This window comes from Bos javanicus, chromosome 3, assembly GCF_032452875.1.
Source record: "Bos javanicus breed banteng chromosome 3, ARS-OSU_banteng_1.0, whole genome shotgun sequence".
NCBI classification, from domain to species: domain Eukaryota; kingdom Metazoa; phylum Chordata; class Mammalia; order Artiodactyla; family Bovidae; genus Bos; species Bos javanicus.
Window position 1 is genome coordinate 102,152,815 of NC_083870.1, and position 572,312 is coordinate 102,725,126.

Consider the following 572,312-nt stretch of genomic DNA (forward strand, 5'->3'; position numbering starts at 1 on the left):
TACATGTAAAAATGTTTATATGTAGAGAATTGTATTCATAGTTCAAATGTGTAAAGAATGTAGCATTTTATCTCTGAGCTCATTTTTTTTTTGAAAGTCCATTTCTATGGAGTTAAGAGGAGGGGGACACTTGGTCACTTCAGTGTCAAGCAGTCTCAGATTAAATGAAGATTATTTGGATGAATTTAATCTATTAAAAAAGGGAACCTCCTCAACAGTTGTCTCAACTGTTTTTCTCTTAGGCAAAGTGTTTTATTTTTCCCTTCTGCCTTCCCCAAATGCTGTCAGGACACAGCGGTGGTGGTGTTGGTGTCAAGTGCTGGCTGCCAGGGAAAGGATGTTTGCTTTCTTAATGTGGTCCAGTGGTTAAGCATTTGCCTTGCAGCGCTGGGACACCAGTTCAATCCATGGTCTGGAAGATCCCACATTCCACGAAGCAACTAAACGCACACGCCACAACTAGAGAGTCCATACGAAACAGCCAAAGACCCCATGTGACGAAATGAAGATTCCATGTGCTACTACCGAGATCCCGTGCAGCCAAAGAAATATTTTCTAAAAAAACAAAGTAGGTAAACAGCAAGGACTTACTGTATAGCACAGGGAAGTATATTCAATACCTTGTAATAACCTACAATGGAAAATAATCTGAAAAGAAATACATACAGATAGATATACATATAGATATCTGAATCATTTTTCTGTACACCAGAAATGAACACATTGTAAGTCAACTTCAATTTTTAAAAAAGGTCAAGAAGTGCAGTTCTCCCCCACATCCCTGTTGAACCTTGATCTTGACCTAGGGTTTCGATCCCTTGTGGTGACAGAGGGACCTTAGCATGGCCCATAATCTTGTTAATTTAATTTAATTTTTTTTTAACGTCAAGAGGTCCAGGTAAGAGTGGCAATACTCTTCATCTCCCGGATCCACAGGAGCCCCCACATCAGGTGACCCACGGCCAGCACTTGGTCTGGGTTTCCTTGGCCTAGATCAGTCTCCTTTGAGACTGTCAGCAAAGAATCAAGTTTAGGGAGCTTTCTGAGGAGGGCTTAGCCCAGGTTGCCCAGGAGAGGGCGCCAGGTCATTACTCTAACACCTGCTCTCTCCATCAATCTTCGCTATTTTGGCAGTGGCAGCTTTTTCCACATCTAGGAATGTGTCAGATAAGACTTGAACTGTGTCTTGGACCAACTGCCCACGGCCAACTCAAGCAGCATCTACAAACCTGAAAATCTGAATCTGGCTAAGTCTTACCACCTACTGTCCTCAATCCCTTATTGTTGGTTCCCTTAGGACCATAGGGATGGCGGTAAGGAGGCTCTAGCCTCTGCAGGTGTAGTCCAGAGGAGGAACTTGTCACGAGTGGCTCAAACCTGAGGGAGCCAAATAGCAACTGGTAGAAGACGGAGGTCTCAGATGGTTGGGCCGTCTCCTCTTCATCTTCCTCATGCTTCCCAGCCAAAGCGAACACTGTCAGGGCACTTTGAAAGAGGGGTCTGTAGTAACGCACCCCAAAACAGACTCTCCACCACACAGCTTATTTATTTGTTTTGGCTGCAAGGCATGAGGGATTTTAATTCCCCCACCAGGGATCAAACCCGTACTCTCTATGGTGGAAGCGAGGAATCCTAGCCACTGGACAGTCAGGGAGATCCCTCCAGCACAGTTTAACAAGATGATATTTGCCATGGTGATGGCAGACTAACCAAGTCTCCAGGTCTCTTTGAGCTGCTGAAGAAAGTGCCCCTGGAGGAGTCTATACTCTGACAGAAACCATGAATCTCAATTTTTGTTTTTTGGCAACCCACTCCAGTATTCTTGGCTGGAAAATCCCATGGACAGAGGAGCCTGGTGGTCCATGCGGTGGCAAAAGAGTCGGACGTGACTGAGCACATGCCCGCACATACTACTACTCTATGAGAATCGATAACACACTGGGTTGCAAGGCTTATCTTGGCACCAGGGACCTGCACGGGTTCCACAACAGTTACTCCACAGAGGGAGGTGTCTCTGACAGTTGTTGGTCCCAGAACCACGAGCAGTGGCCAGGGAGCTGCTTCCCTAGCTTTCCCAGAGCCCCTCTGTCGGCTTGCTCATTTGACCTACAGGGAAACTCAGCCAAGGAGTTCAAGACCAACAGTTCCTCTCAGAACTAAAAGTTGCCACACCTCATTCACTAGTGCTCCCAAGGCCCATTTGCAGAGCTATGGAAATGCCCATGGAACCCTCAGGCTTTTTATTCTTCCAGAAAGCCTTAGGGCTCAATGGAGCACCCTGCCGGCTGCATCAATGTGTTGAGTTGCCAGGTGCCAAGATGGTTAATTAAGACAACAAGTCAAACTGCAGGTAAAAGTCAAATATCTACTCACTTCCTGTGACACTGCAAGAAGAGGTGAAACAGAGAGGTGCTGGCTCCCTGATGCTCCATTTTCCAAAATGGAAAAGGTTTTCACCCATTGGAATGTGGGGAAAGCATTCTGGCATACACAACATTTGGCCTGAACTTTTTGTGGCTACAGCAGCCTGGCTTTTGGCCAAACATCCATTGTACATCTGCTTTAAGTCTAGAAGAGCAGCATGCATTGTCTAGAAGTGAAAAGAATGTCTTGAGAATAGGGATCACTGCCACCCTTCCCATGACACCAATGCTAGTACTTCCTGGAAGATTCCCTTCTCAGGTGCCAAGGCCACTCTGACGCCACATGCTAGTTTCTTTCGAGACCTTGAAGGAATATACTCATGTCATGTTTGATGTATGCTCTTGTTCTGAGAAGATATAAAACTGTGCTGAATGCCACCCACCCATCTCCAGAGTACTTTCTTTCTTGGTGGAGACTACACCCCCAGGCTAGTCCTCAATATGGCTAGAATCACACTCTCTTTATTCCTTATTATAGACTGTTTATTGATTATTTGGGTTGACACCCTCTCAGAACAGCACCAGGCAAGGGTCAAATAATGCAGGCCGACTGGAATGATCTCACTGCCAAAGATCCACAAACAAACACTTCCTGTCTTTTCATGCACTTGGGGAGTCTGGGGAGGAAGGGGAGGAAGGACTAAGACTACAAAAGTACTGGGTCATAGTGAAGAAGAATGTCTCACCAGGGCTCCGGTAAGAAGGCCTCTGGATGGAGGTGAGCAGGCAAGAAACTCAACCATGCATCAGCTTGTCTGCTCCAAGGGACCCTGGGTCCTTCATCTCCCTTCAGAAACTGCAATGCCCTGCTGTGTACCATGTCTGGTGTGGGGAGGGCAGCTTCCCCCAGGAGACCAGCCAGGCACAGCCTTAATTAAGGTCAGCTCTGAAAAAAAATCATACATGGGGTTTGGACTAGAGTTAGAATCCTCCCCCAATTTAAGAACTGGAATATTATTAACACTTTTCTATCTACCCATGGGCTTCTCCCATCCAACTGTCTATCATCTAGGATTAACTACTACTCTGAATTTTGTATATATACATTTCCTTGCTTTTCTTTATATCAGTTTATCACAAATGTATGTATTAAAAAAATGTATAGCTTTTCAGGGCACTTCCCTGGCTGTCCAGTGGTTAAGACTCGGTGCCTCCGCTGCAGGGGCCATGAATTCCGTCCCTGATCAAGGAACTAAGATTCTGAATGCCAAGGGGAAAGGCCCCGCCTCCCCCAAAAATCTTCAATAACAACTGCCAAGGAAAATTATCAACTCACTGGGGTGGGAAGGAGATCAAAGAGATATGAGAATGCATTGGATCTTACGTCAGTTGCAACCACCACAAAGAGAAAAGATAATACAGCTATCCCTCATTATCCAGAATTAACCTGCTGGACAATGAATTCTAGACATTAACCTAAATATGAAAAATAGTAACACACTCCCACCCCATTAAATATCTCAGATACTTTCCTCACATTTCACTAAAACACTCGTATAATAACCCACTAAGAATTTCATATTATATGAAGCATTAAAACCACTAATTCCATATTTATTTCTAATGTAATAAACTAATTAGTAGACATAGTAGTATGTAGTAGGCAATGATACTGTCCAGCATGGGATACTAACTGCATTTTCCTTTCACAGCAAAAAAACATGCTCTGTGACTGCACCATTCTGAGTCCAATCAGGAGACAGTAAACACAGTGATTTACACAAAAGAAGTTTGATATACAGAAGGAATAAACTGTAATAAAAGAGAAACTCTGAGATAAAAGGGAACACTATATGGGACTCTGAGACTGAAAGAGGAGAAGCTTTCAGTTCAGTTCAGTCGCTCAGTCGTGTCTGACTTTGTGACCCCATGGACTGCAGCATGCCAGGCCTCCCTGTCCATCATCAACTCCCGGAGTTTACTCAAACTCAAGTCCATTGAGTCAGTGATGCCATCCAACCACCTCATCCTCTATTGTCCCCTTCTCCTCCCGCCTTCAATCTTTCCCAGCATCAGGGTATTTTCAAATGAGTCAGTTCTTTGCATCAGGTGGTCAAAGTATTGGAGTTTCAGCTTCAACATCGGTCCTTCCAATGAATATTCAGGACTGATCTCCTTTAGGATGGACTGGTTGGATCTCCTTGCTGTCCAAGGGACTCTCAAGAGTCTTCTCCAACACCACAGTTCAAAAGCATCAATTCTTTGGCACTCAGCTTTCTTTATAGTCCAACTCTCACATCCATACATGACTACTGGAAAAACCATAGCCTTGACTAGATGAATCTTTGTTGGCAAAGTAATGTCTCTGCTTTTGAATATGCTGTCTAGGTTAGTCATAACTTTCCTTCCAAGGAGCAAGCATATTTTAATTTCATGGCTGCAGTCACCATCTGCAGCAATTTAGGAGCCCCCCAAAATAAAGTCTGTCACTGTTTCCATTGTTTTCCCATCTATTTGCCATAAAGTGATGGGACCAGATGCCATGATCTTAGGTTTCTTAATGTTGAGCTTTAAGCCTACTTTTTCACTCTCCTCTTTCACTTTCATCAAGAGGTTTTTGAGTTCCTCTTCACTTTCTGCCATAAGGGTGGTGTCATCTGCATATCTGAGGTTATTGATATTTCTCCCGGCAATCTTGATTCCAGCTTGTGCTTCTTCCAGTCCAGCGTTTCTCATAATGTACTCTGCATAGAAGTTAAGTAAGCAGGGTGACAATATACAGCCTTGACGTACTCCTTTTCCTATTTGGAACCAGTCTGTTGTTCTGTGTCCAGTTCTAACTGTTGCTTAGGACAAGCTTAAGAGTAAGGATAAGCTTGGCAGCTGAGCCCTCTCTCTGAGGTTGAGGTTCAGATCTCACTGAAGAAGGTATAGTTGCAGAAGGTGGATGGCAGATAAGTTTGCAGGTGTGTAGTCATTGCAGAAGCAGAGCTGGTCCACAGTCACTGATCAAGCAGGAAGGAACCCTCCAGGGTGCAGGTGAGCTGTAGACAGGGGCTGGGTGCCTGAGAGGGAATGGAAGTACTAGTGTGGGCTGAGGCACAGAATACAGTGTCCATGGTGGGAGGGCTGTGGTGTTGGGGGAGCCAGAGGAGACAACCGTGGGAGTGAGCAGAGGGCCTGAGGGCGGTGGTGTGGGTGGGAGGCCTGCAGTGTGCAGCGTCTGCATTGACAGGGCTGCGGGAGGGTGATCACCGGGCTCTGCTCTGGCTGCAAGGTCAACAAATAGTAATGTGGAGCCAGTGGATGAGGATATGGATCAATGGGATAAAATAGAAAGCCTAAAAATAGACACAAGGATATTGGGGAAATAAGTATGAAAGTAACAAATCACTGGAAGAAAAATGAACTAAGAAGTTCTGGGAATGGAGGGAAGGGAGGTGCTAGTGTGGGCCTGAGGCACAGAATACAGTGTCCACGGTGGGAGGGCTGTGGTTTGCGGGGAATCAGAGGAGACAACCCTGTGAGTTAGCAGAAGGCTTGAGGGTGTTCTGGTGACCCAGTGGTTAAGAATCTGCCTGCCAGTGCAGGGGACACACGTGCGATCCTGGGCCCAGGAAGATCCCACCTGCTGTGGGGTAACCAGCTTGTGTGCCACAAGTTCTGAGCCTATGCTCTAGAGCCTGTGCTCTGCAATGAGAAGTCACTGCAGTGAGGAGCCCACACTGCAGCTAGCAGGTAGCCCCTGCTCAACGGAACTAGAGAAAGCCTGCGAAGCAACAAAGACCCAGAGCAGCCGAAAATCAATCAATCAGAATTTTTTTTTTTAAAGAGGGACTTCCCTGGCAGTCCAGGGGTTAAGACTCTGGACTTCCAATGCAGGGGGCATGGGTTCAATTCCTGGTCGGGGAACTAAGATCCCACATGCTGAGCGGTATGGCCAAAATAAATAAGAAGAAAGAAAAGAAACTGTTCTGGGATAGCTGCTTAGCCTACTAGCAAAAGTTGATATTAAATCTATAGCTGATTCCATAAGTAAAAGTAATCTCAAATGGATTGAGAATCTAAAAGTAAAATATTCAAGATAAAATTACTAGGGAAAAAAACAGGTGAATTCCTCTATAACCAGAATTTAGACAAAGGGTTCTAACTATGACTCAAATCCAGATGCGATAAAAGTAGGTGAGGAAAATTGATTGCATGAAAATAAAAATCTTTTACACAGCCATAAGTTTATAAATTGAGGGTAGATAAAATCAAAAGACAACTCAAAGTCTAAAAATGAGGGGAAAATACACCAAAACCAAGAGGAAAAAATGGACAAAATCATGAACAGATAATTCACATCAAAGAATAATAGACCATAAATGTGTTAGTTGCTCAGTCATGTCTGACTCTTTGCGACCCCATGGACTATAGCCCGCCAGAAACCTCTGCCCATGGGCTTCTCCAGGCAAGAATACTGGAGTGGGTTGCCATTCCCTTCTCCACGGGATCTTCCAGATTCAGGAATCGAACCTAGGTCTCCTGCATTGCAGGCAGATTCTTTACCATCTGAGCCACCAGGGAAGCCAGCGAGGGTAAAATAAAAGGGTTCAATACTAAAGTAACTGAATGCTAAAATATATGAAATATATGAAAAGAAATCTAGTTGTCATTAATTATTTGAAAGTTAGAGTGGCAGATTTTATTTTCTTGGGCTCCAAAAATCACTGCAGATGGTGACTGCAGCCACAAAATTGGAAGACGCTTGCTCCTTGGCAGAAAAGTTACGAAGATGGCTGCATTACAAAGAATTGATGCTTTCGAACTGTGGTGCTGGAGAAATATTCTTGAGAGTCCCTTGGACTGCAAGGAGATCAAACCAGTTAGTCCTAAAGGAAATCAACCCTAAATAGTCATTGGAAGGACTGATGCTGAAGCTGAAGCTCCAATACTTTGGCCCCCTGATGAGAAGAACTGACTCACTGGAAAAGACCCTGAAGCTGAGAAAGATTGACAGCAGGAGAAGAGGGTGACGGAAGATGAGATGGTTGGATGGCATCACCGACCCAGTGAACGTGAGTTTGAGCCAACTCCAGGAGATAGTGAAGGGCAGGGAAGCCTGGTGTGCTGCAGTCCACAGGGTGGTCAAAAGTCAGACACAACTGAGCGACTGAACAACAACAAAGGGAGAAAAATAGTAAGCCTCAAAGAGATCCAACTAATTCCAAGTAAAACTCATGCCAGAAATAAAAGCTAACACCACACTTACAGGAATAAAACAATCCAACAATCAACAGTGTAAATTCACAATTTTCTGACATCCAGAAAATAAGCTGTCAGCCATTCGAAGACTAAAAAAAAATTGAGTATTACTGATCTTTGGGGCAATGCTTCCCAGGTGGCACTAGTGATAAAGAACCCATGTGTCAATATGGGAGACACTAGAGACGCTGGTTCAGTCCTTGAGTTGGCAAGATCCCCTGGAGAATGGCAAGGCACCCCACCCCAGTATTCTTGCCTGGAGAAACCTATGGACAGAGGAGCCTGGTGGGCTACCCTCCAGAGGGTCGCAAAGAGTCGGACACGACTACAATGTCCGCCTTTGTTGGACTGTGTGTCTGTGTGTCAGAAGGAGAGGAGGGGTGACAAAAATCGACAAAACAATGGCCAAATTTTTTCCAAATTTTATTAAGACAATAAAACTTTAAAGAAGCTTCAGTTCAGTTCAGTTCAGTTCAGTCGCTCAGTCGTGTCTGGCTGTTTGTCACCCCATGAATCCAAGCACGCCAGGCCTCCCTGTCCATCATCAACTCCCGGAATTCACTCAAACTCACGTCCATCGAGTCAGTAATGCCATCCAGACATCTCATCCTCTGTCGTCCCCTTCTCCTCCTGCCCCCAATCCCTCCCAGCATCAGAGTGTTTTCCAATGAGTCAACTCTTCATGTGAGGTGGCCAAAGTACTGGAGTTTCAGCTTTAGCATCATTCCTTCCAAAGAACACCCAGGACTGATCTCCTTCAGAATGGACTGGTTGGATCTCCTTGCAGTCCAAGGGACTCTCAAAAGTCTTCTCCAACACCACAGTTCAAAAGCATCAATTCTTCGGCGCTCAGCTTTCTTTACAATCCAACTCTCACATCCATACATGACTACTGGAAAAACCATAGCCTTGACTAGATGGACCTTTGTTGGCAAAGTAATATCTCTGCTTTTCAATATGCTATCTAGGTTGGTCATAACTTTACTTCCAAGGAGTAAGCATCTTGTAGTTTCATGCTGCAGTCACCATCTGCAGTGATTTTAGAGCCCCAAAAAATAAAGTCTGACACTGTTTCCCAATTATTTCCCATGAAGTGATGGGACCAGATGCCATGATCTTAGTTTTCTGAATGTTGAGCTTTAAGCCAACTTTTTCACTCTCTACTTTAACTTTCATCAAGAGGCTTTTGAGTTCCTCTTCACTTTCTGCCATAAGGGTGGTGTCATGTGCATATCTAAGATTATTGATCTTTCTCCCAGCAATCTTGATTCCAGCTTGTGTTTGTTCCAGTCCAGTGTTTCCAATGATGTACTCTGCACAGAAGTTAAATAAGCAGGGTGATAATATACAGCCTTGACGTACTCCTTTTCCTATTTGGAACCAGTCTGTTGTTCCATGTCCAGTTCTAACTATTGCTTCCTGACCTGCATAGAGGTTTCTCAAGAGGCAGGTCAGGTGGTCTGGTATTCCCAACTCTTGAAGAATTTTCCACAGTTTATTGTGATCCACACAGTCAAAGGCTTTGGCATAGTCAAAGCAGAAATAGATGTTTTCCTGGAACTCTCTTGCTTTTTCCATGATCCAGTGGATGTTGGCAATTTGATCTCTGGTTCCTCTGCCTTTTCTAAAACCAGCTTGAACATCTGGAAGTTCACGGTTCACGTATTGCTGAAGCCTGGCTTGGAGAATTTTGAGCATTACTTTACTAGCGTGTGAGATGAGTGCAATTGTGTGGTAGTTTAAGCATTCTTTGGCATTGCCTTTTTTTGGGACTGGAATGAAAACTGACCTTTTCCAGTCCTGTGGCCACTCCTGAGTTTTCCAAATTTGCTGGCATATTGAGTGCAGCACTTTGACAGCATCATCTTTCAGGATTTGAAATAGCTCAACTGGAATCCCATCACCTCCACTAGTTTTGTTCATAGTGATGCTTTCTAATGCCCACTTGACTTCACATTCCAGGATGTCTAGCTCTAGGTAAGTGATCACACCATCGTGATCATCTGGGTGGTGAAGATCTATTTTGTACAGTTCTTCTGTGTATTCTTGACACGTCTTCTTAATATCTTCTGCTTCTGTTAGGTCCATACCATTTCTGTCCTTTATCAAGCCCATCTTTGCATAAAATGTTCCCTTGGTATCTATATATCTATAATTTTCTTGAAGAGATCTCTAGTCTTTCCCATTCTGTTGTTTTCCTCTATTTCTCTACATTGATCACTGAGGAAGGCTTTCTTACCTCTTCTTGCTATTCTTTGGAACTCTGCATTCAGATGCTTATATCTTTCCTTTTCTCCTTTGCTTTTTGCTTCTCTTCTTTTCACAGCTATTTGTACGGCCTCCCCAGACAGCCATTTTGCTTTTTTGCATTTTTTTCCCAGGGGGGTGGTCTTGATCCCTGTCTCCTGTACAATGTCATGAACCTCATTCCATAGTTCATCAGGCACTCTATCTATCAGATCTAGTCCCTTAAATCTATTTCTCACTTCCACTGTATAATCATAAGGGATTTGATTTAGGTCATACCTGAATGGTTTAGTGGTTTTCCCTACTTTCTTCAATTTCAGTCTGAATTTGGCAATAAGGAGTTCATGATCTGAGCCACAGTCAGCTCCCAGTCTTGTTTCTGCTGTATGTATAGAGCTTCTCCATCTCTGGCTGCAAAGAATATAATCAATCTGATTTCGGTGTTGGCCATCTGGTGATGTCCATGTGTAGAGTCTTCTCTTGTGTTGTTGGAAGAGGGTGTTTGCTATGACCAGTGCGTTCTGTTGGCCAAACTCTATTAGCCTTTGCCCTGCTTCATTCTGTATTCCAAGGCCAAATTTGCCTGTTACTCCAGGTGTTTCTTGACTTCCTACGTTTGCATTCCAGTCCCCTATAATGAAAAGGACATCATTTTTGGGTGTTAGTTCTAAAAGGTCTTGTAGGTCTTCATAGAACCATTCTACTTCAGCTTCTTCAGCATTACTAGTTGGGGCATAGGCTTGGATTAGTGTGATGTTGAATGGTTTGCCTGGAAACGAACAGAGATCATTCTGTCATTTTTGAGATTGCATCCAAGTATTGCATTTCGGACTCTTTTGTTGACCATGATGGCTACTCCATTTCTTCTGAGGGATTCCTGCCCACGGTAGTAGATACAATGGTCATCTGAGTTAAATTCACCCATTCCAGTCCATTTTAGTTCGCTGATTCCTAGCAAACTAAATCACTCTTGCCATCTCCTGTTCAACCACTTCCAATTTGCCTTGATTCATGGACCTAACATTCCAGGTTCCTATGCAATATTGCTCTTTACAGCATTGGACCTTGCTTCTGTCACCAGTCACATCCACACCTGGGTATTGTTTTTGCTTTGGCTCCATCCCTTCATTCTTTCTGGAGTTATTTCTCCATTGGTCTCCAATAGCATATTGGGCACCTACCGACCGGGGGAGTTCCTCTTTCAGTGTCCTATCATTTTGCCTTTTCATACTGTTCATGGGGTTCTCAAGGGAAGAATACTTTGGCCTAGTATAGTCATCTTCAGATACTTGTCCTCACAGCATGCTGTACATTTCCCACCTCCCTCCTCTACGAGGCTGTGACCTCCAAGGGTGGAGGCCTGTTTTTCCCACCGTTGCAGCATACGTGGCACACTCTTGCCCACTCTGGTTCCTACCTGCTCCCATTCCTCAGTGAAAGTGATGGGTCACCAACAGATCTCTCTTGCACCTCAACAAGCAACCTGTCCTGCTGACCCTACCAGCAGGGATACCAAGAGACCAGCCCTGGCCCACTGAGTCTGGGATGCTCCACTCCATGGAAGGGACCCAGTGCTCAGGTGGAAACCAAAGGGACTTCGGATACCTAAGACTCCTGTCCTTGGGGCCAGAAATTGGTCACAAAAGATTGCCCTCTGCCCCAATTTTTAAAAATCAGATCCATTACCATGGCTCACAATTGGGGTGGAAGCCACCAGGATGCCAGGCCCAAGTATGAGGGAGTCACTTAGGAAACAGACCAAGGTGTCCTGCAGGACAGGGTCAGGGTGGAAGGGAGAGAGGCAGGCACAACCAAGGCCATGAGAATGCCCCCAGATGCCCAGAAGAAATCTGAGTCCACAGAGGTTTGACTCTTCTCCTTGGCAGCATGGAGCACTTTCAGAACTTTCGTCCATGATCTTTCCGCCCTCCAGCAAGGCACTGTCATTCTCTGAGTCCTTACTGTCCAGCACAGAGCATAATCAAAGGCAGACATCCAGGAAATGGGAGACCCAACTAGCCCCCATAAACCCTTTAGGTCTGATTCAGGCACCTCTTTTGAGAAGTCTTTCTTCCTTGACTCATCCTTTCATTTTCTCTGTGCCCCTCACTATGAGTTGTTCCTCACAGCCGTGGTGCTGTCTGTATTGTGGGTTCTTTCATGAACATGTGTTGAATGAAAGGAAGCTTGCAGGTTGACTGTCCTCAGCAGATTACCAGATCCAGCTTCCCTCTGCTTGGAATTCTCTTCTTTCATCTGATGGGTTTATTTCAACACTAGGGGGTTACTAGATGTTACGTACCCTTGCTTACTGAGCTCATGGGTCACCTCCTCCAGAAAGTCTTTGACCTTCCCCCTTCAGGTATTCCACCTCTCCATGGCCACTGCACCAAGATGGACCTCTCAGCTTCTAGATCAAGATGGTCCCTGGGCCACAAGAACCAGACCTGACTCATTTCACTGTGGCCATCTCCTGGAAGTGCTGGGCCTAGGAGATACCTGTAGAATATATCACCTCTAAGGTAAGAGATCCACCTCTGAAGTGGACAGCTCCTGATTGGGATCCCAGCTCTGCTACTTGAGGACTTAGGCCAGTTCCTATTAGTTTGCTGGTCAGTAAAACAGCCAGCTGAGGTACAGAAATGAGGTTCTGAACTAACTGTGGTTGAGTTGCCAGGGGAGTCATTATGCCCTTAACGCCACCGGAGGGCCAGGGCAGAACAGGCCCTGTGATAGCTGATATTTAGGAGTCCAAGTACCTGGGCTTGGTAGGGGGCAGAGGGGAAATTACAGTGGGGTCCATCCTTCTCTGTCCCAGTCTAATGTCCTCCACCCACGAGTCACCTAGAAAACAGAGCCTGGAACATGAACTAAGTATCAATGTTTTATTTGGGTGACAAAAACCCAGGGCATTGAGGATGAGAAAAGGGACAGAAGGTAAGGAAGAATGGGAGGTAATGCAAGGTGATAGCACACAGTCTGCTTCATGACAAGCCTGGAAGAGCCACAGAAGCTGTGTGCACTGGCTTCCAGGGAGGTCTCCCCACTGGGAGAAATCCTGCACCAGTTCAGGGAAGGGAGGGAAGAAGAGGGAATTTATCCGCCTGGATTTCTCCCAACTCCCAATAGTCAAACACTACGCCTGGAGCATTAACTCTTCCACACTCCTGGGTTGCTAGTGGGCTACTTGAGATGTCAGATCCCATGTCCTGTGGGGAGCATTTCATCCAGGTCTGGAAATGATCAGAGGAGACAAATTGGATATGTGGCTAACGAGTGCCAGAGAGCATTTGATATTGTACATAAGACGTGTTCACAACAGTCCAATACTGTTTTTCTCATTTATCAGAAGAGGAAACCTGGCACAATGGTCAAAAACCTTTCCCAAGGTCACATGGCTAGTAAGTGATAATTCAGGATTTGAACATAGTCTGGCTCTGGAAACTGTCAAAGACCAAGATAAGGAACTTGGATTTTATGTAGCAGGCAAAGAAGAGTCGCTAAAGGGTTTCAAGCTGGGAGTGACATAAGATAAAGAGCTTTTGACTAAAGCTCCCATTCTTTACTTTGCTCCATCTCCCCATGTGGCTGAACTTGGCACAAGGAGGTGGCCCCAGAGATGAGAGGACATCCAACAGTTTCTGAGGAGCGCTGACTGGGTCCAAAGCTCATACGGGCTTCACCATTGCCTCACAATCTTAGTGTCTTCATCAGAGCCTACACCCACCAAAGAGACTAGCTGGTCAGAGGCACGCAGGATCTGGGTGGAGAAGCCAAAATGAGAGGATGAGCAGATTGACCTAAAGACCAGGAGTAGGAGGAGGACCAGCCATACATCCATTGTCAGCAGGTGGGTCTGGAGATCTTGGCGTCCGCATATGAGTCCTTTGGTGTTGCCTGAGATGGTCAGATCTCATGAACTGTCGGCCGCACTGGTCACATTTATGTGGTCGATGTTTGGTGTGTATCCGAGTATGCCTTCCAAGTTCATCAGAACGGAAGAAGGACCAAGTACAGGCTGCCCACGTGCATTTATAGGGCCGTTCACCTGGGGAATGACAAGGGGGAGAAGGAATTTAGAGGAACAGGCTAGCAGGTAGGAAGAAAGGGGTCTGACTTGATGAAGCAGAGCTGTCAATGTTGAGGAATCAGAAGGAAAAATGTAGGAAAGCAGTGAGGTGATGGCATAACTAGCATCTCCATCATCTCAGCACAGGCATACCAGACTGTGGGAAAGCAGGTCAGTGGGGCCACCAGAGCTTGATCCCAAGCTTTAAGGATGATGGGCTAATTCCAAACCATTACAAACCACAAATCTAAAACCAGAGATTTCTCGACCCCCCCCTACATGTCTGATATTTCATTTACCTGTGTGTTTGCGTTGGTGACTCACGAGGTGGGAGCGCTTAGTGTAAGCTTTTTCACAGTTCTCATAGTTGCAGCGGTAAGGCCTTAAAACTGGGGATCTCCGCTTGGGAGCCTTTTCCTGGGTCCTGGAGTACTGCTGCTCTGCTCTTTGTGGAGCAGGTATGGGCTGCTTAGGTAGGAAGGGGTCTTCTTGGGAGACTGGCTGGTTCACAAAAGAGCCCTGGGATTCCAAGGCCAGCAATAATGGAGGTCCACCTGGGGGCATCCCAAAGTTGTGGGGCTGTCTAGGAGGCAACATCTGAGCCACAGAAGGGAGCATTGCTTGGGCCTCAGTGGAAGGCACGGTTGGATTTAATAATGTTTTAGGTGGTAAAGGGTCTCTGTTAGAAGCTACTGTTGGGAGGCCAGGATAAGACATTGTTCGCATTCTGATGTGGGACATCATTGGGATTCCACTGGGAGGTGAGGCTGGTGGCCCATTAAGGGGCATCCTTAGATTCCCACCAAAGGTCATGGCCATCCCTGGAATATTGGGCTCTCCTAAGGGCATCATCTGGGGTTCCTTGAAAATCATCATTCCTGGCTGTGAAGGAGACATTCCTTGAGTGAAAGCCATCTGGGAAGGGGTGAAAGTCAGTTGGGGGCAGTAGCTCACACGGTGGTCAGGCAGTGCCATACTGAACTGTGGCCCCATTTCATTGGCATTCTGCCTGGGTACCTCAGCAGAAGCCAAGGGGATCCTCTGCAGCTCTGTGCACTGAGGGATGTGTTGAATGTCTAATGGACTATGGTTCCAAGAGGTATGCATTCCACTGCTTCCGGGAGATGAAGACATGTTCAAGATGGACATTGACTTCTCAGCATCCTTGGAGAAAGAAAGTCAGGGGAGATTCACCATAGCTTAAACCACACTTCCACATGTCCCCATTTCCAGACCCCCCCTTAATCCAAGCCTTCATCATCTCTTGTCTGAATTATCACACCTTCAGGCCATTCTCCAGTTTGGGTTTTCTAAAATGCACATCTGGGGGACTTACCCGGTAGTCCAGTAGTTAAGACTCCTTGCTTCCACTGCACGGAGCTTGGGTTCGATCCCTGTTCAGGAAACTAAGATCCCATATGCCACACAGTGTGGCAAATAAATAAATAAAATGCCAGTCTGGCTGACAGAAGCATGGTGGAAGCCCAGAAGTGACTCATGCCACTCTACCTGCTTGTCATGCTTTTAGTTTTATTTCATAAAAAGTATAAAGAGCAAATAAAATATTCCACAATCTGTACTTTCAGCTGAGACTCTTGAGAAAACTCTCAAATTCCAGATTATGTTTAAGTGTGAGGGTTAAAGATCATCCCAAACTATCAGAACAGGTTCAGAAAACCATAAAGGTAAGAAGAATGGAGGGTTCAGATAGGTCTCAGCTTTGGCAAAACTTAGAAACCATTCACAAATATTTACCTACAGAAGAGGCTCTCAGGAATTCCCTGATGGTCCAGTGGTTATGAATCCACCTGCCAATGCAGGGGACACAGGTTGGATCTCTGGTCCAGGAAGATCCCATATGCTGCAGAGCAAGTAAGCCTGTGTGCCACAGCTACTGAGCCCACTCTCCTAAAGCCTGTGCTCCAGCAGGGGAAGTCATTGCAATGAGGAGCCCACTCACCACAACTAGAGAAAGGCTGTGGGCTGCAACCAAGACTCACCACAACCAAAAATAAATTTAAAAACTTTAGAAGTACTAATTTAGGGGGAAAAAAAGAGGCTCTCATCTGAGTAGGAATGCAGTGGTTAAGTCTGAGATCAAGCATTGGAGGAAGTAAAGAAAAGGGGAAGACTTTTAAGAGCCCTTTTTAAAAGGGTGGGGGATTGTCTTGGAAGGCAAGGGCACTATTCCTTGACTGACTGATATTAAGGGAAAAGAGAAGAGATTGGTGGTAGAATTTCTTGAAACAGGACACAATCCAAGAATCATATTTTTTAAAGTTGTCAACTACTGTTGCAATAGAGAGAGCTCTTGATCTGAGAAACTGGGAACACAACCCCAGTATCTCTCCAGAAAAGACCAATCCATTCAAACATGAAAACCAAAACATGAGTAAAATACAGTATCCACAGAAGATGCTAAAACACCAAAACAGAAATTGAAGATTGTAATTTCTCAAAAGAGAAAGAAAATTCACCAGAAAAGTGTTGTTGAAGATCAAGGGAAAATTAACAACATTCAAACATAAGTTAAAAAAAAAAAAGAAAAGGAAAACAAAACTTAAGAAAGCAATTGCAGCTTTTACCAATTACAGGAACACCACAGGGTAGACAGAGGAATTCAAAGAAATTATGTCCAGACAATAGGCTATGAGTAATAATAGAGCGGAAGGAGACAAGGAGACAATGATAAGGGAAACCATAGGGGCTTCCGTGGTGCTAACAGTGTTTCAAAGGTCCTTATTCTGTAATAATCTGTTAAACTGTGCACTTACATTCATACTTTTGTTTGAATGCCTTTTATCACAATAAAAAGGTTTTAACATAATACTGTGAGAAATCTGGATTTTCAGCATAAGTGAAACTATAAAAATCAGACACAAAAATAATGCTTATTGAAATAGGAAATATTTTATACAAGCACAAATCCCTCATGCTCAGATTTTTGCCTTCAATTCCATTCCTTACTAAAAGGAAGAGTCGGGAGAATTTCCTGACTCCAAGTCTGGAGCAAGGAATGAATAAATGAACCTGGGGCTTCTTATTGTGCCAGAAAATAAGGGAACTTGCCAAGATAATTAGGACTGTGTCAAACGGACACAGCTGAAGTGACACCAGGGAAGACAGTAGAGTAGGAAGCACTAGGAATTCACGTCTCTGACTGCAGAATTTGCCTGATATGATTACTTTGGAACAATGGAGTCTATTAAATGCTTGTGACTTCAAGGGAAGGTGTGAAAGGTAGGCTGCAGTTAATTTCAGTCAGTTTCAGCTCTTTAGGTAGTTAGTGGCTATCCCCAAACATCCTGGGTCCCATACAAGGAAGCTGTGCACACATTTCTGGAGCAGCCTGCCTCAACTTGTGGGAACCAGAGTGGGCAATGAAAACTTTGTGCTCCAAATAATGGGTATTCTGTGTTCTAATCACCAACTGCTGCTTCTGATCATGAGGTGCAGAAAGAGGTGGGAAGCCACTGTTCCAACTCCCACTGCAATCGTCACAAACCTCCTCCTCCAAATGACAGAACCTACAGGGTATTTCAAAGGACTGGCACCTATTTCTCTCTCTCTCTCTCTCTCTCTCTGGCCATGTTGCATGTCTTGCGGGATCTTAGTTCCCAGACCAGATATGGAAACTGTGCCCCCTGCAGTGGAAGCACAGAGTCTTAACCAGTGGACTGCCAGGGAAGTCCCTGGCATCTGTTTTTTTCTCCCTTCATTCTTCCCTTTTTCACATTTTGGGAACCATATATTTAAGAACTAGTATAGTTAAAAGTTTCCTGGGTGGTTCAGTGGGTAAAGAATCTGCCTGCAATGCAGGAGACACAGGAAAAGAGGGTTCAGTCCCTGGATCAGGAAGATACCCTAGAGGAGGAAATGGCAACTGCTCCAATACTCTTGCCTGGAGAATCCCATGGACAGAGGAGCCTGGTCTGCTACAGTCCTTGGGGTCGAAAAAAGTCAGACACAACTGAAGCGACTGAGCACACGTGCACACACACACACACATACTCAAAAGTAACCACATATATGGAAAATTTAGAAAGTCACCACACATACCTAAGAAAAGATCCAGACTCATCAAATATCTGGGAAACCTTAAGCTTACCTCTCAGGCTGACGCTGTCACAGAGACAACAGACCCCAATTTAAATAAGCTATAAACAAAATCAGTAAACCCCGAGGAAGAGGAAGAATTTTATTTCCAGAGTTCCTACATCATAAAATTCAAATGTCCTGTTTTCAACAACAAAAAAATCATGAGTCATAAAAGGACAGCAATGTTATGACCCATTCAAAGGGGGAAAAAATAAACAGAAATGTCTAAGAAGACCAGATGGTGAACTTCCTACACAAAGAATTTAAAACAACTGTCTTAACGATGCTCAAAGAGCTAAAAGAAGATGTGGACAAAGTCACAAAACTGATGTATGAACAAAATGGTAATTTTGATAAAGAAGAAAACCTAAAAATAAACTAAAAAGAAATTCTGGAGCTTAAAAATATAATAACTAAAATAAAACTGACTAGAGGGATTCAAAAGCAGATTTGAGTAGGCAGAAGAATCAGCTAATTTGAAGATAGGACAATTGAAATTGTCAAGTTGAGGAACAAAAAGAAAAAAAGATTGAAGAAAACTGAAATGAGCACTGAAAGGACCTGTGGGACAACATCAAGCAGATCAACATATGCATTGTGGGAATCCAATGAGAGAGAGAAAGGAGCAGAGAGACTGCCTGAAAAAATAATGGGTGAAAACATCTCAAATGTGATGAAAGGCATGCATATAGCCCTCCAAAGAGCTCAGTGAACTTCAAATAGGATAAAATCAATCAAGGAAATCCTCGCTGAGACACATTATAATCAAACTGTCTAAAGACAAAGAGAATCTTGAGAGCAGTAAGAAAGTAACTCATCACATATAAGGGATCTCAGATGAGATTATTAACAGATTTCTCATTAGAAACCTTGGATGCCAAAAGGCAGTGGGTTGATATATTCAAAATGCTGAAAAAAACTGTCTAACCAAAAATCTTATAACTGGCAAAACTGTCCTTCAAATATGAAGGAGATATTAAGTTATTCCCAGATAAATGCTGGAAGAGTTTATTACCATTAGAGCATCTTTTGTTCTAATGAGGTGACTCCTGGTGACCTTCTGGATAGGGGCTGGTCACCAAGAAAGACCAAGCCATCATTAGAAGCTTGGAATTTGGGCCGTATCCCTCATTCTCCAGAGACAAGAGAGGGCCTATAAAATGAATTAGTAATTGATGATGTCTACATGATCAAGTCTCCATAAAAATCCCCAAAGTACAGAGCTCAGAGAGCTTCTGGGTTGTTGAACATCTGGAGGTGCTAGGAGGGTGGTGTACCTAAGAGAGGGAATGGAAGCTCTGTGCCCCTTTCCCATACCTCACCCTCTATGTAGCTCTTTATCTGGCTGTTCAATTGTATTCTTTAAGATATCATTTTGTAATAAATCAGCAATAGTAAATAAACTTTTCCTGGGTTCTGTGAGCGGCTCTAGAAAATTATCAGATCTCAGGAGGAGGTCATAGAAACTGGTCCCAATTCACAGACAGTTGGTCAGAAGCCAAGGTGACAACCTGGACTTGTGACTGGTGTCTGAATCAGGGGGTAAGGACTTCCCTGGCTGTCCCTTGGCTAAGATTCAATGCTCCCATGCAGAGGGCCTGGGCTCCATCCCCAGTGAGGAAACCAGATGCCACATGCCACATGCCACTAGAGTTCCCATGCCACAACTCAAGGTCCCATATGCTGCAACTAGAGAGCTTGTATGCCTCAACTAAAAATCCTGCATGCCACAACTAAGACCCAGCACAGCCAAATAAATAAAAATAACGGGGTTTCCCTGGTGGCTCAGTGGTAAAAAAAATCCGCCTGCTAATGCAGGAGACATGGGATCTGTCTGTGGCTGAGAAGATCCCACATGCCATGGAGTAACTAAGCCTGTACACCACAACTACTGAGCCTGTGTTCTAGAGTCCAGGAGCTGCAACTGCTGAGCCCACGTGTCACAACTACTGAAGCCTGAGTGCCATAGAGCCTGTGCTCCACAGAGTCCACTGCAATGAGAAGCCTTCAAACTGCAACTAGAGAAAAACCCACACAGCAACAAAGACCCAGCACAGCCAAAAATAAATAACATAAGTAAATAAAATTATTTTTAAATTTAAAAATAAATATTAACGAAAAGAGGAAATAAGGGTAGGGGGCCGTCTGTGGGATTAAGCCCTTAACCTGTAGGACTGGGCACTAATTCCAGGCAGTTAGTTTTTTATTGCAGAAAACCCACATAGCTGATGTCATAAGTGTTGAGAATGAGAATGAAGGAAAACAGTTTTCTTAGGTACCAATGCATAAAAAATGTACTAGTTTGTATTTTTGTACTCGTAATACATAAAGATGTAACTTTGTGACATTAATAACTGAACTGAAATGGGGACAGGACAGGATGGAGCTTTTATTTTAATCACATTAAGTGGTATAAATTCAAATTAGTATGTTATAATTATGGGATGTCAAATTTAATCCATATAGTGAACACAAAGAAAATAGTTGTATGATACATACAAAAGGAAATGAGAAGGGAATTAAAGTTTCACTACAAACAAAAATCAACTAAACACAAAAGATAATAAAGGAAACAAGGGGCAAGAAAGCTAAATGCATACTGAAAACAAAGAGTGAAATGACAGAAGTCCCTCCCTATCATTAATTACTTTAAATATAAACAGTTTAAACTCTCCAATCAAGACAGAGGTTGGAAGAATGGATTCAAATAAACATGGTCTAATTATATGTTGTTTACAAAAGACTACTTTAGATCCAGAGACAAAAATAGGCTGAAAGTGAAAATATGGGAAAAGATATTCCATGGAAATAGTAAACAAAAGAGTTGGCATGGCTATACTAGTGGCTATCAAACATAATAGACTTTAAATTAAAAAAAGTGTCAAGAGACAAAGGATATTATATATCAGTATATTAATAAAGGTTCAACATAGCAAAAAGATGCATAATTATAAAGATTTACACCTATTAATAGGTCAAAGTATCTGAAACCAAAACTGACAGAGTTGAAAGGACAAATAAACAGTTCTAAGTAACAGCTGGAGATGCCAATATCTCACTCTAGATAATAAATAGAACAAGCAAAAAAAAAATAATAAATAAATAAATAGAACAAGCAGACAGAAGATGAATAGGGAAACAGAAGTTGAACAAAACATAAACCAATTAGATACAACAAACATATACAGAACACTCTACTCAACAAGATACATGTTCTTCTCAAATGCACAAGGTACATTCTCAGAATAGATCATATGTCAGGTCACAAATTAAGGCTCAAGAGATTTTAAAAGACAGAAATCACTAATAACAACAATGCTGGAAAATATCCAAATTTATGGAATTAAACAACATACTCTTAAAAAACCAACAGGTCAAAAAAGAAATCACAAGGGAAATTAGAAAATACTTAGACAAACAAAAATGAAAACAACACTAAAAAACTTTCAAGGTACAGCAAAAGCAATGGTAAGAGGGAATTTATAACCATAAATGCTTATAATTTAAAAAGATCTCAAACCTAGCTTCAGGCCTTAAGGAACTAGAAAGAGAACAAATTAACCCAAAGTTAGCAGGAAAGAAATATTAGAGAAATATTACTGAAACCAAAAGTTGGCTTTTGGGAAAGATTAACAAAATTCCAAACCTTTAGCTAGACTGATCAAGAAAAAGGGAAGACTCAAATTACTGATGGCAGAAATGAAAGTGAAGACATTACTACGAATTGTATAGAAATGAAAGTTTTAAGAATAGAGTACTATGAACAGCTGAATGCCAACAAATTGGATAATCTAAATGAAATGGATAAAATCATAGAAAAACAATACATACCAACACCAAATTATGAAAAAATAGAAAATTTGAATACACCCACACCTAGTAAATCAGTAGCCAAAAGCTTCCAGGACAAAGAAAGATCCTGAACCTGACGGCTTCATGCCTACACTAAACATTTAAAGAAAAATGTCAGTGCTTCTCAAATTCTAACAAAAAATCGCAAAGGGGACTTCCCTGGTGGTCCAGTGGCTAAGAATCCACCATACAATGCTGGGGATCCGGGTTCAGTCCCTGGTTGGGGAATTAAGATTCTATACTCTGCAGGGCAACTAAGCCTCCGTGCTGCATCTCCTGAGCCCACGCTCCACAACCAGAGATCCTGCATGATGCAAGGAAGATCCCAAGACCCAATGCAGCTAAATACTTTTTTTTTTTTTAAACTGGAAAAAAGGAGACTACTTCTTAATCCAATCTATGAGCTAAGCATTGCCCTGATACCAAAGCTAGAGAAAGATATTACAAGTAAAAAAAAAAAACTATAAACCAACATTTTTATGAATATAGGTACAAAAATCCAAAAAACAACAACAAAAAAAGCAAAACCTATTTTTGGCATTAAGAACAGACCAACAGAAAGGAAGAAAGCCAAGAAATAAATCCTTACATATGTGGTCAAATGATTGTCAAAAGATGACAAGACCATTCAACAGGGGAAAGGACAGTCTTTTCAATAAATGGTGCTGGTATAGTTGGTTATCCACATGCAAAGAAATGAAGTTGGACCCTTACCTAACACCATATACCCGGATTTCCCTGGTGGTGAATGCAGTGGATAAGAATCTACCTGCCAAGGCAGGGGACTCGGTTTTGATCCCTGGTCTGGGAGGAGTCCACATGCCTCAGAACAACTAAGCCCATGCACCACAACTGCTGAAGCCCCAGTCTGGAGCCCATAAGCCACAACTACTAAAGCTTGTACGCTCCAGGGTCCACAAGCCACAACTAATGAGCCCCTGGGCTCCAACTATGGAAGTCAGAAGGCCTAGAGCCTGTGCTCCACTGCCACAGAAGAGATCACAGCCAGAGAGTAGCCCCTGCTCTCTGCAACTAGAGAAAGCCTACATGCGGCAATGAAGACCCCACACAGCCCAAAATAAATAAATAATATATATAAATTAATAAATACAGCAGTGTGTACATGTTGATCTCAGGCAAGGGTTTAAAAAAAAAAACATACAAAATTAACTCAAAATGGATAAAAAATCTAAATGTAAGAGCCAAACTATAAAACTCTTGCGGAAAAATCAGAAAAGTTTCATGATATTGGATTGGCAATAATTTCTAAGAGATGATACTGTAAGCACTGGTAACAGAAAATATGGACAAAATTGACTTCATCAAAGTTTAAAACTTTTGTGCATCATAAGACACTATCAAAAGAGTCTAAAGGCAACCCATTTGAAAGCAAGGACTGGAATAGATATGTTATACACATATTCAGAGCCACATTATTCACAATAGCCAAAATGTGGAAGCAAGCCAAGTGTCCATCAACAGATAAACAAAATATATATGCTGCTGCTGCTGCTAAGTTGCTTCAGTCGTGTCCGACTCTGTGCGACCCCATAGACGGCAGCCCACCAGGCTCCCCCGTCCCCGGGATTCTCCAGGCAAGAACACTGGAGTGGGTTGCCATTTCCTTCTCCAATGCAGGAAAGTGGAAAGTGAAAAGTGAAGTCGCTCAGTCGTGTCCGACTCTTAGCGACCTCATGGACTGCAGCCCACCAGGCTCCTCGGTCCATGGGATTTTCCAGGCAAGAGTACTGGAGTGCCATTGCCCTCTCCGAGATAGATAGATAGATAGATACAGTAGAATATCATTCAGTCTTAAAATGGAAGGAAATTCTGACACAGGCTTCAACATTAAGACATTAAGCCAAGTGAAGTAAGCCAGTCAAAAAAACAATGTATGATTCCATTCATGAGATACTTTAGGAAGAAGTCAAATTCAAGGAGACAGAAAGTAGTAATGAAAATGTGTTTAATCCCACTGAACTATATAAACATAACTACATATAATGATATTTTTATGTTATACAGATTTTACCATAATTTTTTAAATGCTTAAGAAGGGGCACAGAAGGGGTTCCCACTGGCCACATTTGTAACAATTTGAGAATCAAAAAGAACAATTGTTGATTTTAATAGATTAAATCTATGAAAATTCATGAATCAAAAGTGACAAGGAGTCAGCTATTATCCCAGCTCTGAACATTGTGAACTGAAGTGAAAAATTAAGCATTTATTCTGTTTGATAGGAAACTATTACTTCAAATTCACCTAATGATTCCAGTTGTTTAAGAAAAATCCTCCTTTACAGAAGAGTACAAACTAATACAGAAGGAATGGTGGAACTGGAAAATCAATTTATATCCTCTAAGGGGACTTTTAGGTCTTCCTTGTAGCTCAAAGGGTTAGAGTTCTCCTGCAAGGCAGGAGACCAAGGTTTGATTCCTGGGTCAGGAAGATCCTCTGGAGAAGGGATTGGCAATCCACTCCAGTATTCTTGCCTGGAAAATCCCATGGACAGAGGAGACTGGTGGGCTACAGTCCGTGGGGTTGCACAGAGTCGGACAAGACTGAGCAACTAACACTAAGGGAACTTTTGGTTAAGGAAAAATTAGTATTTGTTTAAATGAAAGTGAATGATAAGTGGGGAGGGGGACATTGGATGGATCCAAGGTAAAATTACAAATTACTTTATGACAATAAAGCTGAAATATAAATTCAAATAGATCAATGAGGCTTTTCTCTCCCCGAATTCAAGGGCCACAGCTAATGTCACCAAAGGTGGGAGCCAGATGTATCTCTGGATAGTACCTTTGAGACATCCTTACCCCAAATCAGGAATCCAATTAGTTTTAACATCTTTAGAGGGAATATAGTATATAATAATTTAGATCAAGATAAATCATAATGATGAAAGTGGAAGAGGAGCATGAAAAAGCTAGCTTAAAGCTCAACATTCAGAAAACTAAAATCATGACATCTGGTTCCATCACTTCATGGCAAATAGATGGGAAAGCAGTGGAACAATGACAGACTTTATTTTGGGGGCTCCAAAATGACTGCAGATGATGATTGAAGCCATGAAATTAAAAGACGCTTACTCCTTGGAAGGAAAGTTATGACAAACCTAGACAGCATATTAAAAGCAGAGACATTACTTTGCCAACAAAGGTCCATCTAGTCAAGGCTATGGTTTTTCCAGTGGTCATGTATGGATGTGAGAGTTGGACTAGAAAGAAAGCTGAGTGCCAAAGAATTGATGCTTTTGAACTGTGGTGTTGGAGAAGACTCTTGAGAGTCCCTTGGACTGCAAGGAGATCCAACCAGTCCATCCTGAATATTCAGGACTAATATTGGAAGGACTGATGTCAAAGCTGAAACTCCAATACTTTGGCCACCTGATGTGAAGAACTGACTCATCTGAAAAGATCCTGATGCTGGGAAAGATTGAAGGTGGGAGGAGAAGGGAATGACAGAGGATGAGATGTTTGGATGGCATCACCGACTCAATGGACATGAGTTTGAATAAACTCCGGGAGTTGGTGATGGACAGGGAGGCCTGGTGTGCTGCAGTCCATGGGGTCGCAAAGAGTCGGACATGACTGAGTAACTGAACTGAACTGAAATCACATCACAAGAAAGCAATCTGATAAGTCCACAAGGAGGAATAGTCTACAAGGCAAAAGTTAATATGATGAAAAATGAAAGGTCAGTAAGGAAGAAAGAAAATTCTTCTAATTTCAAAGAGACTTAAAATAGATTTTGGTTTGGACACACTAACTGGAAAGGACATTTTAGGAGCAACTAGGGAATGTGAATAAGAATTACATCTAAACAAACGAGTTGCTACTATATAGCACAGCGAACTATATATAATATCCTTTAATAAACCGTAACAGAAAAGAATATGAAAAAGAATATGTAAGTGTGTATGATTGAATCACTTTGCTGTACAGCAGAAATTAACATGACATTGTAGATCAACTGTATTTCAAAACAATTTTTTAAAAATTTTTGAAAGAATTACATCTAAGATGATATTTAGAAATTATCGTTCATTAACTCTGAAGATGGGATAATGTGTTTTGACTATGGAAGAAAAGAAATTGCCATCCTATCCGTTTTATCAAAACTCCATCCATTTTATTCACCACTTACACTCAGTAACTAACATAAAGTAGGCACATAATAGGCGCCAGAGATCTATCTACTGGATGGGTATTTCTGGGGTACACAGCCACTTTTCCCTCCCTTTTCCTTTACTGATTCTTCTTAGGCAAACTTCTTTGGGGATGTCTACAACACTTTACCACTATCTCAATTTACTATTCCTCCAAGTTCGGTCTGGCTCCCATTTCTCCACAGAAACAGCGTTCATAAAGGTCACTGACGATCTCCATGTTATCAAGTCCAAACACGTGTCAGAGTCCTCCCCTGCTTGACCTTTCACGAGTTTCTGAGACTACTGGCCATTGATCTCTTTCTTTTTAAAAAAATTTATTGGAGTATAGTTGATTTACAATGTTGTGTTATTTTCTGCTGTATAGCAAAGTGAATCTGTTATGCCTGTATATATACATATACCTGGAGAAGGAAATGGCAACCCACTCCAGTATTCTTGCCTGGAGAATCCCAGGGACAGAGGAGCCTGGTGGGCTGCCATCTATGTGGTCGCACAGAGTTGGACATGACTGAAGCGACTTAGCATCAGCAGCAGCAGCAGCACACATATACCCACTTTTTTTTAGATTCCTTTTGCATAAAAAGAATAATGGCCATTGTTTCCTTAAATGGTTTCTTCCCCTTGGCCTCTGGAACACAGGGACACACTCGCCAGGTTTTTCTTCTTCCCTACATTCTGGCCTTCCTCCTCAGTCCCCTTTTGCATTAAGCTACTCTCTGGGCAACCTTTCTCATGTTAATACATCCACTTCTGTTTATAGTCAATTATTCTTAAATCAATAGCTCCAGGGCAGACCTGTTCAGAATCTTCCAGATGCTTAATGCTCAGTCTATTTGGATAGCCCAAAGGCATTTAGTTTTTGGACTAAGTCCAAAACCCAGGATCAGCTTTATCCACTCAACCACCCCCCAACCTACCCCCAGGAGAAAAAAACTATTATTCCTGTTCGGTCTCATCCTTTGCTCCCAGAAAATGTCGCCAATCCAAGTTAATTTCCAATTCTCGTGATGTCTACCTCCAAAACAACTCCAAGATCTATTCCATTTTCTCCACTCTCATCTTTCTAGTTCAGCCACCACTTTGATTGGATTATCATGATAGCTTTCTAATTATTGCCTTGAATTCTGCCCATACCTACCAGGACATAAATCACGTGTCATTTATTCAGTTAATAGTCTCAGCATTGGGTGCTGGAATTAAAGAGATTTCAGGTAACTTCTGATAGAGACTTTTGAGTATTCAGGGAAGAAGACAAAGTTGTAAAGTCAGCAGGAAGCAGATAGGGAGGAAAAAATGACTAATTGGCAGGCCTTTGACAGATACTGGAAGTACAATGGTAAGTTTACCAAGGTATATTTTACCATTTATTAATCAGTATTTTTTATTAAAAAAAAACAAATTTAATTGTGATTGATCATACTTAAACTCTTCAATGGCTTTCCCCTGCTTTTGGAACAACCAACTCAAGCCCAGCAGGACTTAGGTGGTTCCAGAGTCCCTGCCTCCCCTCCCCTTGACCACTCTCCCATCACTCTCTTGGCCTTGGTCTCTTCCTGCATCTTCACTGCCTCCAAAGTGGAGGCATTCTGTCTCTGGGCTCAGGACCTGCCAACCCTTCACCTAACCATTTCTCTGCGGTCCCAGAATGAATACTCAGCTGTCTTCTCCACATCCTAAATCAGATCAAACACCTCTACTCTACGTTACCGTGGCCCCTATATTTCTTCTTTACAGTTATTTCTACACTTCCAATCATCCAGCTATTTATTAATAAAACAATCGATGAAATATCTAATGGTAAACTCACTATCCTATTCCCAGGGTCTGTCAAAGGCCTGCCAATTAGTAATTTTTTCCTCTCTGCTTCCGCCAACTTTCTTTGTCTTCTTCCCAGAGTACTCAAAAAAGTCTCTATCAGAAGTTATCTGAAATCTTTACTTCCAGTATCCAACCCTAAGACTACTAACGGAACAAACGACACATGATTAATGTTCTCTTCCTCGCATCCCTTCCCTTCCCAACCTATTCCTCGGACCCCTAATCCTCCCGATTTCTGCTTCCCTCGACTACCCCAACCTCCATGCCCTCAGCCCCCACGCGGTGTCCTGGGAAGGCCTGACTCACCTCTGTGAACTGGTGCGAAGCCACATGCCACTGATTCAGGCCCTCGGCCCCCTGCTCCATTTGAACTTGGGATGGGTTGCACATTGATCCTGCGCTAGGGTCCTGACCCACACCCGAGCAGAGCTGAGACCCACGGCGCGTCGCAGGTCTGGTACTACCACGCCACAATCACCGCGCTCAGCTTCTACTTCTCACCGCGCGGGGGGGCGGAGCCAAGGGCCACACCCACCGACCCACCCAGCAGCCGCTGCCCCACCCTGCCGCGCTTCAGCCTGGCGCTGCCTGCCCTAAGGCAGCAGGGTCACTAACAGGGGACCTCAAGACTTTCATTACTTGTGTCTCACGTCTTCACCACCCTACCTACCCCACCCGCCTGTCTGAGCATTTGTATTTGGCCTAAGTGAGGGTGGGGACCCCGAGGTTTCAGACTTCGGTCAGGCCATGTGGACTTTATGGAGGCTGAAGAGAACAGCAGGTCAGGGTGTAGGGCGTCTGCAGACAGGAGAGCTTCCAGCACCACCCCACCAGCTCGGGGTTCTTGCCGTGGCCTCCGCTATAGGCCAGGTACCGATGTCCTTGAGTGTACCAGCTGAAGACTGGGAGCTCTGGGAAACAAAGCCTTTTTTTCTATGGTACTTCGGGACTACCCACTGTGTGTTGGGCGCTATCTTTTGGAACTAGGGATACAATGACAAACGAGACAGAACCAAGTCCTTGCGCTCAGGGAATTTTCATCCTAAATGGGCAGACAGGAAAAAAATATAATAAAATCAGTAGTCAACATAATTTTAGATGGGGGTGAGCACTGTGGAGAAAACAAAGCAGGACCAGTGAGCTTTTCTGTTTCAGGCACTTGGTTCTCAGGTGAGCTGAGAACCAAGTGCCTGAAAGGAACCAGACATAGGAAGATTGGAGGAAGATGGAAGAAGAAAGAGCTTGGGAGGCCAGTTGGGCAAGGGAGGCCCAGGTGACCTCAGTGATGTGAATAAAGGGGGAGGATGGAATGACATGAGAGCAGAGATGAGCAGGGTCTTGGAGACTGTGGAAAGTAGTTTGGATTTTATTCTAGGGGTGAAAAATCCACTGAAGGATTTTTAAGCAAGAAATTGGTATGATCTAAGTTTTTAAAATAATTATTTTAAAATAACAGACCTACTGTATAGCACAGGGAACTATATTCAGTATCTTGCAATAACCTATCATGGGAAAGAATCTGAGTCACTTTGCTGTACACTTGAAACTAACATTGTAAATTAATTATACCTTGATAAAAAGGAAATAATCCTTCCATTCCTTTGAGGCTTATGGACAAGAGAGAAGCAGGGACACCAATTAAAAAGCTAAAGGAGGTCTCCAAGAAAGAGAAGTCACTGTTCAGTGGTCAGCAGGGGTGGGGGGGGGGGGCTGATGATGGTCATTAAAGAATATTTTAGAATTTTAAAAGGTAGGACTTGGTAGTGGATTTGAATGGTAAAGGACTGGGAGGAAAAGAAGAATTAAAGGTGACCCTTAGATTACTGGGGAAGCGACCAAGTGCTGACTGCACCATTTGGTAACACTGAAAGAAATTTGGGAAGATATAGAGGCTGCTGAGACAAGAATTCCACTTTAGACATGTTGACTTCGAGATGACTTTCCTGGTGACTCAGAGGTAAACAACCCACCTGCCAATGCAGGAGACATGGGTTTGATCCCTGGGTCGAGAAGAGTCCCTGGAGAAGAATATGGCAACCCACTCCAGTATTCTTGCCTAGGAAATCCCATGGACTGAGGAGCCAGGTGGGGCTACAGCCCATGGGGCTGCAAAAGAGTCAGACATGACTTAGCAACTAAAACAAACAATAAACAAATATGTTCAGAGAGAGATCAGGGGTGTAAATGTAAATTTAGGTGTTGTCAGCATAGAAACGGTGGTTTTAAGGTCATAAGAATGGATGATATCAACTAGGAAGATAACAGGACAGAACCCAAATTCACCCTACATTTAAGATCAGGTATAACAGTGAGGTCATCCAAAGACATTGAGAAATAACCACCAGAGAGAAGAAAAGTCAGGAAATTATATTTCAAGCAGCCAAGAGAGGGAATTCCCTGGCAGTCCATTGGTTAGGACTCTGGGCTTCCATTGTAGGGGGTCCAGATTCCACAAGCCATGTGGTAGGAGAAAAAAAAAAAAATCCAGAGAAACATGTATGTAAAAGAGGAAATGTTAAACTACATCGAATATTGCTAAGAACCAGGTAAGAGCCTATGAGATTTGACAAGGTTGGAGATCCTTGGTGACTTTGACTATGACTTTGGCAGTTACAGAGGAGACGGTAGCCAGACTGGAGTGGGTAAGAAGGGAACAGGTGCTGATAAGGTAGACACACTGTCTGGTAAACAGCTTTTTCCAAGGAGTCTGAAACTGACATTTAAGCAGAGAGAGGGTTTAATTATAGGAATGACAATAATAAGCAGAATAGACAGGACCCAAGGTACAAATAGACAAGAGAGCTTTTGGTGAGAGCAGGGACTTCTGCTCTATTGTAACAGGTGAGATAATAAGTCTTAAGAATCAGTGTCTTCACTAAGAAGGGTGTGACTGAGAGCAGGGACTTCTGCTCTATTGTAACAGGTGAGATAAGTCTTAAGAATCAGTGTCCTTGGAGAAGGAAATGGCAACCCACTCCAGTATTCTTGCCTGGAAATCCCATGGACAGAGGAACCTGGTGGGCTACAGTCCATGGGGTCGCAGAGAGTCGGACACGACTGAGCGACTTCACTTTCACTTTCAAGAAATAAATAAATGTATTTATATTGCCCTAAAAAAAAAAAAAAAGAATCAGTGTCTTCACTAAGAAGGGTGTGACCTTGAGAAGTAGTGCTCCAATGCTTCCATAACTAACACCTGCTCAGGTATCAGCTCTGGTATCACCTCTTTATGGGCCTTCTCTGACTCCCATGTGAGGCCTCTTCCAGTTACCATACACCTAGTGTTTCTTCTAACATGGCACTTAGAAAATATTTGTGGAATGAAGCATATTTGACAAACAGAGTCGGTCATTTTTTAACACCTCATTCCTCTATAGGACAAAATTATTTTCATAAATCAAATGTATTAATTAATTTCATGTCAATTTCACATCACTCTGGCTTTGAGATTTGTGATCTCTGACTTAATCTTCCTGATTCTCACTATTAGCAACCAGTACTTGAGAGGATTAGCTCTGTGATTCATGAACAATCTATTCATGTCTTTATTTCAACAGCCCCTCCTCCCCCAGGGCAAGGCATAACAGGACAGAAACAACCCACCCTTCAGTCTTTTAATATAGAACATATTTTTGTTGTGGACATCTGGAACACCAGGGACTGGAGAAGAAGAGATTATTCTGGGGTCCTGCCTCCTGCCCCCACCTAAAACTACACTCATGGTCTGCTGACTATCCTAGAGTAGTATGCCTCAGGCCTGGGAATGACTCAGGGGCAGGCATGCCACCCTATTTCCCCTCAGCTTGGGTCATTCTGGACTCCGGTCTTGGGTCAGCGACCTGTCGCTTCACCCATTCTACCCCACATCCAAGGTAGCTCTGATTCGTGTTAAGTATTCCAAACACACAAAAAAGCATGGTACCAAGCACTGGGCACTGTTATATTGTTACATTTTCATCCTTATCTCTCTTAGGGCTTCTATGATGGCTTAGTCCACCTGCAATTCAGGAGATCCAGGTTCGATCCCTGGAGAAGGAAGATCCCCTGGAGAAGGAAATGGCAACCCACTGCAGTATTCTTGCCTGGGAAATCCCATGGACAGAGGAGCCTGGGGGGCTAGTCCATGAGGTTGCAAGAGTCAGACACGACTGAGCAACTGGACCACCACCACCGCTTCTTTCATCATTCAGAGAGGATTGTCACATCCATTTATACATACTGAGGCTCAGAGAAAAGCAGTCCATCAAATCATAGGAAGGTAGTTCCAAAAGCCATATGCTACTTAATGTCTCCAGAACATGTTTCTCTGCCGAGAATATCCTTCCTGCTCGTCATGAGAGCATCTGCAATCTGACTAATTCCTACCTGTCTTGCACCTCCTATAAGGTAGGCTTCCCTGATACTTGAGCTGGGTTATGTGCCTTCTCTGTGCTCCCATTGCCTTGGGTTACCCACGTCTTGGCACAAATAACTAATTGCTTTTTTGTTGATGATGTGGTTATTATTTATTTGCTTAAGAGTCTTTCTTTTCTGCCTTCCCCCCTCTCACTGTGAGGCCCACATATACATACTCCATTCTGCTTGCTCTCTCTCCTCTGTTCTACTCAGAGTGTGGTCCATGGATGACACCAGTTTGCAAACTTAATCAGTCTGCAGTGAGATAGGTACAGGAATCGAGAGAAACATTTATAAACTTTTATAGTGATTTGGCAAGTAATTTCTGTTGATTGAATCTAGTAATGAAAAACTGGGACTGGCATTTTTTATGTCCTTTCTTTCACTTTATTTTTCTAGTAATTGATTTTCATTGTATTCTGTAAAAGAATCCATTCTTTTTAAAAAATATTCATTTATTTATTTGACTGTATCAGGTCTTAGTTGGGGCACACAGGATCTTTGTCGCATCGTCACGGGGATCTTTCACTGTGGCTCACGGACTCTAGTTGTGCCATGTGGGCTCAGTAGTTGGGGCCTGTGGGTTAGTTGCTCCGAGGCATGTGACATCTTAGTTCTCTAGGGATCAAACCGAGTCTCCTACATTGCAAGGTGGATTCTTAACCACAGGACCACCAGGGAAGTCCCAAAAGAATCCATTCTTGATTGGTTGGAAAAAGAAAAAAAGAAATGGTCCTTCACTAGGATAGTTTGAGAAGCACTGGCTTTTGTTTCCCAGAAGCCAGGACAGGTTCCAGTATAAAAAGACACTGAATAAATGCAAAAGTGAATAAAAAGTGAATTCAGTTGACAAATGTGTCTATCCTAAGGTAATAAAATAGACAGAACTTAGTGCTGTGTTAGGTTAATGCTGGGGAAGAGAAGTAAGTCCAAAGAAACTCCCAGGTGTTTACCTTGAGTTCTGGGAGCTCGCTCATGCCATTCCCTAAGATATAGGGAGCATTGGAAGGGGAACAGATTCAGGGCATATTACAGATGATGAGTTCATTTTTGAATAGGATGACTTTGAGGTTACCTATAAGATCGCCAGGTTTCCCTCGTAGCTCAGCTGGTAAAGAATCTGCCTGTAATGCAGGAGGCCCTGGTTTGATTCCTGGGTCAGGGAAGATTCCCTGGAGAAAGAATAGGCTATCAATTCCAGTATTCTTGCTGAGAAATCCCATGGACAGAGGAACCTGGGGAGGTTCATGGGCTTCCCTGGTGGCTCAGACAGTAAAGAATCCACCTGCAATGCAGGAGACCTGGGTTCAATCCCTGGGTTGGGAAGATCCCCTGGAGGAGGGCATAGCAACTCACTCCAGTATTCTTGCCTGGAGAATCTCCATGGGCAGAGGAGCCTGGCAGCCTATAGTCCATGGGGTTGCAAAGAGTTGGACACAACTGAGCAACTAAGCACAGTACAGCACATGAGATAGCAAAATAGGGATATTCCAGAGGCAGATAGATATATGGGTCAGGTGCTTGGGAAGTAAAGTCTAGGCTGGAGGTGTAGATAACAGAGTTGAAACCATTAGGATATATGAGACCACCTGGAACAGACTAGCTATCATACTTTCCTGCTGCCTCAACAGCCCTGAAGTCTGTGAGCCCCCTGCCCAGGAGAAAAGGCACACGGTATGAGGAGGCTGGTCCCTGCCACAAGTTCCCCTTCTTGTCCTATCCTGACTGTGACCTAGTGAAATCAAGCACACCAGTGAAACCCCTTCATTCCTTTTGCTGTGTACATCACTCTGATCCTCAGGGAGGAACTTGCCCACCGTCTTCAGGCTCTCCCAGCTTGGTTGAGCTGGGTCCCTTAGTGATCCTCCCACATAGCCCCCTGTATGGCATGCCTGCCTCTCTCTTCTACAGCTTGTGAATATGGTAAATCTCTTTCACTTTCATATGCCTCAATGTGGTGTTATTCCATATCCATACTGATCATTAAAAAAAATTAAGAAGATAGTTATTTCTTAAACATACTTAAGAATCTCATTCTGCTCACTTTTTTTTCAAGCTTTAAACTTTTTATTTTGTATTGGCGTGTAGCTAGTACAATACAATCGGTGTTGGAGAAGACTCTTGTGAGTCCCTTGGACTGCAAGGAGATCAAACCAGTCAATCCTAAAGGAAATCAATCCTGAATATTCATTGGAAGGACTGATGCTGAAGCTGAAGCTCCAGTACTTTGGCCACCTGATGCAGAAGAGCTGACTCATTAGAAAAGACCCTGATGCTGGGAAAGATTGAAGGCAGGAGGAGAAGGGAATGACGGAGGATGAGATGGTTGGATGGCATCACGGACTCAATGGACATGAGTTTGAGCAAGCTCTGGGAGACGGTAAAGGACAGGGAAGCCTGGCGTGCTGCAGTCCATGGGGTCCCAAAGAGTCGAACGTGACTGAGCAACTGAACAACAGCCAATTAACAATGTTGTGGTGGTTTCAGGTGAAGAGCGAAGGGACTCAGCCATACATATAATCCCATTCTGCTGTTAATGTGTACAGCATTCTAACTGATACTGCTGGAGCTTGTGGTGGGGTGAGGCAGATGACCAGCAAAGGCAAGTCTGGGAAACAGGAAAGCACTGGGCACAGTAGAAAACATTAGAGAGAGCTAGAGGAGTCAGTAGTGAACTTGGTTGTCTGGGAACTTGAAGGTTGTCTGTTTCTAGAACAGAAAATTAAAGCCAGAGTTTGAAGGTTATAGGCTGGCACTTCATCATAAATTACAGACAGATGCTGCAGATAGATGCTCTCTCTCTGTTTCCTGACAATGTAAAGAAGATAAGGATAAAGGCACTAGGATTGCACCAGTTTATAATAGTAAAGGACATTTGGAAGCAACCTAAATACGTGCCAATGGGAGAATGTATACCTTGGTTACAGTCAAAGAATGGAATTCTATCTTCAGTCAGAATGAATAAAAAAGAATGCCATATATCATTATAAACCTCAAACATAATCTGATAAATGTAATGTAGCATCTTGGGTTGGATCCTAGAACAGGAAAAGGACATGGAAATGGAAAAACTGGTGAGGAAATTCCCTGGCAGTTCAGTGAGTAGGAATCCAAGCCTCCACTGCAGCGGGCATGGGTTCAATCCCTGGTTGGGGAACTAAGATACCAAAAGTCACAGGGCAGCACCAAAAAATAAACTATATACTATTATTTAGTTTACATAATTGATACTGTATCAGTTATATCCATAAAACTAGAAAAAAACTTGGAAGATAAGTATATTGGTGATCACTGTTACTCTTTATATGTTTAACTTTTTTTTCTAAGAAAGGAGAAAAGACCATAAGGACTTTCTGAATTGTCACATTTATATAACTGTAGAGCAGAGCTTAATTTCTCAGTAATGTCACCTCAGACCTCAGTCCCAAGCTCACAGTAACTCTGTCAAAGTAGAAATTTTTAAAGCTTAACTCAGAAGATTGGGAAAGCTGATTGAGAGAGCAGTTAAAGAACAGAGATTTACATAATTACATGGGAAGGGAATGTTTAAATAAGTTTGCTAAAGTAGAGGCTTATGGACTGACTGTTTGTGTTCCCCAAAATTCATATGTTGAAATGTGATGGTAATAGGAAGTGGAGCTTTGGGGAAATAATTAGGTAAGGAGGCTGGAACCCTCATGAATGGGACTAGTGCCCTTATGAAAGGGACCCCAAAGAGCTCTGTCCCTCTCTTTCAGGCATGTAAGGATATAACGAGAAGACGGCAGTCTGCAGCACAGAAGAGGGCCCTCAGCAGAACGTGATCATGCTGGCACCCTGATTTTGGACTTTCACCCTTCAGAACTGTGAAAAATAAATTCTTATTGTTTATAATCCACCCAGTCTATGGTACTTTGTTATAGCAAAACAATGAACTGCACTACGTTTGGCGTTATCTTCTCTACTAGCCAACTATCATTTACACCTTTACAAGGCAAAAATCTACAAGTCAACTTGTAACTTCAGTGAATCTAGGCCGTAATTAGTAGTAATAGCAAGTCAAAGGTACATCCCCTAGAGAATTAACTAATAAATCCTATTGGGCTATAGTATAACATTGAAAAGACTCAAAAGAGTTATGTTATCATTATGGCAGAATAAGAGCTTTCTACCATCGTCCTCCCAAAGAGCAACAATTTAGGCAATTTGAGATTGAACAAAGATGATAAGAGGACCAGTTCTGCTTTGCTTCCCCCAGGGAGGCCCAGCTCAGTGCTCAGAGGGACCGTTTTGGCCCATGATCCCTCCCATGGAGGAAAGTGAGCTTGTGAGTGAGTGCCCAGCATCCTCAGTTTGCAGGTCACTGCCAAAGACTCCCACTTCTTTGCTGCTCCATCCAAAACCTGAGGTGTGCCGCACAACAGAAAGATAGGGAGCAGCAGTAGAGCCCTCAGAGGGCATCCAAGGGACACACATCCTAGTAACCGTGTCACAAACTCCATCAGGAGGTCTGCGCATGGGCCACTGGAGATGCTTCACCTTCAAATCTCCCCAACTGCCCCACGTCACCCCCAGAAGTCCACATGCCTCACCCCTACCTCAAGACTGGCTCCCTATCAGTGCTCCCAGCAGCGGTAAGAATGAGCTTTTGCAGTTGGTTAGCAAGCACACCAACTTCTAATTCATTGACTATGCTAAAGCCCTTGACTGTGTGGATCACAACAAACCCTGGAAAATTCTTAAAGAGATGGGAATACCAGAACACCTTACCTACCTCCTGTGAAACCTGTATGCACGTCAAGAAGCAACAGTTAGAACCAGACATGAAACAATGAACTGGTTCCAAACTGGTAAAGGACTATGTCAAGGCTGTATATTGTCACCTTGCTTTTTCAACTTATATGTAGAGTAAGTAAGTCAGTGAAGTCACTCGGTCGTGTTTGACTCTTTTCGACCCCATGGACTGTAGCCCACCAGGCTCCTCCATCCATGGAATTTTCTAGGCAAGAGTACTGGAGTGGGTTGCCATTTCCTTCTCCAAGGGGTCTTCCTGACCAGGGGATTGAACCCGGGTCTTCCGCATTGTGGGCAGACGCTCTCTGAGCCACCAGGGAACCCATATATATACATATATATATATACATATATATGTGTGTATATATATATACTGCTGCTGCTACTGCTAAGTCGCTTCAGTTGTGTCCAACTCTGCACGACCCCATAGACGGCAGCCCACCAGGCTCCCCGGTCCCTGGGATTCTCCAGGCAAGAACACTGGAGTGGGTTGCCATTTCCTTCTCCAATGCATGCAAGTGAAAAGTGAAAGTGAAGGCGCTCAGTTGTGTCCGACTCTTAGTGACCCCATGGACTGCAGCCCACCAGGCTCCTCCATCCATGGGATTTTCCAGGCAAGAGTACTGGAGTGGGGTGCCATTGCCTTCTCCAATATATATATATATATATATATATATATATATATGTATATGTATATATATATATATGTAGAGTACATCATGCAAAATGCAGGGCTGGATGAAGCACAAGCTGGAATCAAGATTGCTGGGAGAAATATCAATAACCTCAGATATGCAGATGACACCACCCTTAGGGCAGTGAAGAGGAACTATCCTAAAGGAAATCAGTCCTGAATATTCGTTGGAAGGACTGATGCTGAAGCTGAAACTCCAGTACTTTGGCCACCTGATGCGAAGAACAGACTCATTGGAAAAGACTCTGTTGCTGAGAAAGATTGAAGGCAGGAAGAGAAGGGGCCAACAGAGGAGAAGATGGTTGAATGGCATCACTGACTCGATGGACATGAGTTTGAGCAAGCTCTGGGAGTTGGTGATGGACAAGGAAGCCTGGCCCACTGCAGTCCATGGGGTCGCAAAAAGTTGGACACAACTGAGCGACTGAACTGAACTGAAGAGGAACTACAGAGCCTCTTGATGAGAGTGAAAGAGGAGAGTGAAAAAGTTGGCTTAAAACTGAACATTCAGAAAATTAAGATCAGGGCATCTGGTCCCATCATTTCATGGCAAATAGATGGGGAAACAATGGAAACAGTGACAGACTTTATTTTCTTGTGCTCCAAAATCACTGGAGATGGTGACTGCAGCCATGAAATTAAAAGATGCTTATTCCTTGGAAGAAAAGCTATGGCAAACCTGACAGCTTATTAAAAAATAGAGACATTACTTTGCCAACAAAGGTCCATATAGCCAAAGCTCTGGTTTTTCCAATAGTCATGTATGAATGTGAGAATTGGACCATAAAGAAGGCTGAGCACCAAAGAATTGATGCTTTTGAGCTGTGGTGCTGGAGAAGAACATTGAGAGTCCCTTGGACAGCAAGGAGATCAAACCAGTTAGTCCTAAAGGAAATCAGTTCTGAATACTGGAAAGACTGATGCCAAAGCTGAAGCTCCAACACTTTGGCCACCTGATGGGAAGAGCTGACTCTTCCCAATGGAAAGGATCCTGATGCTGGGAAAGATTAAAGGCAGGCGGAGAGGGGGACAAGAGAGGATGAGATGGTTGGATGGCATCACCGACTCAATGGACATGAGTTTGAGCAAGCTCCGGGAGATGGTGAAGGACAGGAAAGCCTGGTGTGCTGCAGTCCATGGGGTGGCAAAGAGTCACACATGACTGAGCAACTGAGCAACAACAAAGCAAGCACACTGAGAAAGCCAGTCCAACTCTGTAGGCCTGGGAGAAATCACAAACTGAAGCATTCAGTACCATTACCGAGAAAGTATGCAAGCTAAGGATTCTACCACAAGAGGGGACAAGTATGGAGCAGTGTACGCTTAGAAAAGGTCTGAGAAAGCCCCAGAATGCCTAGCAGGGGTGACAGAAAATATTTCTACCCGGAAGCCAGTCACTAAGAATGAAATCAGTGATTGCCACTTCAAGTGGGAAGATAGCAATGCAAGGCTTCAAGTTATGCAAACAATCAAGGAAACATGACACCACAAAAGAAAAAATTTTTTTTTAGTAACCAACCTCAGAGAAATGAATATCTGCAATTTGTCCAATAAGGAATTCAAAATAGCTGTTTTAAGGAAATTTGGTGAGCTATAAGTAAATATCAAAAAAGACAATTCAATGAAACCAGGAAACCAAGACATGAACAAAATAATCAGTAGAATCATTGAATATTGAAATATTGAAAAATAGTTCAATAGAGAGATAGGAACTTTAAAAAAAAAAGCACCAAACAAATTCAGGAGGTAAAGAACACAATAAATGAAATGGAAAATGCAATAAACAGAGAGCATAAACAGCAGACAGGATACAGCAAAAGGAAGAACATGTTAAGGACAGGACAGGATATTTGAAATTATCCAGCTAGAGGAGAACAAAGAACAGTCTTGAACATTCTTACCAAACAAAAAAAGAGTGAAGAAAGCCTACATGAATTATATGATACAATATGTCATATATGCAAACAATACAGTAAGACTCATACACATGAACCTTCAAGTTGAAAACTTTCAACGATGCACATATGCGTTCTATCAACATCAGGCTTGAGTGAAATTGCAACTTGCCCTCTTTCTCCCATTGCTGACAGTCCTTTAGCTCTGCCATCTCCTACTTCTCCTCCTCCTCCAATCAGCAACTTACCTGTTGACTCAATGCCAGCCCCTGATGCCAGCTGTTGTACTTACTGTACTTTTCAAGGTACTATACTGTAAGATTTAAAATATTTTCTTTATTTTTGTGTTTATTTTTATATATTACTTGTTTACTTTTATATATTACTGTATGTTATTTTTATATATTATTTTTGTATATTATTATTATTGTATGTTATATATATAATATTCTGAAGAGTATTATACATCTATTAAAATGCAGTACTATATGTCAGTTGTGTTAGCTGGATACCTAGGCTGACTTTGTTGGACTTACAAGCAAATTGAACTTATGAACATGCTCTCAGAGAGGAACTCATTCATATGTAGGGGACTTACTATATTTGCATTATAAGAGTCCCAGAAAGAGAAGAGACTGAGAAAAGGGCTGAATGCTTATTTAAAGGAGCTGAAAAATTCCCAAATCTGGAAGGAGATATGGACATCTAGATACACGAAGCTCATAGGTCCCCATATAGATTCAACTCAGAGAAGACCTCACTGAGGCACATTATAATAAAACTGTCAAAAAAGAAAAACAGAGAATTTTGAAAGCAGAAAAAAAAATTATTTAACTCATCTCATGCAAGTGAACCCCCATAAGGCTATCAGTGAAGTTCTCAGCAGAAACCTTGCAAAAAAGAAGATCATAGAGTGATATGTACAAAGTGCTAAAAGAAAAAAAAAAAAACAACTTTCCACCTAAGAACAATAATAATAAAAAACTGCTCAGCTAAGAATACTTTAGCGGGCAAACTCGTCCTTTAGAAATGAAAGGGCGATAAAGACTTTCCCAGACAAACAAAAGCTGTTCACACCACTAGACCTACTTGTTCTAAGAACTGGGAGTTCTTCAACCTGGAATGAAAGGACAGTAATTAGTAACATGAAAACATTGAAAAGTATAAAGTTCACTGATAAAAGTAAGTATATAATCAAATTCAGAATACTATTGTGATATGGTAAAGTGTTATCCATTTAACTCTAGTATAAATGTTAAAGGACAAAAGTGTTAAATATAACTATAGTTATAATAGTTTTAACACATATACAATATAAAAAGATGTAAATTGTGACATTAAAATCATAAAATGGGGGAGCAATAAAAAAGTAGAGGTTTTGTATGTGATCAGTTATCAGCTTAAATAAAATTGCTATATTAATAACTATATGTTGTTTTATGTAAGCCTCATGGTAATCACAAAATAAAAACCCATAATAGTTAAAAAGAAAGGAATTGAGGCATACCACTATGGAAGATCATCAAACCACAAAGGAAGACAACAAGAAAAAAAGAAAGGAAAAATGGAACTGTAAAATATCCAGAAAACAATTAACAAGATGGCAATAGTAAGTTTTTATCTATCAATAATTACCTTGAATGTAAGTGTATTCAATTCTCCAAGCAAAAGACAGAGTGGCTGGATGGATAAAAAATAAGACCCAACTATAAGCTGCCTAATAGAGACTCACTTCAGCTTTACAGACACACATAGTCTGAAAGTAAAAAGATGAAAGAATACATCCCATGCAAATGGAAACCAGAAGGAGAGCAGGTGAGCTAAACTATATCAGAAAAATAGACTAAGTAAAAAATGTTATGAGACAAAGAGGTCGCTATATAATGATAAAAGGATCAATGAAGCAAGAGGGTAAAACGATTGTAAATAAATGCACCCAATAAGAGCACCTAAATATATTGGGCAAATTAACAGATATTTAATTTAATAAAGGTAATATGCAACAATAAAATAATAGTAGGAGGCAGTTCCCCATTTTTAACAATGGATAAATTACCAGACTAAAAATCAACAGGGAAACATTGGACTTGAACCACACTTTTGAACAAAAAGAACTGATATATTACATTCTATGCAACAAAACAGAATACAATTCTTCTCAAGCACACACTGAACCTCCTCCAGAATAGATCATATATCAAGTCACAAACAGGTCTTAGCAAAGTTAAATAGACTGAGATCATACCAAGTATCTTTTCCAACCATAATAGTCTGAAACTAGGAGTCAGTAACAGGAGGAAGACTGAAGATTTCACAAATATATGGAAATTAAACAACACACTTCTGAACAATCAGTGAGTCAAGGAAGAAATCAACAGCAATGCCACCAAAAATCTGTTAGGATAAAATAATTCAGTAATGTTGCAGAATACAAACTTGACATACAAAAATCAGTTGAGTTTCCATACACTAACAGCAAATTTTCAGAAAGAGAAATTAAGAAAACAACCTCATTTACAATAGCACCAAAAACAATAAATAATAAATTTAATTAAGAGGGGACAAAAGACTTGGATAATGAAAACTATAAGACATTGATGGAATAAATTGAAGACACAAATAAAGAGAATAATATCTCGTGTTCATAGATTGGAAAAATTAATATTGTCAAAATATTCATACTAGCTAAAGCCATCTATAAAGTCAATGCAATCCCTACTAAAATTCCAATGACACTTTTCCCAGAAATAAAAAAAACAATCCTAAAATTCATATGGAACCACAAAAGACCCCCAAATAAACAAGCAATCCTGAGAAAGAAGAACAAAGTTGGAGGCAAAATACTTTCCAATTTCAAACTATATTACAAAGCTATATTATCAGGATAGTATGGCACTAGCATAAAAATAGACACATAGACAAATAGAACTGAATCAAGAGCCCAGAAATAAACCTACACGTATAGGTCAATTGATCTTTGACAAGGGCAACAAGAACACACAATAGGCAGGGGGGAGTCTCTTTAATAGAGTGTTAAGAGAACTGAATATCTACATGTAAAAGAGTGAAACTGGACCCCTCTCTTACACCACTCACAAAAATTAACTGAGTGAATTCAAGACTTACATTCCTTACATGTAAGTAAGTAAGGAATTCCCTGGTGGTCCAGTGGTTAAGAATCTGCTTGTCAATGCAGGAGACACAGGTTCCATCGCTGGTCCGGAAAGATCCCACATGCCTCAGGGCAGCTAAGCCAGTGCTCCGCTACCAGGCTTGCACTCTAGAGTCCGTGCTCTATAAGAAGAGAAGCCACTGCAATGAGAACCCCATACAGTCAGCTAGAGAGTAGCCCCCTCTTATCATAACTAGAGAAAAGCACACACAGCAACGAAGATCCAGTGTAGCCGAAAATAAATAAAATAAAAAACTTTATTGAAAAAGAAAAAAAGACTTAAAGTAAGACCTGAAATTGTCAAACACCTAGAAGAATACATAGGGGAAAACTCCTTGCCATTGGTCTACATAACATTTTTTTAAATATGACAACAAAATCAAAAATAAGCAGTTGAGACTTTTTTAAAACTGAAAAGCTTCTACAAAATGAAAAGGCAACCTATGAAACAGGAGAAAATACTTGTAAATCATCTATGATCGATAAAGGATTAATATCCAAACATAAAGAATTCATACAACTCAACAGCAAAAAACCAAATAACCAATTGAAAAAAATGAGTGGAGGACTCAAATAGACATTTTTCCAAAGAATACATTAAAAAAGGGCAACAGGTATATGAAAAGATGCTTCACATCACTAATCATCAGGGAAATGAAAATCAAAACCCCAATGAGACATCACTTCACACCTGTCAGAATGGCTGCCACCATCAAGACAAAGGTAACAGGTGTTGATGAGAATGTGGAGACAGAGGAATCCTTGTGCACTGTTGGAGAGACTGTAAATTGGTACAGCCTACTATGGAAAACAGTATGGAAGTTCCTAAAAAAAAAAAAAAAAAATAGAGCTACCATATTACCAAAAGGTCCTTTCCTGGGTATATATCTGAAGGAAATGAATTCAGTTTCTTAAAGAGATACCTGCATTCCCATGTTCATGGCAACATTATTCACAATAACCAAGACATGGAAGCCACTTTATGGAAACCATAAAAACTAAGGCAATCCTGCCACTTGCAACAACACGGAAGGACCTTAGAGTATTTCTACTAATGAAATAAATCAGACAGAGAAAGACAAATACTATAAGATCTCACTTATGTGTGAAATCTAAAAAGGCTGAATTCATAGAAACAGAATGGTAGTTGAAGGCAAAAGGAGGAGGCAGCAGAGGATAAGATGGCTAGATAGCATCACCGTCTCAATGGGCAAGAATTTGAGTAAACTCTGGGAGATAGTCAATGCCAAAGAATGCTCAAACTACCGCACGATTGTACTTATCTCACACGCTGCTAAAGTAATGCTCAAAATTCTCCAAGCCAGGCTTCAGCAATACATGAACCGTGAACTTCCTGATGTTCAAGCTGGTTTTAGAAAAGGCAGAGGAACCAGAGATCAAATTGCCAACATCCGCTGGATCATCGAAAAAGCAAGACAATTCCAGAAAAACATCTATTTCTGCTTTATTGACTATGCCAAAGCCTTTGACTGTGTGGATCACAATAAACTATGGAAAATTCTGAAAGAGTTGGGAATACCAGACCACCTGATCTGCCTCTTAAGAAACCTATATGCAGGTCAGGAAGCAACAGTTAGAACTGGACATGGAACAACAGACTGGTTCCAAATAGAAAAAGGAGTACATCAAGGCTGTATATTGTCACCCTGTTTGTTTAACTTATATGCAGAGTACATCATAAGAAATGCTGGACTGGAAGAAACACAAGCTGAAATCAAGATTGCCGGGAGAAATATCAGTAACCTCAGATATGCAGATGACACCACTCTGATGGCAGAAAGTGAAGAGGAACTAAAGAGCCTCTTGATGAAAGTCAAAGAGGAGAGTGAAAAAGTTGGCTTAAAACTCAACATTCAGAAAACAAAGATCATGGCATCTGGTCCCATTACTTCATGGGAAATAGATGGGGAAACAGTGGAAACAGTGTCAGACTTTATTTTTTTGGGCTCTAAAATCACTGCAGATGGTGATTGCAGCCATGAAATTAAAAGATGCTTGCTCCTTGGAGGAAAAACTATGACAAACCTAGACAGTGTATTAAAAAGTAGAGACATCACTTTGCCAACAAAGGTCCATCTAGTCAAGGTTTTTCCAGTAGTTATGCATGGATGTGAGAGTTGGACCATAAAGAAGCTGAACTCTGAAGAACTGATGCTTTTGAATTGTGATATTGGAGAAGACTCTTGAGAGTCCTTTGGACTGCAAGGAAATCAAACCAGTCAATCCTAAACGAAATCAGTCCTGAATATTCACTGTAAGGACTAATGCTGAAGCTGAAGCTCCAATACTTTGGCTACCTGATGCAAAGAGCTGACTCATTAGAAAAGACCCTGATGGTGGGAAAGATTGAAGGCAAATGGAGAAGAGGGTGGCAGAGGATGAGATGGTTGAATGGCATCACTGACTCAACGGGCATGAGTTTGACAAGCTCCAGGAGATGGTGAAGGACAGGGACCTGGTGTGCTGTAGTCCATGGGGTCCCAAAGAGTTGAACACAACTGAATATAAACATGCTGAACTATGTTGAACATATAAATATAAACTAATAGAAATTATTTCTTTGAAGAATCAAATAATCAGCATATGAAATAAAAGTTTAAGGAAGAACTGGGCTTTTTGACATTATATCTTAAATGAATAAAGTATTAACTTTCAAAAACTAAGAAAAGTAAAGCACATGGTTACATAAGATGTGAGATTCTGAGTGACAGGTATATATGGGAACACTCTGTATTATCATTGAAACTGTTCTGAAAATTGAGTTATTTCAACATAAGTTTTTTTAAAACTTCAAAAGAAGGAACATGTAGTGATCCTTTTGCCTTATTACCAGTTTTATACAATTTTTCTTAATAGTCCCCTGTTATGATCATAAGTATTCTACCAAAGATTATTCTTGATCACAAAGTAAGCCTGGCCTCACGTTGTTTGGCCTGATTCATGTACATCAAGCAGTAAGTCTTCTCATAGCCTGGTCAGCAGAGCTCGAGCGACATGGTGATGAGCAGGTACTAAAGCCAGATGTAACCTTTGTCCAGAGATTTCATAAGGAATCTAGGATTAAACTTTTAAAAACTTTCATTATTTGCCCTTCAATCTTATGGCTAGGAAACACACCCCCCAAATTATTTCCACCATGTTTTACCTATAGTACTATAAAGACAGTGAGTCCTTTCTCTTTAAGATTTCCCAAATCAGCTGAGGTTTGGCTTACCAAACCATAGGAAGGGCCTTCCTTCCTATCTGAAGGGCTGCAATGCTGTAAACAGTAGAACATATAAGATGCCATTTCAGGTTCCTGGGAGGGCTTTGTGGGATTTGATTCCACATGTGAATTGAAACCCTTGCTCCTTAATCCGGTTTGTAGGATTGAATGAGATATATTCTTGAAGATGATGTTCCAGGAATGGGTGTGACTGCACAACAGATTTTTCCAATTTTGTACTGGTGTAAAGAAGGACCGACACTCATTATTGAACTCATGCTGATATCACTTTCATATAATGCTTAAGATGAAGAAAAACAGGATTTGTACACCAACGTTCACAGCAGCAATATTCACAATACCCCAAAGATGGAACAACCCAAGTGTCCATCAACAGATAAATGGATAACCAATGAGATCTATCAAACAATGGAATATTATTCAGCCATAAAAAATGAAATCCTGACACGTGCTACAACATGAATAAACCTTGAAAACATTATAAACAGAAGAACCAGGGCACAAAAGGTCAAGTATTGCATAATGCTACTGACATGAAATATCTAGAATGGTCAAATTCAAACAGACAGAAAGTAGACTAGAGGTTACCTGAGCTGGAGCATGGGTTGGATGGGGGAGTTACTGTTTAGTGATCACAAAGATTCTATTTGGGGTCATGAAAAATTTTGGAAATAATTAATGCTGATAATCAAACAACATGGTGAATGCAATTAATGCCACTGAATTGTACATTTAAAAATGGCTAAAATGGCAATTTTTATGTTACATATATTGTATAATTTTTTCAGATCAATCAAGGACATTTTTAAAATATTATTTTTTATTGAGGTAACTGGTTTATAACATACAAGCTTCATGTGTACAATATTATACTTCTACTTCTATATACACTACATTATACTCACCACCAAAAATTTAGTTTTCATCAGTCACCATAGTTGATCCCCTTTACCCATTCCTCCCTCCCTCCTGTCCCTACCCCTGCTCCCTGTTGAAATCACTCTTCTGTTCTCTGTATCAGCATGTTTGTTTTTGCTTGCTTTGGTCTATTCATTTATTTGGAGCATGTTTGCTTTTTATATTTCACAAATGAGTGCAGTCTAATGGTATTTGTCATTCTCTGTCTGGCTTATTTCATTTAGAAAAATACCTTAAGGTCTATCCGTGTTGTCACAAATGGCAAAATTTCATCTTTTTATGACTGAGTAATATTCTACTGTATATAGTTACTGCATCTTTTTATCCATTCATCTGTTGATGGACACTCAGATTGTTTTCAGGTCTTGGTTTTTGTAAAAAATGTTGCAATGAACACAGGAGTGCATATATCTGTTCAAATTAGCATTTTTGTATTCTTTTTACTGCAATTAAAAAATTAATATTGCAATATACCAAAACCATAAACCATTAAATCATATGCATTAAATGTGTTAGTTGTATGGTATCAACAAAGCTGTTTTGAAAAAAGAAAGATTAAGACAAACATAAAATTTAATGTGTTTAATTAAACCGAAGTATAATTCTGACAAATTTTTTGATAGCAACAGTAATTAGGTTCTGTAATGTTTGTTGTTGTTTAGTCACTAAGTTGTATCTGACTCTTTGTGACCCTGTGGAATGCAGCACGCCAGGCTCCTCTGTCCTCCACTGTCTCCCAGTTTGCTCAAATTCATGTCCATTGAGTTGGTGATGCTCCCTTGGAATTTCTAAGTGACTGAGAGTAATAAATATGTTGTATTTATTGTTGACATAACAAATTCGTTATGTCAATGAAGTGACTTTTGGACTGTCTTTTTGAATCACCTAAAGATGGGAGCTGGTCACCAGAGGAATCAACCGTGTGGTTGGAGGGTTGGGAACTTTCAATCCCAATCTGATTTCTGGGAGAGAGTGAGGAGCTGGAGGTTGAATTGATTTGGCAATGACCAATGATGTAATCAATCACACATGCTAATTTGCTTCAGTCATGTCCGATCCTTTGTGACCACGTGGACTTTAGCTCACCGGGATCCTCTGTCCATGGGATTCTCCAGGCCAGAATATGAGAGTGGGTTGCCATTTCCTCCTCCAAGGGATTTTCCCGACCCAGAGATCGCACCCGAGTCTCTTATGTCTCCTGCATTGGCAAGCGGGTTCTTTACCACTAGTGCCACCTGGGAATGGTGGCCTATGTAATGCCTATGTAATAAAGTGTCCATAAAAACCCAACAGGATTTTGGGTTCAAAGAGCTTCTAGGCTCCACAGAGTTTCTGGGAAAGCAGAGCACCTGGAGAGGAAATGGCAGCTCCAAGCCCTTACCCCATGCGTTACCTTATGCGTCTGTTCCATCTGGCTGTCCCTGAGTTATAGCCTTTTGTAATAAACCAGTCATCTAGTGAGTAAAATGTCTCTCTCAATTCTGTGAGCCTCTCTAGCAAATTAATCAAACTCAAGGAAAGAGTGGATTGTAAGAACCTCCAAAATGTAGCCAGTTAGTCAGAAGCACAGATAACAGCCTTTAGAGAAGGGCAGGGTGGGGGAGGTTGTAGGTCTGAACCTTTCATCTGTGGGATCCCATGCTGTCTCCGAGTACATAGTGTCAGAATTGAGCTGAATTATGGGACACCCAGCATTACTCGTTATTGTGGGGAAATCTACACACACACACACACACACACACACACACAATCGGGTCCAGGAACCTATAAGTTTTGATAAAATATTTGTTCGTGATAGACAGTTCTCAATGTTCTTGCTCTCTGAAGCAGAACCTAGTCACTTTGGTAAAAGTTATAATAAAGGTGATTGAAACTATACCAGGAGCAATAGTGTTAGAGGACTATATTGTGTATTAGAATGTTTGTGCATGAGAAAATAAAAGCAAACTGAAAATATCAAATAAACTAAAATATACACATATTGTATTTGGAAAATCTGGAAAACGACATGTTGGTATTTTAGACAAAATTTTCAGATCAGTCTGACTTGTCCAAGGATTAAAGCTTACTCGATTACGTGAACTTGGATTTTGTATAAAATTGCCTCTGAGTTAGTCATTTCTATGAGGAAGTGGTTTTTTTTTTTTTTCTTTAACCCTTTTAAAGTATTAGAAGCTCAGTTTCTTTGTGTTCTGGGAATTTGGGCAATATTGGATTTATGTAAGCTCTTGTTAGTCCCTATAAACCAATCAGAACAAATCTCCTTTAATTTGAAAGTTTTTATAATCTAATTTGTTAACACTCTTAGGAGGTAGGAAAATATTCCAAGCTGGAATAATGAGATTTCAGGCTTTTCTCAAAGAAGTAAAAAAAAATAATAAAAAGAAAAAAAACCTCTAAAAACAAAACAAAAAGTCTTTTCTCATTTATAGGCCTACAGGTGGTCTTTCATTTTACAATTTGCAGCTTCAGTTTTACAACTTTAGCAGAACAGTAGTACAACTAGTCATTCGAATAGACACTGAATCACAAAACTGCTCAGTCCAGATCTCAAAGGGCTCTTCTTTCCATTAGGCACAAAATATTTTAAAGTGACTTATCTCACAAATAAACAATCAGACAAACAAAAAGCACTAACAAACCAAACAATCTTTATCATATCTCACCCAACAGAGAGACCTCATCATCCCCTGGCAGAGATTACCAAATATCAATCATAAAACTAGATTCCTGACCTTTGCTGCTAATCTTGGGAGAAACTCATCAGCCCAGCACAATTAGATTCTTTTGTTGTTGGTGGTGGTTTTTTGTTTTTATTTTGCTGCTGTACGGCTTGTAGGATCTCGGTTCCCCCACCTCGGTAGTGATAGAACAGAGTCCTAACCACTGAATAGCCAGGGAAGTTCCTGATTAACTTCTAGTGTTAACAGATTATCAGGAATGCAATTCAGCCTGGCATAGAGGGCCCTACGGAAAGGGGCCCAGCTCAAAAGACAAGTTAGACAAATCACAGACAGACTTGACCAGAAACCAAAACAAAGAATCAAAAGGAAAAACGGAGAAGCATTGTTAGTAAAAGTAATGTTCTAGGCTTCCCTCATAGCTCAGTTGGTAAAGAATCTGCCCGCAATGCAGGAGACTCGGGTTCAATTCCTGGGTTGGGAAGGTCCCCTGAAGAAAGAAATGGTAACCCACTTCAGTATTCTTGCCTGGAGAATCCCATGGACAGAGGAGCCTGGCGGGCTACAGTCCAAGGGGTTGAAAAGTCGGACATGACTGAGCAACTAACACTTACTTTCACTTTTTCTACTTTGAATTCCTTGTATCACAGCGTGACCTGTGGGAGAGCGGGGAAGGGAATGGGAAAGAGGTTCAGATTAAATTGCACTTGAGATCTCTTACTCCATACACATCTTTCTCTTTTGCCTCTTTTGTTCTCTGACATGTCTCTTTGTGTCTTCACATCTCTTTGAAGATGCCTTGCCTCTCCTCTACTCCCTCCAACTTCTGTCCTGGTCCCTACCCTGCCCTAAACACACCATGAACAGTGGAGTTCTATCTGAAATCTAACTTGAGTGATTTCTTTTGAGGTTTCTCACCTGGAAACTGAGGAGGAAATTTTATATGGAGGGATCATCAACTCTCATAGACCCCCAACATTCCATTGGACTTTTAGAACTTCTTAATGAATCTTCCTCAATTTGCATCTTAGAGGAAGAGATGATGGAAAGGAAATGTATAAGAATAGGGACAATGGACTTGCCTGGTGATACAGTGGATAAGAATCTGCCTGCCAATGCAGGGGACACAGATTTGATCCCTGATTGGGGAATACTACTCATGCTGTGGAACTAAACCTATGTGCCACGACTACTGAGCCCGTGCACCTAGAGCCTGGGCTCCACAACACGAGAAGCCACCACAGTGTACTGCAATGAGGAGTTGCCCCTGCTCGCCGCAACTAGAGGAAGCCCGTGAGCAGCAACGAAGACCCAGCACAATCGAAGCTAAGTAAATGCATTTATAAATTATTTTTTAAAAAAGAGTAAGGATGGGGTGCGTTGGAGATAAGATGGAGATGGCAATGAAGACAGATTCACCATCACCAGGGATGGGTAGTGGAAAAGGGTAGAAATATACCCTGGAAGAAGCGGGAACTGATGATAAAGATGAATGAAGCTGAAGACAAAAATGAAGATGGAGATGCTGATGGAATGGAGACCAGATAGAGATGGGGATGGGATAGAATCTGAGGATTTGATACGGATCGGAATGAGAATAAAGATGGAAATAAGGATCTGTAGGGATGGGGAATGGAGCTGAGGAGAGGAGTACAGAGATGGAGATGAGAGTGGAGGTAGAATGGGAGAGGAAACAGGAATAGGATGGAATCATGAAATGTCACTTGGTATCTCCAGCACCTTCAGCTTTCTGCGCCTTGTCGGTTTTGGCAGCTCCATTTTTTGCAGGGTTATTCCCATCCTGGCTGGCATCACTCCTTTTCCCTTTGGGTGCCTTCTCTCTCTTCTTTGCAAGTGCCTTTTTAGGCTTGGGCTCTGACTTTGGAGGAGCAGGTTTAGTGATTACCTCGTAGATCTTCTCTGTGGTTTGTCCTTCACCTCGGCTTTATTTCCTCTAGCATCCCCTTCAGTCTTTCTCTTGGGCAAAATGGCAGAGGGACTTAGGTGCTAGACACACAGGGATGCTGTTGTGCACGGGTTTTGTTTAGTCCACGGATCACTCCTCCCTCTTCTTCGTTGTTCCCGTCATTGGTAATTCCTATCCAATGACATTCCCACAAATGTTTTACAATATACTTGTCATGTTGGCATTTTCTTTGGGATTGCATTGAATCCATAAATTTATTTGAAGAGACTAAATACATTCTTCCAATCCATAAACATGTCTTTCTGTCTCTCTAGATCTTCTGTAGTGCCCACTTCAGCAGCACATAAACTATTTTGATCTTCTGTAATGTCTATCATTACAGTCTTACCATTTTCCCTGAAGAGGTCTTGTACATATTTTGGTAGACATATTCCTAGGACTTCTTTTTTTTTTTTTTTTTAATACCATTGTGAGTTTTTTATTTCAATTTTTGTTTTCTTACAGGAATATAGAAATAAAATTGATTTTGTTAATGCTGGTTTTATATCTAGCAACTGTGCTGTTTTATTTATTTAATCTTTACATTATTTAAGGTTTTTAAATACCTAAAATCATAGGGTCTTCAAATAACGCCAATTTTGTTTCTTCCGTTCCAGTCCTTTGTCTTTTCATTTTTCCCTTTTCATACATCACAGACTATGACCTCAAGGACAGTGCTGAATAGAAGCGATGATTGCAGGCATTCATGTCTTGTTCCAATCTCAAAAGGAAAGCTTTGTTGCTTGCTACAGGGTTTTTGTAAACAGCTTTTATCAGGCTAAGGAAATGTCATTCTATTCTTAGTTTGTTAGGAGTGTTCATGAATAGATAGTAAATGTTATCAAGTGCTTTTTCTATGTCTATTGAAACTGTCATATGATTTTTCTTATAATTTGTGAATGTGGTGAATAAACATCAATATTTTGAATGTTCAAACTAAAGATATTTATTAGTTGGATTTACATATCTGAAATTCTGTCTTGGTTACTGTTGAAACAGCTTCCACAGATTTCAAATTAAATTTTTTTTTAATGTTCATGTTAGAGGAGGGACTCTCTTACATTCAACACCAAAATCTGTTTTCTGAAAACTCCAGCCAATCTTCTCCCACAGTTACCTGAACAAAAGGGTATAGGTCAACCCTCTAGTACTTTGACAATTAAATTCACTTTAGCTGTTCCCTTTAAAAGTATGTAAAATTGCAAATCAAAAGAGAAAACTGGAACTGTTTGCAGTTTGGATGGATATAGAGCTTATTTCACCTTGATTCAATACCTTTTAATACATACTTGGCAGAATTTCTATAAATCTCAGCAACTTAATTCCACTTAACTAAAATTTCACAGGAAAATCCAGTCTTTGAGCATAAAGGGTAATTTTACCTTTTCTTTATTGGTTAGCACTTTAAATTTTTCTAAAAGAATAATTATTCATAATTTCTAGCAAGTACCATAACTTTCCCCCTCTCTCATTAAAAATAAATCTCAGTTGCACATTGTTTCTTCAGTTTAAGTAAACAGAATTTTTGAAAGCAGAGATGAAACCTTCTGGCTATTTAGGTGAGCTGGCAGAGATCCTGACCCCTCTTTCTTCTATTCAGAATCCACACCCAGCAGCTGTCACATAGCCACTGAAACAGCCTGTATCTCTTCAGCCTTGGAAAGACTTTGTATATCTCAAAAGCTTTGAGTCTGTGAAGGGATAAAGAAAATGTGGTGTATAGCTGAACTATTGTTCAGCTTTAAAAAGGAAGGAAAAGGGTGGGGGAATTCAATGAAGGTGGTCAAAAGGTACAAATCCTAGTCCTAAGATAAATGAGTACTGGGCGTGTAGGGGCCAGCATGGTGACTGCAGCTAACGCTGCTGTGTGGTGTATTTGAAGGTTGCTAAGAGACTAGAACTTCTCAAGGGAAAAACAATTGTTTTTAACTGAGGCAGTGAAAGTTAACTTACTGTGGTAATCATTTCACAGTACATGTATGTGAAGTTACTATGCTGTATACCTTTAACTGATTCAGTGCTGTATGTCCATTATAGCTCAATAAAGGGGGAAAATTAAACTAAATTTTAAAACTGAATTTTGGGCTTCCTTCATAGCTCAGTTGGTAAAGAATCCACTTGCTATGCAGAGACCCTGGTTCAATTCCTGGGTCGGGAAGATCCACCGGAGAAGGGATAGGCGAGCCACTCCAGTACTCTTGGGCTTCCCTTGTGGCTCAGCTTAATGTTAAAGAATCCACCTGCAATGAGGGACACCTGGATTCGATCCCTGGGTTGGGAAGATCCCCTGAAGAAGGGAAATGCTGCCCACTCCAGTATTCTGGCCTGGAGAATTCCATGGACTATATAGTCCACAGGGTCGCGAAGAATTGGACACAGCTGAATGACTTTCACTTCACTTCACAGAGTAGTCAAAACCATAGAAACAAAAAATAGAATGGTGGTTCTATTCAGGGGCTGGTTGGGAAGAGGAAACAGGGAGTTGCTTTATGAGTATAGAGTTTCGGTTTTGCAAGTTTTGAGATTGGTTGCATAACAATATGAATATACTTAACACTACTGAGCTGTACACTTAAAAATAATGAGACGGTAAACTTTATGTTATGCTTTATCCTAATTAAAAATTTTAAAAAGTGTAGAGTCTATATCTGTATCAATGTATCTGGCTGTTAGTTAACAAAACAGATTTCTTTTTTCCTTTGAGGCATCATCAGTATTTTGTTTTTAAAAGACGCTCATTAATTTTTAAATAATGCCAGCTACACTTACAGCTTAGCGCTGTAACAGCACAGGAAATCCATTAGGGATAGGAATTTCACTACTGAAGAGGAGGATCTGAGCTCTTTGCGGTGGGTAAGCTTGAAAAGATTTTTTGGAGCAGTTGGAGCTATGTTTCTTTAGGAGCTGAATTGGGAGGTCATGATCCATATTCAAAGTCCTTTCCTGCCTGTATCCACATCTCAGCTACCTCAGCCCGGAAAGCCCCTCTAATTATATTTGGGGTGAAATCCTTATGGCCTGGAGTGTCCACAATGTAATAATTTGATTTTCTACTTTGTAAAATGTCAATGTCCATCATGACTTTCTTTTCCTTATCTTTGCTTGTGCCATCGGAGACTGTATGTATGTGAATATGGATTTGCCAGTCTTTTTAGAGTGCTATCTATACCTATGCATAGTTCTTCTGTCTATATTACCCAAATGGCCCATCAATGACATCACCAAACCAATGACCGCCAGGCTGAGCTGCTGATCCTCTACATTTTCTCCCTGTTCTGCAGTAACAAACAACACCCAGATCTTAGTGGTTTGAGTATGATTGTTGTGCTGTCCTTATGACTAATTAGGGCTTCTTAGGTGGTTCAAGTGGTAAAGAATACCTCCCAATGCAGGAAACACAGGTTCGATCCCTAGGTGAGGAAGATCCCCTGGAGGAGAAAATTGGCAATCCACTCCAGTATTCTTGCCGGAAAATCCCATGGACAGAGGAGCCCCAGGGGCTACAGTCTATGAGGTTGCAGAGTGAGGTTACAGACACTTTGCAACTGAGTACATGTGCAGGAATTAACTAATTAAGGTTATGCACTTTGGGGCAGGAAAATCAGGGAAGTGATGTGCCTGTCTCAGTGCATCACGTGTGTTAGTTGCTCAGTCGTGTTTGACTCTTTACAATCCCACGGACTGTAGCCCCTACGTTCCTCTGTTCGTGGAATTTTCCAGGCAAGACTACTGGAGTGGGTTGCCATTTCCTTCTCTAGGTAAGTGCATCATATCAGAAGACATATGACATCTGTTGTCCTTTTTTTTTTTTTTTTACTGATGATAGTAACTTTCACCACAAACCTCTTCACTGTAAAGATAAAAAAATAAAAATATAATTTTGTTATATATATTTGTTGGTATGCTAAAAATATTTTTATTGATATACTAAGGAAGGAGAGAAAATGAAATCATATTAAACACTCAAAAAACCAGAAAAGGCAGAGAAAGAGTGGAAGTCAAAAATAGGAACTAGGAACAAGGATAACAAATAGAAAATAGTCACAAGTATGGTAGAAATTAATCTAACTACATCAATAATCACTTTAAATTTCAGTGGTCTAAATATACCAATTAAGAGACAGAGTGTCAACACAGATAAAAGAATGCAAATATGTGTTTCTACAAGAGACTCAGTTTAATTTTTCTTGGTATATAATACTTTCATTTTTGCAAGAGAGGAGTATGAAGACACTTGAAAGAGATTAGAAGTTGTGTTCTGTTCTCCCATTTGATGCTCCCCACTGGATGGGATTAAGAAAGCTACTCTACATCTAGGTTAAAGGTGTAGAGGAAGATATACCATGCGAACACTAATCAAAAGAAAGTTGGAGTAGGGATTCCTCTGGTGGTGCAGTGGTTAAGACTGCATTCTCCCAATGCAGAGAACTCAGGTTCAATCCCTGCTCAGGGAACTAAGTTCTCCCAGGCCTCGTGGCACAACCAAACAAACAAAAAAAAAAGAAGTTAAAAACAAAACAAAACAAAAAAGCTGAAGTAGCTGCATTAATTTACAACATAGCAGACTTTGGAGCAAGAAAATTATCAGGCATAAAGAAGGGCATTACATAATGATCAAAGGGTCAGTTCTCCATGAAGTCATAACAATCCTTCATGTGTATACACCAAACAACAGAGCATCAAAATACATGAGTCAAAACTGATAGAACTACAACGCTTGAAATAAATGAATCTACTTTTCTCATGGGAGACTTGAATATCTCTCTATTAGAAATGGACAGATTCAGCAGATCTATGAGTAAGGATCAATCAACTGCATATAATTGACATCTATAGGCTATTTCATCCAACAATAACACAAAACACATTTTTCTTAAGTTCACATGGAACAAGACAGACCACACTTTGGACCATAAAACATACCTTAACAAATGCAAGAGACTAGAAATCATACAATATCTGCTCTTAGACAACAATGGATTTAAATTAGAAATCAATACAGAAGGATAGCTGGAAAATTCCAGAATACTTGAAGGCTAAAGTTACTGTTTTTCCTTTCACAATCCACCAGTACTTTGTAGGGAGAATATTTGAGACTATGCTAATTTCCCTTGTTAGTTTTAGTGTTCTTTGAGGATTCTTCCCTGAAACGATTATTATTATTATGGTTGCCAGATATTAATTCCTAACTACCTCATCCTTCTACATTTATTAATTGGCATTCTACTGTAAGAAATCATTTTTTCTTCTTCTTTATTTATTTATGTATAACAGTGTCAACTCTTGGATTCTTATTTTACTCAATGCATTCTAATCCATACTCTCACTTATTCTGATGCTTGAATTGTCCCATTTTTGGCCAGATGGAGCCACTTTAATCTACGTCCTGTGTCCTTTTGACATACACCAACGTTCTTTAACTACTTTCTTAATTCCTGCCACAACAAGATTGTCCAAGTTCATGTGTATTTTCCCAAGTTCAACCTACAAGCATTTTTTTGTTTTGTTTTGTTTTGTTTTTATTGTGGATTTAAAAACCAAGATCTAGGCACTAGAAGAGCTCATTGTTACAAAAGTGTTACTGTTTTTATACCCTCTTAGTGGACCAAGCTAGGAAATGTGTATATACATACACACATACACACATATGTCCAAACTAAATTTATTTCAACACTTCCAACTTTAATTCAATAGCACAGGGTTCATTCTAACCTTTCCTCTTTTCACAATTTTAACTTCCTTCTTCAACAGTAAGAAACTTGGTATATGTATTCAATCCTGGAATACACAGAAAAAGAAGTTTGAAAATCTCTAGCCCATACCATTGCAAAAAACAAACCAGGTCTTAGTATTAAACAGAACTCCATATTTCTGTTTTTATTTGACTGAAGAATGTGTACACAAAATTCTGTGTTCAAAAGCTATCTGAACTAGCTCTTTTTTTCTTCTTCTGTGTGGTTTTGTTTTTCATTTTAAACACATTTGGTTTCATTTATTTCTTTGTATTCCATTGTAGGCTTCACCTCTCTTTTTGGCTTTTTATTTGTTTTTGTTTTTAGTATGTAAAACACTAGCATGATTCCAAAACTCAGAACTGTAACAACAGGTGTACTCAGCAAAGCATCTCTCCGCTTTCCCATTCTCTGTACCTTAATTCCATCCCCACATTCTTTCCACCCCATTCCTCCCACCCAGTGTGGGTCACCAGTCTCATTCATTTCTGCTGTCACCATTCTATGCTTCTTTGCACAAATAAACAGAAACATGCATATTTTCTTATTTTCATTCTTTCTTACACAAAAGGTAGTATTACTGTAGACACCCTTTTACATGTTTTTTTTTTTTCATTTAACAATACATTCTGGAAATTATTCTGTATCTGTTCATCTAGATTCTTGCTCACAGTTGCCTAGTATTTGTGTGTGTCAGACACTGTCCTATGCATTTAGGTTGCTTCCAATATTTTGCAGTGTCAAGCATTGCGGCATGAATAACCTTGTCCATATTTTCATATTGTTAGACACATATCTTCTATAAGTGGGACAGATGAATCAGGAGATAAATACATATGCAGTTTCCATAGATATCAGTAAATTCTCCTCCATAGGGTTGTGCCAATTTGCATTCCCATCAGCAATGTATAAGACTATCTGTTTCCCCAGAGCCTCACCGATGGAAATGTTTCATGATTTTTAGTTTTTAACCAGTTTGATGAGTGAGAAATGGTATCTCAGAGTATATTTACTTTGCATTTTCTGTTATTATGAGTAAAGTTGAACATATTTTCATATGTTTAAGGGCATTTTAATATTTCTGTAAATTGTGTTTTTGGTCTTTTGCTCATATTTCTAACAGGTTTTGGCCTTATTTCCTTCAATTCTTTTTTAGAAAACAATGTATATACTTCTTTAAAGTATATTAATAATAACTATCATTTAAAGCAATAATACTTCTGTAGTTCATTTTCATTCCATTTTAGATGAAAGTATATATAAAATTTCAAATTTAGTTAATTGTTCTTATAAAATTAAAATAGCAATTTCCAAATTAAATCTATCGAACATTTCATTCTCTTTGTACTTTTCTTTTTTTTAACTTTCGGCCACGCCCTGCAGTTTGAAGGACCTTATTTCCCCAACCAGGGATCAAACCTGCACCCTTGGCAGTGAAAGTGAAGAGTCCTAACCATTGGACCACCAGAGAATTCCCTCAAATATTTCATTATTAAAAAACAGTTTTAAGATGGTTGGGGGAAAATGGTTGGAAAGGAGTGACCACTGAAAAACTCATTCAGTGCAGTGACAGTTCTTGAACACAAACTAGTCATTCCTTCAAATAACAGCATATATATACATGTATATATAATATGCATGTATATATATTAGAGAGAAAGAAATGCCACAAAAAAAAAAAAAAAGAAAAAAGAAAACACATACATGCACACACACTGCCTTAAGAGCAATTTTCTGTTCTTCATTTAGATTATAAAAGGCTTCAAAAGAAAACATAAATTTAATCAATTTTGTTGGTTAACATCTTTTATGTCTTCTTTAAAACTTGACTGGCTAAACTATCCCAATAGTGTGAGTGCCCTACTGTCAATCTTGGGCAGGCTATGGTTTTAAGCATTTTGATACTTCAGCAAAGAATAGTACAAATGATTTAATACAAGGACTTGCACATGGCTGCTAAAGCAACTGGAAATTTTTTTTAATTTTTTTAATTTTTTAATTGAAAGATAATTGCTTTACATGATAACATGATTTTTGCTTGTTTTTTTAAAGAATTATGTTTGGCACCCACAGGTAAAACTATGACTACCTCAATAATGTACTGGATTTGCTTGGTATTAATTTCATTTATATGTGGTACTTCAATACCACTAGATGCTCTGACATTTAATTTAAAACTCTGATTTAACTATCACAACTAAAATTCAGAAATGATTTGCTCAAGATACTCATTTATGCCTATATATTTTTTTAAGACAGCAAATAATTTCATTCTTCTTCAATAAGTTTAACTTCCTTCACTTTGTGATTGTTACAGGGAAGACTATTTTGAGATTTCTGAAAACAACTGCAGATTTATTAAGGAGTGTCAGCAAACATGCCAAGTATATGCCATCTTGCTGGAGACTAAAGAGGCTAATATTTCAATTTCATTCTTACCATCTCTACATTGATTTCTTATATCTGCCTAATTGTGTATCCTGTTATCTTATTTAATTCTTTTACTAAATGAATTAGTTTTATTTATTATCTAGGGATTTTCAGGAATACTATCATATCATCTAAAAATAAAATTAGTTCTACTTTTTTTTCTCAATTTTTATACCTTTAATTGATTTCTCTTGTCTTATTGCAAAGATTTATGCCTTTGGTGTTAGCCAATGTTAACAGTAATGAGGAAAAGGATCGTCTTTGCCTGTTCCTGAACTTAGTGGAAGTGTCTTTGGTGTTTCTGCCTTAAGTAAGATGCTGATTTTAGAATTAAGATACATACAATTTATCATGTTAAGAAAGCACTAGAATCAGATCAAGATGGTGGAGTAGGAAGACATGGAGCTCACCTTCCCCCACAAACACATCAAAAATACATCTTCACATGAAACAAGTCTCTTAGAGAACTAGCCAGAAACTGGCAGAAGAACTCCTATACAACCAAAGCTGCAAGAAAGATTTCCATGCAACCAGGTAGGACAGGAAAAAGGCATAAGGTTGGGACCTCCAACTCTGAGAGAAATCAAAAGAAGGTCCACACAGGTGGACCCTCACCCTGGAAGCAGGGCACCCCAGTCCTCGTGTCCTATACAAAGAAGGCAAGCCCCCTTGGTTGTTGGGAGAACCACTGGGACAGATGGAAGGGTGGAGAATCCTATACTCTACCCACAAAGAGTGCACAGGTGCTGGCTTGCTAACAAACAGGGCAGAGAGAGTTTTACACTGGCAGCTGCCTCGCCACACTCCCCAGTCTGAGTAGGGCAAAAACTCAGGCCCTATTCACTCCATACCACAGTTAGGTGCAAGATCTGGGCAGACTTGGCCCTGGGAAAATATTTGGTCTAGCTACACAGAGACCACCCCCGAGGGCCCTGGGATGTGGCCCAGACAGGAAAGCAGTAGCCATTGTCAGTACTTACTCAAGCAGTGCTAGGAACAAGCACACTAGGTCCCTGTTCCCAACACTGTTCCCAGCTAAACAAACAGCCTGCCCACGCCATGCCACAGTTTGGCACTGGACCTGGGGCAGACAGATCCTGGAAGAAGACTGCCACAGAGGCAGCCCAGATCTCTTGTAGCAAGACAGCAATGTAAATTCCTACAGCCACAATGCCCCAACCTAGCCCCAGCCCCAGCCTAGTGAGTACTCTGACCCTACCCACTCCATGCCACAGCCTTCCACTAGATCTGGGACAACACAACAGGTGAAGAGACTCAAACTTGAGCTGTGTCTGAGCAGAGCTTCAGACACCTACACAAGTCACACATCAGTTCTCTGTGAGCACACGAGCCTCATGTGTTTAATACTCCTCTCTTTGGGGGCAGAGCATGCCCTCAAGGAGAATGGAACCTTTTTGAGTTCAACCCTCAGGGCTTCTACTTCAACAACTGGGGAGTAGACTACACCCTTTTTAGTATGGCAGCAGCCATGGAGCAGAGAAGAAGTCCTGCCTCACACCCTTTACAGGCTTTAGATCCGCCAACACCAACCACAGCCCCTATCAAGGTGATGGTGGCCAGCCACCCTGAGAAAAGATATGGCTGGTGTCCATATCAAAACCAACCCTGACACCGAAGACATGGGAAGCACGCAGCCTGCACAGGGATGCTCCCAAATAAAAACAGTCTTCAAGACCACAATAGATAATCCAGCAAGATTATCATTTAGAATGGGCAAGAGAAAGAATTTCTCAGACAAGAAAAAAATAATTTAGCAATACTAAAGAGCCTCTTGATGAAAGTGACAGTGGAGAGTGAAAAAGTTGGCTTAAAGCTCAACATTCAGAAAATGAAGATCATGGCATCTGGTCCCATCACTTCATGGAAAATAGATGGGGAAACAGTGGAAACGGTGTCAGACTTTATTTTGGGGGGCTCCAAAATCACTGCAGATGGTGACTGCAGCCATGAAATTAAAATACGCTTACTCCTTGGAAGAAAAGTTATGTCCAACCTAGATAGCATATTCAAAAGCAGAGACATTACTTTGCCAACAAAGGTCCGTCTAGTCAAGGCTATGTGAGAGTTGGACTGTGAAGAAGGCTGAGCACAAAAGAATTAATGCTTTTGAACTGTAGTGTTGGAGAAGACTCTTGAGAGTCCCTTGGACTGCAAGGAGATCCAACCAGTCCATTCTGAAGGAGATCAGCCCTGGGATTTCTTTGGAAGGAATGATGCTAAAGCTGGAATTCCAGTACTTTGGCCACCTCACGCGAAGAATTGACTCATTGGAAAAGACTCTGATGCTGGGAGGGATTGGGGGCAGGAGGAGAAGGGGACGACAGAGGATGAGATGGCTGGATGGCATCACTGACTCAATGGATGTGCGTCTCAGTGAGCTCCGGGAGTTGGTGATGAACAGGGAGGCCTGGCATGCTGTGATTCATGGGGTTGCAAAGAGTCGAACACGACTGAGTGACTGGACTGAACTGAACTGAAACCTACCCTAAAAGAAATACTGAAGGATCTTCTCTAAATGAAAAAGATGCAAGAATCTGTATGTTGCTTTTCGGATGTTGGGTCTGTGGCACTATGTGGCGCGTCTGTGCGCGACGGGCTCAAAATACACCAAGGACAGGATTCGGGGCTCAGTGGACTGCCTTGCAGGAGGAGCCGGGAGCTCCTTGCGTGACCCTGCAGGCTGGCTCGTCACAGCAGCAAGACCACAGGGTATGGCAGGGTCTCCGCACTGTGCGGCTGGAGCCCCATCTCTTGGGCCACACCATGGAATCGCGTCTTGCTGCAGCTCTGGGGATCGCCTAGCCACCGCTGGCATAGCCTACCCACGAATCAGAAGATTCCATTGCCTTCAGTTTTCCCTCCAATGCAGGCAGGCACCATAGCCCGCTGGGAAAAGAAGGAAGGAGAAAAAAATCAATGAGGGTGAACTAATTGCAGAGGTTGAAACTGATGAAGCTACTGTTGGATTTGAGAGCGTGGAGGAGTGTTATATGGCAAAGATCCTTGTTGCTGAAGGTACCAGAGATGTTCCAGTTGGAGCAATCATCTGTATCACAGTTGAAAAGCCTGAAGACATGGAAACCTTTAAAAATTACACACTTGATTCTTTGGCAGCACCTGCCCCACAAGGAGCCCCGGCATTAACCCCTGCCGCCGCTGCTCCATCACCTGCACCTTCTGCTCAGGCTCCTGATAGCTCATCTCCTACTCACATGCAGGTGGTTCTTCCTGCCCTCTCTCCCATCGTGACCATGGGCACAGTTCAGAGATGGGGGGAAAAAAAGTGGGTGAGGAGCCAAACGAAGGAGATTTATTGGCAGAGATAGAGACTGTCAAGGCCTCTATAGGTTTCAAAGTGCAGGAAGAAGGCAAAAATCATGATCCCTGAAGGCACACGAGATGTCCCTGTAGGAACTCCACTCTGTATCATTGTAGAAAAAGAGGCAGGTATACCAGCGTTTGCTGACTATCGGCCAACTGAAGTAACTGATTTAACACCACCAGCACACCAGCTAGCCCATCCACCTTCAGGCCACTGGCCAGCTGCTCCAGCTGGACTAAAGGGAAGAGCGCTCCTTAGCCCGCTTGCAAAGAAGTTAGCAGCAGAGAAAGGGATTGACCTTACCCAAGTAAAAAGGACAGGACCAGATGGCAGAATCATTAAGAAGGAGATCAACTCCTTTGTGCCTATGAAAACTGCTCTCACTCTAGCAGCCGCTGTGCCTCCCCTAAGTCGAGGACTGGCTCCAGTTCCTACAGGTGTCTTCACAGATATCCCAGTCACCAACATTCGCCAAGTCATTGCACAGAAGTCAATGCAATCTAAGCAAACAATACCTCATTATTACCCTTCTATTGATGTAAATATGGGAGAAATTTTGTTGGTACGACAACAAAAAAGAAGATGCTACAAGGAAAAAGCAACATTTCCGTCAATGACTATATTATAAAAGTTTCAGCTTTGGCATGTTTAAAAGTTCCTGAAGGAAATTCTTCATGGTTGGACACAGTTGTAAGACAGAATCATGTTGTTGATATCAGTGTTGCAGTCAGTACTCCTGGAGGACTCATCACACCTATTGTATTTAATGCACATATAAAAGGACTGGAAACCATTAAAAAAAAGAAAGAAAGAAAGGGAAAATCACAATAGGAAAGGTAAATAGATAAAAGAATTGAAGATCACTTAAACAAGTCAGTACACAGTTCAAAAAATAATCAAAAAATTTAAAAAGTGATTATAACTATAATAAACAGTAAAAACATAAACTTGAAGATGTGAAATAGGACATCAAAATTACAAAATGTGGGGAGGGGAATAAAAAGGTAGATCTTTTAGAATGTGTTTGAACTTGAACAGCTATCAGTTTAAAGCAAGTGGATAGTTACGGGTCAACATACTTGAAGTCCATGGTAGCCACAAAAAAAAAAAACATACAAAAGTTTTACAAGAACCAAAAAGAAAAGAACTCAAGCATATTACAGAAGAAAATCATCAAACCACAAAAGGAAAAGACAAAATGAGGAAATTAATGAAGAACTAAAAAACAATGGAAAATAAGGATTAAAATGGTAAGAAGTACATACCTATCAATAATTACTTTTAAGTGTCAATTATCTAAACGCTCTGATCAAAAGACAGTGATTGAATACAAAAAAAAAAAAAAATAGATCAAGAACCTACAATATTCTGCTTACTCGAGACTCATTTTATGGCAAAACACACACACAGACTGAAAGTTAAAGAATGGAAAAGGTATTTCATGCAAATGGAAATGATAAGAAAGTAAGGATAGCATTAGCCATATGAGACAAAATCATCTTTAAAGCAAAGGCCACAAAGAAAGGATCATGTATATAAGGATAAAGGGATCAACACGAGAGGATACCACTGGTTAACATATACACACCCAACATATGAGCACCTAAATACATAAAACAACACTAACAGACATAAATGGAGAAACGGATACTAAATCAATAATAGTAGGAGACTTTAACAAGCCACTGACATCAATGGATGGATCATCAGAACAGAATATCGATGAGACAACAAAGGTCCTAAATGATGCAATGGACTAGCTGGACTTAACTGTTATGTATAGGACACTATAACCAAAACCAAAAACATAGGGCACATTCTTTTCAAGTGCATATTAAACATTCTCTAGGATAGATCATCACATACTAAGTCACAAAACAAGTATCAATAAATTTAAGAGGATAGAAAACATTTCAAGCATATTTTCTGACCACAATGGTTTGAAACTGGAAACCAAACACAGGGGGGAAAAATGGGGAAAGAACGAACACATGGAGACTAAATAACATGCTACTAAAAAAACAATGGGTCAATGATAAAATCAAAGAAGAAATAAAAATACCTCAAAGACAAAAATGAAAACACAAACTTACAAAATATATGGGATACAGCAAAAGCAGTTCTAAGAGGTAAGGTCATAGCAATACAGCCCTTTCTCAAGAAACAAGAAAAATCTCAAATAAACAACCTAACTTACCACTTAAAGAATTAGAAAAAAAAGAAGCAAAAAGTCCAAAGCCAGATAAAGAAGGAAATTAGCAAGATCAGAGAGGAAATAATTAAAATAGAGATTAAAAAAACAATAGAAAAGATCAATAAAACCAACAGTTGATTTTTTAAAAAGATAAAATTGACAAACCTCTAATCAGACTCACCAAGAAGAAAAGAGAGGACTCATATAAACAAATTAAGAAATGAGAGACTTCCCTGGCAGTCCAATGGTTAAGATTCCCCTTTCTCAATGCAGGGGACATGAGTTTGATCCCTGGTTAGGGAACTAAGATCCCACATGCCTCATTATGCAACCAAAACAGAAATGAAAGAAGAGAAATAAAAACTGATACCAGAGAATTAAAAAAACAAACAGACAAAAGAATACAGTGAACAGCTACTTGTCAACAAATTGGACAACCTAGAAGAAATAGACAAGTTTCTAGAAACATATAACCTGCCAAAAGTGAGTTAAGAAGAAACGGATAATTTGAACAGACCAATTACTAGAAGTGAAATATGATCTGTAATAAAAAAAAAAAAGAAAGAAAGAAAAGTAAACAAACAAAAACAGCAAACAGAATCCCAGGACCAGACCATTTCGCTGAGGAAATTCTACCAAACATATAAAGAAAAACTTACAGCTATCCTTCTCAAACTATTCCCAAAAATTCAAGTGCAAACACTCTCAAATTCATTTTATGGAAGTCACCATTACCCTGATACTAAAATCAGACAAAGACATTATCCTAAAAAAGAAATCACAGGTCAATATCTTTGATGAACGTAGATACAAAAATCTTCAACAAAATATTAGCAAACCCAATCCAATAGTGCAAAAAAAGGACCATTTACCATGATCCAGTTGAATTCAGTCCAAGGTCACAAAGATGGCTCAGGATACACAAATCACTGTGATATGCCATATTAACAAAAGGAAAGACAAAAACCACATGATCATTCAATAGATACAGAAAAAGCATTTGACAAAATTCCATATACGTTCATGATAAAAACTTTCACCAAAGAGGGTTTGGGGGAATATATCTCAACATAACAAAGTTCATTTACAACAAACCCACAGCCAACATAATAGTGAAAAGCTGAAAGACTTCCTGCTAAAGTCAGGAACAAGACAATAATTTCTCTCTCCCCAGTTCATTTTAACACAGAATTGGAAATCCTAGCCACAGCAATCAGACAAGAAAAGGGAATAAAATATACCCAAATTGGACAGAAAGGGGTAAAACTGTCACTATTTGCAGATAACATAATATACTAAATAGAGAATCCTAAAGTCTCTACACAAAAACCAGTAGGACTAATAAATGACTTCAGCAAGGTAACAGGATAGTTGATTAATGTACAGACATCTATTTCATTTCTATTCACTAATAACAAAATACCAGAAAAAAGTAAAAAAGCAATCCCATTTAAAACTGCATCTAAAAAAATACCTAGGAATAAGCTTATCCAAGGAGATGAAAGACCTATATGTTGAAAACTATAAAACATTGATAAAACTGAAGATGATTCAAAGAAAAAGAAATATATTCCATGCTCTTGAATAGGAGGAATTAATATTGTTAAAATGGCCATACTACCCAAAGCAATCTACAGATTTAATACAATCCTTATCAAAATACCCATGACATTTTCCAAAGAACTAGAACAAATAATTTTAAATTTTATATGGAACCGCAAAAGAAAAGAATGGCCAAGGAAATCCTGAGAAAAAAGAACAAAGGTGGAGGTATAACCCTCCCAGACTTCAGACTATACTACATATATACAATAATCAAACAGCATGTGTTGGTGTAAAAACAGACACATAAATCAACGAATCAGAATAGAGAGCTCGTGAATAAACCCATATGCCCATGGTCAATCAATCTACATATAAAACAGTAAAAATAGAACATTTCTGATCACTATATAAAAAATTAAACTGAAAATGATTTAAAGACCTAAATGTAAGACATACCATAAAATTTCTTGAAGAGAACATAGACAAAAACACTCTCTGACATAAATTGTTTCTTACATCAACCATTCTTAGCAATGGTTTCTTAGATCAGTCTCCCAAGGAAAAAGAAATAAAAGCAAAAATAAAGAAATGGCACTAATCAAATTTAAAAGATTTTGCACAGCAAAAGAAACCATTGACAAAACAAAAAGACAGGGACTTCCTGGCAGTCCAGTGACTAAGGCTTCACCTTCCAGTACAGGGGGTGCAGGTTCCATCCCTGGTTGAGGAGCAAAGATCCCACGTGCCTTGTGGCCAAAAAACCAAAGCATAAAACAGAAGCAATATTGTAACAAATTTGGACCTTAAAAATAGTCCACGTTAAAAAAAAAAAACACAAAAATACAGAATAAAAAAAAATTAAAAAATGAAAAGACAAACTACAGAATGGGAGAAAATATTTGCAAACAACGCAACCAACAAAGTGTTAATATAAAAAATATAGAAACAGCTCATACAACTCAATATTGAGAAAACAGACAACTCAATCAGAAAAACGGGCAGAAGACCTAAACAGACACTTTTCCAAAGAAGACAAACAAATGGCTAACAGGCATATGAAAAGATGCTCAAAATTTCTAATAACTAGAGAAATGAAAATTAAAATCACAATAAGGTATCACCTCACACTGGTCAAAATGGCTAGTATCAGAAAGTCTACAAATAATAAATGCTTGAGAAGGGGCAGAGCAAAGGGAATTCTCCTACACCACAAAGGGAACATAAAGTGGAACAGTCACAATGGAAAACAGTATGAAGCTTCCTTAAAAAACCAAAAATGGACTTCCCTGGTGGTCCAGGTCCTCAGAATCTTTCAGGTAGCTACAAAGTCAAAACTAGTTGCATTACAGTACAAATACATTATTTGCCTCTTTCACTCTGATTATCTTACTAGTGTGTGGAGTTTTCTAGAAGCTATACGATATGCTATTGCAACAGATTGAATGCAGATATACGTATAAGAGAATCAGTTGTCTTCTCTTAAGCCAGACATTAAAGAGATTTTTTTAATGTAAAAATAATGTCGCTCTTCACATGAACTTTTTGTTTTGAGAAATATAGTTGTTTTTCATAAAAATACTACATTGTTGCTTTTAAATTAATTTCTAAAATATTTTTAATTCTCAGTTTTAATATCAAATATAGTAAATAGTGGTAGATATAACCCACAAGTACAAAAGGTCTTCAAGGCACTCAAATTTTAAAAGTGTAACAAAGTCCTGAGACCAAAAAATCTGAGAACAGATACTTGAACGTGGATGGGTGTGTTTGATGGTAGTTTTTATTCTGCAATTTTTTTGGTTCTGTTTTGCGTTGCATGGCTCAACATTTTTCTCTTTTGATTATTTTCCTCTCTACCATCTAAACTCCAAAGGGTGCCTTCTCCCTTCCTTTTTTGCATTCTATTCCCCTGGAAGAATTGCTTTTCTGAGATTGCCTCCCTAGTCCTGAAATGCCTTTTTATATCCCTTCCCATGGTTGGTGCTCTGATCCACAAGGATTCTTTTTCAGTATTTTTTCCCACAGTAGCAATTTTAGATCAATCTTTGACCTGCTGTTAGCTGTCCCCTCTTCTTTTCTGCAGTTTTTCCTGCCCTTGCTCTCCACAAAGATTTGCAATAGAATCATGAAAGACCTCACTGGGACTTGGTTTTGCTTTTCTACTTACAGGTAATTTGAAGTTTGGGCATTCTCTGTCATCTAGCTATGCTAAAAGTATAAGTTTTGTCTTTTTTTTTTTTTTCTTGCTCTATATCAGGAGTCAAGAAACTTTTTCTTAAAGTTCCAGATAATAAACATTTTAAGCTTGCAAGTTATACTATCTCTATAACTGCAACCCTGCCACTGTAGCATGATGGCAGCCATAAAGACAATGCCTAAATGAAAGGGTATAACTGTGTTCCAGTAAATATTTATTTACAAAGACAGTTGCCCATCCCTTAGGACATCATGTGTTGACTCCTCTTCTATACTGCTATTTGGAATGTAAAGATATTCATACTTGCTGCTGCATTTGGAATGTAAAGAGATTCATACTTAGGCAGCAGCTAATCCTTTGCAGGGCTTCCTCAGTGGCTCAGCAGTAAAGAATCTGCCTGCTGTGTAGGAGACACAGGAGAGGAGGGTTCAATCCCTGGGTCAGATAGATCCCCTGGAAGAGGGCATGGCTACCCACTCCAGTATTCTTACCTGGAGAATCTCATGGAGAAAGGAGTCTAGCGGGCTACAGTCGATAGAGTGGCAAAGAGTTGGGCACAACTGAAGTGACTGAGCATGCGTGCATGTATGCATTATTCTTTGCATAGGGGTTCTTCATATATGCAAAATAAAATATGAGTCTCTTTGTGGTGGACACTGAGATGCACTACCTAGATGCCCCTTCAGACAGAACTTGTTTTCCAGCTATAGGGAGTGTATTAAGCAGACAACTTCCAGCTGTTAGCTGTTTCAGGATCTGCCACATTTGCAAGTGACTGCCCGCCCAAGGTCGGTCACATAACAGTGCAATCCGTCTCTGGTGACTGAGGCAGGCTGTGGGGTCTAAAGACCCAACTATTTTGACATAATATTGAACACTTTGACATGCAGTATTTGCTCCAGAGCTCCCTGACAGCTCTGTAGGACCTGTATCATAGTTTAAGTTCTTCCTCTGCCCCATCCTCCTTCCTCCCACTTCCTTTCACAAGTGTTGATCTCTAAAAAATTTCTTGTACCTCAAATTCTATCTCAACATCTGCTTCTGGAAAACTCAATCTGTGACATCCTTGTTGGTTATATGGATTGCAAATATCTTCCTCTGTGACTTATGATTGGTTATGCTACATTTTCCCCCAATAAAGTCCCACTTTACTTCTATTATCTATTTACCTTGAGCTGTTCTCTCTCCTTCCATAAAGGTTTAACCCCTGGCTTTCTGTCTCTCTCTACAATGCTGCTCCTGTGATAATCCTGATAATTTCAGTATGCACAAGATGGTCCTTCTAATGCCTTAGCCCCTCAGTTCCTTTGCATCCTTTCTACCTGTGGTCTTTTTACTCATCTGCCTCTACCTCAACCATTCATTCCCACTGTCACACCCTAGATCTTGTCATTACAAATGACTGCAGCTCCTCTATAATCCCTATTTCATACTCCCCTCTCCAATCAATTCCTCCTACACTTCCAGCTCATACCTTCTAATGCTTCAATTCCAGTTATCCATCATCTCACCATTACTTACAATCCATTAATCTTACCACCTTTTCACCATCCTAGATCCTCTCAAATCATTCCTTCTGTTATGGAGTAATTGCATTTCTCCAAAATCATAAGTTAGTGATTCCCTGGTGGTCCAGTGATTAAGATAGGATGCTTTCACTGATGTAAGCCAGGGTTTGATCCCCCACTGGGGAACTGAGATCCCACAAGCCACCTGGTGTGGCAAAAAAAAAAAACACCCCAAAACAAAATTAAAATGTTTAAACCTCAACCTCCAATGTGACTGCATTTGGTGATAGGGCCTTTAAGGATCTCATTAAGATTAAATGAGATCATAAGCCAATAAGGGCTTCCTTTCCAAAATATACAAATAGCTCTTATAGCTCGACAACAACAACAAAAACAGCCCAATCAAAAAATGGGCAGAAGATCTAAATAAATATTTCTCCAAAGAAGACACACAGATGGTTAATATGCACATGAAAAGATACTCAACATCACTAATTATTAGAGAAACATAAACCAAAACTACCATGATGTACCACCTCACACTGGTCAGAATGGCCATCATTAATGAGTCTACAAATAACAAACACAGGAGAGAGTGTGGAGAGAAAGGAACCCTCCTACACTGTTGGTAGGAATGTAAGTAGGTGCTGCTACTGTACAGAATAGTATGGAGGTTCCTCAAAAAACTAGAGTTGTCATATGATCCAGCAATCCCACTCCTGGGCATATATCTGGACAAAACTATAAGTAAAAAATATTTTTGCACATCTATGTTCATAGCAGGATTATTTACAATAGCAAAGACATGGAAGGTCTTCCCTTGTGGCTCAGCTGGTAATCATCTCACATGCTAGTAAAGTAATGCTCAAAATTCTCCAAGCCAGGCTTCAACAGAACCATGAACTTCCAGATGTTCAAGCTGGATTTAGAAAAGGCAGAGGAATCAGAGATCAAATAGCCAACATCCACTGCATCATCGAAAAAGCAAGAGAGTTTCAGAAAAATATCGCTTCTGCTTTATTGACTATGCCAAAGCCTTTGACTGTGTGGATCACAATAAACTGTGGAAAATTCTGAAAGAGTTGGGAATACCAGACCACCTGATCTGCCTCTTGAGAAATTTGTATGCAGGTCAGAAAGCAACAGTTAGAACTGGACATGGAACAACAGACTGGTTCCAAATAGGAAAAGGAGTACATCAAGGCTGTATATTGTCACCCTGATTATTTAACTTATATGCAGAGTACATCATGAGAAATGCTGAGCTGGATGAAGCACAAGCTGGAATCAAGATTGCCAGGAGAAATAGCAATAACCTCAGATATGCAGATAACACCACCCTTATGGCAGAAAGTGAAGAGGAACTAAAGAGCCTCTTGATGAAAGTGACAGTGGAGAGTGAAAAAGTTGGCTTAAAGCTCAACATTCAGAAAACTAAGATCATGGCATCTGGTCCCACCACTTCATGGGAAATAGATGGGGAAACAATGGAGACAGTGAGAGACTTTATTTTTGGGGTTCCAGAATCACTGCAGATGATGACTGCAGCCACGAATTAAAAGATGTTTGCTCCTTGGAAGAAAAGTTATGACCAAGCTAGACAGCATATTAAAAAGCAGAGACATTACTTTGCCAACAAAGGTCTGTCTAGTCAAGGCTATAGTTTTTCCAGTGGTCATGTATGGATGTGAGATTTGGACTATAAAGAAAACTGAGTGCCAAAGAATTGATGCTTTTGAACTGTGGTGTTGAAGAAGACTCTTGAGAGTCCCTTAGACAGCAAGGAGATCCAACCAGTCCATCCTAAAGGAAATCAGTCCCAAATATTCATTGGAAGGACTGATGCTGAAGCTGAAACTCCAGTACTTTGGCCACCTGATGCGAAGCACCGACTCATTTGAAAAGACCCTGATGCTGGGAAAGATTGAAGGCAGGAGGAGGAGGAGAAAACAGAGGCTGAGATGGTTGGATGGCATCACTGATGCAATGGACATGAGTTTGAGTAAACTCCAGGAATTGGTGATGGGAAGGGAGGCCTGGTGTGCTGCAGTCCATGGGGTCGCAAAGAGTCAGACACAACTGAGTGACTGAACTGAACTAAACTGAACTGAAGACATGGAAACAAACTGATGTCCATAAATAAATGAATGGATAAGGAAGATATCATATATATATATACAATGGAATATTACTCAGCCATAAAAAAGAATGAAATAATGCCATTTGGAGCTACATCATTGGACCTAGAGATTATCATACTAAGTGAAATAAGTCAGAAAAATAAAGGCAAATACCATATGATATTGCTTACATATGGAATCTAAAATACGGCACAAATGAACTTATTTATGAAACAGAAACAGACAGACAGACAGAACAGATCTGTGGTTGCCAGGTGGGGGATGGCGGAGGCTGGATTAGGAGTTTGGGACTTGCAGATGAAAACTATTATATATAGAATGAATGGATAAACAACAAGGTCCTGCTGTAGAGCACAGGGAAGTATATTCAACATCCTGTAATAAATCAGGATGGAAAGGAACATGAAAATATATAAAACTGAATCACTTTGCTGTATGCTGAAAACTAACACAATATTGTGAAGCAACTGTACTTCAATTTTTAAAAAATGAAACCATGAGGTTGGTGTCTTTATCAGAAAAGTAAGAGACACCAGAGATCTCTTTCTCTGTCCACAAGCATAAGAAAATGTGAGGACACAGAAAGATGGCAACTGCCTAAAAGCCAAGAGGAGAGGCTTCACCAGAAACCAAACTTGCCCACACCTTGATCCTGACGTTTTAGCCTCCAAAACTGTGAGAAAATAAATGTCTGTTGCGTAAGCCACTCAGTCTGTGGTATCTTGTTATGGAACGTGAGCTAAGACACTTCGTTGTGCTGTGTGTTCAGTCACTCAGTTGTGTCCAACTTTTTGTGACACCATGGACTGTAGTCCACCTGGCTCCTCTGTCCAAGGGATTTCCCAGGCAAGAATTCTGTAGTAGGTTGCCATTTCCTTCTCCAGGGAATCTTCCCTACCCAGGGATTGAACCCACATTCCCTGCATTGGCAGGTGGATTCTTTACCACTGAGCTACCAGGGCCAAGACACTTCCTTACCTGGTTTAAATTCCATGACCAATCAAAATCAACCATTGCAAACACCCTTAACTCCCTTGGTCAGATCTCAATTTGTATTCTTTTCTTCTTGTTGTTCAGACGCCCAGTGGAGTCCAACTCTTTGCAACCCCATGGACTGCAGCACACAAGGCCTCCCTGTCCCTCACCATCTCCCAGAGTTTGCCCAAGTTCATGTTCATTGCATCAGTGATGCCATACAGCCATTTCATCCTCTGATGCCCTCTTCTCCTTCTGCCCTCAATCTTTCCCAGCATCAGGGACTTTTCCAATGAGTCAATGTTTGCATCAGATGACCAAAATACTGGAGCTTTAGCTTCAGCATCAGTCCTTCCAGGGAATATTCAGGATTGATAGCCCTTAAAATTGACTGATTTGATCTCCTTGCTGTTAAAGGGACTCTCAAGAGTCTTCTTCAGCATCATAATTCAAAGGCCTCAATTCTTCAGCACTCCGCCTTCTTTATGGTCCAGCTCTCACAACCACACGTGACCACTGGGAAGACCAAAGCCTTGACTATACAGACCTTTGTCGGCAGAGTAATGTCTCTGCCAACATTACTGTCTAGATTTGTCATCGCTTTCCTGCCAAGAAGCAATTGTCTGATTTCATGGCTGCAGTCACCATCCTCAGTGAATTTGGAGCCTAATAAGAGGAAATATGTCACTGCTTCAATCTTTTCCCCTTTATTTGCCGTGCAGTGATGGGGCTGAATGCCATGATCTTAGTTTTTTAAATATTTAGTCTTAAGACAGCTTTTTCACTCTCCTTCTTCACTCTCATCAACAGGCTCTTTAGTTCCTCTTTGCTTTCTTCCATTAGAGCAGTATCATCCACATATCTGAATTCTTTGCTTAGCAAAACCCAAATATTGATGAAATCCAATTCTCCCAGCTACTCCATGTCTGCACCAGTTCTGCCAAATATGGCTGAAGAAAAGCAATTATGTTGACTAGACTATTTTAAATTCATGACCACTTACCTCCAGTGGGCACTTAACTTCCTAGCAATTATTCTACATTTTTCTAGTCCATTAACTCTCTCAGTTAATTATTTCACATCCTTTCCTCCCTCTCCATACAGGTTCATTCTCACTCCCTGCTGATGACCTTGCTTCTTATTTCACTAATAGAGGCCAGCTCGAGAGAATTTTGATAGCTCCCGCTACCAAATCCACCAATCACAGCATCTCTCCACAGGCCTCTGCCTTCTCTCCTAGGCTGTCCACACCCTCATTTTGCTCCCGCAATTTCCTTAGTTCTCTAACAACATAGATAGTTTCTCTCCAGTGCATAATCACCACCAGCACAGATCCATTAATATATGATCTCTCAACCCCCCAAAACCAGAAAACAAAAAGGCAAAGACTTTCCTTTACCTGTGTCCCCTTCCAGCTATTGTTCTTAAAACAAAATCCCTCACAGTAAGAATCTGCACTTGCCATCTCCAGTTTCTCTCCATCTGAAGTCATTTCCATCGGGTTCTCACCCCTGTTGCTCCTCGAGAGCTGGCCCACCTCTGCCCTCATCTTACCCAACTGCCAGCAGCACTTGACAGATTCAGTCACCCTCTCATCCTTGAAAGCATTTTTTTTCCAGTGGGCTTCCAGAGCAACATAAATCTCCTGTTAATCCTTCTACCTCAGTGAAATTTTTACTGGTTCCTCCTCATTTCCCAGATCTCCAGTAGCAAGAATGCACCCGAGCATTTCTCTCTTTTCAAGTGGAACTTAGGTATATAGTACTTACTACTCATAATCTTGGTGTGTCCATCCCTCAGACAGTCACATGGCTTGCTTTTACTTCCTTCTGGCTTTATTCAAAGGTCCCCTTCCAGGAAGCCTTGCCCTGGCCACCGTATCTAAGATTGCAGTCCTCTTATCACTGACCACATAGGTATTCTCTATCCCATTTCCTTGCCTTTTTTTTCTCATTAGCACTAAGTACTGTCTAACATAATATAATTTTACTTCTGTGTCTTGTTTCTGTCTTCCCATTTGAATGTGATCTCTGTGAGGGAAGGAATCTTTGCGTTCTTTGATCACCACTTTATCCCCAACACATAGAACAGTATCTGGGATATAGCAGGTACCCAATACACATTCACTGACTGAACAAAGAGTAACATCACTATGGCTTCACGCAGTGGAATATCCAGTTCAATTCACTTGCTCAGTCGTGTCCGACTCTTTGCAACCCCATGAATTGTAGCACGCCAGGCCTCCCAGTCCATCTGAGTCTACCCAAACTCATGTCCATCGAGTCAGTGACGCCATCCAACCATCTCATCCTCTGTCATCCCCTTCTCCTCCTGCCCTCAATCTTTCCCAGCATCAGGGGCTTTTCAAATGAGTCAGATTTCTCATCAGGTGGCCAAAGTATTGGAAATTCAGCTTCAGGATCAATCCTTCCAATGAACACCCAGGACTGATCTCCTTTGGATGGACTGGTTGGATCTCCTTGCAGTCCAAGGGGCTCTCAAGAGTCTTCTCCAACACCACAGTTCAAAAGCATCAATTCTTCGGCACTCAGCTTTCTTTGTAGTCCAACTCTCACATCCATACACAACTACTAGAAAAACCATAGCCTTGACTAGACGGACCTTTGTTGGCAAAGTAATGTCTCTGCTTTTTAATATGCTGTCTAGGTTGGTCATAACTTTCCTTCCAAGGAGCAAGCATCTTTTAATTTCATGGCTGCAATCACCATCTGTAGTAATTTTGGAGCCCCCAAAAATAAAGTCTCTCACTGTTTCCACTGTTTCCCTATCTATTTGCCATGAAGTGATGGGACCAGATGCCATGATCTTAGTTTTCTGAATGTTGAGCTTTAAGCCTGCTTTTTCACTCTCCTCTTTCACTTTCATCAAGAGGCTCTTTAGTTCTTCTTCACTTTCTGCCATTACTTAGCCATAAAGAAGAATGAAATAATGTCATTTGCAGCAACATGGCTAGACCTAGAGATTATCGTGCTCAGTGAAGTAAGTCAGAAATAGATAAATATCATATTGTTTATATGTGGAATCTAAAATATGACACAAATCAACTCATCTATGAACAGAAACAGACTCACAGACATAGAGAAGAAACTTGTGGTTGCCTAGGGAGGGGTGGGGAAGGGATGGATTGGGAATTTGAGATTCGAAGATGCAAACTATTATATAGAATGGATAGATAATAAAGTCCTACTATATAGCATAGGGAACTATATTCACTACCATTATTATTCAACAGTGGAAAAGAATATGAAAAAGAATATATATATATACACATAAATATATATAGAAGAAATTAGCACATTGTAAATCAAAGATACTTCAATAAAATAAAAACAAATTTTAGCTGCACTGGGTCTTCACTATGGATCATGGCCTTCTCATCGCAATGCAAGGGCTTAGTTGCCCTGTGGCATGCGAGATCCTAGTTCCCTGATGAGGGATCAAACCCAGGTCCCCTGCATTGGAAGGCAGACTCTTAACCACTAGACCACCAAGGAAGCCCCTAAAATAAAATTTTAAAAAAACAAACAGTAACAACAACTTCCCATAAATATGAGTGGCTCATCCTCTACCACAAAGACATGTGTAAATATTTAGATTTTTTTCTGCCCAGGCAGAGAAATGATGTTTATTTGATTATGAGCTTGGTAATTCATGTGTTTTTAGAACAGAGAGAAATTAGCAATGAGTGAAGGCTAACACAGTCACCATTCATCAAAGGCTCCTAAAGAGCTTCACTCTCAGGTTTAGGGAACGTTATCTCTCAATAGTGATCAGGGTCCTCAGATTGCAGGTCAAACAGTAAAGGAAATGTGTAAAGCCTATCAACACCAATGCTTTCACTGTTTACATCACCTGCAATTAGTTCAAATGGTAGAAAGCCAAAAGGAGATTTTATTTTATTTTTTTTTTCAAAAGGAGATTTTAAAAAGTAAATTGGCCAAGAAGTACAGACCCAAATGATTAGCTGTCCTGCCCATAATTTCCAAGACTATGAAATCTGTAGCCAACAGAAGGACTGGGTAGACTCAGGAAATTCCTGGCCATTCTCTTGGAAAATATTCAAGTGTTACATGGTAGTTTGCTACTTAATTACAAAACATTATTGAAGTGTTTTGAAGCTTTCTAACCATAGCAACAACAAGCCTAAACAACCACCCTGCTAAACTGAGCTACTAACTGAAGACTGAACATACGTTAAGATTAATCAGAAGAAAGAAGCATCATTTGAGCTTCTGTGGAGGGACGCAGGCAGCTTGTACTTACTACCTGTGTTCCCTGGGTGTTTTTAGCTTTCTACCTCAAGAAAATGTGTGCCCTGAGGGCATGGTAGCGTCTTGTACTAATTTCATTGACTTTTAACCTTAATGAATGATTTGGTGTATGTTTTATATTGGCTCATTAGCTGCCCTCTGGATGCTTAGCGATACTTAATCAATCACAAGAGGCTGGAAGTGGGCCAGTCTGTGAACAACATAAGAGGGTGCAACTTTAAAGAGAAGAACTCTGTCACTAACCTCTCTTCTACAAGGAAAAAACTTAGGAAAATTATCTAGCTGCTTTTATTAAACCAAAAAAAAAAAAGCCTTACTCTTACTTCAAAATTTAAAGATACAGTGAGTGTGCCGATCCCCTCTCCTTTGGCAAACAGACCGACTGGTGAGGTCGGCTCCACCATGCAGTCACCAAGGCAGTGGTCTCTTTCAAAAGTGTTGGTTCAGCCTGGGGTCTTGCCTTCGAGGTACAGAAAACTTGCCATTCCAAAGTGAAAAGTATCTTCTACTCTGGAGAGAAAAGAAACATATAAACGTTTGAAAAAAAAATCCAGAATGATTAATTTATTTGTCTGATTACTGTTGTATAACTTTTGAGTAGCAGATGAATGGATAAGAAAGCTATGGTACATATACACAATGGAGTATTACTCAGCCATTAAAAAGAATACATTGGAATCAGTTCTAATGAGGTGGATGAAACTGGAGCCTATCATACAGAGTGAAGTAAGCCAGAAGGAAAAACACCAATACAGTATACTAACGCATATATATGGAATTTAGAAAGATGGTAACAATAACCCTGTGTACAAGACAGCAAAAGAGACACTGATGTATAGAACAGTCTTATGGACTCTGTGGGAGAGGGAGAGGGTGGGAGGATTTGGGAGAATGGCATTGAAACATGTAAAATATCATGTAAGAAATGAGTTGCCAGTCCAGGTTTGATGCACGATACTGGATGCTTGGGGCTAGTGCACTGGGATGACCCAGAGGGATGGTACGGGGAGGGAAGAGGGAGGAGGGTTCAGGGGAACACATGTATACCTGTGGCAGATTCATTTTGATATTTGGCAAAACTAATACAATTATGTAAAGTTTAAAAATAAAATAAAATTAAAAAAAAAATCCAGGGATAAAAATACAACTCTCCTCTTAAACTATTCCTTCTGTTCATGAAGAAACTTTATATCTTGAAGTGGTTGGATCAGTTCTCCTGGGACACCCACAATGCCTGTGTTCCTCCTCTAGGAAGACTTTTGAAGTCTGAGGATGCAAAAAAAAAAAAAAACCTTGCTCTGGTTGCTGCTGGAATAGGACCAATAAAACTCTCCAAATACACCCTGTGCCCAGGGTAATTTCTGATACTCCCATACTCTTTCTACAAATAGCCATTACCACTAAAAGGTTTTAATGTTTCATTCAAAATGGATTCGTTCCTGTGAACCGGAGCCAATGTAAATTATAATAAATGCTGTATTAATCCTTATGATATTTCCTTGAATTCAATACATCTCTGCATCTTAACCTTCTGCTATCCAGCTGTTCAACTGCCCAATTAGATTGCTGGTGATCATTTCTTAGGACTTGTTCCACCTGTGGTACCTGAGCTTACTGTTGGCTCAGGAATTTGTCTGGACTATGTGATTATGGGAATATTATCCTGGTTATTCCCTACTTCCCATCTTTCCCCTAAGCACAATTATAAGATCTCAGAGAAATAATTGAAACAGAAAGACTTTGGATATGAACTTCCCCAATATATGGTGTTTCCAGGTCCATTAACAAAAATAATCTAACATTTTAGAATAAGTTAGTAATGATACATATCCTAAAACACTAGAAGATACTGCAACAAAAAGACTTCTCCACCAGCAGTACGGCTCACTAGAAAAAGCCCTCCTGCTTAAAAATATATTGATACTGGATAAATTTCAACAAATATATACTCATACACTTTGTTAGGACTTCAAAACACTAGGGAAAATCTCCAGGGGCCTAAAATGAATACAACTTTCTGGAATTAGTGACATGCTAACATGAACACTAAGCTGTCCTCAGGGGGAAGTGCCAATACCAGAAACCTAGAACTCTGGAGGTAAATAGACATTATGGGAAATGGAAGGTAAGTACTGGGCCTACACAAGGAAAAACAAGAAAAACCTGCCTGTTTTTGATGCAACTTGAATGCAAATAATAATAATAATAGATTCACCAGAGAAATTTAAACTATGAACTTGCCCTCTCATGAGTCTGGGGTTCAATTTTATATAATCTTAATTTTATGGCTTGTTTAACCAAAGATAGCCAAGCAATAAAAAAGGAAGTCTGCCACATGAGGAAGTAAACCACTGTGAGCTAGAATCAATAACAACAAGATTTAGTTCAACATTTAAAAAGCAGTCAATGTGATTCACCATAGATGAAAGAAGAAAATGTAAAATCTATACGATCATCTCATAAAAAGTAGCGAAAAGCATTTGATTAAAATTAGAGATACTTTTGAAGAAAATGAAAATGGTGAAGGGAGGCATGCTTTACTAGATAATAAAATGTATTATGAAATATGATAATTGAGACATGGAGGTATATGTTGTAAGAGTTCTATAGTTTAGTTTTTACATTTAAGAATATAGTCCATTTTGAGTTAATTTTGTGTATGATGTGTGAAAAAAGGGCTTCCCTGGTGGTTCAACTGGTAAAGAATCCACCTGCAATGTGGGAGACCTGGGTTTGATCCCTGGGAAAAAAAGTTCAACTTCATTCTCTTGCTTATATTCAGCTTTCCTAGTACCATTTGTTAAGAAGATCTTTCCTGCACCGAATTGTCTTGACATTTTATCAAAATTCAATTGTATGTAAATGTAAGAGATTTCTCCTGAGATCTCATCTCTTCCTATGATCTATATGTCTATCCTTACTCCTGCATCATACTATCTTGATTATTGTCATTTTCTACTAAGTTTTGAAATTGCAACATATGAATCTTGGCACTGTCCTGTTCTTTCAAGATTGTTTTTGTTAGTCTGGATTCCTTAAATTTCCATATGTAGATTAAGATCAGCTTGTCAGTTTCTGCAAAGAAGCTAGCTGAGATTTTGGCAGGAATTATATTGAATATATAGATCAGTTTGGGTAGTCTTGCTATCTTAACAGTATTAAGTTTATTGAACCACAACTATTGAGCATGTGCTCTGTAGGTCAGGAGCCATGATACTGAGCACATGCATCCTAGACTCCATGCTTCCCAACAGGAGCGGCCACAGCAATGAGCCACCTAGGCACTGCAACTACAGAGTAGCTCCTACTCACTGCAACTAGATAAAAGCCCTTTCTACAAACAAGACCCAGCACAGCCAAAAATAAATAAATAAAATTATTTTAAAAATCAATCAACTTCATTAGTAATCAGTAAGATGTAAACTAAAAGCACAATGAGGGGCCTCCCTAGTGGCTCAGAGGTGAAGAATCTGCCTACTAATGCAGGAGACACGGATTGATCCCTGGTCGGGGAAGATACCACGTGCTGTAGAGTGGCTGAGCCCATGTGCCACAACTATTGAGCCTGTGCTCTAGAGCAGGAGAAGCTGTAAGTACTGAGTCCACATGCTGCAACTATTGAAGCCCAGCTCTGCATCAAGAGAAGCCACTGCAGTGAGGAGCCGCACACAGCAACTGGAGAGTAGCCTCCACTCTCTGCAACTAGAGAAAAGTCCATGCAGCAATGAAGACCCAACACAGCCGCACCTCCCCGCAAAAATTGTTTTTTTAATTCATAATAAAATAGTGTAAAAGGTGTCAATTTCAAGGATGTTCGTTAATATGGACCTTGAACAAGATAGGATTCTTGGAGGTGATTGTTAAATCAATGATGCTCACCCAAATGTTGCATAGAAGACAAAGAGACTTGGGCCAAGGTCTCTACATCCCTGGTCTCAATGATAATATATCCCCACTTGAGAAATCTTTATTAGATCCTGATTTAAATAAACATTTTTACAAGTCAAATTTATATACAACATGAACAGTAGCAAATTCAACCATGTTTTTTTTTTCCACAAACTCACGTGTCTCTTAGCTTTATTCTCACCAAAAAAAAAAAAAGAAGATTGTGCCCTCATTGGTAAAGAATACTATTATACATTCAGAAAATTCCAAAGAAAAGTTGTCAAACACCAGATTGAGCACTAAGCCCTATGATCTTTGGTTGGCATCTTACTAAGATAGCTAAGAATAAAATAAAATTACATAAGAATTCATAGTTACATTGGAAATAATAGTTTCATTAATATGTATCCGTAACTAATTATATATTAAGTATATGAAGATATACTTAGTATAATATCTATAAATTGTATAATTAATCCATTGATTAGAACATATATACATTTTTGTCTAGCCTTGACTAGAAGGGAATTCTAGGTCACAGATTGGTATGGGAGGAAAAATTTATAAAGAGAAGATAAAAATCTCAAGGGCATGAGAAATGTTTTACTTATTCAGGTCCTGGGCTGATAATTTCTCTTGAAGATAAGATAAAGAAAGATACAGAGTACTTATAACTCCCAAATCCTTGTTAGTTGACTAGTCAGTCTGGAACCAAAACTAAAGTTCCAAGTGAGATTCAGTTTGACTTGCTTCATCTTTTTTTAATCATAGCTTATAGATACTTGCCCAGGGTTTCCTGACACTGGAAATTAAGAAAAAAAGAGCTCTCTGAGAAGGCAGATTATTTTACCACAGAGACTGTCTTCAGCTACAGGCTTGGAACCCCCAGGCCCAAGGCCTGTGATAATGCCAACATATGCAAAATATATTTTAGAAAATCTCAGGAAGTCATTTATTATGTCTATTGTAGGGAATAGTGCTAGTTCATAAAATAAGCTTTTTAATATTTACTTAAGTAACTGAAAAAAAGCATTTCCATCTCTTTCTTCCTATAGCTGCTTGTATTAACCATGGCTCTGGCAATTTCTAACCAATACACAGTACAAAGCTATGTTTCTTCCCCATGATGCTGAGGCAGATTAGGTATGGCAAGAGGAAATGGGAAAGCGATGGTGATGGAGATGGAGACTGCATGTAGATGGCAAGAGAACAGAATGGGAGAGGAGCAGAACAGAGACCATGATGGCAATGACAAAAGGAGACTGTGATGACGCAATCAGGATGAGCAGACAGGATGTGGGTGGGGGTAGTGCTGAGACGGGTTAGCAGGGGAATTAAGCTGGGGGATGGAGGAGACGAGACATAGATGAGGGTGGCTACTCTCAGGATAAGGGTAGTACGGGGGGGAAGGGTGGTATGGGAATGATGGGGATGGCAGTCGAGATAGGTTAGAATGTTTCCTTGGGTGAATGGGGATGGAAAATGGGAGGAGATGTGGGTTATAGGAGAATGAAATAAAAATCAGAATGGAATGAGAATTGAGCATGTTGCCATGGGCATGAGGGAAAGATTCACTTCTTCTTTCATTCTCAAATATTTACTGGGCAACTTCTATGTGAGACACTAATACTGAGTATTGGCAATATAGGGTGAAGAAGACCAAGTATCTCCCCTCGTGGAATTTATATTTTAATGACAAAGACAGACAATAAACATATTTATTCTGTAATATTATTATGACAAATGCTACAAATAGGGTTCCCCAGGTGACTTAATCATAAAGACTCTGCCTGCCAATGCAGGAGACACAGATTTGATCCCTGAGTCTTGAAGATCCCCTGGAGGAGGAAATAGCAACCCACTCCAGTATTCTTGCCTGGAGAATCCCGTGGACAGAGGAGCCTGGTGGGCTATAGTCCACGGGGTCGCAAAGCGTTGGACACGACTGAACGACTGAGCACGTGCTAACAAATGAAAGTAAAGCAGGGGACTTCCCTGGTGGTCCAGCGTCCAAGACACCGTGCTCCTTATGCAGTGGGTCCGGGTTCAATCCCTGACCAGGAAACTAAATCCCACATGCTGCAACTAAAACCTTCTCATGCCACAGTGGTGCGACTAAGAAAGAGCACGGCCAAATAAATAAATATTTTTTTTAAAAAGGCAGGATAAAAGGATAGACAGTGATGACTGGACAGGAAAGATTTCTCAAAGAGCAGACACTGGAGCAGAGTAAAGGGAGAGAGGAAGCCGTGAAAATAGAAGAGTTTCTGTCTAAAGCCAACCTCCCTGTTCAGGGAGTAGGTCCTTTAGTCTCTCAATCTCTCGAGAGTTTTGTTCTTCTAATATTTCTTCCCTCTTGTTTCATCAGTATTTCCTCTCTGCTGGATCAATCCCATAAATATACAGAAATAATCTATCTGCTGTTATTTATCCCATATTTAAAAACAAATAAACAAAAACACTCTCATGATCTTAATTAACCCTCTAGCAGACATCCACTTTACTGTACCCTTTCTACAGCAAAAAAAATTTTAACAACTTGTCTAACTCCAACCCCTCTCTCTTTTTTCTCTTAGATGTAATCCCACAAGCTTTTGCCACATCATTTCCTGAACTGTTCTTGTCTGCATCATCATTGACCTTCCTGTTATTAAATCTCATGGTCAATTCTCAGCCCTCAGCTTACTTAACCTTTGACACAATTGACCACTTCCTCCTCCAGCAAATCCTTTTGCCACTAGGCTTTCGGGGTGCTACATTTTCCTGTTTTTCCTCCTGATTTTTCTCTCCTGAGGCTCATCTCCGCAAACTTTTAATGCTGAAGGCTCCTAGGCCTCTTCGACTTTTTATGAAACCTATACCCTCAGTGCTCTCATTCAGTCTTGTGGCTTTAAGTTTCGCCTTTCCACTGATGACTCATAAATTTACAGCTCCAACTCAGATCAGTCCCCTGAACCAGATTCATATACCTAACTGGATTTCTAATAGCCATTTCCAGTGACGTATCCAAAACTGAACTCCTTCTCTTCCCATCCAAACCCGTTATTCCCAGTCTCCCCCCAATCTGTTAGCGGAATTCAGTTTTTCTAGCTACTCAGGCAAAAATAAATAAACAAATAACAAAACTGGAAAGTTATCCTTGACTCCTTTATCTTCCCACATTTTCAAATCCAACAAGTCCTATTGTATTTCCCTTCAAAATATGCCCAGAATCTCATCAATTTATTTTCTTTTTTTTTTACATATATCCACTTGTTTTAAAAAAAAAAAAGATTTTTTCCCATATAGGTCATTATAGAGTGTTGGGTAGAGTTCCCTGTGCAATATAGAAAGTTCTTATTAGTTATCTATTTTATGGTGCTAGTGATAAAGAACCTGCCTGCCAATGCAAGAGACATAAGAGATGCAGGTTCCATCCCTGGGCCAGAAAGATCCCTTGGAGAAGGAAATGGCAAGCCACTCCAGTATTCTTGCCCGGAAAATCCCATGAACAGAGAAGCCTGGTGGGATAGAGTCCATGGGTCACAAGAGTCTGACATGACCGAAGCAACTTAGCACAGAGTGTATATGTCAGTCCCGATCTCCCTATTTACCCTCCCCCCATTCCCTAGTAACCATAAGTTTGTTTTTTACATCTGTGACTCTACTTCTAGTTTGTAAATAAGTTCATGTGTAACTTGAACTTATCCCCTCCTCTTTTTTCCAGAATCTCATCAATTCTTACCACATCCATGTCACCACACTAGTTCACATCTCCAATATCTCTTGCCTGGGTATTTTTGTCCCAAAAAATAATACAGGAGAGGAGAAAAGACAGCCCAAGCAGGAGGGGGAAAGCTCCAGGTAGCTACACATTGTTGGAGCGGAGAATGAGAGCCAAGGCTCTCCTAAGCACATGCACACCTGACATTGGGAACCAGGAGATGGAAAGTCTGAAAGGCCAGCCTGAGCCAATGAGAAATCACTAAAACCCCATCAGAATGACTTCGGTATGGAAAGTGGACTGAACAAGTAGAGACTGGGGAGACCACTTCAGAGGCTATTGCAAGCCAGAGATAATGGCAACTTGGACGAGGGTGGTAGCCAGGAAACAAAGAGAAATGAATAAGTCAAGATAGTTAAGAGACAGAGTCAGTAGGATAGACCTGGTAAATTGTAGAGGAGTTTAGGTGAGGGATGTCAGAGAGAAGGTTTTGAGCTTAGGGTTTGAATGGATGATGGCACCTCTCCCTGAGACAGAAGATGCTGGAAAAGGAATGTTTCGTCAGACACCTGAGAACTCTAGTTCAGATTTAGCGAATTTAGGCGCCTAAAAGAGTACACAATGGGATGCACAGATCTACAAGTCAGAAGCTATGGCTGAGCTAAGGAAAGCTGTTTGTTTAATTTTATTTATTTTTTTAGCCACAGCGTGTGGCCTGTGGGGACCAGGGATTGAACTCAGGGCCTTGGCAGTGAGCCACAGAGTCTTAACCACTGGATCATATAGGAATTCCCAGGAAAGCTGTTTAGAAGTAATCTGAGTGCAGATGGTAACTAAAGCCACACAAGTGCAAGAACTATCCCAGGAAGAGATACGTAGAGAGACAAAGAAGACCAGCTCAGGACTCTGGGGAACACAAACATTCCGAGAGGAAGAACCATGAGGATGTCCGAAAGGGACAGGTTTAGGAAGTAGAAGGGAACCCCGGAGAGCAGTTGTCACTGAAGCCACAGGAGAGCTTTTCAAGGCTAGAGGTGACGTCTGCTGAGATGGCCACAGCTGAGAGGAAAAGACATCCATCAGATTTCTCAACGTGAAGGTCACTGGCGACCTTGGCAGGAGCACTTGATGGTGTCTGAAGACACACAGGGTTGACGAGCTAGAGATGAGAAAGAGAGAATTAACACCTTTAAAAGGTGAGGGTTAACCACTGGACCGCCAGTGGTTAAGACTCTGAGCTTCCACTGCAAAGGGCAAGCTGGGGGGCCAGGAAAAAAGATGAGGGTTCCCATCCCTCCTATATGTGACACAAACTAATTTTTGATTTTCAAAATAATGTAAAATTTGTATGTGTGATGAAATTCAAGTAAGCCTTTTCTAAATTATCTTAAACACCACAACATTGATTTATTGCCACTTTTCGTTGAAATGCCCTTTCCTATTCCCATGGCACTTGTTCCTCTTGGCTGGCTCTTGATGTAAGTCCCTGGTTTGTCTGTTAGGTAACCCCACAGGGTCTGGAGACACACAAGAGGGGAGAACCAGGGGCAGGATGCGTGAAGAAGGGAGATTTGGGCTTTTTACTTATTTATTTATTTTTAATGAGGAAGGTTTTTGCAAGTTTATAGGTTACAGGTAGACACTCAAAGACTTGGAGACTAAAAATGGCAAGTGATAAGTGATAATCAATAAAACAACAGGGTGGAAGATGGAGGCGTCCAGAGCACAGGGGGAACAGCTGAGGGTGTGGAGTGACCTCCTGTGTGCTACAGAGACAGAGGTGCCCCCTCTGAATGCAGTGGCCGCAGCTGTGTGGGACGGTGGGGCACGAGGTCTGAAGGAAGAGACAGGCATTGACTGTAGGTGGGGCAGATGCTAAGGATGAACAAGAGGGAAAAGAGAAAGGGGGAAGCTGGCACCTTTGGGTTGAAGCTGAGGCCCCTGATTCAAGCAGCCGGGGGTGAAATTAGATACAGCCTTTCTCTCAGCATCTTCAAGACAGGACTAAGTGGAGGAGGACCACCAACTTGGGGGGATCCTGCTGAGCCTCATCTGGCCAAGGCCCCTCCCAGAAAGCTCCCACCCCCTGCTCAGGCCCCCACCCCACCCTGCTAAGATGCCCCCATCCGCCAGCCACCCAGAAGGATGGGAGAACTGGAATGTTGAAACAGCTCCTACCCAGGCCTGTCTCAGCCGCTGAACTTCCGGCACCAGCCTGTGGTGGCTCTGGCTTCCTGTGCGAGTATTCGGAAATACCTCACTGGGAAGGGCAGGGGAGATCTGGGACAAGGTGAGGGGTGGAGGAGGGCAGCGAGGTGGGGAGAACAGAAGAGGAGGCTGTCTGTGCACCCTGGAAGTGCAGCCTGAGACCCTGGGGGCTTGGCCTTGAGAAGCAGTGATCTCTCATCCCCATGGGGACACAGAAGGACAGGCCAAGCCCTCCCCTTAGCTTCTCATTCCAGAGAGTGCCAAGCACATCATCATCCACCCCAGTCATCAGTGTCATCCTTCCTGTTACTCAGGCAGAGAGAACTAGGCTTTTCTCTTAGCAACCTGCTTCCCCCTCCCTCCTCGCTGCTCTCTGCAGCCCCAGACTTGGCCTTGATCTCAGGCTTTGAAGGTGCTGGATTCAATGTGATGGCTGATTCATTGGTTTTCCCCCAAGCTGCCTGCCTCAGTCTGGAGTGGAACATTCTGGCCTCACAGGAGGGCAGACCAGGAGGCATTAACCCCTGCTCTGCCAGCATGTTTCTCTAGGGCTAGAACCCAGGATTCTGGAAATTGTTCTCTCCAGGGTGGCACCAAAGGGAGCCTTGTGAAGGGCTTTGGGCACTCCATATACTTCCTCATTCTCACCCAGGCCATCCAGGAAACAATCTGAATAAAAGGAGTGTCCCCTGGCCTGCCCCTCTTTCCAACACAGAGGTTGCCACCTCTGCTCTTTTGTCTGCCCTGTGCCTTCTGCACACCTTCCCCTGCCACCTACTCCCAGGGGTCAGCCCCCACCTTCAGCAGAGATTCGGAAAGATTAATTAATCTTAATTAAGTTAATTAATGTCTTGATTAATTTAAATTAAGATTTAAAATAAATCTCTTAAACAAGAATCTTAAGTAAGAACCTCTAGAGCTTCCCTGGTGGAACCAGTAGTTAAGAATCCACCTTGCAAAGCAAGGAACACCTCTTCAATCCCTGGTCCCAGAAGATCCCATATGCCTCAGGGCCACAACTATTGAGCCTATGCTCTGAAACCTGCAAGCCGCGCCAACTACTGAACCCACGTGCAGCAACAACTGAAGCCCACGCACCCAGGGGCCATTCTCCACAACAAGAGAAGCCACCGCAATGATAAGTCTGCAGACCGCAACTAGGGAGTGGCCCCCACTCTCTGCGACGACAGAAAGCCCACTCATAGCAACAAAGACCCAGCAAAAAATAGTAATAAAAAATACTTTTTAAAAATCTCCATTGCAGACTCTGTTCTAGGGACCCCACCCTATGAAAGCCTCATTATTCATAATTAGCATCAGCCACAATTTATTGCCTCTAAAAATTCAGCTTTACCCAGTATCTGAGTGAGTGAGTGAGTGAGTGAAAGTCGCTCATTTGGGTCCAACTCTTTTGTGACCCCATGGACTGTATAGTCCATGGAATTCTCTAGGCCAGAATACTGGAGTGAGTAGCCTTTCCCTTCTCCAGGGGATCTTCCCCAACCCAAGGATCCAACCCAGGTCTCCCACATTGCAAGCAGATTCTTTAACAGCTGAGCCACAAGGGAAGGCCAAGAATACTGGAGTGGGTAGTCTATCCCTTCTCCAGCAGATCTTCCCAATCCAGGAATTGAACCAGGGTCTCCTGTACTGCAGATGGATTCTTTACCAACTGAGCTATCAGGGAAGCCCACCCAGTACCTAGTACCTTGTAATACATTCCTTTCTTTTTAAACTGAGTATTAGAGTCTGTGGTTTGCATAAAGTACTTTGACCAATACAATGATTCACACCAAAAACAGTTGTAGCAATAAACACTTAAAGGAGTGGGAATCTGGCATCCTGAGGGGTGAGATTGGTCATCCTATCTGGTCAAATTCAAAGGCAATGAAGATCCTATTAGTAGTAAAGGATGATATGGTGAGGACTATTCATTTCTTTATTTTATTTTTAAAAATAATATAATGAGAACCCACGAGTTTGGTACTCATTCCCAAGAGCTAAACTATTATCAGTAACTTAGGTTACCATGTACTCCTCTCCTATCCAATACTCATGCCTCCCGCAAGAGGTCACAATTATCTGAGGGTTTTATCACATATGTTGATGTCTAAATAAGATATTGTTTTGTTTTATTTGCTTTTGATCTTAGTGAAAAGAGTAGTCTTTTGACACTTGCTTTTCTACTCAAAATTATAATTATGAAGATTAGCCATGTTGTGGCACAAAAAGGAATATCATTTTCATTTTTACTGCTGTGTAGTATTCCATGTGCGAATACACCACAAACTATCCCTGTGGTCAATGGGCTTATGAATTGTTCCTTTTCTTCTTCTCTCTTACAGACAGTGTTACTGGCAACTAGTTTGTTCTCTGTATCTGTGAGTCTGTTTCTTTTCTGTTATATTCACTAGTCTGTTGTATTTTCTTAGATCCCACCTATAAGTGCTATCATACAATATTTGCCCTTCTCTGACTTATTTCACTGAGCATAATGCCTTCCAAGTCCATCTATGTCGTTGCAAAAGGCAAAATTTCATTCTTTTTTATGGCTGAGATGTGGTATATATACCACATCTATAAAGTTCTATTTTCTTTACCCATTTATGTGTTGATAGATACTTATGTTGCTTCCACATCTTTGCAATAAATAATGCTGTTATGAACATTGGGATGTATGTATCTTTTTAAATTAGTGTTGTTTTTTTTGGGGGGGGGGGATATATACCAAGGAGAGGAATTCCTGGTTCATGTGGTAGTTCTATTTTTAGTTTTTTAAGAAACCTTCATACTGTGTTCCACAATGACTGTACCAATTTACATTCTCGTTAACAGTGTACAAGGATTCTCTTTTCTCCACATCTTCGCCAACATTTTTTATTAATGTTCTTTTTTGATGATAGACATTCTAATAGATTTGAGATGATATCTCACTGTGGTTTTGATTTGCATTTCCCTGATTGATTAGCAATATTGAGCATCTTTTCATGTGCTTGTTGGCCATCTGCATTTCTTCTTTCGAAAAATGTCTATTCAGGTTTTCTGCCCATTTTTAAATTGGGTTGTTTGATTTTTGTTTTTGATGTCAGATTGTATGAGCTGTTTACATATGTTGAATATTAATCCCTTTTGATCAAATCATTTGCAAATATTTTCTCTTATTCAGTAGGTTGTCTTCATTTTGTCAGTGGTTTCTTTTGCTATGCAAAAGCTTTTATGTTTCATTAGGTCGCATTTGTTTATTTTTGCTTTTATTTCCTTTAGGAGGTGGATCCAAAAAAATATATTACTGCAATTTACATCAAAGGGTGCTCTGCCTATGTTTTCCTCTAGGAGTTTTATAGTATGCTGTCTTACATTTAGATGTTTAATCCATTTTGAGTGTATTTTGGTATATGGTGTTAGAGCATGTTCTGATTTCATTGTTTTATATGTAGCTGTCCAGTTTTCCTAGCACGGACTTATTGAATAGACTGTCTTTTCTCCATTGTATATTCTCGCCTCCTTTGTTGTAGATTAATTGACCATTAGTGTGTGGGTTTATTTCTGGGCTCTCTATCCTGTTCTGTTTATCTATTGTGTCTGTTTTTGTGCCAGTACCATAACAGTTCTTGACTTTTACACAGTATAAAGTTCTTTCTAAAGATACCTAGTTAGCATACCTTCTCTTAAATATTGCATTAACTATCAACCTATTTTCATATTAAATTATTTGAGAGTTCTTTGTCAGTGTTTTTGTACACAATCAACAGCTTTCAAATCATCAATTACTACAGCATTTTACTCATGAAGAATTACATATATATTTATACTTCAACTGACTGATAGAATTTCAACATATAAAGCAAGAGAAGTACATTTTCACTGAATTACATCTTAAATAACACATTTGAAATTGACTATTCAGACATTAGGGCTTCCCTGGTGGCTCAGACGGTAAAGCGTCTGCCTGCAATGCGGGAGACCCGGGTTCGATTCCTGGGTCGGGAAGATCCCCTGGAGAAGGAAATGGCAATCCACTCCAGCACTCTTGCCTGGAAAATCCCATGGTTGGAGGAGCCTGATAGGCTACAGTCCATGGGGTCGCAAAGAGTAAAGAGTTGGACACGACTGAGCGACTTCACTTTCACTTTCACTATTCAGACATTAATAATCAATTCAAGTAATGTGGCTACTATTATTATGTTGACAAGATGTGATAGAAATATACACAGTGGGTCACACACAAGTTCAAGGATGTCAGAAATGATATTGAAGTAGGTTGAAGATGATTGTTTTGGGGTAGTGGCATTTGGGGCAATTAAAAAAAAACTTTTTTAGTACTTTCTGCATTAATTTTTATGAGGAACATATGTCTTTTTGTTTTGTTTTGTTTTGTTTGTTTGTTTTTGTTTTTCTGGGTACCCTTCCCCCACCCCCGCCAGGAGCCGACCCCGCCCCGCGCCGCCCGGGTTCGCCCCGCCCCTGCCGCGCTCACTGTGCATTCCCAGCCGCAGTGGGGACCCTGGAGAGCACAACTGGGACCGACCACCACCCACAGCGATCGGAATCTCGACCCGCGCCGCCCGGGTTCACCCCGCCCCTGGTGCGCTCCCGGCGCTTTTCCAGCAGCAGTGGCCACCCCGGAGAGCACAACTGGGTCCGGCCCCCACCCCCGCCACGACCCGATTCCCGACCCGCGCCGCCCGGGTTCACCCCGCCCCGGGCGCGCTGCCGGCGCGTTTCCAGCAGCAGTGGCCACCCCGGAGAGCACAACTGGGACCCCCCCCACCCCGCTCCTACCGGAACCCCGACCCGCGCCGCTCGGGTTCGCCCCGCCCCTCGGAACATATGTCTTTTAATGATTGTTTATTTAAGAATCTTTCCACAATCATGATATCACGAATTATTCACTCTTAACCACAAAGAGTATTTTCATGTTACACTGCGATGTCAACAAAATGTAGCGTAAGACTAAAACTGCACTTGGCATAAAGCTCTGACTCAGTAACATCTTTCTTAACAGCAGGCAGTCACATGACTTTTTCATCTTACTGGCATATAATTTAGACACAGTAATGAGTACAATGTCAATTTTAAATACATATATCCCATATAATCTCCACTCAGATCAAGAATAGAATAAGTCCAGCCTTGCAGAAGACCCTCTCCTGGCTTCTGAAAGTCAGTACCACTTCCGTGGGTGCCCTCTACCTGGCCTCTCCCACTGTACTGGTTGGTTGAGCCAGTTTTTAACTTCCTATAATTGGGATAATACAGTACAGCCTCTTGCATCTGATTTCTTTTGGTCAGAATTATGTGAGGGTCACCTCTGTGGTTATACTGCCCATACATTGCTCCTTCTTTGCTGCTGTGTAATACTTCATCGACTGGACACATCACAGTGTATTTCCTCCTCCTACTGCTGCTGGACTTCTGACTTGTTTCCAGAGTGGGTTATCATGAGGACAGCTGCTGTGAACACATTCACCCGCGCCTTCTGGTGGACAGAAGCACTCATTTCCATTAGGCACATATTCAGGAGGAGAATTGCTTGGTCAGGGGTATATGTATGCTTAGTTTTAGGAAATGTTGGGGGAGATTCCCAAAGTCGTTGTACCAGTTAACACTTGCACCAACAACGTAAGGTTGTCCTGGCTTTTCCTCATCCTTGACATTATGATATATGGTTTTGGGACTTCCCTGGCAGTCCAGGGAGAAGGCAATGGCACCCCACGCCAGTACTTTTGCCTAGAAAATCCTATGGACAGAGGAGCCTGGTGGGCTGCAGTCCATGGGGTCGCTAGAGTCAGACACAACTGAGCAACTTCACTTTCACTTTTCACTTTCATGCATTGGAGAAGGAAATGGCAACCCACTCCAGTGTTCTTGCCTGGAGAATCCCAGGGACGGGGAGGCCTGGTAGGCTGCCGTCTATGGGGTTGCACAGAGTCGGACACGACTGAAGCAACGCAGCAGCAGCTGGCAGTCCAGTGGTTAAGAATCTGCATTCCCAATGCAGGGGGCATGGGGTTCAACCCCTGGCTGGGGAACGAAAATCCTGAATGCTGTAGAGCAAAAAAAAAGCCTAGCTGAGTCAATAAAAGTTAAAATTTTCATAAAAATATATATATGATTTTGAAAAGACTGAAAAATAAGTTTATCATTTTTAAATTTGAGGGATATATGTGTATAGAAAGTAAAAGATATCTGATTGCTTGTATATTTGATCTTTTAAAAAATTTATTAGAGAATAGTTGATTTACAATATTATATTAGTTTTAACTTGATAAAATAAAAATAATACCTCTAAATTCTGTCTTATGGTAATGATAACCATATATTCAAGACAGCAAGAGACACAGATGTATAGAACAGTCTTTTGGACTCTGTGGGAAAGGGCGAGGGTGGGATGATTTGGGAGAATGACATTGAAACATGTATATTATCATATGTGAAACGAATCGCCAGTCCAGGTTCAATGCATGATACAGGGTGCTCGGGGCTGGTGCACTGGGATGACCCTGAGGGATGGGATGGGGAGGGAGGTGGGAAGGGGGTTCAGGATGGGGAACACATGTACACCCGTGGTGGATTCATGTCAATGTATGGCAAAACCACTACAATATTATTAAGTAATTAGCCTCCAATTAAAAGGAATAAATTTATATTTAAATAAATAAATAAATAAATTCTGTCTTAGAGTTAAATACATCCAATTAAAATTTTGAACTAAAAATTTTTTTATTATTTATTTTGAGGGGAAAAAAAGACTGATAATACCAAGAATTGAAAAACACACAGTTTTTGTGACAGTGGGTGTTGGCAATTGTATGCTGCTGCTGCTGCTGCTAAGTCGCTTCAGTCGTGTCCGACTCTGTGCGACCCCATAAATGGCAGCCCACCAGGCTCCCCCGTCCCTGGGATTCTCCAGGCAAGAACACTGGAGTGGGTTGCCATTTCCTTCCCCAATGCATGAAAGTGAAAAGTGAAAGTGAAGTTGCTCAGTCGTGTCTGCCCCTCAGCGACCCCATGGACTGCAGCCTACCAGGCTCCTCCGTCCATGAGATTTTCCAGGCAAGAGTACTGGAGTGGGGTGCCACTGTCTTCTCCACGGCAGTGGTATACTGGTAACTATTTAACAACTGGCTCATTAGGAAAGAAAGTGTGATTTGTAGAAGTTGCCAATTTCTATGGGATAAATACTTTTACCGTGGCTGACTCTCACACATTGTTGGTAGGAGTGTAAATTGCTACAACCACTTTATAAAACCATTTATGATATCTGTTAAAGTTGAATGTATGCAAATGCTGGGAAACAGCAATCCCAACCCTAGGTATGTGTACCAAAATATTTATATTTTCAGGTCATCAAAAACTGAAAAACTAGAATGAATAAATAGTTGTGTATTCATGCAATGGAATACCATACAGCAATAGGAACGAATAAGCTGCTATTACACATAACAACATGAATGAATCTCACACATACAAAAGCACATATACTGTATAATTCTAACTATAAAAAGTTCAAAAACAAGCAAAACTACTGTGGAGGGTCAGAAGTCCGGGTGGTGGTTGCTTTGGGAAGGACAGAGAAGGTAGTGATCAGGAGCATCTTTCCTGGATGGTTACTGTATGGACTGAATGTTTGTCTTCCCCCAATTTATGTTCAGTTCAGTTCAGTGTTTATGTGTTAAAATTTATGTGTTGAAACCCTAACCCTTAATATGATGATATCGTTACCGAGTCCAAGCTCATACTGCTCACCACATGACAGGTATCCCAGAGACCCATCTTACCCGAGTTAGAATTCAGCCTTCTTTTATACTGAAAGGGTAGGGGATGTGGCTGGTTGTTGCAAACTTCTTGGTGCTGACCAGACCCCAGAGGGAATGTGATATCCTTTGGTCTTGTAGTTGTCTACTCTAGGTCTCGTCACCATATTCCTATAAATCTCCAAAAGAGAAAAATTATCTCTATCTGAGTGAAAATTGTTATATCTTTAATAGTCAAGCCCGGGAGTCAGAGCCCTGGAAAGGAGCTATGGTGTGTGTTTCAGGTTGTAGGCGGCATTCCTTTCCAGGGTGCAGAGCCAGCAGGAGTAAGCACAGGAAACAGAGCACACAGGTTAGAGCTAAAGCAAGAGCTCCAATATGGAGTCAGGTTTGTTCTCTGTTACAGTATGAGGCGGGGCTTGGGGGAGGCACATGTGTGGGTTTAGATGAGATCATGAGGTGAGGCCCCCATAGTGGGGTTAGTGTTTTATAAGAAGAAACCAAAAACTTTCTCTATCCATCGTTCTCTCCCCCCCTCTCTCTCCCTTCGTCCCTCCCCACCATGTGTACATACAGAAAAAAGGTGACTTTCTGCAAGCCAGGAAGCCAGGAAGAAGGTTCTCACCAAGAATTGAATCTGCCAGGCTTGATCTTAGACACCCCAGCCTTCAGAGATGTGAGAAATAAATGCCTACAGTTTGAACCTCCCCATGTATGGTATTTTGTTACGACCAGAACAGACTAAAAAAGTTATGTTTGCACAGATGTGTTCAAGTTATAATGGTGTATTAACGAGAAATTTCAATTAAATTTTATTAAACTAATGGATTATTTGCACACACAAAACCAAAAAATCTTAACATCATTATCAGAATAAATCAGCTTTTTCAATGTCTCTTAAATTCATAGATAAATCTTACTGTGTTCATAAATGAAACAAATTATACCTTGGCCAGTTAAACACATAAAGACAATTTTGCCAAGAGCAATTTAGGCTCATAATAGAGCAATTCATTTACATACTTAAGAGAAGCCATTCAAGCGAACAGAATATTTTCTAAATCCCCAGATACTAATTTTTAAACAACTAGCTCTAAATCCAATCGGATCAAAGACAATTTCTCACTGGAAACAAAGAGTGTGCTACCCTCTCAGAAGGAGAAAAAGTTAAACACATATTTAAAGACAAAAATATTCACCATTAAGATGAAATCTTTAACTCATCTCCTCTTACATGCCCTTCCCCCTAAACCCTTCTATTTTCCCATCCTGACAAAAATGTCTTTTTATTTACTGTGAGTATACTATCTCTTGGTCCTTCTCTTGTTTTGCTTTGTTTTGTTTTATTAAATAATGGCACAGCACTTTTTATTTCTTGTTCCGCATGAATCAAGGGAATCAGTGGAATTGGAATATTTCTCAGTTTAACTGACATCTAGAATCACCCAGGCAGACATCCAGTTCTGCTTGGAAAGTTACTGGCTGTGCCTTCCTATTTAAATCACCTTACTTAGTCCATGTCAAGCGGGGGGAAAAGTTCCTATCTCTACAGCCTTTGGTTTTCTCACATTTTAAATAAAATCCTTGGGTTATTGCCATCAACTACTCCCACGTCTTTCTTCTCTAACCATTTCCTGATTTCTGCGTGGTGAAGTTAGGCGAAGCTGCATAGCTCCCAACACACACACACATACACACACACACACACACACACACACAGTGTTTCTTATGGGCCGGCTTCCCAAACACTCTGGAGACCAACCCCTTGGTTTAAAAAAAAAACAAAAACCAACTTGCCACATCGTCTGATATTGTGTAAATTCACAACATGTCCACTAGAGAGCAATATAACCCCACCTCTGATGCCGAATTCCCCAAGGGAAATTTCCTCTTCCTGTTCAACCCACTCACATGCTTTCATCTGATTATTCCTTATACTAAGCACCTAAGAAGGATTAGGTGATATGAATAAGGATGTAAGTAGCACACCTGTCTATCTATGCCCCTTGTCTCGCACCCTTGGCTCTAGGGCAAGACAACTCTCATAATGCAGGCATTCTTTCCCTCAAGATGAGTGCAACTGACAGCAGATGTATTATTAGTAAATTATTGATTTGACTGTGTTGTATCCCTATCAATGCTTCAGGGAAAGTTGAAAGGTTTGGTCATCATCAAAACAAAGAATTTGTCAACCATGGCAGTCCTATCTCAGGACCAGGCCAGATTCTATCTAGACTTAGTTCTGCTCATCACCAAGGTCCCTTCCTCCCTTCACCCCAGGACCAGCTCTTATTGTTTTCTCTCACCAAGAAAATCACAACCATTCTCTCATCAGCCCACTCAAAAAACCAGATGACTACTGACGAATGCAATTGCTTTATCTTAGAAAAAGAAAAACGAGCAACTGTTTGTAATGTAAATGCTTCTGTGATTGCATCTTATGAACAAATACAATGTTGCTTCTTATTGCACATTTTAAAATAAAACCTGATATATCTAAATATAAACATTCAAGATGGTGACTGTGAAGGAAGGGTTCATCTTTTTAAACCAGATGCCTTGATCCAATCTTGGGTTTGCAAGTTACTGAACCTCTGGGCATCAGTTTCCTTAGCTGTTAAAAGGGGAAAGTAAGAATTCTATCCCAGAGAATTGTCATGAAAAATTTGTTGTTGTTGTTTTTAGTTGCTAAGTTGTGTCTGACTGTTTGTGACCCTATGGACTATAGCCCTCCAGGCACCTCTGTCCATGGGATTTCACAGGCAACAGTACTGGAGTGGGTTGCCATTTCCTTCTCCAGGCAATCTTCCTGACCCAAGGATCGAACCTTGGTCTCCTGAATTGCAGGCAGATACTTTACTGCTGAGCCACCAGGGAAGTCCTCCTGGTGAACAGAAGACTTAATCTATTTACATGGTGTTCTGCAAAAAGTGAGTGGTCAGGTGACCCAGACTTAGCCTATCAGAGCCATTTCTTTGGGATTTATAGGTATTTGTCTCTTTTCCTCAGAAATAACTACACCTGCATGACATGAAGAGACCGTATGAGACCTGGGACCTGGGACCCTTTGCTGCAATACTTGCATCTAGACAAACATTCCTGGAGCAACAAAAATACAAAGAAACAAGGCATGAGAAATACCCATGCACATGCAGTTAGGGTAAATTATGGACAAGATAAAAAAGGGCTAGAAACCCAACTGCCACTTCTAAAGAGCTGGGAACGAAAGCCGGGATCAGGAGCAAAAGCAGGGTACTCCACATGCCGCCTGCACTCAACAGCACCTAGGGGTGGGCAAACCACCCAAGCCACGCCTCTGGCCCAACCCCTGACACACCCCTAACTTCACCCCATGTACAGAACCACCTTGCCCTCCTCGCTCAGGGAGCCAGCAAGGGAAACTTATTTATTTTCATTTCCCTTTGCTGTGGTAGGAGCCCCAGTAAAGCCCTTGCCTGAATTTCTTGTCTGGCCTTTTATTTTTTATTGAGTAAGGAAGGCCAGTACTTTGGCCAACTGATGCGAAGGGCTGACTCATTGGATAAGACTCTGATGAGGGCAGGAGATTGAGAGCAGGATAAGGGGACACCAGAGGATGAGATGGTTGGATGGTGTCACCAACTCAATGGATGTGAGTTTGAGCAAACTGCAGGAGATAGTGAAGGACAGGGAAGCCTGGCATGCTGCAATCCATGGGGTTGCAGAGTCGGACATGATTTAGGGACTGACCCACAAGGAAGGTCAAGAACCCTGGTCGGTAACTATAAGACAGGAGGGCTTTTGGCCATGTGGTTTCCTGATGGAAGAAGCCTGTCTGAAGTAGACACTGTAACGAGAAAGGCAGAGAACGTTTGAGTCCCTGAATTTAAACCTACCCTTATTCTCTCCAGGCCTGAGTCAAAAAACACCACCTCCTCTGTGCCAGGCGCAATTCTAAACACTTGACAAGAGTCAGCTCAGCAATCCAGCACTCCAGAAGGGTGCCGCCTGGGTACTCCACGTTAGACATAAGAAGATTCACCCAGAGTCGCAGAGGGCAGGAGCTAGGATTTCAGCCTGGCAGTCGGGTTTCAGAGTGGGCCCCCACATTTAGGTCTGTGTGCAGAACCGGCCTGTGCACGTGGCCTGGGGAGCAAGATCCTGGCTCTGCACGCTACAGGCTAATAGCACACCTTCCCCTCAGATGAGACGACCAAACGCGTCTCTACACACAGCCAAATGTCCTTTGGAGGGGAGGGACCAATTGCCCTAGTTAAGAACCACCACTGTCGCTCGGCTGCCCAAGATCTCATTTTGAATTGCTGCCTCTGAGTCACCAGATCCTGTGTTAGCCACAACTCAGTCACCCAATCTGTGTGTACAAACAACCCAACGTGCCTCAAACCTGGGCCACCCGCCACGCGTCGCCACCGAGACCCTGTGCTGTCTAAGACCTCACGTCACCTACCGGTCTGTGTCTCCAAAGGCTTCCTGTCACCCACGGCCCTGTCACTGAGGTCTCTGTAGCCCATTTCCTAGTGGTATTCGTGCCCCTCTGTCAACCCACCAGAGTTTCAGGAAGTCAGGGCCACAGAGCTCTTCACAAAGACAAAGCACAAAATACACGTGGAGTCGGGGAGACCAAAACACAGAGGCACCACACAAGGCAAGGCGGGCAGGGGAGTCCCAGAAGCAGAGAGATTCAAAGAGACAGAGATGGAGAGAGGCCTGACCCACAGGGCCACAGCTGGTTACGCTAAATGGGTCACTGGAGACCTATCAAGGCCTTCCCCCCACCGACCTCTGCATTAGACTTAGGGGTGCAGAGGCTAGAGTTCTGAGGGTAAGGAGCTTAGACCCAGCGTGACAGCTAATCGCCTGCACAAGGCCTCTGTCTAGGTCACTGAGCCCTGAGCGGCCCCCACCTCGCACAGTCACTCCTCTACTCCTCCCATCAGGTACAGTTGACAAGGTCGCATCCCTAATGCATCTCAGCCCAGAGGGGCAGAGGCAAGGGGTCAGCCCCTCCCTGCCTCTCTTCCAGCTCTGCCACCAGAACGCCCGCAGGAGACGTTCACCAGCATCCAAAGTGTTGGGGTGGGGCGGGCCTGGACAGAGAGCCTGAATTTCCTCTTGGATTGTGTTGGCAAGGACCTGGCTGAGACCACAGAAACTTCCTTCCCTGAGTTGAGAGACACGGTGGGGAGCGGATGGTCCCTGCTGGTCTGGATCTCCCAGTCCTCAGGGCCCCTGAACATGACCACGATGAGAGGAACAGGCCTATGTTTTGAAGCAATAAAAGACTTTAAAGCAGCCCCACCCCACTCCCATCCTGTCTGGCCTGGTTGCTATGGTGATGCCCCAGTTGCTCCAGAGGCGGCTGCTGGTCCTTGAAGTGGGGTTGGTGGGGGCTGTGGATCCTGAGCTGAAGTGGGCTGGGGTGAGAGGTCAGCACTGTCTGGGAACATTCCTGGCTGTGGGTGGGGGCCTACAGCCCAAGGTTCCTCTCCATGCCTGCTTCTCTCGGCTCACATGCCATCTCTACCCACTCCCCTCACCCTCCAGCCCCGACTTCTTCTGCTGCTCCCTAAAAGTGCCATCCTGGAGTCTGAACCCACCCAGATCTCAACTCCAGGTGTGATGGCGGATCGCAGGGCTCAGGTATAGGATGCGGTATATAGGAGGAGTTCAAGTGTGTTGCCCCAGGTAAGGGCTCATAAAGAACATTGGTGAGAATGTGGGGGTGAAGGCTAAAAGCTTCTGGAAACAGAACATAAAGCTTCTGGAAACAGTCCAGGCAAGACATCATCAGCAGGGCTCAGACATGCTCTCAGCATGGAGGCGTCTCATGGGGCCAGGACCCAAACATCCTCAGGGCTCGGGTGCGGATTTGTGCTCATGTCTCCCTTCAGTGGTAGTTTATTACTAAGAACAATTGTTCAAGTACCAAAATTCAGCTGGGCAACTTTTTGAATGTGTGAATTAAAAGGGCTTTAAAGTCATTTCCATTCCTAGAGGCTTCTCCTAACCCTTCTGAGGCTGAGTTTTCTTACCTATAAAATGACAATCATAGTTTCTAGCCTGTAAAACCATTGTGAGGATTAAATGAGAAAATAAATAAAAAGTTAACGCAGTACTCAACAAATAATCACTTTTTTAAAAGGGTGTTTAGAAACAGGAGAGATGGGATGAGAAGGAGAGCCAGTAATTAGACAGTCCAGCTAGACAACTGGCCAATGTCATCGCTCCTAGAGGCAGGAGCTACTGAGGGATCAATTTTTCTTCTCATGAAGGAAGACCAAGTTGTACAGGGAGAAGATGACAAGGTGAACATTCCACAAGGGAAAGAAAATGCCAGCAGGCACACCGTGAATGTGCTGAAAATCTGTGACTTCTTTGCATTGTGATGGAAGCAGTAAAAGAAGCTTATTCTTTAATAGTACATTAATAATGACAAAGAAAAAATAGTCTCCTTTTTTTAAAAAAATGAGATAAAATTAACATATAACCCTGTGTACATTTAAAGGGACCACATATTAATTTGACACATCTATATATTGCAGTGTGATAGCCATTGTAGCATTAGCTAACACCTCTATCATTTTATACAATCATTATTATTATAGGGACAAATGAGATCTAGTTTCTTAGCAAGTTTTAAAATACAGTTTTGTCCTTTTTTAAGTAAAACTCTAATTCAGTGGTTCTCAAAGTTTTTCATCTTAGGACCCTTTACACTTAAAAGTAATTGAGGACCTTACTGTATAGCATCTTAAAGGTCCATGGCTAAAGATGGTAAAGAATCTGCCTGCAATGGAAGAAACCCAGGTTTAGTCCCCGGGTCTGGAAGATCCACTGGAGGACGGCATGGCAACCCACTTCAGTATTCTTGCCTAGAGAATCCCATGGACAGAGAAGCCTGGAGGGCTACAGTCCACTGGGTCGCAAAGAGTCAGACACGACTGAGTGATTAACACTTTCTTTCACTGTATAGCACAGGGAAATCTGCTTAATGTTATGTGGCAGCCTGGATGGGAGGGGAGTCTGGGGGAGAATGGATACATGTATATCTATGGTTGAGTCCCTTTGCTGTCCACCTGAAACTATCACAACATTGTTAACTGGCTATACTTCAATATAAAATAAAAAGCTTTTTTTTTTTAATTGAGGACACAAAAATTTTTGTTTGAGTTTTATCTGTTGATATTCATGTTGATTCATACTGATTCTCATACCTGCTTTTGTATTCAATCTATTGCAGTAAATGGTTTTGGTTGCAAGATGTGAAGGAAACTAAGCTTCACAATATATGTAGTCGGAAAAGAGAGAAGTTAATAGTCTCTCGAGCCTCCCAGGTGGCTCGGCAGTGTAGAATCCACCTGCCGATGCGCGAGACCGGTTTGATCCCTGGGTTGGGCAGATCCCCTGGAGAAGGAAATGGCAACCCACTCCAGTATTCTTGCCTGGAGAATCCCACGGACAAAGGGAGCCTGGAGGGCTACAGTGGAAAAAGTTCGAAAAAGAGTCGGACGCGACTGAGCCACTCACTACACAACAACAACAACTATAGTCTTTTAGCTTGCTGTGGCTATTCCTCTCTGATTCTACACCAAAACTCAACAGGTGTCATTTCTTAAACTTTAGTGACAGTGTGGAATCTGAAACTATATCAACGAACCGATTATATTATACTAAAATCCACTGGTCTGTCTTGCATTGTGAATGGTTCTTTTATCTGTGCACGTTTCTGTAACTCGTACCCTGGTCATTTGGAAAATAGTGGTTCACTGAGTTAGTTATCAGATCTTCCAAATGTTGACACATCTCATTATACACAATAACCAACAACCAACCAACAAAACAAAAATCCAAACAAACAAAAAACCCTGTACATTCATTAATGTCATTACCAATCTCATCAAACTTGGGACGCTTTCAAACTCACGGTAGCAGATGGAAGATTTCCAAACTCTAATTTTCACTTGAAAGCTCTAATTGTATCACTGACCAAAACACTAATAGTTTTCTTCCCTTGAAGTAACAGGCTCACTTCATTCACTTTTGAGAAAATCATGCCAAAAACTCAAGTCTGAATAACTATTTTTGTCATGTGCTCTTTTAAGTGAAAGTAGCCAGTCAGTGAGAAAAGTGACTTTCAGCTCACAACTCAATCGTTTTGAGTGCTTTTCCTGGAGATAACTATCATACTTCTATACCACACTTCCCCTTTGTCACACAAATGTTGCAAAGATGTAGTCAAGAGTCGACATTTAATAAAATTTTGTAATTTTGTTGCTTTATCAACAGCAAAATTGGCCTTTCCCTTTTCTTTTTCTGTACTGAGCTCGCACAGTGGCTGGAAAAAAAAAGAGAGAGACTGCTGGTACAGTTGGGAGCCACGCCTTGATTCCTATTTGGGTGCCAGCAGTTCTACCCGAGGCTGCTCTGTGTCATCAGTGCAAATATCAACCAAGTGAAAATGGCAAAGAACAATTTAGTAGTATTATGAACATCATTTTTGCCTTGTAGATCCCCTGGAAGGGTCTTGGAGACCCCCAGGGATCTGTGAACAAGACCTGGAGAATGGATAAGAACTGACACGTGAATTCAAATGAAAGAATTAGAATAGCTCTATTTACTTTTCTCTTTTAAATGATTTGTTAACGGAGTTATCACTCACAGGGTTATAAAACGCTCTCACAAATGTCCTATGGAAAAACTGAAAGCCAATTCCATTGGCAGCACTATTTGCTTTACTTCCTCCCAAAAAAGTGGGGGAGGGGGAGGACTAAGACCTGGGAGGCCCAAGGGAGCGTATCAGGCGTGTGGAGCCATCCGTCAAGCGTGTCATGGTGAGCACACACAGTCCTGGGGCCACAAAGGCAAGGGGTGCTGGGAACTCAGGGCCCTCGGTCAGCTTCCCACACAATCTCGCTAGCTAGCCACACACCCCTCCACGACAGTCACACACACACACACATGCACAGAGCTGCACTTTGCCATGGCTGATTTCACACAACATAAATGACCAGCCTAACTGTGGTTACACTCACACAATACAATCATACAGCCACGCAAAACACCTCCGTGGTCAAACACCCAACCTCACTGTGCTCAAAACCAAGTCACACGATTTTGTATTCAAAGTTGAAGAATTTCAGTGAGCACACACCCAAGCATCGCTGCAATCCAGTTATCAGTATGGCACATAAAACTCTGGGTCACCACATGACCGCGTGTGTACATTGTTCGCAAGAGCATAGGTTTTGGAGACTGGCCAACCTGGGTTCAAACTCAGGTTCTACCACTTAGATTAGTTCTTTCACCTTGGGCAAATTATTTAACCTGCCTGAGCCTCAGCTCTAGAAAATGGGGATAATTCCTACCTTGGAAACATGATGTGTGGAAGGCATAAAGGCATAAAGGCACTTTGTCTGGACAGATGTATCCTAGGGATAGGCTCTAACTGCCATGGATGGATTTTGTCACCAGAGGGCACCAGGACTCCAAGATGTCAGTGTGGGCACTGGAAGAAATCCTGCCAGGAAGCCCAGGATTCCTGGGGAGTCTGAAGTCAAGCCCAGACTGGGATGGGGTGGGGATGGGGCTGCACAGACTCTGGAAACCCCAGCAAGGCTCAGGCCAGCCGGGGGCTGCTCCTGGGCCAGGTGGGCCCCTTATAGGATCCTGGCCTTTTCTAGGAAGGAGGATGAGCACTTACTAGGTACCAGGCCCTCTTCCTTGCCTACTTCACCCTGTTTAATCCCCACAACAGTACTGTGATTGGTAGCCAGTACTGAGAGTCTTCTGTTGAGGAATCCTGAGGAAAGCGAGGTTCCAGTTTACCTGGCTATCAAGTGGAAGTCCTGGGATAAGAATGCAGGCAGCCATGGCTGTCTTGGGGACCCCTCACATCCCCTTTCTGGGGCTCTGCCATGTCTCCCTGACCCTGGCTGTCTGCCCTGGAGCTCAGCCAGCCCCAGCTGACCCTTTCCCCTCTTCCAGCCTACTCCCTGCCTGCTCCCTGAGCTAGCCCATGGGTAAGAGGCTTATCAGGCATGTGGGGAAGACTGATAAGGCAGGGCCCCCCAGTAAACCTTATCCAGCCTCACCATCCTCAGCTGTTGGGAGTTGTAGGGTGCTGCCAGCAGATTGAGATCCACCCACTCGGGCCGCCAGACACCACCCACTTGGGGCCCAGTGTCACTCCCCATCATGTCACAGCTCCCTGTGATGTCATCACTGGTAGGCACATCATGGCTTAGTTCCTCCTCCCAGTCTGAAAGGGTTACTCAGACAGGACCCAGGGAAGCGGAGTCAGACAGGAGCCTTACCCAGGCTCCAGGTCAGCAAGCTGGGTTGGGCTGGACTGGGAGGAGGGGGTGGTGTCTCAGGATTCTCCCCAGGGTGGATGGCTATTTTTGGTGTTGGCTGCTCCACTTATAGCCACTCCTCCCAATCCAATGAGGCTCTGGGTTCAGCGGGGGCAGGGGCAGTGGGAGGAATCTCTCATCCCTCAACAGGACGGCTCTGGGTGTCAGCCTCTAGCCCAGAACTAGCCTCCTGCTCCTCACAGGGAGGCCCGATCTGGCGGAATAGGGACCTTGCCTCCACCCCCTAAGAAAGCAGAGAGGCAGAGACGGCCTGATGGAGAGACATAGACCCACTCTGACCATCAGACATGTCAACTTGCTGACCGTCTGTGCTCACAGCCTGACATCCACACTCTCGCAGGCCAGCAGCCATTCATTCTCTCAGTCAAGCCCTTGACTACACGTGGGCCTCAGAGACATGCTGTCTCACACTGGCACGTGACATACACACGGTCACGTTCCCATATGCAGGGAGTTCCTTTCCTCTCAGGGCTGAGTTCCTAGAAATCAGCACAGTTCCCAGCACAGAGGAGATGTACATTCATACGTGGTGAGTAAATGGACATTCACTTACACAGGTCATGTGACGTGGGGTGGGGAGGGACTGGAGGAAAAATCACCACTCTCCATCCTACTTCAGGACAGGATGAGAGCATCAAGGAAGCATCGCTGCTGCTTCCAGCACCACCCCTGGCCCAGCTTCCTTGATGGCCACTCCTCAGGCAGTGCCAGTCACTGAAGGGACCTGGGTCAACAGGGCCACCACTCCCCCTACTCCAGATTCCTTCCCAGTGAATTGGCACTCAGCGCTGGATGTTAGGAGTCCTAGAGGCCTAGACATGAGGCGCTCTGGGCATTTAAGGCCTCTGGGTGCTGGGAACTCTAGGTTTCGGGTTCACTGTGGTGTTCAGAGCTCTGGGACCCTTGGCGTTGGGAATCCTGGATTTTGAGAGCTCTAAGGTATTTAGAAATCTGAACACTGAATGCTCTGGACATCAGAGCTGTACCCTAGACAGGCCAAAGTCCATGTTTCCAATCTCTCTTTCTAATTTTACCTGCAGCTGCTGAGATCCACCCTGGGCCCCTGCTCTGATTCCTGTAATTGGCTCATGCTGCCCACCCGGGCCAGAGAAAGCACAGCAGGGTGGCCTGAAGGGCACATGGAGCCCCAGAGGCAGCTCTTGGATCTGGAACCAACCTAGATCCCTCCCTTGCATTGGGACAGGATAGGGAAGGTGCTAGGCACTGACCACTAGGCATTCAAGGGAGGAAGAATCTGAGAGCAAAGCCCAGGTGGGTTTCTGCAGCTCCTGAGGCTGGGTCTTCAAGCCTGGTCAGTCCCGGCTATAACTCAAAGCAATGTCCACCCTCCCCCAACTTCTCCGCAGGGTATCCCGGCACCCTTCCACCAAATGCCCAGTGCCACCAGCTCCTACAGTTCCTTCCAGAAGTGGCCCACGTCTGGCCTGATCCCTCATCCCACCAGACACACACCTAAGCACACTCTGTGCCACCCGACAGAGACCTTGCTTCTTCGGGCTGATGATGACAAGTGAAACCAGTCAGCACCAGAGGGATCTGACGTGGACCCAGCCCTCCCAGGAAATAGCACTGCAGCGGGAGGCTCCTGAGACACGCCTTAGACCACAGTGGGTGGGGCCCAGCCGCTGCCTGTCCTCTTGCTGCCCTGCCCAGGAAGAAGCCAGCCAGAGAGATGTCTGACCCATCGGTCCTCCCCTCTGTCCTCTGGCCTGATCCCCCTCCTCTCCCCATGGTGGCTCAGGCTGGCCGTGCCCTTCCCATCCTGTGGGCCAGCGGTCTAGGGTGGGGAGCTCATGGTGGGAGTGAAGCCATCTCGGCTCTGACCTGGGCTAGGCCCAAACCTGCCTCCCTTGGGGCCTTATTCTGGTTGGAAGAAAAGAGCCGCTTTAGTCTCTGACTCGTGGAGACAGACAACCAGAATCTTTCTCCTAAGCTTTTCCTCAGGACTCACCTCATTGTGCATCTGCTTGAAGCCCTTTCTAGATAAAAATGAGTAAAATGCACAGATCTATAAGTCTCTGTATGTATGCAAATGTACTTTGTGTGATGTCATCGGTCTAGCAAAACCCATGTGGGCAACATCGCCAACTTTCCCAAGTCCCCGGGGAAAATCTATTTCCTCCACCCCGTGGGCTAAAGTGTGAGACTGTCTCCCTGCCCCAACCCAAATGCACCTTCTCCTTGACTCAGGACTGAGCCCTGAGCTCTCCTCCCCTTCACTTCTTGGAATCCCAGCCCACTCCCCCCACCCCCCCGCCCCTGCTTCACGTGGAGTCCTTATAGTCGGGTGGCCCCATTGGTCCCAGAAGCTTCACTGACATTCAGTGCTCTCTTCTCAGGGGCCCCCAGTCCCAGTCTACTCCTTCAAGGGAAATGGAAGCCACTGTCCCACCCTCCTATTCTTCCTTGTCCCCACTCCACTCCATGGAGGCTCTTCCAGCAGCCTCCATCCTGTCTTCCCTGTGTCGTGGCCCTTTGTGACAAGCCCCAGCGAGAGGGAGGGAGAGACCAGTAAGAGAATTTATGTCCCAGCAGGAGAGACAGAGGGAGGGACGCTTGGATCACAGGGGCCCAGTTCCCAGAATTGGGCACACATGCACACTGAGACCCAGAGCTGCTTCGGTGCACACAGTCACTCCTCCACAAACACAGATCCATCTATACAAATCCACAAGGGCAGGGGGCATGGGAGCCACAGACTGCTCAGGAAGAGGACACACATACATAAGATACCTGTTCATAGAATACAAATCACAAACAAGCTATAGAATACAAATCACAAAACTGCAAGGCTGGAGACAAAGTAAAAACGAAAATAATCTTGCTGATGAGAGTGAAAGTGAAGTCACTCAGTCGTGCCTGACTCTTTGTGACCCCATGGATAGTAGCCTGCACCAAGCTCCTCAGTCCATGGGATTTTCAAGGCAAGAGTACTGGAGTGGGTTGCCGTTTCCTTCTCCAGGGAATCTTCCCAACCCAGGGATTGAACCCAGGTCTCTCACATTGTAGACAGATGCTTTACCATCTGAGAGTAGTGTCTCCAAATCGTCCCTGTTCTGACTAAGCCTCTAATGTGAATAGGTTGTAAGTTCTGAGTGGTTGGGGCTTGGAGAAGCCTGGTGGAATGGACTGGCGTTCCTTGGCAGGAAGTGTCAGTGCCTGATACCTGCTATCTTGTTCAGAGCCTCTGTAAATTAATAAAGTGGAATCTCACTTGTCAACTGATCTTATTTGAGTTTGGCATGTGTGAATCAGCTTCTTGGAGGCTGACTATCCCCAGGGAACAAAGACTGGTTTCCTGGGCAGACAACAGTGAGAAAAGACTCAGGGTGCAGAGAAGAGACTGGTCCCCTTCCTGAGAAGATACTGGGACGGCAATAGTCCCCTGACAGCCAGTACTAACCGGCCCTTCTCCTTGAAAGCTGGTGGCCTCAAGACAAGCAAATGTGGGAGCCCCTTTCCACCAACTGCCAGGCTTTGCTGCTCAGAGGCAGCCTGGAGCAAGGTGTTTTTGTAGGACAGGAAACTGAGACTCAGCGAAGCTCCCTTTGGCAAAGTCTCCTTTAGCTAGGATTGGAACCTCCGCATGTCTCCCCAGGGTGAGAACACAGGGCCCAGGTTGGTGTCTGCAGCCCTTGTAATACAACCATCCCTGTGCATGCTAAGTCCTTTCAGTAGTGTCCAAGTCTTTGCGACCCTATAGACTGTAGCCCACCAGGCTCCTCTGTCCATGGGATTCTCTAGGCAAGAATACTACAGCGGATTGCCATGACCTCTTCCAGGGGATCTTCCCAACACAAGGATAGAACCTGAGCCAGTGTAGGTCTGACCAAACCAATGAGAGGGTCCGTGGAGAAAGGACCCCCAAGCCCTCCAGTTCCAAGGAGGAGGACCCAGGCCTTACCCAGCTGTGCCCACAGTCCCCAGCGGCACCGCTCTAAAGGGGATGGAATTTGCTCAGACTTCTCTCTAGGGGGAACGCAGGCGCAGAAGGCCGGGGGCCTGGCAGGCTAACTCCAGCCCCAGTCCCCCAAGTGCCCCAGGCCTTTCTGGCTTCATTCCAACCTAGCCGAAGGGGACGACATCTACTTCCTCCAAGGGCCCCAGCTGGAGGGCAGCGAGGATGGGGCGGAGCAGGGGGCTCCTTTGCGGAGCCCACTCCCATGGGTTCGTGGGGTTCAATCGTCGGAAAGCTTGGAGCAACGTGTAATTTTATTCCCTGGGAGGAGGAGCCTGAGAAGTCGGCCGGGGGGTGGGGATGAGAATGGGGTGGGGGGGTGGCGTGGGTGGGCAGGGCGGCCAGGGGAGCTGCTCGGAGAGGGGAGGGACTTGGCTAGGTCTCCCAAGCCTTCTTCACTCTCCAAACTTTCACCAAACTCTTGGCCCCCGCCTCCCCGAAACCAAAACACAACAAGCTCTGGAGGAGCGACGAGCAGCTCCGCGGGGCGGGCAGACTCGCGGCGGCACATAGCCTCAAGAGGCTGATGCAACTTTCCCTTTAAGAAAGCCACCTGGGCGCACCGCGGCTCGGACCCAGCTCGCCTGGGCCGGGGGCTGCAGCATGGTAAGGGGTCTATGGGACGGAGGCGCTGCGGCCCGAGCCTCTTTCTGTCCTGCCGTCGGTCTGGGTGTTTGGTGGCTCCACGGGGCTGAGCCCCAGGAAGAGCGACCGAGAGAGCGAGCGAGCGAGCGAGCGAGCGAGTGTGTGTGTGTGATCGCGCATGCATGCGGGCATCTGTGGATGAGAGTGGGTGCACGCGTGGGGATGTCTGTCTCGCCGGAAAGGTCGGGTAGGTGCGTGCGTCTGGGTGTCACCGCTGTCACCAAGGAGCTGCAGCGGGCGGAACGGCGGCGCGGGGCGGCGGCGGGGTTGGGGGGTTGGGTGGCTGCTCCTGGAGGAGGGGGAGCTGCTTGCCGATGCCGGTTTGGTCCCGGGCGGCGGGCGCGTGAAAGTGCCGGCAGCTCCGGAACCAGAGCGTCTGTATGAGGCGCCAGAGGGTCTGCGCGCTGGGGCCTGCCGACGCCGGGAACCGGCAGCCCGGGTCTGCGCCCCTCATGCGGGCTCCTTCTCTCCATCTTCTCGCTGGCCGCCGGCCGGCCTGCCTATCTGGCCCCTCCAGCCGGCCTGCCTCCCTATCTGCTCGCTCACTCGCCGGCCGGGTGCGGGTTCCCGCGCGCCCAAAGGTCCTGGGAAGCCGTGTCAGGGAGTCTCGGTGCCCTCGGACCCTTGTCTGCGGCTCCCGGCTTTGGGAAGGGGTTACGGCCACGGTGTTCTCGGGCAGTTGCTCTCCTGGGAAGAATCCGCGCCCTCCCCACCCCAACCTTCATTCCGGGTGCGCGTAAGGCGGGCCCAGGCGGCTGCAGGTGAGGGTAGGGGCCTAGCAGCCCGGGGCGCCCACCCCGAACCGGTGCCCCGCACCCCGCAGACAACGGCCGAAGGGAGCAGACCGTGAGGCTGGGGCCGGGAGGGAGGGGGGCTTTCCCGGAGGGCCGGGAGGGGCCCGAGCCGGCCCGGGGGCGGGGCAAGGGGGCGGGGACCTGGGCGCCCCGGTACTTTTCCACCGCAGGGGCCGGGGGGCGGGGTCACCGCCCCCACACCAGCTGAGAGGCCCACACGTGGCGGCTGATGTAACGCCCGCTCCCGACACCTCGCACCGGGATTAAGGCGAGCGCGCCGGCTTCGAGGAATCCGGGCTCTCCAGGCGGTGCTACAGCTTTGAAAGCGACCTCGCCTTTTCCTGCCGCTCAGGGGCCTCTTCTCAGCAGACCCGCGGCTTCTTAAAGGAGCCGCGCCCCCCTTCGGGCTAGATCTCCGCAGGCCACGCCCCCTCGCTGGCCACTCTTAAAGGAGCCGCGTCCCCGTCTGTCTGACAGCTCTCTCATAATGCCTAGGTCTGTTTCTTTGCTGAAACAAGTCTGATGCTGCAGCCGCTAGAAGATAAAGGCTGAGGGGCCTAAGAGTGGAGAAGGAGAGAAGGGCCTGAGATGTTAAAGAACCCCAAAGTGAGGGAGTGTCAGAAGATTGGAGGGTAGTGGGTGAGGGAGGACTGGTTCTAGGAAGGGACTAATGGGCGACACTGAGCATGCCCAAGTGTTTCCAAGCACCGCAGAGAAAACGCCCCCTTAACTCGGCCTACACTGCGACTGCGGCTCAGTGCCCAGCTCTGAGGATGCAGAAGAATCACCCCTCTGCCCTGGGATTTCTCCAGCTGGTGGGGAAGGCAGATTTGGACACAAGTAACCATGCTGCAACGGCTGCGTGTGAGGAACATGTTGATCAGATGTACATTGCTTGCATTGGGGGTAACCCGGGGCACAGTGGGAAGACTGACTGCAAGTGGAAGAGAAAGGAAGGGTTCTTGGTGGTAATGGCTTTGGAATGGCTTTGAAGAAGGGTGGGGTATATACAGATGGAAATGGGGACAAGGGTGCTCAAGGAAGAGGGAATTGCCTAAGCAAAGGCATGAAGGCAAGAACCCTCTGGGGATGCTGGAGAGTCCCACATGGCCCGCAGGTGGCCATAAGTGGCTGTAGATAGCTGATTTGGGCTCTAGGCAGAACTAAGGGCCGTTCCCCACTCCCACAGCGCCTCCCCTCCCTCCAACACAGTGAATGGGAAATTACGCTTCCTCTTCTTTCTCCTGAACTGTGAGGTTCTTGAAGGCAGGGAAAGAACCTGTCACCTTTCCATTCCCAGCAATGACTTCAAGGCTTGGCCCAGATGGACCCTTAAAATTGATTGACCCGACAGTCCTGTTTAGAGGAGAGGAAGACTGAGCAGTGAGACAGTAAAGATGGACCAGGTCCTATGACTGTCCTTTCCCTATCCTTCCTTGGGTGGCTCACAGGCAACTTGAACCCAGTTCACCCAACCTAGCTCATCCTCTCCCCACTCCAAACCTGCAGCATCTCCAGCATTTCTGTCCCTGGAATGGGCACTGGCTTCTTCCTATTATACCAATAGAAACCAGAGACCCCTCCTTATCCCTCACCCCCAAGTCCAATGCATCACCAAGTCCTACCAAAGTGACCTTCTATATTTTTCTCAAATCTGTGCACCTCTCCCCACCCCATCATCACCTTCCTGAGCCAAGCCCCCTCATTCCTGGCCTGGCCTATTCCTCATCAATTTCCTTTCTTCCCCTCTCCCCTCCCTCCAGTCCTTTCTCCATACTAATCTAGGTTGGCGTTTTCAAAATGCACACGCCACCAGTCGCTCCTGCTCACAGTTACAATTCTGATTTAAAGACTTCAGTCCTGTCATTGCCCTCAGGATAAAGATCAAAACAAGGCCCTGTAGACCCTGACCCTCCTTATGCATCTACCTTCATCTTTGGCCACTTTCTCCCTCACTCTGAGCCCCAGGCTCCTGGTCTTTCTCTGTATTATTTCATTTGCTTGAATCGCTCTTCCTCTTCTGTTGCTCACTGTTGCCTAATCATCCCACTCTGACTCTTAAACATCACTTCCTCAGGAAAGTCCTCTGTAACTCTCAGACAAGGCCAGGCCTCACTGGTGTAGACTCTGGTAAAGAGATCTTTCACTTTTGCACCCTTTATCGTAGACTCTAATTATATGCATTTGAGTCACCAGTTCCACTTGTTTCCACCCAACCTGTAAGCTCCAGGAGGCCAGAGACTGAAGAGTTCATGGTGCCCAGCACAGGTGCCCAGAGCAAGTGTGAAATAAATATTTGTGGGATAAATGAATTGAACTGTGGCCAGCCCTAACTGCCTGCTGAACAATTTAGGCCATATCCTATTGGCTGTGGAAGACTATTGGAAGGAATCAGGGTTTTAGGACTTTGGGAAGATTAATGGATTGGAGGGGAGGAGAAAGTGGAGGACATGTAGAATCGAAAATTAAGCAGAAACTTCAGAAGGTACAAAGGAAGTATAATTAGCCCATCTTCCAGATTGAGAAAACCAAGGGTCAAAGAGGTTAAGTAACTTGCTTGAAGTCACATACCTAGTGAGTTGGCAGAGTCAGCTCCTCCTCCCAGGTCCCAGAGTCCAAGCACTTCATCACAAGCTAACCTGACTCTGACCCACATGGCACAGATAGAGAGCTTGTCAATAGTTGCCCATATATGGGTGAGGGGCAGACCTGGTGCCTGGGTAATGTGGATGCCCAACCCCTATCAGAGGGCCTGACCTATCATAAGCTTTCAGGTGGTACTTTTTGAATGGATGGATGGGGCCATTTAACAGAAATAGCAGAAGCAGGAGAAGTAGCAAAGCTTTGCACCCAACTCATTGTCCTGGGAGCCGCTGCCAAGCAGTCTTTTTCCCACTGAGAAAGAGAAGCGCCTTGAACACAAGGGCCATATTCGCATTGCTCAGGGATATCACCCTGTAGCCCAAGTTCCAGGATAGAGTGTCCTCAGTTTACTCATCTGACCAGAAGGCATGATATCCAACCCATGAGGTGGCTCCGCTTCATTACAATCATCATTGTCATTATTATTTGATAGCCAAAGAGTGACAGCTTTGAAGACAATAAGTCTAGAGTTTATAGCTTGGAGGGATGTGGAGAGTGAGAACAAGAGTGTGATCACATTCCCTCTTCTTCTGACTGACCCCAGAAGACCAAAGCCGTGAGCAGGGACTTCTCTAGAGAGGCAGGAAACCTGGCCTGGGCAACTGAGGGAAATGGTCACAAGTCACACCCTTGCCTGGCCCTGAGGAGGTTGTGCAGGACAACTGGTGACCAGGGGAAGGGCCAAAGGTAACCTAGGGTGGATTTGCATAGGCAAAGAAAAGCTGGTTCCTCCTCTTTTCTAGCTTTCCAATGACTTCCTGGGTCTGCGGGTGAACTCTTAAAGTGGCTGTGGGTGGGGCCAAGTGTCACAGAATAGCCTTTGCACTACAGTCCACTCCCTGAGAGTACCCAGAGAAGACCCCAGTCCTTCCTGTGACCAGGTCCTATGAAGGGTGAACGTCCCTGTCCATCTGACCATGGGTTTTCCTCCTGTGAGAGCATTCCTTGAGGCTCTCGAAGTTTGATTCCATTCCTGTGGCATGTCAAAAACTACCTCGTCTTGCATCTGCATCCATCCAACATCAAACCTTCAGACACCAGCAGCCGCATGGCCGTGCCTCCTGCCTGTCTGTCTGCTCCCCACCCCCCACCACCAGCCCCACTTGACTGAAAGATCTCTTGAGCTGACCTGGCTCCTGATTCCAAGGCCTCAGTGTTATCCATTTCCCTTCAACTCAATTCCACCAACACTTCCTGCAAGCCGAGCTGGGCACAGAGGGGTCAATGAAACACATCCAACCCCTCAGGGAACTGGCCAACCTACAGTTGACAGACATAAGCAAATATGTCTAGAGTGGGTTTATAAGGACACTGGTAGCACAAAACACAAAAGAGGAAGCAATTTGTTCATTCTGGAGTGGAGTGGGGGCCATGTCAGGCAAAGCTACAGAGAAGTGACACTGAAGCAGGGTCCCAAAGGGTTTGTAGAATTTCACCTGGGGAGCAGGAGGCAAGGTGTTCGGCAGGCGCCCGCCTGAGCAAGGGCACGGAGGCGTGCCCGCACATGCTGTGTTTGCTGTGCCCAGAGCTTCTGGTCCAAGTTAGTGATGTAACAACAAGCCCAGATGCCTGGAGCCCAGGCTGAGCGGCACCAGGATAGGGAAGGCCCATCCTGGCCTCGTGGCCAGGGCGAGGTCGGGGAGCATGTGCTGATCCAAGCTGACTCCCCTTCAGGGGAAAGGTTGAGGCCATTCACACAGACAATGAAGGAATTGGACCCTGTCCCAGTTCTGTGTTCATTTTTTATCTTTTATAGAATTGGGCATCTGGAGAGTCAAAAATAGACCTTTGCCCATTGGGACAGGAAGCCTGGAGACCAAGGGATCCAGGGGAAGGGTTGGGAGAAGAGTGAGGTAGGAACTGGATTGAGGGTCATCCAGAAAGGAACAGGACGGGAGGGAAGAGCGGCAGGTGGTCTGGGCCCTGCACTACCTGTTCTGGAGAGCCACACATGTCCTGCCCTGCCTTCCCCGGGCCAGATCCTCACCTCATTCTCTGCTCTCTCCACAGCTCTGGAGGCCTGTACTCTGAAAGGTGCTAGAAACAGAGCCTGTGAGTGTGGTCTGGGAGTCCAGAGCCCCTAACCCACCACCACCATGGTAGGAAAAGGTGCCAAAGGGATGCTGGTGAGTACAGGGACCAGACTGCAGGGAGAGGGTGGGGGTCATGAGCACCGTCCATCCCTTCTGGGGCCTGCTGTCAGCTGCTGGCCTTGACAGGAGGGCCTAGGAGGCTCCATGGGGCCCCGAGTCTGGCACTGCCAGGACTCCTGAGTGGTAGGGCTGTCTCAGGCCCAGGCAGGCAGCCCCTCACCCAGCAGGTTAGATATTGCCGCTGTTTGGAGCCCACAGCAGGCAGATTCTGCTACAGAGCCCAAAAGTCATGCTGGGAGGCAGGAAGCACACTCCCCACCCTCATCACAAGATACCCTGGAAAGCAGGCTGCTGTTGATCCTGCCGGGAGGGCTGTCCTATGGCTGACACCCCAGCACCCCCATCCTGTGCTCTGCCTGCTGTGGAGAGCATTCAGTAGGTACTGATCGAGGAGTCCTCAGAGATGGATGTTTCTCGTCTTCCACTAGAGAAATAGCATAGAGCATTTCATGTTGAATCCTCTTGTGAGGTCTTTCAGGAAACATCCCTCTCCCCTTTCCCCAAGTCACGGCTCTTCACTGCCTGCTGCCTCAGAGCACAGAAGAGGTGGTACGAAGCAGCGGGCAAGAGCAGGGCCAGCTCATGGACGGATGGCTCATGGATGGGCGGAGCAGGCCAGCTCTGGAATCAGAAGCCAGGAAAATACCCCAAGGGCAGTCGTTGTATTCCTTCTCTGGGGATATTGCCTCAAGAACCAGTGAGACTGGGCAGCTGCCCTGGAGGAAGCCAGTGGCTAAACATGGCCCTTCCCTTGGCCCCTCCCTTCCCCACATGGATTCTCCTGTTGCTGTTCTCATTCACTGAAAGACTGATTGACCTAGGGTCTCTTGCTGAGCCCTCCCCAAACAAGCCCTGTCTCTCACCAGGGATTTCTGGGACTCTTAAGTCCCGGGTCCAGAGAAATGCTGTTGGGGAGGGAGTCAAACAGTTGTGCTCCAGGCTCAGGACCCTCTCTCCTGCCTGGTCCTGCACTTCCAGCATCCAGCCCCTTAGGCCCGCTCTGGTCTGGCCCACTCCTGATTGGAACAAGTCTGAATGAACTAGGCTTCTCAAAGTATTCCTGAGCCAGCCTGAACTCTTGAGTGCTCAGACGTGGGCAGAGATGGAGGGCTCAAGACCCTCATACTTGCTAGCGGGGAGTAGATGCCATGATAGGATCAAGATGGGCTTCCTTCTTGCCAAAAGTGTTGGAATCTCCATGGGCCTGTAGCAGAAAGTGGAGTGCGGCTCTGCCCCTCCCTCCATGGAGATTCTGAGTCCCGTGAAACTTAAGAAACCCTCTGAGTACTCCCTGGCTGCTCTGCTTTCTTTGGAGTGACCCTGAAAGGACTGGGGCAGGCAGGCAGGGGTGATGGGGGACCCACGTGGGCAGCACAGGGAGCCTGAATCCCAAGGTCCCAGAACCCCTGCTGGGGCTGAGCTTCCCAGACCCCAGGCTCTGCCGGCCAGCCTGTCTGTAGAAGGGAATGCTGCCTTGGGACGCCCGTTCCCAGCACCAGGATGTGCCTAAAGATAGCCAGAGCTTAGTTTCCTTCGTGCCCTTTGACCTTTGACATCTGCCCGCCACTGCTGCGTCTGAGGCTCCATAGCAGGTCCCCTGGGCACCCCTAGTGGTTGCTCGAGATTCTATTCCTGCTTCTTTCTCAGTTCTGCTTATGACCCTGGGCTACACTATTCTCAAGACTCAGTTGGAACCAGTGCTGCCTCCGTGTAGCGCTTGTCTCTGAGGAGTGCCATCCCTCTTAGCTAACCTGGGCAGCTGTACCCGGACTTCATTAGCTGCCCGTGGTCCCCTAAGGGCAGATCATGAAGGATGCTCCTTCTCTAGAGGCCACGGTGGGGCAGAACAGAGGGAGCTGAGGGCCATGCGTGTAAACCAGGGGCACTTGGACCCTCCCAGGTCCGTGACTTCTGTTGCCATTTGTGCCCTGGTATGAGGGAGTAGGCAGCTGGCCCCGGCCACGAGGTCCTCACTTCCATCGCCCTTTGCCCCAGGCTTGGGTGTCAAGACATGGCCCCCTGGGTCTGCTCAGGGTCTACCCTATGTCATCCTTGGAGCCTCTGCTGGACTCTCCATGCGGCAGGTGCCCCGTGGAGGGCAAGCCACTTCTCAGCACGTGCCCAGGCCCACATGCCTGCTGCACGTGTGCCTCACCCCCACTCCCAGCCCAGATGGTCTCTGCCAGGCCAGCTCAGCTGCCTCCCTCACGCCTCAGCAGCTCCTAGGACAGGGCCATGCAGGAACCCAGCTGGCCGGGGTGCCTCCAAGCCTGGGAGCAGCTGGGATGCTTGGGGGCACCAGGGGTGGGGGTGGGGGTGGTTCCTTTCATGGAGACCTAGTGCCTCTATTTATACACATGTAGGGCCGGGTTGCCTGGGGCTCAGAGGACAGGAAGCTGGTAGTGAGGAGCCCAAGACAGGAGAGCCCCAGTGGCTCAGCTTTAATCCCACGGTCTCACACAAAGTCCCACTCAGTCCCTTCCCCTGTGCCTGCTCCCCACTCATACAGCATTGGGCAGATAGGCCTTGGTGAGCCTCACTGGTCTCTCCCCACATCTCTGCTGCATTGGGTGGCTCTGCTACTGGGAAGCCTCATGATGAATAAGAGCAGAGTCACCCAGGCTAGGGCTCCAGGTGCCAGAGCATCTAAATCATCCTAGAGGGCTTTGAAAGCTCCACAGGCCGCCTGGGGCTGCCCCACCCTGACCTGTTCTGTTGTGCTTTGACAAGAGTGTTTAGATACTTCTTGTCTGCAGCAGCCATCTCAGAGCCTGGTACACAGTGGATGCTCACCCAGCCCGGGTCCTGGCATGTGGCAAGTGCTCAACCAGTGTGGGCTTGACACATCCTGGGAGCTCAGCAAGCACAGGGTTTGGCATATACCGGGCCCTCCCTTGGTAGAAGGCTTGTCACTTACCAGGCATTCTCCTAGCATGAGTCTCGGCATGTGACAAGTGCTCAACCAGTATGGCGTGGCACACATTGGGCACTCACCTAGCACAGTGCCAAGTGCACAATATATGCTCACCTTGCTCAGGGCTGACTATATCCTGGGTCCTCACCTGGCCCAGAATTTGGCGTACATGGGGCACTCATCTAGTGCAGGACCCAGCAGACCACCAGGGCTCCCGGGCATGGGGCTGGCACACAGTGGGTGCTCTCCCAGCACTGGACCTGGCACACGCTGGGTGCCTTCCTAGTGCGGTTTGACACACAGTAGGTCTTCTCCTATCTCAGGCACCAACACACAGTGTGCACTCTCTTTACATGACAAGGACTAGCACAGAGGAGGTGCTGTCCTAGCCAGGGCAGCCTGCACAATGACTGGGGATCCTAGATTCACAGCTGCAGCCTCCCCAGTGAAATGGACAACATCTAGATCCAGAGGAAAAGCCTCAACCTTCTCAGGCTTCCTCTCTGGACTGGGACCTGCCCTCCATTCCGCTTGGCCTCCCTCCCAACCCTGGCCCGCCTGGAGCCCGCCGACTTAGCTCTGTGGCCTCCCCTCCCCTCACACAGCTTCCCGGAGGCCCCAACACCCCAGCACTTTGCAGTCCTGCCTCAGCAGGACCTTCCCTCGGAGTCACAGGTCGCAAACAAAGCCCCTCAACTCCTTGACCCTCTGGAGGAATGCCCACTCTTATTAAGAAAAGTCAGAGGCGGGCTTGGGGGAGCCGGCCTCCCTGAGTGGGGCTAGAGCAGCTGGATCCCACTAATGAGGCCTCATTACGGCCAGGACCCAGCTGGGCTGCTGCCGCCTGCTGTCCCCATGGCCAGAGCCAGAGAAAGCTGTCCAGCCAGGGCTGCCTGTTCTGGGCACCCGGCCCAGGCCAGGGCAGCCAAAGCCCAGAGCCCACCCTGGGTGGAAGTGAGCATTTGGGCATCATGGATGACTGGGCCTTCCTGGAACCAGTGGCCTAGCCAGGGGCTTGGCCCTCAGTCTGGACTCGCAGGAAGTCAGCGGAAGTCAGCAGAGCGTGTCTGGGGACCCGGCTGCATGAGGCTGGCCTGGAAGCAGCTCAGTCGCTAGGGTCTGAGGCCGTTCTCTTGGGAGACTTGCTTGAGCCAAGGTTACTCCCCATCTTCTCTCCCAAAATGGGCATAGTAGCATACCCACCTCAAGGGGCTGTTGGGAGGATTAAATGAGTTAATATATATTCATATGAAGTGTTTAGGACAGTGTCTGGCTCACAGTAAGCACTTAATATATATCATCTATTGCTATTATTAATAATGCTCACTAGCTTCAAAGATGGGTAGATATGATCCCCATTTTAGAGATAAAGAAACTAAGACCAGACAAGTAAAGTAACTTGCCTAAGGAGATACATAGAGGGAGGTCCACCGGAGCTGGGGTTTGAACCCAGGCCTGTCTGACTAAAGACTTTGCCTTTTAAAAAATAATGATGTTGGGACTTCCCTGGTAGTCCAGGGGCTAGGAATCCACTTTGCAGTGCAGGGGACATGGGTTCGATGCCACTGGTCAGAGAACTAAGATCCCACATGCCACGGAGCAACTAAACTGTCACACCACAACTGCTGACCCCGCACGCCACAACTAGAGAGCCCGTGCGCTGCAACTTAGACCCAACACAGCCCAATAAATATTTTTAAAATAATAATAACAACAAATTTTAAAATAGTGTCATCCTGCCATGTTCCCATTGGAGTCAGCACACTTACCAAACTCACGGGGAAGATGTCCTTTACATCAGAATTCATGCCTGATCTTAGGTTACTAAGATCCTACTTTGTACCAGACCCTTTGCCCACCCATCAGTTTCCAGAAACTGGAAGCTATGTCTCCCCAGCACCAGAACACTCGTGCCCACCTTCCTGATTGCTGTTTTGTGGTGTCTCCGCACCCACTGGAGACTGACCAGTGAGTGTGGCCTCAGAGGAGAGGGATTGGAGGGTCTGAGTGACATTCTACCCAGACCACTCAGCACTCTTTTCCAGAGGGACCGCCTCAGGTTCTAAGTGACCCAGTGCTAATTGTCAAGGATCCGTGTTCTGCAGCCACCCTCTTGGGTAATACCATCTTTCTTCAGACAGGTGACAGTGCAGTTCACCAGGCCACAACTTTTTTGCAGAGTCAGTCACATTCTTCTGTGAGGACACACTCACAGAAGTGTGAGTGTCACAGAAGCTGATCCGTGTCTGGATCAGCAAAGCCATCTTGGCTGGCTGGGGATCCCCAAGTCCTGGGGGGGTTGCTCCAGGGCCTATCACCCCTCAGCCCACAGCACCCTGTGAAGTCTGAGATGCTCTGGTAGTGCCCTGTGGCCATGTCCTCTTCTCCCTGCCCCTTCACCATCTCTAGTGCCCAGTGGTACCCAACCTCATTACCAGGAGCCCACCAAGTGCCAGGTCCGTGTGCTCAGAAGCATCTGGGCCCCAGACCCCACTCTAGAATGCGAATGAGCTGCCTTCTCTCTCTCTGCTGCACCCGCTCTGCCTCACTCTGTGGTTGTGAGTGTGTGTATGTGTTTTTTGTTCCAATAACTTGCTGGGAACAAGGGAGAAACACAACAAGCCCCACGCCTCACTCTAGCTGTGGAGCATCCGCGCTGGGCTGCATGGGGACTGGCCGGAGGGGGAGGGCCAGGGGAGGGGGTAGGCAGAGCTTCGGGAGGAGATGAGGTGAAAGTAATTGATGCTGCCCAGCCGGCAGTGGAAGAGGCAGGGGATGCATCAGTGTCGCCCGGAGCTGGCAGAGGTGTGAATGAGCGGAGGAGACACGCGCACTCCGCTCCAAGTGCTCACCCCGGGATGGCGGCGGCTCAGGGACCTGTGGCCCCCTCCTCCCCAGAACAGGTCAGTCACCTTCGAGGAGGTCGAGCCCCCTCTCTGGTGCCAGGCAGACTGGGAGGCAGGACTGGGGGTGGGGAGAGGGGCTGAGTGGTCTGTGCCAGGGAGGGGCAGGCGCAGCCAGCCAGAGAGACAGACACCAGCAAAAGTGACCCAAAAAGTTGCAACTGTGCAAAGGAGCAGGAAGAGTTAGCTGTGTGGCAGGGGCGCTGGGGAGGAGAATGGGGGTGTGAGGGCTCCCCCAGCCCAAGGACCTGCTGAGAATCTGCTCTGTGTATCAAAGCTGCATTGTCCTAGCTCCCGGGGAGACGGGCCGGAGGTGCCCAGGAATTGTACTAATCAATACAGCCCCATTGTCTGTGCCACGGCAGTTACTCCTATGGGGAGAGTGTGTGAGGGGGCAGGGGGATTTGGTACAGGGGCTGAGTGGTGAGGATGGGGGAAGGGGGTGGGCGAGCCTCTCAGCTGGGAGGCGACAACCCTGTGGAATGTTCGCCAGTGTCCACGACAAGGCCCCGGTGGGGTGGGCACCACTGGTATGCCCTCATCCCTGGAAGCCGGGGATGGGCGGGGATGGCAGGCACAGTGTGGTTGATGGCAGTGAGGGAAAGGGGACTGGGACAGCCACCTCTTTCTCTGCAGCGGATCCTGACTTGACCTCCAGCAGGCAAGAGAAGGCATGTCCTCTGGGGAGACCTGAGTTGGGTTTGGGAGTAGCATTATGCAGGGCTGCCCTTCACCCTCAGGACTGCCAGGATCAGCAACCAAAGCCACTTCCAAAATGCCAGCACAATGCCAGCCGACTGGGGCAGAGGCTGCTCACAGCTGCCACAGTGCGGGGCAGGACTGTTGGGCTTCAGGGCAGAGGCAGAGCCCACCCAGTGGTCCCGTCACTATCCCAAGGGTCTGGAGTGGAGCCCGACATGCCCAGGCTGCGTCTCGTGTCTGCTGTCCACAATATTGGCAGGTCAGAATTGGCAGAGCCCTCTGCCAGTCCGGTCTCTGGGATGAAGCAGCACCAGGCACGTCCTTGCCTCTCTCACTTCCCATGTGAGGGCCTGATCTCCTGAGAGGTGCCTCGAGGTTTTCCTTGAGGCAGGAGACACTAATAGTCCTTGCATATGCTCGAGTCTGGGGTAGATTTTCCCATGGTCCCGCTCCTCCAGCCCGGCGCTTAACTCTTTCCCGTGTCTGGATCAGCAAAGCCAGCTGAAGGATGGAAGGCTCTGTCATTGCAGGGCAGGTGCTGCCTCAGGAAGACAAGTCAGAGAACCAAGAACCAAGGGGTGTGAGGTCCCCGGGTCTCCCGAGGCAGCCACGGTTTACTGTCGTGGCTGTTCTGCCTGAATTCCCCGACTGGAGCTCAGAGAAGACTGCCAGGGATCTGGATTTGGCTCAGGGTCAGTCTGGGATGTAGGGTCTTGCCCGTTCTCCTCTGCAAAGTTTGTCTTGGAGAGGACTTCACCCTTGAGCAAACCCTGGGACTTCAGAGTCCTGGACAAGAAGCCTGCGGCTCCCAGTGGGCCCGCCCTGCCCGGCCTGCTCCAGGAGTCCTCAGTGTCCACCGAGAGCAGAAGAGAGAGCTCTTGATTCACAGAAATAGCCAGTGGACACTGCTTTGGGAGGGCGGGAGTTGGCAGCCTGAGCGCAGCCATCGCCCAGAGTAGAAACCTGGGCTGCCTCTGAGTCTGGACACGAAGAAGGGAGGGGTGCCTCTGCGATGGGGGCTGGGGGCGGCCTCGGGAGCGGGCTCTGCAGTGTTGTTTCTTTACACTTTGCTGGAGTTTCCAATTTTTTTTTTTTTTTTTAATGATAAGCTCATAATCGGAAAGAAAGCAAATAACAACTTTTTTTTTTTTTAAGTTGTTCAGAAAGCCAGTGGGAACTAATGGAAAATACAGGAGAGAGTCAGAAATAACAAATTCCAGGCAAGGCAGAGCTACAGAATATAAGGAGATCTATTGAGGTTGTCTGTCTGTCCCCTGATTTTATAGCTAAGGTCTCTCAATGCTGAGAGTGGAAGAGGTTCGGGCTCCTAGGGGTGCAGGTTCTGGAATGCTAGGATGCTAACCCCCAGTGCGGGATCCCCACCCTGCCAAGCCCAAGGTGTGGTGGGGAGCTCTGGTTTCTGCCCTCGGAGCTGAACTGCCTGAATTCCAGGAGTTCACCCAGAACAGTGAATAAACAGAGGGCAGAGGGCTAGGGAGAGGACTTACATAAGCAACTGCTCAGTGTGGCTCACCTTCCTGGGCAGGGATGGGGTGGGAGGTTGTGAACCCAAGACAGGTCACAAATCCTTGTGCAGGCACGGACACACTGCTGCCTCAGTGGCTGCTTCTAAGGACGGGGCGCTGAGGGTCTTATGTGTGTATGTCTCTGCCTGGCGGACTTCATGGAGGATGACCAGCCAGCCCACCCACACAGCCGTGGAAGGCACGCCCCATAGCCTGCATCCTGCCGGGCCTGGGGAAGCTTGGGCACAGGGCAGGGCAATCCCCAATCTGGAGATCACCCATGAGGCCCATGAGGGCGAGTCAGAGGTGAGGGTGGGGGCTATCCAGGGAGCCCAAGGAGGAGGGACCAATCCAGAAGGGCACCAGGCCACTCTGGTTTAACTCACCACCCAGGTATGAGCGAGGGAGGGAGGTTGGGAGGGCAGCGAGGGGCCGCAGACAGTGGGAGATGGGTGATGGGCAGCAGGAGCCTGGAGCCTGGCCAGTCGGCAGGGCTGAGCTGGGTTAGGCAGACGGGCCACCAGTCTGGGTCAAACCCACGAGCACAAAGACATTCTTTTGTGGGCACCTCAGAGCCAACAACCTCTGTAGGGACTGTTACTATCAGTGACAGGCCTTCCACCCAGCAGGTAAAAAAGAATGGAAGGCTTAGAATAAGGAAAATTATGCAAGGAGAAAAAAAGTTATGCAGCATTGGAAAAGTCTCGCTGGCCTTGGCATTGCTATCCAGGAAGGAAGTGGAGGGGAGTCCCCAGAAGAAGGCTGGAAGGGAACTAGAGCCCCCAGGAACCTCCACAGAGGGACTCCTCCAGTGTCCTTGGAGGAAGGTGGGCTTCCTCTGTCCTTTGCCGGGCACTACGCCCTCACCAGCCAGACTGCCTGCACATAGCTTGCACTGGAATGAAAAGTCAGAGGCCTAGCTGTGGAGCAGGCCCCCACGGCAGCGTTCCCTCCACAGCTTCTGAATGGGGCACTGAAGGGCTGGGATACAGGGCCAGGGAGCAGCGGCTGGTGCTGCTTCTGCTGGGAGCTCCTCCCACCACTTGCAGGGCGTCAGCGCACCTCGTCCTGCATAGCGGACCCCTCGGGTTTGTTACTTCCCGCCACAGTCCCATCCCCATCTCCAGTTTCAGGCCCCAGTCCCCCAGGCTTGGGCCTCCAAGGGGCACAGCCAGCAGGGCTGAACTGTTGAGCGCAAGGCTCAGTAGTGTGCTGCTCGTGAATGCGACCACTGACTCCTGAGGGCTCAGTCAGCCTGTGACTCGCTGCTGGCCACCCTCCCAGGGCCCTCCACGCCAGGGGAGGAGCAGACACCTCAGAGGCCCAAGTCTGGTCCCGCTGCACTTGGTCAGGCCTTGAACATCAAACCTTAGGACCTTGGTCTCTGCAAGAGGCCTTGCCCTGGCTCCACCCGTGAGGCCACTCTGGACCCTCAGTTGTCTCTCTTACAGCTGTAACTGCTGCTTCGTGACCCCACCCATGTACTCTGCAGCTGCCACAATCCTCCATTGTGCCCCTAAGTAAACAAGCCTCTGACAGAATAAAACTGTTATTGTAGGATCAACATATAGGAGGCCTATTTGGCTGGGCTTTGTTTGGGAATGGATAAACTACCCCAGGCAGGGCTCACGCCCTCTGAAAAAATGCCCCCTGAAGCCCCAAGCTATTGCTAGGCCTGTCCCCAAAAAAGGCCCTAGGAGATGGAGACAGGCTTAGCCAGGATTCTGTAGGGACCTGTCACACTAGATCTGGGAGCTGCCCCCCCGCCCTGACCCAAGGTGGCCTTCAAGCCTCTTCGTCAGGGCAGCCTTCTGTGACCTCACCCTGCTCCCACCCCCACCCTAGTCATCCTTTAACGCTCTCGTGATTTGAGAAATTCCCCTTTGTGGTCACGTTGAAGTTGCATGTAAAAATTATGTGTTTATCTCATCAATGGCTTACTTCCCCCTGGACTTCTAGCTCTGAGTGAGTCGGGGTGTGTTTTGTTCACTTCTGAATTCCCTGAGCCTGAGGTAGGGCTTGGCACATAGTAGGTGCTTGTAAACCTCCGAGGCTGCAAATGAATGCACACAGGCTGTCCTCTGGGCAGTGCTGGGTGGGAGGTGACACCTTTGTGCAGAACAAGGGTGTCTGTGCAGTAGTGCTCATGTGCTGTGCAAGCCTGGAGCAGCCCCCCAGATGCGCCCACTGATAGCAAAGGGTGCGTGGCTACGAGGGCCACCATCAGGTGCTGGGGCCTCTGGGCCTGCCTTCCGAAAGAGGCCTTCCTGGAAGGCGCAGGCCCGGTGAGACCATTCCCCCACTCTGCGCCTGTCAGTCAGTGTCGGAGTCCAGCAGCAGCAAGGGACCAGGCCCATTTGTTTAGTTGCCTATGTGCCTTGAATCTGTCTCTTTCAAACTGAGGGTCAGTGTCACGACAGTGCTGTCCCTCAGAGTCGTGCAGCTATGTCTCTGACCCTGGGTGTCCTCCCGGGACACCTGGCCATTTCTGGGAGACTGTCACTCAGGGACTCTCTGGGCTTCTCTGTTGGTGACTCTCAGGGTCCTCCCTTGCCTCTGAGACTCCTCTGACCCCTCAGGCTCTGGCTCAGGGTGGCTGACTCAGTGGGAGGGGTGGAAGGGAGATGACATGGGGGACGGGTCTGCTCACACTTATAAAGGGACTTACTGGGTTAGTCCCAACTGTGGGGTTGGGGTCCTCAGTGGGGCTTCAGGCCACCCAGTCCAGCCCCACAGCTCCCCAGGCAAGCCTGCAACCTTCCTTTGGGGCAACCCCTTCATCAGCCCTTCCTGACCAGCCCCCTCTTCTGCAGCCCACGCTCTCTCAGCTCAGAGACCCTTTTCCGGAGTCACTCCCTCTAGTTCCCCTAGCAGAGTCTGTCCTCCAAGTCTGGCATGGTGCCTACAGCTCTGGTCTCCTCCCCCAACTCATGGCCAGCAGACCCCCGCCCCAGCCCAGGTCAGCTTCCCCAGGGCTCCCCTTCCCAGTCGTGGGCAATGATTAGAGATGGCTCCCCTGGACCTCCCATCCTGAGTCCCAGAATGCCTTCCTCAGGTCTGGCCCAGCTCAGTTGCTTGCCTCTTCTTGTACCCTACAGCCCTGACCACCATGTGCCCCCTAGAAAAAGCCTTCAGCTGGGGGAGGGGTCCAGCGTCGCCTCCCCCACAGCCGCCTGCCATGGGCAGCGTGCTCAGCCTGGCGATGTGGTGGTGGCGGGTGGGGGGGCTGTCTGGACACTGGCCCCTTTGTGCCCAGCCCAGCTTGGCTGCTTGGTATGAGGCTCAGCTGCTCCTAGATCCTCACCCAGAGGGGAGAGGGGAGGCTTTGGAGGGGTTGGGGCTGGGGGGCTCTCAACTTGAGCTCTCTGTCAATGTCCCACCTCTCAGATGCTGGCAGTAGCTCCTCAGGTGGGCTGGTGCCCCCGGCACAGGGTGCTGGGGGGCTGGTGAGGGAGGCCCCACTTGGCACCCTCTGGCAGCCGCTCTTCCCTCTGTGCTCCTCTGCCAGGCCTGCCTGCAGCTCCTGCCAGCAGAGGGGAAGCCCAGGGTCGGGGTGGGGGCCTGGAGGGTCCACGGTGTCCCCACTGGGGGAGGCCTGAAGGGTCAGGTACCTCATGCCAATGCCTTGCTGATGGTAGCTTTTCTCCTGTCCCCACAGAATGGTGCTGTGCCCAGCGAGGCCACCAAGAAGGACCAGAACCTCAAACGGGGCAACTGGGGCAACCAGATCGAGTTTGTACTGACGAGCGTGGGCTATGCCGTGGGCCTGGGCAATGTCTGGCGCTTCCCATACCTCTGCTATCGCAACGGGGGAGGTACCCAGTGGGCACAGGGCAGGGACCACCCACATGGATAGAGCCCAGCCACCAGGGCCCAGCCACCCCCTTCCAGCACAGACCCCACTCCAGACAGGCTGGCCTCTGGCTCTAATCTCCTTTGCCCCCATCCCTGGCTTAGGTACACTTTACCCCCTGACCTCAGCAGCCTGATCCCTCAAGGGGAGAAAAGGTAGAGAGGAAAGCAACCCAGCCTCCCAAGTCTCAGTTTTATACCCCATGCATTTCAACAGCCCCCAGCCCCCACCAAATGATTTGGGGATATTTGAGGACCGCATCAGCTAACGTGTGTGAAACTGCTTGCTTAAGTCATCAATTCCCACCCAAACATGGCGGCTCTGAGTCCTGGGTTCAGCTCAGAGCAGACTTCCTGGGAACCTCTGTCAAGTTAAAAAACAGGCCATGAGCAGTGTGCCTCAGACTGAGGCTCCAGCCCAGGGCATGGCACACCCTCCTGGAAGCCCAGCCAATTGCAAAGGTTCTGCTGTCGGGTTCTGAGCAGGAAGAGGGTGGGATCCCCCAGAGCCGGCCCTGAGCCAGCCCTCTCCCTGCCCACCAGGAGCCTTCATGTTCCCCTACTTCGTCATGCTCATCTTCTGTGGGATCCCACTCTTCTTCATGGAACTCTCCTTCGGCCAGTTTGCAAGTCAGGGCTGCCTGGGGGTCTGGAGGATCAGCCCCATGTTCAAAGGTGAGGCCCGGATGTGGTACACACACACACACACACACACACACACACACACACGCCTCTGGGGGCCGTGCTGACTCACCCATCTGTATAAACACTGCCAGCCGCTATGGAACCTGGGTGTTGACCGGAGGCCCACATCACCAGGCAAGGCCGGGGACACATGCTGGGACCCATTGTTTACTTGGCCTCCACCCTCTCCTCCTACCCCGTGCATACACAAAAGCCCTTCACTGCCCCCCACCCCCAGCCCCAGCTCGCTCCTGCCAAGGCCTTGACCTGCCCCTTCTGTGGCCCTCCACGAAAGCCTGCCCCTTAGGCCCTTCAAAATGAGCTTCACGTCCTTCAGCTAGGTGTGTGAGGCTGCTCCTGCCCCTCCCCTCCCCCAGGTGTGGGCTACGGCATGATGGTGGTGTCCACATACATCGGCATCTACTACAACGTGGTCATCTGCATCGCCTTCTACTACTTCTTCTCGTCCATGACGCCCGTGCTGCCCTGGACCTACTGCAATAACCCTTGGAACACGCCCGACTGCATGAGCGTGCTGGATAACCCCAACATCACCAACGGCTCGCAGCCTCCTGCCCTGCCTGGCAACGTCTCTCAGGCTCTCAACCAGACCCTCAAGAGGACAAGCCCCAGCGAGGAGTACTGGAGGTGAGGCCCCGGTGGGACCTGGGCTTCTAGGGGTCACCCTGGGGGCCTGTCTTCAGCCCTCCCTCTTCGCCGTCGGGCACTGGTCTGCAGTCTAGGGAGGGTGCCCGGAATGGAGCAGGGCAGGGCTGTAGGCAGCCTCTCCAGTTCAGGAGAGGCTGACGCACAGGCTTTGTGAGTTTGTGAGAGTCCTTACACAGCGGCATGGAGGGAGGGAGGACTCCGGCAGTCAGGCAGGTCAGCCGAGGAGAGTCGGGGAATAGAAGGGGTGGCTTCCTGGCGAACAGAAGAGCCGAACAGAGGGCCTTAGTCCCGGATGAGCCTGAGGGAAACCTGTTGTGACGAAGGGTAACAGGTGTGTGGGGAACTCACCAGCCATGTGGTAGCCTACAGGGAGTACGTGCCTTCTTGGAGGACTTATAAGAATGAAGTGTAGAACTAACCCTGCAGAACCAAAGAAGAGCTGTGGAAGTTTCCTGAGCCCAGAGCTGTCCTTATCAAGCTGTGTTTGGGAAGGGCAGCCTGGCACCCCTGAGCTCTGTGGTGACAGAGAATGGAGTCACGGGGCTGGCTTGAAGGGAAACTGTTGCTGGGGGTGTTTGGAACATCTTGTCCCAGCTGGGTGGGTGTGAGGGCACAGCAGGACATCCTGGAGGAAATTCCCCACGTCCTGTTGGGGAGCTCTTGGGAAGAGGGCTTTGTGGGCCAGTGGGCAGGCCTCGTTCATTCATTCCACAAACATTTATGGCGTCCACTCTGCCGGGCTCTGTGTGCCCATGGGGTATGAACGGCCCTGAGACTGTGCCATGAGGAGGTCACAGTCCAGAAGGGAGCTGGGTAGTTAATGCTATTAGGGGCAGGGGCCTCAGTGCAGGTATATGCAGGGATGTGGTGAGGGCAAGAGCAGGTGATCAAGGAGGCTTCCCATGGACTTCCCTCGAGGTCCCGTGTCTAAGACTCCAAGCTTCAAGTGCCTCCACTGCAGGGGGCACAGGTTCAGTCCCTCCTCAGGGAACTAAGATCCCACATGCCTTGCATGACACGCTCAAAAAATAAATAATAAAAAAAAACAAGACTTGGCAGAGGAGGGAGAAAAGGAGCTATGGAAGGATTGGGAGACGTGGGCAGATGAGCCACAGCCAGGGGGTGGCAGACTGGAGCTGGGGTTAGGAGCAGGTAGGACAGAGTATTGGGACAGAGGAGGCCAGGACATCAAAAGGCACAGGGCTCCCCTGCCGGTCAGAGGGTTCGAGGCCTTCTCCATGCTGTGATGGAGAGTCAGGGCTGAGCGGTTGAGGTCCCAGTGACACTTGAAGTCCTAGCAGGTCCACATCCTCTGAGGGCCAGCACTCAGAGCCTCAGGGCCCAGTGTCCCTGGGCTGCTGCTGCTGCATACCTGCTCAGTCGTGTCTGGCTCTTGGCAACCCCATGGACTGTAGCCTGCCAGGTGCCTCTGTCCATGGAATTTTCCAGGCAAGAATACTGGCATGAGTTGCCATTTCCTACTCCAGGGGATCTCCCTGACCCAGGGATTAAGCCAGTGTTTCCTGCACCTCCTACATTGGCAGGCAGATTCTTTACCACTGAGCCACCTGGGAAGGCCCTGTGCTGGGCTATAGATGTTCAAAGACGGGTAAGATGTGGTCACCGTCCTCAAGAATCATGGTGGAGGCGGGCCGGCGTCGGGGGTTAAAAAAAAAAAAAAAGAATCATGGTGGAGACCATAGAGCCATTGCCTCCCAGTGAGGTTTGGGCAAAATCACCTCTGGGCATATTTGGTCATTCAGTCATTGGACGGGTCATTTCCTGAGCACCAAGTAGATACGGAGAACTGCACTCAGAGCAGGGACAGAGCGGGGAGTAGAAGACTCCTCCCACTTAGGTATTCTGCTACATTTGAGGCATGGTGTGGACTGGGCAACTTGATCTAGATGAGGGAGAACCTTCTGGAAGCTTCCAGAAGCACAAAGCCAAGAGATGCTCCAGAAATTCTCACCCCAGGGACTGTCTTCCAGGATGGGGCTACTGCTTGGCAAAGCTCAGGAGATTTTATCCAGTGCAATTAGAGGGGAATTTCCCTCCAAGAAAACTAGCCATGGGTCAGGAGGTGCACAGGATGGCCTGCTGAACTCCACTCCTTGGCTGGGGCTGGAGCCAGGCCTCCCTAAGGAGCCCCAGTTCCAGGCAGGACTCCTTCCCTTCAGGATGGCTCCCTGCTGCCCCCTCCCGGAGAGCCTAGGGAAGTGACCTTTGAGAGGGCTGCCCAAGCTGGCTTCAGCAAGATGAGGTGAGCAAGCACCCCCATTTCTCGGCACCTACTATTTGCTTATTGTTGCTGTTTAGTCGCTCAGTCGTGTCCGACTCTTTTGCAACCCCATGGGCTGTAGCTCTCCAGGCTCATCTGTCCATGGGATTCTCTAGGCAAGAATACTAGGGTGGGTTGCCATTTCCTTCTCCAGGGGATCTTCCCAACCCAGAAATCAAACCCAAGTCTCCTGCATTGCAAGGTGAGTTCTTTACCCCTGAGCCACCAGGGAACTATGTGTTAGGCATATTATATGATACCACCCCCATTTTCAGATTCAGAGACTGATTCCCCGATGTTAAGGAGCTAGGCTTCAATGCTGTGTCAGGATATACATGTCCCACTGTGCCTGATGCCTAATGTGAATTAGGCTGATGATACTCTGCAGGCATTCTGGGTCCACAGTTTCCAGCAACCCTTTGGAAAGCTGCACAATCTCATTTGAGCCCCACGGCAACCCTACTAGTGTGTGCTGGTTTTATAAAATATTCCCATTCTACAAGTGAACAAAGCAAATCAAGAGAAAGATTGACTCCTCTAAAGGGAGAAGAGCTCCCAGGGCAGATTTCTGAGCCCACATCTGCCTTTTGCCCACCCTTTGGCTTCCAGTCTTCCCTGCCCTCACCACCTCTTTACAGCATTATCTTACAGTCCTGTGAGAGCTGATCTGATACCTGCTCAGGACCATGCCCTCATCTCCCCAGCAGACACCTGGCACCCAATGGGACTTGGATCCCAGCACCCCTCTCTCGGTGTCTTCATGCCAGCTCTAGAGCCACACAGACCTCACTCAAATCCTGGCTGTGCTACATACCAGCTTGGCCTTCTGAGGTCACCAAACCTCTTTTAGTCTCAACTGTTCATCCATTAAGTGGGAGTGGTTACAACATCATTCTTGTTATTATAAAGAGGTAGCAGAAATCACTAAGAACAGTGACGGGTACTCAGTAAGCACACTGATAGCCACTGCTGGAGATGCAGTGAAATAGATGAGAGTGTCCTGTTCTCATGGTGTTTACCATCTGGTTGGGGAAATTAAAAAATAATGCAGAATAAGTCCAGAGATGTTATGTGAAAGCCAACTTGTAAATATGTGGGGTTCCAAAAGTTTTTCAGTTAATTGTTTGGTCTCAAAAGCACATGGTCCCAAACCAAACCAAAACATTAAATATGGTGCCATGAAAAGAAAGTTAGAGTTCAGAAGTCTAGCCTTCCAAACTCTTTAAGCCCTTGTATTGCATGCTGAACTCTTGCAATAAAAAAATAATACAAAGCACTACCAGTTTAACATATGTAACTAGATAAAGTTTTTAGAGAGTCTTTTGAGCATGGAGTGTGTTGTTTACTTTGAATGCTGGTGCTTAAAGTAAATCACCTCTCAGCTGTAGCAGTAAGACCCGGTGGCTATTCTGGAAGGCAGAGCCTCCCAACACGATGTGCCCTAAATAGTGTGCCAGTCCGGTCGGGCTTGGGCAGCCCAGAATCTCCAGCCCTGCTGCCTTCAGCCTTCAGCTTTGAGTGACCTGTCTATTTGCCCCATGGGCCCAAAGTATTTTTTTCTGCATGTCCCAAAGGGAAAAAGATTGGAAAGCACAGCCGCAAAGGTCCAGGAGCCTCTCCTGGGAGCAGGGGGTGGATCCTATTCATCCCTTTGTGTTTGGTTCCCCCATGGACTGAGAGCCTGGAAAATTTCTCATCCTGATGCCTGTTGAGTGAACCAGCACAGAGGCAGGAGTTTGGCAGGAGTGGGATGTGTTGGACAGCGCCCTCTGCAGGTAACAACGTGAAGGGCAGCCTAGGCAAAGATTTGAGGCAGAGGAGGCCTAACAAGGTGCTTGCAAGTCTGACCGTCCAGTGGGCTGAGCAAACAAACAAATCCCAGACCTGGCAATATTGTCCCATGAGGGACGATGCTGACCACCCATCACAAAGTATTAAACATGTTGTCATGAGGTTTGAGAACTGAGTTGGAAAAAAATAAAGTAAAAATAGCTAAGATTAGAGGACAGCCTAGGAGCTGTGCTGAGAAGTCCTCACTGAAAGAGGGGCAAGAAAGGAGCCTGTGTTTTTCTAAATTTATCTACAGATTATCCTAGGTTGATGTTATGATGCCCATTTTAAAGATGAGGAGACTGAGGCTCAACATTTTGTCTCTTGCTTATCAGTTCTAGCCTGGACAACTCCAGCAGCCAAGCCAGTCCCCCTCCAGATACTCCCCTTTATACTTCCCAGTCCATTTTCTATGATGTTAATTCATTCATTCATTCATCCATTCAGCAAGTGCTTATTGGGCATGGCTCTTTGCCAGGCACTTTGCGAACCACTGGAGGGATACGAGAGTGAACAAAACAGACAAAACCCCTTGCCTTCATAGAGGGCAGATAACAAACGGAATAGTGAAATGTGCAGTACGATGGAAGGAGACATACTCTGGAGGAAAGTACAGCCAGGAATGGGGTAAGGGGTGCCAGGCTGGGGCAGGGGTCACAGTTTTAATCTGGGTATCCAGAATAGGCCCCTTTGCAAAGAGGACACCCAAGTAAAGATTTGAAGGAAGCAAGGAGGGAGGGAGCCATGTTGACAAGCCCAGCTGCATAATTTGTGGGGCCCAGAGCAAAATGAAAAGATGGGGCCTCTTGTTCAAATGTGTTCAGAATTTCAAGATGGTGATGGCAGGACATTAAAGCAAGCACAAGGCCCTTCTAAGCATGGGGCCCTATGTGCCTGCAGAAATCTCACACCCATGTGGACATGTGGAGGTCTGGGGAAAAAAACACGCCAGACAGGGAAGAGTACGTGTAAAGGCTTTGAGGTGGGAGTGGGCCTGGCACATTTAAGGAACAACGAGGAACCTGATGCAGCTGGAGCAGTGAGCGGGGAGGGAGCAGGAGGAGAGGAGATTTGGGAGATGGCAGTTAGGAGATAGTGGATCATGGAGGGCTTTGTAGCCACTGTATGGACTGGTTTTTCCATGGCCAGAGATGGGAACTGCTACAAGGTTTTGAGTCAAGGAGAGGCCCTGAGAGACCTAAAACCCCCCCAGAAGCTTCTCATTGCTCTCAGAATAAAATCCAAACTTCTCTGCCTTGACTTCACAACTTCTCTTGATCTTGTTGCTTCCTATCTTCATCCTTCTCTATTCCCCTCCCCTTCTCCTCCAGCCTTCCTGAGCTACTGACATGCCGAGGCGGTTTCTGACCCTGTCCTGCTGGGTCATGACCTGACCCTGACCCAAGCCCTCAGCCTGGCGTGTGCTTTCATTTCTCTTCACCCACTTTCTCCCCATCCTTGAAACTTTGGCTCAAGCCTCCCCTCTTCCAGTAATACTTCCAGTGTGCTCCTCCCCATGGGGTTAAGACACTCCTGGCAGTGCCCACAATACCTGATTTAGGTCAATATGCCCAGCATCTAGCAAGGGCTTGGCACATCAATGTCCAGTTGATTGAACAAACACAGCTGACATGGCATAGGGCTCCAGAGGGAGTCATGCACACTCAGGAGAGGAATTCAGGTTCAAGTCTAGGCCTGCATGCTCCAGTGTGTATGATAAGTCGCTTTAGTCATGTCCAACTCTTTGTGACTCCAGGGACTATAGCCCTGCATGCTCCTCTGTCCATGGGATTCTCCAGACAAGAATACTGGAATGGGTTGCCATTTCCTCCTCTAGGGGATCTCCCCAACCCTGAGATCAAACCCATCTCTCTTAAGTCTCCTGCATTGACAGGCGGGTTCTTTACAACTAGTGCCACCTGGGAAGCCTCCGTCTTTCCTCAGTACTCCACTGCCTCCCTCTGTTCATCAGAGTTGGAGGACTAGTGTGGGTGAAAAGGTCACAGAAGGCTCCCTGGAGGAGGTGACACCAGATAGGGTATGTCCAGTCTGGAGGAGAGGGCCTTTCTAAAGGAAAGACCTGGGACAGGTCTGAGCAGGGACAGGGAGACCTCCACACCCCAGGGGCTGAGGAAGCTAGCCCAGGCCTGGGGTGTGGCCTCGAGGATCCTGGGAGAGGCAGCAGGCAGAGCGGGCTGAGCAGGCTGTGGCTGGGGCCTTGCCAAGGCTCCCATCTCAGACAAGCCAGCTGCCGGGATTCCGTGAGAAAGGAGGGAGCTGCCAGGCTGGGCCCTGGGCCTTAGGAATGTGTTGCTGGACGGCGGGGCTGGCCCTCAGTGACAGAGTATCCCCTTCCAGGCTCTACGTGCTGAAGCTGTCGGATGACATCGGAAACTTCGGGGAGGTGCGGTTGCCCCTCCTCGGCTGCCTTGGTGTCTCCTGGGTGGTCGTCTTCCTCTGCCTCATCCGAGGGGTCAAGTCTTCAGGGAAAGTAAGTCCCCCTCCTTCCAGGATCTGTGCCCACCCAGAAATATCCTGCCTCCCCTGCCTGGGTTTTGTGAGTGGGTGGGTTGGTGGGGGAGTGATGAAAGCATGTAGGATGGAAAGAGGGACCAGAGGACCCGTGCTGGTTGAGCGGGGTGGGAAGAGCCCAAAGGAGTCCAGTGGGGCCCCTCTCACCCCCAGGTGGTGTACTTTACTGCCACATTCCCCTACGTGGTGCTGACCATCCTGTTCATCCGTGGCGTGACCCTGGAAGGAGCCTTCACGGGCATCATGTACTACCTGACCCCACAGTGGGACAAGATTCTGGAGGCCAAGGTGGGCTGTGGGTGGAAGGTGACCTGGAGGGATGGGGAGGGGCAGAGAGACGCCAGCCTCTGAGCGCAGCTCCTCCTGCAGGTCTGGGGGGACGCCGCCTCCCAGATCTTCTACTCGCTGGGCTGCGCGTGGGGCGGCCTTGTCACCATGGCTTCCTACAACAAGTTCCACAACAACTGTTACCGGTGAGAGTCTCCCTGCCGGCGCTGGGGCTGCTCCCTTGCTCCTGCCCTCTCTGCAGCCTGACCCTGCTTCCCCCAGACCCACCAGATCCAGTGCAGCCTCCTGGCCTGCCAGGACCCTCCCTTCCGCTCACAGCCTGGAGATCCTGGCAGTGCTGGGTCTGGATCCAGTCGTTGCAGAACAGAGAACACTTAGGCAGAAGAGAGAAGGGGTGCCGACAGTGATGCCCCAGGGGTCTGTAAGGACTCAGAGCCTCAAGCCCACTTAAGGAGGCCCAGAACAGACCAGAGATGAGAATGGGGGTGCTTTTGTTCCTAGAACTTTCCCCGTCTCCAAGTCTCCCGGCCTGGCCCAAATTGGGCAGGAGGAACTAAGCTGCATGTCCTGACCACGTGCTTCCCTCCCCATTAGAGACAGTGTCATCATCAGCATCACTAACTGTGCCACCAGTGTCTATGCCGGCTTCGTCATCTTCTCCATCCTGGGCTTCATGGCCAATCACCTGGGTGTGGATGTGTCCCGCGTGGCAGACCACGGCCCGGGCCTGGCCTTCGTGGCATACCCAGAGGCCCTCACACTGCTGCCCATCTCCCCACTCTGGTCCCTGCTCTTCTTCTTCATGCTCATCTTGCTGGGGCTGGGCACTCAGGTACGAGGTGCGGGACTCGGGCCTGTGGCTGGGGGCAGGAGGAGGCGGGGCCAAGGGTAGGCCCCTGCTCTGATGGCCGAATCCTGCAGTTTTGCCTCCTAGAAACGTTGGTCACAGCCATTGTGGATGAGGTAGGGAATGAGTGGATCCTGCAGAAAAAGACTTACGTGACCTTGGGCGTGGCTGTGGCTGGCTTCCTTCTGGGCATCCCTCTTACCAGCCAAGTAAGAACCAAGGGAAAGGCTGGGTGGGAGTTGCCAGGGTATGGGGGGAAGACAGGGGAGAGACGGGGACCGTAGCCTCAGGCACCCCTGACTCAGCTGCCCACTGGCCCATAGGCAGGCATCTACTGGCTGCTGCTGATGGACAACTATGCGGCCAGCTTCTCCTTGGTCATCATCTCTTGTATCATGTGTGTGTCCATCATGTACATTTACGGTAAGTGCCCAAGCCTCCACGGCCTTCCATGTCCCATCCCTTGGCCTGCTTATGCTGTCCTGTGGGCTGCTGACCTCCCTCTCTTCAGGGCACCAGAACTACTTCCAGGACATCCAGATGATGCTGGGGTTCCCACCACCCCTCTTCTTCCAGATCTGCTGGCGCTTCGTCTCACCAGCTATCATCTTTGTAAGTTCCTCGCTGGTCCCTCCCCTGCTGCCCCCGTGGCGAGCGTCTTTCTGTTGGGAACCAGCCAAGGAAGAGCACGAGCTCTTCAGGCCAGAGCTCCCCCTGGGGGCTCCACACCCACAGCTCTGGTTATTGGAAGTCTGAGCAAAGCTGTATAGAGGCAGACAGGTGTGCAGACTCAGAACCACCCAAGCCCTGGCCTTGGGTTAGGAAGGGAGCACAGGGCCCTGTATTTGACAGAAGACAGTGCGCAGCTTCAGAAGGGGAAAATAGGCTGGCAGCAGCTGAGAGCCGGCCCTCTCTCCCTGGTATTTCCACCTGGCATCCCCCCAGAGGAGTCTCAGGAACCATGACTGACATTGGCATTGGGCCTCTGACAGCCTCGCTGAGCTTGTATCTCTAGTCCCTTATAGCTGAGGTGCTTGGAGTGCTCAGGATATGTGGTGTGAATGCATGTTCCAGAAGCAGGCTGTGCAAGTCAGGTATCAGCTCAGGATCCGGGACACCCTCCTAAGCCACCCTGGAATGGGCTGGCTTGGGAGGGGGAGTTCTGGGTTTCCACCAGTATTCAACACCTGGAAGACAGACCCCCCAGCAGGGAGGTCTGGTGGAAAAAGCCCACCATGACCAAGAACAATATACTAAGTCTCATGATACAACTCTCCATGGTTTCGTTATTATCCCCACTTTACAGATGAGGAAACTGAGGCCCTGAGATGTTAAGTAGTTGACCCAACGTTATACAGCTTCTAAGAGTCAGAGCCCTCGTGCGAAGCAGGTGGTTTGATCTGGAGCCTGTGTGCTGGGCCCATGCTGCACTAGAAACAAGTTTAGGAGGAGGAGTGGTCTATGGACTACAAACCTGATTTGGTCCTTTATGATCAGGGTGAGAAGTCGGGGGCTGGGGGGAGGAATTTACTAGTATAATGGTCCCTCCACAGAAAAGAGGTAGGGCCATCTCTGAGTGACAGAGGGGTCAGCCCGATGGTCCGGGCAGTGTCTGGAGTCGTGCCCCCTATCGTGCCAGCTCCTCTGTGCTGCAGAGAGGTCAGCACCAGATTTCCACTTTGGCTCATGTTTCTGGGAAAAAAAAAAAAGGCCCCTGAGGGCTGAGGCCTCCATCACATGGGGTGTGGGATCTTCCCGAGCCTGGCACAGGCACCAGCTCTGGCCACTGGCCCAGCTTTGAAACAGGAGGAGCGGAAGTGTCCTGTAAGCGGTGGGAGGCGGGGGAGGGCAGACGCCACGGCCGAGTGCTGTGCCCTCGGGGGTTGCGGCTTTGGCCCAGGACCTGCCCTGGGGGAGCTCATCCTCCAGGGCTCCCAGGAAGCTGCTGCCCTGTGGGGAGACCCAGGGCACTGCCCAGGCAGGGCAGGAGGCAGGAGGCAGCCTGGGTCCAGTGTCTCCAGGAAACTGAGGCAAAGCCCGCAGCATGCTCTCTGTGCTCAGAAAGCCAGGCTGGAATCACCTTCGGGTGAGGATGCCAGGCTCTGTGGATGCGTGCTTCTGGGCTGTTAGTTTTCTTTGGAGGCTTTACTTCTTCATAGTGCTAAAAAGATCTTTAAAAAATTTTTTTTTTACAAACTCCATCCTTTTATCAGCTCAAATAAAGAATTTGTCCACACATTAGATCAGGCTCTAGTTCCATTCAGGAAACTTGTTATAAGCTCCTCTAAGTGCAGCATTCCCCGAGTGGATACAGGTCTTGAGTTCTAGAATTTAGTCACTAAAAAGGCTGGAGGGGCCTGAGCTCCAGGATGCAGCTGAAGGCTTGGGAGGTGTATGCTGAGGCCTCCTGGCAAGCAGCACCCACTGCCCCAGGCCCTCCGGGTGGCCCATGAGCCACCTGCCCATCTTTCCACTTCCTGTAGTATTTTTGTTGCTGCAACTCTAGGCTTTATCTCTGGTGTCCCTCGGCTCTTTCCACAGAGGTTCCTGAGAGCACCCCCAACCTGACACGGTTTCTAGGCTCCGGAGCTCCCCCCGGCTGTCCATTGCTGTCTCTGCAGCCATAGCCTGGCAGTACTCCTCCCTTTCCTTTCCCCCATTGCTCCCACCTCCCTGCATAAGTCAGTTCAGATCAGCACATAAGATTGTGCCAGGCGCTGTGTTGGGCACTGAAGACCTAGAGCTGATGCAATCCCAGGAGCTCCCAGGTCTGGAGGAAACATTCAAAAAACACTTAGTAGATGGAAAATACCATTGAAGCCTTAAAGGCCGTGGATTCGGCCTTACTTCAGCAGGCAGTTGGGGGCCACTGCAAATCTTTGAGTAGAACTGACTTCCAAGGGCCATGGCAGCTGAACAGTTTCTCGCTGCTTCAGGATTATCCAGAAGCCAGACCCCTCCCCTTCCACAGTGCCCACCTGCCCATCATACCCTGGACCCCTGGTGCCATCAGCTTCCACTACCCAAACGTTGATGTCAACCCTGCCCTCCCTGAGATGCCCCTTTCTATTCTGGGAAGCTGGAGAGGGAGGGGAGCAGTGCTGATAGGAGGCCTAAGGCCGGGGTGGGGCTGGGCAGGACTCACGCCCACTCCCAACCCCCACTCTTTGCAGTTCATTCTCATCTTCTCGGTGATCCAGTACCAGCCAATCACCTACAACCAATACCAGTATCCAAGCTGGGCCGTGGCCATTGGCTTCCTCATGGCTCTGTCCTCTGTCATTTGCATTCCACTCTACGCCCTGTTCCAGTTCTGCAGAACAGATGGGGACACCCTCCTCCAGGTGAGGGGTTGGGACAGGGGCAGCCAGGTGAATCAGAAGGGGGTGGATGGATGGATGGCGCTCCAGGGCTCCCTTCTGATGCACTCTGCCCACCTGTCCCTCCCCCATACCTACCTCTCCTGCAGCGTTTGAAAAATGCAACAAAGCCAAGCAGAGACTGGGGTCCCGCCCTCCTGGAGCACCGAACAGGGCGCTATGCCCCCACCATTGCACCCTCCCCTGAAGACGGGCTTGAGGTCCAGCCGCTGCACCCAGACAAGGCCCAGATTCCCATGGTGGGCAGTAATGGCTCCAGCCGTCTGCAGGACTCCCGGATATGAGCACAGCTGCTGGGGGGCATGCCCCACCCCCACCCCGTGCTCCCAACACAAAGACTGGGGAGACGGTGGATAGGTGTCCCCGCCTGCCCCCACCATGCCCTGGCCAGGGGTGGCCCCTGCCACCTTGGCCACCACTGCTAGCGCGGTCATTCGTGCTCGTGTCCCTAGTGTTTACAGGTCCTTTGGATGCCAAGATGGCAGCTGGGGGGTGTGGGTGATGGCGGGGTTGCTGGGGGGCCCAATTGCACTTTGGAGGGGTCTCAGGCCAGGTCCCCAGAGGCCTGCTGGGCTTCACGTGGCCTCTGATGCCCCCATACTTTGCCCTGAGCTGAGGTTCTGGGTGGGTCTCCTACCTGTCCCTTGCCCTGAGCCTTTGGCCTCCTGACCAGTGTTCCTGCCCTTGGGGTGGACCCCAGCCTCCGCCCAGGCTAATTCAGATCTTCCTACCTGGAGGCAGGGTGAGGAGCCGGGGGGCTGTGCAGTGTTACGGGTCAGGCTGTGCGGCTCGGCCCTTTTGTCTGTGTGATTATTTTTGTAAAAATTGTATTATCTGTGGTTGCCACCCCCTCACCCTTGGCCTCAGGCCCAATCTGTCTTCCAGGCCCACCTGCACCTCACTTGGCGGCTCTGAGGTCTCTGCGCCTCCTTCCAGCACTGGCTGTCAGGGCCAGCCCAGCAGAGGCCCATGACCCAACAGCCCACCCAAAGAACTCGTTTCTGGGGGGTAGGGGTGGGGTGATGCTCAGCAGGAGGTTTGAGCCCAGAGCCCCAGGGAAGGGGACCCTACATGACACCCGCTTTCCTACCACCACCAGGCTACAGCCCAGTCTTCCCAAACTGGGCTACCCTTGTTCACGTGCCAAATTGCCCCAGCCCACGTGCCCCAGCCCCTCTCTGGAGCCAGAACTCCTTCCCCCAAGCCCTGGAGTGTCTGTGTGTCCATCCTCCGTGCCCCTCTGTGCAGTGACAGCCCCGGAAGAGCCGCCTCTAATCCTCTGTAGCAATAATGGTGTGCCTCCCACCCCCGACCATCCGCGCACCACTAGGATTTTAAAGTCCATAGGTTTTAATGAAATTTCTATTCCTGTCTCTGTGCTGCTGCTGTGCTTTGTCTGGGTCCTCCAGGGGGACATGAGTCAGGGCTGGGACAAGACCTTCTGCCAGGCCTTTGCGGGGGGGGGTGTACCTGGGAGGAGAAATGCCAGAGGCTGTGACAGTCAGGACTGGACACCCAGGACCTGGTGAGAAGGTAGAGTGAGGGCCAGACAGACAGACAGCAGTGGAATCCTGGGGAGGGCTCATCCCAGACTAGATCTGAAGTAGGCTGGGCCCTGGAAGCTCAAAGGGGGCAGTAGCAGACAGGACAAGTGCCAACCGAAGCTGAAGCCTCCTTCCTGAGCAGCCCTTCAGGTTGGGGCCTGGGGAGCTGCACTGGACATCGGAGTAGAAGCTGGCCTTTTCCTGGGGCTGCACTGAATCTTCCGTCCCCAGCGGCAGGTGGAGGCCAGGCTGCGAGGTTTGGGGCAGTGCTCCAGAGGAGGAGCAGGCAGGCAGCACTGGAGAGGCCTGGCCCAAACTCCAGCAGCCCCGTGGAGGCAAGACAGGGGTCCAGGGCCCTGGCTGGAGGACCCTAAGGGCTGTGGCCTGAATGGGAGGGATTAGCTGTGAGGGGGCTGTGGCCTGCCTCTCAGCCTGCCCCATCCAGCTATCTGTCTGCTCTGGGTTACCTGTGGCTGGAGGAGACACAGGAAGGCCTCAGGGGTGACTGCAGCTCCTGTTGCATGGCTGCCTTCTGTTCCTTTAGCTCTGGAGGAGAGGTTCTACCTGAGACACAGCGCCCAGTCTTCCAGGGTGTGTTACAAGAGCGGGGGGCGGGGGGGCATGGGGGAGATGGGGGGTGGGAGTGGCACAGAGTGCTGGGTGCTCTGGGGCCTGCTAGGGTCCTCACCTGCGAGGGTGGGCTCTAGGCTTGGCTTAGAGGGCCGAGCGGCCCCTATATATTCTTCTTCCAGGCAGCGCTGCAGGGAGAGCTGGCTTAGTGCCTGGCCTTACGACAGGGGCAGGGCAGGTCTGGGCAGGGTGCCCAGGCCAGGATCCCCATGGTGGGGCGCAGGAACCAGCCCGTGCAGTCTCTTCATCCCAACCACATGGGGGCACTCCTGAGAGGAACACCAACCTCTCCCTGAAAAGCTGAGCTTGGCAAGGGGGTGGCAGGCCTGAATCCAGACTTGGGGAAGAGAAGGAGGCAAAAGACCTGGGCAGACCCAGCAGTTGATCTAAAAGTGCTGACCTCGGACTTAGGGACTCAACTGGAATATGGGTTCACGTACTTAGGGATCACACACATAAGAAGTGTGCACACGGGAAAAACGGACCCAGGGTTCACACAACCTCTGCAGGCACAGACACACACAGACCCATGTGTGTGGATCTCATGCCCTGGGTGAGAGACAGGGGTGTCTACGCTCAGCAGAAGGGCTGGGGGCAGGGCGGCCCAGGACTGCAGCTCACCTGCAGGATGGGAATCTCCCTCTCCAGCGCGCGGCACTCTTCCTCCAGGAGGGCCCTGGGACATGGACAGTGCAGCACCGGAAGCAGTGTGGCAGACCCGTATCTCAGCAGAGCCCTCCAAGCGGTCCCCACCCCCGGCCTCCCCAGGAGCCTCCTCTGGGCCCTCCTATCACAGCCCACCTCTCCCTCTGCTGCCCTCATGCTGTTCCAGCACAGCCTTGCAGCCCCGCTAGCCTCTTCCTGGGCAGGGTGTGTCCTCTCTCCTTGCCCGCCTCCCAGGGCCCACCCTGAGGAGCAGCATTCTCTCTTCTACACGATAGGACTAGACTTGCGGGTCCTCCTGCCTCCATTCTTTCCCGCATCACAGCCCTGCCCCTGCTTTAAAAACTCTGCTATGTGTCATCTTCTCCCACCTCCCAGGATAAGAGTCCTCAGGCCAAGGCCCATGTAGGCATCTGTACTTGACTGATTTCCTGGCAGCAACCTCATCAGCACCCTGCCCTTTCCACCTCTCAGCCCCACTCTCCTGGGTCTCCCAGCCAGGTGTGTTCCCTCCCCTCTCCTCCCAGTAGTCCCAGTACATCAGGGTCCATCCACAGTCCCACCCTGCCTGTCTCCACCCCCACTGCACACACTTGGGGGCCTCACCGCAGGTGTCCAGCAACCTGATCAATGTGGGACATGTTCAGCTGGTCCTTGATGACACTGAGGTCCCGGTGACAGCTGCTGGCAGATGAAGTCAACCTCACTCTCCCATGCTGCTTCACCCCAGGACTTCAGGACACAAATGCCATTTCTCCTAGACAATTTTGTGCTTTTTCACAAAGGCAATACAAGATGGTACTAAAAGGAGGAGATCTGGAGCCTGGGATTGCACATGGGTTCTGCCACCCTTTACTGTGTATGAGCCTGGGAAAGTCGATCATCCTTTCTGAGCATGATGTCCCCTTATGAAGGGGACATCATCCCCTTCATAAGGATGTGTGAGAAGTAAGTTGCTACCATTCACTGATGAACATGCTGCTGCTCATTTATCTCATTCAGTCCCCAGTCCTCACAGCCTGGTTGTCCCAGCCTGAGGCACAACTGGCCACTGGATGAAGTCTTTCCTTCCACTCATATCTGCGTGTAGTGCACCCTAGTCCTGCAAAGTGCTTCTCTTTGTATCTGTCTGGAAGTCTGTTCCTCATATTCTAAAACCCAGATCGAACCAAGCTCCCAGGGTTGGCACGTGTCTCCTGAGCCTCTGCAGCCCTCATGGGCTGACTCCTACCACAGGTGGCTGTAGAAGTGTCAGTCCCAGACCAGGAGCTCCTCCATGCCCGCAGGTGGGACCTACCAGCTGGCCGGGGTCCGTTGCTCAGCAAGGACAGATCCCGCCTCTCCTATTACTATACCTGGGGTCACCAGCTCTCATCTGGAACATCTCCTGTTCTGGCAAATCACGCCTGGGCTCCTCCAAGGCAAAGCGCAGGACCCTGGGGCTATACTGGACCCAAGCCTGGGTTTGGTCCCTGCAGAAGATGCATAAAGGCAATTCAGGGGCTCCTTCCAGGGAACCACAGGAAAGGTAACCCTGGCCACTTGTCAGTTGCCAGGCTAGCCCATCTGAGTTCTGGACACAGGCCCCAGCCCCAGGTCTGGAGCTCCAACCTGCCCTCACAGATGGCCTTCCGGCGGAGACCTTGGAGCAGCTGCCGCAGTTCCTGGCGCACAAGATCTCTTACGAGGGGCGGTGGTGCCAGAAGGGAGGAGAGGTCAGAGGTGGGGCGTGATCCAGGGGCTTGGCTAGATCGAGCCTCTTGGAGCAATGATCGTAACATCACCACCTGCAAGGAGAGCTGGGACACCTCGGTGACTGCGGAGGGAAGTGAAGGGAGGCAGGGGAGCTGGGGGAATGAGGCGCAGGGCAGTTAAATTGGAGAGGGTTAGGCGGACAATGAGATCCGACAAGAGCTCGAGAGTTACTGGGCAGGGTTAGGGACCCATAGAAGGTGAGCAAATCATCCAAGTCGTGGGACAGATCTGCCGTGGGGCCCACCTTCTTACGCCCCACCTCTGCCCGAAGCTCCAGGCTCAGATCCACCGTCGTCTCCCCTAGAATTCTCTTCACTTCGGGCCGCTCCGGGAGCGGAACGTGCTCTTCCACCAGTTCCCACAGCGACGGGGAGTCCCCAGGCATGGCCCGCCCGCGCCGCCGCCCCCCAGACTCGGGGCCGCACGCTTGGACCTGCGGGACCCCCCGTCCGAGCGCTGGGTTACTGGGATACCGCCAGTCGCCCAGGGCCGGGCACGCCCACTCACGCCTCGCCCGCTTCCGGGTCTCACAGGCCACGCCCCCAGCCTGTCACTCGGACCGGCCTCTCCCAAGCCCCATTCTATTCTGCCTCCCGTCCCCACGACTAGAGTTGCTCGGTCCAGAGCCGCTGGCCTCTGGCGCTCTTCTGCCCTACTACTGATCGACTCTCGGAGGCCACGGTTTCAGGTCGCGGCCCCGGGAGCCAGGCGGCGGGACTGGGGCCCTAGCTCCGCCTCTTCCGCATGGCCGTCACCCGGGAAACGGGGCCAGCTAGCCCCAAGCCCCGCCCCCAGAGAGTCCCGGGCCCGCCCATTCCAGGCGGTGCCAGCTAACAAAGCCCAACCCACAGCCGTGGTAGGTGGTTTCCAAGTCTCAACCATGCACATCAATCTGACCCCAAGCACCTTTCATCCCCGGGCACCTTTAGACGCCAGGGCAGGTGAAAGAACCGAGAAATTTGAGCCCGGTGGGTTTATTACTTCCTTGCCTTTTCCGGCCAGGAGGCAGCGGCAGGGTAAAATTTGTCCTTCCAGCCCGCGTAAGTCTAGTGAACCCCTGCGCTTCTAGGGATTTGGGGAACCAGGACAGTCCGGACCAGACAGATTGGGCCAGGCGCCCTTCCCCAAACACACCAGGATCCGAGATTAGGGATCCAGATCCCCATCCCCAAACAGACAAAGGGCTTATCCATTCACGTTTTTTACTAAAGCACCCACACAAGTTTCTGTGCAATGTACAAACACGAGCCGGTCCTGGGGCTACTGCCTTCTCTCTGAGAGGCGGGGTGGGGCTGGAACCCAACTGATCCAAGCCCCATCCGCCCCCATGCAAAGCCCAACCCCAAGATCCCAGGCCGTGACACAGCACCCCCTCTGGTCCCCTCCTGGGGCTGCTCCTCAGCAGGGGGTACCCCAGAGTTTGCCCCCTACAATGTTGAGTGAAAAAGGTTTCCCCTCCCCTGGGAGTGTGGGGGATCCTCAGGTCTGAGAATTCCCCCTGGAAGCGACATTGCCCCCTAGTCATACCTCCCACTCTTCTAGGCCCTAGGGGACTCAAGGGGGGGAAACTGAGGCACAGAGAGGTGGAGTGACCTGGCCCAGGCCACTCAGCGAGGCAGTGCAGGGGCTGACCCAACCCTGACAGTGAGGGGGGCTGAACTGGGGAGGGAGGAGCAGGAAGGGTTGACCCCAGAGACGGCCACCCTTGAGGGGCCTGCCCAGGATGGAAGCTCCCCCAAAGTAGGTTCTGAAACTTCCAAGTGCAGCTGGGGGGTGCCTACTGAAGACCCTCAGAAAACAGAGCCCACAGTCTCAGTCCTGGGGGATCCACCCTAGAGCAGCTGCCAGCCAGGCTGTAGGTCAGTCCTCTGACAGGCAATCCTTGGCACTGGGAGCCTTTGTCCACTGGTGTCATCCCCGAGGAGGCCACGAAGGGGGCCGCCCAATGTCCACCGTGATATTGGTGAAGAGTGGTTGCCGAGACACCTCTAAGACCTGGTACCGCACTGACCCGATGCCGTCCCGCTTCATGGTCAGCTTCGTGTTTTGAATCTTGGTAAACCTAGACAGGATAGAAGTGGGTCTAGATCAGGGCTCACCACCAAACCCAGTAGGGATCACTGGGCCCAAGGCTCATGCCCTCCTGGCATCTTCCTGGGGTAACTCAGTTCTCCTCGCTACCCCCTCCACTTGCCTGGGGCCCTTTGGCTCTTGCAACAACCCTCAAAACAGAGATCTCACCCCCTTCAGTCCAGAATCATGACACACTCACCAATTTTTCTCTCACTGCAGACCCAGACACAGGGTACCCCACAGACACCTCAAATACAACGTGTCCTGTATCGTATGCATCATCTTTACTCCCCACACCCACCATCTCTGTGCCACCTTCTCTGTTCCTCATCCTTTAATCATGCCTTCACCATCTATTTATTGAGCAGTCCCCGTGTGCCAGGCCCTCTCTAAGCACCAAGGTCACAGCCATGAACAGAACTGCAAAGTCCTTCCTCTCATGGCAAGTCTTTACCACTAGGGCAGACAAGTAATAGACAAGGAAGACACCAGAATACTGAGGGAGACAGCAGAGGGAAACGGCAGACAGGATGACTGCCGTGGAAGGGGTGGGTGTGGGCCATCAAGCTGACAGCAGAGGTAAAAGCACAGGCTGACCCTAAACTGAAAATGAGAATTTGCACAGCAGAGTGGCTAGAGCTTAATGGGCCAAGGAGAAAACCCAGAGTAAGATTAGCTGGGAGGTTAGAGCATGTATGGGCAAGCCTCTGTAAGTCAGAGGAAACAGCTTTTTATTCTGTGAGTTAAAAAACACTGAGGGATTTTTAGCCCAGTCTGGGAAAGGGAGGGCCAGGGAACATGAGCTACAAAGAGCCTGCACTAGTGCAGAAGTAAAGGGAAAAGTGGACCGGCTCAGGTACCTTGCAGGGGCGGCACTGATAAGACCTGCTGATGGTCCAGATATGTAGGCTGAGAGCAAGAAGAATCCAGGAGAACTCCTAGATCTGAGGCAAAAGCAACCAGCTAGATGAAACCAGCATCCACAGAGTTCCTTAAGCCAGAAATAACTTGCTATCTCGGCCATGCAGATATCACTAACCAAGGATGGCACCGAGGCATGGACTCTGGCCTGTGCTTCTAAAGCCCCACTGCCACCCTCATCCCAACTGTTTTGATCCTCTCCATCCTTCTTGGCTCACTTCAGATCCCTCTCTGGAGCCAGCCTAACACTGAGTGCCCCTCCTCAGATACCCCAAAGCCCCTCTTCTCCCAGCCTGTCGTCCCTTCCCTACTCACCAGTTATTAACTTAACTGCTTTTTCATCAGCTCCCTGGATGCCCAGTACTTCATGCTTTTGCCAGATATCAACCCTACATCATTACGGCCACCTCCCTCCCCACTCTGACACCCTGGCTTCAGAGAAAAACTTCGTACTGGTCTGATGGGTGCATGCCAGTTTCACATGCAGCATACCCCCTGGGCTCCACTGATTCCTTTGAGCCTGGTCTACTTTCCTCCTGCTCCACTCAGCAGCCCTGCCAGTCCTTCACCTTCTTCAAACTCAAAGGGTGATCCTTCCAAAGCCAAATGTGGTCTCATCCCTTCCCCACATGAAAGCCCCTCTGTGACTCCCCAGCACCCCTGGGACAAAACTGAAACTCCCAACCTGGGATCAGCAGTGACCCCCCTCCTGTCACTCCCAGCCTTCAGAATGTAATAATGAAGAGTTTCAGGCTCTCAGCGTATACAATGGATGTACACATTCCAGACTCCTACACATCTGATTCCTTTTATCCAGACTAGCCTCCTCCATCAGCCTGGTGAATACAGTACTGTACCCAAGGTAGGTGTGTGACAAATATTTGTAGAATGAATAACTCTTTTCAAACTCCAGTTTACCATCACCTCCTCCAGGAATACTCCACGCTCCAGTACTTTGGCCACCTGATGTGAACAGCTGACTCATTGGAAAAGACCCTGATGATGGGAAAGACTGAAGGCAGAAGTAGAAGAGGGTGACAGAGGATGAGATGGTTGGATGGCATCACCGATTCAATGGAATGAATTTGGGCAAACTCCAGGAGACGGTGAAGGACGGGGGAGCCTGGCATGCTGCAGTCTATGGGGTCATGAAGAGTCGGACACACAACTTGGCAACTGAACAACAGCCTCCAGGAAGCCTCCCACCATCACTCCCTCTTCTGCCAGGACAGCACCTTGCCCAAATCACCTTGTGCTGTATCTGCTGGTCTCCCTCCCTAGACTGAATTTCACACAAGCTGCCCAGCAGGGATTAGGTCTGAGTGCTCTGGATCCCCTAACACGCCTCCTGCTCTCCACCACCCATCTCACATACCCTCAGGCATTTCTCCCAGCCACCATTAAGACACCCATGTGGCTTCCTCCTCAGAGACCAGCCACCTATTCAATCTCAGAGGGCTCAGCAGTGTCTTTCCACTCCCGCCACCCCACACTGCTCGGGGCAATCTCTGTTGGGTCCCTAGGCCCTGGAGCTGTGCCCTGGGCCTGCTGTCTCTTGTCCTATCTGTTCAGGCTGGAGTGAGGTCGCCCAAGAGAAATGCAAGTTACTCAGTGACAATTTGAGCCCCACCTTTAAATTTCAGTCACTTGCAGAATCAGGCCAGGGGTGAGAGTAGAGCTGGGGACTAAGGGCCAAGGGTGGGGGTGCTGGGAGTCATCAGGAGTCAAGGATCAGGGCCTTGGGATCACCTCTGGGGATCAGCAGCACTGGGACGTCACCTCTATGGGTAAGGGGCCAGGACGGCTGGGGTTGAGGGCGCTGGGGGGTCACCTTTGAGGGTTGGGCTCGTTATGCTTGTCCCGGTCGTGCTTGATCATTCGGTAGCGGCCTATGCGGATGTCTGGACGCGAGATCTTCATCCCAGCCAGGGAGATCCTGGGGTCAAGGACAGCCGGGCTGGAGTGGGCACCAGGATGGGCGAAGAGCCCCGCCCAATCTGTGCCCACCATCCACACCCCATCGACTCCCCACCCCACCCCCGCTCACCGGTTGAAGATGTCGTCATCCTCACCACCCCAACCCCAGTACTCGTTGGGGAAGCCATTGATTCTCAGGAACTGGGATTTATTCAGGCCCGACACACCTCCGAAATAGCCAGCATAGGGCAGCCTGGGGCACGGAAGACATGCATCAATGAGGAACCTGAGGGGATTCCAGATAGAGGTCTGGCAACAAGCAGGGGAAGGGGCTGGGAGTGACAGCCGGGGCGGGACAGGGAGGCCTGGGTCCAGCAGAGAAGGGAGCCCTCACCGGAAGCCAAATTTGTCCATGGCAATGGCAAAGTGGCGGGGCTGGTCACCACAGCGGTACAGGTTGCGGTCATCCATGGGGACCAGGTCCACGTCACTGAAGATGAAGCAGTTGTAGGTGGAGTCCTCCTTGAGTGCCTCTAGGAAACCCACGTTGAGCAGCTTGGCCCGGTTGAAGGTGTCCTCACCGTGCTGGGGTTGGTGGAGGAGACAGGTCGGCTCTGGGCCTGAGACTTGGAAACATCTGCCACTTGACCACTGTCCAGAGTAGTCCCTGCAGACCTAGCACTACCCGTCAACTCATCCTCCACCGGGGCCTCCAGACTCTCGGGATCAAATCCAGCTCTTTATCTTAGACCTAGCTTTGCAAAGCCTTTTAGAATTTGGTTCCATCTCCTCTCTGGCCAATGACCTCAGACCCCTCAAGCCCAGCTATACTGTATTTCTCCACAACCCCAGAACATGCCAGACTTTCCTGCCTCCAGGCCTCAGTGTTAGCAGTTGCCCCTGTCTGGAATGCTCTCCTTCTCCACTTTTCAAATTCATGTCTGGAAAGGCCTCTGTTAGCAAACCTCCCCGCCCCAGTATAATTACTCATTCCCTCCCCTGTGCTTCACTTATGCCAGGTCCATTCAAACGGTTGCAATTTAGGGCTGTCATTTCATTCATTCCTTCAATCGTGCCCCTTGGCCCTGTCCTTAGTGCCAGGCATCTTCTCTGTGCCAGTGAGGATCTTAAAGATGAGTGGCCCTGAGCACACTGCTTCCCTACTGAGCATGTCATGGAGTGAAATGAACAAAGAACGTCCCCAAATGGCCAGCATCTAAGATGAGCCACCTGTCCCCTCTGGCTCTTGTAGATCTACGTCCAACTCCCTGGGCAGCCTCTGGGACCAGGCTCAATTCACTTGTCTCCCCAATAAAATGAGAGGCATAGTGAGCCTAGAGTACCCCAAGAAATGGGGCTGTGGGATCAGGTCTCCTTGAGGTTGGCCTCCTGGCCATGCAGCCCCCAACTCTGAATTCTGGCCAGAGGAAGGAGGGTTTGATGGAAGGAGCTGGCTGGCCCCTGAAGTCCCTGCGCCAACCCATGATCTCCAGGCTGGAGCCAGAGAGGCTCCTGGTCTTCGAGTAGGCTCTCTTGGAAGGAGAGGAGTAGTAGCCCCCTACCAGCCAACCTGGGCCCAAGAGAGCAAGAGCTGCTCCCCTGGACCCTGAACGGCCCGGCCCCACCTGCTCTCTTTCCTCCTTGCCCTGAACCTTCTTTCCCACCAGCCCTTGGAGCAATGGTCCATTTTCTCCATCTGCACTCCTTCCTAACCTCTCTCACCACCCCGGAGCCCTAGGTTTCTCCCACAGGGCTCATAAACCTGCCCATTTCTCTCTCACCCAAAGAAAGCCCTTCCTTTAGACCCCACCCTACCTTTTGCGTTCCCTTCTCAGCAGAATTTTTTTTTTTTTTAATAAAGAGTTGTCTCCAATTGGCTACTTGCATTTTGTCAGATCTGATTCCTTCTGCAACCCACTGCAATCTGCTTCCGCCCCCACCATGCCCCTGAAATGGCTCTCACTGGGCCCACCTTGTTGCTAAATCCACTGGACGCTTCTCGGTCTACATCCTTCCTTACTCCCCCAGCAGCGCTCACGCAGCTGCCACGCTGCCTTCTTGACGCTTATTCCTGGGTGCTGGGACACCAAGTTCTCTTGGGTCTCCTCGAACCTTTCTGGCCAACCCTTGCAGCCTCTGTGGTCTTTCTCCACCCATTCCTTACATGCTGGCTTTCTCCTCTCAGGTCCCAGGCCCCACCCCAGGCAGGCTGAACATGGCTGGTTTTAGGGACCATCTATATACTGGTGGCTCCCAGATCCCTCTCCACCTCAGACTTCACTCCTAGGTCAGTTCATTTGTCCAAATGCCTGCTGACCGTTCCTCTTATACTTCCCCCAGGCACTCAAGCTCATCACATGCAAAAAAGACACATTCTCCCCCAGACCCGGCCCAGATCCTGTGTTCCCATCTCACAGGCGCAACCATACATGGGGCCAGCAGTCAAGACAGAGAGCCTCAAGGTGTCCTGGCACCTCCCTTTCCTCTCAGCTACTTGTATCACATCTCTCCTCTCATCTGCACGACTCCTGCCCAACTCACAGGCACATTCACCACCTCCACCCTGAACACAGTAGCCTCTTCCCAACCAGGCGCCCTACCTCCCACTCCCCTTCCACCCCATTGTCCACATGTAGTCAGAGCAATCTTTCTAAGAAGCACACATACACATTACCCCCTCCCTAAAACCTCACTATGGGAACTCCCCTGGTGGTCCAGGGGTTAAGAATCTGCCTTCTAGTGTAAGGGACATGGGTTTGATCCCTGGTTGGGGAACTAAGATCCCACATGCCATGGGGATCCCAACTAAGCCTGTGCACTGCAGCTACCGAGCCCACACACTCTAGAGCCCACACCATAACTAGAAAGCCTGCGTTGCCCCCAGTGAAGACCCAGCATAGCCAAAAAAAGACAAAACGGCGCCCCATCACTTTCACGCTGGAATCCAGCTGCTTGAGATGCCTCCTGGGACCCTTGTGGCTGTGGCCTCCACTAGTCCTCCCAACCTCACCTCTGCTACCCACCCTGCATGTGGCATCTCTCGCCTCAGCTGACAGTTCCCAAACACAGGAGATCAGTTCTCTCACTGGGGCCTGGGGCCTCCTCTGTCCCTTGCCTAGAATGCTTGCCTTCCCCAGTCCCTGCACTGGCTGATGCCTATTTATCCCTCAAGACCCATCTCAATGGTCACTTTCCCACCCTGGGGCTAAACTGGGCCGCTTGGTCGCTTCACAGCTCCCTGCTCCTACTCCAGTGACACACCACTGTCCTGGAGTCTAAAGGGATCCAAGTTCAAGTCTGGGGATTCTCTGTGGGGAGGAGGGCCTGTATCAGACCTTCTCCAGGCCCCAGAAGCCAGCCCCAGCCAGGCCCATGGCAGCGGGCTTGGAGCCTGAGCTGAATTCCTGGATCTCAGCTGTGCTCAGCACTTGGCCCTAAGGCAGTCTTGATCTCTCTTTCAGGTCTAACTCTCTCTCTGCTCAGGACCCTCAATATCTCATAGCCAGTGTACCCTAAGCTACCACCACCATGGGGTGGGGCCTACCAAAGGTAAACAATGGCACTCACCCACAACAGAGGCTACGCACACCTGGCCGTGTGTCCACCACCACTAACACGTATGCAATCCCCTGAAGGCACATGCAAACCCACATGTGCACGCAGTGACATGCACGGACCCCCACACGTACATCGCATGTCCACACAGCTATCCAGGCATCCAGGAATGCCCCCAACCGCACAGACGCACCAACAGGCACGTGGGCCCCTCCCCACAGGTGCTCGGGGGTTCCCTGGTGGCCGGTGACCAGCCTGGAGGCTGCGGCTGCGCACCTGGTTGATGACGTAGATGCCATAGCGTAGTCGCTGTCGCCTGAGGATGGGATGCAGGTAGTGGAGCCAGTAGCGTAGGTGGTGTTCCCGGTGTCGGAAGGGGATGATGACTGCCACCGTCTGGGCTGGGGTGCAGTCGGGAGGCGTATAGCGGCCACCGAGGAGGACACCTGGGTTCTCCCTCTGCACCCGCTCCAGGGGCATGGGTGAGGTGAACTCAATCAGCAGTCGGCCCACTGCAGGCAGGACAGGGGCAGGAATTAGGTCTTCATCGGAACCCAAGGACGCCAGCCCCCTCCCTCTACCTGGGGTGGGCCAGGGAATCCCAGGAATAGCCCTCTACCAACACACAACACCTGCGGCGCCCCCGGGGGTCAAGACTCCACTCCCCCAGACCTTGGTCCACCTCTAGAGGCAAGCCCCACCCCGCAGGCTCACCAAGGCCAGGCGGCGAGTCAGGACAGGGTGGCAGGACAGGAGCCGTGGGGCCAGGCTGGGCGCTGGGAGCCTCGGGGAGCCCGGAGCTGGGGGCAGTGGCGTTTGGCCGAGAGCAGTTGGTGCTGCTGCTGGCAGCTGGGTGGAGGGCACGGGAGGGGCCTCGTGCACTGAAGCGGCTGAAGAAGGCCAAGTGCTGGGCGTAGACGTCAAAGTAGAGGATGACGGCCACGAGGAAGTGCAGCAGGCAGAGAAGGAGCACGGCCTTGCACACGCGCTCCAGCGTCCCCCCCAGCAGTCTGCTCATCCCGCAGGCGGCCGCCGGCCCGCCCAATGGGCCCGGGCATCCGGCTGCCGGCCTGAGCAGGGGTGGGAGAGAGACACACCCAGCAGGTCAGGGCCAGAGGGGCAAGGCCACCCACCCACCTTCTGTGCACTGCTCACATTCTTAGACGTGCATGCTCACACTTACCTGCTCACACCCCTTGACTTAAATTCTACCTGTAAATACACACACACGGTCCCTGGCAACTCACTACTCATGCATCTTCACACACTTGAGTACTAACCCACACGTGCTTTCCTTCCTCATCCTCACTGACACATAGACACATGGAGAGCCTCACCTACCCTCACACTTGGGTCAGTGTCCTTCTTACCCAACTTCACACCCTCCCCCCAACCATGGATCATGGGCACATGACCTCTGATCACACCAGCTCATATCTGAACACAGAAACACACTTATGTACAGACCCACACGGATTCTCTGTGCCCCAGAGAACAAACGCCCACAGGGTAGCATCCTCAACCCAGGAGTCCTGGTCTGAGGAAAGAAGAGCATTTACTGAGTATTTACCATGCCAGAGCACTTGGTACTCAAGACTTCATTTAGTCCTTCTGGAACATGGGGGTGGGCAGTGATTTCTTTGGTCAGGTCCCAGTGGGGAGTAGGCCAGGCCATCTGGGAGAAGGCTGGGAAGTGGACCTCAGCATGCAGGTGGCCCAAATTTGAACAAGATGTTTATGGGATCACTTCCCTCTGGAGCAAGAGGTGAAAAGACAGGATGGGGCCCAGGACATCCCTCCCATAAGACCTCAAGGATTGGTTCTGAGTCCCAGAAAGGGAAATGCTTGGCCCCTGGAGACAGCATGTCAGGAGAGGGTTTTGCCTGGGCCATGGCTCTAACTGGGGGTCCCACAGCAGTAACACTTCTGGGGGCACTTCTGGCAGGCCTTCAGAGAGCAGGCTGAGTCTCCCTCAGATACACAGTATCTATCACACACAAACACCCTGGGTCCCAGCTACAGTCAGATACACTGTAGCTGCACTCAGATACACAGAGAACTACATTAAGAGTCACAGACACGCCTGGGTGACGGTAACAATAATGCCCCGAGTCACCCACTCACAAACAAAGCCGCGCTCCCGGGCTTACACAGTTACACAGACAGGCTCTCTGGCAGCTCACAACACCCCGACCCACGTGCAAACACTCCCACCACTCCCTCCGGGTCAGGGGTTTTGGGTCAGGCTGCCGGTCAGGCTGCGAGGTGAGTTTGGGCGGGGCTGGAAGGCTGAGTGGCCTGAACACGTGGCACCCCTGGACAGGGAAGCAGCGAAGACCAGGTGGGTGTGGAGCCTGGGGGGGAGGGGGCTTGGAGAAGAGGATGTGGGTTGGGGGTCGAGGCAAAGGGGCGACGTAAGTGGAGCGCCTCCCCACGCCACGAGGCCGGGGTGGAGCGAGGACAATAAGGGAGGCTGGCTGGGGGCGGGCAGAGGAGCCCGAGGGGGACGGGGGGAGCCGAGGGATGGGGGTAGGGTGGGGTGACGGCAGGCCGGGGTCTGGCCGCCAGCGCCTCTCACCGGGTCCTGGGCGGGGATCTCGGGGCCGCGCTCGGGGCGCCCCTCGTGGGGCCGGGTCTGGAATCTCGGGGCCCCGAGCTGGGGGCCGCGAGCGCCCCCCTCTCACCCAGCGCTCGGGGCTCAGCAGGGGGCGCCGCTCCGGCTCCGGCTGGATTCCGGGCTCCGGCGGCTGCGGTCGGCTCCGTTCCCCATGGCCCGGCCCCGCCGCCTTCCTCCTCCCGGTCAGCGGCCCCCGCGGCCCCCAGGCCGCCTCCCGCCGCCGCCGCCGCCGCGGGCCATGGAGCCGAGCCGCCCCGGGGGGCAGGGCGGGGCCGGGCGGCCGGGCAGACCCACGGACCCGCCGACCGACGGACTACAGCGCCGCCGCCTCCCTCCCGCGCTACGGCGCCTCGGAGGGGCAGGCCCGGCCAGCGCGCCCGCGCGCGCGTCCCCGCGGCCCCCGCCTCCAGCGCGCCCGTACCCGCCGCGCGCCTCCGACGCCCGCCCCTGCTGGCCGCCGAGCGCGGCCGCGGAGCGAGGGTACCGAGGACCAGGGAGGGGCAGGAGGAATTGATCAGACTCATCCAAGGGCTCCGAACCGGAGGTGTGGATGGGTCAAACCCGTTTTGGAAGAATGGGGTCTGGTTGGAGCGCGAACTCAGCCAAACAAGGGCACCTGGAAGTTCGGCAGGGAGGTCAGGAATTTGTTGGCTCATCGATGGGAGCAGAATCAAAAGGTCCACCGGTGGAGATGGCTGCTAGTTGGGCAGGACGCTTAAAGGTGTGAATCGGTGTGTGTGGCAGGGGCTTCTAGGGGAACAGGAGGTTGGGTAAGAGGTTGGACAGGCGGGGGAGGAGCTGGGCACAGCCCTGGGAACATGAGGTCAAACTAGTTACTGGCATGGGATGCTGCAGGGATGAACACAGATGAATGAAAGGGTTCCAAGGCCCCAGAGGAAGAGATGGTTGGATGCCCGAGGGGAGAACCAGGTAATAAATGCAGTCAACTGGGGCTGAGCTGACCAGAGCCCTGAGGGAATAGGGTTGGTCACCTCCTCCCACAATCAAGCAAGGGGCCCACATCCCCAGACTCGCTCCTTCAATAAAGAGGGTTAGAGCTACAGAGGCCTCAGCCCAGCACCACTCCCTTCCCACCCAGGAGCCAGTGCTGTCCAGAACAGAGACAGCGTGTATGAACTGGAATGCTAGAGAGGCTGGCATGAAGTTGAGGCCTACAGGTCTCTTTACCCTTCTGTGAAAGGTGGTGGCGAAGGAATGCAAAAGAAGCAGCACTGACCCAGACCGATACCACGTTTATTTCACAAACACTGGGAAGACGAGGTGGGGGAGGGACACAGGTGCGAAGCCGCACAGCCATCTGCAGCCCCCTCCCCACACTGAGAATCCAGCCAGGCAGAGCCTCCAAGTCGGCAGGCAGCACGAAGTGAGTGTAGGGAGGGCCCTGAACACCAAGCCCCCTGAAAGTCTAAGGGGTACAGCTCCAGCCGTCCCGGGGAAAACCACAAATAAATAAGAGTGGGGCACGGCCCCACCCACACAGACCATCTAATCACCCATCTTCACTCTGGAGGTCTGCAAGAGAAGAAAAGCAGAAATCAGGCAGGGACAAAAAAATTGATTAGACAATGACATGTGACAGAAGATGAGACCCATGGCAGGATGGCCAGACCACAACCACGGATGACTGGACCACGATGGACATGCTGTGACAAACACAGTGAATGGGGACAGAGACAACTACGAGACTCGATGCAGAGAAGTGGCATGTGGACATGCCAGTCTCTTGAGAGTCAACTCAGTCAGATGCCCACAGTCACGCTCAAGATCCTCAGGCTGATCCTTAGCCACACTCACACACTGTCAGACAAACAAGATACACACATCTCAGACATGCTGTCCAACTGACAATACAGTCAAACACACCAAGACAGACCACAACAGACAGGATCCTAACCTGGTCTAGACTGCAAAGACACAGAGGAACAGAAAAAATAACAGAATCAGAAAAGAGAGCAAATCTTTCATACACAGAAACAATGTAACAAAAAAAGATGTTATCAGTGATACCATGTTAAAGACAGAAATAAATGGAAAGCTTCAAAAGGGGAAAACCAGAAGATGAGAAGGAGGCAGCGAAAGCTGTTCAGGGGTTTTATGGTTACAGATGTAGAAGGGAGCACTGTGGCTCCTCCAGAAGAAGGGTGAGACTGCACTGGGGACAAGGACAGAGGCTCCCCAGGGGGATTCAGCACCTGAAGGATTGCAACGATGACCCCAAAAAGGCCGATGGCACTGCCAAAGATCTCCACGATGAGAATCTTTACAAAGAGGCTGGGGTTCTGTGCATCAGCCAAGGCGGCTCCACTGCCCACGATGCCCACGCAGACTCCACAGAAGAGGTTAGACAGGCCCACTGTGAGGCCAGCCCCAAACATGGAGTAACCTGGAGGGATGGAAAGGGAGCACTGATATTGAACCAGACACAGGAAAATGAAGGCAAGGGTCCAACATGGACTAATGGGACCAGCCAGCACCCCAACTCTGCAAAGCAGGCCAAAGAATATCACAATGAAGAGTCTAAGCTGGGGTGTGCACTGGAGGGGGAATCATCTGTGAAGCCCCAATTTTCTGCCTTCACACACCCACCTACCTGCATGGTAATTTCGATGGCCAATAGCCTTGGGGTCAGTAGCACTGAAGGGCTGAGGGAGGCAGAGAAATAATCAGAAACCATTCCCTACTCCACTCCCCCTCCCCCACCAAGCAATATAAAACACACTGGAATTGAGACCCATCCCACCTAGTCTTCCATACCTCAGCCATGTTGCTAATGACAATTGCCATGATGATGCCGTAGATGGCCACAGCCTCACAGAAGATGATACTGGTAGTAGTAATGGGGGATTAGGGGGCGAAGAGGAGAAAGAGATGAGAAAGAAGCCAACCTTCCTCCCTGGAGAGTCTCCAACCACCTTCCTCCACTGACATCCCACCCCATCAGGAGGCCGGTGAGGAGCAGCATGTAACGTAGGTCAAATACACAGGCAGCTCCCACTTGGTTCTGACAACCTTACAAGGGTCCTACACTTACCTGACCAGGTTCTTGGTCTTGATCCTGGGGGCCTTCACCCCTCCTCCAATGATGGAAGAGCCAGTGATATAAATGCCCCTGATGGACAAATAAGAAACCAATGAGCAGAGCCCAAACTTGTCATTGCCCCCAAGATGACTAAGAACCCAAAGACACCCCCTGCTATGATTCAGCCCCCTTCCCTGTCCCATGACCCCAACACTCACCATGCTGCCCCAACCACAGACAAGGAGATAGCTAGGCCAATGCCCAGGTTTGACCACATGAAGGGGGAAGTCTCCGTCAGGAACCTGGTGCGCAGACAGGGAGAAAGACAATTCAGTCCTTATGGAGAAGTGGGCACAAAATCCACCCCGACCCTACTCCAACCCCTCCAGTCCTGGATGCTGAAACAAAACACTTCGTATTTCCCAATGGTCCACACCCCAGACAGCTGGGGGGCAGGAGCAGGTGGGGAGGGAAGGAGTTCAGATCAGAGAGGGCAGGTGTCAAAGAAGCTCCTAGGGGAAACCTCTCCCTTACCATGCCACATCGAAGCGGAAGCCCAAGTCAAAAATGGTGTAGCAGATTCCTACAGCAATGAGAAAAACGGGGTTAGGGGCCTGCTCTCTAGACAGAAGTTCCACAACTTAGGCAAGAAGTTGCTGCCCAGCAGATGGGCCAGCTTCCCAAAGGTCTGCATACACCTAAGTCAAGACAGAGTCCTTTGGCTCTCCCCAAAATGAAAGCACAGCTGCCTATACAGATTCCTCTGCTCAGGCCTCCATTTTCTGCCATTCTCTCAAGAACCTATCTCCCTCTGTGACACCATATCCCAGACGGAGACCCGTCAAGGGGAGCAACCAGGAGGCCTGAATACCCTGGAGGAGGGGAGGGAGCAACAGCTCGGGCCAGGCCCCACCAGATGCAGCCAGCCCAGTCCGAGCGGCTGTTTACTCAACACGCTGTGGGTGCGGGGGGAGGGCAAAACGACCGGGAAAAAAGGAACTGGAGCAGCCGGCTCGCGACCCCGGCAGGTCCGTCAGGAGCAAGACAGGGAGAGCGCAGGAAGCCGGGGAACGGAGCCCAGTGACAGAAGGGTACCAGGGCTGCGATCGCTCGCGGTCCCCACAGAGCCCCGCCCGCGCCGCCCCCCCCGCCGCCCCCCCCCCCGCCGCGCCGGCCCCCCCCCCCCAAGCAGCTGCAGATACAAGCCTCCTCTGTCCGGGTTAGGGGCCCAGACAGACGCAAGGCAAATCCAGGAGCCTGAGGTATTAGAACCCGCGTCAGGACCTAATACTCCCAACACTCCAACCTCCCCGCTGGGCTCCAGCCGGGTCAGCTCGGCCCGAAGCCGTCCCCGCCCTCCAGGGCGCGGCCTCACCCACGACGAGCAGGCAGGCCCAGAAGGCCACGAAGACCCCGGAGTAGAGCAGCACTAGCCCCGTCATGGCGGCAAAGACGGCGGGACGCGGGTCGAGGGGAGCCTGAGCTCAAACCGCGTCCCTGCGTCCCCGTCCTCCCCGTAGACCGTCGGCCCGCCCCGCGGTGTCACCTGACTGATCCACGTGACCCGCGGGCGTCACGTGACCTCACATCGGGCCCGGCGCTCGGTCGCCGGCGGTCTAGGAAATTGGCGACGCCGGAATTGCAGGCGCAGAGGATTGTGGTGATCGTAGTCTCGCGGCCCGAAACTTTCTTGCCGAATACCTCGATCGTTGCCTGGCCGGTCCGTCTAGGGTCGGGCCGCACCCGCCTGCTGTACTCCCGGACACTCCGCCCAGCTCCGGCCCACCAGCCCTGCTTTCCACCCGAGCCTGCTCACCGCCGCCCTAGCTTAGTCTCCAAGCCAGTGCTGATCCCGCGGGCCTCCTCCCTGACTGTCCCACCCAGCTCGCGAGGGTGTCTGACCCGTCCCTCACTGAGCTCATGCTGTTTCCTCTGCCTGAAGCACGTTTCTTCGTGCTCACCCCAAGGTCGGCCAACACCTAATGATCTTAAGATACGTTCTTCCAGGAAGCTTTCCCTAGCCAGAGGCAGGAGAGTGCGCCCGCTCTAGGGTCTCCCGCCACCCTGGCGATTCTTACATAACTTCAATAAGATCATGTCACTCTCTTTAAATACCTCGGTGGCTCCCCTTTCCCTCGCAATAAAAACCATGGTCCTTATAATGGTCTACCAGGCCTCTTACCCTGATTGCGTTGCCTAAGTTTCTTGCTAACTCCCTCCTCTGGCTGCCCTGTTGTTGTTCAGTCACTAAGTCGTGACTCTTTGTAACCCCATGGACTACAGCACACCAGGCTTCCTTGTCCTTCACTATCTCCCAGAATTTGCTCAAACTCATATCCACTGAGTCGATGATGCCATCCAACCAGCTCATCCTCTGTCCTGCCCTTCTCCTTCTGCCCTCAATCTTTCCCAGCTTCAGGGTCTTTTCCAAAGGCTGCACTGGCCTCCTGGCTATTTCTTGAACACAATCGTACCCTCAATGCATTGCACTTGTTCCCTCAGCTTCTTCTAATTATTCACATGGTTCACTCAAAACTTCTTTCAGTCTTTGCTCAAAGTCTTCTCTGATCATCCTGTTTAATACTGTAGCCCTTTCTCTTACCCTCCTTCTCAGCGTTATATTGCTCCATAGCCCTTATTACCATTCTGCATACTGTTCTGATTGTCTTCTCCACCACAAAAATGTAAGCAACCATGGAAGGATTCCTAAACTGCTGATTTCCAGTGCTTGGCACACCCCGGGTGTTCAATCCATATTTATAGAATACATGACTGATGCTCACCTTGTCCCAATTACCACGATCAGTTTACAGAACTGCCTCTACCAGTAGACTGTGCAATCCTTGAGGGCAGAAATCACAACACCCTAACAGTGTTAGTCAGTCAGCTGTTTCTGATTCTTTGTGACCCCTGGACTGTAGCCCGCAAGGCTCCCCCCATGGAATTCTCCAGCCAAGAATACTGGTATGAGTAGCCATTACCTTCTCCAGGGGAATCTTCCCGACCCAGGGATCGAACCCAGGTTTCCTGAATTGAAGGCAGATTCTTTACCATCTGAGCCACCAGAGGGACAATGCCAATATGTCGAGATTTTCAGCAAATGAAGGGAACTAACTAAGGTGAGTCATTTTCACTTCACCCCTCCAAACCCTTAGGATCTAGCAACTCCACTTTGCTTTAAGTACCCACAATGATGGTCTATGCCTGTGTGTTTGAGCATGGTGTACCCTTTGTCCAAATGTCCTTTTCACTCCATTACTTCTGATTTGTTTTTTCCTTCAAGAGATCCAGCTGAGGTAACACCCTCTCTAAGAAGCCTCTTCTGGGCTCCAGCTGCCTCTGGGGACTTCCTTCCTCATAAAGAATACTGCTTCACCCTGTGGTAATTGCCTTTTTAGCTGCCTCTCTTCCCAGCTACACTGTGAGGGCAGGACTCCTCTCAAATATAATTCAGATCTCAACCCACAGGACCTGTGCAGGACTTGCAGTATTTGATGAATAAAAAGAAAACAAGGAGAAAAATTATCTGGTTTATTCAAGTTTCTGTGACCTCCCTGAAAAACAAATTGGAGTCAGTGTAGACCAGCAGTGCCCAACAGAACTTTCTGCAGCGATAGAAATGTCTTGGAGCTGTGCCGTCCTCTCATGTGGCTATCTGAGTACTGAAATATGATTAGTGTGACTGAGAAACTGAGCTTTTAATCTTAATTTAAATTTATGTTTGACAACCACATGTATTGTGTAGCTAAGTGTAGACCAGTGATTCTTAACTGGGGATGCTTTTGCCCCCATAGGGGACATTTGTCAACATATGGAGACATTTCTGTTTATCATAACTGGAGAGGGGTATGCTACTGGCACCTATTGGGCAGAAACCAGAGATGATGCTAAACATCCTATAATACACAAGACAGCCCATCGCAAACACTTACCTGGCCCAAAACATCAACAGTGCCAAGGCTGGAAAACTGTGGTCTAAACATCTAGCACCTGCCTTTGAAAAAGACAGACCCTCAACTGCACAGCAGGAACTTGGAATGGCCAGAGGTCTTGGGTTGCTCCCAGGAGAACAGATGGCCCAGAGGCTTCAGGGAAGACCTAAAGCTGTTCCCTCGTCAAACAACAGACCTTTACCAAGCAAGTATGGGCTAAGCCTTGTGCCAGTGCCAGGACAGGACAAGACAAGACAGAGCTGGAGCCTGTCCTCAGTGAGGGGCTGCCTCAGTGAGAGGCTCCTTCAAGGATCCTGGCAGAATAGTGAGGTTGGTGCAGGGAGCACTAAAGGTCTTAAGTCCACCTGTGGCTCTGGTCCCACATGGTATCAGCTATTTCCCTCATCCTCGTAGGCGATGGCAATTCCTCGTCTTCCGCTTACAGCTCCCGTCACCGGCGTCTGACCCAGGCTGGGTTGCAGTCCTTTCCAGCTCCGGGAACTAAGGAATGAGGCTGCAGAGGGAGGGGGTTGAGGCTGAATGAGCTGAACAGGGGGGAAGGGTTCAGATGGGAGTGGAGATCTGCCACACTCACCTGCAGGGCTGCTCTCAGCCAGCTCCAGCTGGAGCTTCGGGGTCAGGGCTGAGCACCTAGGATCATCTGATGGCTTCCAGGCAGGTGGGGGTCGGAGGTCCCCAGTAATGAGTGACACATCTGGGGCATCCCATAGCTCTGAGTCAGGTGGAGGGAGGGGCACGTGGAAGGGAGAGCCTGGAAGGGAGGGAAAAAAAGATTCATAGTGGCCCCCCAGCTTCATGCCCCAAGTGTTTCTAGTTTAGGCAGTGCCCCCACCACTCACCAGGCAATAAGTCCGCATAATGTGTGAGGTGGGGAGCCAGGCCTGGAGGTGGCCATGCAGGGTTGCAGGCAGCCTCCAGCTCACATGGTGCTAATACAGGCCTGAAGAAGCTGCCAGAAGGCTGGGGGGCAAGGGTACCCAGAGGACAGGCCAACAGCACAAAGACGTCCACCTCAGGGAAGTTGGCAAGCTTGGCAGGCGTGGGTCGCCCAAGGGCCAACACATAGCTACGCTTGCCAGCAGCCTGTGTCAAATTCCGCAAGTGTGCCAGGGCCTCCCGGTGTCGGGCCACACCCAGTGTGCCCGCCAGCAGCCCCACCACACGGGCATCTCTGGCCCTCTCTATCAGATAGCGTCTGCGTGCTCTTAGCCGCCCAGCCCGGACACCTTCATCCTGAGTCCGGCCTGTATCCGGGCAGCAGGAGGAGAAGGGCCGCCCTGGTGCCCAGCCCAAAAGCAGCCGGCTTAGGTCTGGGTCAAGATCAGGGTCAGAGATGGCCTCAGAGCCCCCCACATAGAAGGCACCATACTCTTCCAGACACCTCCCTGGAGCCAAAGGGAAGCGGCGCCCAAAACGCTCCAGGGGCTCAGGATTTGGATTGAGGGAGCCTGCTGGCAGGGGAAGAGCTGGGCTGGAGACAAGCAGGTCCAGGTACCGTGGGCGCAGAAGGGTGGCCAAGGCCTCTGGAAGAAGAAGGTGGTGTCAAGGTTGGGGCCTGGTAAAAAGGGATCCCCCTCATCCCCAGGAGACTGATTGGGACCCAAAAGGAGAGGGTGGGGCCCAGCCCATGTTGAGAACTCCACAGGAGTGTACTGAAAGGGAGGAATTAAGGCACAAACTGGTCAGCCCACCCTACCCGCATGCACAAGCAAAACCCTCACCCAGGGCGTGGGCACAGGATGGCTCACTGAGCAGCACCACAGGCGCTGTGGGGTCTGGGTTCTGGGCCTCAAAGGCCTTAGCGCAGAGCTCCAAGGCTACAGATCGTTGACCGAGGACGAAGGCCACGGGCAGTGGGCGGGCAGGAGGGCTTAAGCAGGCAGGGCCAAAATGTACAAGGGCCTGAGCTCCAGCTTGCTCAGCACCCAGTACATCCACACAGCAGCTGCAGGGGAGATACCATCATGAGAGAGCTTCTCATTGAAAAAAGTATTGCTGTCATCAATGGAAAATGTGGTCAGTGAAGAAAACCATGTTATGAAAAGACGGGGTGGGAGCTGAGTGGGACATTCAAGAGGAAGGGGACGTATGTTAAGCTACGGCTGATACGTGTTGATGTATGGCAGAAATGAACACAACACTGTTAAGCAATTCAGTCAGTTCAGCTGCTCAGTCGTGTCCTACTCTTTGTGACCCCAAGAACCACAGCACACCAAGCCTCCCTGTCCATCTCCAACTCCCAGAGTTTACCCAAACTCATGTCCATTGAGTCGGTGATGCCATCTAACCATCTCATCCTCCATTTAAAAATAAAACGAAAAGACAGTGTCACTAAGAGCGAGTATCAGGAAAGGAATCATCATCATGAAGGAGAAACAAAGCTACTGAGGGGCAGACACTGTCATAAAGGAGAAACACCATCAGCCCTGGATCCCTACCTCACCCTCGATACTCAAGCTGAAGTTCACACCTGCCATAGGCTGTGTCTCCCAGAATGAACATCTTCGACCCGGTAGCCTCCTCCAGTCGTGCTGCCACGGCCCCAGCATCTCCCAATAGCTGGTCAGGGAACTGCAAGGCCACCTGTAAGCATGTACCATGGAGTCAGAACAGCCTCTCCTGCACAGAAGGTGTCTTCAAGGGAAACCTTTAAGGGAGTCCCTACCTAACCTTCCAAGCCTCTCCACCCTGCGAAGCATCTCCCCCATTCCCAGCCTCACAAAACTACCCCAAGATCCCAATCCTCTGGCAGACCCATCCGCTCCCCAACGTGCCCTCACCCGCTGACACCCCAGGTCGCGGACAAATCCAACGACTCGCTCCAGCTCGTACACTCGGTCCAGGTCTCCACGAGGAGTGCGCAGCCCGGCAGAGCCTGCCTCTCGCTGCAGCGCCGCCTCCGCAGGGCTGCTGAAGGTAGACTCCATAAGGCACAGTTTGGGTGGCGGCAGGCAATGGGAACCTCCCTCCGTCAGCTTCAGGCCCCGCGTGCTCAAAAACAGCCCTCAAAGGGTCAGAATCGATTGGTGGGGATGGTGGGCGGGGAGGCGCTGGGGAGTCAATCTACCCTAAGCCCTTTAGCCAGCTCCTCTCCCACGACAACTCCTGTTTCTCCGCTTTACCACTACACATGGGCCTCCCCCGGAGACTACTTCCGGGTGTTTGAGGCGGGACTGACGGCAATTATACCCGTCTAAAACTGAACTGAACTGAAAACCTGCATGGCCAATCCCCGCCACGCCATCCCGAGAACCAACGGTCAGCCTCTGAGCCTGAAGCCAATCGGAAGTGCCTCAGAGGAAGAGCGGAGGCTTGTGGGTGTTGTAGTTCTCCTGGCTCTCATCTCCTGGCGCTGGTCTTCCAGTTCAGCCTCTATGCCCCCTCAGACACACCGATTGCCTGAAAGTAACTATGCTGGTTTGAGCAGTTCCTATCCGCCTACACTGTTAAGGACTTCCCGTGCACTCTATCAGCTTGGGAGGTGGCATTGCGTAATTTTTAAGTGAAATACCAAACTGCCTGGGTTTGAATATTGGGCTATGCCACGTAACTACTTACTCAAGTTATTCAACGTCTTTATGACTTGTTTCCTCAGAAGGAGGCTATAACAGTAGTACTTTTAATAGGACTGCGGGGGCAAATTAATTTCGATATAAAACTTCATAAAGCGGTCCTCTGCATAGCACATGCACTGAAATCATCCACTATTATCCTCACAGCAGTGTGTCCATTAGGCAAACATGGAGCACTTTTTGTTCACCAGGGACTCACATTCTGAGTTTAGTCTTTGGAGTAAGAGTTGTCCCATACTACAGAATGATGAAACTGTGGTTCAAAGAGGCTAACTGCCTAATAAGACACAGCAAGTCAGTGACACAATCAGTACCAAACCCAGGTCTGATTTCAGAAACTCTTCTTTACACCCTACATTCTTCCAGGTTTTATATATATATACATATATAAAACATTTGGTCATGACCGGGAGGAAGAAGACACCTGGGTGTCATGTTACAGAAGAAAAGGACAAAATGTGAAACATCTCCACATACCCCAGGAGAAATGAAAAAATCAAAAGCTGTGAATGGGGTGGAGGAGGCGTAAGGGAAAGAGCACAGGGTAACTTCAGGGAACGACATGAAAGGGAGGCTGATGCTGGCTGGTGTGGGAAGAGACTGAATGAGGATGAAGAATGTAGGGCACAGAACTTACAGAGATTGGGAAAACAGGAGAAAGACTGAGACAAACATGGGAGTAACCAGTTCTCCTATCTCCTCCAGGGAGACTCATGGCTCAAGCCTGGGAGTGAGGAAAACCCAGTCCTCCTCTTGCAATTTTACTGAGAAGGCTGGGGTGCCTGAGAGGCAGCAGGGGTGGAACTATGGCTGAGACAGAAAGGGAGAGAACCCTGTTAAGGTAACAGAACAGCAGCAGGCCAGGAGCTGTCCTTGGTCCTGACCAAGCCCTGCCCATCATGTCAGGTACCACAGAAGTGGGGAGCTATGGGTTTGCAGACAACACTAGGGCTTGCCTTCCTCTTCCTCTGGGGGCCACCATGCCTCCTCCCCCACATACTCAGCCCTGCTTTCTATACCTCTCCTGAACCAAGTGTAAGTTTGGGTGCCTCCATAACCCCACACAAGAAACCCACCTTGGAATTCAAGCCGCTCTCTATTTCTTCCCTTCCAAATGAGCCCAGCCTCACCTCACCTCCAGCCGAAGGCCCCAAGTCCTTTACCTAGGAAACCTCCCACTGCCCTCAGAAATGGAACTTCCTCCACGCAGCCTTCCTCACTGGTTCCATTCTCCCAGTTTAGTGAGTAGTATGGTTGCTATGGACTAGATCAGCCTTTGTTCAGACAGAACGAGGCACGACACAATTAGTGGTCTAGTATTCAGCGCCGTTGGTTAAATAAGTGTATGCATGCATAAACACTGGGACTAACTTAATTTGGGGGGCAGGTTGCTGACACTACTGCAGTCACCACCTACCCCGAGGGCAAGGGCAATATTTGGATGGCTTCAGTCTAGGCAGCTTGGCTGCAGTAGTGTCCCTTTCACTCTAAACCTAGAGGTTGGCTCCATCATGCCCTACCAAGGCCTGGGTCCAAGCCTCCTCCCATTCTTCCCCCAGGTTGTCTGAGATCACCCAGTCAGGTGGTGGTGGCAGTGGAAAGGAAGCAGAGACAGCAGTGCCGTGAGGGTTCAAGTTTACTCTTTGGGGATAAGGAGGGGTGAGGAGGTGTGGGTGGGACGGGGTGCCCCTCAGTAGTCAGCTGTGTAATCTGTGCCATGTAGCCCCCGGCACAGCAGTGTGAATTCTTTCACCATCTCCTTCACCCGCCTCTTGTTTACTCGCTCGCTGAAGGAGAGAAGGGAGAGCAAGTTAGCACCATCCACCACGGCCTCCGCCTCCCCGCAACCCGAGCCCAGGCCCTGCCAGCTCTGCTTACCGAAGGATCTGTTGGCTGAAGGTGTCCTTCTGTTCGGGGCTGAGGCGGGCGGAGGGAAAGCCAGGTGCCTGAAGCGCCTCCTTGATCCACACGCTCAGGAGGCTGAAGCAGTGTTTGTTCAGAGCAAATAGGATGTCGGCAAAGCAGTCCATGAGGCTGCGGGAGGCCTGGCCCCCAATGGCCTGAGGGAGATGGGTTCTTAGCACACCAGGGCCTTGGCCCATCTGCAGCAAGAAAGCCTAGGCACACCACCCACTCCTGGGCAGTTCCTCAGCCACAGTGCACATGACGAGTGAGTGCTACTTGACACAAGATAGCTGATCCTCACAGCGACCTAACAACTTCCAGCTATTTACTTGATGAAGAAACAGAGCTTAGGGAACCAAGGTGCAAGCTTCCCAGGAGGGCAGCTGCCTCAGCAGTGAGGGCCACCCCATCCCCAAACCCCGCGGCCCCACCCGCTCCATCTCACCTCCAGCACTGCTATGAGCAGCATCCGGCCATCCTCCTGTACCACCTTTCCCACAGGTTCTACTTCCCCACACCGAGGCAGCAGCTCTGTCTACAGAGGATGGAGAGGCCCGTCAGCCCCCCACCCCCATCTCCCTGGAGACAAGGCCTGCACACCACACCCCTACCCAACAGAGTCCTGAGCAGGGTGGGCGGGGTATAAGGATGGTGCAGGGCTTGGGGGTCAGCACAGGACTCACAAAGAAGCCACAAGAGGCCTTGACAGTAGGTGCTTCGGGGAACTTGAGGGCCAGCACAGCTGTGAAAGAGGCAGAGGCAGATCAGATGGGGCTCAGGGATCCTCCCGAGGGGGCCCCAGGCCCATCTGTCCACCTGGCACCCCACTTACCACACTGGAACACAGCTTTGACATCCAGTCGTTCACACAGGAACAAATCTGGCTTCCGCTTCAGAGCCTGCAGGAGGTGGAGCTGGTAAGCCCAGCCCTAGTTGACTCTAAGAATCATCCTCCCACTCACCTGCCACCCAGGCCCCAACCTCACACACCACAAGTGAAGGTTGCCAAAACCAGCCACCCAGCCATCTCTGGGGAATGAGACCACTCCAGAGATCAGTATGTCAGGAGGGGAGCAGCCAAGGGATGCCATGTACATGTATGTGTACATGAATGCACATGTGCATGAGAGAGGTTGGGAGTCATAATGCCACAGCTTGGGCCCCAGTCACTCCCGAGCAAACACATCACCACACCCCACCCCCCACCACCAGGGCCAGACCTCCTGCAGGCTCCAGGTTGCCAGCAGTGACTTCACTTTGATTCACAGAGGCAGTTGAGGCCCCCCTTGATTTGTTAACAGGGCAGAGATGGCAGCTGTACAGGGAGCCCAGTTCATAGCGCCCCTCCTATGTCCTGCCTGCATTCCTCAGACACTCTCCAGCTTAGGAAGAGGAAAGGCAGGGCGGGAGCCTGGGAGCCACGGCCCCACCTCTCACCCAGGACAGCCTGTGTCCGGGCCCTTCTCATCCATACCCAGCCCAGGAGCCAGGGCTGCCATGTCAGGAGAAGCAGATGGAGTACAGGGGCTGAGAGCTCACCCCAAGAGGTACCAAGGCGCGAATGGCACATCCTCAGGTCATAGGAGATGCTCTGCACAGCTCCCACAGTCATCAAGCACTGCTGTCCCCCAGCAGCCCCCCAGTGCATTCCACATCAACCCCCAACCCTCCAGCCTTCATATACCTTCCACTCCCTCATTTTCACTCAAGCGCAAACAGCCCCACAGGCCCCTCACTTAAAACGCCCTACTTACCCTCTATCACACCTCAATCACATCCCTTGTATACACCATTCTCCCCATTTGCAACACACCCTCGCTACACATTCACATCCCACCCCAACCCTATCCCCAAACTATGTCCACACACCCACGCCCTCACCCTCCCCAGTTCTCTAGCACGTGCACTCTCCCCACACACACCCACACTCAAATGTCCTCACCCCAAAGATACACCCTCACACACATATCCACCCAGGCCCAGAGCACACTGTCCATTCCCACTCCTCCTACACCCCCTCTACTAGGCTGTAAGTTCCAAGAGGGTAAGAACCGTGTGTGCTTTTGCTCACCATTACATTCTCAGCACCTACCACATGACCAAGCACATATAACACACTCAAAAAATATCTGTGGAGTGATTAAACAAAGAAACACATCATGGACCCCAACCCATAGGAGCCCCCAACTCACAGGAACTCCCTGACACACATACTAACTCCACATTCCCACAGCCTGACACATGTATCTTCCCAAACATACAACCCCTCATACAGACACACCACTACCGTATATACTCCTTCCCTCCATAACACGCACTCCCACAGCCCAAATCACACACCTCCAACAAACATCGACACTCAAACTCCATCCATATCTAATGCACATCAGCACACAACACACATCAGTGCACAGGCTCACTACAGCTACACATTTATTCTGACACTCAGAACAATACACATACTACTCACAGCAGCCATGTGATTTCTGTTCCCTGCTCAAACTGGACTCGAAACACACGAGTCAGTTCTGAGACACTTAAACACACACCAGACACATCTCGCAATGGAGCCAGCACCCCACCTCCCAGCAGCAGCAGGACCTGTCTGGCAGCCCAGCGACAGCCGAGCTCTGGGCTTCACTGCAGCACATTCAGCTTGGCCCCTCCCTCGGAGCTCCTCCCAGCCTCCCTCTCAAGAGCAGGCTGGGGGTACTGAGGCAGGCAGTTCCCCGCAGGAGCACGGGGACAGTGAACCCCAGGCCCTTCAACTCCGGTCCTGCCCCTGAGCTCTTTGGTCACTTTGGGCCCACAGGAGCTGCTGGGCACGGTTACCACCCCCACCCATGCCCACCCCTCAGGCCAGCCCAGCTCCCTCCCTTTGGGATCAGCCTCTCCCTGGTCTCTGTGGAAGACTGAGCTAGTTGAGGCAAAGGGGCACTAAAGGAGGATGTTGGGTTGTCAACTTCCACGGAAACAGATGAAGAAACTCTATTCAACTGAACAGAAAAAAAAAATTTGTCAACAGAAAGCTAAAAATAGGCTTAAATTGAATTTCAACATAAGAGAAAGAGAAAGAGAGAGAACAGAACGTGAATGAATAAAACTAAAACACACCTGTGCCAGGAGTTGCATAAATGAATCAACAATATCAGGATGATCCCTGGGCCCTAAAATATAATAAAGATGGAACTTAAGAAAAAATTATACAAACAGCAACTCAACCTCATATAGTTATGTGGGACTGAGAGCCTGCAGGGAGACAGCGTGGGGCACATGAGCAGCAGGAAGCAAGATAAAGAAACAAAACATACAAAAACCATGAACTGGGAGAAGCCCAACAGAAAGAGACGGCAAAGTGAAGGACGGTCTGCCCCAGCTCCCTCCCAAGGGGCCTTCCACCTACTCTTCACTCCTCCTCAGGTCAGTCCCCAAGGACCCTGCAGTGCTTGAGCGATGCTGGCCACCACGTAGCTGGGCAAACAGTCCCCACACTCTTGTTGTGGCCTCTGGCAGACTGCAGTGGCCCTACACTGCTTCTGCTCACATACCTCCCCATCACTCATCATCAAGAGGAGGGCAGGGCTGGTGGGAGATTGGTCCTTGGTACTGCCATGGGAGGCCTGGCTGAAAGCCCTTCCTGGGCATCATGGTCTGAGCAGGTGTCCTCTCCCTTCCTTGCCCTTAAGGCTCTTGGTCTAGACAAAGAAAAGAATCTACAGGGTTCTCTTAATCCAGAAGACTCCTTCTTGGGTTTGGCAGTGCCTGATATGCTGTGGGGCTGGCCAGTCAAGGCCCAGGGGAAGGAGCTGCATGATGAGGCAAAAATGAGAGCCCCGCCCACAATGCCCCTCCACATGGACACAGACTCAGCAGAGAGCCGGGCTCAGGGCTAACGACCCCCTCCCACCATTGGGACGCACGAAGAAAGAGGGAAACCAGCCAGTGTGTCACCCCGCGGTGCAGTGGGAGGGCAGAGCCCGAGGGAGGTATGGCAAGACCGGGACAGCGAAGCAGGTGAGGGGGGCATCCTGTCCTGTACGACAACCAACAAGCCCAACAGGTAGGACGTTGGACACTATCCTGCCTCCAGTTCTGATGACACTTTCAGCAAGGACGAGGCATGGCCTGGAGCTCCTGCCTGGCTGCTCCACTCTCAGGAGGAGATGCTGTGGAAACCCCTGCCTGAGATACCACTAAGCAGCTGTGTGATCTTGTGCAAGCCATCCACGTTCAGTTTCCCCGACTGTCAAGTCGATAATCATCTCTTCCCTACTTCCTTCAGGCTGTGAGAAGCCCTTGATAAAGCCTGTCCCTTCCACATCTGCCCCCTAAGTTACTCAAGTCCTGTAATCAAGTCCTGTAAAGTGAGGCCCAACGTACCCAAGCCTGGGGTCCCTGTAGATGGCAGGTTTGAGGTTCAGCAGCCGCCCTGCTAGAGGTGGGCTGGACAGTGAGGAAGAAAGGCTCCAAGAGCAAGGAGACCTTGCCTCCTTTCTTCAACAGTGTCTGGTGTCTGCTCTCTGCTGGCCTTGTTCCGAGGGATGCAGAAGGAAGAGACCCAAGCCTGCCCTTGAGGGGCTTAGTCCAGGGAGGGAGACAGTCATGGAAGCTGCTTACTGAGTGTGATCAACGCTGTATCAGTGGTGCGTGCCCATGCAGTTCTGGAGCAAGGTCAGAAGCAGCCAGCTCTGCCTCAGAGAAGCTTCTGAGGACTGATACAGGGGTAAGGCATGGAGGAGAGAGAGCCTACCCAGTGAAGGGCACAGGGCAATCCAGGCAGAGGAGCAGGGCACAGAGGTCAAAGGGGGCATGATGGGGGAAGTATCAGGGTGGCTGAACTGCTGGAGCCATCAGGAATGACTGCTGAGAAGTATGCAGGTCTGTCACGCAGTGGCGGGCAGTGGAACCATGAGGGTGATGGTGACGGTGATGGGGAGCAACGAAGGGCTTTAAGCCAGGGAGGGAAAAGTCCTCAGATCTATGTCTTATAAAAAATATTACAGCTGCTGGGTGCAGAACGGGTTGGAGAAAGGCAGATGCCAGGGAAACCAGTCAGAAGATTGCTGAGGCGATCCAGATGGAGCAGTGGCCATGGAGGGTGGGGAGAGGTGAGGCTGAGGAGGACATCTGGTTTCTGGCTCAGATTTCTCCCCACTCTGGAAACAACCCATGGCCCACCAGAGCAGAGGTCAGCATCAGGGGACCAAATACTGAGGACAGAAGCAGAGAGCACTCTGGCTCCAGCTAAGACTCCTGGTGAGCCTCAAGCCTGTGAGCATGACTCTAGGCAAAACTCAGGAGGCTGACGGAACAACGTTGTTTCTTCTCCAAGTGAGAAGCCTGGGTTAGGCAGCAGGGGAAGCCTGGAGCCCCCTACTCCCAACTTCTCTCAGGCAGAGGGCCGTAGTGACTGGGGGGCTGGGATCACAGCCAAAGGCTTCTGGCCTAGAAAGGAATGAGTCTCAATGCAGGGAAAGGAACCAGCACTCTGTGAGAACATCATGTGCAAAACCCCCAAGCCAGGGGCCCAAAAGATGCTACATTAATACCTACTAACCGTCCTAGCAAGTATCTGACATCCCCATTTCACAGATATGGAAACAAAGGCTCTGAAAAGGTATGTGACTTGCCCAAGGTCACACAACTAGTTGGTGGTGATGAGCTTAGACTTTAGGTCTAGCTGACTTCGAAGCCCATGTTCTTGCCACCTTTCATTCTATGCCAAAGGAAATGGAGCCAAGCTGGTGCTCCGAGTCCCTCAGAGCTTCCAGCCCCACCTTCCCCCACACCCGGCCTGGCCCTGAGCCCAGGAGAAGACATCAGTCACTCTCTTGTCCACTTCCACCTAAGGTGTCAACTATCTGTAAGGTGACAGCTGTGCTGGGCTTGATCCCGTTACTTTCCCGTCAAAACCCATGTGCAACTCAGGGGCGAGAGGAGAACAGAGTGGGCAGCTGTGGCTCCCCAATCAGGGAGGCAGAGGCAGTGGCAGTGGCGGCAGCAGCAGAGACCCTGGTCGGGACCTACCTTGCTGGAAGAGGGTGAGTGTGACGGAGGTGACGAGCAGGAAGAGGGCCTCGATGGGGGGAAAGTGGGCAGGCTCATGAGCAAAGATGTGGACCAGCTGCAACAAAGCAGGGGATGCTGGTCAGCGGAGGCCCTGGCCCACCAGGACAGGCCAGCGTCCCTGGAATGCAAGCGAGGACTCCTGCCAGAGCAACCATCCACCCTACTCCACCCACCCGCCCAATCCCTGGGTCAGATCTCTGCCTGGGATGAAGGTCCACCTGTCGAGTGAGGTCAAGAGCAGAGGCCTGGGGGATGGTGCTGTACATCCGCCCCAGCATCTCACACAGCTGTGGCACCATGGGGGCAAAGTCATCCAGCAGCGTCTTAACGGACTTCTCAAAGATAGCGCACACCGCCTGGGAAGAAAGCAAAGGGGGCCTGGTCAGCAGGTCACCGCTGGCTGCAGCAGAACGGAGGCCCTGCACAGAGGCCTAAAAAGGGGGCCCTACCCACCAGCCTGCCTGGCTCTGTGAACCCTGGAAGGTAGGCTAGTCTGACCCTCACCCTGGAAGGCAAGAGGCTGAAAGGCCCCTCTGAGAGGGGCTGGGGATGGAACTCTGTAACTTAACTCCAGCTCCTTACATCTCCACGGCCTCTCAGGGAGCAACAACAGTGAGAACCGCCTGCACTGGAGGGAACCAAGGCAGGTGTCTGGACGCTAAAATGGATCCTGACTGGCACTCAGCCCCAGCATCACAGCCTTGGGTGGAGCACTTCTTGTGACACCAGAAAGTTTCTTCCGCAGAGATTCTGAGTGTCTATGGGGTAGGATTCGTCTCCTTCACTTCCTCCAGATCATAGCAAGCTGAGGTGGTGGAAGCTCCATCTCTGAGCAGAGTCACCATGGGGGCTGATGGCAAGGGTCAGCACTCACCTCTACCACCTGGGCATCATTCAGCCATTTGCTCAGCACCTTCTGGATAAGCTGGAAGACCTGCTGCAGTACCACCACCACCTGAAGACACAGGAAGAAGTGAGGTGCCCCCACCAGCACTCTCGCCCACCCGAGAAGGACTACTTGGTAGTTGGAGGTAGGCCTGGAATTTCAAACCTATAACCCCAGACTGCATGCTGAAGACTTGGTACACAGGACCCCGGGGAAGGAGTGCTTTGCTGAATCCCCGTGAATCAAAGATACCCTGAATTCTAAGGATCATCTTAGAGGAAGCCTCAAACTGCAAGCTTCAGAAGACTATTAAAACTTTGTAATCTTTTTAAAAAGTCACTCCCTATCTACTTCTGCTCAGTAAAAGCATTTTAGTGCCAAAGGCCTATGGACCAGCCCCTGAAGAAGCAGAGATACTGTCTCACCCAGATAGGCTTAGGGTAGAGAGCCCCAAGGGATGTGTAGAAATGGGCAGCTTATGGTGGAGCAGAGCAGGCTAAGGTCCTGGGAGGTGAGGGAAGGAGGGATGATGACTACCATAGAAGAAGGAGGGGTTCTTTGGGAGGACAGTGGCTTTGGTTTGGTCTGGAGCCAAAAGGGTGACCGATACTGGAGTGGGGAGTTGAGCAGAAGGACCAGGATACCGTGGCTAACCTTTTCTCCAGGAGAAAACACTGGAGGGGTACTTGGAACAATGACTAAAGCAGTCCCTCGCATCTGTACAGAGTTTTACAGTATGCAAAGTACTTTTAATCAAGACTATACGAGCTGTTCAGCACAGTTCTATAAGATGAGCATCAGATATCCTGATGTTCCTAGTTTTGAATGGGCAGCTGAGGCTATAAGTAGTCACCCCAACGTCCTGTGCCAAGCTTACCACAGCAGTTATCACAGTGCTTTGTGACAATCTGTTTACATGTATTTCCTCTAGACCAAAAGCCACTCAAAGGCAAGAACTATTACATGTGGAGTATGTAAGCATCCTTAGTGCCTGTAGAGGACAGTGAATGCTAAAGTAGAAGGCCCCACTGAGTTGGGGGTTATACAGGGTACCATAATTACATCACTTAAGATGTATAATGTCAGTGTCGCCCATGGGGAGAAGGAAACACTATAACACCACCCCAGTGAGGCTAGGAACAAAGACAACATCACCCACAGGACTGAGTGAGACAATGACATCACTCCCTACAGAGCAGGGGGCAGTGGGAGGGTCATTCACAGGGTCAAAGGACCAAATGCATCATGCCCCATGGGGCCAGGGAAACAATGACAATATTACCCATAGAGTTCAGGGGTGACTATGACATTCCCACAGGGTTGGGGGTGGGGGGGCAGTGGCAATGACAACATCACCCACGGGGTTGGGTCCCTGTGGCACTGGCAGCTTCCGGAGCTCAGGGCCTTCATGATCATCCTCATGATGACTGACGTCCAGTGTGGTGAAGAGGTTGGAGAGAAGCCCCAAGATGTGGACAATGGCCAGCTTGTTGGAAGGATTAGGCTACGGGGAGAAGGGAACCAAGCTCTGGATCTCCCAACCCTGACTGCCAGCCCACCCCTCAGCAGCTAAGCCACAGCCCACACAAAGGGCAGCCCCAGAGACCCACTGCTGCTTGCAGCCATATACGACACATACACACACACACGTGCGCAAGGGTTCACTCACGATCTCTTCTGCCAGCTTCTCCAGCTGCTGGATATATGGTGAGATGAGCGAGTGCAGGTTTTTAAGGATCTCCTCCACTTGCAAGGCCGACAGCAAGAAGCCCAGTGCCTGCATCAGCCACATGCACTGGCTTGTCTGTGGGGCAGAGCACAGAGGGTCAGTCCCAGAGACGCCTAGCTGTGGGTGGGGAGAATGAGCCTCTTGGGGAAGGTTCCAAGAACGAGAATAAGGCACAAAGGCAGAAGATGGGATTTCTTTGGATCCCCTCAATACCTCAAAGAGCCGAGCCCCCTAGAAACTTATGAACTCACCTTATGGATCTGTTTCATCAGCACATCCTAGGGATAAAGAGAAGGAATATGGTGTCAGTGTAGGGCAGACTGTGCCCTGAGGCCTGGCTGCACCCAGGGCCCTGGGATACCTGGGAGACAGCCACGATGTTGGCAGCGTAGGGCGGCAGGTCATACTTGCACTCTCGGCAGATCTTCTTGAGGGTGGACACAGAAGAGATAGAGAGCTCGGGATTGCCTAAGGCGTGCAGCACAAGGGGTAGAACGCTGTTGATCATGACGGGGTGGTCAGCCAGCCACTCAGACAGAGCTCCTGGGGGAAGGAGGGAAGGCATCTGAGGCAGGCCAGGCTGCCTGTGTGCCAGGTCCCTGCAAGGCAGGCAGATGTGACAGGGTGGAGCTGGAGCCCCTGAACAGAGAGCGCGCTGCGTGTTCAGAGCATGGGATGGGCAAATATGCACGTACAGGCTCAAACATGACCTTACCACTGATAAGTGGGAAGGTGTTACTCGGCAGAGGCCCAGCGCCACTGTTTCAGTGGCAATGAACTAGCCTCACTGAACTGCAGCTCAGCGCACTGTAGCAAGGACCCCTAGACATGCCAGGACAGTCCACTGGCTGCAGTTTCTGATTGTGTGTGTGCACACTTCTGTCTCCCACTTTGCACAGGACCCAGCAGGTCGGCTTGGGGCTGTGCGCTGTGGCTCTGGGGGTGTGCTCACGGGTGTGGGCCAGGGCTCACCAATGGTGAACATGACGGTGTCCGCCAGCTGCACGTTGCTGATGCTGATCCGCGGGATGAGGCCGATGAGCCCGGGCACCACGTCGGAGTAGTTGACATCGATGGTCTCTGCGATGGACTGGAAGCCATAGAGCAGGGCCTCTGTGTGCTGGGGAAAGAGGATGCCACTGGCTTGGCTGAGGAGGAGGAGGTGACAGATCTGGGAGGGCTGAGGGAATCAGGCTGGGGAGGTACCTGCCAGGAGTAGGGCTCCTCTGAGCTGGTGAGCAAACGACCCAGCTTGTCATAGAGGTTGCTGAGGAGCTCGGCCCCCAGCATCTCATAGACATACATGAGCGTGTCTGAGATGTCCACCCTAAGAAGCAGATGAAGGCCTTATACACTGCCTAGATGCCTCCCCCAAGCACAGGAGCCCACCCCGATTCCCTCACAGCCCTGCCAAAGCACCTAGAGAACAGAGAAGGGTGGCCCAGGATTCAGGGAACCTGGCCTTGGACCCCTCCCCTCATTGCCTTCATTATCTCAGGACTCCCTTCAGAGCTAGGATTGGCCTGCTACTGTCACCTGTAAATTCGGAACTGCTCCTTCTCATCTGAGGACCAGAATCCATATTCTTCATCAGAAGGGAACTGGGCCTTGTGCAGAAGCACATCCACCAGCTGGAAGTAGACTGGCCGGTACACCTGCTGGTACACAGCCTGTTTCTCTGCCTCAAAGGACAGAATGTCATCCTGAGAGAACCAGGGAGGAGAGTTAGCCACAGATGCCATCACTCCCCTTCTTCCATCACGGCCCAGGTCCACCGAAGGTCACGTGACACACCTGCAGTGTGTACCAGAAGGTGAGGGTCAGGGAGCTGGTGGTCTCGTTGACAGGGAAGTGGCCAGGGATGCCCGTGCAGAACATGATCATGTTGACGAGGGCCAGGAAGCTCTGCCAGTGCTCCACTTGGTCCAGCAAGGCCCTGGGAGGGAGAAGGCATGGGGAGGTCCTTCCACCTCCCTTACGTCTGTGAGGGCCCTGCCATCCCACCTGCAGTTGCCCCTGTCCTCACCGGGAGTGGTTCTCGCCCAGAGCCACAGCAATGCGACAGATGCCGTGGGAGGTCTCCATGTCCCCATTCTGTACTGCCTGTCGCAGTTGGTCCTGCAGTCCCAGCACCAGTGGGATGAGTTTCAGGAGTGTGTTCACATACCTGGAGGCAGAGGGTGAGGAGATGCATCAGAACTGTCTGCCCATCCCCCACCAGCTTTGGGAGAAAGGCACAACATCTCTGTTGTCCATCAAAGCCCCCCTTTCCACATCAAACCCAAAGCAAGAAAGGGGTCAGGGGCTAGGCCTATGTGGCAGGTTTGACATTGCCCGATTTGGGAATAACTTTAGGTCAGAGACCTCCAGGAGAACTCTGGAAAGGATATACAAAAAGGTAAGTGTGGCTGGACCTGTGTCCTCCAGTTGGACTTAGAGTTGATGCTTGAATGGCTTAAGACTTTTAGGGAGGTTAGGATGAGGTGAATGTGTTTTGCATGTGGGGAGGACAAATAAATTTGGGGGGGCCAGAGAATAAGACAGCTATTGATTGAATTATGTTTCCCCAAAAAAGATGTGTTGAAGCCCTAACCTTAGTAGCTCAGAATGTGACCTGATTTGGAAACAGGGTCACTGCAGATTAGATCAGAGAGTAGGGGGTGGCCCTAATACAATATGACTGATGTTCTTAAATGAAGACCTTCATGTAAAGACAGAGACCCACAGGGAGGATGACATGTGACAACAAAGGGAGAGGCTGGAATTATGCAGCAAGCCGAGAGAACACCAAAGACTGCCAGCAAAGCAACAGAAGCTGGGAGGCAGCAAGGAAGGGTGCTCCTACAGGTTTCAGAGGGAGCTGAGACCTTGATTTCAGACCTCCAGGCTCCACAACTGGGAGACAATAAATCTCTGTCGTATGTGCCAGGGTGTGGTACCTTAGCATGGCAGCTGCAGGAAACTAATACCATCAGTATCAGGGGAGATTGAATGAGAATAGGAGACAGAAGAGGTAATACACGCTGAAGAGTCTTGTTAAAGACTTCAGGAGACAGCAACAGCTCCGGAGAGCATCAACCTCCACCCTCCACTCCGTCCCCTGCAACCAAATCCTAACTCCTAAGGAGTCTGGTGGCAGTAAGGACTCAGAGGGAACTCAGAGACAAAACAGGGGTAGGAGGATGGCGAAGAGTCAAGAACAACTCTCCCTGGTGGAAATACTTCCTGAGACCTGGAGGAGAGGATGGATGGGGACAGTAATAAATTTAACGGCAGGCCACAGGGTGTTAAGTTCAACGTTAGGCATATTGAATCAGAGGTACCCAGGGAAACAGGCAGGTAGAAGTGTCCAGAGAGAACTGGATATAGAAACCTGAAGCCCAATGGAGAGGTCAGAGCAAGAGACATAGATTTTGGAATCATCAGCAAACAGCTATGGGAATAGCTGGAAAGTGCCCAAGAATTAAGTGTCGAATGGGAGGAGGGCATGGCAACCCACTCCAGTATTCTTGCCTGGAGAATCCCATGGACAGAGGAGCCTGGTGGGCTATGGTCTGTAGGGTCACAAAGAGTCAGACATGACTGAAGCGACTTAGCATGCGTGCATGCGTAAGTGCTGAATGAGAAAAGAGGGTCTGAGCCAGAGCACTGAAGCACAGTGATCCCTAAGGAAGGAGCAGAGGAAGCAGAGTATACAAAGGAGACTGAGAGAAGGCTAGCTCCATCCCCAGCTGCCTGCTATGTGGAGAGACTAAGCAGAGGAAGTGATGCTCTCAGGGGGGGATCCCTCTATTGCCAATCATAGTGTCACCATAGCAAACCATGGAGGGAGGCGGTACTGAATATCCAGAAGGAGTTCTATCTGGACTTGCCCCAAGCAGCTTGCTAGGAGGTAGCCCTGGCAAGGTAACCTTAGGCAAAGGATGAGAAGGACAAGGGGCAACCAGTCCGGGATGCTGGCTTCCACATCCCGGTTCTGGTGGGACAAGACATTCATACCAGATTACCCCCAGCCCAGAGACAGCTCCAGAGGGTGTAGCCTGGAGACAGCGGGGATGGCTTGTCTCATGGCCCTGACACGGGCTGCACCACAAGACAATGGGCACCTTCAGGCCAGACTCTGGCACAATGAGTAGGGGCAGGGCCAAGGCCACGGCCGTGAGCTGCCCAGTAGCTGAGATGGCAGCAGGAGGTAGTGCCCTACCCCCACAGCATCCTCACTGAATTCCAGGGCTCCCTCACATCTTCAAAATTCATGTACACAGTAGGTAATCAATGTTCTTAATTTGTCTCATCTCTGCCTCATAACAGGATAAATCAAGGACAGTATAGCCGAGTAGAACTCAGCATTACTCAAGGTCACAGAGCACACAGTGACAGATTCCAGGTTAAGACAGCCCCGTGCACTGCTATAGGTCTGCTTCTGTTTCAGGGCCCAACTTGAATTTCCTCAAAGGATCTATGCAGATCTCAGCATATATCTCAAATTCTAACTGATGGGAGCTCCCATGAGCCTGTCTAATTCATCTTTTTTCCCTTCTCCAGCCCACCAGCAAAAAGCTTTCCCAGGATTAAAAACAAATCTCAGGAAACATTTTTTTTCCAAAGGAGAGAGAGCCAGGCAAAAAGCAGCAGCTGTGGATAGGGTGGGAAAATGGTGACTTGAGTGCAAGCTCAGCCAAGGAGAGAGCCAACGTCAGGACACCTGGGGAATGGCTGGATGACCCAAAATTTAAAGCCACTGAAGGTGACTTTCTCAAGCCAAAGTTAGGAAATGGACTAGACACAGCAAAGCCCAAACACTGACTCCAGGCTGGATGCAGTCCACCCATAGGGGAAGCTCTTGCATTGATTTCCTACCACCCAGACACCTGTGCCTGAGACCTGTGAGCAAACAGAATGTACCTGAGGCCTCAAGGTTTCTAGGTCTGGGGGAGGGAGATAGAGAGGATGCCTTTAGAACACCACAGCTGAGCCTGGGTTCAAAAGGCCTGGCTCCTGTTGGTCAGCTTGAGCTGCCGGGGCAGAGCTGCTGGGACTCCTTGGCTGCCACTCACACTGAGCTCAGCCCAGACCTGCAATTAGAGCTCTGGGAGTAGAGCTGAGAAAATGGGGAGAGTTGCTAAGCAACCAAGGGGGCTGCAGCCAATGGGCGCTCAGGAGGCTATAGGTTCCCTCACTGGCTCCTTGCTTGCTCATTCGTTCAGAGAAGCAGAGGCATCAATTACCTGCCAAAGCCCTCGAGACTGGCTAGGCGGGTAAACCTGGGTGTATCCAAGGACACCTCACATCACCCACACACTGGCCCTGCCAATTCCCCTTAGCCACCAATTGTCTGAGCCTAGCTAGCCAAGAAAGGCCTTGACCTAGGACTTGGTACCCACCTTAAGCTGGAAAAGCTGAGATGCCATGGGAAAGAGCTCATACTAACTGCCAAAGCAATCATGATACCAAATACTAGTAACCGCCATTAATGTGATGTCAAGGAACCATGCTAAAGCTCTCAGAAACATTCTGTTATTGAATCTTCATACCAAAATATTCCCAGAATACCAGGGTCAGGCCCTGGGAACATTATTCTATTTAAACTCTGTATAATGATCCATTTTACTGATAACAGAAACTGAGGCTTAAAAGTGGTTTATCCAAGGTCTCAGATCTAGGAAGTGAATTATTTGGGATTCAAACTCAAACATGACTAATGCCAAAGCTAGAGCCATCAACCACTTCCCCAGGCCATCCCTTTCAATGGTATTGCCCCTTCTGGCTTTGTTGAGCATTCTCAAAGCCTTTTCTCTGAAATGTGAAGTATCAGGCTTCCAGGCTTGCCCCAGCCAATCCAATTTATACCAAAAATCTCATCACGCCATTTTCTCTTATTATATCCTCTTGAGCACAAAGACCAAAATCTTAAGCCTGGTCAACAAGGCCTTGATGATCTGGATCTAGATCTCCAATCACTGGCCCTTACACTTTGCTATTTAATCATACCCAGTCATCAGGCTCTCTCACACCCTTTCCTTGCTTGGGCTCTTCCTTCGGTCTGAAATGTCCTCCCCATATCCATTACCTCCATCTGGCTAACTCTTACACAGCCTTCAAAGCACAGCTCAGTTGGCACCTCCTCAGGGAAGCCCTTCATACCCTCACACTGGGTTAAATGCCTCCTCTTGGTTCTGACAGCAACCTGCTCCCTCTATTAGAGCACTCATCACATAGGCTGTACTTGCCCATCCATGTGTTTCCTGGATTCTGAGCTCTTGACTTGCAGAAATCAACCTATCCATCTTTAGTCTCCCTGTGGTCAGCCTAGACCCCCACACATAAACAGACGCTCAAGCAACATTTCCCGAGGAAACATCTCATTACACTCACCTTGTTTTGGCTCCTTGAGTGTATGGTGGGGCTGCCCACTACATGCCTTTGCCCCTGCTGTATCTCCCGAAGCCTGGAACACTCCCTCCCCTTCCACCCTCTCCCACCCCTACCCTCCCCAAGTAGGCAACTCCTACTTTTCCTCTGTTTAAAAAATAATGAATGCTACCAAGTGCTGCCAGGCACAATGTGACAAAATAAAATGACAGAGAGCCTGTCCTCACATTGCTGAGAGACTAATGGGGAGACATACATTAATTTATAATGAAACTGCGTTACAGACTAAGAAGGAAAAACACTGGGAGCGCTGAGATAAAATAGAGAAGACCAAACAGTCTTAAAAATCATGAGGACTTTCCCAAGGAAGTGAAGTTTCAGATCAGGCAACGATGATATGACAAGTACATGTGATGGCTTGGAGGCTGGAAGGAGCCTGGGACACTCAAGAAACTGAAAAGTTTGTGTGAGAATGAAGAAAGGAAGTAGCATGGCCTGAAACGAGGCTGGGGATGCCATGCTGTGCTTCGCCCTCGTGAACCACATTGAGAATTCTGAACTTTATCCTAAGAGCAGCGTGGGGCCACTGGGGATTTCTGAGCAGAAAGGAAAGATTAGGCTCTCATTTTTAAAAAGATTTCTCTGGGTGCTGAGTTGGCAATGAAAGGTACAAGTGTGAAAACCAGGGGACTGGTGAGGAATCCCCTCAGTAATCAGGGGAGAGAGATGAGGACACCTTACACTAGGGTGGGGGCAGTGGAAATGGAAAAGATATGCCGCAGAGTCAGGAGCAGAGCAGCCAGGACTTGGTGACTAAGAGAACGAGAAGGGAGAGTCAAATATTTTCATTGAATAATTCGTTGGATGGTTTGTTGTCTAATGTCTTGTCTCCCTCTCTGAACCACAAGGACAAGGACCATGTCTCGTTTGGTTCCTTGCTGTATATTCAGCATAGAGCCAGGCATGTAGTAGGTACTCAATTAGTGTTTACTGAACAGATGGATGGATGGATGTGTGGCTGGCCAAGCAGGCTGTCCATCTCCGGGATGGTTGGGACTGGCTCACCTCTGGGCATCAGGCTGTGAGATGGCATTGACAATGGCCTCCACACTGCTGTCAAAGAGCTCTGAGTCCTGCAGAGCCGCGAAGGCAGCCTGAATGAGCGCCTCGCAGTCTTGCAGCGGTACCTCCAGCTGCACCCAGCTGGAAAAGCACTTGAGCACCTTCTGACGCACACAGCTGGGTGAGCTGGGCTGCTGCAGCAGCTGCTCCAGCAGTGGGAAGACAGCCCCACACTCCACTGCCAGGCTGGTCCGCACCAGGCTTTTGCGATACTGGGGCAGGCGGCTGGTCTGGAACTCCTCGGGCAGCACTGTCAGCAGCTCCAGCAGGGCCAGGCAGCGGCCCTGGCTATCCACCGGTGAGTCCTCGGCCTGGAACAGCCGTACCATATCTGCCACAGCACATGGCCAAGCGTCGGGCATCATGCTGAGAGCCAGTGAGGCCAGTGCCACGCACAGCCGAGTCAGCACAATCTTGGAGCCACTGGCAAAGCGGGTGATCTGGGTGAAGAGCTGTGCCTTTAGGCTCTCATACTGGTCAGTAGGGATGTCACTCCAGTAGCGAGAGATCTTGATGTGTAGGGCACTGGCCCCAAAGTACTGGATCTCAGGCACCTTGTCCGGCTGCAGGAGCTGCCAGCTGAAGTGCCAGGCCTGAGGGGACGCCTGGGCCTGCATCAGCCACTTTTGAGCCAGGTTCTTGTTCTCAATGTTGGGGTCATAGTAGAGCTGGTGCAGCGCCTGCAGGACAGCACAAGACTGAGCAGGTGCTGGCCACTCTGGATCCTGCCAGAGCCCACAACATAGGCCATGACTTGGTCCTGCAAAACTGTCCTCTCTTTCTGACCAGGGGTCTGAGCGGGAAGGGAGAGCTCAGGCTCAGCAGTGCTTCATGGACCTGGGGTCCGGCCGGGATCTTGAGAGCCTGAACTTGCCCACACTCCACCATAGCCTCTTCTCTTTACAGCAAAACCTTAGGGGTTGGGAGCGTGAACTGCAGGGAAGCAGCAAAAGAGGAGGCCAAGTTCCCCAAAGGAAAAGCACCTGAGGTAAAGGGCAAGGCCCAGGTGGAAGGAGTGGCTCCATAAGGAAGAAGCTAAGCCTGAGAAGAGCATGGAACAGCCTGAGCCACCCCCCGCCTCCAACCCTCCCAGGCACAGCTGCTCTCATCTACTCCAACAGCTCCATTTAGCTCCCCCAGGATCATCCCTAGGTCACTCCAGATGCTGGCACCAAAGCCACTGTGAAATCTGAGCAGGACTAAGACTTTGCCAGGCAGCCCTAGGGCACAGATAAACTGAAAGGAGAGTGAGAACACTCCTAAGAGAGCATACAAGAGGGTCCAAAAGCTGGTTCAGAGAAGTCTTGGCCTGCAGCCCTGGCAAATGCCTAGCCTGGAGTTCTCAACTAGCTAAATCCCCAGGGTCCCAATTCCATTAGGACTTCACACAGTAGGAAAACAGTGGTTTATTTCCCTGGAGGCACATGGAACAGTGTGCCACCATGCCAACACTGCCCAGCCCCAAGGGGTGGATGAGTGAGGCCAGGACTGTGAGAGTCCTAAGCAGGGTACTAAGCCCTAAGAGTCCTAAGCCCTAAGCAGACTCCATCCAAGTAGGTTGAGCCCTATCTGTACCCCTGACAGCCAATTATGGCCACTGTTCCTTGTCTGGACCCTTGGGATGCAGAGGCAGGCAGAGAACAGAAGCAGAAAGATGCATCCTTACCACTGGGTATGGTAAACGGGCCTCAAGAATAACAAATGAGTATCTGCAACCATTCCCTGTTTTCCACCACGATAGCCCTGTCTCCCCCATCCACCCCAGGGTGGAAAGCATTTCTACATTCCCAGCCTCTGGGGGCAGAACCCAGCAAAGAAATAGAGAAGCAGTTTGAAAAGACAGACTGAGCAGCGGGGGAGCCTGAGAGTGCCATGGCAGGAAGCCATGAGGGCAGGTGAGTAGGGAAGGACCCTGAAGCTGCCAGCAGGACCAGGCCCCTTGGATCCAGCACAAAACCAAGGGGCCAGCCCTACTTCCGCCTGCCCGGGAGTGGTCTGGCCTCCATCCAATAACCGAAGGACCCTTCTCCAAGGAAAAGTGAAAACACAACCCAGATTGTTTTAGTTTCAGATTATTTTCTGAGCCCCTGCTCAACAAAACAGGGCCAGGATGGCTCAGCATCACTCTGGTTTCTGGGGACTGAGCTGCAAGTCTCCCTCATTCCTGGCTTCTTACTGCACTGCTCATGCATTTCCCATGGAGCTGGAGACTAGCCAGTCTGGCTGGAGGGTCTAAACCATCAGCACCCTGGAGGGACCATCCCAAGACCCTAGCGTGTCCACAGAGGACCCGTGTCTATGGAAAGCCAAAAATAGCCTAAGACACCATTGCATTGCTGTTGGCTGGCCCAGAGAGACAGCAAATGCCAGGTGCTCTGGAGGCACCATCCCAACGGGCACCCAGCCCAGGCCTGGGCCCTGGCATTAGTGTCAGTCCCCAGAACTTCTGCTCTGTCACTGGAGTGCCCCTCCCCAGAGCCCTCATACCTTCTCCACGTTCTCCACCGTGAAGTCCAAGGCTGGTGCTGCTCCAGCCCCTGCAGCCCCCGGCTGCTCCTCCCGCCGCTCCATCTTTGCTCCCTCCCCAGCAGGGAGGTGGACCGTGGCCTGTCTCTTGCCCCAGCCTCTTGGCTGCTGGCCCCCTGCTAGACTCCGGCTTGGGTGCCCAGGAAGTGGTGGCGTGACAGGAGTCCCAGGGCAAGCATGGCTGCCGAGGCCGCCCCACCTCGGTTGAGGGTGGGGGGCTAGCCAGAGGCCAAAAGGGGTGCTCTTAGGAGGAGACCCACTGAAGGGAACTCCTAGGAGAAAGCCGTCAGTGAGGAGTTTGCAGGAGGGGGTCCTGATGGTAGATCAGGGTTCTGTCCCCAGAATCTATGAAGAGGGAGTCATAGGGAAGCGAGGCCTGGGGAAAACCAAGGGGTCACAGGGTCGATGGCCTGTACCACAACACCCTAGTGAGATCTCGGGTTCTAGCAGGAGGTCACGGGGGTGGGAGGTTACGGGGGAGAGAGCCCTTCGCGGGTTAAGGAGGCGTCCAACGAAGCGCAGGGGTACAGCTTCGCAAATCTCGGGCGAAGAGTCCGTGGAGTTAAGGGGCTGTGGCAGGTCCCCTCGGCTCGGCCAGGCCCGCGCTCTTCTCACCCTCCGTCTCCGGCCCTGCTACCGCCGCTGCCTCCGCCCCAGTGACTGACAGGCGAGCCGGCCCGGCCGGGACGGGGCGGGGACCTCAGCGAGGCACGGGCTGCCCCGAGCGCCTGTCCGCGGTACCGCCGACTCAGAAGCCGTCCCACCCGGACCCGCGCCTGCCCTGGCCCGACCCGGCCGGCACAGCCCGGCACGGCCCGGCGGAACTGCGCGGAAACTCATTCCGGGTCCCCTCTCGTATCCTCGCGCCTGCCCGCGCGCCCCTGAGCAGGCCGCGGAACGGCGCGCCGCTCGAGCCCCCCCGGCCCCCCCACCACCCGAGCCAAGGCCCCGCCGCTGCGCACCCTGGGAAATGTAGTCCGCATGGCGCCCAGCGGGAAGGCGGTGCCTTGCGGCGGAGGCCGGGAGCACGTGGTCTGGGGATCAGCCGAGCCCAGGCAGCCTTAGGCCTATTGCGGCCAAGTTCGACCGGCGAGAGGCGCTGCGGGGCAGCTTCCTAAGAGGACGTGAGTCTAGGGGCCGGTGGGATAGAGCTGGGAAGCCAGGCTGGAGGTTAAGGTGTGAGTTCGGGAGGGGACTGAGCGGGTGGGGGGACACAGGTTAATCTGGTGCTCAAGACCTGGCGGCAAGACCTCGGTCCCAGGAAGGGTACTGTCTTGAGAAGAACACTGAAGAGGAAAGGGGCTTGGCGCGCCTCAGGAATAAAAAAGAATGGCTCTCAGGGCCACCCAGTGAGCAACCGGGAAACTACTTACCATGGACAGTGCTTGGAGAATTTCATTAGGTTCTCGGAAGCAACTTGTCTTTATGAGTAATTAAAATAGCTTATATTTAAGTGCAAGGAACAGCACATTGCATACCTTAAGTCCAGTTCTCGCAGCAACTCTGTGGTGGGTATTTTCATTCACTATTTTCAGATGAGGAAGCCGAAGTTGAGGAAAGTTGAGCTTATCTTTTCGCTGGACACACAGCGAGGATAGCAGAGATCAGCCACAGATCTGGTTGGCCCAAGTCGCCAGCAGTCTCTACCCCAAGTGGAAAAAATAAAAATAAAAAAGGAAAGGACCTCTGTTCTTGTGTTCAGTGGAGGAAGCTGGCATTGGCTATAGCCACTGAGGCCTGAGGTGGATGAAGGCTTCCCTGAGGAGGAGAAACCTGATCTTAGCTTGAATAGCAACAGCAAGAGACTGGGGAGGAGGGGGCTTGATTAGCTGGTAAGCAGAGTCCAGTGGGAATCTAGTCATTCAACAAATCTTTATCAAGAAAATGTTTGAAGTACAGTTAGTTAGCTGTGTTCACTTTAAGGGGGTTGTCTGTGAGGGGGAGGAAGGTGGAGGGGATGAGGAAGGCGATGAGCTTGGAAAGACAAATTGAGACATTATCCTAAGTGCGATGTGAAACCATGATGAGGTTGCAAGTGGGCACTGATGATTGAATTTACATTTTAGAAAAATATGTCTATAGTATTGTTAGGGGAAACGCTGATGGAAACTGCCCACCCTGGCCAGGCACCATAGTAACTATTTGCATGAGTTATTTCACCACACAATGTGTGGTAAGGAATGTGAAACTAACAAGCTGCCACCACCAACCAGAAAAATTCGGAAAAGGTCAAAAGGAGACCCCACAGGTCCTACCACCTCCCTGAATCCTTCTCGCTGCCATCCATCTTGGCTGAGTAATGTGTCCGCCACCAGGAAGGACCATGAGTCAGAGTGATTGGCCAAAGACAACCCAGAAAGTTAATCCCATCACCGTAAAACTGAGACTGCCATCCCTGAGGCAGAGCAGTTCTCCAGGGTTCCCTTACTCTACTGCTCTCCGCCCAGGTGTCCCTTCCCAATAAAGTCTGCTTTGTCAGCACATGTGTCTCCAAGGACCATTCATCTCCTAGGGTTAGACAAGATCCCTCTTTTGGACCCTGGGAGGGGTGTCCCCCTTCCTGCAACAGTATAATACATTGAAGAAGGAAAGGGGGATTTGGAAGGAGGAAACAGGAAGCCACAATAAAGTACTGATTCCAGGTCTGTGCATAGGGGTGTGAAATGTCTTTGCCCTGATACTAATATATCATTATGGAAGGTGGAGGAATGGAGGGAGGGTTAAGACCACAAATTCCGTGTTCAAAATCTGTCTACCTCTTTCTAAAAAAAATGAGGGGGCGTCCCTGGTAGTCCAGTGGCTAAGAATCCACCTCCAATGCAGGGGACACAGGTTTGATCCCTGACCTGGAAGATCCCTCATGCCATGGAGCAACTGCTAAGCGTGTGTACCACAACTGTTGAGCCCGAGCTCTAAAGTCCACACACTGGAACACTGAAAGCTGTGCACCTAGAACCTATACTCTGCAGCAAGAGAAACCATTGCAATGAAAAGCAATGCAACAAAGAGTAGCCCCTGCTTGCTGCATCTAGAGAAGAGTCTTCCCAAAGGCAACAAAGACCCAGCACAGCCAAAAATAAATAAAATTTTTAAATAATTAAAATTGTTTTTTTAAAAAAGAAGAGAACATATAGGGGCCAGAACCTGTGACAACCCTGGCTTTTTGTTGTTGTTTAGTCACTGAGTCATGCCAGACTCTTTTGTAACCCCATGGCCTGTAGCCCGCCTGCTCCCCTGTCCATGGGATTTCTCAGGCAAGAATACTAGAGTGGGCAGCCATTTCCTTCTCCAGGGGGTCGTCCCGACTCAGGGTTTGAACTTGGGTCTCCTGCTTTGCAGGCAGATTCTTTGCCACCTGAAACATACCACTGAGTCACTGGGAAGCCCCGACAACCCTGGGAGGGGTTCCCAAATTCAGGAGAGCATTCCAGAGCCCAGGAGAGGGGGAGAAAGAGCTTCTGTTGGTCACCTGGAACCACTAGCAATCCATGTCCATGACAGATTAACCAGTTTGAAGTTTTTCAGCCTTCTAAAACAGTGTGAATTTTGGTCTGCAAAACCAAATGAGGGCCCTGCCTATGGTTAAGAATTCTCAGGGGAGGTTTCTCCCCTTCCACTTAGCACTAAGGTTAATTGCACTAAGGAAGTTTATTTTCTTTGTAGTCCCCTGGTTTGAGGGAAAGAGGTTAGGGAAAGGAGGGGAAGGTTTATTTCTAGTTCACCTCTAGATGTGGGCATAGTCCTTTGGGGTTCTGGCCTTATTGAGAATGTTCCAGGTAGACTCCCTTTGCCCCCATAAGCTCTTTGCAAGGGAGCCCTTGCTACCAATGCCCAGATTCCCCAGGTAAAGAAAATGCCCTCAAGGTGAATACCAGCTACTGAACTTTGTTTACCTTTGTGGTTTCCTGTATTTGTTTATTTTGGCCTGAATATTTCTTCTGTGTATACCAGCTCACAGGTGCATTAATTTTTAAAAGTATGTTTTGTCTAAGTATTTTTAGTTGTTTTCAGCAAGAAGCTTAGCCTGAGTCCCTAGGCCACCTTGTGGCCAGAGAACCCAGTGGACAGTTTCAGTCCTTATGTGACTTGATGGTTTTGCTGCATCTGGCCCCTTCGACTGCGCCTTCCGTTTGTTCTGCTTTGTTTTTCCCGCCACTCTGGTCAACCCTTTTGGTCTCCTTCACAGCCTTGTCCCTTCTCCTCTCCCTGTTTCTAAACTGCTGGGTCTCCAAGCCTTAGCCTCTGCTGCTCACCACCTCCTTGTCTTTGATTTATGACTCTTAGATCTCTCTGGCCCAGACTGTCCTTACTGCCAGACCCGGCCGCTGCCAGCCTCCTTGCCTTCTGAAACTGTCACGGGCACATCAAGTTGAACAGGTACAAAATCAAACACGGCTTCCCCCACACCTTACTCCCATTATGGGCTAAAAATACTACATCCCCTAAATTTCTTACTGGTTGTCCAAGCCACCTGAAAACTCTCCCTTCCATCAGGTCCTCACAAGCAGCTCATCACCAAGTCCCGTGGATCGTACCTCCTGTCTCTCTGTCCTTCCACACTGTTCTGCCTAGGTCAAGGCGCCAGCGTTTGTTGTCTGAGCATCCCTAACTGCAGCATCTCTAACTGGTGTCCCCTGCCTTGCCCCTTCCAGTCCAAACTAGACACAGTGGCCAGTCATCTGTCTGGAACATGTCTCTAGACAATCCCACCTAAAACCCTCAGTGGCTCCACTCAGCACAAAGTCCAGGCTCCTTGGTATAGCACTCGAGGACTGTTATGATCTCTCTAGACTCGTGTCTTGAGGAGGACCCTCCCCCAATTCTACATGAAATCCCTGGCTCTTCTGGCTGTTCCATGGTTCCTGCCTTTGTTCATGCAATTGCCTCTGCTGAGAAGGCTGTGTCAGGCTGGGGCCAGTCAGGAGAAACCACGCAATAAGCATACAGAAACAGTTTAATATAAAAATTTTATATTTTATATCCCTCATTTGGAAGGAATGAGGGACTGGCCAGCCAGTAAGAAGAGAAGATAACTCTGAAAAATATAGCCCAAGGAAGAGGCCCTCACCTATCCCACCCCCTCCAACTCCTGCCCAAGGCTGAGCCCCAGACCTTGCTGGAGAGGGCGTGGCTGGTGAAAAGGGGGGTTTTAGAACTGAGAGGCAATGAAAGCAAGTATTTTATTTTTCAAGGCCCAGTTCAAGAGCCACCTCCTTCACAAAGACTTTCCTGGCTCTTCCCTGTCCGTCTAGGTAGAAATGATTCCTCTTCCTTTGTGAGTATAGAATCCTCCCCAAGCCTGACATACATCACTGTACCCTAATCATACTTCTGTTGGGGGACTTAGTTTTCTGTTCATTTGTTTACCCCCATCTAGGGTTGCCAGGAAAAAAAGGGGGCACCCACTTCAATAGCAGATAAACAACATTTAAAATATATTTCTTTGTGTATTTGGCTGTGCCGGGTCTTAGTTGCAGCACACAGGATCTTTACTCTTCCTTGCAGCATGAGGGAGCTTTAGTTGCAGCATTCAAACTCTATTACAGCATGTGAGATCTAGTGCCCTGACTAGGGATTGAACCTTGGCCCTCTGCAATGAGAGTGTGGATTCTTAGCCACTGGACCACCAGGGAAGTACCTAAACAACGTTTTTTTTTTTTTTTTTTTTTTGGTATAAGTATGTCCTAATTATTGCATGAGACATACTTACTTAAAAAAAAAAAAAGTATTGCTTATCTGAAATTCCAGTTTAACTGGATGTCCTATTTTTATTTGCCAAACTGGTTAGCCCTTCCCTTAACTCCACCTCCAACTGTGGTCTCCCTGATGGCAGAACACGTTTCTGGCTGATCTTGGATTCCCCATAACTGGCCCAAGGCACTACTTTTAGTGCCTAATTAATGTTAAAAGGTCAGAGAGCTGAGAATGACTGGAGGGAGTTAGACTGAAGACAGAGACCATTTAGAAGGATGAATAATAAACCATTCCACAAATTAGGAAGTCTCCATAGAATAGCTTTGGAAAGAGGGAAAGGAGGATGGACTTGCAAGATCTAAGGATCTGAGAACTAATGGAAAAGGGAAGTGGCAAAGTTCAGGGCATCTAGGCTGTTGCCCAAGTTTCTGGCTTGTATCCCTGGATGGAGATTGGTGCCATTCACCTGGGAGGAACCCTGGAGGGGGCTTGGAGGCTGAAGAGCAAGGAAACTCACTGACGTGGGGCTTAGAGCATGAGAATGGTGGAGAGGGCATCTGAAGGAATGAACAGAAGACATCCAGAACAGATAAGTTCAGTTGGAGGTTTCTGAGGCTATGCAGACGAAAGAATTGGAAATACAGGCTGAGCTTAGGAGAAAGATTAAACTGGAGATACAATGAGAGCATAATCAGCATGGAAGTGGTCACGGAAATCATGGAAGTTGGTCATATTGCTCAGGGAGAGTAAAATGGGGAGAGAAGGCCTGTACCAGAGCTCTGATGTTCTTAAGGGGCTGAGAGAGGAAAAGGAACCCCCAAAGAGTCTTAAGAATGAGCAGGGGTGGGAGAAAATCCAGGAGAGTATAGGATGGAGAGTCAAGAGTAGACAAGTGTTCCAAGAGAGTGACAAAGTTGGGTACCTCTGAGAATCCAAAGGACTAAAGGCTGAGAAGCAGCCTTTGGGTTTAGCAATGATGAGGCCACTAGGGACCACAGCAAGAGCTCTTTTCGTGAAGGAGGAGCGGTGTAAGCAGATTATATATTGATATTTATATATGTCTAATCACAGTGTCTTTGTGTGTGTGTGTGTGTGTGCCGTCATATATTCAAGCAAGTTTAAATGCAGAGGGAAAGAGGACATTCAATAGAAAAAGGTTGATGAATAGGGAGGCTTGTAAATAATGGATACAGAGAACCCTGTGAAGGAGGGCCTGTGCACAGATACAGGAATTACTCTAGCTACAGGAGGACATTAATAATAGTATCTGGAACAGAGCAGGATACCTCGAGGGCCATGGACTCCTATAGAATCTCTGAATGAGCTTCAGAAAGTCTATGGGCTCCCTCAAACTCTTCACCAGATTTCCATATCAGTGGTTTTTTCAGCATTGAAGTGGGAGGTGGGGTGGGGAGGATCCTTGGCTTTCATGTAAGTTTCTGTAAGGACACTCCAGCTGCAAAACAGGTGAAGCACCGCCCCTGTGAACAAGAGACGTGATCTTACATGGCACAAATTCTAGATCTTTTCTCTGATTTCTCAGATTTCTACCCTACCTTCCTTTTCAAAATAGGTAGCCAGTCCACATGCACTCAGGCACAGGGCTCTCTAGCCAGGGGAAATGTGGCAATCCCTGGACAAGAGACGAGGAACACCACTGGCTGGGGCAGGGGGAGCACACGGATTTCCCCAAACCTTGATTCCTGGTTGAAACTAATCTAAAGGGATGTTTGGGTACCCCCTGAAATGGGGAAAACTGTCAAGTCAAAGCCATCTGTAGGGCTTCCCTGGTGACTCAGTGGTAAGGAATCTGCCTGCCAATGCAGGAGACAAGGGTTTGATCCCTGATCTGGGAAGATCTCACATGCCACAGAGTAACTAAGCCCGTGCACCACAACTGTTGAGCCCACACGCCTCACCTACTGAAGCCTGAGCACTCAAGAGCCCGTGCTCCGAAAAAAGAGAAGCCACCTTGATGAGAAGCTTGCGCACAGCAACTGGAGAGTAGTTCCTGCTCTCTACAACTAGAGAAAAGCCCGCACAGCAACCGAGACCCAGCACAGTCATAAATAAATAAAATTGTATCTTTAAAATAGCCATCTGTAGTTTTCTGTCTTGCAAGAGGTGATGACTTGATACGCCTTAGGAGGAGATCATACCTTAGTTCTGGGAATTTCATTCAAATGGGCAGTGTCATTTTGCAAATATGAAAGAGATGACAGTCAAAAATGGAGATTCTAGAGCCATCTGTGTGGAGGCCACGTGCCAGGTGACCTCTGCTAAATTGTAGGCAGAGAGGTGGAGCTCTGCAACGTGTTCCCTTTGGGAAAAATGCTTCATTTATTTTATTATTTTTGAAGAGGGATTTGGTTCATAGGGGCGTCCCAGGTGGCGCTAGTGGTAAAGAACCCGCCTGCTAATGCACGAAATGTAAGAGATGCGGGTTCAATCCCTGGGTCAGGAAGATCCCCTGGAGAAGGAAATGGCAACCCACTCCAGTATTCATAGTCCCATGGACAAAGGAGCCTGGCAGGCAACTATCTGTGGGGTCACAAAGAGTCGGACATGACTGAAGTGACTTAGCACAACACAATTGGTTCATTGTGAGCTGCAAACTGAGACTAGTTCTTGTGGGAATGTGTTCCTTTTGGAGAAGTTGTGGCTTGATCCACAATTTTGTACAGTGTTGGGCAGTCTCTCCAGGGCCCAGAATTCAGCCTTGGGTTGGTGGTGGTGGGGGCGGGGCGGGGGGGGGGGGCGAGATGGGGGAAATTGCTCTCCCAAGGACTGACAATTTTTCAAGTGTTGAGAGCCAGCGCCTTTGGCTCAGGTTCTGACCTGGCTGTCTCTCTATGGGACTTGCCAGACATGGCTTCAACCCATCTCCTGTAAGTGGCTCTGAGAGCACAGATGTCCACTGAGGGCCAGAGCCTGGCCCTCAAACCCTCTACCGGGCCTTCAAGTCTTTTCATCAGGGGCTCCTTGGTCTCAGTGACTCTGAAATTCACAGGACCTTCTTCTTCACCCCCAGAGAAGGGAATGGCAACCCACTCCAGAGTTCTTGCCTGAAGAATTCCATGGACAGAGGAGCCTGGTGGGCTACAGTCCACGGGGTTGCAAAGAGTCAGACAGTTGAGTGACTAACACTTCCACTTCTTCCTCTTCACCCCCAGCCAGGACCAGGCACGGCCTTCGTGAGATGTCTCCAAGCTGCCATTTTCTTTGGTTGGAGGTGGGGGTTGGTGACTGAAGATCCTGAATCAGTTTGGAAGCAGGGAGAGGGGCCAAGCAGGTGTTTGAGGGCAGCATGAGACACTAGAGTTTTGGGGGCACCTAGAACTGAGGCAGTGAAAACAGAAGAATGGAAACACGACTCCTTTCGCCTCTTTGACTCGGATGCACACAGCCTTCAAAGAGCTCTTGCCAGCTCCTCACTCCAGCCTGGGAGAAGGGGGCATCTGTGCCAAAGCAGGCAGGCATTCAGGCAGTTGGGAAGGAATTTTGGTTAATGGTGTCAAATGCCTGAGGGATCCCAGCCTCAGTCTGCCTCGCTCTTACAGAGTCTCGTGCACCCCTGGCGGCAGCTACTGCCTTTGTGCTAACAGCTGCCCAGTCAACCTCCAGTACAGACTTGCCTCCTCAGCTCCAGACCAGCACCCCCACTGCCTCCTGACCACCCCTCGCATGTCCCACGGCTCCACAGACGCATCATGCATCCAAATACGTGTCCTGATCTTAATTTCAAAGAAAAAAAAAATCATATAGGACAAATTCATAGGGCCCAGGAAACAAGGGTTCACAGGACATACTCAAGCTCAGAGGCATTGTGGTGACTTTTGTGTTATGACTTGGGGACAGTGTGGAGGGACAGGGTCAGCATTTAACCTCTCCTTCTTTCCTTCCAGATGAGGGTGTGTATCTCTCAGCTTCTGGTCCTTTTTCATGCTGTTGGCCAAATTGAATTTAAATAATTATTTATGGAAATTATTTATTTATTGTCTGTCTCTCCTGGTTTAAGCTTAATAGCAGAGATCATGGGGTCACTTCTGTAGCCCTGCTGTCTGCATAGCATCTGACATAAAATAGGTACTTCATAAATATTTGTTGAATGAATGAATGAATATCCTTGTTCATTACCCAGGATGCAGGTCCCTGTAGATACCCTCAGTCTTTTCCTGCTTTCTTATCTCCATGATGATTTGTGCTTCATCCCCCCCAAACCAGCCTCCCACTGCACCCTCTTCCCCACCCTCAGGCTTTTCAGCTGCTGTCTTGACGTGGGCTGCTTCACAGAGTGTGGTAGTGAGCTCCCCATGCTGGGCTATCTGCAAGCACAGGCAGTATATGCACCTGTCAGGCTGTCCTGAAGGGCAGGACTCTGATCAGTGACAGTGAGGTGGTGCAATCTTTACCATCTAACAAGCCCCCAGCATGCCTGAGGTCTCAAGGCAATGGCTTTCTCCCCAGGTTCCAAGTGCTGGGGACTGTGCAGGGGGTTGTGAATTGGCCTGTGGGACTAGCGATCACATCTTTGCCACCTCCTCTGCCTGTGTTCCATGCCCCTCAGGTCCCAGAGCTTCTGGGTGAGAGCAAGCAGTCCCAGGCCAGGCCTGTGATTGCTGAGTGAGCCCGAAGTTGTGAGCAGGATGGTCAGGGTGGGATCTCCATCCAGTTGCTTCTACCCATCCCCCATCCAGCCACCATAGCCCAGGAAAGGATCTGACAAACCACAGAAGTAAATAAATAACTTAGACGTAATAAATAGGGGTCCAGCTCCCACCAGAGAGTCCACGGCCCGCTCCAGCACAGGCACTTCGGCAACGAATTACAACACGTCTCCAAATCTGTCCCCCCAGGCCCGGGCTTAGGTTGAGACCTCACACTGCTGGGTTCTCTAGAGGAGTCCTGGGTTCCTGGCCAGGGCAGTGACAGAGTCTGTGAGCAGTGGGTGCTCGGCTCTCCACAGCTGAGGTCTCTGGTGTCTGCGGGCTTGAGGCCGGCAGGGTGGGAGCCCTGGGGCCACCGGGCAGTCGTGCCTCCATCTCCGCAGGGCTGATGTCCATCACTCACACGGCCGAAGCCTCCATCTCCGGCCGAGCCCCCAGTGATCCCAGGCAGTTAGATCCACGGGTCAGGGTCTGTCCGCACGCCCTCGGAGCGAGCCCTCAGCCCAGACAGCCGCAGGCAGTGGCCGAGAGGCGGTCCACGGTTCTCCAGGTGCTGTTGACGTCCATGAACGAAACGGCCTCGTAGCTCGTGGGTCGGCAGCAGGGCTGGCTGACGGGCCGTGAGCCCGGGGGCGGCTTCAGGGCCCCGGCGTGCAGCAGGTTGGCCAGGCTGAGGTCGTGCGGGGAGCGCGCGCGGCGGCAGGAGCCGCTGCAGAAGCGGAAGCGCACCAGCTCGTCGGAGCGGTGGCCCAGGCCGAGCGCGCGCACCGGCACGAGCTGCGAGCGCAGGCGGCAACCCCGCGCCCCCGCGGCCCGCGCGCGGCTTCCCCGGCTCTCTCGGCCGGCCCGGCCCCCTGCCCGCGCCGCGCGGGCCCCGCGAGGGGGTGCGGGCGAGGGCGAGGGCGCTGGCGGCGGGGGCGCGGGCCGGGGCGGCGGGGGCGACGGGCGCCGGGCTCTTCCGCCGCATAGACGGGCCGCGCGGCCCCCTAGAACGAGACGCAGTTACGCTCGGGTCCCCTGCCAGCCCGCCCCGCCACGCGCCCTCGCCCTCTTGCCCTCTCACCTACCGGGCAGGGGGCCCGCGGGGGACGCCGGGGCGGGCGTGGGGCCTTCTCGGGGGACCGGGCTGCGGGGCGCGGGGCCCAGGGAGGCCTCACCCTCGGCGACGCTGCTCAGCAGGGCCAGAGCGGCCAGGGTGGGCCATAGCGCAGGCTGCTAGAAGAGACGATGGGGAGCCTCAGGGGGGAAGAGGACAGCTTGGTAGGGTCTGGAAGGGGCTGGGGCCCGACAGGATTGGAGGATAATGGGCCAGCAGCCCCAGGGAGCGGGGAGAAAGGATCTCTGGAGGGCACTGACCTTGCTCCCTCCTTCTGGCCCCTCCCTATTTCCCCACCCACTTCTGATACCTGCACCCCGGAGCCATGCTCTCCCTCCCAGGTCAAGCCACCTTTCCTCAATATCCGGTAGAAGTCTCTGGGAGAACCACTCACCTGCCGCCTAGGCCCAGCCCGGAGGGGCAGCACAGAAAGGCCTCCACGTCCAGGCTCCATCTCTGTCAACACCAGGAGCTCCCATCAGCTGTAGCCGACCTGTTCCCCCACCCTCCTCTTGAGGCAGCTTGGAACATGGAGAGATGAGTTATCCTCAGAGCAGGTCATCCCTCTACTTCAGCTTCTCCAGGGGCTTGGGCAGCTGGGCTCAACCCAAGAGAAGTGGCTGCATCGAGAACCTAACTATGTGGTGGTGCTTTGCACCTGTTTCCTTTCAGATCTCATAACTCCATGAGGTAAATAGTATGTATCATCCCCGTTTTCCAGACCAGCAAACAAGGCTGAGAGAAGCTCAGCAGTTATCTAAAGTCACAAGGGTAGACCCACAAGCTGTGCGGGGAAGGGAACTTCCTGCTCTGTGCTGCAGGGCTGGAGAAGGGAGCAGCTGGACACCCTGACCTCACAGAGAGCCTGCTGTCCATACTGCAGAGGAGGAAGTTGTGGCTGGAGAAGAATTAGGGTGCTTGCGGGTTGCCCCGAGTTATTGGATGATAGTGAGGTCCAGGCTTCAGCCTGTGCTGCCCACCCAAGTGCTGCTGCACCTTGCTCCTCTGTGATTTCTGTCTGGATGCAGAGCCGCCTGACCACAGAAGTCTCTCCTGACCACAGACATCCTTCAAGAGTCAGCAGGTGGTAGAGGCTGAGGAGCCCTCTAGGAACAGGGGAGGGGGTCTGGGCCATGGCTCTCTATGGCCACCAGGGGGCAGCATCTGTCAAGCCTGTGGACTCAACGGTGGGTGGGCTTTCCCCCTACCCTCAGCCAGACTCAGGCCCCAGCAACTCCCAGGAGTTGCTTCCTACACCAGCCTGGTCTCTGAGAGCTGAGCCACCGTGAAAGCTGGTCCAGGACTGTCCGCCTGCAAGCTCCCTCTGGATCTGGCAGCCTGGCCCTGCTCCTAGAAGTTTCCCCTATGAACCATCCTTCATGAACCCAGTCGGCCTTTCAGAGTCCCACCAATATTTATGAGCCCGCACTGCCTGGCACTCCCAAACACCTCTCTGGAGCCCTGGAGCCTTCATGGGCCCTCACTAGCTGTCCTACTTGTGGGTCCCAGCTGTCACCTCCTACCTCACCCCCAGCGCACAGAATGCCACGTGCCTGAGGGCCAGGTCTCCCTGGAGAGGCCCTCCAGCGCCACATGTGCTCTCCTAGCAGAATTTGGGCCTGAGGAGCCAGGGTAGTGACTTGTTCTCACTGATGGAAGGAAAGCCTAGCAAGGTAGGGTTAAAGGCCCCTGCAGTAGGGGGAGCCCAGGAGCAGGTCTCTTGCGGGCAGTTTAGGCCCTCCCACTCCCTCGGTGCCATCTGGGGCCACCTGGTCCTCCAGCCCTTGTCTGGCCACCCCATCTACCAGCCCGATACTCACCAGGGGGGTTCTGTGTCCTGTTCTTCTAGGCACCTTTCCTGGAACCAGAGCCGGGCTTTCCCCTGCAGCCCAGAAACTTCATGCCCAGGGCTGTGCACCTGGCCGTGCCTCTCTTAGCCAAAAGCGAGGTCTTGGCAGCCAGTCTGAGCCCTGTAGCGGCAGTAGGAGCCTCGCATTACCGCGGCGGGCCGGCAGGGCTAGGCAGGGCTAGCATAGTCCGACAAGCAACTAGAGGGACTGAGGGGGGCTGGGAGGGGCGGAGAGCTGCACAGCGGGCCCAGGAGAGGGAGAATGTGAGAAAGGAGTGGAAGGGGAAAACCCTGGCCGCTCCCCCCTAGCCCCTGGGCTGGAACGAGAGGTGGGCGAAACAGGTCGGCTTACCGCGAGTGCAGGGCTCTGGGTCCGGGACACAGCAAGAGCTGGGACCCGAGGGACCTGCTGCTGGCGGAGCCCGTGGGCCGTGTCTGGGGGCAGAGCCCAACTCCATCCCTCAGCAGCCTCATGCCCGCCGCCGTCCGGTGTCAAATTCCAGCCCTGGCGTCACCGGATCCTGGGGTGGGGCCCAAGCGCTCCCCCACCCCGCCCTACCTTTCAGGGCTCACCTGGCCGCTCCACCCTCTGGAATTCGGTCCCCCTCGCTCCACTAAGGTCCCCCGAGGTAGCGGGGGAGGAGAAACTGGGGAGGGCCCCAGGTCGGTGCAGAGGCGCAGACACTGGGTGTTCAGAGTTTGGAGACACTTGGAGTAGGGAGTTGGGAGGCCGGGCAGAGGGCGGGAGCGGGAGGGGATGGGCCTTGGGCCACTGGCGTTTGGGCTCCTGTCGTCGTGGCTGGCCACTCTGTGCTAGCTGCTCTCTCTGATCCACCACTAGTTTCTTCTCTCAACAGACTCACCGCACTCCTTAAGTTCGCAAGGCACCGAGCTGGGGCTTTCAAGGTCCGACCCGGCTCTAGCGGCCCCAGCCCCTCCGCTAGACCCACCGCTTCCCCTCCGCTGCCGCCTGGGGCTTGGAATACAGACACACCTGCAAACACCGCTGCTCAGCCCGGCACAGCGAGGGCAGTGTGGTAGGAGGGGGTGCCAGGGGCTGAAGAAGAGGAGGGTCCCGGAGGAGGAAGGTTTGCACCGAGGGTTGAGGTAGGAGCTGGAGGGTCGTATTTAAGATGCCTAATTATGGCAGTTTGGCTGGTGGGATCGAGGTTGGGTGAGTAAGTAACAGGGGTAGAAGTAAAGAAAGGCCAGATGCTGTATGTCCTTATAGGCAGTTTGGACTTTATTCTGGGGACCACCGAACTTGTTTCAGGCAGGAGAATGGTGTGATCAAACGTGCATTTCTGTGGCTAACTCTAGCTGAAGTGAGGATGGTTTGGAGGTATGTCAGGAGGCTTCTGGGGGAAGAGAGGAATCTGAAGCTGAATTGTGGGGAGAGTGTGGGGCTTCAGGGGCTCTTTCAGGGCTTCACCTTTTTGAAAACTCGGTGCCAGATTGGATGGGGTGGGGCAGTGGGACAGTCTGCCTTTGGTCTGGGTGACCAGGTGTAGGGGATTCATTCTGGCTGGGGCTCCTGGAGCAGAGGCAGGCTGTGGACAGGAGCTTGTGAGTTCAGTGTCAATCGTGCTGAGCTGAAGGGACCCGTGGATTATCCTAGTGGAAATGTTCAGGAAGTGACTGAATTTGTAGCCTGGAGAAAGTGAAGTGAGCTGGGCTGGAGATAGCAGTTTGGGAACTGTTGACCAACCGACCATTGGAAGCCGTGGGTGGGGATGAAAGTGCTCAGGGGACGCGTTTGGACCAGCTGTACTCTGGCTGTGTGTCAGAACCATCTGTGGATCTTTTAAAACTACCCAGATCTGGGCCCACCCCCAGACCTGAATCAGACGGGGCATGCGCAGTTTCCACATCTGCACAGGTGATTCTGGTGTGTGCAGGTGGAGAGCCACGCCTTTGGGGAGAGCAGTTCATGTGCAGCGGTGGGGACTAGAAGCCTGACTGTCCCCAGGCAGGGAGCAGCTCTGCTCGCCCCCGGCCAGCTGCCCAGTTGGGCAGGGGCTTCTTCCCCAGGGCTTTATGGTCACGGCTGCAGCTTGCTGGCATGCAGCCTATGCCTTGTACAACCGCAGGGGGCGCCATTCATGTAGCACACAAGTTCGCATTGGAGTTTGCATCAGAGTGGCCTTGTCTCCAGCAGAATGGAGGGAAGTTTCTGGGTCTCCCTGTCCCTCAGTCAGGGCTTCGCTTTCTCCTCCACCCAGGAGGTTTCTGTCTGAGGACGAAGTGCCACAGTATAGGGGCATGTGGGGAGTCCGGAAGGGGATGGCACTCGGATTGGGATGTCAGGTGAGAGGTGAGGGGCCAGCCTGCCCCACCTGCTGCCACGTGGCAACTCTGGCAGGAAACTCACACCCAGGCCTGTGGCCTCAGGGGCAGGCTTGTGGCCGGCCTGCCAAGCGGGGGAAGGGACAGAGCAGATTCCAGGGCTCTGGGGGTGGGATGTCCTTCCCACTTGCCAGGGGTTCCTGAGGCTAGGCTCTGCCTTCCTGTTCTGTGCAGGAAGAGGGTGCTGAGAGGAGACTGTGTGCTAGGGGGAGGGTGGGGCTGCCAGGAGTGGGTGAGGTCTGTGGGCTGCTCTGTGTTGGGTACTTGGCAGTGCCACTTTCTTGTGCCTGCAGGAATCTCTGTCCCTGCAGAGCTCGGGCTGTGATGACCCAGCGGTGCTGTCCTAAGTGCTGTGGCCTTCAGTCCCTTGCCCTCTAGCTCCTTTAGGGGGGTACCAGCGTAGATTCCAGGGCATGTCCTGATGCCCCTGGTTTGCCTCTCAAGGCCAAGGGGGTGCAGGACTGCTCTGAGACAGGGGAGGCTCCAGAAGGCCCCTAGGTGACCACGCAGGTCCTGCAGCTGGGAGAGGTGGAAAGAAGGCTGGAGAGATGGCCCTTGGGTTTAGGGTGGCTGCTGAAGCCCTGGGTTCCTGTTTCTTCTGGGAAAGTCAGAGAAAGCGAGAGGAGGCAGGCTCAGGGAAGAGCTTTATTGCTTCCATGATGGCTTCCCAGCAGGCCTCCCGCAGCCTGGGTGAAGTCCTGGTGCCTCACTTCCCTCTGGTCCAGGCTAAAGGCAGAACCCGAGGGCCTGGCAGTCTCGTTGCTGAAACCCAGAAGAGTTGCCGGGTAGGCTGCTCCAGGCCTGCAGCACTGTCCTGGGGGTCGGTTGCAGCTGGGGTGGGGGTGGCGGCCGTTCCCATCAGGCTGGGCCAGGCCATGCCTCCGGAACTCTGAAGTTCTTTCCGCTCAAACCCAGGGGCGTCTTGTTGGCTTAAAGGATGGCTCCAAGTTTCCCCTGTGGGGCAGCTGGGTGGGAATATCCCCTCTGTTCCCCAAGAAAGGCCAAACACTGTCATGAACCGGAGGGGGTTGGCCTGAGATCCCGCCCACCTCCCCTCGGCCCTGGAGCAGGGCACAGGCTAGTCCTGGCACCCCCACTCTATGGGGAGCCTGTTGGGACCATTGCCTGAGGGGCCCTTTAGTGGGTCTCTTTCTGCACGGCCAGTGGACCAAACGTGACATCTCCAACCTGATTAAAAAATAAATTATCCCTCCCCCCCCCCAGATTCACAAAGTGATAATACACCGAACACTGATTGGAGAAATGATTCTGGCAGCAGCTTTGCTGCCTAGCGTCCGCTTCCTGCATGCTGGGCCTGCTGGGCACAACCAGTGGCCTCCTGGCCTTCTGGCTTCAAGGGCCCAGGCTCAGCTGAAGGCCGAGTGCTGGGCTCTGAGGCTGGCCTCTGAGCAGACGTAGCTCTGGCTGCCCTGCCAGGGCCTCGCCACCCCTGGGGCCACGTGGCACGGTCCTTCTCCCGGTCTGAAGGCTCCCTCGCCTCTCAAGCAGAGCCAGGCCGAGGCCAGTGAAGTGGGCAGGGGGTGGTGGCTGGACCTCTGTGGCGGTGTGCTGGGTGCACCTCAGATACCACTGGTGAGGTCAGTGATGACACGCGCTTTCACCAGTTTCCGCAGAAATTCTTTCTCTCGCTGAATGTTGTGCGTCCAGGACTGAAAGGGAAGACGGAGTGGCAGTCAGTTGGACAGCCCAAGTGGCTGCAGGGATGGAGCCCTGCTAGAATGCTGCAGGCTCCCAGGGTTCTGTGCCCTCTTCTGAGACCACCACCCTCCGCCACTCCAGAAGCGCTGCGGCTCACCCTCCTCCTTTCTCAGGACCTGGAGAAAATAACCTTCTAACTCGTTTCCCTCATTCAGGAAGACTGTGCCTCTTAATTTCTTCCAAGCCTTAGAGATGGAGGCTTTCCAACCACGTTCCCATTCCTTCAACCCCTCCTTGCCCGGCGGCTTCTCCGGGCCCTTAGGCCCTCGGCACCCCAAGGTCAAGCCATGTGAGTCATTAGGTCTGGCCCAAGCCTGGGGGGTGGGCCCTGCTGGAAAGTGAACCACGTGGGGTGGCTTAGTCATTCTCTGACCTGACGCAATCCACTTTCCAGGCCTAGGGGCAGCTGATGAAATCCTGCCTCTTAGATTAGAGGAGCCGGAGGAGGGGGGTCGGGGTAGAGGCTCATTTTATTGTTACTGTGGAAATTGGAGGGAAGATGCTACCTTCCAGGGCTTTCCTAGGGAAGACTGCACCCAGGCTCAGGTTCTTTCCTTTCCCCAGTGCCAGGAAGCTGTGATGACTAAGTCTCTCAAAGAATGAAACAGGATTGAATGAATAAAGGAATGATGAAAGCCAATGGCTTTATCACAGTCTGGACACAGCTGACTGCTCTGTTGCATCCGACGGCATGCGGCTCACCCTAGGATGTTCACAGCCACTGTTTATTGGTGTGAAGAATTTATAGCTCTTGTCTGGTCCTTGTCTGTTCCAAGCAACCTCCTCCAACCTGCCAGATCTTTTCAGTTTGAAACTTGGGCAAAAATCCCCTATATTCCTCTTCTCTGAACACCCCCTTCAACTTCCTGTGCTAACCACGAACCTGGCTAAGGACAGCGTCCCCTAGACATGCTTTTTCTCCCCTCACATCCACACTCCACGGTGCTTGGAGGTGGCAGAGTCTTCCTCGTTTGTTGCCGCATCTACACAACTGTCCCTGTGGCCTCCCTCGGACCTCTGGCTCCTCTGGCTCCTGGCATTATTCTCAGCTGTCGGCAAACCACCCTCCTTGGTGCAGACCCCTGGGAGATTCACCCTTATTCCTTGAAGATCTATTTTTTTAAATTTACTTATTTATTTATTTGACTGCACCAGGTCTTAATTTTTTTGATCTTTATTTCGGCATGCGAGATATTTAATCGCAGCCTGTGAACGCTTAGTGGCAGCATGTGGGATCTAGTTCCCTCACCGGGGATGGAACCTGACCCCCTTCACTGGGAGCACGGAGTCTTAGCCCCTGGACCACCAGGAAGGTCCCTTTCTTGAAGATTCAAACTTCTACATATATGTGTTGAATGAAATTAGATTTTCCAGGTAAGAAAATGAAGGCATGGAGGAACGGCAGGGCCAGGATCCAAGCAAGCATAGAGACCCGCACAGCTCTTTACTTCCCCCACGCCTGCATCACTCCCCAAGAAGTAACCAGTCTGATGGGTCCGTTTCAAGAATATCTACTGGGAGTCTCTGAGGGTTGAAAGGTCAGCAGAGGACTGGATATCTGACGATACTCAGGAATTATTGTTGAGACCTCCCTGGTGGTCTAGTGGCTAAGACTCTGTGCTCCCAACGCAGGAACTAGATCCCACGTGCCACAACTAAGAGTTCACACGCAGCATATAAAACCCAGCACAACCAAACAAGTAAACCGATACTACAAGGCAATAGGGCGCTTTTAAAAAAGGAAGTATTGTTAAAATTCCAGGTGTGATAATCGTGTAATATTAAAAAAAGTCATCCTTATCTTTTAGAGAAAGTTGCTGAAATGTTCATGGCTGGAATGGTATGACGCCTGAGATCTGTGTCCCAGGAACCAGCGGGGAGGGGAGGCTTGAGAGGAAGAGCAGATTGAACAACACTGGCGTGTGTTGATTCCTGGGGGCAGGAGGCGACACTGCGTGGGAGTTCATTAGTCTCTCCTCTACTGTGAATATGTTTGACAAGTTCATAATAAAAGAGTGAACAAAACCGTCTGCCAGGGTGCCTTTCTCTTGGACCAGGCAATGCCCTTTCCCTGGGGATCTTTTCTCCACCCCTCCCCCGTGCACACAGCACAGAGGCTCACAGCACTCTCCACAGGCCGGGGCAGGACTCTGGGACCCTCACCAGGACCCCTGACTCTGGATGCAGAAGGGCCGTCCTTCTCCCAACTCCCAACTTTATCTCTGTGCTCCCAAGGTTCTGCCCTGACCTTCGCACTTCCTCCTCTGACGTCTCCCTGAGACATCTCATCCATGCCTCCCTTGTGCTCACTGCTCACAAACCTCCATTTTCAGCCCAGATTTCCCTGTTGTGGGAGACTGCTGTGCGAGCCCACTTCACCCTCTGGCCACTGCTCAGTCCCCTTCCTGTTCCCTCCTCCAGGCTTCCCCAGAGAGTGTTCAGTGGGAGCCACACTCACTGTTCAGCCACTGCACTCTGGCTCCGAAGTCCCTGCTCCTTTGAAACTGTGCTCAGCACAGCCCTCAAGGGCCCCCTAACTGGTACCTCCAATGGCCGCGTCTCAGCACCTCTCCTAGGACTTCCGTGCCACACTGGTGCCCTGTGCTGGTGATTGTAGGCACACCCTCCTTGGGTCTCCAGGATCCCGCATCTTCTGACCCTTCTCTACTCTCTCTCCTCCTTTATGAATGCCTCTGACATCCCTCAGCATCCCCTCTGCATTCAGCCCTTGCCTCACTGTCTTCACATCTCACATGTTCCCACTGGGCCTGGAAAATGGGCTGTGAAGCAGTGGTGGGGCCAGGGTGCTGAATGGTTCCCTTGCCCACTGAAGATACCCCGAGGGACAGCAGGGATCCTACACCCAGGCACCAGCATTTCAGGGACTCCTCTAGGATGCTGAGAGGCAATAGTAATAAGTAGGTGTAAAAACATTACCATTAATAATAATGGCAAACATGTGCGGGCACTTACTATGGCCAGGCCTTCTTTACACATTATCACACTGACTCTTTCCCAAACCTCTCATTACCCCATGTATTGATAAGGAAAGGAAGGTATACAGACAGGCTGTGAACCCAGGCCATCTGATTTCTTCGCCAGCACTGCTCAGCACTCCCATGGAGGTGGTGCAGCAGATGCCACGAGTCGGAGCCAGATGGTTCTGCAGGATAATGAAGGGGGTGGGGGTAAGACAACTGAGAGACACAGCAGGTGGAAGAGGGAACAGCCTCCACCAGTGCTTCAGGGAAGGCGGGTCCTTCCACCTCATTCCGAATGGAGGCCCTCTCCAGGCCTTGCTGATTTAAAATCCTAACCAGTTCTTGCCCCTGTCTTCCTGTCATCACTGAACAGTTCCGGTGAATTTTCATCTCTTGCCTAGACTGCTGAGACAGCATCCCAACTAGCTTCTGTTCCTGCCTGGACCCCTCTGTCATGTTGGAGCCACAGTGACCCTACTATGCAGTCATCCACAGCTGAAAACTGGTCCACAGCTCCCTCCTGCCTTCAGAGCAAAGTCCACTCTCCTTCCTATGGCAGAGAAAGCCCTTCCTGATCCAGCTACTGCCTCTCACCCTCTCCCGAAAGCCATTACATAAAGTTTACATAAAAGGAATGTGTAAGAGACCCAGTAAAGGAGTAAACAGAAGCAGGAGGCACGTAAAAGCAGTGAGAGCAATTTGGGGCGGGTGCTGGCAGGGGACGAGGCAGCAAGAAGGTACGTGAAGAGAGGTAGAGATGGTCTCTCCATGGGGTCCTGGTGAACAGGAGGCAGGGCTGGAGCACCGCTGAGGGGTAAGACAGGTCGGGGGCTCTCCTGGACCCAGGAGGAGCTTACTACTCCTGAACCCCATTCCAGTAAATAGGAGGCCCAGCTGAAAGGTTGTTTCCCAAGAGATTCTCAAGTCTCTCTTATATCCTTGAAATAACTCGCAACCACTCAAGGCCACCTGAATAAAGCCCCAAAGCCTAAAACAATATAGATGGGAACAGAGCCCTGGATGGGGGTGTGAATCTGCTGGGCAATGTGCGGAGTGAGAAGAAGGTTGTCTAGGGTGGAGCCCTAGTTAATGCTGACTCTTAGGGGTGGACTGAAATCCAGGACAAGGAGGAAGAGAATGAGAGAGCGTGGTGAGGGAACAGGAGGGGCACTGAGATGCCGGACTCAGAGTCTGAGCAGGAGAGCATTTCAGAGGAAGCACCGGTCAACACAGAAGGCGCTGCCAAGTGACCAGGAAGGACAAGACTGACACGTGTCCTTTGGACTTGGCGGCCTTGAGTCACTGGTGACCTTGGTGGGAGTCCTCTTAGGTGAAGGGGGAAGCTGGGCTGCGAGGGGCGAAGGGCTGAGTGGGAATAAGAGGGGCAGAGCCTGCCCGGCAACAGCAGTTTTCCTCCTTCCTCTGCATGGAGGAGGAGAGGGCAGGAGCTTTGGGGAGCATAAGACCTGAACAGTTCAGTGGGTTGGAGGCGGCCTGTAAGAGACTGCTGAGCAGGAACGAGGGCTGATGAGCTGTGAGTCTGCAAGGACAAGAGGTTTCCTCTAACAACCCTCGCCACCCAGAGGCAGGAGTAGAGAAGCTGCTCAAAGCACAAGCTGCAGATGCCCAGGGTCTAGTCAGGGAGCAGCAGAAGGCGAGGGGAAGAAGAAAAGGGTGTTCGGGTTTTCCACAGGGGCTCTTGCTATGAAGGGAGAGGGGCCAGGAGAGACTGGCTGACTGGGAGAATTTCACATACTCATCACCTGGGAAGCAACTCTGGATGCTAAAGAGCTTCAGTGCCCTGCCACGGGGAAGGGTGGAGGAGGCACTGGGGCATCCTGAGACTGAGAGGCAATGTCTGCAGGTTGTTGAGGGGGCGAGGCAGTTCTCTGGGGGGATGGAGGAACTGAAGTAGGGAGGATGGCCCTGAGCTTGCACCCAGATGGGCACGTGACGACCAGGGAGCAGCAAGGAGGAGGCAGGGGCTGGACCAGGACAAGGGGCAGGCGGAGGGGGCGGCGGGCAGAGGGGAAGCTCAAAGAGGAGACTGGGAGAGGGACATGCAGGATGCTGTGGTCAGAGACATGGTGGTCCAGGACACCTGGTGGCCCAGCTTAGCTGAGGCTGGGGCAGGGCCTCCCAGGGGTCTCCGAGCAGCCAGACCCGCCACTGGCTCATCCCTTGACCATTCATTTGTGCACACACAGAGTCTCTCCTTGGTGCTGGCACTGCCCCCTCCCTCGACCAGCCCAGGGACTACCCCACGCCCAGCCCCGCACCTCTCTGATGGCTGCCATGCGCACGGCCTCATAGTAGTGCAGGGGGGCATTGGGTGTGCTCATGTCGTAGCCGAAGCCTGCAACTGCCACCTCGTCACAGCCGTGTAGTGCCATGGTCACTGCCACACTGCCGAGGGTCGGGATGTTCTGGAAAGTGAGGGAAGGTGGGCAGAGTGAGGCTGAGACCCTCAGCGAAGCTCCCCTGAGCTGAGCTCCGCTCGTGAGAACTGAGCCCTCTGTTCCCACCCTGTCCCCCATCCTTCCTTGCCAAGGCACCTCTGGCCAAGTCCCCTCCTCCCCCTCCCAGGGTCCAGATGTCTCACCCCGCGGCCCATGAGACCGTTGTTGAAAGGCAATCCGATGAGGGTGAAGGCAGCTTCCTGGATGAAATATGGGTTGAGGATGCGAATCTCAGGGGGTTCCTTGGGCACCCGAGTGGCCACAGATTTCCAGAAGCCATCCGAGGCACTCTGTAGACACAGCACAAGTGGGCATGAGCAGGCACACAGCTTATGACGGGCCCCGGGGGGTGGTGGGGACCCAAAGTGTGTACAGGCAAGTGAGAAACCAGGTGGGGGGCATGAGGTGTGTACAGGGAGCCTGGGGCTTGGAGAATAAACAGGCTGGAGCGGAGGACTCGGTGTGCGCTGGGGACGCAGGATGTGGGGCAGAGACAAGGAGACCACGTGAGCTGCAGGGAGGGCCCGGGGCTGTGCTGCTCTGGCCGGGGGCCTCTCAGGCCAAAAGGAAGAGCCAGCGGCCCAGCAGTACCCCTCCCCTTTGCCGCTACGGAGGGGCCCAGGAGGAGCCTGCCCTCTCTCTCCTATCTGCTCTGCTGGGCTCGCCTCCTTTCCCTTCTGCTGAATTTCCTCGCTCTCTCAGTCAACTGTTCTAAAGTGAACCTGAAAAATAAAGACAGAACGTGAGCTGGTACGGCACAGCAGAACAACACTCCAACCCCCGTCCTGCCACTGATGCAGTTGGGTCACTTTGGGCAAGTGACAAGCTCTCTGAGCTTCAGTTTCTTTATCCGCCAAATGGGGTGATTCTTCCCTCAGGGGTCGCAGTACTGGACTGGAAAGGTGGCAGCTCTGGACCCTGACACCCTGGGGTCCACTCCAGGGCCACACATTGCTCTCCTTCTTCCTCCCTCCCTTCCTCTAGTTCCCAGCCCTGCCTTTCCGTTCAGTATACAAGCCCTCCCTGGTCTAGTCCCTCGAGTAGATTGCTTCAGCCATTCTTTCGTGATTACCTTCAACTCCCTGCCTTTTGCCACTCTTGTCCCAGCCCGGGGGAACCACGAACTTGGATCAACCCATTCATCCATCTTTCCCGCCCTTATAACCAGGCTCCCGAGTACTGCTAGAGAAGGTCACAAACCAACCCTGCAGCCTGGAGGCATGTCCCCTGGACTACGTAGGGACTATGTCCCTCTGTTGTTGGACACCTCAGCTACTTCTGGTCCCCCTGGATCTGCTCCTCCCGTGTTCCCCAAGCTCTGCTGTCCATCCAATCAGCCAAATCAGAAACCTGGGAATCGATTTTCTACACCCCTCTTCATCTCTCCAGCCTGTTCTGTCCTATTGGTCATCTGGCTCTTTTGACTCTATTTTCTATAGGATCCCACAGATCCATCCTTTCCTCCCATGCCCACTGCTACCACCTAAAGTCCAGGTCTCACCGTCTTTCAAATGGATTATCATAAGGAGGCCATTTAGAGTGTCTGTTTTATTGACCACTAACCCTCCAGAGCCCAGCAGAAGGACTAGGATGTAAACGGTACACAGTAATTGTTGAGTTACATTCATTTCCTCAACAAACATGTAATGAGTGCCCAGAATGGGCCATCTTTGCCTCCCAAACCGCTTTCCACTCTCTGCTAGAATGATCTTTCTATATACAAACTGGATCACATCACCACTGCCCCACTAGAGGTCTGAGTTTTTCAGCCAGTAACCCCGCCTGCTGCTCCAGTTTCCATTTCTGCCCACCTGAAGTCCCCGCCTGCTGATTCACACCTTCATGCTTCCGCTGCTGCTGCTGCTGCTGCTTCTGTCTATAACGGCCTGCCCACCTCCACCCACCTGATCCACCTCACTTGTTTCTTGAGACTCACGTCTCCTCTCTCCTTGTGCCTTTTCTGAACGCCTTCATCTCAAGGTAGAAATGGTCTCTCACCTTTGGGAGGTGAGAAAACATGGAGTTAAGACCTGCTGTGGTTTGGAAGTTTGTTCCCCTCTCCTCATTCATTTGCCTAATACCTAAGGTGGTGGTTAGGAGGTGGGCCTCTGGGAGGTGATTAGGTCAAGGGTAGAGGCCTCAAGAATCGGTTCAGTGCCCTTACAAAAGCGGTCCAGGAGAGATCTCCTGCTCCTTATGAGGACACCACGATCTATGAACCAGGAACCATCTCTGAATCCGGAAGCCCTGACCAAACACCAAGTCTGCCAGCACCACGATCCTGGACTTCCAGCCTCCTGAACTGTGAGAAACAAATGTCTGTTGTTTATAAGCCGCCCAGTTAGTGGTATTTTGTTATAGCAACACGAACTGACTAAGACAGAAGAATCCTGGGCCTGGATCCAAACTTGGCTCTGGTCCCTCAGCTGCGTGGAGGCCTTGGGCAAGAAACTTACCATTTCTTTATGGATAAACTAGGGATTCTAAGGGTATTTATCTTATGTTGCGTGAATTCAATGAGATAATTCAGGCTGAGTGCCCAGCTCACAGTTGCTGCTCAGCTGTTATCAACACCAACATCAGCCCCAGGGCAGGGGCTCATGATCTGATTCATTTCTGTGGCCCAGCATCGACCTCAAGTGTGACAGGGGACGTGAACTCCATCCCCGCTCCTCCACCGCCCTCTGTACCTCTTCAGGCTCGTCTCCTGTGGCCTTCAATGGACTGTCTGCTCCAGCCACCCCCTCCCGTGTCCCCTACCTCTGTGGCACCGCCACTGTCTTGGGCAAATTCTATCTGTCCTCCAAGTGTCAGCACAATGGATCAGCCCTGGGGGCAAACTTCTCTGGGTCTCAGCTCTAAACAGATGAGAGAGCAGACCCCAGGCCATCTTCTTCCTATGTCTGCCTCTGTGTCCAGGAGAAGTATATGTGTGTAAGCGGGTAAAGGTCAGGACAAGACCCAGCAAGAAAGGGGAAGGTGGAGAAGTGGCCAAGTTATTGTGCAAAACTGGGGAGAAGCCCCTCCGTGTGCTGAAGGAATGGCGGGTACCAGCCTGTGCCGAGCCAAGCACAGCCCCCATCCCTTCCCCAGAGCCAGGCAGGCCCCAGCATCGTCCCCCACCCCCACAGCCCCAGGTTCCTGCCCACACCTGCCCACACACACCCAAAGAGGAGGAAGCCCAGGGGCTGCTCAGGAGGGGTGGGGAGGGCAGGGACGGCACAGCTGGGGGCGTGGAGGCTACAGGCCGGTGTTCGCAGATATTATTTATGTCTCTACAACTTTCACCACTTCACAGGTGTGGGACCCAAGATGAAGCGATGTGCTCAAAGTCACGTAAGTGGCTGGGGCAGGATGCAAACCCGAGTGTTGTGATGCCAGGATAAGTGTTCCTCCTGCCACACCATTCCTTAGCATCACTGCTGCGCCCACTTCAGGAGGAAGGGGGCCTAGAAACAGGATGAACAGGGCCTCTCTTGGACCCACCCTGCTGGGAGCTCTGAGGGGAGTCAGGGTCGCTGTGGTTGGTGTCACGCACTCTATCTCACAGAGGGGACTGAGGCTCAGAGAAGCGCCCGGGGGCACACAGCTGGGGAGAATCTGAGTTGGATTCAGCTCAAGAGCCTGGGTCTTTCCGAGACCCGAGATTCCCTCTTGGAGACATCTCTTGGCTGTTCCCATGTGCTAAAGGGTTCCATATGGAACCAGTGTGTGAAATGGCAGGTAATCAACTTAGGATCTCAAGCCCCCTTTGAGAATCTGCCAAGAGCTCCAGGGTGGAGAGGGAAGGGAGGCTTCTGTGTCTCTTCCCACCTTTACTGTTTTCCAGGAGGAGCAATGACTGCTGGGACCGCTTGGATTCCAGGACACGTGCGTCACATTTGTCGTACACGACTCAGACTGCACAACAACTGGAGTTGCCTTTAGTGGCAGGAGATGCAAAGTCACAGGCACACCTGCAGCTCCTTGGGACGTGGCGGGTGGGGGTGGGGGTGGAGGCAGGAACAAGCCCTGTGCTTGGGTCTCAAGTCCCAGAGAGCCCGCATCAGGGCGCTGGGACCCGGCACCGCTGTTTTATTTTCCCCACCTGTCACTGTCCTGGTGCAGCACCTCCTCAGGAATGCCAGGAAAAGGAGAAACAGCCAAGACCAGGATCTGGCTGGGGCATCGCCACCGTGTCCCCCCGGCAGACACATACCAAGTAAACACAACTACAGCCCATTTCCTCAAATAAAAGCTGCGGCTTCCCTCCTCAGAAGTCATACACAGGCACACACGCAACACGCCGCACACCACTGCCGAAGGGCACGGGGTCCCTGAAGGCGAGGGGGTTTGATGACCTGAGACTGAGAATCTCTGCGTGGGGTGGGAAGAGAGGAAAGCCCTGTAGACACCAAGACTGAAGGGGTCGGTGGAGCAGAGGGGGTAAGAGAGACGAGGAGGTGGGGAGAGTGTGATGCCCTGGGGGACCTCGGGCCCTGGAGTTGGGAAAACCCACGTCCACACCCAGACTCCACATGTGTGCAACCGGGGTGTGTCCTGGGATCTCTGCAGGTCTCCAGGTCCTCGTGCATAATGGGGATGTCAAGAGCACGTCTTTGACAGTCATGAAGATGAAGTGAGGTGCTGTGCGTTTTACAGCGTCTGGCACCACGTCTGGCGCGTGACAAGCACTCAATAAATCTTGTCTGTTATGGTTCTGAATGAGTGTCACAGAAGCCGAGAGTGAGGCAGAGGGTGTGGCTGGCAATGCTAGAGGCCACAGACGGGCCAGTTCATGGACTCATATCAAGCGGGGACCAGCTTCGCCCCTGGGTTCCTTGCAGGAGGGCACTGGGTGCTGGAGGCCTTCCTCCCGCTGGTAACCCTGCCAGGCCTGCCCCCAGCACACAGCCCTGTTCAGAAGGCCTGTCCAAACACCCCAAGGCTTCTCACATCTCATTTCCCCGACCCACAGGACACAACACAGAGGCCTATAAAGCTGGCCTATGATGCTGGCCTGGAATGGTCAAAGCTCTCTTGCAAGGCCACCTGTGAGCCGAATGCTGGGTTGAATCCCTCTTCCAGGAATGTCCCTGCCTTACTCAAAGTCTGGACCCGGCTCATGTGTGTGGAGCCGCCGTTCTCCTGTTGATGCAACTTGCTCTGCTCTTGCCAGAGCAGCCAGGAGCACCGGAGGAGAGCACCTGGGAAGAAGTTCTGGTCCAGCCGGGCTCTGCCGTGTTTGCCGGCGCCCCTGCATGCTGCTTCTCCTACAGCCTCTTCCTTCTTCCTGCTCCTCCGTCGGGAGGCGAGCAGTCTGCCTGCCAAGATGAGAGGTCTTGGATGGAGGGCCTGACCACAGGCTGGCTTTCTGCAGCTAGGAGCAGGGCAGGTGTGCTCACTCCCGCCTCGGGCTGCCACCCCCTGAGGACAGGTCACCAGCTCACTGGGGTCACTCCCAGGAGCCACCAGGCCTCCCTGCCTCCATCATGCCTGCCTTCAGTTCCACACAAATCTGCTCTTGACCCTCTCAAGGCTAAAATCTTCAGAGGGTTTCCACTGCCCCACTGAGGCAGCTTGTCAGGATAATTCAGAGCACAGGTCTAGTCTTTTTTTTCCTTACTTAAAAGGAGTTTATAACCCAGGACTATCTACAAATATCTCAATATACAGTATGATTATTATGATATGCACACTTAGTCTCTCAGTCGTGACCAACTCTTTGAGACCCTTTGGACTGTAGCCTACCACGCTCCTCTGTCCACGGAATTCTCCAGGCAAGAATACAGGAGTGGGTTGCCACTTCCTCTTCCAAGGGCTGACCCAAGGATCAGACTCGTGTCTCCCACAGCTCCTACACTGCGGGCGGATTGTTTACCACTGAACCATTGGGGCTTCCACCCACTATGATGCGAGAACGATCCCAAAAGAGGTTGAAAACATTTGCCATACTTATTTATACACACACACACACACACACACACACACACACACACATCTAGTCAAGGCTATGGTTTTTCCAGTGGTCATGTATGGATGTGACAGTTGGACTGTGAAGAAAGCTGAGCGCCGAAGAATTGATGCTTTTGAACTGTGGTGCTGGAGAAGACTCTTGAGAGTCCCTGGGACTGCAAGGAGATCCAACCAGTCCATTCTAAAGGAAATCAGTCCTGGGTGTTCATTGGAAGGAATGATGCTGAAGCTGAAACTCCAGTACTTTGGCCACCTCATGCGAAGAGCTGACTCATTTGAAAAGACCCTGATGCTGGGAGGGATTGGGGGCAGGAGGAGAAGGGGACGACAGAGGATGAGATGGCTGGATGGCATCACTGACTCGATGGACATGAGTCTGGGTGAACTCTGGGAGTTGGTGATGGACAGGGAGGCCTGGCGTGCTGCGATTCATGGGGTCGCAAAGAGTTGGACACGACTGAGTGACTGAACTGAACTGAACTGTTTCATACAAGACATATCTCCCAGATATTCACACGTATACAACTTAAGATGGGAGGAAGAGCAGGAATACTATAGAAACTACAAGTGAAATGAAGTAGAGCTTGAAAGAGGGCTATTCACAGGCAGACAAACTCTTTCAGAACTAACAATTAACCTGGATCAGCCAATCAACAAATACAGAAGTCTCTGTTATGTATAAACCATTTAAACCATTTAATTTTTTGTACAAATATAATATTTCAGGTGACAACCCTCAAAATATTGATTACCATCCTACAAAAAGAGACCTTTAAGAACATCTGGTCTGGTCCCCTCCTATAGAAACCAAGGCCCTGAGAGGTTTGTTTTCTGACCCAATCCATTTCCCCTGAGGATTCCAGCCACCACCATTCCTCCCCAACAACTCAGATTTGAATCCTCACTCGCCCTTGACCTCTCACTCTCCCCAACCAAGCAGCACCGGGTCTGTGGCTCCTGCACAGATCCACCCACAACTGCCTCCTTCCTTCCCTTGTCAGTCCACTCTGCCTGTGAAATGCCCTAATAATTTGGTAGGTCTGTTTTTGAATCCTAACCACTAACACTGTATTCCCTCGGAAAGTTCTTTACCCCTTCAAATTCTCATTACCATCATCTCCAAAATATGGGAAATAGGACTCAGTCCTTCTTCATCATGTTTCTGTGACTTGACAATGAAAAGCCACACACATAATACGCTTGGCACAAAGGCAGCTTGTTAGTTTCTGCTATTAATAGTCCACAGGATGAAGTCCCAGCTCTTTGATGTGACTTTGGCTAACAAGACCTTTCACCGTCTGGTCCCCTCTCCACCCAGGTCACCTCCAGCCACTGCCACCACATCCATGAAGGCTTATCCCTAAGATTTGTGAGACCAGGGACAAAATTACCAATGGATGTCCACACACCACATCTAAATTTTAGATTCTAAATATGTTACTAGTCAAGGTACCAAGCTGTTAAATAAAATGTATTCTACCCTCCCTTGAAAAACGACCTAGAAGGCCAGGTCTGAGTTGAGAATTCTGACTCCTGGAGACTGGTGCTGGCCTGGCGTGCAGGGGGAGCCTGACCCCACCTGCTCTCCCCTTCCCTTCTCACCCAGTCCCATCTCACACCATGGGAAGTACTGTGCACACATGTGGGGACTGCCCAGTCTGCACACCCAAGTTCTACTCACAGCCTCTGCAAACATCGTCCTTGGACTTAGGAGTCTGCACAGGGAGATGTGTTCTACCCTCAAAAGCACAGAAGTGGACTTGGCACTGCTATGGTAAGAAATTCTGGGGTCTCCAGTACCGGGGAGGATGGGCCTGGGATGGGCATTTCCCTCCGGCCCTCAAGAGCAGCTCTGTAAGGCAAGGCCTGACCTTCTCAGAAGGTGATGCCACCTGCAGCGAGCACAGTGTGCCAGGGGTCCCGTGGCGCCTTACAGCTGTGCAACCGGAGCCACACCGGGAAGCTTTCACTATCTCCATTGTGCAGAAGAGGAAAATGAAACTCAGAGGAGTGGGCGGAGGCAGAGGAAGAGGCTGACTTTTGTTCCTTGTGCGGAATCCAGTGCTGTTCCAGTGACCCCCACACCAAAGGAGTGGGGGCAGGAGCAGCTGTGCGGGCTGGTCTAGGTGCCCGCAGCCTCTGCAGGGTCTTGGGCTACTTCTTTATCTGCCATCTGCTACTTGAACCATACTTTTCACAATAAACTCCTTAGGTTATATTTGGGTTTGGCCATTATCAATAACACTATAATAAAAACCTTTGTAGGCAGATTTTTCCTTCCCTTGGGTGATGGCTCCTGGTGCCAAATGTCATTTCCTTTCCAAAAAGCTTGTCCCCATTTGCACTCTGACTAGTCGCCTTTGAGAGCACCTGTCATTGCACTCTTGCCAGAATTATGTATTATAATTCAAACACATTCTCTGAAGATGTGATAGGTGATAAGTGGCATCCTGTTGCTTTTACATGAATTTTCTGCCAGGAAGGTTAAACAGATTGCTGCTGTTCACTAGTTATATCTCCTTCCGTGTGATCAGTTGAGTCTCCTGCCCCTTAACTGCTGGGGTCCTAATGGTTTCTTGTCTACTTTCATGATAATAACCATTTGTCATATTTCCTAAATAAACTTTTCAAAGTTTTGTGGTATCCAGTGCTTTTTGGCTGTTGTTTACATTTAAGTGCTCGTGTATTATCAAATATGATTTTTCCTAGCACTTCTGTCCTTCGAAAATTCTCTTCCCGCTAGAGATGTGATTTCTATTTTACTTTCTTCAAAATTTCCTTTGGTTGTATTTTTATATTTTACTTTTTAGTCCATTTGGAATTTATTTTGATGCATGCTATGAGGACACGGTCAGAAACCTTTTTGAAGGCTATATTTGGAAAAAGCAATGAACAAAAAGAGGAGCCGGCTTGGGGCTGGCTGTATGATGCCGACAGACAACTGGACGGGGCAGAGGCGAAGGGCTGTTTAGTTTTCTTTCTTCCTTTTTTTTTTTTATCAAGGAGAATGATCTTGGAACTGCAGAAAGAAGATCAAACATGGCTAAGAGGAGAGAGATTCCCAGAAGAGGCGAGAGGAGAACGCAACGGTCTGAATCTAAAAGAATGTTCTCTGGGGCCATGAGGAGGGAGGCAGCCCCACCAAGTCAGAAGACCTGGGTTGGAATCCTGCCTCTGCCACACGTTCCTGCCTCCCTCTGGGTTTCAGTTTCCACATTGATTTATTTGTTTAATGCATGCCAGCTCCGTCTCAAACATCTCTGGAGGTGATGGGCCTAGAGATAAATAGGACACTCCTTGCTCCCCAGGAGCTTAAACAAGCCGACAGGTAAGAAAGCCCTTACGTATAATAGGGTGTTGTGGGGGCTCAGAAGAGGAGCGTCTAATATCGCCTCGGGAAGATGTGGAGGTGTGAAACTGGGCATACACTTTGGTATGGCCAAAGGAACGTGCAGTCCGAGAAGAAGTGGCCGGGACAAGAAAGGGGTTGGAAGGCCCAGATCACGGAGGCTTATGCTGTGGGTTAATTTTGGGGGCCACACCGCATGGCATGCAGGATCTTAGTTCCCCAGCCAGGGACTGAACCCTCATCCCCTGCAGTGGAAGCGTGGAGTCTTAACCACCAGACTGCCAGGGAAGTTGCTGGGGCTTTCATTTTTGAGGTGAGAAAATGAAAAAAAAAAAAAGGCTGAACAAATTTATAAATGTGAGAGGAAGATCCATTAGAGAGGTAAGAAAAGAAAATCAACAAAAAAGGACAGTTCTTGAGAAGGTAGGGGGAGATGCATCCAGAGACGGCAGTCAGAGCTGGGTCTGTGTTCACCTCTACCTCTTAACTAGATGTGTGATCTTAGCAAGTAACTCATCCTCGCTATGCCTCAGTTTCCTAAACCCCGAGATGGGGGTCATAATAGCACCCATTTAACAGGGTCACAGTGAGAACTGAATGAAGGAATTCAAAGAAAGCTAGCAAATGGAAGAGCTTAGTGATGGCCATGATGAGGATGATGGAAGGAGGAGGAGGAGGGAGACAATAATAACAACGTTTGTGAGATGAGTAACCGGGAGGCCACGGATGACAGTGACGAGGAGCAGAGCAGGTGATGACGGGAGCCCCAACCCCTGAGCACCTTTCCTGGGGGTGAAGGAGCAAGGGGCAGGATGCGGGGTGGGGCAAGTGCAGGGAACCTTCCTGGTATAATAGGGGATAACAGATCTGTGAGAAAGAGCTGTGTCCACTGGAGATGGCTTCAGAGGAAATGGCTCCCAGGAGAGCTTGTCTAGAGGTCTGGAAAGGAGACCGTGGGGGTGAGGACCACCGAGCTGGCTCAGCAGAGGACTCGCTGAGCAGTAGGAGGCCACGGTGTCTACCTGCCTCACCACGCTTTTCAGGTGCCCTGCACTGAGTCTCCCCAGAGGCAAGGTGGTGTCCACACTGAGCTGCTGCTAGGCAGGGCCTGGCCAGAGGCTCTGTGCTCCTCGGGCCTGGACTAGGGCACCGGTGCAGGTGCAGATGGTTTGGGTTTGGGTGCCTGGTCCCACAAGGCCTCACACATGCGGGCACCTGGGGGCCGTTTGCCTCCTGGACTCCTGGGTTGCCAGCCCACCATGAGGCCTTTCACCAGGAGCCCCATGTCTCTCCCTCTTCTAGGCCTGGCCTCTGACCCCTGCTTTTAGATCATTTCCTAGGTCAGGCCCTACAATCTAGACAAAGATTCCACTCCCTAGTGCAACTGGGCTCCTCCAGTAGTACCATCACCAGTTATGATAAATATCCATAATCGCCGCAGACAGAACATAATTGTCACACACCGTGCCAGGTGCTTCTGTATTTCATCTTATTTAACTTTTAAGCCCACCCTGAAGGATGGATAGTACTACTCTTGTTTTATAGACGAGAGGAGTCTCAGGGGCTTAGGTGATTTGCCTAAGGGAACCCAGCTCACAAGTGACAGGGTCTCAATTTAAACTCAAGTCTGTATGACTTCAAGGCCTAAGCTGCTTTCTCCTCTTCAACCACATTGTCTCTCAAATTCAGGGTCCAGTCCCCCTGTGCATGAATGTGGGGCCCTGGCTGGCCTCTCCGATCCCTCCTATCTCCCCCAAGGACTAAACAATAGCTGGAAGGTCAGGCCTGTGTTAAGGCTGTCCAGGGGCTAACCCCTAGCCAGTGTCCTCTCCTCTCCCCACTGCTGGGTGGGAACCACACCCACCAACTCAGCCCAGGTCTCAGGGCCTCTTGAATGGATGACCAGTCAGAGCTGCTCAGCAGTGAGGCCAGCTTTCTGGGTTGCCCAAGAACGAACGAAGAGGAGGAGGCCGCCAAGGGGACTGGGAAGCAGCTCCCGGGGCCTTGGGAGTGCTGGGTGACCAGTATCCTGGGGCGTGGTGGGGAGGCTGGCAGAGGCAGGGGACATAGCGTGGGATGCTCACATGTCCCGTCCAGTCCAGGTCCCAGAGCTCCATCCTCAGGACAATGGACAGGGCATCTCCAGCCTTCATCAAACACCAGGAGGAGGAAGCTCAGGGCACAGCACCCGCCACAGTGCTAGGACTCTAGTTTGGGGACAGTCTGTCCCATTAGACCGAGCGACTCTGCATTTCTAGCTCAGTGACAGCACCAAGAACGCCTGACCAATGAGTGACTGCGTGGAGGGGCGGAGCCAGATGTGCCTCCAGAATTCCACGAGAGCTGCTGGCTGCCCTGCTCCGTGGACCTACATACACCTGTGCCGCTGTGTCCCCAGTTCCTCCCTCCCTCCTGACCTCAGCTTCCCCACTCAGCGGCCCACGGGGGCGCCTCTGAGCTGCACTCAGCACACACGACCTGCTGGGAGCTCCTCTACCTGCTTGATGGCTTGGTCTCCCGAGATCTGAGAAATAAACGGCCTCAAAAGGTAACTTGTTTGGAGTTATTTGTGCTGCTGCTGCTAAGTCACTTCAGTCGTGTCCAACTCTGTGAGACCCCATAGATGGCAGCCCACCAGGCTCCCCCATCCCTGGGATTCCCCAGTTAAGAAGACTGGAGTGGGTTGCCATTTCCTTCTCCAATGCAGGAAAGTGAAAAGTGAAAGTGAAGTTGCTCAGTTGTGAGCCCATGGACTGCAGCCCACCAGGCTCCTCCATCCATGGGATTTTCCAGGCAAGAGTACTGGAGTGGGGTGCCATTGCCTTCTCCGTTCCTGTGCTACCACCCAGTGAATCAGGAAATCAAGTAGCCACAAAGAGGCGTGCTCCTGTGTGGACGGAGAAAGCATGGCTAGCTCTAGCACAGGCTAGGTTTTGGGTTGTACAGTCTTCCTTTCTTACATCTTCCCCACTCTCATACCCCATCAGGACTCCTGGGAATTAGGAGGTTACAAAGGCACTGAGCCACAGCTGAAGCCTAAGACCTGTTCCAGCCTTGCCCAGCCAGGCCTTGGCTCTGGAACACAGAGCTGCCTCCTGCCAGAATTCTGCATGTGAGGTGCCAGACAGGTGCAGCGAGCACTCCAGTAGCCCAGGGGCTGCACGGTTAGAAACATCACTGCAGGAGCAGGTCAAATCTGCGGCCAGACACCATACAGGGCAGGCCTGAGAAGCTGCCTCCCCACATTTACCAGGTCTCAGCTGCCAGAGGAGGGAAGTCCAAGTGCCGCAGGCATAAAGAATCTGACTGCCAGTTCAGGAGACTCAAGAGATGGGGGTTCAATCCCTGGGTCGGGAAGACCCTGGAGCAGGAAATGGCAACCCACTCTAGTATTCTTGCCTAGAAAATTCCATGGGCAGAGGGGCCCGGTGGGCTACAGTGCATAGAGTCGCAAAGAGTCAGACATGACTGAGCACCATCCAGACACACAACTGCCAGAAGAGTCTGAAACAGTGCATGGGAGAGGTCCTGCGAAGGCATGAGCCCTGGGCCTGGGGTGGAGGAGGCGCCAAAGAAGCTTCCAGGGTAACCAGCAGGGCCTGGGCGGGCCCACTCTGGGTGCTGGGAGAGGAGAGGCCTTGGGTATCACTGGCTTTCCTCTGGCCACTCACTCTAAAGGCCCCATCTATCTCTGACTTTGGCGCCAGGAGCCTCATGAACTTCAGAGGACTCTCTCCCAACTCCCCTCTCCCCTTTCCACTCACATCCCCCAACTCTGGGACGGAGTCCTCAGCAAGGACCACAGGGCTGGTCCTGAAGCCCTGGGCAAGGCCAGGACAGGACACAGACATCAGCGCAGTGAGCATGTGCTTGAGCACAGCCCACAGCTCTTCACCCCAGCTGCTCCAGTTAGGTCCCCGCACAGGCCTGCCACCAAGGTCAGGCCGGGCAGGGAGCTCCTGAGTCTCTGGGGAACAGTGAGGCCTTGCTGTCTGCTTCCTGAGTGGCCTGAGTGTACTGAGCCTTCCAAGTCTAGTTGGCTTCCTTTCTTTTCTTCTCTCTTTCCTTACCCCTTCTGGTGACTTGTAAGAGTCCTGAATTAATTGAATCTGGGAGGATCATGTGACAACACCCACCTGGCTGGACCGGCCCACCTGGGCCTGGCTTCCTGATTTGGGCTGCCTGTCTTATCCCAGTCTGCCCAGCAAGAAGCAGGATTTAGTGTCTGAGCCAAGACCAGGTCATCTGTGGTGGCTGGGCCCGGAGGGGTAAGACAAGCAAAGGGGATCAGGGCCCTGCCCTCCAGAAGCAGGTGAGCAGATGGGCAGAAGGCAGGGTGAGAAAGCAGCCCCCAGGCTTTCTGGGGTTCACCAGGGCAGACCCAATTTCCTCCCATTTCTCCCTTAGAAGTGCCTACCTATGATTCTAATTCTCTTGCCTTCAAGGTAAAGAGAAGGGCTCTGAGAACTAGGGTCTTGAAAACAGCAGGCTGCTTGCTCAGCCCCGACACTCTGCCTACTATGCGTGGGCAGTGGGCCTGCTTGCCGCTCAGACTGGCTGAAGCCAAGCCCCTTTTTCCCCTCTGGGGAGCCAGACCTGCCCCAGAGGACTGGGCTGCCACATTCAGCCTGGCTCTAGATGGGCTTCCCTTCCCCTCTGTCCCACCTACCTGAATTTCTGGACCTGACTTCTGTCTTCGCTCTCCTTGCTACCTACTTGACTCTGCCTGCCCTTGGCCTTGCTTGGGAAAAGGCTGTGGAGTTAAACCAAATTGCACTGAGACCTCCATAGGCAGGAGAAACTGTTCCAGCCATCCCCCCCAGCTCTCCTCTGAACCTCCAGAAAGAACAGCTAGCTTCTTATTGTGGGCAGAGGGCTTCTGTCATCATTCTCCTATGCTAAGAGGCTTGGGTATTGGAAGATGAATGGCCTGAACTCTGCAGTGCCCTTCTCCTGGGTTGGCTGGTGACAGCTGGTTGAGGGAGAGGTGGAAATGAGCCTGGACAAGTTGGCCCAGAGCTGAGAGACAGAGGGCTCAGGAGGGGACTCAGTGGGTGGTCCACAGAGGAGCAGTCTGACCCTACTTGGCCATAGAAGCTCTCTAAAGAAAGGGGCCCAGATCCTTGTCTGCCAAGAACAGTGAGTACAGAACCTGACCATTCCCAGAGTGGAGACAGACTCAGTGGCAGGTCGGGACCCAGCCACAAGTCAGTGGTAAAAGTACAACATGGAGAGAGGCCAGGATTTAGAGTTTGGGAACTGGCACCCTCGAGGTGAGGGGTCTGCTGTCCCTGTGCAACGATCACAGGGTCACCTGGCTGGGAACAGGGGGAGCCCCACATGACCAGAGTCAGAGAGACCTCACAGAGTGGGGGAGGAACTGGGGGGGAGGGAGGTGGGACAAGTACAAAGCTAAGGCAGGGAGTTGTGGAGATCAGCAGTAAGGCTGGGGCTAGCCAGGTGAGAGCTCTCAGTGAATGCCAGGGGAGGGCCCACAGGGGCTGCTGAGGCGGCACCTGGGGTCTGGCTTAGAGAAGGCCGAGGAAGAACCAGAGCCTGAGTCTCTGCAGGCAGGCAGCAGACGGCAGGCACATCAGCTCCAGGAGTCTGGGCCGCGACCCTGGCATCTCCTGGCCTCTCTGCCCCTTGACTGCATCTGGTCCTTACCGCTTCTCCTGAAAGGTTCCTATTGTTCTTTGCACGGGTCAGGGGAAGGGGCTGACGTGGAAGCTGGGCAGGGCCGGAGCTAGAAGGGGAGGAGCCTGGGCGCAGGGAGCTCACCACTCTCTCCTTGTAGACGATGTATTTCAACCACTTGAAGTCCTGCCACTTGAAGCCAGCGAGGACAAAGAGGGAATCGCGTTCGTACTGCTCAGGCCGCTGCATGGCGCCCTCGGGGTAGGTGATGCGTAGTGTGGTTTTGCTGCCCACGTCCTTCTCAAAGCCTTTCACTGGTGCTGAGTTCAGTCTATAGAGAGCAGGCCCAGTCAGACAGAGCCTGTCCTGGGCTCACTGCATGCGCTCTGCAGGCCTGTGTTTGGGGAGACACCATGACCCCAGAAGACCCCAGGGGCAGAGGATGGGGAGCCCAGGCCACATGGAGCCTCCTAGCTTTCTGTCCCAAAGCCCTCCAACCTGGGTTATCCTTGAGGCTTCTACTGACCTCCAGTCCAATGGCCCAGATAGACAGTCTTTAATAGGCTCAGGGATCAGGGGGTTGGGCCAGGACACGAAGGTAACTGAGGCACTGCTTTGAGGAGCTCACCTGACCACAATGTCATAGTCATCAATTCGCGACCCCAGAGACTTGTTGGCCAGGACACCTCCGTTGCCCACGATGATGCAGCGACGGCAGCTGAGGCTGAGGGGACAGAGGTGGAGACCTCTGGAGAGCTGGCCACCAGGTCTCCTCTCCCCCTGCTGCTTTGGCCCCTGACCCCATGCCCTTGGCCAGACACAGGCTGGGATGGACGAGGAAGAACAGTGAGCCTCTAGCAGCATTTTTGAGAGGCTGGAATCACACTGCGGAGAGCCGGGCAACTTGGGCTCTCAGATCTCCCTGACTCTTCTCCAGGGAAACGTGGGCGTGAAAGGTGCTTGGGCACTGACTCTGGCGTGGTGAGGAAGGAGGCTCTGGTAAGATGGCATTCTGGGTTAAAGACTCCCCAAGGGTTAGTGAGTTTGGGGGCAGCATTCCAGGGAGAGGGAAAAGTGGGCTGAGCTTGAGGGGTATGCTAGGGAAGCAAGGACAGAGGAATGAGCCTGGGGGCGCCAGGACTTAAGGCTGTACTCCTTTCTAACTCAGAAGCCCCCTTGCACCCAGCAGCCACCTGAGAGCCCTACTCATGTTGCTTCTCCCACCTCTGACCCTGGGGCTTCATCCATCCAGGGTCTATTGGCTTCTGAGCTGTCACTACCTCTTGGATTTAAGCCCTCTCAGCCGCCCCACCACCCAGCCCCTCAGTCCCACTGCTAAGTTGATCCCACCCAGTACATTCCATTCTGACTCTCAGACCTCTGCTGCCTGAGGACTGACATGTCTTGCCAAGTGCTTATAGCTCAACGGGGTGGCTAGCTCAGTGCAGTGGCCCTGCTTACCTGCTTATCTGCCCCAGTGTGTGTGTGGATGTGTGGGTGTGCTGCAGAATCTGCCCAGGACAAGGGAAAGGCCAGCTGGGCCTCGGTACTTCTGCAAGTGCCAGGCAGCTGAGGGGCAGGAAGCTGGGGAATGGCTTACCTGTCCAAGGCAGGGGTCAGGCGGTATTCTTTGGTGACAGACAAGATGGCTTTGATCAGATTGTCTGTGGAAGGGGAGGGAGGCAACTGTTAGAGGTCACTTAAGGGCTCCCAGGAGATGTTTCCTGATGAGCTGAAGGTACGTGGTCCTGGGGCTAAGATGTGGGAGGGAGCTCCGCACACAAGGCTGGGACACTGGCCTAACTTTCCCCTTGAGAAAGGAGATGCAGGCGGGAGAACAGGCGTGTGCACACGCCTCTGTCTGAAGCCTGACGGCACCCGCATGCAGTTCCTTCCTCAGGCTTCCCTGGCCCTTCCTTGGCAGTCTCAGCTGGCTTTTGGAAACTCTGCAGTCAGGCCCCAGAGACATGCACCCTCAGGTGTGGGCCTGGCCTGGGAGCTGGGGCATCAGTCTCCCCAAGAATGGGAGTGCCGGTTAAAGACAGAGACCACACGATGACTCTGTGTCCCCACCAAGCAGACACCAGGAAGCAAAGGAGGGGACACCAATGGTGCAGAGCTCAAGTGGTCCCAGCCAGGTCCCAGCTCAGGCCACTTGGCCTCATTTTCTGAGACCACCTTCCCCTCACTTCCTCCCTCTAACACTGCCAATCCCTAATCCTGTTCTTGCCAGGCTGTCTCTACCACCTTACATCTTCAAGCCCTGTGACCTGGCATCTGCCCACCTGCTCTCCACTCAGGCTACCCACAGCAAGGGCTCTGTGACATCTCTGCTCTCAGATCATATGACCATATTCAGGCCTCCTTCTTCTTGGCCTCTCTCTGGCTCTGGCAATGACGACTGCTCTCCTTTCAAACTTTGGTATAACAAGAGCATTATAGTATATCAGATGATGCTATCAGCCTTGGACTCAAATCCTGGCTCTGTTGCTTATGAGTTCTTTGACCTTAGATAAATCACTTAGCTGTCTTTGGGCTCTAGTTTCCTCATCTTTCAAATGAAGATGGTAACTCCTGCAGTGCAGAATTATTAGGAAGATAAAAAGATAACGTACATAAAGACCTAAAGTAAGCTGGTACAACCACAGTGGGAAACATCTTGCAACTCTACCCCTAGGTAGACAGCATCAGAAAAGTCACACATTTGTTTAAGGAAACATGTACAAGAACATTCATTGCAGAACTGTTTGTAATAGCAAAATGTTGGAGGCAACCTAAAAGTTCACCAAAGGAAAATAGATTAAATGTGGTATATGGAATGCTATACAGTAGTTACAAAATCAACGACCTAGAGTAACTTGTACCAATACAGATAAATCTGAAGAGTATAAGCAAAAAAATCCATTTGAAAGACACATACACATATGCAATTCTGTTGATAAAGTTCAAAAACATGCAAAAACCATGCCATATTTTTAATGGATATATAAATTGGCTGTAGAAATATATAAACAGGCATGGAGCCATAACACCAAAACCAAGATACTGGTCTCCTGGGGAAGGCGGGGGATGGAGTAGGAAAGGCTACATGGAACTTGAGCTGTATCTCATGTGTTATTTCTGAACTGAGTAGAGAGTATGTGGGTGCTCATTATATCAGTCTTCATGCTTTCTTATAAGCCTGAAATACTTCATGTAAAGAAAGGATGCCTCCAAAATTAAATACAACAATCTTTTAATTTTTTTTCCTTTTTAAAAAAAATTTTATTAATTTTTAATTGGAGGATAATTGCTTCACAATATTGTGTTGGTTTCTGCCATGCGTCACCATGAATCAGCCAGAGGCGTACGTAGGTCCATTTCCTGCTGAACCCCCCTCCTCCCTCCCACTTCATCCCACCCTTCTAGGTTGTCACAGAGCATCAGACTGAGCTCCCTGCTGACACACAGCAAATTCCCACTGACTATTTTACATATGGCGATGCATACGTTTCCACGTTACTCTCTCAATTTGTCCTACCCTCTAACCTTATAATTTCTTTAAAAGATGGAGTGGAAAAGCCTGTCAGATGCAGCTAAGAGGTCAAGTTAAGGACTGAAAGTATCCTTGGGCTCTCATAGGGGGCACTGAGCATCACTGAAGTGGTGGTGGTGGGGGGGGGCATTCTTTAGGAGTAAATGGTGAGGAAGAGGAGACAACTGGCATGGGCAATCTTTCCAGGAGTTGAATGAGAGAGGGTCAGGGTGACATTCCTTTAAGGGACGTTCTACACCAAGTGACTTCAGACACACTTTACAGTGGGCTTTGGGGAAGGTCACAGATGCCCTCCTTTTCCTACCTGTAAGGAAAAGCATACTGCTGCTAACTGACCAAGGCCAAGGCTATGCACGGGGTTTTTGTTTTCTAGGAGGGGAAGCTTAGCAGAATGGTCATAAACTATGGGGTGATTTTCTCGCTGGATGATGGGCTCTGTATTGGCCTTTCCTGCCCTTCATCGCTTAGTAGGATCAGAATCTCGAGTGACGGTTTACGAGAAAAGTTAGGTTGCTTGGCTCCCTGCACCCATGAAAAAGGAGTTCATGGGGTTGAACCCAACCTTGGAGGTTTTGAAGGTCAAGGCTCCAGTTCAAGACTATCCTTTTGCTGGCCACTGTCTTCTTTTTAGGGAGGGGCGGGTTGGCTGAGTAGAAGGTTTGGGCATTCTGGAGTCTGCTAGCTAAACGATATCACCCTTTAACAGTCATCTCATTTAATTCTGACCACAACCTGATATGGCAGTCTTATTCTCTCCATGTAACTGATGAAAAAACATGTGAGCAACTTGTCCATGGTCACAGCTAGTAGAGAGGCAGAACTGGGATCTGATCCTTCTATGTACGATGTAAAGCCAAAAATCCACCATGCCCTGAATTAGGGGCAGAAAATCTGTCACGTAAACAGAACTGTTAAACTCTCAGTGACGCGAAAGTCTTTTGTCAGGAGCTGCACGGTGAGGTTCCTGAGGCAATGGAAGGGGACAGTTCTGAGTATCGGAGGGAAAGGTTAGCCTTGGACAGGATAAGGAAGGACTGGAGGGGAGGCTACATAAGGTGAAGAACATCAGGAGGGGTAGACGGAGGGGTCTGGGGGCAGTCATGGGGCACGGCCTCTATTTCCCCTGGGATGTCCCCCCTCATACCTAGTCCTCTTGTGCGGATGTCTCAGGCCTCTATTTCCCCTGGGATGTCCCCACTCATACCTAGTCCTCTCGTGCAGATGTCTCAGGCCTCTATTTCCCCTGGGATGTCCCCACTCATACCTAGTCCTCTCGTGCGGATGTCTCAGGCACCCCTTTTGGGTGGTCTCACGGCACTGTGTTCTCTCATCAGAGGCCTTACTGTCCCGCCCCCCAAGTACCAGTGTCTGCGTCAGAGTGGAGCTCTGTGAGGGGAAGGACACATCTGTCTACTCCACTACTGTGTACCTAGCCCCAGCAAAGCTCTGAGCAAACAGTCCACTAAAAAAGCAGGAGACAAGCAAGGACAGGAAGAAGGGAGGGGAGGTAGGGCATTGTGGGGGGGGGTCCCCAGCAGGGAGACTGCTGAGGGTACAGCCCTGCCCTGAGGCCCAGGGAGGTAACCTGGGAGACAAGATGTTAATATAGAGTGGGGCAGGGTCCCCAACATACCTTGACCTTTGATCCCAAAAGGCGGCACAAATTCCCGGATCCTAGCCCACTTGCGGAAGGAGTCATCCAGGAACATGGGTGCTGGCTTCGAGAACCTGGAATACAACAGGGCTGTTGAGGGTCCCAGAGTGCACTAGCTGCAGTGCTGGCTGGCATCTGTCTTGACTGTGGATCTGCTGGAAGCCAGCCTCTATGTTCCAGCACCCCCGGGCGACCCCAGCCTACTCATTGGGTAGTTATTACGTGGGGTCTGATAGGCCTTGTTCAGCAGAGCCTGGGTTTGGAGGAGTGGGACTGGCCAGGCCATATGTGGCCAGCTGCCGGAGTGGAGAGACAGGATGCACTCAGCAGGGATCAACATCCCTGAGCTGGATGCTCTCTGGCAGGTTATCCACGGCCTGCAGCCATCCCACAAGCACGGCTGTCCTCGCTGTTCCTGCAAGCTGGGAACTCAGAGATGAGATGCTGTCCAGTGAGCAGAAAAGTCCCCTCGAATACAGCCAGTGCAGAGAGACAGAATTTGGGAGAGAATTCTGGGAGGTGGACCACCCAGGGTGAGGAGGAAGGAGACTCCACGGTGAGAGGGCAAAGCAGGTGAACAGCCACCAGAGCTAGAGGTTTGATAGAAGGGAGGAATTGCAGTATCCTGCAGCTGAGAGGCAGGAGGGCTGAGGGGAGGCTTCAGAGGAGCAGACGCCTGAGCATTCTGCTGGCAGAGAGGAGGACAAAGGGAATGCTAAGCTCCCCGGGAGGTGGGGGAGGGACATGGAGCTTACAGGGAGGGCGAATTTTGGTCTGGAGGAAAGATGGGAGGGAAAAGGGGAAGAGGGGGAAGCATGAAGTGATGCTGAGCTTGGGAGAGAAACTTGGGAACATTTTGGGAAGCCAGGGAGTGGGCAGGGCAGGGGGGAGGCTGGGAGGTAGAGATGGCATCAGAGGGGTGCAGAAGGAAGTGAGGGCAGAGTGAGAGGAACAAGAGAAACCAAGCTTTTCAGAGATGCTTGGACAACACAGCCCCACTAGAACCTAGCACCCTGATTTTGAGACCTTGAAAAGGCAGCCCTGGAGATGGCCAGCACCTGGTCACTTTCTGGGTGTGGACCTCTGCTCAGGGCCTTCCTGGCTGAGAATGAAGGTGTACAGGCCTAGGCCTCAGTGGCTGTCTCTGTAACAGCCTGAGTCACTCTACTGAGAAACTGAAGACTGGAGGAAGGGGCTCTCCTGGCCCAGAAGTTAGAACTCACCCCTCCCAGCAAACTCAAACCTCAGCATCCATTTCTCATTCCCATCATCACTAACATCGTTACAATCACCAGGCCCGGGGGGAATCACAGCAGTAATCACTTGGAGGTCTAAGGTTATTGGAGATTTTGAAGCGAACTTGAAAGAGGCAGAAAAGTTTCAGTGCTGCTCCCTCCCCATTCTTTGTTGCCAGGAAGAAGCTGTCAACACATATCGGCACAGGAGGGCCATTCCTGCACACCGGCTTTCTTCTCAGCTCACTCCCCTTCTGAGTTCAAGAGTCAGTCATGTTTCTCATACCTGGTACACACAGTCTAAGTGAATCAATACATTTGATGTTTTACCAGAGGCCCCGAGGATCCTGGCCAGAGTCCATAAGGTCCCTGGGTAAGCCTGGGGCAAGCACTTCTGTGTCAGGCTTGAGCTTATAAAAGTTTTGCAGTTTCTCAGTCAGGCACGGACAGGATTTTATCTGCTTCCTAGGATATTGGGTGTTACATGCTAGCAAAATCTCCTAAGATCTAGCCGAATGATCTCAATACATTATTTTCTTTGTCTTCTCCTTTCCCCCCCATCTTTCCAGCTGATTAGGAAGTTCATTATGTTTAGTTCAGTTCAGTTCAGTCGCTCAGTCGTGTCCAACTTTTGCGACCCCATGAATCACAGCACTCCAGGCCTCCCTGTCCATCACCAACTCCCAGAGTTCACCCAAACTCACGTCCATCGAGTCGGTGATGCCATCCACCCATCTCATCCTCTGTCGTCCCCTTCTCCTCCTGCCCCCAGTCCCTCAGGGTCTTTTCCAACGAGTCAACTCTTCGGATGAGGTGTCCAAAGTATTGGAGTTTCAGCCTCAGCATCATTCCTTCCAATGAACACCCAAGACTGGTTTCCTTTAGGATAGACTGGTTGGATCTCCTTGCAGTCCAAGGGACTCTCAAGAGTCTTCTGCAGCACCATAGTTCAAAAGCATCAATTCTTCGGCGCTCAGCTTTCCTCACAGTCCAACTCTCACATCCATACATGACCACCGGAAAAACCATAGCCTTGACTAGACCGACCTTTGTTGGCAAAGTAATGTCTCTGCTTTTCAATATGCTATCTAGGTTGGTCGTAACTTTCCTTTCAAGGAGTAAGTGTCTTTTAATTTCATGGCTGCAATCACCATCTGCAGTGATTTTGGAGCCCCCCAAAATAAAGTCTGACACTGTTTCCACTGTTTCCCCATCTATTTCCCATGAAGTGATGGGACCGGATGCCATGATCTTCGTTTTCTGAATGTTGAGCTTTAAGCCAACTTTTTCACTCTCCTCTTTCACCTTCATCAAGAGGCTTTTCAGTTCCTCTTCACTTTCTGCCATAATGGTGGTGTCATCTGCATATCTGAGGTTATTGATATTTCTCCCAGCAATCTTGATTCCAGCTTGTGCTTCTTCCAGCCCAGCGTTTCTCATGATGTACTCGGCATATAAGTTAAATAAGCAGGGTGACAATATACAGCCTTGACATACTCCTTTTCCTATTTGGAATCAGTCTGTTGTTCCATGTCCAGTTCTAACTGTTCCTTCCTGACCCGTATATAGGTTTCTCAAGAGGCAGGTCAGGTGGTCTGGCATTCCCAGCTCTTTCAGAATTTCTCACAGTTTATTGTGATCCACACAGTCAAAGGCTTTGGCGTAGTTAATAAAGCAGAAATAGTGTTTTTCTGGAACTCTCTTGCTTTTTCCATGATCCAGCGGATGTTGGCAATTTGATCTCTGGTTCCTCTGCCTTTTCTAAAACCAGCTTGAACATTTGGAAGTTCACAGTTCATATATTGCTGAAGCCTGGCTTGGAGAATTTTGAGCATTACTTTACTAGCGTGTGAGATGAGTGCAATTGTGTTCATTATGTTAATTGTTACTAAAAAAAAAAAAAGAAAGCCTGTTTTTTTGGTGTTGTTTGTAATATGTGTTAATTTTGGGGAAAAGATACAAATAGGCACGCGCGCGCGCGCACACACACACACATACACACGCACACACACACACACACACACGTAAAAATACTCATAATCCTACAACACAGAGACAATTAACCTTGGGTATATTTCCATACTGATTTTCCTTTTCCCATATTATTTTTTAGATTGCTCAGTAGACTACTTTTTTTTCACCTTATAATATTATGAAAATATTGCTCTGTAAATAGAACAAAAACCATTCTGCTGGTAACCTAATAAAAAATGATGCCCCTAATAGAATGTACAGGGATACACAAATGAAAAGATATGTTGAAACCATTAGATTTTATATATCTTTTCTCTTAAGCTGATTTCCTTGTTCATAGTAATATTTGTGTATATATCTATATGTTAACATCTACACATATAGATACATATACAAAATGCAGAGGGCAGATTCAGGATAATACCACAAGTATTATTGCTAACACTTTCATTACTAAAAGTGATTTAAAGTTTCTTTACAGTTCTCTTTGCTTAGGGTATATCCCACTAGAGAAGTACAGATAAACTATTTTGCTTTTGCAAAATTATTTTGAAATAATCCTGCTGAGTTCACTTCATCAACAATACATAGTTAGGTTCATATGTTTCTTTTTGTGTCTTAGAATTTGCTTATCCCTCATTTTAATTTAATTTTGTTTTATGATGACATAAAACTATAGAATTCCAGAATTAAATTCACAAAGCAAGATATATTCAGAGAAATCAAACTTTTATTTGTGTCTGACTCCTGTTACTTTATTCCCATTTAGTATTCATTTTTACTAGTTTTTTATTTTTCCTTCATTGTTTTTTTGAGATAAGCAAATACCTATGTGTGTGAATTCCTATGCCCTTCTATATTCAGTAAACTGTAACATATACACTTTTACTTTTTTATTTTTTTCACTGATTTTCAATATACTCTGGTGATCAATGTACAGCAGTAGATAAGAGTTATATACTTGATGATACCTCATTGTGGTTATGTATATATATTATTCAGTCAGTTCCCTGGGTTGTTTCTCGTCTTTCTTAGAGTAGGTACCACGAACAGTCCTAACAATGAACAACCATGCATCCATCTTTTTTTTTATTTGCCAGTGTATCTTTGGAATAGATTCCTGGAGTTGGGTTTGCTGGATCAAAGGGAAAATGCATATGTACAGTTTTGATCCATAGCCAAACTCCCCTTCACCAGGACATATGACAGTATCATTTCCCCCACAGCCTCCCCAACAGAGTATTCTGTTGAACATTTCAATTTTGCCAGTCTGACAAATAGTATCTCAGTGTGGTTTTAATTTGTATTCCTTTTACTATGCTTTGAATTGAACACCATCATATATGGAAGGGCCATTTGCAGTTCCTTTTCTGTGAATTTTGTTCGTACCTCTTACCCATTTTCCCAAAGCATTACTGGTCTTTTTCTTCTATTTGTCCCAGTTTTACTAAGATATAATTGACTATAAATGATACATAACACTGTGTAAGTTTAAGGTGTGCAATGCTGATTTCATACACATACATGGCAATATGATGACCACCACAGCATTAGCTAACAATCTTCTCTCTCTCTCTTTTGAAGCTCTTGATATATTTTATATATATATAAGCCATTTGAGATACAATTGCAAATAAATTTGAGATTATTTATTTTTTCACTTGGCTTGTGGTGTTTTCTTGCCTTTTCCCTCCTTTTTATAATAGATTCTTTTAATGAAGTCAATTTATTAATCTTTTCCCTTATGACTTCTGGGTTTTGAGTTTTAGTTTAAAAGGCTTTCTTCATTCCCAGGTTATATTTCCCTCTTTATTAGAATTCCATTTATCTCTTCAGTCTCTCTTGCCAGGATGCTATACCCTCTTGTTCCATTGTCTTTTGTCTCATTCGTAAGGCAAAATCCAATCAAAGATTAATCAAATCTGACACTCTTACCCTTTATAAACTCAAAGTGCTGCTAGAACACACACACACAGACTTGTTCCCCTACAAATTCATGGACTTGAGCCTTAGGTGAGCCCTCACACTCGCTCTGTGGCTACTGCAAATCTTCTTCACTCTCCATGAACTCTATCCTTTTTCAGCCTTAGCTAAGCAGACATCTCTTCTTTTCTCTCACTTCAGAGACAAAATCAAGCTTATCAGATAGGAACTCCTTGCACTTCTTACTCTCTTACCTTACCTCAGATCCATTAAAGCTGGTCTCTCCATCACACCATGCAGCCCACTCCTGTCTGTTTCCCGCTAAGCATACAGTAAACTCAGGTCTCTCCTATGTGAAAACTACCTCTAATGGCAGAAAGCGAAGGGAAACTAAAGAGCCTCTTGATGAGGGTGAAGGGGAGTAGAAGCAATGACCTATCTTCTCTTGCACTCCAAAATCACTGCAGATGGTGACTGTAGCACGAGATTAGAAGATTCTTGCTTCCTCAAAGGAAGGCTATGAAAAACCTAGTGTATTAAAAAGCAAAGACATCACTTTGCTGACAAAGGTCCGTATAGTCAAAGCTATGGTCTTTCCAGTAGTCATATATGGATGTGAGAGTTGGATTATAAGGAAAGCTGAGCACTGAAGAATTGTTGCTTTCAAATTATGGTGCTAGAGGAGACTCTTGAGAGTCCTTTGGACAGCAAGGAGATCAAACCAGTCAATCCTAAGGGAACTCAACCCTGAATATTCACTGGAAGGACTGATGCTGAAGCTGAAGCTCCAGTACTTTGGTCATCAGATGCAAAGAGCCAACTCATTGGAAAAGACCCTGATGCTGGGAAAGACTGAAGGCAGAAGGAGAAGAGGGCAACAGAGGATGAGATGGTTGGATGGCATCACAGATTCAATAGACATGAACTTGGGCAAACTTCAGGAGATGGTGAGGGACAGGGAGGCCTGGCGTGCTGCAGTCCAGGGGGTCACAAAGAGTCAGACACAACTTAGTGACTGAACAACGACAACAACAAATTAACTCCAACTCTCCTGACCATGCGCCCACGCTACCAATCTCTCTCCATCCTTTCCTGGCAAAACTTCGAGAAAAAGAGGTGGATATTCTGTCTCAGCTTCCTCATCTCCTATTCACTCCTTGATCTGCTGCTATATGGATTTTATTCCTCTGAGACTAGTTGTGTTCTGTCAACCTTGTGCCATTTGTAGCTCCCTGAACATGCTGTTCTTCATGGATTTACACATGCAGTCCCTGCCTGAAATGTAGCCCCCTCACCATTCTCTGTATTACCCCATCCCCTATCCTCTCTATTTGCCTGGAAAATCTCTTCTCAATCTTAAGGTTCAGAGGCTGCTCTCCCTGGACAGCCTTCCTCATTCCCCCAGGCAGACCTGTACTCTTCCACTAGGATTTCCACTGTGCTTTGTTCAGCCCCCAGGAGGTGGCTCAGTGCCTGTGGAGGCCTGGAAACTGAGCCGGGGGCCATAAAGAACAGGAAATGGGGTGGGGTGATGGTAAAGGTGGTGTATGCACGCGCGTGCGTGCGTGTGTGTGTGTGTGTGTGTGTGTGTGTTAATTGTGCAGGCGGTTTGGGCAGAGCCCCATGCTACACCTGGAGGAGAGTTCTGGGGCTTCTGTCCAGAGACCAGTGCCAGTCTGGGGGCCCAGCCAGGGTGGAGGTGGCCCTTGAGATACAGAATAACTGGCCAGACTAGCAGGGTTGTGGGATGCCTGACCTGCTTGCCCTAGCCTAGGGGGTAGTGGGGCAGGGTGGGGCAGGCTCCAGCAGACAGGCCCCAGCCCGCCAGCTCTGCCAGCTCTGCTGAGAACCCCAGCACGCGAAGCAGCCTTGAGATCAGGTTTCAGGAGGGTGTGTGTGAGTGCGTGAGAAGGAACAGGGGAATGAGGAGGCGGAAGCTGCACTGGGATCTGTCTTTCCTTCTTGGACAGTAGAGCATAGTAGAGTGGAGACTCGGGACTCTAGGAGGGCACATGCTAAGGGTGGGTCTGACCCCCTGTGCCTCTCATAGTGAGGCTGGAACCCCAGGACACATGTGAGTGCCCTGCCCACCTACCTATAAACTGAGAGAGGATGATGAACTCAGCACATTGGTCAGTCAGGCAGCCAGGATGGGCAACCCAGGAGCCCCCTACCCGCAACACACACAAAGGACTCTCCCAGATCATTTAATGCCCAGAAGTGTGGCAAAGATGCAGTGTAGAAAGTGAATGTCCCCAATCCTGGTTCACCCACCTAAACCATTTCCTAAGGCCTGGAACATCAAGCCTGTGCCCAGAGACTAGCAGGGAAGTTAACTGGGTCTCACTAACACGGAGGGAAGTGGTTCTTTATGGGCACCAGCAGACCCAGAGCAGGGTCTTCCTCCTAGTTCCTACCAACCTAGCAGAGAAAGCTGCCTCCAGATGTGGGCTTGCTGGATTAAGGCAACACACAGCGTCGGCCCTCCACCTGTGCCTACAGGGTTGGGTGACCAGCCTTCTGGCCATTTCTCACAGTAAGGATGAAGAGCCCAAGCAGCCTGGGAGACAAAAGGAAGGCAGAGCCCAGGAGTGGGTCCTGACACCAGGTGCCACAGCACAGCAATCTGCCAGACTCAGCCATAGGCCAAAAGAGTGAGACTGTCATACAACGAGGTAAAAGCCAAACCCCAGAGATCCTCCTTTCTAGAACCTGCTCTGGGGAGTGAAGGGGTGGGCAAAGCAGAGGGACACACATTCTCTAGAATCTACCCAATCTCATTTGGGATCTTGCTGTGGCAGCCCCACCATAAATAGCCCTGCACTGTCAGACTCTGGTATATGTCCAAGCAAGCCAGATGAGCACTTTGCCAATAATTTGTCCAGCTTCCATTCAGCTGTCACTCCTCCTGCTAACCTACCTGAATGGGTCCCGGAGAAGAGTAGGAGTTAGAGGAGAAAGTGTCATGAATCTGCAAGACAGGTGGATCTATATCCTGAAAGAAGAGGCAGGGAAGACAAACAGCAGGTACCAACCAACCAAACACGAGCACGAAGCGGCAGCCTCCAACCCTACGCAGGATGAGCTGCAGCTGGAGCAGGCAGCCCCGTCCAACGGCTGCTTGCCTGCTTGGTGGCAAGTCCTGTGCTCAGCGCTGGCTGGGGACCTTCGGTAAACTAGCTTTGGTCTTTCCCCTCAGGAGCTAATGGTAGACACAGGCAAACAAATAACCATAAGAAAATCAGTCTGCACATTCTGTGTTTTGGAATAGGGAAGGGTGGGGCTTCCCTGGTGGCTCAGACGGTAAAGAATCCACCTGCAGTGCAAAGAGACTTGGCTTCCATCCCTGGCTCAGGAAAATCCCCTGGAGAAGGGAATGACTACCCACTCCATTATTCTTGCCTAAAGAATATGGACAGAGCAGCCTGGCAGGCTACAGTACATGGGGTCACAAAAAAGTCAGACATGAGTGAGTGACTAAACAACAACATAAAAGCCTCAGACCAACTTAGGGTTTAGAAAAATCTTGAAGGAGATGCTGAGCCTGGAAAGACAAGTATATGTGAGCTCGTGGAGCATGATGGGGAAAGTGTTGATTTGAGGAGAAGGGGAGTGCAGACAAAGGCTCAGGAGGGAAGAGAACCAGAAGTGACCCTCCCTTCAAGGCCAAGAGAGAGACTGCTGAGGCCGCCAGAGCGCAGCAGCACCCCCCAAGGGCAGGGGAGCTTCAGCTTGGCCCCCACCCAGTGACCTGCCCTCTAGTCCCACCCAGGCAGGCGCAGCATGAGGAAGGGATGAGTGGGCAAGTGTGTTCTGACTGGGTGCAAATTGGGTACAAGGCAGCTGAGGAGCAGGCTCTGCACAGAGGGAAAAGGCCAGGACAGGGCGTGCGTCAGCACTGCAGGGGTTGGCCTGATGCCCCGAGGTGGTGTCAGGACCAATTTCAAGCTGGATCATCACTGGTAACTTTGGGCACTCAGTTCATGCTCTTTCTTGTTGGCACCTTGCAGTGGATATCTGTGTTCCTTCCTCCTTCTTCTGTAAAGTACCCACTTCTTATTCCATATGGTCCTTGTTGAGTTGACTCCCCACTGCTGCTTAGGTGGGCACGTGGAATAGACTGACCACTCAAGATACTTCACCTCTTGGAACCACAGTAATTGAGTTGACAATGGGCACTTGACCCAAGTAGGATGAATCAAATTCTTCTCTGGGCTTTAATATTTGGACACTAAGGGATATAAGAGTCTCTCTCTTCTCTCTTTTCCTCTGAGATAGTGAGCTGTAAAGGCTGCATTAGCCTAGAACAGGGCTTGTGCAAATCATGGCCCAAAGGCCAGCTGCCTGTTTGTATAAATAAAATTTTATTAAAACACAGCCACAGGGCTTCCCTGGTGGCTCAGTGGTAAAGAATCTGCTTGCTAATTCAAGAGACCGGGGTTCGATCCCTGTGTTGGGAAGATCCCCTGGAGAAGGGAAGGGCAATCCACTCCAGTGTTCTTGCCTAGAGAATTCCGTGGACAGAGGAGCCTGGTGGGCTATACAGTCCATGGGGTTGCAGAGTAGGACACGACTGAGTGACTAACATTTTCACTTTCACAGGGCTTCTCTGGTGGTTCAGTTGTAAAGAATCTGCCTGCCAGTGCAGGAGACCCAGGTTTCATCCGTGGTCGGGGAAGATAATACACATGCCTCAGAGCAACTAAGCCCACGCATCACAACTACTGAGTCTGTGCTCTAGAGACTATGAGCCGAAATACTAACGCCCACGTGCCTAGAGCCCGTGCTCCACAACATGAGGAGCCAAAGCCACAGCAATGAGAAGCCTGCACGCCACAAATGGAGAGTAGCTCCTGTCTGATGCAACTAGAGAAAAGCCCCTGCAGCAACAAAGACCCAGCACAACCAAAAAAAAAAACCAACACAGCCACACTCATTCATTTGCCTAATAATGTCTATGGTTGCTTTAATGCTGTGTCAGCAGAGTTGAGTAGCTGTGGCAGAGAGTACATAGCCTGCAAAGCTGAAAATATTTACTATCCGGACCTTTAAGAAAGAAAAAATCTGTCACCTGCGGGCCTAGAACTGCTAGAGCCATCTTTTGTGGTTACACAGAGGAACCGTCTGCAGAACAGTCAAGCCCAGGGAAAGTGGAGCCAAGATATGAGAGAAAAGCAGAGTCCTAGTCCAGGTGGGCCTGAAGATACTTCAGCTCTGAACATCACAGTTATATAAATGAATCAATTTCCTTTTTGCTTGAATTAGTTTGATATAGGCTTCTACCAACTACAACAGCTGCTGCTGCTTGAGGATAAAGTTTAAGCTTTTTAGTCTGGTTTACAAAGCCCCAGACTGTGATCTGATTTCCTTATGCTAAGCTCCCTGCTTCAGATACTCCCTCTCCTTTCCTCCTTCTCCCTAAGCTTTAGCCATGTCCAACAACTTAAAGATTCTAGAACCTGCCAGGCTCTTTAACACCTCCATGCCTTTCCACCTGCTGCGCCCTCTGCCTGGAATTCTCTTCCCCTTCAATCGGATCTCTGCTCCTTCTTCAGCCTGACTCCAGTGTCTTTGCCTCTGCACAGGTCGGGTCTTCCCTGAGCCACATGGGGCTGAAGGAGCCTCTCCAGGTCCCCACTGTTCTCTGTGCACCCTCCTGGCACTGACTGCATACTAACATGCCTGTTCCCTCCCCAGCACACGGCCAGGATGCAGCAGGTGCTCAGTAAATGACCACTGGCTGGAAGAGGGAAAAGAATTTGGGGTGACCGGCTCCACAGTGTGGGCCCCCATGGGCCAGTGAAGGCTGAGTTTGATCACCTATGGAGCTCTGAGGGCGGCTTTGTGCAGCTCCTCATGGGCACTTTGACCCCCCCTGCTCCAAAGTGATGTCCAGGCTTCCAGTGACGTCCCTACTGTTTCCTAGAAAACCCCTCCTGCTCGGAAATGCTGCCAGCTGCTGCCCCTCCTTCTGTTTAGGGACTCTGGCCACATCTGTGTCCAGACAGGCTGGAGCCACATGCATGATGTGTGTGACAGGCAGGGAGGCCTATGCTGAAGGAGGCCCTCAACGGGGCAGTGCCTGGACTGCTGTTGACAGGGCTCCGAGACTCTGCTGACAGACTTGTACCCAGCACAGACCAAGGAGGAAGGGAAGGGGCCCGGCATCCTGGTAAGGAGAGGGAAGCGTGGGGACGTGAGGAAAGGACCACGAGACGGGAAGCACAAGAGGCAAGAGCACCTCCCCCAGTCAGAGCTTGGATGATGGCCAGATTGTCTACAGGGGCCACATAACCCAGAGCCCAAGGACACAGTCCCAGCCCCAGTGACAGCCCTCCAGCTCTCCAATACTTGCTAAGCCCCAGCTTATCCCAGGTACCATGCTAGTCCTTGGGAATATGACAATACAGCTCAGAGTCCTGGCTTCATGGATGATGGATGAGGCAGCAAACACACACACAGAGGCAATGGTGAAACGTGTGACAGACGACAACAGTGATGACAGCAGTTCACAGTCACTGAGCTCTTGCAATATTCTAGACACTGTCTGAAGTGCTGTATGCTTGTCATCCTATTTCCTCCTTCTTCCTTACAAGAGCCTCATGGATGGACACAATGTCATCCATACTTTATCATACGGCCTTTGGGATACACGAAAGTCACTGGACCCCTGGGGAAGTGCACTGTCAGGGATGGAGAGAGGATGGAAGCAGACCACAGAGGGTGGTGCAGGGAGAGAAGTGAGAGTGTTTCAGAGAGAGAAGGCCATTTCTACAGAAACATGGTAGTGGAGGAGAGAACAGAAACGGACTGGGAGCTGGCGAGTAAAACAGGAGGGGGAAGAAGAACTGAGCCTGCTTGTACTGGGGGAAGGAGCCAGCAAAGAAGACGGGGGATGGGGTACGGGAGACAGAGGGGCAGCAGCGGAGAGGCCCTGGGAGGCGAGGGGGCCAGATCAGAGTAGGAGGGAAGGGACCCAGAGCACCAACTGACTTTTCCCTGGGAAACAGGGGAGCAGGTGAGGGTGGCTTCTCTGCTAGGTGTGCTGGGAGCTGGGGGAACCTCGTTTCTCTGGGGAATCTCTGAGGTTAAGGGTTATGGATGTGAAGGTGTGAGCTGTGGTAATTGAAGAGGTTTGGAGCCGTCACTGTAAGTCAACCAGGGATGGGATTACTGAGCAGTGCTGAATACTGGGAGAGTCAGGAGACCTCTCTCTCCACCAGGATGCCACAGTGGGACTGATACATTGTATTCCTGTGTCTCTGTTAACAGTTCAGCAACCAGGAAGCAGAAGCAGAAAAAGTGGCTGCATCAGTTTCAAGTTTGGACCCTGCTGTGGGAGGTAAGCTAGAGGCACACAGGAGTGTGACAGATGTGGTGGGGATGTCAATGGTGGATAGGACCGTGGTGGCAGGGTAGAGAACTCAAAGATGTGGTGGGGATATAAGTGATGGATAGGACTGTGGTGGAAGGGTGGAATTTCTGGCTTTGATGTGGAGAAAGGAGAGGCCAGGCAGAGGCAGTTGATCAAACAAAACTTAGGAGTCATTCTTTGCTTTTTTAGTCCCATTTGCCCAGATCATCACATTCTCCCAAGAGAAATACCTATTTTATAAACAATCCTCTATCTTGCCAATTGGATGGCGTCATTCTTGACTCATTTATTTTTCCTATCTATCTCTTATCTGTTCATCAGTAAATCCTGTTCGCCCACCCACTAATCTCTGTGTCAACTGCTACCACCCAAGTCACCCAAATCATCACCCTATGACCAGCGGTCAGTGACCAGCTTCCACCCTGGACCCTCCATTCCATTCCTAGACTAGCCAGAAGGATACTCCTAAATCATCAACCACATAAGGACATTCCTCTGCCTAAAACCTTCCCACTGCCTCTGATCAAAACCAAACCACAGACAATGACTAATCTCCCTCATCTGCCTCTCATTTCATTTCAGGTCCTCCTCCTGACTGACCCTGAAACAGTACATACTGGCCTTCCATCCAGTCCTTGAATACAACAAACATCTTCCTGCCTCTGGACCTTTCTGGAACCCCTGTGGACCGTCCCAAGGCTGGCTCTTCATTTTTATTCGGATCTCTGTTCAAATGTCACCTCTTCAGAGAGGTCTTCTCCAACCCCTCTGTTAAGGGTGGGTTTCCTCCTCCTGTCTCTATCACTCACCTTTGTTTTATTTTCTTCATAAACATTCAGCACCATTTAAAATCATCTTGTTCACTTGCTTATTTTCTCATGTGTGTGTGCGTGTGCTTGCTTAGTTACTCAGTTGTGTCAGACTCTGCGACCCCATGGACTGTAGCCTGACAGGCTCCTAGGTCCATGGGATTTTCCAGGGCAGAATACTGGAGTGGGTTGCCATTTCCTTCTCCAGGGGATCTTCCCAGCCCGGGGATCAAACCCGCATTTTCTGCATTGGCAGGCAGATTCTTTACCACTGAGTGACCAAGGAAGCCCCATTTAGTAACTTAGAACAAGATAAATACTGTGGGGGAAAAGGTATGGCAAGGTTTATAGGAGCAGTTGAGTGCTGAACAGGATGGTCAGGGTTCACTTCATGAGAAAGGTGAAATGTGAATACAGACTGGGAGGAGGTAAGGGAGTAAGACAGATGAATATCTGGAGGGGAATATTCCAAGAGGGGCAGCAGCTCCAGTAAAAGCCCCAAGGCAGCAAGGAGTATGGCTGTTGTCCAGTGAGCAGAGGGGGGTAGTGAGCGGTGAAAATAGAGAGGAAATGGCGGGGGGCGGGGGATCATGGATGGCCCTGGAGGTTGTAAGGACCTCACCTTTTACTCTGATTGAGACAGGAAGACACTGCACGTGAGAAGAGGGTGATCTTCATGGCTGAGTGGACGCTGCTTCCAGGTTATCAAGGGGAAAGGAGGAAGAAGTGGAGCAGGTGCCGGTGGTTTTATAGATTTGGTGGGAGGCAGATCTCTGATCTCACTTCATAAATACTTGTTCAGCATCTACCTGCTATGCTAGGCGCAGTTTTAGGTACTGGGGGATATGGCACTGAACAAAAGAGGCAGATCTCTAGTCACACAGAGCTTGCATTCTCCAACTGTAATCAACTGGTACACGTAAGAGAGGTCTTCCCAGGGGGTGCAGCGGTAAGGAATCTGCCTGTCAATCCAGGAGACACAAGTTTGAGCCCTGGGTCAGGGAGATCTCCTGGAGGAGGAAATGGCAACCTACTCCAGTATTCTTGCCTGGAGAATGTCATGGACAGAGGAGCCTTGTGGGCTACAGTCCATAGGGTCACAAAGAGTTGGACACAACTGAAGCGACTAAACAACAACAAGTTACTAAATAATTTACTTAAAAGTTGTTTATTGTTGGTGTTTCCCTGTAAGACTATGAGCTTCATCAAGGTAAGCTCTTGAGATGAGGAGATTACCTTGGATCTTGCAGGAGGGCCCTTAATCCATTCACAAGTGTCCTTAGAAGAGAAAGGCACAGGGAGATTTTACCACAAACAGGAAAAAAGGCAATATGACCTCAGGGACAGAGTCTGAAGTGATGTAGCCACAAGCCAAGGAACACCAGCAGCCGCTAGAAGAGGGAAGAGGCAAGGTAGGGACTGCCTCCCAGAGCATCTGGAGGGAGTGCAGCCCTGCTCACAGCTTGGTCTCAGCCCAAGGATGCTGATGCTGGACTTCTGGCTTCCAGAGCCATGAGAGAATAATGTGTCACATCAACAACAGGAAACAAATACAGGTATGCTATTTTCTGAGCCCCAAAGGAAAATGGAACAGAAGAAGGGTTCAGCCGTTTTTTTTTTTTTCTCCCTCTGCTCAGAAATGAGACAACATAGCATAGAATGAGCAGCAGCTGTGCTCTCAGATGAGCCCCCCTCTACTTTCAGAGAAGGGGGATGAGGAAGGCAGCCTGGGTGAGGGCACAAGGGCGTCACTGTCGACCACCACCTGCTCTGCCTCCCACCACTGCTGACAGTCCCTGGAAGCACTGCGAGGAAAAGTCTGGAAGATGCGACTGCTTCAGGAGGGTCCAAGTTCCAAACATCTGGATGCCTATGTCCAGCTGGTGGCTGCTGAGTCTCCATCTTACTCTCAGAATCTCTACCCTGAGTTCGAGTCTTATATCCAACTGCTTCTGGAACATCTTGTCCAAGATACTCCACCGGCACCTATGTTCCATGTATTTTTTATGAGGAGTCTATTATCTTCCCCTAACCCTAGTTCTCTCTCTTTTTCTCTTTTTTCAATGAATAGCACTTAAGTCACAGGCTGAGGGGCAACCTCTCCAGCTGTTCACTGCCTCTAGAGCCTGGGTGCGATCTAACTGCTTCTCTCCATAGGGAAGTGTGAGGGACATGCCAACCTCAGCCAGGGAAGTCTGAAGCCCTTGAACCCACGTGGCTGGATTTCATCACACTTCTCTTCACTGCTCCAGGGTGGCCAATACATTAATGCAGACTGCTCTTGGGATTCCCCTGCCTAGCTGGGGCTCTGGTCCCATATGGAATACTCTCACTACCTCCTTTGGTCCAGGGGGTCCAGCATTATTCTTGACTTTGGAGACCTTTGGAGGCTTCAGGGGCAGAATTCTCTCTCCCCAGACACCAGATCAATTGCCAAACAGAATGGGTCAAGCTGATAGACGGGAACCCCGCCTATCATAGTCCTGTTGTCAAGACACACAGGGAGATTGTCCTACAGTAAGAATTTCGGGCCCTGTGCAAACACTCATGCTGCTACTCTTGGTACTTCTGCCATTTCTCACCTCTACATGGGTGTCCTGGCCCCTGCAAACCCAAGAGTTCCTACATCTGAACTCATGACAGGCTAAGAAGTACTCTGAGAAAGACTGTCTTATCACTGTGCATCATCTTCTCCCTCACCTGCCTAAAACTTAGAACAGTAGGTAATCAGTGGACAAATGAATAAACAGCACATGAGGCAGGGATTTGTCAGTTAAAAATCACTGAGCTGCAGTCTTCAATTTCCTCTTTCACACCCATCCATTCTGAGCTCCCCTGCTCTCTGCTGCACTCAGCACCCCATCACCCTTCAGACAACCACCAGGAAGAGAACCACTTTCTATAGGTCATTCTAGGGACCTTCCCAAGATATAACATTGCTAGTGCCTGGTAGAGTAAAGGGTCCTGGAGACAAGCAAGCCCCAACCCATCTTGTCCCCTCCTTGGAATATCTTTAGATGTTCCATATTATTGATACCACTGACTTAGGCTCAAATCCATAGACTTTCCTGCCCTCAGTCCCTTATGAGGGCCTCTATGACTTACTCTCTTACACATGACAGTCAAGAGCCTCAATTCTGATACTGGCCTGGGTCTCTGCCCCCAGGCTCTTTATGACCTTAGCTGCCTTTCTGATCTCTGGCAGCCTTGACCATTGACCATCTATGGCCATGGACCACTACAGGCCACTGGGTTTGCTAATGTCTAACACCACCTTCCCTAGCAGGTCCCTACCCCCTAATTTCAGGTTCGGTCAAAGATAAATTGAAGAAGAGAAACTCTGAAACAGTTATCATCACTCTCCATATTTATAGTGTATTCCTTCCTCAAAAAGCAGGAAATAGGAGAGATGAGCTTCCTTCTAAATCTAAACTGGTAAATTTCAAGGCAGACCTACTTTGCCTTCTCCTCCCTCAGTGATCTTACTCTCTACCCTACCTCAGCTATTTATTCCTATATATACTATATCCTAGACCAAGCCATTACTAAAGCCCTTTCTAATCTCAGTCTCAAACTCTCAGTCTCCAACTATCCCTACCTATCTGTATAACTATAGCTCACCTGCTCTTCTAGCAAAACTCCAACAATCCTTCAACACACTAGGATCTACAAGCCACTAGTTCTACCATCTTTTCACTGTCCTTCACCTCCTTATGTCCTTACTGCTGTTCTCACCCAGCTTACATTCCACATCAACTACCTCCCTGTATTTATCCTCAACTTCTTTGCTCCTCCTTCATTCAGCTAAAACACAACTCCTGTTAAATCCCACATCCTACCTGCTCTGGACTTGGACCTGTGCAGATGAAAGTAGCTGGTCAGAGGAAAATGCATGCTGGCTCATCTCACCTTAAATTCAAGTGATAGATATGGAAACAATCTAAGTGTCCATCAATGGATGAATGGATAAAGAAAATGTCACACACACACACACACACACACACTGGAATATTATTCAGCCATTAAAAAATTAAGTCTTGCCATTTGTAACAACATGAATAGATCTTGAGGGCACTACGCTAAGTAAGATAAGTCAGGCAGAGAAAGACAAATACCATATGATCTCACTTATGTGTGGAATATAAAACAAAAAGTTCAAGTATACAGAAAAGTTGAAAGAACAGTACAATGACCACCTGGATTTAGTCATCACACATTTCTCTACCAAAACACACTTTGAGAAGGAACTATCTATACTCCTCATTTCTTTCTTTCTTTTTTTTTTTTAAATTTATTGAAGTATAGTTGATTCACTATTTAATGTTGTGCCAATCTCTGCTGTACAGCAAAGTGATTCAGTTATCCACCTATGTACATTTTAAAATATTCTTTTCCGTTATGGTTTATCCCAGGATAAGTGTTTTTGCAAAAGAGTAGGGAAAAGAGATGTGATACTATATGTAGCAGCATTCATGCTACTGCACCAGGATAAAAAGGAGTCAGAGGACTATCACCTCTTGATGTGGAGGTCTGAGAGAAAACCCAGTGGGGTACCCAGACAAAAGACATGAACGAAATTCAGGAGATAAAAATCAACTGAGGACCCATCAGAGTTTCTAGACAGGATTTATCAAGTTTATAAGTGCTGCACAGAAATAGCCTCTGAGGGCCCTGAGAATGTAAAGACGATAAATATGACCTTCATCAGGCAAAGCCGCCCCAGAGACTAAAAAATTACAGAAATTAGATGGTATATTTGAAATGAATCCTTCTCCGTTAGCAGATGCTGTTTTTAAAGTATTCAACAGCAAGGAACAGCGACAGAGCAAGGAGATGAGAAATGGAATGCAGCTTTTCTGGTAACAGCATTGAAACTGAGTAACCTAAAGAAGAATTTAGACTCAGTGGTAAAAAATTCCGCCTGCCAATGTAGGAGATGCAGGTTCGATCCCTAGGTGGGGAAGATCCCCTGGAGAAGGAAATGGCAACTCACTCCAGTATTCTTGCCTGGAAAATCCCATGGACAGAGGAGCCTAGTGGGCTACAGTCCATGGGGTCGCAAAGAGTCTGACACGACTGAGCACATGCAAACTGAATTTTTCCCCGGTGCTATACAGTAGAACCTTGCTGTTTATCCATTCTAAATGTAACAGTTTGCATCTGCTAATCCCAAACGCCCAGTCCTTCCTTCCTCCACCCACCTCCCCCTTGGCAACCACACGTCTGCTCTGTCTGTGAGTCTGTTTCTGTTTTGTATATAAGTTCATTCGTGCCTTATTTTAGATTCCACATGTAAGTGATATCATATGGTATTTGTCTTTCTCTTTCTGACTGAACTTTACACTCAACATTTCTGATCTCTCTCCTCTCACTTCTCTTGAATCCATTCTCCACACTGATCATTTAAGGTCACCAATTACTTTCATGATGCTAAACCTAATGGTCAGTTCTCATATAATGACCATACAATATTCTGATTTGCCTGGAGCCATCTTGGTTATATATCTTATCCTGCTGCTGCTGCTGCTGCTAAGTGGCTTCAGTCGTGTCCGACTCTGTGCGACCCCAGAGACAGCAGCCCACCAGGCTTCCCCATCCCTGGGATTCTCCAGGCAAGAACACTGGAGTGGGTTGCCATTTCCTTCTCCAATGCATGAAAGTGAAAAGTGAAAGTGAAATCGCTCAGTCGTGTCCGACTCTAGCGACCCCATGGACTGTAGCCCACCAGGTTCCTCCGTCCATGGGATTATCCTGGAGTAACTATTAATAATACCCATTTTCATTCTCTAAAGTGTCCTAGTTTAGACAACAATTTATACAATTGCCCTACCGCCCAGCAATATATTATATAGTTTATTACTCCTCTTGAAATACTTGCCTAATTTGGCTTCCAGAACACCACACTGTCCAGGTTCTCCTGCTATCATTCCACGCATGCCTTCTTTGCAGTTTCTTCCTTGTCTTCATCATCACTACAGGTTGCTGTGCCCAAGGGCTCAGTCCTTGCTTCTCCTTCTACATTCACTTATGTGACCGCCTCTTCCATTTTCACAGCCTGCCTCCTTCCCTCCCATGAACGCCAGACTTCTCGATATCTCCATCTGGATGTTTAAGAGGCATCTCATGCTTTGCATGTTTAAACTTGAGTTCCTGATACTCCCCCTGAAACCTGCTCTTCTTGCAATCATTTCCCCATCTTGCTAAGTGGCACCTTCATTCTTCCAGTTGCTCAGGCAAAATGCCTGAAGCCAGCTTAGATTCTTCTCTCTCTTTCATACCCACATCTGCACTGTCAGCAAACCTGTCAGTTCTTCCAGAACACATCCTGAACATGACAATTTCTGACCACCACCACTGTGTCCACCATGACCAAGTCACCAGTGTCTCTCTCATCAATCATTACAACAGCCTCCTAATTGGCCTCCCTGCCTCACGACAGTCTTATCTCATCCAGGCAGCCCAAGTGTTCCTCTAAAACCTAAGTTACTCCCTGCTCAGGAGCCTCCATCCTTAGAATGACCTCCAGTGTCCCCATGTTGCAGCCTTCTCTTAAAGTTCTGACTTCATCTCCTATTATTTCCCACTCCAGCAACATAGGCCTCTTTCCTGGTTTTGGATCCCACCTCAGTGCTTTTGTACTGTCTGTTTCTTCTTCCTGGAAGGCTCTTCCCTCAGATAACTAGCATAGCCCCTCCTGAACTTCTCCGAGGTTGTCACTTAAATGTCACCATTCTCAGTCACCCTGTCTACTCTTGCTCTATTTCTCACTATCTAATATACTCAGTTCAGTTCAGTTGCTCCGTCGTGTCAGACTCTTTGCGACCCCACACAGCACGCCAGGCCTCCCTGTCCATCACCGACTCCCGGAGTTCACCCAAACTCATGTCCATTGAGTCAGTGATGCCATCCAGCCATCTCATCCTCTCACCCCCTTCTTCTGCCCTCACAGCATCAGGGTCTTTTCAAATGAGTCAGCTCTTCATAGCCAAAGTATTGGAGTTTCAGCTTCAACATCAGTCCTTCCAGTGAAGACCCAGGACTGATCTCCTTTAGGATGGACTGGTTGGATCTCCTTGCAGTCCAAGGGACTCTCAAGAGTCTTCTCCAACACCACAGTTCAAAAGCATCAATTTTTCTGTGCTCAGCTTTCTTTATAGTCCAACTCTATGTGCTATGTGCTAAGTCACTTTAGTCATGTCTGACTCTTTGTGACCCCCATGGACTGTAGCCTGCTAGGCTTCTCTGTCCGTGGGATTCTCTAGGCAAGAATACTGGAGTGGGTTGCCATACCCTCCTCCAGGGGATCTTCCCCATCCTGGGATTCAACCCACGTCTCTTGTGCCTCCTGCGCTGGCAGTTAGGTCCTTTACTACTAGCGCCACCTGGGAAGCCCAGTCTAACATACTATACATTTTTCTCATACATCTGGCATTGTTGGCCTGCTTCCCCATTAGAATATGGGCTCTGTGAAGGCAGGAAGGTTTGCCTGTTTTGCTCACTACTGTATCTCCTGCACTGACAGCAGTATCTAACACTTAGCAGGTCAATAAACATTTGTTGAATGAATGAATGTAAAACGGGACTGAAAAGATGCAGCATCACAGATGAAGTCACATAGGCATGCCAAGTTCCCAGCACACCAGTTGCTCAATAACTGTGTTTCCTTCACCCCCTACTTCCCTCCCAGTTTTGGTATCAGCCAAAACTGATACCCCAGGGTGTGCCAGGTCAGAGGCAGGGTTGATGGCAGTAGCAGCCTACCAGTAGCCACCAACAGCCCCCCAGGACTCCCTCAGCCCTTCTCCTGATGCTGGTTTCTGTAGTTAGATGTGAGACACCCTGCTTTAAGTCAGGAAGCTGAAGCCTGCAGAATGACTGAGGAAAGCATTCAGAAGTCCTGTCCTCAGATCACATCTTTGTATCAAGGGCAGCTTTCACACCTCATCCTAGCCGCTCATACTTACCCCAAATACAGCCTGACAGCCCTTGCCCCTGGGCTAACAGTCCAGTCTCACAGGTTTATTCACTAGCATGCTTGGGCTGTCTCCCTAGCCTCCTTCTCCAGACTTTACTACCTGGCTCCCCCGGGCCCCTCCATGCTCCAGTGTATGACCTGCCAAGACTCTGGCAACCACATCCCAGGAGGACTAGAGCACTTTGTCCACCAGAAACTGCTGCTGTGTCCACACGCAGGGTGGGTCCTGGGAACTAACCATGCTCGGTCAGGTGCTCGCCTGGCACAGTCCATTCCGGCCGTGACTGCTCTCTTCAGGGATGGCCTGAGCCCTGTCCCTACCCCAGCTCCCAGCACTTTCTCCTCACTTTAGGAACAGGAGCTATTTCCTACAGATGAGTCCCTGAGGAAGCACAGTCAAATGGGGTCAAGATTTCTGGGCTGGGGTTGCTCCTTCTAGAATCCTAGCCCCGAATTTGGACGACTCAGTCTGCTGGTGCCACCACACGGTCATGGCCACCCGCCTGGCCTGCTCTGCTGCTGGATGGCTTCTGGCTGCCCTAGTAAGCAGTCTCTTCCATTCTCCACGGGGGCCTTCTGAATGTTCTCCACTCTTCTCAACCTTCTCTCCCAGCACCCTGCCTTCCTGTCCAGCGCATGGCCCCATCTCCTGCTTCTATTCTGATTGGGTCCATAAATTCCACTATACATGCCGAGTAGGAAGGGGAGGGGACTTGGAAGAAGCACATCTCGAGCAGACAATGATCAAGATGACAAGACCACTAAGGTAGTCTCTGGGGTGTCACTGTGAGAGGCACGGGAAATGGGGAGTGCTTATCCTGCATCCTTTCTGCCTGGCAGGTCACCCCTGAGCAAGTGTGAGCTCCATCCTGGGTGCCTTCTACAGGAGAAAATAAAAACCACTGGAAGGGGGAATTCCTTCACCTTTATACCGCAGTTACAAGCCCATCCATGTTCCTACCACTCTGCCCTGCTGTAGAATATGAGTCTCCCTCTGAGAGCAGAGGCCCACCCCTCCCCTCAGTGCCTGGTTGCGTCATCTATCCCATCCTTCTCCCCCAAGTTTCTACTTTCCTCTCTGTGTACAGGATCCTTCCACTGGTGATCCACACACCCACTTCACCCTCCCGACCACACCCGCCCCAACTTCAACTCCGTTACAGGCACGCTCTCCTGGGTGCGGCCTCCGCGCAGTGACCACATATCCTTGCCTCATGATTCAGCTTGATGTCTGCTGGCTGTCACCCCAACCCCTGCAGAGACACAGCTCTTGCCGGGGACTTCTCCAGTGCCAGTTCCAGTCTCTGAGCTCCCATTCCTGACTTGCCTCCGCAAGTTTCAAGCCTCTTCTTCTCAACATGTGTCCTGACACCAGACTGGGCTAGCAAAGGCTGACTGTGCCCAGCTTGATTTCAGACTCTCCTGGGAAGCCCAGACTCTGCCTCATCCCTGAGCCCTGACATCCCTTGCCCCCCCAGGTTCTAGCTCCCTTGCCCCTGGCAGGGCCTGGAATTGCCATGTGCTATGGCATATCCAAACCTCCTGCCAGGTCAAAATCAGCAGGGCTCGTGTGATCCCTATTTGTGTCACTCACAGGGCTTACGTACTAGAAAGTTTTCCTTAAATGTTTATGAAATAATTATCCTACCTACTGTTTTTCACTAGGCTATAATCCTTTCATCCTAACAAAAGAAATTTGAAATAAGCAAGGACTACATTTCCCCTAATTTACAGATGAAGAAAGTGAGATTCAAAGAGTTTAATTTGTCCAAGGCGAGAAAGTGCTGAACCAGGTCTAAAATCTGAGGTTTCTGATTTCAAAGTCTGTGCTCCTTCTAAGATTCTATGTGAGTCCTGTGAGTGGAGCTCTCAGATACCACAAATGGATGGGGACAGGTCCCAGAAGGACATGTGGCAAGGGCCCTCTCCTACGGATACAGCAAACTGTGAGAAATGGATGGCAACGTGGGCTTGATGGCAGGAAAACTCAAGAGTTTGGTAGCCGGTAGATACTTCCACTCATACCTACCAGGTCGGTGGAGGAATCTGTTCTGGGATAGAATGGCTTAGTCATCAAGTCTATGGAAAACAAAGAGAAAGGAAAGAAACAGCTTATGTTGAAGGTCCAAGGAAGATCCCACAGGTTCCAGATAGCTCCATGACCAGACCTGGTTTGTGTCCATAAATTCCATCACACATGCTGAGTAGGAAGGGGAGGGGTGCTCGGCAGAAGCACGTCGAGAACAGACTTATGGTCAAGGTGACAAGACCACTAAGGCAGCGTCTCTGCGGTGTCACTGTGAGAAGCACTGTAAATGGGGAGGTTCTTACCCTGCATCCTTTCTTCCTGGCAGGTCACTGCAGAGCAAGTGTAAGCTCCATCCTGGATGCCTTCTACGGGGAACAGTAATAAGACGGGACTGACCCTGAGAAGAAACCCACCGTGGTAGGGAGGGGCTTCATCATACCTCGAGAGAGCAGAGACGTCTGACTAGAGGGAACTTGAAGGTAAACAATCATCAGCTTCAAGTCCAACCATCTGACAGAGAAGAGGGATTAGTCTTGTTCTGTGTGGCTCTGGTGGGTAGAACCAGAATCATAAGTGAAGTTGCAGAAAGGCATATTACTGCTTTTTTTTTTTTTTTAATTAAAACCCTCTAGTCGTTGACCTTCTTGAAGTGGATGGGTGGCTTCTGGAATATAAGAGCCTCTGGCTATTGGGGATGGGGGGTGGACTAGGACATCTTCATTATTCTAAGACAGGGGCTCTCGACCCACCAAGTTCAGAAAAGTGGCAGGAACCGCCTCTCCCGGCACGCCCTGGTCCCCTGCCCCCTCCTTGGGCTGCCCTGGGCTGAAGTTAGGCTCACAGTGGCAGCAGGTCCAGCCTTCAGTGTAACCTCAGGGCTGTAAGTTCAATCGCTCCAAGCTAGTGTCCAGGGACTTTCTTGGTAGAGCTCTCTACAGTTTAGATAACTTATTTTCTCTCTTTAAAAGGAAAAACTTTAGAAAGGGGGGAGGTTGTGGGAGACTATTTCCATCTCAGTATCTGTCCCAAAGTTCTGGTGTTTTGCCAGGATGGAAGCATGGTATACACAACGCTGTTAAAAATAACCCCTTGATTGAACAGAAGGCGTGGGAGAGGGGATAACCAGGCGATTTTGCTAGTGGGTGGGGGAGGTGGGTAAGGAGAGGAAACTTAGACCCAGAGACCCTGGGAAGGGTTGTGTTCGAGAAGGGTTTTGTAGACGCAAGAACCAGGGAAATACTGTCCTCGATGGCTCGTTTCCAGAGAATTGCCCAGTAAGTGCTCTGTTTTGGGTGTGCTCTAGTATATAAACAGGCTGCCAGTTTCAAAGGGTTCTCCCAGGATTGAGTCTGCCATTTTTCAGTCCTGATTGCCAGCCTATGGGACAAAGGTCAGGGAATGACGACAAGGAGCAGAAACCAAGAAAGGTTAACAATGTCAAAAGCCACAAAGGCCAGAGAAAGGTCTATTGGATTTAGCTGTTGGGAGATTCTTGTGATTTGTGTGTGAAGGCTTCCAGACATTTCCTTCTATAACTAGACACTTAACGTAAATGGAATGCTCTAATATGGACTGTTCCATAACTTGCTTTTGAAAAATCCAATGGTAGGTTGTGGGATTGTGTCAGGAAATAAAATCTGACATCATTTTTTATGATCATATATTATTTCATCACGTGGACATACTATATTTACTTAATTATGCACAGCTAAGGGGCATTTATGTTGTCTCCGATTTTCTGCTATGATGAACGTGCTGCAACAAGCATCACATTACAAAAACTTGTGTCCGCAGATATGATTATTTCCTTATGTTAAATACTGAGAAGAAAAATTGCTGGATCAAATGAAATCCGCATTTTAGACTTTATTACACTTTGTGTGTGTGTGTGTGTGTGTGCTTAGTTGTATCCGACTCTTGGCGACTTCTGGACTGTAGCCCACCAGGCTCCTCTGTCCATGGGGATTCTCCAGGCAAGAATACTGGAGTGGGTTGCCACTTCCTCCTCCAGAGGATCTTCCTGACCCAGGGATTGAACCCACATCTCTTGCATCTCCTGCATTGGCAGGCGGATTCTTTCCCACTAGCACCACCTGGGAAGCCCTTATTACACTTTGCTTCCCATAATTTTCAAGAGAAGGAAATATTATTCTGAAGATTTCCTCCAATTTCTCTGGCCATTCTTTCCCATTCTCCTTCATTAGGTCTCCTTCCTATTCATCCCTTATAAGTTGATACTGCTCAGAGTTGTGTCCTTGGGTTCTCTTCTCCCTCCAAAATTATAAGCTCAAATGTCTTCCAGAGCCAAGAAGGTACTACAAATATGTTAATTGGGCCAGATGTAAGACAAGAAGGGCTGCTGCTGCTGCTGCTAAGTCGCTTCAGTCATATCCGACTCTATGCGACCCCAGAGACGGCAGCCCACCAGGCTCCCCCATCCCTGGGATTCTCCAGGCAAGAACACTGGAGTGGGTTGCCATTTCCTTCTCCAATGCATGAAAGTGAAAAGTGAAACTGAAGTCGCTCAGCCATGTCTGACTCTTCGCCACCGCATGGACTGCAGCCCACCAGGCTCCTCCATCCATGGGATTTTCCAGGCAAGAGTACTGGAGTGGGGTGCCATCGCCTTCTCCACAAGAAGGACTAGGTCATGGCAAGTAGAGAGGACAGATTGCCTAAAAGAATTCACACTATTTGAAAACACTGTGCTGGCCACATGGCTCCCAGATGGCGCCAGTGGTAAAGAACCCACCTGCCAATGCAGGAGGCATAAGAGATACAGGTTTGAATCTGGGTCAGGAAGATTCCCTGGAGGAGGGCATGGCAACTCACTCCAGTGTTCTTGAATGGAGAATGCCATGGACAGAGGAACCTGGCAGGCTACAGTCCACGGGGTTGCAAAGAATCAGACATGACTGAAGCAACTTAGCACGCGTGCACGTGCCGGCCACACAAAGCATGTCAACTTTATCTTGTAAGCTGCAGGTTTGGGACCCAGTCTACACACTTTCCCCGTACAACCTCATCTACAGCCCAAACTCCATCTACATGCTGAGATTCCCATTGCGTCATCTCTGGCTCTGACCGCTTTTCCTGGACTCCAGACTCATACACGTAACTGATTACATCTTTCCTTAAGTGTCCTGGAGGCATCTCATTATGTCCACAACCAGATTTGTGATCTCTGCCCTTTCCTCTTCTCTTAACAAAAGCCAGAATTGGAAAATCAGAAACAACTGCCCGTCTTCTCAGATTCCCTATCTCAATGAATAGCATTCCAACTTTTCCTGTTTTTGAAGCCAGAAACTTGGGAGTCATTCCAGATACTTCCCTCTCCCCAGCCATTCACACTCAATTAATCATCAAATGAATTCAGTAGGCATAATAAGCACTTACTGAGCACCTGATCAGTGCCAGGTGCTAGTTAGGTGCTTGGGTTGGCCACAAAGAGGAATGCTATGCTCCTGTCCTGGAGGGAGAGACTAATTACAGCGCCATGATCAGAAGTGGTGGTGTTGGGAGAAAAGTCACACAAGATGTTCCGGGAGAAGAGGAGGGATAGTTTGATTCTATTTCCTAAGTGTTCCTCAAAGAGCCGCTAATCTCCATCCCCGGCATTGCCTTCAGCAGGCACTGCAGCAGTCTCCTAACTCATCTCTACGTTCCCTCCTCCAGTCCGTCTTCCATATTAGGTTAGAGAAACCTTTCCAAGTAGCAAACTGGATCAAGGCATACTCTTCTCTCTTGTCTAAAACATGTCAATGATATCCCCACATCGTCTCACAGGACAGCATCACAATCCTTTTAGAATGACTTGTAAGGTCTCCCCGGACCCTGCCCTGGATGACATCTTGTCTTTCAGTATTCTAGGACGTAACACCGTGCCCCGAACATGCCACATCACTTGCAGTTCTCTGACTATCCCTGGGTGGCTCACGCTCTGAGTTTATGCTGCCCCTCTGTCTAGAACACTTGACCTATTGTTTTTCAATTGCCTAATTCCTAAACAATCTTTAAGACTTGGATAAAATATCACTTCCTGCAAAAATTCTTCTTCTATCACTTCACCCAAAAAAGATGGCTTCTCCAGGCATTCTGTTACACACCCTCCCAGTGCTGCAGGCTTACGCTGGGGGAGGGAAAGGAACTTCTGAGGTATTTTGCCCAAGCTGCTGAAGGGGGGACCGTAACATGTCCTTACCTGGATGTCTCTGAGAACAGGTAGTGCTGAGAAAATAGGGAGGGGTAGCGAGAAAACAAAGAATGATTCCAGAAGAGATCAGGAGACAGGAAAAGGCACAGCTCTTTGGGTTCTGGTTGGACACAGCCTTGAGGGGTCCATGAACCTTTCAGGTCCATAGGCCACATATTTTGAGAAACTACTGACATGATCCATTTCAACTGCTGACACTTACAGTACCCACCTCTGCCAAATACAAAACAAAAACAAAAAAAGAAAGAAAATTCTTCAACGGAATGATGGTGAGTCACCACTCGCCAACGAGAGGACTTTCTATGGCTTTTAAATGCTAGAAGTAAATTATTAGAATGAAGGTCAAGGGGTACCGTGAATAATAACGGTGAAGAGGAGTGAACCCAGAAGTTAGGGGGAAAAAAGGGCCTCTGACATTTCTAATTTAATTTGGTGTCTCTTTTCTGCATGTTCACAGCATCCTATATTTTCATCTACCACAGCATCAACGCTATATTACATTTTGTGCTCATGTCTGACTCCCCCCTCGAGACTGGAGCTCTAGGGTAGGGTTTATGCATGACTCTGCATTCTTAGTACCCAGTAGGGCATCCAAGATATGAAAATGCTTGTAAGATAAATAATGAGGGAAGGAGTGGGAAGGAAGTTTAGGCAAACAATGAATCAGTGCAATATATATAGATATATAAAATTCTTTCGTTGTGTCCAAAACATACTGAAATTGTCAAGCAACTGTCTAAAAACATATTTGTATAAGAATACTGTTCACAGCAATGTTGTTTATAATAGAAAGAAATGGGGGGAGGGGTGGAGAAAAACTAGAAGGACCCTGGTGTTTCACATTTGTATCTGATGATTCGTAGAAGCCTCAAGGTCAGTATTTCCCCAAATGAGTTCAACAGCTGCTCCCAAACTTGCCCTTCCCTTGTGGTCTCTACTTTAGACAGTAGGGCTACCATCTCCCCCGCTCCCCAAATCAGAATGTGGGGGTCATCTCTACTCCTTCCTGCCACCCTGACTCCAGCCACCTAAGGTCACTTCTCTTCCCAGCATCTCACCAATCCATCCTGTGCTCATCACTGCCTCCCAAGGGGCTCCCTCCTCAGTCCCACCTCCTCTAATCCTTTCCCCCATTCAATGTAATGATCTTTCTAGAGCACAGACTTGATACTGTCCCCCACTCAAAACCTTTGCTGACCTCATAAGGGCAGACTCCTTGGCGTGGCATTCAAGGCCTCTTCCCACCAGGACCTGTACCCTGGACAGCCCAGATTACTTGACAATGCATCGCCTTCCTTAGTGTGAGTGCCTTTCCCAGACTCTGCCTGGTCAGTTTCTAATTGTCCTCCAACTGTCAGCACAGGGGGCATCTCCTCTAGGAAGCCCTTCCTGCTTGCTTAGTCAGTATAGCTGCCCCTCATCTGGGTGCGCACAGCTCCTTGGTTTGCTCTGTCCCTGTGGTCACCACATTGTCCTGTCTCTCTCATGCACTGTTTCTTACTGATCACTGTCTCCCAAAGCTCTGCATAAGGCTTGGCAGAGATAGGATGCTTAGGGGCTGGGGAAGGGGCAGAATCTGCCTTGGGTCCCCAGGCAGTGAGGCGCCAGGCAAGCAGTCACCAGGGGGAAGGAAGTGTCCAGATGGGGATCTGTAGGGTCTGGTCCTGGCCCCTCAGAAGTGGAAGATGTGGGAGCCCTGCTCCCTGGCCCTGAGGGCACTCTCTGCCACACTGGAGCCTCTGCATGGGGCTGGGGGATTAAGATCACATGCTGCACAGACAAGTGCAATTCTAGGGGACAACTTCGGGCCAGTGTTCATTCTTTATCGTCTCTGGACTGCAGAAACAGAAACGGCTCACTCTCAGTCTGAAGCTTTTCGTGACTTGTGTGGAAGACACAGCATCAACAGCCTTTTGTTTGGGCTTGATTTGGGTGAACATGCCAAGAAGACTGGCTCAAAAGTCTTTTCAGATGTCGTTTCTATCTCGTTACAACTCTGCTCCATGAGAGCCATTCACAAGCCCGTTTTTCTGAGGCTACAAAGCTGTCAGTCTCTCAGCCCTGCCACAGCCCACAGAGCTAAGTGGGATGTTCACCCAAGACACCTAGTGTGTAGCCAGAGCTGGGCCAGCACAGGAGGTGGTGGAGAGGGCTCTCCACTGTCTCTTGCCTTTCAACCTGGCTTGAATGTCACCGGAGCCCTGAGATACAGCTGCATTGAAGGTCCCCCAGATGGTGATCTGGCACCATGCCTGTATTTTCAAACCCAGTTCCCCAGTGTCCAACACAGACACTGAACAAAAAATGCATTAAATAAGTGAACCAAGAGACATGCAATTCCCAGTTATTTGTGCTTATTCGGGGAGCCCATCAAATTCAGTGTTTAGAGGGGAGAATTATCTAGAATTTAATATGTCCTTGAATACATTTATTAGACCTTTCTCATTGCTGATGCTGGTAGTGTGGCTGCTGCAAGGAAGCAAAGAGCACTGGGTCAGGGTGGGGGGCATGGTGTGCATGCACGTGGCAAAAGAAGGTCAGCAGGACCCCACTCCAAGCCAAAGCCTGCCGTGACAACCGCGCTCATAGACAAAGGCAAGGGCTTGGGAGCTGTCGCCTGCTCACTCTCAGTTATGAGCCACACAGGCTGCATTAAAGGTGAAAACTAGAGCACCTGGGGGGGAACTATGTGCTCTGTGTGAGGGTGACAGAGAGGCACAAAGGGAGCTGTGGGAGCCCCGAGCCGACCTCTGCCCGTGCACGTAGGGAAAGCCTCGCAGGGGAAGCGCTATCTGTGCTGAAGTTTGACAGGTGGAGAATGTGAGGGGGGACCCCTAGACGCACACAAGAGACGCTGTGCTCTGTGACGTTCGAGCTGCCTGTTGTCATCGAGGCAGTGTCCTCAAGGCAGGGAATCAGGGCGAGGGCATGCCAGTCTGGGGGGAACAGTGTATGCACGGACAAAGGTATAAAAGACCATGGTTTGTAGGGCAGGGCTCCCCAGGGGTTAGGGCACCAGCCAGCATCAGTTCCCGGGTGCTCTGATAACTCCATCAGGGGTTCAGAAGACTTTTTCTTTTCTTTTTTCCCCTTTCTTTCTTTTCCTTTTTTTTTTTCTTCACTAAATTACAGGTTATCAGTTGCATCCTGTGTGGCTGAGATTGCCAAAAACCACACTTCCTGATATGTGGAGGCATTTCTGTATCAACAGATGCCAATCACCTGCGTTTGTACGCACAGTCTGTACAACTCCAGACAGCTCCCAGCCAAGACACGTCACCGGAAGGTCCTGATGGGAGTGGTGGCAGTCAAGCGTAAGGGCAGAATGCAACAAGTATTGCCACTGCTGTGCATTCACTGACGGCCAGAACCACACGTCTCGTGGCATTCTCCTGACAGCCCACAAGGTAGGGGCTGTTATTCCCACTTGACAGGTGAGGAAGTTGAACCTGGGCAGGCCTAGAGGACCTTGTCCAAGGTCCCACGGCTAGTTAAGTGGTGAAGCTGGGACTCAAACCTGAGTTCGTTTGCCTCCAAGACCCAGGCTCTTTTCATTTGCCCCAACTGAGGAAGGTGAGCCCTGGCCCCGTTTGGTCTTTGCTAAGATAGCAGGAATGAGATGCTGTGGTCCCGGCATGGGTGCTACTGGCAAGGCCCCGAACTCAAGGGATCACTGACCTGGGGTGAAGTCAGGTGGCAAACATGCCCTTCCCCACTTTCGCAGCACAGTGTGGTTGGACTACTTCTGCCACAGCTACAAGTTTCTCTACTTCTTGAAATTCAGGAAAACCCTCAGAAAAGGACTGAAAGGTAGCCAATAAGTAGGCCTAATCACAGTCTGGGAAGAAAATGAGCAAGCTCCAGCTTTAGAGGGAACATGGTGGCTTTAGCCCTGTAGCCCATGTCCCTGCCCCGCCCCCTCTGCATCCAGCTCCCAAGCCCTGCCTGCAAGGGGCTAATAACTGACAAGGACAAGACCTGCTGCTCACAGCAGAGGTCGCCCTGGGGATCCAGAGGCGGGGCAGAGGATGACTGTCCTTCCTTTCTCCCTTGGGCAAACGCTTCTCCAGGTCACCCCTGCACCCCTACCCTCTATGCAGCTGTGCCTGTGTGGACAGACACCTCACCAGCCTGTAGCCCCTGAATCCTTTGTTTCCTCCCTATAATCTCCTTGAGGGTCAGTGGCTTTGTTGAGCCTGCTGGAGACCAGGCTGGGTCAAGGGCCCCAGTCTCCCAGCCGAACTGTCTTTCCCCACAGCCTGGGGCGTGGTCTGCTGAGCCTGCTGCCTCTGGCACTGCTCTCCATCATGCCTCAGGAAGAGCGGGCTACACCAGAGGCAGCTGCTGACCACATTTTTATAAAAGGTCACTGCCCCCGAGGCCTTCCTTCCCCACATGGGCTCAGCAAGCCTAATCGAACCAGCGATCACTCTCGCTGCATCCTCCCTGGGGGTGGTGGGGGGAGTGGAGACAAGCCCACTGTGGGGAGGGGACCTGTGCGGGCAGCAGCCTCTGAGCAAGAAAAGAAAGACATGGTCGTCCTGGCGGCCGCTTAACAGAAGGTTCAAAAGGTCCTAGGGGCAAGCTGAATCAAGTCCTGCCTGAATCCCTGTTGCTGGTCCTGGGGGCTTGCAGGAGGGTGGTGGGGGAGATGGGGAATGAAGCAGAGACAGCCGTTTCCCTGGCCAGAACCCCACAGATGACACTGCCCCTGGACACAGGGGACCACGGGTAGTGGGGATGATAGGCACAGAACCATCCCTCATCCAGCCCCAGAGAGCCGGTTTCTGAGCCCAGGCCTCCTGTACCTGCCTTGCCCCATTTGGGGGTCTCACTCCATTTGGCGGTGTGCTTCCTGGGGCAAGCTCTGCAGCTGGCCCCTGGCCCAGACACTCTCGAGGGGCTGAGCAAGAGTCCAAGGTGTTCTTCCGTGTTTTGCAACCATCTGTTTTCAAGTTGTGTTGCTGCAGGAAACTTCCCTGTACCAAGCTCTGGGAACGTGGGGAGGGAGGATGGGACTGTCCCAACATGAGAGGCACAGAGATGTCATGAGGTCAGCTGTCAACAGGCCTGCTGGTTGTGATGCTGTCAGCAAACAGGCTTGTGTTTCCCCCACGAGGGTCTCCCATGAGTAGAGACCAGGTTACCCAGCCCTCTCCATGTAGCCCCGGACAGTCTTGTCCACCTTCCCTCTGAGCTGTGTATATGGATCATTTCCTTTCTCTCCCTAGCCCAGCCCTGAGCCTGGGTTCCATGCATGGCATAGGGGCAGAAAGCTCACACGACAGGAGGCAGGCATCAGCTGGAGTCTTCCTTCTACCTGGGAGCGGTGAGGCTTCAGCCCTGCTTCTCCTCTGCAGCACTAGCTATGCGTGGAGGCCAGTCACCGTGGGGGAGCAGATGGAGCCCGAAGAGCCACAAGATGCTGAAACCGCCACCCGCCGGGCTGCTCCCCAACGCTGCAGGGCAGAGCATCTCCCTCCGCCCCTCCCGGGACTTGTGTGGGTGGAGCTCAGAGTCGGGCCCGCCTCCCGCTGAGTAGCCAGTGTCTGTCTGGGCTGCTCCAGTCCTGGAACCTCGAACAGTGAGTGGCCAGGATCACGTTCTGTGCTTTCGCCCGCTTTTGCTCCTCACAGGCAGCAGAGCTCCCCACGTGAGGATCTTGTACCTGAACTAAGAAAAGCAAAGCTGCTAATCTTGACAAGATCAATCTCCAAATACCACAAGAATGCAGCCTGCCGGTCTGCTCTCACCAGGCGCTGGGCTACTAAGCACTTCTAAGGCTTCCTGCTCTCAGGCACAGCTTGGAGCTGGGACTGCAAGGGGAAAAGCTGCTCCCACCAGGGTGTCTGACTTGCTTCTGAAGCCCCATCTTCCCGGGGATAGCCCACGCATCCCCTGCCCCACGAATCCTCCGGGTCAAACTGTCATCGCCCAGCCCTGCTTAGGGGCCTCCTCTGCGCCTCCACTCAGGACCCGCTGTCCTCGCCTCTCCCAGAGCACATAACCTGGCTGTGTGTGTCCAGGTGCTGCTTCCCTTAATCCTGGGGTCAGTGGGTACAGGGGAAGAAAGGGAGGTCTGGAGAGATTATGCCAACCAGTCCTATTCACTTTCAAAGCCTGTACTCTTATCACTATAGTCCATGCTTCTCAAACTACCTGGGAAGAAGGACCAGTTTTTGTTTGTTTTTAAAATTTTTATTGGAGTATAGTTGTGGTATTTGCATATGTATATGGAGAAGGAAATGGCAACCCACTCCAGTGTTCTTGCCTGGAGAATCCCAGGGACGGGGGAGCCTGGTGGGCTGTCGTCTCTGGGGTCGCACAGAGTTGGACACGACTGAAGCGACTTAGCAGCAGCAGCAGCAGCAGCATATGTATAACTGATTCACTTTGTTGTGCTGCATTTCAAATTTCAATTCTGTCACAGAGTGATCCTTTTATAAAATATAATAAAAATGAATCACTATAAAAATTAAAACACATATAAAATATAAGAAGCCCCATTTTAAAATTGTTAGATGACAAATGACAAAAACTTACTCTAATTGCTACAGACCTTTCTAACACTGTATTTTCCGTTTCTCAAAAGTCTTTGTTGTAGACCAGTTCACACACTTCTGATTCTAAGACACTTAATAGGCTCCCTACTGACAGATACCTGCTGGGGCATTCTGCCAAGGACTCTTGGTAGGAGAGTTTGAGAGGGGATGAGACCTAGCTCCTCAGGTCCTGAATTGGGGCAGGAGAAAAGACACGTTCTGATAACATCAGGAGTGGTGAGCAGATGGAGGCCTAGCACTTTGTCTATGATGTATGAGTTTATAACCAGAAAAAAATCTCACCGGGTGGGTCTGCAGCATTTACCTGTGCAAGAAGTATATAGGTCCTTAGTCATCTAGAGCAAGAGATTTCTCCAAAGAAAACAACTCTAGCCATGTACTACAGATCCACCTATAAAGATTGGAAGATAGAGCAAAGAGGAAGGAGATGAGGGTGTAGCTACAGGGCATGAGTTCCTGGAAAGGTCAGGAAGCAGGGGTAGGTTGAGACCAGAAGTGGAGCTACTTTATTTTTTAATAAAAAAATTTTTTTTCCCCTTTTTAGCCATGTGGCTTATGGGATGTTGGCTCCCCAACTAGGGATTGAACCCCTGGCCTCAGCAGTGGAAGCATGGAGTCCTCACAACTGGACCCCCAGGCAATTCCCAGAAGTGGAGTTACTTTAAAAGCAGATCATGGATTGGTTCCCAGAAGAGATCAGAACAAATGTCACTTAGGAACACATGGAAAAAAAAAAATTGACGGCAGAGAAACCAACAGGACACAGATGGTAGTTCCTTCAGCTACAAGCTGGTGTCCAGGTCAAGGACAGGCATGTAGTCTGTCCAGCTCAGGCAGGACTGTCAGCCCTTGAACACTCCACAGAGAAGCTTTAGTTACTGAGCACTCTGCTCTTTCCAGAAAGGCCAGCATCCAAGGATTTCACTGCAGAAGTACCTACTGAAGATACTTATATTCTCCAATCAAAAGGCATCTGTAATCCCCTATAGGTTCACGGTTCAGAGCCATAACTCAGGACACAAGGTGGAATTGATGGGTATGGTTCCTGGCTCTGTGTTGTTGTGACCTTGGGGAGGTTATAGTTTTTTCATCTGTAAAGTAGGCATAGCAACATTTTCTCCACAGGGCTACTGTAAAGATTAAATAGGCAATGAACATACAATATTTAGTACAGTGGCTGGATAAAGCTGTGGATGCCATAAAACTGTGATATTTTACACACACAGGCTGTCTGTGGCTGCCAATGGAGTGTAAGCCATCAAGAGGAGAGATTTTAAGTGTCTTACATGATGCTGAAGCTTCTGGCACCTAGGAGAGTATCTGGTGCTTAGGAGCTGCTCAATAAAGATTTGTTGAATGAATGATGTGGTAGTTATTATCATTACGTTTACTATAGGATGGGCTTCCCTGGTGGCTCAGCCATAACGAATCTGCCTGACAATGCAGGAGACATGTGTTCAATCCCTGGGTTGGGAAGATCCCCTGGAGAAGAAAATGGCAACCCACTTCAGTATTCTTGCCTGGGAAATCCCATGGACAGAGGAGTCTGGCGGAGTACAGTCCATGGGGTCACAAAAGAGTCAGATCCTACTCAGGAATTAAACAACAACTACTTAGGACAGTGGAGTCCACATGGCAGCTTCTTAAGGGATGAGAAAAACCTAAGTACGATTAAATAGTGATATGAAGGAGTCAGTAAGCAGAATGAAGATTCAGGTTTCTAAAGAGAGGTTGGGGAATCAGTGCTCAGGGGAACGGCCGGACTTCTCTATAGAGAGTAGACCTGTCAGGACTCGATGACTAACCGGATATCTGATTTAGAATGGAAGGAGAAAGAATCACACCCAGATTTCGGTGACAGAGTGAATAGTGGTATCATTCACCGAAATAGGCAACATGGGCTGATTAGAATGATTGAAAATTTGGTGAGTTGGATACATTGACTTTGAGATGCTCAAGAGTCATCCAAGTGGAGCTGTTCAGTAGGAAGTTGGATATTTGGGTCTAGAGATAGAAGAGATCTGGGGTCCTAACAGATTTGAGAGTCACCAGCACATATTTGTAGCTGAAGCTAACATATAGTGAGAAGAGAAGAAAAAGGACCATGGTTGAAGCCTTTTTTTTTACATCAACATTTAAGGGTGGGTACAGGAAAAAGAGACTGCTTGTAAAAGAGACTGAAAAGAAATAATAGAGAAATAGGAGAATGAGAAGGGAGTTTGGACAAGCATTAATGAAAAGAGGGTTACAAAATGTTCAACATGGAGAAAGAGATCAATACTGCCAAATGTTTCAGAGAGGTCAAAAAAAGAGGTCCGCCCATTGGATGTGTCAGTTAGTCCTTCTGGGCGATCTGGACAAGAGCATTTCAGGGAGGGGTGGTGGGAATGGAATTGAGAGTACAGAAATTAAGAATAAGGGGGAATGAGGAAGCAGAGAGAGCAAGAGTAACAAGTCTCTTGCACACTCCTGGGCAGGGGAGTGGGGGAACACTCAGCTTGCTCTCAGGCTAGGACAATGAATCTATGGAAGCGGATGGTGCTCTATTCTCCTCTGTAATTTATGGTACGGGACAGAGCTTTACAAGGATGCCTTTCCCATCTTTCCACTCCTCCCTGGTGTTGAAGTGATAAAAGTCCCAGAATCCATGAAGGACAGAGGGGGAGGGGCTTTGGAATGTGGGGATACAAGATACCCAGTCACCCCGGCCAGAAGACTATAAATTTTCAAATCCCCCAGGGCAGTGCAATGGGCCTCCGGCACCTTCTCATGCACGGTTCCCCAAACAGGCAGCTGGGACTGTTATTCCTCCCTATTTCCTGCCTCAGAGATCTCAGCAAGGTTTCACAGGCCATCCTTTGCACTCTGGGGAACTTGGTCAGCTTGGATGACAGCTATGATTCCTTAGTAGTATGAGAATCACAGACACACACAGTTACAGACACACACTACACACCCTGGCCTTCCCAAGGCAACAAACATCTCAAGGGAGTGAGGTTTTCCTCTGTAGAGCTGGGCAAGAGGGCAGTTCCACACCAATGCCGCTAGAGCCTCCACAGGGCATCTGGTAGACCTCTGTGATCTGGCCCCCAGCCACCCTGTCCATAAGACAGCAGCAGCAAGAGGCAGTAGAAGGTGGCAGTTGAGCATGTAAGCTCTGAGGTCAGAGTACTCAGGTTCAAAACATCCTATCCATGTGACCTCAGGCCAATTGCTTAACTTCCTTATGCCTCCATTTCCTCAGAGCTAAAAGTGTATCAATAACTGTTCTATTTCAGAGGATTGTTGGGAAGACTGTGCTTGTGCATGCGTGCTCAGTCAGGTCTGACTCTTTGCAACCCTATGGACTGTAGCCCAGCAGGCTCCTCTGTCCATGGGATCTTCCAGGCAAGAATACTGGAGTGGGTTGCCATTTCCTGCTCTAGGGGATCTTCCCAACCCAGGGATCGAATCCACATCTATTGCATCTCTTGCGTTGGCAGGCAGATTCTTAAACAGAACAAACAGGAAAAGTTCTTAGCAGAGGATCTGGGAAGTCAATATTGATACGTCAGTAGGTGTTGGCTGTCAGTGTCGCTGCTGTGCTTGGGCACAGTCTGGGTCTGGATTCTGCTTTCTGCTGCAACTGTTTGCCGCAGGCCTCGCCTATGGCTGTGCGCTTGTACCTGATGCTGAATGGCTCTGCTGGTGACCATCAGAAAGACATGATACTCAATCTTTCACGAAAGCACTTCTAAAAAGCCACTTGTACGTTTATAGCAAAACACTGCTAGGAAAATGGGGAGCGTCCATTCAGATTTTATGAATTAGGGACTTCCTTGGTGGTGCAGTGGCTAAGACTCGTGCTCCCAATGCAAGGGGCCTGGGTTCGATCCTGGTCAGGGAACTAGAGCCCACACGCCACAACTAAGAGTTTGCATGCCACAGCTAAAGATCCCGCACGCTGCAACGAAGATCTCTGCCCAGCCAAAGACATAAGGAAGTAAAAATATTTTTAAAAAGCTTTTATGAGTTATACATATTTTTTAAACCTACATTTTAAATGTATACCATGACCTATTCTGGGATCTTTATTTCTTACTGAAAAAAAACTAACCTGATTTAATGAAAGTCATTGAAAAAACAGAATTCAATTAATGTCTAATATTAAATTTTGTTGGAAGGATCTAACATTCATAGCCCCAAGATACATCATCTCATTTCATCCTCTTGACTAATGAGTTATGTGATGCTCTGACTTTTCCAAGATCATGCACAGCCTATTGAGGGAGAGCGCTCTGAGCACGTTGGGTCCCCACATCTCATCTCTTTCTAATCTAGCACACATTGGTGTGTGTGTTAGTCACTCAGTAGTGTCTGACTCTTTGTGACAGACTCGTGGACTGCAGCCCGCCAGGTTCCTCTGTCCATGGAATTCTTTAGCCAAGAATACTGGAGTGGGTAGCCATTCCCTTCTTCAGGGGATCTTCCTGACCCAGGGATCGAACTTGGATCTCCTGCATTGCATGCAAATTTGTTACCATCTGAGCCACCAAGGAATCATCAATGGTAAAGCTACTATTTAAAAGCCAATGAGCCATTCTAAATAAAATAACTTGAATAAAGCAAGTGTGTTTTCTGGGTATGTTTTGAGTCGGAACATCAGAAGACTTGGACTATTTTTAAGATTATTATATTAATAAGATTAGGATTATAAGGTGCTCTCCAATAGGAACTCCTCTTATAAGTGTTCTCGGATACCTAGTATGGCGCTAGGCACATGGGCTTTCAGTAAGTACATAACAACTGATATCCAAAGACATGTCAAAATAGTTATTTTTCATTGGTAACTCTCTCCACTGAAACAGTGTTTTATCAACATTTCTCACACCCTCAGACTCTTAGTCTCCCAAGGGCAGAGATCCATATCCATTCATGTAACAAGCATTAGGCACCTACTAAGTGCTAAAGGGTCTGCTAAGTACTAGCAGCCATGAACAAGACCATACTTCTGTGCTAAGGGGTGCACAGCCTATGATGGAAGAAGAAATATCAATACACAGTTATAAGTACAATAACAGAGCAATGTGTGCAGCACTCAGCAGGATGGGTTGAGGAAAGAATAACAGTGTGTTCATGGGAGGAGGTCAGGGAAGATTTTCCCTTCCATGAGACCAATGGATGAAAAGCCCTAATCCACTGTACAGAGTTGAGCAGATGCTCAATAAATCTGAGTTCCTTTGGATCTCATGCCCCCTCCTCCCCATCTCTCTCACTAGAGGACAATGGATCCAGGTAGGCAAGTTTTGAAGAGGAAAGGAGGCAGGTGCGAGAGTGAGCCGGCTGGCTTCCCAGAGAAGCAGGATTCTGCATCCTGGACAGGCCAGAGTATCAGCATCCCTTCCTTTACCACTGCCTGCTCCCCAGTCTTTGCTCAGGTGTGGGAGGCAGTGACTGGGTGGGCTCAAAGAGGCCTGAGGCTTAGGAACAGAGTGAGAATGTGCTTCATACAGCACTTGGTAACAAAACAGAGAGAGAGAGATTTAAGTTGGTTTTTATTAGGTGGGGTCAAAACTAACATGTTAAAAGAACTGTATCAAAACCTCTTGTGTCAAAATAGTGTTGCTACAAATTTCAAATTCCTAAATTTACTTACAACTTTTTGGTCAAAATATCAAAAAAACACTAGTTACCCATAAGGAAAATAATTAAATCCAGATCCTGACACCAAGAATCATGCCTAACACCAAAACAAAACAATAAAAATCTCAAATGGATTATTAATTCAAATATAAATAATAAAGCTATACAAGTATTGGATGAAAATAGACAAAGACAACTCTATAAAATACTATGTGTAGATATAAATTCAAGAACTGCTACAGAGGACAATTTGCCAATAACTTTCAAAATTATAAATTCATTGTATTGACAAAAGCACTGTGGAAATAAATCAGGCAGGGTGGAAACGCCTTGCAACCAACAAGGCACTGAGTCAAGTCTTCAGACAGGTACTGCATTAGTAATGGGGATAAATTAGCTCTAGACAAAGGGTTACTCAACACCTGCACCAACAGCGTTAAAAGCAAGTCTCAAAGGAATACAACTGATTCCAAGTAATTTAACTACACACCCAAGCAAAACTAGAACTATTTAAGAGAATACAAAAAAAAATCTTGCACATAAAAACATAAATTTCACATTGTTTTGAATCTAATAAAAAAAATTACCAGTCAGGCATATGAAAAATTAGAAATATAGGTCATTACCAGGAGAAAAATCAATCAAGAGAAACCACCCCAGAAAAGATAGAGATGATGAAATTACCAATAGAAGAACACATGGACATAATAAAGAATGAAGTGCAAGATATAAAAAGACCTTAATAGAACCACAGGGATTACAAACACAGTATCTGACATGAAAACACACCAGATGGGATTAACAGCTGATTAGACACCACAAAAGAAATATCAGTGGACGTGAAAACACAGAAATATCAGCTGTCCAAAATGAAACACAAAGAGAAATAAGAAATTGGGAGGAAAAAACCCCACCAACACAATAGCATCAAACAAACCAATTGGACCAAAGGCTTAACATACATGTAACTGGAATCCTGGGAAGGGTGATGAACAGAAAATATATTTGAAAAAATAAGGACAAAAAGCATCCAAATTTGATTAAAAGTAAATACAAACCCACAGATTCACTGAGCTAGATAAATGCAAGTCAAGAATAATATAAAGAAAACTACAACAAAGTGCATCATATCAAATTGCTGAAAACAAGTGATAAGGAATAAAATCTCAAAAAAGTAGCCAGAGGAAAAGAGAAATGTTACATACAAAGCAAAAAAAGGTAACAATGACAGAAGACATAGAAACTATACAAATCAAAAGAAAATGAAGTTATATCTTTAAAGTACTGTGTGTGTGTGTGTTTATGAAATTGTCAACCTAGAATTGTATACGCAGTCAAAAACAACTTTTTGAAGCTGAAGGTAAAATAAAGACTTGATCAGAGAAACCAAAGCTGATAGATTTCATTGCCATTAAATTTTCTTCATAAGTAATGTTAAAAGACATTCTTCAAGCAAAAGAAAAAGAACAAATAGAAACATGCATCTACACAAAGGAAAAAGTCAGTTCAATTCAGTTGTTCAGTTGTGTCAGACTCTGCAACCCCATGGACGGCAGCATGCCAGGCTTCCCTGTCCATTACCAACTCCTGGGGCTTGCTCAAACTCATGTCCATGGAGTCGGTGATACCATCCAACCATCTCATCCTCTGTCATCCCCTTCTCCTCCTGCCTTCAACCTTACCCATCAGGGTCTTTTCCAATGAGTCAGTTTTTTGCATCAGATGGCCAAAGTACTGGAGCTTAAGCTTCAGCATCAGTCCTTCCAGTGACTATTCAGGACTGATTTCCTTTAGAATTGACTGGTTTGATCTCCTTACTATCCAAGGGACTCTCAACAGTCTTCTCCAACACCACAGTTCAAAAGCATCAATTCTTTGGCACTCAGCTTTCTTCATGGTCCAACTCTCACATCCATACATGACTACTGGAAATACCATAGCTTTGACTAGATGGACCTTTGTTGGCAAAGTGATGTCTCTACCTTTTAACATGCTCTCTAGGTTTGTTATAGCTTTTCTTCCAAAGAGCAAGCATCTTCTAATTTTATGGCTGCAGTCACCCTTTGCAGTAATTTTGGAGCCCAAGAAAATTAACTATCTCACTGTTTCCATTGTTTCCCCATCTATTTGCCATGAAGTGATAGTACCAGATGTCATGATCTTCATTTTTTGAATGCTGCATTTTAAGCCAGCGTTTTCACTCTCCTCTTTCACTTTCATCAAGAGGCTCTTTAGTTCTTCACTTTCTGCCATAAGGGTGGTGTTGTCTGCATATCTGAGGTTATTGACATTTCTCCTGGAAATCTTGATTCCAGCTTGTGCTTTATCAGCCCAGCATTTCACATGATGTACTCTGCATATAAGTTAAATAAGCAGGGTGACAATATACAGCCTTGATATACTCCTCTCCCAATGTGAAGCCAGTCCGTTGTTCCATGTGGGTTCTAACTGTTGCTTCTTGACCTGCATACAGATTTCTCAAGAGGCAGGAAAGGTGGTCTGGTATTCCCATCTCTTTCAGAATTTTCCACAGTTTATTGTGATCCACACAGCACAAAGGCTTTGGCATAGTCAATAAAGCAGAAGTAGATGTTTTTCTGGAACTCTCTTGCTTTTTTGATGATCCAATAGATCTTGGCAACTTGATCTCTAGTTCCTCTGCCTTTTCTAAATCCAGCTTGAACATCTGGAAATTCATGGTTCACATACTACTGAAGCCTCACTTGGAGAACTTTGAGCACTACTTTACTAGCGTGTGAGATGAGTGCAATTGTGCGGTAGTTTGAGCATTCTTTGGCATTGCCTTTCTTTGGGATTGGAATGAAAACTGACCTTTTCCAGTCCTGTGGCCACTGCTGAGTTTTCCAAATTTGCTGGCATATTGAGTGCAGCACTTTCACAGCATCATCTTTCAGGATTTGAAATAGCTCAACTGGAATTCCATCACCTCCACTAACTTTGTTTGTAGTGATGCTTTCTAAGGCCCATTTGTCTTTGCATTACAGGAGGTCTGGCTCTAGGTGAGTGATCACACCATCATGATTTTTCTGGGTCATGAAGATCTTTTTTGTACAGTTCTTCTGTGTATTCTTGCCACTTCTTCTTAATATCTTCTGCTTCTGTTAGGTCATTCCGTTTCTTTCCTTTTTGGTGCCCATCTTTGCATGAAATGTTCCCTTGGTATCTCTAATTTTCTTGAAGAGATCTCTAGTCTTTCTCACTCTATTTTTTCCTCTACTTCTTTATACTGATCACTTAGGAAGGTTGTCTTATCTGTCCTTGCTATTCTTTGGAACTCTGCATTCAAATGGGTATATCTTTCTTTTACCTTTCACTTTTCTTTTCTCAGCTATTTGTAAGGCCTCCTCAGACAACCATTTTGCCTTTTGCATTTCTTTTTCTTGGGCATGGTTTTGATTACAGCCTCCTGTACAATATTACAAACCTCCATCCATAGTTTCTCAGGCAGTCTGTCTATCAGATCTAATCTTTTAAATCTATTTGTCACTTCCACTGTATAATCATAAGGGATTTGATTTAGGTCATACCTGAATGGTCTAGTGGTTTCCCCTACTTTCTTCAACTCAAGTCTGAATTTGCAATAAGGAGTTCATGATGTGAGCCACAGTCAGCTCCTGGTCTTGGTTTTTGCTGACTGTATAGAACGTTTCCATCTTTGGCTGCAAAGAATATAATCAATCTGATTTCAGTATTGACCATCTGGTGATGTCCATGTGTAGAATCTTCTCTTGTGTTGTTGGAAGAGGGTATTTGCTATGACCAGTGTGTTCTCTTGGCAAAGGTCTGTTAGCCTTTGCCCTGCTTCATTTTGTACTCCAAGGCCAAACTTGCCTGTTAATCCATGTACCTCTTGACTTTCTACTTTTGCATTCCAATCCCCTATGATGAAAAGGACATCTTTTTTGGGTGTTAGTTTTAGAAGGTCTTGTAGGTCTTCATAGAACAGTTCAACTTCAGGTTCTTCAGCATTACTGGTTGGGTCATAGACTTTGTTTACTGTGATATTGAATGGTTTGCCTTGGAACTGAACAGAGATCATTCTGTCATTTTTGAGATTGCATCCGAGTACTGCATTTTGGACTGTTTTGTTGACTATGAGGGCTACTCCATTTCTTCTAAGGGATTCTTGCCCACAGTAGTAGATACAATGATCATCTGAATTAAATTCACCCATTCCAGTCCATTTTAGTTCACTGCTTCCTAAAATGTTGATGTTCACTCTTGCCATCTCTTGCTTGACTATGTTCAATTTACCTTGACTCATGGACCTGACATTTTACGTTTCTATGCAATATTTTCTTTACAGCATCAGACTTTACTTCCATCACCAGTCACATCCACAGCTGGGTGCCGTTTTCACTTTGGCTCAGCCTCTTCATTCCTTTTGGAGATATTTCTCCACTCTTCTCAAGTAGCATATTGGGCACCTACCAACCTGGGGAGTTCATCTTTCAGTGTCATATCTTTTTGCCTTTTCATACTATTTATGGAGTTCGCAGGTAAGAACACTGAAGTGGTTTGCCATTCACTTCTCCAATGGACTACATTTTGTCAGGACTCTCCATCATTACCCATCCATCTTGAGTGGCCCTACATGGCATGGCTCATAGTTTCATTGAATAGGACAAGGCTGCGATCCACGTGATCGGTTTGGTTAGTTTCCTGTGATTGTGGTTTTTGTTCTGTCTGCCCTCTGAAATGGGTGAGGATAAGAGGCTTGTGGAAGCTTCCTGATGCGAGGGACTGGCTGCGGGGGAATTTGGGTCTTGCTCTGATGTGCTAAGTCACTTCAGGCATGTCCGACTCTTTGTGATCCTATGGACTGTAGCCCGCCAGACTCCTCTGTCCATGGGATTCTCCAGGCAAGAATAATGGAGTGGGTTGCCGTGCCCTCTTCCAGGGGATCTTCCCAACCCAGGGATTGAACCCTTGTCTCTTATATCTCCTGCATTGACAGGCGGGTTCTTTACCACTAGTGCCACCTGGGAAGACCCGCTCTGGTAGGCAGGGCCATACTCAGTAAACCTTTAATCCAATTTTCTGTTGATGGGCGGGGCTGTGTTTCCTCCCTGTAGTTCCTTCCCTGAGGCCAAACTATGGTAGGGGTAATGGCTACCTCCTTCGAAAGGATTTATGGCAGCACACCCCGAGGCTCTCAGGCCTGTTGTATTCAGTGCCCCTAACCCCATGCAATGGCACCCCACTCCAGCACTCTTGCCTGGAAAATCCCATGGACGGAGGAGCCTGGTGGGCTGTGGTCCATGGGGTCACTAAGAGTCAGACACGACTGAGCGACTTCACTTTGACTTTTCACTTTCATGCATTGGAGAAGGAAATGGCAACCCACTCCAGTGTTCTTGCCTGGAGAATCCTAGGGATGGGGGAGCCTGGTGGGCTGCCGTCTCTGGGGTCGCACAGAGTCGGACACGACTGAAGCGAGTTAGCAGCAGTAGTAGCAACCCCATGGAGGTCACTGTCAACCCATGGCCTTCGCCAGAGACTCCTGGATGCTCACAGGCAAGTCTGACTCAACATCATTAGTCATTAGTAAAATACAAATTAAAATCATAGTGAGAGACCGCTCTCAACCTACTAGGACAGCTAAAATAAAAAAGATGGATATCAGGGATGTAAAGCAATTAAAATCTTCATACGCTGCTGGCAGGAAGGCAAAAGAATATAGTCACCTCTGAAAACATTGACAAATTCTTACAAAGTGAAGCATACATCCTCTACACAAATGTTTATATTAGCTTTATTTATAATAGCTAGAAACTGGAATTAACCCAGATACCTTTTGACTGCTGAATAGATAAACAACATAAAATGTCATGCCTGTATAATGAAATACTATTCAGCAATAAAAAGGAACAAACAGCTGCTACACATATGCTTGAATCTCAAATGCATTATACCAGACAAAAGAGGCAGACTCAAAAAAACAATTATATATTATGCAATATATCTTAGAGATTATCCTATTATCAGCATATATGGATTCAGAGGAGCCCTTGGGGTGGCTAAAAGCAAGACACAGGACAATAATTACAGTCTGTTCCTTTTTATGGTATATTGGCTGTCTCTGGGGTCTGGAGTGGAAGTAAATACCCTTTTGTACTATTGAGTTCTTTTCCCCATGTGCTTGTATTACTTTCAGTTATAAAATCCACATGCAGGTCAAGGAAAACTCACACGTGTCTGGCCCAGGGGCCTGAGCCCTGTAGGTCTGAGAAAACCTATGTAAGAATATGGAACATACTGCCAGACCCTGAAAAAGTGCTCAGTAAATAGCTGGGAGAAGCAAAATACTGGAATCAAGTCAGAATGCAGAGCCTGGACAAAGATCTCTATCTGAACACCAGATATCCAGCCAGCAGAGCCCCCATTTTATACAAGGAGCTAAGCTTGAATGGCTTATGTTAGGAAAGAAAGAGACCATAATAGCATTCCTGTGCAAGGACACTGTGTGCCCTAACCTCATCCTCTAAGGGATGGGGTGCATACCCTTCCCCCAGTGAGCAGAGCCCACTCCAAGAGGCCACCCCAAGGGCTCCTCTGGTGGTCTGAGTGCTACATCTTGACTCCCAGAGGTCCTGAGCAGCCCCTCCTACAACCCCTTGAGTCAGATACTCCTATAGCTCTCTGATGGAGTGAAACAACCCCAAGGGTCTCACTGCACTCAGACTGCAGACAAGATGATCACAGCACATTAGGCTCTTTTCCACACCGAGGCTTCAGGAAAGAAAACCAGAAAGGAAAAGGCAGATAAGCAAGCAAGGCCTCTTAGGGGAATTTGGTGAAAGGATCTCCCAGGGTTTGGCAGGTCTTCTTTCAGCAGCCTGCAATCAAAGAAATCAGGAACTCCAGGACGCCAAAGGGACAGAGAGGGAAGGTGCCAAAACAGCCAGCCTCAGAAACTCCTCTGCTCTATTTCCTGCTTTATTTGGACATGCCTCCCTGAAGCCAGGTCCGAGCTTCTAAAAAGGACTATGAGCTTCTGTGCTGCGGAGCACTGTCTGGCTGCCTCTGGATACCTGGCTTCCGAGAGGGAGCACATAGGTCCTACCTCCTCTTTCTCCTCTGCAGAAACGAGCTGTGCTGGCAGGTACAAGCTCAGAGAGGATGAGGTAAGGTGTAACCAGGGCCAAGAGTAGGACTAGGGTAGGAGCCAACCAAAAGCAAAGTTATTTCAGGCATTCAGGCACCCACAGACTCAAGGATGCAGGAGAGAAGACATCACAGAATCTCACTTTCTCAGGAGCACACCACTTGCCACCAGGGGCAGGTGTGTCTGAGCCCTGGGCCATGGACCGGGCTAACCAGGTGATGGGAAGAAACCCGAGCACTTACCGGGGGAAGATGGCAGTCATCAAGGCCGAAGCATAGCCAGGCTTGCAGGTTCCCTCTGAAAAGTTTTCGTACTTGGTGGCTAACTCTGCAGGCCTGTGGGGAGAGAGGGAGAGTCATAGCTTGCCGGGCAGTGGTTACTGTTTCATGAAGAGCTGTTGGTGTTTAAACCTTGAATCAAGCTTCATTTCCTACAATCAGCACTTCAGTCCCTTTTCCACACCAAGTTTCCAGAGGCGGGTGGAGGGGAGGAGCCAGGACATTCTAAAGGAATAAGGAGATAAACAACAAGGCCCTTCTGGGGAATTTGGTAAAAGGAACTCACTGGATTTCAAATAGATTCTTTGCAGTAAGCCTGGTTGCAAGGAAATCAGGAATTCCATCCAGGCTCCCAGACTAGGAGATTGGCGCCCTGGAGATCTAAGGAGAGAGCTCCCAGGCTTTGATAAAATCACAGGCACAGCCTTTTCAACCTTCTTGAATGTTTCTACGTGTCCAGCCTCATCTGCCTTTATTCTCTCACACATACTATGGTCCAGCCAGTGGGAAGTACTCAGTGCCCTGAATATATATCAAATATATGTTGGGGGGTCTCATTGAGTATGCTCTCTTGCTATCCTATTCCCTCTGCCTGGAATGTTCTTCCTTGTTCTCCTCCTTCTGCTTCCTGGTCCTTCACAAATCAGCTCAGATGTCAGTTTCACTGGGAGTAACTCCTAGATCCCCAGATTGGGCCAAGTGCCTCCTCTGTGCTCATTGTCCATCTACCACCACCCACATTACATGCTTGCCCACATGGGCACTTGCCATACTGAACTACAACTGTTGGTACTATGTCTCCCTCATGGCGCTGTGAATTCCCAAAGTCAGGGTCTGATTTAACCCTGTAAGCCCAGTTCCTTGCACAGAGAATGGGCACACAGAAGACCCCATCGATTTTCTGAAGGAACTCTCACTGACAATCTCAGTGCACTTGCACTGGAAATAAGGCAATCTCAGGAGTCCACAAGTCAGACAGCGCTGACTATCTTTCAGAAGGCTTTTGAGTTCTAGCCCTGGATCTGTTGCTGCGTGACTGTAGTCAAGTCATCTCACTTCTCTGGTCTTCAACATCTGTATGGGTTCCACATGGGGCTGGAGTCACTGCCCTGCCTCCCCAAACCCTGCTCAGTGCAGTCTAGAGAAAACCAAAGCGGAAGAACAGGACCCATTCCGTGACTGCTGGGGCACCTGAGGGAGGTCTGGCTGCTGGCCAGTTCCCAGCCCCAACCTCCCCCGCCTCCATCCTTGGGCCAGCTGCCAGCACACTGATGCCCAGCTGCTCTGCTGTGCCAGGGCCCTGCAGCAAGTCTTCCCTTGGGGCTGCCTTCTACAGGGACAGGGGTGCAGTGGGTATGGGGTGGGGGAGGTTGGTGCCTGTACAGGACAGCCAGAAACCATGATGCCACTGCCTAGCGTGTATCATGTATGATTTCCTCAGCCCTGTGATCCTGGCCCAGGGCCTTATACGGAGCCACTGCTCATTGAATTTAGACAAACTCTCATCTGTATCTACATGCATTTTCTTCTAGAAATCTACATTTTCTTAGTCTTCCCTAACAATGAAATTTAAAGCCTGAAATGCAAATACAAATGCTGAGTGACAAGTCATAGTTGGGCCTTTATTTTGCAGGCAAAAAAAGGTCAAGGGTTTAACAAGAGAATTTACATAACAGTATTTTCTTATGGAAACAACTGTATTTCAGAAATGAAACATAAACTTCAGTGCAACTACTGAACCTACTGGAAACTTCTGGACTAGGCACAGTGACAGGAACATTACAGGTTTCTTCAATTATTCTTCTCAATAGCCATGTGAGTAGGGTGCTGTTAATTATTAATTTACATAGAAGCTCAGAAAGATGAAGAGACTTATTCAAGGTCATACAACTAGTAAGTTCTGGATACTATTTGAACCTATCTTTCTCTGACATGAGTGCAGGAGCTCTTAACAGGACACCGCCCTGGCGTGGATCCCAGTCAGTGCCATCACAGAGAGTCGCACAGAGTCCAGGGACAGCACGAGCGGTCAGTGCAGCTGAAGATGGGGTAGAGAAGCTCTCTGGCAGTGTGTAACATTTAGTGAGGCACCAAGAGTCCCTCATGGCCCCCCATCCCCTTGCCTGCCTCTTACTGTTGGTTCCTATGGTCTTTGTGAATTCCAGAAAGTTCCACAAAGCAAAGGAAAGATGGATGGCCATTGCCTCTTTAACACAGTGCATTGCAGAAATGCACGTAGAAATGCATGTACAACAGCGAACCTTCAGCCAAATCTTTCCTCTCTAATAAACACCATCAACTTCTGGCGAAGTTCCTCAAGGATCAGGGCTGTGGATGTACAGAAACACAGATGGACCTGGAGGGCATGATGCTAAGTCAAATAAGTCAGACAGGGGAACACAAATTCCGCATGGTATCATGATTATGTGGAATCTAAAAAATACAACAAACTAGGGAATATAACGAAAAACAAGCAGACTCACAGATATAGAGAACAAACTAGTGGTTACCAGAGGGAAGGGTGCGGATGGGCAAAACAGGGGTGGGAGAGTGGGAGATACAAACTATAGGGTGTAAGACTGGTTCAAGGATGTATTGTACAACACAGGGAACATAGCCAATATTTTGTAACAAGCATTAGTGGGAAGTAGTCTCTAAAAATTGTATAATAATGTTTAAAAATTAAAAAAAAAAAAAGAATTGGGCTATGGAATAGTCCAAGGTCTGTGCACTCAGGTAATCCATAATGGAGAAGAAAAAGCCCAGACAAGCAGGAGCATGGGAGGCCAGACTCCAACAGGAAAGGCTCTTCCCATGGCTACGAAGGGCAGTCAGATGTCCCGGATGGAGCAGCTCAAAACCAACTCCCCCACTGAGAAAGCAACAGTAACTTCTAAAACACACAGCCCTGGGCATAGCGGGCCATGTCAAGCTATTACCAAATTAAAATGCCTTAGAAATGGCCTCCCAACTATCCCAGTGAGAGAAGAATAGGGGGAGTGTTGGGGACTCTGAGTCATGCAGCAGGCTGGGACCTCTGGGGCAGTGAGCGGTCAGAACCACCAAGATTAACTGTCTCCAACTCCCTCGGGCCAGAATGGTTAGTTTCTCTAAGGCGCTCACACTCCAAATGCCAGGAGGCCCCCACAGATGTCTGATCAAATCATTCAACCCTTGTTCTTCTCGTGCTCTGCAGCTGGCCTTTCATTTGGGGAGATTTAGCATGTGGACCAGTAAGAGCACCCATTGTCCTGCAAACGTGCCTACCAAGCGCCTGGGGTGAAGAGTGTAAACCACTGCGCTCTTCAGAGGAGATCCAGATGGAGAAGCTGGCACCTAAAAGAAGGAACCAGACTTCCATGCCTCTGCTTCACTGAGAAGCACCGAGTTTAAGGAATCAGGTCAAACAACAAACGGGTTGTAAGTGGGAAGAACACAGGACCTGGAATTAGAAACTTTCACAAAGGACATTGCAAGCTCTGTGACCTTGGGCAAAGGAAGGACAATCTGATTCTCAGCTTCTTCATCTGCCAATGGGAACCACTCGATTCCCAGGGATCTTGGAGGATGTGGTGAGAAAGGACATCTGGAGGGGCTGGCTGGTCTCCAGAGCGCCACACAAATACTTCATGAAAGGTGAGGTGGCAGAGGCAGGCGGCAAGACGGTGCCGGCTTCGAATACTGGGCTCAAGTGTGGATTCTGTCCTGGAGAGAGTCCTAAATGATTTCCAGTGGGAGAGTGCCCTTGATCACCATGTGTATTTTCATGATCAACATTTGGGAGGTGAGGAGGAGCATGGCAAAAGGCTGAAAGAAGCAGCGCCTGAGATGGAAAAATACCCAGGAGAGAGTGTGATGTCTCAGTTGGCAAAGGAAGGAAGGGTCTTAAGGAGGATGCAGGGACCAACTGCATCGAACGTTGTGTGGGGCCTGGGAGGAGGTGGCCATAGGATTGATGGCTGGATCTGCCAACACGGGGGTTACTCTCGACCTTGAGCAGAGCTGTTTCACCGGAGTGGGAGTGAAATGGTGATTTCATTGGGTTTAAGAGAAAACAGAATTGGAGCCAGGGAATAATAGACTTCTATTTTTATAAGTTTTGTTACAAAGGGAGACAATGAAACGGGGCAATAGCTGGAGGGAAAGCACAGGGAAAGATTTTTTTTTTTGAGGTTAGGAAAATCTTTAGCATGCATATAAGCTGGTTAGAATAAGAGGAAAACTCATGCATGGGGCAGTAGAGGTGGGACCGTTGGAGAAGTCTTGGAGAAGGTGAGAGGGGGAAAGTAGAAGGGCTGGCTTAGCTCTGTCTACCCTGCCCTCCCCTAGCCAGTGACCACCTATTTATCTTGAACATTCAGTTAAGCACCACTTCCTTCAGGAAATCTATCGTGATGGCTTCCGCTGCCAAGCAGAACCAGCCTCCCATGCCTGTGGACCTCATTTTACCTAGCACTGACCTTCACCTGACCTTGCTCACTGGTTCCCATGTTCTCTGTCTTTCCCACCTCCTGGCCTTCTGTCCTCTCATTCACTCAGTCACTCAGCAGATATTCAGAGGCAACAGAGTCCCTCTGCTTGGGCCTATAGCCTGGCTCCACCACTTACTAACTGGGCATGTTATTTAATTGCTCTATGACTTAATTTCCACATCTTTAAAACTGGAATGACACTAACTCTTCATAAAATTGTGGGGAGGATTACACTGAGAATAAAGTGCTTAGTGCAATTCCTGGCACATAGGTCTCCCTCTCCCTCGGTACATGCTAACTCTAACAGTCTTGCTGTTGTTATGCCCTAGATGCTGGCCTGGGGTTAGAGATACAATGATGTCTAGGATGGGAATACGGCCTAGCACTTGTCACCCTGACGAGTAACTATCCATTTAGACATCTTTCTCTCCCAGACCATGAAACCTGAGCATAGTGCCCATCACAAAGTACCATGCATGGCACTGAGAGTATGAGTACCTGGCAAAATGTTTGTTGGACTGAACTCAGTTGGTTACCTTGACTTGGAAGGTGAACTGACAGGAAGGGTGGGGGTGAGGTGGGGTGGGGATGGGGAAAATGAAGAGTGGACTTTGAGGGTTAGGACTCTGTAGATCAGTGATGGGCATCTCATGACCAATGGCCTAATTTCTAGAACATCTCAGAGAAGACTGAACTTAGAGCAGCCCCCTATTGTGCCCCCTTACTCCTTCCCTGAGCTAGTTTACTAGAAGCAGTTCAAAGAACTGGTTGTGAGAATGAAACAAGACCATAAATGTAACATACCCAGCACACAGCCTGACAAACCGTAGTTAACAAGTATTAGCTTCTTATCAAGCAAACATAGCAACTTAATTAAGGTAGCCAGTCAACATATGACTGTGCTGAGAGGGCTGGCATGATGAACACACAGCAAAGAGTCCTCAGCACAGAGCTCATCCCGCCACTGCATCTTCAGTTCTGTCCTCCTGAGCCTCCTGGGCGAAGATGCACTTTTCCAACGACTAGAGAGACGCCTATGGAATAGTGACATGATTTGGGAAATGGCAGAAGCAGCTTAGGTTAGCTATAGTAATCCTAGCCTGTCACTAAACATTTTCATTTTCTTTTCCCCGAAACACTTTTATGTAAGAAAGGTTATTGAATACTGCCAAAGATCCTTTCAAGCTCCAAGATATAGAGCTTTCTCCCTCAGGATAATTTCTATCTCCTCTGACTGCCTCTCCCTCCGTGACTACAGGTCTGCTGGCTCTTCTTAAATTATCTTCAGTCTTTCCATTCACCCACATTTGGGGTGTGCCGATCTGTCCTGCCCTGGGCATCACTGACCCTTTGCTCTTTGTGAACTCCACTGCAGACTTGGGCTTCTATACAGTGTTGCCCACTTAGAGTGATCTATGGTCAACTTGGTGGCACTGTCTTATGCCTCTTTAAGAGAACAGGGACTGCTTGATCTGTGTCATCTGGAATTTAGGGTATTTCTCAGCTCTGGAGGCCCTGCCTCTCAGCTCCTGTTATTGGGCACTGCAATACCTTCTCAGCAAATCAGCCATTCTGCTCTCTGATCAGTGATTCTGAAGCTGACATTACTGCAGTTTCTCTTTGTCTCCAAGGCCCTGTTACTTTACTTCATTTTGGCTGGGAGGATGCTTTCCAGGAAGCTCTTGCAAATGCTTTTAGCCTGAGCTATACAGGTAGTTCTCACCAAGACTCTCCACCAGGAATCTCTTTTGATTACTCCAATTTTGTTTCTACATGTGTGTGTGTTGTGTGTGTGTGTGTGTGTGTTTAGTCACTCAGTCATGTCTGACTCTTTGCAACCCCATGGACTGTAGCCCGCCAGGCTCCTCTGTCCATGGGATTTTCCAAGCAAGAATACTGGAGTAGGTTGCCATTTCCTGCTCCACGGGATCTTCCCGACCCAGGGATCCAATCTGCATCTCATGTGTCTCCTGAATTCACAGCTGATTCTTTACTGCTGTGCCACCTGGGAAGCCTCTTTTTTCTCCATTCCACTCTCCAATGCACACTCTTCTGGGTGGTAGTGAAAAGAACAGAGGAATTAGCATTTATTGAACATAAACTATGCGCCAGACAGTTGACCTAATTACCTAATATAGCTTTACAGGAATCCTCTGAGGCAGAAGAGCCCTTAGATCCAGGCACGTGGGGCTGAGAGAAGCATGGTTGGAAGATGTGCTGTTCTACAAATTTTCAAAGGATAAACTTCGGTAGGGATTACATTGAATCTGTAGGTTGTTTTGGATACAATGGGCATTTTAACAGTATTAATTCTTCCAATCCATCAGTATGAAATATTGTTCCATTTATTTGCATCTTCAATTTCTTTCATCAGTGTCTTATAGTTTTCAGTGTAAAATCTTTCATCTCCTCAACTAAATTTATTCTGAGGTATTTTATTCTTTTTGATGCAATTGTATATGGGATTGTTTTCTTAATTTCTCTTTCTGATAGTTCATTATTAGTGTATAGAAACACAGTTGATTTTAATATACTGATTTTGTATCCTGCAACTTTACTGAATTTTTAAAAATACTTCTGACAGGTTTGTTTTTATTTTTGGTGGAATCTTTAGGAATGTTAAGTCATCTGCAAGTATAGACAGTTTTACTTTTTCCTTTTCAATTTGGATGCCTTTTCTTTTTCTTGCCTAACTGTTTTGGCTAGGACTTCTGGTACTACGATGGAAAAAAAGTGGCAAGAGTGGACATCTTTGTTTCGTTCCTGATCTTAGAGGAAAGACTCAGCTTTTTTACCATGGAGTATGATGTTATCTGTGGGCTTATCATAAAGAAAGAAAGAAAGTGAAGTCGCTCAGTTGTGTCTGACTCTTTGCAACCCCATGGACTGTAGCCTACCAGACTTCTCCGTCCATGGGATTTTCCAGGCAAGAATACTGGAGTGGGTTATCATTTCCTTCTCCAGGGATCTTCCTGACCCAGGGATCGAACCTGGTCTCCTGCATTGGAGGCAGATGCTTTAACCTCTGAGCCACCAGGGAAGCGGCCTTTATTATGTTGAGTTACATTACTTTTTATACTCACTTTGTTGAGAGCTTTTATTATGAATGGATGTTAAATTTTGTCAAATGCTTCTTTTGCATCTACTGAGATGATCATACGATGTTTCCCTTCATTTTATTAATGTGGTGTATCACATCAATTGATTTATGGATGTTGCACCATCCCTGGATCCCTGGAATAATCACAGTGTATGATTCTTCTAATGTACTGTTGAATTCAGTTTGCTAAAATTTTGTTGAGGATTTTTATATCTATGTTCATCAAAGATATTGGCCTGTAATTTTCTTTTCTTGTAGTGTCTTTGTCTGATTTTGGTATCAGGATTAGTGCTGACCTCATAAAATGAGTTTGAAAGTGTCCCCTCCTCTTCCACTTTTTGGAAAAGTTAGAGAAAGATTGGTATTAGATCTTCTTTAAATGTTTGGTAGAATTCACCAGTGAAGCCATCTGGTTCTGGACTTCTGTTTGTCGAGAGGCTTCTGAACACTGATTCAATCTCCTTAGTCCTAATTGGTCTGTTAGGATTTTCTACTTCGTGATTCAGTCTGGGTAGTTTCATATGGTAAGTTTAACATGGCCACAAAACTAATTACAATTCACGTTTCCCCTGCATACTCTGGTTAAGACTTACATTTATGGTCATTGTCAACAAAGTGCAGTCACAACTTTCAGAGTTGCTGGAATCCAGTATTTGTGGGCAGCATGCAGGATAACGTCGTGTGGTATCAAGATTAATGATGTAACCAGCATGAAATAAAGGGAACTAGAGAACTGAAGAGATAAGAAGATCTACATTGTTTCTATAAAACAGGTTCCAGAAAGTCCTGGCACTGTAAATAATAAGAGTACTGCTACCTTTTTTAGTGGTAGAAGATGTGAAATTAGTCAGGAATGATATACCTGACAATTAAAAAAAAAAAAAAAGATGAGATGGTCCCTGAACCAGAAAGAGAGAGTATCTGGATACTCTAAAGATACTTCAGGTGTACTGATTCAATAATAAACACAAATCTAAGTATCTCTTCTTTCCTGTGTTGTTCTAAATCCTCATCAATAAACCATTACATCTCAAGTGGATGGACTTGTTTATACAGCAGAGACCTTACAAAAATATTTAGCTGGGGCTCCACACATCCTAGGGCTTCCCTGGTATCTCAGCTGGTAAAGAATCCACCTGCAATGCCAGAGACCCTTGTTCGATTCCTGGGTTGGGAAGATCTTCTGGAGAAGGAATAGGCTACTTAGTCCAGTATTCTTGGGCTTCCCTGGTGGCTCAGCTGGTAAAAAATCAGCCTGCAATGCAGGAGACCTGGGTATGATCCCTGGGTTGGGAAGATCCCATGAGAAGGAAATGTCTACCCACTCCAGTCTTCTGGCCTGGAGAATTCCATGGACTGTATAGTCCATGGGGTCACAAAGAGTCAGACACGACTAAGCAACTTTCACTTGCACTTTCTGCATATCCTTGGAGCAGCTCTACTATTTATTATCATTCTTGACAAGGGAAACTGATTCTAAAATCCATCCTTTTTTCCCACCAAAGCCTTTGCTTGCTTTGGTAGAAAGAACAGTGGGCTTAAAGGTAAAAAGACTGGAGTTTAAGAAAGTAACTCTTACACTTACTAGTTGTGTAACCTCAGGCATGAGATAATCAGTTCCCTTAACTCTTAAAATAGCTAAAATAAATAGGACTGATGGGAAGATCAAATGGTTTCTTGCAACAATGGAGGTCAGAACATTGTTTAAAGGTTATACAAATGTCAGTAACGGTTTCTACTCTTTTAATGTTTGACTTCTACTTTTACTGCTTCTAGATCACCTGAATTATCATCATAATTTCACTAATTTAATGAGGAAAAAAACTGTTCCAACTCACTTGGCTGTCTCCAAATTTCTGCTCTATAGGTAGGGAGATCAGGAGGCTCCTGGGAACAGAGAAGGAGGGCCACTGAAATGAGGCAAACATCTCTAACACAAGGTCTTGTCTTCAACTGGCCAGTCCATATCTGAGCTCAATGGGAAGGCTAAATCTCATAAGAACTGTAGCATAGTATTTACTGATCTCTTTAATTTTTCCTTTTCCAGAATGTCATACAGTTGAAACCATGCACTATGTAGACTTCTCAGACTGGCTTCCTTCATTTAGCAATATACATTTAAGGCTCCTCCATACCTGCTCATGGCTTGATAGTACATTTCTTTTTAGTGTCAAATAATAGTCCATTGCCTGGATGTACTACAGTTTGTTTATCCACTTATGTAATGAAGGCTATCTCAGTTCCTCCCAGTTGTTGGCAATTAAAAATGTTTTAAAGGTAATTAAACAAAAAGGCCTTTATTACTGTACAGACTAGAATAATGTGCAACATTTGTGCCATACTGCAATATTTCTGTGCAGTTTTTGTATAGACGTAAGTTTTCACCTCAACTGGGTAAATACCTACAAGAGTAATTGCTCTTCAGACTATGTTTAGCTTTTATAACACCTTGCCAAAATGGCTGAACCATTCTGCATTCCTGCCAGCAATGAATGAGACTTCCTGTTGTTCATCATCCCTGCCCACATTTGGTGTGTCAGTGTCTTGGATTTTAGCCATTCTAATAGGTGTGTGGGGATATTTTATTCTTGTTTTAATTTGCATTTCCCTAATGACACACGCAGTTTCCCTGGTGGCTCAGTGGTAAAGAATCTGCCTGCCAATGTAAGAGAAATGGGTTCAATCCCTGGGTTGGGAAGATACCCTGGAGGAGGGCATGGCAATCCATTTCAGTATTCTTGCCTGGGAAATCCCATGGACAGAGGAGACTGGTGGGCTACAGTCCCTGGGGTCACAAAAGAGTCAGACACAACTTACTACTAAACAACAGCAACAATGACACATGACATGAGCATCTTTTTGTGTGTTTATTTGCTTTCTGTATATCTTGTCAGATGAGGCATCTAGTAAGGTCTCTGGCCCATTTCTACCTGGGTTTGTTGTCTTCTTATTGTTGAGTTTTAAGAGTTCTTTGTATATTCTGAATAAGTCTTTCATTAAACAAGTGTTTTGCAAGTATTTTTTCTAATTCGTGGCTTGCGTTTTTATTCTTTTATCAGTTTCTTTCACAGAAGAAAAGTTTTTAATTTTGGTAAGCCAGGTTACTGATTTTTTTTCTTTCATGAATTGCACTTTTGGTTTTGTATCTAAAAACTCATTGTCAAATCCAAGGTCACATAGATTTTCTCTTGTTACCTTCTAGATGTTCTGTGATTTACATTAAGATTCCATTGCCTTGCCTATGCTCCTCTGTCACAGATCAATTGACTGTATTTGTGAATTTCTATTTCTGTACTCTACTCTATTCCATTGGTCTGTTTGTCTATTCTTTTGCCAATACCATGCTTTCCTAATTATTGTAGCTTTCTTGTAACTCTAATGTAGGATCAGTCTTTCAACTTTACTCTTCTTTATCAGTTATTATGTGGACTATTCTCAGTTGCTTGCCTTTCTATATAAACTTTAACACATTATTGACTGGAGACGGTATTAACACTTCAGGCATTAGTTTCTGCAAAACTCCTCTGGTCAATAATATTTTTAAATAAGTTTGTTGCTATCCATAAAATAACTCACCAGGATTTTAACTGAGATTATGTTGAACCTATAGATCAAGTTAGGAGGAATCGCCATCTAAACAGTGTTGGATCTTTCTATATGTATGTTTTTGTGTATGTGACGATATAAATGATATTGTGTTTTAATTTCAAATTCCAATTGTTCATTTCTGGTATATAGGAAAGCAACCGACTTTTGTATATTAACCTTGTATCCTGCTTCTTTGCAACTAACTGCTAGTTAGTTCCAGGAGTTTTTTGCCAATTCTCTGGAATTTTCTACATAGTCAATCACATCATTTGTGAACAAAGACAATTTTATTTCTTCCTTCCTAATGTCTATGCCTTTTATTTCCTTTACTGTTAGCTAGACCTTTCAGCGGGAGAAGGAAATGGCAACCTACTCCAATATTCTTGCCTGGAAAATCCTGTGGACAGTGGAGCCTGAAGGGCTGCTATCCATAGGGTCGCACAGAGTTGGACACAACTGAAGCGACTTAGCATGCATGAATGCTCTGGAGAAGGAAATGGCAACCCACCCCAATATTCTTGCCTGGAGAATCCCAGGGACAGAGCAGCCTGGTGGGCTGCCATCTGTGGGGTTGCACAGAGTCAGACACGACTGAAGCAACGCAGCAGCAGACCTTTCAGCATAATGCTGAATAGGAATAGTAAAGAGGGACACTGTCTTTTTCCCAAACTTGGATTTCTCAGGGCTCCCCTGGTGGCTCAGCAATAAAGAATTCACCTGCAATGCAGGAGATGCATGTTCAATCCCAGGGTCATGAAGATCCCCTGGAGAAGGAAATGGCAACCTACTCCAGTATTCTTGCCTGGAAAACTCCATGGACAGAGTAGCCTGGCAGGCTACAAGCCCATGGGGTTGCAAAGAAGTCAAACACAACTTAGCGACTAAACCACCAACACCACATCTAGTTTCTTATTATCAAGCAAGATGTTAGGTATTGATTTTTTTGTAGATGTTCTTTGTCTAACTGAGCAAGCTTCTTTCTATTCCTATTTTGCTGAGAGTTTTTCCTAAAATCATGATTGGATGTTGAATTGTATCAAGTGCTTTTTTGCATCTTACAGATATAATCATATGGCTTTTCTTCTGTAGCCTGATGTGATGCAACACAGTAAGTGATATTCTAATGTTGAACTAACCTTGTATATCTGGAATAAATCCCACTTCATTAAGATGTATGGTTCTTCTTATACACTGTTAGATTCAACATGCTAATATATGTTGAGAATTTTTGCATTATGTTCATGAAAGATATTGGTCTGTAGTTTTCTTATAATGTCTTTATCTGGTTTTGGTTTCAGAGTAATGCTGGCTTCACAAAACAAATTAGGAAGTGTTCCTTCTGCTTCTATTTTTCTGGAAGAGATTGTAGAGAACTGGTATCATCTTTTCCTTAAATGTTGGCTAGAAGTCACCAGTGAAACCATCTGAACCTCTTTTTACTGTGTTTTTGTTTTGGAAGGTTGATTATTGATTCAATTTCCTTGGTAAATACAGGCCTTTTCAGATGATCTATTTCTTTTGCATGAGTTTTGGTAGTTTGTGTCTTCCAAGGAATTGGTCTATTGCAGGCAGAGTTGTTCACAATAGTCCTTTATGACCCTTTTAAAATCCCTGGGATCAGTAGTGGTGATCCCTCTTTCATTTCTGACATTAGTTAATTTGTGTCTTCTCTCTTTTTTTCTTGGTTAACCTGGTTAGAGGTTTATTGATTTTATTAATACTGTCAAAGAATCAGCTTTTGATTTTGTTGATTTTTCTCTACTGATTTCTACTCTTTGTTCCTATGATGGCCTCCTAAGTCTTATTTTCCTTTCCATTTCTGTTCCTCTCCAACCCATATACTTTCCTGCAGCCCAAATCATCTTCCTACAAGTCAAACTAATTATGTTTTTCAACTCCTTAAAATACTTCAATGGCATCTTTTGTCTTCAAGAAGCCCAAACTTCTTACTGTCTCCTCCAAAGCCCTGTATGATTTGGTCTGCCCATTCCTCCAGACTTATCATGTCTCATCCTTAGACATCATGGAGTTTTGACAGCACAGAAAAGACAGATATTAAGTTTTTACACAAATATTTATTTCAGTTATACAAAATGAAGAACTATTTAAGTAGGCCAACAGAATGTACAAGAAACTCTGAAATTGATTCAGATTTTAAAAGACTCTGAAGAAAAAACTAGAGAAAGGGTTGATAGCCAAAAATTAATATAAAATGGATTTTTGAAAATAGTATTTAGAGACCTAGAGAGCATAATGGAAGCTTTTTTTTAATTACAGAAAAGAAGGCACATCCCAATGTACTTTTTCATTAAAAAGGTATATAAGGACAATACAGAAAATGTAAGCTCAAAAGAAATAACGTACTCACAATCTGACTGCCCTAGCAAAACTAATACTACATTCTGCAGTAGTTATTACACTGTATTCAGATATGGTTATAGTGATAGGCTTGAAGGTGATACCCTGGGTCTCAACCCTGACATGTTAGAATCACCTGGTGGAACTTTTAAACATAAAGGTAATTGAGTCTGATTCCTAATCAACTAAACCAGGACTCTGGGTGGCAAGATCCTGGGTTGAGAAATACTGTATATAGACATGTCCTATGTACAAGCAGGGGCCTCCCCTTAAAGGTGAGTTTATTTTTGGTATCACTCACCTGGGAAAGTGAGTTCCTCAGACAGGAAATGCACTGTTTTAGAGCAGTATTAGACTCACATGGGGAACTTTAAGAATCCCAATGCCTAGGCCACACCTCAAGTCAATGACTTCAGAATCTTTAAGGGGTGGGAGGCAGGCATCAGTAATTTTTTAAGCTCCCCTGGTGATTCCAAGGTCAAGGTTAAGAACCACTGTGCTGAGAGCTCTGGATGAGCTACCAAGTGGGAATTTGACTTTTAAGATCTTGACCACATAGGTATCAAGAAATCTAGGAAGAAATGCGAACAGTGAGTTGTGAAACAGGCTAGAAGTCACCAAGCTAAGAACCCAGTCAAGTCCTGCAATGCTGTGCTCTCCTCTTGTGAACTAAGTATGGCCGTGGCTTCAGCTGTCTACAGGAGAGACAGAACTCTGAATTTTGCAAACCAGACTATTTTGAGTTTCTTTTACTCTCAAGGTTTATTTACCTGTTGTCCTTGTTGAATCTGTAGTGAAATATTTTTAGCTTTGCTAAGAGAAACCAAGAGAAAAGTTTTGTTGTTTCTGTTATTATTTCTCTTTTTAAAGTATTAAAGAGAACCTGTGCTCTCTGGAGTCAACACAATGGTGAAAGCAGGCTCTTAAGTGAGAGACCCTCCAGGAGATGGTGAAACTCAGGATTAAAGGCAAGGGGAGTCCACATTCATGCGCTCCCATATCCCCAAATCTTCCAATACTGGGGGGAATCTGGGCTTTGTTATTAAAGATGGCACTATTCTTTCTCAGAGCTTCTTCCTCTGTCTTTAACTGATTTAACAAACATTTATTGAATATTTACTATTCACCACAAACGTTATACTAGCGTTGGGGATGGATCTGTGAGCAGGACATTCACAGTTCCTGCCTTGATAAAGTTTACTATATAGTGGTTCAAATTTAGGATCAAATTGACAGTGCAAATTTGGGGGTAAAAAATAGAAAGCGATGTTGAACATCGAGACAAGTAGGATGTTTGGTGCCAGGCTGAGAACATTTTGAATGCTGGCTTCATCACCTGTACTTCTGTGAACACAAGGAAATTACTTCTATGATTAGTTTCTCATTTAATACCGCCTACTTCAGAGAGTGATCTGCCAACTCACGCATTCAACCAACAAATATTTATTAAGCAATCAGTAAGCACTAGGCAATGTTTTAGGTGGTAGGAAACAGTAGTGAACAAATTAACTCCCCCCGCCCCAAAACACACACCTTAAGTGGGAGGAGACAGACAATCAACAAGTAAGTGGATTTCCAATAGTGATAAACACTGGAGTAAAATGACAAAGTAAAGGGAAGAGGAATGCCAATGGGGGATGGGTTATAATTTTAAATGGCACAGTCAGGGGAGACTTCACTAAGAAAGGGACATTTGAGCTAAGGTCTGAAGAGGTGAGAGAGAATGCGATCTCTGTAGGTATCTGGAAAAGAGTGTCCCAAATAAAAGAAGGAGTAAATGCCAAGATTGACCTGGGAGTATTTTAGGAACAGCAAGGACTCCAGAATGGGCTTCCGAGGTAGCACAGTAGTAAAGAATCCACCTGCCATCACAGGAGACATAGGTTTGATCCCTGGGTTGGAGGAGCAGGATCCCTGGGGGAGGAAATGGCAACCCACTCCAGTATTCTTGCTGGTAAAATCCCATGGACAGAGAAGCCTGGTGGGCTATTGTTCATGGGGTTGCAAAGAGTCAGACAGGACTGAGCACAAGACATGACTGAGCACTGGCCAAGGAGGCCAGTAGGGAATAATAAACAAGGAGAGTAGTAAGAAAACAGGGGTCAAGACTGTGTAGGGTCTTGGTGGAGCATGGTAGAAACTCTGACTTTGAGATTTCCCTTGTGGTCCAGTGGCTAAGACTCCACGCTCCCAATGCAGGGGGCCCAGGTTCTAACCCTGGTCAAGGAACTGGATCCTACATGCCACAACTAATCGAATTTGAAAGCTGCAACTAAAGAGTCCTCATGCCGCAATGAAAATTGAAGACCCTGTGTGCTGCAGCTAAGACCCAGCACAGTCAAACAAACTCTGACTTTTAGTCAAAGAGAAATGAAGAGCCATGAGAGAGTTCCGATCACTTAAGTAACCAGATCTATCTTGCACTGTAACAGGATCACTGGGCTTCAGTATGCAAGTAGACCTTAGGGTGGCAAGTGGGAAAGCAAGGAGAGAAGCTAGAATGCAACAATGAGGTATGAGGACGTTACGGCTGCTGCACAGAGTTAACAGTGCTGGATGTAGTGAGAAGCGGTTGGATCTAGAGGTATGTACGGTAAAGCCAATAGAGTTTGTTGATGACTAGTTTGGTGTTATGGAGAAGGCAATGGCAACCCACTCCAGTACTCTTGCCTGGAAAATCCTATGGATGGAGGAGCCTGGTAGGCTACAGTCCATGGGGTCGCCAGGAGTTGGACACGACTGAACGACTTCACTTTCACTTTTCACTTTCATGCATTGCAGAAGGAAATGGCAACCCACTCCAGTGTTCTTGCCTGGAGAATCCCAGGGATGGGGAGGCCTGGTGGGCTGCTGTCTATGGGGTCGCACAGAGTTGGATACGACTGATGCAACTTAGCAGCAGCAGCAGCAGTTTGGTGTTAAACATATGATGCTATGATCTTTGACCTGAACAAGTGGAAGGATGAGGTTGCCATTTACTTGGGTAGGCAAGATCTGGGAGGCAGGGGGTATGAATCAGGAGGTTTTTTTCTGGACATGTTAAATGTAAGATGCCTAATATACATTCAAGTAAAGGAGGCCACTGGATAAATGAGTATGGAGTGTGGGGAAAGAGAAGAGATTGAACTATAAATTTGGGAGTCCTCAGCATATAGATGACATGTAAGCCATGAGCTCTTCAGGCACTCTGTCTACCAGATCTAATCCCTTGAATCTATTCATCACCTCCACGGTGTAATCATAAGGGATTTGATTTCAGTCATACCTGAATGGCCTAGCGGTACTCCCTACTGTCTTCAATTTAAGCCTGAATTTTGCAATAAGGACCTCACAATTTGAGTCACAGTCAGTTCCAGGTCTTGTTTTTGCTGACTGAATACAGCTTCTCCATCTTTGGCTGCAAAGAATATAATCAATCTGATTTTGGTGTCGATCATCTGGGGATGTCCATGTGTAGAGTCGTCTCTTGCGTTGTTGGATACTGCTTTAATGGCAAAGTGAAGAGGAACTAAAGAACCTCTTGGTGAGGGTGAAACAGGAGAGTGAAAAAGCTGACTTAAAACTCAACATTCAAAAAACTAAGATCATGGCATCTGGTCCTATCACTTCATGACAAATAGAAGCAGAAAAAGTGGAAGCAGTGACAGATTTTATTTTCTTGGACTTCAAAATCACTGCAGACGGTGACTGCAGCATGAAATTAAACGATACTTGCTCCTCGGAAGGAAAGTGATGACAAATCTAGACAGTGTATTAAAAAGCAGAGACATCACTTTGCCAACAAAGGTCTGTCTAGTCAAGGCTATGGTTTTTCCAGTAGTCATGTATGGAGGTGAGAGTTGGACTATAAAAAAGGCTGAGCATAGAAGAACTGATGTTTTCAAACTGTGGTGCTGGAGAAGACTCTGGAGAGTCCTTTGCACTGCAATATCAAACCAGGCAATCCTAAAGAAAATCAACCCTAAATATTCATTGGAAGGACTGTTGCTGAAGCTGAAGCTCCAATACTTTGGCTACCTGATGCAAAGCTGACTCACTGAAAAAGACCCTGATGCTAGGGAAGGCTGAAGGCAAAAAGAGAAGGAGTGGCAGATGGTAGGATGGTTAGATAGCATCACCGCCTCCATGGATATGAATTTGAGCAAACTTCAGGAGATAGTGGAGGACAGATGAGCCTGGCAGGCTGCAGCCCATGGGGGTCACAAAGAGTCAGACACGACTTAGGACTGAATAACAACAAGACATGAGACTGGATGAGGTCATCTGAGTGGCTGTTTTGAGGAACAGGTAACACAGAAAGTACCTAGTATGGCCCTGGGTATGTAGTAGCTGCTCAATAAACACTTTATCCTGGCAGCCATAGGGGATTTGGCAGTCTGTTCTGGAAACAGTAAGCTATGCCTCAACATGTGTTTTAGACTACCCCATGTTTATAGGTCTTTCTTGATTGGTTTGGTTTTCACAAGCCTTTGGGAGTTAAAAGTTGTTGGTTTTGGCTTCCATATCCTTGTATCTTCACACAGAATTCCTTATGAAATGAGGCTGAACATTAAAGCCTCCATGCTCTTGCCCACATGGCAACCATAAAACCCCACACTGTGGCAGCAGACAGGAGCTTTCCCAGAGCACACACCCACACCCAGCTGAAACAGATGACACTTCCATTTAATTAAATCAGCTTCCAGAAGGCTGACATCAGCTTAGGAAAAACACACCTGGACACCGGGCTCTGGTGCCTTCACGGCTCCAGATGGCTCTTGTGTCCGCTGGACTGATGGGCACATTCCCGGCTCCTGGTGTCATCTTCCTCATAATTGAGACTGAGATTTCCTCAGGGTTCTGTCCGAGGGCTCTGCTTCCAGATACTGGCAGGCCTCACTCCCTCTCTTTTGTTGAGTCTTTGCTAAAATCTACCTTTTAAGGAGGATTGCCCTGACTATCCCATTTAAACGTGCAGTCTCGTCTCCAGCATTCCCTTGTCCTGCTCTATCTTCTTCCACAGCACTCATCACCTTCCAAGATACTGCAAAGCTTGTTGATCACACTTTCCATTTACTGACCACCTGTTCACTGGTATATCCACAGAGCACAGAAGATTGCTGACACATGGTAGCTACCTAAGAAGCTGTGAATGAATGAGAAAGCGCTTCTCTCTTCTCTCAATGTCTGGGCACAGCCCGCAAGCCTGAGCCCTGTTCTAGGACCCTCCACTTGGCACAGTAGATTCCTTTTAGAGAACCCAGAGTCTCTCCAGGGGCCAGACTTGAAACTTCTGGAGGTATCATCCAATTGAGCTGCAGCTGAGTGCATGGAGCAGCCTGAGTGCCCAACCTCCAGGGAACACATGTTCTCGGACAATTCTTGGACAACTATGAGGCCAACAAAACCCAACCTGCCACCCTCACATCCTGTTATTTACTCCCTCAATGCCACCCTCATCAGTTCTTTTGTGCCCAAGTCACTGCTCTCTGCTTCTCCTTGGTCCAGTCTCTCACTTCTCTCTCCCATCACCATACTATAACTCACCATTGTCTCCCGTAAGGCCTCATTTCCTTACAGCCTCAACTTCTTCAGTGAATGTTCCTTCCATCTTCTAATTTCATAGAAACCTGGGTCTCCCCTGAAAACACCATTTCCTCTACAGCCTTGTGATGGAGGCAGCTCTTTCTTCTATACCCTATGCATCTGAAGATCCCTCATACCCTCTTTGTACTCCATTTATGCTTCTGAGTCACTAGTATGTCATCTTTCTTTACCAAAAAAAAAAAAACCAGGGACTTCCCTGGTGGTCCAGTGGCTAAGACTCCATGCTCCCAAGGCAAGGGGCCCAGGTTTGATCCCTGGTCAGGAACTAGATCCCACATGCCTCAACAGAGACCCGGCACAGCCAAATAAATGAATAAATATGAACCAAAATGAAAGCCTGTTCATTGCTCATACTATCCAGAAGTACTACTTTCTTCCCTCTCCTGCTGTTCTCATTCACTCCCTCCCGCTTCACTTACACTTCAGCTCACAACACATCCTTTCCAACCAAGCCTGTAAGGCTGTTCATGTGGCTTAGAATTTTCAGTTTTATCCCAATAACAAACCATACAGTCAGTACTCAAGAAATATTTTCTTTTTTTTTTTTTTTTCAAGAAATATTTTCTAAGTGAACAAGTGAATAAATGAAGTCTGGGGCGTAAAGCAGGAGGCAAGCTGAGGTTCAGGTCTCATTTTGGGGTATATGCTTCCCAGGTTACCAGACACTGATAAGGGTACAGCACAGGTTGTATCTCAACCTTGGGTGATTACTTTTATCCCCACTTTATACTAGGAAACAGGCTAGCGGTTAAATAACTCACTCAAGATTACAGCTAGTAAGATGTGGAACGGGGCTTTAAAAATCCACATCTGATTCCACAGTCCACATTTTTAACCTCCAAAAAAATACTGCCTTCCTGAAGAATACAGCCTGCTGTTAAAGGAAAAGATCTTGTACAGCTCCATAAGTATTCTGAACAATTTTCATAGTCCTGACAAGTGATTTTGTCATAAAGACACAAGCAGCAGGGAATTCTCAAAGGAAACAGAAACCACTTATTACACAAAAACATAATTAGAAGAATATAATGAAGAACAAAAAAAAAAATCCAAGATACTTCTTTCCAGGTTTTTGAAGTGTCATTTGATATAGAGGTATTTTAAATGTATTTGTATAAACAGCTTACCCTTGAAAAACAAGTGGTTAGGGGTGCTGACCCTCCACACAGTCAAAATCTGCACATATAAATCTGCATATAACCACATATGTGGTTCCTCCATATCCATGATTCTGCGTGCTCCAATTCATTCAGTCACAGATTGTATAGTACTGAACTGTGTACTGTTGAAAAAAATCCACATATAAGTGGATGCACTTCAGTTCAAGGGTCAACTGCAATAGAATTTCAAGAATAAAAAACACCTGGGGTGGAGAGGCAATTCCCATGCAGATATATCTGTGCTGCATTCTCAGTGAAGGGCCAGCATGTATGATTTGTGAGCCAAATCTGACCCACTATCTGTTTCTGTGAGATAAGAATGTCTTTTACATTTTCAATGGTGGGTTTAAAAATTAGAAGAATAATACTTAATGACATAAAAATAACATTAAATTAAAATTTCAGTGTCCATAAATAAAAAGTTTTGTTGGAATACAGCTAAGCCATACTCATCTGTATGTGTTATCTATGGTTGCTTCCACAACACATCAGCGGAGACAGGTGTGACAGAGATAGCAAAACTCCCAAAACTCAGAGATATTGACCATCTGACTCTACAAAAAGAGCTGGACAATCTTGTTATAGGTCACTTCCTCTGACTTAGCTTCCAGGTCACTAATCCTGTCTTTAGTTGTATCTAATCTGCTGCTAGTTGTATCTAATCCAATGCAGTACTTGGATGCAATCTCAAAAACAACAGAATGATTTCTGTTCGTTTCCAAGGGAAACCATTCAATATCACGGTAATCCAAGCCTATGCCCCAACCAATAGTACTAAGAAGCTGAAGCTGAACAGTTCCATGAAGACCTACAAGACCTTTTAGAACTAACACCCAAAAAAAGATGTCCTTTTCATTATAGGGGACTGGAATGCAAAAGTAGGAAGTCAAGAAACACCTGGGGTAACAGGTAAATTTGGCCTTGGAATACGGAATGAAGCAGGGCAAGGGCTAATAGAGTTTTGCCAAAAGAATGCACTGGTAATAGCAAACACCCTTTTACAACAACACAAGAGAAGACTCTACACATGGACATCATCAGATGGTCAACACCGAAATCAGATTGATTATATTCTTTGCAGCCAAAGATGGAGAAGCTCTATACAGTCAGCAAAAACAAGACCAGGAGCTGACTGTGGCTCAGATCATGAACTCCTTATTGCCAAATTCAGACTTAAATTGAAGAAAGTAGGGAAAACCACTAGACCATTCAGGTATGACCTAAATCAAATCCCTTATGATTATACAGTGGAAGTGAGAAATAGATTTAAGGGCCTAGATCTGATAGATAGAGTGCCTGATGAACTATGGAATGAGGTTCGTGACATTGTACAGGAGACAGGGATCAAGACCATCCCCATGGAAAAGAAATGCAAAAAAGCAAAATGGCTGTCTGGGGAGGCCTTACAAATAGCTGTGAAAAGAAGTGAAAAGCAAAGGAGAAAAAGAAAGATATAAGCATCTGAATACAGAGTTTCAAAGAATAGCAAGGAGAGATAAGAAAGCCTTCCTCAGCGATCAATGCAAAGAAATAGAGGAAAACAACAGAATGGGAAAGACTAGAGATTTCTTCAAGAAAATTAGAGATACCAAGGGAACATTTCATGCAAAGATGGGCTCGATAAAGGACAGAAATGGTATGGACCTAACAGAAGCAGAAGATATTAAGAAGAGGTGGCAAGAATACACAGAAGAACTATACAAAAAAGATCTTCATGACCAAGATAATCACAATGGTGTGATCACTCACCTAGAGCCAGATATCCTGGAATGTGAAGTCAAGTGGGCCTTAGGAAGCATCACTACGAACAAAGTTAGTGAAGATGATGGAATTCCAGTTGAGCTATTTCAAATTCTGAAAGAGATGATGCTGTGAAAGTGCTGCACTCAATATGCCAGCAATTTTGGAAAACTCAGCAGTGGCCACAGGACTGGAAAAGGTCAGTTTTCATTCCAATCCCAAAGAAAGGCAATGCCAAAGAATGCTCAAACTACTGCACAATTGCACTCATCTCACACGCTAGTAAAGTAATGCTCAAAATTCTACAAGCCAGGCTTCAGCAATACGGGAACCGTGAAATTCCAGATGTTCAAGCTGGTTTTAGAAAAGGCAGAGGAACCAGAGATCAAATTGCCAATATCCACTGGATCATGGAAAAAGCAAGAGAGTTCCAGAAAAACATCTATTTCTGCTTTATTGACTATGCCAAAGCCTTTGACTGTGTGGATCACAACAAACTGTGGAAAATTCTTCAAGAGATGGGAATACCAGACCACCTGACCTGCCTCTTGAGAAATCTATATGCAGGTCAGGAAGCAAGAGTTAGAACTGGATATGGAACAACAGATTGGTTCCAAATAGGAAAAGGAGTACGTCAAGGCTGTATATTGTCACTCTGCTTATTTAACTTATATGCAGAGTACATCATGAGAAACGCTGGGCTGGAAGAAGCACAAATTGGAATCAAGATTGCCAGGAGAAATATCAATAACCTCAGATATGCAGATGACACCACCCTTATGGCAGAAAGTGAAGAGGAACTAAAAAGCCTCTTGATGAAAGTGAAAAAGGAGAGTGAAAAAGTTGGCTTAAAGCTCAATATTCAGAAAATGAAGATCATGGCATCTGGTCCCATCACTTCATGGGAAATAGATGGGGAAACAGTAGAAACAATGTCAGACTTTATTTTTCTGGGCTCCAAAATCACTGCAGATGGTGACTACAGACATGAAATTAAAAGACGCTTACTCCTGGGAAGGAAAGTTATGACCAACCTAGATAGCATATTCAAAAGCAGAGACATTACTTTGCCAACAAAGGTCCATCTAGTCAAGGCTATGGTTTTTCCAGTGGTCATGTATGGATGTGAGAGTTGGACTGTGAAGAAAGCTGAGCACCGAAGAATTGATGCTTTTGAACTGTGGTGTTGGAGAAGACTCTTGAGAGTCCCTTGGACAGCAAGGAGATCCAACCAGTCCATTCTAAAGGAAATCAGTCCTGGGTGTTCATTGGAAGGACTGATGCTGAGGCTGAAATTCCAATACTTTGGCCACCTCATGCGAAGAGTTGACTCATTGGAAAAGACTCTGATGCTGGGAGGGATTGGGGGCAGGAGGAGAAGGGGACAACAGAGGATAAGATGGCTGGATGGCATCACCGACTCGATGGACATGAGTTTGAATGAATTCCTGGAGTTGGTGATGGACAGGGAGGCCTGGCGTGCTGCGATTCATGGGGTCGCAAAGAGTCAGACACGACTGAGTGACTGCACTGAACTGAACCTGCTGCTAAATACATCTACTGAGGTTTTCATTTTGGTCACTGTATTTTTCAATTCTGTCTTTCTAATCTAATACTTTGCTTTTTATAGTTCCGTATTACATGTATGAATGCTTGTGCTCAATTGCTCAGTCATGTCCAAATCTTTCCAACCCCATGGACTGTAGCCTGCCAGTCTCCTCCATGTATGGAATTTTTCCAGGTAAGAATATTGGAGCAGGTTGCCATTTCCTTCTCCAAGGGACTGTCCCAACCCAGGGATCGAACCTGTTGTCCTGTGTCTCTGGCATTGGCAGGCAGATTCTTTACCACTGACCACCTGGGAAGCCCCTATTACATGTATCGTTCAATCTTATCTTTATTTCCTTAAATACAGAGTATCTAATTACTTTATAAACTGTGTCTGATAACTCCAATTTCGGAAGTCTTTGTGGGTCCCCCTCTGTCATCTGTTGTTGTTCATGGTTCTCTCTAAAGAAGTGTTATTTCCTTGTGTGCTTAGTTATTTTTTCCTGTGAGCCGTTCATTTCCTTGAAAAGTTATTCATGAGAAATTCATGTCTTCCTCCAGAGAGGAATTGCATTTGCTTTTATCATGCTTGGAGGCATGGCCAGTTTGGAGTACCTTAGACAGAGTTCACAGCTTGAGGTTCTGTGGACCAACTGAGTATGAGAGCCCAGGCTGTGAATATCAACTGTTTCCTCTTTATTGACTTATTGCCCTAATCCACTTAGAGCTCTGGCAGCTGCCGGGAGCCGGCATATTGCATATTGAGTGCATATTGCATATTGCATATTGAGTGCAGCACTTTCCACAGCATCATCTTTCAGGATCTGGAATAGCTCAACTGGAATTCTATCACTGCCGGGAGCCAGCGTGAGGAACCCCGCCCATGACAAAGGTCATGAGGAAGGAGGCTCGGCATACGCAAAGGCGGGATCGAGCTTCAGGAGTCCCCCTGGAAATTCTCGAGCATTTACACCCAAAACCAGAGTCTGCCTACTTTCTGCTTTGTGCTCTCACCTACACCTCTGACTTTACGGGGGGCTGTCCCCCACTACCTCTCTCTGAAAAAGAGTTAGCTTACAGTTCCAGTTAATAATTCCTGGGTGTGACAGTGTTTAACCTACAAACTCCTTTGGAAATCCTCTAGCCTGCCTGAATAGGTTTTTCCGGCCACATGTGATTGTTCAGAGCCTCCCAACTGTGAGAGGCAGGAGATGTTCTAAACTGTCTAAACACACATTCTTTTGAGTAGTTAAAAGATTGATTAGAAATTGTATTGGTGAAGGGATTTTCACTTGTTGGGCCAATGTTTGCTGCTAAGTTTCCATATCCCTTACCTGCTGTGTCCCTGGCAATGTATTGATTAATATAATTGGTATAAGTAGTAGCTTTAATGTTTGTAACCTGGGACCCTTGAGTTAATTCTTTTTCTTGTTATAGCCCACCACACCTTTGCTCTGTAGGAATGCAACTTTATCTAATGCTTTTGGAGGGTGGCTCCTGACCAATCACCTTTAGAGAAAAATAAGTTTTCTGAAGAAAAGGTCTTAAAATGTTAACAGGCCTCCGGGCCAGAAGATGATGCAAATCACCTAAGCTTTTGCATATGATAAGTCTGCAGGAAGAAAGCCTGGCTTGCTGCATGACTCTACCCCTTCCCCCATTATCCTCTATGCATAACTTAAGGTATAAAAACTACTTTGGAAAATAAAGTGCGGGCCTTGTTCACCGAAACTTGGTCTCACCATGTCGTTCTTTCTCTTACCTTCTGGCTGAATTATTCAGCCTCTTTTCTACACTGAATTTCCTCACTGAGCTATCCTTATTTCAGCCTCTTTTCTCCACTGAATTTCCTCACTGAGCTATCCTCATTCTATTACTCTTTATATCCTTAATTAACGTTTAATTAAGCAATTGTTTCCTGATCTTCGCCTACGCCGTCTCTCCTTTGAATACCCTGGATCAGCCGGGGCTGGTCCCGGGCAGGCAGCCTCTCCTGCAGTCCTGGCTTACGGGTACAGTTTTAGTTCTAGTTTATCCTTATGTTGAATCCTTTGGCATTCCAGTTCAATGCAGAAAGGATCAAAAGATGGAAAGTTAGTAGACCTAGAGGTGAGAATGAGACAGTCTACCACTTAATCAGAGTTTAAGAAGAGGAGTAGAGAGAGAGACAATTGGGCAGAGGCAATATTTAAAGAAGATAATGGCTGAAAAATTTCCAGAACACATGAATTCTTATAGGATAGAAGCTAAATGAATCCAATCAAGATAAATAAGAAATTTCTACATTTGCATATTTACTCATAGAACTCTTTTTTATTCTTCATAAAAACCTGAGGAAATGGGTATTATTATTCATGTTTTTGATAAGGGAAAATTGTGATTCATAGTGCAAAAATGAATTATCTAAGGTTATATAATCCTAAGCAGAAGGGGTGGAATTCAAATCCAGTTCTGATCCAAGCGTAGGTCCTTTCCTACGCATCAGAAATAGAACACAACACAGCGGAGAAAGACTTCGTAAGGGGAGGTCTGGATATTTCCAAGGAATTACCTCTGAAAACCAGAATCCTTAACCTGGAAACTTCTCCCTGGAACAGATAAAAACCTTTCCCATGTGTCTGTATTTTGTTCTGAAGATAACCTTGGATTAGAAAGGCCTTTTCAGTACGAGGCAGGAAAGCTGGAGCTTGTACCTTGACCTCTGAGGTAAATCTAATGAAGCCAAGCCAATTCCCCAGGCTAAAGACCAAGTTGACTCAAATGGTTTATAGAACCGGCCTGGTACACAAAAGGAAGCTGTACAAGAGCCTACCACGTACCACCCAACTGTCAGAACAGCAGGCCAAGTGTCCTCCGATTCCCCCTTCTCACACTGCTGAAGACAGCTTAAACACTATAGTTAACATGTCCTGGATACCACGTCTTTTGTTCATCAGTGTGATGTGACTTGGTAAATTACTACATCTCTTCCGTTCTGAGGGCATTTCACTTGCTTATAGCTTATGCTTGATTTGTTTTTTGCCCAGAGCACTAAATTAAGGATTTTCTAAGGGTGAAGCCTGTAGATTCCTAGCATTATCAAGCCCCATTCCCTGGATGGTAACATGCGGCTGACAACTGTACACTAGCTTGGTAGACAGAACAGACCACTCTTCCCTTGTGGCGGCCTCCATGACATATAAAAGCTGGCAGAACTGCAGCACCTGAGCTCATGGTGTGGGGCACCAGAGCCAAGAGGCCAGATGCCAGGAAAAGGGGCTACATGCCAGACCATTCAGTGGGAAAGCCAAATAACCCCGGGCTGGTGTCTTGCATGTGGGTGCAGCCATCACCATCAGAAGCAGCTGTGGTCAAGGCCTCAAGCAGGAGAGGAAAGAAAGGAGACTCAATTCTGATCTTTCTCATCTGTCTGGTACAGGACAGGGGCAAGGGTATATGAAGATGACTAACCACAGCAAGGAGCCACAGACAGTTCTGCAACACTTTACTGCACACCGGCCATGTGAGGGGGTCCTGGACAGGGCATGAACAGAGGGGTACAGCCCAGTCTCCAGGCAGCCAGTCTAATGAGGGAGGCACACAGGCACCTGTCATCATGCAGCCATGCAGCCAGCCATGCAGCCATGTGTTCAGTGTTGACTTAGCACCTAACAACCATATGCTGGCGCTGCCCTGGTGCTCAGGAGGCCGAGAGGGCCAGAATAGGGAAGGATTCTGAAAGAATGAGATACTTATTTGAAAATCCCTGTAAATTCACCATTTCTGTACAGTTCTTACAACCCTGTGAGGTCCTTGTGTTACAGGTGAAACTGAGGCTCGGAGTGGTTAAGTGGTCAGCCCTAAATCACAAAGAAAGTAAATGGCAGTCTGGGATTTGAATCAAGCATGGCCTGGCTCTGAGCCTGCACTCTTGATAAATGAATAACTATTACACTTAATTATAGTATAATGAAATGATGGGTGTCAGAGGTAGAAAATTCACAGGAAGCGGAGGAAGAGATAACTAATTCTGTATAGGAAGGAGGTGGTTCTTAAGTTTTCCTAGTGGACAAACAAGGAAAGGGGATTTGAGACATGGATAATAAACATATACAAGGATAGAGGGAAAGCCAGGATCTACCTGTTGGAGAGAGACAGGAGTTAAAGCCGGGAGGAAACCTGAGCACAGAAGGCTTTGCATGCCTGGCTGCGAAGCGTCTTGAAAGCTTTGCACTGTCTCCTGCCGTGGTTTAGTCAGCCTCCACTCTGCAGCTGAAGCCTTTCCTCCTCGTCCTTCAAACTCCAGTGGGGTGTGGTGGGGGGAGGTGCACGCTCCTTCTGTAATCAGCTCCCTGTGCCAGCCAAATCTAAGGCCTTATATTTGCACCCACAGACTGTAACATGCTCTAAGCTTCAGCGGACAGACGGAGGACAGAGGCCCCAGGAGTGATGAGAGCTGGCCCCTTGAGGCCGGCCTCCAGCTCTCACAGATCTCTATCACAAAGTCAAGAAACTGGGTCATTCTACTCACAATTTAGAATCCAACTTCAGGAGGAAGCCCAATCGATCATATTCTGAAAGAGAAAAGTAAAGCAGAAAGTGTCACTGATGTCAAGTCATTGCAGACAGTAGCAGATTGCATTCCCCAACCAGTCCCAGACCACCGGGGCAGACAAATGCTTCTAGATCCAAACACAAAAACCACAAGTAAATTTAAGTCACCAAATTCTTGCTGAACTCCTGTCTTGTGAAGGACCAGGTTCAGTGCTAGGCATTTCCCAGGCCTTATAGGCCAACCACTGTTATGCTGACATAAAATTGCCTACCTGTTTAAATGTGGTACTTGAAATTTAAATTTAGTAAGCCGAAAAAATGGGCCCCTTGAAGAATTAAGAGGGTCAGTAAGCAACCTCTGCTTCCTCTAAGCTCTTAGATTTATGCTGCATATACAATAGAATATTAAACAGCCATAAAAAGGAACAAAATAGTGCCATATGCAGAGAGGTGGATGGACCTAGAGACGGTCATACAGAGTGAAGGAAGTCAGAAAGAGAAAAATATCATATATTAACACACAGATGTAGAATCTAGAAAAATGGTACCGATGATCTTCTTTGCAAAGCAGAAATAGAGACACAGACGTAGAGAACAAAAGTATGGATACCCAAGTGGGAGGTGGTGGGGTGGTGGGATGGACTGGGAGATTGGGATTCACATACATATACTCCTGTGTATAAATAGATAACTAATGAGAACCTGCTGTATAGCACAGGGAACTCTACCCAGTGCTTAGGGAAGGAAATCCAAAAAAGAGGGGATATATGTATACATCTGGCTGAAATTCACTTTGCTGTATAGCAAAAACGGACATATTTTTAAAGCAACTATACTCCAATTTTTAAAAAAAGATTTATACTGAATCAGTCATGTTAACTCTGGGGTGAAAATATGGCAGCCAAGGGATCTTCAAATTCGCAGCAATGATTCACTCCATGACAATCACAAAGCAGTAAAAGATCTGACTTCATACAGGATAGGAAATTTAAAATGAAATCTAAAAGCAAATTGACAATATGTTTGTAACAAATGGTAAATCATGAATATTGTACTTAATTTCTCTACACTTGCCTCATTCTAAAACAAAGTTGAAGCAGTTTTACAAAGTACAAGATTTTAAACAGGAAAAAATCTTTTTAAAAATCTTGTAGGCCAAAGGAGAAATAAGCAAAGGAAAAAACAATAAAAAGCAGCCAGGATAGAAATACTAAAAAGTGCATGTCCTAAGGTTTTATGTGCTTGCTGGGAGAGGATTACAGACATATCCCCAAGATTTCTCACAGATAAAACTAAACACAAAGCACTGTTATAATGGTTTATAGTGTCCATAAAATGAACCAGGAGAATCCCAGATCTTCTTAATACTAAGATTTTAGGGATGTTTCCTCTGGGTCCTCAAAGATATTTGTATAAAATGATGATAAGCAGTGTCATATAATTGCTTATTTTATATAGCTTTGTCAATGAGTGCTAAGTATGTGTGTGTGTCTGTGTAGAGTGGCTAAATTAAAATAAGGTGGTCTAGGAATGTATTGGGTTGACCAAAAAGTTCATTTGGGAATTCCCATAACATCTTACAGAAAACCCAAATGACCTTTTTGGCCAACTCAATAGCTCGAAGTTGGCCTAGTTTAATCTGAGGATAAAACAGAATACCAAGCCTAAACAACTGGAAGAGGCCAAGCAGCACACAGCTTTCAAAGAACTTCATCTTTAATAAGCAGTTCAGTTCAGTTGCTCAGTCGTGTTCAACTCTTTGTGACCCCAGGGACTGCAGCATGCCAGGCTTCCCTGTCCATCACCAACTCCTGGAGCTTGCTCAAATTCATGCCCATCAAGTTGGTGATGCCATCCGATCATCTCATCCTTTATCATCCCCTTCTCCTCCTGCCTTCAGTCTTTCTCAGCATTAGGGTCTTTTCCAATGAGTTAGTTCTTCGCATCAGGTGGCCAAAGTATTGGAGCTTCAGCTTCAGCATCAGTCCTTCCAATGAATATTCAGGATTGATTTCCTTTACGATTGATTGATCTCCTTGCAGTCCAAGGGACTCTCAAGAGTCTTCTCTAACACCACAGTTCAAAAGTATCAATTCTTCGGTGCTCAGCTTTCTTTATGGTCCAACTCTCACATCCATACATGAGCAAGGAATGGCCAAGAGAGGAAAATTACCCACACTGATAACCTGCAAGGCCAATTAAGGCCAGACTGTACACTTTCATAAACAGCTGAGCTCCAGGGAGAGTCATTCGTCTTCTTAAAACTGAAGATGTACCAAATAGGACACACGACTCAACAGGAGACTTGCCTCCCAAGAGAATTTTGCTGTTCTTGTTCAGTGGCTAAGTCATGTCCAACTCTTTCTGATCCCATGGAATGCAAAACGCTAGGCTTTCCTGTCCTCGTTCTCTTGCAGAGTTTGCTCAAATTCGTGTCCATTGAATTGGTGATGCTAACTATCTCATCCTCTGTCGCCCCCTTCTGCTTTGCCTTCAGTCTTTCCCAGCATTAGGGTCTTTTCCAATGAGTCAGCTCTTTGCATCAGGTGGCCAAAGTACTGGAGCTTCAGCTTCAGCAACAGTCCTTCTAATGAATATTTAGGGTTGATTTTTTTTTAGGATTGACTGGTTTGATCTTGCAGTCCAAGGGACTCTCAAGAGTCTTCATCAGTACCACGGTTCGAAAGCATCAATTCTTCTGTGTTCAGCCTTCTTTATGGTCCAACTCTCACATTTGTACACGACTACTGGAAAAACCACAGCATTGATAATATGGACCTTTGTCAGCAAAGTAATGTCTCTGCTTTTTAATACGCTGTCTAGGTTTGTCATAGCGTTCCTTTTTTTTTTTTTTTATGGTCCTCTCTGTTATTTTATTTTATTTTAAATTTAAATTTATTTATTTTAATTGTAACTAATTACTTTACAATATTGTATTGGTTTTGCCATACATCAACATGAATCCGCCACGGGTGTACTTGTGTTCCCCATCCTGAACCCCCCTCCCACCTCCCTCCCCGTACCATCCCTCTGAGTCATCCCAGTGCACCAGCCCCAGGCATCCTGTATCCTGCATTGAACCTGGACTGGCAATTAGTTTCTTATATGATATTACACATGTTTCAATGCCATTCTCCCAAATCCTTTCAAAGAGAAAGCAGATTGTTTAATTTCACGCTGGTCATCATCTGCAGTGATTTTGGAGTTCAAGAAAATAAAATCTGTCACAGCTTCCACTTTTTCCCCTCCTATTTGCCATGAAGTGATGGGACCAGATATCATGATCTTAGCTTTTTGAATGTTAAGTTTCAAGCCAGCCTTTTCACTCTCCTCTTTCACCTTCATCAAGAGGCTCTTTAGTTCCTCTTTGCTTTCTGCCATTAGAGTGGTATCATCCGCATATCTGAGGTTGCTGATATTTCTCCCTGTAATCTTTCTTTTTCTTTTTTTAATTCTAAAAACACCCAGTGTGGTCATGGTACTCTGTACTGTGCTTAGGCTGAAGTTTATATTCCGTAACTTATATTCCTTAACTCATATTCCTTGGCAGGTAAGGCTTTTCACACCTTGGTCTTTTTTTTTTTAATTTTTAAAATTAATTTATTTTTAATTGAAGGATAATTGCTTTACAGAATTTTGTTGTTTTCTGTTAAACATCAACATGAATCAGTCATAGGTATACATATGTCCCGTCCCTCCCTGCAATCTTGATTCTAGCTTGTGATTCATCCAGCCTAGCATTTCGCATATAAGTTAAATAAGGGTGACAATATACACTCTTGTTGTATTCCTTTCCCAATTTTGAACCAGTTATTCCATTTCCTGTTCTGTTGCTTCTTGACCTGCATACAGGTCTCTCAAGAGACAAGTAAGGTGGTCTGGTAATCCCTACTCTTTAAGAATTTTCCAGTTTGCTGTGATCCACACAGTCAAAGACTTTCATGTAGTCAATGAAGCAGAAATAGATGTTTTTCTGGAATCCCCTTGCTTTCTCTATGATCCAGTGAATGTTGGCAATTTGATCTCTAGTTCCTCTGCCTTTTCTCTTTTTTTAAAATTAATTAATTAATTTTAATTGGAGGCTAATTACTTTACAATATTGTAGTGGTTTTTGACATACATTGACATGAATCAGCCGCGGGTATACATGTGTTCCCCATCCTGAACCCCTCTCCCACCTCCCTCCCCATCCCATCCCTCAGGGTCATCCCAGTGTACCAGCCCTGAGCACCCTGTCTCATGCATCAAACCTGGACTGGCAATCTGTGTCACATATGATAATATACGTTTCAATGCTATTCTCTCAAATCATCCCACCATCCCTCTGCTTTTTCTAAACTCAGCTTGTACATCTGAAGTTCTTAGTTCACGTACTGCTAGTTTGAAGGAGTCTGAAGTTACAAGTTAGAAGCCTAGTTTGAAGGAGTTTGAGCATAACCTTAACTAGCATGGGGGCTTCCCTGGTGGTTCAGTTGGTAAAGAATCTGCCTTCAATGCAGGAGACCTGGGTTTGATTCCTGGGTCAGAAAGAACTGCTGGAGAAAGGATAGGCTACCCACTCCAGTATTCTGGCCTGGAGAATTCCTGGGTTTTTTCCTAGGTTGAAGAGTCAGACACGACTGAGCAACTTTCACTTTTTCACTTTAAATAGCACGTGAAATGAATGCATTGTATGTAATTTGAACATTCTTTGTCACTGCCTTTCTTTGGGATTGGAATGAAAACAGACCTTTTCTACACCTGTGGCCACTGCTGAGTTTTCCAAATTTGCTGACATATTGAGTGCAGCACTTTAACAGCATCATTTAAAGGATTTGTAAATAGCTCAGCTAGAATTCCATCACCTCCTCTTTTTTGTTTGTCATAATGCTTCCTAAGGCCCACTTGACTTCACATTCTAGGATGTCTGGCTCTAGGTGAGTGACCACACCATCATGGTTATCTGGGTCATTAAGACTGTTTTGTATAGTTCTTCTGTATATTCTTTTTTTTTTTTCATCTTTTTTTTTAAATTTTATTTTATTTTTAAACTTTACAATATTGTAGTAGTTCTGCCAAATATCGAAATGAATCCTCCACAGGTATACATGTGTTCCCCATCCTGAACCCTCCTCCCTCCTCCCTCCCCATACCATCCCTCTGGGTCGTCCCAGTGCACCAGCCCCAAGCATCCAGTATCATGCATTGAACCTGGACTGGCGACTCGTTTCATACATGATATTATACATATTTCAATGCCATTCTCCCAAATCTTCCCACCCTCTCCCTCTCCCACAGAGTCCATAAGACTGTTCTATACATCAGTGTCTCTTTTGCTGTCTCGTACACAGGGTTATTGTTACCATCTTTCTAAATTCCATATATATGCGTTAGTATACTGTATTGGTGTTTTTCTTTCTGGCTTCTGTGTATTCTTACCATTTCTTCTTAATCTCTTCTTGTCAGGTCCTTACTGTTTCTGTTCTTCATCGTGCCCATCCTTGCATGAACTGTTCCATTGGAATATCCAATTTTCTTGAAGAGATCTCTAGTCTTTCCCATTCTATTGTTTTCCTCTATTTCTTTGCATTGTTCATTGAAGAAGGCCTTCTTATCTCTCCCTGCTATTCTCTGGAACTCTGCATTCAGTTGAGTATATCTTTCCCCTTCTACCTTGCTTTTCACTTCTCTTTTTTCCTCAGCTATTTGTAAGGCCTCCTCCAACAATCACTTTGCCTTCCTGCTGTTTTCTTTTTCTTTTTTCACACTTCTTTTTCTTTGGGATGATTTTGGTCACTGTCTCCTGTACAATGTTATGAATCCCTGTCCATAGTTCTTCAGGCACTCTGTCTACCAGATCTAATTCTTTGAATCTATTCATCACCTCTGCTATATAATCATAGGGATTTGATTTAGGTCCTACCTGAATGGCCTAGTGGTCATTTTCTCTAATTTCTTCAACTTAAGCCTGAATGTTGAAATAAGGAGTTGATGATCTGAGGTCTTGTCTTGTTGACTGTACAGAGCTTCTCCATCTTTGGCTGCAAAGAATATAATCAATTTGATTTCAGTATTCACCATTTGGTGATATCCACGTGTAGAGTCATCTCTTGTGTTGTTGGAAGAGGGTGTTTGCTATGACTGATGCGTTCTCTTGACAATACTCTGTTAGCCTTTGCCCAGCTTCATTCTGTACTCCAAGGCCAAATTTGCCTGTTACTCCAGGTATATCTTGACTTCATTCTTTTGCATTCAAATCCCCTATGATGAAAAGGACATCTGGTTTTTTTGGTGTTAGTTCTACAAGGTCTTGTAGGTCTTCATAGAACTGGTCAACTTCAGCTTCTTCAGCATCAGTGTTTGGGGCAAAAACTTGGACTACTCTTCACTTTCTGCCATTAGATGTTGATGTTGAATGGTTTGCCTTGGAAATGACCCAAGATCATTCTGTCATTTTTGAGATTGCACCCAAGTACTGCATTTTAAACTCTCTGGTTGACTGTGAGAGCTGCTCCATTTCTTCTAAAGGATTCTTACCTACAGTAGTAGATACAATGATCACCTGAATTAAATTCACCCGTTTCTGTCCATTTTTGTTCACTGATTCCTAAGTTGTCTATCTTCACTCTTGCCATCTCCTGCTTGATCATGTCCAATTCACCTTGATTCATGGCCCTAACATTCCAGGTTCCTATGCAATATTGTTCTCTACAGCAACAGACTTTACTTTCACCACCAGACACATCCACAACTGAGCATCGTTTCTGCTCTGACCCAGCTGCTTCATTCTTTCTGTATCTATTAGTAATTGCCCTCCGTTCTTCCCTAGTAGAACGTTGGACATCTTACGACCTGAGGGGCTCATCTTCCAGTGTCATATATTTTGCCTTTTCATACTGTTCATGGGGTTCTCACAAGAATACAGGAGTTGTTTGCCATTCCCTCCTCCAGTAGACCACGTTTTGTCAGAACTTTTCACTATGACCCATCTATCTTGGGTGGCCTTGCACAGCACAGCTCATGGTTTCATTGAGTTATGCAAGCCCCTTCACCACAACAAGGCTATGATCCATGAAGGGGATCCCAAGAGAAGACACCTGGGCCAGTGACAGCCTCTTCTCAAGATAATTTTGGTTTTGCTCTAATTCAGATAAATGGAAAAAAGACTCTGCTTAATATATCAGGTAAAAATTATAAAAATCAATAAGGTTTCAATTTTAAAAATAAACTGAAAACAAAATTTCCCAAAAGAGTTAGTTTCAAAGTTGAATACTGTTTCAAAAATCTGGTTTTACCCTGCCATCAAAAAGAAAACCTCATTAATTTGCCAACACCTGTTGCTTTTTCTCCATGTGGCCAAAACCTTGGGAACTATCCTGTTACTCCTTACCAGATATGCGCTAAGACACCTTCGGACATACAGTGAATCCATGTTTTGGCTGATTCTTCCTCCAGAGAGGCCAGAGGATGTTTTCCCCTTGTCGCAAACTGAAAAGTCAGGGCCAAGTAGGAACAAAACATAAACCAGGAAAGAGGATGAGTGTAATGCCCTTCTGCAGCAAGTCACATAACCTCCTTGTTGAAAGCTGAAATGTCTTCTTCACCACATATTTTTGTATAGTAACCATGATTCTATTTATGGGTTATTTTCGAATGGTGTCTTAAGTTGTGTTTTATACACTCATACAGACTAATTGCACATTAAACAGGTAAGAAGACACTGTGCTTCTAAATAAATTATACCCTTCCTTTCCATGGCTCTTTTGGACTATCTGTTGTTTTCTCTCTTTGTTAAGAAACATAAGCACTAGAAATATTTCACATTTCGTCTGTAGTTTAAGAAAATGTAACTGCATGAGTCCAGTGATGATAAATGGCAACTGATATTGGGGTTCAGGTCACAGAGCCAAGAGGGAATGGAGTCTCTCTGGTGATTCCATGCCCTGTCAAATGGGACAGCCTCTCCCATCTCCAGCTATCTATGTCAGGCAGTAAGGCAGACCTGGTGTTGTCACATCTTCCGGGGTTTTTTAAGTCAAGAATTTGGATCTTTTATGGTAAAATTCCTCAGTTTGTAAATACTGGCAATAGATTCAAGAAAAAAATTAAAGATTATGAGGATCAACTGAAGTATGTCCGTGGCCTGGATGCAGGCAGCAGTGTGAACTCCGTCTTACTCTGGCAGATAAGTTGACTACAGAGGACATGGCCTGTATTCCCAGAATTTGTTGCAGAAAAGGATCTATGAATATGCTGGTGTGGGGTGGCTTTAGGTCCTTTTCTAAAGATCTGCCCAGCAGGCTGTTGGGCAGACAGAAATAAGAGCAGATTCCAAGAGTCCCAGGAGCTACACCAGGAGTGAATGACAAGGCTCTGGCGAATGCATTGCCCACATCAGGGGACCCTCAGGGAGAGGTCCCCAGCTGGAGGGGTCTGCAAAACATCTACAAGAGACCCCACGAGAGTCAGCGTTACACACTGGCCAGTCCAGGGAGTGCCCACACTATCTTATGTCTTCTCTGCTCATCCTCTCTCTCCCTTCCTTTCCAATTCCACAGAGGTTCAAAATCACAGCTGGCAACTGGCGTACAAGTGGAAAGAGGAGGACAAACAGGGGGCACACCCTTCCTGGGTCAGCACCACTGCTTCTAAACCCTGTGCTGCGAGGGGAGTCACTGCAGCTCTGAATGAGCTGAAAGCTATGCTATTACACAGGGCGGGACACTAATTTTGGAATTGGTGACTCAATAAGACCATGGGATTTCTATTACCTCAGAGGTACCGAAAAATTCTCTGGACCGCTCACGCTGAAAACATCTTAAGGGGACACAGAGAGACCAATGAAAGTGGCTGTGATTAACCCCTGATGTTTCCTGCATGTTCAACATACTGGTTGCACTAACTTAGGTAAATACAGCTACTCGGAGGATCACATAACCAAAGTGTGGGAAGGGCCCGGGTGCAGGGTTTTAGAGATGACCAAAAGTGGCTGGAGTGCCAGCATACCTCCCTCAGTCAGCTTCACTCTCCCCGCTAGCTTAGTCGGGATACAAATTCTCAACTCTCTTTCCTCTTAGGAAGACTCTTGGGTTCTGTTTGGGTTCTCCTTTCCTGTGCTATGGTCTGGAAATCCTGTCTAGGCCATTAGCTCGGGCAGTTATAGGGTTTATCTCATTTATTGCCCTTCATTCAAAGACCAGGGTCCTGTGTCATCTATAGTTCAGTGTCTGAAAGAACTCTTCTTTCCCACATAGTTTGTCTATTTTTCAGTTGTTTCTCCTCCTTTTTTCACTTTTCCTTATCTGGTCTAGACTTTACCATGCTTAACTGTTCAGTTTAGCCTGCCTCAATGATCTTCCCATTGTACCCATACCAAATCTCTCTGCCCAACCCTTCTCCTGAGCTCCAGACTTGGGCATCCAGGTGGCATCTCCACTTTGATACCTATAGTAACCTGAAACTCAGGCTGCCTCACAGAGTTCATTTTCACCACCTGCACACATGCATAGCCTCTTCCTGTACTACTACTACTACTAAGTCACTCCAGTCATGTCCGACTCTGTGTGACCCCATAGACGGCAGCCCACCAGGCTCCCCGGTCCCCGGGATTCTCCAGGCAAGAACACTGGAGTGGGTTGCTATTTCCTTCTCCAATGCATGAAAGTGAAAAGTGAAAGTGAAGTCGCTTAGTCGTGTTCGACTCTTCGTGACCCCATGGACTGCAACCTCCCAGGCTCCTCCATCCATGGGATTTTCCAGGCAAGAGTACTGGAGTGGGGTGCCATTGCCTTCTCTGAGCCTCCTCCTGTATCCCTGCCTTAATAAGCGGTACCACTTTTCACCCAGAATATTTCACTGTATACAAATGTGTTCCTGAAGTAGCATGTGAATTCAGCTTATACAATAGAAATGCTATTTTGAGTGCACCAACTCTTCAGGGAAAATTCACCTCTGGGGAAGCTGGCAGAAAAGCCCAGTTCTCACTGGCAGTCAACTGATGCCAAATCTGTAATAAGAATGGAAGATCCTGGGACTCTCAAGTCACCAGACACAACACATGCTGATGTACATACACAGCTGAAGGTCCTCTCTCGCAGGTGTCAGAGCAGCAATACCACAGCTGCACAGTGAAGGAGAGATGTTTAGTCTGGTGGTTTAGGCTGCCTGCCTCAGCCAGGCTGGAGAGCCCAGCATTATAAAAACCCCTAACCAAGGAGTGCATGTGTGTCCCTTGCCTGGCTCCAGGTGTGTAGTGGCATGAACGATGCAAGTCTCTGTTCTTCTCTTCCTGCCCCTGTACCAAGTCAGACTTGTGAATGCATAAAGTGCCTGTTCAAATGCTTCAAGTCTTGAAATTAACCATTAACTCTTCCATTGCCATTTCAAAGCAGTAAGTTGGTGTTCTGAACTCATATAAACTCCTAGAAGGTTCAGAAATTGGACATAGACAAAAGGAGGCCATGCACTAAAGTGTGTATGTACCTAATAATGTCTCTATCAGCAAAATTAAAAGAATTACAAGGAGAACGACACAATGGGTCTCCTGTCATCATAATGGGAAACTCACAGACCACTGAAAAACCAGGCTCACAGTCAGTGAGAAAGCAGATGACCTGAACAGAACAATGAATAAATAAATTTGAACTAGCTGAAAAACAGAGCACCTTACACCTGACAAGTGGAGAACGCAATTCTCTTCCAGTATATTTGTAAACTATGAAAACTGACGACCTGAGAGGCATAAATGCCAAGATAAAAATTAATAAACGTTAAAACAAGCTCAAGTTTTTAACTTTAAAACTTAAAAATATTTTTGTTTTACAGCAATTTGAAATTTTAATACATTCCATACCACTTTGTATTTTATTTTATCATAATTGTATAATGTAAAGGAAATTAAAAATGTTTTCATAATTCCCTGTCTAAGTAACCCTGAGTCCCTCCTGCTTATCTTAGCAGGGGGTCCGGATATTATCACCTCCTACTTACGCTCTCATGTGCAAGTGGCTGGGGTACTGACTACACAGTAACATCTTCTAGGATGAAGGGGGAGCTCCCTGAAAGAAAGCGTCCCATTCCAGCCCCACTCTCAAGCCACTGAGCCCCAGAATGGACTTTCAGGGAACACAGCTGCACACTGTGAGCCGATTGTGCGACTGGCCCTTCCGGTTCCCAGTGACCCACCTCCTCTGATCATTGTAAAGAGCCACCACAAATTCCCGTGCATGGTCACTGTGCTTAGAAAGCAAAGCAGATGCTTAGGCTGATGACAACAGTGAATATTCCCCAGGAAGGCCAGCTTGAGGAATATTACTGAAGTAGATGAAGTTTAGTGAAGGGATAAAACCATGGCCTTGATTCTATCAGAAAACTACAGCACTTCATATTAGAATGCACGAAAGTCAGAAAAGCAGGATAGGCCATCGGGCAAGAAAAGTCCAAGTACATAAGAGAAGAACTCTGCTGCCAGATCTTTTTTCAAGGGGGTCTTTGGCTCCAGTCTCTGAGCTATGATGAATTGCTAAGTGCAAAGGGCATAGGGGTAAATGGAATGAGGACCTATCCTAACCAAAATAGATCCCTCTTTTCTAAAGAAAAGGCACTGTACAGCCTCCAATAAAAGTCACAGGCTATATTAAACATAAGTAATGTATGTCCTGGCTTGGGTGGAGGAGGAAGTTGGCAACAGTTGCAAATGGCCTGTGGGACATGCCAGACAAAGGGAAGAAGTGAGGGAATGAGTATTTACTGAGCATCTACTGTGAATTCACACTGCTTTCAGAACTTTCACCTACACTCTCAGTGTAACTCTTACAACTCCTATGAGGTGGGTATTTCCTGCATTTTACAGAGGAGGGAACAGAGTCTTGGAGATAAGAATTAACATGTTCAGGATCCCCAGCCAGTACATGGACCAGCTGGGGTATTGTTGAACCAACCCAGGTTTGACTTTGCAGCTTCTTGTCTTTACATTATGCTACACTGACTCTCTGAGGATAAGAAAAGCAGACCCTCATATTAGGAGAGCTGCCATGAGAGCAATTATCTACTCCTACCTCCCACTCCTGGCTCCAGGGTGGTGTCAGAAGGCCTGGCCACGCCCACACATGAACCATGGGAGTCCCACAGAGGCCCAAGAGGGGCTGGCCAAAGTGCAAACAGCTCCCACATCAAGTCAGGAAAATAAATCATAATGTAGGATCAATTAATCAAAGACAAACTAAAATAGGAAAAGCAGTTATATAATATAAACACAGAAAGAATTCACTGACCTGGACTAAATTAACTGACCCAGTAAAGTAAGGAGTTCACCAACTGAAGCCCAATCTCAAACGGGTGTACACTGGCGTGGGGGAGGGCAGAGGCCTAGTGAGCAGGTCCTGATAAGACAAGGCCCTCAGTGCCTGTGCGCCCTCCACCCAAGCAGCCTGGGGTGCTGCACTGGCAGGTAGAAGCCCCATCCCAACACAGGCTGAGAGGCCATGCACCAACTCTCCTCTGTCCTGGGAAGGAAAGCAGATGTCTAGAGCTGAGGAGCCTGGTGGGCTGCAGTCCATGGGGTCGCAAAGAGTCGAACACGACTGAGCGACTTCACTTTTACTTTTCACTTTCATGCATTGGAGGAGGAAATGGCAACCCACTCCAGTGTTCTTGCCTGGAGAATCCCAGGGACGGGGGAGCCTTGGTGGGCTGCCGTCTATGGGATCGCAGAGTCGGACACAACTGAAGAGACTTAGCAGCAGAGCTGAGCAGACAGTAAATTCAGTTTTATTCATGATATCAAGTATGCCCAGACCATGCCAGGGCATGCTGTGCTAAGCGGCAAGATTATGAGTGACAGCATGTCAAAAGGGCAGCTGGGACAGGAAATAGAAAAAATGGCTCACTCTGCAGTTTGTATCTCAAACTATGGAGCTTACTGGCTAGTGTATGTGTGGGTGTGTATGTGTTAGTTGCTCAGTTATATCTAACTCTTTACCACCCCATGGACTGTAGCCCTCCAGGCTCCTCTGTCCATGGAATTCTCCAGGCAAGAATACTGGAGTGGGTTGCCATTCCCTAGTCCAAAGGATCTTCCCAACCCAAGAATCAAACCAGGGGCCTCCTTCATTGGAGGCAGATTCTTTACCATCTGAGCCACCAGGGAAGCCCCACCCACTAAGCACAGATACAGTCCTTCTCTCCAAACAAAAATAATTTTATTTTCCCCAGTTTTAGGAATAACACAAGCTAACTATAAAAATCCATATGAAAAAAAACTTAAAAAGAATGAAGTAAGAATCACTCAAAACTCTCATTATCTAAAGCTATTTGTTGCAAACATTTTGGTATCTTCCCAGAAATCTCTTCTCACAAATATATGTGTAAATATGCATATATAATTTTACTTTCATGTACCTTCAATATACATGCTGTTTGTTCCTATTTTGTTTACTCAACAATACCCTCAACATCTTCTACGTCAATAAAAATAAAATTGCACCATCATTTCTAATGGCTACACAGTATTCCACTGTATGGACACGCCATTGGACATTGGACAATGTCCTATTATGTCCTAAATAATGTTTCTATGTTTCTACTCTTCCTTCCTTCAATAAATATTTCCTGAGCACCTATTATGTGGTGGGTACTGTTTCAAGTTCCAGGGATACAGTCATGAACAAGAAAGGCAAGGTCCCTGGCCACATGAAGCCTACATGTTAGTTGGGGTGGGGGGAGGGGTGGATAACTAAATAAGGTAAATAAATAAATAATTTGAAGGAAGGTAAATAAGCAGGTAATTTGAAGGAAGGATGACAGCTAAGAAGAAATAAAGGCATATCTGCTTAGAGAAAGGTTGGAGATCAAGAGAGTAGACTAGATAAAGTGCTCTGGGATAGCCTTCTTGCAGAGGTGATATTTGAACAGAGATTTGAGACAATTATGCAAAGTAAAAGATAAAAGCATTCTAAGCAGAAGAAAGGGCTTCTCTTGTAGCTCAGTCGGTAAAGAATCTGCCTGTAGTGCAGGAGACCCAGGTTCGATCCCTGGGTTGGAAAGATCCCCTGGGAGAAGGAAATGGCAATCCATTCCAGTATCCTTACCTGGAAAATCTCATGGACAGTCCATGGGGTCGCAAAGAGTCGGGCACGACTGAGCGACTAACACTTACTAACTTAAGCAGAAGAAAAGTGAGTACAAAGACCCTGGGGCAGGAAGGAACCTGGCATATTCATGGAATGGCAGGAATGCCAATGTGGCTTGAGGACAGCGAGGGGACAAATGAACACAAATCAAAGTGTTGAGATAATTAGAAATTGGAATAGGACACTGTAGTTAATGGCGTTTGGACCTGGAGAGATTGCAGGTGGAACAAGATGTGATCTGACCCACATTTATAAAAGATGACTCTGACTACAACATAGAGAATGGACCACTGGGAGGCAACCAATGAGCACAGAGAGACCAGTTAAGAGATGTTTACTTGTCTAAGGGGGAAGAAGATGGCACCTTGGACAGTGATGCTTGAAAGAAGGACACACCATGAAGACAGAAAAGGTAGGAAAGGGTGAGGAAGAGGAACAATCAAGGTGATCACGAGGTTTGTGCCTTGGAAGTTTGGTAGGTGAGGGAGAAAATATGGAGGACAAACAGGTTTTGGCATACAGACCCTGCACATTTCACCATATGTATACATAAGCATTTTATTTTTTGGGGGGGGTACCATGATTTGTTTTCAGTTTTTAAAAAATGTTTGACTTTCAATTATTCATTGCTAGTATACAGAAATATAATTAATTTTTTGCATTCTGATTTTGCATCCTGTTATCTTGCTAAACTTAGTTGTTAGTTCTGGCAGTTTTTAAAAACAGATTCCTTGGGATTTTCTATGTAGGAAACCATGTCACCTATGAAGAGGGTTGGTTTTATTTCTTCTTTTCCCATCTGCATTCTTATTCATTCTTTTTCTTCTCAGTGTACTGGCTAGGACTTTCAGGAGTGGTTCTTGATCTTAGGGGGACAGCAGTTTTACCATAAAGTATGATGTTTGCTGTAGGCTTTTTGTAGATGCCCTATGTCAGACTGAAAAAATTCCCTTCTAAGTTTTCTGAGAATTTTTATCGTGAGTAGGTGTGGAATTTTATCAGATGCTTTTTCTTTATCAATTGACATGACCATGTAGTTTTTCTTCTTTAGATAGTTAATATGGTAGATTACACTGATTGACTTTTGAATGTTGAGTCAGCCTTCCATTTCCAGGATAAACCCTACTTGGGCACCAAATTTGGGAAGTTTAAGCCATTACTTCTTCAAACATTTCTTCTGTACTGCACTCTTTCTCTCCTTCTGGGACTCCAGTGACACAGACTGTAAACCTTCCAGCATTGTCCCATAAGTTACTGAGACACCGTTCAACTTCTTTGACATTTTTTTCTTCTATTGTTCAGATTGGAGAGTTTATTTTCAAGTTTACTGATTCTTTGCTCATCATCTTGATTTTGTGATTGAGCCTATTTAGCAAAGTTTTTAAATTTTCAATTATTGTATTTTTTTCTCTTATCTCCATTTCATTATATATACAAGTTTTTTTCTTTTTGTGCTAACACTTTCTATCTAAATTCATGTCAACAGTGTTTATCCTTACTTTTGAGAGCATTTTTTTTTAACAGTTTACTTACAAGATTACCAGTTTATTATGAAAGGATTCAACTCAGGAACAGCCAGATGGAAGAGATGGAGAAAGGCGTCCAGAAGCATTTGTATAAATGCCACTTTAAAGTCTGTCAGATTATCCCAACATCTGTGTCACCCTAGCATCAGCATCTATTGATTGTCTCTCCCAGGCAAGTTGAGATTTTCCTGGTTCTTCATATGATAATTAATTTTAGATTGTGTCTTATATATTTTGAATATTATGTTGTGAAACGTGTTTAAATCTTCTTTAAATCCAGGTCTGATTTAAATCCAGTGGAGAATGCTGATATTTTTGTTTCACCAGACAATCAACCAAGCTGGGTTTAGGTGACAAGTTCTGACCAGCCCTCTGTGAGCTGTGGTTTCAGTGCCAGTTCTGCTTCCAAAGCCTGTTCAGGTGTGACCTCTGTGTGCACTACCCAGTGTCCAGTCTGGTCCATCCCTTAGTTCAGTTCTTAAGTCTTTGGTGTGTTGGTTGGAATCAGACGTGCACATGCACAGCTCAGGGTGAACCCAGAAGTTCACATACAACATTACGGAGTTGCTTTTCTGAACTCCTTCCTCTCTGCCGTCTCCTTGTACTTTCCAGTTTATCGGGCCTCCCCTTCTTGGTCCTCTGGCCCCAAAGCTGGGGTTTTATTTACCACTTTCTGCCACACATTTCCTAAACTGTACCCAAATCTGGAACCAAGCAGCAAGAAGGTGGGGAGAGAAAAGACAACTGGATTTTCTCCCACCCTCTTGGGATTACAAAAAGGAAGTTTTGATCAAAGAAGAATATTTCCTTTCTTCGGTTTTAGGTGCTTGAAGGCCTCACTGCTATTACTGGGCACTGCCATCCCCACCACTCAGGGGACTGCCTGGGGATTAAGGCATGAGAAAACAGAAAAAACGACCTTAGGGATATCCCCCTCTGTCTGAGCCTTAGAGCCCCTTTCCCAACCAGAGCCATAACTAGAGGTCTTCTGGAATTCTCTCCAGTTGTGCCCTGATGTCTACTCTGTGCTCAGGTTTTCGGACGCCTCAAGTCCATGACATGGGATACCAGAGGAAAAATGAGAAATCCATTGCCAGTGTGGTAGTACTTCTAATTCTAGCTTTTTCCTCCAATCTGTCTACTGCTGTTTCTATTCCAGAGTCTTTTAAATAGCTGCTAAATGTCCAGGCCTTTAGCTGCTTTCAGTGACAGAGACAGATTCTTACACATGTATCTTATACATATATTCTGGTATATATATGTAACTATCTATTTATGCAGGGAATATATTTCCTAGGGCCTCCCCAGGGCCTGGTCACGGGTATGTATCTATTTGGATTTAGCTAGACACTACCACAGTTTTTTCCAAAGTGGTTGTGATCAACTTACCCACTGACAGCAGAATTTCCACTGCATCAAATCCTTACCAACCTTTTATCAGGCTTTTCAAGTGTCCCTATTTTGGTAGATGTGCAGTGGTATCTCAGTTCAGTTCAGTCGCTCAGTCGTGTTCTGGACTGCAGCACGCCAGGCCTCCCTGTCCAACACCAACTCCCAGAGTTTACTCAAACTCATGTCCATTGAGTTGGTGATGCCATCCAACCATCTCATCCTCTGTCATCCCCTTCTCCTGCTGCCTTCAATCTTTCCCAGCATCAGGGTCTTTTCAAATGAGTCAGTTCTTCATATCAGGTGGCCAAAGTATTAGAGTTTCAGCTTCAACATCAGTCCTTCCAATGAATATTCAGGACTGATTTCCTTTAGGATGGACTGGTTGGATCTCCTAGCAGTCCAAGGGACTCTCAAGAGTCTTCTCCAACACCACAGTTCAAAAGCATCAATTCTTTAGTGCTCGGCTTTCTTTATAGTCCAACTCTCACATCCATACATGACTACTGGAAAAACCATAGCCTTGACTAGATGGACCTTTGTTGGCAAAGTAATGTCTCTGCTTTTGAATATGCTGTCTAGGTTGGTCATAATTTTCCTTCCAAGGAGTAAGCGTCTTTTAATTTCATGGCTGCAGTCACCATCTGCAGTGATTTAGGAGCCCCCAAAAATATAGTCTGCCACTGTTTTCACTGTTTCCCCATCTATTTGCCATGTAGTGATGGGACTGGATGCCATGATCTTAGTTTTCTGAATGTTGAGCTTTAAGCCAACTTTTTCACTCTCCTCTTTCACTTTCATCAAGAGGCTCTTTAGTTCTTCACTTTCTGCCATAAGGGTGGTGTCATCTGCATATCTGAGGTTACTGATATTTTTCCTGGCAATCTTGATTCCAGCTTGTGCTTGAAATGCTAATTTGCATTTCCCTAGGTACTAATACAATTGAAGACCTTTTCATTGGGTTATTGACCATCTGGATTCCTCTTTTGTGAAGGGCCTATTTGGGTCTTTTGCTTGTTTCTACACAGGGTTGCTTCTTTATTCACATTGATCTTTGTAGCTCTTTATTCTGGAAACAAGCCCTTTGTTGGCTATTTATGTTATACATCTTTTTTCACTCTGCCTTTTCACTCTCTTAATGGTATCTTTTGATTAACAGAAGTTTTACTTTGTAATAAAGTTGTAATGTAATAAATTATAATAAATGTAATAAAATTGATTCATGTTTTCCTATGTGAACTGACACAACTTTATGCCTATTTCAAAACTCTTTCTATCTGTCCATTCTGTCTTAAAGCATTTCAGTGGAGTATCAAGTATCAAGGTATGAGACAGCAAGATGGCAAGGCAGAGAGTATAGGCTCTAGGGTTAGACAGATATGAGTAGCCCTGGACAGGGTACTTTGACTCTTGAGTATTAGGTTTCTTTATCTATAATTAAAGATGTACTTACTATCCACCTTGCAAGAAGTGTGAAAAAGCACTTGGCTTTGGTGTTTTTAGTGCTGGTGCACAGTAGGCCCTCAGTAAACAGTGGTAGCTGAGATTATATTCTCTGATCGTCCTTCCCCTCGCCCACATTGCTACAGTGGCCTGAACCTCATGGCTGCATTGTGAAGCATCAGTCTATCGCAGTCAACCACAGCAAAATGGGTTAATTGCCTTTAACAGGCCAGCAAAGTCTCCCTGTTACTCACAGGCAGCACCCATGGTACAAGAACCACCATCTTCAAGTAAAAATTAAGACCTGACGCATGGAGATGCTCTCCTCATGAGGTAAAGTCATTCTAGGGCTCCCATATGGATGCAATGGCAGCAAGTTGAAGAATCAGTATCTTCCCTTTCTGTTCACTGCCAGCAGCAGAGGGCTGTGGGGCAGGCAAACAGCCTGAGATAGGGGAGAGCGGGGCTCCACTAAGCCTGGGTGATCCAAGTCAAAGTGGTGGGTGTGCTGATTTCTGCGTCCTGCGCTGTTGACACAGGGAAGCATGGGAGTGCTTCAGCACGTGTGCACAGTACGTGCCCCTACACACAGGAGGTGTGTATTTGAGTTATATGGGGTGTGCCTGTGAACCTGCAACAGGGTGTGTGTTCTCAGGAAGCTGTGATGCTCTCACCATCCCAGCATGTTCCTGGAGAGCCTGATGGTCCACTGCTCCTGCGTGCCCAGAGGTTGGCATCTTTCAGTGGCCTCTGCCCATCTCTCTCTGAGACAGGATGTATGCACAGGAAACAGACATCTTTTCTATGACCCTGGACCACCCTGAATGAGGACGGAGCATCTACTGCAAACTCTTGGCTGCACACATTTAAAACAACTGGCAAAGTCCTCTGGACGCTGCATTCCACTGCTGTTTCCCAGACTACAGGTCCCTAGAAAAGCTTCCTGAGATCTTCCCACAATATTGAAATATTCCAGTGCCCTCCCCAGATGCCCCCTCCCCGACCTCATTAGGCTCCACTTCAGCTGTGGCCAGTGCTGAGAGCAGAAAGGATGACAGAGGGGAGGGATTGGTACCTGAGCCTAGCGTTTGTCCCGCGGAGTCAAAGGAAAGAACCACTGAATCTGCAACACAAGAGGACAAGTTCATTTCTTTCTCCTTCTTACAGTAGAAACAAAACAAAAACAAACAAAAAGAGCAAGCTCTCACTGGCACTGCCCAAACCCTCTCCCAAGGAAAGGTCAACAGGACAGGAATCAGCTGCACAGACAGCCTCCACAGGTCCGTCCCACCCATCCACTGGGCCAGGAGGCCCTGCCAAGCCCAGCCCCAGCCTCCTGCCCCTGGGAGGAACATCTCAGGGCAGAGACATGCCCCAAATTCTTCAGAAGTATTTCCTGCCAAATTAGGGGACAAATTTACTTCTTTTTCCTTCACACAGTGAAAATAAAATTAAAACAAAGCAAAAGAAAATGTCCATCCTGAATTTGGTTAAAGGCACCAACATTTTCCTTTGATTTACTTTCTTTTCCTATTATTATATCCAATTGTTTATTATTTCCTCCCCCAAAAGGTATCAAGTGACTTACAGGAATTTACAGTATACACTGGAATTTCAAAAATGAAGAAATCAAAGGAAGGAAAAATATTATATAGTCAGGGGAATGTTAGTGCACAAAATGCATGCCATGAGGACCTAACCAAACACTACAGGTTGAATCAAAGAAGTCTGAGCTCCCAAACAGCTAAATAAAGGAGAACATGAACAAGATTGAGGGCTCACAGTATATTCATTCATTCATTTATTCAACTATTCAGTAAATATTTATTGAGCATCTACTACGTGCAAGATACTATACTATACCCTTGCAATCCAGACACACACAAAAATGCACGATCTCCACCCTCATGGATCTGTCATCAGTCTAAGAGAAAAAAAGTCACCCAACAACAACTTATTCAACTGAAAACTGATGAAGTAAAAACAACAACAAAGAATGTGGGAAAAGCACTAAATGTTTGGAAGGGGAGTGTATATTGGTTAGGCAAGGCTTCCCTAAAGAAGTGAAACCTGAACTACAAGCTGATGGATATGTAGGATACGTAGAGGTTAAACCCGACAAGAAGGGAAGGGGCATTCCAGGCAGAGGGTGTCCTGTGTGGAGACCTGAAGCAGGATTGGACAGGGTGCCTCAGAGCAACCAGAAGTAGAAAAGCAAATACTGTATAGTGATCAGAAAGCAATTCCTCTTGTAGGTCTTAATAAATGGAGATGCTACACCATGTTGAAGACTGTTAACTTCTACATTTCTATTATATGATAAATAACTGTGAATCTTTTATGGCTGTTTCCTACAACAGAAGCCAATACAAATGATGGCATAAAGCCAACACACAGCTCAATAAATGCAAATTATTAATACAAGGGACACCAAGACAATTTAAGGCCCAACATAACCCCAGAGACTCCAGACTCAAAAAGGATCATATTCAAAAGGCTCACTCACTACAAAGGAATACTAGCTGGCTGCCTATAGGAACAGCATCTGCACCCCAGGGAGCATCCCACCCCAGCAGGACCCTTCAGATCTCAGGTATACATCATTTTCTTTGTACTGTACATGGATATCTGACACAAGAGTTATCAAAACTGGAAGTTACATCTGTCCCACTGCTAGACTATAAGCTCCATACAGACAGATACTATGGATGCTTTGTTCACTGACATGTTACCAGAATAACAGCTGGTGCATGCTCAGTCACTTAGTCATGTCCAACTCTTTGCCACCCTATGGACTGTAGCCTACTAGGCTCCTCTGTCCATGGGAATTCTCCAGGCAAGAATACTGCAGTTTCCGTGCTCTCCTCCAGGGGATCTTCCCTGACCCAGGCACTGAACCTGTGTCTCTTACGTCTCCTACATTAGAAGGCAGGTTCTTTGCCTTTTGTGGATATCTGCCTCTCCTTCTTTTTCTGGGAGTGTTCTGATAGCCTCCTTATCCACACTTAAACTCCAACTTAGCCTACTTCCATCATCTTTTATACTGCTGCATGACTTTTCTAAAAAGTATACCTGACCACCTCTTTGCTCTTGATTAAAATGCTTCAGTGGCTTCCTCTAGCCTGAAAGATAAAGTTCAAGCTCTGACCTTCACGGTCTTTACCATTCTGGCTCATTTATGACCTGTAATATATCCCATGTTCCAGATATGCTAAACTGTTTCTATTTTCCCAAAAATATCTTCACCTTCATGTTTTCAGACATCTGACATACTGTTTTCTCTACCTGCTTGCATAGAAAATCTCCCACTTTTCTATTAAGACCCAAAGAGATCATCTCCTCTTCTTAAAGCCTTCTCTGGTCAATTTGCCCCTTCTCTTTAGGCCTGCACGGCTATTATGGCATTTGTCATAGTGCATTATAATCCTGTTTTTACTCTTGCTCTTCTCTCATTAAACTGCATGTCCCCTGAGGACAAGGACTGTCTATTTATTTTGAGGCTTTGATGTCAAGTGCACTGACTGACGCACAGAAAGTGGTCAACATGCTCATTAAACAAAGGAATAAACTAGTAAATGGCTTCGCTTCCTTTCAAAGGTGATGGTATCTGAGTGATATTTCACAAACTGGTGTGGGGAGAGATCTATTCTGCACAGAGATTCTCATTCAATTCAAGTCAACCTTGAAATGTCCTTGTAGCAGAAAGATTCAGAGGTTGAAGCCCAGCCTCATCCTTGGAAGATGAAAGCATTCCCACGAAGCAGTGCAGGGGGAATAAGGAAAGGGCCCCAGGCGCCTTCTAGGTGAGGGATCACAGTCACCTGGAGGAGATTAGCAAAGCCTTTCTGAGAAGCTGACTGCCCAGATGAGCAACAGCAACACCATCTCAAATTTTTATTGCAGTTGACAGGTACTTTTCCAATTGCAATTTACCATCTTTGTACACACAAGCAGTTCTGAAATAATCTCTTTCAAAGTTTTCAATCTTTTTCTAAAAGAAAAAAGGCTACACGTTAACTAAAAGACTAAAACTTTAAGAGTAAAAGGAAAAAAAAAAAGAAACCTAAATGTGAACAATGGTTGTCTCTGGGTGAAAGAATTATAGATGATATTTATTCCTGCAGTTTTGAAAATTTTCTATAGTGAACATGTAACTTGTATTATCAGAGGGAAAAAAAAGTTAGGAAAAAACTTTCTAATCCAGCTCTAGGATTTTAACCTCTAACTCATTGGTACCAATGCAAAAGGATGGCAGGTTCTTGATCGCCTTCCTGATTCACTATATGTGCTGACAAGCTATTTGGCTTTTCCCTTTCCTTATACCTCAGTAACCTCAATTCCTAAATAGACTGGCTTTGAAAAAATTCTTTCCTTCTTCATTCCTTCTCACAACTATTATCAGTGGCCTATTATGTGCCAGGGCTGGTGATACTAGAGATATGAGCTGGTCTATCTAATCTATCCTATCTGATCTATCCTATCCAGCAGATAGGAGCTGGTCTTTCCCTTCTAGCCAAGGAAGCAGAGATGTTAATTGGCACTTAGAAGTAAAGCATGATAAAGATGTGCAAGAAGCAAGCACCAAACAGATAACAGTCTTACTGGAAAGAAAGAGTTTTTGTAAATATTATTTCCAGTGGTGGTGGAATGCTCCCAAGACCGTGTGTCTTTAAACTGCAGAAGATGCAAGTGAGCGGGCAGAAACTTCAGGAGGAAGTCAGGGACATATATCATGTTTTGTGTAATTTGGATGGATATTGCTTTGAGCATTTAAGGCAGAGATTTGAGAATCAGTTTGGCCATTCATTTTTTTGTGTTTATTCTGAAGGATGTAAGATCATTTGAGCTATAAACCACTTTGACAGCTAAAGGGAAAATTCAGTATTCAACAAATTGAAAAGTTTGTTTTGCAAGAAGCAGAGCAAGAACATCCAGACTTCCCCCTCTCAGGCTAACAAATACGTCATTTTTATTTCAAGCAGCCCGGGCTCCAGCTGTTCCTGGCTCTGAGGCCAGAGGCAGCCATGTGGTGCGCTACACAAGTGACCAAACAGAATTCCAGACCAAAGCACAACAGAGCATCGCTACACATGACTTTGTTCAGTGAGGAATTGACTAGAAACCTTTTATTATGGTCAGATGTTTCCTGTGTCTGGTTTCTGAAGTGGATAAAAAGAATATAAAGAGAGGATAGAGAACAGGGCCCAGTCTTTCCAGTCACTGGAGAGGCTTCCAAAAGTCATATTATGTGGTGAATAAGCTATGTTTTGGGTACTACCTGTCATGGCACACACTCAGCACATATATTCTGCTAGCCACCATAGGTAAGCCCTAGAGATGGAAGAATGAATGGGGAAAAAAAAAAAACAAACTGTTCTGTCAAGTAGCTTACAACCTAACAGGTAAAATAAAAACATATATAAAGCTAAGCATTATATAGTTAACAATACCATATTGTATACTTGAAGTTTGTTGAGACAGTGGATGTTAAATGTTATCATCACACACATACATGCAAAAAGGTAACTACGTGAGGTGATGGATGTGCTAACTAGCCTTTTTGTAGTCATTATTTCACATTATATATGTCTTTCAAACAATTACATTGTACACCTTAAACTTACACAACAACTATTTGTCAATAATAACTCAATAAAGCTGAGACATTATTTTGCTGACAAAGGCCCATCTAGTCATGGCTATGGATGTAGTCATGTATGGATGTAAGAGTTGGACCATAAAGAAGGCTGAGTGCCAAAGAATTGATGCTTTTGAACTGTGGTATTGGAGAAGACTCTTGAGAGTCCCTTGGACTGCAAGGAGATCAAACCTGTCTATCCTAAAGGAAATCAGTCCTGAATATTCATTGGAAGGACAGATACTGAAGCTGAAGCTCCAATACATTGGGCATCTGATGCAAAGAACTGACTCATTTGAAAAGACCCTGATGCTGGGAAAGATTGAAGGCAGGAGGAGAAGGGGATGACAGAGGATGAGATGGTTGGATGGCATCACTGACTCGATGGACATGAGTCTGAGCAAGCTCCAGGAGATGGTCTGGGAGGAGGCCTGGCGTGCTGCAGTCCATGGGGTCGCAAAGAGTCAGACACGACTGAGTGACTGAACTGAACTGAAAGCTGAAGGGGGGAAGCCAAGTATAATGAATAGGTATGGAAATAAGGGGGATATTTCATTGTTCATTAATTCAACATATTAATTAAGCAACTACGATACACCAGACTTACGGATACAATAATAAAGAAGAACAAAAATGCTCCTATTCTCAAGGAATTTATATTTTAATCAGGAAGATTGAAAAAAAAACAGTAAATAAATGAACACAATAATTTCTGACAGTGATAAGTGGCATGAAGAATATCCAATGATGTAATAGTGATCACAGGTGGAAGTACAGGCAATGCTAGATTGGGTGTTTTGGGAAGACTTCTCTGAGGAGGCGACATATGACTGAGACTGGAAGGCAGGAATCCACCAAGAAAAGACCAAAGGAAAAAGAGTTCCAGGTGGAAGGAAAGAAAGTACAGCAATCTTGGTGCATTTAAGAAACAGAGAGAAGGCCAGTGTTGCTGGAACACAGAGCATGAAGAACACAAGGGGGGTGTGACATGGGGTCAGAGAGGAAGACAGGAGCCAAATCTGTAGGAGCCCTTATGTAAGAGGCCACAGCGAGACATCTGTACTATATTTCAATAGCAGGGAGAAGCCCCGCTTAAAACTAGGGGAGAAACTGATCTGATTTATATTCTTTTTTTATTTTATTTTTTTTAATTGAAAATTATTTATTTTAATTGGAGGCTAATAACTTTACAATATTGTATTGGTTTTGCTATACATCAACATGAATCTGCCACGGGTGTACATGCGTGCTGATTTATATTCTTAAACATAAATGTTCACTGCTATGCAGCAACTAAACTGACTGTTCTGGCAACACAGTAAAAGGTAGATTGGAGAGAGAGAAATAGAGACTGAAGGCCAGAGGACTGGTAGAAAAGAACGCAATATTCCAGATGAGAAATGATGGTGGCCTGAACCAAGGCAGTGGCAACAAAATTAAAAAACAAAAGCCAATGGATGCTAATAATGTTTAAAAGGGAACATTTATAAGGCTAGTGACTTGTGGGACATGAGTAAGAGATTAAGAAGAAGGAGGATTATATATATCTATATTCTGGGCTTGGGCATATAGATGTGCTCTTTGCTTAAATGAGAGTAGCCTGCATCTAAGCCACATGACCCTGCCTCCCCTCTGGTCAGACAACCGGACCACAGGTGAGCACCTGATCCACGAGAAGGCAATCCATAGACTGATCATCCATCTAAAATGCAGACAGGTTCTACCTTTTACAGACTTGAGTTGGGATGCACAGAGCTGGGGCTGTTGGCAGGAAATACAAGCAAACAAGCAAATAAGAACAGAGGCTGGGAGGCTATGGACTGCACTTGATGCTGAGCCTTAGGGACCCATGTTAGTGGCAGAGCATCAACTCTTCAACAGTGAAGAGCCACAACCCTGTTGTTGAGGATAAGACACCAGAGCTGCCTTGGATGCAGAATATTCTTTTGGTGCAGTCAGCTATCCCATGCATCATCTTTCCATGAGACCTTGAGATTTAGCTTTTAGTTCCTAGGGACTTGGCCTATAATTAAGATTCTCATTTTCAAGTCTCTTGCTATCTTGGAGCTGTCTATAGTTTGAGTGGACTCACTTCCTTTACCTTCCAGCCTGCATGCTTTAATATCCTGGAGCACTTCCTTCCCAATAACCTGCCTTCCCAATAACCTGCTCCAAGCACAACTCATCCTGACAGTCTAAATCTCAGAAGAAGTAGAAGGCCCCTCTTGGACATTGGGTCTAATCTGTGTTTTCCAATCTAACTTCATGAAAGAGCTCTCAATTTTGGGTATGTACTGTTCCATCAGCAAAACTGATACTTCAATAGCCATATGCCTACCTGTATCTTGTTCTACTCTCTCCACTGCTTAGATTCTGAGGAACTCTAACTCCTAGTCTGAGCCCCTCGATTTACTCCCTTTCAACCCTAACCCCAAACAAACATAACATGAGTTCTGAAGATTCCTGAGATACATAGAGAAATGAGATTCCTGAAGACACATAGAGGGAAAAAAAGCCCAAGGACAGAAAACAAAACACAAGCATTGATTTAGAAGAGTGTGGTACATGGAAGAGACATGAGTAAAATAATTAGAGATAGGAGTAGCAGGACACAGGAAGCCAGAGGAGGTAAGAATTGTCGGTAAAAAGGAGTATCTAAAGGAGGTCCAGCCAGTCCATTCTGAAGGAGATCAGCCCTGGGGTTTCTTTGGAAGGAATGATGCTAAAGCTGAAACTCCAGTACTTTGGCCACCTCATGTGAAGAGTTGACTCATTGGAAAAGACTCTGATGCTGGGAGGGATTGGGGGCAGGAGGAGAAGGGGACGACAGAGGATGAGATGGCTGGATGGCATCACTGACTCGATGGACGTGAGTCTGGGTGAACTCCGGGAGTTGGTGATGGACAGGGAGGCCTGGCGTGCTGTGATTCATGGGGTCACGAAGAGTCAGACACGACTGAGCGACTGAACTGAACTGAAATGTGGCAAAGAGGAGGAAGAAGCTGATGAATGAAAAGATACTGAAGAATCACTCACTGGGAAGGCATTTGTAACTTTAGTGGGACTGAACTACGAGTGGGTTAAGTGGAGGCTGTTGACTTAGTAGACTTATTTCAAGAAGTCTCTCCCTAGGTTTATGTCATTAATTTATCAAACATATGCAGAGTTCTTCCAAACTCAAGAGACTGTATGGAAAAATTAGACAAGGTTCCTGACATGAAAGAATTTATGAACCATCAGAAGGAGAATACAAAGATATAATTAACTATATTACAAGCCTCTAGAGAAGTCGCCCTAGGAGTTAAGAGGTAAGAGGGAGAATTTTTTCTGGGAGAAGCTGGGAAGACTTGAAGGAGGGGGTATTTGAGCTGGTGTGAGATAAACTCACGGGACAGGCTGTGCTGGTCATGTGAGAACACTGAAGGAGAGGCATTGAAGCATGGAAAGTAAGGGGTGTGTGGTTTCAGGAAGGTAAAATTGTACCTAAATAATATATTAGGGTTTCTTTTAGAAGGTAAAAATGCATGTGACTAAAAGAGAACTAGTCAATACAACCTGTTCAAACTTTCAAAAAAGGCTTTGACACATCAAAGACTATTTTTAAAAAGTGAGTCACCATGAAATTGCAGAAGAAATTGCTATGTCATCCAGGAGACAAAAGGCACTTGGCTGAGGATCAGGGGCAGGACACCCCCAGGGGGCATCAGCACCCACAGGGAGACCAGGAAGTCTGAGAGTAGCTAGATTTATACTACCAACTGCCCTCTAAGAGGTGGGGTAAGGGGGAAAGGGTGGCACCACTTACAAACAGCTGTTGGTGCAATAGAAGGTGGGTTGAAAATGGTATTAGGTGTGTGTTAAGACTGAGAGTGAGAAGCTAGGATGAAGTTTGGAACTTCAGGGACCTGGGAAAGTGTTGGTCGTGGTGCCCTAGAAATAGGGAAGAGCTGGTTTTAGTGCATAAACCATAGTTTGCTGAACCTTGATGTAGATTACACATACACCTCGCTCCCTTCCAAACCCCTCCAAATGACAGAAAAGGTCATTTGTTTGTTATAAATCAGAAGTACACAGGAACAGAGAATGGAGAAGAGACATCAGCAACAGAAGTTTTGGAAAGCAGATAAATAAGTGGAACTTACTCAGCAAAACCAGGAAAGGCGAATCCTACAGTGGTAGTGGGAAAAGCTGAAATATATCCTAAAATATACCACAGAACTCCCCAAAGGCTCAATCACTGGCAGCACCAGGTACTACCAGAAGTATGAGAGAAGATGATATTAAAAAGAAGAAACCTCCCTCTTAAGTGTAGGCTGACAGCCAAGACTACAAGGCATTAGAAGAAAGTATCTAATATGATAGAGACCAAAACAAATGCAAAATAAACGCAATGTGGAAAAAGAGAAAACACAGATGACAGTGAAAATTTTTTAAAAATCATTAAAATCTGCAAAGAGAAAATATTTTATTCAGGAAATAGATGCCATTTCTAAAAGAAAGGTACATTCAGTGAATTAAAACAAAAAATAACTCTTGGAAATTAAAAACATAATAGCAGAAATAGAAAGGATTATAAAATAAGTCAAGGAAATGCAGTACAAAAGACAAAGATAGAATGTGGGAGACAAAAGTTTTTTGTTTTTTTTTGTTTATTTAATTAGAGCACCAGTTTAGGTAACACAACAATTGAATTATGAAGTTCTAACAGAAGGAAATATTTAATAGAAGGGAGAAAATACTCAAAGAAATAATTAAATAATATTTCCCTATAACCAAAGAACTTGAGTATTTTTTAACCTAAAGGGGCCCTCTGAGTGTACAGCACAAAATAAAAATAGCCCTCCAACAAGTCTATGATCATGAAATTTCAGAACACTCAAATTTCCAGAGAGAATAACAGCAAAGAGATTTTATAAAAGTAATTTAAAAATCAAAGTGGCTTCAGATCTCTCAAGAAAAGCACTGAAAGCCTAAATATAGTGCTGCAACATCTTCAAAATTCTGAGGAAAATAATTTCCAACCAAGAATTCTATACCCAGCCAGACTATCAATTAAATATGAAGTTAGAATAAAGACACTTTCATATGGGCAAAGTCTCAAAAATTTATTTCTCACGCATCCTTTCTCAGGATATTATTAGAGGATGTGTTCTAGTAAGTGAAGAATAAAAAAAATTTTTTTAATGGACTCCAGGAAATGAGATATACCAAAAAAGAAGGATGGTGAGGGAGATTCCAAGGTCATGCAGGGCAGCAGGGATAGACAGAAAATAGTCCAGAGCAGTGTAAGTCACAAGGCCCCTAGAGAGATTTCTTCAAGACAATGAAACTAATAGACTATCTAATGTGTTTGGACATATGGAGAGCAGATTTATACAACTGAGGAAGGGTGCAGAGTTGAATTATTGATCAATACATAGAAAACTAAGCAAAATATAAAGCATGAATGTTACTGACTTCAGGAAAAATAAAGTGTTCTCTGAAAAGACAGTAATCATGGTACCTATGAATAGCATTTTCATGGCTATACTATTTAGACTGAATGCTTTTCTAACTATATTAGGAGAATGGAAGTATGGACTTGGTATCTGTAGTAGAGGGGCAGTCAGTGTGCCCATGTGTGCATTCAGTTGCTCAGTCATGTCTGGCACTTTGTGCCCCCATGGACTGTAGTCCACCAGGCTCCTCTGTCCATGGAATTGCCCAGGAAAGAATACTGGAGTGGATTGCCATTTCCTCCTCCAGCAGATCTTCCCAATCAAGGGATCAAACCCATGTCTCCTGTGTCTCCTGAATTGGCAGGCACATTCTTTACCACTGTGCCACTTTGGGAGACTGCAGTGAGTGTGATAGAGAACTAAACCTTCATCTTCCATTAGAGAAATGGATGTGTGCCAAGTTGCTTCAGTCATGTCCAATCCTTTGTGGCCCTATGGACTGCAGCCCACCAGGCTCCTCTGTCCATGGGATTTTCTAAGCAAGAATACTGGAGTGGGTTGCCATGTTCTCCTCTAGAGGATCTTCCCGACCCAGGAATTGAACATTCATCTCTTTACATCTCCTGCATTAGCAGGTGGATTCTTTACTGCTAGCTCCACCTGGGAGCCCACAGAAATAGTTAATACTCAAAACAGAAATATCAAAAATGAATCAACTATACTTCAACAAAATAAATTTTAATTAAATTAAAATTTTAAAAGGAAATATCAAGAATGGCAATATAACTAGGTTGCCTTGAGATCTGGAGGCAAACAAACAAATTAGGTTAAAAGAGTTGAAAACAACTGCTTCTTGGAGGTAGGAAATCAAGTACTGGTGGTAATGAGGAAGAGATTTTCTTGTTCATTTTTGTTGGTAACAAGTCTTGTAGAATTGTCTTTTTGAACTATGCACATGTATAACTTTAATAAAAACAAATATTAAATTCACTTGCAAAAGATTACAAAACCTGTGGTGGTAGGTCGGGAGCTCCAAATTTAGTCAATCTGGTTCTCTAACCCATATATCATATATCTACCAACAGGGTCAATGAAGAGTATATTAGAAACCTCTGTCTGTCTTTAGTTGCTAAGTCATGTCCGACTCTTGCGACCCCATGGATTATAGTCTCTCAGGCTCCTCTGTCCATGGGATTCTCCAGGCAATAATACTGGAGTGGGTTGCCATTTCCTTCTCTGAGGATCTTCCCAACCCAGGGATCGAACACAGGTCTCCTGCACTGCAGGCAGATTCTTTACCAACTGAGCTATGAGGGAAGCCCTTACTAAAAACCTAGATGCCTCATATTTGATCATATCCTACTCAGTGCTTTACTAAATACTGTTTTATATTATTTTGTGATTATCTTACTTATCTAAATATGATCTATAAAAAATAATTAGTCTAGAATAAAAAATAATTAAAAGATAAAACAACCAAATCTGTGAACCTTGTTTGGACTCAGATTAAAAAAAAACAAACCTGTGGAAATGCAAATTTAAAATAATTAGGGATATATAAATATAAATTGGGTATTGGAAAAAATTAAGGAATTATAGTTAATGTGCTGACAAAGGTCCATATAGTCAAAGCTATAGTTTTTCCAGTAGTCATGTATGGATGTGAGAGTTGGACCATAAAGAAGGCTGAGCATTGAAGAATTGATGCTTTTGAACTGTGGTGTTGGAGAAGACTCTTGAGAATCCCTTGAACTACAAGGAGATCAAACCAGCCAATCCTAAACAAAATCAACTCTGAATATTCATTGCAAGGACTGATGCTGAAGCTGAAGCTCCAATACTCTGACCACCTGATGAGAAGAGTTGACTCATTAGAAAAGACCCTGATGCTGGGAAAGATTGAAGGTAGGAGGAAAAGGGGATGACAGAGGATGAAATGGTTGGACAGCATCACTGACTTAATGGACATGAGCTTGAGCAAGTTCCGGGAGGTGGTGAAGGACAGGGAAGCCTGGCTTGCTGCAGTCCATGGGGTCACAGAGTCAGACATGACTGAGCAACTGGACAACAAATAGCTAATGTGAGATAATAACATACTGGCTATCTTTTGTTAAAGTCCTTTACTGTTCGAGATGATACCGAAATACTTATGGGTAAAATGACTTGATGTCTGGGATTTGCTTTACAATCCAATACAATTTTTGAAGTCCAAATAATAAAAAACCACGATTCTCTATGAAAGCAGGCCTACAATATTCATATGTGCCACAGACCTTTGGACAGGATAAGACTATTAAGTCATTTGCTGTATGACATTCTTTCCTTCATATGGAAAAAAGATATACTTGATAGGCTATCATTAAGAGCATGGTGCCATTCCATTCCCAAGAGATCACTTAGTTAAGATAAAGGAAAGAAATAAAGTGAAAGGTTGCTTGGTAAAGTTTTTATATTTTGTCATGAAAAAAATTGTATACCTAATATTTTATATTATTTCTATTTTGTATTATTTCTCAATACCAACTGAGAAATGAAAAGCAAGTGGTTGACATCACTGTCATTCATCTTAAACTAAGAGTGGAAGGCATGGGGAGAAATGGAGTACATTACTAACGGGAATGTAAAATGGTAAAGCAAGTTTGGAAAACAGCCTGGGAGTATCTCAAATATAGGAACAAATATAGGGCAAATATAGAGTTACCATATGGTTCAACAATTCTACTGCTAGGTATACATAAACCAAAGAGAAATAAAAGTTTTATGTCCACACAAAAACTTGAATATGAATGTTTAAAGCAGTGTTATTCACAATAGCCAGAAAGAGAAAGGAATCTAAATGTCTTTTCAACTGATGAATGAATTGTGGAATTAAAGAATCCTGCTCAAATTGAAGGGCTTTCCTGGTAACTTAGTGGTAAAGAACCCACCTGCGAATGCAGGAGACGAGAGACCGTGGGTTCCATCCCTGGGCCAGGAAGATCTCCTCAAGGAGAAAATGGCAACCCCCTCCTATATTCTTGCCTGGAGAATCCCATGGATAGAGGAGCCTGGCAGGCTACAGTCCATGGGGTCACAAATCTGCCATGCAGCCTCAATTATTCCAAATGGGAAGAGATTACACCAGATCTCCAACAGAAAGGTGCCTCTACTACCCAGAAGGAAGAAGAAAACTCTCCACCCCATGATAGCCCAGCCGATCAGAGACTGTAGCAGTAAAACCAATGGAAAGCCGCTATGCTCTGGACTCCCAGCTTCCTCCAATGGACTCTGGTTATCACAGCAACAACTCCCAAATTTCCATCCAGCTTCCCCAATAAAAGCAAGTTCCCCTTCCTCTAAAAAAGCAGGTTACTCTTTCTTGTTCTCTGGATTTGCCTATGGTTTGCCATAGATTGCGTTTCCCGAACAGCAATTCCTCTGGTTCTTGTTGTTCAGCCACTAAGTTATGTCCAACTCTTTGCAATACCACGAACTGCAGCACGCCAGGCTTTCCTGTACTTCACTATCTCCCAGGGTTTCCTCAAATTCATGTCCATTGAGTTGGTGATGCTATCTAATCATCATCCTCCGTCGCCTCCTGTTCCTCCTGCCCTCAATCTATCCCAGCTTCAATGTCTTTTCCAATGAGTCAGCTCTTTGCATCAGTTGGCCAAAATATTGAAGCTTCAGTTTTAGTAACAGTCCTTCCAATGAGTATTTAGGGTTGATTTCCCTTAGATTGACTGGTTTGATCTTCTTGTTGTCCAAGGGACTCTCAAGAATCTTGTCCAGCATCACAATTCAAAAACATCAATTCTTCAATACTCAGCCTTCTTTATGGTCCAACTCTCACATCTATACATGACTACTGGAAAAACCATAGCTTTGACTATATGGACCTTTGTTGGCAAAGAGATGTCTTTCCTTTTTAACACACTGTCTAGGTTTGTCATAGCAAGGAGCAAGCATCTTTTAATTCCATGTCTGCTGTCACCATCTGCAGTGATCTTGGAGCCCAAGGAAACAAAACGTGTCACTGCTTTTACTTTTTCCCCTTCTATTTGCCATGCAATGATGGGAGCAGATGTCATGATCTTAGTTTTTTGAGTGTTGAGTTTTAAGTCAGCTTTTTCACTCTCCTCTTCCACCTTCATCAAGAGGCTCTTTAGTTCCTCTTTGCTTTCACCTACTAGAGTGATATCATCTGCAGATCTGAGGTTGTTGATACTTCTCCTGGCAATCTTGATTCCAGCTTGTGATTCAACCAGCCCAGCATTTCACATGATGTACTCTGCATATAAGTTAAACAAACAGGGTGACAATATACAGCCTTGTCATACTCCTTTCCCAATTTAGAACCAGTTGTTCCATGTCTGGTTCTGATTGTTGCTTCTTGACCCACATACAGGTTTCTCAGGAGACAATAAAGTGCTCTGGTATTCCCATCTCTTTAAGAATTTTCCAGTTTGTTGTGTGATACACATAGTCAAAGGCTTTCACATATTCAATGTGAAACAGAAGTAGATGTTTTTCTGGAATTCCATTGTTTTCTATATGATCCAATGAATGTAGGCCATTTGATCTTTGGTTCCTCTGCTTGTCTAAATCCAGCTTATACATCTGGAAGTTCTCAGTTCACATTCTGCTTAAGCCTAGCTTGAAGGATTTTGAGCATAACCTTAAGCACACAAAATGAGTGCAACTGTACGGTAGTTTGAACATTCTTTGGCACTGCCCTTCTTTGGGGTTGGAATGAAAATGGACATTTTCCAGGCCTGTGGCCACTGCTGAATTTTCCAAATTTGCTGGCATATTGAGTACAGCACTTTAACAGCATCGTCTTTTAGGATTTTAAATAGCTCAGCTAGAATTCCATTACCTCCACTAGCTTTTTTTTGTAGTAAAACTTCCTAAGGCCCACATGACTTCACACTCCAGGATGTCAGGCTCTAGGGGAGTGAAGACACCATTGTGGCTATCTGGGTCATTAAGACCTTTTTTGTATAGTTCTTCTGTGTATTCTTGCTACCTTTTTAAAATTGCTTCTGCTTCTGTTAGGTCCTTACCATTTCTGTCCTTTATTGTGGCCATCCTTGCATGAAATGTTCCCTTGATGTCTCCAATTATCTTGAAGAGATCTCTAGTTTTTCCCTTTCTATAGTTTTCCTCTACTTCTTTGCATTGTTCATTGAAGAAGACCTTCTTACCTCTCCTTGCTATTCTCTGGAACTCTGCATTCAGTTCAGCATATCTTTCCCTTTCTCCCTTGCTTTTCACTTCTCTTCTTTCTTTAGACAACCACTTTGCCTTCTTGCATTTCTTTTTCTTGGGGATGGTTTTGGTCACTGCCTCCTGTACAATGTTATGAATCTCTCTCCATAATTCTTCAGGCACTCTGTCTATGAGATCTAATTCCTTGAATCTATTCATCACCTCCACTGTATAATCATAATGGATTTGACTTAGGTCCTACCTGAACGACCTAGTGTTTTTCCTTACTTTCTTCAGTTTAGCCTGAATTTTGCAATAAGGAGTTGCAAAAGCCACAGTTAGCTCCAGATCTTGTTTTTGTTGACTGTATATAGCTTCTTCCTCTTCAGCTGCAAAAAACATAATCAATCTGATTTCAGTATTGATGATTTGGTGATGTCCATGTGTAGAGTCGTCCCTTGTATTGTTGGAAAAGGGTATTTGCTTTGACCAGTGTGTTCCCTTGACAGAACTCCATTAGCCTTTGCCCCACTTCATTTTGTACTCCAAGGCCAAACTTGCCTGTTACTCCATGTATCTCTTGACTTCTTACTTTTGCATTCCAATCCCGTGATGAAAAGGACATGCTTTTTCGGTGTTATTTCTAGAAGGTCTTGTAGGGCTTCATAGAACTGGTCAACTTCAGCTTCTTTGACATAAGTGGTTGGGCCATAGTCTTGGGTTACTGTGTTGTTGAATGGTTTTTGCCTTGGAAACTAATCAAGATCATTCTGTCATTTTTGAGATTGCATCCAAGTAGTACATTTCAGACTCTTCTATTGACTATGAGAGCTTTCCTCTAAGGGATTTTTGTCCTTAGAGGACATCCTCTAAGGACATTTCCTCTAAGGGATTCTTGCCCACAGTAGTAGATATAATGATCATCTGAATTAAAAATTCACCCATTCCTGTCCATTTTAGTTCACTGATTCCTAAGATGCTGATATCCACTCTTGCCATATCCTGCTTGACTATGTTCACTTTACCTTGATTCATGGACCTAATAATCCAGGTTGCTATGCAATACTGTTCTTTACAGCATCAGACTTTACTTTCACCACCAGACACATCCACAACTGGGCATCATTACCACTTTGGCACAGCTGCTTCATTCTTTCTGGAGCTATTAGTATTTGCCCTTTGCTCTTCCCGAGTAGCACACAGGACATCTTCCAACCTGGGGGGCTCATCTTCCAGTGACATATCCTTTTGCCTTTTCATACCATTCACGGGGTTCTCATGGCAAGAACACCAGAATGGTTTACCATCCCCTCTTTCAGTGGACCGCGTCTTGTCAGAACGCTCCACTATGACACGTCCATCCTGGGTGGCCCTTCAAGGTGCAGCTCATAGCTTCACTGGGTTACACAAGCCCCTTTGCCGCGACAAGGATGTGATCCATAAAGGGGAATTCCTCTGGTACTGTAGAATAAATTCACTTTTGCTGGTAAAATAACTGGCTATTATATGATTAAAGTTGACATATTTGGTGGCACAAGTGGGGTCCAAAGGGGCAAACTCCGAGAGACTTGGCTCCTAGAATCAAGTGAGGTGACCTGCACTAAGTCGCCTGTGCTTATCCCTCTGCTGAGTCGCTGACCGCTTTCAATTTGGAGAGTGTTCTCTTGGATGCCAAGCTCCACTCTTGTGTGTTTTGAGCTCTCTAACTTTACTCAGGCTCTGGAAAGCTTTGTCCTTTAAGGGGAAAGATTTCATTTGTCTGGTGCAAGGCTTTATCCTTAGTACTCAAGTTGTTTCTGGAGCATGTGGTAGCTAGGTTCTCTTTTCGAGACTGAGCTAACTGGGAACTATTCCTTTTGGAATCTGTGCAAAGACTCTATCAACTTTCTTGGGTTTCTGGGAGAACTTAGGGAAATGGGACCCCACTCATCTAATTGCTCTGAAGGCAGTCCTCCTTCATGTTTAAAGACTGTGGACACCCTTTACTGCATTTTAAACTAAGTGGGCTAGACAAACTAAAAGTAATTAGGAATTACAGCTGCTATTAAGGGGAACTTTCAAGCTCCCCAAATTCAAATAAGATTAAATTGGAGGACTACATTCTAAAATTAAAACAAACATTTCACTGGTAACTGGAAACATGCACAAAACTCTAAAATTGCCTCTCTGCAAGATTCTGTTTCTAAAATTGCCAAAATAACCAAAAAAGAAAAAATCTACCAGAGCCTCAAACTCTTGTATTCCCCTCCCCAACTTTTGGTTTTGGACGATCTGTGTGTCTTCTCCACCCACTTTGTCTCAGACTCCACCCTGGCGGCCATCTTGTGCTCTTGCTCTGACCCCAATGTCTTCTTCCTCTCTCCTCTGCAAAAACCTGCCCCTTTAAAAAATCAGACCCTCTGAGAATCCAAATGCTAAACCCCTAATTACTGTTTCTAAGACAATTGGAGCAAATAAACAACTAAAAGTAAAGATTTAAACAGCAATTGTCCTATATTTTTGAAAATAGACAAATAGATTCCAAAACTCTTAGGGGAAACTTTGTTTTCTATTTCCGTCTGCTTGGTGAAGTTTTTTGGTAGGTCAACTATCCTGTTCAAAGGTTCGACCTTTGTTTTAAATAAAGCCATCTTAAGGGGAAATCTTAACAGAGAGAACTCCAAACCACTCAGGAGACAACAGCCTGCCTTCTTTGATTGATATGCAGAAGTTTCTAAAAGACAATTTGACTCCAAAAAGAGTTCTAAAAGGATCCTTATAGTATGCCAGAAAAACAATTTGGATCACACTATTCTTCTGAGTTTTGTATTTTTGTACCTGAGACATGGCTAACATTTTAAATAAAACTACAAGTTCCCTGTTTGCATCTGTCTGTGTGCTCATGTGTATCTATATGTGTGTTACTTGCTCAGTCATGTCTGACTCTTTGCAACCCCTTGTAACCTACCAGACTCCTGTGTCCGTGGAATTCTCCAGGCAAGAATACTGGAGTGAGTAGCCATTCTCTTCTCCAGGGGATCTTCCTGACCCAAGGGTTGAACATGGGTCTCCTGCATTGCAGGCAGATTCTTTACCCTCTGAGCCACCAGTGTATCTATATATGTATGTATATATGTGTGGTATTTTTTTTTTCTTTTCTACCTCTGGATAGTATTGCTAAAATTAATTCAAAAAGAGCTTTATTTAATTGGCTTAAAAACAAAAAAAGCAAAACAAACAAACAAATGAGCACTTAAATGAAATAAAATATAACAGAGACTTTCTGGGTTTACATGATACAGTTTGAAAGCTAGTTTAGGGGTAGTGGTCTAATTAAAACAGGCATGTCCTTGGAGTTAGCAGTGTTTGAAAGTAATGCAGGCATACAATTTTTATTCTGCCTGGGTTAATTGGTGAGATAAATTCATGTTATCTTCATTACAAAATTTGTGAGCAATACATGGTATGATAAAGTTTTTCATGAATGTTGAAAACAAGTGAATTGAAAGTATGTGAATGAGATATACATTTCTGGGTAAATCTTTTAAACAGTTTCCCCAAATCTTTTTGGCATCTTGAAACTTTACAGTTTTGCTAAGTTAAATTAAATAATAGGTGGTCATTAAATATCTAGATCATTCCCAAATAAGATCAAAATACTAGAACATTACTTAAAATAGGTTCATCTACTTTTGGCTTCCTTTACAAAGGAACTAAAGATATTCGGGTCTACTGGTAAACATACCACATTGGAAAATTTCCTTGAGGAAAATATGTTTTTAGGATTTATGAAATATATTCATTAGTTCGTATAGACTACTCACAATTGTTTAAAGCTACCAGAAATAATTAGGGGAAACAAGCATATATGCAACACAAGTAAGACAGGCGCTTTTGGTAAACCCCAGTTCGATTCCTGGGTCAGGAAGATTCGCTGGAGAAGGGACAGGCTACCCACGCCAGCACCCTTGGGCTTCCCTTGTGGCTCAGCTGGTAAAGAATCTGACTACAGTGTGGGAGACCTGGGTCTGATCCCTGGGTTGGAAAGATTCTCTGGAAAAGGGAAAGGCTACCCACTCCAGTATTCTGGCTCGGAGAATTCCAAGGACTACATATCATCCTCGGGGTTGCAAAGAGTCAGACGTGACTGTCACTTTCACTTTTGGTAAGAAAAGGTAGAAGAATGGAAATGCATTTTATTGAGGGAAAGAGTGTAATTTTGTCCTAAAGTGAAGCTAATTCAGAATAGGAAAGATGAAAAATAGGACAAAAGCTAAATGAAATAGTAAGCTGTACAAGATTTATTGGGAACTTTTTTTGAAAAATAATTAATCTCTTAAAAGGGCAAAGTTTTCTTGGACTAAGTAGCCTATTCCTTTTTATTTTTAACCTCTAAGTAATTTGCTTAGAAAACAAAGATTCATGTTTTACCAAAATTCTTTCCTAGGCTTCATATTGTCTTAATCTGGTCTCTGGTTACTTAAGAAAATGGAATCTTCTCAACATTAAAAGAACCAAGTTTTGCCTACAACTATGTAACTTTTCGTATTTGCCTTTGAAATTTGTTACTTATTGTTATTTTGATCCAACAGATAATTATCATTTCATGATAATCTATGATCCTGTTTGATCAAATGTCTAAAACCTTTTGATATTTTTAATAAATTTCCCCAAAAGCAAGTTCTAAATGAAGTCTTTCTGACCTTGAGCTAACTCTGAGCTCTTTCTCACGGTCCCTGGAAAATCTCAAGTCTTTTTGTCAGTTATAGGCAGTTACTGCTTTACTTTAATGCTTTTGCAAATATGTTTTTTCTTTAAAGAGATTCATGTATAAAGTTCTGACAGGTACTCTGGAATATGGGTTTTTGACAACTTTAAGATCGTATGACTGAACTGGGTAAGGATTTCTAAAACTAATGGAAAACAAACTGCTTTAATGTTTTGTTTTCCAGGTATAAAGGGATCACTTTTCTCCTCTGCTTTAAGTTTTCTATAATTCACAGCAATTTGGTAAAGTGTATGCTGGCCACAAAGATTGAAGCACTTATCCTTTTATCCCTGTCTGATTCCCCCAAATTCTGAAATTCTTTTTTTTTTTTTTTATGTTTTATTTTTTATTTTTTTTATTCTTTTTAATTTCAGGTATACACGTGCTCCCCATCCTGAACCCTCCTCCCTCCCCCTCCCCATACCATCCCCCTGGGCCGTCCCAGCACACCAGCCCCAAGCATCCAGCATCGTGCACTGAACCTGGACTGGCATCTCGTTTCATACATGACATTTCACATGTTGGAGAGGGTGTGGAGAAAAGGGAACCCTCTTACACTGTTGGTGGGAATGCAAACTAGTACAGCCACTATGGAGAACAGTGTGGAGATTCCTTAAAAAACTGGAAATAGAACTGCCTTATGATCCAGCAATCCCACTGCTGGGCATACACACTGAGGAAACCAGAAGAGAAAGAGACACGTGTACCCCAATGTTCATCGCAGCACTGTTTATAATAGCCAGGACATGGAAGCAACCTAGATGTCCATCAGCAGATGAATGGCTAAGAAAGCTGTGGTACATATACACAATGGAGTATTACTCAGCCATTAAAAAGAATACATTTGAATCAGTTCTAATGAGGTGGATGAAACTGGAGCCTATTATACAGAGTGAAGTAAGCCAGAAGGAAAAACATAAATACAGTATACTAACACATATATATGGAATTTAGAAAGATGGTAACGATAACCCTGTATACGAGACAGCAAAAGAGACACTGATGTATAGAACAGTCTTATGGACTCTGTGGGAGAGGGAGAGGGTGGGAAGATTTGGGAGAATGGCATTGAAACATGTGAAATTCTGAAATTCTTATTAAATATTCTTTTTTTCATGACAAAGTATATATCTGTATAGCTTCAATGGGAGTCTGTTCCAGTTACAGGATGTCAGCAGCAACTGGTCCCTGCTCCTTTCAATCCACAACTGATACAGACAAACATACTTCTGTATTGTAAAGGTCTAATTACATCTATTAAAAATAACCATGCCCTAGTAGAGCCCCCTTTCTGCAGCACGTTACCAGGAGTCAAAGACCCCACCTATCACACTCTATAACCCTGACATTTTGTATACCGGAAGAGGCACCTTTAAAAGAACTCTCTCCAGCCTCACTGGAAGGGCCCCTATCAGGTACTGTTAACTAACCTTTGTACCGCAAAACTCCAAGAAGTAGACCCCTGCATCTACACATCACATTTAAAGCAGGTATTGAATCCCAACGGGACCATCTGGCAACGTGAAGATAAAGCGCACTAGGATCCGAAGCAGACAGTATCTGAGGCTGACAGCTTTCCCAGGATGTCTGGACCAAGCCTGTGTCCCTTTCTTTCAGTTCTGTCTCTCACCTTGTTTTCTCCCTCCCTTCCATGGAAGGACAATGCCCTTATTTTTATTTCCCAATCCCTTGTGAAAGGGGGAACCTCTCTGATTGCTGGATTTGCCCTTGAAAATATCAGTCCATCCAAGGGAGCAAAGACCCTTTGGTTCACTCTATAAGAAATTTTACTGGGGTTCCAAATGCTGTTGTTTGTCCAAATTGTTTCCAGAGCCCATTTCATAAAGTCAGTGTGCTAAACCTGCCTAAACTTACTTCCTGCTTCAATTTGACTCAACCCTGGGATGGAAAAACAAGATCTTCTAAACATTTATATGAAAGGTTCTGCGGAGTTGCCAGTGTAAGTCACATCATTTGTAAACTTGCTGACACATCTCTATGTCTAAATATCCTCTTGGTGTGTAACAACCTTATGTGTGAGCCTTGGTTAAGTAATGCAAATGCCCCTATTCCAATGAATAACCCCATAGATGCTATTGTTTATGTGGGAGTCTTATCATATCTCCTGGTTATACCTTCATATATGGAAGTTTGTGGAATACCTTTAAGCTTAAGCAAGTCATTGTCTTGACAGGTGGAGAATATGACAACAGTGGAGTGTAGCCTGGCTATGTTCACTATCTTGTTCTCCCTATATAACCAAACAGAAGCCTCTCATTGGTCCATCTCATTAAGCCTTTACAACAACCTTAAGGAAGAACTTCCTGGAAGCATGCAAGATTCTGGTTTTGTCTCTGCAGGGAGAGTTTTCTTCCTATGATTGGAGTGCCAATGCACAAGTAATCAGGAATCTCTCCCTGATATTAGGAGTTAGCTGACTCCATAACCAACACAGTTTCAACTCAGCAATGCTCACCTAACTCATTGGCCAAGGTGATTTTGGATCACCACATAGCCTTTGATTACTTACTTGCTGAACAAGACGGTGTCTATGCAATAGCAAACACCTCTTGTTAAATGTGGGGACATGCCTCTGGGGAAGCAGAGGCCCAAATACACAAAATCAAAGAGCAAGCATATTAGTTACAGCACATTTTACCCAACAACCTACTGTCTTCTGATTTATTCAACTGGCTACCTTTGGGTCTGAGCTCCTGGTTTAGAACCATCTTAAAACTGGATTTATAATGCTGTTTTTAATTCTGTTCTGTATATTTGCTAAGTTTTACATCTATTACTTATCAAACCTTTATAAAAAATGACATGCCTAATATGATGATGCTAGCCCAGTGTCTCAAGATAATTTATAACACAAGCTTGACTAAATATGGACTTATAACGAGAAATTCCTGAGAGTTACTCAAATGTGTCCTCCTGAGGTGTCCAATTTGTGTACCTTCTCTCTGACATGAAATGTGACAACCAGGGAAGGTCTGAGGAATAAATTACTGCATGTGGAAACCCTGACTCTTGATCAGCAATGCTTTTAAGGAAAGAGCTTAAGCAAAAGGTGGAAATGTGGAATTAAAGAAATCTCAGCTAAAACTGGAGTCAGGACAGGCCCGTAGGAGACGCTCTCACACCCTACCATGTACCCTCAATTACTTCAAGCAGTAAGAGATGTGCCAGAGCTCCAACAGAAAGCTGGCTTTACTTTACTATCCAGAAAGAGTAGAAAACTTCGCTCCAGGACAGCCCAGCCAATCAGTGATTGTAGCAGTCCAACCAATCAGAAGCCTCTATACTCTGGATTCCCAGCTTTCTCCAATGGACTCTCTGTTTACCACAGCCCCTCCCAAATCCCCTTCTTTTCCCCATAAAAACAAGCCCCCCTTCCTCATTCTCTGGATTTGCCTATGGTTTACCATAGCTTACATTTCCCCAGTTGCAAAGTCCTCCACTATTTCCATGTAAACTCACTTTTGCTAGCAAAATAACTGACTATTATATTGTTAAAGTTGACAGGATAAATAAAAAGTGGTATATCTACAATGGAACATTATTTCATCATATAAAAGAATGAAGTATTGATACATGCTTCAACACAGATGAATCTTGAACATAAAGTGCAAGAAGCCAGTTATAAAAGGTAACACTATGTGTGATTCCATTTATATAAAATGTCCAGGACAGGCAAATCTACATTGATAAGATTAGTGGCTGCCTAGGCCTAGAAGTGGAGAGGGCAATGGCAACCCACTCCCGTACTCTTGCCTGGAAAATCCCATGGACGGAGGAGCCTGGTGGGCTGCAGTCTATGGGGTCGCTAAGAGTCGGACACGACTGAGTGACTTCACTTTCACTTTTCACTTTCCTGCATTGGAGAAGGAAATGGCAACCCACTCCAGTGTTCTTGCCTGGAGAATCCCAGGGACGGGGGAGCCTGGTGGGCTGCTGTCTATGGGATCGCACAGAGTCGGACATGACTGAAGTGACTTAGCAGCAGGCCTAGAAGTGGTTAGGGGGAAATGGAGCCTAATTGCAAATGGGTGCAGGCTTTCTGGTGTAATGAAAATGTTCTAAAATTAACTGTGATGTTTTCACATTCTGTGAATATACTTAAAACCACTGAATTTTATACTTTCAGTGGGAGAATTATATGGTATGTAAATTATATTTTAAGAAAGCTGTTACCTTAAAAAATAAAAGTGGAAGGCAGAACACCTCATCTCTAGTGAAACATAGACCCCTGTGATCATGGAGGCGACTGGACAAATATCCTTTGCTGGCCACTTATAAAACAGAGGGAACTTTACTGTTTAGATTTTTTTTAATGAAAGCAAGGGGGGAAAAAAACCTTCACCATTAGAGGGCTAAAAAATCAGTAAAAGTAATAATTATTTAAAGGAGAAAATGAAAAGGAATTGGTTTAAAGAAAAGCTTGTGGGACTTCTCTGGTGGTCCAGTAGTTGAGGTGGTCCAGAAGTTACAGCTTCCATCCCTGGTCAGGGAACTAAGATCCCACATGCCATGGGGCAACTAAGCCCCCATGATGCAACTACTGAACCCGTGAGCTCTACAGCCTGGGAGCTGCAACTAGAGAAGCCTATGCACCACAAGTGGAGAAATTCCATGCGTTGCAACGAAGAGCCCGCATGCCACAATGAACACCCAGTGCAGCCAAATATATACACATCCACATACACATATATACCTCGTCTGGTTTCTGTCCTTAGTATTCTGAGTCTTTTACTCGGTAACTTTTATTTTTTAACTTTAGGGCTGCACAAGAAGGGAGTTTTGCTTCATTATTGACTTAGAATTCTCCTCTACCTATACTTCCAGGTTCCCTCAAGCAGATGTTGCAAACTGGAGGTTCGTATTTGTGTTACATTTAGTCCACAAAGTGCATGAAAAGTTTTAAATTTGTTAACATTCATAAGACAGGAGATTTCACACAAAAGTTATTTGCAGCTTCTCTTGAATAACAGGCAAATTCTGGCAATATAGAAGGGTGCTTCTTCATTCAGCAAGGGAAACAAATTATCTTTAAAGTGGTATCCAAAGTACTCAAGGAATAAGTTAGCTGGTTCTCGAGGGAAGAAAATGTTACAGAATCAGGCAGACAGGGACTGAACATAATCAAAAGCAGAGGATGGAGATACAGGAGAAAACATCTTTAGAGCTACACTGTGAGGTAACATCTCAAAGTGGGATAGTCTTCCTACCATTCCCTCTCACAGTATTTCTAGCTACAGATTCTTAGAAGTCTGTATTTTTTAATATCCATAGGATGCTAGGTTCCTCCTCTCTCAAAGAGATGAGTTATTTATTGCTTCTCACAGAGCTTATCCCATACTTATCCTTCATTGCCCTCGTCCTTTCTCTGCTCCTATCCTATGAAATCCAGTTTTTGATCAGTAATGCAAAGGTCCTAAATCTGCCAGAGAGAGAAGCCCATGTATGAGTGTTTACTTATATCTGGCTCTTCATGACCCCATGGACTGTAGCTCACCAGGCTCCTCTGTCTATGGGATTTTCCAGGCAAGAATACTGGAGTGGGCTGCCATTTCCTATTCCAGGGGATCCTCCCAACCCAGGGACCAAACCTGCATGTCTTGCATCTCCTGCATTAGCACATTGGCAGTCAGATTCTTTACCACTGTGCCACCTGGGAAGCCAGCTGATACAACACCTACACACACACACACACACACACACACACACACACACACACACAGCAGGTGAAGCCCTCTGGAAATGTTCACTGCAAAACTCTCCACAAGGGAATGGGATAGAAAACAGCTTTGGTTTTTATTAAAATACATTATAGGTTATACAGTCCTATTTGATCAGAGAAATAAGAATAAAAATAACAACAAAAACAACTTTGAATCACCACCACTATTAACCTTGTTTTATATTATAAGAATTATAAGAATAACAAGAATTCAATATTGTCATATATAGAGATATTAAAATTGAGCTAGTTGTCCCCCAAATGTGCTTTATGACTTTTCTCCCTTCTACCTGGGTTCCAGTCAAAGTCTGCCCTTGGCATTGGCTATTTTATCTCTTTAGCTTCTAAACCCATCTCCTCCATCTTTGTTTGCTTTTTTTGGTAAATGTAATTGACTGTTTTTTAAGAGTCCAGTACAGCTGGCCTACGCATGTCCTACGTGTTGTTTTTGTCTGATTATTTCCTCACAGGTTGATTAAACATTTTTGGCACAAACACTCTAAATGGGATGTGTGCTTCTTATTGCATCACATTAGAAGGCATATAATGTCAGACTATCACATTGGTGGTTTAGTCACTAAGTCGGGTCCAGCTCTTGAGACCCCATGGACTGTAGCCTGCCAGGCTCCTCTGCCCATGGGATTCTCCAGGCAAGAATACTGGAGCAGGTTGCCATTTCCTTCTCCAGGGATCTCCCCAACCCAGGAATTGAACCCAGGTCTCCTGCACTGCAGGCAGATTCTTTACCAGCTGAACTCTGAGGGAAGTCCGACTATCACATTGGTGTGTTAAAGTTGATCATTCGGTTAAAGTGTTGACCCTCAGAATGTTTCCTTCCCTTGTGGTTACTAAGTTAATTATTAAATCATTAATATGAGAATTAATAAGTCAATTTTCTTATGTGTGTAATGATACTATGATTATGTAATAGAATATCCTTATTTTTAGCAGGTGGAAGCTGAGGTATTTAAGAGAAAGTATCAAAAATGCTGCAACTTACTTTTGAATAAAGGAGTACTATGAATAACTCTATGCCTATAAATTTGATAATCTAGATGAGATGGACTAATTCCTTGAAGACACAAACTACCAAAACTCAGACAGAAAGAAATTGACAATTGGAATAGGCCTGTATCTACTAAATAAAATGAATCACTAATCAATACCTTTCAAAACAGAAATCACCAGGCCCAGATGGGTTCAGGGGTAAATTTTATCAAATTTTAATAAAGAAATTAAATCAACCCCCCTCATCTCTTTCAGAAGCAGAAGAAATACTTCTTAACTCGTTCTTTGAGGCCAGCATTACCATAGTACCAAAACCAAATGAAAACATTACAAGAAAAGGAAACTATAGGCCAATCTCGCTCAAGAACGTAGATGCAGAAATCCTCAGTAAAATATTAGCAAATCAAATCCAGTAATCTATAGAAAGAATTATACACCACGATTGTGGGGTTAATCTCAAGTATGGAAGGCTGATTCAACATTCAAAATCAATTAATGTAATATACCAATCAACAGGCTAAAGAAGAAAAATCACATGATCGTATCAGTAGATGCAGAAAAGGTATTTGACAAAATCTAACACCAAGTGATGATAAAAGCTTTCAGTAAACTAGGATTAGAAGGAAATTAGCTCAACTTGATAAAGTGTATCTATAAAAACTCACAGCTAACAGCATACTTAATGGTGAGAAAATAGAAGCTTTTCCACTAAGATCAGGCATGATGCCAGGATGACCCATCTGACCACTCCTTTTCAACATTGTACTGGAAGTCTTAGCTAGTACAATAAAACAAGAAAAGGAAGTAAAAGCTATACAGAAAAAAAAATAAAGTTATAAATATTTAACATTAAAAAAAAAGCTATACAGATAGGAAAGGAAGAAATAAAACTGTCTTTGTTCACACATGACACAATTGTCTATGTTGAAAACCCAAAAAAAATTATTAAAAAACTAACTGGAAGAGTAAAGATCTGATTAAGACAGATAAGGATATAAGCAATTATAGGAAGGTTGTAGGATACAAGGTGAATGTACAAAAGTCAATCACTTTCCTATAAGCCAGCAATGAACAACTGGGAATTGAAATTAAAAACACAATACCATTTACAGCAGCATCCCCAAAATAAAACACTTCGGTATGAGTCTAACAAAATATATAAGATCTATAAGAGGAAACAAACAAAACCTTCCATGTTCCCAGACCTTTAAAATTGGGATTATGTGATGGATAAATCATTTTTTACTCTACTTGCTTATTGAAGGTGTTTAAATGAGCATGTATTCATATTTAACATGTATGAATAACTGAAGTCCATAATGCCTTGTGATCTTATGAGCATGCTTGTGTGCTAAGTTGCTTCAGTCATGTCCAACTCTGTGACCCTATGGACTGTAGCCCTCCAGCCTAATTTCAGACTATTAATGCTATAGCATTTAAATTACACAATTAGAAACTTTAAAAAAATATATGGTATCTATACACCAATGTGATTAGGTGTGTACAACAAAGAAAAAAAGCTAGGGAAAAGTTCAGGGGAAGATAAAACAAAAATTACCTCAGATTGCCTCTGAATGACAGAATTGTACATATTTATTCTATAATGAGCCTTATAATGATGCAAACACATAAAATTTTATTAAAAACTATAATTTCTGAGTTCTGGTTTAATTTTTAGATCACCGAATCAAAAGTGTTTTCCCCAAAAGATATCACCCAACAGTCTCATTTATTTAAATATAAATACTTTCGAACTGTAGTGCTAGAGAAGACTCTTGAGAGTCCCTTGGACAGCAAGGAGATCAAACCAGTCAATCCTAAAGGAAATCAACCCTGAATATTAATTGGAAGGACTGATGCTGAAGCTGAAGCTCCAGTACTTTGGTCACCTGATGTGAAGAGCCAACTCATTGGAAAAGATCCTGATGCTGGGAAAAACAGAGGGCGGGAAGAGAAGGGGGCGACAGAGGATGAGATGGTTGGATAGCATCACTAATTTAATGGACATGATTTTGAGCAAACTTTGGGAGATAGTGAAGGACAGGGAAGTTCAGCATGCTGCAATTCATGGGGTTGCAAAGAATCGGACACATCTTAGCAACTGAAAAACAACAATCATCTCTAAGAATCAATTTTATAGTAGATGGAAAAGAGATCCCTAATTCATGTTAATTCTAAGCCAATCTGCTTACTGCAGACAGATTCAAACACTTATTATATGCACTGAAATACATTCACAATTTTTATGTATATGTAAATAAGTGAACACATTATTGTCCAAAGGAAAAAAGACAGGAAAAAGTGGAAAGTGGAAATGTCAGAGAGAGGAATATAACTGAAGGTGAGAAACAGCTGATAAGGGACAAAAGAATTCCACTTGGACTTGGCAACTGGAAATAACTGGAAGAGTGAAGACCTGATTAAGGTAGATAAGAATATAGAGCACTGAAACACTATAGATGAAAATGTTTTCACTCTGGCAGATGAGGCTGCAAAGATGGTTGGAGATCAAAACAGAAGGCCTTTGGATACCATGCAAGGAAGCTTTGGACACTTTCTGCTAGAGTTCTGGGCTCAGAGATTCCTTCCAGCTTAGAGATCGAACTTGTTTAAGTATCCCAGGGACTTGGCAAATTGTCTGGAATGCAGCAGGAATTCAGAAGTGTTTGCTAAATTGAAATAATTTCTTCTTCTTCAGCAAGTCATAATAGGGTTATACCTCCCTCCTTGTGTCAATACTTTTTAAAATCTGCTCTGTTTGTATTGGTTACTCTTTACATACAGCTGTACACCTGAGGCAGAGATCTCTCTCTTCCCCTCCAGCTCTCCTCCATCTACCCCACCCTGCCCCCTCTCTCTCATATCTTACATAGACTCTGACTAGAGATATTCTGTGTGATTACCCAAACCACGCTTCTAGGACTCCAACATATTCCCATGTCAAAAATCTTTTTATTATGTGCTTTCAAGTCATAGTATGTGCCCCCTGGAGTGAAAGACTAAAATCTTGGTCCCATATTGACACTGAGCTAATCAGTATAATTTTACATTCACTTTTCACTAGTTCATTTAGCTTGAACTAGTATTTAACAATGGGGATAAATTTATGCAAATGTATGTCCTTCTTCTCATGTAACTTTCCTAAGCATCAATTGCATGAGTTTTCAAGACAGTGAAGAGAATGCATGAATTAAATAATTAAATATGTGAAAGCATCTAGTCCAGAACTTTCAGAGAATAAGAAATAAATATTAGGCCCCTTTCCTTTGCTTCAGCTTCTTCCTATTTCCCCATTACTGTAACAGAGAAGAACGAACTGACTCCATACTGGATCTGTTCCTTTAGCACTAACCCTGTGCTTAGTCATGCTGGCTCTGCACCTTCTCCAAAATAATGCTGCCTACAGCCTGAAATCCATAGGATAGATGGCCCATTCTCAGGGCTCTGGCTTTAAAAGTATAACACTTTCCCATTCATATAGAGATAAAAAGTTGCAGAACAGAGAATAACATTTGTCATGTTGGAGGTTTATAGGAACATTGTGACCAGACCTACCTGTACAGCTGCAGAAAAAAAGGATTCCTACACCAAGAAATCTGCAATAACTAGCCATACCCCCTTCCCTTTTAGTATAAAAGAAACCCAAATTCTAACTCAGGTAAGACGGTTCCTTGAGACACCAGTCTGCCATCTTCTCTGTCTACTGGCTTTTCAAGTAAAGTCACTATTCCTTGCCCCACAACTCGTCTCTTGACTTACTGGCCTATCCTGTGGTAAGCAGCATGAGCTTGGACTTGGGAGCATTAACAGGTAATATATATATATATGTATGTATGTATGTATACATACACATATATATATGTATCTTTTAAAAGATGTTTAAAAATTAGTTTTATTGTGGTATGATTACATAACATAAACTTTCAGTTTGAAGAGTTTTGACCAATGAATTGTTCAGTTGCTAAGTCATGTCTGACTTTGCGACCCCATGAACTGCAGCACACCAGGCTCCTCTATCCAACACTATCTACCAGGTAATATATTTAATCAACAAAATAAATAAATACATGCATCTAAGTCAGACAAGGCTTCCTAAATTTCTTTCAAACCCATACCCTCACCTCCATCATATTACTTCTTCCTATTAAATTTTCGTAATTTTTTTTCCTTGCCTCACTGCATTGGTATTCAGCTCAATATTGATAGAGTCATGTTTGGTCCTTGTCTTGTTTCTGATCTTGAAAATAAAACCTTCAAAATTTCACTATTAAATAATGCATTTTATGTGGAGCTTTTATGGCTAGATACCCTTTTTCAGGTTAAAGTCCTCTACTAGTCCTAATCTGCCAAGCAGTCAGCATTGGTGAATGTTGGATTTTATTGATTTTTTTCTATATCTACTGAAATAATACAATTTTTCTTTTTAACCTATTTAAATCTATTTAAGTTATTAATGTGGTTAATCACATTGATGAATTTCTGTAATGTTAAATCAGCCATGTATATTCTTAAGATAAGCCCAACTCAATCATGATGTATTTTCTTTTTTATATATTGTGGGATTTGCTAACCACAATATTGTAAAGTAATTATCCTTCATTTAAAATAAATTAATTAAAATTTTTTTCTTCAGGATTTTTACATCCTTATTTTTAAGTAGCTTGACCTGTAATTTTCCTGTCTTGTCTTTGTTGGGTTTTGGTATTAAGGGTGTGCTAGTCTCAAAAAATGAGAAGGGGTATCCCTCTTCTTCTGTTCTCTGGAAGAGTTTGTGTAAGGCTAGAATTTTTTTTTATTCATTTCAGTCTTTTAAATAAATCTCCAGGAAAGCCCTCTGAGCTTAGAGTTTTCTTCATGGAAAGATTTTTGATTATTATTAAATAATTAACAATAAACCAATTATTTTTTATTTCATTGGTTTATGTTTATAGGATTTTAAGGTTTTCATTACTTCTTGAGTTAGTTTTGGTCAGCGATGTTACTTTAGAAATTGATTTTCATAAAATTCTCAAAACTTTTGATATAAAATTGCTCACAATATCCTCTTTTTTGTCTTTTGAACGTCTATAGCTTCTCCATTGTTGTCCCAGCCATTCCTATTCCTGATGTTGCTCATTTGGCACTGGTGTTTACACACACACACACACACACACACGCACGCACGCACGCACACACACACACACACACAGTCCCCCGCTCCTCCATGATCAGTCTTGCCAGAGGTTTGCCAATTGTATTAATCTTTTGAAAGAACAAAGTTTGGGCTTTGTTAATTCTTTATGCTGTAAAATTTTTCTACATCAAACTCTTATTATTTTGTTTTCCTACTTTGGGTCTAATTTGCTATATGATATGTTCTCTAACTTCTTAAAATAAATGTTGAGATTTTTCAGCCTTTGGTGCTTTTTTTCTAATATATGCCTTTAGGTCTACAGATTTCTCTCAAAGCTTGATTTTAATAGCATTATACGAGTTATGACATGTAGTGTTCTGCATACCATTCAGTTCAAACTATTTTCCAATTTTCATTATGACTGTTTTCTTTGATCCAATGATTGTAAGTGCTTTTTTAATTTCCAAACATAAAAGGATCTCCTAGTTATATTTCTGTTATTGATTTCTAAGTTAATTTCCTATTTCCAGAGAATTTGTTCTGTATGTTATCAACCCTTGACTTGTTGGAACTTGTTTCATGTGTGGTCTGTGGCTTCTTCATTTACCTGATAGTCTAACTGCTTTAATGTGACCTGAATCACTATCTACCCACTGAGTATAATCCCAATTATATCCTACAAACTAGTCACATGGGACTTCCCAGCATTTTCCAAACATGCCATGCTCTTTCATACTTTGCGCCTTTGCCCGTAATCTTCCCATTGCTGTTAAGTCTCTACTGCTATACTCTGTGCTTCCTATTCTATTCAGCTCAGGCTTCCTCTCCACGGTGCAGCCTCTCCCGGCCTTCCCCTCAACCCTGAACCTCTCCACTTGGTGAAGGGCTGTGGTAGCTGGTATTCCTACCTCCCATCTTTCTGTCTCCATCTATCCTCCATACTGCTGCCAAGTTATCTTCCTAAAATGCAAATCCCACCACATTTCTCTCCTGCTTAAAATCCTTGCATCAGCAGCTTCCCTGAAACAGAATCCAAATTCAGTATGCCTTATAAGACTCTCCCTTAGCCCTTCTTCAGGTTCTTTCCCTTTACTCAGGCTAGTCTTGCTGCCTAAAATGCACTTCTCACCTTATTCATCTTTCAAGTCCAGGCTTGAGAGTCACTTCCCCTATGAAGGCTTTCCTGCACCCATCGCCCTAACACTGTACTTCTGTGTCCAATTAACCACTCCCTGTCTAACGGTAATAATCAAGGGGACCAGTAGGGGCAGGAGAATTTCCCTGAACTTTTAATTATGATATTGATTTTATTTTTAAATATCAATTAAAAGAGACTGAGATCTGAGGGACTCCCCTGGTGGTCCAGCGGTGAAGAATTTGCCTTGCAGAGCAGGGGATGTGTATTCAATCCCTGGTTGGGGAACTAAGATCCCACAGACTGTGTCGTGTTGCAACTAAAGCCTGATGCAGCCAAATAAATCAATAAACAGTTTTTTTAAAACAGAGAGAGAGAGACTGAGATTTCAATGTTTCACAGGAGGATGAGGGCTTTTTAAAAGGTTGGCAAGCACCGTAAGGACAGCTGTACACCCTTCTATCTTCACATATGTAAGACCTCATGAACTAAGTATATCTCACCAAACCAGACAATAATTTCCTCAAAAGTAGGGACCAGAGCTTAATTTTGATCTTTGGAGACTGGTACAGTAACTAGCTTGATAAGTATGATTAAACGGCTGTGGAATGCATTTTCTAAAGGAATAAAGGAAGACAAAAATTCTAGGTACTCAAATAGAAATTCCAGAATAAACTTTTGGGTTCTGTTAATCCTCCTTCACATGGAAGTCCAGAACACCACATTTCCAGGCATTCTTATTAAGTCCAAGAACCTTTGATGGCCTTGCTGCATCAAATCTAAACTCACACACCTGACATGCAGGCCCTCTGTGATACAACTCTGCCCTCCCTCTCCAGCCTTCTGTCCCGTGACTCCTCACCACCTGCCCACCCCGCCATTCTTCACAGCACTCTCAGCAGTCTCTCCTGCTTCAGAAATACTGAGTGCTCTACTAATTTGGAGCCTTTTCCCAGGCCCCCAGAGGCCCTACTTCACATGTCAAGAGTCCCTGCTTCAGAGCCCACTTCTCTCTCAAGCCTTCCACGATTTCACGTGTTCCTTCTCATCTTTGAAACACCTAACCTTGCCCTGTCTTATCCCTGGTTCCTTTCTACGACCTCAGCTTTTAGTCTGCAAACCTCTTGGGCCCTGGTGCCTCTCATCCTATGTGTCACACACTGCCTCAGACGGAGCTGAGGGATCAACTGTCTCTCAGCGGTAACCCTTCTTGTTGACTGACAGAAAAAGTCACTGATATCTCTACCTTGGCTTCGCTCTCTCCAACTCAAGGGCTGCTTGGGTGGTATTTACATGAAACCCACAAAGAGCTATCAGTGGCATTTGCATGATTATTTCCTTGTAATCCTATCTCTCCCAGCTACCTCCATGTTACCCCGAGGACGACATGCCTGCTTTAGCTGAGGGAGACAGAAGAGTCTGTTTTCATAGCTATATGACAGGATTAAAGACTTCTCAGCTTTCTTCTGTGTCACTAAACATACACACACACACCCCTGAAGTTATTTTGCCTCTTTCTGCCTTTTCAGAGCAAGGAATCCTTAAGTTCACAGCTCTGCTGTATCCTTTCTCTGGTAAAATTTTGTTTTCTTGAGTTTTTTTTTAAATACTCCCAGGTAAACAAAGCCACAAAATAATGATGATGGCGATTTAATTATGTAACTCTGGGGAACTGAAACATGACAGTTTTGAAGTGTCTCTGACTCACCAAGAGTAAGTAAATCCAGCCACCACAAGGATGTGAGCAAGAGATTACTGTACAGTGAGGGTTCTACATCCATCCTATTCCTCTTGGGCACTCCACTACTTTAGTTTCCCACCTCCCCTGGTAGGTGGGACCACGTGCCTGGGAACTGGTCAGTGGAATGTGGGTTGCAGGAACACATCACCTCCAGGCCTGGCCCACTGAGACCTTTTGTACATTTTCCATGTTCCTGTTTCTGCCCTGTGAGCTGGACCAGAGGACCCAGTGGGTGACCCCACAGCTCTAGGAGCCGGCAATCACTAGACTGAAGCAGTCTGTGTCCCTGAATGAATGAGATAGGACAGAACCTCTGCCTCTGTCCTCACAGATCCGCACTAGACTGTGCCAGGAGAGAAATGAAGATTCCTTATGATAAGCCACTGAAACTCTGGAGAAGGAAATGGCAACCCACTCCAGTATTCTTGCCTGTAGAATTCCATGGACAGAATTACATAGAGGAGCCTGGCAGGTTATGGTTCATGGGGTCGCAAAAGAGTTGGACATGACCGAGCGACTAAAACACACTGAAACTTGGGAATCGTCTATAGTATTAAAGGGTCTACCTTAACTAAAATGATATTACTTTGAACTCAAAGTTAAAAGCAACAATTATTCCTGGGCTCCCCTGGTGGCTCAGTGGTAAAGAATCTGCCTGCCAGTGCATGGGAAATGGATTCGATCCCTGATGTGGGGAAGATCCCACATGCCATAGAGCAACTAAGCCCGTGCACCACAACTACTGAGCCTGAGCTCTAGACCCCAGAAGCTGCAACTATGGAGCCTGTGTGCCACAGCTACCGGGCCTGAGCTCTAGACCCCAGGAGCGGCAACTACGGAGCCCGTGTGCCACAGCTACCCAGCCTGAGCTCTAGACCCCAGGAGCTGCAACTACGGAGCCTGTGTGCCACAGCTACTAAGCCTGAGCTCTAGACCCAGGAGCCACAACTATGGAGCCCGTGTGCCACAGCTACTGAAGCCTGAATGTCCTAGAGCCTGTGCTCTGCAAAGGAAGCCACTGCAATGAGAAGCCCAAGCACTGCAACAGAGTAGCCCTCGCTCACTGCAACTAGAGAAAAGCCTGTGCAGCAAGCCCAAATAGTCAAAAATAAAATAAACTTTTTAAAAAGTAACAGTTATTCCTAAGTACTCCTTACAAGCAATTCTGTCTGAAGCTATCCTTTGTTAGATTTCACTAGCCATGTAGCTATTTTTCCTTTTGCGTGACTTGGGCACTGGTGCCCCTCAGATCTCCCCTGAGTAAGGACAGGCTAGTCTAGCTGCTGGGATCGTGGTGGGCAGAAAGCCCCTAGCTCTCAGCCCTCTTCAGGGAAGGCCTTGGCAGAAGAGAGCTATCTTGCGCAGGGTCATGCTCCTCCTGGGGTGGCCTCATCCAAGGCTAGTGGCATCCAATCACTAGTCAAGGAGAAACTATAAAGGCACAGCCCCCTCCCCCAACTCACAAGGACCATCTCAACTTCACTGCCCTCATGGTATAGCCTGAGGCCTTTCTTGGGACTCATCATGGCCCAGCTTCTCCCTCTGGATAATCCTGCTTCTTCTTCCTCCTTTTCACATTCTTTTCTTTCAGGAGTGTCAATCCCCAAAGCACTCCACAATAAGCTTTTCATACACTAATCTTTATCTCAGAGCCACTTCCCTGTGATCCCAACCTGAGACAGGCACTATATCCCTGACGCAATACCATGTCACCAGGGAAGCCCTTAACCAGTTATGCAGGTGATAAAACTCAGGTTCACAGAGCAGATAAATCACCCAAGGTTGCAGAGCTGGGGCTCAAAGTCAGGCTGCACTTACTGTGAAGCCTCAGCTTTTGGATGTCTTGCATATACTTGCATACTACATATATATCCTGCATATTCGGCTCTAAGAGAGGCTAAGAACTGCAACTAGTTCACTAAGCAATTTGCAGGGGGGACGGCAGGAAAGCAAAAGGCAGGTATCTATGATTCCAAAACCTATGGTGTCTCCTCTCATCCCTCCACTTCCTCCACTGATGACAGGCAGAAGTCCTGCCTTCGAGGTGCACGTGGCCTAGCGAATGAGTTAGTGAAACAACTAGTTCAGGCACACTTTTGCCAAAGGAGATCAGAGCAAGCCTGTCCTGAGGCAATCAAATGGTTCTTCTGCCCTCTTGTGGCTCAAGGAGACTGCAACATTTCAAAGTGTCATGAAAAAGTTAAACTACCATATAAAGGCACTTGGCAGCCAACAAACAAAACAGCAGGTGGCAACTGTGATTGGCTCAAAATGGAGCGGATTTAATAACTCAAAACTTTGAGTATGCCAACAACTGCTTGTAATAAGAAAGTTCATAATAAGAATAACAATACACTAGAGTTCAGGGAACAACAATAAAAAAGTGTTTTGGGGAATTCCCAGGCAGTCCAGTGGTTAGGATTCTGCGCTTTCACTGCTGAGGACTTGGGTTCAATCCCGAGTCAGGGAATTAGTAAGATCCTGTAAGCCACACATGGGTGCAGCCAAAAAAAAGAAAGTATTCTGTCACGAGGATAAAGAATACAATAATCAGCTACATCCTTTCAGAGCAATGACAAAAGCTTAAAGCATTCTGAGGATCCCAATCCTTGCTTTTCATACTTAATATATTTGAGAACTCTGTTCGTACCAGCACATTCAGAGCCTCCTTATTCAGGGTCAGAGCACCCCCACTGGATGGGAGAACTTAGCTCCTACTGGTGAATTCTCCAGTTCCTTCCACTCACCTGCTAGAAGAAACATGAGGCAAAAAGCAAACGTTGCTGTAGATAATCTTGTACACACACCATTTGGCAAATGTGCGCGTATACCTACAGATGGATTCCTGGAAGGCGAAATGCTGGGTCAAAGTGCAGATGAAAGTCTTAAGACTACTTCCTTTTTGAAACTCCTTCCTCTGACTTTCCCTCCTATCTTTCTGGCTGCTCCTTCTTGGTTTCTTCCCATACTTTCTTAGAAATGTAAGAAACACTGGTTATTCAGGGTGACTTTGTAAGAGGTCACCACCTGCCGCTCACCCCTTAGATTCTGGTACCCCAGGATTCCATCCTGTCTCTTTTATCCCACATCCTCTCCTACCTATCAGCTTTCTTCCCTGAAGGGAAGCCTGTTATCATTACTGGGTCTCATGCTTCCAGAATTATTTTTACATATTTACACAAATCTCTATGTAATATATATGCCTCAGTTCAGTTCAGTTCAGTAGCTCAGTCGTGTCTGACTCTTTGCGACCCCATGAATCGCAGCACGCCAGGCTTTCCTGTCCATCACCAACTCCTGGAGTTCACTTAAACTCACGTCCATCGAGTCGGTGATGCCATCCAACCATCTCATCCTCTGTCGTCCCCTTCTCCTCTTGCTATCAGAGTCCCCAATCCCTCCTAGCATCACAGTCTTTTCCAATGAGTCAACTCTTCGCATGAGGTGGACAAAGTATTGGAGTTTCAGCTTTAGCATCATTCCTTCCAAAGAATACCCAGGACTGATCTCCTTTAGAATGGACTGGTTGGATCTCCTTGCAGTCCAAGAGACTCTCACGAGTCTTCTCTAACACCACAGCTCAAAAGCATCAATCCCTCAGCGCTCAGCTTTCTTTATAGTCCAACTCTCACATCCATACATGACTACTGGAAAAACCAGAGCCTTGACTAGATGGACCTTTGTTGGCAAAGTGATGTTTCTGCTTTTGAATATGCTATCTTGGTTGGTCATAACTTTCCTTCCAAGGAGTAAGCGTCTTTTAATTTCATGGCTGTAATCACCATCTGCAGTGCTTTTGGAGCCCCCAAAAATAAAGTCTGACACTGTTTCCATAGTTTCCCCATCTATCTGACATGAAGTGATGGGACCAGATGCCATGATCTTAGTTTTCTGAATGTTGAGCTTTAAGCCAACTTTTTCACTCTCCTCTTTCACTTTAATCCAGAGGCTTTTTAGTTCCTCTTCACTTTCTGCCATAAGGGTGGTGTCATCTGCATATCTGAAGTTATTGATATTTCTCCCAGCAATCTTGATTCCAGCTTGTGCTTTTTCCAGCCCAGCATTTCTCATTATGTATTCTGCATATAAGTTATATAAGCAGAGTGACAATATACAGTCTTGACGTACTCCTTTTCCTATTTGGAACCAGTCTGTTGTTCTATGTCCAGTTCTAACTGTTGCTTCCTGACCTGCATATAGGTGAACTTCCATATACGTGAACTTCCAGATGTTCAAGCTGGTTTTAGAAAACGCAGAGGAACCAGAGATCAAATTGCCAACATCCTCTGGATCATCGAAAAAGCAAAAGAGTTCCAGAAAAACATCTATTTCTGCTTTATTGACTATGCCAAAGCCTTTGACTGTGTGGATCACAATTAACTGTGGAAAATATATATGCCTGTGTATGTATAAATATGAATATACACGCACAAGACTTCCCCCCTTGATATATATATTCTGTATACTCTATACTTGCATATAAATGGTAGGATTTGTAACCCAAATTGAAGCAATTTAAGGGGGTGCTGCCAAGCAGCAACTTTCACAGGAGAAAACTATGGCCCCAAACATTTTTCAACCTATAGTTACCTGCCAGACACCTGGAGTGAATCCACAGGAGAAGATAGAAGTAGACAGTAAAGAATCTGTCTACAATGCAAGAAACCCAGGTTCAATCCCTGGGTCAGCAAGATCCCCTGGAGAAGGGAATGGCTACCCATTCCAGTATTCTTGCCTGGAGAATCCCATGGACAGAGGAGCCTGGTGGCTACAGGCCCTGGGGTTGCAAAGAGTTGGACATGACTGGGCGTCTAAGTACATCTCCCACTCTAGCCTACTGTTTCAAAAGGTCTTACAAATTAATTCAAGGGCTAGAAAATAGACAGAGCACAGAGGCCAGTAAACAAAAGATCAGAGTCTTTGGCAGCTGTGGATACTAACCTATGAAAGGTTTTTTTTTTTTTTTTTTGAAAATTTTCTAACCACATAAAAGTGGAGAGAATATAATGAGCCCCATCCTACAGATCAAACAATTAAACATTTTGCTACTGGCTTCCTGGTTTCATTTTCTTCTTTGCCGGCCCTCCCTCACCCCTCTTTATTTTTCCTTCTCTCTTTTTTGCCTGCATTATTTTAAAACAAGTCCCTGACATCATGCTTTCATCCCTAAATACTTTGTCTAGACATAATTATAAAACCCAAAGACATTTCTTTACATGACCACAGTGTCATCACATGTAACAAAGTTAATTTGTTAGTATCATCAAATGCTCAGTCCACATTCATATTCCCACAATTAGCTCAAAAAACCCTTTTTACACTCAACTACTTAGGTTCTGAGGAAACTGTAGAGCTAAAGAAATTCCAAGCCCAGCCTGCTTAAAAGCCTGTGGTTATTAAATCTTAAAAGAATTCCCAAGCTCCCAAACCCCCACCAACAGAAAATGAACTGCTAAAGCTGTACAGCTCCCAGGAAGGGCATTTCTCCCTTGTCCACCCAGCCTTGACAGAAGATGATCAAAGAAGACTCACTCTTTTCCCTTCAGCTATCATCCTCTTATCCCTGGGGTCCTAAGCAACAATTAATCTATTTTCTGTCTCTACAGATTTATGTATTTTGGACATTTCACACAATATGTGACCCTTTGTGACTGGTTTCTTTCACTTAGCATGTTTCAAGGTTCATTCATGCTGTAGGATGTATCAGTAACTCATTCCTTTTATTGGTGAATGAAAAGGAGTACGTCAAGGCTGTATATTGTCACCCTGCTTATATAACTTATATGCGGAGTACATAATGAGAAACACTGGGCTGGAGGAAGCACAAGCTGGAATCAAGATCCCTGGTAGAAATAGCAATAACCTCAGATATGCAGATGACACCACCCTTAGGGCAGAAAGTGAAGAGGAACTAAAAAGCCTCTTGATGAAAGTGAAAGAGGAGAGTGAAAAAGTTGGCTTAAAGCTCAACATTCAGAAAACAAAGATCATGGCATCTGGTCCCATCACTACATGGCAAACAGATGGGGAAGCAGTGTAAAGAGTGACAGACTTTATTTTTTGGGCTCCAAAATCACTGCAGATGGTGATTGTAGCCATGAAATTAAAAGACGCTTACTCCTTGGAAGAAAAGTTACGACCAACCTAGACAGCATATTAAAAAGCAGAGACCTTACTTTGCCGATAAAGGTCCGTCTAGTCAAGGCTATGGTTTTCCAGTAGTCATGTGAGAGTTGGACCATAAAGAAAGCTGAGCGCCAAAGAATTGATGCTTTTCAACTGTGGTGTTGGAGAAGACTCTTGAGAATCCCTTGGACTGTAAGAAGATCCAACTAGTCCATGCTAAAGGAGATCAGTCCTGGGTGTTCATTGGAAGGTCTGATGTTGAAGCTGAAACTCCAATACTTTGGCCACCTGATGCGAAGAGCTGACTCATTTGAAAAGACCCTGATGCTGGGAAAGATTGAAGGCGGGAGGAGAAGGGGACGACAGAGGCTGAGATGGTTGGATGGCATCACCGACTCAATGGACATGAGTTTGGGTGGGCTCCGGGAGTTGGTGTTGGACAGGGAGGCCTGGTGTGCTGCAGTTCATGGGGTTGCAAAGAGTCAGACATGATTAAGCAACTAAACTGAACTGAATAGTCTATTGTACAGATAAAACACATTTTATTTATCTATTCACTAGTTGATAGATATTTGGGTTTTTCTACTTTTTGGCTGTTATGAATAATGCTGCTATGGATATTTGTATACAAGTTTTAATGTGGACATATGTTTTCATTTCTCTTGAGTTTATGTCACTCAAAAGAGTGGATCAAATGGTAACTGTATGTTTAACTTATTAAGAAAACTGCCAGACTGTTTTCCAAAGTGACTACAATATTTTATATTCCCAACAACAGTGCATGAGGGTTCCAATTTCTCCACATTATCACTAACACTTATGAACTGTCATTTTGACTATAGCCCTGATGTGAAGAGCAGACTCATTAGAAAAGACCCTGATGCTGAGAAAGATTGAAGGCAAGAGAAGGGGATGACAGAGGACAAGATGGTTGGATGGCATCACTGACACAATGGACATGAGTTTGAGCAAGCTCTAGGAGATTGTGATGGATGGACAGGGAAGCCTGGCATGCTGCAGTCCATGGGATCACAAAGAGTTGGACACAACTGAGTGACTGAACAACCATCTAATGGGTATTAAATAGTATATTGTGATTTTGACTTACATTTCCCTATTGATGATGTTGTACATCTTTCCATGTGCTTACTGACCATTTATATATCATCTCTGGAGAATTGCCTAATCACATCTTTTGCTCGTTTTAAAAACTGGATTATCTGTCTTTTTATTATTGAGTTATAAGAGTTGTGTTTTCAATTTTCCGCCATCTCTTCCACTGAAAATAAAAGGTTCCTAAGCACCTAGGAAAGTACTGATTACTCTTTTATAGCAAGAAGTAACCACCAGAACTAGTTTCAAACCCATCCAAATCAGTCAATAATAGTTTCACACCATAATACAAGCTTTTGAAAGCCAGACAACAACAGCAGCTTCACTTCTACGACTATGCTTCTGAAAATATCCAATCAGTGAGTCTTACTCAGATAACTGTGAACCCGCAGACAGTGGGCAACCAATCCCTAAATACTCTTCCTTCTGAAAGTCCACCAATCCCCGAGCTCCTCTCTTCCGAAGGAGCCAGAACAAACAGTAGTTCTTAAACTTTTGGTATCAGGCCCTTTTTAACACTCCTAAAACTCAATGAGGGCTCCAAAGAGTATTTGTGTATATAGGTTAATAATTACATTAGTATTTAATATATTGGAAACTAAGAAATTTCAAAATAGTAATTTATTTTAAATTAATAAACCCACTATATATTATCATACATATCATAATTCTATGAAAAAATAACTTTTCAAAACAAATGTAGGAACAGAGTGGCATCATTTTAGATTTTTTGCAAATCTCTTTAATTTACAACTTAATATGAGAAATTCAGATTCTCATCAGTTTCTGAAACAACTTTTTGCTTGTTTTTACTCTGCGTGGCAATGAAAAATACAACTGAGTACAGTTGGTGCCTCTGCTTTGATCTGTACAAAGGTGTGAACAGTTTTACCTACCATCACTTTACAGTATTAGTGCAAATGTCAACACACTGCAATGGGCAATCAGTATCGTATTAATAAGAAGATATTAATACTCTTGACCAAACTCTTAAAACCACACTGCTACAAAACATAGCTCTCTGCTTTAGAGAGATGACATCTTACAAGCACACTCTTCTTGCTTAAATTACCAACTAGTCAACCTTTCGTTTCAGATATTGCGGGCTGGCCTCTTTCTTAAAAATTATTTTTTTGTTTGACTTTCCTATCTTTTTTCTTCTCAATACATTTTTCTTTTTGTTAGTTTTTAAGTTATACACTCTATTTGTGTAGTAGTTATACCAGAAACCTTACCTGCATATTTACTTAAACTCATCAAATATACTTAATCCTCTTACCAAACAATACAAGAAAACTCTTAACTCTTAACATCTTCTCTCAACTTATATGCTATTATTGACTAGTAATATGGTTCCATCTTTTTGCTTTTATAATGCCAAATATTTGGACAATACTGCTGTTCAATATTTACTTAAATTGACGCACGTATTTACTATTTTCTTTGCTTACTATTCCTTCCTGCATCTTCTTCTGGAATCACTTTCTTTGTTCTGAAGTTTATATTTTGTAAGTGCTTTTAACTATTGGTAGTGAACTTTCTTCAGTGTTTGCTCATTCTTGAAAAATGGTTTCACTGCATGTGCAGGTTCTAGGTTGACACATTTATTCAAACACAGTAAAATGCTTCACTGTCTTCCAGTTTGTATTGCTACTCTTGAGAAATCAACTGTTAGTTTGTTATTCCTTTCAAGGTAATCAACTGTTTCTTCTCTATTTTTTAAAAGTTATTACTGAGGTCTAATTAACATACAAGGACTGGCCATATATTAATATAAAGTATACAACTTGATGAATTTTGACATATATTTACAAAATCATCACAATTAAGATAATGAACATATCTATCAAGCCCAAAAGTACCTCTTGCCCCTTTAAATCCACCTGATAACCTACCCCATTTCATACTACCCTTGATCTGCTTTTCATTACTATAATTAAGTTTGTCTTTTATAAATAGAATCACATTTTATGTACTCATTTGTGTCTGGCTTCTTTCACTCAGCACACTTATTTTGAGATTCATCCATGTTATTTGTGTATCAATAGTTAATTCCATTTTTATAACTATGGGAGGTGATGAATATTAACTAAACTTATTATAATCATTTTGAAATATATACATATATCAAATAGTCATGCTGTACACTTGAAACCAATATAATGTTTATGTCAATTATGTCTCAATAAAACTAGAAAAAATAGTTCACTCTGTTTTAATATTGAGTAGCCTTCCATTGAATAGGTATACCACAATTTATCCATTTACCTATCTTTGAGTTATTTCTAGTTTTTTGGTTATTATAAGTAAAGCTGCCATGAACATTCATGTACAAGTCTTTGTATGAACATATGGTTGCACCTCGCTTGGACTGGAACGGCTGGAGGTATGGTGAAGTGGATGTTTAATTTTTTTTAAAACAGCCGAACTGTTTTTCAAAGTGGTTGTATATCATTTTACATTCCTACCAGTAGTGTTTAAGCGTTACAGTTGTTCCACATCCAGGACAACAGCTGATACAGTCCATCTTTTTAATTTTAGCCATTCTAAAGGCTTTAGAGTAATATCTTCTTGTGGTTTTATTTCCCATTTTCTCACAGTGACTAATGATTTTGAGTATCTTTTCATGTGCTTACTTGACATCTACATATCTGTTCTGGTAAAGTATCGATTCATATAGTTTTCTCCCAGTCTATGGCTTGCCTTTAAATTTTTGTGATTTTCTTCAAAGAGCAAAATTTTTAGCTTTGATGGAAGTCCAATCTATTAACTTTCTGGTGCTTTTTTCTTGTCCTAGTTCAGAAATCATTACCAAACTCAAGATTTTCTCCTATATTTTGTTCTATGAGTTTGATAGTCTTAGCACTCCTTTTAGGTGTGTGGCACATTTCAATTGAGATTTGTTTGTTTGCTACCATTTACAGGAAAAAAATTATTCTTTTTTCAGTGAATTGCCTTAGCACCTTTATCAAACATCAGTTTGCCATATATGTGTGGGTCCATTTCTGGGCTATTTTTTGTTTCACTGATCTATTGTCCATCTTAATACTAGTACCACTCTTATCTTGATTATCGTAACTTTAAGTTTTGAAATCAAGTAGCATAAACTCTACAACTTTGTTATTTTTAAAAATTGTTTTTGATTATTCTAAATTCTCTGATCAGCACGGGAGTTTTGACCTGCTCCGTTTTTGATCTGGGCCGGTTCACTACGCCTTAGGCAACCTGGTGGGCCCCGCTCCCGGGAGGTCACCATATTGATGCCGAACTCAGTGCGGACACCGGATCCGCATAGCGCAGCTGCAGCCCAGAACTCCTGAGCTCAAGCGATCTTCCAGCCTCAGCCTTGCGAGTAGCTGGGATTACAGGCGCGCGCCATTTTAATTTTAGAGTCAGCTGTCAATTCTTCCCGCCCCCAACCCCCTTCGCCTTGCCAAAAAACAATCTACCAAGCCTTCTGAGAGTCTGGGAATCCACTGACTCTTCTGTTTTTTGCCATGCTGTGCAGCCTGTGGGAGCTTAGTTCCCAGACCAGGGACTGAACCCACACAGTGAGAGCGCCTACCCACTGGACCACCGGGGAACTCCCAGGAATACACTGACTCTTAAACTGAAAATAATCTTGTCTTCTGATCCATGAACACAGTGTATCTCTATTTCAATATTCCTTCATTTCTTACAGCAATATTTTGTGGTTTTCAAGGTACATAATGGCCATTCTGCTCCCTAGAGGGCCTTCTTCTTTATGCTTAAATAGACCATCCTCCTATCATGAAATGTACAGGCATACAGAAAGTTAATCCACCCAGACCAAACCAACTGCAAGGAACCCTATGGAAAATAACATAAATCAAATCATAATTTTTATTCTCCCTTTTCCCCATTTCCTTTCACTTGCAAAGACAACTATTCTATTGTGTTTTATACATATATATATGCTTACCTGCTTTTAACATGTTTTATGTATTTACTTTTTTCATACCAACTTGATCTAGGAATAAGTTACATAAATTGCTTCCATTTAAAATTTTAAATTGCTTCAAATACAATTTGAAGAGTTCTGACAGTTATATACATTCATGAAATCACCACCACAATCAAGACACAGAATATTTCTATCAACGTCAAGAAACTCCCTGTTCTTCTGCAATCCATCACTCCCTTCCTCTTTTATCCAGTTAAGTACTGATCTGCTTTTAGTTACTAATGATTAGTTTGCATTTTATATAAATGGAAATATACAATACATACTCTTTTGTATCTAGTTTCTTTTGCTCATATATGAGTTTGGCATTCATCCATGATGTTGGGCAAATCAACTTTGTTCTTTTTCATTGCTGAACAGTACATCATGGTGTGGATATACCACATTGTGTCTGCCAATAGACATTTGATTTATTTCCAGTTTGGGAATCCCAGGAATAAAGCTGCTATGAACATTTACATACAAGTCTTTAAGTGGTCACACATTTTTATTTTTCTTAGGTAAATACTCAAGAGTGAAAAGACTGTCATTTGGCAGGTGTATGTAAACTTAAGAGACTGCCAAAGTGGTTGTACTATTTTACATTCACAACAGCAACATATGAGAATTCTAACTGTTTCATTATTATTACCAACGCTTTGTTATCATTTCTTTAAAAACCTGAGTGATTCTCACAGGTATATAGTGTTATCTCATTGTAGCTGTAATTTGCATTTCCATGATGAATAACAATGTTGAGACTCTTTTCATGTGTTTATTGGCCATTCATATCTCTTCTTTTGTAAAGTGTCTCTTCAAATCTTTTGCCCATTTTTGTTAACTTATCCTTAATTTATAAGAACTGTTTATACATTTCAGATATAAATACATACAACTACTGAATATTTTATAATTGAATACTGTATTAATTACTACATATTCTTTTCCATTCTGTGATTTACTTTTTATTGTATCAGTGTTTTTTAAAGAACAAACATTTTTAATTTTGGTAAAGTTTATCACATTTTAATTTTTTATAGCTCATGCTTTTTGTTTTTTATGCTTTTTGTATCCTAAGAAATCTTTGTATACCTGTCTTTTTAATTTATATAAGTGGCACTGTGTTACTCTGTTTCATTTTTGACTCAAACTATATTTTAAAATTCTACCCATGTTGTTTTATGTATATGTGAACTGTTACTTCTAACAGCTGCATTACCATTTCATGTATAAATACCCTATGTTTTACCTATTCACCCCACCCCTAGAATAGAAACGTATTTGTCCTTGAACCCGCTGGGTCTACAAATAGTGAATATCTCTGATAAGTTTCATGGAATATATATAAAGGAGCAGATTTGCTGAGCTAAAGGATGTACATATAGTTCAGTTGGTTAATTACTGCTAAACTGAGCTCCAGAATGGCTTTATCAGTCTACATTCCCACCAGCAAAGGATACTATATTCTCACATTTCTGTCAATATTCGACATTATCCAACTTCTAAGAGGTATAAAGTGATATCTTGTTTTAATTTTAATGTTTCTCAAAGCCCATGAGCTTGAATATCTATTCATATGCTTAGCGTTATGAGTTTCTTATTCTGTAAATTCCTTGTTCCAATTCTTTGACCACTTTCTACTGCGGTTGCTGCCTTTTTCTTCTTGATTTTCAGGAGTTCTTTGTGTATTTTAGATATCAAGTCTTGCAAATTTTAAATAGTGAGAATTCCTTCTTCCAGTATAATATCTATATATTAACTTTGTCTGAAGTGTCTTTAATGGCACAAAAATCTTTAAATTTTATTTAGACAAATTCATCAATTTTTTTGTTTTATGAGTTGTGCTTTTAAAGGTTTTGTTAGTCCTTCCCCTTGCCATCTAAGTCACAAAAATAATCTTTCATTTTCTCCTATTAACATTCTAATTTTCCTATTCTCATGTAAATTTTCAGTTCATCTAAAGTCTATATTTGTACATGGAGTTAGGTATGGATGCAGCTTTCTTTAACTCAGTATGTCCTTTCTCCTTTGATTCATGTCACTTTTATGCTCTAATAAATTCCTACATGCATAGGTTTGAGCTATTTTTTTAACTGGCCAGTTTTTCTGTTCTAGCATCAACAGTATTGTTTCTAATAGTGTGGCTTTAAGAAGGTCTTAATATCTGGGAGGGCAAGTCCCTCCTCTTCTTTACAGAGATAAACAGAGGTGTAAGTAGGTACAGATTTCTGTAATGAACTGGGGTTCTCTGAAGGCAAGTGGACTAGACACACACACATACATTAAGAATCTGGTGTGAGGCTGTGCCTGAGCATCTTCCAATCTGCTGCAGTCCTCCTAACCCAGTGAAAGTGAAAGTGAAGTCGCTCAGTTGTGTCCAACTCTTTGCGACCCCATGGACTGTAGCCTACCAGGCTTCTCTGTCCCTGGGATTCTCTAGGCAAGAGTACTGCAGTGGGTTGCCATTTCCTTCCTTAGGAGATCTTCCCGACCCAGGCATTGAACCCGGGTCTCCAGCATTGCAGGCAGATGCTTTACCCTCTGAGCCACCAGGGAAGCCCCCAAATTCTGAGACAACTATGTAGAGGAAAGAACTGGGTTACGAGAGGCCCAGCTTGGAGTATCCCCTCAGAAACTGCCTCTCATTAGAAGCAGGAAGAGCCTTCATCAAACCAAAGAGGCAGAAAGACCCTGCCAACAGTCTGCAATCTAGAAGGGAGTGGCTGTAATGTGTTTAGAACATGAGATCAGCAAGGGTGGCAGAAGAGCAGCAAGACGGCAGCAGAGAGCTACTTGCATCCTTCCCATCATCACATACACTTTCACAGCAAGTAGTGATTCTCTGTATGATCTGCAGTCTACCGATAGGTTCTTTTGATGGCCTACAAATCAATCCAAATATGTAGTCCTTTCACAGAATTTCACAGACTTTCATTTTTTTATTTATAATTAGGCATTCCTAGTTATTAGAAACTCACTAAGAAAGTAAATAACTGAGTAGTTACAAAAACGCAGTGTAAGTAAAATCAAAATTAACATTTTACTGGAGTTTGCTGTGGAACTCTAAATCGGTATTCCGTTAGGGAACATGTACACCATGCAATATTCAATTGTACCACACAGCTATCACCACTCACGCCCACATGCAGACAAAATTCCTATAATTACCTGAAATACAACCTATTATAGGCATACCTCATTTCACTGCTGTATTTTGCAGCATTGCGCTTTTTTACAAATTGAAGACTAGTGGCAACCTGCATCATCAAGCAAGTCTACGGACACCATTTTTCCAACAGTATTTGCTTACTTCTTGGGGTTGTGTCATATTTTGGCAATGCCTGCAATATTTCAACTTTTTTTCTCCCATTTTTATTACATTTGTTATGGTGACCTGTGATGAGTGATCTTTGATGTTATAATTGTAACTGTTTGGGGTGTCACAGTGCCCATATAAGATGGTGAACGTAATGGACAAATGTTGCGTGTATTCTGACTGCTCCACCGACTGGCCGGTTCTCCTCTCTCCCTCACCTCGGGCTTCCCAGAAACACAACAGCATTGAGATTAAGCCAAGTATTATAATAATAATAATACACAATGGCCTCTAAGGGTTCAAAAGAAGAATTGCACATCTCTCAGTTTAATCAAAAGCCAGAAATGATTAAGCTTAGTAAGGAAGGCATATCAAAAGCCAAGACAGGCCAAAAGCTTGGCCTCTTTCACTAAACAGCCAAGTTATGGATGCAAAAAAAAAAGTTCTTGAAGGAAATTAAAAATGCTAATCCAGTGAACACACAGAATAATAAGAACACAAAACAGCATTACTACTGATATGGAGAAAGTTTTTTAGTGGTCCGGACAGAAAATCAAACCAGTCATGTTATCTTTAGCAAAAACCTAATCCAGAGCAAAGCACTAAACCTCTTCAAAAGTTCTATCTGCAGAACTTTTTCATCTTTCCCATTGAAACTACGTACCCATTAAACACTGAATCTCCATCCCCCTCCTTTCTCCAGGTCCTGGCAACTGCCATTCTATCTCCTGTCTCTATGAATTTGACTACCCTAGGAACCTCAAGTAATAGAATCATACAACACTGGTCCTTTAGTGACTGCGGTATTAAATTTAGCACCATGAATATAAAGTTCATCCATATAGTGTGTGTCAAAATTCCTTTCCTTTTTAAGGTGAAATAATATTCTGTTGTATGTATATACCATATTTTGTTCATCTATTCATCCACTGATGAACACTTGGCTTGCTTCTATCTTTTGAAAATTGTGAATAATTTTGCTATGAACACATATGTACAAATATCTGTTCAAGTCTCTGCTTTCACTTCTTTTTGGTATATGCTAAGCTGCTACTGCTAAGTAGCTTCAGTCGTGTCCGACTCTGTGCGACCCCATAGACAGCAGCCCACTAGGCTCCTCTGTCCCTGGGATTCTCCAGGCAAGAATACTGGACTGGGTTGCCATTTCCTCCTCCAATGCATTTAAGTGAAAAGTGAAAGTGAAGTCGCTCAGTCGCGACCCCATGGACTGCAGCCTACTAGGCTCCTCCGTCCATGGCATTTTCCAGGCGAGAGTACTGGACTGGGTTGCCATTGCCTTTTGGTATATACCCAGAAGTAAAATTGCAGGACCATACAGTAATTTAAAATTTTTTCATAAATCATACCATTTTCCATAACAGGTGCACTTAGGAATGCACATAAGAATGCAATTTACATTCCCACCAGCAATGCAACGAGGGTTCCAATTTCTCCACATCACTGCCAATATTTGTTATTTTGTTTTTTGATAATAACCATCCTAATGAGTGTGAAACGATATTTCACTGTAGTTTAGGTCTGCATTTCCCTAATGATTAATGATACTGAGTATGTTTTCATATGTTAATTGGTCATTTAGGTGTATTTCCTTTGCAGAAGTGTCTATGCAGGTCCTTTGACAATTTCTGAATTGGGTTTTTTTATTTTTTAATTCATTTATTTATTTGTCTCTGCTGGATCTTAGTTGTGGCAATGTGAACTCTATAATAGAGTCATGAAGGATCTAGTTCCCTGACCAGGGATCAAACCCAGGCCCCTGCATTGGAAGCAGAGAGTCTTAACCACTGGACCACCAGGGAAGTCCCTGAATCATGAGTTGCAGGAGTTTTCTACATATTCTGGATATCAATCTGTTATCAGATATATGATTTGCAAATATTCTCCCCCTTTCCACTGGTTGCCTTTTCATGATGCTGACACTGTCATTTAAAGCAAAAAAGCTTCAATTTGAAATGCAATTTGTTTTTCTTTTGTTGTCTGTGCCTTTGGTGTCATCCATGACTATTCTTGTTAGGAATTTATCAATTTTCTTAATTTTATCAAATAACCAAATATTGGTTTTCTTAATTTTCCCAATTATTTGTTCTGCTTCACTGATTTCTGTTCATATCTGTATCATTTATTTTCTTCTGCTTGCTCTGGATTAAATTTACCCTTCTTCTTTTAGTCTTTTAAGGTAGAAATGCAGAAGACTGTTTTTAAGACTTTATTTTCTAATGTAGTCATTTAAAGTTAAAAGTTTTCCTCTAAACACTGTTCTTGCTGCACCCAACAAATTTTAATATATAGAATTTCATAATCATTCAGTTTAAAATACTTTCTGTTTTCTCTTATGGTTTCATTTTTAATCTATGAATTACCTAAGAGCTTGTTTAATATGCAAATATTTGAGGAGTCAACAACCTTTTTCTGTAAAGGCCAGAAAATAAATATTCTGACTTTGCAAGCCAGATAGTCTCTGTCACAGCTATTCAATGTATGGAGAAAAGGGAACCCATCTAGACTGTTGGTAGGACTGTAAACTGGTACATCCACTGTGGAATACAGTATGAAGTTTCCTTAGAAGACCAAAAATAGAGTTATCATATGATTTTCCGATCCCACTCTTAGGCATATATCCAGATACAACCATAATTTGAAAACACACATGCACCCCAATGTTCATAGCAACACTATTTACAATGGCTAAGACATGGAAGCAACCTAAATGTCCATCAACATATGAATGGATAAAGATGATGTGGTATATTTATACAATAGAATATTACTTAGCCATGAAGAAGAATGAAACAGTGCCATTTGCAGCAACATGGATGGACCTAGAGATGACTGTACTAAATGAAGCCAAAGACAAATATCATATTTTGCTTATACGTGGAAACTGTAAAAAGAATGACAACATGAACTTATACACAAAATAGAAACAGATTCACAGACATAGAAAACAAACTTATAGTTACCAAAGGGGAAAGGGTAAGGGATAAACTAGGAGTTTGGGATTAACATATGTACACTACAGTATATAACACAGATAAACAACAAGGCCTACTGTATAGCATAGGGAACTATATTCAATATTTAGTAATAACCTATAAGGGAAAAAAATCTGAAACTATGCATGTAGGTATGTATGCATAACTGAATTACTTCGCTGTACACCTGAAACACAACATTGTAAATCCACTATACTTCAATAAAAATAAAAATTTTAAATGTTGCCATTATAGCACAAAAGTAGCAACTGACAATATGTAAATGAATTTATACACAGTTGTGTTCTGATAAAATTTTACAGAAACAGGCAGCCAGCTGGGTTTGGCCTGCAAGTTTTAATTTGCCTATACCTGTAATTACTGTCTTATTGATTTCTAATTCCATCATAACCACAGAATATACTAAGATTTCAATCTTTTAAAATTTATTGAGACTTATTTTATGGCCTAGCATCAGCCTCAATGAACATGCTGCTCACACTTGAAAAGAATGCATATTCTGCCATTATTGGGTAAAGTGTTCTATAAATTTCAATTAGGTAGAAGTAGTTGATAGTGTTGCTGAGATCTTCTATAGCCTTACAGATTCTCTGACTTGTTTTATTAATTACTGAGTGGTATTAATATATTTGAACATGATTGTGGATTTGTCCTTTTCTCCCTTTAATCTTATTGGTTGTTGTTCAGTCACTCAGTTCTGTTCTACTCTTTGCAACCCTGTAGACAGCAGCATGTCAGGCTTCCCTGTCCTTCACCATCTACCAGAGTTTTACTCAAACTCATGTCCATTGAGTCAGTGATGCCATCCAACCATCTCATCCTCTGTCACCCACTTCTCCTCCTGCCTTCAATCTTTCCCAGGATCAGAGTCTTCCAATGAGTCTGCTCTTCGCATCAGGTGGCCAAAGTATTGGAGCTTCAACTTCAGCATCAGTCCTTCCAACGAATATTCAGAGTTGATTTCCTTTAGGATTGACTGGTTTGATCTCCTTGCTGCCCAAGGGACTCTCAAGAGTCTTCTCCAACACCGCAGTTTGAAGGCATCGTTCTTCTGTGCTCAGTCTTTTTTATAGTCCAACTCTCACGTCCATACATGACTACTGGAAAAACCATAGCCTGACTGTACGGACCTTTGTCAGCAAAGTAATGTCTCTGCTTTTTAATACGCTGTCTAGGTTTGTTACTGCTTTTATTAGTTTATTTTACACATACACATTTATATATGTCTTCCTGGTGAATTTCTCCTTTTATCATTAAGTAATGACCCTCTCTCATCTCTCTGTCTTAAAGTATAATTTGCTGAAATTAATATAGCTGTACCAAATGCTTATTGTTTATATATTTTCCATCCTTTTACTTTGAACCCATCTGTGTCTTTAAATTTAATACATATGTCTCATATTAGGACATAGTTAGATTCTACTTCATTAACCATTCTGATGGTTTCTGCCTTTAGCTGGAGTTTTAATCTGTTCACATTTAAATGTAATGATTTATATAGTAAGGACGAAGTCAACTGTCTTACAATTTGTTTTCCATTTCTCCCTTCTGTTTTTTTCTTCTTATATTTCTCTTTTCTGGGATTAACTGAAATTTTATAGTGCTCTATTTTATTTCTTCTATTGATTTCTTAGATAAAAACTTCTTTTTGTTATTTTTTTTTTTACTAGTTATTCTACTAGGCAATAAGTAGAACATTGATAGGAACCATACCCTTCACTTATCAAAGTCAATATAATACCTTTCTACATATGACATTTTATATTTACTCTACCCTTTACTTACTTTGTACACAACATTACTATTTCCCATTTCTTGTTTTTCACAAATGTAATAATCTTACAACAGCAAATTCCATTTACTCACCCCCCACTCTTTATGCAAGTGTTGTCCTATCTTTTTATTTCTACACATGTTCACAGCCTCACTTTACAGGGTCTTTATTTTTGCTTTAAGTAATTAGTTGTCTTTTAAGCAAGTTATGAGAAGAAAGGAAAAAAAGTCTCTCATATTTCCCATTATTTATTATTTCCAGTGATCTTCATTTTTTCCTGTGGATCCAACTTTCCATCTGGTATCACTTCCTACTTGCCTGAAGGATATCCTTTAGGATTCTTTTATTATACAGTTCCGCTAGCAACAAATTCTCTTAACTCTTCTCTATTTGAAAATGTCTTTATTTCATCCTCATTTTTGCAGGATATTTTCCTTAGATAAAGAATTCTGGGATGACAAGTTCTTGGTATTTTCTTTCAACATTTAAGGAGCTTTCATTGTGTTCTTTTTGTTTATGGTGAAAAGTCAGTGGAACTTCTTACCCTCATACACAATGTTTCCTTTTCTCTGTCTTTCAAGATTTTCATTTTTAAATTTCACAAGTTTCTGATGTACCTAGGTTTCCTCTCTCCCCCAATATTTATCCTTATTACAGTTTGCTGAGCTTCCTAGATCAGTTAATTTGTTTCCACCAAATTCAGGAAGTTTTCAGCCATTATTTCTTCAAACTATTTTTTTTTTTTTTGAGCATGAAACATGTTTACTCTCATTATTTGAATGATTGTTACATGCAAGATCTTCAAACTATTTTTTCTGCCCAATTCTTATATTAAAAAATTTTTATATTGTCCCACAGGTCCCTGAGGTTCTGTTCATTTTTCTTCAATATTTTTTTTTTCTTTCTGTGGCTCAGATTGGATAATTTCTATTACACTCTCTTCAAGTTCATTGACTTCCTCTGTTTTATCCAGTCTAGTATTAAATGAAAAATTCATTTCTGTTCCTATACTGTTCAGATATCGACTGTGCACTTGGTTCTTTTTCATAGCTTCTATTTATCTGCTAAGACTACTTATTGTTCACTATACTTCTTTTCATTCTTCAGATTATCAATAATAGCTACTTTATCGCCAAGTCCAAAATCTGGGCCAACTTACCCATAGACTTGGCAGTTTTTCCTTGAATATGGATTGCATTTTCCTGTTTATATGTCTAGTAACTTACTGAACACTGGACACTGTAGATATTACATGTAGAAACTGAGTATCATTATCTTTCTCTGAAGAGCACTGATTTTTGCTTTAAGAGGCAGTGCAGGGGGCTTCCCTGGTGGTCCAGTGATTAGGAATCTGCCTGCCAATGCAGGGGACACGGGTTCAATCCCTGGTCCGGGAAGATCCCATATGCTGCGGGGCAACTAAGCCCGTGTGCCACAACTACTGAGCCCATCCATGCTCTAGAGTCTCTGAGCCACAACTACCGAAGCCAACTACCTAGAGTCTGTGCTCCACGACAAGAGAGGCCCCCACAGTGAGAAGCCCACACAACACATGAAGAGCCCTCACACAGCAACAAAGACCAAGCACAGCCAAAAATGAATGAATGAACAAATCTTAAAGAAAAACAAGAATGGAGGCAGTTCAGGGACTTCCCTGATGGTCCAGAGGTTAAGACTCTGCACTGCCATTGCAGGGGGCACAAGTTCAATCCCTAGTTGGGGAAATATGATCCCATATGCCATGCAGTACAGCCCAAAAAAGAAAAAAAAGTAGTAGTTCAATTACTGCCTGATCACCTTGAACTTATGTAGCCGTGATTTAATGCTGTGTTTAGCGTGGATCTGAGGAAAGCCCATGGTGTTTCATGCTTCTCTAACTTAATGGGACTCACCCACTCAAGACTTAGCAATATGCATTTAAGGTTCCTCCGCATCATCTCATGCCTTTGGTAGTTCATTTGTTGTTAGCACTTAATCATATTCCATTGTCTGGATGTACTACAGTTTAGTTATCCATTCAACTACTGAACGACATCTAGGTTGCTTCCAAGTTTGCTTATGAATAAAACATCATAAACATAAAACTTTAGGTTCTGGACACAATATTCATTTGGATAAATACCAAGGAATGTGATCGCTGGAGCATGGAGTATGTTTTATTTCATAAGAAACTGTTATTTTCCAAAGTAGCTGTACCATTTTAAATTTCCACCTGCAATGAATGAGTTCTCACTGTTCCACAACCTTGCCAGCATTTGGTATTATTAGTGTTCCAGATTTTGGCCATTCTAATAGGTATGCAGTGGTATCTCATTGTTATTTTAATTTGCATTTCCCTGATAATACATGATGTAGAGCATTTTTTCATGTTTATTTTCCATCTGTATACATTCTTTGTTGAGGTCTTTGGCTAATTTTTAAACAGGGTTACCTGTGTTCTCACTGTTGAGTTTTAAGAGTTCATATATTTTTAATAAAATCCTTTATCAGATGTGTCCTTTACAAATATTTTATTCCAAACTGTAAATTGTTTTTTCATTCTCTTTACAGAGCAGAAGCTTTTAATTTTAATGAAGTCCAGTTTTTTACTGCTTTCTTTCACAAATTGTGCCTTTCGTATTGTATCTAAAAATGAAGTGAAAGTGAAGTCGCTCAGTCATGTCCGACTCTTTGTGACCCCATGGACTGTAGCCTACCAGGCTCCTCCCTCCATGGGATTGTCCAGGCAAGAGTACTGGAGTGGGTTGCCATTTTCCTTCTCCAGGGGATCTTCCCCACCCAGGGATCGAACCCAGGTCTCCCGCATTCCAGGCGGATGCTTTAACCTCTAAGCCACCAGGGTATCTAAAAAGTCATCACCAAATCCAAGGTCATGTAGGTTTTCTCCTCTATCTTCCAAAAATTTTAAAGTTTTATGTTTTACATTTAGATCTGTGGGGTGATCCATTTTGAGTTAATTTTTGTAAAAGATATAATGTCTATCTAGATTTTTTTTTGGGGGGGGGATATATGGATGTCCAGTTGTTCCAGCACCAATTTGTTAAAACAACTATCTTTTCTCCATTATATTGCTCTTGCTCCTTTATCAACTGACTACATGTGGGTCTATTTCTGGGCTCTCTATCAATGTTCCACTGCTCTATTTGTCTAATCTTCTGCCAACACTACACTATCTTGATCACTGTAGCTTTAGAATAAGTCTTAAAGTCAGGTCACACACTAGTAAAGTAATGCTTAAAATTCTCAAAACCAGGCTTCAGCAATACATGAACTGTGAACTTCCAGATGTTCAAGCTGGTTTTAAAAAAGGCAGAGGAACCAGAGATCAAATTGCCACCATCTGCTGGATCATCAAAAAAGCAAGAGTTCCAGAAAAACATCTACTTCTGCTTTATTGACTATGCCAAAGCCTTTGACTGTGTGGATCACAATAAACTCTGGAAAATTATGAAAGAGATGGGAATACCAGACCACCTGACCTGCCTCCTGAGAAATCTGTATGCAGGTCAAGAAGCAACAGTTAGAACTGGATGTGGAACAACAGACTGGTTCCAAATAGGAAAAGGAATATGTCAAGGCTGTATATTGTCACCCTACTTATTTAACTTATATGCAGAGTATATCATGAGAAACCCTGGGCTGGATGAAGCACAAGCTGGAATCAAGATTGCTGGGAGAAATATCAATAACCTCAGATATGCAGATGACACCACCCTTATGGCAAGAAGTGAAGAAGAACTAAGGAGCCTCTTGATGAAAGTGAAAGAGGAGAGTGAAAAAGTTGGCTTAAAGCTCAACATTCAGAAAACGAAGATCATGGCATCTGGTCCCATCACTTCATGGCAGATAGATGGGGAAACAATGGAAACAGTGTCAGACTTTATTTTTTGGGCTCCAAAATTAGTGCAGATGGTGACTGCAGCCATGAAATTAAAAGACGTTTGCTTACTCCTTGGAAGGAAAGTTATGACCAACCTAGATAGCATATTAAAAAGCAGAGACATTACTTTGCCAACAAAGGTCCTTCTAGTCAAGGCTACGGTTTTTCCAGTGGTCATGTATGGATGTGAGAGTTGGACTATAAAGAAAGCTGAGCACTGAAGAATTGATGCTTTTGAACTGTGGTGTTGGAGAAGACTCTTGAGAGTCCCTTAGACTGCAAGGAGATCCAACTAGTCCATCCTAAAGGAGATCAGTCCTGGGTGTTCATTGGAAAGACTGATGTTGAAGATGAAACTCCAATACTTTGGCCACCTGATGCAAAGAGCTGACTCATTTGAAAAGACCATTTGAAAAGATGCTGGGAAAGATTGAGGGCAGGAGAAGAAGGGGATGACAGAGGATAAGATGGTTGGATGGCATCACCAACTCAGTGGACATGAGTTTGAGTAAATTCTGGGAGTTGGTGATGGACAGGGAGGCCTGGCATGCTGCAGTTCATAGGGTCACAAAGAGTCAGACACAACTGAGCGACTGAACTGAACTGAAGGTGGAAACTTAGATAATTGATTTTAGATCTTTCTTCTTTTCTAATATATGTTTCAACACTATAAATTTCCCTCTGATCTTGCTATATCCCACTTTTTTTTTATCAGTTTGGCTATCATTTCATTCAGTTAAAAATATTCTTTAAAATCTCATATATTTATTTTTTGACCCATGTTGTACTTAGAAGTATACAGTTCAATTTTCATGTATTTGGGGATTTTCTAGTTATCTTTGTTTCACTGATTTCTAGTTTAGTTCTTTTGTGGTCTGAAAGAACACATTGTATGATTTCTATTCTTATAAATTTGTTAAGATGTTTATGGAAAAAGAATGAGATACTGCCATCTGTAGTAAAATGATGGACCTAGAGATTGTCACACTAAGTGAAGTAAGTCAGAGAAAGACAAATAGCCTATGATATCACTTATTTGTGGGATCTAAAATATCATACAAATGAACTTATTGACAAAACAGAAACAGGCTCATAGATATAGAAAATAAACTTTTGGTTATCAAAGGTAAAAGATGAGGGGATAAATTAAGAGATTGGGATTAACATATATACACTACCATACATAAAACAGATAACTAGTAAGGCCCTGCTGTGAGCACAGGGAACTCTACTCAATGATCTGCAATAACCTATATGGAAAAAGAATCTAAAAAAGAATGGATATATGTATAACTGATTCACTTTGCTGGATACCTGAAACTAACATAACATTGTTAATCCACTATATCCAAGAATAAACAAAAAAAAATACAATACAAATGAACTTACCAACAAAACAGAAACAGACTCACAGACATGTAAAACAAATTTACGGTTACCAAAAGGGAAAAGGGGGAGAGGGGTTAAATTAGGAGTTTGATATTAGCAGATACAAAGTATTATACATAAAATAAACAACAAGGTCCTCCCTATATAGCATAGAGAACTATATTCAATATTATGGAATAAAGTATAATGGAATATATATGCATATTTGTGTATATATACGTATATAAATTGAATCGCTTTGCTATATGCTAGAAATGAACATAACATTGCCAAATTAGCTATACTTGAAGGGGGAAAAAAAAGATGTGTTTTACAGCCCAGAACATGGTCTATCTTGAATGTTGCATGTGAACTTGAGAAGAAATGCATATCCTGTTGTTGCCAGGTGAAGTAGTCTATAGGCATCAATTATAGCCAATTGATTGATGGTGTGATTGAATTCAATTAGGTTCTTACATATTTCCTGCCTGCTGGATCTGTTCATTTTTGACAAAGTGGTATTGAAGTCTCCAACTATGATAGTATTCATCTACTACTCTTTGCAATTTTACTGATTTTTGCCTCACAGTTTGAGGCTCTATTAGGTGCATACACATTGAGAATTTTTATGCCTTGTCAGAGAACCAACCCCTTTATCATCATGTCGTGCCTTCTTTATCAGTGATAACTTTCCTTGTTTTGAAGCCTGCTTTGTCTGAAATTAACACATCTACTCCTACCTGTTTTGACTAGTGTTAGCACTGTATATTTTTCTCCATTTACTTTTAATTTATATGTGTCTTTATAATTAAAATGGGTTTCTTGCAGACAACAGGCAGTCGGGTCTTGTTTGTTTGGGCCAATCTCTGTCTTATAATTGGTGCATTTAGACCACTGATATTCAAAGTGACTACCAATATATTTGGAGTAATACCATATTCATTACAGTTTTCTATTTGCTGCCCTCATTTTTTGTTCTTATTTTTATCCTCTACTCTTTTTATGCTTTTTATGGTTTTAATCGAGCAATTTATGATTCTATTTTCTTTCCTTTCTTAGCATACAGGTTCTACTTTTTAAACTTTTTTTTAGTGGTTCTCTCCAGATGCGGTGGCAATGGTCTGCCCTGCGTGCTCTTCTCTCTTACAGAGCCAAGAGGAGTTGACTTTTCGTCTGTTCAGTGTTTCACTTGTTAGTCAGAGTGGCAACCTCCAAGCCCCTTAACATGCAGAACGGGAAACCTCAAGCTACAGAACTTCTAAAAACACATTGATAACTAGGACCAATCTCACACAGCAAACCTTTAGATTAAGCACCTGACCCAAGCCCTGGCAATCTGACTAAGCACTGGCCACATGCAGCTCTAAACTGCTCAAGAAAGAACAGTTTGCATCTTTCTATTAATACCACATGCCTTGGGATTAATTCTTAAAATTTCCTAGCAGGAAGGAATTCCATGCTCTAACATGGCATTTCACACAGACCTCTCTTTTAGAATATGACACATTATAGTAGTTGATTTATTTCTTTCTCATGTTATAGGCTGAGAGCATAAAGTCTACCTTCATCTTATATGCAGTTTACATAGAACAGTTTGGACCATAATAAGAACATATTGCTTACTGAATAAATCAGTTGATAATAAAAAACTCTTGACTCCCCTTCTTTCCCCCAACGTGATGGAATCCTAATATGTAACCTTGGTTAAGTCATAAATGAATAAAAATTAAGGAAAATAATGCCAAAGACATTTATTTTTCAAGCTTGGTAGTGCCCTCTAAGCTCCACAGATGAGAGACAAACTCTTGATCACTGAGTCTCTTTGAAGCCTCAGTTTCTACATCTGTAAAAGAGGATAATAATAATCAATGTAAACTATGAGGTTATGAATATAAAGCTCTCATTACGATACATACAGTAGACACTCAACAAATTATTATTTTCATTTCATTATTATTAGCAGCAGCATCAATACTGTCAAACCATCACTTACAATTCAGTACACAGTAGCCATTTGCTTTAGAAACTCCTTCAGCTTGACCTTGTTGACTGAGTAAAGGTTACAAGGTAAAAGATAACCCCTGAGTTGGTAAGACATTAGGGTTGATCACATTACTCCATCCTCTGATATTACAGCACAGAAACAACATGCTATAGTAAGGAGGTCTAAAAAACCCATTCGAGGTCAAATATCTGAAAGGCGTGAGAGAATAACAGAAAAGATGTGGATAGTGGGTAGTCAGCTAATAACTAACTCAAAGCAGATGGTAACTGTTAACAAACTATGGAACCTACACCACAAGAACAGCAACTGTCACCTCCAACCTAATAAACCCCTTGTCGCCTGGAGGACTTTCTTTCTCTTCTTATTTTCCTCCCCTTTTCTTTCTTCACCTCTATCCTGACACTCTATGATTTCTTCTCTGAGTCTCTCTGTTCTTTCTTTTTACCAATTGAAATACAGAATTAATTTATACTCTTAGTATTTACTATACTTTTCAGTAAAATAATGAAAATATGTTTAAAGAAAGAAAATCAGGACTCAATTCCAGTTCTAATAATTAGCTATGTAACTTGGGTAAATTAAACTAAACACTTTAGTTTGCTCAAATGGAAAATAGAGATAATAATAGCCTCTTCACATGGTTATAGTAAGAAGTAAATTAAATTTGTAAATTATCTAGCCTAAAACCTGACACACAATAGGTCTTCCATAAAGTTAATGTCCTTCTCAATTTCTCTAGAAAAAAATCATCTAATCCTTGGCTATGTCTTCCACAGTACCTCTTAACAGAGAAGGAAAGCCTCCCATTCCTTGTACATATTCCCATCATTTTTATGAATATAAATGAACCCAACCATTACAGATATGGACAATGCTGCTAACTACAGAATTTCACACTGCATTGATATAAACTCCGGAGAAGGCAATGGCACCCCATTCCAGTACTCTTGCCTGGAAAATCCCATGGACGGAGGAGCCTGGTAGGCTGCAGTCCATGGGGTCGCTAGGAGTCGGACACGACTGAGCGACTTCACTTTCACTTTTCACTTTCCTGCATTGGAGAAGGAAATGGCAACCCACTCCAGTGTTCTTGCCTGGAGAATCCCAGGGACAGGGGAGCCTGGTCGGCTGCTGTCTCTGGGGTCGCAGAGAGTCGGACACGACTGAAGCAACTTAGCAGAAGCAGATATAAACTCTCCTTACTCTGGGTCCTCTCCTTGATCTTAAAGATAAGTTGGAACAGAAAAATTTAAATAGAAACACAAAGTAAGTAATGATAATTATAAACTATGCATTTAAGGGGCACTTAAACATTACTCATAAAACAATAATATGAAAAGTATAACACTATGCTTTTAAAACTGGCTTAAAGCTGCTTCAGTACTTTGGACCTTGTGAGAAAATTATGAACAACCTCACAGGAACAGTTCCCACATTAAGGAGTCAATACAGTAGCAGGCCAATTGCCAGCTGCCTCTTCCAACTCATTCTAACTCAGTTAACCTCTGAGCTAGAGACTGACTCTACTCTCAAGTGAATTCCACACTGGTATCCAATAAGTGTTTGTAAAAATAGAACTATTCTAGAGAAAAGACATTAGGAATCAGAACAGACTACCCAAACTTTACTGCAGCCAGTTCAGACAGCCATGAAACAAAAGAACCAAAAGGAAAACCACGTGTGGCCACCATGTGGCACTTGAAAGACAGCCAAGAAGGCACTGTTCAGAGGCTGGTGCGGCTCAGTGCAATTCTTCAACTGCAAACCCCAAACCACAATGCAGGCGACACTGAGTGAACCAGAAGCAAGCTGGTGTTGGGGAGGCGGGTCAGAAAGCCATACAGAAAAAAGTATAACCCATGAAATGACTGCCACGGGAGAAAGGGCTAGGAGCTACTGGGTAGGGGGAAAAGCCATTATTCTATTCAGGTACAAGTTCAGTACCAACAAGGGCTAAAAAGATGAAATAGACAAAAGTTCTTTAGGGAAAATAAAACAAAGAGAGTGTTAAATTAAAAGCTGAAAATCCAAGGAAAGGGTAAAGATGCATGCTTTAAGGGCATTAGAAAACCAACTTCAACAGCAAGCCCCAAGATGATAACTGGCAAATGGGAGTGGTAGTAAAGTATAATAATTTGAAAGAACAACATTGGAGTACCAGAAGTACTGGTATGGTTTGGAATTTTATTGAAGATAAAACAGCACATTTTCCTTAAGTTCATAAAAAGATTTGCCATGGCATGCAGTTTTTATAAAACATCAAAGTTCTCACCCTAGAGCAACAAAAGTGGTGGATGGTTTCTGAGCCTAAGTTCCAGGAAGCTCAGTTTACTCTCAGTGCTCATCTCTGAAGAATCTGAGAGCATTGCAGCCACGGGAAAGCCCCATAACTGATCCACAGCAGGCTTTTTCTGAGGGTAGGCTAGAGTGCGACCATACTTACTGGAGTCCTCCCACTGGAGTAAATGTAGCTTCCATGCAGAATAATACAAAAATCCCAGTACCAGAAAAAGGCAGAGGGCTAGCAGCAGATTGCGAACAAATATCAACAGTCCCATCTTCACATGATCTACAATTTCCTACATGACCTAAAAAAAAAAACACAACAACAAAGAAAAACAATTTAGGTCTTAACTGATAAAGCAATCATCTTACTGATATACTCTACCTTAGAATAAGTATTTATAGGACAATTTCCAAATGAAAAACAACCTGGAATTATCACTGATTGATGACGTGGCATCCTCCGACCTGCTCAAGCCTGGCTCAAAGGACAGCTTCACCATCACTCAGCATCCAAGCCAGCTGTCACCCTCGTGTCTCTCCTCTCGCTCACTCCTAACACCAAATCAGTGACCAAACTGGCAATTCCAACCTCGCAAGTAAATCTCAAATCATACCTGCTTCCCACCGTTGCCCACCTAAGCCCTGACACCACCATATTCCCACAACACAAGTTGCCCTGCCTCCAAATCTGCGTCTCCCTAATCCATTTTCCACACAACACAAAGGGCAGTCTATTAATAACACAAAATTTAACCCTACTTCCTGGCGTAAACCCCTTTGCGCTAGTGTTCTACTGCTGCTCTAGCAAATTACCACAAACTCAGCAGCCTGAAGCCACTCAAATTTATTATCTCAGAGCTCTAAAAGCGGCAAGTCCAGGTGCAGCATGGCTCAGCAGGGCCCTCTGCATAGGCTATCCCAAGACCAAAACCAGAGGCTCGGGAGGGCTGCATTCCTTTCTGCAGACTCTGGGGATGAACACGCTTCCAAGCTGCTCCAGGCTAAATTCGGTTCCTTACAGCTGTAGGGCCTCACTACCTTGCTGGTTATCAGACAGTCTGCTTTAGTTTTCCTCTTCAGATTTTCCATGTGGTACCCTTCAGTCACGGTGGGTTAGGTTCCTCTTGCACTGATCTCTCCAACTTCCCCTTTAACCACATCTTGCTTCTGTTTCCAGGCAGAGGAACCTCCTTGCTTTTCAGGTTCATGTGATTAGACAGGGCCCACGTGAATAATCTAGGGCAACCTCCCTATTTAAAGTCTGAAGCTTTAATTTCATGTGCAAAGACCCGTCTGCCATGTAAAGTAACATATGTACAGATTTCAGGGATTAGTGTGCGGACAGCTTTGGTTGTTTTTCCTCATTGTTGTTGTTTTGGGTTTTGATTGTTTTTTTCTTACAGTGCTATGTGGCTTGTGGTATCTTAGTTCCCCAACCAGGGATCAAACCTGGACCCCTTGCAGTGGAAGTGAGGAGTCCTAAACACTGGACTGCCAGTAAATTCCCACGTGTGGACATCTTGGAGGGACCATTCTCCTTAACACACCCTTCATTAAATTCTCAGTTCCGGTAAGACAAAGTAATTGCTCCTCAGGAGTCTAGCAGCTTCTGACTGCACCCCTATTTACTCTCCAACCACCCCTTGCTCCTCCCAACCTCACTTGTGCCCTATGCTCTAGCCCCTCTTCTTTCTATTCATTGAACAGTTCTTGTTGTTACTCTCCTCAAGGTCTGTCTGGAATTTATTCTCTACCACCCTGCTATTTCACCTGCTGCACATTCTTTGATACTTACCTTAAATGTAACCTCAGTCAAGATGACTTCCTAGGATCACTCTTCCCTACCCCTACTAAGATATCTAAGACATGAAATAATCTATGAGAAATATTATAAATATTATATCCTATATATAAACATTATACATGAAGTGGTAAAAAGTTAGCATCTTCAGACTATATAATCATCCACCTAAAAAAGCCAAGAGACTCAACTGAAAAACCGTTAGAACTAATAGAAAATTGAATAAAATAGGTGATTATATGATTTACTTACAAAATCCAACAGCTTCTTAAAAACTATACCAGCAATAATCAATTTAAAAAATGTAAGGGGAGAAAATTCCACTCATGATATGGCAACAAAATCTACAAAATACCTAAAAATAAACTTCAGAAGAAATGAACAAGATTTTCACCAAAGGACATAAAAGATCCAAATAAATAAACAGACAGGTTTCCAAGTGACAAAATTCAAAAATGGAAACATGTCAGTTCTCCTGAAATGTCAGTTCTCTATAAATTTAGTCTAAAGCCAGTCAAAATCCATGTTTTTGTTTGTGTTTTTTTTAACTTAGATCTAACAATCTGAGGGCTTCCCAGGTGGCACATTGGTAAAAGAATCCACTTGCCAACAGAGGAGATGCAAGAGACTCGGGTCCAATCCCAGGGTTGAAAAGATCCCCTGGAGGAGGAAACCCTCCAGTACTCTTGCCTGGAGAATCCCATGGATGGAGGAGCCTGGCGGGCTACAGTCCATGGGGTTGCCAAGAGTCGGACACGACTGAGCAACTGAGCACACACTCACACCAAGTTAATCTGAAGAGTTCATACCCAAGAAGAGTGAAGAAACTTTTTGATGAAATGAAGATTTGCCTTACCATATTAAAACCAACTCAAAGCTATAATTATTAAGCTGGATGGGTACTGGCACAAGAAAAGACAAATAGATCAATGGAACAGAGCAGAGTCTAGAAATGAGCTGTCTCAATAAAGAGACACATACAGACATGGATACATACACACATATATAACTGAATTTATCCATACATTTGAATTTACAATAGGCATGTAAGGTTTTTAAAAAGATACGAAGGATACATAGCTAACTGTTGATGTAGTTACCTCTAAGAAATAGTATAGGACAATGAAAAGTACTTTTCCCTTCATACACTTTGAAATAAATTTGTTATAGGTCACAAGTATTGCCTCTATAATTTTGAAAATTTAAAAAATCAGACATATGGGACTTCCCTGGTGATCCAGTGGTTAAGACTTCGCCTTCCAATGCAGGCGGAGCAGGTTCAATCCCTGGTAGGTGAGCTAAGATCCCACATGCCTTTCAACCAAAAAAGAAAACTTAAAAAAACAGAAGGAATACTGCAACAAATTCTATAAAGACTTTAAGAAAATTAAAAAATAAAAGTCAAACATAAACAAATGGGACCTAATCAAACTTATAAGCTTTGGCATAGCAAAGGAAACCATAAACAAAACAAAACGACAACCTACAGACTGGGAGAAAATACTTGCAAACAATGTGACTGACAAAGGCTTACTTTCCAAAACACACAAACAGCTCATATAACTCAGTAATGAAAAAAAAAAGTGAATAAACAAACCAATTAAAAATGGGCAGAAGACTTAAATAGACAGTTCTCCAAAGAATACATCAGATCAGATCAGATCAGTCGCTCAGTCGTGTCCGACTCTCTGCGACCCCACGAATCGCAGCACGCCAGGCCTCCCTGTCCATCACCAACTCCCAGAGTTCACTCAGACTCATGTCCATCGAGTCAGTGATGCCATCCAACCATCTCATCCTCTGTCGTCCCCTTCTCCTCTTGCCTCCAATCCCTCCCAGCATCAGAGTCTTTTCCAATGAGTCAACTCTTCGCATGAGGTGGCCAAAGTACTGGAGTTTCGGCTTCAGCATCATTCCTTCCACAGAAATCCCACATACCTATAGTCAATAGGCACATGAAAAGATGATCAACACTGCTGACTATCAGAGGCATACAAATCAAAATGTCATTGAGGTAACAACTCACATTGGTCAGGATGGCCATCATGAAAAAAATCTACAAATAACAAATGCTGGAGAGGGTGTGGAGAAAAGGGAACCCTCCAACACTGGTAGTAGGAAATTTAAGTTCGTATAGCCACTACAGAAAACAGTCGGAAGGTTCCTCAAAAAAATAAAAATCGAGTTGTCATATTTTCTAGTGATAGCACTCGTGGGCATATAACTGGAGAAAACTCTTAATTCAAAGATACATGCACCCTGATGTTCATAACAGCACTTTTCACAATGTCCGCTGACAGATGAATGGACAAAGAAGAGGTGGTGTCTATATACACAATGGAGGACTACTGAGCCATAAAAAGAATGAAGTAATGTCATCCGCAACCAGATGGACGGACCTAGAGATGATCAAACTAAGAAAGAGAAAGACAAACACCATGACATCATTACATGTGGAGTCTAAAGTGCATGACACAAATGAACTTATGTGCAAAACAGAAACAGGTTCTCAGACAGAATACAAAGTCATGGTTACGCAAGGGGAAGGGGCGGGGAAGGACAAACCGGGGCTTTGGGATGAACAAGTACAGGCTACTATATATAAAATAGATAAATGTCCTACTATATATAGCCCAGGGAACTCTATTCAGTACCCTAATAAACCATAATGGAAATGAATATGTAAAATAACATATGTATACATACACATATATTACTTTACTGTACATCAGAAACTAATATTATAAATCAACTACACTTCAACTAAAAAAAAAAAAAACAAAAAAACAAATTCAGTTCAGTTCAGTTGCTCAGTCATGTCTGACTCTTTGCAACCCCATGGACTGCAGCACACCAGGCCTCCCTGTCTATCACCAACTCCCAGAGTTTACTCAAACTCATGTCCATTGAGTCAGTGATGCCATCCAACCATCTCATCCTCTGTCGTCCCCTTCTCCTCCTGCCTTCAATCTTTCCCAGCATCAGGGTCTTTTCAAATGAGTCAGTTCTTCGCATCAGGTGGCCAAAGTATTGGAGTTTCAGCTTCAACATCAGTCCTTCCAATGAATATTCAGGACTGACTTCCTTTAGGACGGACTGGTTAGATCTCCTTGCTGTCCAAGGGACTCTCAAGAGTCTTCTTCAACACCACAGTTCAAAAACATCAATTCTTCAGTGCTCAGCTTTCTTTATAGTCCAACTCTCACATCCATACATGACTACTGGAAAAACCAAAGCTTTGACGAGAGGGACCTTTGTTGGCAAAGCAACGTCTCTGCTTTTTAATATGCTGTCTAGGTTGGTCATGTCTTCCTTGGTGGCTTACATAGTAAAGCACCTGCCTGCAATGCAGGAGACCTGGGTTCAATCCCTGGGTTGGGAAAATCCCCTGGAGAAGGAAATGGCAACCCACTCTAGTACTCTTGCCTGGAAAACCCCATGGATGAAGGAGCCTGGTAGGCTACAGTCCATGGGGTTGCAAAGAGTCAGACATGACTGAGCAACTTCACACAAGGTTGGTCACAACCTTTCTTCCAAGAAGCAAGCGTCTTTTAATTTCATGGCTGCAGTCACCATCTGCACTAATTTTGGAGCCCCAAAAATAAAGTCTGTCACTGTTTCCATTGTTTCCCCATCTATCTGCCATGAAGTGATGGGACCAGATGCCATGATCTTAGTTTTCTGAATGTTGAGCTTTAAGCCAACTTTTTCACTCTCCTCTTTCACTTTCATCAAAAGGCTCTTTATTTCCTCTTCACTTTCTGCCATAAAGGTGGTGTCATCTGTATATCTGAGGTTATTGGTATTTCTCCCAGCAATCTTGATTCCAGCTTGTGCTTCCTCCAGCCCAGCGTTTCTCATGATGTACTCTGCATAGAAGTTAAACAAGCAGGGTGACAATATACAGCCTTGACGTACTCCTTTCCTTATTTGGAACCAGTCTATTGTTCCATGTCCAGTTCTAACTGTTGCTTCCTGACCTGCGTACAGATTTCTCAGGAGGCAGGTCAGGTGGTCTGGTATTCCCATCTCTTTCAGAATTTTCCAGTTTGTTGTGATCCACATAGTCAAAGGCTTTGGCATAGTCAATAAAGCAGAAGTAGATGTTTTTCTGGAACTCTCTTGCCTTTTTGATGATCTAACGGATGGTGGCAATTTGACCTCTGGATCCTCTGCCTTTTCTAAATCCAGCTTGAACATCTGGAAATTCATAGTTCATGTACTGTTGAAGCCTGGTTTGGAGAATTTTGAGCATCACTTTGCCAGCATATGAGATGAGTGCAATTGTGCGGTAGTTTGAACATTCTTTGGCATTGCCTTTGGGACTGGAATGAAAACTGACCTTTTCCAGTCCTGTGGCCACTGCTGAGTTTTCCAAATTTGCTGGCATATTGAGTGCAGCACTTTCACAGCATCATCTTTTAGGATTTGAAATCGCTCAACTGGAATTCCATCACCTCCACTAGCTTTGTTTGTAGTGATGCTTGCTAAGGCCCACTTGACTTCGCATTCCAGGATATCTGGCTCTAGGTGAGTAATCACACCATCGTGATTACAATACATTATAAAAATATAAATTGGTATACTCTTTGAGGAGCAATGTGGAAGTACAGGTATCCCCTGTTTTTTGACAGTTCAATTTACACCACTTTGCTTCCATGAAACCTATGTCATTATCTGTTTTTACTAAATGAAAGAAATTTAGAGATCTTCACTTTTATGAAGAGATGCAAACAGCTTTCAGTATCTTTTGCACCTAGCAGTTGTAGAGGCAGCAAGCACCCAGAGCAGTGAGCGTGGCACCGCCAACTTCCTTTCCCAGTAACTATACTCAGCGTCTCCGCAACAAGCCAACATGGCTTTGAAATCTTTTTATGAGCATCTGAACTTCATCTTGATTTATTTTGTGCAACTCTTAGCAAGATGTGTCCTAAGGTTTCAGAAAGGCCTAAGAGAACTTGTAAGAGTGTCATGCTCGGCATAAAAATGAACATAATTAAGCATTTAAACTGTAGTGAACCAAATAAAGATGCATTTGCACTGAACTTGCCTGTGTCCACCATTCAAACTGTTTACACTCTGAAAGAATACTGAATGCTGAAAAAGTTACGATTGGTTCTGCTAGTAGAGAAAGTGTTCTCTTTCAATTGGCATCCAGTAACGTTACGACAAATTGGAAAGTCTACTGCTTGAGTGGATTGATGCATGTACAAAGCATGTTCCTTCATTAACTTATCTTATATTTAAGGAGATATCAGTCTTTTCAAAAAGATGAAACAGAAAGCTCTGGATGGGGAATTCCCTGGTCGTCCAGACGTTAAAACTCTCATGACCAATAGCCTGGGTTCAATCCCTGGTCAGAGAACTTTTAGTTTTAACGCCACAAGCCATACAGTGCAGCCAAAAAAAAAAAAAAAAGAATTAGAAAGAAAGAAAGGAAGCACTAGACAATGGTGATGATAGTGTTACAAGAGTAAAATTTAAAGGCACCTATGGATGGTTGCATTGGTTTCTGAGGTGAGGGCAGCTTCATAGCTTAAAGGTTACTTGTAAGAGTGCTTTGGCTGATACTGGAGCTGCTGAAAAGCTCCCAGAAGAACAGAAAAAAGTAATTACAGAAAGTGGCTATTCACATAAGCATTTGATTACAGCAAAATTGTAATTTACTGGGGAAAAAAATACTGAGCAAGACGTTTATTTCAAGAGAAGAAAAGCAAGCTGAGGGACACAAGGCGTCAAAGGAGAGGTTTACCCTAGTGCCTACTATTGACACCACTGGTGATGGCTGTCCTAAGGCCTCAACTAATGTACCACTCAGGAAATCTGAGGGCGTTCAAGGCATTGGTAAGAATACACTTCCCATTATGTTTCATTCACATCCAAGTAGTTGGAATATCCAAGTGATTTTTTTTCTGAGTACATGACTGGGTATGTTAGTCCTTCTGATGAAAAATACTGCTGAGAAAATAACCTCGATAACAGGTGTCTCGTGATTATGGATAATTGTGCTGCTCTCCACCTGGTATTACCAGGTATAGCAGTAGCATTCATGGTGTGTTCCTACCACCAAATATGACACTGTTGCTGCAACTGTGTGACTAAGGCCTTGGAGCCACAATTGAGGCTTACTATATGCAAAAAGCGTGATGCATCTTATTATGTGCCACTGAAAGAGAAGAAAACTCCAAAGCATCTTTATGAGAGATTGGAAAGACTAAAATATAAAGTGGGCAATTGCTAGATTCAGATATAGAGACTAAACAAGTGGTTACCAGTGGGGAAAGGGAAGCAGGGAGGGGCCGTACAGGGATAGGGGAAACAAAAGGTTATTATGGGATTATATGAAACCTTGTGTGCGAAACTTTGGAAAACCGAAAAGCGCTACAGAATTTAAAGAATATTTCATTCAATAAAAAATACAAATAAGCAAAACACAAATTAATTAATTAAATTGGCAACTGCTAACCGTGGAGATACTTTCAACAGGCTAAAAGTCTTACTGAGAAATGGCATTTGGAAGAAACTGTGTCCTGAAGTAATAAGCAATTTTAGGGTTTCAAATCAACAATAAGTGTGGCAACAATGACTACAGCTAAGGAGGCTGGGTTTGCAGAAGCTGATGAAGACGTTGAAGTGTTTTGGCATTCTACGACCAAGAACTGACAAACAGCTGCTGCAACTGCAAGGGTAAAGGATATTGACGGAAACCGCCCCAAAGTGAAGTCATCCACAAACTGAAATGTAAAGCACTCACAGAGATTTTTCACTATGACTGAGTGTGGCAATGACTGCAGAAAAGTATGACTTTAATTTTGAAAGGACATGCAAATTTAGGGCAGGTGTGCAGGATGCTTTGAGTGCCTATAAAGAACAGTGTGATAGAAAAGTGTGTTAGGCTAAGCAATCAAGTACACTGTCCTATTCAAGCCTGTCACAGCAGCCTGAGCAGACAACGGAACTCAGCCTTGGACATCAAGGCAGACAGCCATAGAAGATGTAGATATAAGTGACCTGCTTGATCTGTTGGATTCAGATTATAATGAGAAGTTGATAAATGACCCGCTTCCCCTTTCTCCTACACCATAGTCTGTACCTCTGAACCTCGCACCACCCCAACCTCTGACAATTCAGCCTAACACACCATCACCACCGCCTCTTAACCTTGCTCTCTTCCTGATTCTGGTGAGTGAAACAATACCATAAATACATTATTTCTATCTTATACAGGCTGTGTATTTATCAAGTCATTTCTGCTTTCACTATATATTAGTGTTAGGAGGAGAAGGGGACGACAGAGGATGAGGTGGCTGGATGGCATCACTGACTCGATGGATGTGAGTCTGAGTGAACTCCGGGAGTTGGTGAGGGACAGGGAGGCCTGGCGTGCTGCGATTCATAGGATCGCAAAGAGTCGGACACGACTGAGTGACTGATCTGATCTGATCTGATGTAGTGTTATTTTAGGTTTTAAGTGTTATTTGGTATGCTTTGGTAAGTTATTTTTTTGGGTCTGGGAACACTCAAAAAGTTCTCCATATAAATTAACATAATTGTTTCTTTGCTTTCTAGCACTTCAGCTTATGAAAAGTTTCATAGGAATGCTGTACTTTCAGGTGACAAGGGAAACCTATAGCTATTGAAATTTACAATATTCATACACCTTGACTCACCATTTCTATGACTTTTTTCTAAAGCAACACTTCAACAAATATTTTAAAAGACACGTGCATGGATATTTATCAGCAACAATGATTATAAGAGCAAAATACCTGAAACAACTCAAATGTCGATCAATAGGGAACCAGACAAATACATTACGATACAACTACACAATGCTATCAATATCACTGCTCCCACTGAGGTCACCACAGGAGGTAGACAGCAAAGGAGTTAACCAAAGGAAGTTAGTGACAAGATTTCCTGCAGCTGTCAACATCTTCTATGGCTGTCTGCCTTGATGTCCAAGGTGGAGGTTCAGTGTCTGCTCTGGCTGATGTGACAGGCTCGAACAGGACAGTGTATTTGATTGCTTAGCCTCACACATTTTTCTGAGGCATGTCCTGACATAGAAAAATAGCTAGAGTATACTGCTTAAGTGAAAAACAAGTCTTGTAGAATAGTATGTATGTCAATGTATATATGGCCCCATACTGGTGGTAATAAGGACAACAGTAATATTTAAAATTAAGGTTAACAAAAAAAAAAATAAAGTTAAGAAGGAAGCACACGGATGTAAGAATACACACCAAGCTGCTGACAATACTTATCTCCCAAAAGTGGGTATGGAGAGGGTATTTTTCATAATATATTCATATATTTAATTTCTGTACTCATGCAAGTAATAAATGTACAAAGTTTCCAAAGTGAAATAGAAATTGGAGACTCGTATTTTCAGTAGCACAAAGGATATGTACTGTGTCCAATCCTCCCACAAAAACAATGAAAACTTTAAGATATAAGAAGCCTGCCTACAAAAAGCAGGTGGTTCTTGGAAAGATTCTTCTTTCCTATTAAAAGGGGACTGAAGTGGCTGATCCCAGCCCTTCCCCATTCCTTCTGTCCTGAATGCAGATGTGACAACTGAACTGCCACAGCCAGTGACTTCAACCGAAGGCTCTGGAAGACACACGACCAATAGATTTACAATCTGTTCAACAGATATGACAGTGAGAATGGTGAACTAATCACCTATTTAATTTCTGACTTTTCCATTAAGGAAAAAGATCTACAAATAAAGAGGCAGAACAGTCTAAGGAGCAAACAGATTTCCAGAAGTAGATGACATTCAAAGCAGCAAGTAAGAGTGTAAAATAAGCCAAAACAAGGAGGAGCACAATATCCTGATATTCTGAAAGAGATGACATTTCAAACTCACTGCCAGGACAAAAGTTTGACAAGATATTCTAGTGGTGAGGCTGTGGGGAGAATCCTCATACGTTACTGGTGATGGGAGGGATTTGGCAATATCTAACAAAATCACACAGGCTTCAACACTTTAACCAAATATTCTCACTTCTAAGAAACTATCCCAAAGATACACTGACAAAAACACAAAAAGACTTATGCACTGGCTGATTGCAGCACTCTGTAATATAAGAGAAAAAGTTCTCCAGTACACCTTCAAAAACTATCGTGTATTGACAAAACGTAGGATTATGCAGCCATAAACAGGAATGTGCTCTCTCTGTCTCTTTCTTTCTGAACAGTTTAATCTAAATGCCATTCGGCTTTAGGGGCCAGGCAAGGTAGGCACATATATCTGAAGTGAAGACAGAAGGGGCATCAGGCCATCATGAGAAGTCTGGGAGTGACAGAAGGTGACAGAAGTCTGAGAGAAGACAGGCAGTGACATGGGACTGACCAAACAAATTAAATACACTGAGACTAAGAGGAGCCAAATTCTCAATGATGGAGACGTCAGTCGCAAATGTGCAAAAAGACTGTTGTTCAGTCGCTCAGTCGCATCCGACTCTTTGCGACCCCATGGACTGCAGCACGCCAGGCTTCCCTGTCCTTTACCATCTCCCAGAGCTTGCTCAAACTCATGTCAATCGAGTTGGTGATGCCATCCAACCATCTCATCCTCTGTTGTCCCCTTCTCCTCCTGCCTTCAATTTTTCCCAGCATCAGGTTTTTTTCTAATGAGTCAGCTCTTCGCGTCAGATGGCCAAAGTATTGGAGTTTCAGCTTCAGCATCAATTCTTCCAATGAATATTCAGGATTGATTTCCTTTAGGATTGACTGCTTTGATCTCCTTACAGTCCAATGGACTCTCAAGAGTCTTCTCCAATAGCACAGTTCAAAAGCATCAATTCTTAGGTGCTCAGCCTTTTTTATGGTCCAACTCTCACATCCACACATGACTAGTGGAAAAACTATAGCTTTGACTATACGGACCTTTGTCAGCAAAGCAGTGTCTCCGCTTTTTTAATACGCTGTGTAGGTTTGTCAAGACTTCTCTTCCAAGGAGCAAGTAGGAAAAGATAAACTAGAATGCATCTTTTGGGATGTACTGGAATTGAAGGTATCAGTGTGAAGTGAAGGTTTTCAATATATACACATACAAAAACATAAAAATAACTACAGATGTGGACTGTGTGTGTGCTTTTGTGTGTGTACATGCATGGAAGTCCTAGCTCTGATCACTGAAAGGGCCCAGCAGCAGTCATATCCCAATAGCAATGAGCACATCTAGCACCAAGATCTTGGTTTTTAAATACCATTCTCCACTATGTGATAGGAACTAGGGATCCTTAGAAGAATGGCTGAACTCAGGGCTGAAGCAGAGAGGGCACAAGATAAGCCTGACGGTAGGAAAGTACTCAAAGACAGACATGTCAAAAGGATAAAGCAGTCGGTTTGAGGGGCTCCTAATGGCCAGATCTGTGGCAATTTAGACTGATAATAACAGATTATGACCCATTAAATAAGAATTTAGTAAGTGAGGAGAGGAGAAAGCTCTTCCTTAGAGTGGAAAGAATGTAGAATAATGTAATTAGAAAATTATTTAGCAATCATTTTAGGAATAACTCAGCTAAGAAACATCAAAGGATGCTAAAATTAATAAGTAATACTTTGAGAAATGGGACATCTTAAAGTATCTCCCCAAAAGAAACTTATTAATTACAGAGAGGAAAAGAGTAATTTTAAAATGCAGAAATCTGATAGGCACCACAATAAACTAGTTGAAAGATATATGGGGGTTCCTTGTTATATGCTTGCAACTTATTTGTAAGTCTGAGATGATTTCAAAATTAAAAGTCAAAAAAGAAAAAAAAAATTAAACCAATGTGCATATAAATGTTCAAGTAAATATCAAGAGATTATGCAGCCAATTAAAATACTGTTCATGAAAAAAATTTTAATGACAGAGAAATGCTTCTGAAATCATATTGAAGGAAAAAAGATACAAATATCATATCCTCAACTATTAAAAAGAAAAAAATTGGAATAAAAAGAAAACTAACAGATCCATGCAGAGAATCTGGTTTTTTCTGACTGTGGGAGCACACCTGGCCTCCCTGCATAGCCACAGAAAGCTGCAGGTTAAGAGCCGCAAATGCTCACAGCCAGCTCTCTTCAGCAGGCAGAGGGCGTGCAGCAGTTGGGCTCATCCCCTCCTCAGGCCTTCGTCTTAGCTCCAAGAAGGAAATGTCTCTCTTCTGTTCAAAGCTCAATGCAACAAGCACCAAGTGCCAGGGATTACTACAAGCCATGGAGGATACTAGACAGTCAAATTTAGACCCTGCCCTGGAGGAGTTTGACTTCTCACTCCCCATTTGCTCTTTCACCCACCACATCTGATCTGGCTTCTGCTCCCGCCTGTTGCTCAATAAGTTTACCACTGACCACTTAACTGCCAAAGCCACTGGACACCACAGGTCTCCCATCACTTGGCCTTTCTAAAGCATCTGAGACTGAGAGAGAGTACAGGGTGGTGTAAGAGCTCTTTCTCACCGTCTTGTCTTTAGCAACACCAACTCCTCTTTTAAGACTCTGTTCAAGTCTCATTTCCTTCAAAAAGTTTTCCTTAAACACTGCCCAACACTATGGCAATCTATGCTCTGGTAACACCCCATGCTTACCTCTGTCCGAGCACTTGTAAAATATCTTGTCTAAGGAATTAGCATATAATTTGAAAGCGGAATCTGTAACTTAGGTCTATGAATCACCCACAGTTAACAACACAGCACCTAGTACACAGCCCATTCAAGAAGTGTTTGTCTAAAGATCAAATAAATGAATATATTCTAACTATATTCCAACTCCAGATACAATATAATTTGCTCACATTACAAAAATATATACTAAAGACACAATCTGTGTGTGTGTGTGTGTGTGTGTGTGTGTGTGTAGAGAGAGAGAGATGGAGGTAGGGAGAGGGAGGAAGAGAGAGAGCATGAGCAATTTTAACCATAGAGAGAAGCTTGAGGTGTTGTATGTCTGAGTTTTTCTTATATTTTCATTCCACAGAGAAGGAAATGGCAGCCCACTCCAGTATTCTTGCCTGGAGAATCCCAAGGACAGAGGAGCCTGCCAGGCTACAGTCCATGGCGTCACAAGAGTCGGATACGACTGAGCAACTAACACACAGATACACCCAAGACAATCTCATTCCACTTCATTTACCATCCTTATGCTGACTGTCCCAAACTTGATATATTCCATCCAGATAGAAGACAGTTCCATCTCCATTTATTGAACTTTCGTTTTGGCGGGGGGGGGGGGGGGGGGTTCAGCCACACTGTCCAGCTTGTGGGATCTTAGTTTCCCAACCAGGGACTGAACCTTGGCCCCGGAAGTGAAAGCCCAGAATCCTAACCACTAAGCCACAGGGAATTTCCTCTATTTAACTTTTGTATCATCATCTAGATGTTTCGCAGATGTCTCAGACTTCCCCAGTAAACCCCCTTTCTCCAGTGTGTTCACTATTTCAATAAAAGGCAACACCTTCACAGAGGCGTCTGTCAAAAACCTGGAAATCAACCTTGACACTATCCTCCTTCTCACTCTTACCCTCCACATATAATCAATCATCAAGCCCTATGAATTTTACCTCTTAAATACTTCTTGAATCCATCCATCCCTCTATCTTCACTGCCACCACTATCTTTCAAGTCACTATAATCTTTTGCTTGGACGATTACCACAGTCTCCTAATAAACCTCCCATCTCCATTATTTCATATGTGATAAATGTGATACATTACACTTTATAAATTTAAGGTATATAGCATGTTACTTTGATACATTTATATATTGTAATATGATTGCCATTTAAACAATACATGCCATATTACATTATAGCACAATATTATTGTCTGTATTCATTAGCTCTCTATGGGTTTACTACTTGCTAAGTCTGTACCCTAAACCAGCATCAGTCTTATCCCACAATCCTTCATCCTCCGGTAACCTCCACTTATGCTCTAACTTCTCACAGGTTTGCTTTTCAGACTCCACATTTAAGTGATGCTGTGTAGTACTTGTCCTTCCGACTTATCTCATTTAGCATAACGTGCTCAAGATCCATCCATGTTGTCACAAACGGCAGGATAGCCCCCTTTCTCGTGGCCAAAGAATATTCCATTGAATGTATGTATCACATCTTTTTTTAATCCATTTATCTATAGATGGGCATTTGTGTTATTTCAATATCATGGCTATTGAGAATAATGCTGTGATAAACAGGTGTGTACATATAATGCATCAAGATTCTGTTTTCATTTCCTTTGGGTACTCCCATATCCATTCTTGATCCTCTTCATTTTCCACATAGCAGCCAACGTGAATATTATTTCATTCCCAGGTTTAAACTTCTTAGCTTTCCCACTGTCTTTAGGGTAAAGTTCCAAAGCCCTTAACAGGGCCTGTAAGACTGGTGAATCTGGCCCCTGCCCACCTCTCCTCCCATCTCTCTTGTCATCTCTTACGACCTCACCTCTAAGAATCTGCAACAGGGAACATCTCTCAGTGTTTTGAACTTGCCATGCTGTCTCCTAATGGCAGGCTAAAGCCTCCTTGACCCTACCACTTCATCTAGCCAACTCCCACTCAGTCTTTGGAAGCCTTACCACACTGTAAGTTGGGTCTCCCTGTTAGAAATTCCCACAGCACATATATATCCCTATCCATTACATAGTGAGCTTATAATCACAAGTATTTACTTATCATGAGTAATGTGCTTAAAGTATATATTCTGGCTAATCCAGAAAGTGAACATGTCTATTTTATTCACCATTGCATTCCTGGTAGGTATTCAAAACCTACGTGCTCACTGACCAAATGTTCAATCACATATAGTCTGCTCAAAAAAAGGTACAAAAGGTATATAAATCTAGGTTATTTTAATTAACCATAAAAATTATATAAAAATTTGAACTCACTGAAACAAAATACATCAAAGTCTTGTCATTTGTAAAACATCCTACAATGTGGTTATTTTCTAATCTATACCTGGAACAATTTTTACTCTGAAATGTTAGAATTTTGCTGACCTTCAAGTATCAGGCATGATGAATATGAACTCAATTATTACAAAATTACATGGAGCAAAAACTACAAAGTATTTCCTGAACATATCTCCTGTGAATAATTTTGAGGCAAGCTAATTAGAAGTTATTACATACTATTTATTATCTGGGCTTCCCTGGTGACTCAGACGGTAAAGAATCCACTTGTACTGCAGGAGACCTAGGTTCAATCCCTGGGTTGGGAAGATCCTCTGGAGAAGGGGATGGCAACCCACTCCAGTATTCTTGGAGAATACCTGAAGAATCCCCGTAAACAGAGGAGCCTGGTGGGCTACAATCCATGGGGTCAAAGAGTCAGACACGACTGAGTGATTATGCACATTTATTACCTAGCTTCCTGAACAAGTTACTAAAAAAGTCATCAGTTTTTTAAATGGTTTTGCTGAATGCATACCTCCTTTTCAGACTATGCATGGCTAAGCAGATTTAAGTAGTTAATTAATGTGCAATACATTATAGAAGAATATTGCAGAATTGTAGATTTTCTAATTGCAAGTCAATGCAAGGGATAAACTAATATTGCTAATATTCATATAGTACCTACTGTGGACTAGCCAGAGTTCTAAAAGTTTTATATGATTTAACTCACTGCATCTTCTTAACAATCCTACAAGATTATCATTCTCATTATATAGAGAACAAACAGGCACAGAGAGAGAAAATTCTCTAAGATCACAGAGCCAGTAAGTGGCGGAGTGAGGATTCAAATTCAAATGATCTGCCTTTAATCATGTAACTCTTCACTTGAAGAGGCTATATGGGGGCAACAGAACAAAAATGAAATAGAACCAGTACAGAATCTAAATGAGAGTGGAAGAAAGGAAGGGGGAGAGTCAAGGGGAAGTGTAGTAAATGAAGACCACACAACAGAATAAAACTATGTCACAGGACGGTTACAGATTACAGATGATTAACAAAAGTTCTCCAAGCACTGCCCACTCCCAAAAGGTTCTATAAAACAAGACCAAAGAGCCAAGATTAAAGGGAGAGCCTTACGGAAAGTACAGTAAAACACCATTTTTAAAATAAAATTAGCACTCAAGTGCCAAAAGTGAAGAAAGAAAAATACCACCACAAAAGCCTCAATGAAAGGGAACAATTAAGAACTGCTAAAAACACAGTAAGAGTCATGAAGGCCCTGGTGGATAAAAAATGAGTAAAAGAAAATGAAAAATAAAAAACTTAAAAATATTACCAAAATGAACCCAAACCCAAATCCAAAAACACAACAGCTGCCACAGGAGATCCAGTATAGGTATACCTGGTGTCTGAAAAGGGAACCAAGCATATAGAACAACAACAAAGGAAGATACACAAAAATGATATTAGAGAGAGCTGGGCTGACACAAAGATAGAGTCCTAGCTTCTCCAAGCCACAACAGCCAAGGTGGCAAGGAAAACCTGAAGATCTCCAAAGGGAATTAAAATGCTAAGAGTATGCTGAGGTTCTGATCACCCACTGTGTGAATTACAGACTTATTGCCTCTTAGCTCCAAATTCAATCTTTCTGCTTGCTCTGTGAAAATGGACCTGGGCCCTTAAAGTATTTTCCTCTTGCCAGCTGACATGATGTCAAGCTTTGTGGAGGCTGCAGGAAAGCCATGGTTTCTGGGTTCCAGTATTCCTCTTGGTAGGCTCCTGCAACATACAGAACTTTTCCAGTGGACAGCAGTCAACAGGGAGCAACAGCAGCCAACAGCTTCTCTCAGCACTTCTCTTGAGCAGTGTAAGAGAACTAACAGAGTGCCTGGTGAGACACCTCTCTGTAAACAGCATTCCCCAGTCCCTGAGAGGCAGATTTCTGGGAAACCCCACCCTGCAGCATCATAGACACCCATCTGTAATCCAGTGATTCATGAGGGTGTCCACTACACCAAAGTCTGAATCTCAGCCTGCAGTGGGTGTGCAGCAGGTTGGAGAGCTCAGCCCGGTGGTGGTGGCTGCTCCTTAGACCTGTTTATTATATTCTTTAGCGTTCTCTTTACTTCATATGACAGTTATTTAGACATCACTCACATACTATAAAATTCAACCATTCAAAGTATACCTTCTAATGCTTTTTAGTATTTTCAGAGTTGTGCAAACATATCCACAATCAATTTTAGAACATTTCTATTACCCCCAATTGATACCCTGTACCCACTAGCTATCATTCCCTACAAACCTCCAGCCCCAGGCAACCACTAAACTATTTTCTATTCTATAGAATTGGCAAATGTTTACAGATATTTCATACAAATGGAATCAAACAATATGTGGTCCTCTGTGACAGGCTTCTTTCATTTAGCATAGTGTTTTCAAAGTTTTTGCATGTCAGTACTTCGCTTCTGTTTACTGCCAAGTAACATTCTATCATATGGACATACCAACATTTATTTAACCATTTGTCAGATGACAAACATTTGGGTTGTTTCCACATTTCGGCTGAACAATGCTGCAATGCATATTTATGCAGAAACTCTTATATGGACATAGGTTCTCATTCCTCTTGGGTACATTCATTACATGTAGGAGCAAAATATACCCAGGCTATATGATAACTCTATGTTTAACCCTTTAAGGAAATGACAGACTATTTTTCAAAGCCACTGTACCATTTTGGAATCAAGATTGCGGGAGAAATATCAATAACCTCAGATAGGCAGATGACACCACCCTTATGGCAGAAAGAGAAGAGGAACTAAAAAGCCTCTTGAGGAAAGTGAAAGTGGAGAGTGAAAAAGTTGGCTTAAAGCTCAACATTCAGAAAACGAAGATCATGGCATCTAGTCCCATACTTCATGGGAAATAGATGGAGAAACAGTGGAAACAGTGTCAGACTTTATTTTTTGGGGCTCCAAAATCATTGCAGATGGTGACTGCAGCCATGAAATTAAAAGACGCTTACTCCTTGGAAGCAAAGTTATGACCAACCTAGATAGCATATTCAAAAGCAGAGACATTACTTTGCCAACAAAGGTTCATCTAGTCAAGGCTATGGTTTTTCCTGTGGTCATGTATGGATGTGAGAGTTGGACTATGAAGAAGGCCGAGCGCCGAATTGATGCTTTTGAACTGTGGTGTTGGAGAAGACTCTTGAGAGTCCCTTGGACTGCAAGGAGATCCAACCAGTCCATTCTGAAGGAGATCAGCCCTGGGATTTCTTTGGAAGGAATGATGCTAAAGCTGAAACTCCAGTACTTTGGCTACCTCATGCGAAGAGTTGATTCATTGGAAAAGACTCTGATGCTGGGAGGGATTGGGGGCAGGAGGAGAAGGGGACGACAGAGGATGAGATGGCTGGATGGCATCACTGACTCGATGGACGTGAGTCTGGGTGAGCTCTGGGAGTTGGTGATGGACAGGGAGGCCTGGCGTGCTGCGATTCATGGGGTCGCAAAGAGTCGGACACGACTTAGCGACTGAACTGAACTGAACTGTACCATTTTACATTCCCACCAGTGTATGAGAGCTCTGATTTCTCCACACCTGTGCCAACACTCCTTATCATCTGTCTTTTTGATGAAGCCATCCTAGTGGGTTTCAAGTGGCATCTCAGTGTGGTTTTGATTTGAATTTCCCTAATGACTGATGATGTTGAGCATCTTTCCATGTGTTTATTTCTTTACTCTTACTAGCTAATCTCATGTTACTCTAATTCACTGTTAAAGTTAATAATTCTTACAGTAAACTTGACCTACTCAAAGTACATGGATTCTCTCTCTTGATTGGACCCAGACTCATATAACATGTGCAGTAAGTGCCTTTCTGAATAGAAATTAGATGTCAACACCAAGGTGTCAGGGCTTCCTGGGTGGCTCTGATGGGAAAGAATCCACCTGCAGTGCAGGAAACCCAGGTTTGATCCCTGGGTCAGGAATATCCCCTGGAGAAGGGAATGGCTACCCACTCCAATATTCTTGGCGGAAAATTCCATAGGCTGAGGAGCCTGGTGGGCTACAGTCCATGGGGTTGCAAAGAGTTGGACATGATTGATCAACTAACACATCACTTTCACCAAAGTTTTAAAACAGTGAAAGTGATAAGTAAAGCTGAAAAATACTCTGTCCCTGGTCAGCTGTTCCCTTGAGAAGTAGCTGAGAAAATGGGTAAATATCCAAGGAAACAAAACTCTCAGTTTTGAATGTTTTATTTTTTGTTACAAAAAAATAGTCTTTCTGAATAGGAGCTGTTTGGTTTAATTGGGCTTTTGCTTATTTGTTTTAATGGTGTTCAGAGGACAAGTTTCTAGACATAATTTTTTATTTGGAAAAGCTGACTTGAATAAGTCTTGAGGAAATGCAACTGGAATATTTGAAAAGATGACCGTGCTTTGAGCCAGTTGAGATAAAATGGTGGGGACTGGTGCTGAAGGTGGTTAGAAGATGGCATTATGTCCAGAAAACGGGAAACAGAAGGGTGCAGTGTGAGAGCAGTTGAGAACAGTACTGAAACATGGGCACGGCTGTGCTGCAATAAAACCTGCAGGCCTGTTTGCCAACCCGTGCTGCATATGGTATACAGACACACAGGATGTAGCAAAACCACAAAGGCATAAAAATGTATGTGAATTTTAAAACTTTAAATTTAAGATAGTGCTTTCTCTGGTTAAGGAGAGAGGATACCAGGGAAAAATATATAAAGGGTTTTTATTGGAACTGCCAAGTTTTGTTTAAAAAAACAAAAACAAACTGAAGCAATATGGTATATTAAGATTTAGTATAATGGTATTATTTGGTAAATAATAGATATCTTTATATTGTTCTGTTCCTGTAAGTGTAAAATACATCATTAGAAAATATGAGATAAATGTCCCCTTTCATTGCTATTATGTCTCTGAGACTTTAGGTGTCTTAGGCCTATGTAGTGGTTCCATATTGTTCATCAGCTCATATCTTTTTTTAAAAAGGGTAAGAAAAGAAATATAATACTACAGAATAACTATGCTAGAACCATGCTGGAAGCTATGCCATCTTATCAGCCCACGCAGAAGCCATTATCCCACAGCTGAGTACAGCAGAAGGCACACAGTGTGACGCCTGCCCTTGAGAACAGTGTGATGCACGCAGTTAAACTGGCACAGACATTATGAGGTGGCGGAAACTGATAACTGTCCGTGAGGTTTCAGAAAGGCTGCAGTGAAGAAGCTGAGAGACAGGCCTTAGATGCCATGCTAAAGGGGTAGAAATGGATCCACTGGCAACGGAGAGCCAGTGAAGGCATTAAGAAGAGAAATGACAAGATCATATCTGCATTTTAGAAAGACTGTTTGAGTAGGACAGTCTGAGGAAGGCCAAGCAAGGGCGAGAGGCATGTGCAACAGCCCAGACCATCTGCTGTCTAGAGAAGGAGCATCTCAAAGGCACTCAAAATAATTCACGGCCACCGAAGAAAATACCAGAACTCCTGTTAGTAAACTTATCTGATACTTAACTTCAGTGGACACTGACTTCCTCAAACAATCCCTCTGTCAGACATTTTGGGGCACATGAGGTTCAGGAAGAATCCTCAAGAAGTGTGAAAGTTCCACAACACGGGAGGCAGTGGTACCATCACTCACCACCTGCTCCGTGGCGTGGTGCAGCTTATGCAATTCAAAATGGCATCAATGCGATTAATTCATAAAAGCTGGATCCTATTTTAAACAAACAGGACCATAACTAAACTTGGCAATGAGATGGTTCGTAACCATGAAACTTCTGTGCCTCAAAGAAGTTCTCTGCTTACCATCTGGCCAAGCAAGTATGCACAAGATTTCCAGGACTTAAAGAGCAGTTGCTTATTTTTCTTTTACAAATATTGGTGTTCCAAATCTTTTCAACTTTTCTGGGATGGCAGGCAAATGTCTGTTAATTGTATGGCACCTAGAAGATTTTCCCAAAATAAAAAGTCCTTTCAAGGTGAAGAACTGCTGCTGTCACTTCAGTCGTGTCTGACTCTGTGCGACCCCACAGACGGCAGCCCACTAGGCTCCCCCGTCCCTGGGACTCATGTCTTAACAAAACCTGGAAACTAGTTTGGTGGTGTTTTTTTTTTTTTTTTTTGGGGGGGGGGTGGTTTGTTTTGTTCTTTAAGAAACTGTTGAGTGCATTTTGAAAACAGACATCTGGCAATGTTTCCATCCTTACGTTATTGTGTTGCCAAAAAGATGTAGAGACGTCCAGTATAAAAACTCTCATGTTTCCATGTCAGCAGTTCTCAAATTGTGGTCTGAGGACCCTAGAGAGTTTCTAAGGCCTTTTCAGTGAATCCATGAGTTTAAAACTATTTTCACAGTAATTCTCAGACATTATTTGCCTTGTTCCCTCTCATTCTCTCACAAGGGTCCAGCACAGGTTTCCAGAGGCTGTAAATACGACATGTAACCACACCACTGTCCTCACAGCTAACGGGATGTGAGCTAGTGCGTTCTCATGACTTAACATCTCAGTAATTTTTAATACATTCAATATCAAAAGACAAACCCATGAAATAAAAGTTCAAACTTATAAAGTGGTCCTGAAAAAAAAAAGAAAATAAAGTGGTCCTGATATCAAAGACTCTGAAAAACCACTGCTATATACTTAAAATTTAGGAATAGAATATTGAAATCCTATTTATTAACATATTTCAAACACAAGGTTCCCATGGATTTTTAAGTCATGTCAGAAACATATAAACATGCCTTCTATCACTTTGTAAAGAAAACCACAAAAGAGAAATTTACTGACATAGACAGATTCTGTAAGACAAGGCGATAGATAATACTAAATTAGAATAACATAAATTGTATAGAAGTTCATAGGGGAGGAACTCCTGTCAGCCTGGATAACAAGGGCGAAACCGAAAGGAGAACAAATTGGAATTAAACCTCTATTATCATCTTTACAAATATATTCAGAAGAAGACTGAGGAGGAGCAAAATTTCAGGGGGACAGAGTCACAATGATGATGACAGGCTGAAAGAGAGGCACATGTATTTTAACACCCCAGGCAGTGAGCACACTATAACATTAGTGACAAGAGTATATGCAGATGTATGTACCACTTCTGGGTGAGGGCTGGGAACAGCTGAATAAACATATACAATTTGTTGGTATTTGAAGAATGTTTAAATTGCCATGGTATTAATATCGACTAACTCTTCTCTTCCTGATCTTAGGATAATTCCCTCATGCCCAACCCACAAAATTCAGCATTTCAATCATTTAAGATGTATTAAAAACAAAAACAAAAACATAATGTTGGCAGTGGTTATGTCAGGTGGTGGGAATTTAGGCTAACAATCACTTACCATGAACCAGGGAATATACTAAGCATTAAGAAAACTATTATTTTTATTATAAGAAGTCCCTTAAGTGTCTAACAGTACAGGAGCAGGCTTTTTACATCTATTTTCTCAAATACTCAGAACAACCTTGCAAGGTAGGGACTTTTTAATCCCATTTTACCAGTTTGAAAAACCAAGATGACACAAGATGTTCTGAAGACTGTCCAAGGTCACATCGTAGACACTGGTGAAGCCGTGATGGAAACCCTGGTCAGCTGACTCTACCCCAGGCAGGACATGTACACACCCCTCCTACTACTGCAACAGCCTAACTGGGAACCTTCCCTCCAGCCTCACTTTATTCTAAGCTCTCCTCATTCAGAGGTATTTTATGATTCTGTGTAGCAGACATGGTACTATGGTTGCAAATCTCACAATTTTCCATGGCAGGGAAACAGGACATTCATTCCTCTGGTGTCTCCACACACACTGACCTTCCTAAAAGGAAAAGCTGATCAAGTCATCTCCCACCTTCAAGTACTTCAGTGGCTCCTCCTCAGTCAGGATAAACTCCTGAACTCACAAGCCTTCACAGTCTGACTTCTGCAGCCTCCACACACTCCCCAGACAGACTGTTCTCCTGCCATTCAAGCATCTTCGGGATGCAGCCACACTCTCTTGTATTTCTAGGTCATTACACACATTGTTTCCTACCTGAAAAGTCTTTTAAACCTACATCTACTCAGCTAATAATTAGTTATCTGAGACTTAGGTAGGTGTGAGCTTCTCTGGGAAAATCATTAATTATATTCCCTGTGTGACATCAGGTTCCCTTTTAGGAGATCCCACAGGACCCCCAAACACAGCACAGTACAATGTATTCTAACTGCGAGTTCACTGGCTTCTGGTCCTACCAGACTACAGGCTCTTTCAGGCCTGGGATATGCCTTTTGTATCTGCAATGCCGTGACTGTGCACCGAGCCTAGTAGAGAGCTCACGTTCAACAACTACTTGTGGGATGACTAGAGGACCTAGTACAGAGAACAAACAGACGCGTATACAACCAAGTAAAAAATGAAATAGGATACGTGTGAAAATAAGAAAGGTGAGAAAGAAAGAGTGTGGCAGGATGCCAAGAAGTAGAAAAGGGTAGGGAATCCTGGGATTTCCTTACCTGATTTCTCAGTTTCTTCAAATCCTGAGGCTGCTGCCAATGAATATCATGACCATGGGTGCCTATTCTGAACGAGGTACTGGGCAAAGCACTTTATAGAAAATGAACTCATAACCACCCTATGCATTTCACTGATGAGGAAACTTGGACTCCAGAATCAAGACACTGGCCCAACGTTAGACAATCAATGGCAGAAGCAACATTTGAACCCTGTTTTCACTTTTGGAATTCTCCAGGCAAGAACACTGGATTTGGTTGCCATTCCCTTCTTTGGCAGATTCTTTACCATCTGAGCCGCCAGGGAAGCCCAAAAGTGAAATCTCCTCCCCAAATACCAAAGTTTGATAGTCTTAGGTAAACCAAATTAAACCAGTAAGGTTGAACTAGGATCTTTTTAACCATTCAAGTAAAAATATACCTTATTATACACTTTCTGGATGCTTAAATTATGTATCTTGAATAAAACTTAATTCTTTATGGATGCCTCAGGACCATTCCTGAATTCATCTCTGAGGGTGCCATAAAATAATAATGCCCTAAGGAATAACTGGAAAATCAGACTACTGTCTCGGACGGTAAAGAATCCACCTGCAATGTGGGAGACCTGGGTTCGATCGCTGGGTTGGAAAGATCCCCTGGAGAAGGGAATGGCTACCCACTCTAGTATTCTGGCCTGGAGAATTCCATGGACAGAGGAGCCTAGCAGGCTACAGTCCATGGGGTCGCAAAGAGTCAGACACGACTGAATGACTTTCACTTACCCTCATACCAACAGCCTCAGCCTGTTACATTACAAGCATTACAGTGCTTGCAGTGGAGCTCTGACTTCCCTGTCCACTCTCATTCCGTGCCTCGTTAAGAGCTTCATTTCTTGCTACTGTCAGTATGTTTCTCTCTAGTAGTGCATCTGATTTTGCTACCTCTAATCTTCCACAGGCTGGGCCGTGATGCTCATAGAAGATGTAGCAGTCATTAGTGCTGTCCAGCAGTCACTTCGGGCTCTTTGCTTTCCAGGCACATGCTTAGGCCTGCAATTCCCTGCCATTCCTTAAAATTAGGCATGGCCATGTGATTTGCTTTAGCCAATGATATGGAAATGAAAGTGACATGTGCCACTTCAGGTCAGATATTTTAAAATCCAGTGTCCCTTGGTCACCATCTTCCACTCGATCAAAATGGTCATGGAAAACCATATTAAGATGAGTTTCCATCAGCATGGATCCCTGAGTAACTGAGAGGAGCAGAGTCACCCATGTAGTCCTGCTGGACATGTGGCATGAATGAGAAGTCAACTTTCGTTCTGTTAAGCCACTAAAGTCTTAAGGGTTTTTGTTAATGAAGCCTAATCCAAGCTATCCAGACCAATACATCCGCTTTCTCACATAAGTAGCTTTATTAAAGATTTTATGATAAACATTTTGCTTGCACAAAGAATTTTCTTTGCATCTATCTTGGTTCAAAGCTATGTTCAATTTAAAATATATTTACCAAGTACCTACTATGTACAAAACACTGTGCTAGAAGATGAAGATAATTCATGTCTTGAAAAAGTTTCAGTTTTATGTTGGCAATTGGGGCAAAAAGGCAGATTCTAGTGTTATAACTGTTTAAAGGGGGAATTAGTCCCATGCCTTTTCATTCTGTTCATGGGGTTCTCAAGGCAAGAATACTGAAGTGGTTTGCCAGCCATGAAATCAAAAGATGCTTACTTCTTGGAAAAGAAGTTATGACCAACCTGGACAGCATATTAAAAAGCAGAGACATTACTTTGCCAACAAAGGTTCATCTAGTCGAGGCTATGGTTTTTCTAGTAGTCATATATGGATGTGAGAGTTGGACTATAAAGAAAGCTGAGGACCGAAGAATTGATGCTCTTGAACTATGGTGTTGGAGAAGACTCTTGAGAGTCCCTTGGACTGCAAGGAGATCCAACCAGTCCATCCTAAAGGAAATCAGTCCTGAATATTCATAGGAAGGAATGATGTTGAAGCTGAAACTCCAATACTTTGGCCACCTGATGCGAAGAAGTGACTCATTTGAAAAGACCCTGATGCTGGGAAAGATTGAAGGTGGGACGAAAAGGGGATGACAGAGGACGAGATGGTTGGATGGCATCACTGACTCAATGGATATGAGTCTGAGTAAATTCCGGGAGTTGGTGAGGGACAGAGAGACCTGGCATGCTGCAGTCCATGGGGTCGCAAAGAGTCGGATATGACTGAGAGACCGAACTGAACTGAGTTCCATGCCGATGGGGAGATAAGTACAGAGGAGTTTCACAAAGAGAGTTCCCATCAAATGGCCCTGACAAATGGGTAAGAACCAACACTTAGAGATTCCAAGGAGTCATTTAGGACAGAAAAAGCAACAAGAGCAAAGACAGTGAGCACAGACAACAAAGAACAAACAGTTCCAGACTTGGAAAATATTGTAAAATCAAAGGGAATAGCAAGAAATGAGTTTACCCATACTGCCCAGACCAGGCTGGGCTATGCTTAATTCAACAGAAGGTAGGAAGCCATTAAAAGCCTAGGCTGGGGGTGGGTAGAAGGAAGGTTCAAGGAGGAGGGGATATATGTATACATATAGCTGATTCACTTTGCTTTATAGCAAAAACTAACACAACATTGTAAGGCAATTATACTCTAAAAAAGAAAGAAAATGTATAAGAAGGTATAATTCCACTGATCTTACCACAAAAAAAGGTAATTATATGATGTTAACTAATTTTATTGTAATAATTTTACAATACATATCTGTATCAAATCAAAATGCTGTGTGTTTTAAAGTTACAGGGTTATATGTGTCAATTAAATCTGATAAAGATGGGGGAAAATAAATAAAAAGTAAAAGTCTAGGTTGGGGAAATGAATTACCTAGAAATGATGATAGTACACAGGATAGATGAAAGGAGGCAGGGGGGATGTTAGAGGGTTTCTGCAGTAATAAGAGGGAAAGGTATCAAAGGCCCCAGATCAGTATAATGATGGTAGGAACCAAAAGAAGCAAATACTAGAAACAGTGTGGAGGTTGTAGCAATTAAAACTGGCAATCAACTTAACACCTGGGGGAGATGAAAGGAAGGCAAGAATCAATCCTGAGGTGCAGATGCTAGGTAGCCAGAGGACCATGATTCTAAATAGCTGAGGTTACTCAGAAAAGTGACAAGGGCAAATAAAGTGCTGCCATCTGTTTTTCTAATAGCAAGCTCCAGTTTCATCTGAAGAACTACTTCTTGTTTACCCTGTGCTTCACGCAGGACAAAAGTACTCCCTGATTTGATACCACCAGCCTTATCTCCCACTTTTGCCAATAAGAACCTCCTGGAACCACCCCCGAGTGTTTTCAGTTCTCCTCTGCCACCTTCCCCATCCTCACTTTCTCATTTCCTCAGTTCTCCCTTCTCATCATCACTCATGCATACCTAGTTGAGTTCACAGCTCAACTCAAGCCTCAGTTCTCATGTAAAACCTTCCTCAAACATACAGATTTCTCCTTTTCCAGAATTTTCATAGTACCTACTGTCCTGGAATTCTAGAGACCATATTATTAACGATCATTTTCCTGTGTGCCCTTTATCCACAAACCATCTCATCAGAACAAGTCTCATACAATACAGGTTGTGAGGTCCCCACAGTTACATTGCCTTACACACAACATGTACACAACAGATACTTTATTGATAATCCAAAGTAACTTAGTCTCTAAGAATACGCACATCTTTTTCATTAATAATTTACTTTTATTAAATCATGATTAGACATGTGAAACAGGGAGATTTCATCACTTAATGTTTCAAAATATCCTTAAGAATCTTTACTCTTAGGAACTGCTATTGCCTTAAGAGATTGTCTGAACACACCATTTCGATCATAAATTTTTGTGCCAGCTTCCTTTGAATCTTTTTGACTTGAAGATATACCTAACACTTCAATGATCAGCACTCCAAGGTGATTCTGACTTGGAAATAACCCTAATCTTCCATGAGGTTTATTTACTTTGAGGAACCCAGTAAGTGCTTTTTTACCTACCTTCCTGTTCAACTAACTATAGTATAGACCATTCAAAGTGTATCGACAGAAAAGTTTGTAAGTTGCTTGTTTGTTACAAAATAGCAGGTGCCTTCATTGGTTCCTCTCTCAATTAATTACAGTGATTCAGTTCAGTTTCTCTCCTTCCTCCTCTGTGCCGGAAACACAAACATAAGCGAAGTCCTTATTAAGGAATTATAAAACGAGCACGCTTACAAAAAGGAATTAAAAAATATTCGTGGGACACTATCCTAATCAAATCTCCTCTCATCACTAAGATATTTCCTCCTGCAAACAAAATCAGAGAGTAAACAATGGGGAGAAGTGCCAGGTGAAACGAAGCAAGAGGCGTACTTTGTCAGTCAAGTTGACCCGGGTTCCCGGAACATTTGGCAGCTGGTAGAGCAATAAGCAATGACAACCGCTACCCGTACGCTGCTGATCCCACTCAGGCTTTCCACTTTTCCTTGCTCTTCCCACAGCGAAGGCCCGCCTGACCATGTCCCTCCTCTGCACCCAGGTGCGCAGCGCTGCGGCGTCTCGCGCGCAGGTGACCTAGACCGCTCAGTCCGAGTCCAGCCGTCCTCTTCCCCGAGGCCTGGTAGCCCTTACCGAGGCAAGGTCTCCGTGGGACCGAACTCCCTCCCCGAGCCCCCAGTTTGAGCCGGACTTCATCATTTGGAGACCGCTGGGCCGCGCGCGATCCTTCCTTCCCCAGCACCAGCGCGCTCAGGCGCTGCGCCCCGGCGACCCGGAACCACGGGTAGCGGGGGAGGGGAGGAAAGGGTGGCGGCGACCGTTACTCCGGAGACTACCCGCCCCGACGCGCGCAGGACCGGTCCTTACCGCAGCGGGAAAGGAGGCAGGGGGGAGGCGGCGCCAGGGACGACGCGGGCGGGAAGGTGGGGGCGACGGCTTAGGCGGGGGCGGCAGCCGCGGGGGACCCCGGCGGGCGCCCACGACGCGGTGGGTCGCCTGGGCGCCGCCATAGTGGGGACGCAGCCGCGGGCGGAGCGCGCGGCCGCGACCCTGGGACAGCGGGACCACCAATCCGGCTCTCCGCCTCAGCGCTCTCGCCGGGGGTCGGGCATTCATGGCCAATCGGCGCGCGGGAGCCGGGCGGGGCACCGGGCTGACCAATGCGGGGCTGCGCTGCGAGCAGTGGGCGGGCGCACCCCAGAGGGGCCCGCTATCACCGGAGCCCCGAGTTCTGCAGCCCGCCCATCCCGCGACCCTCTCTCCCCTCCGCCCCGCCCCGCGCGGACCAGGGCTGCTGGCAGGGCGGGGAGTCGGTCCTGCCGGCCAGGCCTGCTGGACCAACGCCCGGCCCTGTTGCCTCCGCGCCGACGCGCCCTCCCGGTTCCCCGGAGCCCGACTGCCGACTGGAGGAATCCTCCACTCGCAGCTTCACACCCTGGGGGGTGCGCGTTCGGGATGTGGGTTTCTGACGGCCGCAGGGCTCACGGTCCGCCGAGATAATCCCTCCAGAGCCTGTTCTCGGTCGTGAGGGGGACAGGGGTCCACGGTCACTCCACGCCAAGGGACGCAGGCATCCGCCCCAGACCCAGGCTGAGACCCGAGGCTGTGGACCTCCACAGGTTGGGCAACCCTGCCCAATCCTGTGGAGTGAGGGCGTACAGGGGTCGCTGGCTGCCCTTCTTACTACTTTACAGCCTCACACGTTAATAGCCTTTACAGTTTCTATTCCAGGACCTATCCGCCCCGTTTCGTCTACCCTTCGCAGCTCCGGAGATCCCAGCTTTCTCCCACCCTACTGGGGCACAATTTAAAACACAATTACCCCTCGCGCGAATTTACGGGATAGGAAGAACTGTCTGGTTGCGATCTTTGGTTGCCAACCCTAAGACTTTACCTCACCAAAGATGGGCAGTTTGTCCTGACAAAAAGGCTTCTGAGGGGAGCCCGGTGAGTTGGTTGAGGCCTGGGCCTGACTGTAGGCACAAGGGCCTGTTCTGTGGGACTTGAATTTCATCACCTCTTTAAACTTTAAGTTTCCCAGGGGATTATTACATTCGACCAAAACAAAAATTTCTAGAAAAATAATCAGCTGTTGAGAAGGAACAGCTGGGGTTACACCAGGGACTTTCCTGCCTGTCCTGAAGCACGGATGGGGATGGTAGGTCAGCGAGAGGGAGGAAGGTTCCAGACCCTGCCAAGTCTGGGGAAAGTTTCCTTCCCTCCAAAGATGTGTGTTCCCAGGGCTTGCCAATCCATTAAGGCCAGGTTCTGTCCACTCTCCCCTGAGAATCCTTGGGTGCTGGACAAAAGAGTCAACCTCCCTTTTCTTGGCCCCAGGAGACTGGCAGAACAGAAAAGAATCTTTGAAACCTGCTGCTCCTCCTTTCCCCACAGACACCAGAGGTGGCAGCCATCTCCCAAGCCCCAGGACACAAAGCAGCGTTGAGTTGCTAAGCTGACCCAAGACTCTCCCACACCTGGCCAGAGCCAAGAACTAGACCAGCTGGAACAGCTCTGCTGTGCCCAGTTCACCAGTCCCTCCCTGCTCTGCTGCTGCTCTATCCTTGTCCACCCGGACCTTAGGAACCCACCGCTGGTCAAAGGTACTGGGTCGTCCTCCAGGAAGTGTCTCACCAACTACAGACAGATCAGAAAGGTTTCAGGACCCAAGGGAAGGGGGACAGGGGGCAACCTCTTGCTCTTCAAGTACCTAAAATGTCCTGCCTTCTTTCAAGCTGATTCTACAGTTTTTATGGAACAGACACTGGTATAAACTTACACCTGCTCAATGAAGTTAGTAAGTGGGGTTGAGATGAGAAGAGATCAAACTCAGTTCTTTCTACAGGTTGTGGAAGTGGTCTGGTTCTCCCTCTATTAGCTTTTCCATCCCATCTCTAAGGTAAAAGAAGCAAAAGGACGTGCTCTCGGCCAAAGGGCCTCTTCTCCCCAGGTCCCCTTCACAGAGCCAAAGGACCAGAACTTGACAGAGTCCATCTCTTTAGGAGGGCCTTCAAGAGCCTTCTTAAAAGGCATGGCCCTGCTCCAGAGCCTGTGGACTCTAGGTACACTCCCGGCCTGACCCTGAGCCATCAGGCTCCTTGGGGCAGACACAGCCAATCCTCTGCTCAACACATTTTATTGCTAAGGACAAGGTGATGCACCAGTTTTCAAAATAATTTGGTTTATAGCGTTCATACGTAACAAAAAAACGGGGAGTATTATAAATCTGATTCTTGTATACACAGGGTGTAAGTGTGAAGCCCTCCAATCCTGGGCCCAGGCAAACAAATTCATGAGGAGCAAAAACCTGTTTAACCCCTTCAGTGTTGCCCTCCAGTCCCACCCCCACCCCCAAAATCAGCTCCCTCCCACTCCTAGACCAAGGGGCGTATCTAAACCTGCCCCTGGCCTCCAGTGGCCCCAGTTCATCTTAACCCTCCCAACCCCTGCATGATTGCAATTTTCTGTTGACAGAATCACTCGCCAGGCTCTGCCTGCTTCCATCATTAGATCTCCCTTCAGATTATTCCCCACCCACACCCTCTAATACTGTGTCCACAGGTGCTCTGTGCCTCAAGTGATAATGGGCACACACCCCCAGATTATCCTATCTTCTTCTTCAAGAGAGGGCAAACAGCTGGCTTATTTCCTCAGCATCTCCATCTCATCACTGCAGCTTTGCCACCACTCCCTTGAGGCAGTTCTAGGGACAGACAGATGCCACAGCCATCTCCAGCCAACCCCCAGGGGCCCTTACTCAGCTCAGCTGAGGGCAGAATTTCACATTTTTGTTGCCCTGAATAGGCAAGGAAGAAAGTAAAGGCCAGGGGCTGGCAGAAGCTGGTCCAGACCAAACATACATACCGACACACACACACACACACCCACACCCCACACACACACCCACACCCACACACATAAATACAAAAGGGGTTAGGGGGGCAAGCACCAGCACCTCTGCCTAGTTGGTGCAGGTGATCGTTAGGAAGCTAAGTCCGAGGCCAGGAACAGGGTAACCAGCCCAGCCAGCACAGTCGACCCATTGCAGACTGGGGCCAGTGCAGCCATAGCATTCCAGTGCTTAGCCCATCAGCTGGGAGCTCAGCATCTTGCCACATGTCCAAGAAGGGCTCATCCTTGCACCACAGCGGAATGCAATGAGGGCAGGGTGAGAAGATGATGGGGTCGGTTAGTTCATTCCTTTTCATTTTACAATTCACTTTAGAGACTTCAGAGTTCCAAGTGTCTGCTGTGCTGTGGAACCCCAGAGCGCTTTCGCCTTGATGACTGGGACTCTCTCAGCTGCCGGAAGCACCCCTACTCCATGATGGCCCGGTATAGTGCAGGCTCGATGTAATCTTCCCGGTACCTTGAGTTGATAACTCGTTGCCGTTTCTTCTCCTGCTTAACCTCTTTCTCCGTGAAAATCTCATTGAAGCGCATGTCTGAGGCTACTGACTATAGAAGAATAGGCAAGCCAAATAAACGAGCACTTTGTGGCCAATGCCCCCACCTCCCGAAGCAAAAACAAAGGATCATGTCCTTGCTTTGTTCCTTTCCTCCCAGAGGGGAACCAAGGGCACACAGAAAACATACTCACCAGTCTAGACTTGACTCTCTTGGGAAGCTCTTCATCCAGCGTGTACACGTCATCTCTCTTAACCACAAGCTGTGAGCCATCCTCAAACTCCACCTACCAAGGAAACAAAGGCCTTAAGCTATCTTGTCGTTCCCTGGTCCACCATGCACATTGGCCATTTCCTGCCATTTCCTGCAGACACAGGAAGGGTTTAGAACACTGAAGCCATACCCAGCAGACTGGACACAGGGCAGCCCCAGCTCTGAAAAGGGTTGTGACCAATACCTTAAGCTCTCCTCTCCCAAGAGCAAAGACTTGCCCCGCCTCTGGCTCAAGAGGAAACACTTAACTAACCAAACAGCAGCCTCCCCCCATCCCCAGCAAAGCCTCTGGTTACCTGGTACATCTGGATGGGGTGGGAGGCCACAAACTTGGCTCCATAGACTTGGCCGTCTGTCCATCTCACCTGGACTACTTCCCCTTCAGCAGGAGGACCCAGCTGGAGACAGTCCTGACTCTGAGGGAACAGTAAGAAGAAGGGTGAAAGGGAGGTCCATTTGAGAGACCTGCTTAAGTCCTAGTCTACCTGCTATCTCTGCTGGCTGCTGCTGTTCCAGGTGACAAAAAAAGCAGCTATAATAACCTTAATAAATGTAGAAGACAACTACCATCATCAAGAACCTTTCTCATGTCCGTTCAACTAAGGGACAGTTCTAAGGGTTCTGCCAAGAAGAAACACTCAAACTGCACTCCACTATTTTAAGAGAGGGGTTCTTAACAGGAAAGTAATAAAAGACCACCTACCATGGGACTTGGCAAAAAACTTTAGCACTTTGACTCCCTGCAGAAGGGGCACCCTAAGGCTGGGTGGAACCCTCGCTGCATTCCCAGTAGAGGGCTTGTTACATAATTTGGTCAGTGTGTGAGCATGCTCATGGCAGCTGAATCAAAGGTCTGATGGGCAGAAATGGGAGAAGGTGCTTGGGGACGTGGCCCAAAAAATACACCTTGGAGCAGGAATGGGACAGAGTCTAAAATGCCAAATATCTAAAATTCTAAATGCTCTTTCCAATTTCCACTCATGACAAGAGGAAGGTTCTACTGCCAACTCATTTATTGAATAGAAATGGCTTTATACGGTATTGCCAACTCATTATTGACTAATTACACAGTAATTATATTGTGTTATGAATTCAACAATTAAATAGAAAGCACTGCCCCACAAAAGAATCTGAGGTGGCAGTTTTAACTAGTCAAATATCTGATCTTTGATAAATATTGATCTTGGATAAATCACTTAAGTTCTCGGATACTCAGTTTTTCCTCCGATAACGGCAGTTCTCAAAGTATGGTCTGCACACTTTAGGGAGATTCCTGAGCCACCAGCAGGGAGCAAGCAAGGGCATGATAATTTTCACAATAACATTAAAACATGAGTCTCTTTCACTGTGCTGACATTTGCAGTGACGGCATAACACCTAAAAGTGTGCGATTGCTGGCACCACAGCACGTATTGAAGCAATAACCCTGAGGTCTACTACTTGTTACTACATTCTTAGCCACTGTGTACTCATGATGTAGGAACAAAAGAGGAAAACCTGTAACCACGTAACAATGTCCCTTTGATAAAGCAGAAAAAATTATTTTGTTAAACCACAATCTTTAAGTACATGTGTAAGTACTCAGAAGACATTTTCTTTTGCACACGGAAGCATGATGGCTGTCCTGAGAAAAAGCACAGGGTAACTGAGTTGTGAGAAGTAACTGCTTTTTTTGTGAAACACTAGTTTTATTTGGAAAAAAAAAAAAAAAGACAAACAGGTTATTCAGACTTGGGTACTGGCAGAGATATTGAAAATGAATGAAGTGAGCCTTTCATTTCGAGGAAAACGGATTGACGGTACTGCCAGTAATAAAACCTAAGTTTTCAAGCACAAGTTATAATTTCAGAAAAGTCGTATCACCACCATGAGCTTGATGCTCCCTAAAATTTAAAGACTTTTCTGAGATTCGTGCTACAAATTAAAGTGGTTTTTTGGTACTGTATAATAAAATTTAACAATACCTGAAAGATCTGCATAGCCCATTACACCAACATGGATGAGGGTTCACAATCACCATGGGTGAAAGATCCATTCTCAGTATAAGACAGACCAACAGAATTTAAGAGAGCATGTTCACCAAGCTGCCTTCAGAGTCCACACTGCAGCTAACTACTGCACTGAGGTTTGGTGCAGTATCAAAGGAGAATGAACACAATCATCTGGAAGGCTATTTAAATACTCACTTTTTCAACTGCTTATCTATGTGAGACAGAGTTTTCTTCATACACTTTAACCAAAACAATATATTCCAACAAAATGAAGCTGTGACATTAAAGGAGTTTGCAAAATTATAGAAAACTGGCACTCCTCTAATACTTTTCGTTTTACTTCAAATTGTTAAAAACAATGGACTATTTCAAATCAATCTCAGTTTTAATTTCTACTAATAATGAGCCAATAGAAAATCACAAGCAAATAATGAACCTTGTTGATAACACAGGCAGGCAAGGGTTAATAGACATAATCCACATAAAGCTCTTTAGGGTCCTCAGTAATAATGTCTAAGAGTCCTGAGAGTTCTCTAAGTTGCAGATACCTCCTGCTTCTGAGTTGGCATTACCCGAGTCTGACAGAGCCCCGAGTCAAGAACCTAGCCCAGTGCCTGCCAAACTGGAAAAGCATCACAAAGCATAGCTAGCCTACTGCCACAGACACACCTGATACCATCTCTGCTGCTAATACATAGAATTCTGCCTTACAACTAATGAGTGGATCTTTAGCTAAGTTGCTAATGTGTGTGGACGTGTTAAAGGAAGAAGTGGCTTCGTCCCACTATGCTAGTGCTCAGTCTAACATGAAAAGGCTGGGGGTTGGGTGGGGGAATGGGGACAGAGAGACGAGCAACAGGGGAAACCTGAACTGAGTGCTGAGTCCTGAGCCAGAAAACCCAGGACCAAGTCCAGGCCGGGCCTCCAGTGTCTCAGGTGTTGGTAACACAGTCAGGCCAGGGTTATCTCCAAGCAGCTTCTATTCAGCCTCCAAAGCCTTCAACTGTAAAGAACCAAAAGCACACTCCACACATCTACCAAGAGGGCATGGTAGAAAAGAGGTAACTGGAAAATTCTCCAGAAATTACACAGCTGCTGAGCAGGTACTGGCACACTGATCTGATTCCAAAGCTTGGGCTCTTCATCCAGTGCATCAGAACACCTTCATAGGTTGTTGCTGTTGCTGTTCAGTCACTAACCTGTGTCTGACTCTTTGCGACACCATGGACTGTGGCCCACCAGGCTCCTCTGACCTCCACTATCTCCCAGAGTTTGTTCAAATTCATGTCCATTGAGTTGGTGATGCTATCCAACCATCTCATCCTCTGCCGTCCCCTTCGTTTGCCTTCAATCTTTTCCAGCATCAGGTCTTTTCCAATGAGTTAAGGGTAAGCAAAGCAAAGTTGCTCAGTCGTGTCTGACTCTTTGCAACCCTGTGGACTGTAGCCTACCAGGATCCTCCATCCATGGGATTTTCCAGGCAACAGTACTGGAGTGGGTTGCCATTTCCTTCTCCAGGGGATCTTCCCAACTCAGGGATTGAACCCGGGTCTCCCGCATTGTAGGCAGATACTTTACCAACTGAGCAATACAAGCATGTTTCAAATTACTGCAGAAAACACTGCTTCCTACAAGCTTCTAGAGAAACCAGGGTACCCTAGTGGCATACAATGTTCTCTGTATAGAAAGACCAGTACAAACACTTCTTTCTGTTTGGGGGCCAAATGATGGATCCATGGGCCTGGCTAGAAAAGGCAGGTGGGCACACGGTCAGTCAAACCTAGAAATACCCCTATCCCAAAATGCCCAAGAAGCTCCACGCAGACATTACCACTATGTCCTCAGGATAGAGATTGTCGCTGAAGGAGCCGTCATCAAAGTTGACTTCGTAGAAGGTCTCAGTGGTGAGCCTTACCACCTCACACTGGTAGAAGCGCCCGTTCTTATGCTTGCTAATGACCTTCTGGCCTGCGGTGATGCTCTGCAAGGCCCCCTTGGCACGCTGGAAAAAAACAGAGGCTTGGGTTATGCCCATGTTGAGCTGACAGGCCTAGCAAATGGGGACCAAGATAAGCTGGTTCCTCTTCACCAGGGAAAGAGAGGCATGAGAATGGAAAGGTAAACGGCATAGGTCTTTCCAGATACCCACACCCCGGCCAGGACATGGGAAAACCTAGTGTCACGTTTCCCCCATAATGTAGCTCCTCCCTCATTCACAGTACGCAACTGGTCCTTATGCCAACCAACCATCCTGTCTCACCCCAAACTCCCCAGACTCTTGTGACTTCCCTGTTGTGAGGAATTGGCCAGAGAGCACCTACTAATCCACATAGTCCAGACACACATCAAAGTGGACGTGCAGCAGGCCCGGGGCCCCCACACAATACTCCACACAGACCTTCCCACCAGCTCTACCCTCAGGGTCAGAGCACAAAGACTGAGGTTCCCTGGATGTCCTCAGCTGTCTATGACACAGCTCCTCATTACAAGGACTCTGCTGTCTCTGGGGCCCTCATATCACCCTTCTTCCCATTCTGAACTTGCCCCTGATGCAAATGAGATCACAGAGTATCTGGCAGCCTCGGGTCAACCACCCCTCCCTAAGCGGCCCGAGCTCTGCGCTCCAGCCACGCTGGCCTCCCTGCTGTCCTGAGCACTCGTGCCAAGCGTGTTCCCACCTCAAGGTCTCTGCACCTCTGTTCCCTCTACCTGAAAGGTTCTTCCCCAGTTCTCTGCACACTGGCTCCCTCACATCCAAGAGTCAACTCAGGGACAACACTGCTTACTACCTCCTCTTCCATTCCTGTATCCAGCTTTACTATTATTTCGCATCTGTTAACACTGTATGTTTACTTGTTTCAACACATCTTTCAACCACAGGAAATGCAGCAGGAAGGCAGGCACTGTTACCTCATTCACTAGTATGTTCCCAGCACCTAAAACTGTGCCTGGAGAATTCCCCGCTCTCCAGCGGTTGAGGTTCCCTAAGTTCAATTCCTGGTCAGGGAACTAACATCCCACAAGCTGCCCAACCAAAATAAATAAAGTTAAAACAAGACAAAACACAAATAACTGTCAGACATGCCCAGTACGTGGGTGAAGAATGAATTAGTAAAAGAAATACTCAACAGTACCCACCTTTCCTTATAGTACCAGCCATCTACAGCTGCCAATGTGAGGGTGTGTGGATGGGCGGGGGGGATAATAATCACCACCACATCACAATCCTGTTCCAAAACAAAACTCCTACCCCCTCACCAAAAGTACCTCAGGCTTTTATTCCTCATTGACTATTTTCCCTTCTTCCTAAGCTCCCAACCCACCCCCAACCACCTCTTGCACTCAGTAGAATATATTTACGAAAGCGGAGGATCCAGGGACTTCCCTGGTGGTCCAGTGGTTAAGAATCCGCCTTGCAGTGCAGGGGATGTGGGTTCGATCCCTGGTCAGGGAACTAAGCATGCCATATGCCACAGAGCAACTAAGCTTGCGAGCCACAACTACCAAGTCTGGGCTGCAACGAACAATGAAAATCATGTCCTGCAACTAAGACTCAAGGCAGCCAAATAAGTAAGTAACTAAAGGAGAAGAAGAAAGAGCCAGTCAGCCAAGGCCTTTTCCAAGAGCCAAACGGTAAAGGGACAGTTTGTCCTCTGCGCCGGTGCTCTATTGCGTCCTTCCTTTTATGACTGTTCTTTACCACACTGCTGACAAGTCTTCATGGGCGTCCCCTCTACTAGACTGCACCTCACGGAAGGCACAATGGCTCCTGTCCTGACTGCCCCTGGAGCCCCAAGGTGGGGTGCACACAGCGCTGCCACCCCGACAGCATGAGGCCCTCCTGAGCCCCCTGCTGCTCTGCTTCTCTCCATGTCTCTCTCTGCTTCTCAGCTGCTTTCCCTGCTTCCTGCTCTACCATCTGCTCCTTCTATTAGGAATCTCCAGAGCCCAGTTTCTAATAGGAATTAGCTTTAACTATCCTGTTAAATGCTGATAATATCCAAATTTTCATCCAGTGAATCCAACTGCCTCCTGGTACCTCAGCCAGAATGTTCCAGCAATATCAAAGTCTACAGGTCCTTCCCTTGTTTTCTATCTCCCCCACTTTCCCCTACAAAACAGCCCTGGCCCATCTCAGCTCCTGAACGTAGTTAATATCGTATTAGCATCCCTTCCATCTTTAAGGATGGAATCCACACTCGCTCACCTCCCTCTTCCTCTCCCCATGGCAGTCAACAGACCCATCAGTTCCACCCACTGTGGGATCCAGCGCTGGTTGTGATCCTAAAGCTCTGCCTCTGTGTTCCCACTTCAGACCTCAACTTCTCACCTAAGCTAACTGGTCTCCTGGCCTCAAATTCGTATTCCTTCAATCTTTTCTTCAAACCAGAATGGTTTTAAAAAATATAGCTTGAAGTCATAATACTGATCAAGTTCCCCTCTCCTAATGGAAGAAAGGTCAGACTCCTAACTGAACGTGGCAGCCCAGGGCCTTCCTCCTCTGGCACTGCCTGCCTTTCCAGTACCAACCCCCACCAGGTTCCCAGAACCCAGTCTTACACGTTCCTCCTCCTGAGGCTCGCTCATTCTGTTTCTGAAGACTTGAACTGCATCCTGCTCATAATTCCCCTTTATTATTTAAGACCCACATCAATGCCACCTTTAATCCAAACCTTTTCATGCAGCTTTCACTAAGCTTCACTACTTAGAGAAAATCAGTGCCATGTAGGGCTCATGGTATACTACTCTTCCCGTAAGTTCACGATATTTACAGAGCTTCTGCAATGTCCCTGACACCCAGATTAACAAGACACGGACCCTCAAGGAGTTTATCCAGGAGGAGAGGCAAACAAGGAATCAACCACAAGGCAGTTGATACCCCAGGATTAGGAAATACAGGGCAGGAAGCAGAGATGGACAGGGGTCACCTCCTAATTCCACACTCATTAGCATTTCTGAGAAGCATAGTGCTTAAGGAAGTAACTTGCTGACACAACAAATGAACAGCCTGCAGAGAAAATGACTCAGGAAAAACGGTCAAGCGGATTCCAGAATGGCAGCCCCCTCACCTCCAAATTAGGGATCTTGTGCCGGAAGCAGGTGATGAAGACAACGAAAGGCCAGTCGTCTGGCTGCATCATCACGCCTGCAGCCTGAGCGCAGCTCACGTGGAAGGCAGTTGGGCAACGGCCGTGAGAACACTGCACACAGCAGCCGGCAGTTCTTTTCCTCCGTTTCTTACAGAAGACACATTTCTACAACACAGGGGAAGTAGGCCAAATATTGCAGAAACTGGGACGGTCTCCTCTACTGCTCCCCCAAATGCACAGAGCCATACACGCAAGAGCCCACCTGCTTCCCAAAACACGAGGGTGCATACACCCTCTGTTAATCTCATATCTGATAACAGACATCCTCATTAAGTAGTTTTAACCACAGGGTGAGAACTGTTAAATCACGCCCAAAACCAAGGGGCACAAGACCAGCCAGGGGATGCCCTCATAAGTGCTATGTTCCCCTCTACCCAGAGCCTTGGAAACAGAGAAAGGATGCACAGTCACATGCTCATCTCTCTCTCCTTACCAGTTTGAAGCGGGGCAGGGGAATTTTGCTCACATCCACTGGACTTCTTTCTGCAATGTTGACAAATCTTGCTTCTAGAATCGCCACCGCACATGAGACATGGACCCATCTGCCAAAAGGCAAAGGCCACTTCAGTCCCCTCAGACCCTATGGCTTTCTCTTCTTTGTTTTTGGTTTTTTCCCCCAGGCAAGGCTTATAGAGGCCCTGCTGTAGCAAGGGGGAGCAAGAACAAAGAACAAGTTCCCTTGCTTGCCTGCTCCCTGCAGGGTGGGGAGGCAAGCTTGTGACTTATATAGGATGAGAGTAACATGTGTCTAGGGGTCGGGCCAGAAGGGTAGATGGTGTGCCCACCCCTCTGGTGGTGCTGAGTCCAGGGTGCATGTTCAGTACCTGCTTTTGTTCCCAACACCCTGTTTTTGCTCCGGGCTCTTCAAATGGCTAAATGGCTATCATGGTTCTCCTTTTTAGCCCTGTTTGTTTAACCTTTTGGTTAAGTTTGTGTCTTCTAGGTTCCAACAGTTCGAAGTAAGGCTTCAGGATGGCTCAAAGAGTTCAACCCATTCTGGGAGAGAGTGGCCCAGGTCCCTACAGGTCCTTGGAACAGTCAGCGAAGTGTAGGCAATGGTCTGCAGCCCCTGTCCAGCATAAGAAGCTTCAGAAGAAGAGACCTTTGACCTCTTAGAATTAGAGTATAGAGGTGGGGGTGGAGGGCAAGGGGGATGAGACAGACTGGGACCTGGGACCCTCTGCCACAATGCTGCAATGCTTCTACCTGGACAAATTTCTCCTCAAGCGACAAAATACAAAGGAACTGTACAGGACTAAAAATAAACGTGCACGTGCACAGCTGGGGCAAACTCTGGACAAAAAGATACAGAGAACAAAAATTCAACTGCCGCTTTTGAAGAGCATGGCCTCTTCTGATGTGGGCCTGACTGTGGTGCTTCCTCCCTCTGCCACTGTGACCCCTGAAGTTCCCAGCAAGGTCCTCAGACCCAGAGAGTTAAGACCAGAAGTGTCTCCCACACTAAGTGGGAAAAGGTCCCCACCACACAGTCCCAGGTCAGCACAGCATCACACTGTTTACACCACTCACAGCCTGCCGCTAAATACACAGAGCCACAGCTAACTGGGGGTGTGGTTTAGAAAGTGAAAATAAATTAGAGAACTCCCTACAGATGTCTTTAATTGGAGAACCTGGGCGCTTCCTCAAAATATCTCCAAATGGGCCCCAATCTGCCAGTAAGCCCAGCCCTCCCCTCCACGCCTTTGCCCAAACCTTTCCCAGGGCCAAAATGACCTCTCCCTTCTGCTCCCTTCGTCCACCTCAGAATCACTCTTTCGTTTCTGTCCAGCCCCATTTACTCTGAGAGGTGTGTTCAATGGACACCCTCAGAGAATTAAAGTTTGGGACAGCTGGAGAAACTAACACGCACCTAGATGGGCTCCACTAAGATGGTGAGTGCTCTCAGGATCAGGCCAGGTGAAAACCTACATACGACAAGACGGTGTAGGGGCCACGTGGGGCCACCTGCAGTGTGTGAGTGGGGACAGGTCTGTTTCTGCACAGCTCCGCAGGGCAGACCAAGGATTATATGGCGAAGGTGGGAGGTGCAAGCAGAGCCATTTCCACTCAAAGAAAAGGAGGACTTAAACAGCACTCTGGCGACTGTAAGGAACACAGTGCCCTCCAGTCAGGGCAGCAAGTGCTCCAGAGCAGTGGAAGGAGTGAGCAGAGCAGCATGAAGGGGATGCCTGCGAGGCAAGAGGCTTGGTGGTGTGTGCGCTAAGGATTTCAGCTGGAAGCAGGGTCCTCCCTGCTGTTTCCCCATCGACCTGTGAGTACTCTCCCCTAGGCAGCCAGGCCTCAGAGCAAAAACCTCATTCACCTGACATTTCTACCCCAGAACCACTAAGCCGGGACCAAGCACAAAAACTCGGCTCACAGAACTTCCCCGGTGGTCCTCTGGTTAAGACTTCGCCTTCCAACGCAAGGGGGTGTGGGTCTGATCCCTGGATGGGGAGCTAAGACCCCACTAAGATCCCACATGACCAGCACTCAAAAGAACCAAAACAAAAAGACAGAAGCAACACTGCAACAGATTCAATAAAGACTTAAAATATTCAGCTGACTGAAAGTGACCTGCTGGCAGCAGAGAAGCCCAGCTCCGGACTGAGGAACAGAACCCTCTATGGGTTTGGCTGACGAGTGGGTAGGTGTAGCTGGGCTTCCTCAATGTCCCAACACCCTCCTGAAGGACATGCGCCCTCATTCCCGACAGCCAGGGAGTCTGCTTTGGGAAGGGCTCACAGCCCACAGCCACGGCCACCTCTGCACCAGCCCCACATCTAACCCGTCAGGTCCCCTGTCCACCATGAAGCCCCGGCATCATCTTCACGGGGTCTTCACACCCTCGTGAGTCCATCTTAGCTTCTCCAGAAGGGTGTAACTTACAATGCTGCCTCCAAGGGGAAGCTCTGGACTGCCTGGCTTCCCATCTTTAAAATTGGTCTTGGAGATGCTATTTCAGCCCCAAACAGTGTGCTTCCCAAGTCATCATCAGTCATGTGGATGACAGCCCCTACCCTGGTGGCACGCCTGCACACGGCTTCAGAGCTCAGAAAACTCACCTGTCATCGTTGGCTCTCTGCAGGGCTCCTCCTCGTAATGAGCACAAACAGCAGTCCTGCCAAGAAGTAGGGGAGGAGGAGTGGTCACCACCGAATTATTAACATCCAATCTGTTCTCCTAGTGACTTCCTTCAGGCAACTGTAGCCTTCACATGAGAAAGCATGGGAGGCCTCGCCTGCACAGCCCCCGGAACCAGGACTCCCCTGCAGGAAGACAGGGAGGCCACTCGGGGCTAAAGTGCACCAATTATTCGCCTGACTTAACCTAATTGTCTTCCCTGTTAATAATAACAACTGAAAGTCATGAATGATACCCTGCTTAGGCTGTGGGCATTACAGGGCTCTGCCTGCCTCCTATGCGGGTACTGCCAGGTTCCAGAGAGGAGTGAAGAATAAAGAGAAAGGCACAAAATGAACATCTGAGCCCTGTTCTGATGCTCTGCCCTGATGGCTCAATTCTTTACAGGGGGCAGTGGTCTGTTCACCAGAGGACCTCTACTTGGTCCTGACACAATGGGGCAAACAGCTTCCAGACGCCATCAGGCCCCGCTGCAGATGGGCAGCAAGCGCGCTCACGGCGGGGGGGTTTATTCTGACAACACTCTCACATCACTGTGTACCGGGTCTTGCTCAGACCGCTGGGGCAGGGTCCACGTGAAACACAGTGGCCCTGAGCAAGCGCGTCTCACGGGGAGACAGCGACTGCATGGATGCGCTCACCTCTTCCAGGGCATTGGCTGAACACCGAGAACACATCCAGTCTTCAGAAGCCTTTGCAGGGGGTACCCCGTAGCAACCTAACAGGGACACCGAGGTGAGCAAATTAAACCCAGAGTCAGAAGGCAGACCTGCAGCTCCTCTCCAAATACCCTTTCCCAAAGCGACAAGCAAATCTTACAGAGACCCCTGAATTCTAGCGCCGTGGCCCCCACAAATCAGCCATATGGTATGGACCAAAGTCTCAAAAAGTCAGAAACCAGATTCACTGGTACCAACACCCAGTGACCAGCAGGGACTATTCCCCTCCACGTATCTGCAACCAGGGCGACAGCCCAGGGTGGACAGTACGAGCACAGACCCAAGTCACAGACCCAATCTGACCACTCCAACAACATATAAGCAATCTTTGCACTGGGGGGGCAGTGGGGTGGGGAGCTGGGAGGCTGTCGGGAGACTGAGAGGTGGAAGGACTTGATCAGATGCCCTTGCCCTGAGACTGCATGCAGAGAAGAGGTGAGGCACTCACTGGCGTGGACCCGGACGCTGCACTTCTTGCAGGACACCAGGAGGCTGGTGCCGTCCTCCTCCAGGTAAGGGGTGGACAGGTTGATGTCCGTGCTGCAGCCAGTCGAGGTGAAGCACATTTCTGGAATCAATGGCTTGGTCCTCTGCGTCTGGGGGGCCAAATCTGGAGCGCTGCCACAGCTCTGACCAAAACCTCCAAACTCCACCTAAGGAGGGGGCAAGCGCACACCTCAGGGACCCGACCTGGGTCCTGCACTCCCCACCTGCTCTGTCAGCAGAAAGCTGCTCTCTTCCTGACGGGGCCGGCTACGGCTCCCAGGTGCACAGCCATTATCCCAGAGCTGCTAATTGAAGTTACCTCTAATGACTCAAATTCAATTTCTCAAAGCAGCATCAAACAAAGGCCCCCGGGGACAACCGGGAAGAGGAAGAGAGGTAATAGGCAACTGGGACTTCAATCTTTCCCAACCAGACGGTAATAAAATGCACTGAGAGGCTGGCGAGGCTGTTCTTAGGGGCCTCCCTCTGTGCTGCATGGCACGGCACCCCACCCAGAGAGAGGCCCCAGGGCAGGTGCTCCCCCGGGCCAGCACAGATTCTTCTTGAGGCCATGTCAGCAGTCACCTGAGCTGCAGCTCTGTCACATGGTTAGAGCCCCACATGCTGTTCCTGGCTTGGAGCCCCTTCGGGAAGAACACTGTGTCCATGTCCTTCCCTTGGCAAAGAGCCTGACTGCGAGGATCTGCGGGCTGTGCCGCTGGATGGCACATACACCCCCTGTTCCAAAGATGGGGCCCAGAAACATGTCAACCCCAAGCCTGTGCCATTCATGGAACGCTGAGCCCCGCTCGACAGATAAATAGCCAGGACATCTGCCTGCTTCCCGCCCAGTCAAGGACACGTAGTGAACTTTTGGGCTCGCTTTTTGGTCACTGGAAAGAAAGAATGAGTTACTAACTCAAAGTACATGGGTCTGAAGTTTCATTCTTTGGCAAACATGAACCTGGGGCCCCTGCCCGGCTCAGGGACAGCCACGCCACTCCAACTAGCACACGGGACTGGCTCCCTACGTGCTGTCCTGTGTAGGTCCCAGCTGAGACTGAGCTGGTCCTCTGGCACAGGCTGCTGTGGGTGCCCTTTTGGCCTCCAAGAGCTAGACTCAAAGAGACCCATGATGGTGGAGGCATCAAATGCCCCACGAGTGGGAGGGGCACGGCTGGGCTCAGCCAGGGTGCTTTCCCATCCCTCTTCCTCCCGCAAAGCCCCTACTCTTGCCCCTCCCAAGTGCCTTTCCACTGCTGCCAACATCCACAGTGGCTATGGGCAAGGAAGAACAGAGACAACGCTGGAGGATCTGATTTAAAGAATCCCAGTTCTTCAGACTGGCCAGGACGACAAACTACCTAGAAGGAATTATCACTTACTAGAAAGAGCAGATTCCTCAGCAAACAGTGTTGAGTGCCAAAGGGAGCCGGGAATCCCCCAGAGCCCAAGCCACACCCTCTGCTCTTCCCCAGAGCATTCTCAAGTGAAACCCACGTGCTCACCTGCCTGGTGAAGCCTTTCCATCCAGCAGGCGGATGGGGCAAAAACACACCCTTCCCAAACTATGTCGCCACCATTAAAGCTAGCTGTCCTGAGTGCTGGCACTGGGTAAACAGAGGGGATACGAGGGCTTACCTGATGGTAAGTCTGAAAGATCATGCAGACAGCGCAATGAGGGGCCTGCTGGGCCATGGCCTCGTTGAACTCTTTCTCAGCCTCAAAATTTGGAGGTCGGTTCTGCCAGAGCTGGCTCAGGGGCTTGGCCCAGGCCTCTGTCTCCTCAGCCTCCTCCTCGGGGGTCAGCTGTTCTGGTAGCTCTAGAGGAGGAAGCAGAGGTGTGAGTCAGGCAGGCAGCACCAGCCTTGCTCTGTGGCTCCTCCTGGAGAGCCGAAGAGCTCAGCTCAAGCTGGGACCTTCCGGTTCCAGGTCGGGACTACCCCGAGAACCTGTGGGTGACAAAGGCCAAGGGCAGGGGTGATTTTCAAAGGACTCCGCCAGAATTTGGATGGTGTTATAGGGAGCCCTGCAATCTGTGGCTACAACTCTTCCAATGACCTCCTCACTTTTTTCCAGACAGGACTGCCTTCCAAGAGACCCTGGAGACCTATGTTGAGCAGCCCAAGGAAAGCTCTGGAACATACGACACAAGCTACCCATTTATCTGTTTATTCCTTGCAACCCAAGCTCAGTGCAAACAAACAGTTATCTCCTCCACCTTCAATCAAGTTTAATCCAAAGGGATCTGGCAGCTGCCATGCATGTGATCTCAGTGAAGGCGACCGTAATGGACTGCAGTTAAAATCAACCCCTACAAGCTCCATCAATCAGGCCTTAACAGGAGACATGGTGCCAAAATCCAAGCACACGTTTTCCATATCCTAGTCAGAACAAGAGTGATCGAGACAGGAACAGAGAAACAGAAAGAGACCGCTCACAATCACCAGAGAAAAATGACCACACACACACTTGCTGTGCTTACACAACCAAAAGCGGCCAAGAGCCACTCTACTTGTGAATACTGAATAAACGATGAAAAAGTTCAATAGTTTAGTGAAAACTGTAGGAACCAAAATTTCACAGCTTTCCTAGATAAAACCTCGTTAGGCTGTACAGTTTAGGCACTCACTATGCGCTTCACTAAATGCCTCAATTAAAAAAAAAAAGTTTTAAGTGGAGAGAAGGGTGTGCGAGACTAAGAGACTGAAGAAACTCCTAAATGCAATGTATGACCCTAGTTTGGTTCATACTGGTTTAGAGCAAAGAACACATTTTTAGGATGAGCAGGGAAAGATGACTATGGACTGAGAATCAGAGGGTATTATGAAGTTACTCCTGACTTTCGGAGGTCAAGTGTTTACACAGGAGATGATCCTACGTAGAAGATGCCTGTTGGTTCACTTTAAATGAAAAGACTTGATAATTACATCTTACTTTCAAATGACACAGCAGATATGTATGCCCATAGGTAAACAACGCATGCGTGCATGGGGAGTCGCTTCAGTTGTGTCCAACTCTTTGTGAGTCTATATAGACTATATGGACTATAGCCCAGCAGGCTCCTCTGTTCAAGGAATTCTCTCCAGGCAAGAATACTGGAATGGGTTCCCATGCCCTCCTCCAGGGGATCTTGCTGACCCAGGGGTCTCTTGCGTCTCCTGCACTGGCAGGCAGGTTCTTCACCACCAGTATCCCCCGAGGAGCCCAAAGAATGTACAGGGAGAGACAAAGCAATTATGGCAACACAGTGTTCTTACTCTTTCAATTTCTCTACATTTAAAGTTTTTTAAACATAAAAAGTTAGAGAGGTGTATATCATGATCTCATTCACATTATCAGAAAAAGACACACGTGGACGTAATTTAACACCTGACTAGGACAGTCGGAACAGTGACACACTGAAGTGTTCAGAGCGGTCCTCTCTGTAGAGTTATCTTTCCAGCTTTTCCAGCTTTCCCAGTTTTCTTTAGTCTGCACTGCTTTAGAGCACTGGGGAAAAATCAGAAGTGAGGCTGTTGCCAACCTAGAGGTCCTGAAGCCCCCACCCTGAAGCTGGAGAAAAACCACAGAGGACTTCTGAGACTCTAAATCGTGCTCTCGAGAGGCTTTCCCCACCCAGCTCACCGTGATCCTCTATCAAAGGAGAAGAGCAAAGGTGGGCGTCAACATCACAGCAGAGAGGGAACATGGGACTTGTGGAGCAGGGGGAAGGGCTGACTGAGGAGCCTCTGGGCCTTCCCACCCAGCCCCGGGTGTGGGCAAGGACAGGACAGGGAAGGACGGGGCACCAGGCAACAGTAACAAGGGGCCTAGTCACTGCGGACCTCGGAGGCTCTGCCAGCTCCGGGCAGCACAGGAGGCCACGCTGTACTGATGGCTATCACGCTCTGGGCTGCAAGTCTCCTCCAGTGCATCCCTGCCTACTCCCCTGTCTCCTTCACCGCCTCTTCTTCCTCAGTCCTCCCAACCCCAGCCTCTACGCCCCCTCCCTGAGTGGCCCCCCTTAATAAAGATATAAATACCCCCTCCACCCTCCACGGTCTACATCTTCCCTAAACACTGAACATAGGTCTCCAAACCCAACCCACTCTAGAACCTAGGGAGGCACTCAGCTCAGGCTTCCCCGTCCCACCAACCGCACAGCGCCACGTCCAACCCGCAGGCTCTATCCTCCCCATGGGGTCACCAGGTCCTCTCCATATTCCTAGTTCAGACCCCTGGACCTCACAGAGGCTGCGACAAAAGCCCTCTGCTCCTTCTAAACACAATCATTAGGAACAATCTTTCTAATGCATATCAGGCCAAGCCCCTCCTCTGGCGAAACACTTCCAGGGCTCAGAGCGCCCAAGGCAAATTCTTCACTCATGAGAAGTAGCTCACAACTACCTCATTCCTCCTCCTCCTCCTCCTCCACGCCCTGGCTTGGCTCTGAAAACCCAGCCACAGTGGGCTGGCTCCTCTGAATATACCTCCCTGCCTGTCTTCACGCCAGGGTTAATTACTCGCACTGTCCCCTCCGCCTGGATCACCACCTCCTCCCGTTAGATCAGTCAACTACCCCGTGGGCTTCCTGAGGGCATGGACATATCTTAGCTTAATCTTTGTCTCCACACATCCAGCACACGGCCCTTGGCATCAGTGACAGAACCTGCTCCCCTGAACAATCAGCCACTCCTTCCTAAGAGAAGCGAAGGAAGAATCTGCGTGTTACGATCCCGCAATAGGCAAATTCCAAGACACCCGAACCTATAGTGAAATCTGAGAATAAGTCTGATACCCTGAAATCCAGCCCTCTGCACGGAATACCTGGGGGGAACAGCTAAGCCACAGGTCCACCCCGGCCCTCCGCGTGGCTTCCCGAGGTCTTGGAGAAGGTCCTGATGTGCTGAGAGCCTTTCCTCTGGAGATGAGTGAAACTACCACTTACCATCATCGCTGACGCAGTCCTGCAACACGAGTGGGTGGTGGCGGGGGAGCTTGCTTAAGGGCTGACGGCGGCCCTTGGACTTCTTACTCTCTTCCAGGGAAAACATATATTCATCCGCAACCTGGGCAAACCACAAGAAGAAATCAAGTTGGCCTTCCCGCCACTTGGGGACACAGCAGAAGTCAGTCTTACAGTGGAAACCAAAGGAAAGAGCAGGGCAGAGAGACTCAAAGGAACAAATATAAAACCAAATATGGAAAACACCTGTCTTAGAAAAAGCTAAAGTGACAAGTGTCATGCAAATCAGCCAAACCAGGATTGTGTAAACCATTTTTGGATTTAGTAAGTGTGGACCTCAGAAACAGGGTGAAACAAACGTACCTAAAACAAACCTGCTCCAGCTCTAAAGAAGAGCCGCGCCCCTCCCTGAAGCTCACTGACACGAGGCTGTGTCTGAGAGCCCAGACAGGCACTGGAGGCCCCGTTCCTTGGACAAGAAGGCCAGCAGCAGCTGTTATAAAGTGCTGGGCACCTGGGCCATCTAGGTTTGAAAGGCCCGAGCACAAGCAAAGCAGAGAGGAGTAGCCGACCCATTAAAAAGAAAACAGGCCACTTCCCCTGCACCTTCAAGACCTCAGCTCTAGCTGACACTATTTGTTCCTCTTCTCCAGAGAACACCAGCCAGGACAGAGCACGCCTCTGAAACCCTGGCCTGCTGCAGAGAGAAAGGCTGATTTAATGTTGCATTTACATAATGTCAGAGCAAATGTGAGTAGGTTTAAAGTATAAGGACTCAATCAGTAATAATACCACATCAGAGTTTCCTTCTAATCGATATGTTTAAAACTTGGTTGTACTGACTTTAGGAGACACGGGTTATGGCAAAACCTATTGAACGAGGACCTGAGGCCTGGAAGAGGCCCACTCTGCAACTGTGACAGAAACCAGAGCTTTAGAGTGCTGCAGAGAAAGGGCAGCATCACAGTGCCCCCTCGGAGAAGGGACACTGGACCTGCAGACTCCATGTGCCACTACACAGAGCCCCAGGACATAGGAGTCACACTTGAAAACGTCAGGAAAAAACCAAATGCTGAGCACAGAGCCCTAAACTGAGTGTCTGTTTGCCCACTCATTTAACAAACATTTACCAAGACATACTGAGTCCAAAGGCCTGCGGGGGAAGGTAGGTGCGATAAAACACGCCCCTAGGGTGTGCTCCCTAGCTCGACCCAAGCAGTGATGCCTAGGGCGGCATGCGGTGATGTGGAGAAGTGAGACGAAGACTATCACAGACTTCATCAGACCAGAACTACACCAGCAGTCTAAAGCGGCGCCTTCCAAAATGTACACCAGGAAGGGGCCATGAAAGCTGCCACTGGAGTGAACAGGCTGGGGCTCCAGGCCGCCTCCATTCTGACCACAAGACCCCTGCTTCTGATTTACATTTTTTAAGTGAGTAAGAGGTCACGTAAGGAGGGTGTTCTTCGGCTCAACAGACTGGAAATACCCACCAAATTTATTTGATAGTGTAATCACGAAAATAAAAAATGTAGGGATATGCACCCAATGCGTGTATACTTACTGATGAGTTATATATAGTAATGTACTTATACACACCTTAAAACAGACTGAAAGGATTAAAAATAAAGTTCCATTATTTGATTCCTGCTCCTCCATTATCTTCTTGCACCCCCTACTATGAAGATTACTTCGATAACAACCCTAAAAGTGAGTTATGGCAAAGACCAGGAAGTACAGGTGTGAGAATAAACGGAGCAGAGGTGGTGAGGATTTCTGGCCTGGGTCTCCTGGGTGTCCAAGGTGAGAGACTAAGAAGGCTCCTGTGGATGAGAGGGGAGTGGTTAACAAGCCAAGTTAAACGCATTCCGTATGGTACACACAACCCGTCTGTGGGTCCTTCATTTGGAAATACCCAGGGGGCAAGAAGGAGAAGGCAATGGCAACCCCCTCCAGCACTCTTGCCTGGAAAATCCCATGGACGGAGGAGCCTAGTAGGCTGCAGTCCATGGGGTCGCTAAGAGTCCAACACGACTGAGCAACTTCACTTTCACTTTTCACTTTCATGCATTGGAGAAGGAAATGGCAACCAACTTCAGTGTTCTTGCCTGGAGAATCCCAGGGACGGGGGAGCCTGGTGGGCTGCCGTCTATGGGATTGCACAGAGTCGGACACGACTGAAGTGACTTAGCAGCAGCAGGAGGGGGCAAGAAGAAATTCAGCCTGGGAGTTCAGAAAGGAAGTCAGAGCAAGACCTGTGGATCTAGGAATCCTGGACATCGGGCTCAGAATTTAAATGATGAAGTGAATGAGATGATCAGTGGAAGATAAAGTGACTGGACGCCATGCCTTCCAGGACAGGAGAAAGAAGAAGAAGAAAGGAGATCCTGGGGAGAGGGGGGTTTCCTCAAGGGGGAAATCCACAGTCCAGACTACAGAAGAGCAGTGGCCAAGGGACTCAGCAACTGGGAGGTGCCAGGACTATTTTAGAGATAAACTCCAGTAGATACACAATAAGGAACCAGGGAGCGAATGCCATCACACAATTTTTGAGAAGATAAAGGGAAGGAATGAGATGACAGCTGAGAAGGAAATTTCCTTCAATTGTATTTTAAGAAAGGGGATTTGAGTATGGTTTTACTAGTGAAGAAGCTTGTCCCCCAAAGATGCACAGTCCGAATCCCTGTGAATACATTAGATTAACAGGACAAAGAACTATTAGATTGCTATTCAGATGACCATCATCCTGGATTGTCTGGGTGGGCCCCATGTATTCAAATGCTGCTTAACAATCGAAGAAGGTAGCAGAGGTCATGGTCAAAGTGCTGTGACTTGGCCAGATGTTGCTGCCTTCAAAGGTGGAAGGAAAGGGTCAGGGACAAGCAATAAGGACGCCCTGTGGAAGCTGGAAAGGGCAAGGAAAAGGACGCCCCCAGAAAGGAAGGCAGACACCTTGCCTTTAGCACCATGAGGCCCATTTCAGACTTCTGAACTGAAGAACCGGAAGAAGGCAAATTAGAGTGAAGATGCTAAATTTGTGTCCCTTGTTAAAGCAGCAACAGAAAATGCACATGGCGGTAGGAGGTGGAGATTAATCATTTTACAGGCAAGCAAAATGCCTCTCATTCACTCCTGGAGGAGGCAGAGGGGTCAGGACCAAGAACACCAGAATGTGGCTCCGGGAAAGGAGGCTGCCTCTGTCCACACCTCTTTAACCAAAGTGCCTACTGCACACTCGAGATGCGCCCAGAGGACCATGCCTGCTGCTGGGCGATGCAGAGACAGTGAGACGTGACCCAGCCAGAGTCTAAAGCTGCCCTTCCTGCTACCATCGCTCTGCCTCTAACCAAAGCAGTCGCATCTATCCATATTGAACATCCTTCCACATTTTCACCGCCTCTGGCTAAATACTCTTCCCAGTTCTGCCTTTCCCTGCAATGTACTCCAATTTCTAAATGCCCGTAGGAACAGAACTGGGCTCAAACCCTGTTTCAACCAATTAACCACATGAGCCAGGGCCAGTGGCAACCCAGTGACAAGAGCAGGTGAAGAGCACTGTGCCCGGAGCCCTTGGTGAGGAGAGGGTCGGAGAGCATGCCGGGTCTCCCAGGCCCTGCCAGCAAGGGGGCTGGAGCTCCAGGCTCCCGGAGTTCCTTTCATGTGAGCAACCAGGTCAAGGTCAATGTTCCTGATGGGGCTGGTTCTGTACAGAGAAGAACCAAGCGTTCTCTTTCCTTCTTCGGGGAACTCACTTTTTCAAAGCAGCCTGAACTGACAAGAACTTCTGCAGCAGGCTCATCACTGTGCACCACTCACCACTCAGGTGGTGGGGGTTCAGCAGCCAGTCACCGGGGCCCTTTCACCAAGGCCCCGATACAAGAGGCGGCACACAAACTGAACGACAAGCGGGCCAGATAACACTTTGAGGGATACTTAAAGCATGGGGACGGAGCCCACCAGGGTGTTCTTCAAAGCCCAGCTGTTTCCAAATATAGACACAATGCTCTTGGACCTCTCCAGGGATGGGCAGAGTGTCTTAGCTTCTGCCCAAGCCTTGACTGTCAGTCCGCCATTCTGCCCAGTGAATCAGCCCTCATGTCAGTTCCTAACTGGAGCTACACTTCCCTTCATTCCACCCCTGTTTACAGAGGCTCCTGGGCTAAGCCCTGGGGACCACGTTGATGCCTCAAGAAGCAAGGCTGAAGGTGGCCCAGGGCCTGGTTCCTAGCAGTGCACCTTCACTAGCCTGGGACAACCGCACTGAGACCAAGACAGCAACACAGACAAGGAGTAAAGTGCTAGAGAGACTAGAGGAGGCAGGGAAGCAGCTGGGAAGCGACTAGTGGCCTGTGAAAAGGGCCGTGTCCCCGTAAGCAGGGGCCTGTTACTGGACAAATGGCCTCTTCCCCCCTCCAAAGCCTGGTGCCGGCAGGACAGCGGTGTGAGGCACCAAGAAGCAGTAGAATGGCATTTTATGTCATGCATATATTACGATTAAAAACCCTCTTGCAGCCATCCCCTCGTCTCCTGCCTCTGCTGGAAACCACAGCACTCGCTCCTGTCAGAGCACCTCCACTATCTTCCATCACCCCCTCTTCAACACAGGCCCACTCAGTAGGCTGCCACTGCCTTCCACGCTCTCCTCCCTGGCTCTGCACACACCACCCTCTCCTAGTTCTCCAAACCTCTGGCGCTCTCTTCTCATTGTCCTTCTCCTTCCCGAGCCTTCCACCTCTACCCACACTGCGAAAACTGCTCTCCACGCCCCACCGGGGAGCTCTTCCACACCCAACGACACTCTCCTGGTGGAGAGGATTCCCCCATCTACCCATCTCGGGCGTGTGTATGCACATCTCCACAGCCTGCCGCACACGCAGGTGGCATTTAGCATGCCCCAGACTGCACTCACGTCCCGAGCCACAAACTCCCCTTCACTTTTCCTGTGACTTTCACCCACCACAGACACACCTCCATCCATCCGGTAAGTAACACAAGCCAGAATCCCAGGTCACCGCATGGTGCCCTCCCACTCTTACCTTCCAAGTAGCGGCCCCAGACCCCCACCCCCCACCACACAGCTCAGGTCCTTACCATCTCTCAGATTAAGAAGCAGGTTCCAAACTGATTTCCCTATTGCAAACCTTTTTTTTCCCCTCCTGTCCTCAAGTATTTAATTATAAAAACAACATGGTATTCATAAAAGTATTCAAACAATTTATAAACGCAGGAAGTGAAAATCATCCATAATCCCACCTTGAAGAGAATCTCTACTGTTTCTAATTTTGCCTCCTTCTTCCCCAAAAAACCTTTACATTGCTTCCAAGATGATCTTCTGAAACATCAACGCAAAGCTAAAAGAACACTTCACAGACAGTCCAAAGAATAACTGACAGAGTTTCTTGAGTCAGTGATAGGGGGTCAGAAGGGCACAGCCCTAGATCAAGGCAGAATTAAGACATATAATAAACAAATGTCAGGTGTAAGACTAATTAAATGTCGATTCAAACAAACCTACTGTCAAATACATTTTGTTTAGACTACTGGGGAAACTGATTGCGAACTGAGTATTAGATGATGCTAGAAAATTTCTGTAATTTTGTTAGGTATAATAACAGCATGGTGATTAAAACACACCCACATTTTTCAGAGATATACATTGAAGCAGGAAGAAAATTGCATGGCATCCATGTCATGATTTGCTTGCTATATAATACTTCAGGAAATTAAAAGGACAGATGAAGCATATGGGGCTTCCAAAATATTAACTGTTAGATCTCGGTGATGGTGATGAGTATTTGTGGTTTGCTGTATTACTCCATATGTATCTTTGTGCATCAAAAAAAAAAAAAAGAAAAAGACATGTTACAGAAATTTTCACTCTCCAAAAACACATGTCAGGTAAACTTCCACTGCCCCCTCGCCCTGTCACTGAAGTCGAGTCTCAGAGAACAGGCAGAGGTCTAGGACGGGCCTCCTGACACCCTCCACCCACACCTCCCAAGGCCCTCTCGTCCTACTGAGACCAACAAAACCACTGTGGACCCCAACCTGCCCTGATGCTGGCATGAGCCCCAGCTCCAAAGAGAACCCTCTCCCCCACCAGACTCACACTCCTGCTAACCTTCTCCTGCCGTCCCTGACCCCTTACCCCAACCCCGGGCCGAGCTGCACACTTCCACCACGTGTGCTGCGATGCAGATCACCAGGGACTAGCACTCCCTGCTCGCAGCTGTCTGCTGGCCTCGACGACGAGCTCCTTTGAAGGTACCATCCTAGCCCAGAGCAGGCACACAAACCACTACAGGGTAAAGCAAAGAGGTCAAGCAGCCGAGACGTATCAGTGACTCTGAAGTAGTTCAAAGACGCCAGCACGTCAAGGGGGGAGGTGGTAGAGACGGCAGGTGACGAGAGGAGAAAAGGTGTTCAGGCTGCAGCCGAGAAGCCCACACACGAGCGAAAAGGAACCAGGAAGACACACAGTGGTTTGGGAGCAGGGGTCACACAGAGAGGCGTGTTAAGAGAGAAGCCTCCTCTCCCAGCACGTTTCCATGGGAGGAGTCCTGGCTTTGGCTTCAGTGGGATCTGCCTCTCACAGAGGGACTGCACTGCTGCCTGTGTGCACAACACGCCGAAGGACACAGACTGGGGCTTGTCTGTCCCTGGGGGGGGGCCTGAGCGGCCCAGGGCTGCCTGTGACCACACGGGTCATCTCTCTGAGGGTAAACAAGCAGCAGGGCTACTTGGCCACGGGTCAAAAACCACTCTCCTCAACCATTTTAACTGGTGACAAAGTGACATTCTGAGCTCCATATGCCCACGTCCTGTATCCAATTTTATGGGTTCCTAATTTGGGAGAGAAAAAAAAAAAGGCTGTTATTTATTTACTGCCCTGCTACCACCTAAAAAAAAAAACCCAACCCTAGAAAAAACTTGACTCCATGGTAAGATTAATAATATATAATTAATAACTATATACATATTAATATATGGCCTCAATGCTGTAAAGTATTTACTCTCTAGTACGTCCTTGCTATTGTTAGCAGCTTCTGTGGTTGCACATCAGGAGGACGGTCCACAAGGACAGTGTGGCCTGCGCAGACAGCAAGATGCACAAGAGCGCACAGAGCTTGGTGAAGCGACTGGGATGCTGCCACGAGGAACAGAAGGGGCTCTGCTTTCCAAGGGGAAGAGCCCTCGCTTGTAGAAGTGACCACAGGAGAGCAGGGAATGGGGGTCAGAGGCAATGGGAAAGCAGGGAAGGAGACACGGGGGTCACTGGCTCACCAGACTGCACCACGCATGAGAGGGAAGGGGGACTCCACATGGAGAAACAGCATCTACAGAAACTGAGCCTGAGATGCAGAAAAAACAGAAAGAAAAATCATACGGGTGTTAAAGACAAGAGGCAAACTAACCACAGAAACGCACTGCTGAAAAATTAGGAGAATTTGAATATGGATAAAGCATTAGTACTTCAGGCAAAGAAAAGATAAAGCCAGCACGTCAAATGTTAATACACAGAGATAATGCACGCACACCGGGATAATGTGTGCACACAGGGGGCTCGTGACAGTTTTCTGTTTGTGTATAGTTTAACAATGCTTTGGAATAAAAACTTCGGAGGAGAATGGATACACACGGATGGCTGAGTCGCTCTGCTGTCCAGCTGAAACTATCACAAGACTGTTATTTGGCTATACTCCAAAACAAAATGAAAAGTTTTTTTAAAAAGCAAATAAAAACTTCAAAACGACAAAATTTCCAAAGGTGAAGGGAACAGGGAATCGAGGAGAGCTTCTCTGTGCTCACTCCTACAATCTGCCAGTGGCCCCACCTCAACCCTCAGCCCAGATGCAACTTCACCACAGGCTATGAGGCTGGACAGAGAGGTCACCTGGGCAGGCCTGAGTTGGGCTGTACCCCACGTGGCCCTGCTGTACCCCACGCAGACTCACCAAGCGCCTTTCTACACAGAACAAACAGAAAACACAGCTTCTGGCAACAGCATGTTCTGGGAGGAAGCCTGAGCAAACATGTCCCTGTTGACGGCTCTGGGATTCATCCTGGTCTCCAAAGGGATGCTGGCAGCAGTGTCATACTAGGAGGGGGAGGATGAACACGGGGAGTGGCCGGAAAACTCCCAGGGCAGCCCAGGGTAAGAAAGGCCACGTCATTCCAACCCTCAAACGCCAGGCTGCAAACACTGCTGCTCTAACCCTGCGCCACGAAGGCCAGGAGGGTCAGAGCATGTGCCCCGCTCAACTGAAGATCCACTGAGGGTGGCCAGGGAAGCCGCAAAGCCATTCTGTGGAGCAATAGTCACATAGAGATAACAGGGAAGAAAAAAAAAAGCCGTCCCAGCAAAAAACAAACTAAAGAGACCCAATGCCACCTGGCTTTTGCTTGACACAACTGCAGGCTGGAGGTCCATCCTGAGGGTCTCCTCTTGCCACTGGGGACCCTGCAGGAGCCCACCCCCAGTGGCCCACCCCAGCACCCATACCTCGGCCAATTCCCTCTCACTGATGCTCCGGGTGGCGCCCCCTTTCTTCCTGGCGCACGGCTCTCCTGGAAGGACCCTGCCATCCCCTCTGGCATAGCTGTGCACAGTGAGGACTCCGGTCTGCCCTTGGGCTCGGCAGGACAGAGGCTCGCTGGTTTCAGAATCGGAAGAAACAGAATCCTGTGAAGAACCGGAGCCCAAGCTGGAAGACGATTTCTTTTTGGAGCCTGAGAAGACGAGGCGTCCAAGAGAAGCTGGGTTCACAGAAAGGTCCAAGACAGCTGCTTCATGCTCCTCTTCCTCGTCCTCGTCGTCCTCTTCCAGCTTGACGTTTTTAAGCTCTTCAAATTTAACTTCAGTGGAGTCAGAATAATCTGAAACACAAGACACGTTGGATGGAATCCACTCCCTCCTGCACATCTCAACCCCGAGAGAGGGGCACAGACCAAAGAACATGGGTGCTGAGGAAGGCCTGGTTTCCAACTCTGGCTCCACCGTAACAGGGGTCCCCTGCACGATCTGGGGCGAGCTGCCTCAGCCTCTCTGGGCCTCTGGTTTCCTCCTCTGTGATGTGAGGATGCTACTGCTTCCCAAGCCCAGCACACAGCACACGGCAGCTGTCCCTTCCCCAGAAGTCCCCTCAGCTCAGCAGAGACCCAGCGAGCCAGGCCAGGAAGTCTGCTCCATGGAAGAAGCTGTGCCCACAGTGCTGATGGCTCCCAGCACACACCCAGAGCAATTCTGTCCACGCAGAGGTCCCCCAATCTGGGCCTGACCCGAGGCTGACACCTGCTCCTTCCAGATAAATCTACCCTTGATAACCGTCCGTGGGAAGGCTTTCAAACACGGTGCTGGACCACGCCGTCCCTTCCTGAAATACCAATGGCCCCTCGGGCCCCCAGTGAGCAAGCTCTCAGATGGCAGGTAGGCAGTCCCCATGCTGTCTCATCCCACGTCTCAGGGAGAAGCTCCTGTGGCACACCTGTCTCCTCCCCTTCCCGCCCCCTGCTCAAATCACAGGATACCATGGCCAGCTCCCTCAACAGCTGTGGGCCTTCCCCCACGTCCCTCCGTGACCCTAGGTGTCCCCACCCAGAGCGCTTTCCACACCCTGGTCACCATCTGCTCACAGACCCACCTCTCTCATGTCATGCCTGTGACCTTGCAGTGATGTGGCATCCAACATAGAACAAAACAGTTAGGGCTGTGGGGGAAAAAATACCACAACCAACTCACCTGGGAAGGTGAGGCTGTCCTCGACTTGGCGCACAGAGCTGTGGGTGGGCCTCACGGGAGAGAGGGCGGCCTGGCACTCCGCCATGTCGTACTGTCCGGAGCCCAGCTCCTCCTTGGGGAAGAGCTCGCTCTGACTCACCTCCTGCGGGATTTCAAGACAAACGCGGTGCCTCTTTGTCCCGATCCGGTGCTTGGCCAGGCTGCAAAGAGGAGGACACGCTTTTTAAGAGCCAGTGTGTATATCCGCTTACACAAACACATCCCCACGCAACCTGACAGGAGCCGCCAGAGCCTGCTTCACACTCTGGAGCCACCCAAGACTGGGGACCTCACGGCCCCGAACCTGTTCCATCAAGTGCAGTTAGGGATGTCGTCGCCCCGCCTCACAGAGCCGACATGAGGCTCGGGAAAAGCTGTGCTGAGCATGCGCAGAACACCTGCGTACAGCAGGTCCCCCCGTGAACGTTCCTCCTCTCTTCCCCACACAGCCCCAGGTGGGGGGAACTGCTGAGGACAGGTCCTCTGGCTGAGACACTGACGACACTGCCCCTTGCCCTCACCAGTCCCATTCCCTGCATCACTCTCTCCTTTATAAAAAGCCTCAAGCGGCAGCGAGAAGGTGGGCTTCTCTGGCTCTGAGGGAGCCACACCCCCACAGACATGTGAGCCTCCCTCTGGGTGACTATGGCCCAAGGAGAGGTGCCATCACCTCTGCGTGCAGCATGAGGAAGGGTCTGAATACCTGAGGATTCTGGAGCCTGCACCAAGAACCTTCCCTCAGCTGTGCTCAAACACCCGGCTCAGAAGCAGCCCCTCAGCAGGTGAGGGGACCTACCAGACACTCCCCTACTCCACCCCACCTGACCCCACCCCACCCAGGCAGCTGGGCCCAGGGGCTGCGGGGTTACCTCCTCTTCAGGTCGCCCTCCTCTCCATCCTCCACCCCCTCCGTCTCCTCCTCCTCTGGGCAGTCCTCCTCCTTCCGGGCTCTCAGGGCTAGTTCACTCTCCTTAAGAAACTCGGCTGCTTCTGGTGTGGGCAGAGTGTGGTCGATGACGGTGCTGTCCTTCCCAGCTTTCCAGAGCTTGTATCTTTCTGGCTGGAACTTCCTCACAAACACGTCCATGGAGATCTTCACCATGTCCTTCCTGCAGGAGCACTGTCGCAAGGCGCCAGAGCGGTTCCAGGTGAGACCCTTCCCCAGCTCCCCCCACCCCCCTCTCCCACCTTCTCCCACCAAATGGAAAAAGAGAACAGTTTCAGGCTGAACTGTTTGGGTTCACAGGCTGAGGGCATCGCGTCCATGCAGAGCCTTCACACATGAAAGGAAGCAGGAGAAAAGGCTGGAGGACGCATGCCACTGGGGCGAGTCAACTGGGACGCTAGCCAGGGTGCGTGGAGAACAGTTAAGAGACAAGGCTCAGCATTAAACCCGGGACGGTCAACGTCCACCTTCCCTCTGCCACCTATTCAGGCCAGGACCTCGGCAGCAAGTCTACTCCCGGCCAAACATCCAGCCTTGCTGCTTTCTTAAAGTAAAAGGGAAGCCCATCAGATTTCTCCTCGACGGCGAACACCCAGAGCGGCTAGAGCAAGAAACAGCACTGCGTGTGTGGGTGCAGTGTTAATGCCCAACGAACTCAAGCACGGAAACCTCATTTTATACAACTCAAATCTAAACCAGTTTTTAAACATTCTCTGTGAACACAAGATGCTGGTACTTTTGCACATTCCCTGCCACTCCGTTTCTCAATTCCAGCAGCTCAAAGAAACACCAGCCAGTGTACCTAAGAAGGCTGGCTGGCTGGCTCAGCTGTTTTTAGACACAGTTATTATGAAGGAAACAGTGGACTTACCAGCACAGCTTGTTTGCCATACTCGATCCACCGCCGGGTAGCAAAGTTGGTGGATTCGGCACAGTTGAAGCCATGGTTAAAGCCAGCATGGTAGCCGTAAGGGAAAGTGATCATAAATTCTCCGGCTTCCTGAGTCACCTGAACAAGAGCAAACAGGAAGCAGTTGAAGGGCAGGAATGCTGGGCTCCAGCTCAGCCAGCACTCAGTGACCAGGGACAGGTCACAAAGCCTGTAGGGGTCTCAGTGTCTTCTGCAACATGCCAAGTCCCCGCACATCAGACACCATGACTGTAATTAATGACTCCTCTGGATTAACGCTGTTCAAGGGGGCTGGACCCTCCTCTGGCAGCAGGAAGGCGGGAACCTACCTTTAATGCACTGAAATCAAAAGGTGACACAGATTAGTCTTGGCCCACACCTGGTACAGAGGAGCAACTAGAATAAAGCTCCCTGTGAAACACGCCAGAAAGAGTGGTTTCCATGTAAGCCAAGGACCGCTGTGTGCGCAATCCGCTCACCTTGTCAAAGGGAATTCCGTATTTCTTCAGCATTAAAGGAGAAATCAAGGTCATCTTATGGCGGAGAAAAGCCTCACAGCTTTGAGCACTGCCTGGGAAAAAGCCTGTTTAATTGAAAACGGGTACAGTTAATACATGGCTCCACACTGGCTATGTAACCCTGGAGTCACTTCACACAGCGCATCTCGTCTAAATGTAAGGAGGATGAATCACCAAGGTGATCGCCACAGATTATTCTAGCTCCAGGCCAGTCCTAGCGCTCTATGATGAGGCTCTGGACTGTCCCCGGTGTAGTGGTCATCAAATCCTGCTTGGGGGATTACCCTGGCAGCCTCTGTTCTCATAGAGTTTTAAAACTACTTAGAGCCTTTCTCCATTCACCAGGACCCTCAATCTTTTGTAAGTAACACATCTAAGTACAAATGACAAGCGCTTGTGAAATAGTCTCTCCAGAAGTACAAATCTACTAGAGTCCACTTACAAGAACCAAAGCATGAGATGCAACTTTGACTTGACCAACTGGGGTTCTGGCAAAAGAACCAGATCCAAGGTGACCAGTACACTATCCCTGGTCAAACAAACCCATGCATGATGAAAGTGAGGCAAAGACAGTCTAACGCTTACTAAGCCCCTTCCCAGGACAAAGTGGGGAAAGGCCGTGATTTCAGCTGCTCTGAGACGTACCCAAACTGGCAGTCTGGCTCACCCCCCAAGTGTGGGCCTAAGAAAGGACCACTGACAGTGGACATCCGAGAGCCATGAGCGCAGCTCCCTGGCAGGTCTGACCCGGCCCACGGAGCGAACACCATACCTTTGGCCAGGCGCTCCAGCCGCTTTCCGTGCTCGGGCGGGACGGAGTACCTGTAAGTACACAGAAGCAGCGGCCACTGAGCAGAGGGCTGGCCCGCGAAGGGGCCCAAGGGCTCGTGCCCACTCTCAGAACAGCTCGAAATATCAGACTTTTCAACTTCCCGACCACAAGAACTAGAAAGGGATCTGGAGAAATGACGTATTAGACTGTCTGGGCACTGGAGTGGGAACCCACACTGAAGGGCAAGCGATTTTTATCTTTTATATTCATTAATAAGACGTTTATTTGATAGTTACCATGAACCAGGATTTATGGCACACACTCAACGTTGCTCTCCTTTATAATGTTATTCATGCAATAAAACTTAAACAAAGGAAAAAAAAAGAGAGAGAGAAGGAGGATGGCATTAAAGTGCTCCTGGCAGAGCCTGAAAGGCTTAACTGGGATGGGATAGAGAGAAAAATGGGCAACAAGGTGACGATGGATTAGGTACCAGAGACCTGGCCCCCATCTGCTGAAGAGCCCATTTCCCTTCGTCTCCTCAACAGTGCACTGATTATCCAGTAGCCACTCACGCCTCCAACACTGTGGGTATCCAGACACCATAGGATTGCCCTTCATTAAGAAACAAAAGGAAAAACTAAAAAACACATAGAAGACTATTTAAAACTTTTGCAAAACTGTTAAAAACTTCATATTCAGGAACTCACAGTAAGTCTAGTTTACCTTTATAGTGCGTTCTAAAGATGACTCCACAACAACAAAACCTTCCCATCCCAAATAGTTTTGTTATGAAACAAAACAGATGAGGAAACTATCACCTAAAGGGCTCTGGGATCCATCAGGCAACCCTGCACAGACGTCTCTGGAGGAACCACTTCAGGTGACCTAAAGAGTGTATGCAGTAACAAAGTCTAGTTTCAGGAACTTCAGAGTAAACATGGGGAAGACACAAAAGTTACTGACTCTAGATAGAAGTCTAGCTTCTAAGGAACTGGGTCAGTAGTCAGGGGGTAATCACTGGCTCAAAAGGGTTCCCCACCCCAAGACTGGAAACTGGAAAGGCATCTGACAGAACAGAAGAAAACCCCTGGGACAGGATGTGGCTGAAGAGGCTGGAAAAGGAATGGAGACAGACACAGCTTCCATGACTCCCCAAGACCTGGTCGGTGTCCCCTCCGGCCTCCTCGCGCCTCCATCCTCATAATCGGCACCCAGAGCACAAAGGACTTGCTTCCTCTAGGTACTCAACACACTGCGTTCACTCCCAAGTCTTTGCACATGTTGCTACAAACACCCAGACACGCTTTCCTATCCCTCCTAACCCACCACCCCACCCAGCCACATCCTCACATGCGAGGCCTCAGCTCGGCCATCACCTCTTCCAGGGGAGGCTTCTCTAGGCCTAGCACTCATGTGCCTTCCTGTGTGGACCTACTGCACCCACTGTTCCCCATCACAGCTTTTCTCCCACTTTCTCTCTCTTGATCAGTCTCCTATCTGTGTGAGGGTGAGCGCCTTATCGGTCCTATGCTCTGTTGAAGGCACCACCTTCGCTGACGTGCTGAGATGGATGGGTGGGAGCAGGCAGACGAGAGGGCGAATCTGCCTCCCCAGCCACACTGCGGCTGCAATGAACAGCAGGGAGTGGATGCCGAGTGACCACGCGCCCCCTCGTGGGTTAGGCACACACTGCTTCTCACCAAATATTTTTTCCATGAGGAAAAGAAAGCTTTCTATCATCTGAAGGAGCGACTCCAGTCTTGGAAATCTGCCTCTAAGAAATGCCTCAGGCCTGTTCAGAAAAAGAAATCAGACAGCAGTGGGAGAGCTTGGGAGAGCCCCCGCGGCTCTCGGTCACTCAGCCACCTTCTGTATCCACACGATGGGACTAGGTGCCCTGCCCTCTAAAACCTGCTGCTCCAAGGGCAGGGAGAGCCAAGGGCAGGGAGAGCCCCAGCGCTCTAACAGCACCTCGCTGCTTCAAAGTCGGAAGAAAACGTAACACGCCAGTCCCACCCCAAGCCTGCCAAACCAGTATTTGTATTTTATCTCCATCCCAAGGTGGTCCATGTGCACACAGAGCTGACCAGCCCCGGTGCCAACTGCAGGCCGACTTTACCAGGACTTGGGCTCTCCGAAGTGCAGGTAATTGATGCTGTACAAGTCCATGTCTTCGGTGTGCCAGGCAAAGGATGTCTTCCACATGCCGAAGTACAGGTACGGGGTGTTCACACCCTCGATGGTGATCCCACTCTCCTTTTCCACCAAGTCCAGGATGGTTCTCAGCCGGCCAATATTCCACTCATCTACATGCTGCAGAGGATGTTAGATTGAATAAAAACTGAGGCTCTGAACCCACCAATTGCAGAGCAGGTCACAGGTGAGCTGTCACTTTTAACAAAGATTTGGCACACTGTTGAGACTGTGTGGACATAAAGACCACAGCACCTCTCACTTGCTGTTCAGAGCTGCCACTGGAATTGATGCCATTATGCCCCCAAAGAGCAAAGCAACACTGAACACTAGTAAGTGAAAGAGGAGAAAGCGAGGTGATAGCCACCTGTTCTAAACCCAAGATGAACAGTTGGCACAGAACCCAAATAGACTTAGGTCAAAAGAGGAAAGACCTCTCAAATCACAACAAATACAAAGCATGGAAATTTACTAATTTGTGACTTGCCTAGCCCTTATTTCCACTGGGCAGTGTCTTCAGTAAAAAGTCTCCAGTGTTACCCTGAATTAAAAAGGTCATCGAGAAGCCCACCTCCTGTAAAGACGTTCTGGATTTATGCCTACAAGCTTCACTTCCCACCACCCAAAAAAGTGATCATCAACAGCAAAATTGGAATGCACTTTTTAAACGCCTTCCTTCAAATAATTTACAAAAACAATAATCTGAGTGATAATCCCTGAAACACTCTACAGATTTTTCAAATCATCCTAAAACGGTCCCAAATAGCCCTTTTTTGCACCACATGTAAGGCTGTCCAAAACCACTATATCCTAAGCCAATGCAATTCGTTAAAAAACAGCTTTTTCTATAGACTCTTGTTGGAAGATTCTCAAAATCTAAATGTTTCTTTTCTTAAATATATACCCCTTTCATTATATTAGTCAGTGATCTTTTTTTCACAGAAACCACATCGCCCTCCCCAACATTTCATTTACTGTGATCCCACCCTCTCTAGAACTCATCAGAGCTACCACCCACAGACTATTCTAATGGCCCTTGCAAAGAACACCATATCATCCAATTCACATGTAGACTGGGAGAAATAAAATTCAGTCACATGCAAAACTACCCCCGATTAAGCGAGCACAGCCCGTCAGCTGGCGGTGGACCACTCTTTTGTGCAAACACCCATTCAGCAAAACAGCTTTTAGGGGAACGTCTCTGGCAATCCAGTGGTTAAGAATCATTTCTCCCAATGCCGGGACCCAGGTTCAATCCCCAGTCAGGGAACTAGACCCCACACGCTGCAACTAAAGATCTGCGTGCCACCACCAAGAATGAAGACCTTGTGAGACGCGACTAAGACCTATGCAGCCAAATAAAGAAAATGGTTAAAAAAAAAAGGAAAAAAAACAAAACAGACAAACAGCTTTTAGGTGTCTATTGCATGCTGGGCAGATGAAAATGGTATCAAATCACAAAACTGCAAAAACGCTGCATAGAGATTCCAGTGACTTTCACCTTTTCATAGAGAGTGCCATTCACATCTGCACCATAGATTGGGGGATTGAACGTGAGATTTTTCCAGTATTTCCGTTCAAGCTCTTCAAATTCACTATAGCGTGGGGTACAGTACCTTTCAAAAGTGGGAAAAAAAAAAAGGGTTAGCCACTCATAAGAGACTAAATTCATCAGGCATTATGGATAGCACTAGACACAATCCCCTGTTCCAGGGATAGCAAGACATTTCAAATGAACAAGACATAACCTTGGCCTTCAAGGTTCCACTAACTCCCTCAACCTCCCTTCTGTGGGTACCAGGCCCAAGGAAGGTAACATACACCGAGATGTAAACCCATCTTCCTTCAGAATGCTATCCTCCACTCTTTTAAAAGACCCTACTAAAACTACTCCCTGCTCCACTCACAAGTGGCCTGGCCACCCAGGGGGAAAACAGGCTTACAAACTTGTGAGAACCAACAACTGCAAATCCCTGTGTATCCACAGACAACCAAAAACCCGCCCACACATGGAGAGGTGAGGCCCTGGAACAGCAGTCACTTCCCTGCACTCTAAGGAAGTGTCTCCAAGAGGGCTCACTTGAATTGTCTCTGCTGCATTCCCACCATCCTATGCAGTGTGGCTAACATCCAACAAATAAGCATGCCTGAAAACAAAATAGTTTAATAAAAATATAAAATAGTCCTAAAAACATAAAAACAGGTTTTTGCATTATCAAATGTTCCATTGAGCGAAATACAAGTACATACATATGCTCAAACACACACACACACCCTATCCATATGTATCTCCACATAATACTGTTAAAAATATCTATATTCTTTAGCTCAATAAAATCACATACTGAGAACTTATTCCAAGATAAACTTTTTAAAAATTCAAACCACTTAAAAAGTATTACACAATTTAAAGAGTAACGTGTAAACCTAGTATTTGAAAATACACAGTATAACTTGGCAAAAAAATATATATGATAAGGAATGGAAGACCAAACTGAAATTGTGTGGAGATAATGAGGTTAACTGGGGGGGGTAAAAAAACAATCTTACTTTAAATGCTGCCTTACATTTTGATGTCAACCTAATGAATAATGAAGTTTAGAACTCTGAAGTTCCCTTTAAATACAAATAGCTACTTCCAACTGATCTGCTTTATAAATTTAGGTTGTTACCTACTGGATTTTCTTAAAACTGGCTGATCATGCAGACAGAAATCAAGGGTAAGAACTGGTTGTATTTCAGATGAAGAGAAAAGACACAAGACTGACTGATTTAAGAACAGATATCCTGAAAGGCAAGGCCTACTATATGTTAATGAGAGGAGACTAGAAGACCGAGGGGGCAGGCGGGGACTGAATGAGACCAACCCCAGGAGAAACAAAGCAAGTGTGCCTGGCCCAGTGCAGAGCTAGGAAGCAGACATGAACGACGACACAGGCTCATATCTGTGGAGCACAGCACACTGCTTCAACAGGCTTTTACACAGATTCTCTAATTAGACAGCAGGTTGGCCAGCAAAGGAGATGCTTTTAAGAGTTAGGCTGCCAAGAAAACTGGGAGCCCACATTCAGAACTGTGATAAGTCCAAGGAAAAGAGGCAGAGCACAGATGGAGCAAGAGTGAGACCTGATGTGAGATTACAAAGCGCTCTAAGTGTGAAGCCTGGCGAGCTGAGGCTCTCCCCGGGGCTTCTCCACGGCCAAGCCGGAGCCGGAGGCACAAAACATCTGACCGGCTGAAGCCAATTCAGCCGTGTGTGGACCAAAAAGGACTCAGGAGAAAAAGTGAGGAGAGGGGGAGGGACGAATCCCTTATGGAGCCTCAAAATGAAGAGACACAAGGGAAAGGAGAAGATTCAAGCAAGAGGATAAGAATGACTAGTCAGTCCAACAAGGGGAATGCACAATTCATTCTCTGTATCTGAGGTCAAATGAGAGCGAAATTATTAAAAACAGCACAGAAAAACAATGGAAAACAGCGGACCTAAACAAGGACACTTCCAACAGAGACAAGAATGTACCAATGACCATGGAGTGACAGAAAACAGCAAACAGCTTGTTAGTTTACTCACCTTTGGTTAATGTCATAGAAAAAATGAGATAGGTAGTGAGGAGTTTGACATGATTAAAGACAGAAGGACCCAGAAGGAAGAGATTAACTTACTCTACCGAGGCCACTTTTTGATAAGTGGGTGTTATCGATACATCTGGCCAAAGCGCCTGTGAACCAACTAGAAGTTTCCCCTTTGCAACCCTGCAAATGATTAAGTCCTACTTTTGAAGGAAAAGCAATGGGATTACTCTATGTAAAAACATAGACGAGTTTAGACTGTGACTGTGTACTGAGAAATGTTTCCATGCAAAGAACAGCAAAGGAGACAGAGAAAACCAGCTGAGCAAAGGGGACTTCAGTAGGATGGCAGCAGTCTTGAAGACCACTCTGCCCACGAAATATAAGGTCCCGATGCTAAAAGGAACGTGCTTCACTCACTTATCACTGTTGGCTATCTTGCGGAACTCTCGCACAGTCATGGCCTTCTTCTGTATGTTGTACTGAGTAAAGAGGCCAGACTGCCCCGTCACCAGCTGCTGGATGGGGGCAGGAATAACCAGGTCATCGATATCATCATAGGAGGCTCGTGGCTTCCACTCCTTTGGAGGAACAACCTGTAGGGAACACAAGGAACAAAGAGATCAGAAACCTCGCAAGCATGATCAGAGTCCACGAAGTGTGCAGGCCAACAGCTGATTTTACTAGAAAGTCACGTGGATTTAACCATGCTCACTCAAACACGGCAAAAGTCACACTGTCAAGCTAGCCCTGATCCAGTTCTGCTACCAACTAGCTGCCTAGACGCAATGACCTAAAGTAAGGAATATTCATTCATTTTCAGCCTCAGAATATTATCTGGGCACCAAGAGAGGAGGTTGAAGAGTTGATTTTCTCTCAATCTAACAGAAAGTTCATATGGGAAGCCAAATTACTATGAGAGTGCGGAATGAGAGGGAAACCGAGAAAGAGAGGGAAATCGAGAAAGAGAGAAGTTGATTTGATAAAAACACCCTCTCCACCAAGAGATGGAAGCACCGCAGCAGCTGGCCCTGGGACACTGGCTCTTTCCCTCCCTTTTAAAGATTCTCAACAGCTCTCCTCTAACCTAAAAAAAGAGATGTTTCAGATGTTAACGAAAGGAATTAACTTGTAAATAGGACAGCATATATTCAACTACCACCCCACCTGCCTTTCAGTAAAACTGTTCTTCAAGGCTTCATTTAGGAAAAATCTTACTGCCGCCCTCAGTCCCAAAGGCCTCCACCCCTCACCTTAGCCAGCCCAGCCCGATGAGCTCCTTGGGATTCAATATAAGCAATGTAACGACTGAAGTTTCGGAACTCCTCCATAGTCGGGTAGAAGGTCATGATCCGAGCACTGGGATTCAAGGTTTCAGATTCAGAAGCCATCTTCCCTCCTTTTTGAGGTCACTTTGGTCAGGCAGAAACCTGAAGACATACATTAAGAGCATAAAATTATACAAGATGTAATTAAGACTGAATGCTGGGAATGTCAGTGCTGAAAACAGTGAAAGAGGAAGAAAGTCTGCAGCACCAAGAAGACCTCACACCTGGAATCTGCCTGGGGCAGGTTATTTAAATGAGTAAGATAAAAGGATAGAAAAGGTTCTGCCTAAATGATTCTGATGTATCAAAATTGCAGGTATTCAAACCTCATTTAATGGAGACATTGTCTCAACTAAAAAGGGAAACTAATTATTTGGTTGTTGGTCCCATCTGACAAAGCAGCTGCCCCGCCCATCTTTACAGCTGCTCCCTTGTTCATACTTGGCTAATTAATTCTAAGTATTCAACTTAATATACTACAACCTGATTTTTTTTAAAATAAAAATCTATCTACGGGCTTCCTTCTAAGGCACAGATTTCAAACAGGATTCTAGATTCTTAAGAAAAGTTACTTAGCTACAAGATTACAAAGTTAAAGGGCTAAAAAGCATCCTGATATTAGTAGTCAGAGCTACGATTTTTAAAACCCTTAAATGAAATTGTTCTCATAGCTACACCGAAATGCAGTTTCAGCACAGTTACATGAAATCAAGGTAGAGACTAGTCCAATTGCACTGTACCCAGAACTCAAAGAACAAAATTAAAACAGGCAATAAATTGGCAGTACAGGGCAAACTTCATAACTGACTGGAGGTGAAATAAATACTACTTTGTTTTTAGATGAGGCCTTTGGCTAAGTGGGTGCATCCCCACTGCCTGGTAACACAATAGACTATTTCAACTGAATAAGAACCGAGCATACCAGCTAAAAACAGTTTAGAAGCAAAAAACTTATGTCCTTTTCTTCACTCAATTCCCCCAAATCTCAGACCCAAAATCATGGCAGTTCAGCTCCAAGAGTTCCCCTTGAGAGCTGGAGAGATCAGAAGGGGGAAAACTCCTCCAACATACCAACAATCTAGTGAAAAACTAGGAAGACAGCATGGAGCAGAACTGTCTAAGGTAGTAGAGAAGACAAGTCCCAGTACCTGCATCTCTCCAGCTTCCATTTCCTGGTGCTTTTATGCACCTTGACAAACTGTGCACGGTAGGTATACTGTAATCCCTGTTTTACATACCAGGAAATTTACCCAAAGTCCTGCAATGCATTCCCAGTGCTCCATTTCTCTGTGCTGCCTACATCATAATCTCCACTTAATCTAAGCCCTTTGCAAGGGCAGATCCAAGTGTAAAGGAACCTCAAGTTTTATGCAATCTTGAAGACCCCTTTCCTAAGAAAAGAATACAAAGTATCTTACTTTTGCAAATATAAATCATGTGAACACAGTGTTAGGCCCCATCCCAAAGCCTCCAAAGCCCCACAAGAGGCTTCATTTGCCTCTGGCCTTATTCATCTTTGTATACCCAGAACCTAGAACAATGCACGACACAAGAGTACACACTCAGTAACTGTTGAACAACCGATTTCCTTGCTCTTACATCATCTGCTCATTCCCTTTCTTCTACTCTAGGATCCCCTTCCCTCAATCTATTCCCTCGGGAAAGCTCCTGTTCCTTGACACCTTCCTTCCCCCACTCAGCAACAAAGCCTTGTGGTTTAAAAGAGCACTGCCCCAGAATTAAAACAACTCTGAATACAGATCTAGTGTCTGCCATTTATCAGCTGTGTGACCTTGTCTGTGTAAATTGCCCAAGTCTCAGTTACTCCTCCTGTAAAATGGGGATCCCAACCTCCTTACCCCGCAGGGTTGCTGTGATTAACTCAGATGATGCAAGCGAAATGCTAAGCACTAGGCCTGGTACTTATCAACTCAGTAAAGGCAGCTATTACTAACTATCTCAAACTCCCGCTCCCTCCCCTCGCATCGGATCCCGCAGGGATCGCTCCCAAGGTAGCCCCCGCGCTCCCGAGGTCTCCGAAGCTCACCGTGTAAACGTCCAGGCCCTCCCGGCCCCGCCGCCTAGGCGAGTGAGGCCGGGCCGCAGGAAGAGAAAATAAGGCCCAGTAGACCCGCCCACCCTTCCCGACGCCCATTTGCCAAAAGAGATTGGAAAGGGCCAGTCTCAGGGCTCATTTTAGAAGCGCCTGCTTCCATTGGTCGAAAGCTATGCCTATCACTCACCGCAGAAGGCCGCTTTTCGCCCCTCCCCCACCGGCGATCACGGTCAAGGCTACAGAAGCAACAAATCTAAAGGATTCAAAAACCTGGTAGTTCTTACTTAAAGCCCACTGCCCCAAAAAGGGCTAAGGCTCGACTTCTGCTGTCGCCACTAGCCGATCACCCTGCTTTTCCAGCCGGCGAAGGACGAGACTCCGCCTCCTCTAAAGTCGGCCTCTGCGCAGCCGCACAGCGCTCCACAAAGTCAACCAATCCGGGGGCCGCCATAAGCTTCAACCCGCCAATGAAAGCGCTGTGAAGCATCCCCAAAGTCCAGGCGTATCAGTTTGCTCAGCCTATGAGCGCCGACTCGGGCTGTTGCCAGGAGGAAAAGTAGTACCACCCGGGACTGCGGCCACTGAGCACATCGGATGAGTCGCAGAGCCGGCCAATCGAAGGCGGGCTGTCCGTAGCTAGTCTGGACTTAAGACAGTTGAGTGCCTAGAAGTGGGATCGTTGGCCAGAGTAAAGGCGGTAATGAGGCCGTTGTAGGATGTTTCTAAAGGGTGGGTACAGTCTTTTGCGGGGTGAGTAGAACCCTTACCTAAAGTAAAAGTGCGCTCCGGACCCTTAGGGGTAGCTTCTGAGGTCAAAGAATTCCCGATTCGGTGACCAACCTGTCCCAGTTTGGGCAGCGCTGTCTCGGTTTTTAAAACGCTAATCAAGGGTCTTGGGAACCCCCTCACTTGCCGGCAAACCGGGACATTTCTTGAAAGGAGCAGTTCCTAAGGGGACAGGAGATCTGAGGGTCATTAGGACAAGTTTTGAGGGCAAATGTCCTAAGGGTCATTAAAAAGCTGTTCTTCAGTAAGCAGAGATTTGGGGGTCATTAGGAGTAGCTCTTGGGGAGGAGGGAGAAGATGCTGGAAGTCATTAGACACACTTGTGGAGGGTGAGGAGGATTCCTGGAAGTCATTAGGAACTGTCCCTGAGGGGTCGTGAGTCGCCCTAAGGAGCCCCACATTGTCAGGGGTGATGGGGAAGGAAGCAGCTAGGACAGTCTGATAGGTCAAATAGAAAAGTAGAATACTCTCAACCTGAGTTATTAAGATGTACAAAAGTGCCCCCAGATAAGTAGGTCTGTGGTGCACTGAAAAGAGCTGTGCAGTCAGATCTGTGTTCAAACTACTCGCTCCTCTGAGGTTGGGTTTTCGCATCACTAAAAAGGAAAAGGTAATATCTGCCTTGCAGAATTGTTGTAAAGATGAGAGTTAATATATGCTGGCAAAGTATTAGGTAGAATGGAATGGACGTAGAGCAATTGTAATTTATACCCTGAGGCTGTGGAGAAGGAGATGGCAACCCACTCCAGTACTCTTGCCTGGAAAATTCCATGGATGGGGGAGCCTGGTGGGCTGTGGTCCACCGGGTCACAAAGAGTCAGACGTGACTGAGCAACTTCACTTTCTTTCTTTCTATAGTTCCTTTTGGAGAAGGAAATGGCAACCCACTCCAGTGTTCTTGCCTGGAGGATCCTATGGACGGAGGAGGTCTATGAGGTTGCAAAGAGTTGGACACGACTAAGCAACTAACACACACACACACACACACACACACACACACACCCTGGGACTGGTTATGTCCTCCCCCCAACCCCACCCTCTCCCTAAAAAAGCAGAGTTATTTCTCAAAAAAAAGACAAGGGAATGACTTTTGAGTAGGCAACCAATAGCCTTTCACAACAGTTATAAAGGTTTTCTCTCTTGACCTACTGTGTTAGGTAACAGATTACATTGGTTAGCTCAGAAAATTGCTAAAAGTCTGAAGAATCCAACTTGGAGTATACATAACAAGGAAAATCACCCACCACTCTCCTCAGTGTTGCCCCCAAACATGAGGTGCTTGCTTCACTGACTGGCTGCCCTGGGCATGGATACAGTTACTAGCACCACTTTACTACCAACTACTCCAGGAATTTAATCTTGTAACATTTCCCACTGAGGCCAAAAAGGATTTTCCAGGATTGCTGTTACTTTGTATCACTAGCTTTCCAGTTGGTCTGTGTGCATGAGAGGTGGAACTGCAATCCCTTTCTCTTTCATCTTCCTGTATCTCTGACCAGTTTATCTTAGTCACCCTTTTACACTCATCTTTCCTTTCTCACCCCTTAAATGTTCACGTCTGAAGCAAACTAATCTATAGTGAAAGAAGACCAAGTTGGGTTTAACTTTGGGTGGGAACAGGGAATGATGGCGGTTAGCATAAGGAATGCTTCTGTGGTGTTAGTAATATTCTGTTTTCTCCATCTGCAAGGTGGTTATTACAGTGGTGTGTTCACATTGCTTTGAGCTATATACACTTATAAGTTATGCATAACATTCCATGTATACGATACGTTAATTTTTAAAATTAAATTACAAAATTAATTTTAAAAAGCAAATTATTTTTAAAAGAAAAAAAATGTTGAAGTCTTCATGGCTCTCTGACCTTTGTCCTCTTCTCTCATTCTACACCAGAGGACTTCCCTGGTGGCTCCGACGGTAAAGCATCTACCTACAATGCGGGAGACCCAGGTTTAATTCCTGGGTTGGGAAGATCCTCTGGAGAAGGAAATGGCAACCCACTCCAGTACTCTTGCCTGGAAAATCCCATGAACAGAGGAGTGTGGTAGGCTACAGTCCATGGAGTCGCAAAGAGTCGGACACGGCTAAGCGACTTCACTTTCTTTTCTTTCTTTCTTTTCTCATTCTACAAACCCACATAGGTGTTTTACAGCTCTAGCATTATGACCTACAGCAAGTTACTTAATTTCTCTAATCCTTAGTTATAGCTAAAATTGGAATAGCACTTCCCTTTCTAAGTTGTGAGAACTGGATGAGATATTGCAGGCAGAGCACTTAGAAGTCAAGCTGGAAGGTATTAAGTGCTCAGTAAATGTTAGCTGTGATGGTGGAAGATGATGGTGGTGGTGATGATACAAAGCACTTAGCATAAAGCCTGAAACAAGAGCTCGATGCGCTTTCACTCTCAGGCTTCACTCATATGTGCACACTGAGTGCACATTGATACACCCATTCTGTATTCCAATTAAGTCTCCCCGAGTTCAGATCCATATATCCTCCTATTTCCGGACACCACCCCCTCCACCACCTGGGTATCTGCTGCTAAGTCACTTCAGTAGTGTCCAACTCTTTGCGACCCCAGAGACAGCAGCCCACCAGGCTCCCCCGTCCCTGGGATTCTCCAGGCAAGAACACTGGAGTGGGTTTCCATTTCCTTCTCCAATGCATGAAAGTGAAAAGTGAAAGTGAAGTCGCTCAGTTGTGACCCCATGGACTGCAGCCCACCAGGCTCCTCCGTCCATGGGATTTTCCAGGCAAGAGTACTGGAGTGGGGTGCCATGGTATATAAAACCCATATGCCCAATAAAGAACTAATCTATTCACTCCAGAAATGAGCTCCACCTCCTAGGACTCCTATCTCAGTGAGGCAGCCATCCATCCAATCACTTCCCCGCCCCCCTCAAAAAAAGGCCAGAAACCAGTTTGCAACTAGGGATTCCTTGATGTGGTCCATCACTTCACCCACACAGAGTTCACAAAGCAAGTGCTTTACAAGTGCCTAGATTTGTTTACATGCCCATCGTCTTCCATGAGACAAAAATCTTGAGAGGATCACTTGGGTCTTATTGGTGGTATCATTTAGGAATGTGTTCTGTTGCCAGAAACACAAAACCCTAGCAACAGTAACTTAAACAAAATTATTTTTCCCAAATGTAATAAAAAGTTTGAAGGGAAGAGGGGCATTTATTGGCATTGGCTCAATGTTCCACAGAGTCACCAAAAACACAGTCTCCTTTCATCTTTCTCCATCATACTTCACAACTTGGCTTTGACCTTCATGTGTGCACTTCATAGCCATAAAGAGATTGCTGAAGCTCCAGACAACCTGCCCCTATTCATAAGGATATGGAGGAAAGAGATAGTATCAGCAGCACCTGTTACTCCTATCAGATCCAGCAAAAAGTCTCTCAGAATCTTTCCACCTACCAGTAATGAGGGGGACAAACCTTTAGCTGCTTTTGTGGTGTTTACAATCTAGCAAAGGGGAGAAAAGAAAGCCTTCTTAAGTGATCAATGCAAAGAAATAGAGGGAAACAATAGAATCAAAAGACTAGAGATCTCTTCAAGAAAATGGAGATACTAAGGGAATATTTCACCCCAAAATGGGCACAATAAAAGACAGAAATTGTAAGGACCTAACAGAAGCAGGAGAGATTAAGAAGAGGTGGCAAGAATACAGAGATGAACTATACAAAAAGGGTCTTAATGACCCAGATAACCATGATGGTGTGATCACTCACCTAGAGCCAGACATCCTGGAGTGCAAAGTCAAGTGGGCCTTAGGAAGCATTACTATGAACAAAGCAAGTGGAGGTGATAGAATTCCAGCTGGGCTGTTTCAGATTCTAAAAGATGATGCTGTGAAAGTGTTGCACTCAATATGCCAGCAAATTTGGAAAACTCAGCAGTGGCCACAGGACTGGAAAAGGTCAGTTTTCATTCCAATCCCAAAGAAAGGCAATGCCAAAGAATGCTCAAACTACCATACAATTGTACTCATTTGACATACTAGCAAGGTAATGCTCAGAATTGGATCATAGAAAAAACAAAGGAATTCCAGAAAAACATCTGCTTTCTTGACTGCACTAACTCATACTTGTAGTGGCTGATGGTAACTGCATAACAATCAACCAATCCAGTTGCAGAATATTTCCATCACCTCAGTAAAATCTGCCACCTCAATAAGATCCCTCATGTCCAGTTATAATCACTCTCAATCCCCACTCCCAACCCGAGGCAACTCTACTTCCTATCTATATAGGACTGCTTTTTCTGGACATTTCAAGCAAATAGAACCATACAGTGAATGGTCTTTTGTGTCTGACTTTTAGCATTAATTTTTTGAGAGTCATCCATGCCGTAGCATATATCAGTATTTCATTTCTTTTTAGTATTGAATAGTATCCTTTGGTAGTATTGATCAACATTTGGGTTGTTTCCCACTTTTTGGCAACTATGAATAGGGATTCTGTCGACATTTATGTATGAGTTTTCATGCGAATGGATGTTTTCACTTGGATAGATAATTCAGTTCAGTTTAGTCGCTCAGTCATGTCCGACTCTTTGCCACCCCATAGACTGCAGCACGCCAGGCCTCCCTATCCATCACCAACTCCCGGAATTTACTCAAACTCATGTCCATTGAGTCAGTGATGCCATCCAACCATCTCATCCTCTGTCATCCCCTTCTCCTCCTGCCTTCAATCTTTCCCAGCATCAGGGTCTTTTCAAATGAGTCAGTTATTCACATCAGATGGCCAAAGTATTGGAGTTTCAGCTTCAACATCAGTCTTTCCAATGAATATTCAGGATTGATTTCCTTTAGGATTGACTGGTTGGATCTCCTTGCTGTCTAAGAGACTCTGAAGAGTCTTCTCCAACATCACAGTTCAAAAGCATTGATTCTTCGGTGCTCAGCTTTCTTTATAGTCCAACTCTCACATCCATGCATGACTACTGGGAAAACCATAGCTTTGACTACATGGACATTTGATGGCAAAGTAATGTCTCTGCTTTTTTAATATGCTATCTAGGTTGGTCATAGCTTTTCTTCCAAGGAGCAAGTGTCTTTTAATTTCATAACTGCAGTCACCATCTACAGTGATTTTGGAGCCCCCCAAAATAAAGTCTCTCACTGTTTCCATTGTTTCCTCATATATTTGCCATGAAGTGATGGGACCAGATGCCATGATCTTAGTTTTCTGTATGTTGAGTTTGTTTGTTTTTTTTTGTATGTTGAGTTTTAAGCCAACTTTTTCACTCTCCCTCTTTCACTTTCATTAAGAGGCTCTTTAGTTCCTCTTCACTTTCTGCCATGAGGGTGGTGTCATCTGCATATCTGAGGTTATTGGTATTTGTCCTGGCAATCTTGGTTCCAGCTTGTGCTTCATTCAGCCCAGAATTTCTCATGATGCACTCTGCATATAAGTTAAATAAGCAGGGTGACAATATATAGGCTTGACATACTTGTTTCCCGATTTGGAGCCAGAGATAGATGATTAGGAGTGGGATTTCTATGTCTTATGGTAAATTTATTCCAGCTTGTACTTCATCCAGTCCAGCATTTCTCATGATGTACTCCGCATATAAGTTAAATAAGCAGGGTGATGATATACAGCCTTGATGTACTCCTTTTCCGATTTGGAACTAGAGATAGATAACTAGGAGTGGGATTTCTGTGTCTTATGGAACAGCCATGAAGAGATACCCAACACCCAAGTAAGATGGTAGGTGTTGCAAGAGGGCATCAGAGGACAGACACACTGAAACCATACTCACAGAAAACTAGTCAATCTAATCACATTAGGACCACAACCTTGTCTAACTCAAAGAAACTAAGCCATGCCTGTGGGGCAACCCAAGACGGGTGGGTCATGGTGGAGAGATCTGACAGACTGTGGTCCACTGGAGAAGGGAATGGCAAACCACTTCAGTATTCTTGCCTTGAGAACCCCATGAACAGTATGAAAAGGCAAAATGATAGGATACTGAAAGGGGAACTCCCCAGGACAGTAAGGACCCAATATGCTACTGGATATCAGTGGAGAAATAACTCCAGAAAGAATGAAGGGATGGAGCCAAAGCAAAAACAATACCCAGTTGCGGATGTGACTGGTGACAGAAGCAAGGTCTGATGCTGTAAAGAGCAATATTGCATAGGAACCTGGAATGTCAGGTCCATGAATCAAGGCAAATTGGAAGTGGTCAAACAAGAGATGGCAAGAGTGAATGTAGACATTCTAGGAATCAGCAAACTAAAATGGACTGGAATGGGTGACTTTAATTCAGATGACCATTATATCTACTACTGCAGGCAGGAATCCCTCAGAAGAAATGGAGTAGCCATCATGGTCAACAAAAGAGTCCAAAATGCAGTATTTGGATGCAATCTCAAAAACGACAGAATGATCTCTGTTCGTTTCCAAGGCAAACCATTCAATATCACAGTAATCCAAGTCTATGCCCCAACCAGTAATGCTGAAAAAGCTGAAGTTGAATGGTTCTATGAAGACCTACAAGACCTTTTAGAACTAACACCCAAAAAAGATGTCCTTTTCATTATAGAGGACTAGAATACAAAAGTAGGAAGTCAAGAAACACCTGGAGTAACAGGCAAATTTGGCCTTGGAATACGGAATGAAGCAGGGCAAAGACTAATAGTTTTGCCAAGAAAATGCACTGGTCATAGCAAACACCCTCTTCCAAAACAAGAGAAGACTCTACACATGGACATCACCAGATGGTCAACACCGAAATCAGATTGATTATATTCTTTGCAGCTGAAGATGGAGAAGCTCTATACAGTCAACAAAAACAAGACCAGGAGCTGACTGTGGCTCAGATCATGAATTCCTTACTGCCAAATTCAGACTTAAATTGAAGAAAGTAGGGAAAACCACTAGACCATTCAGGTATGACCTAAATCAAATCCCTTATGATTATACAGTGGAAGTGAGAAATAGATTTAAGGGCCTAGATCTGATAGATAGAGTGCCTGATGAACTATGGAATGAGGTTCGTGACATTGTACAGGAGACAGGGATCAAGACCATCCCCATGGAAAAGAAATGCAAAAAAGCAAAATGGCTGTCTGGGGAGGCCTTACAAATAGCTGTGAAAAGAAGAGAAGTGAAAAGCAAAGGAGAAAAGGAAAGATATAAACATCTGAATGCAGAGTTCCAAAGAATAGCAAGGAGAGATAAGAAAGCCTTCCTCAACAGTCAGTGCAAAGAAATAGAGGAAAACAACAGAATGGGAAAGACTAGAGATCTCTTCAAGAAAATTAGAGATACCAAGGGAACATTTCATGCAAAGATGGGCTCGATAAAGGACAGAAATGGTATGGACCTAACAGAAGCAGAAGATATTAAGAAGAGGTGGCAAGAATACACAGAAGAACTATACAAAAAAGATCTTCACGACTCAGATAATCACGATGGTGTGATCACTCACCTAGAGCCAGATATTCTGGAATGTGAAGTCAAGGGGGCCTTAGAAAGCATCACTACGAACAAAGCTAGTGGAGGTGATGGAATTCCAGTTGAGCTCTTTCAAATCCTGAAAGATGATGCTGTGAAAGTGCTGCACTCAATATGCCAGCAAATTTGGGAAACTCAGCAGTGGCCACAGGACTGGAAAAGGTCAGTTTTCATTCCAATCCCAAAGAAAGGCAGTGCCAAAGAATGCTCAAACTACTGCACAATTGCACTCATCTCACATGCTAGTAAAGTAATGCTCAAAATTCTCCAAGCTAGGCTTCAGCAATACGTGAACTGTGAACTTCCAGATGTTTAAGCTGGTTTTAGAAAAGGCAGAGGAACCAGAGATCAAATTGCCAACATCTACTGGATCATAGAAAAAGCAAGACAGTTCCAGAAAAACATCTATTTCTGCTTTATTGACTATGCCAAAGCCTTTGACTGTGTGGATCACAATAAACTGTGGAAAATTCTGAAAGATATAAGAATACCAGACCACCTGACCTGCCTCTTGAGAAATCTGTATGCAGGTCAGGAAGCAACAGTTAGAACTGGACATGCAACAACAGACTGGTTCCAAATAGGAACAGGAGTATGTCAAGGCTGTATATTGTCACCCTGCTTATTTAACTTCTATGCAGAGTACATCATGAGAAACGCTGGATTGGAAGAAGCACAAGCTGGAATCAAGATTGCCTGGAGAAATATCAGTAACCTCAGATATGCAGATGACACCACCCTTATGGCAGAAAGTGAAGAGGAACTAAAAAGCCTCTTGAGGAAAGTGAAAGTGGAGAGTGAAAAAAGTTGGCTTAAAGCTCAACATTCAGAAAACGAAGATCATGGCATCCAGTCCCATTACTTCATGGCAAATAGATGGGGAAACAGTGTCAGAATTTATTTTTGGGGGCTCCAAAATCACTGCAATGGTGACTGCAGCCATGAGATTAAAAGACACTTACTCCTTGGAAGGAAAGTTATGACCAACCTAGATAGCATATTCAAAAGCAGAGACATTACTTTGCCAACAAAAGTCCATCTAGTCAAGGCTATGGTTTTTCCTGTGGTCATGTATGGATGTGAGAGTTGGACTGTGAAGAAGGCTGAGCGATGAAGAATTGATGCTTTTGAACTGTGGTGTTGGAGAAGACTCTTGAGAGTCCCTTGGACTGCAAGGAGATCCAACCAGTCCATTCTGAAGGAGATTAGCCCTGGGATTTCTTTGGAGGGAATGATGCTGAAGCTGAAACTCCAATACTTTGGCCACCTCATGTGAAGAGTTGACTCACTGGAAAAGACTCTGATGCTGGGAGGGATTGGGGGCAGGAGGAGAAGGGGACGACAGAGGATGAGATGGCTGGATGGCATCATTGATTCGATGAACATGAGTCTGAGTGAACTCCGGGAGTTGGTGATGGACAGGGAGGCCTGGCGTGCTGCGATTCATGGGGTCGCAAAGAGTCAGACACGACTGAGCGACTGAACTGAACTGATGGTAAATTTATGGTTATCTTTTTAAGAAATTCACACACTGTTTTCCAAAGCAACTGTACCATTTCACATTCTCATTACTCTCTTCACATCTCTCCACATCCTTGCCAGTGTTTGTTACTGTTTTTTTTATTATAGCCACTCTAGTGGATATAACGGAGAAGGCAAGGGCACCCCACTCCAGTACTTTTGCCTGGAAAATCCCATGGATGGAGGAGCCTGGTGGGCTGCAGTCCATGGGGTCACTAAGAGTCAGACACGATTAAGTGACTTCACTTTCACTTTTCACTTTCATGCATTGGAGAAGGAAATGGCAATCCACTCCAGTGTTCTTGCCTGGAGAATCCAAGGGATGGGGGAGCCTGGTGGGCTGCCGTCTATGGGGTCGCACAAAGTTGGACATGACTGAAGCGACTTAGCACCAGCAGCGGCAGCAGTGGATATAAAGTAGTATCTCACTGGGGTTTTATTTTATTATTAAAATTTACTTCTAGGGCATGCAGCTCTGCTTGCGGGATCTTAGTTCCCTGACTAGGGATTGAATCTGGACCCCTGGCAGTGGAAGTGCTGAGTCCTGACCACTGGACCACCAGGGAATTCCCTCATTGAGATTTTAATTTGTATTTCCTTGATGACAAATAATGTTGAGTATATTTTTATTTGCTTATTGACCATTAACATATCTTCTTTGGTGAAATGTCTCTTCAAATATTTTGCTCATTTTTAAACTGGGTTGTTTGTCTTAATACTGAGTTGTAAGAGTTCTTTATATATTTTAGATACAAGTCCTTTATCAGATATAGGCTTTAAACGTATTTTGTTTCACTCTGCGACTTTTTTTCTCCCTTCCATATTTTGGCTGTGCTGCAGAGCATGTGGGATCTTAGTTCCCCAAACAGGGATTGGAACCTGTGCCCTCAGCAGTGAGAGTGTGGAGTCTTCACTACTGGACTGCCAGGGAGTTTTCCCTGTCTTCATTTTAATAGTGTCTTTTGAAGCACACGAGTTATTAATTTTGATGAAGTCTCATTTATCAATTTTTTCTTGTATGAATTGTGCTTGTGGTGCATTGACACTAACATTTATTTAGTTCTGTTCTGCCTCCAAAATTTATCCATAACCCAGCACTTTCCTCCACCTCCATTGTGACCACCTGATCCAAGCCACCATCATCTGTAGCCTGATCAGCATAATTCTTGCTTCTCCCAGGCCCCTTGCAGTCTGCTCAACACAGCAGGCAGAGTGATTCTTTAGTACTAGATGCCAGATTAAGTTACTCCTCTTAAAACCATCAAATGACTTCTCATCTAATTCTGGAGGGAAGCCAAGTCCTCATAATGGCCTGCAGGCTCCCCCCACCCTCAACCCTGTGTCGTCCCCTCCCTCCTTCACTGTTCCACTTCCCTATCCCATCAAACCCGAATGGCTTGTTCCCTCACCCCCTTTAGGGCCTTGCTGACATATCACCTCCTCACTGAAGCCTTCTGGGACCACCACTACATGCTTTATTTATTTTTCTGTTGCTCAACTCTCCCCATTAGAATACCTGCCACTGTGGGGGCAGGGATCTGTTTTGTTCACCAAGATCCTCAGCACTTAGGACAGCCCTGGCTCTTTGCGTGTGCTCACTAAATATTATATTGAGTCAAATGATATTTCTGAAGTTTTCGTTTTCTAAAAAAATTTTTGGTTGCACTGGGTCTTCGTTGCTGCACACAGGCCTTCTCTAGTTGTGGCAAGCAGTGGTTACTCTTCGTCGCGGTGCACGGGATTTTCATGGTGGTGGCTTCTCTTGTTGCAGGGCACAGGCTGCAGGATGCAGGGGCTTCAGTAGTTGTGGCTCTCAGGCGCTACAGTACGAGCTCAGTAGCTGTGGCCTACAGGCTTCCCAGGTGGTACAGTGGTAAAGAACCCACCTGCCAAAGCAGGGGATCAGAGAGACTCACATTCGATCCCTGAGTCAGGAAGATTCCCTGGAGTAGGAAATGGCAACCCACTCCAGTATTCTTGCCCGGAAAATCCCATGGAGAGAGGAGCCTGGCACTCCATGGGGTCACTCAGACTCAGACATGACTGAGCACACAGCATGCAGACACAGCACACGGGTTTAGCTCTGCCGCATGTGCGATCTTCTGACACCTGCATTGGCAGGTGGATTCTTTGTCACTGGATCACTAAGGAAGCGTGGGATTTTATCCTCAGAATGAATTTTTGAAGAAGTCATTATTACCATCCCCATTTTATTTATTTTTATTTTTCTAGACTTCTTTGTGCGGACCATTTAAAAAATGTTAATTTATTTTTAATTGGAGGATAATTGCTTTACAAAAATATTGTGTTGGTTTCTGCCATATACTAACATGAATCAGCCATAGGTATACATATGTCCCCTCCCTCTTGAGCCTCCCTCCCACGCCAACCCACCCCTCTAGGTTGTCAGAGATCACAAGGTTTGAGCTCCCTGTGAAAGTGTTAGTCACTCAGTCACATCTGACTCTTTGTGACCCCATGGACTGTGCCTGCCAGGCTCCTCTGTCTGTGGAATTCTCCAGGCAAGAATGCTGACTGGGTAACCGTTCCCTTCTCCAAGGTCTTCCTGACTCAGGGATTGAACCTGGGCCTCCTGCATTGCAGGCAGATTCTTAAGCCGGTGTCATACAGCAAATTCCCACTTCCATCTATTTTACATAAGATAATGTGTATGTTTCAGTGCTTCTCTCCCAGTTCATCCCACCCCGTCCTTCCCCCACTGCCTTTTATGTGGACTCTTTTTAAAGTCTATTGGATTTGTTACAATATTGTTTCTGTTGTTTACCTTCTAGTTTTTTGGTCCTGAGGCACTTGAGATCTTAGCACCCTGACCACAGGTGGAACCTACACACCTTGCATTGGAAGGTGAAGCTTTAAGGATTGGGGAAGTCTCACCATCCCCATGTTATAGCTGAGGAAACTGGAAGGCAGGGAAGTTGCTGTTCAGTCAGTCATGTCTGACTCTTTGTAACCGAATATACTGCAGCATGCCAGGCTTCCCTGTCCTCCACTATCTCCCAGAGCTTTCTCAAACTCATGTCCATCGAGTCGGTGATGCCATCCAACCATCTCCTCCTGCCTTCAGTGTTTCTCAGGATCAGGCTCGTTACCAGTGAATCGGCTCTTCACATCAAGTGGCCAAAGTATTGGGGCTTCAGCTTCAGCATCAGTCCTTCCAGTGAATATTCAGGATTGATTTCCTTTAGGATTGACTGGTTTGATCTCCTTGCAGTCCACGGGACTCTCAAGAGTCTTCTCCAGCACTACAGTTCAAAAACATCAATTCTTTGGTGCTCAGCTTTCTTTATAGTTCAACTCTCATATCTGTACATGACTACTGGAAAAACCATAGCTTTGACTAGATGGACCTTTGTTGGGAAAGTGATGTCTCTGCTTTTTAATACACTGTCTAGGTTTGTCATAGTTTTTCTTCCAAGGAGCATCTTTTCATTTCATGGCTTCAGTCACTGTCAGCAGTCATTTTGGAGCCCACGAAAATAAAGTCTCTCACTGTTTCCATTGTTTCCCCATTTATTTGCCATGAAGTGATGGGACGAGATGCCATGATCTTCATTTTTTTGATACTGAATTTTAAGCTAGCTTTTTCACTCTCCCCTTTCACTTTCATCAAGAGGCTGTTTAGTTCCTCTTGCTTCCTGTCATGAGGGTGGTGTCATCTGCTTATCTGAGGCTATTGATATTTCTTCTGGCAATCTTGATTCCAGCTTGTGCTTCATCCAGCCCTGCATTACACATGATGTAAATAAGCAGGGTGACAATATACAGCCTTGACGTACTCCTTTCCCCGTTTGGAACCAGTCCATTGTTTCATGTCTGGTTCTAACTGTTGCTTCTTGACCTGTATACAGATTTCTCAGGAGGCAGGTAAAGTGGTCCGGTATTCCTATCTCTTTAAGAATTTTCTACAGTTTGTTGTGATCCACACAGTCAAAGGCTTTAGCATAGTCAATGAAGCAGAAGTAGATGCTTTTCTGGAATTCCCATGCTTTTTCTATGATCCAGCAGATGTTGGCAGCTTGATCTGCTTCCTCTGTCTTTTCTAAACCCAGCTTGTACATCTGGAAGTTCTCGGTTCATGTACAGTTGAAGCCTAGCTTGAGGAATTTTGAGCATTACCTTGCTAGCATGTGAGATGAGGACATTGTGTGGTAGTCTGAACATTCTTTGTCACTGCCCTTCTTTGGGATTGGAATGAAAATTGACCTTTTCCAGTCCTGTGGCCACTGCTGAGTTTTTCAAATTTGCTGGCATATTCAGTGTAGCACTTTAACAGCATCACCTTTTATGATTTGAACTAGCTCAGCTTGAAGTTAAGTAGCCTGCAACAGACACTGAGCCTGAGGATATTTGTAAAAAAGAAGAGTGAATGATGAACTGAATGAGTAAAGGACCAGGAAGGACTTCGTTTGTATGTTAATGATGCCTTTGACTTTCACCTCTGAGTCAGTAGCATTCCAATCTCTGCCTATGGACTAAGCTGCTGAATGTAAACATCTTTCTCAGGAGCTTTGGTCAAAGGGCCTGATAACTAGTTGCCCAGGAAAGAAGCCACGATCTATAAGCAACAGAAACACATTGACACAGCCTGACCTATTCAGCTTGGATCACTGCGGGGAGCTTCTGCAGCCAGGTCAGTCTAGGTATAGAGAAAGAGAATTCAGGCTCAATTCAGTCTTGCAGACAAAGTCAGTTGGAAAGACCAGTGCCTCCTAGCCTACAAAATATAAAAACGCAAATATAAAAGTGCCCTGAGGCAGACACACACATACCCATAAATACACCTTGGATCTCTACATTTAACAGAAACAGAAAGTTTCTTTCTGGCTCTGATTCACCTTCCCACCCAGCAGAGGATGGCTCAGCATTTCAGCAAAGGCACAGAAGCCATGGAGAGGCACAACAGGAGGCGCCCTGTGGGCCCCCTCTACATCACATTCACACCTTTCTCCCTTGCTTCCACCAGCTCTTCTACTTGGCTTGTTTTTTGTTTGTTTGTTTTGTACCATCTTTATCTCAGGCACCAAAATATCTTCATCTCAAAGCCAAATCCCCTCCATTCCTCAAGACTTGACTCAAATTCAACCCACGTACATTCCTTGCTGTTGTTTTTTGGCCGAGCAGCTTGTGGGGTCTCAGTTCCCCAGCCAGGGATTCAACCCCTGGCCCTTAGCAAGTGGAAGCTTGGAGTCCTATCCACTGGACTACCAGGGAATTCCAGTGCATTCTTTTATTTAAAGATATTTTAAATAGGACCTATTTTGTGCTTGGAGAAGGAAATGGCAACCCACTCCAGTATTCTTGCCTAGAAAATCTGAGGGATGGAAGAGCCTGACGGGCTAGAGTCCATGGGGTCACAAAGAATCAGACATAACTGAGCAACTAACACTTATTTGTGCTGACTCTGGGGATACAAAGATAAACTGACTCTATCCCACTACTTGGACATTTGCAGGCACCTCAAACTCGGCAAAACCAAACTCTTGATTCTCCTCTAAACCTGCTCCTCCCTCATTCTTGAGCATTTCGGTAAAAGCACCAGTCTCTATCCAGGTGTGCAGAGTCTGTGTTGATTCTTCACCCTTGCAGCCCACATCCAATCCTATTGACTTTACTTTCAAAACTCTGTCCTGAACCCTATTCCTCTTACCTCCCTGGCTCTACCATCCCATTTCAAGCCCTCTCACATCTCTCCTGGACCCCAGCAACCACTGCCCCTTTCAATCTGTTCTCCACACAGCAGCCGGGGTGATCTTTCTAAAAAGCAAATCTGAATTCACAACTCTATTGAGAACCCTTTAAAAGCTCCCTGTGCCTTCACCATGAACTCCAAGCCCCCTGCCATGACCTACCAGGCCCTGAGTGATTTGGCAACTGGCCACTCTCCACCCCATCCTGCCCCACTGTCCCTCGCTCTCTGGGCTCCAGCCATACAGGCCTTTGTTCTGTTTTTCTAAAACACTCTTTAAAGGCACTGTACTCCCTGCTGCCTCAGGACATCTGTTGTTCAGTCACTAAGTCTTGTCTGACTCTTTGCAACTTCATGGACTACAGCATTCCAGGCCTCCTTGTCCTTCACTATCTCCCAGAGTTTGCCCAAGTTCATGTCCATTGAAGAGGTGATGCTATCCAACCATCTCATCCTCCGCCATGCTCTTCTCCTTTTGCCTTCAGTCTTTCCGAGCATCAGGGTCTTTTCCACCGAGTCAGCTCTTCCTATCAGATGACCAAAGTACTGGACCTTCAGCTTCAGCATCAGTACTTGCGTTGAATTTTCAATGTTGATTTCCTTTATGACTGACTGATTTGACCTCCTTGCTGTCCAAGGGACTCTCAAGAGTCTTCAACACCACAGTTCAAAAGCATCAATTCTTCAGTGCTCAGCCTTCTTCATGGCCCAACACTTGCATCTGTACATGGCCACTGTAAAGACCATAACTTTGACTATATGGACTTTAGTCAGCAAAGTGAGATCTTTGCTCTTTAATAAACTGTTTAGGTTTTAGTTCAGTTCAGTTCAGTCGCTCAGTTGTGTCCGACTCTTTGTGACCCCATAAATCGCAGCATGCCAGGCTTCCCTGTCCATCACCAACTCCCAGAGTTCACCCAAACCCATGTCCATCGAGTCGGTGATGCCATCCAGCCATCTCATCCTCTGTCATCCCCTTCTCCTTCTGCCCCCAATCCCTCCCAGCATCAGAGTCTTTTCCAATGAGTCAACTCTTTGCATGAGGTGGCCAAAGCACTGGAGTTTCAGCTTTAGCATCAGTCCTTCCAATGAACACCCAGGACTGATCTCCTTTAGAATGGACTGGTTGGATCTCCTTGCAGTCCAAGGGACTCTCAAGAGTCTTCTCCAACACCACAGTTCAAAAGCATCAATTCTTCGGTGCTCAGCTTTCTTCACAGTCCAACTCTCACATCCATACATGACCACAGGAAAAACCATAGCCTTGACTAGACGGACTTTTGTTGACAACGTAATGTCTCTGCTTTTCAATATGCTATCTAGGTTGGTCATAACTTTCCTTCCAAGGAGTAAGCGTCTTTTGATTTCATGGCTACAATCACCATCTGCAGTGATTTTGGAGCCCCCAAAAATAAAGTCTGACACTGTTTCCACTGTTTCCCCATCTGTTTGCCATGAAGTGATGAGACCAGATGCCATGATCTTAGTTTTCTGCATGTTGAGCTTTAAGCCAACATTTTCACTCTCCTCTTTCACTTTCATCAAGAGGCTTTTTAGTTCCTCTTCACTTTCTGCCATAAGGGTGGTGTCATCTGCATATCCGAGGTTATTGATATTTCTCCCAGCAATCTTGATTCCAGCTTGTGCTTCTTCCAGCCAGCGTTTCTTATAATGTACTCTGCGTATAAGTTAAATAAGCAGGGTGACAATATACAGCCTTGACATACTCCTGTTCCTATTTGGAACCAGTCTGTTGTTCCATGTCCAGTTCTAACTGTTGCTTCTTGACCTGCATATAGGTTTCTCAAGAGGCAGGTAAGGTGATCTGGTATTCCCATCTCTTTCAGAATTTTCCACAGTTTATTGTGATCCATACGGTCAAAGGCTTTGGCATAGTCAATAAAGCAGAAATAGATGTTTTTCTGGAACTCTCTTGCTTTTTCCATGATCCAGTAGATGTTGGCATTTTGATCTCTGGTTCCTCTGCCTTTTCTAAAACCAGCTCGAACATCTGGAATTTCACGGTTCCCGTATTGCTGAAGCCTGGCTTGTAGAATTTTGAGCATTACTTTACTAGCGTGTGAGATGAGTGTAATTGTGCGGTAGTTTGAGCATTCTTTGGCATTGCCTTTCTTTGGGATTGGAATGAAAACTGACCTTTTCCAGTCCTGTGGCCACTGCTGAGTTTCCCAAATTTGCTGGCATATTGAGTGCAGCACTTTCACAGCATCATCTTTCAGGATTTGAAAGAGCTCAACTGGAATTCCATCACCTCCACTAGCTTTGTTCGTAGTGATGCTTTCTAAGGCCCCCTTGACTTCACATTCCAGGATGTCTGGCTCTAGGTGAGTGAACACACCATCGTGATTATCTTGGTTGAGAAGATCTTTTTTGTACAGTTCTTCTGTGTATTCTTGCCACCTCTTCTTAATATCTTCTGCTTCTGTTAGGTCCATGCCATTTCTGTGTTTAGGTTTACTAAAGACTATCTCCTCACAGAAGCCTCTCTGACTCCCAGTCTGGTTCTGTGTTGTTCTCCTTGCTTTAGGCATTCTTCCTGGAGAGTATCTAGGAGAGTCTGTAATTACATAAGTGCGTTAAGATCTCTGTGACTAATGTCTGTTTCCCAACATACAGCGAAGCCTCTAAGGGAAGGGACTTTTGTACACTCCAGGAATATGAAACCACACAGGTTGCGTTTTGTATAACGCTTAAGCATTGAGGCTCAGGAGTCACACAGATCCGGGTTCAAATTTAGATTCAACTTCTCTTGTAGCTGTGTGGCTTAGGGTGAGTTGCTTGACCTCTCTGAATCTTAGTCTCCAGCTGCAAAAGGAGATACTGATACGAGCTACTCTACAAAACTGTTGGAGGAATTCAGTCTCAACAATGTAGGTAAAGTGGTTGGCACATAAGTGGTGAGTGGTGCTAGCAGGCATTATTACAGCACAGCGTAGATGTATGCCATGTGTTTCTTGGATTTAAATCTTTGGGACCATGTAGGAGCTCACATGGGAGGAACGGCAGAGGCTGCCCTGAAAATGTGCCCGAGGGGAGGCTAGAGGGGGCCATCCCTGGAAAGAGGCCTGGGACACAAGGTCTTTGTAGGGGCTGATTGAGGAGTCTGCTTCTGGGGCCAAAAACCTCATCACAGGTCAAAGTCCAGTCCAGGTCCTGGTTGATCCTTCTTTCTTTGTTTGTTTTAAAAACTTTATTTTTGGCTGCACTGGGTCTCTGTTGCTCTGTACAGGCTTTCTTCCATTGCGGCGAGCGGGGGCTACTCTTCACTGTGGTGCTCAGGCTTCTCACTGTGGTGGCATCTCTCATTGCAGAGCACAGGCTCTAGGGTGCGTGGGCTCTGGTGCTCCATGGCATGTGGAATCTTCCAAGGCCAGGGATCAAGCCTGTGTGCCCTGCACTGGCAGGTGGGTTCTTAACCACTGACCATGAGGAAAGTCCTGTTTCTTCTTTCCTTAAGAGCTATTGTTCCTTGGTATATCTCCATATGAGCCATTCCTTTCATTGGGTGGGGCATGGGGTGACAAGCAGTTCATCAGGGAGAGGGTAAAGTTTGGGGTGGTGGATGCTGACCCCACCTAGATGAGGAGGTTGAAGGTGGGAAGACCCTCTAGGGTCTGACTAGGGTCTGTGCCTAGGGTGAGAGGAGAAAGGAAGGGAAGGGCCTCAGAAGAGCTGGGAGAAGAAATTCTAAAAGTTGGTATTCTGGCAGCCCAGCCATGTTGTCGTTCAGTCGCCCAGTCATGTCCGACTCTTTGCAACCCCATGGACTGCAGCATGCCAGGCCTCCCTGTCCCTCACCATCTCCCGAAGTTTGCCCAAGTTCATGTTCATTGCATGGGTGATGCCATCCAGCCATCTCATCCTCTGACACCCTCTTCTCCTTCTGCCCTCAATCTTTCCCAGCATCAGGGACTTTTCCAATGAGTCATCTGTTCGCATCAGATGACCAAAATACTGGAGCTTCAGCTTCAGCATCAGTCCTTCCAGTGAATGTTTAGGGTTGATCTCCCTTAAGATTGACTGGTTTGATCTCCTTGCTGTCCAAGGGACTTTCAGGAGTCTTGTCCAGCACCACAGTTCAAAGGCATCAATTCTTTGGTGCTCTACCTTCTTTACGGTCTAGGTTTCACTACCGTACATTACCACTCGGAAGACCATAACCTTGACTATAGGACCTTTGTCAGCAGAGTAATGTCTCTGCTTTTCAACACACTGTCTCTGTTTGTCATTGCTTTCCTGCCAAGAAGCGACTGTCTTCTGATTTCATGGCTGCAGTCACTGTCCAGTGATTTTGGAGCCCAAGATAAAAAAATCTGTCACTGTTTCCACCTTTTCCCCTTCTATTTGTCATGCAGTAATGGGGACAGATGCCATGATCTAAGTTTTTTTAAATATTTAGTCTTGAGTCAGCTCTTTCATTCTCCTTCACCCTCATCAAGAGGCTCTTTAGTTCTTCCTCACTTTCTGCCATTAGAGTGGTATCATCTGCATATCTGAGGTTGTTGATGTTTCTCCTGCCTATCTTGATTCCAGCTTGTAACTCATCCAGCCCGGCATTTCTCATGATGTGCTCAGCATATAGGTTAAACAAACATGGTGACAGCAGACAGCCCTGTCGTACTTCTTTCTTGATCTTGAACCAATCAGTTGTTCCATACAGGGTTCTAACTATTGCTTTTTGACCCACATAAAGGTTTCTCAGGAGACAGGTAAGATGGTCTGGTATTCCCATCTCTTTAAGAGCTTTCTACAGTTTATTATGATCCACACAATCAAAGGCTTTAGCGTAGGCGATGAAACAGAGATAGATGTTTTTTCTGAAATTCCCTTGCTTTCTCTGTAATCCAGCGAATGTTGGCAATTTGATCTCTAGTTCCTCTTCCTTTTCTAAAGCCAGCTTGGACATCTGGAATTTCTTGGTTCACATAATGCTGAAGCCTAGCATGTAAGATTTTAAGCATGACCTTACTAGCAAGGGAGATGATTGCAATCATCCAATGGTTAGCACATTCTTTGGTACTACCCTTCTTGGGGACTGGGATGAGGATTGACCTTTTCCAGTCCTGTGGCCACTGCTGGGTCTTCCAGGTTTGCCGACATAATGAATGCCAAATCTTGATGGCATCATCCTTCAGGGATTTGAATAGATCTGCTCATCCAGTGGCTTTTTTAACATAATCCACCCAACAATCAGATTTTCATCCTGCCTCAGGGCCAGATCAAACTCCTCCCACTTTATTCTTTTTGTTTTTCAGTCTGTCAGTCATGTCTAACTCTTTGCAGCCCATGGACTGCAGCACACCAGGCTTGCCTGTCCTTTACTATCTCTTAGAGTTTGCTCAAACTCATATTCATTTAGTCGATGATGCCATCCAAGCATCTCATCCTCTGTCACCTCCTTCTCCTCCTGCCTTCAGTTCTTCCTAGTATCAGGGTCTTTTCCAATAAGTTGGCTCTTCACATCAAGTGGCCAAAATATTGGAGCTTCAGCCTCAGCATCAGATCTTTCAGGGAATATTCAGGGTTGACTTCCTTTAGGATTGATTGGTTTGATCTCCTTGCTGTCCAAGGAACCCTCAACAGTCTTCTCCAGCACCACAGTTCAAAAGCATCAGCTCTTCAGTGCTCAGCCTTCTTTGTGGTTCAACTCTCACATCTGTACATGACTACTGGGAAGACCATAGCTTTGACTGGATGTACCTTTGTTCGCAAAGTTATGTCTCTGTTTTTTAATATACTGTCTAGATTTTTCATAGCTTTTCTTCCAAGGAATAAGCGTCTTTTAATTTCATGGCTGTAGTCACCATCCACAGTGATTTTGGAGCCCCCAAAATAAAGTCTGCCACTGTTTCTTTTCCTCCTATCAATTTGCCATGAAGTTATGAGACTGGATGCTATGATCTTTTTTTTGAATGCTGAATTTCAAGCCAGCTTTTTCACTCTCCTCTTTCACCTTCATCAAGAGACTCTTTAGTTTCTCTTCACTTTCTACCATTATGGTGGTATCTTCTGCATATCTGACGTTATTGATATTTCTCCGGGCAAACTTGATTCCAGCTTGTGATTCATCCAGCCTGGTATTTTGTGTGATGCACTCTGTATATAAGTTAAATAAGCAGAGTGACAATATCCACCCTTGACATACTCCTTTCCCAATCTTGAACCAGTCTGTTGTTATCCTTTTTTGTGCTAAATCACTTCAGTGGTATCTGACTCTTTGCAACCCTATAGACTGTAACCTTCCAGGCTCCTCTGTACATGGGATTCTCCAGGGGATACTGGAGAATACAAGATACAAGAATACTGGAGTGGGTAGCCATTTCCTTCTCCAGGGGATCTTCTCGACCCAGGGATTGAACCCACATCTCTTATGCCTCCTGCATTGGGTGGTCAGTTTCTTTACCACTAACGCAAACTAGTAAGCCCTGTTATCCTTTTAACATTTATTGAGTCCCTCCTTTAGGCTGGAAGGCAAGGGTCCTTATCTTCAAAAAGTTCACAGTCCAGTGGAGGAGACAGATGAATCACACAATAATTATAATGCCAATTTGCATTTAATTTCTCCACCACTGCCTACATAATTTCTTTTTTCCCCCCCTATTTTAGTATGGGAATAGCTGAAGAAGCAAGAATAATATCAACACAGTGATATGGTTACTGGACCCACAGCACAGCTGGATATGAGGCTGTCTGGTCGAGGGTGGGGAAGATAGGGGCCAAAAGAGGATTCTGTGAGGATTTGTCCTGGCTCAGGTGTGCCAGGAAGGGCATCTAGGCACCTCCCACCACACCTCTGCATTTGTCTACCATGGACACATTCTCATAAAGAAAGTGCCCATCAGAGGGAGAGGAACAAGAAAATGCATTTGCAACAGGGACCATAGAGGGGCAGGCCCTGGGGCAGGCCGAAGGGCTTCACCCATGTTTGTGAGGGGCATCCTCCTTAGAGTAGGGGTGTCTTCTGCTTTAAAGAAATATGTACTCCTTTCATCATCCTCCCAAGGGCTGGGCCGCACCCCCAAAAATAGCCAGTCCCAGGCAGCTGCCATGTTCTGAGCCAGAACTGCCCCTGAGAGGACTGAATGACAGAGCCAGCAGACACCTTAGGGATGTCACTGAATCTGGGCCTCAAAATGTCCCCACTCAATGCAGAGACCAAAGGCCACGGGGATGCGGCCTCAGCCCTCATGAATCTGACAACCCGACTGTAGCGCCATAGACCAGGTGCCTATGCTATTGGGACCCCTAACCATTCCTGTTGGAGAAGGAAATGGCAACCCACTCCAGTGTTCTTGCCTGGAGAATCCCAGGGACGGGGGAGCCTGGTGGGCTGTCATCTCTGGGGTCGCACAGAGTCGGACACGACTGAAGCGACTTAGCAGCAGCAGCAGCAGCAACCATTCCTGGGAAGGCTTCCTGGAAGAGATGATGTCCTGGCCTCAGGAGGCCTGGGGCTAGGAGGCAGTCAGCAAGGTGGTGGGCTGAGTTTCCAGGCAAAGGTAGGGAACGATGTGTGAAAGGATGGGAGAGAACTAGGCACCCGAGGGAAATACACTTCATTGCCCTGGAATGACAGGGCAGATCCAACAGGACCTTGTAGCCTTTAAGGAACTGGGTTACATTTAGGACTTTCCTGGTGGTCCAGTGGTTAAGACTGCACTGCCCCACTCCAGTATTCTTGCCTGGAAAATCCCATGGATGGAGGAGCCTGGTGGGCTACAAGTCCGAGGGGTGGCAAAGAGTCGGACATGACTTCACTTTCACTTTCTTTTCACAAGAATTTCTAAACAAGCACAATTATTCTGGAAAAAAAAAAATCAGTGATTGTACTTTGGATTGGGCAATGACTGTGATGAAGCATGCTGTCAGTGTTACACAGTCTGTTTGCATTTGTCAAAACTTTGTTAAAAGACATCTAAGATTTGTGCATCTGTGTCTGTGCTTTGTATCAACAGGAAAAAAAAAAAGCTATGAGGAAAATATTGAATTCTGGTTATATATGCATATTAAAGCATCTGAAGTATCAGGAATGTACTGATACCTGAAATTTACTTTGAATTACATAAAAAACTAAGATAGATTTATGGATAGAGGGATAAATAGATGGATAAATATGGAGTAAAGTAAGTATACAAATGTTAATGACTGAATTTAATGGTAGATTTAGGAGTGCTTGCTGTAAAGTTCTTTCAACTTTATTGATGTTTGAAATTTTTTATAAAATTTATCAAAAAAGTTGGAAAAAAAAAAAAAAAAAGACTGCACTGACAATGCAGGGGCATTGGGAAATTGGATTACAGGGCTTTCCTGATGGCACAAACAGTGAAGAATCTGCCTGCAGTGTGGGAGACCCAGGTTTGATCCCTGGGTCAGGAAGATCATCTGGAGAGGGGGATGGTTATCCACCCCAGTATTCTTGCCTGGAAAATCCCATGGACAGAGGAGCCTGGTAGGCTGCAGTCCATGGGGTCGCTAAAAGTCAGACACGACTGAGCGACTTCACTTTCACTTTTCACTTTCATGCATCGGAGAAGGAAATGGCAGCCCACTCCAGTGTTCTTGCCTGGAGAATCTCAGGCACGGCGAGTCTGGTGGGCTGCCGTCTACGGGGTCGCATAGAGTCAGACAGGACTGAAGCAACTTAGCAGCAGTAGCATTCTTGCCTGGAGAATTCCATGGACAGAGGAGCCTGGCGGGGCTACAGTTCATAGATTTGCAAAGAGTTAGACAAGACTGAGTGAGTAACATTTTCACTTTCAGAATAGTTCTAAGGAGGGTTGACAAGATCAGATTTGCTCTTTGGGAGATGTGCTGTTTGGAGAATGAATGGGAGAAGCATCCAGGGAGGGGGCACATCTAATCTGTCCTGCCAGGGGGTGGAGGACCCTCATTTGTCCTGAAGTTTCCAGAACCTTTTCTATGTTTTTGGCCCCAACTACTAGCATGGGAAAAATAGTATGGAGATTCCTTTTTTACAGTTGAAGTCCATAAAGGTGTGCGTGTGTGCGCACTGGGGTGGGGATGGGGAGTTGATGCAAACAACAACAATAATAAAAACAAACAGAAAACCAAACAGAGAGCATCACCACCTGGAAAAATCACTGCTAACATTTTAGTGTATATCTTTGCCTGTGCTTTTTTCTTTTACACATGCCCTAAGAAACTGTCAAAATACAAATTCTGATTCAGTAGGTCTAGGGTGGGGCCTGAGCTTCATTTTCTAAAATGCTCCCAAGTGATGTATATACTGATGGCCTCCAAATTCACTTGAGCCAGGCTGTAGGCTATGTTTGTGTTTGTCTATTTTGGGTTGTTTTTAACTTTTCAGTATTATAAGCAATGCTGCCATGAATCTTTGCCTATAGATTTTTAAAAATGTTTGTATGATCGTTTCCTTTATATACATTCCTAAAATTGTATCACTGAATCAAAGGCAAAGCATATTTTACAGCCTTTGACAGACAAGGCAAATATTCCCCCTAAAAAGATAGAAGCTGATTATATCCCTACTAGCAATATGCACGTGTGTGCTAAGTTGCTTCCGTCATGTCTGACTCTTTGCAACCCTATGGACCGTAGCCCACCAGGCTCCTTTGTCCATGGGAGTCTCAGGGAAGAATACTGGAGTGGGTTGCCGTGCCCTCTTCCAGATCTTCCGGGCCCCATGGAGTCTCGAACCAGAGTCTCTTAGGTGTCCTGCATTGGCAGGTGGGTTCTTTACCAGCAGCGCCACCTGGGTGTTCAAATCCCCACAGCATATTAGCATTTGTTTGTCCATTGATTGTCGCAGACTAGTACCTTCCTGTTCCTTCGATTGTACTTCTTTGATTAATAGTGAGGCTGAGTATTTTCCCCTATTTTATTGGAATTTGTGTATCTTCTTTTGTAAATTGCCTATTTGTGTCCATGCCTGTTTTTCTGTTAGGGTGTTTACTTTTGTTCTTATTGATTTGAAAGATTTAGATTTAACCCCTTGATTGTTACAAAGGTTTTGCAAGGTGTGCCTGAGAAACTCTGGTATTTAGATAAGGCTGGAGTGAAAGGTTCAAGGAGAGATGAACCAAGAGCTGAAGAAGAGCATAACATCTAAAGCACTGGGCTATGGACCCTGGGGATGCTAACAGCCTGCACTGCCTGCCTTACAGCCCCCGTTCTAGAAGCTGGGATGGCTGCACACATCTGATAGTGTTTCCTCCCTCTCAGCAGGGCTGGATGGGCAAGCTTACTTTTGACTTTAAATTTTAGGCTTCATTTAGAGTCCAATCAGGTTTTCTTTCTTTTACATTAACATATATTCTTCAGATACATTGTTGTCAATTTTATCAATAAAATCTGCAATCAGAATTGAGGATGGAGTTTTCAAAAAATAATTTAATATCTAGTAAAGGAAAAACAGGGACTGGCACTAATTATTATTATTTTTTTGCACTAATTAGTTTTAAGAAAAAATATAATGATGGGGGACTAGCTAGCTGTGTCAGATAATGAAACAAAGCCATGCAAGTTAAATGAGTAGTTCTGGCTTAGACTAGATGAACGGACAAGTGAAACAAACTTCAGGCCCAGAGTACAGAGTGGACTCTGTACTTATAAGAACTTCAAATGTGATAAAAAGGAGGCATTACCAATCAGGACAGGGAGAAAGGTGACCTAAACAAATAAGTATTTTGGGGGAAAACCCCAATTTAGATACTCATATTAGCTATACTCCAAAGGATTCTCAAACAGAAAAATTCTGAAAGATAGTAAGTAGATGAACTCAGATTGATGGATAAACCAGGGCTGAGAAAAGCACAAGCCCAAGATCCCTGAGTCAAGGGTCATTCTTCCCAAGTGAAGCCTGAACTGGGTTTAAGTTCAGAATTTACAATTAAAAAAATCAAATTGGTGATCAAGCAAATATCAAGGTAACTTGATAAAGAAACCTGTTAGCAAAGCATCAACAGTGATATATAACCCTCCTCCTTCAACAACTGGTTCATACAGTACTAGAAACAATAGCTTTAAAAGTTTCTGGAAACTTTTTTTTTTGGGACCTCATTGCAAAGCATGTGGGATCTTACGTCCCAGACTAGGGATTGAACTCACAACTCGTGCTCCCCTGCTCTGCAAGTGCAGAGTCTTAACCAGTGATATCCCCAGTATCACTTAGCCAGGGATATCCCCAATTTTTTTTTTTCCAATAAAGAAGCCCATGCCAGACAAAGTTAAAACTGAGAGTGAATGTAAGAAAAAGATATTTTTAGGAATATAATAATCAGAAAGTTTAAAATCCTATGAGAAAAAATTTGTGAGAGGTATTCTACCAAAGTAAAGAAAAAGGCTCAAAATGCTGTAAAAGAAACTGTGGGAGTGGAGTGTGCTCCAGAAGGGAAGGAAATAAAGAAAAAAGTAGAGACTTATTTGAAATTGATGCTTGAAAGATTTTTCATAAACATCCAGTTAAAATGCTGTTTATAGGTTTTTGATATTTAGGATCAGACAATTATACCAACAGATCTACTAGTACTACTACTAAGTCACTTCAGTCATGTCCAACTCTGTGCGACCCCACAGATGGCAGCCCACCAGGCTCCCCCGTCCCTGGGATTCTCCAGGCAAGAACACTGGAGTGGATTGCCATTTCCTTCTCCAATGCATGAAAGTGAAAAGTGAAAGTGAAGTCACTCAGTTGTGTCCGACTCTTAGCCACCCCATAGACTGCGGCCTACCAGGCTCCTCCATTCATGGGATTTTCCAGGCAAGAGTACTGGAGTGGGGTGCCATTGCCTTCTCCACCAACAGATCAGAAAATATTATAAACCTTGACAATGAGAAATAAAAATATGGTAGTTGGAGGAGGGAGAATCAAGGAGAGTAAGCTAATTTTCTCATTCTTCATAGAGGGTAGTCAAAAGGATGATAAATCAGGAAATAAATATTTAAATATATTGTTTAGTCATGAGAGAGCTTGTAAAGAATGAAAAGAGATATATAACAAAATCAAGAGGAACAGGTGGGAGTTCACCTAAATTGACCGAATTCCACAGGTTTTATTGTGAGGACTCATCAGGTGTCAGAGAAGGCGATGGCACCCCACTCCAGTACTCTTGCCTGGCAAATCCCATGGACAGAGGAGCCTGGTAGGCCGAAGTCCATGGGGTCTCGAAGAGTCGGACACAACTGAGCGACTTCACTTTCACTTTTCACTTTCATGCACTGGAGAAGGAAATGGCAACCCACTCCAGTGTTCTTGCCTGGAGAATCCCAGGGATGGGGGAGCCTGTTGGGCTGCCGTCTATGGGGTCACGCAGAGTCAGACAAGACTGAAGCGACTTAGCAGCAGCAGCAGCAGCACCAGGTGTGCTACTATGCAGCTTACTGTGGAAGATGTACTGCTTACACCCAAACGACTAAAATCAGAAGCTCTAGGGAGTGCAACTGTTGTGGGGAGGAGGGAGGAAACCTTACCTTTGGTTTTGTGTCTTTTAAGACTGTTGGCATGATTTAAATCATTTTTATTAAAGAAAAGGTACGCATCTACTTTTCAACTTTGGCTGTGTTGGGTCTTCACTGCTGTGCACGAGCTTCCTCTAGCCGTGGTGAGCAGGGGCTACTCCTTGGTTCCTTGTGCGGGCTTTGCGTGGAGGTGGCTTCTCTTGTTGTGGAGCACAGGCTCTAAGCCTCCTGGGCTCCGTAGTTGCGGCTCACAGGCTTAGCTGCTCCATGGCATGTGGAATCCTCCCGGACTGGGGATCGAACCTGTGACCCCTGCATTGGCAGGCAGATTCTTATCCACTATAGCACCCAGAAAGTCTGTATCTACTTTTTCCTTTAATAAAAAAGCGACAATAATAACCATTAAAAATTTTTATGGCATATCCATAATAGAAGAGTATGTAGCAGTTTCAGTTCAGTCACTCAGGTAAAAACATGGAAGGAAGCTCCCACTAATATGAAAAGAGCAATTTGCAGAAAGCTATGAACAACAGGACGATAGTTGTATAAAAATAAAGTTTATACATGTTTCAAGATTCATATAAAATGCCCAGAAGAATAAAGAATAAATTGGAATTCCCCCCAGGGAGTTGGGGGGCAAGGAAACGGTGGAAACTTCAATGTTTTACACTTCTATATGGAAGATTTTTGTTGTTCCAAAAAATGAAGTGTCAGGAGTTTCCTGGCAGGCCAGTGGTTAGGACTTCGCGCTTTCATTTCAGGGGCATGGGTTTGATTCCCTGGGTCAGGGAACTAAGATTCCCCCAAGAGGCTTAGCATGGTGAAATAAAATGAAGTATTGGGTATACTATTTTAAAAGTTTGTCCTTTTTAAAATAGTCTTTCAGAAAATTTAGAAAATTATGAAGGAAAAAGCCACCCACACTCACAGCTTTTGGTGTATTTCCTTCTAAATATATATATTTCTTCCTCTATGCATCTGATTCTGTCTCTAGCTATGGGCAGGGAGCAGTGGGGAAAGAGCTCTGGAGAGTCAGGCAGACCCTCCTGAAATTTCCAAACTCCTCAGCTCCTATGTACAGCTTCCCCATCTCAGTAAATGGCAACTTCATCCAGTTGCTCAGACCAAAACTGTGGGGTCAACCTTGACTCGTTTCTCTCATCCAGTCTGTAAACAAATCCTCTTAGTTCTGCTTCCAAGACAGAACTGGTATCTAGCCACTGCTCACCACACCGGGATTTCTGCCAAAGTCCTCCCAATGGCCTAGAAGCTGCCCCATTTCCTCTCCAACCTCATCTTCCACTGCTCTCCCATCCCCTACTCACGATGTCACGGCCACACGTGCCTCAACCCAGGAGGCACATTCCCGCCCAGGGCCTCTGCTGCAGCTGCTCCTTTAGCCTGGATGCTCATTTCAAAGACATTCAGGCCAATCTATCACCAGCTTTGTCTTTCCTCAAATCCCATCTTTTCAATGCTGCTTCCTCCGACCACCCTGATTATTAACCAAACCTTCCCTGTGTATCTAATCTCCTCCCTGCTTTGAGGAACCTATCGTTTTCTAACAAACTATATCCATGTATTATTTTCTGCGTGCATGTTATCCTCCTGCTAAGAGGATAAACACCACCTGGGCAGAAGTCTGTGCCCCGATGAGTAGCCCACGGCAAGTGCTCAAGTTATCTGTTGAATGAGTGAATGAGGCCTGATTTTCTCATCTACAAAATGGCCTAATAGGACCCACCCCACACACTGCTGTGAGAATCACATGAAGAATACCTATTTCAAATTACTTGCACAGCAGGGTCCTGCAGCCTCAGAAACCCATGGAGTTTGGGCTGACTGTGAAGGCCTGGCCGGGGCTTGTCAGGACAGTGTCGTGGTCACGTCTGCTAACAGAATCACTCTGGTGGCAATGCCGAGGATGGGTTGGCTGGGGCAGGGCTGGGGGCAGGCAGACCAGGGAGCAGGCATGGCAGCAGTCCAGGCAGGAGAGGGCGGGTCCCGGAAATGCAGAGAATCAAACAGGTGCAGAAGAGGCCAAAAGGGCAGGGTTTGGTGACTAGTTGTGAGGGTGAGGGAGGAAGAGAAGAGATGCCTGATCGGGGAACCTGTAGATGGGGTGCCTCACACTGTGATGGGGAGCCCTGGAGCCTCGAGGAGTGGGTTGGGAGAGGGTGACAGCCAAGAGGGAGCCTGGCACCAGGCAATGGAAAGAGCAGGGGCTCTGGAACAGCCGTAACCAGCTCTGGCACCGACTTGCCCTGTGTGGTCTGCCTGCTGAGTTGTTCTGAGGCTAAGTGATCATGTCCATAAAGCAGTGTATGCAGAGCCTGCCTCATACAGTTCATATACTGTTGCTCTTCAAGTGACAATCTGATACCTACCCTCACTTGAAAGTGTTTAATGGCTCATTATTAGGAAATTTAAATTTAATATCAAGAATAATGCAATGCTGGCACTGTTTTTCTGAATGAAAAGAAATATGCCAGGCACTGAGCTAGGGGCTAGAGAAACCATGGCCACCAAAGAGACTTCTGGCAACACTGGGGGGCAGTGAAGGCCTCAAAGGCATGGTATAGAGCCTCTGTTCAGCATGGTACAGACGCGCGCCACCCAGCAGAGGGTCCACAACCAGCTCAAACCCCTCAGCTGCCTTCAGTCTCCTTATGTCTGTCTACCCCAGTCATGGGTGTTCTTTGTAATCTATCATATTTGTTAGTCTGTTTCTTGCTTCCAAGCCTTCGTACAAGTTACTCTCTCCTTTAGAAATGCTGTTCTCAACTTTTGAAACAAAACCTTCTTAGCCTATGTAATACTCAGAATCCAGCCTACGTCACCTCCTCCAGGAAGCCCTTCCTGATCCCGCTGCAGAGTGAGGTGCTGCCATAGCACCTCTGTGTTGGGCCCACCACAATACTCTCTATAGTCTGGTCACTGCTGATCACATGTATTTCTCTTCTCCACTTGTTCTGGACTTTGTCTCTCTTATCCCCACAAGTTCCAAGGTTCCAACCTGGTAGGACTTATCTGATTACCAGTGGAGAGACCACTACAAATGTTGCTGTGTCCAGGAGCCAGATGGCCACACTGGGTCTGACACCCACACTGCGGGAATTACCAGTATCCTCTAACCAATTTCCATATGGTCTTGGCCACCACTGCCGCAGTTTCATTCTTTTCTTCACAGCAGGGGAAAGGGAGAGGGAGGAGGTGAAGGAGAAGCAGATGTGGCGACCCAGAATCTGGCAGGGGTGTGCTGCCAGCCCCGGGAGCTGGGGCTCATGTCAGGGTGGTCCCTCCACATGCTTGGTGGCTCAGTCTTCAGGCTCCCATTGAAACTGGTCACCATCCCAGGAGCCTGTCTCGTCACCAGATCCTCAGGACAGTCACACTGTCTCCTGAGGAGCAGGAAATCGGCAGAACTCACCCGGAGGGACTGACAGCCCAGACTCGCATTCCAGAAAGAGCGGAGACGAGAGACCCGGTTTGTAAGAAATCTGATTATTCAAATTTAATACCATCAAGAATTATGCAATGATGCTGTAGTTTTCTTAACAAATAGAAAACAGACTGTGTACAACAGTGAACTCTACAGCACTAGCGTCCACAAGGTAAAAACGAATGTCTCATTCAACATCACCAACCCTGGACTGTTGGTCTTGACAGCCTAGCTAGACCTGGGGACGCCCTTCTCACGCCCCTCGGCTAAAACAGCTATGCACCCTTCCCGCCCCCACTTACCTACCTAGATAGTGCTGCCCAGAGGAAGAGGCCCTCTCCCTGCCCCCCAGCAAGCCAAGATAATAAGGGTTGAGGATAGTACCATTGAGAGAAGTCCAGTAGTCTTGCCACATTGGTTTAGGAGGGCATCTTGAAGGAGTGGAAAAGAGAGCTCCTTGGGGGCTTTGAAGACAGCTGCAAACCAGGGAAGGAAGTCATCTGGCCCCCGCTCGGAGGACAGACGTGTGCTACCAGGCCCACTGGCCTGGACCTGAACGGCCAGCCGCACCCCTGCTTGGCCCTGAGGTGTGTGGGGCGTGGCACACACCCTGACCAGCGCCCACCGTCTTGGCCACGTGGCCAGATGCACAGCCTACCCAACACTGTGCCATCCTGCAATGCCAGACAAAAGGCAGGCTCTGTGGACCCAGAGGGAACCCCCAGGCACCCAGAGTCACCTTCCCTCTCAGGGGTTTGAAGCAGAGGCCAGGGGGTACCTCTCTTTTTTTCTTGGGTTTTCTCTTTTTTTTGGATTTTTTTGTGTTTGTTTTTCATCTTTGCTTTATCTTTAACCTTTGCAAAACATGATGGTGATGAGGAACGCCTGCTCCCCCAGACACATCTGTGGTCTGGGCTGTGAATGTTACACACGCACTGGAATAGACGACTAGGGGTGAGGGCTTCCCGTTTCCTCTCCCCCACCACTGTCTGTGGGGCCTCAAATAAGGCTCTTACGGAAAAATGGAACAGAAATTAAACCCCCAAAATGTGTTTCCCTGCACTTGGCTGAAACAGGGTCTTGTCAGCAGGACTGGAAGGGCAGCCAGATCAGCGGTGCCTCCGCTCAGGCTGGCGGCCCCGGCTCCACACACATGGGGAAGGCACGCTCCGTCCTGCAGCAGCGAAAGTCGTACCAAAGAAAAGGATCCAAAATGAACTCAAGGAGAAAACAAACTATTCCCCCGTCCCCCACAGCAGCCCAGTCTGCAGTTAAGAATTTGCAAAAAGAAAAGTCAGAGGGAAGAGGCTATAATCCCTGTCTATAATCCCACTTAATGTATAAAAAGGGAGGCTTCACTCCCATCCCCCCCACCCCATGAGAAGCATGAGAACCGCGGCAGCAGAACAGAGAGTTCGCAGTGGCTCCGGGGCAGGCCTAGCGGACAGAGACCATGCCATGGCGCCTGCCTGCGGGCCCACCCCCTTGCCCAGGGCAGTTCTGGGCTCTCTGTGCAGTGTGGCAATGTTCCTGAAATGCTGTGGTCCCAACAGCATCCGTGCAGGAGGGCTGGACGATGGTCGGTATGGCTCAGAGGAGCTGAGTCCCCTCCGGAGCCCCCAGGCGGGGGTGGCGGAGGAGAGGGGGCGGTAGTTACGTTGCATAGTGGTCAAAGCTTCCGAGGTACTCCAGGGCCGCGCGGTAGCACAGCTGATACTGGTCCTACGGGACAGGGGGCCGGTCAGCATGGGCGGATACCCCCCCCACATAGCCAAGGGCACATGCACTGCAGCCAACGGTTCATGGACTTAGCCTCTGCTGGCCAGGAGCAGGGGCTGGACCCAGACATCTGCTCGGGCTTCCCCCCTGCCATCCCAGTTTGCCCCTAGATTGTGTACCCCTGTAAGGACTGCCACGTGTGACCCTAGCTGGGAGCCAGGCATACCACTGGCACCCAGGGCAACAGCTGCTGAGCGGGGAGTGTGTCCAGTCACCCCTCCCCTGCGCCTTGGGCAATGCCAGGGGCATGTGTCTGGGAGGAGCCAGCCTCAGCCTGGCCAGTGGCCTGCATACCTCCGTCTGCACCATGGCTGGGCGCTGTGTGCGCAGGGTCTTCACGGTCTGGAACATGTCAACCACGCCTTCGTAGCGCATCCGCTCCAGGACAATGCTCAGCGTGATGAACACCCCAGTGCGGCCCACACCAGCACTGCCACGGGAGAGCACTGGGTCAGGGCTCCTGCCCCCAGGCCCCCGACCCGCCCAGCCCTCCACGGGGTCAGCCCCACCTGCAGTGCACCGTGATGGGCCCGTCCTGCCCGAACTGCTCCTTGGTCTTGTGCACCTGCCCGATGAAGTCGATGAAGCCCTCGCCCGTCTTAGGCACGCCCTGCTCCGGCCAGTCTGTGAACTGGAACTGCCGGATTGTCCTCGACTGCCCATCCTGGGAGAGGTGGCAGGGCCAAGGGTCAGGGCTGGAGTGGCAGCACCCCCTGGCCAGGCGGGCAGTGCATCAGCACAGGTAAGCACCCTGAAGCCATACTGGGAAATGGGCTCACTGCCCCCACACCTTACCTTAGATTCCTACGGTTGGAGCTGGGGTACCATGCAGGCAGCCCCCACCCCAGAGGGGCTCAGGCAGTGTTACAAACATACCTTCATGCACATATACACACTCCCCTGTCCACTCACCCGGGCGTCCGTGACCTTGAACTCACGGAGAATATACTGGGGCATGTTGTACTCAGCCATCGGGTCAACGACAAAGTACTGGTAGCGAGCAGAGCGCTCTGCAGGCCAGTACTGGTGGCATTTCTCCTGTGGACAGAGGGCCCGGCCCTGGGGTCAGAAGGGGAGGAGGTGGGGAAGAGAGGAGCGGGGAAGGCGAGCTCCAGGTTCCAGAGGATTTGGGAGCCGCAGGTGGTAGTAAGGGTCTGAGACTATGCTTACGGGGCCGGGAGGGAAGGGATGCGATTGAGGAAGGCTGCTGGTGTGCTCACCCTGCCCATCTCCCGAAGCCTGGTCAGCATGACGATGATGGTGGAGTTGTGCTCCCATAACATGCGCCAGAAATCCTCGGTGCTCTCCGCCAGAGGCCCCTGTGTGGCTATGTAGGCCTTCTGCTGTCTGGGGCGGACACAAGACTGGATATGCTGGAGGTGTTGCTGCCCCTCGAGTCTCCCCATGGCTGCCTAGTCCCTTGGGGCCCCACTCAGATCACCCCTTCTCTAGGAAGCCCACCCAGGTCTTCTGGGCCAGCCCAACTCTGTTGTGCCCCCTACTGGCCAGGCGCGGGCCCAGCTACTCATAGGCATGGTGGGCAGTCACGAGCGTGCTGACCGATAGCCATCCAGGAAGCTGGCATTGATGTAGTCGGAGCCCTCCACGCCGCGGATGGGCTGCAGACACACACGGGTCAGTTCGTAGGGCATGATGTTCACCAGGCGGTTCTTGAACTTGTTGCAGGGCAGGTTGGCGCTGATGAAGCGGGATGTGTGGGCCTTGGAGTTGGCCAGCAACTAGCGAGAGGGGAGGGGTGGTCAGGCCGGGCTTCCTGGGGGGGGCCGTCCCCATGACCCGGTCCAGGCGCTGGAGCCAGGCAGGCCCAGCCCCGAGCCCACCTTGAACTCCAGCTCCATGGCAGTCACACTCTCCCCGGGAGGCACTTGGCCCAGCTTCTGGATGTGGGCGTAGAGGTTGCGGGCGGGCACCTCCGTGTGCCCACACGTGGCGGCCTCCAGCAGCGCCTCGTGGATGAACACGTACTGGTCCTCAGTCTGCACCATGTAGTTGCGCTGCGCCCGCATGCACGTCACGTGGCCGTAGATGTCCACTGTCTTCTCGTGCTTCATCCGCTCCAGCATGGCGTCGATGACGATGAAGCAGCCCGTGCGGCCCACGCCCGCGCTGCAGGAACAGGACTCAGCCTGGGCAGAGGCCTCCCTCACCTCTGACCCAGCCCTGGTGGCAGCACCCCCTCACCTGCAGTGCACCACCATGGGCCCTGCGTCCAGGGGGTTGCAAGCCTTGACCCGCCGCAGGAAGGCCAGGATAGGGGTCGGGTACTCGGGGACTCCGTGGTCTGGCCAGGCCATGAACTGGAACTGACGCAGCTCCCGCTTCTCACTGGAGCCACTCTGTGGAGGACAGCAGCAGAGATGGAGTGAGTGGCCAAGGAGCATGCCTGCTACAGCCTGCCCCAACACCAAAGCCAGACCCCGGCTCTCCGACGGGACTCAGAAGTCACACGGGGCAGCCTGAAGGAACTCAGGTGCTGCCTCCATCCGTCCCGCCCACAGCACCGGCTGGCATGGCCCGCTCACACCTCCAACACCGGACTCCCACTCGCCCCCGCTCCCCCAGCACAGCACGCTCAGACCACGGGACACGGGCCCCAGGCGGGGCCGGGGCTGCACCTTGTAGAGCGCGAAGGTGCGCACAGTGTAGGTGGCCAGCTCCACCGTGTCCAGCAGGGTCACCTGGATGAGGCCGTAGGTCTCAGTGCCACGAGCTGGCCAGTACTGGTCACATTTCACCTGCAGAGAGACAGCAGGGGGAGCGGGCAAGGGGGTTAGAGGGACCCAAAGGCTCCGACAGGCAGGGCCCAGGGCAGGAGCCGGTGGAAGGTCCAGCTGTGCTGGCTGCCAGGCCCCTGGCCCCCGAGATCTCAGATTCATCACACCACCCCCTCACCAGACCAAATCAGGACCTCACACTAGGCCGCCACCCCTGCCCTCGCGAGGGGAATGAGGGACGGAACTGAAAATCATTTATTCATGACCAGATCGCACCAGGTGCGTTTTCTGCCAAATTTACCCATAACGTTTATACACCATTTTCAAGCTCTGTAAATTTTATGTTCCAGTCAATGCTTTGCTGTGCAAAAGCAGATAACAGCAGCTCTACTCCACTAATTAACTTAGGAGATGTGTTAAGGCCCCAGCAACGCTCTAGCATCTAGGGAACACGTGAACATCCCAGAAACATGCAGTAACTGGGGGACATGTTAACATTCTTGGAAAATGACAGCATCTGGGACAACATATTAACACGGTAGGAACCCACTGGCGTCTGGGAAACACACCACGTCCCAGGAGCGCCCAGCAGCTGGGATACAAGGACAACCCAGGAGAACAATAGTACTTGGTAAGTCCCCTGAAGGGCGTCTTCCCACAGGGACAGAAGAGGTGCCCGAAGTCACCTGGTGGCCGAGTATCTATACCTGACCCCCCAACCTCAGCAGGGCCCTGAACAGCCTTACCCGGGACTTCTCCTCCAGCCGCGTCATCATGACCACAGTGGCTGTGCGCTGTTCCCACACCATCCGCCAGAAATCACCCATGGTCTCAGGCAGCGGGCCCTGCGTGGCAATGTAGGCGTTCTGCTTGCGGTAGCCGTCGATGTAGTTGGCATTGATGTAGTCGCTCCCGGGGACACCTACGGGCAGGAAGGGACATGGGAGAGCATTATCTCGGGGCCTCCAACCTAGTCAGTGGGCCTCTTCTGGAGGAGGAGATGTCACCCAGTAAGGAGGAGGAGGAGGAGAGCCAGGGGATGCGAGGGGGCCCCGCCCTAGGCTCACCATCGATGGAGGTAAGGATGACTCGAGAGTGGTCGTAAGCAATGACGTTGGCATAGCGGTTCTTCGGCTTGTTCACCTCCAGGTTTGAATTCTCCCACGTGAACTGCTGTCCTGGGTCAATTGACTGCAGGGAAGGAAGGAGGCAGGTGGAGTGGGGTAACAGCCGATCTCTACCTAGTGCCCCCAGGAGACCCAGCCCTCCAGGTTGTGCCCACATCTGCCTTTGCTCCCAGGCCACAGTCACTGGCTCTGTGCCGTGGTGCTGGGGAAGGCTGAGCCCCAGCTCCCCAGCCATGGAGCACAGAGGCTACCGTGGCACTGGTCAGCAAGGTTACAGACTGAAGACTCCTCTGACCAAGGTACCAAATCCCCTTGCCTAGGAGAGTGGTAGGGGTGGGGAGAGGGCAGGGGAAGTCCCTCAAGCCCTGCGCCCAGCTAGCCAACGAGGGCAGACGTGAGAGGCGGCCAGCTGTGCATGACCCAGTGCTGCTGGGCTCCAGACACCGCTGCACGGCCTCGCCCAGCTCTCCTCCTCCCTCTCCGGCTGTTCCTTCTCGGAGGCAGGACACAGTGCTTCTCTGGGGTTCATTCCTAGGCCCTCTTTGAACTCTCCAACCTTTCCTGGATGACCTCACGGCCATATGCTGGAGCTGACATAACTCAGCTGTAGCCCAGAGTCTCCCCTGAGCCCTGGTCTGCAGAGCCCACAGGCCCCTGATATCCCACCAGGATGCCCCACACTTCTTTAGTCTCAGCCCTTGCCAAGCTGAGCATCAGCTCCCCTGTGCAAATCTGGCTCTGCTGCTGGGGTTCTGTCTCAGTGAAGGGCTCTATCCTCGTTTACCCCAAAGCCGCGGCCACAACCTGCCAGTCATCCTCCAAACTCCTCTGTGCCCCCCGTCTCATCCGTCACCACGTCCCAATGCTCCCCCAGCTCCTTGGCTCTCGCCACCCTGTTGCCAGGGCCTCAGCTGGGCCACCCCTGCTCAGACTGGGCATCTCCCTGCCTCTTTCCTTTGTCTCTTTCCCTGCCTCTTTCTGTCTTGCAGCCAGAACAATTCTTATAAAATGCCAATCTGATGATCAATTCCCTGCTTAATGCCTTCCATGGTTCCTTGTCACTTCGGATGATAACAGCTGAATCTCAGCAAAATCTTACCGTGCGCGTGGCGCTATTCTCTGCGCTCTGTATTCCCTCTCCCAATCCTCCTATGAAACCAGCTCTATTATTACCCTCCTTTTACAGATGAATACGACCCGAAGTTCTCAGCACAGCACAACACCTGCCTGTTGGTTTCTGCACCAGCCTGTCACTCTCCCCAGGTCAGTGAGCACTTCCATGAGACCCCAGCACACCCTACCCCTAGCCTGCCTGCTTCGTGCTGCTGTCGGAGGACCTTCTCTGCACATCTGCATATTTAACACCACGGCACGAGGTCACATTTAGCGTTATCTGTCTGCACTCATCTCCCTACGGACTGAACTCCCTGTGGGCACTTGTCTCCACACTCCCAGTGGCAAGCACAAGCTAAGTGCCTGATGATGCTCATCATTAAAGGTAACAGAGCTGTCGGATCCTGGCTGCAGAAAAGCTCTTGGCAGGCCAGGGTGGCCAGAGGTGGTTTCCTGAAGGAGGAAGGTCTGTAAGGGGAGCGCAGACAGGAGCAGAGAAGCAGCAGAAGGTGAGAGAAGGACACCGCAGGCCTGGACAGTGGGGTGCAGGGCCCCACAGGAGGAAGGGTTAGTGGGACGTGGAACTGGATGAGTGAAGGCCTCACGGGAACTGGAGGCAGGGAGCCTGACTCGGTGGCTCTATCCCCTCTGTGGTGGGGCCCTGTGCAGGGCAGGCCCCCCAGTGGGAGCTCCACAGGAAGAGGCAGCACCTTGTCCTCTAGGCAGATGTGATCATCAATTCACCTGCCAAGCTCAATTTCCTCTGCAGAAGCCTGACCCACAGCCCTTGGAAGTGGAGCCCTGGTGCCCAGGACAGCAAGCACAGTGGAGGGTGGACATGTGACTGGAGGGGAGTGGATGCACAGGCAGGGCAGAGCTAGCCCTTCAATCACCCATCCATCCATCATCCACCGAGGCGAATCCTGTGCCAGGCCTGCGCCGGGAGTGGGGACTGAGTGGAGCTGAGGCAGAAGATGCTTTAACAACACCTTCGCCAGTACTCCTCAGAGGAGTCTGGGCTCTCCTTATCACCTCCTTCACTAGCAAAGCACCTCTCCAGCTGGGAGCTAGAAGCCTTGACTCCAGGTTGTGAAGCAGTGCTCTGAAGTCTGAGCCCCCACCGTGCATGCATGCTCAGTCGGTTTAGTTGTGACTCTGCATGACTCTTTGTGACTCCATGGACTGTAGCCCACCAGGCTCCTCTGTCCATAGGATCCTCCAGGCAAGAATACTGGAGTGGGTTTGCCATTTTCTTCTCAGGGCATCTTCCCATCTCAGGGATTGAACCCACATCTATTATGTCTCCTGCACTGGCAGGCAGGTTCTTTACCACTAGCGCCTTCTGGGAGCAGGTAGGGTTGAAACCACAGTGAAGGAAGCACCCAGAGCAGGAGGGTTTATGCAGCCCAGGCGGCAGGAGTCAGGCTCCCAGACTCCCCATCTCTGTGACAGACACTCTGAGCACACGCGTGTGCAGGCATAGGCTGCCAGACGGGTGCCACTACTCATCAGTGACGTGACCTTAGACAAGTCATTCCCTTCTCAGAGCCTCAGCCTCCTCATCTGTAAGATGGGATAACACTGGTTCCCATTTCACAGGGTTGTAAGGAGGACATAAATAGATGGTGCATGCAGAGTGCCTAGCCTGGAGCTGGCTGGCAGGGAGCTCTCTACAAATGCCAGCTATTATTACTAATTGTGTTTATGACCTTCTATCTGCCTCTGTTAGCACAGGGGCATGTGACTTTGTGTCCTAATCTTGGAGTGCCTGAAAGGTCTTGACCAGGCCCAGTACCTAAGAAGCTGAGTTCCCCACTGGCTACTGCTGACCCCTTCAGTCTGTGCTCTTGGGCAGCCTGGAGCCCACCACCCACTCCCCAAACACACAGCAGGGGCCCGAGGCAGGACAGGAGCTGGCCTGGGGCCAGGCATATGGTGGTGGTGGGGGTGGCGGTGAAGGGATGTCTCACCTCGTACTCCTGGGAGAACTTGAGGCCGTCATTGGCTTTGAGGCGCTCGATGTTGTCAGCTAGGTCGGTGATGGGGATGGGCGGGTGGTCTCGCATACCTGGGAGCAGCGGGGGTACATGAGCAGAGTTAGCGTGGGGCCTGAGCTGGTGGCGGAGACAGCCCGATGCATGTATGTGCGCATGTGAACACGTGTGACCATGGAGCACTCGGCACTGGTGGCATGGAGACAGCGGCACATGCGGCGACAGGGGTGGCAGGGCACACAGCGGCCGGGGGGGCGGGAGGGGACAGGGCAGGGGGGTATGTATGCCGTGGGCACAAGTGGGCATGGCCATGTGACACGGTGCTGAGTGGCTGGCCCTCCTCCCAGGTCAGGGCCGGACGCCCAGGTGGAGGCCGGCGGACGGGACGGGGCTGGGCTGCTTCAGCCTGTGCCCCGCCCGCAGGCCCTCCTCTGGACAGTGCTCCTGCCCTCAAGGCGCCAGTCACCATGGGAGGCTCTGTGACCTCATCATCCCAGCACCCAGCATGTGGATGGAGTGATCATGATGTACGGCGATACGGCAGAGTGATGAGGAAGAACTCAGAGGGAGAGGAAGAGAAGAGGAGGGAGACGCTGGGGCGAGGAGATGGGAGAGGCACCAGAAAGGAGTCGGACTGAGTCAGGAGGTGGGAGAGGCAGAGACAAGACGGGGCGGCCAGAGGAAGGGGGCGAGGTGAGGAGAGAGTGGGATGGAGAAGGAAAAGACGGGGCGGTGAGAAGGTGGAGCAAAGACAGGAAAAGGGAAGAGAAGAGCTCAAGGAAGGAGAGAGGCGACGGGTGAGAGAAGTAGAGGAGACACACAGAAGCCAGAGTGGGCCCCAGATGGGGAACGCGAAAAACTAACTTGAGATATTCGGGCAACTGGGGACACTGGAACCTGCAGAGAAAAAGAACAAAAACAGCGGGGCAAGAGGACACCCGTTAACCTCTGGTTACATTGCTGTTGGATCGCAGCCAGTGGGGGTCTGGGGAGCTCGGAGGGCTGGCCCACCGCAGCCCCTTCTGCTCCACCCTGCCCAAGCGACAGACGCCCCTCTCCCACCCCCTAGAGCCTGCACGGCCTTGGGGGCCTCTTCCTGTGAAGAAATTCTAGGTCCGAGCCAACGTTGTGGCCTCTGGTGATCAAGTTTGACCCTGGCTATTTCCAGATCATTTGGCAAAAGAGAAGTGTGCTTTTAGAGAGAGGGAAGGCACATGCGGTGAGAAACAGAAGGGTGAGTCCCCAACAAGGATGGGCAGATGGGGACCGCATCGCTCTCTCAGCAATTCTGTGCATTTCAAGCATCTTCAGAAGGAAAGTTAGATTACGAGAGAAAATAATAAACATTCGCTGAACTAAAAACATGGGAAGGGGGACCCTCAGCAGTGCCGCCATTCCAGCCAACCCTTCTTTCTGGTCGCTGTTTCCCCTCCCTGGATAACCCTGTGCACAGAGACCCCTCTCCCGGCCAGCAGCCTCGTCCCCTGACCTCAGCACCTCTGATGACCCTCACCATGCCCCGCCCCGAGGCCCGCCCCGGGCCACAGCCTCCTGACCTTCTGGTTCCCCATCCCTTATACCACCACCTCGGCTCCCCTGTGCTCCACCCTGCCTTCCCTTCCCAGATCCCTACAGCCACAGGGATCCAGACCCCAGCAGGGCCTGCATATCCACTGGCTCATCCCCCACTGACAGTGCCTCAACCCGCTGAAAGGCTCCTTGCCCGGGACTCGGACCTCTCCGAGGTTCCAACCGCCAAAGCCACAGCCCCCTCAGCCTGGCCTCAGCCTGGCCTCAGAGACACTCCTCTCCCCAACGCCCTCTCTGTCTGGCTCCCCCTCCTTGGCCATCCTTGCATCTACCCTTCCTCAACATTCCAGCTCCTTCCCTGGCTGCTCCTGGGCCGCGCTCTCCCCTCTCTGCACCCTTCTCCAGGGAGAGCTCATCTATTTGCAGGCTTGGATGTCGGTGTGGAGGTCCCCCTGGACCTGCCATCCCACTGCTCAACCAGCAACCACGGAGCCATCCTGGGACCCCGGCTCTATTTCCTCACCCCACAGGGAATCAGGCCCAAGCTCTGCTGCTCAGCCAGGTCCCTACGGCCAGCCCCCATGCCCAGGTCCTTAGCACCTTCACAACGGTCTGCCTCCCCAGGTTCTCCCCCTCCAATCTGCCTTCCACACCACAGCCAGGGTGACACTTCTAGAGCTCAATTCTGACCCCATTGCTCCCCTGCTGAAAACCCTTCATGCCTCCCTGGCGCCCTCAAGATGAAGTCCAAACCCCTTAGCCTGGTGTGCAGGCACCCTCTGTGACTCCCCCTCCAGACTCAGCTCTGGGCTCTCAACACGCCCAGCTCCAGTGCTACAGGACACAGCGCCCCGTTGCTTCTGCACCTGCCACTGTCACCGAAAGGAGGTCTCTCCCAGCCCCTCTGCCTGCCTATGGCCCCCAGGGCTTTGCATCCCTCTCAGGGGAGGCTTCTCTGCCCTCCAGACCCCAGCACCCTGGAGTTCTGATTCCTCGCAGATCTGACCACACCTGGTTGCAACAGCCTGGCTCTCTCCCTCTCAGGACACACGCACTTGGAGTGATGTCAGGAAGAGAGCTGAAAACCCCAGGTGGACCCATAGCTGACTCCAGTGTCAAGCACCAGACACAAGAATGAACAAGTCTCCAGGATTCTGTGCTCAGCAAACTTTCCCATAGAAGGCCAGAGAGTCAATATTTTTTGGTTTAAGGACATATGGTATGTATCATATCTACTAAACTCTGCTCTAGAGTGAAAACAGCCACAGACAGTACATGTATGAAAGGGCATGGCTGTGTTCCAATAAAACTTTATTTTCAGAAACAGGTGGTGGGCCACATTTGGCCCCAGGCCACAGTTTGCTGACCTCTCATTTAAATGATTCTGGCCTATGAGTCTTCCTGCCGAGGCCCCAGATATTCTGGAATAGAGACAAGCGGCTCCTGCTATGCTCCTGTCTGAATCTCTGACTCATAAAAGCTGTGAGACTAACATCATTGCTGTTGTTTCCAGCCATGAAATGGTGCGGTCATTCAGCACTCAGTGCTAAGTAGTTCGTGCACACACAAACCCTGTGTGTGCTATAGCTCACTCGTTCATTCAGCTGTGTGTTTCACAGGCACCTAACAAGACCCACCATGCGCACAACCCAAGAGATGGCGGAGGACGAAGACAATTCCTGGCTTCACAGAGCTCAGACTATCACTGAGGCAACCCCAGCCCAGGGCGAGAGGTGTCATGATGGAAAGAGCACCTGGGAGCCGAGGAATGACCCTGCCTCCCCCAGGAAGAAGTCTGAGCTGTGTCTGCTGGGGTGCAGACAGGGAATGACATCCAGAGAGCCCATGACAGTGGTGGGGAAGGAGGGGCAGGCACCAAGTCTTGTGCTGGGTCCCAGGGCTCACACGGAAGATCTGGGCCCAGCCATCAGGAAGGGTGAGGTGCAGACACCCACATCCTGCCACAAGATCTGATGAGCCATCCCCTCCCCAACAAACCCCTCTTCTGGGTGCAGGGGTCAGAATGCAGGTACAGGGGCTGGCACCCCGGGGCTGGGATGTGGGTTCTGTGAAGATCCCGGACCTATATTTGGAGGGCTTGACTGAAGACAGGTCAGGGTCTAAGGAGCTTCACCCCACCCACTGAGGCTTCCAGGCCTTGCAGTGCCTGTCCAGCCACTGGATATAGGCGTTCCTTGGTCACTTCATCACAGTCGATGGGTTCAGGGAGAAGGGTGGAAGGCAGGAACAGGAAATGGGGGCCAGGGTGAGGCCAGCATCCCTGGGCAGAGACCGGCACACCCAGGCGGGGCAGGCAGGCTGGCGAAGCCACCCTACCTGGGGTCTGGTAGTTGAGCCGCCGCATCTCCACAGGGTCGGAGGAGTGGGCCAGCAAGGAGTCCTTCAGCCCAATTGACTGCTCATCCTTGGACGATGGAGAGTGGGTCCTTTTCCTGGACAGGCAGAAGGGTGGTTGGTGAGAATCGAGGTCCAGGCGGAGGACAGAGACACGTGGCATGGCTGGCTGCCCCAGAGCTCTGTGTCCACAGCTCTGCCCCTCCCATCCCGGCCTGGGGTCTCTGAGCGCAGGGGAGCCAGGGTCAGAGCAGCCTCACAGGGTGGGATGGGGAGAGAGCAGGGGTAGGGAGTGGACAGTGGGCCAGCACAGCAAGAAAGGAAGGGGTCGCAGAGGCTGGTAGCTCCTTCCCACAGGGACAGGTCACGGCTGGGCAGTGGCTGCTGTCTGCAAGACCCCCACGCTGAGGCAGCAGGAGCCACCAGGAGTAAACATGCAAACGACACATAAGATATGCAAACATCACAGAGAGCTGGGCTCCCGCTGTCTGGCTCTCGGGATCAGGGTAAAGGCACAGAGCAGCAGGGGAAGGCGTTTCCCTAGCTGGGCAGAGTCTTCCCTCGCTGGCCTCGGCTCCCCAGTCTACAGGGACAGGATCAAAGACAGACTGTGGGGTCCATCTGCTGACAAGTATCCAAGGCTTCTGCGCAGTGGACACAGCTGTGTCGGGGAGGAAACTTATGCAAGTGTGCGTCAGTACGCACCACACACTTCCCCACTGCCCTGCAGCCAGCGCTCCTCGCACGCAGGCCAGGCTCTGTCTCCTGCAGCGCTTCGGTGACCTCAGACACCTGGGAGCCGGGGGCAGGCTCTGGGGAGTTCCGAGTCAGCCTATGCATGCATGGGCTGCATCGGAGTTCTGAGCTAAGCCTGTCTCCTGAGAAGGGGCACCCCCTGTGCAGGGCACAGGTGGAGAGAGTGACAGAGCTGGCCCCGGCGTCTGCTGAGCTGACCAGACAGCCGCAGGCCAGGAGGCTTCTGGTCCAAGCAGTGCCCCTCCCCGATGGGCCCGCAGTGCGCAGGAGGACAAGAAGTGAAGGGGGAGGCGTGTGAAGAGAGAAGGAAGGACTCCTACCTTTCTTGTTTACTAGGTCCCGAGAGACAGGCAAGGACAGAAGAAAGGAACCGTCACTGTTTCCGCCACACATGCTCAGGCCCTCTCATGACACGGGGACACTGCGGACCGATCTACGGCACCCACGTGGCCTTCACAGGGAGGGGGTCACCTCTCCTGGCCTACACCAGGACCCAGACGGCAGTGGAGGGGGCTTGAGTGGGTGTGGGAGTCGCTCCTCAGGTTCCCCACCCAGGGATCTTCCGGCCCTGAACCAGGCGAGCTTGTCCCTATTCACCCTGGGAGGAAGGAGCTAACTTCAGGTAGCAGGCACTGGGTCAAGGGTCAGGGTCCAAGGCCGGGAGAGACGGGGCGCTGGGCACAGGCCCCCTCGGGTGTGCACCTGTGTGCAGACACAAGGTCCAACAAGTGCGCGCTGACAGCCTTGTGCTGGGTGCTGGAAACAGGCCCAGCGATGTTCCCATGGCAGCACCATCAGACAGTGGGGGACGGTGTGAGCAGGGAGTGGGAGGGGCCTGGCAGAGCCTCGTGGCACCAGAGCCCGGAAAGGCGTCTCCAAGGAGGGGACAAGAGTGCAGTGGAGGGGCGCAGGCCAGGCCGGCCGGGAACTGCATTAGTTCAGCGATGATGTAGGGGTGGCGGCAGCAGGGGCCAGAGCAGCCAGGCATCTGATGGACCGTCAGGCTGCAGACAGGCTATAAAACTCTCTAGTTAAAGCTGAGAAGTTTTATATTGAGGGTGACAAAGTAAATCTTTGCAAATACCCTTCAGGCTGGGAGGAGGACAGAGAGGAACGGGCACGGTGAGAAGAGGCGGAGGCCGCAGCTGCGAGAGGCAGGACTGAGGCGTGCCACGTGCGTGTGCCTTACCTCGTGGGGAGCTCACGGTGGGGTGGGGGGCAGGTCAAGTGACATTCACGAGAGACTGGGGGGAAGTGGGAGGGGGGAGGGTCGAGGGTGACACCTGGATTTCTGGTTAGTAACTGGGTCGGGGGGCAGGGGGGCCCATCCCCTGTGACAGGGACCCTGCGGGGAGAACTGTGGGAAGGGTCAAGACACCCTGTCTGGGACAGCTGTGGATGCTGTGGTCACAGTGGGAACTTAATAAACGTCTGTCAAGTCAGTGTCCGTGGGCACATGGACCTGGAGCTGGGTCTGGACCTCTCAAGGCCTGGGCAGGGGAGTCAGGCTGGGAGTCATCTAGGGCTGGTGGCAGAGGGGATACTGAAGGTAGGGGGCCAGGAGAAGGTGGTGTTTTGAAGCTGAGAGACAGACAGGTTCACATCCACCAAAACACAGAGACAGACAGACGGACATGCCCCAGGGATGCACCCGAACAGATCCTTTGTGAAGGTGCGCGGCTGCTCATCACACCCAGGCTCACACCAGTGGGTGTGCACACACACTGCTTCGCTCTCCTGGCTCCCCTCAGAGCCCAGGAGCGTGCACCCCGGGCTGCAGGCCGGCGTGGCTACCCCGGCCTGCATGTATCTAGCCAGGGCAGGCCTAGGGGTCCACGGGCAGGTGGCCGTCCACCAGAGCGCTCACCTCTTGAACAGGAGAATGGCGATGACAATGAGGACGATGAGAATGACTGCCAGGACGGGGCCTGTCACCCACAGCAGCTCGGGTTCCTCCTGCTGCTGGGCTGGTGTCACCTGGACCACGATCTCATCGGAGTAGGGGCTGCAGGCATAGCGCTTCTGTGACCCAGTGGAGGAACAGCAGAGCGGGTGAGCCCCGGGGTAAGACTGCCCATCCTCCAACCCCCACTCCTGGAGAAAGGGCTCTGGACCGGGTCTCCCGGAACTAAGAGGTTGACCTGGGCCTGGTCAGCTCACTGAGCCCCTAGGGCCAGGTCGGATTGGCCTTCTGCATCCCAGGGGTTAGTGCCCTGAGACCTCAGTGCAGGTCTGGGGCCTCTGGGGTGTCTGAGACGGTCTGGGGGTGTCTGGTCAGGCCTGGGGTCTCGGGTAGACCTGGTCCACGGGTTCCTTCAGGGAGGCGAGCACAAAGCACTGGTAGCTCAGGTCTGGAGACAGCGGCCGGTTGTAGAAGCCTTGATAGTTCTTCTTGTCCCCCAAGGTGAAGGTCTCCGGGAGAACGTCCACCTGAGCGGCCACGTATGGCTTCAGCCGCTCCGTCTGCCGCCGGCGCCGCAGCCGCTCCCCGCCGCCCTGCTCGATGGCCTCCAGCAGCTGGCAGCAGAGCACAGGAGTCACACAGGGGCCTTGGAGCATACGCTCCTGGGCTGAGGCTAGGCTCACCATCCGTGTTAGGGGCCTGAGCCCGGCCTGACTCACTGTCCGTGTAGAACCACGCCGGACACCAGCAGGCGGTGCCATTCCTCCCAGCCAACCTGCTAAGAAGGGGCCCTCTGGGTAACCTGCCCCTCACCCTCACCAGAGAGGGCTGGCTGCCCACCACTGCTGGGGTTCCACTCGAGCCCGTCTGTGACCTCTAGACCCCTGGAGACTGTGAGGCTCACAGGGCCTGAGAGTCGTTAGATCTGAGAGATGTCTCTGCCACTTCGCACCCCAGGGGATCCTCCACAAACCCCTCTGGGGAGGTCTCTGTAAGCCCTCCAGGAGTTCTCTGAAAGCTCCCAGGAGCCAGCTCAGAGTGCGTCTCCTCAGAGACGCGGGCAGGCTGCCAATCAGAGAATAATTCCAGTTTGGGGGGAGTCCCCGGGGCACAGCCAACCAGCACAATGGGACTGCCATCAGGGCTGCCCTGGCCGGGTCCCCAGGCACCTCGTCCAGCTCCAGCTCCTCGGGCGTGCTCCACTGTGGCGCCAGCATGCTCCCTCCCATGCGGTCAATGGGCACCACCATGATGTAGAACCACCTGGGTGGGCAGAGGAGAGTCAGGACCGTCCTCCCCTGGCTTTGCATGGCCAGCCCCGCCCTCTTCCCCCCAGCCCCCGGAGATGTGTCTGCACACCTGACCAGTGCGGGTTCCTGCACGCGGGGCATGGTGAGGGTGAAGCGGCCGTCCTCGATGTAGGCCGAGGCTGGCAGTGGCTTGTGCGGCAGGAGGTCGGGGGCCGTGCGGATGGACACGAGGTGTTGCAGGCCCCCCGCGCTGCTGCCGCGGTTCATCAGCACAAATGAGTATTCGGTGTTGGGCTGCAGGTCTGCAATCAGCTTCCGCATGGAGTGCCCGTCCACCTCCACGCTCTGCCCATTGTACAGGATCTGCACAGGAAGGGAAGCGGGGGCGCAGGTGGCGTGTTTGGGTGAGGGGCCCCCTCCCAGGCCTGCGGGACAGAGCTTTGTGAACACAGACTCGCAGGCAGGGACTGCAACGTGGGCCCCGCAGCAGGACTGCGTGTGCCGGGCCAGCCGGCCCCACCTACCCTGAAGGGCACTGCTGACTTGTAGGAGTCGGGCACCTCCCAGCTGAGCAGCACAGATGTCTTCATTGCAGCCTCCACACGGAAGTTCTTGGCAAACACTGTTGGGATGTGAGGGGAGAAGAGTCACCTCTGACTGCCTAAGGGGGATAACCGGGCCTGGAGGGCTCCCCGCTGGGAAGAGATTGGGGGGAGCAGGGGGCAGGGGATTAGGGATGGCTGCAGAGGGCCAGAACCCCCACTCCCGCCAGCTTCCACTGCACACAGTTCAGCTCCCAGTCCCAGCTCTTCCTCATGGTGAGAACCGAGCGGGGCAGAAGCCACAGGACCCGTGGTCAGGCTCTCCAGAAGGGCACGGGTGAAGCTGGAGCTTACAGATAGCAGGTCAGAGTGACCAGAGGTCAGTGGGACTCGGTCACGAGAAGCCATGTGGCCGCGCACCAGAGCACAGTGGACCGTGTTCACTAGAGGTCAGGGGGTCGTGGCCCCAAGAGGTTAGTGTTGCATACCCAAGAGCAGTGATGCAGTCATGAGAGATCAGTGGGTCAAGGTCACGAGAGATTGGAGTTGCCCAGCAGAGGTCAGTAGGCCAAGGACAGCAGAGGTCAGAGGCCACACACAGAGAATGTGGCGCCTGTTCACTAGAGGTTAGTGATCATGGTCATGAGAGATTGGAGTGTCACACACCAGAGGTTGGTGGCTCACAGTCGCCAGAGGTCAGTGAGTCAAGGAGAGCAGAGGTCCCCAGGCGTAGCCACGTGCCCGCAGCACACACCTTGCTCCACGGGCATGGTCCGGGACTGGATGCTGGGGCTGAGCGGGCCGGCGCCCTTGCTGGTGCGTGCGCGGACCTTGATGTCGTAAGTGGTGTCTGGCTTGAGGCCGGAGAGCGTCAGGTGGGTGTCGGCAGTGACGTTCTGAAGCTCCTGCTGGCTGTTGATGTCACGGTACACCACGGTGTAGTTGGTGATGCGCCCGTTCCTCTCCGCCAGCACTGGGGGGTCCCAGATCAGTTCCGTGGTAGATGTGGTCAGCCCTATCACGCGCAGGTTTTGGGGGAAACCGCTGGGCACGTCCTCGGGGGTCGTGATTTCCTTCTCGAACTCCTCGCCCAGGCCGGCCCGGTTCTTGGCAGTGAGCCGGAAGATGTAGGTGGCCCCTTTGTGCAGGCCAGTGACCGTAAAGTGCTGGTCGTCCTTGCCAAAATCGATGGTGCTGGGCCGCGCCTCGTCGGCTCGGCGGTACTGCAGCCGGTAGCCCAGGAGCTCCCCGGGCAGCTCCTTGGGCGGGTGCCACTGGAGCAGCGCCGTGTTCATGGCCGTGGTGCTGACCATCATGGTGGGCCGTCCTGGGACTGAACAACCACGCACTGGGCTCTGGCCCTGCCCTCCTCTTGGCCCCGCCCTCAGCTCTGACCCCAAAGCCTCACTCACCTGCCCCCGTGGTCGTGACAATTTTGGGCTTGCTGCGGGCACCGTCCCCCTTGGTGGTGTAGGCAGCCACGGTGATGGAGTAGGTGGTCTCCGGGGTCAGGCCGCTGATGGTGGTTTCCTAAAGGAGGAGGAGGGGCCCATTCCCATCACAGGAGAGCAAGGAGGGACCAGACCGGGCCAGCCACCCCAGGCACGTGGGCCAGAGGTCTTGGGAGGGGGGCTGTGCGGTGCTGGACTCTGCGGGAGGCAGTACAGGCAGGTGGATGTGTGCCCAGGAGGACCCAGCCTTTCCGGGGAGCCACAAGCCTGAGGCAGACAAGCTGCTCATTCTTCCTTTCAGACAAGAACAAAGGGCCACACTGTTCCTTCACTGCATTGTACTGTGAATGACACCTCGTGAGGTCCGGGCACACGTGACACACAGGGCAGACAGCCTCGCTCGCATGTAGCACCTCGCTCGGCTCTTGGCACGCACACCCATGCAGCCTGCGGCTCCTCCTGCACCCACAGGCAGAGGGCCACCTGTAGACACTAACGCATGCACACGCACACCAGAGGGAAGTGAGGGGTGGGCCGAGGCGCCACCCTGCAGCACTGAGTAGGACCCCTCCTGTCCCCATCCAGGCCCTGGCTCTGTGAACACCGTATGCCTTGCAAAGCTTGCTGGGGCAGGGAAGAGAGATGAAGAGGACAGGGAACCCCCCAACCCTGGGGAGCACACTGTCTCCAGTGACGCCTGAAAAGTCAGCCAGGGCAGTGTCCCCCTGCCTTGGCAGGCCCTGCCCACGTGCCCATTTCCAGCCAAGGCATCATTTCCAGAGACATGCGGAAAAACACCACGGGAGGCCAAGCCACACCACACAGAAGGAACAGTGGGAAGAGGAAGGGGACCACCGCGCAGTGGAGACAGAGCTGTCACCACCAGCCCTGGCATCCCTCCAGCTCTGAGCCTCGGGTGGGGCCGCTGCAGCGGCCACCAAACCCTCGCAGGCCCCTTCTGCCCTGGCTGGAGGGTCTCCCAGGGCTGGGGCTCCAGAACACACCGATGCCGGAACCCAGCCCCGAGACCCGCCTCCCAGCCTGGACCTGGAGCAGGTGATTTTTCACTCCAGGGATCAATAAGGCCTAACGATCAGGATCGGATTTAACTCCATCCCCATCTGGCCAGAGCAAGGGCCAGGGCCCGGTCGATCTTGAACACTGGTCTGAAATTGCTGCTTGACAGGCGAGAAGTAAGGATTAGAGAAAATGCCAATCACTGCTCAGCTCGGGGCTCGGCGTAAACGCCAATTTTCTCCAGATGTGGCTGGTGCCCTGTGGATCTTGGCAGCTCAGGCTGGGAGGAGAGGCGGGGGAGGGGGAGTGTCCCACGAGCCCAGCCTAACCCAGGTCTTGCCCGCGCTCGCACACCTCTTACTTACATAGTCCTCGGACTCCTCTGGCTGCCACTGACCGCGGGACGGGGAGAGAAAGGGAGACAGGATGTGAAGGACTCTGACCCTGAGAGGGCCTGGTTGGGGGAAGGCTGGTGGCAGGCACGAGCCAGAGGGGTGGCACCCCAGGACCACTCGCCATCCAAAGATCCCAGCCCCTGCCTCACAGGCCCAGCTGGGGGCATCAAGGTTGAGGAGGGGAGACCTGGAGGGCAGAGGGCCAGAGCAACAGGGCTCCCTGACACTGAGGGGTCGGAGGGCGCCGCCTGGAGGTGCTTAGAGGGAGAGGCTGCCAGACTTGAGGGGGTGGGTCCTACAGCTCAGGCAGAGGGGTGGGGAGACACGGAAGTGCTGTATTGTACACAGAAGTGGCTGTACTGGTTTGCTGGAAACGGTCCTGGTCTAAGCTTGCTGTCCTGGTATGATTACTCACAACATCTTTTACTCTCAGAAGCATCCCACTTGGGAAGACAGATTTTGCAGTGTGCTTTAGGCAAGTGATGTTGTCCCAGGAACAGCAGAAGCTATGCTGTGGCTGGAAGGGGCGGGGCAGACTGGTCAGCAAGATGACAGAGGCCATGAGTGCCAAGTTCAGAGTCTGGACCCTGCCCTACAGGCACTGGGAAAGACCCAGTTCCTTCCCAGGATACCTGAACATCAAGATAGGAAGGCACAGATCTGGGCTGGCGCTACTGCTGCTGCTGATTCTCAATACGTTCTTCTCCAGGCTGTGGTGCATGGAGGGTGGAGGGAGGAAGGTTCTGGGGCACTGGAGGGCTGGGGGTTGAGAGCTGTCCAGCACAGCACAGGAAGCGGGGCCATGCCATGCCCAGACCATGGGGTCCTCTGGCCCAACCGCCTCACAGTGCTGGTCTGATCTCTGTCCAGCAATCCCAGTTGCTCCTGTTCTGGGAAGCTGTCTTGAAAGTCCTTGCAAGGAGTGTGGGACAAGATATGGGAGGAGGCCCTCGGCCGTCCCTCCTGGCCTCGGCCACTTTCTAAGGTGTGCCTGGGCCCAGCCCTGCTCTAGGTTCCTTGCCTAGGGGGATGGGGGTTGCCCTTGCTATCCAAGCCAGGCATAGGTGTGGAGGGCCTTGCAAGGGGGAGACTGAGAGACACGAAGGGAAAGAGAAACAGATTGAGGCAAAACACGGGGCCAGAGGACGGAAGGGATCACAGGAGAGAAGAGAACAGACAGATGAAAATGCAGTCAGTGAGAGGGAGAGACAGAAACAGAGAGGAAGGAAAAACAGACCACAGGGAAAAAAAGAGACAGGGAGGTGGAGTCAGCGGCCACGAGAAACAGACTGGAGATGGGGACACACACATGAAGGGAGACAAGTCTGGCCAAACAGTCGTGGGGGGCACGCACGCCACTGATGAGGCCTGGGCTGAGCAGATGGTGCTGTGGGGAAGGACAGGCTGTGATGTCCTTGACCAGGCACTCGGGGAACAGCTGGGCCCTGTGGCCAGGCTGGGGACCAGGCCCCATCTGCTCACCTCCTGGCCTGGAGCACAATGACCCAGTCCGGGTGTCAGGGGTTACAAAGGCGGGTCCTCCACCTTCATTCGGCTTCCCTAGAGCTCGGGCGCATGTTTACCTCCTGTCACAGGAGATCTGAGACCAAGAGGACAGTGCCCTGTGTCCTCCGGCCCAGCTCCCTTCTAACCACTCGGGACCAGAAGGGGGCACCCGAAGAGAAGCAGCTTCTCTGGAGCCGCAGTGGCTGCAGCTGTGCTGCTGGTCTCCTGGGGCGGCAGGGCCGGAGGGAGCCCATTCCCCATTCCCGGGATGCTTCTGGGTGGGTGTGTCCACCCACCGAGGCTCCAGGAAGAGCCCTCAACCTGCCCCAGGAATGTAGTCACAGGCCCGCCTTCTCCCCCCTGCTCCCTTAGTGCTGGGTAGGCCCAGAGGAGGAACAGCGTAGCCTCTGGGCAGAAAACTGAAGCCAGCCGGAGCTGGAGACACGAAAGCCCTGCCTGCCTGTGGGTGAGTCCAACCCTAAGTGCGGCACGAAGGACACCAGTCTGATCCCAGCCTGCGGGACGGGGGTGGTGTGAAGAGCCAGACCGGGGGCCGGGGCGGGGGGTTGCATTCTGGGGGTAAGTCAGGCTCCACCCCCTCACAGCCCTGATTCTGGACAGAAAGCCCTTCAGCACAGACACGCCGCCAGGTGTCGTGAATCTTCAACAGACTATGTGGGGAGGGAAGTTATGATAGCAATTACAGGCCTTTCCCAGGAATCCTGAGACCTGGTCTCATATCTGAGCTCAGCCACCCCTTCCTGGGAAGTTCTGGCCCGCTCGCCCAGTCTCCCAGTGCCCCAGGTTCTCCTGGATAGCCAAACAGTGCTGAGAATACCCCAGGAACCTCACCCCAAGCTCCTGGGCAGAAGCACCATCCCCTGAGGACGGAAGGGTGTAGAGGTGTGAGTGAGACGGGCCGTAAGCCCAGCCCTTGAGAGCAAACATCAGCCTGGCCCGATTCACGGAACTCTGCCAGGACAACAGCCAAATGGGGGAGGTGACCGCCCCGGCTGTGAGAGGAGGAAGGCACAGCTCGAAAACCCAGCCTAACAGACAGCGGGTGCATTTCCTGCGAGCCGCCAGGGAGGGCTTGGGGTGTTGGGCTGAGGCCTGGGTACGTGCCGACAGAGCTCTGCACTGCTGGCACCAGTGGCTGAGCCACTGAGGTGACTGCCAGGCTCGGACTGCCACCAGGGCAGGTGGGGCTGGCCAAGCCTGGGTTGGGACAGCTCGGGCAGACCCAAGACAGAGAAGGGAGTGATCCTGGCATCTGGCCCTAACCTCCTGGTCTCAGCGCTTCCCCAAATGCCACAGCATGTCTTGGTGTCACCGGCCCTCTGAGAGCAGGCAGGGGAGGGGAGCGAAGCTGGGTTCCAAAGAGGAAGTGGAATGTGATGGTCTCGCCCGCCTGCCTGCCGACCCCACCACCTCCCGGGGGCACACCTGGGCCTCGGCCAGCATGACGTCCTGGATGATGGGGGCGCCGCGGGGCTCGCCATTCTCCAGCCGCACGTAGGTGACCTGGTAGCCGCGGATCTGGCCATGCTGCTTGCTGGGGACGGGCAGCTTCCAGGAGACGCGCACGGCAGTGGAGTTGAGCGGCTCCACCTCCACCTTCCGCGGTGGCCCACTGGGCACTGGGGACCAGAAGGAGGAGGAAGTCAGGTGCGTGGAGAAGGAAGTCAGGCGGGCACAGCACAGCTGCAGTGCCATGCCTCCGCACCCCACTGCCCCTGATGCGGTTGCCTTAGACTGTCTGTCCTGCAGAGGAACGTGGAGGGCTCCCTCCACCTGCACGGGGAAGAGCCTGGGACTCTGCAGCCCTTGGGCCCAGGACTGCCTCACTCAGTGGGGAGGAGGACCAAGGTGGGAGGTGGGGCACCAGGCCTTCGACCTGCCCAAGTCAGCACAATCTGTGCTGTCTCCTCTGGGCCCCGCGTCACCGTGACATCTAGTGAGGTGAGCCTCACTAGTGTCTCCAGAACCAGTCTCTCTGATTCTCGCCCTCTTTGGCCTCAGCCTTTTGAGGCTCCCCTGCTTGGGGAGCTCCGGGGCTGGGATTCAGGCACAGGCTGTCCCACGAGCTCCATCTCCCCAGGCGGGGCCATTAAGCCTGTACTGGGAAGATGGGGAGTCCCCCAGAGGCGCTCGGGAGGCTGAGCCCTGGGTGTCCGGTGGGGACACCTCTTGCCTAGACCGAGGCACAGCCTCTCCTGCCTGCAGCGTCCTGCTGGGCTGTCCCGTGCATCCTCACCCGTAGCAGGCAGCTCTCCTGTCCCCCGCCCCTCCCCTCGCCTGTCCCCAGCGCCGCCTACCGTCCTCGTCGGTGCGGACCAGCACCGGGCTGCTCTCGGGGCCGGGGCCCACGTCCGTGTGCGCCCGCACCCACACCCGGTACTCCGTCCACTTCTCCAGGCCCACCAGGTCCCAGCTGGAGTGCTCGCGGCCGATGCCGTCCACCACGTGCCGCCCGCGGTCCTCGCCGTCTACCGCCTCGTAGGCCACCGAGTACTGGGTGATGACGCCGTTGCGGCTGTCGGCCGGCGGCGGGACCCAACTTACCCGGACGGTGGTGGAGCCCACGCTCACACACGTCACCTTCTGGGGGGGTGCGGAGGGGGCTGGGGGAGACAAATGGGGGGGAAGCAGGCAGATGGAGGGTGGGGGGCCACAGGCACAGTAACCGGTCACGGAGGACAGAGACTCACCCAGGCGGGCTACTCCCCGGGGGGGGTGGCGTGGTTATTCCCGGGGCCCCTCCAGGCAAGCTGCCGCCACTGGCCACCAGACAGCCCGGCTCTCCCGCCGGACCACAGGCTCTCCACACACGCACACAGACACACACGCAGGCCTCTAACGCAGCGCCTCACACATCCACCGTCTCATACGAAACACACACGGCATCAGACACACACAAGCAACAGAGGCCATGCCACCCTCATCCCTGCTCACGCCTACAACCACTCATGGCTGTGCCCACAGCTCTCCCCCTTCTCAGGACAAGTGACCTGATGGCTCTTGTGGCGCGAGGCGGCCTGAGCCTGTGTCTGCCTGGACAGGGTGTCTATGGCCAAGGTGCAAAGCCCCCGGGGCAGTCTAAGGGAAAGGACCCATCAGAGGGGCCCTCACTCATCATTCCCAGACCCCAGTCCCACTGAGAACTCCGCTGTCATCACGGGGGTGTTCTCATCGTGAGTTCTGTTACCACCCTGCCCAGGATGCCAGCAGCCCCTCAACCCACTGGCTCCCAAGTCCCTCACCTTCAGAGCCTTCTCCTCCCTGCACTGCGGGCGTCCTGCCCCAGACACTGCCACTCTCTCTACAACTGGCCTCCAACACCCCCTGACAGGCCCTCGCCTCATGGCCCAGCTCAGCTGCTCAGGGTCCCCAGCCCACTGCCTGCCCTGCAGCCCCAGGGTCCCCATCTGCTGACCTACCATCCTCACTGCCCTTGCTATTCAGCTTAGACGCTCACCACTCATACCAACACGCCAAACTCTGAGCTCCTGCCTAGCCTGCGGCAGGTTCTGAATGACCCCATCCCCCACCCCCTTCAAGGCAGCACACGGGGCAGGTAGAAGAACCTGCCAAGGCTGGTGAGAGCCCTGTGAGTGCCCATGGCTCCCGGGACGATCCACGCTTGTCGGCTGGCCTCTGCTCTCTGCCCGCCACCCCCTACCATGCCGCTTGACGTAAAACACCTTCCACCTCCTCCACGCTCCTCAAACCTCCCTTCCTCTCGGCAGATAATCCCATCTCCTCCTCTGCAGAGAAAACCAAGACCTCCCGACAGCAGCTCCTGCAGCTCTCGGTACCAAACCCACCAACTGGCCAGCTTTGGCTGCGGGTTTCTCCTTCCCCCACCCCAGGAAGGAAGGGAGTACCTTCCTGTCCAAGGCCAGTCTCTCCCCTTGCCTGTGCTCTGCCCTCTTCCTCACTTCCCAAGGTGCCAACTATCCTCTTTTCCGCACTGTCTACTTCTCGTGGACACATTTCCAATGACGTTTATGTGTGCTCAAGATTTCCCCATCTTAGTCTTCCTACATCCCATCCTTGGCCCCACAGCCTCCCCTACTGCACCAGCTGCGGTGTCCCCTTTCTCAGCTAAGCCTCTGTCTCTACCTCCGTGTCTCCCACACAAGCCTCCTGGGTCTCCAGTCGGCTTCAGCCCGTCACACCAGGTCCACCCCTGCGTATTACTACACCCAGTGGTCACGCTCTGGCCCTGACCACTCAGCAGCAACATCTGGTCTCCTTCTTGAAACTCTCTTCTTCTGACCTCCAAGACACCACCATCTTCTGGAGTCCCTCCCATCCCTGGTCGTCCTTCTCAGTTGAACTCCAGCCCCAGCTCTGGATCCCGGCCACCCGCCAAGCATCAGCGCCCGGATGGCACACAGCTTCCCGAGCCTGGGGGCCTCTGCACCAGGCGTGCCGCTCCTGCCTGCTTCTGTCTCACTTCCCATCCCAGGGAGTGAGTGGCACCACTCTCCTCCCAGGTCTGCACACCATGTACAAGGCTGCACCCGAGGCACCCCTCTCCCTTAGCCCATCCCCACACCTAATCTGTCACGAAGCCTGGCCAGCGGGATCCCAGACGGCTCTCAAAACCACCCCCGACCCCCACCTCCAGCTCCCCTAAGCCGCCACCACTTACCTAGAACGACGCACACCGCCTCCCGTCTCCAGCGTGCTGTTGGGCTGTTCCGCGCATTCTCACCCTTAGCTAGGCAGCTCTACTGTTTCCTGTCCCCAAAGCCCTGATGCTGTCGTCAGGGGGCTGCTCTGGCCATACTGGCTGGCTGCTCACCCTGACCACAACCAGGCGCCTTCCTGCTTCAAGGTCTCTGGCACCTGCTGACCCCCTGCCTAGGGCTTCCGTGTCACCCAAGGAAGCCCCTTTGACCCCTCAGATAACACCAGCTTCCCGTCACATCTTCTCTCCACTGTTTGTTTCCTCCACGGCACTTTACACAAATATAATTAAAAGCTCATTTGGGTAATTGTGGGTTTAATATCTGTCTTCCCCACTAGACAAGGACCCCCGCGGGCAGAGGCCACGTCATGGTTGTGCTACTCCCAGCAGGGTGCATGGGCCCCGGCAGGAGTGTGGCAGGTGCTTGTAGAATGAATCCAGGAACACCAAGTCACACACGGCACATTCACACAATCCCATGTGACAAAAGGGGCCTCACAGGACCATGACATGTCATCACACGTGCTGTCTCAATGCCATGACCCCAACCAGCCACACATACTTGGCCCCATTATCACAGGCAACCTCACAGATGATGGCTCACTGTGGCCATGTGAGTAGAGAGCCCATGGGCTTGCAATCTGTCGCCGGGAGGGAGAGGTGCAGAGAGCCAGACACCCTGAGACACACTGGTTGGGTCCCAATCCTAAGAACAGCCAATGGACACACCCAGACCCAGCCACAGTGACAGACACCTTCAGGGGCTGCACAGCTGGGTGCTCAGACATGGACACACTCACGGCATCAGTCTCACGCAGGAACACAGTTGCACGCAGCACTCCTAAATGCGTACACACACAGCCTCATGCACAGTCCAACATGCGAGTGCCACACGGCCCCGGTGCGGCCTCATCTCCCCCCGTGCGGCTGGCTCAGTGAGACTGCCTGGCTCACAGGGACTCTCGTGGAGGGGGCAGGAGGCAGGAATATGGGTAACAGGGAGATGAGATGTGGGGATACAGGAGGGAAGACGCCGCTGGAGCAGCTCGGAAACACAGCGAGCACAGTGGTCCCTCGATGGAGGGTGGCTGCGGGCTAATGTGACCAGCACAGAGCGGGTGGGGGAGGAGACACAGAACTTACCTGGGCGGGGGCAGGGCTGAGGGAAGGTAGGAGGTGGGCAGGGAGCAGCGAGGGCAGCAGCCGCCTGGATGCAAACTAGAGGGCACTTACCTGTCCCTCACTTGGGATCCAGACTGAGCCCAGGGCCCAGCGGAACTGACCACCTGCCTGGTCGAGGGGAAAGGGTGTGCATGTGTGTACACCCGCCTAGCTGTAGCAGCCATGGCTCTGGGAGACACTTACTGGACTGTGCTGTGCGAGCCTCAATGGTGGGGGTGAAGACTCCCACCCCCAGCTCAGAGCGGGCAGCCAGCTGGAAGCGGTACAGTGTGTCGGGCTTCAGGTCCTCTACGGTATAGGAGGACGTGGGGTCGAAGGTCACCTTGTGCTGGAAGAGCAAAGAGCACTCACTGACCACCCTGACCTCAAAGGTCACTCAGAGGTCACCCCCAACACGGGCTGTGGCTGATCCCTGCAGACCCACTGTAGCTGCAGGGCTGGTTCCCTGCCATGTGGCCACGTGGCCCATGCAAGGGCACCTCACTGACCACATGGGCATGGGAACACCACGGACATGGTGGCCTGGGGAACTTAAGGGCTCTGCTGGTGCCATGAGAGCCACAGAGCCGAGGAGACCCAGGACGGACTTAGGAGCTCTGTCCCCAGCACAGGGGTGACAAAGACTACAGAACCACACAGGCCAGCAAGGGTCCCAGAGCCTCAAGGGGCTGTGTCCCCACGACCCCAGAATCCAGGAAAGCCTGCCTAGGAGAGCCCAGCACGGACCCCCAGGACCGGGAGCAGCCCCCCTCCCTCCACACTGCTGGGTGTTCACCTGCTGGCCCTCGTCCTCTGCCGCCCAGTACACCAGCTCATACTTGACGATCCGCTCCTGCGGGGGCAGCAGCCATGAGAGCTGGATCCTGGTGTCTGAGTCCGCCTCGGCCTGGAAGTCCGCGGGCTGGGCAGGCACTGCAATACCCCAGCCAGGCGCCGTCAGCCTCACCAATCCCCCAAGGGCAGGGGCCCCCAGCGGAAGGAGGCAGGGCCTCACCCAACCCCCACCCTGCCTCCCCAGTGGCTGTGTGTGCAGATACGGGCTTTCATCATCCCAAAGACCGCCCCCACCACCCCCCGGCTCACGGCCCGAGGGAGGGGGGTACCATCCAGCCTGGCCTGCGCCTACCTCCCTGCTGCGTCTTGACCTGGATGGTGAGGCTGGGGGGGCCGTCGCCCACGGCAGTGAAGGCCAGCACACGCAGGCTGTAGGTGATGCCAGGCAGCAGGCTGCCCACAGTGGTGAGGAGCCCGGCGTCTGTGTTGTGCTTGTGCCAGGCGCTCAGAGGGCGGCGGGAGTCGGGGGTGTAGTAGACGCGGTAGCCCCGCACCAGGCCGTTAGGCTCCTCGGGCGGCTCCCACTGTACCAGCATGGTGCTGGCGCTTAGCATGCGTGCCTGCACGCGGCGCGGGGGGCTGGAGGGCGCCTGCTCCCCCGTGCGCGCCCGCACCGCCTCGCTGGGCGGCCCGCGCCCGATGCTGTTCACCGCCAGCACACGGAAGGCGTACTCTGAGAAAGGGCTCAGGCCGCCGATGCTGTAGCGGGTGGTGGCCACGCCGTCCACCTCCTGGAAGGGGCCCTCCGCGCCCGCTGGGCGGTACTGGATGCCATAGTAGGATACAGGCTCTGAGTTCCCAGAGTCCCAGGTCAGAGTGACGCTGGTGGCAGTTGTCTCTGTCACCACAAGGTCAATTGGAGGCTTCGGCAGGGCTGGGGACAAAGTGGAAGGCTTAGGGCTGCCTGAGGTCACGACCCCAGGAGCTGACCTTGCCCTGGGGTTCATCCAACCAGAGTGTGGTTGACCCCACCCCCACAGCCCTCCCCTGCAAAGAATCGCCTGAAAAGCCCTCGGTGACCACTGAGGTCTGGTAGCGGGGGCTGGTGGCCAGGCCCGTCAGTGCCTGCAGGGGCCTTGGGTCATTCGGTGTCCACCTAAGTCACTTCTAGGACTCCCTGGACCTCACACCAGCCCTGGTGGCTCATTGAGCAAACGGACCCAGAGGTGGCCTGCCTGGGCCCGTGCAGATGGGAGACACACAGGCCTCTGCAGTGCATCTGGGCTCACCCATTGGCAAGTGTGTGTAACAGGGGCGGGGAGAGGGAAGGGATTTCCTCAGGGAATGATCCTGGATTTGAGACAGACGGATGGGGCTGCTGGCCCCACGGACACCATGGCTTGGCTCAAAAGGAGGGGAGAAGTCCCAGGTCCACAGCCAATCCCCGAACAACAGGCACTCACAAACTGAGTGCTGCTGGGGCGCCAGGCACTGCGCTAGGGCTGAGGACGTGCTGTTACACGGTCACGTCGCTGCGCTCATGGGGTTCATACACCAGTGCGAGAGAGACGCGATCAGCGAGCAATGATCGTGGCTCTGGTATGTGTAATGCAGCAGAAAGCAGGGTGCTGAGATGGAGAAAAGTCCAGGGTGTCCCTGAATGGGGTGATTGGGGAAAGCTTCCCAGGACTGAGACCTGGAGAGCGAGGTGGAGCCAGTGACAGCAAGGGTGGGGTGAGAGCAGGTGACACTTGGGACTGTCAGCCTGCTCAGGTCACAGCAGTGCGGATCCTGGTCTTTATCTTAAAAGCAGTCAGAAGCCACCGCAGGGTGTTTCTCCCTTCTATAATGTGATGCTGCTCTGTTAAACAGAGGACTCACGCTGCAGAATGGGGGTGTTATCAGAGGGAAGACTGGAAGCAGAGCGCCCCAAGGAGTCTGGTCTACATGTGGCTGTCCTAGGGCCAGGGCAGAGAGAACCCACCTGCCTTGGCTACTGTTTCCCACCCTTCTTTCTGGGAGGCTGGGAAAGCTGAGGGTCCAGTTCTATGGTTAGAGGGGTGTGTGGTGGATTCAGACCCCCAGGGTTCAAGTCCCTGCTCCATCATTTACTTCCCTGTAACTCTGTGCCTCAGTTTCCTAACTTATAAAATGGGAACAACACGAGAATCTATTTGCCAGGGTGACGCCACCTGAACAATATAACCTGTGCTTCCTAACCAGCACGGCATCTGCCCCGCAGGGACCTAGCACCTGTTAGCTCAAATATTTAAGCCAGTTTCTGACAGAAAGCCTTCCGTCCACCACTGAGGGCCAGGAGGACCCCCAGGGCCAGGCACCAGCAGGGTAACAACCCTCAGCCCCACCCATCTCCCGGCAGTCACGCCCCCCTTCCCCGCCCAGTCCAGGGAAGGCCACGGGCCATGGCCAGCACACCAGTGAGGCTCACCTTTCACGGTGACCTGGGCCGTGGCCTCGATCATGCCCAGGGAGGAGATGGCCACGCAAGTGTAGTTGGCGGAGCGCACCACGTTGCTGAGCTCCAGCACATTGCGGCCGACCGGCATCTCGTCCTCCTTGGTGAGCTCTTCGGCCCCCATCATCCACTTCACGTAGGGCATGGGTGCGCCAACGGCGACGCACGTCAGGTTCACGCTGCCGCCCGGCATCACCTCCTGGCTGCTGGGAGGGATGGAGAAACGCGGAGCCACGCGGCGCACTGCGGGAGGAGGGAGAGAGGCGCTCACAGGCCGGGCAGGGCACGTGTGCGGGTGGAAGGGCAGGGGCCCCTCGTCCAAGAAGCCCCTCTCGTCAGAGCCAAGGGGTGGGGTTCCTGGGCCCTGGCTGACCCCCACCCATTCTGCTTTGGGGCCAGAATAGCCCCCGCTCTCAGGGAATGTCTGGAACACGAGAGATTCTGCAACCAAGCTCCCGTTTTACAGCCTAGGAAACTGAGGCCCAGGATTACAGGGGAATCAGTGCAAGGCCTGTAGGGGCCACATCCCAGGTTGCTCTCCAGTGCCCACCTCTACCTGCTCCCACCCCTGCCCCCACCAAGGAGGGTCTCCAGCAGGGCTAGCTGGGGCACTAGTGCGAGAGATCCAGGCACCCTAGGGTGGAGGGTCCTCAGAGCAGGACTCGGGCAGGGCAGAGGGTCAGCCCGGAAGTGACGTGGCCACCTTCTCTGAGGCCACTGCCTCCACCTCCAGGCTGTGATCCCCGGGGAAGAGATGAGGGCAGCAGCAGGACCACCTCCCAGGACCTCAGCCTGGCAGAGCCTGAGAACCCAAGAGGAGGGGCTGCTTCCAGGAGGGACTGGACAGGGGCCAGAGTTCTGGGCGGGCCAGGGACGTGGTCCGCGGGCAGGATGGGCATGACGATGGCAGTAACATGATGAGGGTGCCAAGCAGACGGCTTTCGGCACCAATGGACAGGGTCTCAAGGGGGAGGGTGGCTGTGCCTGGCCACAACCTCCAACCTTGGGCTCCCCGGGAAAGAAGCTGTTCTGCGCTTCTCAGTTCAAGGTGCAGCCTGGACCCCCCTCCCACCCCGCCTGCCAAAGTCTCGAGCTTGGTAAAGACATTCGGAACATGCAGAAGGAGGGAAGGCAAGCAAAACCTAGCCATGGGCAGACATGCTTGGCATGCAAACAGGGCATGCAGTTGGTGGGCAGAGGCTGGGGTGTGTCCTTCCTGGGCACCCCTACACGCAGGGCTGAAGAAGGCAGGCAGCGAGGCTAAGATTAGACCCAGAGGGCATCACTCAGGGTGCAGGTCTCTGAGGGTCCTTGCTGGGGAGCCCAGGCATGCAAAGGACCCATGGTGCTACATCGGGAACATCTCCACCACAGATGCCAGACTGCTGCTCGCTCAGCCCAAAAGCATGGAATCAGAGCTGGAAGTAACTGCAGACACCACCTGGTCCAACCTGTGACCTCATTACACAGAGGTCAAAGCTGCAACCCACAGACCAGACATCCAGCAAATCACCAGGTCCTGCTAAAGCACCACCTAAGATAGCTTTCCAACACTCTAATTTCTTGCCAGGTCCACAGGTGAATGCCACTTCCAAAGTCCAAGCCACCATCCTTCCCTGGATTGCTGTGCTGTGTTCTCCATTGCTCCTCCTGCTCTGGTCATCCCCCGACCCGGTCACTGGCCCTCCACAAACAGCCGGCACAAATCCTTATCTGTTCACGTTACCTGCCCGGTTAAAAACTCTCACACCGAGCTTTGAATGACTCCTCAGCCCTCATTTTACTCAGCCTCAACTGTACCCACACTGCCTCCCTCCGAGGCCTCCAGTCAGAGCCAAAGCACCGCCAGTGCCACAGCCAGCGCCAGGGGCCGCGTCTACTTCCCTCGGTGCCCCGCGCTCACTGTGGTGTCAGCGTGTCTCCTCCCAGAACTGGCAACCCCATCTTCTTAGGAGAACCATCTCAGCCCCCATTTTTGGTTCATGGGCTATGCGACCCAGATGTGGCTCGAGAGGTAGAACCTTTGGCCTTTTGCGAAAACTATTAAGACACGTGGCTTTTCCTCTCCACTTCTGGTCTCTAACCTGGGGGGTGGGAGGCTGGGGACCACCTTTCACAATACTCGACAGGACCTGCTTGAGAACAAAGGAGCTACTGAGGAGAGCAGAGGTAGAGACAGAGACAGAAGAATGCCTGACCGAACTGTTTAAACACCTGGATCCAGCCGTGCCTGACGCCAAATCTACTTCTCTACTTTCAGTTTTGTAAGACAAGAGTTTCCATGTTTGGCGTCATCTGTCCTAAAGCCGGGAGTCTGCACTGGGTGGCAGAGCAGTGCTGTGCGGCAGGGGCACAGGTGGACCCTGGGGGCACGGCTGGCAGGAGAAAGCCACGACAAAGAGCTTCCTTTGAGCACTCCCCACAAACAGCAAAAGGCTGGGAGGCTCGGACATGGTGCAGGCACTCCCTGGGCTCTGGTGCTGAACCTGGGGCACAGGTCATGAGGAGCGGCATACCCGCTGGTGGAGATGTAGCCTGGCTAAAGCAAAAAGGCTCACTAACTGACCAGCTCTCTCCTCGCCTCTCCCCTCTGTAGCCTGGCTAAGGCAAAAAGGCTCCACGGTCCTAACTGACCAACTCTGTCCTTGCCTCTCCTCTCTGCCAGTGGCTTCCCCGTCTCCTCCTTGTTCATGGGCATCCGAATGGGTCTGGGGGGAAGAGAACCACTCTCGGGCACCTCCTCTGGGCTGCGGGTTTCCACGCTGTGGATGCCGGCACCTCCCAGTTAAAGAGGCGGGAACTGACAGCTGACACTCAGGGACGTGTTTATACACGTACTGGAAGCAGGTCCGTGGGATGAAAAGCTCAGGGCCCTTTGAGCCCTGGCTCACAGGGTGAAAAGAGAGACCCAGGCGGCTCCATGAAGAAGCTTCTGGGTCTCTTGAGGCTGCCGGGAGAACACTCTCCAGTTGGCATGAGGATGGGCCTCAAGCCTGTGTCAGGGACACACCTGCCAGCTTGACGGTGGTCAGTGGCAGAATCTTGGGACCCGATCAGGTCCCTGGAAATGAGAACAAAGAGCCCCAGGGGAAGGAAGTAGGTCATTGGTGGATAAACCTTAGGTCTCAACCTAAGCTGTGAAGAAAACTGACCGGACTTTACCTCAAACAGTCCCGGAGGACAAGGTGTTCTCGCCACTATTAGGAAATAAGGGCCCTTGGGGAACTAACATTGAGAAGGGTTTGTTTTTATTTTTAAATTCCCCCCTTCCAGATGCAAGTGGAAGGGAGAACCCCAGGGGCTAAGGATGAGTGAGAGGTCAGAGGTGAGCCTTAGGATCACCCCTAGCACCAGGGCAGGGCCTCAAGCCCAGGGACTCCTGGACGGCACGCTCCAGCAGGGCACGTCCCTTCACAGGCCTGCTGGGCTTCAGCCAACACAAAGAGCCTGGACAGGTTTGCCGCAGAGCAGACTCATCTTCCCCACGGTGTAGGGGCTAGGACTACAGAGAGAAGGTGGGGGTAACAGAGGCAAGTGACCACTTCCTGGGACCCTGAGTATCTGTGGAGTCCCGAGTTCTGGATGGTCACCCCGCTGTCCCAAGCGCCAGGAGTGGCTGGTGCCTCCCTGCAGTCACTGACACGAGGCCTCCAGAAGGGGCAGGACTCGCCCTGGACTCGGGTCTACTGACAGCAGCAACAGCAGGGAAGGAAAAACCAGGGCCGGGGAAAAAACGCACCTAGGGTCTAATCCTGAGCTCCAACAATGACGGTCTATTACTGTTCCCCGAGCATCCTTACTGCTGACATTTTATAGACAATTTCCAAAACAGGGCCTTGCCATTTCTGGGTTATATTTCAGCTGTAACTTTTAAGTCTAATTATTTGAGCTGACAACCCCCTATAATAGGGCGGTGCGGCGCCTGGAGGCATCGGCATTCAGTGGAGTGACAGCCTAATCGCAGGGGGGAGGCAGCCCCGCAATCGGCATTCACTTGCGGAAATTTCTCTGATGAAAATAACACAACATTAAGGAGGGAATAAGGGGCAGGATCCACCGTATCAAGATAAAATAACTCTTTAATAAATAACCTTGTGGCTGCCGCAGAGCAGTAATTAAATGCCAGCGCACTCGGCACACAGTTTTAAGTAAAGCTGGAAAAATATAAGATGTAATTATCAGCACCAAACAAATTACCAGCACGGCAAATCCCCCCTGGAATATTTAGAAACTCATTTCTGCCTTCCCATTAAATATTATTTTTGGTGGAACCATGGAATGGTAAAAGGAGAAGGGACAAGGGACCGGGAGGGCGGGGGAGGGGCCCAGGGGGAGGCGGTGGCAGGCTGGGCTCTCTCTGCTGATGACCGTTTTCTGAACTCGCCCCAGGCAGATTTGCCCGGTCAGCGAAACGGTGTAACTGAAATGCCCCAGAGCTCAGGAGTGCATATGATGATGCTCAGGGCAGGTTTCTGAGCCAAGGCTGCAGTCCTCCTCCCGACAGGCTCCCTCTCCTCGTGGAGGAAACCCAACCCACAAAGAGAATGCACAGGACACCAGGTGGCCCGGGTCTGCTCCCTGGGGCTTCGCCCAGTGGACAGGAGCGCCTCCTCTGACGGCTCAGACCAAGGGACACAGGAAGGACTGCCGCCTGTGTCCTTGCCCCTCGGCCCCTGCTGTTGGACTGAGGGCGAGGAGTAGGGGCCTGGCCCTGAGGGTGTGAGACTGCTCTGGAATGGGGTGCTGCGAGGTCTCCGGGAAGCCCTCCCCGACCCACGGCCATGCTAGGGCTGCTGCGAGGCTCACACATGGCTCTAAGCAGCAGCTGACTGCTCGGTCAGATGTGAGCTCCTGGTCAAATGATGCCCAGCACCCAGTGTGGGGCCGGGGAAATGCCAGCTGTCTGGGAGAAGGTGGGAAGCTTGGACCAGGTGGGAAGGCCCTCACCTGGATCTCGCTGGAGAGGGAAGAGACCAGTCAATGGGACGCCTCCTCAGTGAGCCAAGGTGACGCCACTCACCCTTTGCCCGACACTAAGCTCGGTGGGCACAGCATGGCTGCTGTCCGTCCAGCTTCGGGGAGGTGCTCAAGAATAGTGCAGACCCTGGAGGACGTTCACCCTGGGCTGCAGGATCTTGAGGGGTGAGCTCATTCTAGATTAGCCTTCCCCTTCATCTTCCCAACGGTTTCAGCTGAGCGCTAGCAAATGTGGATTTTAAGCAGGGGGGATGGGGGGAACTGTGGAAGGCCTCACAGGTGCACATAAAGCCCTACAGCTCTTACAGAGCCCACAACCACTTCTGAGCTCCACCTGGAGCAGACAGCTGGCCTGGCCTGGGCACAAAGGCAGGGCCCAGTCTTGTGCCATGCACCGTGCCCACCCAACCTCCCCAGCAGGGGAGCCCAGCTAAGGGGACATGCAGACACGTGGGGTGGTCAGGGACCCAAGCAGCAGAAACATGCGGGGCAGGGGGACCTGCCCACCCACCCCTGGTCCTGCCCGCCTGCCGGCTCGAACAATGGGAGTGCAGAGCCCGACGGGTGGGCAGGCCTGACTGGGGTGAGCCCGAAGAGCTGACCGAGCCCTCTGGTCCCTACTGACGGGGGCATCCCGTCGATGGACGAACTGTAGATGGATAAGAAGTGAAAAGGACCAACCTTCTCGCTGATCTGAGAGATGAGAGTTTGGGTTGATGGCAGAGTGCGATGAGGATGAGGAGGGAATAAAAAAAAGACAAGGAGAAACACAGAGAGAGTAAAAACAGGCCAACCTTCATCTGCCCACACAGCACGGAAACGAGACAAGACTCTTGTGCCCCACGCACACACACGTGCCCACAGGTGCGCGCGGACCACGCCGCTCACAAAAGACTCAGGACTCATGGAGGACACGGGCGGACAGGGCTGGGTCCCGCCGGCAGGTGCCGGGTGCCAAAGGGCGGGACAGGGACGGGTGGGAGTGTGGCACAGGCAGGCCCCCATGCCTCACGCGCACCCCAAGGCTCAAACAGACTCACTGAGCTCAGGGCCCACCCAGCCCACAAACCCACCGAGGCACATGGGCCACTAGAACCCCGCCACCTTGAGGAAGCCCCATGCTGCGCGGCCCCAGAGTGTGAGGAAGCTGGTCTGGAGCCTGTGGGGAGAAGCCACGGAGCTGTCGCCCCGTTTACAGACAGTTGCGGCCCAGCGGCCAGGTCCCTGCAGAGAAGTGGGGAAGGGCGGGGGCAAGCAGGCCAGGCTCAGTGGAAACCGTGGCCCCTCCCTGGTCCCTGGCAGCTGTGCGTCCTAAGAGCTAGACGAGAGAGACGCTGTGGATGGAAGGAGAGAGTGAGTCACTGGGGGAGGTAGTGGGATGGAGAGGCTGGTCCACCCGGCATGCCTGGGCCTGCTAGACCGTGGGTGGAGCTGCAGGCAACTAAGCAAAGTCAGACGAAACTGGGTGGTGCAGCCCCCATGGTGTTTTCCCCGCGGCAGCAGCGGCTACTGACTGCCCAGCACTTTCTGCGTGCCCTGCACCAGGCTGGGAGCTCTACACGCACGGGCCTATGAAATGCAGCCACTTAGGGTCTGAGAGAGGGGGCCCCTAGTCTGCGGGACAGAGGAGGGGTGTGAGGTGGACACTGGAGCCAAATCCGAGGAGGAGACATGACTTCGGGCCCCATGGACGTGGCAGAAGAGAGTTAGAGATGGATGGAGACAAGAGCCAGAGTGAGGCTGTCCATCTGAAGAGTGTTTCGTAATGGTGGGGAGGAGGATTCCCCCAAGCTACACTGGGCAAGGTCTGGAGACCCTGTGAGCGGTGACCAGGGGGTGCTATTGTATCCAGTGGGTCGGTAAACACCCCAAAATGCACAGGACAGCCCCACAGAGTGTAGGGTTACTTGGTCTCAAATGTCAATGGTGCTGAGGTTGAGAAACCCTGAGCTGGTGTCCCCACTGACCTCGATGCTAAGGCTGAGCCCAGGGCGGGCCTCCCACTGGCCTGGAGGGTGACAGGTGCCCTGTCTGGAAGGAAACTTTACCACCGCTCTGCCGGGAAGCAGGCGGGCACAGGCCAGCACTGGGGGCTTTCTCCATGCGTGCCCACCCCCAAGAGGGGTTCAGGATACAGAGCTGGTGGCCAGCACCACAGAGGCTGTCCCAGAAAAGTAAAGGGCTGATGGGGCTCTCAGCACTGCTGGGGCAGAAAGCAGGGGCTCTGCCAAGACCATGATGAGGAGCGGGGGTGGACCCCAGATGCCAGGGTCCTAGCAGCACAGCTTAGGGTTCTGTCCTAGGGGTACAGGGCAAATCTCTCTCTGCAAAGCAGGGTGGGTACGGATTCAGGTGGGGGCCTGGCTATCAGACACGTCTTAGGGACGGACTGAGGACTGGCCCCACAGGAATGTGTGTGTGTGCCAGTAAGAGCGAGGAACAACCAAAGCAAGGCTGTCCCTATTTTAGGATTCTGAGAGGGCAGTGGCACCCTACTCCAGTACTCTTGCCTGGAAAATCCCACGGACGGAGGAGCCTGGTAGGCTGCAGTCCATGGGGTCGAGAAGAGTCGGACACGACTGAGCGACTTCACTTTCACTTTTCACTTTCATGCATTGGAGAAGGAAATGGCAACCCACTCCAGTGTTCTTGCCTGGAGAATCCCAGGGACGGGGGAGCCTGGTGGGCTGCCATCTCTGGGGTCGCACAGAGTCGGACACGACTGAAGCGACTTAGCAGCAGCAGCAGCAGCAAGTGGGGCTAGAACTAAAGGAACACCCATGTTCCCGGCCCAAAAGGCCTGTGGAAATGGGTCCGGGAAGGCAGTTCAGGAAGACCCGTGGGAGTGGGGGATGGGCCATGGCAGGAACCAGTTAAGAGTCCTGCCTGAGCCCATCACGTGCAGACAGTGAAGTTCCCACAGACAAGGAGGTAAGAGCCCCCTGATCAGAGCCCGAGCCACCAGCTACAGCAGCTGAGCTCAGCTCATCCAAAGAGACCTACTGTCCCACCTCGGGCTGAGGCCAGCGTGACGGTGACTTCAGAGAACGCCGCACAGCCAAGACGGCGACGAGGAGCTCAGCCACCCCAGCTCTGGGCCTCCTGCCTCAGTACGGTGCCTGCAGCTCTGCCCGCCCCTCCTCTCCCTGGTGTAGCCACATGCAGTGAAGGACTTCACTGCTGAGGCCTCGAAACTCCACAGTCTCAACACGATGGTCTTCTGGAAGAAGTGCTAGGTCAGGCCCACACAGCAGTTGGAACAGTCTGGGTGGAGGAGGGAGGTCTCTGAGGAGAGTCGTTCAGTTGCTCCTCTCAGAGGGGACTCATTAGGACCTTGTGTATTGGTCAGAAGCTCCGCTGGGGGCAGCGTGGGGGGAAGGCCGTGCAATTTCTGACATACTCATCTTGGCTATCTGGGTGACCTGCATGCTCCTGGCCTCCATGCCCTGACGCTGCTCCTTAAGACAGGCCCTGGGGCAGCTCCGGTGAGCCCTGAAGAGCAGAACACCTGAGAAGGGGACCAATGGGGACCTCCCATCCCATGCCCCCAATTCTGACGAGGCATCAGCCACTCTCTGAAGCCCCATTTGCCCATCACCTGTGGCCTCTTGGGATCTTGTGCCCTGACAGCACAGCCCCTTAATAAGCTCATGGTTGATGGCCTAATTCTCTCTGGTCTGTCTGACCACGTGGCCCTGAAAGGTGGGACAGGGCACTGCGTCCGCCCTGCCCCGCGCTTGGCCTGGGCGGACAGGCAGACGACGCCCGCTGTGAAGCTGTACTAAGCACTTAGCGTGATGAAATCATCACTGCAAAGAAGCGGCATCCACTTTCCTTTAGAAATCCCCGGAGGGGAGACGGTTTCACTTTTCATGACGCCCATCTGTGAAGGAGGATTAACTGGGGGGATGGTAGAGGTAGGAGGGGTGCCAAAGGCCCCTCCTGGACACTGTGCACACAAAACCAGAGTGTTCTCAGGAAGGGGCAGGTGGCCAGCTTTGGTTCCCCTTGGGCTGTGAGCATAACAGAGACTGGACAGGCCAAAACAGCCCCAGACCCTCTCTGCTGGGCACCTGGACTTGTGAACACGTGACCCGCTTAGTCCCAGCGAGAAATACCTCAAACGCATGAGGTGCCCACCTGCAGGGGCTCAAAGCTGCCTGGGCCTCACCCCGCTACACAAGGGTCCTGGCTGATGACAAGGCACACCTGGCTCCTCCCCCAGGAAGCGCCAAGGCAAACCTGGTCAGAAGGCAGGTACACCTGGCCTGAAGCCCACCCTGCTGGGCCGGGCAGGACAGACTCAAGGACGACCAGGCAGGTGTGAATATGTTCATACACACACACACACACAGTCTGCTCGAAAGGCTCTAGACTCTCGTGGGGCTCCAAGCCCATGAGGCAGGACCTATAAGAGATACAAATGCTCCCAAGAGTAGCTGTTCCCAAAGGGCCTGCGGGAGGAAGGCAAAGTCGGGTGGATGTTAGGAGCTTGCCCAGTGGGAGCTGCTGCTGCTGCTACGGCTGCTGCAGAGAGGTGAAGGAGGAGAGACAAGGCCCATGGCAGCCCGATGGTCCACACCAAGGTTCTGGGCAGCGAGCCCGGCTACTGCGGCTTGCTCCATTGAGTCAGGCAGAGTTGAGCACCACCTGAGTCCTTACCTCGCACGTATAGGTTGGCAGGGGCCGAGTAGCGAGTGCCTGCAGAGTTGGTCGCCACACACTCGTACTTGCCTTGGTCCGACTCCTCGCTGCTCTCAATCTGCAAGGCACCTGTGGGGACACAGAGACGGCGGTCTGGCCTGGAACCTGAGGAGGGGTCTCGACAACACCTGAGGCTCGGGTCGACCAGAAGTGGCAGGCATCAGGGCCACACCTGGTACAGGTGCTGCTTCTGGGAAGCTCTCCCTGACTAGCCCAGAGGCCTCCTGGACAGAACTGAAGGTCATGCTCCAGATAGCAAGCCCTCCCCACTCGAGGTCTAGCCGGGCCTGTGGGCTCGGCCAGGGACTCCACCCCATCCCCCAACTCCACCAAGCATCTGCCACACTCTGGCCAGTACACAGTACTGGAGCCTGTTTGCTAATGAGCATCCCCAATCAGAGCATCATGGAGCCGGGCGTGGGTGGGAGCAGCTTGGAACCCACGAGCGTGCGATGCCCTCCTCGGGCAAGACCTGAGATTCTACCGCCCACCAGAACCCACAGGAAGGAAGGGCTGGCCGGGCAGGCCTGGTGCCCAGCAGCCTCTGCTCACAGCACCCCTCCTCCCCGCCCTCACCTCCACCCCCGCCAGCCCCACCCATTCCGGCTCCTCTCCTCAGCCTGGTCCCTGCTAAAGTGCTTCGACCCACCGCGGCTCCTGCATAATTCAGGAGGCTAATGGAGGCTGCAGCTCCCACTCGGGCCAGCGCCCGAAAGGGCTGCTCTGGCCGCAGACGGACAGATAGGAGCCGGGACGTGGGGGTGGGGGTAAAAGGTGGGCGCTGAAAATGACCCTCACAGAGGGCGGAGGAAAGGGCTGGGACCAGTCCTGGCAGGTCCAGGTACCAGGTAGGGGAGGCCAAGGCAAGGGCGAGGTGGGGGGTGGGGGCGAAACCAGAACTTGGCCACCTCCAGCCCGGGCAGTAAGCGCCTAAGAACACTGCTGCTGGAGAGGGCACACCGGGCGAACCGTCGTGACAGAACACCCCAAGGCACAAGCAACACCCGCTCCCTGGAACAAGCTGACAGACAATCACACCCACGCAGGACGCTCCAACGGACAGTTAACAACCCCACAGGACACAGCCTGACAGAAACCCCTGCCTACACAGACCTACCTCTCCCAGAGCCCAGGCCGGCTGACAGTTACACCCACACAGGACGCAGACAGAACTGCCTGATCCCGCCTGACCCAATGGGACAGGAGCCACAAGGAGCTCTCGGGGCCCAGGCTCCAGGGGGCGGGGTCCCACTGCAGGTCTGAGCTGTAGCATGTAACAGCCTCTTCACCCCCAATACCTCTCTTTCATCACCCAAATGCTGGGCAGCAGGAGGGGCTGTGAACACGGGAGGTGGGGAGAGCAATGCTTAGGCTCGACCCCAACGCAGAGGGAGAAAGGGCTGGCCTGCTCTGTGGTCCTGGTCAGCCCTCCCCACCAGCATCAGGGAGCATGAGGACCCAGGACACATGCCAAATACCCAGCTCCTATGAGAACAGCCCTGACGGGCACCCAACAGGTCATGTTTATGGGATGGATGGACGCTGTCACAGAAAACGCTCATTCAAGCAGATGGGGGTCAGGCCCCTGGCCAAGGGGAGAGGGGGCTGTACGCAGGTCAGTTCAGCTGAGGGTAGAGGAGAGTCCTGGAAGCTGGTGCCACAGGTGAGAGCAGGAAGTGGTACCTGGGTGGGATCCTGGGTGGAGGAGGAGGCTCCCCTGCATTAAGAACCAGGACTGGTCAGGGGACCCCACGCAGACCCTGAGACTACTGCACACAGAAACCCCCAAGTCTGGAACCAACACCATGAGCCGGCAGTGGGGGCCTGGCCCCATCTTCTGTTCTGAAAACAGCCTGGCCCTGAACTCTGAGGGTCTAGAGGTGCCCAAGGATACTGAGAGGCGGGGAGAAAACGATGTGAATACAAACACTACAGAAGCCACCATTTTACAGGATGTCTGCTCTGGGCCAGACCATACCCAATCCTCTCCCTCTGCTCTAGTCATCATGCCCCATGAGGTGGGTCCCTGGCCTCAGCCTAAACAGGAGGAAACAGACTTTCGAGAGAGAAACTGAGTTTTCAAAGGACACGAAGTTGAGTCAAACTTGAACATGGCTCTTCGTGGATCTTTGAGTCCAGTCTGGGCTTGGAATCCCTGAATGTAGGGTCCTGCAGCATGAAAGCACAGGTCAGGGGGTCAGGCTATCCAGGACCCTGTTGATTTCTGTTGGCTTTCCAGCCTCTGTGTTAGTCTTAACTGCCAGTCCTTCCCAGCGTTTGCTGGACTGAGAGATTTACAGGGGGAGCCTCACTCTACCACAGGGCTGGATGTTGAAGGGGGAGCTAGCAATGACTGAAGGCCCCAAGACCAAGGAGGTTCTTGAGATGGAAGGCAAGGCTTGGTCATGCTCCCCCACCTCATGGGAAGATTCTCCATCTCTGGCCAGCCTTGAAGACCAGGGCCCGGCTTCCCTGTAGGAGCCAGCAGAGCCCCTTCTGCCTGCGGGGCTGGCCTAGAAGGCCTGGTCGGTGGGCTTGCAGCCCCAAGGCGGGAAAGAGCCGAGTTATGTCCACAATCCAGACTTGGAATGGATGAGTCACAGGAGGGGATGGCTGAGAGTGGATGTGTGTGGTGGCCGGTGGTGCTGAGGGGCCGGAGCTGGAGATGAGGAGGCTGGAGAGGTGGGGATGGGGGAGGTGACGACGGAACGGGACGGGATGGAGTGGTGGTGACGGCGTGGCGTGGCGAGATGCACGGACAGCATTCTTACCTCTGATTGGTGAACCACCTGGCGAGGTAATTTGAATGCAAATAAGATCAGAGAGAAGCATTAGTACAAAAGGAAGGAAAGCCACAAAAAGCCAAATCAGATAAAATAAAACGCGAGAGAGGGCCTTAATAAATACACGGAGAAACTGAGGTCTGGCTAAGGCCGCTGCAGGTGGTATGTGAGCAAGCGCCAGCTGCGTGGAGGCGAAGCTGTGTTCCCCAGGTCACTGGCATGGCTCTGAGGAGGGGGGCAACTGAGGCTGGGTCAGAAGGGCTGGGGGGTGGCAGGAATCAGGACGGTGAGGCAGGGCTCCTGCAGACCCCACTGGCTGAGGTCAATGGAGGGGGAAAGTGAAGAGAAGAGGTGATAACCCCACCCTGCAGGGACCCCTGAAGGGTGTCCCTGAAGTGCACAAGATTGAGTAGGATTTCAAAACAGAGGACTTACCCAAAGCAAAGCATTTAAGCAGACAGAAGAAAGGGCTAAAGGGAGGGCTCACTTCAGGCCACTTCCAGACCAGCCCCCTACAAACACACACACCAGCCCCCTCCTCACCATCGGGTGGCAGATCCCTGTGAGGTCACTCAACCCTGCTGAACAGAGTGACCTGCAGAGTACCCCCAACCTGGCTGGTGAGAGGCAGAGGCCATGCCTCACACCCCTTTGCCTGCTCATTGCCTTGTAACCCTGGGAATCAGCAGCCTAGAGGGCCAGAGGCTCACCCTGCAAACACCCGGTGCGGGGCTATTATCAGGTCTAGACTGGCTCCCTCCCCAACAGCGGCCCCTCTCTCCGGCTGCCCCATCCAGAGGAGCGGGGGCCTATGGGCAGGTCCAGGTCAGCACTGTCGACCCTGCCCCTCTCTGCCCACTCCTGGGGAAGGCAGTGTGCTGGAGACAAACACTGATTACAGCTCATTGAACCTGACACCCACTGAGGAGGAATTATCCATGTCCGCAAGAATGAGGAAATAGAGGCTGAGGAACATCAAGTGCTCGAAGCCCCAGGTCACACAGCTTACGAGGTGGCAGGAACCAACCGGGGCTGGCTCACAGCCTTCCCACTGGACCAGGCTGCCTCCTGCAGACTCAGAGGCTGCAGAGAAGGCGAAGGCAGCGCTGGGCCCTGGGCAGTGTGTGAGGCGCACAGAGACGGTCCAGGGAGAGTCATCTTCCCGGTGATCCTCCGGGCGTGCTTCATGGACCCTCAGGGTCCCTGAGGCCCTTTCAGGGGTCTGCAAGGTCAAAGCCATTTTCACATTACTGAGAAGCTTTTGGTCTTTTTCATTCCTGTTCTCTCATAAACATACAGGGAGTCTCCTGGAGGCATCAGGATGTGATATCACAATAGACCAAAGACAGAAGCAGACAGGAGGATCCAGCTGCCTTCTATTAAACCCCAAATTAAAGAGATTTGTAAAAGTGTAAAACAGGGCCGCTCTTCTCACTGAACGCTTTTGTTTCACAAAATATAATTATTTTCCATTAAAAAAAATGTTGTTTATGTTAACACGTAATGGATTTTAAAATTATTTTAAAGTGGATTAATAAATACTTAAAATTTTCTTGGTCTTAACATCTAATATGGCAAATACTGATAAATAATCCACACAAACAAAAGCTCTTGGAGATCCTCTGACATTTACAACTAGGGGTCCTGAGACCACAATGTCCACAGGCTGATCTACTACAGTGCAGGTCTGACATGGGAGGGGGAGAGGGAAAGGGAGGGGAAGGGGTGGCCACCTAAATGCTCCAGGGCTGGGACCCCTAGCTCTGGCCTCAGTAATCCCAAAACCGAACCTGCTGTGTGACAAGACTCTAGGCCTCTCTGGAAAGCCGTTTCCCCACCAAACTGAAAGAATTTGTCTTTTCCATTTTCCGTGATGGGTGTGGGAGACTGGAGGGTCCCTCAGACCCACACTACCCCTGAGGGGTGCCAGAGTGTTCGGATAAAAGGGACTGTTGCTGGCAGCAGGCCCTCCTGGCAGACCAGCTGGTGCTAGGACGGAATGGGGGCTGCAGCCCTCAGGCCCACCTGTCTGGGCCGGTGGGCCTCTTTCTGCAGCCAGATGCTGGCATCCAGGCTCAGGTGTCTGGCTGAGCAGCGGACAGTGTGGGCAAGTGGTCCTCCACGGTGATGGGGATGGTGGCATATACACTCAGGCCGTGGGATGAGTGCAGCACTGAGGTGTCCCAGTGGTCCTTCCCGACTTGGCAGAGCGTGGGGCCCACAGCAGTGGTCTGGAGTCCCCACCTGGTGGTCAGCCCCGTCTTGGCTCCAGTGATGCTGCCCACTCCTGACTGACTTCCACTCTCCCTGAGTTTGTGCCCATTCCTCTGGGGCCCACACCGGGTCTCAAGTTCAAATCCTTCAAGAGGCACAGGCTGTGGCAGCAGGTGACGTCACTTTGGAGAAGAAAGCACCTGTTGAGCAGGGGTCGTGCCTGGGCATACGCACTTGTCTCATGCTTTTGCTCCAGGCAGCCACGCTCTGATGCCATGTGATGGGGCTCAGTCCGCAGACACCTGAGGAGTTCTGGGTACGGTAGGGGAGGGCCTGAGGTTCGGAGAAGACGAGGCTGTGGCGCTCTGGGGCCCTGGCAGGGCCCAGCCTCTCCCCAGGCCCCAGTTTAGTCAGATGCGATAGTAGAAGGCCCTAGATGCAGTCCCAGGGGATATCCCCAGCCTCGGATCTCCACGTGACCCCGGGTGGGTGACTCCCTAACTCGCCTGTAAAGCAGGCCTGATAATCACAAACTGCCCTACTTCTCATGGTTGCAAGAGAGTCAAGTGCAACCAAAGGCAGAAAAGCACTTTGTAAACGGTTGGTGATGCGTAAACTGTGAGGTCCCTGTAAAAGCTGAGTGCTCGGGGCTATTCCACTCCATCAGGGACGCCCCTGTCAAATGTGCCCGGCACAGTTCCACACCCTTCTAAACCGTACAGGCCAGGGGCATCAGCTACTGGGTCAAGGGTCAGGACCAGGGTCAGGCAGTGATGGAAAGAGTCTGATTATTGAGCAAGTGGGATGACTGAGGCCCCCTCAGATGCCATCCCAGAAGCTGGATCCTGGGCCATTACCCTTAGGTCACCGCTTTCAGGTGGCAGGAAAGGTCAAACAAGAAAGGTTTCCCCGGACCTGAGAAGCAGGTCTGCAAGGACAGGGCCCAAAATCAGTAAATCGTTTATCCTCAGGGCTCAGAGATATCTGTCCTAGAGCTGGGCTTGTGCTGGTCACCTGCCAGGCCCTTGCAGGCAGGAGCCAACCCCAGGCCCTCCCTGCAGAACACCCAGCCTAAGTGACCAGAGCTGGAGCCAGATGGTGACAACACATAGCAACGGGAGTCCCAAAGGAGTGGGCCTCAGGCAGAGAAGGGGGGCTTCACGTTCTAGTGAATGTGAGCAGAGGGTGAGGATGTGGTTGGGGGACTCGGTACAAATTGGGGAGTGACTAGAGCTACAAAGAGCCCCATTCACAGAACCCTCATCACAGGCCAGTCAACTATAGCTCTCACTGCCACTGCCTCACTTAATCCTCACTGTAACTCCTTTTTAAAGATGAGAAACTGAAGCTCAAAGTTAAATAACTTCAGTGAGGCCAAGAAGCTAGTGGGTGAAGCCAGGACCTGATGAGAAGAAGCTAGAGATGTGAGCTGGGGAAGAGTGAGAAGGGTTGTGTGTGCCTGTTCAGGAGTGTGCACGTGACCACGGAGGCAACGAGATGCCACCGAGGCCATCAGAGCATACGGGGCACAGACAGGAAACTCTGCCAGTGCTGCAGGACGGATTCAAGGGGAGAGCTTGGAAAGCAGTGTCCAGTGACCTGGGATACAGGAGGAGAAAAGAGGACCAACGTGAAAGCCATGTGGGTGACCAATCAAGAGGGTTAGGGAGCTCCTTATATGGAGCAGGAGTTGGGGTATGTCCTAAGTTCCGGGTTAGAGGGGCTGCCACTCACAGAGAGAGGGTCAGTGGAAGCAGGGCACCACTGTTCGGAAAGGAGTTAGCACCCTTCACGGTCAGGGTAACACCCAGAAGCCAGAGGGCTTTTTTTAGTCTAGGACTCCAGCAGGATGTTTGGGTTAGAATGACAGAACAGGGACTCGCAGGCGTGGAGACAGATGGAACCTGAAGCTACAGGGGTGGGTAAGCCGGCTGGGGGAAGAGCTCTGTCTACGGGGCAAGAGCAGGGCTCACGCGCTCCCTGCCCAGAGGAATGAACAGACCGGGCTGCCGAGCAGAGAAGGGGCGCTTGGAAAAGAGGGAAGCCGGGGCAACCGGGGAGCGAGTGGGTTGAGAGGGAGGCAGGGTGGCTGCTGAGAGGCTGAGGAGGCCAGTGAGCAGCATACCATGCACGAGCTGACTCATGGGGCCGTGAATGGGTGGCACCAAGCCCGGCACACAGCAGGCGCCACATAAATACTTAACAAACGGAACACGCGAGACGGCGTGCCTTCCCGGAACTGCTGCCACAGACAGTGCCGGGCAGAGGCCAGGCCTGCGGGGAGGACCATCTGGTTGCTTGGGGAGCCTGCCTGGGGGCTGCGGGGACACGCAGAGGAGCCGAACCGTGGCAGCCGCTGTGCCACACTGGGCAGCGGCCGTGAACGCTGGCGGCCTGTTTCCTGCCTTGATTATGGCTGTTTTAATTAACTGCGCTACAGCTGCCTCCATCTTGTTGAGTTTTAATTAAATTAAATGAGCTAACACTTCGTAGGCTGTCTCAGGCGGCCGCAGCTGGGACCAGAATCCTGTCCCTGCTGGGTGGTTCATCCCTTCCTCCTTCCCTGGGCACCATGGGGGCGCCCACCCGGCGGGAGCTGGTGTGGAGGGGCTGGCACCCCAGGGGGTGACATGACACCTCTGTAGCCAGCAAGGCTCTGAGAGGGGTTAGGGTTATGACCTCCTTTGCGGTGTTGACACCGCAGCTGATGGGTACGTTGGTGCTGGCCACCCGGCCCGAGCCTACCATCCCACAGTTGGCAGGAGGGCTCCTGGACTGAGGTTGACCAGCCCAGCCTGCACTGGTGGCAGATGCAGAGCTGCAGCCAAGCTGATTCCAAGGCTCCCTTCCCACAAAAATGGAATCAATTATCCTGGCGGGAGCCTCGCAGGCAGATCGATTGACGGGGCGACACCTCCCGCCCGGTTTCAAGGCAGTATCCTTGCTCACAGGGCTCCAAGCTGGCTCGACTGAGACATCCAGAGGAGACGGGTGGCCCGGGTGGCCGAAGGATGGCTGAACATCCCCCTGGCTGCAAGCCTCTGAGGTCCAGCCTTTGGAAGCCTGATGAATCAGACATCTTTGGCCTCTTTCCCTGCCGTCCGGAGAAGCACAGAGAAGCACTGTCTGGGCCCCTCTCTCAGGCCAGGCTCCAGGGAAGGTGGAGGATGAATGCCCACAGAGCACCTTTGCAGAGCCCAACACAGGCTGGGAAAGACACTCGTACCTCCAGGTGCAGAGGCGGGCTGTAGTGTGGAGTCGGACAGTCCCAGGAAGGTGAAGGAATCACTGATGAGCAGCCCTCGCTGCCAAGCTCTCTTCCTGGGCAGCTCAGGTGGGCCTACAGCAGTATCTGGCCCACCCACCAGGTACCCTCTGCTCAGACCTGGAAGGTCAACCCAGGCCAAGGCCTCCCGTAGCTCCCAGGCCCAAGAGAGAAGCGCTGGGGTCCAGCCCAGCACCTTTCCTGAAGTCTGCGCGGCCCCTCGACCCTAGCCCTCTGCTCACCTGAACGCAGTTGCTTGATGCGGCCGTTGCTCGCGGCGGGGTCCACAGGGAGGAAGTCCTTGAACCAAGAGATCTCAGGGTCTGGATTCCCGCCTGCTGCACACAGCATAGTGGCCGTGCGGGCCTTCTCCACCACCTTCAGCTGAGGCCCCATGTCGATGGAGGGGAACCCAAGGGGCAGCTGTTCCTCTGCAGACAGAGAGCAGATGTGCATGTTAGGGTTGGCACTGCCTGCCGGATGGGACTGTCATGATTCCCAGGGTGGCTGTGACCCTTGGCTCCTCTCTTTTCTGCATTCTAAGTACGACGCCTGCCCTGACGTGAGGAACCAGAGTCTGGAGCCCTACTACCCAGCTGTGCCCTTCACAGGGTCAGCGAGCTGCCAGGGAGCCCACCGTGTCCCGCCAGGGAGTTTACAGGTCTGAGAAGTAGGCCTCAGACTGCAGACATGAGTACTTACCTCTCCAGGCCCTGGGAAAATAAGTTTTGAGCCTCTCCTGGCCACAGAAGCATGTGCTTCATGGACACTGGGCTGTAGGGGGCCCATGGCTCCCACAGTGGCATCGCCAGCCACAACTCAGCCCAGAGGCTCCCTGTGCCATCCAGTCCCCACCCTCTTGTGTGCGTGGGTAGTGTCCTTTCTGCTGCCTGCATCCAGCCTTCAGCTCCACCAGGGGCAGAGCCCCATGTCACCGCCTGGGTTCTGGCCCTGACTCTGGGCACCCTTTGCCTTACCAATGACCCATCTTCAATCCCTGGTGCCCACCCTGAACCTCCTTCCTTACTCAGTCCTGACCCTGGAGGCCATGGTCAGGCCTGGGAACCCAGGTCTGAGCATGTGGAGGCTGAAGAGATTTAAAAAAGGGAAAAAAAAAAAAAAAAAGCCCTGTGAGGACATCAAAAGTCGATGAGGGAAGCAAAGCTCCTTGGCTGCTGCTTTCTCCCAGCTTGCCAGTGGTTGGGGGCTCACAGAGCAGTCATGTCCACAGGAGCAACAGGCATGGACCGCAGCAGCACACCCCTACTCCCACTGCACACGGACTCCTGCATTAGCCCTGAGGGACCCAGACAGGGGCAAGGCTGCCCACTCCCCACCCTTGGGAGCACATGGGGCTGAACACAGACTCTGGACAAGTGCAGACCAAGTAGAGCTCCCGCCTCCATCACTAACTAGCTCTGCGACCTGGGAGTGTTACTAATCCTCTCCCTTTATCCATTTTTATCTATTAACAAGGTTCAAGTGCCCTCCTTATAAAGTCATCGTGAAAACTACATCTAATGATGCACATAACGTGCTGGAAAGTATCAGACAAAGAATCAGAACCCAAGGACTACTGGCTGACATTATTATAATAGCAAGGGCTGGGCCACCAGGGCAGGCAAGTACCAAGACTTGGGCCTGGGGCCCCCTTCCTGTCTGGTGAGAGGCGCCCCTTGCCAGGAGCAAACCACAGAGTGAGTGTGGCGGTTCGGCAGAGCCTCTCCACCAGTGTGGATGCCGGGCTGCACACCCAGTAGGGGAATGGGAACCCTGTCCTTTGTCAGTTTCTTGATAGAGGAGCGGGGCCCCGTGGTTGGGGAGGCCAGCACCACACCCATCTCCCTCCCGCAGGCCCAGCTCGAGTGTGCGGGGATGTTTGCTGAGGTCAGCTCCCATGCCAGGGAAAAGGCAAGTGGCATCCTCAGAAAGGAGGAAGGTAGAGGCTGGCAGGGCTGGTCCCCCCAGAGACCCAGGGGAAGTGACTGGTGGGCAGGCAGGAGAGGAAGCTGGAGGAGCCCCAGCAGGCAAGGGCAAGACATTTCTCTCTCTGCTGCCACACCCCAGGGGGCGCTCTGCCAAGGCTCCAGCTGCCTAAGCATCCCTAAGGGACTGTGACCCTGTCGGGAGAAGGGGTGGGGACCAGTAGGAGTCACCTCCCCAGCTTCTCTAGGTAGCTGGCAGAACATCTCCCCACCTGCAGCCCTATAAATTCCAGACATGAATCCAGCGTCTGTTTGGCTGTAAATATGATGCCACAGCATTCTGACTTTTAGCTCTGATTTTTAAAAGGAAAATGTTAACCGTGGCAAGAAAAGGGAGGATGGAAATGAAAGCAGGACATGGGATGCACCAAGCAGGGAAACAGCTTCCTTTGGTTCTGCCGCCACTAGCTTTTCCAGGAAGGCCCAGGCAGGGCTCCATCCACTTCCACCCTTCCTGGACTCCCCAACAGCCGGGGGACACTCTGGGCTGTTGGAGCCATCCCAGCCCACTGGGGCACCAGTCTAGTTCTTCCTAGTCCTCAATTCTACCTGCTCAGCCCTCCTGAGCAGTGGAGTGGTAGCGGGGCAGGGCCTGCCAGAGTTAGGGCCCAGGAGTCAGTGGGCCTCCATCTCTACCCACAAGGTGCTGATCAAGGAGAAGGGAAGAAGTACATACATCTGCAGCCCTGTGTCCTGGGAATGTATTCTGAATTCTTAACACGGGGAAAGTCTTTGGGATCGTGCCAAATTAAGGACAATTAATTTTCCTCCCTCAATTATCGTGCCCTCAATGGCTCTGTCCTTGGCTCAGATCATCCCTGAGGCATAGCCGCCAGAGCCTAAAACCGGCATGTGTGAAGAGTCCATAAAACAGCGGGACCCAAAAGCCAGTCCCTTGTGCCAACTAGGCTTCCAGGCACAAGTCGGAAGGCTGCAGTTCTGCACCTTGGTGGGGGGAGCGTGTCTCACAGGAGGACTCCAGCCCTTCAGGAATGACCTGCTGTTGGCTCTTCCTTCCACACTCACTTGGTGGAGCACCCGCACCCCCAGGCACATTCAAATATAGCCAAGGACAGCAGCCACTTACTGACACCTGTGCCCGTCTGGCCAAGCTGAGTCCTGGGCAGGCTGGTGTACACTGACCGACCATCAGACTGTCACGTTTATCCTCTTCACATAACCCCTGTACCTTGAACCGCAGGAGCTTGGGGTCACTGTACCCTGAACCACTCACGCTAAGGACCAGGGCAAATTCCTCCTCAGGCTGGCATCACATGATCACTTCAAACCCATCAACAACGGGGAAAACAGAGGCCCAGGTAGAGGGATAAAGGTCAGGTTTATGGAGCACTTCCTAGTTCCAGATAATGCATTAAAATGCCTTACAAACTGATCTAATCTTTACTGAAACTATGTAAAGTATATGAGCAAATGGAGGCGCAGAGAGATCCAGGAACCTGCCAAGGCCACAGAGTTAAGTCGAGGTGGGGCTGGGATGAGACCAGGTGGTGGGACCCCACATTGGGCAGGGTGTGGGCGCTGGGCTCGGGATGGCCCTGCGGGAGCCAGCCACCATCCTGCTCCCATACCACGCCCTCTGCCGGCTGGGCTTCTGGCTGGGCGCTCCATCGCAGACCCCTGCACACAACGCCGCCGCGTTTTTATTTCTGCAAAACGAACACGACTGCTCCACACACGGCCACCCGCCGGCACGCACCACGTTCCAACACCGGCACAGACTGGTCACGCCGAGTCCGCTCAAAATCCATCCTGAGGGCGGCGGGGCTGCGCAGCGCCGCGGGAGGAAGGGTCCCTCCCCACTCCAGACCGCCTGGTAACTATGGCAACGGCGGAGAGCCGGCGCCTCGGCGGAAAGGCGGCGCTTGCGAGTCCAAGCGGTGCGCGCATCCGCGGTCCGAGCCGCTGCGACCCCTCCCGTCCCCTCCTGAGCTGAGTCACAACACCCCTACTCAAGACCCTACTCCCCAACTCTAGGGAGCCCAGATTCCTTCCCGCTCAATCGACGCCTAGCTGGGGGCTGCCCCCTCAGTGCGCACAGAGCGGAGAGGTCCCCACATCTGCCCCTGGCCAGGTTTTTGCAGTGTGTCCCTCTGAGGCAAAGGTCGGTCCATCCTCTGATAAAAGGGTCCCCGCGAAGAAAAGAAAAACCCGTGGGGACTTTAGTGGACCTCAGAGGTACTGGGAAGCCTCTACAGCTCTTTGTGTATTCTGCCTGCATGCAGTTAGGGCGCACACATTCCCAGGGTCTGCCCACAGATCTGTGTACCTGGGTTGGGGACACACGTGTGCATATACACTGGTCTTTAGATACTGCAGTGGGAACCCTGATTTCTTCTCTGCCATCCTCACTGGGCAGAGAAAGGGTGCAGGGGCCGAGGGGTGGGTGTTTGGAGCCTAAGGCTCAGACAGGGACAGGAGCTTGGCCCAGGTCCCCACAGCAGGAATGCAGCTGGATCAGTGCTATCTTGGTGGCTTCCTGAAGGAGGAGGGAAATGCAGAAGTAGGGAACACTTGAGCATGAGCAGCCAGGGAGAGCTTTTTGGGGGGAGGGAGGGAGGGGCTGCCCGAGTTAGGGCTGGGGGAGGGGAGGGAGACAGTGGGAAGGTGAGGCTGGTTGGAGCTGAGGCCTGATGGATGAGGCTAGGGTGGGGGTGGACAGGGGATCAGCCTAGGCCAGTGGGGGAGGGAGGCTGCTGCCGCCCCCTACAAAGCACACACAGGTCTCTTTGTCCAGCTCAGCTCGGGATGCCTGAGGCGGAGTCTGGGCCAGAGGGAGGGGGCTGCACCAGGGAGGCGGACAGATGGAGACGCCTCGCAGGGTCCCGGAGCGGGCGGCACCGTCTGTCAGCAGGAACTCCTCACTCGTGTTTACCCAGCTTCCTGGCGTCTCTGTGCGCACGCAGGCACGCACACACACACACACACTTACACCGGCTGCCTGGGGTGTACCGTCTGTAGGCCTGACCCCCTTCCCGGTGCCTGAGTGTTGGACCTGGCCTCACCTCTTCACTGAACGCAGACACCTAGATCCATGCACAACCAGGGCCCCACAGAGAGATACATGGAGAGAGACAGGTGCAAAAATAGAAACCTCCATGTGCGTGCGGAGGGGCACCTGCAGCGACAAGCACCTGTGGAAACAGACGCACGCAAGCAGAGCCAGTGGGAGGGCACGCAGAGACGCGGAAACACACGTGTGCAGACATGCAGAGCAACACGGATGCTGACGTGGCGAGTCCCCTGGAGACGCCTGTGGGGCCAGAGCCGGGAACCGCAGACGTGTGGAGACGCACGAGGGGACCTGGTGGGTAGCGAGGCTGCTGGCTCCCCCAGCCCGCCCGCACTCTAAGGGAGCCAAGGCCACCTCAGGCCCTGTCCCTGAGGCAGCCCCATCCTTAGCAAGGTCAAGGTCAGGACACCCCTGAGCAAGCGTGAAGGGCCCCTTGGACCTGCAGGCTCCCACCCTTTCCAGAGCCCCACCCCTCCCCCAGGCTGCCAGGCAGTCAGGGAGGCCTGGGGAGCCTTGGGCTCCCTTCGCAGCTTTCAGTCTTCATTTTCAGCTTTTTCTAAGAGAAAACTCCCACCTCTTCCAGCACTCAGATTTCATCAAACTTGGCATCTTAAAAGCCTGTTTTGTTTTTGAATCTGAGCTGTTTGGGGCCTGTCGCCGAGAACAGCCAAGCAGGCGAGGCCTCCCCCTCCCAATCCCCTCCTCCTCAGGACTTCCCTGGCGCCTCCTAGGGCTCTACTCAACCTGGCTGGTGAGGCCTCCCAGTCGCACGCCACCAGGTGACCCCGGGGGCTGGCCCCAGGTCTGCATCCTCCACATTCCAGCTTCTGGGGTCTGACCCACGCTGAACCCTCCTCCCAGGGTCCCCACCTCAGTCCTACTCCAGGACCATTCTCTCGGTCCCTTTACCCCAACTAGGTTCCGGCCCGGGCCCTCCAGACCACTGAGAACCTCCCTCTTGCTCTTCAGGTCCCTGCAGCCCAGCTGCCACCCCCATGGCTTGACACCAGCGTGCTCACCAAGGTCAACCACGACTCCATGGAGCTAAGTCCAGAGGCCACGTCTCAGCAGTCATCTTGCCCGACCTCTCGACAGCACCCCTCCCTGTTCCTTCAGATTCTTTTCTCTTGACTTCCAGGGACTCACCCCTATAGGAAGACCTAGCATCTGGGGCTCCATCCAGGCCCTCTTCCTGTCCTCTGGCTCCCTAAGACTTGCCATTTCTCTCCCCCCTATCTCCAGCTGTCCCTCAGAGTGCCAGGCAAAATCTGAACAAGGCCTCCTTGACACCCCTCCCCAGGATGCCTACACATACCTACTACAACAGATTTCTAAGTGGACTCATCAACTTGCCCCTCAAACGGGTCCTCCTCTCATACCTGAACCTGAGCAAATAGCACTGCCATCTACATGGCCCGGAGCCAGCAATCCCGAGTCATCCGCCTCCCCAAGTCCCACAGGCAAGCTTTCTAAACTGCATGGAACCCAGTCTCCCTTCCTCCTCTACGCACTGCCTGGGTCTGGGCCACTGCCACCTCTTGCCTGGGCCGCTGCCCTGACCTCTCACTGGTCTTCCAGTGCCCGCCTCTGCACCCTCAGGGACCTTTCTGAAGCACGCATTTTATCAGGCATTCCCCTGATTAAAATCCTCTCTCCCCTGGCAACCAGAGGCAGGGGACACCTCATCAGGGGTGGAGGATGTGCACACAGAGGAGCATTTAAAACCTCCAAGCTGGCTAGCTGTTCCCAGAGTTGCCGGTTCTGCTGCAGTCCTGAGGCTGGGGCGAGGGCTGTAGGCAAGGGGGCCACGCACACAGCAGGGCCCTGTAAATACCTGTGACTGCAGGGGTGGGAGGGGCAGGCTGGGCACAGAGAAGGCATCCAGTGTCTGTGGCTAACAGAAGAGGCAGGCTTACTGCCCACCCCACAGGAGGAACCATTCAGAAAGGGATCCACTTGGGCCCCAAGATAGATCAGAAGATAGATCAGAACTAGAAAGAAGTGAGGGAACCCAGGTACCAAGAAACCTAGAATCTTCTCTAGGTTTCTTCTTCCCTAGATCTTCAAGACCTTCCTGGCAATGCCCACCTACCGACACCTCTCCCACTCCTACGTCTGGGGCTCAGATCTCTCCAGGGAATGGCTGCAAAGCCTCATATCTGTGTAGTCCTGAATGTGACTATGGTCACAGCAGGGCTGGAGGGACAGGTCACAGATTCCACAGTCATGGGGCCAGAAGCACTTAGGTAACGCCTCAGCTGCGAGGGAAGGGGCAGAAGCTGGCCTGGGTTCTAGGTGCTAGGTTCTAGGGGCCCTTTCTATGTCTTCTGTGGATGCAAATCAGGGAGGCGATGGGCCCAGCTTCCTCAACACAAGCCCGTTACCTGGACACGTACGCAGGCAACAGGAAAGGGGCGCGGTGGGCCTCTGTCTGTGATAGCCCTTTACCCAAACGCCCCACCCCCTCATCAGCCCTGGGTCAGGGACACGGAGGAGGGTGGGGCAGGGAGAGCTGACTCCCTGGGGAAATGCCCACCCACCCTGAAAACACGAGCTTCTGTACTGGCCATGCTCCGGGTGCAGCCAGCCCAGGATGGCAGGCCAGGGTTGTATGCTGTTCATCAGTCCTCATCTTCAAAGGGGCTTGGCATGGGGCTCAAGAGGGCCTCATCATCCCACAGTCCCCAGACCAGGGCCAAAACCACGGCCAAGCCTGGGGGTCCAGGCCCAGCACTGACTGCCCACCTCCTGCCACCAGTCACTACCCCACAGGCCTGACAGCAGGCCTCCCCCAGAGCCTATCCCCAACAAAGAGGGCAAGACCAGGCGCGCCATGCGGGCACCTGGATTCCTGGGCCTCTGTGACCTGGAGTGGTGTGGTCCTGGTCAGCCACCAGCAGACAGCAAGGCCAGGTGGGAACAGGAGAGAGGGAGCCGGGGCTCAGTGGGGGAAGGAGACGAAGAGGAGAGAGTCCCAAGGCCTGGGTAGGATCCCTCCCTGGTGCCCCTTGCCCTGGCCTGCTGAAGGATAGTTTCTCAGGCACTGACAACAGCTCAGGCTGACCACTCTGCCCCACATCCATCTCTGTCTAGCTGCCCTGGCCAGCCACCAGCCTTGAGCAGGGATCCTGTGGGGTCCTGGAGGCAATGAGTCCAACATCTCTGGCCTCCTGCAGCACCAGACTAACTGCACACACTGGGCCCAGGCTGCTTGCTGCACACCCCTTCCCCCGCTGTACACAACAGCCCATAACATGCACACCACCTGCTGTTCAGCCCGCACGCCATATAAACACTGTCTGATGCACACACGGCATGACGTACACCACCTGCTGTATACACCACACCGCATACACACTGCCTGATGCACGTACGCACAAGCACACGCACGCGTGCACACACACACAGTCGGATGCACAGCCCCCGTTTTCTATACAACCCGTAAGGCACACACAGCCCATAAGACTGTAACACCACATCACACACCTCACACACACAGCCTTCCAGAGAGCGCACAGGGCACACACGCCACCACACGGGTGCGTGTTGTCTGCTGTCTCCATGACCACAAGCAAATGCTGCCTCTTGCGCTCTGAGTCCGCCAAGCCAAGCCCTCCAAGACAAGTCAGAATGGCTCATGTCTGCTCCTTGGCCTTTCTCCTCCTTCCCCCTCTCCCCCTTCCCCTTCTCCTAGACCCTTCCAGAACCTGCCCAAGTCACCAGGGCCCAGCCCACACCTCTGCTGTCTGGCATCCTCCGGGGCTTTCCTGACCACGGTACCTCCTGGCTAGAACCCACTGGCCCAGGCAGATCCTGAACCTCCAGACTGAGCTCCAAGACCCTCCTGGCTCCCCCACCTCCTGGAAGGAAAGGCCGGAAAGCAAGGCCTGCCTCCCCTCCCCCTCAGCTCCCCCTCCCTCACGAGGGAAAATGTCAGATTCCCTGTCTCAGTGGCGTCGGCAGGCGGGTTGGAGGGGGAGTGATTCAGCCTCAAGAGTGCAGAGTGAGAAGAGCTTTTCCTGCCATTACCCGGCGAGGGAGAGGCTGGCGCGCTAATGGCTTCAATTACCACTCAGACAGGAACGCTGGGCAGCTCACCCCCAGCTAGCTTGTGCCAGGCACCCCCACCCTGTACCCAGCCCGGGCCAAGGGGGTGGGGAGGCAGCCGGCTGAGCATTGCTGGGCAATCGGGACTCCCTGGGAGTGGCAGTCTTGCCCAGGGAGCTGGGTGCAAAGGCCACGGAGTGGGAGTGGTGTGGGGTGCTTCAAATGTGAGAGGAGCTGGGCCTGGCACAGCAAGGCAGGGCAGGGAGCCCGGCATGGACACGCAGGCCGGGGATACAGCAACCTCTCAGCTGAGCCGAGTCATCCCAGGGAGCCCCGGGCCACTCCCCTGAAGTGCCCAGCGTGTGCTGAGCTACACGCAGTGCATGTTGCGCTGCACGTAAGGAACTCAACCTTGAGTCCCAGTCCCCAAGCCAGCTTCCTCCTCTCCCCAGCCTTCCTCCCAGGAATGGCCCTGGCTCTCTTCTGACCCAAGCCCACAGCTGTAGTCAAACTATCCTTTCACCCCACTCCTACATACACCCAGCCTCTCTGGCTAGCAGGGGAGGCCTGGCACGGTTGCGGGGAGGTGCTTTCCTCAGGCCCCGCCCTCTGGCACCTTTTCGACCTCCTACTCCACTCCTTTCTGCCAAGCCCAGAGCCAGTCAAGGTTACGCAGACCAACATGGCAAGTCAGCATTTCACCTTCCGGGTGCTGTGTTTCAGGAGCAGGAGGGGGGCTCACTCAGGCCCACAGCTCCATCTCAACCGGGCCAGGAGCAGGCCTGGGGCTGCCATGCGCTCCCCAATCTCATCAGACACCTCTCACACCCAGAAGCATGAACACACCCCTGTCCCCTGCTACAGAAACCCTCCTCCAAGAAGGCCCCTCCAGAACTAGCATGTAGGGACTTTGTGGGGACTTTTCCTCCAACACTAATAAGGAGTCTCTCTTCCCTTTAATGCGAGGGCCTGAGAGATGCCCTCTGGGGTGGGAGCCACAGTCTGGCCCTTCGGCCACCTCCCAAATGCCAGGGCAGGGCAGATGGCTCCTGCTGGGGCAGCGAGCAACAGAAGGGACGGCAGTGCTGAAATACTTATCCTGAGGTCATGAGTGGGGAAACTGAGGTCAGGGGTGGCAGGGAGGAGCTCGAGAGCACCCAACCGTCAGGGATCCTGGTGCAGGGCCTGTCCTCTGGGCCCCCGCCCCTCAGGGGAGTGGACGGTGGGGGCTGCGTCACCCAGAGGCCAGGCAGCACAGACACCAGGCGCAGGCAGCTCACGTGTGTGGACCTTAGGGTGTGTGGCTTTCAGCCCTACAGCAGCGACCATTCAGGCCGGAATCCAGCAAAGTGCTTAACTGCATCCCATTTAATCCTCCCAACCAGTTTGGGTGGCAGGCATCATATCCCCGATTTACAGATGGAGTAAAATGAGGCTCAGAAGCACAGCTACTCACCCAAGGTCACAAGGAAAAGAGAATAAGCGGTCCAGAGCCCCTGACCCTAGCCGCTGCCCCTCTAAGCTGGAGGGCCCTGCCCTGCCTCGCAGGAGACACACAGGCACAAAGGAGTTACCAAATGGATATGAACGTGAACACATAAAGCCACAGTGTAAAAACGGCTAACACAAAAAGATGTTCAACTGTTCTTGTAATCAAAAAAATGCAAATTAAATTGAGATGCCATTTTTTGCCTATTAACTTGGCAAAGATTTTTTTAATGGTAATTCCCACTGCTGGTGAGGATGTACAGAAAAAAGGCCCTCTCATGCCCTGTTTGATGGGTGTGTAAACTGACACAGTCTTCTGGAAATACTGAAAAGGCTAAACATCGCATGTGGCCCTTTAACCAAGCAATTCCACTTCCGTGCATCTAGGAAATAATCAGGAAAGTGAACACATCTGTAAGGAAGCACACAGTCCCTTATTTATACAACCAAAATACAGGAAACAACATGTGTGTCCAACAATAAGGGAATGGCTGAATAAATTAGGGTGCTTGCATGTGACACTCCCCCACAGCCATTAAAAACAATGAAGCAGAAAAATACTTAATCGGCAGGAAGATGTTCATATGTTTTTTTAAAAAGCAGTCTACAAATCATTGGGCAGAATGTAATCTCGTTTTTGTTACATATATAACGCATGCACAGAAAATGGACTATAAGGAAATAACCAAATGTTAATAGTAGTGGTAAGATAAACAAGTGATTTTAAATTTTTCTTTTGTGCTATTTTATACTTACCAAAATTTCGACAGTGAACAGGTATTGGTATTGCAATTTTTTTTTTAAAGCAACAGTCCAAGCCATATTTTGAAAATACATGCAGACATAGTCAGACTGTTGCCTTCATCGTGGCAGGTGGGGGTGGGCGGCGATCATGTCACTCCCTGTCTGCGGCTTCCTGTGTCCCCAGGAAAGTGTTTCGCAGCCTGGTTGGTCCGGTGTGATCTGTCCTCCAACCTCTCCAGGCTCATGTTGAACCACCTACTCTTCCCCACTTTACTGTGTCTTCCAGCCACCCGCCACCCCAAAGCCAAATGGAACCACTCAAGAGTTCCCTGAAAGCTCCATGGTCTCCTGCCTCTGGACCTCGGTGTGAGCTGATGCTATTTCCCCACAGAGGCCCCCACCCCAACTGCCACTCGTCTTCAGGACTCAGACAACAGCTCCCTCCTCCCCTGAACCCCTGTGCGCCCCCCACCCCCCACAGTCCCCTGGGCCTCTCACACAGAACGCAGAACATACTGGAGACTGAAGTCGCAAGGGCAGGATCAGGTCAGATAACTCTCAGGACACAAGGAGTCATCAGGGCATGTTTGTGAATGAATGGAGGAGCCACCAAGTGAGAGAGGTCATTAAAATCCACATACAGAGCCCCAGCCTCCAGCCTAGGGCCCTTGCTCATAACAGCGACTGGGAACACACTTCTCTGAAGCCCCTTGCCAGGTTCCACAAGAAAATCACATCCACTGCCACGAATCATGTACCCCAAGTGATACGTAGCTACCACCTCACACCGCAGGTCAGGCCCCAGACCCCAGCCAAGCAACACCCCGGCTCAGCACAACACAAAGACACCACGCATATGCCAAATACCCAGCGATCATCGCTGTCCACCACTGACTTTCTCTGACCCCAGGATGGCCAAACACACTGCAGTCCACAGTGGGGCCGGAGCTGGCTGGCTGGCTGGCTGATCCCCTACGTGAGTCTCCCCGCCCCCCGACGCCGCATCCCTTTCCAGCAGGTACCTTCGAGCACTGAGAGCTTGGCACTGGTGTTGATCTCCCCCAGACTGTTGGTGGCCGTGCACTCATAGATGGCTTCGTCTCGCTGCACCCGCAGTGGCTGGATCCGCAGCACAGACCCTGCCCCGTCGTCAAACTCAATGACCTGCCAGAGGATAGACACACCGTCACAGCCTGCTCGGGACAGACAGCGGGGCCTGCTCAGGCTCAGCCTTTCTATTGCTGAGAAAAAGCCCCCAGGGCGGGAGATCAAGAGGAGGTGATATAGGACCAGACCTCAAAACAGGCAGAACTGGGGCCCTGCCTGCCCCTTCCCACCCGAGGCTGTACCTCGAAGCGCTGGGAGCTGACTTTCTTCCCCTTCTTCATCCATGTGATGCGCGGCTTGGGTTCCCCCGTGGCTTGGCACACGAAAGAGGCCACCCCTCCTGACAATCCAGTCTGGTCCTCGGGGACCTTGACAAAGACAGGTTTGCCTGGAGAGAGAGGAACATCAAGTCACCAAGGGACGGTCACTGCAGACATGGCCTATGTTACAGCGGGCAGGCGTGGGGGAGGGGAAGGAAGGTCTATAAAGGAAACAATGGTAGTGATGCCCGGCCCTTACGCAGTGCTTCTTATGTGTCAGGCGCTCTTCAAAGAGCTGTGAGCTCCTCAGGTGGGTTTTATTTCTGCTTATAGAGAACTCAAGGTACACAGAGGTGATGGGATTTGCCCAACATGACAGCTGCTTAGTGGCAGAGCCAAGATTTGAACCCAGGCAACTGAGTCTGGAGTACTGAGTCTGTACTTTAATTGCTTCACTCTTCCGTCTCCCATCCCCTCAACAATTCCAAGCTCCAGGACAAAGGCATGCTGAGAGCTGCTGGGAACGGCCCAGCCTCTCTCGCAGACATGACTGCTCTCCACCCAGGTGATGGTACCACCACCTACCCCAAAGCTCGAGCCAGAAACCATGACTCCTCCTCTCCCCAGCCCCCACGCACCATCAGTCCCGGAGGCCTAGACATTCCATGTCCTAATCCAGAGACGTCCTATCTCTGGATGTCTTCCCAGGTGAATGCTCTCCTGTAAATCTACCCTCCCCACCCAGCTCCCACTGACTGGGTGATTGTCTTCTGACAGCCTGGACGTCTCCCCAGAGTTCCACCGAGAAGCAGCGGGAGGGGGAGAAGGGAATGGGCTTGGACACTATACGGTCGGACGCTGTACGGTCACGCCCACCCACACCACTCTGATATACAACAGGGTCAACCTGGAATCCCACCCAGGGTCATGAGATGTGGGAAACGGGGCCTTCATTAAGATGTAGCAACGCCTCGTTAATCCCGACAGCGGATCCATTTCCTATTAATCAGGCCAATGAACAGCTCCAGGAAGGCTGATACTGTGAGAAGTGACCTTTCAGACCACCTGCTCGGTGCTGATGAGGCCAGGCCCGGCCTGGTCTCTGGCACAAAAACATGTTTGTGCAATGATGATAATCCCACTCTGTACCTGGTACTTTATCTCATTTAGTCCTCCACTGCTTGTTGTCCCCAGTTTAGAGGCACAGAGAGGTCAAGTCACTGGCCCGAGGTCACACAGCCAATGAGCGGCACACCTGAGATTTGAATTCAAGCCTGTTTGACTCCAAAGCACCTGGCAGAAACAGTTCGCCTTGGTGTAGTTGGAGGCTTTGTCACGAGCAGAGTCAGGGGGGTGGCAGGGGCCAAAGCCAGACCAAAGAAGGCTGAGGAGTAAGTTGGGGGTGAAGAAGTGGAAAGCAGAGTACAGTGACTGTTTAAAGGACACTGGCTGTGATGGGGAAGAGAAAGAAAAGATGGCACTCGGAGGGGATGAAGATTGGAGGGAGGTTTTTACATTCTTGTTTCTTTTTTTCCTAAGATGCGACAGTACTTTTTAAAAATAATTTTATTTATTGACTGTGCTGCGTCTTCACTGCCGCACAGGCTTTTCCCTAGTTGCAGAGAGCGGGGCCTTCTCTCCCATTGTGGTGCATGGGCTTCTCACTGTGGTGGCTTCTCTTGCTGCAGAGCACAGGCTCTAGGGCAAGCGGACTTCAGTAGTCGAGGCTGCGGGCTTGGTAGTTGCAGGTCTCGGGCTCTAGAGCACAGGCTCAACAGTCGTGGTGCATGGGTGGCTCAGCTGCTCTGCAGCATCTGGGATCTTCTCGGATCAGAGATTGAACCTGGGTCTCCTTCATGGGCAGGTGAAATTCTTTACCACTGAGCCACCAGGGAAGCCCAAAAGATGGTATTTAAATGCTGATGGGAAGGAGCCAGCAGAGAGAGAAGGTGCTGATCCAGTACAGAGAAGAGGGACAACAGATGGAGCAGTGTCTCTGAGGAGGGAAGGGTCTGGGGACCAACCGCTAGGCTCAGGAGTGACAGTTGCAGTGCAGAGCTGGGAGGGCTCAGCCTTGCAGGGAGCAGGGAGGGGTCCATCTTACCCAGTACCCCAGGGTCCAGTGGGCTCTGGAGGTTTTGTGTAATTATTAAGAAAGGTCACTAACTATCTCTGAGCCTCATCTGCTAAACAGTGCTAGAAGCAGGGGTCTGGGCAGACAAAATGTAACGATGTCTGTAGGCTGCTCCCACAGCTGGACATGTAGTAGACTTCGCCTGTGGGCAGCTATCACCCTCTTTAGCACCAGTAGTATTATCATCCCCATTTTAGAGATGGGGAGAGGGAGGCTCAGAAGGTCAAACAGCAGCCAGATCAACACTGATCTGGTGGAAAGCCAGGGTTTGAGCCAGCATTCCACCCTAAGCACAGCTTAGGGCTTCCCTGGAGGAGGGAGACTTGGGGACCTATCTGACTTGTACTTGGGAGTACCCAGAGGGGGCGAGAGCAGCCCTGTTGGGGTAACACGCAAACCTGCTGGGGGCCAGAGTGGCACGGGGACACCACAAAGGTTCAGAGAGCCTCAGGTTCCCTCACTCTTGCCCCAACTGCCCTCTGGAGGCTCCGGACACTCCCGATCTGCAGAGCCTGTCTTTGTACGCTGGTCCTTTCAGTCAGGTCTTCTCAGAAAGGACCCCTCCTCCCACATTCAGGGGTGGGGAAGAGTCTCCTGCCCACCCCTCTGCACACTGCGTACCCCTCCCCCACACCTCCAGATTGCAGCTCCCCTCTCCTGTTCTGCCACCACCTTAGTCCAGACAACACCTTCCCTCGACTGGACACTGCGCCAACCTAACCAGCTGAGTCCCTGCCTCCAGTCTTGTCCTCTCCAGCCTAGTCTCTATTCAGCAGCCGGAGCGAAGTGGCAGCCTCTTCCCTGATCAAAACCCTCTAGAAGCCTCCCATGGCTTCTGAAACAAGACTTAAACTCCTGTCCTGGTGGACAGAGCCCTGCCAGGTCTGACCCCAGCCCTTCACACCCCCCGAGCCCTGGCTTCCCATCCTCTGGATGAGCAATGCTCATCCTGCGCCTCAGGGCCTTTGCATAAGCTGCTCCTCCTGCCACAAACCTCTTAGACCACCTCCTTACCCACTGTCTCCTATCCACCTTTCTGGTCTCAGTTTAGACATCATTTCCTCAGAAAACCTTCCTTGCCCCTCTGCGGTCGCCCCCACCTCGACTGGTGTGGCTCTGTGTTTGGGGCTCTCTGGTGACTCCCCTCTGCCTCACAGCCGTGCTCATGGTTTGCTACGTCCCGTGTGAGGCTACTGCTTTTGCTGATGGTTTGTTATGTACACGTGTGAGGTTATTACTTTTTCCACATTGTGGAGGAGTATTTGATTCATGGCTGCTTCCCGACAGAGAACAATAACCCTGGGCAGGGCAGAAATCTGCCTGCCTTGATTCCCTCCCTGTCCCAGCGCCAACCCCATTCCTGGCACAGGGCAGTGGGGGGCACAAGGGAGGTGACCTGAAGACCATGGGGGAAGGCCTGCGGAGGAGGATGGAGGCCTCCAGCCCCTCACACACCACACTGGGGAGCCCTCAACACCTGCTGGGGAGAGCAGCCCGGGGTGGAACCCCCCTGGTTCCTGCCTCAACCTGCCAGCTGCAGAAACCAGAGGCTGGAACCTGCTGAACCAGACAGCCGGGTGAGTGTGCCCGGGGGTGGGGCCTCTGCGCCAAACAAAGAACCGGGAGCTGGGGAGGCAGCCAGGTACAGGTCACGAGAGAGAGAAAGGGGAAGGCCTGAGTACAGTGGAGGCTGGACGGTGCCCAAGGCCTGGGGCCGTCGAGGAGGCGGAACCTCCCGGGGAGGCTGGAGAGGGGCCAGGGCCCTGCCCAGCCCACCCACCCACCAGGCTCTGGCAAAGACTGGCAGTGTGCAAGCCCGGGGCAGTCCAGGGGGCAGGTCTCTCCCCTTCATCAGACCAGACCCTCACTTCTCTCAGCCCACTCACCCCCAACAGAAGGCACCTCTCATCCCACAGCTCTGCCAAGCCCTCACCTCTTTCACCAGCTGGACTTCTGGGGGCACAAATCCTGTCCCCCTGCTGCCTTTCCCACACTCACTCCTGCTACCCTCTCGGGGCTCACCTATCTTGACTCTTTCAAAACAAACAAAAAAAGTCCCTGCCACGGACCAAGCACTGTGTGGGACACAGCTCAGGTCCTGTGGCGATGCCATTCCACCCAAGCCCATGGGCATCCCCCTTGCCTTTCCATGTGCCCAGACCCTCTCGTGCACCCTGCCCTAAAGCCTATGAGAGCCTGCTCTGCGCCCCTCAGCCTCTGGGCTACAGTCACTGGTCACGTCTCCAGGCAGGCAGGTAACCTCAGTGACTTAACCACTCTGCCCAGTACTGACCAGAGCTGGCGTCCAGGAAGGGTCTGAACAGAACTCCCAAGGACACATGCCTGGAGGGGCTTTTTGCCCCATCAGAATGTGGGGCCACCTCCCCTCCATACCCACCCCTCCCTGACCACATGGAAGTCATGGCTGCACAGGCCTTTGGGCAGCAACTCCCAGGGGCATATGCCTTGGACACTCTTAGGTGGCTGAGCCCATGCCAAGTGGGAGGGAGTGGCCTAGGAGAAGAAACAAGTGGGCTGCCCTGGGGGGCCATGAGTCCCAGGGCCCAGCCAAACTGAGCTGCCTGAGGCTACTCCCTAGGGAGATAACTGCTATTTTGTACCTTCCCTGCAGCCCCTTGTACACAGGCACACAGACACGCAGCAGCCAGGGGCTGTAAGGGAGGGCAAGGAGGCGGGTTTCCCCGGCCCTGAACAGCCTAATGAGCTGGGGACTCATTAACGCTGGCTCCTGTGACCACTTCTGGCATCCCTGGGAGGGAGATTCGCTCAGAGACAACCCTGGGCTCCCAGGGGACACACAGGGAGTTCCAGGTCATGGCCTGGGATGGAGGGAGCACGTACGAAGTGTCAGGTGCCTTCAACATGTGACCTCAGTTAACCTTTCCAGGTAGAAGTGACTATCCTCATTGTGCAATAGGAAAACAGTCCCTGAGAGGGAAAGCAAGCTGCCGGAAGTTCCACGGAGGGCAGAGTCTAGACAGGCCACCAGGTCTGGCCTCCCCAAGGATGGCGGGGGTGGGGTGGGGAAGGCACCGTTGAACCACGTGCAGCACGCTGCCCACCACATTCCAGCTCCATAGACCAGGTCGGGGCTGTGATGACAGATACATCCCCAGTTACTTAGTAGGACTTTACCCACCCACCCATACTTCTAGCCTTTAGGCATCCTGCTCTGCTGCTGCTGCTGCTAAGTCGCTTCAGTCGTGTCCAACTCTGTGCGACCCCATAGACGGCAGCCCACCAGGCTCCCCGTCCCTGGGATTCTCCAGGCAAGAACACTGGAGCGGGTTGCCATTTCCTTCTCCAATGCATGAAAGTGAAAAGTGAAAGTGAAGTCGCTCAGTCGCGTCGGACTCTTAGCAACCCCATGGACCACAGCCCACCAGGCTCCCCCGTCCATGGGATTTTCCAGGCAAGAGTACTGGACTGGGTCGCCATTGCCTTCTCCGCATCCTGCTCTGGGCTCCTATGATTTCAAGTAACTGGTCTGCCCTACGCTGTCTGGGAACAAAAGGGAGATGGTCCTCACGGTGGTCCTCTCGTGGGCTCCAGGGAGAAGCCCGTTCCCCCATCTCATTAGGCAACACCCCCCCTTTAGCAAATGCCCACTCACCCTTCAGGGCCCCGGTTTTCCAGCAAGCCTCCTACCCGCTCCCACGACGCTTAGGTCACTACCTCTGGGGGTGCCAGCACCACCCCCAGCACAGCACACGCTGTAGTAACCCCACCGCAGGCTCCAGACGCAGGCCTTTGTGGATTCTTCCCACTAGCACCTGACAAGCACACATCGGATCAGCAGAAACCTCCTCCTGCTCAGGACCACCTCTGGCCCCACAGGCTGCCCTCTTCAGAAACACAAGCCCTGGCTGGGGGAGCCCCCGAGCCCCACGCCCAGGTCCCCGCTGGACTTGACTCGGCATTGACTCAGGGCCTCTGGGCTAACTCTTGGCAGCTGCCTCTCCGCCCCTCTTCCCTGCACTTCCTCAGAGGCCAGGGCCCCCATTCATTTGTCTCGTTAAGAGGCCTATAGAAACACATTTGTCCGCTCCGCGCTCCACTGCTCCGGTCGTCAATTCTCTGGAGCGCCTGCCCTACCTTTTGCAGCAGCTCTGTCCATGCTGCCTGCTTGCCCTGGCTAGAAGTCTCCCAGGCCCAACCTAAGGCTGGCCAAGGGTGTGGGGGCGGGGACAAATCCAAATGTCTGTGCAATGTGAGGCAGACCCTGCCTCCTGGGGTCAGGTCATCACAGCCCCTAGCCCATGCCCCTCTTCCGCTCTCTGCCTGTGAGCAGAACCCAACTCACCTATTGCGGCATCTCCAGCTGGTTCCTGACTTCAAGACTTTGGGCTCTGGTCCTTAAGAGACCAGCATGGAGGTTCTTAGACTGCTCTGTTCCACTCCGCTCCTACTAGGGGTTCAGGCCTGACTCCACCCTTCCAATTCAATTACTCATCTACCAAACTCCAGGCCCTGAGCTGGACAATGGTCTGACCCCCTGGGACTCGCAGACTTGACACAGAGTCACATGTGCCCAGGGGAGCAGCACATGACTAAGGCTCCTGGAGGAGGTGATGGCTCCAGGTGAGTGGGAATCGTCAGGCGAAGGAGATGGGGAAGAGGGTTCCTATCAGAGAACACAGAAGAGCACGGGAGCAACTGAGAAGTCAGCGCGGCGGGGGTGTGGTGAAGGATGGGGCAGGTGGAGGATGAGGCTGCAGAGGCTCAAAGATGCAGGGCCTGGACCCCAAGGCTCCAACCGAAAGGCAGCAGAGAGCAAGGGATTTTCAACTGAAAGACAACGTGATCAGGTTTTCATTTTGCACCCTGACTCCCACCATGGAACAGAGACTGGAGACAGGAAGCCACCAGGAGGTTGTGGCCTGCAAAGGCTCCAGAGAGCGCTGAGCCTGGCTTGGATGAGGCCGTGGAGGGAGAGGTGGATGCATTCCAAAGATGTTCAGGAGGGAGAAACAGCAGAACTTGGTGATGGATTAGATGTGGGTATGAGAGTGGGAGGAGGCCCAGGTTTCTCACTTGGGTGGCTGGGTGGGTGGGAAAGCCATTCACAGGAGAGAGAACACAGAAAGATGGGCAGGTCTGGGGGGATGAGGGTGTGGGCACAGGTTCCAGCATGTTGGGTCTGAGCAGGAGGGGAGGCAGTTTCACTCCCGGGTGTACTGTCTTTGACAGCCCGCAGAGTGGTCCTCCCTCTGCTCTCAAGCTCCCATTTGAAGGCCCTACGAGTGTCCAGAGCGAGGGTGGGGGAGCAAGGCCAGCAAGTCAGTGTCCAGGGGCTGACTCTGATGAGCCTTGGCCTCCTTGCCATCTCAGAGTCACATCCAATGACTTCTACCCTGGGCTGTCCCTGCAGGCTCCAGCTCTCTCCAGCACCCCCTACTCTGCCCTGCTCCTGCTAGCCTGGCCCTCTCATCACCAGCACCTTAAGGCTCTCATCACCCCATGCCCCGCACCCCAAGAGGAATACCCTGTCTCCCCCTTGCCCCACAAGCCCCACCCAGATCAGCCTGGAGGACAAAGGGTGGAGCTCTCCAGTCCCACCCCCTCCAGGATCTGGTCCTGAATAATTAATGAGCCCTTAGGAGAAAGGGCTTGGGTGGGGCAAGGAGAGAGCTCTGCACCCAGATACTTGGGAGAGGGGGCTGAGGGAACCTATGGACTGCTGACCCCCAGGCTAACCCCCAGGTTGGCCCTGGGCCACCTCTGGGCTCCAGACAGGATGGGAACAGCCCCGTTTCCCGGGGACCTTGGCTCCGACCTCGCCCCTCCCCCTCCGTGTGCAGATTGGCTAAATCTGCCCTGTGCCCCGCCTCCCACCAGTAACCAAGCAGTGGTAACCATGGTGACGGGGCGGGCTGCGGCCAGTCTTGTAGTGCCAGGCAGGGGGAAGGGCGGCAGGAAAGGGACCAAAGTTCCGAGTTGGATGTGGGCAGGGGACAATCCCACCTCCCCCAACACACAAGGAGGGGCGCTGGAGTCCAGCTTCCTGTGGCCAAGTGCAATCTTCCCTCATTCTAAGGGCTGAGGGGCTGGGGGAGGGGATGCCCCCACTGCCTTGAAGTGGGGAAGGGAAAGAAGGGCTCAGCGTCTACAAGGGCCTAGACCAGGGGAAGGGCTGTGGTGGCTCCCTTCTCACCTTTCCCTGGACCTGTGCACACACCTGGTGTCCCATTCACACACCCACACACGTTCCTTGTGTGCGGCCCCCCTATTCCCACACCATCCCTTGACGCAACCCACACTGTGCCTTCTGCACAGGTCCACAGCAGTGGACACAGACACGCCTGAGCACATCATCTGTGACCACACAAATCCTGGGCATGTCTCACCTCCAGCCCACAAACAGGGTCACACTCACACACGCCTCACCCTGCAGCACCTTAAGAGACAGGCGGGTATTACACAGAGTGCTCCCGGGAAGTACAGGGCTGGGGTGCTCCTTGGAGGCGGGTGCTCCAAGCGGGAGGCCTCTCTGGGACAGAAGGTCTGGAGGTGTATTAGCCATCCGGTCTCTCCTGGTGACTGGTCCCATCCCCCCTCCCAGAGTCCTACTAGGAAGAACTCATCCTTTCCATCTGGGAGGCCCCACACCTTGAGGGCCAGACTTACTGTCGCCATGGGCACCTGCCACCAAACCAAGCATCACAAGTGCAGGGACAAGGGGCACCATCGTCCTCCCTGGGGCTGGCTCAGGGGTCATCCGGGGCTCTAGCACCGCGGCCAACCACAGCCTGGGACAATCAACCTGTGATGGAGATAAGGGCAGAGTTAACTGGCTGGTATCCACCCATGTCCCATTGTCCACCCGCCACCTCCTGGCTCCCACTCACCACCAAGACCACCTGGTTCAACAGACACCCCCACCCTGGAGTGTGCAATGACCATGCAGAACTTCCAAATCCTGTGCAAACCCAGATGCCTCATTAATTCCCTGGAGACCCCAAGGATAACCCACGAGTCATACACAGGGAGAGTACGAGAGGCCCTCAGGTCATTCTCTGAACCTGAGTAGAGGGCAGGGGATTCTGAGACCAGAGGATGTACAGGGACGTTCCATTCCGGACCTAGAGTTTCCAACACGCCTCCGTAAGGAGACTGGGACAGGGAAACGGGGTCCAACGGACACACAGGGGAGACGGAGACCAAGCCAGAGCAGTTAGCAGACCCACAGAGGCCAGGAACTCCAGAGTTCTGGGGCCTCCTGTTGCCCCTCCTCTGCCCAGCAGAGCCCACATGCTGGGCACAGGCCTCAGAGCACAGCCCTGGCAGTGGCAGACAGGATCCAGGTATCAGAGGCTTGGAGCCAAAGCCGCAACCCGTCTGGACTCGCCAGGACGCGCTCTGGACGAGTTGCAGCCGCCCTGCCTGGCCACCCTCATCCTACCCAATTCCCATGGCACCAACCTTCTCTACAGGGAAATCACAGGGAGGCCCTAGTGGCCAGGACTAGGGGTGCTGGACCCTGAGAGTCAACCCCACACCTCCTCTGCCCTACCCCAGTGGCCCAGAGCAGATCAACTGATGGGGTGGCAAGCTTCAGATGGTGACTCACTCACAACTGCCCTCCGGGCTGAGCCAGAAACCTGGGCAGGGGAAGACCATACGGGATGGTCTGAATGCTTCCAGGCCTTTGCTTACAGGGCTCCTCGGTTGGGTGTGCTCCTTCCCCCTCCACACACACTCTACCTGGCACCCACGTGGAGCACTCAGCATAGTCACACTAGACGGTACAGACACACCGCTATCACTCCCCGGCCCTGATGGCGAGCTCCTGAGGGTCTCTCTCCCACGGCTCCCATTCAGGGGGCTTCAGGAGATGTGCTCCAGTGCCCACCAGCTCAACTCACACCTTGCTCTGGGACAGGGGCTGGTGTACAAAGTCCCTCATTAATGCCCTGGGGACACAACAGGGCACAGAGTGCTGGTGGACACACCTCGGGGCTCCACGGTGGTACCTACAGACTCGGGTGGGAGAGGGGACCAGACCCGGCAGACCCACAGGGTGAAAGAATCTGCAAGGAGGTGACAGGGCTGGTAACAGGAAGAGACAGGACTCAAAGATGGCTCTGCTCTGCCCTGGAACTTGGACCCCAGTCTCAACCGGGACAAAGTTCAGAAGGGCAGAGGGCAGAAAGGGAGCCAAGGTGCTGGGACAAAGCAGGAGGACTGTGAACTGAGGCAGGGGCTGACCACAAAGGGGAAGGGGGGAGCTGTCTCTTGTCTCAAGATCTTACCAGAAGTCTGAGATGGGCTTAGCAGCAAAAGCAAGAACACTGAGGCAGCCTGGTGGGCATCCAGCCCCATTTACCCCACACCTGGGGTTCTGCTGAATGATCAGAGTTCAGGTAGCTGAGACCAGGAGAGAGGGCATCCCCACCGTGATGCCTTGTATGGCCAAGTTGGGATGGAGGTCACGCATCACTAAGGCCCTGTCTGTCTGGGCCTGGTCACCACGGCACTGTCATGCTGCACCGTGACCAATGATACTCAACTTCCCAGCAGACATCAGGTGGTGAGCTGCCAGGCCGGGCTGTCACGGGGGTATGGGCCCTTGATAAAACCACCCTGCATCCTTGGTATGCATATCAGTGGCATGTCGCACCAAAGGACATAGGCATAGGGGACTAGTACAGACATCACGGGGTGCAGCAATACGGTATTCACAGAGGTTTCCCCCCCAGGTATTGTACAAGCAGTCCAAGTGTGAGCCTGCCCCCTCTACCACCAGTGCAGACACACACAGCTCTCTGCATGGATGTAGAGGTGATGAAGCTACACAGGAGAGACACTGTGGAGGAACAGCACAGCACGACCATCATGGAGTGTAACTCCCCAGTATAATGGCCACTGAGCCATAATCCCCTGTAGCTGCCTTGGCATAGTAATCACAAGCAGTGCATCTCCCAGGCAGAGCCATCGTGGAGGTATAGCCATCCTGGCCAGACGCCATGTGAGTGTGGACAGACATCATGGGTGTGCAGCTGCCCGATGGACATCACCGAGGTACATTATCACAGATAAATAACACCAGTTATCAATATCAGGGGGTGTTCAGTCCCCAGTACAGCCACAGCGTCACTTGGTCATGTCTGATTCTTCTTTGACCCCATGGACTGTAGCCTACCAGGTTCCTCTGTCCGTGGGATTTCCCGGGCTAGAATACTGGAGTGGGTTGCCATTTCCTTCTCCAGGGGATCTTCCTGATGCAGGGATTGAACCTGAGTCTCCAGCATTGCAGGTGGATTCTTTACTGCTGAGTCACCAGAGAAGCCCAGTACAGCCATCATGGGGTTGTTATTCCAGAGCAGATATCGTGTGGTATCCTCTTGGATGAGATTCTGGCCATGGGTGTCAGAGAAACTGGGCCTCTGGTAAGCCCACTGCCACTGAAACAAAGACAACTGGCCCTGACCTGGGGACTCCTGGCTTGCCCTGTGTATCTGGGTCTGGAGTGCCAAGGTCACTGCTCAAATGCAGAAAGAGGAGACAGAGGTAAAGAGGTTGAAAAGATGATGTTCCCTCCTAGACAGCTTCTCCCAGCAGTTCCATGGACACGGGGACACCCCGAGTGATGGGGAAACATGGGGACACAAAATACAGACACGTTCTCAGGGAATTACTCTGGCCAGCACATAGCTGTCCCGGCCAGGCTTCTCCCTCATCAGCTCCGGATACAAGCAAACTGCCTCTGCCCCGACTCTGGGCACAGAGCCCACCCCAGTGTCAGGCGGTGCAGGCTGCTCCCAGCTTCAGGGCCCCACGCTGAAGTCCCATCAGAGTCCCAGGCCCCGGGTCTAGACACTGGCCCTGCCCCCAGCCCCAGGGTGCTCAGGGTCACCTGGGAGGAGACGGCAGGAGGGCAGTAGGGAGGCGGGCTGACACCCTCCTGCCTGGGGTGGCCGAGAACCTTCTGAATTCAGTGCGATGGCGTTAGGAGCAGAGTGTCCACTTCTGCCCATGGCTGGGTGAGTCTGGACTCTCAACAGCCGAGATGAAAACACAGCCTGAGCACTTGCACACTCGGCTCGTCTCTGGATTGCACTGCGGACCGTCGGTTCTACCAACTGACACACTTGGGTAGGAAAACAACTCCGTACTGAATGCTATTGTACAGTATCACTGGATGCCATTTTTCTACACTCAGGATGGTTTTCATATATCCTTTTTCTTTACTACATCAGCATAAAGCTGCCAACTGCCCTTTCTTGGGAAGAACTGTCCTTTATTCTGAAATTTTGTCCTTGGTGTTAAAATGTCCTTTCTTATAGGAAGTGATGGGGGATAGCAGATACCAGTTATTTTTTAATAATGTCCTTACTTTGGCAAAATAAAAATGGCTAACCCCAAGTCTGGCCTCCAAGTCCTTCTGGAAATTGTACTGGTTTGTGAAATTGAAGAGCCTGGGGATCGCTGCTGTGAGGAAAAAAAAGGAACAGGCACCACACCAAGCCATAGGATTCAAACACAAACATCTCGGACAGGCCTGTAAACAGAGGCCAGGCCACCTCCATGCAGCCATCCACCCCTGCCAGCCTCAATGGGGGCTGCCCCAGAGAGACCATGTGACGCCAGCCATGGTGTGTGGGGGGTGTTTCCCTGGCTGGAGAACAGCTGGGATCATTCCGAGGCCTCCTCATGAATATGCAAACACAGATTGATTTGTTTCCCTTGGGCACGTGTTATTATTCACAAATATTAATTAGTCTCCAAATACCACCTGTTCCTACAGCTTCCTCCCCACTTCCTCCCTGGGCCAGGACCCTGGCTCCCAGTGGGGCCTGGGGCCCCAGAATGGATGTTAGTAAAAAGAGGGGTATGCAGGGCCCCAGGGAGCGGCCGGCCAAGGGGAGAGGCCAGCGCCTGGGCAAGAGGAATGTGAGGGCGGGCAGCGCCGCGAGCTGTTCATCTTCTCACCGGCGGGCAGCTAACCGAGCCCTTTTGTCACGTCCCGGACACTTCACCGCGTGGCACTGCAGCAGCGGCCGCGGAGGCGGAAACAGGCCTTGTTACACTTGGGAAGGGAAAACCAACATGTTTCCAACTCTCACCAAACCAACCACCAGATTAAGACGGGAATAAATCAGTCTCAGCCGTGCCGTGACCTCGGCCCCGAGAAAGGAGGTGGCCAGCAGCAGGCCGCCTTTGCTCCTCCAGCTAGTTGGTCAGGGTCTAGGGCACAGCCAGAATCAGCCCCCCCTACCCAGGAAGCTGGGACCCTGACCCCCTGGCAGCCCTCAGCAATTCAGGTTCCTGTGTGAGCGGACGGGGATCCTAGGAAGACTGTCCCAGAGTCGCTGGGGGAGGCACGAGCTCCAGCAGAGGCTTAGCTCTGGGGGCAGGAGACCAAGGGGCCAGCAGAGGCACCTTCCTACAGCTATAACTCCTAGGCCACCAGCCCTCTGGCCTCCTTCCTCTGGGGAGTGGAGGCTCCCCTGGGTTAATGTTCACCAACGTGGTGCCTCCAGGCCTCTGCACTCATTGTTCTCTCCACTGGAAAAAAGGCCTTCTCCTGGCCCAGCCACTACTCACCCACCAGAACTCAGCTCCAGTGGCCGATTAGTGCGAATCTTCCCTGAGTGGCCCTCCTCAGTTTTCCAGATTTGTACAGCACAAAGAAGGCAGCAGAAAGTGGCACAGACCAGTGCTTCTCAATCCAGGGTGATCTCGCCCCACGATGGGACATAAGGCGATGTCTAGAGACAGTTCTGATTGTCTGATGGGGGAGGGTAAGTGCTACTGGCATAGTAGGAAGAAACGAGGGATGCTGCTGGACATCCTACAGTTAACGGGTCAGCCCCCCAAAATTAAGGATTATCTGGTCCAAAATGTCAACAGTCCTGAGGTTGAGAAACACCTCATGCGAAGAGTTGACTCATTGGAAAAGACTCTGATGCTGGGAGGGATGGGGGGCAGGAGGAGAAGGGGACGACAGAGGATGAGATGGCTGGATGGCATCACTGACTCGATGGATATGAGACTGAGTGAACTCCGGGAGTTGGTGATGGACAGGGAGGCCTGGCATGCTGCGATTCATGGGGTTGCAAAGAATCGGACACGACTGAGCGACTGAACTGAACTGAACTGAATATGGACAGCAAGATCGTTCCCTGATGTCCCCTAGATCCTGCCCTGGCCCCTGCCCCAGAACCCAGTCCCTATGAGTACCCTGGACCCCAAGACCCCAGGTATGCTTGACTCTTACATTAGCTGAACCTAGGCCTCTAGATCTCAAGGCCTCTTGCCCACCCCCTCCCAGTCAGTCTTGCCTCCAGAAGCCCAGCCACATAGCACACCTTAGTCCTACCCCTCACATATGCCATCAGCAAGTGGCCTCCCCAGAGGACAGAGGGGCTCCATGTTCAGGCCCCTTTTCTGTTGAGACTGGGCTCCCAGGAAGGTCAGACCCATAACGGGTGGATGGACAGGTGATGGGTATCCCCATACCCCTCCTCCCCATCTGACCTTTCCGACCAGTGACATGGCCTTGCCCCTGCATCTTCTACAGACGCCCAAAGCCCACCTCACCACACACAGGGCCTGGCCCCCAGCAGATGCCCGATACATGCTCATTTCCTCCCCTCCCTAGGCCAAACCCATCTCTTCCACAGACCTCTTCACTGGCCATCATGCAGAACTGTCCAGGGGGGTATATGGGGCCCTGAGCCAGAAGGCAGGGTGATGAACAAGACAGTCATGGGCTCTGCCTTCAGGGCACTTGCAGAGGACTCAGACTCAACCAGAACCCATCCTCCCCAACCCCTCCTCCAGGTCCCTACTTCAGCGACGAGCACCACCACGACCAGTCACCCAAGCCAGCTGGGCCTCCTCAAATTCTCCCTTTTCCTCATCCCACCTGTGCAGCTGGTCAATACGTTTGAATGCATCCTGCCTCTACCCCAATAACCACCACGTTAGGAAGATCTCATCAGCACCCATGTCTTCAGTGGGCTTCCTGCCTCTGGTCACTCCCTTCCAGTCCCTCCTGCACACAAACCAACGCTCCCTTCAGTTTACAGAAATGCATATCCGATCAAGGCCCTCAGCTTTGCCTGCTGCTTTTAGCCCACAGTAGACATGCAGATAACGTTTCATGAATGAACAAATGAATGGGAGAACGGGCGGATGAATGTGCGGATGCAGGTTCTCTGAGTAAGAACTTTCAGTGCCTTCATATCGCGCTCAGGAGAGTCTTTAGTCTGACATCCAAGGCCTAACACACTTCAACTGCAACCAAACCCTCCAACTTCATCCCCTGCAACTACGCTCTGGGCTTCTAGCAGATAGAAGTCAATTTCAAAGAGACGTGGAAGAATGGACCCCAGATCTTGTGAGGATCCTGCTCTTTCTTCCACAACCTACAGTCAACAGGAACAGTCTTTTCTAGAGAAACATGGTGAATGGGAAGCACAGAGATCCTGGTGGAAGTCCTGCAATGTTATCCTGAAGCCTATTTCACACCTACAGCAGCTGACAAGCTGTATATCATTCCCCAGCCACCTCCACCACCCACTCCAGCCAGAGACTCGAGAGCCATCCGCGACACCTCCCCCCGCCACCCCCCGCCTCCTGCCCCACATTCAACCCTTCACCATGTCCTGTCTACTCGGCCTCCCTAAATAGCACTCGAATCCCTCCTCTCCACCTCCACCACTGCCTTCCTTGTCCAGGCCTCCATTACCTCTCTGCCACACGCACCCTGCATCACCATGTCCCCTGGCAACAATCCTTGCACGGCTCTCCACCAGTCTGAGTCTAAATCTGAACTGCCCAGCCTGGTCCTCCGCACCCCTACCTGGCTGGACACTCACCAGGTTTTGGCTTGCTCACGCCAGTCACTCTTGGACAACCAGCACCGAGGGTAGGGCACCGGGGCCTCCGCTCCTTCCTGGAAAGAGGGAAAAGGACGAGGAAACGTTAAGAACAGCACCGCAGCAGAACATGTACTGACACAGAAAGACATTCAAAATGTGCTGTTTATGCAGGGGCGGAAAAAGCAGGTTATGGGACTGTTCAAGCAGGACGATCTCCATTTAGTAAAAATGCCCATCTCTTCGCTTAATTCACTCACTCCTTCCAGGCTCCTGAGCACCCACTATGCACCAGCCTTTCTGCCAGGTACCCTGTATAGAGCCGTGAACAACACAGAGCAAGCCCCTGACCTCGGGAGAAAATCTTGTGTCCAAGCTCCTTAGCGTGACCTTCCAGCACAGCAATTCTGCCCACCCACCTCTGCAGCCCCACCTGGCCGTGCTCCCTTGCCAGCCAGCCAGCCTGACAATTTCCTCTTCTGATCCTCACATGTGCCATACTCTTACAGTTTCTCAGCCTTGCCTGGGCCCTGCTCCACTGCCAGGACTGCACTCCCCACCTGTTCTAGCCAGTGACCCTTCGGTTCTCAGAGCCAAGGGCACTTTCTCAGGGAGGCCTTCCAGGATGTCCCAGGCTACACACTTGGACCTTGCCTCGGAGCACTGACCACAGATGTGATGATTTATTTATTTACACAATTGCTGAGTGGCCGCTGAGTCACAACCATAATAAGCTTGGTGCGTGCCGGCTCAGCTCCAGGTCCCCAGCTCCCAGCAGAAAGCCAGCGCATAGTAGGTGCTCTGTCAATATATGCTAACTGGGCAGATGGACACATGAATGAGTTCACGGAAAACAGCTCAACCTGGGGAGAACCACGCCAGCATGCATGGAGCCTTCAAAGAAGCTTCAGAAGCAATGTTTATTTTTGACTCTGTGCTGCTCTATAATTTCTAAAATGAAGGTGTGCCCCTGGATGCCTCTTCCACTGGCACACACACAGTGACAGGGCCCGGCCCCGTCCTTCTGGAACCATTATTGAGCCCCGACCTGGAGTGGGTCCCCTCCTGGGTGGGGGAAGGGTCTGACCTGCCCACAGCTCTCACAGCCCCCTCCCCACTGCTCAGCAACCATCTCCCTGCTGCCCGCTCCACTCGGGCCGCACCTTGCACGGGTTTCTCCTCGGTCTCACGCTGCCACGCACACAGGGATCCTGCCCAACACAGCAGTTCCACCCTGGCTCCTCCCCAAACAGACCCATAGGACTGGGTCAGGGAGCCCCCAAGGCCAACCCCCCACACCTGGCACCTGGGAATCAGCCTCACTTGAGACTGACCACCTCTGCAACACAGGGGACATCCTCAGGCCAGAGCCCCATCCTGACTGACCAGGACAGGCCTAGCCAGCCCAGGACCATTCATGCTGACCCTGAAGCTCACATCCTCTCCTACCTCCATTGCCCCCTCCCCCAAGAGCCCAAAGCCCTGGGCCTCGGGATGGTCACACCCTTCCTGCCCCCAGCCCACCGGCTTCTCCATAAAGCTCCCTGTGGCCCCTGCTCCCAGCACACAGGCTGCCAGGTGGGTCTGGCCAGACAAACCAGCTTCCATGTCCCAAACTCAAAGGCCCATTTGTCTGGGGACGCCCACTGGGGCCTCACAGGGCCAGGTGTGAAGCTGTCAGCTCCACCGTTGCTCAGGGACCCTGGGGCAGAGTCCAAGGCAGAGAATGGGGAGGGTCCCCCAAGCCAGCTGCACTACGACCACGCCCAGGGCCACACCAGGAGCCCTGGGCCTGGTGCTTGGACCTAAGCTGAGCAGGAGCCACACCTGGATAGAGGGGGATGTGCCCCTAATGGCCTGGAGGTGGGTCAGAGGACAGACAAAGCAGGCAGAGAACCTTGCCCGTGGAAAGACCCTGAAGCACAAACAGGATTCCAGAAGAGCTAGAACAGCACCTGGAGCCACCAGTGCCCAAAACAACCTAAGAGAGTGATCGGAATCACCCATCAGGGTCACCTGCAGAGCTCCCAGAACCACCCCAGACACAGCATCAGCCAGGCCTGCCAGGCACACCCAGGAGACCAACGGGAGAGCTATTCAGAAAGGGCCTGGCTGGTACCGGACCCAAGTTAGGAATCACCAGCTGGCACCCACAAAGGCCTCAGGAGCGAGATTGGCATTTGTGACCAGGATCAGGTGAGCAGGCCTTGGCACTAAGCCAGGGCTGGCCCCTGGCAGGGCTCTCTATCATTTGCCAAGTCTGAAAGCCGGCCTGGCAGCAGGATCAGAAGCAAGTTGAAGTCTAGAGGAGCACGGACACTTCTCTCAAGCGGCTCCCAGGCAGCCCCCATAGCTGCACCAGAACAGTTCCCGGAAGTAGCTGAAACACTGCCAAGGAGCCAAATGACTGTTCACAGATCTGAACACTGGGGACAGAGTCTGGGTACATGTGGACCTCAGAGGCAGACACCTCATCTGACGCCCAGGGCCAGGGCAGGTGGGGAGACAGGGGACCCAACACGCTGAGGCCGCCCCTTCTCAGAATCCCCTTCCCCCGTTCCCAACGTCTCTTCCCCAGGGCTTCATCCTCTAGTCTTCTCACACTAGCCCACCTGAACGTCAGATACACCTGAGCAACACGCATGATCCCAGGGATGGCATGAGGGCTGAGGGCTGAGGGCTAGGCACTCTCCAGCCTGCGAACCAAAGCTCAGAATTGCAGCTACTTTAGGTGAGCAGATGCCCAAAGAGTTTTAAAAGCCCTTCCCACTGTGATTCTGATGGGCTGGGTTTGCACCGCCCCCTTTGATGATTATTATAATAAGAACTGCTAACACTGAGACAGCAATACTTACTAGATGCCAGGCCCTATTCTAAGCACTTTCTGCATATTAACTTCAATCTTCGAACCACCGCACAAGATATGGACTTCTGCTATATCTACTTTGACAAAAGGGAAAACAAATTCAGAGATGCTAAGCAACTTGCTCAAGGTCACACTGCTATTAAGTGGTTTTGAACCCATCAGTTTGAAACTAGAGTCTGCACTTTTTACCAGTGAGGCTGTCTTCTCTTGGGCACAGCTCTACACACTCTCATATAACTCTCCATCCTTCCTCAGACTTCTCCCCCAAGCTCCAGATTCTCACACACATCTCCCTCCTAAAAGACCCCCTCATCCCACCCTCAAATGCTCCAAGCATCTCAAAGGCCAACAGGTCAAACCATGAGCTTATTATCTGCCTCTCCCCAAATCCACCTTTCATCCCCAAGTCCCTGGCTCAGTGAAAGCCCTACCCAGTCACTCCAAGGAACCTAGACCCCTTCCTCTCCCTCACTCCCACATCCAATAAATCATCCTGTCCTAATAAACGTGTGCCTTCTAAATGGCTCCATGCTACCAAACCACCATTCTCTCTCATCTGACTTACCTTCACCCTTCTCCTCACTGGGTATCCTGTTTCTATCTACTTCCCACAGCCACAGAATCCTCTTCTGGAAACATGAATCTGATCACAGCACATTCCACACACCCCTCCCTTTCATTCAAGCTTTAATTATTTGGTGTTTCCCTTTTGTGTTCTCAGAGTAAAGTCATAGTTACTTAACATGGTGTTAGATTTGCTCTATCTCCGAACACGCCACAAGTGATAAGACCTCTGGGTGTTTAGACATACTTTTTTTTTTCCTGCTTGGAGTGCCTTTTCTTCAGTTGGAAAACTCCTATTC

The 572,312-nt window shown here is 47.9% G+C and overlaps 11 protein-coding genes, 4 long non-coding RNA genes and 2 pseudogenes across 70 annotated transcripts in view; 6 read left to right on the forward strand and 11 right to left on the reverse strand.

Moving 5' to 3' along the window:
* Positions 1-12,723: 12,723 nt before the first annotated feature.
* Positions 12,724-115,975, reverse strand: LOC133244688 (Krueppel-like factor 17). Of its 8 annotated transcripts, XM_061412208.1 has the most exons (6): positions 78,293-78,376; positions 42,755-42,922; positions 40,718-40,745; positions 15,682-15,734; positions 14,226-15,090; positions 12,724-13,905 (listed from the first exon to the last, which is right to left on the reverse strand). In XM_061412208.1, exons 5-6 carry the CDS (start codon positions 15,073-15,075, stop codon positions 13,658-13,660), a joined length of 1,098 nt encoding a protein of 365 aa, XP_061268192.1. In that variant the 5' UTR covers positions 15,076-15,090; positions 15,682-15,734; positions 40,718-40,745; positions 42,755-42,922; positions 78,293-78,376; the 3' UTR covers positions 12,724-13,657. The 8 variants fall into 8 exon arrangements, with proteins under 8 accessions (XP_061268192.1, XP_061268189.1, XP_061268188.1 ...); XM_061412205.1 differs by lacking the exons at positions 15,682-15,734; positions 40,718-40,745; positions 42,755-42,922 and adding exons at positions 86,544-86,719; positions 87,480-87,687 and having other exon boundaries at positions 78,293-78,479; XM_061412204.1 differs by lacking the exons at positions 15,682-15,734; positions 40,718-40,745; positions 42,755-42,922 and adding exons at positions 81,849-86,719; positions 87,480-87,678 and having other exon boundaries at positions 78,293-78,479.
* On the reverse strand, positions 50,489-51,988 carry LOC133245055 (non-histone chromosomal protein HMG-17-like; annotated as a pseudogene).
* Positions 62,306-63,763, forward strand: LOC133244682 (dihydrolipoyllysine-residue acetyltransferase component of pyruvate dehydrogenase complex, mitochondrial-like; annotated as a pseudogene).
* On the forward strand, positions 105,743-107,938 carry LOC133244694 (uncharacterized). 3 transcript variants are annotated; one of them, XR_009735480.1, is made up of 3 exons: positions 105,743-105,849; positions 106,349-106,427; positions 107,266-107,938. It is a non-coding gene; the product is annotated as an uncharacterized LOC133244694 (long non-coding RNA). The 3 variants fall into 3 exon arrangements; XR_009735478.1 differs by having other exon boundaries at positions 105,773-105,849; positions 106,081-106,427; XR_009735479.1 differs by lacking the exon at positions 105,743-105,849 and having other exon boundaries at positions 105,858-106,427; positions 106,939-107,938.
* A 20-nt stretch (positions 115,976-115,995) lies between the features above and the next one.
* On the forward strand, positions 115,996-141,893 carry SLC6A9 (solute carrier family 6 member 9). Of its 4 annotated transcripts, none has more exons than XM_061412184.1 (13): positions 115,996-116,085; positions 127,816-127,972; positions 128,553-128,684; positions 129,071-129,341; positions 135,832-135,964; positions 136,159-136,293; positions 136,375-136,478; positions 136,888-137,125; positions 137,215-137,349; positions 137,464-137,563; positions 137,652-137,752; positions 140,314-140,484; positions 140,610-141,893. In XM_061412184.1, exons 1-13 carry the CDS (start codon positions 116,056-116,058, stop codon positions 140,802-140,804), a joined length of 1,902 nt encoding a protein of 633 aa, XP_061268168.1. In that variant the 5' UTR covers positions 115,996-116,055; the 3' UTR covers positions 140,805-141,893. The 4 variants fall into 4 exon arrangements, with proteins under 4 accessions (XP_061268168.1, XP_061268170.1, XP_061268167.1 ...); XM_061412186.1 differs by having other exon boundaries at positions 127,816-127,889; XM_061412183.1 differs by lacking the exon at positions 115,996-116,085 and adding an exon at positions 121,731-121,929.
* On the reverse strand, positions 141,853-146,208 carry CCDC24 (coiled-coil domain containing 24). Of its 5 annotated transcripts, XM_061412216.1 has the most exons (9): positions 145,357-146,208; positions 144,969-145,144; positions 144,713-144,829; positions 143,964-144,041; positions 143,316-143,370; positions 142,753-142,822; positions 142,532-142,610; positions 142,180-142,448; positions 141,853-141,990 (listed from the first exon to the last, which is right to left on the reverse strand). In XM_061412216.1, the coding sequence occupies exons 1-8, from the start codon at positions 145,495-145,497 to the stop codon at positions 142,211-142,213; spliced, it is 954 nt and encodes a 317-aa protein (XP_061268200.1). In that variant the 5' UTR covers positions 145,498-146,208; the 3' UTR covers positions 141,853-141,990; positions 142,180-142,210. The 5 variants fall into 5 exon arrangements, with proteins under 5 accessions (XP_061268200.1, XP_061268202.1, XP_061268203.1 ...); XM_061412218.1 differs by having other exon boundaries at positions 141,853-142,448; positions 145,372-146,208; XM_061412219.1 differs by having other exon boundaries at positions 141,853-142,448; positions 143,964-144,038; positions 144,713-144,860; positions 144,949-145,144; positions 145,372-146,208.
* An 89-nt stretch (positions 146,209-146,297) lies between these two features.
* Positions 146,298-156,352, reverse strand: B4GALT2 (beta-1,4-galactosyltransferase 2). 5 transcript variants are annotated; one of them, XM_061412211.1, is made up of 8 exons: positions 156,263-156,352; positions 154,293-154,648; positions 153,855-154,090; positions 150,418-150,608; positions 150,154-150,276; positions 149,938-150,042; positions 148,046-148,129; positions 146,298-147,174 (listed from the first exon to the last, which is right to left on the reverse strand). In XM_061412211.1, exons 2-8 carry the CDS (start codon positions 154,594-154,596, stop codon positions 147,024-147,026), a joined length of 1,194 nt encoding a protein of 397 aa, XP_061268195.1. In that variant the 5' UTR covers positions 154,597-154,648; positions 156,263-156,352; the 3' UTR covers positions 146,298-147,023. The 5 variants fall into 5 exon arrangements, with proteins under 5 accessions (XP_061268195.1, XP_061268197.1, XP_061268194.1 ...); XM_061412213.1 differs by lacking the exon at positions 156,263-156,352 and adding an exon at positions 156,157-156,240; XM_061412210.1 differs by lacking the exon at positions 156,263-156,352 and adding an exon at positions 155,149-155,317.
* Positions 156,353-157,428: 1,076 nt separating this feature from the next.
* ATP6V0B (ATPase H+ transporting V0 subunit b) lies at positions 157,429-160,809 on the reverse strand. Its single transcript, XM_061412220.1, has 8 exons — positions 160,611-160,809; positions 159,770-159,818; positions 159,454-159,537; positions 159,248-159,325; positions 158,971-159,040; positions 158,807-158,858; positions 158,409-158,599; positions 157,429-157,728 (listed from the first exon to the last, which is right to left on the reverse strand). The coding sequence occupies exons 1-8, from the start codon at positions 160,675-160,677 to the stop codon at positions 157,702-157,704; spliced, it is 618 nt and encodes a 205-aa protein (XP_061268204.1). The 5' UTR covers positions 160,678-160,809; the 3' UTR covers positions 157,429-157,701.
* A 96-nt stretch (positions 160,810-160,905) lies between these two features.
* LOC133244696 (uncharacterized) lies at positions 160,906-162,682 on the forward strand. Its single transcript, XR_009735484.1, has 3 exons — positions 160,906-161,202; positions 162,226-162,354; positions 162,519-162,682. It is a non-coding gene; the product is annotated as an uncharacterized LOC133244696 (long non-coding RNA).
* A 69-nt stretch (positions 162,683-162,751) lies between these two features.
* DPH2 (diphthamide biosynthesis 2) lies at positions 162,752-168,274 on the reverse strand. Of its 2 annotated transcripts, XM_061412187.1 has the most exons (6): positions 165,969-168,274; positions 165,659-165,771; positions 164,910-165,133; positions 164,028-164,711; positions 163,763-163,939; positions 162,752-163,681 (listed from the first exon to the last, which is right to left on the reverse strand). In XM_061412187.1, exons 1-6 carry the CDS (start codon positions 166,113-166,115, stop codon positions 163,557-163,559), a joined length of 1,470 nt encoding a protein of 489 aa, XP_061268171.1. In that variant the 5' UTR covers positions 166,116-168,274; the 3' UTR covers positions 162,752-163,556. The 2 variants fall into 2 exon arrangements, with proteins under 2 accessions (XP_061268171.1, XP_061268172.1); XM_061412188.1 differs by lacking the exons at positions 164,910-165,133; positions 165,969-168,274 and having other exon boundaries at positions 165,659-165,737.
* Positions 168,275-168,378: 104 nt separating this feature from the next.
* On the reverse strand, positions 168,379-188,315 carry IPO13 (importin 13). Of its 5 annotated transcripts, none has more exons than XM_061412177.1 (20): positions 187,331-188,315; positions 184,787-185,523; positions 179,376-179,516; positions 179,144-179,285; positions 178,886-179,052; positions 178,556-178,676; positions 178,322-178,469; positions 177,711-177,892; positions 177,601-177,627; positions 177,290-177,424; positions 176,981-177,124; positions 175,609-175,689; positions 174,953-175,090; positions 174,693-174,789; positions 171,780-171,832; positions 169,498-169,564; positions 169,349-169,407; positions 169,111-169,200; positions 168,639-168,820; positions 168,379-168,547 (listed from the first exon to the last, which is right to left on the reverse strand). In XM_061412177.1, exons 1-20 carry the CDS (start codon positions 187,412-187,414, stop codon positions 168,451-168,453), a joined length of 2,892 nt encoding a protein of 963 aa, XP_061268161.1. In that variant the 5' UTR covers positions 187,415-188,315; the 3' UTR covers positions 168,379-168,450. The 5 variants fall into 5 exon arrangements, with proteins under 5 accessions (XP_061268161.1, XP_061268162.1, XP_061268166.1 ...); XM_061412178.1 differs by having other exon boundaries at positions 177,711-177,817; positions 187,331-188,212; XM_061412182.1 differs by lacking the exons at positions 168,379-168,547; positions 168,639-168,820; positions 169,111-169,200; positions 171,780-171,832 and having other exon boundaries at positions 169,366-169,407; positions 187,331-188,217.
* A 22-nt stretch (positions 188,316-188,337) lies between these two features.
* LOC133244695 (uncharacterized) lies at positions 188,338-207,781 on the forward strand. 3 transcript variants are annotated; one of them, XR_009735483.1, is made up of 5 exons: positions 198,840-198,925; positions 199,168-199,516; positions 201,533-201,782; positions 201,907-205,029; positions 206,549-206,770. It is a non-coding gene; the product is annotated as an uncharacterized LOC133244695 (long non-coding RNA). The 3 variants fall into 3 exon arrangements; XR_009735482.1 differs by lacking the exon at positions 198,840-198,925 and adding an exon at positions 188,338-188,493 and having other exon boundaries at positions 199,168-201,782; positions 206,549-207,781; XR_009735481.1 differs by having other exon boundaries at positions 199,168-201,782; positions 206,549-207,781.
* ARTN (artemin) lies at positions 197,799-199,280 on the reverse strand. Its single transcript, XM_061412221.1, has 3 exons — positions 199,221-199,280; positions 198,798-198,942; positions 197,799-198,716 (listed from the first exon to the last, which is right to left on the reverse strand). Exons 1-3 carry the CDS (start codon positions 199,278-199,280, stop codon positions 198,229-198,231), a joined length of 693 nt encoding a protein of 230 aa, XP_061268205.1. The 3' UTR covers positions 197,799-198,228.
* Positions 203,654-417,765, reverse strand: ST3GAL3 (ST3 beta-galactoside alpha-2,3-sialyltransferase 3). Of its 12 annotated transcripts, none has more exons than XM_061412192.1 (13): positions 388,740-388,854; positions 325,062-325,109; positions 305,498-305,540; positions 277,400-277,492; positions 253,933-253,995; positions 230,290-230,384; positions 226,722-226,785; positions 225,750-225,845; positions 225,266-225,452; positions 210,324-210,470; positions 210,001-210,147; positions 207,807-207,903; positions 203,654-204,691 (listed from the first exon to the last, which is right to left on the reverse strand). In XM_061412192.1, the coding sequence occupies exons 1-13, from the start codon at positions 388,852-388,854 to the stop codon at positions 204,621-204,623; spliced, it is 1,266 nt and encodes a 421-aa protein (XP_061268176.1). In that variant the 3' UTR covers positions 203,654-204,620. The 12 variants fall into 12 exon arrangements, with proteins under 12 accessions (XP_061268176.1, XP_061268178.1, XP_061268179.1 ...); XM_061412199.1 differs by lacking the exons at positions 203,654-204,691; positions 388,740-388,854 and adding exons at positions 206,497-206,721; positions 417,696-417,765; XM_061412189.1 differs by lacking the exon at positions 203,654-204,691 and adding an exon at positions 206,497-206,721.
* KDM4A (lysine demethylase 4A) lies at positions 386,028-460,435 on the reverse strand. 10 transcript variants are annotated; one of them, XR_009735474.1, is made up of 23 exons: positions 460,208-460,434; positions 457,890-458,066; positions 457,057-457,232; positions 454,568-454,682; positions 452,993-453,186; positions 450,871-450,920; positions 450,060-450,163; positions 449,542-449,679; positions 448,594-448,844; positions 447,686-447,885; positions 446,450-446,823; positions 437,929-438,049; positions 434,640-434,821; positions 432,961-433,165; positions 432,435-432,511; positions 431,715-431,770; positions 429,083-429,191; positions 428,569-428,754; positions 425,331-425,501; positions 421,805-421,924; positions 421,429-421,521; positions 388,740-388,884; positions 386,028-386,134 (listed from the first exon to the last, which is right to left on the reverse strand). XR_009735474.1 is itself a non-coding variant. In XM_061412172.1 (22 exons), exons 2-22 carry the CDS (start codon positions 458,025-458,027, stop codon positions 421,146-421,148), a joined length of 3,201 nt encoding a protein of 1,066 aa, XP_061268156.1. In that variant the 5' UTR covers positions 458,028-458,066; positions 460,305-460,433; the 3' UTR covers positions 419,993-421,145. The 10 variants fall into 10 exon arrangements, 6 of the variants coding, with proteins under 6 accessions (XP_061268156.1, XP_061268155.1, XP_061268157.1 ...); XM_061412172.1 differs by lacking the exons at positions 386,028-386,134; positions 388,740-388,884 and adding an exon at positions 419,993-421,286 and having other exon boundaries at positions 460,305-460,433; XM_061412171.1 differs by lacking the exons at positions 386,028-386,134; positions 388,740-388,884 and adding an exon at positions 419,993-421,286 and having other exon boundaries at positions 460,208-460,433.
* On the forward strand, positions 418,160-420,134 carry LOC133244697 (uncharacterized). The gene is made up of 2 exons (XR_009735485.1): positions 418,160-418,775; positions 419,223-420,134. It is a non-coding gene; the product is annotated as an uncharacterized LOC133244697 (long non-coding RNA).
* Positions 460,436-491,459: 31,024 nt separating the features above from the next.
* The window catches only part of PTPRF (protein tyrosine phosphatase receptor type F), an 84,161-nt gene continuing 3,308 nt past the window's right edge, over positions 491,460-572,312 (reverse strand). The window contains exons 2-35 of one of the 9 annotated variants that reach the window (XM_061412223.1): positions 568,584-568,660; positions 561,385-561,520; positions 552,585-552,730; positions 552,258-552,399; positions 540,183-540,371; positions 531,637-531,747; positions 521,971-522,240; positions 519,874-520,455; positions 519,523-519,659; positions 518,931-519,075; positions 515,185-515,490; positions 514,313-514,506; positions 511,331-511,357; positions 509,910-510,027; positions 509,252-509,830; positions 508,480-508,577; positions 508,065-508,318; positions 507,875-507,968; positions 507,101-507,319; positions 506,670-506,824; positions 504,029-504,144; positions 501,026-501,058; positions 500,138-500,235; positions 496,995-497,118; positions 496,674-496,849; positions 495,829-495,948; positions 495,395-495,549; positions 495,034-495,319; positions 494,753-494,931; positions 494,413-494,539; positions 494,105-494,230; positions 493,702-493,856; positions 493,487-493,622; positions 491,460-493,135 (exon numbers count right to left, since the gene is read on the reverse strand). In XM_061412223.1, coding sequence (XP_061268207.1) covers positions 493,067-493,135; positions 493,487-493,622; positions 493,702-493,856; positions 494,105-494,230; positions 494,413-494,539; positions 494,753-494,931; positions 495,034-495,319; positions 495,395-495,549; positions 495,829-495,948; positions 496,674-496,849; positions 496,995-497,118; positions 500,138-500,235; positions 501,026-501,058; positions 504,029-504,144; positions 506,670-506,824; positions 507,101-507,319; positions 507,875-507,968; positions 508,065-508,318; positions 508,480-508,577; positions 509,252-509,830; positions 509,910-510,027; positions 511,331-511,357; positions 514,313-514,506; positions 515,185-515,490; positions 518,931-519,075; positions 519,523-519,659; positions 519,874-520,455; positions 521,971-522,240; positions 531,637-531,747; positions 540,183-540,371; positions 552,258-552,399; positions 552,585-552,730; positions 561,385-561,475 — 5,757 coding nt within the window. In that variant the 5' untranslated portion in view covers positions 561,476-561,520; positions 568,584-568,660 and the 3' untranslated portion in view covers positions 491,460-493,066. The remainder of the gene's footprint in view (positions 493,136-493,486; positions 493,623-493,701; positions 493,857-494,104; positions 494,231-494,412; positions 494,540-494,752; positions 494,932-495,033; positions 495,320-495,394; positions 495,550-495,828; positions 495,949-496,673; positions 496,850-496,994; positions 497,119-500,137; positions 500,236-501,025; positions 501,059-504,028; positions 504,145-506,669; positions 506,825-507,100; positions 507,320-507,874; positions 507,969-508,064; positions 508,319-508,479; positions 508,578-509,251; positions 509,831-509,909; positions 510,028-511,330; positions 511,358-514,312; positions 514,507-515,184; positions 515,491-518,930; positions 519,076-519,522; positions 519,660-519,873; positions 520,456-521,970; positions 522,241-531,636; positions 531,748-540,182; positions 540,372-552,257; positions 552,400-552,584; positions 552,731-561,384; positions 561,521-568,583; positions 568,661-572,312) is intronic. The other 8 variants (XM_061412227.1, XM_061412224.1, XM_061412229.1 and 5 more) reach the window with 8 other exon arrangements.

Bases quoted from the DNA above. Each gene is read 5' to 3' on its own strand.
- KDM4A (XM_061412172.1), bottom strand. From the start codon at position 458,027: ATGGCTTCTGAATCTGAAACCTTGAATCCCAGTGCTCGGATCATGACC. The intron at 450,164-450,870 runs GTATGGTGTTCG...TCAATTAAACAG, and splicing joins GCTGGAGCGCCTGGCCAAAG to GCTTTTTCCCAGGCAGTGCT. The intron at 433,166-434,639 runs GTAAGCCCTCGT...CCCCCTCCTTAG, and splicing joins TCTTTCAGACTTACCATCAG to GTGGAGTTTGGAGGTTTTGG.
- SLC6A9 (XM_061412183.1), top strand. From the start codon at position 121,885: ATGGCGGCGGCTCAGGGACCTGTGGCCCCCTCCTCCCCAGAACAG. The intron at 128,685-129,070 runs GTGAGGCCCGGA...CCCCTCCCCCAG, and splicing joins GATCAGCCCCATGTTCAAAG to GTGTGGGCTACGGCATGATG. The intron at 129,342-135,831 runs GTGAGGCCCCGG...ATCCCCTTCCAG, and splicing joins CCCAGCGAGGAGTACTGGAG to GCTCTACGTGCTGAAGCTGT.
- ARTN (XM_061412221.1), bottom strand. From the start codon at position 199,280: ATGGAGCCTGGACGTGGAGGCCTTTCTGTGCTGCCCCTCCGGGCTGGG. The intron at 198,943-199,220 runs GTGAGTGGTTCT...CTCTTCTAGCAG, and splicing joins GGGCTGGGCCTAGGCGGCAG to CCTGCGCTATGGCCCACCCT. The intron at 198,717-198,797 runs GTAGGTGAGAGG...GTCTCGTTCTAG, and splicing joins CCCCGCGGGCCCCCTGCCCG to GGGGCCGCGCGGCCCGTCTA.
- CCDC24 (XM_061412219.1), bottom strand. From the start codon at position 145,497: ATGCCTGGGGACTCCCCGTCGCTGTGGGAACTGGTGGAAGAGCACGTT. The intron at 143,371-143,963 runs GTGAGGCCCCCA...TCCATGTCCCAG, and splicing joins CAGGTTGCTGGACACCTGCG to GGCCCTCCTGGAGGAAGAGT. The intron at 142,449-142,531 runs GTAACCCAGAGC...CCTCCCATTCAG, and splicing joins TGTGTCTCCTCCAGCCACAG to GCCACAGCCCTTAGGGTCCT.
- B4GALT2 (XM_061412211.1), bottom strand. From the start codon at position 154,596: ATGAGCAGACTGCTGGGGGGGACGCTGGAGCGCGTGTGCAAGGCCGTG. The intron at 154,091-154,292 runs GTGAGCCTGCGG...TCCTGCCTGCAG, and splicing joins TGACTCGCCGCCTGGCCTTG to TGGGCCGACTGCTGATTGAG. The intron at 147,175-148,045 runs GTACCTGAGCCG...TATCCTGTCTAG, and splicing joins ATCAGTGCCGCCCCTGCAAG to GTTTACCAAGATTCAAAACA.
- ATP6V0B (XM_061412220.1), bottom strand. From the start codon at position 160,677: ATGACGGGGCTAGTGCTGCTCTACTCCGGGGTCTTCGTGGCCTTCTGG. The intron at 159,819-160,610 runs GTGAGGCCGCGC...TCATTGCTGTAG, and splicing joins GGCCTGCCTGCTCGTCGTGG to GAATCTGCTACACCATTTTT. The intron at 159,326-159,453 runs GTGAGTGTTGGG...TTTGTCCATCAG, and splicing joins TCTGTGGTTGGGGCAGCATG to GGGCATTTATATCACTGGCT.
- DPH2 (XM_061412187.1), bottom strand. From the start codon at position 166,115: ATGGAGTCTACCTTCAGCAGCCCTGCGGAGGCGGCGCTGCAGCGAGAG. The intron at 165,772-165,968 runs GTGAGGGCACGT...ACATGCTTACAG, and splicing joins GCGACCTGGGGTGTCAGCGG to GTGGCCTTGCAGTTCCCTGA. The intron at 165,134-165,658 runs GTGTGAACTTCA...TCTCCCCTGCAG, and splicing joins GGAGACACAGCCTATGGCAG to CTGCTGTGTGGATGTACTGG.
- IPO13 (XM_061412177.1), bottom strand. From the start codon at position 187,414: ATGGAGCGGCGGGAGGAGCAGCCGGGGGCTGCAGGGGCTGGAGCAGCA. The intron at 179,517-184,786 runs GTGAGCCAGTCC...CTCTGCCTCCAG, and splicing joins TCACAGCCTGATGCCCAGAG to GTATGTGAACACACTCCTGA. The intron at 168,548-168,638 runs GTAAGCAGAGCT...TCTCTCCTTCAG, and splicing joins TTCAGCCAACAGATCCTTCG to CGAGCGAGTAAACAAGAGGC.
- LOC133244688 (XM_061412202.1), bottom strand. From the start codon at position 28,261: ATGTGCAACCCATCCCAAGTTCAAATGGAGCAGGGGGCCGAGGGCCTG. The intron at 15,091-28,177 runs GTGAGTCAGGCC...TCTTTCTCCAAG, and splicing joins CTTCGCACCAGTTCACAGAG to GATGCTGAGAAGTCAATGTC. The intron at 13,906-14,225 runs GTAAATGAAATA...GTCATTCCCCAG, and splicing joins TCACCAACGCAAACACACAG to GTGAACGGCCCTATAAATGC.
- ST3GAL3 (XM_061412189.1), bottom strand. From the start codon at position 388,854: ATGGGACTGTTGATATTTGTTCGCAATCTGCTGCTAGCCCTCTGCCTT. The intron at 253,996-277,399 runs GTAAGTGCTCGG...TGTTCCCCGTAG, and splicing joins ATGACTGCCATCTTCCCCCG to AAGGCATCCAGGATGGAGCT. The intron at 210,471-225,265 runs GTGAGCTCCCTG...CTGTGTCTACAG, and splicing joins TCGTCTACAAGGAGAGAGTG to AGTGCCTCGGATGGCTTCTG.